We start from the raw sequence: 537744 nt of genomic DNA, 5'->3' as shown, positions 1-537744 counted from the left end.
TTAGCTCTACTAATCACTTCTTTATAAATGAAAAACTAACGTTACGTTGAGTATTTATAATTATTAAGAGGCAACATATCCAATGAACACAATAACCAGTCTTAAAGCAGAAAATTCACATATTCACTACATTTTAGTATACGGTAGCGGGCATAACAATAAATTTTATTAAATTAGAGTAGGTACATGTAAAAAAATCGGTGTGTTAAAGTAGATCTATCTTTACAACTAAAAAAAAAAACATTTCTACAGCTAAAGGAGACACTGCGTTATCAAGCTGAAGCGCCATCCAACCTTAAATGAATGTGGTAAGGTAAGATTACGTAATTCAGTCCCTGAATTACTTCTGAGCACGAAATGGCCCCCTCAGAATGTAAGTCGGTAATTCTGTTCTGTAGGTTGGTCCAGTCACTCAGGTCCATTTCCCATTTCAAGCCGGACACTACTGCCTGCACAGCATAGCTCACCATAGCTCACGCTGGCCTCAATGAACTTCCTGCTAGATATAAACTGCTCATGAGTTAATGAGATTCTTCTCTGAATAAAACACCTGATTGATGCATGCAGTTCTACTGTGTATTGCTGTGAATAAAGGACAGGTGTTCAGATTCTCTGCGAAGGTTGGTATTTAATTAGGGCACAAAAAACACTTTTACTTTTAGTAGCATATACTGTACATTATACTGACAGTGATGCGATGTAGAACTTAGGGAGCAGGGCGACACAGCCTTGGGGCCCCTGGGAGCTAAGGGCCTCAGGGGACCAACGCTGATGTCATTCTGCAGACCCTGGGACAAGCAAGTATGTTTTGTAAAGTTTTCTCATGAGCCTGTATGTCTTAGTTATCCTGTTTAGTTCAGAAAACATGTGCAGTGTGAAAGAATTTGAGATATTTGATTAAGTGCTTCTTGTGCAAACCAGTTTGACTGGAGAATCCATCCTATGCCTGTCATTTCATCAGTCTAATTTGCTGATATAATTATATAATTTACTGACTTCAAATGCTCATTGAATGTGAATATTGGGGAATTACAAGTTGTTTTTTTATGTTTAAAAATATAGTTTAAAGATAGCGTAATTGATAATCCGTATATTGTTTTAGATGAACTGCAATTTTGTGCATTTGTTTACACTGTGGGGATGTTGGGGATGGACATTGAGAAAATACAGTACAGGCTGAATAAAGCAATAAGTATACAGTTGGTAGACTATGAGGATTCATAGACTGCTGCATACATGCTGTAAAGTGGTCTGTACCTTCAGATGTCTCTATTCTTAGGGAATAACTTAGTACTTTGATGACTGTAGTCGATCACCTACATTTCCTTTTTAATGATTGTGAAGTAATGAAGTAATTAAGATATGCATATAGATAAAATGCTTGGCAACACAACTCTGCTATGGACAATTAACTTCACTAATTGTATTACCGCTAATTGAAATTGGTAAATGGACAGTACAATTTGAAAGTTATTTTATATAAATAAACTGAAGAGGGAGATACAGTGATGTATAGGTGTTCAAAACAGTTACCAAGAATAAAACCACATTTAACCCATTTATGTGCATTTTGATTTAACAATAAACCTTTATATTTAGAGTGAGATCATATACTGAAAGATGATGGAATTAACGGTTTTAATGTATATATATATAAAAAAAATCTAAATCCAAGAAATATGTGCACATATTCTCTTATGATATTTCTGTAAAATAGTTTAATATTTGATTGTGGCTAACACATTAAAGCATATTAAATCATATTAAATCGGTCATCATGATACACTGTGAAATTGTTATTAATTGCACAAGTTGTGACAGACATGTTGCTGCAGTCAGTCAGGCGGTGAAGTCTTTACTGCTACAGACCTGATTTATTGGTAATTCCTTTGCTGAGTTTGTATGGGTGCATGAAAGAGAGAGAGAGAGAGAGAGAGAGAGAGAGAGAGAGAGAGAGAGTTAGTTTAGCAATATGCTAATAAGCCACTATGAACATGCACCCCTTTTACATGCTGGTTGCTTGTCCCTGGTGGGTTCATTAAAAAAAATGGAGATTAAACTTTTTTGGTGATTTTTTGTAAGCATGTCACCCCCCCCCCCCCCCCCCCCCCCCATCCGTCCCCAGCTGCCCTGTCCATCTCCCATTAGCACACATCTCACCCTGCAGAGTATCCCCCCCCCGACCCCCCAGCTGCCCTGTCTGCCTCCCATTAGCACACATCTCGCCCCAGAGAGCATCCCTCAGCATCAGGGAAATGCTCTGTCGATGAACAGCTGGCATCGCGCCAAGGTCATGACGATAAACCACTGAGCCCAGGTCAGCTAAACCCCCACTTACGCACAACAGTTCACGCTATGGCCACAGCTGGGTTTGAACAAGAACCCTAACATTGACATTCATGTCACCTTGCACATCTAATATTTTTACATTGCATTTATACTTCTTTCAATAACATTGCTCAACAAAGTGGCATTAAATTGGTAATTTGCTGTCATTTTTAAATAAGGATCAATTAACCTAGATTATTATTTCATCATACATTGCATTTTGTGATATTAAAATAAATGCATGCGTATTTTGTATTGCCCCATCCTCTAGACCAGGGGATACCTCAGATACGCTCTACTGTCTGTTATAGTACAAATATTGGTTGAAATCAGCAATTACTCCTTGTCAGTATTGTTGTCGTTTTACTGCTTCAATGGATGCAGTTGCTTCCTGTAAGAATTTACTCGATTACTAAGTCTTCTAAGTCTACTATTACATTCTGCAATTTTAATATTGTGAGTTGTGAGCTATTGATATCTTTCCCACCTTCCAAAAATCTGTATTGTCCACGACAATTTAGCCTTTTCCAAGTTACACTGCTGTAGAGATATGGAAAAGTAGCACCACAAAACTAGACGTACCATTATCTTGATTCTAGCATATAACCCCTGAAGATAAAATGAACGAAAACAGAAAGTCACTTAATCATATTTTCTGATAACTTTTCTAAGCGCAGCAGTAGGTTAACTCGGCGCCCACAATGGACCGCGATAACTTTTTAAATCAAGGCTGGCATTAAGCTATTGTGCCAAAAGTATCGGCTTAAAAATAACCCCATATATTTCTTTGTGTTTTTCACAAGCTATTAAATAACAGGCGCAAACCGATCACTTTTAAGATCACTTTGTAGTGTAATAATAACCGAGGAGAAGAAAAGGCCTAGCGTGGTTATTTTGGGGGGTCTCGTCATTGCCGGACTCCTTTGCGTCACGAACCATTCTGCGCTCCGCCGATTTCCCTCGAGGTTCCCCCGCTACAATCGCCGCTGCTCCGCAGTTAACGACCCCCACCCTCTGTCTAGCCTTGTCTACTATGAAAACACAAGCGCCTGGGAAAACGATGGCAGTCACGTAAATGGGGTGAGGACACACCCACCTGTCTAAGAAAGCTAAATAGGGAAACGTGCGACTTATTTTGTAGAAGGATGACGTACCATGAATTGTGCTCGGGCAACTGGAACACTTCAACGGATGGTTTATTAGTGATCCTACCCAAATGAAAAGTCTATGCTGTTCTGTTCCAATTTATGTGATTGATTGATTGCTTGATTGATAGACAGACAGACAGACAGACTATTGAAAATCGCATCACTCAAAGTTGGGAGATGACTAAGTATAATCTTCACATCACCCCCTGTAAGAAACTAAACGTGTAATAAAATGGATATAGCCCGGGTTTACACATGCACCATTTCCAAAGCATCGGTTTAATATTTTTTTTCTTCACTGATCTATTGTTCGTGCAAGTACGCATTTGTAGCTGTAGGTAGGGCTTTTACTTGACCGTATAACGTTCTCTTCCAGTGCAAAACGAACTGCTCCCGGCCATGAGTCCGCTATAAAAGGGATTGGTGCCTGTAAGTGACGACGCAGATGACGTTCGCATTTACACACATGGGCTGGGGTAGCCGGAGCTCACATAAACAAAGGCACATTGGCAGGAGAGCTTAGTGCCTGCTCACGTCGCGGACAAAGCTGCGCGAAAGCCGTTCTTACTTTGTGACTTATTACATTCGCTGTTGGTTTGGGGCTTTATCTGCGCATGAGCTGGAGATCCAAGAACACAAGTTAACCTTTATGGATAAGCAGCAACGATTCTCCTAATGAAAATATAAGGTAGTAGTGGAATTAATTTTATTTATGTTTTTCTGCTTGAATCCGCAGTTTTTCCAGTATCACTTACTCATTAAACGTACGTTTCGCGTTGGCTTTGGCGCATGTTTTTATCTTTTAATTAGCTGTCAAGTATTGTTGGAAAAGATTGGTCTGGTTCGCAACTTTGAAAGTACATGTAAGCATATTATACTACAGTTATTTATGTTAGAATTCGCTAACACCGTTGAAATACATCTATTGCGATTCATGTTAAGGATACTTGCCAAAAATGGTCTATAATGTCTATATATTGTAGAAGGTGTAGAAGGCAATTAATGTTAATCTACCTGTTGATGCTTCGGCAGACAAACTTTTTGTAATTGTTTTAAGGTTATTTCTGGATACTTTTGAGAGGTAGAGGAGTTTTATGCGAACTCTTTTAGTATATTAACAGCAGCTGTTTGAATAACGGGTATGGGCTGTAAGCAACAAACACGAGAAGTCGCGCCGCCTTTGGAAAATCTTTTCTACTGTTGGGAACGAATCTCGACCGAATTTTTCGTATTTAATTGCGCTTCATAGTGCGTGCAGCAGTTGCATACAAGCTGGTGTAATTCAAGGAGACGTGAATTGAATGTGTTCTCTTTTATTCTAGCACCGAAGGAAAGCTATCTTGAAATTTGACTCAAACAACACAGACGACATCTGACATTGTCCACTTCTAGTGTCATCGAACAGCAGTCATTCGCCTGAAGGTACAGATGCTTCTGGAACATTGCGTTTGTGTATCCGATAGTCAGCCCATTTGTTTGTTGGTTAAATATTACAATGTAAAGTATAACGATTGTAAGTTTTAACAGTCATTTTTGTTTGTCCTTCTCCTGATCGCGAGGGTTTATCAGGTCGTCCCATGCAGTTTCCCCCTCAGTCCAAACGTCTGCCATTTGGGCCCGTTGCTGTTTTTTAATTGTCTAAGCATGTGATTGCGATCGTTTATGTATTTGAACCCTGTAATGAAGTGACATCCCGTCCACGTTATACGTCGCATGGTGCCCGGCGCCTCCTCGTCAAGGCTTTGAGTGAATCTGTTTTGGTTAATCGATAGCTATAAATGTATATATTTCGTAACAGTTTCTCGTTTATATTTTTCCACAGCCATGCCCTGCGTTCAGGCTCAATATGGATCATCACCTCAAGGAGCAAGTCCCGCTTCCCAAAACTACAGCTACCACACCGCTGGAGAATATAACTGCGACTTCCTGACGCCTGAATTCGTCAAGTTTAGTATGGACCTGACTAACACTGAAATCGCGGCCACGACGTCTCTTCCCAGTTTCAGCACCTTCATGGATAATTACAACGCTGGGTACGACGTAAAGCCCCCGTGTCTGTACCAAATGTCGCATTCCGGGGAGCAGTCATCCATTAAAGTGGAAGATGTTCAGATGCACGGTTATCATCCGCAGAATCACCTGCCGTCGCACTCGGAGGAGGTGATGCCTCATTCGGCATCGCTGTTCTACAAGCCTGCCTCGCCCCACACTCCAACGACGCCAAACTTTCAGGTTCAGTCGAACCACTTGTGGGACGATTCTCCCTCCCTTCACGGTTTCCACCAGAATTATGTGGCGACTACCCACATGATAGATCAGCGCAAGACTCCGGTGTCGCGACTCTCCCTGTTCTCCTTTAAACAGTCTCCGCCCGGCACCCCGGTACCGAGCTGCCAGATGAGATTCGACGGTCCCCTTCACTTGTCTGTGAACCCTGACGCCTCGATGGCTCACCGTACCATAGAGGGCCAAAACTTTGCAGTTCCCGGCACTATCAGGAAACAGGCTGGTCTGGGTTTCCCTCATTCTATTCAACTTGGCCATGGGCACCATTTGATGGACAGGCAGATGCCTTCGCCGCCGCCCAGGGGATCACCGTCCAACGAGGGTCTCTGCGCTGTTTGTGGGGACAACGCCGCTTGTCAGCATTATGGAGTGCGCACTTGTGAAGGCTGCAAAGGGTTTTTTAAGGTGGGCTTGTACTCGCAAATTGACGGTCTCCGAATCTGTCAGTTAAGCATAAATCCAACGCCTCTTTATTCCATCCAAAGTCGGATACAGGTGTTACTGAAGTGTTACTGAACTCCGTATCCTTCATAAATATCATGGAGATTAAAGTGATATGTTTCTGCGATTCGACTTTAATTTTTATTCGGTTGCGAGTTCCCTTTGGTACCCTTTCTGCAGCATTTCGGCAGGAATTAATCGGTTTGGGCGCAGAATCGTGTTCGTCTAACCAAGCGGAACAGAACTCCCAGTAGTAAAATTAAGTGGCGCCTTTATTTCCCTGTTCTGATTGAATAATCCTTTCCCTTAAAGTGGAGTGGGTCTCCAAGGGACGTAAAATATGAATGCCCACGGATTTGTATTTACTGAACGTCTCCGCCTCCGTCTCCTTGCATATAAAACACGGCTATAAACTGGAGGGCTCGCTGTGGCGTTAACACCATCAATTTTCTTTTATTATTGTCCTGTGAAGCCGCAGATGTGGGCCTTTCTCCCTGTATGCCTCTTATATAATGCGATTTTCCGTGTGCACGTCTTTACGCATTTAATAACGGCAGTGTCTCGTCTTGGTTGCAGCGCACTGTTCAGAAAAATGCTAAATACGTGTGTCTGGCAAATAAAAACTGCCCTGTTGACAAACGCCGAAGAAACAGATGCCAATATTGTCGCTTCCAGAAGTGCCTTGTTGTAGGAATGGTGAAAGAAGGTAGGTATACAAACGTTCAGCTCACTGTCACAGATTTCAAATGCAATTGGGTGTTGAATGATGTGTCTCTGTGTATTTTATAAGGGTTATTTATACAATATATACACATATTTTTCAGTCGTTCGGACGGCGAGTCTTAAGGGGCGAAGAGGCCGCCTGCCCTCCAAACCGAAACCTCCACCAGAGCCATCGCCACCTTTACCACAAGTCAGTCTTATTAGTGCTCTGGTAAGAGCTCACGTGGACTCGAACCCTTCCATGTCCGGACTGGATTACTCCAAAGTAAGTAAGATTACTGAAAAAAGGCAAAACCGACCATGCTGACCTAATTATGCAGCGCAAAACCTAACGTTGTCACGCACATTTACGTTAAAAGGATGAAATACAAAAAATGTCAAGTAAACAGGCTTGCGTGCGTCTGCAGTTTGATTTAAGCATTACGAAGACAACAACAAAAAAATAAATAAATCATACCACCCCCTTCATAACAAGTCATGCAAATTATACATGTTCAAAATGTTGGCGTCTTAATTCTAAGCATGCCTTAGGTAATAAATTGCTTTGTGACACTGGAAATAGCAGGGGGAGCTCTTAATTGTTATTTTAAAAACTTGTCTGCCCTCCTAGAAACGAGTTTTGTTCACGGGTTATATATTTTAGTGGACTTCGTTAAGCACTTTTAAAATTAAATTCTAGTTTCAGGCAAATCTCGACTACCAAATAACCGGAGATGACACGCGGCACATTCAGCAGTTCTACGATCTCCTGACGGGATCCATGGAGATTATCCGAGGGTGGGCGGAGAAGATCCCCGGATTCCCTGATCTCCCCAGGCAGGACCAAGATCTCCTTTTTGAGTCAGCATTCCTGGAACTCTTTGTCTTGCGACTAGCCTACAGGTACGCGGCTATCAACTGGCTTTCCAGCATAATAAAGATCAACCTCCTTCAAGCTCCATTAACATAGATTTCATTAGCTCTCCCATAATTAGGCGGCTATTTAAACCAGCATTTATTACTCGATAGGTAATTAACAGTTCCCTATTAATTACAGGTCCAATCCAATGGAAGGGAAGCTCATTTTTTGCAACGGGGTGGTTTTGCACAGACTCCAGTGTGTACGAGGATTTGGCGAATGGATAGACTCGATAGTGGAGTTTTCCTCCAACCTTCAGAGCATGAACATCGACCTTTCTGCATTCTCTTGTGTAGCAGCACTGGCCATGGTGACAGGTGAGAGAATCCTTGCATATAATTATAGTAGTAGTTTGATCATTGTCTTAGCGTCTTTTCTCCCGGCATGCCTATTCGCTTGTTGAACAAATATGTCAATTTTCATACTTTTTAAACTAATATTGTAATTACAGAGAGACATGGGCTGAAAGAACCCAAGAGAGTTGAAGAACTTCAAAACAAGATTGTAAATTGTATGAAGGAACAAGTGACATTTAATGGCGGCAGTGTGAATCGCCCCAGCTACCTGTCGAAACTTCTGGGCAAACTCCCTGAACTTCGAACGCTGTGCACGCAAGGCCTCCAACGCATCTTCTACTTGAAACTTGAAGACTTGGTTCCACCACCGGCAATAATCGATAAGCTGTTTCTAGACACATTACCTTTCTGAACACTGGGCAAGTGGCATTTTTCGCGCTGCCTCCGTCTGTGTTAGGCGTGTTTGAGCTCAGCACTACTGAATGGAATTGTAAACAGAAAAACATTTACAACATTACATTCTGGTAATGGATCATTTAAAATAACCATGATATCACCAAAATGGAAAACTGAAGGAAAATGTGCAATTTGCCGATTTATTTACTGCGTTACGTACGTCTTTGGGAAAAAGTATTTACGAAGACTATATTTGACTGGGACTGGTGTCAACTAAAGTGAACATTTTCATGCAATCACATACTTTATTATACGTAAAATATTTACTGTATAGACATGCTATAGTGTAATATATTCGGTTTATACAAAAGTAGGCTATATAATGAATGAACGCCCTGCGTCAAACGCGTCAGTTTATAAGAAGTGTTTTATCGTAAATGGCAAGATTAAGCTTAGCTTTTATACTTTGTGCCTAAGTGTTTTGGTCAGGATTACAGAAGATTGAGATTATTTTAAAACAGAATGCATGTTGTAGGATTTATACAGACCCTTTGCTATCGAGGTCAAGTCTTTATTCGTTATATCCTGGACACTATGTAGTCTGATTCATAGTGCAGGGCCGACGTAACTCGTTTATATATACCTATATATATATATATATATGGGTAAAAGGGTCATGGTGTTTGTATATTTGTCCAAATTCTTTGTTTGTATGTGTCGTATGTAATGTTGCTGTTGAATATAAAAGTTTTTATATTTATTATTCTCTTGTCAAGTGCTACATTTTGCATGCTTACAGTGAAAAATCTAGATAATCACGGTTGGCTCGAAACTTTTAAACTTTGTTTTGTCGTCCGGAAAAGACAAATCAGCTGTAACGCCGTACTATTCTGGAAATACGCACATTTTAAATGTACATTTCAGATATCTAAAAATGTTTACAAATAAAATTATTACGTTATATAATTATGGTTGTTTTTAACAATGTTTCCATTCCAAATAAGTCGAAAGGCTGTAGGTTGAATAACACAATTTGAATAAATACATTTGAAATGCATGTTCTTTTCATCCTTACAAATTCGCCACTAAATAGTCAATGTGATTGTGACGTGGTTTGGCCTTATGGTTCTTTAGTATACTTGGGAATATCACAATATATACTGCCTTAGTATGTAATGCAACAAATATTAATAAACCGATTATTGCGAAAAACTGAAAATATATGCAAAAGTGCATATATGCAATACTTTTGATTAATAGCCAAAATATTTCCCGTTTGGTAAATGAAGCAGGAAATCAAAACTGTCAAACTAAAGTTGAACAACTTCAGCCTTAAATGTCATATACAATGTTTTGATTTTACTTTAACGGAATAACGTTTACACATAACGCATACTCGTTTATGCATCATGATGAACACAACACGAACAATTTAGATACGTGATTTTAAGGCGTTTATGTGCTAAAATGTAAATTACAAGTCGGTAGCCTATATTTAATTTTTATTAAATCATTTTACATTATACGATTTCCAACAATAATTTCCAAAACAATTTGGTTTGTCAAGCCTCACAAGAACTAGATGAAATAAAACTAGATGTTATTCTAAAACTGCATTTTTATTATAGAATTAAAAATACGTACGAGTGTCATTTAAAGTTTTGTATTCTTGCGATGTTAAAAACATTATAAATGAACACACAGAATAATATTTCAGTCCAAGTGGACTAATTCTTTATTTTAGACAAAACTATGCTTTACTTGACTGCGTACAAGTGATGATTTGGTTTATTTATTTAAATTTCATAATTGCATTTTGCGAAAATCGTGTTTAGGGAACGTTTATAGACGTATAAATTAGGCTTAAACACTGCAGTGTGACGTAGCTTACGTTATATTTTGCGGCACGTTTTGAGCCTCTGTATTTGTTCTGGATTGTTTTCAAGCTTTCAACTGTTCGTTCGTATGGTTTTGATCGAAAATGAAATAATGAAATATCTCCCTCTAAAGACCGAGAGTAGTATTTCAAAGGACAAACTCGACGTAGGTATGTAAGCCATTTCAGAAACACACCAACGATTCCAAACAACCCAGCTAGTTAGGTAAGTAAATTTGATTAGTCTCCAGTAAGTAGGAGATTTCCTTAGCAGTTTTAAAATACATACAGTAGACTTGATGATTGCAAAACGAAATACGGCGTCAGAAATTCATTATTTTATCCACATTAATCCAATTTCTATAAATGCTGTCTCAGCGTTTAATCACACGTTTAAAAGCTACTACGTGCGATAAAATACACTTTAATTGAAATTCCGCTCATACTTATGAACAACTAAATGTTTGGGCAAATTAGCGTAATTATTTATGGAATTATTTTTTTCCCATGGATACGAATGACTGCGAGAAGCAAAGAAACGAGTGAGATTTTATATGATTAATTATTATTACCGACTGATTCGTCAGTTCATCATCTGAGGAAAAAATCATCCGCGGAATTGTTGCACAGGGGGATAACGCAGTCTAAGATGGTCTGTCGCAGTGCAAAGACTGACTTCGGCGGTTTTATTCCTTACATGTCAATCACGGGAGGAAAATGTCAAATAATTCACGAGACGCAGGGTTTCTTTCTCGTTTTTACTCGAAGGGAAAACACCGGGGCATTTCAACACCACGTTATTATGAGGTCTGTGTGAACTTTGGCATCGGTTTTAATGAGGAACAGGAAATAAAAATACAATGGTATGACCAACTTCCATCATTTCTTATTTCGATTAAACCATATGTTACAGGGATAGCAATGGAAAAGAAACCAATAAATTCAAATGGGCCTAAGTTAATATAGCGTAATATGAAAGTGAAATGCGAAGAGTCGAAATCAAAAATCATTAAGGTCTGTCATTTTTACTGCTTGATCTCCCGAAAGTATTAATTAGTTTCATACACATATGCGTTGGCATGCAAATATATATTAATAGAAATATATGGCGTGTTCAATTTTGCGACATTATATTAAATATTTAATATAAAGATATGAAATTGTAATAATTAATACGATAAGCATGCATGCATGTAATAATTAATCCAACTCATAATCTTACAAATATACATCTTAAAATTTTATAATATCAGGTCGATATAGATGGCAATAGGTACTCCACAACACCATAAAATGCTAATATAAAGAACGTAATAGTTTCGGCGATTGGTGAAAAAAAAATTTAGCCTCAGAGTTATACAAATTCACCTGTCAAAATTACGAAAGCCCCAATGATTAAACATCATTTAGTGTTGCAAACAATCGTCTTCCATTTGTTATTCCGATACCGCGCCTGGAATATGTTAACATTTTCAGAATGTCTCATAAGATTGTTACGATCCGGTGTACTTTAATGTATTAAACTGCTGTTGCAATGGATGGTTTGACAGTTTTGCTTGCGTGAGCTACGTTTCAGATCAGGCCGCAAACAACTGCCGTAACGCTAATTAAAACTGAAAATTAATCCCAACCGTAATAAGAGCCTGTAAATTTAATCACACCATAATAAGAGATCGTAATTCCTTAACCATCGAACAGTAACCTACAAACCTAGATATATAGGGTACCGGAAAGAAAATTGGTCCCCCTGAAAAAAACATTTGCCATGGAAAGAAGTTTATTTATGCTATTTAAATTATGAAGTAGGCTAAAGATACTAAAGAAAAAGAGCTAAATATTTTCCACCCAAATCATGCGGTTTATATACCATATTAAAGTTATCCCTTTCTGTCGGCGAATTGATGACGACGACCAGCTAAATAGGGCTGAATTCGAGAGGTAACCTTTAATGAATGAATGACTGGTTACCGTCGTTTTCTTCAGTAAATCTATTGGCCACTATGCTTCTTTACTGAGCTGAATTTCACCGGCTATGCAGGATAGACACGCTTGACAGCACGGGCAATGGCTGAGGCTAGCTGTCGGTGTGTCGCTCGGGAGCGGACTCCCCCACTCACCTGCCAGCACCATAGATGCTGACCACAGCAGCGCCATGCGGGGCTGCCGTGAAGCGGCTTGTTTTCTTTCGGGAGCCGCTAAATTACTCTCCATGGTGCTGAACCACCCCCGTTTCTACGTGCGCCCCTGAATTGATCTGAAACTATGAGCTGTCCCGAGTTCTGAAGTAGTCTATGTTGATAAAGCAATTCAAACATGTTGGTGGTGAAATACTTCTGACCAATGAACCCCGTGTGGTCAAATTAGGCGTCTGGTTTACCAGTAATAATTCTCATCTTAATATACTACCCGGCCAGGCAACATACAGTAGTCAAATTACCGCATTACCAGGAAAATAAATCATTGTTGTATTACTAATATAAGGGACATATTAAGCAGTGTCTTTTTTGCATTTGTTTTTTGTTTTACATTAGACAAAAAATCATTTGAACATGGATAATCTTGCACATTAAGAATTAAATGATATTCTCATACTATTATAAAAATTAAAAATATCCACATTCAATGATTAATTCATAAAATAAACTGGATTATTTTTCATTTCCTCATCTCGTTCCCAATATTGCAGGAATTGCTAGAGAAAATGTATGCAGTTCAGTTTATCAGTTGTTTCTGCAGAGGCTATATTCGAAAAAGGGACATATTGGTTATGAATACATCATACATACATTATATCATACATGATATGATTCTGACAAATGATGTTTTCACTGAATGTCCTTAAAGTGATCTAGCGACGTGTGTCTGCGGGGTGCTCTTGCGCATCACCGTCACCAGCAGCGAGCGCATCACGCCTGCGGCACTCACGCGGGAATCACGCCGTTAACGCGCCCACGTCAGCGCGCACCCGCGGGGACGCCGAGTCCGCAGAGGGATCACTAAACGGCCGTGTGTCACAGGTAATAAGCCCAGAGCTGTCAGAAAACTTACCGCGCATGCACTCCGCTGCGCCACCACGCAGGGGTCGGGAGGTTCTTCACAGTAATGAAGTATTTTAGAAAGGCAGCAGGTGTCATATAAATTTGGAGACATTTAAGGTATAAACTTAAGATTTATTTTAAATTCATCAGGGATTAGAAATGAAACACAAAAGCAGGCACTGAGGTACCACTGTGTTGTTTGTTGTCTGATAATTACAAGGTTGCAGGTGTTTAAATATTTAATATTTGTTGGCATCCACAAAGCCCTTTTTAAAAGCTCGGCATCTGGGACCATGAAAGCAGAGGGCATGCTGACCAGCAAGATCCTGCAGAGCAGAGTCGCCCAGCTGCCGCCCTTGAGAGACCTTCAGACCCCTCCTAGTGTGTGATCCCAGGCCACTCATGGGGGGCTCTCCAGATGACAGCAGGGAAGCAAAGTGGCAAAAAGGGCACACTGGCTGCTTCCGTGATGGCGGCGGTGGTGAAGGGGGTGGGGGGGGTGGCGAGCTCACTCAGAGTGCGCTATCCAGTAAGAGCTTCGGTGGATGGGATTTGGGGGGGGCGGGATGGGGGGCTGTCATTACAGCAGAGAGCGGCCAATCCAGTGAGGAGGCACACAGCCACCGCTGAGCTTTTAGCAGTAAAAAGTCAGTGTACTTACAATAAATGTTGCACAAAATGTTATACTAAAGTCATTGGGGGTGGGGGGGGGGTGTACAAAAAAGTCGAATGTGTTTTCCTAACCGTAGTTTTCTCCAAGATGGAATTTTGGGAATGTCCCTTAAAAACACTCTGGGAGCTGGGCTACATTTTACTCGGGATGTGGAATCGCAGGCCTGAGAGGGTCCAGTGGGAGAACCAAAGGCATTTCTCGCGATGGTGTTCTATATTCTGTGATGCCATTTGGGCAAATGTACTGTCATGTGACTTACAGAAGGGGAAAAAAACTAGACTCCCCGGGCTGTGAAAGATGGCTTCTAAACAACAAAAAATAATAGCAGAAAGCTATTGTTCTTAAATAATCAGAAAATAAGAACATCAATATGTCATGGTGTAATGTGTTGTGTGTGTCTGGCCTGCAGGGTACAACAACCTTTCAGTAAGTATGACTCTTGACTTTAGTTGACAGCGAGTCCAAAGGTATCCAGATAGGCAGGATGATGTTCTTAGGAAAGAAAAAATAGACAAATATTACACGCAACCGTATTGTCGTGCAATGAGTGTGTGTTTATTTGTGCTCTGTAATGGACTGGCATTCCATTCAGAGTGTTCATCTGCCTTGTGTCCTATGCTGCCTGAGATGGATGTGTCTTGTTCTCATTTGGCCAGCAGGTGTCGCTGGCCATCCTGTTTTCTCCCCCATTTTCTTGTAGTCCCTCAGTTCCTAGTGTGTTTCCCTACTCCCCAAGTCGCTGTGTGGCTTAACAGGCTGAGCAGTCAGCTATCCTTTTTGTTGTGGGTTCCATTAGTTTTTTTTTTAAAAAAAACATTTGTTATTTTATATGTTCTTGGTTTATTATGTGTATGTATTCCAGTTTGTTACTTGTGTTTGCTCCTTGCTCTCTGGCTGTATTATTTCCCATTTTCCCTTGTTTTAGTTTCCCTTAGTGTTTGAACCTGCTGTATCTGTTTATCGCCCTAACCTGCTCCTTGTTGCCCCTGGTTTGTTACAGCCCCCTTGTTACTCATTGTTATCTGTGTCTGCCTGCCTTTCTTCTTCTACTTAGTCAGTCATTGTAGTTGTTACTGCGTGTCTGTAGCTGTGTTTTGTTTGGTCTTGGTCCCAGTTTTTGCTCTGTGCCCTAATGTATTACTTTGTGGTTCCTTTGGTTAGTTCTTATTTTTCCCCCTTTTGTTCTTGACCCCTCATGGTCCCTTTGTTTTGTGGTTTTTCCCTTTTGTATTATGTTTTGGTTAATAAACCCTCTTTTGTTTCCTTTCCCTCCTTTGCCATGCCCTACCATAACAATGTATGGATGGATTGCAGAAATGCTGAGTTAACAAATGCTACCAGGTTTTAATGTAACAGATGTTTGTGTGAATGAAGCTTTTTTCACAGTTTCCTATGACTATGTCCTTGGATTTCACCACGGATTCCAATATGCTGGGCCCTTTCAGTTCCTGGGCTGCAGCTGGAACCTGTTCAACCTACCCTCTACATGTGCTGAATAACTGGACCCGAGACATAAACACTAAGCCCTCCCACCCCCTCCATATACCTGCCCCCCCCCACTAAGAGTGTTCCCTCCCGACTGAGGGCGGCCTGCAGCGCTGAGGTTAATGAGTTGAAAAAGGTCCCTTTAAATGAGATCGACTGGTATCGAGACCCAGTCAGATCAGTCATAAATATTTACTCTGTATAGGGCGCTCTGGGTAGCCTGTTATTTCCCATTGATTCTTGAACAATCCCGTTGGAGTGTTTGGGACAGTGTTCTCCATCCACACATTATTTGTCTGCACTTCAACCCATACAGGGTCTCAGTCATTCTGTTAACAAGAAATTATCACCATCACAATCGACAATGAATGACATCTGACAAACGTGTCATATTTACAAGAATGGATACCGACTTATGAAGACAGAAATGCTAAATCCATGAACAATGGCATAATTTTAGTGTATAATCGATAATCATCTGCTCTTGAGTAACATGTTACCATATTTGATATATTGTTAATTTCTCTTCCACATTTGACTATTAAAAACTAAACTTTTACCAAGACAAATAAACAAATTTCCTGTTTGCGTCTGCTTTATTGTTAATGATGATAAACGCTGCTTTCACATGTTTTCTTAAGTTGCATGACAGCAATGCCACTTTTCAGTATATTTTTAATTTAAGATTTGTTCCAATGTGTTTATGTTGCAGTGTGTTTATCCTTGATCATTGAGGAATTCGCATGAATTAAATTCATATTCAATTTTCCTTCCACAGTGCAAAAACATGTACGGGGTGAACTGGTGTCTCTGAATTGTCCACAGACTGTGATTTTGTGTGTGTCCTGTGATGGACTGGCATCTCCGCCTCACGCTCTGTGATTCCCTGTGACTCTGCACTGGAGGAGCAGTTAGGAGTTTAGGATTCCTCCCTATTGTAAAAAAAAATGGCAAAACGATTTTCTTGTGTTCTCAGTAAAATTTTTATCCGATTAATTTATTCGGTAATAGCTTTTTTTTTCTTTTTCTTAATATTAGCTGGCAGTCATAACTGTGAAGATTTGTGGGTTATTTCTGCACAGATGACAAAACCATTGATTCTCAGACGAAAACTGGATGCCAGCATTAAGACAAGTGGAGCAGAGTTTAAGAGAAGAGAGATATCCTGTCATTTCATCCAAAAGGAAAACAAAACAAAGGGGTGGGGGGGGGCTGTGGAGTGAGAGAGGAAAGACATTCTGACGGAGCACTTTTCAGAAGTTCAAGCAGAAAACTGATTATGAGGACTGGAGAGCGTCCAGTCAGTCGGCAGGAAACACGCTAATAAAGCAGCCAGGCCACCTCCATAACAGCACGGCGCGAAATTACATCAATGCTCTCTGTTTGCCGTCAGGTTCCCGAGCAGCTGTACTCAAGTACAGATCAAATCAAGTCAGGATTAAAAAGTAAAAGAGCATGGTTCGAGGTAATCTGTCCCTTAGGAGCTCTGCTTAGATTCATCAAACAGAGCTTACAAGCAGCGTAAGGCAGCGTGCCCGTCAGCTTTTGGGCCTGCGGTGGGCCGGACAGTGGTTAGATGATTTTGCGAGGCAGAGGATACATTTGGTTGTGTGTTTTGCTTTTTATCATGGATGGAGGTGAATTTTGGGTGGGTGCTACAGGGCTTGTGGCTGAGGAATGGAGGAATGTAATGAGGACCCAGGATTGAGGATAACATGTGACAGAAAACTAGTGCATCTGAGCCCCCCCCCCACACACACACACACACACACTTTATTCATTTGATTATTAATAACAAAGATCCACCGACAAAGGCAGTTATAAGCCATTGTTTTTTTCATACCTAATAACGAAATGACCTGCATGGGGTTTTCAGGTGCTTATAAACTACACATAAAGCTAAATTAATATACTCTGAAGCTACTGTTATACACCAAAAATAAAGCGTTACACAGCAAAGTGAATGCACACTGAAGCTGCTAATTTGGTCCACAGCAAAATTAGTGTATGATGAAGCTGCTGTTACACACCAAAGATATCGTGGAAGGGGAGAAGGAGTAAAATTAAGGTAAAATATTTATGTTCATTCACGGCTCAGAAAAGCCATGAAATTGCCCTTCCCGTGCTCGCAGTTGCTGTTATTTGCCAGCTTTCCTTTGATTGGTTGAGCTGGCCTCTGTGTGCCCGGCAAGGCTACCACAGGTCACAGGCTGGTGCAGCGGACCATGAAGAAAACAAATAGAAAAAGGCACCTTCTGCCCCCCCCCCCCCCCCCCCCCCCAACTTTTACTGTTGTGTCGCTGAAGGCTAGACAGGCAATGGTGACAAAAACTAGCCTGTCTGAAGGAGAAAGAGGGAGAGAGAGAAAGCGATTGGGGTTTTCACAGAGCAGGACAGCCTCAAAAAGATGGCCAAATCATCTCAGATCTCAAAGAGGAGAACAAGAGGTCAGGCTACTGTGTCGCTGCCTACAGCCAGCACCCAGAGAACTGATGGACTGCTTTACTTGGAGCATGTAGCTAAGGGGACCTTCTAATTAGGGGAGGGATAGATTCTGACTCTTGGGAGGCGGGGATCAATATTTGGTGCAACATCCAGTGATGCCTGATGGCTTGACAATGGAGATGCTTGTAAGTACATCCCTCAGAGATGTCGCGTAGGCCTGAGACAGACAGCATAGCAGGCCATCACACAGAGATGCCGCGGTAGGCCTGAGACAGACAGCATAGCAGGCCATCACTCAGAGATGCCGCGGTAGGCCTGAGACAGACAGCATAGCAGGCCATCACTCAGAGATGCCGCGGTAGGCCTGAGACAGGCTGCATAGCAGGCCATCATTCAGAGATGCCGCGGTAGGCCTGAGACAGGCTGCATAGCAGGCCATCACTCAGAGATGCCGGGGTAGGCCTGAGACAGACAGCATAGCAGGCAATCACACAGAGATGCCGCAGCAGGCCTGAGACAGACAGCATAGCAGGCCATCACTCAGAGATGCCGCGGCAGGCCTGAGACAGACAGCATAGCAGGCCATCACTCAGAGATGCCGCGGTAGGCCTGAGACAGAACGCATAGCAGGCTATCACTCAGAGATGCCGCGGTAGGCCTGAGACAGGCTGCATAGCAGGCCATCACTCAGAGATGCCGGGGTAGGCCTGAGACAGACAACATAGCAGGACATCACTCAGAGATGCCGCGGCAGGCCTGAGACAGACAGCATAGCAGGCCATCACTCAGAGATGCCGCGGTAGGCCTGAGACAAATAGCATAGCAGGCCATCACTCAGAGATGCCGCGGTAGGCCTGAGACAGACAGCATAGCAGGCCATCACTCAGAGATGCCGCGGTAGGCCTGAGACAGACAGCATAGCAGGCCATCACTCAGAGATGCCGCGGCTGGCCTGAGACAGACAGTATAGCAGGCCATCACTCAGAGATGCCGCGGCAGGCCTGAGACAGACAGCATAGCAGGTCATCATTCAAAAATGCCGCGGTAGGCCTGAGAAAAAGCACCTGAGTGAATTTCATGGACATTAGAGGAATTTGAAAATGATCTTTAATCTAAGCGATTAAAGTGCAACTCCACCTCCCACATTCCCACAGTACAAGGGGATAACAAAGGGGGACGGAGAATTAAATATTTTATGGAAGTGAAACTGTAAGGAGACGCCATTTCACCCTCTTAGTGTTCAGTTTCACTGGAGGTTTATTTTTGACGTATCCCCAGGTCAAAGGTCATGGGTAAATTGCTCTTAAATTCAATTGCGGTCATTCTTCAGAGAAGGGAAAATAATGCAGAACACACGTTCTGACCAAATTACATCCAAAAATACACAGTTTACATTTCACTTATTCTATACTATGGATGAAAATCTATAGTTTTGCTACTACCTCTTATCTTTTAAACGCATCATTACAGCAAAACATTTTAATCCAATCCAATTGGATTATAATTTGTCAATGATAAATATATATTTTAGCATCTGATATGTCTGTACTGTATGTGTTGTTGTACAGAGTAGGGCATTTCATATTTCTAGGAATTAAATTTGAAAAGGTCAAAGCTTTCTTCAAAAATTAAGATCAATCAAATCCGAGATGGGCTTACATGGCTCCCTGTTCTCCGTAATTTAAAAAGCAAAAAAAAAAAAAACAATAAGTAAGCAGTCTGGCATCTCGACTGCAGAAAACGCAACGGTCTTGCCAGTGTGTTGCATATTAAAAGTTAGCCTCATTTATTATTTATTTTACATCCCGACATTTACCATAAGAAATGACTGACAAGTTTACCATTTACAGTCATTACAATGGCAAATGAGCATTGTTTAAATACATCCATAACTATGAATATGAATTGAAAAAATTCACACCCGCAGTTATTAGCTCGGAATTCCTAAAAATCCCAATGTTCGACAATAAGGCACAAATAACACAAAATACTGTGTAAATATACACTACTAATCTGAATGTCACTGACTTGTGTGGCCTTGAGCGTGACCTTGTCATCTAGACCACTGATCCTGAGTGATGTAATTCATTGTTTTACAATCATTTTTCATCTGTACATCAGACAGATCTTTGTCAGTATTAACAAAGACATGTTAAGTCCATTTTATCAGAAATCATATTCCAATCAAACAGCTCTACTTCCTACAAACCGCACTGATTTAAGACCTTTGCTATACGTTCTGTTTTTTACATTGTGGGATAAATCTGAAAAGCTGCAAGAATGTAAATGTGTTTAATTGCATTTTAACTGGGAATACGCCGGTACTCCGGTGGGATATTTCCACAATACTTGGAGGCTGGGCCGCCTTCTCAGGCTCACCTGTGCTTCCCTTTTGACATCATGCCGTTGTTGCATAACTGTACCTTCTGACAGAAAATCCGCCCGTTTATACACTGGGAGCAATAAAATTTAACACCATGAAAATCCCTGAACTCTGGCATTAGCTTTAAAGCTCTACACAGTATTAAGTGGCTAACGGGAGATTAAGCGAGAAACGGAGCTATACTGGGCATCTGAACCAAACCCACTGGGTGCTGAGAACTGAACTGTCTGCAGATTCCTCTGCGGGTCCTGAGCCACCTCCAACTACTCTGCACGGTCTTGTGTGAGGTTGTGAACAGTCCGGGACGCTCCCGTCTGTCTCAGAGGACACAACTCAGCTCTTCCAGTATAAACACACCAGGCCGCTCGCATGTATCAGGACCACTTATGTGACGTATCGATCATCTTCAGACAGCCGTAGCCTAACAGCCTTTTCATGACAATAAACGTCCAGACGGGAGGCACAGTCTCTAAACAATAACAGCACTTTCAGCCCTTGAAAATACAGCCCTTGTAAAAATAATGCGACCAACATTATCACAGCCGAAAATTACAGTGGAAGAAAAATATTAAAATTTCCTTTACACAGACAGATCCAAGATTTGATGGCTTACATCAGTATTTTGTGACACAGAGGTCACATTTTTAATTTTTAATATGACGACATTGAGTCCACTTTGTGAAAACAGTCTGACAAATAGCACAGCTTGCTTGGGGGAAAAACAAAGTCATAAATGAATCTGCAAGTGAAAAAAGAGACTGACAATTGATACTATGAAACAAAAGATAGAAGTTGGTAAGTAAAAGTGGCTTAATTATCACCAGAAATTTGTGTTTTTATGTGATGGTTAAACATAAAAGCGTTTGAAAGAGAATATCACAGTAATTATATAACACCATGGTTAGAATCTATAATTAATAACTGTGATATATTTATAATTTTTTTTTGGTACGAAGATTTTTATTAGCTTTACACAGTTACCAGCGAAATACATTTTACCTTTTAATAAAAATAGCAACTTATAGGACACATGCTTTTATTTACTGAACTGGATATACAGCTCTGGAAAAAATGAAGAGATTCTACTTTTTTTAAAAATCAGCATTTTGAAGTCCTGGATAAATCCGGGTTCTGTTGGCAGAAGGCAGCACTGCAAGGCAGGCTGCTTCCAGGCTCAAAGTGTCCAGGGCAGCAGTACAAAAGAACAAGGTGGAATAGGAGCCATTGGCAATGACCAAAAACCAGCCAGGTAGGGGGAAGAAGCAACTTCATAATGGCAGAGATGACCGACAACTTATTCAGCAATGCCTCATAAATCAGAGGATGACCTCAAACGTTCAAAAAGAACGGAAAACATTAAATAGTTTGAAGAGCACTGCTAGGACAATTCATAACAGACTCTTAGAAGCAGGACTGAAGACTCATTAAGCCAGGAAGAAGCCCTTCATTAATGAGGAGGGAAGAGCCAGGCTGAAGTTTGAAAGGAAAAAAACATTATATTTTATATATGCACATACCCATAAATTGAGAAATGGGTGAAACAAAAAAATTTGCTGTGGTCTCAATTTTTTCCATAGCTGTATAAGCTTAGAGACAAGAATCAGGAACACACACAGCAACTATAGCTTATAGATAAGAGAAATGCAGATTATTTGGAGATCACAAAAAATGTTACCAGTTCTTAATTTTTTTTTAATTACAGGCTTCTGTACAGAGAGCAACTGTCCCTGATTTTTTTTGTCCCTGAAAGTGTTTGACAAAAGACAAACTAAATCGGTGTTGTCACTCATGTATTCGGAATTCGTGCTTAACGTCACAACAGCTGGCTGAGAGACCCAGCCTCGCGTGTCACCCCCCCCCCCCCCCCCGCCCTTCCTCGCTCCCAAATTGACTGGTGTTCTGTGCGTGTGCAGGAAAAAAAGGAAAAGAATCGCAGGTGTCAAGCTGCTGCGTCCGAATATGACATCTCCTCCGGCCTATCTGGAAATATGAAGTATTGATTTACGCGCAGTAAAAGGTCTTATAAAAATGATCACATACACATGAGGGATTAATGCGCCGGAGATCAATAGAAATTTCATTCTTGACGCTGGACTGTCACCAATGGTGAAATGCTAAAATAAAGAAATCAATATTATCTATGAAATGTCAAATTTATTATAATTATGAGGATGAAAACCGGCCAAGCGGCTCCCAGCGGGCTGCGAGGGATAGGTTAACCCTGGCAGAGGCCTCCCCCCGGGGCCCCTGCATGCCTGCTGTCAATTTGAGAACAGTATTGGCGTATGGAGTATGCAGCTTGCGGTGCGCCATCGCACAGTTAGCATTTCCCATACAGAGTGTGTAACCCGGGCGGCTGAGGAGCAAGTCTCTGCTGTTAGCGGCCGTTAGCCTTAGCGCTTCACGCTGCGGTGCCAAGTTACATGTCTCTGCTGTTAGCGGCCGTTAGCCTTAGCGCTTCACGCTGCGGTACCAAGTTACATGTCTCTGGTATTAGCGGCCGTTAGCCTTAGCGCTTCACGCTGCGGTGCCAAGTTACATGTCTCTGCTGTTAGCGGCCGTTAGCCTTAGCGCTTCACGCTGCAGTTCCAAGTTACATGTCTCTGGTGTTAGTGACCGTTAGCCTTAGCGCTTCACGCTGCGGTACCAAGTTACATGTCTCTGGTGTTAGCGGCCGTTAGCCTTAGCGCTTCACGCTGCGGTACCAAGTTACATGTCTCTGCTGTTAGCGGCCGTTAGCCTTAGCGCTTCACGCTGCGGTACCAAGTTACATGTCTCTGGTGTTAGCGGCCGTTAGCCTTAGCGCTTCACGCTGCGGTACCAAGTTACATGTCTCTGGTGTTAGCGGCCGTTAGCCTTAGCGCTTCACGCTGCGGTACCAAGTTACATGTCTCTGCTGTTAGCGGCCGTTAGCCTTAGCGCTTCACGCTGCAGTTCCAAGTTACATGTCTCTGCTGTTAGCGGCCATTAGCCTTAGCGCTTCACGCTGCGGTGCCAAGTTACATGTCTCTGCTGTTAGCGGCCGTTAGCCTTAGCGCTTCACGCTGCGGTGCCAAGTTACATGTCTCTGCTGTTAGCGGCCGTTAGCCTTAGCGCTTCACGCTGCGGTTCCAAGTTACATGTCTCTGGTGTTAGCGGCCGTTAGCCTTAGCGCTTCACGCTGCAGTTCCAAGTTACATGTCTCTGCTGTTAGCGGCCGTTAGCCTTAGCGCTTCACGCTGCAGTTCCAAGTTACATGTCTCTGCTGTTAGCGGCCGTTAGCCTTAGCGCTTCACGCTGCGGTACCAAGTTACATGTCTCTGCTGTTAGCGGCCGTTAGCCTTAGCGCTTCACGCTGCGGTACCAAGTTACATGTCTCTGGTGTTAGCGGCCGTTAGCCTTAGCGCTTCACGCTGCGGTACCAAGTTACATGTCTCTGGTGTTAGCGGCCGTTAGCCTTAGCGCTTCACGCTGCGGTTCCAAGTTACATGTCTCTGGTGTTAGCGGCCGTTAGCCTTAGCGCTTCACGCTGCGGTTCCAAGTTACATGTCTCTGGTGTTAGCGGCCGTTAGCCTTAGCGCTTCACGCTGCGGTACCAAGTTACATGTCTCTGGTGTTAGCGGCCGTTAGCCTTAGCGCTTCACGCTGCGGTACCAAGTTACATGTCTCTGCTGTTAGCGGCCGTTAGCCTTAGCGCTTCACGCTGCGGTTCCAAGTTACATGTCTCTGGTGTTAGCGGCCATTAGCCTTAGCGCTTCACGCTGCGGTACCAAGTTACATGTCTCTGGTGTTAGCGGCCGTTAGTCTTAGCGCTTCACGCTGCAGTTCCAAGTTACATGTCTCTGGTGTTAGCGGCCGTTAGCCTTAGCGCTTCACGCTGCGGTACCAAGTTACATGTCTCTGGTGTTAGCGGCCGTTAGCCTTAGCGCTTCACGCTGCGGTTCCAAGTTACATGTCTCTGGTGTTAGCGGCCGTTAGCCTTAGCGCTTCACGCTGCGGTACCAAGTTACATGTCTCTGGTGTTAGCGGCCGTTAGCCTTAGCGCTTCACGCTGCGGTACCAAGTTACATGTCTCTGGTGTTAGCGGCTGTTAGCCTTAGCGCTTCACGCTGAGGTGCCAAGTTACATGTCTCTGCTATTAGCTTTTCCCCCTAAAAACTTCTGAATAAATCTGCCACAGGCTTATGCTTTGCCCCATAAAGAGCTAAACGAAATTATTCTTATTGATACAGCACAGGGAAGACACGTAAAGCAGAACTTTGTATTTTTATAATATGACACTGATGATACAAAACAATTACAATGTCCTCTGTCCCCTGGCCCCTCTTATAAACCGATTCCAGAAGCAGCTGCCAGTTTACAGTGTTGACTCTTAGAAAGGGTCTGCAAAAGTGGAATCAGTGTTTAATTTCAGGCCACTACAAGATAATCTATATCCTGGTGTGTGTATCGAAACGTTAGCAGTGAAGCCTCAGGCAAAAAGGTCATGGAAAGAGTAAGTGAATCAATGAGATCTGAAATGAGCAAAAAAAACACAGCTTTCCTGCCGCAGACATTGCAGGGAGAATATGCTGATTCCCTGAGAAACGCGGCATAATTTCATTATAATTCCAGCAGACTTTCCAATATGCAGACAGCAGCTGTGCAATAGGCGTAATGACAAGCAAGGCACAGATTTGGCCAATCATACACCTGCAAATATCCAATTAGCCCATCACAATATCTGCCTATTAGTCAGAAGCTCTGGGCCTCTGAAATGGTCCTGAAAAAGTCAGAAAGCAAGGAAAAGCTACAGGAAAAAGGGTAGAACATCACGCAGTGTGGGGGGAAAAAAGGGGTTTAGACCAGGAATTGAGAAATGCAGCTTAAGGAAGAGAGTTGCTAAATTTGGGGCTGATATCTTTTTTGTCCTTCTTTGGTCATGTGGAGCTTGGGATGGAAGTCTGGGGCCTGCATCGGCCTTCGAGGGCCCCCTCGAAGGGAGGGATCAGCAGCGATAAGCTGGGCTTTAAGATTAGCCAGACAAAATGCTAGCATTTATCGTAGCACACTTGTGGGACATTACCTGATGTTAATTGGCTTAATAAAAAGGGCTAACTACTGCTGATTGGCATGATGGCAGCTTTATTACCCCATTCTGTAAAACGAAGCTTCCAAATAAACCAGTGCCCAGGCCACAGTGTATCTGACCATAAACCATGCTGCAGTTCAGTTTGGTTTTCTGACTGCACGTTAAAAACATTAATCTTAATGAAACCATTGATAACTATATTATATTACGATGGCAGCTAATGTCATACTTTAAAATAAATTCCATGTTTAATTCTTTTTATACCTCTAGATTCAGTGTCTATGCTGAAAAAATTCCTTCTTATACCGAACAAGAAATGTGATTATCCTGTGCACCTGCTACACCATTAACTGGAAATGTCAGTAAAATCAGAGCAGGAAGTGCAGCTGAAAGTGCAGTACTCAAAAGCACATTCAGTATGCATACAACAACATGAAATATATATGATGGTACGATAAACCGGAATCACTCAGCTGACCCGCCCTCGCACCTCGGCCTTGGCCATGGCAACTGGTCTGGGGAGGCCGTGTCATGCCATTTTCTCTCACTCCTCCTTTTTCTGTGTTTTTAATAATGACGTAACTTTCTGCGGTCTCTCAGGCAAAAGCAGTGACAGATCCCTGAGGTCAGGAAGACGCCCCAGCACTGCATGCATCCCAGCCGAGATCTCTACAGACGGGAGCGTGGGGCCTCCCCAGGTGGGCGGGGCCTCCCCAGGTGGGAGGGGCCTCCCCAGTCAACCATTGCTTCTGCTGGAAAACGAGCACAGCTAAGTCCTCAAGCTCACTCTGTATTATTGGGCTTGGATCACTGAGAAGATTTTCATTTATGCATGTTTGGCAACATTGGTCAGCTGGCTGGCGTGAGATTTTCAATGTGAGCGCATTTACATGTACGTAACAGCTTTATTACCTTGTAAATAGGCTGTAGGCTTTGCAAACTACTACAATACCTGTGACGTAGCCAATTTTAGGTTTATAATGGAATAATATAGATTTGCAGTAAGATTTCTTTTGTGATGTGTGAGAGTTGGCGCCCAGTTCATGAGTCAGACACCATTGCAATGGGAAAATAGTATCATGAGAAAGAGGCTTCAGCAAGACTGTTTTGAACCTCATTTCTTATTTCCTCCTTTCTGCATCATTCCTACATCAAAGATTTGAAGGAATGAATGTTACATTTATATAGCGCTTTTCAAGACACCCGGAATGCTTTAGAACCAATGGGGAGCCACTTCATCCACCACCACTGTACAGCACCCAACTGGATGATGAGAAGGCCATTCTGCACCGGTATGCTTACCACACAGTAGGTAAGGTGCTGAAGGGGCCAGGAGAGAATTTACCAGTTAGATATAGGGGATGATTAGGAGGCCAGATCTGAAAGGACCACAGTGGGCAGCCTTAGCCAGGACATCAGGGTACCATCCCTACTCTTTCAAAAGATGCCCAGGGACCTTTAATGACCCCAGAGAGTCAGGACCTCGGTTTTACATCTCATATGAAGGACAGCACCATTATTACAGCACAGTGTCCCAGTCACTGCACTGGGGTCCACAGTGACCACTGGATGGGCTGACCTGTTGGCCACAGCACCACTTCTTCCAGCAGCAACCCAGCTTTCCTAGTTGGTCCCCATCCAAGTACTGGCCAGGCCAAAACCTGCTTAGCTTCAGGTGGATGACCCCGTCTGACCTACAGGTGGTATAGCTGATTCGAAACACATCTCATAATATTAGACTAAGTCACATTTTATAACCATGGTTTATCTAAATTTGTAATCTGTTTCATTTGTATGAAATCCCAAAAGGATGTTAAAATAAGATAACTGATACCTCAGCTTATAAACAAGATCGGTCTTGTAGGTGTCTATGTCTAAAGTTGAAGTGATCACTGGATCAAATACACCCTGAGTGCTATTTGTTAGTAAATAATTTGTTTCAGGAGAAAAGGTCATGTGAAGACTCCAACAGAGTGCTCACTTTCAGTGAGTAATTACTGCAGGCAGGGCTGGAATCTGTCCGGGCCGACATCATCAAGTTTAATTATTGTCAAAAGTGCACCAAGTCCTCGGAGACTGATGGGAACAGACTTGGGCCTCCACCTCACGCGCTTCCCTCCATGCACACGGCCACCTCGCGGAGTCAGCCCCATCCAGCTTGGTGGGCAGCACCAAGCATGCATCTGTGCACCACCTCCAGCCAGTTGGTGGAAATCACAGCGCTCACACAGTCAGACAGGCTGAGTTCATGTGTACATCATAAACGTATACAGTCCAACTACTTCATTAATGAGGATATGAATAGGATTATTTCAAAGAAACACCTTTTCACAAGGCATACACATTTGTTATTGACGACTATGTTAATATAAGGGCAACACAGCTGTATAAACTATATTAGCAAAAGGGTAGTGAAGCTGGAATGTTTCTCATTCACTAGACCTTCTGTATACATATGTAGACCTAAGTACATATTATTAACCCTTCTGATAACAGTTATGGGGGTTGAATTAAATAATAGAAGTCATGGATACATAGCAACTTCTCACCAACCACTTGGGCTGTGCTTCCATAATAACATACAATTCAAGCACCCATTTTGATTAATATTAATAAAAGCAGGTGGAATTTTAAAGTAAACTGGCACTTAAATGCTTTGCTGGCTGTATAATATATAAAGGCACAATATTAGTGGGACAAAACGTTTAGGTTGTGGGGGGGGGTGTGACCATGTTTATTTGTTGTCCTTTATAATGGAATCTCCAAATTCTAGAAAAGCTGCATATTGCTAAATTAGTTTGAGCAATGATGAGAAATTCTAGGCTATGACCCTGACCCACACCCCTATACCGCTGGAGTGGTACGTTCCAGTTACTACACCTAAATATTACAGTCAGAGAGCGGTCACTGGGCGACAGGGGCACCATTGATACGCATTCAGCTCCTGAAGCTCCAGAGGTTCGAGATCTTGAAAGGGAAAAGGTATAAATACATGTAAAATTACTGTGTCTGCCATAACATACAGTTCAAACATACATTTCCTGGAAAAACATGCAAAAAAAGTAGATGTTAGTATCAACAAAGACATAAAACAGTCACTTAAAGGCTTTTAAAAGGTACCCAGGGAGGCCATATTTACTTCACAACAAAGGAGGGGGAGTTCAGAGAGCCTGTGAATAGTTGTTTTGTCTGACACAGTCAGCTGGGAGTCCAGGATTTGGAGCCTTATAGACAGTGGAAGCCCAGCACCTGAGGTTTGGGGGAATTAATCAGTTTAGGTTTTGGATCTTAACTTAAATGTCAAACATTTATCCCCAATTTTTGTAGGGGATTTCTTTAAGCAGCGCAAATCACTAATCCTGCTCTTACTCGCGCAAAAGGTCAAAGTTTGCCAGCAAGCCAGGAAACACCTTATAAGGTTATTCTATCCCCCCCCCCCCCCCCCCCCCAGCTGTGGGGAGTGTAAATCATGGAATTAGTGTATTGATTGGGCACCAACCTGAAGCAATCGCTTCTGAAGGTCTGACAAGATTATTTCATCCTACCTTTCCTGTGTTATTATGTGTCGTGTTGGAGTCGTTCCTCAAGCTCAGGAGGTGACAGCTTGACTTTGATCGCTAAACGGGGCTGTTAGAGGACCTACCAAGGCAAACGGGGCTGTTAGAGGACCTACCAAGGCAAACGGGGCTGTTAGAGGACCTACCAAGGCAAACGGGGCTGTTAGAGGACCTACCAAGGCAAACGGGGCTGCTTGTATGGCGACGGGACAGGAGTGTGGATTCGGGAGTTATTGACTAAAATTAAAGGCCGATCAATGTCCTACATGGAAATGAGGATAATGCTGTGTGTTAAAGAGCCTGTATCAAAGGTACAACAGAAATTCCTCATCTGGATTTAAACATGGAACCATCTGATCCGTAACGCACATTCTTAAACACTGCAGTCAATAAGCATATTTTTGCTTCTCTGCTCGATACCATTTGGAAAGTGCCCCATTGCTACCTTCTTTTGTTAGTTTTTTTTGAACAAGCCATATCAAGTTATTTTATCATGGCTTCCCGGCTCATCCTTGCCCCCCCCCCCCCCCCCCCAAAGGATTTATCTATGCTAACCACTCCTATTCTCTCTTTCTTTAAATGCATTCTCGTTTCAATAACAATAAAAATAAAAGGTCATACTACGCAGCCCGGAGAAACTGACAGAAAGTCTCACATACCCGCTGGACGAATCTGCTGCCTGATCATTCATACCCGACCTGCCAGATGTGGTTCATATCAAAATGTGCCCGGGTTGTGTTATCTGTAAACTCTCCACTTTTGCATTGGATATACAAGATAATTTACTTCAAGCATGATCCAGGAGTAAAAGAGCATTTTCACTGTATTTATTACATCTGAAAATTATTTTTAAAAAATAACACGCATCAGAATAAACTCCTTAGGCCCGAAGTAATTCACCTCCCCCATCCATCCACAAGGTGCTGGTGATCTGGGAGCCCAAACCAGGAAGCACAGGGCTGCAGAGACCCAGAGGAAACACTCACTCACAAGTTCTCAAAAGCCCTTTCTGAGGTTCGGTTAGAAATCAGAGCAGCCAGAACAGACCTGCAAAAGATCAGGGGTGGCAATGAAAGCCCGAGCCATGCCCCCTCCCCTTACCCATTTTAATAAATTCCCTAAACATATTTTACTGAGCTGAACGGAGGACAGGACACACAGGAGGTTGAAGAGGCTGCGTTTGGAGGGGGTGGGGTGGGTTGCACGGAGGGCGTGGGGCTAATTAAGCTGCATGCGCAGTGTAATTAAATTCATGTTTCTATTTATTTACCTCTCCACCTTGTCCAGATGTGACCACCGTATTAGCCAATCAATGGCTGCCATGCAGTGAAGGATTATGGGTCATTATTTATGGGGGTGTGGAGAATGTCAGCAGTCACTGTGACGCAAATACACCTTGTTCCTTTCTGCATTAATTACAGAACATTTAAGGCTGTACATTTGTGATGAAGCACAATTTGCTGTAGTTGTTCTGCACTACAATATTAAACACCAGACATGTGTCAGATGACCAGATCCATGGGACCTTCCGCACTGGATTCCCTATTTTAGGCCAAATATATCAGATTCCAGTCAGAAATATATCAATGGCTTTAGCTGACAGGGAAAGCAGCAGAAATGAAATTGCAGATGAGGGGAGAGATGAAGATGACTGAAGCATGGAAAGTTAGTGTTCCATGGAAGTAAAAGGAGGGATAAGGTAAAGGTAACATAAAGGTAAACATCAGCTCATGAGCTCATTCCTGTTAATGTCTCAGTTTCAAATTACATTTAAATTTACATTTTGACGGAGATGACAAAACGGCAGTTCATTTCTGCTCTGAAGCTTTAGGTTTAGGTAAGAAGTTTCTGCGTTACATTCATTTACGTATCTAATAATACTCCGATAATCCAAGTGAGCACCAGAGTCTATGAGATGAAAACGCGCAGGAGATAATGTGGGCCTCACTGTACCAGGGGAATGGAGGAGACAGTTTACCGTTTGGCTGATTCTGTGACCTACACGGCGGAAGAGAAACAGAAAGTGCACCCTTTTCAGAGCGAGGCCTCTATCAATCTCTTGGCCGTCCCAATGCGGACATACCAGGATCGCGTCTCGGAAGTGAGAACGGTAGCTACTGATGCGGACAGCGCAGTATGAAGCACAGAACACATTCCCAGGTTGCGGCCCATGACTGCTGCACTCAGTGGGTACCAGCAGAGCAGGAAGAAAGACTTCATTTACTGCAAAGTGTGTCTTCTAGCAAAGATAAAGGATGAAATCGAATACGAAAAACTAGTAAGGTCACTCAACACAAGATGAATAACAATCCCAGTATCCAGTGAAGCCTTAAGAACATTTTATATATATCACATATATCATACATAAAATATATATCATCTTAGGGGTTGTGTTGCAAAAGGCAGAAGGAAAAACAGCTAGGGGCTGTGTGCTTGGCTAGCCGGAAAGACCTTGCAGATACTTCAGATCAGTCACAAATGGTGGGGAGATAGGCTTCTCACAAAGAGATGCGAATGTCAGAAAATTACTTCCGAGGGTGATTCTCAAAAATCACTCTTCGCCTCTTACCGTGGATCTCGACACACGCAAAAAAATCGGATGCTGTCAAGCTTCCGTCAGGCGACAGAAAATGTCTGATTAGGAGGAAGGGACAGCCGTGGTTTTTTAAATCAGCCAAAGAAGAATCCACAGATGGATAATTTTGCAATTCGAATAAAAGCATTATAGCCATCAACAGAGTAATCAATAAGCTATTTAAGTGGCCAGAACGGCTGTTTGTTTTGAAGGAAATAAATCGATATGACTGTCATTTCATAATTATGACATGCTGTTGATTCGGGTTCTTTTTTTTTTAAGCTGTGTGTGGTTTCATGGTGGATTTTTTTAATGCTGTTCAGGTTTTCAACTCCCGCCTTTAACATCTTTTTAATATTAAATAAATACATTAATAAATACATACAAATTAATGAATACAAATAACTTAATCTAAAATACGAGAAAAGCCATTTGTACTACAATGTAGAAATGCAATAAAGGTCAATAAAACTGAATGAGTCAAGTTCACATACAGTCAGTATGACAGGATTTCAGAGTATAAGTTTAACAATGAATTACTGATGATATCATCCATTATTTAATATAATTTCAAATATTGTAAATGCTAATTAGTAGCTTATTAAAAGTTTCTGCTACATGTTTAAATTGTTCCAGTAAATCACCTGTATTATAGGTTTTAAATGCGGCTGATGTCTGTTCTGGCTTCTTTTGAACCCAACTTTTAGATTCCTGTGTAAATTAACAACTTCCTCCACCCACAACCATTGTCCATGTATCTAAGAAATCTTATTAAAATGACATAATAAGTGAAATACCTAAAGTATAGCCATTTCAGCCCTCAGATGGCATAATAAAATTAGAATATACTTTCCACAGATATCGACTCAATATAGTTTCATATTTTCAGGTCCAGTACTTGACATGAGTTTCACTGCAAATTCATCCATCTGTCATTAATCACAATTAACCACATCCAATTATACCATGTGTTAGTATGATCAAATTTGCTGGCAAAAATAATGACCTGTGGCCAAAGTGACATAAGGGGAGTGAGAGTGCAAGCAGTGATTAGAAACTGGGCTTTGAGCCCCATTCTGTGGCTCCGTGGATGAGCAGGACATTATTGGGATCTGATGATGTAATTACAGGGAAGCGTGAGCACAGAGCCGTCAGGGAGACTCCTAATGAGTGTTTGGTGAGAGGCTTTATTAGGAAATTCCTCCAGAAAGAGGCCGGCAGTGGACGTCAGGCCGGTTAGAAAGGCAACAGGTCTGAAATAGCTCTTTAGCTCTGCTCAGTGCCTGTCCAGCTGACCTTCCCATCACTAATAAACAATCGAACACATGTGACTGACAGTCTCGCAAATTATAACAATGCTACTGTCAGACCTAACGAGACAAAATGACTATTAAAGTAATCAACCAGTTACGTGACTGGTTGAATGATTAAGTAACTGTTAATTTGTAACAACTGACACTCTGAAATAGGACAAATGTATTTAATACCTCATTTGTGGGATTGGTAGTATAGATATTGGAGGCTAGAAACAACTTTGAAAGCTGTGATAGTTTTATTTGTAGTCTACTAGTTTTGGTTCTATGTCTGTACACATTGGCTGTTGTGTCACTTCTGGTAGCCATATTGAATCACCTTGGTGATTAGACTCTCGTGTACTTTTTAGGCACCTTGTATACTTCCTGTTAGCAGTAATTACGACATAAAGAGTCGAAACAAAGACTTGGGCAACCACTGGGGGCATCAGATGTTTGGTGACTAACGCACAACTGAACACACGAAGAATCAAGCAACTACTATTCTTTTGTATTTGCTGATATTTATGAGCTTATTTATATCAGGCATTTTTTTTTAATTTTGTCATGTCAAATGTCTCAAAATGACTGTGAAATAATAAAAATTTTGCTGTGGTATATTAGGTCTATTAAATCACAGCTTTTACTACATCTCATGGTATATCAGGTCTCATCCCATCTAAGGTGACCCCTCTGCTTTAGGCTCACAGCGACTGGATAAACATTTGGAAGGTAGATGGATGGATAAAGTCTATCAAACTAAACATATACGAGTGGCGTTTCTGGAAAGGAAATATATCTACAAACACAAAGAGAGAAACACATCTCAGGTGCCCTAGTGTACTATTCCCAGAGTCAGGCTGTGCTCTTCCCCAGCTTTCATCTGTGCACCTTGGCTGCCCCAAAGCGGGAGGGGCCCATTATTGTAACCCTCCCAGGACCCCGTGAACACCTGTGAAAATGCAGTAATTTGATCTGCTGCAGATAGGACACAGTGCTAACCAGGTAAATCCCTCCAAGTCCATATCTAAATGAACACTTCGACACATCAAATAAGATGAACTCACTGGCTAAGCCTATCTCACACTACCCATGTGGAAAATCTCAAATCTCGCTCATGTTTTCGTCTATACTCTTCCTTCAGCGTCTCAGACAGGGGATGACACCTGGGGGCTGAAACAAAGCACTAAAATAGACCAAATCCTTCATCCTCTACACCACACTAAAGCTTCCAAAGAGCACTGAAGTAGACACTGAAAAACAACAACTCCTTCTGATAAGAAAATGTTTTCACACTTTTTTCATTTTGAGGACTATAAGCCATATTCACAGCCTCATTCTAATAAGATAAGCAAGCCCATTGGGGGGGGGCATAGCATACATTATCTAAAGACAATGAAATGTTATGCTTTGATATGAATCAACAATTCTGTGTATTCCATGACCCTGACCAGGGTATGTTGCTTGAAGTTGGATGAATGGATTTTTTTTTCCAGCAAAGAGGATCCCACAGCTTTCAGCAGCTGTCAAACCCGAGTCCATCGGCAGTACAGACGACACATTGCAGACCCAACAGTGTCTCATGAGTCATCATCACACACTCATGGGTGGACTACAAATGATTCAGTTACTGACAGGAAGAGGTGCAATGGATTGTGGGACAATGAAATTGTACATCTTCCTACTCCACAGATCCTCTCAGCATTTACTGCAAATCAAACTCTCGCCGCTGTCCCTAGGCTGGCCGGCTGGCCACTGGGCCCTGGAGCGAGAAAGGCCCTTAGACCCGGCTGCTCCAGTCCGGACTGACCCTGATTCTCAATCCTGTTTCGCTTTAGATAAAAGCGTCTGCTGAACAAATATAATGTGTCTGTAGGGGTGACTCGGCTCCACTGAGTGTTTGCCCTGCACTGTATGGATAATCTAGTTAAATTCACTGAAACGACAGTGGTTCGAAGGTAAAATGATGCGCATAACAACAAAGAGGTATAATTTAATAGATGATACATAGCCAGGTGATCATATGTGGATATTTACAGAACTTCTAATGTTTATTTGTCCCAACATAAATTGCTTTTAATTACACCCATGATATTTACAGGAGTAATTCAGGTTAAAACAATATATCAATACGTATTGGGACTTGAATCTGCCCACACCTGGGATTTGGCTATGTGGCTCTGCACCATGTGATCTGTACCATGTACTCTGTACCATGTGGTCTGTACCATGTACTCTGCACCATGTGGTCTATACCATGTACTCTGCACCATGTGCTCTGTACCATGTACTCTGCACCATGTGCTCTGTACCATGTGTTCTGTACCATGTACTCTGCACCATGTGCTCTGTACCATGTGCTCTGTACCATGTGTTCTGTACCATGTACTCTGCACCATGTGCTCTGTACCATGTACTCTGCATCATGTGCTCTGTACCATGTGCTCTGTTAGCACTCACCTCTCTTAGCACTTAGCGCACTGCCGCGTGAATGAATACCTATCGATTTCAGCCGGGGGAGCGAGTGAGTCAGTGCTGTACAGCCTGCAGCCTTATCTGCTGCCTGCTGTAGATCGTGTTAGCCCCGCGGGGGTGCAGCCATGCAGCCCAGGTGAGTCTGTCCAGCTGGGTGGGTCTCTAATCTCCACGAGTCTTTGGGACCCCCGGGGCAGAGTTGGCATTAAACATCCAGAAAGGAACCAGAAAGATACACGCGAGCAGATATTCAACATAATCACAGAATCAACTTTGATGAGTCACATCATCCAGTTTGTCAGCTCAATATAAGATTATTCTGGTAAAGCTTTGAAACTCCCACTTCTGCCGTATGTCTCCTAGTATTGTGTAATTACCATATATATATATATGTTGTGTAAGAATTTGGGAAAAATATCAGCTTATGTTCCCATGAATAGGGCACTTAAAATGATTTCTAATGCTGCTCATCTTGCTTGTTATGTGTCCTTGATGCACTATTTTTTCTGAGCGATCAGATTTCCAAAGCTGCATGATGTGGTGGTGGGCGGGGGTGTTGCTTTAATGCGAGCATGATGCCTCCTGCTGGTATGCAAGGAATCTTCCATGAAACAAGAGGCGGTTTCGCTCAACCTTAAAGAGAGGAATGTAAAAAGAAGAGAAGGAGAGCAGGATGAAGATCTGCAGACGGGGTCTCCCAGGGGGCCTGGTAAATACAACACGGATCGGCAGGTCCTGGCTTCCCCACGCTACACCCGCGGTTCTGTTCCCCCAGGCACTGTAACGGAGGACTGGGAGGATGAGGGAGCATCAGGCTGCGACATGGAGGGGAGCGCGGCGGGTAAATGTCATGGGGAAACCAGGCAGGGCCGGGCTGCCTCTTTCCTCCCTGGGGTCACCGCTATGGTGGCAGCACTGAGAGTACCGACCCGAGAGCGCGTCACGCGGCCTCGGCTCTGAGAGTACCGGCCCGAGAGCGCGTCACGCGGCCTCGGCTCTGAGAGTACCGGCCCGAGAGCGCGTCACGCGGCCTCGGCTCTGAGAGTACCGGCCCGAGAGCGCGTCACGCGGCCTCGGCTCTGAGAGTACCGACCCGAGAGCGCGTCACGCGGCCTCGGCTCTGAGAGTACCGGCACGAGAGCGCGTCACGCGGCCTCGGCTCTGAGAGTACCGACCCGAGAGCGCGTCACGCAACCTCGGCTCTGAGAGTACCGGCACGAGAGCGCGTCACGCGGCCTCGGCTCTGAGAGTACCGGCCCGAGAGCGCGTCACGCGGCCTCGGCTCTGAGAGTACCGGCCCGAGAGCGCGTCACGCGGCCTCGGCTCTGAGAGTACCGGCCCAAGAGCGCGTCACTCGACCTCGGCTCTGAGAGTACCGGCACAAGAGCGTGTCACGCGACCTCGGCTTGGCGCGACGGCGGTGGCACTGAGATTACCGGCCCGAGAGCGCGTCACATGGTGCTCAGGGGGTGCATTATGTTGGATGCAGTAGTGTACAGTGCAGCACTCCTCCCATGAACCACCAGTGAGACTGCAGAACTGCAACATCTACCTTAACACTCGGCACCTAACTCGAGTCATTTAGATAACGTACATTTACAGTGTGACAATTCTGACCTACAGCGCCCCTATTTATCAAGATTTACTACATGGTGAAATATCCATTCATCTTGTGACTGCTTATTCTGGTGAAGGTTGTAGGGGGGTGTGAAGCCTATCACACATCCTAGATGAGATGCCAGTCCACTGTGGGGTACATACCGGTGCACACTCACACACAATCATACACTACGTGTTTAGTGATGCCAGTCAGTCTGTCTATGGACTGCACACAGAGCAGAGGTGGGATTCGAACCCCCAACCCTGGAGTTAACCGTGCTGCTCATGGTTCAGCCAATGGAAAAATATGCAGCCATTATTAATTAGATCATAAATAGATTTTAACCACCAGGGAAGGAGATGTCATACACCAGAAATTTTCCATTGTTGAATAAGTTTAATCAGCATCGTAGTTATTGTATTTACATATAATCAATTCAGGTCAGGTATCTTTCAAAAGCTACAGCGGCAAAACCCATCACGAAATAAACCTTCAACCCCATCCCACCCCCTATAAAAAAAATATCTGTCTGCTTAAGCCATACATCACTGCTGGAGGAATTCATCACCCAATGGCCCCCACAAAAATTGCTCCCCCCTTGTACCGCATATTACTCCTGAATCCATTTTTCCCAATTAATGTGCAATCTCAGCCCTAAACTGGCCTGTGTACACCCTCCCTATCCGTGCACCGAGCTATTTATCAAGCACACAGACAGTGATGAAGCAGTAATCTGCATCTTCTGTCTGTTGCGTGTCGACACATTTCTTATTGGGGATGCAACGTTAATATGCCTGAGTATTATTCATTAATTTCCTATTTCAGACACAGACCCATGTAACTAAGGGAGTACAGTGAAATTCTTTTTGTTTTTGTCCAGAAAATCACAGAATGTATCCATCTGGATCTTGTTCACGTTTTAGCATTTCAGTTCTATACTCATCTTATGCAATCTTTTATCAGTACAAATATATCAGATATATTACAAATACACAGATAAAGAAAATAAACAAACAAAACCCATACATTACAATATCACAATTCAAAAGAGGCCTTATTGACACACACATGCACAGAGGGACAGATATTGACAATGAATAAATACCACTGAGACAATGTAAAAATGTTAGTTTCAAACACCTGAAAAACTTAAAAACATTTAGGCTAATGAAATGTTAGCATAATTTAACTTAAGGAAATGATTTCAAAGTTTAATTGCCTACTGGGATTTAAATTAACTCTTTTGTGCCCACCCCCAGTGGAAATATTAATACGCATCCCCGTAAAGGTCTTAATCTCAATCTTGTAGGACATTTAAAACAGACCCGGAGCTCACGCGACCTCCCCATGATTAAAACGTGATTGGCCCACATATTCATTACACGGCAGCTCCGTCACACAACAGGCCAGCTCTTTTGGAGTTCAGCCTTTTTAACGCCTGTGGAGCACATCCATCTTTTAGAGATTGGTTAGCAGAATTATCAGTTTGCAAATAATATTACCATGAACACCAGTTTGGTTGTGATTGGTTTGTGAAATAATTTTTAATGCAATCGACATCTCACTTATACTGAATGACTTAGACATCTTGTTGTAAGATTACGTTGGCAAAATACTTCTGCATTGGTCTTTGAGGAGTTATTAAGTAAGTTTAATTATAAAGCACCATTTTACAGCATCTGAGGTACCAAAGTACCGTACATGAGTAGGCAATTCATGATGAATAAAAGGGACACAGTAAAAAGAAATTATTTGTAGGTTAGTGGATCTAAATGGGTTTTCAGTCTGGTGTTAAAAAGCATGATTGATACAGCTGACCTAATGTTGAGAAGTAACGAGTCCCATAACTTGGGCGCAGGAAAATGCACGATGACCTCTTTTTAAACATGAGTGTGGAAACTCCAGCAGGTGCTGATTGGATGAGCGCAGGAATCTGTGTTTAGAGTAAGGTGTGATTGTATCAGCAATATAGGGAGGGGATACGGTGACCATCTAATCCATTTCAGGATGGATTACTATCAGCTACTTCAAGTTTTACAAACTACTTTAAAACTGAAAGGCTCCTGTGCTCGGCTAAATTGTTCAGTTTTTCTTGTGCTTTTACTGGTGTGTTTCTTTGGTTGACAGACTGATCCAGCTGTTTCACATTAACATTAGTGACACGTGCATTATTATAGGAGACTGACCAATCAACATACAGCAAGAACTCAGGGCTTAAGCGAAACCCGGGTTCTTTTAGTTGAACTGATTAAAATGGTTCACAAGCCCTTTCATAGCTCGTAGTGTCCCTCCTGAAATGGATTAGGAGGGGCCTGGCCGTATAGTGCATTAAATACAAACTAAATCTTAAAATGAATGCAATAACGCACTGGGGGCCAGCAGAGAGAAGATAAAACGGGGGATGTGTGTTCTCTTTCAAATGTGTCAGTGAGTAGTGCAGCTGCTCCATTCGGAACTAATTACAAGCAAGCTATAGAAAGCTCAACCCAGAATATAATGGATTAAGATGACGCTACATGGCGCAGCTTGTGGAGCAATGCTGTCGGGCAGTTGCTAACCAGGTGGAACAAAGGGCAACTTAACCTGGATCTGGATGATCGACAAAAGTTGCCCACTGCAGATCAAAGTTTTTCAAATAGAAATTTATTGCCCAATATCTAAGGGGAAGTGCCCAGGCAGCACCGGTCGGCAACATTGCCCGGCAACATTGCCTGAAAAGTCGCCCTGTGTATCATCACCCTTATGGTTGCCTAGCAGTGAGGAGACAAAGGCATGGATGACCATTTCTAGTGTAGTTAGCATTGGCAGAGAGTAGGAAAGGGCTCATATAAACAGTTAGACCGATATACGCAGATGCAGAGGGGTCTGCCCAGAAGATACGCCCCCGTCATTCAGCCAGGATCCACGGCGCGACACTGTCAGGAGATAGGGATGCCTTTCACACTAACTCTTAATGCCAACTAAAACCCATTAGAGCAAACACGATTAACCCCAATTCTTTGTGAGTGTGATTAAAAAAAAGAAAAATCAATGGTCTGTTATAGACTCCTTCCGGAAATTTCACTGGCAGGTGCTCAATAGCCTAGGAAGCGAGGGTACTGGAGGAGCAGCGGCTGAAACGTGAGAGCAGTGGGACTTTCACCTTTGAGTAAAAGCAGAGCAAACCCAAACTGCTATTTGTAACACACAACACACCGTAGACTAACTACAAATCATGTTCAAAAGACACTTTACATCGCTGTATGAACTAAACAAAAATCCAGTCAAGAGACCACTGACAGTGTACCCAAAGATTTACCATGTTGATGTAGTTTAACGTGATAAATTGCCGTCATGCTGAAATGAGTACATCGGAATGAACTCCAAAGTGAGATACAGTAAACGATCAAAGGCATGGAAATCATTTACGGCTGCTGCGATTGGTGACATGGGTGACATCAACGCTTATAATGGGTCGACATCAAAATCTTTTAAAATTATCTTTATGTTATTACCTTTATGATTTCCAAAATTTACATTTATTATAACAAATTTCCTTTAATACCACTTTATAATTATGGTAGTAATTCAAATTACCACTAAACAAGGTGGTAAAGGTGGTTTTCCACTGTGCAAAGGTCCAATGGTACCTGACAGTGGTAATGCTACAACTAAAGAAAAGGTTTGGTTATATGTGCCGGGAAAATAAAACATCTGGAGGACAATAACATACACTGGCTGGTTGGAGAGTCAAGTAGATTTTCATACCTTTTTTTTGTTAACACCAGTAAATTTCTTAAGGTTAACTGATTTTTTGTTATCCAGGCAAACCATAGAGGGAGTCTGTGGGTGGGACTGAAATTTATACAGATGACATTAAACCACCAAGAGGGGGGTAAATTCAGGGTTGTACTTCTTATATCTATCGTGGGGGATGGAGAGGCTGGTATCACAGAGCACTAATCTATTCTGAAAAATATGGAGCGGGGGGGGGGGGGGGGGGGGGGCGCACATGACCTTTTTCCTGAAAGTGGGTGGAATATTCCTTTGCTATTCGATGTTCTAGTAAATATTATCCACCACAGAATTTCAAGTCGTGTGGAAATCCACTGAGGGAAACATCAAAACACCCCTGCCCACTCGTTTCCATATAGGGAACCTCTGAAAGTTAAAAAAGGAGTCCATCTTTCCTGCTCTCTATCAAACACTAGTTGCGCATTCCTGCCCAGGATGCTCCCATGGTCCGAGGTCAGCTTTGAAGTGCATGTCGGAGGTGAGCCGTGCCGGAGTCCTGCTTCTTAAAGTAGCACTTCTCATTTCCTCTTGCTAATGTTACAAAGACAAAAGCAAAAGCCGATTACCGGAAATCACAACCCCCCCCCCACACACCTCCAGCATCAACGCCCCACAAATGTCAGAGATGCATGCCGATGAACTCCATCTTCCCTCTGTCCTCTGATCCCCTGGGACTCCCGCGTCTCCTTTCATCGACGATCTTTTAGCAGTCCCCGAGGTGTGTGTTTACGGTCTGGCGGAGACGCGCAGAAACTCTGTGATGTCGGCCGGCCATGATTTACAGTTTGGCACAATGTGTTTTGAGACGGTGAAAGACGGCGCTTTGTTTCCTGCAATTCATTGCCCCCGGCCGCTTTCTCTCTGGCACCCCTCCCTCCGTCTTCCTGGCAGCAAAAATGCCAGACGATGGCGCTAAGTGACACATAAGCAGTTTCCATGCCATCCCAGCAATTAATGCCCGATCATTTTCAATTAGGCTAATTCCACTCGAAGTCAGAGAGAACCCTTTGAAATGAAGAGCTGTCGGGGAGCGCCTGCTGGCCACCAAGCCGTCACACTGCGCTCTCACACTCACTTCCTTGCCATGGGGATTTTAACGGCTGTACCGTGAAACAATGTGCTGCCTCACACTTCTTGCAGATGCTTAGACACTTTAAAATAGGACAGATACCAGAATCGTCCACTTATTCAATGCAGGGTCTCTGTGAGCCTGAAGACCTGGGGATAGATACCCTGGACAGAATGCCAGTCAATCACTGGGCATGGGATACTCTGGATGGGGTGCCAGTCAAACCCAGGGCACAGGGCAGGGGATTCCCTGGATGGGATGCCAGTCAATCCTATGCCAGGGAATGCCAGTCAATTCCAGGGCAGGGGATTCCCTGGATGGGATGCCAGTCAATCCCAGGGCACATACACCCTCATATTATGGATAAATTAGATATATCAGTTCATCTATTTGGATGCCTTTGGACTGCAGGAGCACCGGGAGAATCTGCAAATTCCACAAACAGAGACTCGAACCCACAACCCTGGGGGTATGTGTTTGCAGCCCTGCTGACTGAACCACAAGGTTTTCACTTTCTCTGTCGGCAGTGCTGGCAGTGATATGCCACCTGATACAATGTGAGAGACAATCTGTTTGGCCATTAAATCTATGTAAATGAGGGGAAACACAAGGCAGACAGGGCATTACAGACCCGATGGCAGAGAAATGGATTCTGGGTAGTGATTAATTCATTTGATGATCCCTCTGGTGAGAAATTTTAGTCCACAAATTAAGTGACAGGATAACAAATAGCCATTTAAAGGAATTTACTGGAAATACTTAAACAATTGCACCAAAGTTTACGGCAAGCAGAGTAGATATACATGCAACGTATAATTTATGCATATTTTTACCTGCAATGAATTATTCATCTTTATGAAAATCCTTCGAGGTCCGAGAAAAGTGTTATGTCTGCTACATACCCCACAACAGATAACCAACTTGGAGAGAGTAGAGGACAAGAATTCCAGAGGAACTTTATCATTATAGAGTCACATTAAGCTGTCTATCCTTATCAGCCATGCGTTTTATTAAAATGTATACAGTTTTCCTAAAAAAAAAAACATCAAAATTATTCTTAAATTAATCTTTGGTTTCTGGCTAAATTATCTGAAATCGCTATATATCTGATCATTTCTTTTGGTGAATAATTAGTGAATTGTCTTCGGACAGTCAGTTTAGCAGGAAAATAGCTATCGTTATCGACAGGCGGTCATATTCCACACTGACTGAAGCACGTCAGCGGTCCATAGTCTGCAAAAATCCATTATATATTACGATGCGCTATTCCATTTTCTATAAACACTAGTTTTATCCTATAAATATGGCAGTTGTTGAATCATCACCATTTATGAATTGCACAAATGATCGATTCCTTCCATAGAGTTCTTTGCAGCAGATTAGAGACTCCCTGCATGAGTGAAAAACTTCCTCCTCAAAGTGTACCCTAAGTTAGAAGCGTGAGTGGTGGATCTGAATACTGTCAGAGATGAATGATTACACAGCCATGACACCCGCGATTGGGTCTGTATGCTGAATCGTGAACCGTGCAACCAGCTTTTATTGTGACCGATGAACGGCGGAGGATATAGAAGCCACATTGTGGATGACATCCACGGACATTTTTATTACCCCCAATTCTGCATGTATGATTCCCTTTTCTCTGTTTAACCAATATATTTAATTTAGCAAAATCAAGGTATCTTGAAGCTGCATAGGCGAAAAACACATTCAAGAAACAACCCCCTTCCAGAATCTGCAATGGTATGATCCAGATGCTGAAAGCCACATGCACAGGACTATTGAATGTACCACTGGCAGTGATTGACGGGTCGGGAGTCAGAGAGCTAGCCAAAGCAAGCTTAGAACTGCTGGTTTTAATTGACCGTGCCCCGTAAGCTGAAGGTATTGGCAACTAGGATCTGCAGCCGACACTCTAGCATAACCCGCAGACGCAGGCAGGGCACACTAATTGCCTTGGCCTTTTCATCGTCTCGAATCCATCTTGAAGGGGAGGAAAGCAGTCGGAGGTGACCGATCATCGCATTTCGGACGTAGCTGTCTATCCCACATGACTCCTTCCCTTCCTGATTGGAGGTGAGCACAAACCTGCTGGTGTAAGTTGGGCTCCTCCTACTGTTGGGTCATGACCTCATGGCACAGACCATTTAAGAGACTCCCAGGAGGAGGGCAGGTTGGGTAGCTAAATGGCACAGTGTTGTAAAGCAAACGAGAGGTCCTCCCTGACAAGAGATCAATACTATCCTGGGAGTGACTTGAGTCAAACTACTGGGTCAAGAAGGGCTGGGATGGTGGGAAGGGGGTGGAACTCAACATAATTGGATCAACAACCCACAGAGTGCCTTCTCAAAGCTCTCACTTGGGGTTGTCATGGCAGTCATATGAATTGTCACCTTTCACTTCAATGAATGCCTCCAATACCGATCTTTACACATATATGCAAAAAGAAACATAGATATGCCACAACTTAGGCCAGCAAATAAATCTTAAAAGGGGGTAGGTTGCAAAATAAGCAGAAGTGGAGAATGGGATCAGAAAGAACGAAACAAAACATGAGAATAAAGCAGAACAATGAGAGCCTGTCAGTGAGCATTTATTCTTCTGCCTGGTGCATGATAGTAATCGGTTTATCAGTCAATAGTACACAGCCTGTAATCAGGGCTTCCATTTATGGACTGACATTTGTAAATAGATAAAGCAATTACTGCTACATTGTCACGTTACTTAGTGGTTAATTGTCTAAAAAGTGCACGACTCACTTATCTGCTTTTCGTCTGATGTTCAGAATGATTGCCGGAACCTGATTCTCCCCAGTGAAGCGTTTTGAAGAGGTCCCCAGCCTCGGAGTCGATTAGGATGGTATTAACGCTGACAAGATTTCATCTATGCTTAATTAAAAAAGGCAGGGGGGGGAGGGTGCCTCTTAAATACCAAAACAGGGGCTTCAGACTCAAGTACGTAAATATGAAGCTGTGATCAGCGTGAGACAAACATCACCCCATCTGAGCCTCTTCACAGGACCGTGTTTTTATCGGGAGTCTCAGACTACAGAGCTGGGGGGGGGTAAAGGTTGGTTAAGCATTAAGCCAGAAATGCACATATAACTCAACTGCAGCGATTAGCGGACAGCGATGGCCTCCCACGATGCTCCTGTTTACGACTGCATTAATAAAATTAAAAGAAAAGGCAAAAGATTACTGCACTGTTAAGTAACACAGAACGAAACGCTTCTGTTAACATGAGCAAATACTACACATGCCTTGACAGTGCAGAGAATCCAGAGAAAATAGTTTTGTGTCAGGAAAGAGAAGAAATGCAAATAAAAAAATCTATTATAAAGTATTTTAGTTGCTTAATGGTTAATATATAATAAGACAATGTTTCCTCTCTAGTTATGGATCTCATCTGTTTAGTATAAAGCATAAGGAATAATCTGTGCGGATAAGGTACAGTTGACAACCAGTGAGTGTACAGGCGCAGTTTCTCTTCTTGTGCAGAGTTTTGGCCCAGGAATGTACAGGTTTCAACGATGAGGTGGGGAAAAGAAGAAAAATTAATTAGTTGGAATTGGTGCCTTATGTGTGAACAGGGGAATAAGGTTACAGGCGACAGAACTGGGGTCTACAACAATTCGTATATTATAAGAAAATAAGGGACTAGTTTATGAATAAACCCTGGATCACTGAAGCACCCCATAGCATTGCAGAGAAACTCTATGGCTGAACACAGTTTTCAAGCCCTTACAGAGAAGGATGCATTTCCCTGGGTCTCCGGAGATGAGGCATCCATGTAGAGGGGGACGATCTGACGATTTTATATCGTGACCGATCTTGAATACGTCCACAATCTACTTTTCATGTGCATCATAGAGACCGTGACCTTGTATGTCTTCCTACTAATGTTCCCTAACTTCACATGCCAGAGTGACTACAGCGACAGCTGGGGGTGTGACTGCAGCACACAGCAGCGCTGAAAGCTAAATACAAAAACAAGTAAAAAATAACTACAACTACCTAAGCCAAGCCAAATACAAAGATGTATATGTCCAGTTCTCGTGAGGGGCATTGCCAGTGTCAATACAGACAATTAAAGTTAATAAGCCATTTTAAGAAAATATATGCAAATACATAAAATGGATCCTAACTTTTTATAACTGGTAAGGGTACAGGTTTGATAGATGGTCCTTCGTTAATTGAATACTTCAATAGTGTAACGCACTTGACTACAAAGTGCTTGCATGACTGAAATTCACAGTTGACTCAGATTCGTTACACTTGCATGACTCAAATTCACAGTAGAGTCAGATTTGTAGCGCTTGCATGACTCAAACTCACAGTTGACTCAGATTCGTAGCGCTTGCATGATTCAAACTCACAATTGACTCAGTTGTTGCACTTGCATGACTCAAATTCACAGTTGACTCAGATTCGTAGCGCTTGCATGACTCAAATTCACAATTGACTCAGATTCGTAGCGGTTGCATGACTCAAATTCACAGTTCACTCAAATTCGTTGCACTTGCATGACTCAAATTCACAGTTGACTCAGATTCGTAGCGGTTGCATGACTCAAATTCACAGTTGACTCAGATTCGTAGTGCTTGCATGACCCAAATTCACAGTTGACTCAGAGTCGTTGCACTTGCATGACTGAAATGCACAGTTGACAGATTCGTTGCACTTGCATGACTCAAATTCACAGTTGACTCTAACTACATTCATATCCCAACAGAATGACTTCCTACTAGCTGGTTGCGCTGGATAAGCCATATTGTATCACATGTCTCACAGACTTTAATGGTTATTTATTAACTGCTTATTAAACTTTTGTTTATTATTTAAATGTGGATCACAATGGTGTATTAAGAAGATCATGATTGGGATCCAGGCCAATTTTCCAATTTTTTAACCACTTGCACAATTATAGTTTCTCAGGTGACAAAGATCCAAATAATTCAGAAAAAACGTATATTGAGAGTAAAATAACTCAGAAATTCATTGATCTGGAACTGATGCATTGTAGACTTCGTGGAGACTTTCTTAGGTGGTTTGTGTGATTCCATCGATGCAGCACCCCCCTAGGCTCTTAAGCTGCTGTACAGTGTCTGACATGATAACCTAAGCTGACTCGGTTAATGTGATCTGTAACACAGACACCAGACACGCAAGTAGCAGAAGCCTGGGTGTGGGAGGAGGTTGTCACTTAGTGTTACGTAATAGTACTGGTGTCCCACTGAGAAACAGTTAGACCCACCAGCAAAGCCCCCAATCATGGACTCTGATGGGGGTAACATGTGAGTCATCGCTCCAGCCCCCAACCCACAACATATCAGCATCTCACCCTGCGAGAATCTTCTCCTGCAATTAATTTCACTTGACTGTTTAGTACTCAAAACACTTCTTCTGCCGGCTTTTGGATTGCTGGTGTCAATTTGCCACAGCTAGTTAAAAACTCATCTTTTTAAACATTTAATATGATAATATCTCAGTGAAGACTGTTAGACTTGCCAACATACTTATCGCCAGAGTTGTAAATTTAACAGGATTTAAAACTTTTTCTTAGCCAAGACCACAGTGTGTCACAAATGTGTTTTCATCCTATATCAGCTTGTTAGATGTGACATTAATCTTTAACTGAACTACAGATGAATTACCACCTCAGAAAGAAATAGAAAGAAGTTAGACATTGCATAATGAAAATATTTTCAGTGCGGCCTCATTATCACACAAGGCCAGCATGGCGTATTGGATGAAGATCAAACATCTGCCAGCTGTCAGCAGGAGCCAGATTGAGCATAAATCGCTAATAGGGTGAATGAAATTATACTGCTGCAATTAGGACACAGGTGCAGCCCTTTGGATGTGTGCTATGTCATGCTGAAGTAAGCAATCATGTGACTCTTTCCATCCAATCCCTGGCCCCAAGTCAGAATCTGCTGAGGGTAGACCGTGGGGCTACCCACAAAGCAGGGTTTCTTCATCAGTCGGGTACCTTAAGTCAAATATAAGGATTGTGCAATAGGAATGTCACTTACCTCTCTTCCTATTGGACAGTTTTTCATGTTCGGTTTAAGTTATCCAGCTAACTTGGAAATCCAGGTTTGTGGAATACCCCCCTTGTGTGAGGCAGGTTCCTTTTAAACCTGTTCTACTGGACAATTTATTATTATCATTATTGTTATTTTGGATCCTTATTATTATATTAGTATTGCCCAAGCATACTACAGCAAATGCCTGGACATCCTAAACTCAGGTTGAAGGCAAATGAAGCTGTTTTTTAATTTAACTGATGTTTAAGGTGACACTGCATTAACATTTCAATATGACAAAAGTTCATTAACTGAATAAGCTTAAATTAGCAGCCAGCACGCAAATGCCACATCCCACAAGGTTCCATCCCTATGCACTAAGGCTGGGACTCTTTCTTCCAAACCGGAGGTTGGGGAGTGGAATCTACAAAACAACAAAGTACTGTCTAACAATCTGGTCACCTACAGGGGGCGCAACCTTCCTGTCTTTGGTGCATAGCAGATCTGATTACTGCAATCAATTATTGATCAATGCTCTTCCAGCACTGGACTCTTGAAGCTCAAACTCAAAGGTACTTCTAACACACTTATGCTTTAATAGAATACTTTTTTTTTCTTGTTCCTTCAAAGTACAGGCTCACAGTAAAAGGTTACTCGTGTGAATTAACTGTGTCATTAGTGGCAGAGCGGATGGTGGCTCAGTGGGTGCTGTTGTTTCACACCCGGGTTCAAACATGACTCTCTGAGAATTCCGACTTCTGGAGTAACTCACGGTGGACCGGCACCCTCTGCAGGGTGAACAGTGCGATAACCTAGACAGGACCAGACTGACAGCACAGGCATGGTTACCGTCTCCTTCGAGTTAGGCATAAACATAGAGAGGGTCCACAGACGCACAAAACATGGGAACAGAGACCGGCCTGATGGAAAGACAGGTCACCGACATTGCATGATTCTAGAGCAAAGTAGCACACCCACCCCCCCCCCAAAAAAAATAAAATAAATTATCTTATCAGTGGTGTTATGATATTAATAGATAATCATCATAATTACTGTTTTCATATTATTATGGGCCTATTTACACACTATTATGCACTGTTGGGGGTAACTAGGTAACCTGATTTGGAGGAGAGTTCACAGAAGGTTGGCCACTATGCAGTTCCGTGGACAGGTACCTGAAATGCAGCTTGTCATAAAGACGGTGCCTCCCCCCACTCCCTTATCAGTGGTACAAAAAAGGACAAGCATTGGACACCCTCCCCCCACTCCCCTTTGTCGTCATATAGTTTGAGGGGGGGGGCCCAGAAGGAGGTCCCAGGCACATTAACTCCTCTGTCCTACGAGCAGGATCATTCTGAAAGTCCTCAGAGATAACGCAAGGTGACGTGGGGCCAAGCTGTGGACCTGCTGCCCTGCAGCCAGGGAAGCCAGTCAATGCTTTCATTTTTTTTCTGTGACTCGCATTGGTTTTATCTGACTGTTTCATAGTCACAATGACTATGTGCTTTTTAAATAATTGATGTGACAGTTAGTACAGAGAAGTAGTTTGTACAACAACAGGACTGACAGGCGCCCATTGACTGGGATAATCAATGCACCACATGCCGCTGAAGTGGCAGCAATGAGACGTTACACTCAGTGCAACGCGACACCATTTTATTAAAACCTGTGACCGGAACGCAGGATTGGAGAGGAGATTATGGGCCTGCGTTAAGGAATTCAGAGATAAGGGGAGTCAGGAATTTGCTCTTTCAGATGGCAGGCTGCCATACTGCATGCGTCAGGAGCTCCGTCTGCGTGTTATTAAGTTACACAATCACTGGCCACTCAGCACTGGACTCAGTCAACCACCAAAGAGATGACTCAACGCTTACCGAGTGCTGTACATCGAAGAGACCTGCACAAACATGACAGCGAGGCTGTGAGCCACTTAATAATCCCTGACTGTGTAACACCTGTCAGATCGCTGGGATATAGGAGAAGAAGTGGGTGGAAAATGAAAGTGTAAAGGAAAAAATGTCAGCTGACAGGGAGAAAAATGTAGCCGCATGTGACTCTGTTAAGGTTCAAGGGAGTCCCCTGAGTGATCTTCAAGGAGATTCTTTTCCTGTTACATATATGGATCACAAGCACGCTTCTTCAACAGAAGCGTTTTAACACGTCCTACATAGATCATTGAATATGGGACTCATCCATTTCCCCTGTGTGTTGCTCGGAAATTGAGCTGAAACATTTGGACATTGCTCTTCAGTTTTATGGTATTCTGTTTATATATCGCAGGGTTTTCTATAGGTACTCAGGAATGTGAGAGGTGAGAGAGGTAGTGAGAGATCACGAAGGCAGATTGAGTCTTGTGTTGCTTATTCTTTGTTAGAATCGCAACAATGGTTCTAGACGCTTCGATCACCATATTCAGAAGAACTGTAACGACCTTGCCCAACTACCCCCCCCTGCACACACCACATTCCACTGTTAAAATCCCCTTGTCCTAAGGAGGCGTTCACTGTTCTGAAGGAAGAGATTTTTCACTATGATTCCTTTATTATAGCAGGTCATTACCATTAAGTAAATTCTGTGGGGCTCTGTTCCCAATTACGCTACACTTATTCCAGTCACAAACGATCCATCATGACATACTACTGCCCCCTGCAGACTGGGCTCTGCCAAGTCACCTAATGTGCTGTTCTTTTTCATTAGTGGCTAGCTGAATTATCATGGTTTCCCAGTCAAGGATAAGGGACAACCAAGAATTCTGTATCACACTGATCTGAGACAGATCTATACGAGGTCACTGCTGATTAGAATAGGATTCAGTGCTTCTGAAAAGGACTGTGGTGTATTTTATATAAGCATAAGAGGGAAATCTGAATCCAGCAACTGGTGAGGTGGGGATTAAGGTCCCCAGTGTGGCAGGGGCCAGCGACGTAGGGGCCAGAGACCCCTGTGAAGCAGAGGCTAGAGGCCCCATTGAGGTAGGGATTAAGGTCCCCAGTGTGGCAGGGCCTAGAGGCTCCAGCAACGTAGGGGCCAGAGACCCCTGTGAAGCAGAGGCTAGAGACCCCATTGAGGTAGGGATTAAGGTCCCCATTGTGGCAGGGCCTAGAGGCTCCGGCAAGGTACGGGCCAGAGACCCCTTGTGAGGCAGAGGCTAGAGACCCAATTGAGGTAGGGGCTAAGGTCCCCAGTATGGCAGGGGCTAGACACTCAAGTGAGGTAGGGGCTAGAGACCCCTCTGAGACACAGGCTAGTGACCCCAGTGTGACAGGGGCTAGAGGCTTAATTTCTTTCCTTTTCTTGTAAAATGTTTGTAAAGTATTTTGTAAACGTTATGATTAAAATAGTCATAACTAAAGATTCATTGATCCTAGGGTCTACTCTGTATGTCAAAGGTGGGAGAAGTGGTGGATTTCATCGATATGAAAATGATATCATATTGTGCTTGTTCACCTAATGTTACTTTCACTTATTTACACAATCGTCAGCGACTAGTTCACTTTAAGAGAAGAGCATCGGTTGTAATGAGAAGCATAAACTTTTTAATTAAGTTCCAATTATGAAATCTGGGGAAACAGCAAACGTGAATAGTATACTAGAGAGAATTTTCTTGCTAATTAATGTAACAGGTCGAGTGTTACGAGGTCATCATCAGCCTGGGCCAGGTGTTAGAGGAGGGCAGGAAGAGACACAAGCAGGATGTGGGGATTTTGTCTGCCACAGGCAGTCAGACAGCTCATTGGAAATGTAATTCAATGCTGCTGCACATGGGTCAGCTGGCAATCTGAATTTTGAAAGGAATATGAATAATATTCTGTTTTATTTTCAAAGTGAACTCAGTGCCCTCCATCATGAATCCAATATATGTCTTAAGTCTTCTGGGCCGTCGAGCCCACTGGCTCTTCAAAGTCAACTCCTGTGTTCTCCTCCGCTCCCGTGCGTCTTGCTTATTGGCACCGGCATTAAATTCCCTACTGAAAAGTGACTCACAAGGCAAGGAGACGTGCTGGCTGATTTTAGAAGAAAGGTCTGAATGCCTGAATATCTGATTTATGTCTAACTCACCCGAGGCACATTAGGAAAATTAAAGCATGACAATTAAACAAAAATATAGAGATACATCAACAAGATAACCATAACCTGCGGAGATTAATTAAACTATTCATTCTTTAATGCATTAAATATAGGTATTGTTTCAGTTTAATATTTTCATTTAGGCATGAAGCACATGTGATCCTTTGTTTTTAAAGGATTGTGCTTCTGCTGTGATGTAATGAAGTAGCCCTCAGACAAGGGAGGTATTTTGGGCATATGTTGGAGTTTGCCCGATATCTTCAGAAATGTTTCTTTAACCTTTTCCCAAAACCTTTTTAGAAAGAGAGCGTGCTTCATGGTCAACACACTGGCTGGACTGACCCCTGCAAGGTCTACAAATCCTGGCAAAGCAGAGCAGCACTGCAGCCGTGAATTGCTGACATGTGTGGCTTTGTTGGATCATCAGAAAACTGAAACACTTGTAGGTACACAGACACAAACAGCCCTCTTCGACATTTCCAGCTCACTGCCAACACCTGTAGTGTCCAGTCGACCCAGACTGACTCAGACCGCCCCATCTATTTATCATAGCATAGCCACTTAGCAGCAGTACACATCTCTCTACAGACCGCCCCCTTCTATTTGTCATAGCATAGCCACTTAGCAGTGGTACACATCACTCCACAGACCACCCCCTTCTATTTGTCATAGCATAGCCACTGAGGAGTGGTACACATCACTCCACAGACCGCCCCATCTATTTATCATAGCATAGCCACTTAGCAGCAGTACACATCTCTCCACAGACCGCCCCCTTCTATTAGTCATAGCATAGCTACTTAGCAGTGGTACACATCACTCCACAGGCCGTCCCTGGTTCTCACCTCATATGTTACCAAACACTGAGTTAACAGCAGCTGCCATCCACAAAGACTCATGGTCACGTGACCTGGTATGATGAACCATATGCCAGACATCCCGCTGATTTCAGGGAGGTGGATGAGGGACATCTGCGGGGGTGGGGTGGGGGGGTTGCTGGCTTGGTTTGGCCGATATTGTTGTATACGGTGGAATTTTCGTTCCAAAAAAAAAACACACCCAGCGTGACACATTTTATCAGGAAATATAGGATTAGTGGTGTTTAAAATATTGTCAGAGTACCATGTATCCTGATGGTATTATGTCATTATAAATAAGATACCACTCTAGCCTAGTGCTGGCTGAGGGGAGGTTGTGGGGCAAGTAGTGAAATTTCTTCCTGGCTAATTGTACCTGGACAACAGACTTCCCCATCATTTGTGGGTTCAGCTGTGAATTTGCGGGAGATTTCCGGGACTTTCCGGGGGAGGTGGGTGTCTGATGTGCTCGCTGCCTGGGACTAAACAGACTGACACAAAGAAACAGTGAAATAGTGGAGACTTCATCAGACCAGGTGAATCTGGGATCAGGGCAGACCGGCAGGTCGGTTATGGGATAGAACATCTGTCACCTCCTTGGACTCTACAGAGCTGTGGCCCTCAGTCATTGTCAAACTTACTCTTACGTTTTTTTTTGGGTGGTGGTGGGGGGGGGGGGGTCTTTGGCTTCTGGGAGGGTAAGCTCCTTGACCTAATTGTTTACTGTATTACCGGAGGTTAATCACAGGTATTCGGATGAAGGAAGCTATTTTTTAGTCAATATCCGCATCTGAATAGATGGTTTTAAGGCACATTGCAAATTTCATTTAACAACATTTATCTGAAAATAACAGAACAAGACGCGTTTGTAAAGGTCCTCTACTAGTCCAGAGGTCTAAATTAGGAAAGCCGCCATCTTGCCAGGATATTATAAACGAAATGAGGAGAAGAATCCAACTCTGACAAAACTGAAAAAAGTAGAAGTTTTTCTATAGAAAAAGACTTTTGAACCCATGTTAGATTCACGTGACAAACACACGTAATGGTATATATTGATGTACAGTGTACAGAACTGTATCACAGTGCAGTGGTCAAACTGTGGGACACTACAGAGTGGCCCTGAATACCATATCAGTGCTGCACCTTCACTCACGGAACCAAGGCTTTGTGTTCAAGCTGAATTTGCTAAGTAAAGCTGCAGAATCCATCACTCACAGAAAAACAGCATTGTGTTAGTGTTCACTTTTACTGCTACTGCTCTGTGATTTTGTTCCATCCATAAATAAGGGAGTCTAACAGCTGGAGTCCAGCTGTGAGTGCATCCCGAGTGACTGCCGCCACGCGTCTCTACCTGCGCGGGCTGTCGGGATCTGCTGATGTCGGCACTGCGGCTTTATAGTGAAACAAGCGATCAATACCGAACATGCACAGGTTGGTGTATCTGTCAGCTCTACAGACACATCTTCTGCAGATAAGTTAACCATCCCCCCGAATGAAACGCGTCTCAGGAAGCACTCGGCCAGGCCCGGGGTAAGAAGAAAATATATACAACTTTTGAGGAAAGACAGCTGTTAGTTGATTTCGCCCCCTGCTGAGATGTCAGTCAGGCCCGGCGGTACGCTGCAGTGCTGGGCACCACTGCACGGCAACTGCAATCAACCCATAGGGTTATGCCCATAGAAATAAATGAAGAGTCTCCACAATGGTATTGATACTGAATCTGTGTGAGAGAGAGAGCGAGGTAAAGACATGGCATTCTTAGAGTGAGTGAGTGTGTATGAAAGAGAGAGAGAGCGAGGTAAAGACATGGCATTCTTAGAGTGAGTGAGTGTGTATGAAAGAGAGAGAGGTAAAAACATGGCATTCTTAGAGTGAGTGAGTGTGTATGAAAGAGAGAGAGAGCGAAGTAAAGACATGGCATTCTTAGAGTGTTTCATTTCTTCATTAATCCTCCAGAGGAGACACATTTTGACATGACCATCAGACAGTCTCTAAGGTCAGGGCTGATCAACTTAAGTGGACAGACTGAAGCAGCTTGTGGGCCCTTGCTGGCCTGGGGTGTACAGGTGCAACTGGTCATGGTCAAACTGGCTGCCCAGCTAATGGCGACAGTCAAGGGCAATTCACAGGGAAGCAGACTGCCGACCTGCCGACCTTGAAGAAACGCTTGGGAGTATCACCATGTGCTGAAAAATGTTCAGCTCATGCACATATGTGTGGCCAGAGACAGACATAATGCATAGCATATTTTAGATATCTGACTCATTGGTTAATGTCAGAAACCTAAATTCAAACTGGGTGTTTACCTGGAAACGAAAAACAACCAGGCAGGAAAATATTTAATGAATTAAATTCTGACTAAGCATAACCTTGTGGACTGAGCACGCACCTGAAAATAAAATTACCCATTTACGCAGTAGCTTAATATAAAGTCTGGCAGGAAAATGTTTAATGAATAAATCAAATAAATAAATAAATACACAAACTAGTAGCAGCACAATCAATGAAACAGGTTTGGAAAAATAACATGTTGCACTACTTTGACACCCTCCACCTGACACATGGCTTTCAGTTTGTCAGTTTTGCTTAGCTGACAGAGCTCTGATGCTAGTTGTACTTGCATTCCACAGCTTGGCCTTATAAATATCATGAATACGATAAAAAAAAATCACATTTAACCATCTGCAACACATGGACAATATAACTTACTTTGCCAAATTAAATGACTGGTAAGGCAAGATAAGGCAAGTTTATTTATGTAGCACAATTCAGACACAACGTAATTCAAAGCGCTTTAAAAAGGCAGAAGAGCACATTTTAAAAAAGACATTAAAACAGTTGCGAACTCGATTAAAGCAACGATTAAAATGAATAAATAAATACAATAAAAATGGGTGCGAGGATAAAGGAAGTGAGCCAAGCTTTAACTGCGATCTGGTTGGAAGAATCAGAGATTAGGATCGCATTAAAAGAAATAAAGTCTTTAGTATAGTATACTAGGGTAGCTCACTACTAGAACATTTCTAAGTATTGCAACTTGATTTTATTGCAATAAATATTGGGGTATTCATTTATTTTAATTTTCACTAACCCATAGGAGAGATTTAAACAGCAAGGGTGGAAATGATTATGATCGTCTTGAAGAACACATACAGCGTTCATGCAGAAGCAATGGAGGTAAACTTTAAACTGATTTTTAAACATACTAGATAATCTTGAAAATGAATAAAAATTAAAATAGCTAAATCTGATAAGTTTTCTTCCTATGAAAGAGTAAAAATGTTTTAGCAAATCCTAAACTCCCTGCGCTATAATGTCCGTACAGGATTGAAGGTAAGAAAAAGTCTGATCTTTGTCTAGCTGACTAGCCATGTAAGAATTGGATGTGCATAAAATGCAATGCTGGTATTAATATGACACATCGTCCAGCCCTATAATATACTACAGTCATTTTTCGAATTCAGTACAAAATACCCCGTGTCTCGCTGTGATGTCATTCAGTGCCAGTACTGGTTTTACGTCAGTGTAAAACCAATACCTTCAAGTACCATACTTTTGGTACCTTGGTGCAGTGCCCTTTAAAGAGAATGCAGAATTATGAGATGCTTGAGACTCTGAGGAAAAGTAGGAGCGCTTGTTTTGATCCAGCTGATGTGATACAATGCAGAAAAGTCGTTGTAATTTATAATATCGCATGGAGATGCGAATCGAGATCCAGGTTTTTTTACGATTAATTGTGCATCCCTAATCCACACCACCAACAAAATCGGCTCAGTCAAAAAAGCACCCAGATCACAGTAAGTGGAACACACACCCATTAGATGTTCAGAGGGACTTCCTTTTCTAAAAAATAAATACCTTCAAACCGCAAAAAAGCACCCCCCCCCCAGTGTGCACATTTACCAATCCTCCTGAGCACTGTGAGCACTGACACCACCGGCGTGGTGGGGCTGTGTGGATGGAGGAGGGCAGGGGGGCACCAGGTAGTCCTCCAGACAGGCACAGCGGGGGAGGGGCCAACTAGGACCACATCAATGCCTGGCAGGCACAGCAAGGCCACCCTCCCCTGCTTTGAACAGGAAATAAATTAAACAACAAAAGAGAAGCTGACATTCAGGGCTTTTTCAGCTGATTGCCCCTGCGGGCGGGCAGCGTGTAGCTTGGTCACGCTTAGCACCGAGCGAGGTGGGTAGATCCTTTATTGCTATGTGCATATTGATATAATAGCTGAAACGAAAACGTTCATGAAGCCTTTTCTCTGATACATTCCACATCTGAATATGGACCTTTGCTTTTTAGAAATGCATTATATGGGATACAGAGTCTACGTGTGAGACCGTCTTCAGCCCGGATGTGCTGGGGACAGGAAGCTTGCAGAACGTACCTAGAGAGAGCTGAGCTTTGGGAGACCAGGATGGGCAACTGAAAAAATGGCCCTTCTGAAGACCACCAAACAACTACCTTTAAGATCCTAAAGGAAACAGTGTTTCCAGCAGGATTTCTCAGCAGTTTAAACTGGCAACTTTTGTCATAAAAATGCAAGGATACCAGAGGGTTGATTGGAGGAAGGAAGAATATTATCCAGAGCTGCGGTTCTCACCCTGGTCCCAGGAGATCACAGATTTATGAAAAATTCATGATGTCCAATCAGATTCTTCATTAATGGGCAGTTGTTACAAAAAGGTAAATTATGAAGTAATGTATATATTGCAATTATACAACAGTCAGGAACTGGATCGAATCGACCCTTGTTACATACCGCCCCAAACAGGATGAATGTTGATACAAAACTAGTCACTTTTTAGTCCTTTTACGTATAGCTTAAAACAGACACAGCATGTATACATTGGCTTACGTCAGTGTCTAACCTTCAAGATAATTGAATGTCCATTCTGAAAACATCATCTTAACATTGGCAAAAACATGCATTATAAATGATTCCGAGTAGCCTGTTCAGAGCGACACAGGAAAACATCCGATGTTCATGCAGCAGAAATAGAAAAATAAGGTAGAAGGAAGGAGACAGTACAGAAGAACATCAGGGGAACTAGACAAGCTGCAAAAGGTCAGGAATGAATCATCCTGAGCAGGACTAAAGAACCTTCGAAAAGGCAGAATTCCGAGCAACGATTCTTACAGGATCTTGATACAAGATGAAATTAACTTTGCAATTCGGAGCCTCTAAAAACCTTTAAGTCAGAATATCATTTCATGTAACATTTATTGAGCCACGCTGTCTGTATAAGTACAGGTCTTGGTTTGGCTGTTCATACCTTATATCAACTCACTCTTTGGGTTCTTGTTGCAGGGACATGCTGTCAGTTGGGGGCTGACTTTGTTCTTTCAAATTTGAGACAATTCCATAAAGAACAGCGAGGTGCTATGGTTAATTGCCAAAAAAAAAGAATGACAATTAGCCATTATATTCACGACACCCCCCTCTTACCATAAGGTTGTGGAACCTCAGGATTTTCTGTGTGGTCAAAATGCCTTGCGATACTGTGAATAATATTCTTTGAAGTGATTAAATTATAATTGTACTATTAAAAAAAAGCTGAGTGTGCCACGTACCCACTGTAAAACAATCTACAGATTTTAATCTACGCAAACCGCTACTGAGCGGGTGTGCAGGAGAGGGTGGGGCAACTTTGTGGCCATCAGGGCTGATGTACAGAAGCATCGGATTGCTGAGCCACGCTGCTAAACCGGGAACTAAATACAGATCGTTTAGATCAGAGCAGTATGAAAGCCAGACACAGCAAATCAACATGGGAACAATCAGGGAAGGTTTCTGAACAGAAAGAAAACAGGTGCAACCGAGTAACCGAATTGCTACACCTCTAGCTGGGCGGTAGGCTAATTAATTTAAGTCGGTTCTGATGACTTCGTTTTAGATGAACATTAAATACTGTATAGATTAAAATCTCCTTGAACCTGTACTGGACAAGTGGATGGAGGATTAATGGACTGAGATCAAATACAAATAACCGATTAAAATGATACTTCAGTGTCACGTTTCACCCATTTTCCAGGGTGTTTTTCTGAATGTTCACATTTATTATTCTACAAGAATTTCTATATAACCTTTTCTGATGACACAATTTCAGGATTTAGACTTACTACACACATAAAACTGAACAAAATGTTATAATTCATGTATCCTTTAATGTTAAAATAAAAAAAACCCCAAAAAACTAGTTCCTCTAATATATAACATATACTGTTTCAGAATATTAGTTCTTAGTTCATATTACCATCTTATTTAGCAACAGTACTGTGCATTTGACCCCCCAAACAAAAGCTAATCCTGAACTTCTTGGGGCAGGTGGGAGACATGGTATGGAATTTGAGAGGCAGAAATAGGGGAAGCTGCGACAGACGCCTGCATGGAGGAGGGGGTCTGCAGGGGTGAGCTCCGCCGCTCCCCAGGAGCACAGCCTGCGTGATGGGGGCCCAGCTGAGCTCCTGCACCCGCAGGGAAGCCGCCCAGCCCTGGTGCATCACCTTCACGTTTCTCACTCCCTGAAAACTACAGGGCTGCTGTTTTACGTGCCAGAGGACACACAAAACACCACATAAGGTGCGTGGGAAAACTCTGAAATCAGGAAATTATGTATGTATATATTCTGGGTTAGTGGCATGGGGGGGGGGCGACCTATAGCATAAAACAGCCAGCCCAGGTTAGCTCATGCATAAGTCTCTATATGACTATGCCTGTTCACATTAGATCTTTTTTATTTAAAGTGAAATGTGTGATTAAGATACGTAAAAAGGTAATGGCAGCATTAAAACGGACCTTTTGAGGCCTTTTTGGGACCTTTTGAGACTAAGCAGAGGTTTAACCTATTTTATTGAAGGATGGCGCCCTCTAGTGTCGCTTTGGAAGTTGTGAACGTTTAAACCACAGGTGGGCAATCCGCAAGGGCCGGTGTGTTTGCAGGTTTTTGGGGTAACCTTTAGGTCAGCTTTTCAAACCCAAGTGTGAGGACTCTTCAGCCAATCAGTCCTCTAATTAGTAATCTAAACATACTCTCATAGCCAACGGCCCTTTCTGGATAAGATTGCTCACTGGCTTAAACCATCTACAAAATACCAAAAGCAATCATTAGGTTAAAGATTAAAATACAAATATTGCATTATTTCATCAACTTTTATCAAGTATATAAAGATTAAAAATGTGTTACCCTTAGAACAAGTCCTTAATCTTTTTTATATTTAATCATTAATGCAATATTTACAATATACAAAATATGGTTTAGGAGAAGGTAACATTGAAATCCTGTTTTACGTGATTTATTTTAAATGCTTGTAAATGTATGGAAACCAACTCATTGACGCTACTGGAAAGATCGATATGGAATACAGCGTTCACTCTGAGTAAGCCAAGTGATTACTGCCATCTTGAGGAAAATATTTAAAACTACAAATTCACAAAAATCTCACACTAATCGGCAGCAAGAGCACAACTGATAATAATTCTTAAATAATATATATTCCACGTTTCATTTAAAAATGGCATTCATATTAAATTCCATATACAGAGACTCTAAGTTGGGGGGGGGGGGGGTGCTGGCATGTGTGGGTGTGTGTATATGCTCCTAATGACTCATCATTAACCGGGGGCCCGATTCCCGGAGGTTTTAGGGATATCCATCTATTATTGAGTAATTTGCTGTAAGTCTGTATAAATTTCACAGTAATGATCATTATATAAGCAACTGCATATGAGGGGAGTCAGGACCACATCCAAGTCACTGCGTTTGCAGAGTGATGCATTCATTCTCCCATCAGCAATGAATATTAATATAATATAGCAGTAATGTGAATTCTAACTAAATTTCTTGATTTTAAAAGTGGAGGGTTTGCAATTAATAAAGCTAGTAAAAATAAATGTAGATATCTTCACAAACGTCTCACTTACCCTGGAATTACAGTATGGCTAGATATTTTCTCTTGTCAGATTTGCATCTTTTGAATGAAATGCCAGACTAAACACAGCTGAAATTTCCTTAGGCTAGAGGAATAGGGTGTGGAAGATACATCAAAGCAGGATGTTTTTCTTAAGAAGTATCATATTCCGATTTATGTTTCTCAGAGATATTTAATTTGACGATGGCCTGCTGTTCACACCTTACCCCAAACGCAAATTTATGGAATTTGTCTCACTGTCAGTACAGTACGGTGCAGTTATATACTGTTAGTACCATGGTGCATGTCCAGCGTCGTAAATTCTGATATTTGTTTGCAAAATTAATTGGGCTTCAATAATAAAATTGAAATGCTGATACAGACAAATATACAAGCATCATGGGAGTGTCATGCTGACAAATGAAATAAGGTTGGGAAAGTCTGCTTGCCCGAACGGGAAGCCTACAGCAGCCGTTGCCGTGACAGCTGACTGAAAACCAAGCCTTTGGGAATAAACACGACGCATGGTGCAAACATGAGAAAACACATTTGCATTCATTTAAATGGCACGGCAGGAAATAAAGTTCAGTGGTTTAAACAGGGGGAAAAGCACAATGCCACTGAGAGAACAAATAATAAATAATCAGTGCTGCATCTCAGAAGGATGTCCCAAGAATCTGGTTTAAACCACGGCCTCCCTGCAACTGGTGTCGTTTTTAATGAGATGGTGACCTCCCGTTGCCTGCCCCGCACCTACAGTATCTATCGCAAGTTATTAAACTACAAATAAACAGGATTAACAGTTTAAATTAACTTTACTGGACAAAAATACAGCACAGACGATAAAACCACGGCTTAAGCCTGAAAGTCCATTTCCATTAAAGGACCCTAATATTACGGAGGATTGCGAGCAGTTGCACTTGTTCTTGGCAGGAAAGCAGGGCTCGCCGACTAGATCGTCTGGTTCCTGGGGCGTCTCCACACACTTCCTGACTCCAACAATGACACAGGCGTTCTTTCGAGTGCTGCAACGTAAGGATATGGGCATGGGTTTAGACTGCATGTGTATTGAGGACAGAGCCGGAGTTTTGCTGAAACAGTCGCGCCCTCATACTGCGTAACCCACATGATCGATTTATGTTCATTCTGACCCGCTGTCTCCTCGGGTTCAGGCCGTCGCATTTGTATATCTGAATCACTGAACTGCTGCAACGCACTGTCACTGTAAGCTGCATCCAGACCAATACTGCAGCTCCTGTTTAGACTTCACTGGGAGTGACAGCTGGGTATGTTACAGCAGATGTAGAAAAGACACCCTGCATGTGAATGGATGCAAAACACTTGAAATCAGACCCCGCTTAGCGCATTACCTTTGTGCATTTTTATGCTATTTAATTACCTATGCCAGTCACTGCTTACAAGTGTTAAAGGCTTGACTGCTTTCTGTTAGATCCTGATTATTTGAGCAAAGAATGTACATCCACCCAGCACCCATCCATAGCAGCACCCTGGGGGGCTGAGGGTCAAGGGCCTTGCTCACGGCACACAGGCGACTAGTCACAGGCACACAGGCTTAGCCCACTGAGCCACACAGTCCTCACTGTTGTTTTTGGACTGTGGTATGGAACTGCAGTACTCATAGGAAACCCAGACAAAAGCAGGAGGAGCATGAAAGTTGCACACCAACCCACAGCCCGAGACCCAGGGAGCCGCTGAACTGCCCAAAGAGTCTCCCGGTCAATTCAGTTTGTTTGTAATAGAGCAGCTTGAAGCAGCGTAGCAGCCCACTGCAGACTGGCATAACGCAGACCATGCACGGTACATGGGGGGCCAAGAGTCACTGTTGGCCGAGTTCCCCCCCAGGAAGCCACTGAAACCAGAAGTCAGTGTAAAAATGCAATAAGAGGAGCAGCCGGAGAGCCCCGCACACACCAGCAATGTTATGGGACAAACCGGATCAGACACACAGTTTACCAACTGAACGGGTGAGAAAAAGCACAGTTCAGAAAGAGGAGATCTCCCATGTACTAAAACGGACTGCTAATCCAAGCGCTTCTTTGAAATGAGTGAAACTGGGAGAGATACAGAGACTGGGAAATGTCTCAGGCATTCCTAGGGTCACCCTGCTGGTTTTCCAGCTGATAAGAGCAAACAGCCCATCTCTGCAAATCTTTCTGCTTGCACTTCAGATTCAGGCTTTTTCCTGTCCTTGAAACAGCATTGTGGTTTATCAGGAAATATCACAAAATGTATCACAGAGCAATTAGTACTAGATAAATTTATGTCATACTAACCACCACTACTACTAACTACCACTACTACTACTAACTACCACTACTACTACTAACTACCACTACTACTGCTAATTATTACGATTAACACATTAAATCATGTGTCCAAACTTGTCATGGAAAAAAAAACTGAACTTAAAATTGCAAATTAATAAAATAAAATAAAATATATGTGTGATCCAGATTGGTATAGGCAGTTAGGTGTCATTACAATGTTTTAGACTTGTTTGGAAAATCAGATATGACTTGTGCGTGCAACCATTATGGTTTAATCTATTTAGCGGTATTCCTCTTAAATATAAAATGCTATACATTTTGTGGCATGCCATGTCATTATATAAATACATCTGGTTCTAAGGTCAACAGAAAAAAATGTAAGTCCCTTTCTTGAACAGCAGAGGGTGCAAGAAGCATTTTTAAAACGTGTGTATTTTTGTCCCAATTAACGATACCGTTGGTATTCGAAGCTGGCATTAGTGTTGCATCAACTGTCTACAAAACCCCAAATTCTGTATTTTCTCCACTCCCACATTAAGGGGGATGTAAATATGTTACTGAATAATGTACAGTAGCATTGTTATCATTTTGCACAGTCGTTTTTGCTGAAATAGGGTCCCTCCAAGAACAGCTCACTTGATGCTAAATCAGCTGGATGGCCATGCCCCAAACATGCCCAGGGGCAGAGTGAAAGGGACACTCCAGTCAAGAAAATGCACAAAAGGAGGCGTTGGCTTCTACTGACTCTTTAATTCCTTGGTTTTGCATGGGACTAAATTATGCGAGTAGCCACTGCAGAGTTACTGCTGTGGTAAATGAAATCCAACCAAATGCAACAGAATGTGCTCTGGATATTCGGCCACAGAAATGCGTGACCGCTACCATTCAAACACTGACCAGAGAGGGGGCACTTAATAATGAAGTAGTAGAACGATAAGAAGAGATGAAGCGATATATTTAGATCATTCGGAGATGAAAGTTTTACATGGCTAATGAGTAGCATATGCCTCATTACTGCTGAGAACAGAAGGGAACAGAGCTGTCCCCAAGCTCGTCCAGGGACATCATGGTGACAGGGACAGGTGACAGTCCTTTGCAGGTCACACTGTGGACACCAGCTCACCAAACCGCAGCAGCAGGAAACAAACCCACAACCCGGAAGGTGGGTTGTCAAAACATTACCCTGGTGTGCCAGCCTCTTTAAAACGCTTCTTTAAGCAACTAAACCAACAGTGTTCTGTGGCGTAACGACTGAAGCACTGGGCTGCCACTGGATAAAGTCTGATCATCCATCCATCCATCCATCCATCCACATTCTGTAACCGCCTGTCATGGGGGATCTGGAGCCAAACCCAAGTAGGGGTGTCACACACCATTCATTCACATACATGCAATTTGGTAACTTCAATCAACGTCGGTATGTTTTCCGACTGTAGGGGGAAACTGGAATATTAGGAGGAAACCCCATGAAGACGCAGCGAGAACATACACAGGGAGCCATGGCGGGGACTTGAACCCTGGTCCTAGAGGGGTGAGGCAATAGCGCCACCGTACCCCCTCACTGGAAAACGTCACTCTAATTTAAAGCTTCATCAGCTCAGAAAGTGTGAAAACCTATTAGCTTTAGCTGGTAACCAGGCCGAACCCGCAGCTTGGAAAGTGCGGAACCTTCGCTAAGCCCAGGCAGGAGCATCGCTTCCCTTAACAGCCTCGGTGGCAGTCAGGCTCAAATCAGATTCATTTGCTTTAAATAGAAGCAGTTACTAACCTGTCCAGTGTTAATGTATAGTAATAGCCAATGTATTCATCTGAAAGAAAGTACAATGTAACAGTGGATAATGCACAGCCTGCTTCATTAGAAGTTTGTGAGCATAGGGGTTGGGGGGGGGGGGGGGGGGGGGGCTAGTAACTGTGCGGTGCAGAAGTGTGTACGGATAATTACCCCGGAAGAATCTGGTCTCATGCTGACACACGCCAGGGGCTTCCTGACTATGACAGGCTCGGCGTCTCCTCTCCTATGCTGGAGGAGTGTCTCCCATTATCTCTGAGATGTGGGGAGAGGAATGGGGGGAGGGGGGCTTGGGTAAAAATAATCATTATCGGCGAAGCAGCTCATCTCGGATTATCATGAGCCGCCCCTTATGCTCCATCAATGCCCAACAACCCCCCCATCACTGCCTAACCCACCTAAACACAGACACACACACACACACACACGGACACAGACACGCACGCGCACACACACACACATGCATACACACACGCACATGCATGCACGCACGCACACACACACGCGCGTACGCACACGCACGCACACACGCACACGCACGCACACGCACGCACACACGCACACGCACGCACACGCACGCACACACACACACACACATGCACAAATGCACACTATGATTAGTAGAAACAGCCTGGTTACTGGTGATCTTCTGGGAGGGCCACCAAGTTTACATCGTCCAACTCCAAACTCAAAAATGCAGACGAATAAACGCGAGTTTGTTTTAATCATCTCCTTGATTTCTCAGGCCACATCTCTGGTAAAGTACACTCTTCTGTGTTGAGCTATTTCTTTCCCAGAATTGATTTCCTGTGGCTTGACTTTCCTATTTTCAAAGGTCTTATTTTCTGGAGAACATCCAAGCATTTAAAAAGCATTTTTCTACTGAAGATGTGTAATCGGAGGGGAACTTGTAGATATTTGCAGGATGCCCTTCTTTAAACAATCACTCACCCTTGGCAGGAGGCCTTCGAGCAGCCTGCCTGGTGTGGGCAGTGTTAAACAGGGGGAAAACCACACACACATACACACACACTACTATAATACATAAACAAAAATACATTTTGCCTTCATTGGCTTTACCACCAAAGGTATATTGTCGTGTTATACAAACAATTGGATGCTTTATAAAGGAAGACTGAGCCTCCTGGGTGACTGACAGGTGAAGGACTCCTTCCGAATGCTGACCTCAGATCAGATCATGATCTGAAAGTGAGCTTATTTTGGGAGTCCCTGCGAAGAGAGTGTGGGCGAGGACTCAGCCACACAAAAGCCAGGGGCAGAAATATGGGGGTGGGGGGGGGGGGGCAGGAACGGGGGTCACAAACATGCGATGTTACAAACTTGGCAGCCCGTCAAACTTCTTAGGATCGAAAGCATTGCTGAAGAGAGCGAGAGCAGCATCTCCATGCACAGTTCACAGGGGTGACCCTAGACCCCGAAGCCTAAGGTGGGTCCATCTCAGCACCTGTCAGAACTCTCTAGGACCTACAAGTGCACCTCATTAAACCACATTAACCCGCCCACCCCCGAATCTTATTCCCCAGTCGAATGTGCCTCTTCAGGTTCCTGCTGGGACAAATTCAGATTCAGCACATACTAAAATCTGATTTACAGAGCCACCATCACGGTCTGTTTTAAAATTTAATTCTCAAGATGAATAATAATCCATTATATGGAATAAATCAAATTCAATATAAGCAATTCATCAGAAGTGAGTTTTGCAGAATCTAATTTTCAGAGCAGCGCCAGCCAGCTTATTATTCTGATGTAATATCTTTATGAGAATAATTAATTCATTATATGTTGTGCAAGTCCTTTAATATTAAAGGCCCATGAACACAATGTGCTAGCTTTGCTCTGTAGATGCAGTAACGACCCAGAGTGGGGTGTGTTTGAGGCCAGCGAGACGTATGCTGCCTCTTCTGAACACACGGATACGTCCGCGTTTGATCTTCCGCAGCCAGGAAAAAGCTCTAATCTGAAGCTGTCGTCTGCCCAAGATCCAAGGCTCATTGCATACCCGGATTAAGATGGAAAGCCAGGCCACAGGCCCCCGAAGGTGCATTCTGCTGCTGAACGGAGGCGGGGGTTATCAATTAGCATAATTTTGATGCCGCTTAAGATTACTGTGTGGACCCGATGCTTGCAGTTTGTGTGGCAGCACAGAGGCAGAGGATTGCTCATTGACTCTGCTGGCAGCAGCGTCTCCTAGCAACGTGTCCTCGATGTATTGTGCTATCCCATCCTGTGGGCTTCTTGCATAATCTGGACCACTTTTTTCCATCTAGGGCTCGTTAAAAGATTTATGATGCTGCTAAAACTGCCTGTTTTCACAGTTTTCATCTCTCTTTGACTGTTTTAGGCAACCCATAATTGAAAGCCCCCCCTCCCCTCCAGTACAGCCCGGTCATTACCAGACCATTTTGGCCACTAAAGTCTACGTTTCCTCAAAACCGAAGAAAATTTCTAGAATTTTAAGTGCATGTATTTCAGACATTTGGAGCGCAGAGAACGACACGCTAATCCCATGTACAGGAAGACACGTTTCACGCTGACATTACGTGTACTGATATCAGACACATGTAGCACAGAAAGTGACACGCTAATCCTGTGGACAGGAGGACCCCTTTCACATCATTATATGTAGCGTCATCAAATACAGCATATTTAAACTGGGAAGTTAATGCCCTGCAGTTTAGTCAGCGTTTTGGAAATCGGGTAAAAATGAATGTGGAAACTGAACCAGCAGTACCAAGCCTTGGGAGGACTGGTGAGGGAGACGTCAAAGTAGCTACACCAGTTCCAACATAACATTAATCTTAATGGGGCACTGGGTGGCCACAAAGTAACAGAACAGCTCCAGTTTACCTTGGCATGGCGGAAGAGTCAGAATATCACACTGAAAAAAATTCAACCCCTGTCCAGAGATTCCCCCAGGTGATCAACTGATGCTGAAACCCAGTTACAGGGTGGCAACAGTTTATAAATGTACATAATTTGCATGCTTACCAAACCATTAAATTGCCCAGTGGATGGGGTATTGTCATTCTGGACGATCTCGCTTCCATCAGAAACATTTCATCATAAGATGAGCTGAGAATGTCTTTGTATTCAATGGCATTTACAGTGCCCTCTGTGGGGACAAGCCAAATACATGCCATGAAAATGTACCCCACACCCATCACTGTGAAAAACAAGCAGTAATGCTTGAAAGCTTCTGTTGGTTTGCATCAAACATGTACTGTCAGCTTAGCGACAACATTGAAGAGTGACTCATCTGACCATATGACTTTTTTTTCCCCCACTGTTCAGTGGACCTTCACTAGTGTTCGTTGCAGCACTTCACTGGCAAAATAACATTTGTATGAATAATTATGGCTTTTTGTACAGCAACCAATCCAGAAAATCTCTTTCTGTGACGTATTTCAGTGGGAATTCATTGAAATTGCCTAGACTACCAATCGCAATGAACAAACGTCAGATCACAGATATCGCAATTGGGGTATGCTAAGCTAAGAATCCAGCAAAAGGTCTCAATTCAAACCTGCATATGTGACGTTCACACTGCACACAGTTGGAACTACAGGCAGTGCATCTGGCGCAGCTGAACTGGGGCCCAGGGAAACAGGGGGCCCCACAGAGGGTCAAGAGGCCCCTTCGTGCAGAAGATCAGGATGCTATCGATCGATTAGTTTAAATTACTTTGAACCGGGAAAACCTAAAAGTTATATATACCCTGTACCTGGCTGGCAAATCTCTCTCTCGCCCACAGTGTCCAATTTATTATAATTTTTTCCTTTATTCTTTTAGGCTACAAAAGTTCTTATTTTGTACCATTAGTATAAGACACATGGTACATCTGAAACATTGTACCATTAAGAGTCAGAGGCTTTGTTGGTTCGTCTGATTTTGGCATCATATAAAATATGTAAAAACTTACCCTGCAAGGAGCCTCCCGCCTCCAAAAGAAATCTTACACTGGAGCCCATTACAGGACTTACTCCTTCAGGCTCAGCTCACTGGAGTGTGTCAGAACAAAGATAGAGAACAGTAGGTACCTTTTTACAACTCCATACCAGTCTGTGCCAACTAGCCTACCCGTGTATCAAATTAGAGAGGAAGACGTCGAACCCGAACTCTTTATAAACGCGTCATATCCATACTCTGTTTTGCCATATTCCTTGTACGTACATTTCATTCTGAGTGGCTTGGATTCACTGAAGGAATCTATTCATTTGGCTCTCCTCTTACTGTACGTTTTTTCAAATAAAGAATTTTTGCTTCCTGCATATAACAGGCAGCCTGCTCCAGGCTTAAGATTTTTATCACAAGTCAATGTCCTTAAGCTCTTTTCAACCAGTGTTTATTTCTATACAGCTCTGCAAGTTTTCAGGTGCTCAAGTCACAAGATCTCACTGTCCGACTCTGGACATTGTGATTCCAGCTGGGCTCCATCCCGTGTCTCAGCCCAGCTGACACAGATCCGAAGCTCTGTCCGACGAGTGAGGCGGTGAAAGGATCAAGGGGAAGGTAAACTTTCATCTCGCCTTCACCTTCATCCCACGGGGTCACTCACTCCATCAAAGCAAAGTCCGCCCAAAAACCCAGAAAACACCTGACAGCTGTAGCACCTGGCAAACAACAATTACACCGGAAGTGGGGGGGGGGGTTCTTGGAGAGATGAAAGCCAGGGGAAATGAACACCCTGCAGCTAATTGATGTGTCTACCTTCCTGGGAACCTGCACACAGACATGCATTTCCATTATGCAAATGCTCATTTAGCTCAGTGAACAATGATAACATTCTTTCCTGCACTATGCTCTAAATCTAAATCTGAATCTTTGAAAAAAAATGTACTTTTATGGGAGTAGAAAACTGAATATTTATTTATAGCATTTTAAAACCAAGAGACAGGACATAAAGACAGGGAAAAGTCCCAGTTAGCCTTTGCGTGCTACCAGCTGCAAATGAAAGATGCCCAAAATGAATTTACTTGAAAGCTGTCAAGACGAAGCGAGTGCTCTCTAAGCCTCTGCTGTGCAAGACTGTCTGGGCTAATCTTCCCTCAGTACGAGAAGGTGATGCTAGCAAGCCTGTGTGGCAGGCAAGTGTCAGAAAATACCCTCAGGTCTCTTCTGGCCAGGGTCCACAGTGAAACGCCGCTTTACCGCAGAAGAGCCATGCGTCTGTTTCAGAAAGCGCCCCCCAGATGCGAGACCAGTCACCACAATTTATCCGCCCTGCATGACCATCAGGACATCCCTCCTATAAGAGTTCTTTGTGACAAGCAGTGATACGTATTTGTAACAATTTGCTTTCCCAATTCTCCCCCCTGACCACTTTGGGGATTCAAAAAGACAAATTCACAAGTTATCCCTCCGCATAAATGGTATTTTACAGATGAATAACCTGCAAATGTCAAACCCAAATGACGGCGGGGACAAGTAACTCGCACTCTTCCTGACACGGCTTGACATTCAACATTTACGAGGTGCTCCTCCACAAAGGGAATGATGGCAAATCAATTTTGGACTTATTACGGTGCATGTCAGTGTATCCAAGTATGCAAATGTGCTTCATAACCACATAAAGGATCCATATAAATGGTTTTTAATTCACTGCACAGGCAGATAGGTGACAATACACTTTCTGGAAGATAAAAAATGAAGTCTCTGCAGGTATTGAAATCTATGCCTTGGTCTCTAGCAACAGATGTCATTACATCACCTTTAATGTGGTTTCTCTGCTACTGTACTACTCAGAAAGCAAACTGAGGTCTTCCAGCTGGTGCTGATTTTAATGACCTGATGCTCATCACCGTTCTAACCTTTCTTTTATTAATTTTTTTGTGCACTGGAAAGCAAGGAAATAACTTGAAATAGGAAACTTCAATGATAGATTTCTGGATAATCCACCCCAAAAGTTGTGAGGCTGCAATGACATCTGCTGAGACAACGAGACCCCATCCCACCTGAGGGGAAGCGAATATGAAATTAGTACACTTTATGTTGTTGCAGTCCATTCAATATCTGACAGAGAATCATAAAACTGCAAAATGTTATACTTAAGCTGCCCTCTACAGACCTATCAGAAGGATATGGGTTTCCACTCGGGAAAAGGGGCGCAGAAACAACAGCACAGAAAGGAGCTTGAGCCTTCAAAAGCCACACTGCAACAGAGATTTCTCTCAGACGAAGATGCTTGGAGGCCAGCAGGCCCCTTGCTGGGATACGGCCTTGTTTTACAGCAAAGCTGTCTGCCACTGTTCAGCCCCTTTGCTTATTTATGGCTGAAATCAAATTTCCATCCTTGTTTTGGGGAGCCTTCTGCTGATTTTGGATTTGTCACAAGGTTCTCCTGTGATTCTCTGTCCTTTACTCCTCTAACCGCCTCTGTTCTCCAGGTCTGATGCCCCTCACATCACCGATGGATGCCTCGGACATATTCCCTGCTTATTCTTTGGGACATTCCAAATTGAAGTACACTGCATTAAAAGGACCGTCAACCTACAGTCATCCCATCCCAGAAACTTCATATTTCGAAATCCAAACTCACAAGAGATAGGATGGATATAAGCACAAGAGCAGCATGTACATAGGTCAATGTTTTATTCAGCAGGATTTTTACCCTGCTCTCTTTGGGAAAACCCAGGATTTTAATTTAGAGTTCTTAATAATGTGAGCAAGTGTAAATAAATGGAGGAAAATATAGCCCAAATGTCTAAGTCCCCACAGGACATGGGAACCAACACCAGATCTCCCACATGGAGCCCACATTTCTAAAGCCACTCTTACTTGAAATACATTGGAGGTCCATGCAGGTCTGAGCATGGTCAAACATCTCACCTTGATCCCTCTCTGGGACACAGTTTAATGTGGGAATAAGTCTGTTCTGCCAGAACCTGAATGATTTGCACCATGCCACCAGCCATTCAGCTAATAACCCAAGAAACTCAGCATAAAGTTTTTAAAGTTGAATATACCGGCAACACGTAGTTGAATTTATGCATGCTTATACATGTTCACTCCCTGTGTGATGGACCCTTCAGTACAGTCTGGAAAAAAACAAGACTAGAAATCTTGCACATTTTTTACCCTACTAGGGTCTCACATGTATCTCATTAAGATGACACAGATTTGGGTCATTGTGCCTCTTTTCCCATTTAATAAATTATTAAGAAAATCACAGTCTGGAGTTGGTTCAGCCTTAGCTTACTTGGTATAAATTGCACATTTGGACACGGGGTAAGTTAGGGAGGAGAGACATCAGACAAATACATAATTCAAATGTAGCTGCGGCCAACCTCAAAGCATTCAGTGTTCAAAGCGTTGCTATCAGAGAAATCTTTGGCTTTAGGAAACAGATACATTCGTTAAAAATACCTCTTTGTGTTTGTTTTCTCTGCGTATGAGTAGGAGGAGATATGCAGCCAGATCTTTGGTGATCACTAACTCACCCTTCCACATCATTAGATAGCTGAATCAGGAGTTTTTTTTTAAGGTTCTTGCTTTTTAGAAATATCTGCATTTGTATTTGTTTCTATATTTAATAGTCTAAAATACATCAGCAAGTCTGTAGCTGAGCATCCACAAAAGGCTACTTGCCTACTTGTTTGTTTTGCAATGAAACATGATGCTCTCAATCATTTACTGTAAGTACTGATGCCTGAATCATATACAAAGCTATTTTTTTTCCCCTTATGTCATGACATCATCTCTGGAAACCGCAGTCCATTGCTGCTTCAGCTGATTGACAGGCCGATTGACAGGTGGCCGCACCTCTGCTTCGGCACCCTGACTAGTGGCTGCCTGTCAAACCTTCCCCATCCATTTTGTGGGCCAACGATCAGGCACCTTGTGACCAAGCCATGCCCTTAATGAACACTAAATGCCTCCAGGTGGCTCTACGTTCTTGATGGCTTAGGGAATAAGGGTATCTCAGGAACAATGGATAGACGCCTATTGGCCTAATAGCTGGTCATAGCTACAGCAAGCATGGCACCTGATTGTTGACTGCTTGTGTTAATCCCAGGTGCTACCCTCCTACTCCCCCCTTCATATTTGAGTTGTGAGTCTGGTTTTTAATAAACCCGTCTCTACTGGGCACTCACCCTTGGTCCATCTGTTGCCTGCATGTTTCTATGTTTATTCTCCACCACAGTTTGGTGGCTCTAATCATTTCATAGACACCTTGTTTTGCTGTCCCACCAATGCTACCTTTTCCTCATCAGGCACACTTTCATTCACATCATATTGTGCTTCTCTCTCGACTTCATCACCTTGCCATTCACATAAATTCTCTCTCCAATTTTCCCTTCATGTATGTCAATATTATGCAAATATTCCGCAGTGGCTGCACACTGTTGCAACCTCACACAAATCTGCTGTCAGATTTGCTGCCGAACAATTAAAACCATGTGTGCATAATTTAGCCAGCTTGGTGCATTAGTTAATGCATTTACGTGAGGGGGTCGCAGCATGGGAAGTAGTGGAGTAGATGTCAGGGCCTGCTCTGTACTTCCCGGAATGGTCCTGGATTACGGTGACCCTGGCTGGATGAGATGTTGCTTTCGTTAGATGGGCAAAATAGTGAGGGTTTGCCTGTGAGCCGTGGAAAAGCCGCCAGGACTTAAACATGACGACACACCAAACTAATGAGCAGGAGGAACGATAACTTAGCACACACATGCTCCGTGATGCACCGTTTAACAGGATGGAATCCGGGTATAAATACAGCCAATGGCTTGCCGATGATGCGACTGAGAAGCATAAATTAAGCATGAAAGTGTGAGCTTGGAGTGCAGGGAGAAAGGAGAACAGATGGCCGGAGTATTTTAGGAAAAGTTACACAGAATAATTTCCCTGGCAGTTCATGAGGCCGAAATGTCTGATACCCATTTTAATTGCCTGGCCAGAGAGCTTGTCAAGCGGAGACACTGCTTATGGTTTTAAAATCATTCCGATGTCACCTCCCCTCTTTCAGCATGTGCCAATGTGATCATTCCCAGTACATGGGAAGCACAATTACACAATGAAAGCTGTCTGCATGTCAGCTCCATGAATATGCACATATGTGGAAAAATGCTGCTGAAGATATTGTTTAGATGTATTTTGCCATTTCTGTATACTGCTATAAGAAAATAATAAATGGCAAACTAAAGCCACAAAACCTCTGAATGCACTCTGCAGTTTTTCTGTTCCATACAATACAGTAGTATTTCTATAACTCTACAAAAACTCAATATATGCTTTTGTTAATAAATACTTGCACATGCAAAAAAAATAAAATTACCAGCTGAAACTGGTATTTATGAAATAGTCTTATTTTTAAAGTAAATGAAGGATAACCCATTACCATCAGCTCACTGGAGTGTAACTGGGCTGGGCACAACTTTTTGAAAATGATTAAGTTACTCAGACTGAACTCAAGTTTGCAGGATCAGGCAAGTTTGAGGAGAGCACAGCATAGCATTGCCCACCATGGCAGGGTGTCCAGTCTGTCCTTAAGTGAGGTGCTCGGCCTTCAGCCCTGTATAGCCACATTTTGCAGATGTTACACTGTGAGAGCTCAGTCATCAAACATGATTCTTTGGGGAAAAAAATCGCTAGAGGTAGAAGCTTAATGATGCAGGACATGTAGAAAAGCAGCAGCCATACAAGTCAAACACCTCTACAAGAAAATAACAAAATAAACAGATAAATACGCGGTGCTGACCTGCACAATGTTCTGGGGAACTAGTACAGCTACAGCTTTGCTGTAAAACCAAGATCCTCAATGACCGTGCTGTGACTGCCCAGCTCGTACAGGGTGTCCTAATAGTCAGAGAAATATGGGCTGTCCGCAATACCCAAACTGACCTGGGAGTTACTGGCCTGCGAACACTGGCTGGGAGTAACCAATAGCTGCACTGACAGCTCGAGTACTCGAAATGAGCTGTAGCCCCATTCGGAAACCATGAAGTACTCAAAGGGGTCTGCGGCATGAGACGCTTGAAAATCTTCTCAGAAAGCACTGCAGTTCTGGTTATTTCACACACATTTATAGCAAGAAGTTTATGCAAAACAAATGGAATTGCCTATCTGAATGCTTGGATATCCATTTGAATATAAAGTTGCCCTCTGTGCCCTCGTTGCCCATACTGCTCGGTCCAACGACATGGGGGTCTCCTGAGTACAGCCCCCCCCCCCACTCCATCTCTCGTTTCTGCCCTAATTAAGGCAGCACTACCATAAGACTGCCACCCTGCCATACATATAAAAATAACTCACAACATATGAAAAATAGGGCAGAGAAAGCTCACGGATTGAGGGCCAATGCCAAAACCGTGCAATTCAAATGGAATGGATTTCATTTCATTTTTTAGCTTATGTAGCAGTCTACAGAATACAGCATATAGGCTAATACTGCACATAATTATCAACATCATAAAGATGGCAGTGAATAACAGTGAACGGATGTGAATACTGTAAAATTACAACTCACAGAAGGACAGAATAAAAGGAAAATCAGAAAACATTTGTAATCCCTTATCTACGTTCATTAATTTGTACGATATTTAGTAAAAATATGACATTTCAGCTCGTCTTTGAGAGACCTTGACATCATGATAACATTTTCCACATTATAGGCTCCTTCTTTAGTGAGTAGAGTGGCTTCTGGTGCTTGTCTTAGATAATGAAGTTGTAGGCAAATAGCTAGTGAACGTGTGTGGCGGGACGGAGGGAGCAAAAAGGAAAAAACCGTCAGTGACTAGCGGTGCTTGGCCAATAGTGGCTTGCTGCTGCTAATTAGCATTTTTCTGACATTTAAAAACAGGGCAGTTCAGTGGGTAGCACCGATACCTCACAACGCCAGGCTCAGACGGTTTAAAATCCTGCCCCCACTCTATGTGTTCGGAACTTGCATTTTCTCCCGCTACTCTCTGTAGTCTTAAGCATATCCCAATAAACCCAGGACAGGAGACACTCGTGACTGGATGATGGGATACATATTCTGAAGAGCCAAATGTGAAAACAGGTCATCAGTGATGTCCTGAGCCAATGTCAAAGATCGAAATCAGGGCCGATCCAGACAATAAATTTAAATCAGCTACCACAGCCCGAACCATAGTCTGATCTACTTAATCTCCTGCATTCGCAAAATTTTACGTCAGTCGCGCAGATTGTAAGATTCTGTCACATGCTGCAGTAAACCTGAGGCACGTGGTTTGAAACTACAAAAATCAAGATGTCAGTCATGTGGAAATTCTTTAAACTGGAACCTCAGATTAGCCCAACAGCTACCTGTTTGCAATGCCATCCATTCAAGGGAAGGTAACAACAGGGCCTCATTTAAAACATCAGATCTAATTAGGGACCTGCAGAAACATGAAGAATTCTGCACAATTGCAAGGCTTACTCAGACGAAGAATGCACCAACGCCTACTGTACATGTATGTGTATGTATATTAAAATATTTATTGAAATATCCATCCATTTTCCAAACCGCTTATCCTACTGGGTCGCGGGGGGTCTGGAGCCTATCCCGGAAGCAATGGTCACGAGACAGGGAACAACCCTATTGAAATATCAGCAGATATAAATATTGTATGGACTGGATTGGATCGGGGGGCCAAAGTGTGGATCAGGACATCCGTACAGGTTACTGTAATGTTGACGCAAGGTTTACAGACACCAGTTTTTTGGAGGAACACGGCGGAAACATGTGGGAAAACACGCAAACTCTAGACATACGGAGCCTGAGAGGGACGGAATTCCCAGCCGTGGAGGTGCCCACTGAGCCGCAATGGCGCCTCAAAAATCCATCCATCCATCCATTTTCCAAACCGCTTATCCTATTGGGTCGCAGGGGGTCCGGAGCCTATCCCGGAAGCAATGGGCACGAGGCGCGCCTCAAAAATGAATCCAACAATCAAGACAACGGCACAAAAAATTTTTTTCTTAATATTATGCTCAAGCAACTTGTATTTACACAAACTTCTTCTTCTCCTAACAGAATACATTAAGTACTAAGAAACAGAATATATACTGCAGAATATTACAGCAGCAAATACGACAGACAAGGACACAGGCTTATACATAGGAATCACAATAAATTTCAAACTATAGAGTATTAATGCATGAAAATTTTAAATTTTATTAAACATGTTCTGCTTGAATTATCATAGTACCTCTCTGACATTTTGGCCTTTCATTGTTTAGGCAGCAGCATGACAATTACTTAGATTTGACAGGGCTGCAATTTCGGTTATATCAGAAGTGGCTGACATTTTAAACTCAGAGTGTCTTTAATCTTTTGTTTCTGAAATGACTCACAAGTCTCCGTGTTAAAATGTATGTGGGAAGCAATCAGACCGGCCTCTGGAATCAGACAGAGCTCTGGGTCTTGGACCAGACGAGACCCCTGAAGCATGACAGGGTGTTGGTGGTCTCTCCAGTCCAGCAGTTAACAAGCTGCAGCATTGTCCATAATTAGGACAGGGTGTCCAAGCATTAAAAGCTTGTTTCGCGTCAGACAGCATCTGCTCTTGTCAGAAGAGGAAGCTATTCATAGACCCAGGTTTTTGTTAAAAAAATATAGACAAAGCTTGTCTCCTTTTGCAGGTTCTCACCTGGCAATAATCACTGGTGCCCGGCTAATGTCAGCCATTATCGGGAATCTTGCATGGTCTTTCCTGCTACTGAATTCATATCTTACGATTCGGATATTTATAGACACTGCATACCAGGAATCTTTAAAGGGGTCAGGAACTCATTTTCAGATTTCACTAACCCTGGCAATCTACTCTATTGTGGTTTGCAACATCTCAGTTGTTAAATTGGGTTGCGTTAATTAAAATTTGACCGACTGATTTACTGATCCACGAGGAAAGTGCCGATTCCCCTTTTTCAAAAAGTCCTATCGGGAATGTTCGGATGGAACCACAGCAGCAACAAGTGGGAATTTTGCAGTTTTCAGAGTTATCTGGAGCCCGTGATGCTCTGTTCCATATAGCAGTGGTTTGTACGCTTTCGTCAGCAACATAAGAATAAAATGCTTGGACTTTTTCTCTGGGTGCAAATCTGCCGCTCCCATGCACCTCAACGCTGAGAACCAGCTGGTCCGTTTAAGATCCATTCGACTCCCCTTAGAAGCAGAGACCGTTGTATCCTGGATAGACTCCAGCAGTCAGCAGATTTGCGCGATTCCCTGCTCAGCTCTTGCCAGTGAAGCAACACGGTGCATTAATGCAAGAATTGGAGTCTGTGGAGACTTGGCTATGTCAAAATGCGCTGCACCAGTGACCATACTGGAGCGTCTGCTTAGTGCAAGGAACCAAAATTAAACAGGGCGAAAAGAGAGATATCCAATTAAAAATGCTGTCTCTGACCAAGCTGACTGCCAGAAAAAAGGAAGAACTGTTTACTGTGTATTTTTTTAAGTCACTAAACTACTGTATGTTTAATACATAATATGCGATCATGAAAAGAGGTTTCTCTGGCTTGGTGCTGTGTTTGTTACTTTAAGAGAAGCTGTGACCTTTGACCTGCCTCCTTCACTCTACCTTCAGGCTCTCCTAACATATCTCACGTTTTCACCAGACAACACGATGGATCCAACTCCAGTTTTGGTTTTAATTCCTCCTTCTATTCATTATGAGCCACCATGGTTTAAGCAACATTTGGATGGTGATCTGGTGACTGAAAACCGGAGTTTATTCTGCCTCCCTGGATGGCAGTCTTCGAAATGCAGGAGGAAAGCCTCATGGTAGAAATAAAACATCAAGCTGCGGAGAAGTGAGCCTCCAAGTCTATACGATCATACCAGTTATTCTCATCCTCTTATTCACATCAATATCAAATCGCAGAAGACCTCTTATGACCTGTTTACACATGACCAACTCAAGCCGGCTGTAGCACATTCCCGTGAGACACTATTGTTTGTCGTTTAGTGCTAAAGAAGCTTCTAGGGGTTTTCCTGCACCTCGTTCATGCCAATTATTTTTACTGTAGGCATTAGAAATGTATGGCAGGAATGTAAATCCAAAGGTTAAATGGACTTCAACTGGGACATTGGTGCACATTGAGAGGATTAAAGCAAGTTTGTGACACATTGCTTGTCCCACTTTTACAGAAGTAATGCTCAGGTTCAGCAACACAAAAGGATTTCCCCATATTTCATAAAACCCATGCAAGAAGCACAGTGCTCTTTTACACCGAATATAAGATTATGCTCTCTGTGTTTATGTTTTAACAGTGTATTAGAGACTGGTGTGTGATCTAACTATTCTGTGCTAGAGTCAATCATTACAGGGTTTTTGACTGCACACACATTTGTTGTATTTTAACACTTAACATCACTGGTGAGCAAAACTGCAGCATTTAGTCTCATTAAGCCATGATCCCAGAGCATAGCGTTGGTCAAAGCACAGATAACTGACATATGACATTTTGAGGGAATGCAACTAGCAGGTTCTGTAGACCATCTCATTTTAGATTTGAGAAAGACCATCTTGGGGGGATGGGAACCTTATGGTGGTTGAAAATAGCTGCCTTTTATGGTTTGGGTTATGTGTTGAAGTACAAACAATACCTCATGTCACTTAAAGACAGCATTCCCCAAATGTTCATTATGCTATGGCTAATCTTATCCACAAAGGGCCAGCGTGTATGCAGGTTTTTGAATTAACCTTTAGGTCAGCTGTTCAAACCCAGGAGTGAGGACTCTTCAGCCAATCAGTCCTCTCATTAGTTATCTAATTAGGGAGTTGCAGTGAAAACCCGCATACGCACCGGCCCTTTGCGGATACGACCTCTATGCTAAAGGATCATATCAAAAGGGCAGTTCCAGTTCAGAAATATACAGGTGGGAGTTCTGTGGCGGAAATGATGCCCATGTATAACAAAGACAAAAAGTGCAAGTTTTGCTGAAATTTTGACACCATGGATTGGACCTTTACATGACACGCAATTCTAACATGCAAAAGAATGTGTTACCTTAGTCAAAGTTGCATTCGGGCCAATTTCATTTGAAATGCATCACTTAGTGTGTTATTACATGAATATAATTCTGCACCGTGATTGTTAGCAAGGATGTTGTACTGAACCACTCTGATATTTGCATGTGAAAAGCCTTTTATTGTTCTGTGCGGAATGAGGCACACAATCGAGAGAACTCCCATCATATTGAGAACATAATTTGATTCTGTGGCAGCTTGCCGTTGCTAGGTAACAAGAGGAAAAACCTTCGTCATGAAGTACTTAAAATGCATTATTAATTACTAATTACCACAAAAAGAAAAGAAGCACTATAAGAACTATTCCCAGTTAAATTTCAACCCTAAACTTACATGCTCACATTCAGAAAAGTACTTTTCTTTTGCTCTGTTTGCTACAGATTCTCATTTAGGGCTTTTTCTTCAGGTGAATTTGTGCAAATACATTTATATAGTCATTAAGAGCAATATTACATTTTTGTTCATTAAAAAATTCCATCCAATAGAATCTGACGATAATATATGACCTAATAATCCCTATTGACATTGATCAATATCTTTAATTGGTTGTATTTTAAATGTCCATAAAAACTGAGGTGAAATCACAACACCATCTGTTTAATTCCCAAGGAGCAGAAATCATGCACATTAAGTTTTCATCTTGGAGTTTTTTCCTGAACAAAATATTACCTAAATCACCCTCAAGGGACAAAGAGTGCAGGTGATGTAATTTCTGTAATTCATCTCCAAAAACGAAAAACACACGATTTATGGCAAAATTGCGACTGAGGGATCAATTGCAACTCTTAGATGTGATGCACTAGGTGAGGCCATAGACCTGTCAATGGAAGTTGGAACTTCGAGCCCCAGGAAGAGGTTTTCCTATAGTACCCTTGACGAAGGTACCTAACCTGAATTACTCTGTTTAAAAAAATAACTGCTCTACAAATGGCTAAAATTGTAAACCCCCTTGAGCAAGAGTATCAGTTAGGTTACCATATGTATGTCACTGACATGGTCAACATATATCAAAAGTTCAGGTAACTATAGCCTCTAGGACAGAGAAAGTTCTACTTTGGTTTTTCCTTCCTTTACATCGGAGCCCTCAACTGCTGTTGAAAGTAGCAGTAAAAGACAGAAATAAAAATAGTGGAGAAAAAAGAAGCAGGCAGCATCAGCATCACCAACTAACAGATTACCTTAGAAAAATTCACTTTGCAAATCGAAATCGCGAGATCTGTTGAAAATGGTCTGAAGTGGTTTCCACCCCCTCGGTTTCATCATTTTTAGTGTTTTTTTTCCTGCACTGTAAATGTCTGATGACAATAAAGGAACAAAATATACCGCTTGCAGCTCCTTCGGAAATTTCTGCAATAAGTAAACAAAATGCATTTATCATCTTCATATTTTGCCTTTAAAAGGCAGGCTTTGCGTTGGACTCCAGGTCTAAAAGATCTCTGTACTTTACTGCAACAGGTGCAGGCAAGTGATAGGTGAATGTCTAGCAGCGCATGTAATGCGTCTTTTTGATCTGTACCAGGCCCTACTGCGCTCTGCTCATCTGCTGACAAGCATCTAGTAATACTAACTTCTCTCACTACTTGTGCCCCGGAGCTGCTTTTAAGACCAGCGAACCATTTTGGTGGAATCTGTGGTTGTGTCCCCCCTTCTCTTTTCATAAGCAATTCAAATAAAGCACAGTGCAGAACAAAGGGGGGGGGTTAATCAATTGACAGCCTATCACGTACAGAATAAAACTGACTCCCACACTAACGAGCGTACGAACCACTAATTTAAATCAGAGGTGTGATATCTGGGAATTATTTGACACCTTCTGCATCTCAGAGGGCTCCATGTCCCTTTTGTCCACGTACGCTTGCGCAAGTACATGTTTATGCATTACATGTACCTATCTCACAAGCCAAGCGATTGCATTTTAACATTTTTCATTCTATTTGTTAGAGACCGTGACAGAGGCTGGGAGATCACACAGTGATTGCAGCTGGTACTTGTTTTCTTGACAATCCTCATTCATCAAGGCCCTACTTTTGAGATAGTGGACGAACGGAGCTACAAACCTGAACACAGTCTGGAGCAGAGTGCACCGCCAGCATCCCTTGTTCTGTCTCACAGTTTTCTGCAGGTACAATCTCATTTACCCGAACATCACTATGGTATGACACACTTAAAGACTATCTGTTGAAATGGACAATGGGTGCATGTTGCTCTAAATTTGCAGCAAGTTCAACGAGTTTAGTGTCTGAGGTAAGTAGACTAACTCAAAGACTGGTGACGTTTCAAAAGATGTCTTCAAATATTCAGTGTGTTAGTGAGACTTAAATGTATGCAACTATAACATTCAGGAAATTCATGTGTAGTAATCGTGGCTTATATGATTTGAAATTAGTTTTTGGGGGACTACATTGTATTTAGCAGACATTTTGATCCAAAATCTAGCTTACTAGTAATGTAAGAATTGTATGTGCATAACATGCGATGTCGGTATTAATAATATTACCTGCACCTATTATTATTTGGAAGAGTACAGTACACTTCAGTTTTATTTGGTTTCTAACTTATGGACTTTTTTAAGTAAAAAAAAAAAGAGAAAAATATCAGTGTTGTGTTATCTGGTGAATATAAACATATTGGAAACTGATGTTTGTTTTGTTATTGTAAACTGATGCATCTGCTCTTGTTTGCTAAAGTAATATGTCAGATAAAGTATGGTGTGCAGCACCTTATTTTCAGTTAATCGTTATTTGTACCTCTTACGGAGCACTTTATTTTGAGACTTGTTTAAGTAAGAGAAGACCCTGTAACTTAGTGCAGTTTGGGGGAAATTGTAAAGTTTAACAATTTTGTTTTATTATGAAAATAAATTTTTGAATCGAACAAAAGCTGTTTTGTTTGCATGTGCTCTCACATACAGTTCTTATAAAGAAAATCAGAATCAACAAAAATCAGTATCCGCCAGTCATACTTGCAAAAAACCAGTAATCGGAATCGGCTAAGAAAATTGGGACTGGTGCACCTCTAAGGTTACGTTCACACTGCAGGCCTTAATGCTCAATTCTGATTTTATGCTCAGATCGGATTTTTTGCTTGCCTGTTCACATTACTCTGTCTAATGTGGGTAATATCAGATTTCAATGTGAACGGTTCACAATACTGAACTGGCCCACATGCGCACAAAACAACAAAGAGGCAATGAAGCACATGCGGCAAAACAAAGACAACACTTTATTGATTCGAAAACTGCCCGGTTACGATATGAACCTTCCAGTTTTGCCTGAACAGATTCATCTCCCCAAATACTTATTAAATCCAGCACCTCACTGTCCCTCCACTGGCCAGCTTCTGCACTCTCCTCCATGTTTGGCACTCTGACGGAGACATATGGCGACTTCCGACCTGCGCAGAATTGCGACAGACGTCGATCGAGAGCGACGTAAAAGTCACATGGATTTCCCTGTTCAGACTGAGGTCGCATTGCAAAAAAATCAGACCTGTATCTGATTTATGACCACATACTGAAGTGGCCCAAATCGGAATCCATGCGACTTGTGCTGTTCACATTGTTATGAAAAAATGCGATCTGAGTCATATAAAAAAAAATCGGATTTGGGCCACATATGTCCTGCAGTGTGAACACAAGGTCAGCCAATCCTTGGAGCAAGTGAGGGCTAAGGGCCCTGTTCAGGAACGTACTGGTAAAACCACTCTGCCCATACTGGGATTTGAACCAACAACCTTCTGATCAGGCCACCATCCTAACGTGCTGAGCCACATAGCATCCCCAGCAGCTGATTAATATTTAATACTTTTCATATTTAATTCACAATGTCCAGAATCCATGTCAATGGCTTCCTTCCATTTATCTATCCATCCATCTTAACCACTTATCTTGTTCAGGTTTGAGAGGGGTCTGGAGCCTATCATGGAGGCTACAGGCCCAAGGCAGGGAACTACCCAGGACGGGGTGCCAACCCATCACAGGGCACACTCTGTCAATCTAACTAATAAGCTCATTTACGTGGCTGAAGTTACTGCATGTTATCTAAAAGTTTATAAATTTCATAACCTCTCTTCTGGGGCAAAGAAATGACCAGTCTTAAACCTATTTAACCACAGACTATATCGTAATCACTTTTAATAGCAATAGTTATGTTTTGATAAATAGAACGTAAGCCTGTAACTAAATTTATACAGATGAGGTGAAAATTTAGCATCACACATGTCAACCCCCAGCATGAAGTCCGGTTAGTATTAGCCTCCAGCAGCGAGTTGGACCATGAAATGCAGATGTCCCCAAAGAGAGGTCAGTTACTACAGCCTGGCTGACAGATAGGAGGCCCATCAGAACCATGGCAGGCTTTGTGTACACTGAGCCTGTCAATGTTGTCAGGAATCTGAGGACCTTTCCTCAGTGCGAGGCAAATGGACATGCATTTGAGACTGTTCCTGACAGAATCAGGCTTGAGACCCAAGGGCTTATTTTTTGTCTTTATACTGGGGAAGAGGCAATCCACACTTACTGAAAGAGTCACTTTCATTCATGCATTTGGAGAACAGTGAATAAATCAGAATACAGCTTCATTTTAAAGGGATATTTTCTTACCCATCTACATATGCGCCCTTATCTCTAATTTAGAGAAATTTACATTTGCACATAGCCAAAGGGGCCATGTCATTAAGCATAGATGGATGCTTCCCAAAGAAATATAAATTATGTTTACATACATTCCTAATAGGGTAACAGCAGCTACACCTCTGGGACTGTAAACTGCAGCATTTCATTACAAATGCAGTTCCTGTGTAAATGTCTAAGTAAGTGTTTTACATGCCGACCAAAGCCCATACGGACTTCTGCCTCATATCCAGGGGCAGATTCTTTTCTCCGTTACAGAAGGTACCTTTTGGCATACATGGGAATTCTGGGATAAATCAGAAGTCAAGATGCGTGAGGTAAACAGACATGTACTTGCCTCCCCCCCCCCCCTAGGAGAGATCGGGATACTGCCTACGGAGCAGGGGGTGGAGTATAAAATGAGATGTCACATCTCAGTGGTTCCCTGTTTGGTTTTCATGGCCCGTACTCCCTCCTATCTGGGTTAGGCTCGATTAATAGGTTATAGCACCACCCCAAACCCCCCCCCATGGGAAATGAGGGTTATCTACCTAACCACATGACTCGGGTCCCTGTAACTCCTGAGGACAGCCTTCTATCATGTATTCGAACCTGACGCCCCATCAGATGCTATCCCCTGTCTCCTGTTGCAGATCAGTTACTCCTGGCGCATCAGTGTTATTTTACAGCTGAGAAAGCCACCCCTTCCCTGGTCAAAAGACGAGGTCATTCTTTCGCAGTCTTACACACAAAGCTTTGTGATAATAGTGTAACGGGCTGCATGGTGCTAAAGATAATGTTCAGGGGACACAGAGGTTGCTTAAAACGAGGACCCTGAATTGCTCAGATAAAATATCTGCCTTAATGGATTAAAAAAGTTAAAGTATTCAGAATTGTATTTAAAAATAGTTTTCCTGAATTGCCCCCCCCCCCCCCCAATAAAACTGTAGTTTACAAATGTAGCTCACAAAGTGTTTTACCTTCCCTTGTTTCTCAAAAAGAACGAAAAAGGCGTCCGTGAGTTAAATTTCACTGGCAATCAATGCAGTACAAAGGCTCTTCAAATATAAAATGTAATATATAAAATAAGCACTAAACAATCTACATCATTCTTAGTCCTTGGGCCCTCCAAAATAAATCAATCAATAAAAAAATCTCAAGATTGCACCAACTTTGCACAAATAGCATCTGCCAGGGACATATACGGATAAATAAGTACTTGAACCGGGCGCGGCATGGTGGTGCAGTGCTCAGCACTGTATGGGCGGCATGGTGGTGCAGTGGTTAACACTGTTGCCTCACACCTCTGTGCTCGAGTTCAAGTCTCCGCCTGGGTCACATGTGTGTGGAGTTTGATTGTTCTCTCCATGTCGTTGTGGGGTTTCCTCCGGGTACTCCGCTTTCCCCCCACAGTCCAAAAACATGCTGAGGCTAATTGGACTTGCTAAATTCCCCGTAGGTGTGCATGTGTGAGTGAATGGTGTGTGAGTGTGCCCTGCAATGGGCTGGCTCCCCATCCTGGGTTGCTCCCTGCCTCGTGCCCATTGCTTCCGGGATAGGCTCCGGACCCCCCGCGACCCAGTAGGATAAGCGGTTAATACAGTAGGATAATACTCCCACTTCTGCCGGCCCAGAGCATCCCCCATGACAAATTTTGCCCGCCCAGGTACCCTTCAGCCCACCAGGAATAGGCCTATGCCAGACCAGCCCTGTCCAGTATATTACCACACAATCAAGTTTAATTCTCTATCTTCTCTATTTTGTTTCTGAATAAAGGAATTATTTTAAAAGTAGCTGCAAACTTTTGAAAGAGTTTAGAATGAGTGAACTATGCATCAATACGAACAGTTGTATCAGATATAAAAAGCAATGGTTTTAAAATAGTTGTTGGAAATTCCCTACTTTAATTGATCCAGTATAAAGTTACTTTGCAGCAATTTTTGTATTATTAAACTCCAAGGACCAAAAAGAAGTTCTGATATGTTCTCCGTTCTATCGCCATCTGCAAGGCGCGTGCATTGTTCTGTGAACGTGTTAGCGCGTAATAAAGCGCTTCCGCCACATAATTCACCTTGGGAGTACAGAAGACTGACAGGCGAGTATACGACCCGAGCAGAGCCGAAAATAGCCGATCCTCGCCGAACGGTCCGGCTTTACCGTACCTACAGCTGCTCTCGCGTGTGGCGAAACGTTGACGTCAGGACACGTTCTTATGCCCGCTTGCAGTACCAACCAGCCCACTGGGAAACGAAGAGGGGGAAAAAAATCATACCTGGGCTCTTCATCTTACAGCTGAGTCACATAAAGGTCACGTTATTCGTGGATGTTAAACTCAGAACGGACCAGTGCATACTGTTATTTTATATTCACATATATTGGCGAGTGTATCTTCAAATCGGAATAAGCTGAAAAGTGATTGTAAATAATTTAATTATTTAGCTTTATTTATGTATCCCCTCTCCAACTTTCCCTTCCCACAAACAAAATAAATTCTGCGTTTATGAATCGATTGCTTTTTTTTTGTTGTTGTTAATATGCTTGTCATTAATAAGCAATGTTAAAGATCTCTTCATCTCTATTTCCAGCCTGTTGTCGGTAAGTGCTGAGAGTGGACATCGAGTTCACAGTCGCCCTTTTGTTAGCGCATGTCAGTTTGAATAGACCTTGCTGGTGACAGCCGGCACCATAACGATGAATGATTATAACATGCGGTTAATACATAATGCTATCATTCTGCGTGTGGGTGGCTGTGAGTGAATTGTGCGCTGGTCTGATGTGCTGTATTCCGTCTTCGGCAATCGCGGTAACAGCCGGTTGTTTTTGATTCACCTACTTAGGTAACGTGTGCATGGGCACCAGTAGCCTCCGCTACCCCTCCTCCGCTACCCCTCCCCCAACATAGGCACTAGTAGCCTATTCCTCAGGCTGGAGCAGAAATGCCAGAAAAGGTTGAATTTAACAGCTGCAGACAGGTTAGAGACATTCGGCTGACACAAGACGGCAGCTTGTGTGCAGACTGCTGGAAGCTGTCAGGTGGGTTCGGGGCCTTACTGGCCTGCCTGTCATGTGATCACTACCTGTTCCCCCCACAGAAAGTGCTGTGCGTGTGTGAGAGAGAGAGACTCCTCTGCGATGGTGGCAGATTTGCATTTGTTTGGCCTTGCCGCTAGAAAAACATATTGAAAAGCACTCTTGTCTCTAATGAATAACCCTAGTAGGCGACTCCCTGAAGCACAAAGCTAGAATGTGTAATTCAGGTGTCTGAGTCACTGGTCGGCTCCTGAATGCCTTACCTCGCTCAGATTTAGGACTGCTGGATTATTGTCCTTCCATCCATCCATACTGCTTAGCCAGGATAGGATCCTGGAGTCTATGGCAGAGAGTAGCAGCAGATGCTGGCAAGGGCAAGACGGGCGAATGCTCAGGACGGCCTCTTCTATGTAAAAAAAACTAATAATCCATTCGGGTGCAATGTCAGCCATTAGATGGGAGCTGAATTTGGGTCACGTTGTTGCTGGGAGGAAAAAAATCAGCGTTTTTTTTATTTTTTATTTAGACTTTTTCCAGATCAATTTCATGCCTCTGCCACCTGGATCTGTGTTTCGTGTTGTTCTTTCTCCCTCCTCACTGATTCTAAGAAGTGGATGTAAATAACATTCCTGTGAAGGTGGGCGCCAAACCCTGGAAGCGTCCTTCACAAGGAAGTCAGAACCTGCAGTCATCCAAAAAGCTAAAATAAGGTGGAGTGCTGCAGCTGCAGGTGCCTTTCCCTGACAATCAAATCAGATTAAGTTTGTGAGCTGTTTAATCACACAAACACACACACACACACACTTTCACCAATTAAATGAGAATAGAGGATGGTGATCGATAACCCTAACCCTACTCCCACATCAATGTATGGGACCTGAAGAAAACTGTACTCACAAGCCCAATCGCAATGTAAGCAAAGGATTGAGGATGCTGAGGACTGACTAAGAATGGGAAACTGCTACATTTTAAGAATTAACAATTTTGTTCCCCAAGACATAAACAACTTTAGTTTACCCCCAGTGGTACAAAAATGTTCCCTATACTCTATTTCTGTACCTTAAATTAAGCTAAAATACATTTACCTACAGCTAGGGTACAATTGGCAATGACAATTAATTGTACCCTCAGAGGTATAAATTTGCAGTTTTTTCTGACAGCGTATGTACACTGTATCACTTAAATAGTTTCTGCGTTTTTCGAAGAGCTTTCAAGAATGCTAAAGCAGATGTACTGATGTTTAAGTGATGTAGCCATATGTATTTGTGTCAATTCATAATTGATTTACCCGAGGATAGACAGGTTAACAATTGTCGACCTCTGTTGGTTCATCAAACAGGTTAATTTCAAGTCACTTTTCCGTTGGGTTAAATCAAGTTCATATGTGACCTAAAATACAACTGTGAATGCAGTGGAATAAATGCATTCATTTCATCTCAGATCACCAAAATGTCATTGATCAAGACGCAATTTTGTACACAGATGGACATATTTCATCATTCATATTATTTATAATTAATTCAATTTCATTTGGGTCAGTTGCATATCTATCATGCATTTCAAGGGCCTTCAAAATAAACTCTTTCAAATGCTAAAAAAGTTTTTTTAGGACGGCGAAGGAATTGGCTCTGTGGAATATAAAATTTAGCATTTGCCATGTGTCTGATAAACTGTCATGTACACAAAGAAACATCTAAATTCAGTAATGAATCACATGTATTTAGCCCAGCCCTGTAGACACAGCTCTGTGTATTGTGGAAACAAAGTATCACATCATAATCATGAGCGGCTTACTGCAAAACAATATCTGTTATTTGTCTGAAGGCCTCTGATATACAGTGTCATGGGTAATAGAAGGAAAAACAATGTATTGTTATCATTGCATGTTGTTTTCTGCACTATTTTGTTCATCTGAATTAAATTAATTTGGCTAATTACCCTATAATGGCTGCTGTTGCAGAGAGACCGACCAGCAGCCTCTATATGGGATTGGTGCTGAGACAACAATGCGACAATAAAGATTTGCAGCCCTCAAAGTGAAGTATTAACTCTTGGAACTTCACCCACCTCTGTTTTTGCTGCGCTAATTACAGGTGTGACCTTATCCTGCATGGTGTGCGGTCTTTAATCAGATTGTGGTACACGTCACCCATGGCTGCTCAAACAGAGATAATTTAATGAATTAAACTCCGGTTATGAGACAATTATATGTCACGGCCCTGTATTTCCTCAGACAAATTGCCCTAATTAAGACTGTATATTCATACCCTGTTTGTTTCTTCCTGCAAGCACGTCCAACGCTTCTCGTGCCTGCCGCAATCTGAGATTAGTTTTTATTAAAACCAAGAGCAAATTATTTTTAATGCCGCACGCAGGCATGCCTGTGATCCTTCGCCGTTTTTTGTTCACTCAGGCTAGACAGGAGTAACAATAATTAAAATGTAATGAAATCTATTTTCCTGTTCATTGTGTCATTGATTATTCTACTAATAATATGGATCAGAGTCAACCATGCTCCAGGTTTTTCAATCCAACTATCTCTGACAAGCACAGTATAGTAATGGATTTGCTGTGGGGCACCCAAAGACTTTTTGAGGGGCATGTGCCCAGGCCTCCCCACCCCCCATCCAACTTCACCATGGAACATCGCAACAGAACCGAAAATAAACGGACAGCATGGTTTGTGTGTGTGCTGCCTGTGCTGATCCAGCAAAGATGTGAAACTGCAGCTTGTCATACCACTGCAGTGCTAGAAGCTTAAGTATGCAAAAACTTTTCCCATTTGCTGAATTCATGCAAGACAATAATGGCACGAAAAACAAACAGGAAACACAAACAGCAACAAGAACAATAATTCAGGATGGGTTTTGGTTAGTCTGGTGTTTTGAGAGGGTAAATAGTCACAGTGAGACTGTTACCTCAGTCTCCCAGTCCACCATCAACAAATATACCTCTTTATCCTATTGGCCAAGGCTCCCAGGGGGGGCATTCAGGTTCAGCATTAATAAACCCAGTTTTGTGAATGTATGATCATTTTTTTTTAACTTTAACAATCTTTTGGGTTTTCAACAGCACCATGCACAAATGCATAAAATTTATAATATCTTTCATTATCCATACCGTGCCTCTATGTGATACAATAGTACTGAGGACCAGTATGATATGCTGGTACTGAATTGAATCAACGCATTTCTGGTAAGAATATTGCCAGGACAAACATAAATATAAATGTGCATAAATATTGCCCTGTGGCTGGTTTCCTGCCTTCCTACCGTAAAGAACAGCAAATGTTCTCAGAGTATAGAGATTTTGAGATGATTATGATTTTTAGGGAAGTTAATGAGAAAATGGGGGTTTCAACTGACACCATTAAGGTGATGAAGGAGGGACTGAACTAGCATTTGGAGGGGATGATAGTGAATTGGGTTCACACTCTCCACTGTGGGAATCCATCATCAAGCCCTGTCATCACCACCTAGATAATCGCCCTTTATATGCAAATTCACTCAGAAGACATATGCACTGTACCTTATTGGAGAGGATACTATGGAGTATAAAAGGGGATATAGACCTTTATTTTGTACTTGAGCTGCCTTTCAGTATCGATTTTATGTCTACACTATGTCACATAATTTTTTTGCTGTAAATTGATTCAGTTTTCTAAGACCCACATCGGGAAGAGATTCTGCAGGTGAATTCCTTAACCTGTCTTTCCAGCCATGTACTGCAGTCGGCTCCCACCCCAGGGAGAGGACCTGCCAGCCGCGAACCAAGCTGCCAGTGAGCTATGGCGTCAATATAAGAAAGAAGACATGCAGCTCTTGGTTGTTGGGGGAAAAACAGTACATTGTCTACTTAATCCAGCTGCAGAAGACGGCAGGCCATTGCAAAGGTCCTGGAGAAGCAGATCCTGACACATTCGCCAGTAAAGATGATCCCCCATCTAATTTAGTGTATGAGCCTGATGAGAGACAGCGCTGACCTTCTTCCGTTCATGAGGTGCATAATCAGCGTGGAAGAGCACAACCAAAGATAAACTAGCATTGACATCCAGTGGTCTGCAGGTCTCTCTGAGGTTGCAAAATTGTTGATGCAGAAAGAAACTCTGAAATTTGTCTCCCAGGGGCCTCTGTTATCTCGTATCATTTGAGCCTAGCGGACTCCCTCTGTACAAACCCTATACAAGCAAATGTCCACCTCATGCCCTGCAAGCATTTTCATAAATTTTTGGTATTGGACTCAGTGAAGGAAAAATGACACTAATACTGTGTACTCTTGAGGCTCGATCAAACGGCAAATATGCAAGTCCGCTGAAACCCTTTGTATATATATATATATATAATGAAAACATTTATATGTCTAGACACTTTTTCCTATCTGGAATTACGATTAGTGCTTGGTTAGGGTTGTCTTTAGGTTACAAAGCCCAAAATTAATAATTTCTTTAATTTTTATCTTTATGTCATGAGCAGGGCTCCTCACTAAACCTAATTCCAAATGTAATCCTAATGCAAAGCCTAAACTTAGACCTGACCTAAACTTAGACCCTCAACCCATTCCAGAGCCCTTACCCTAAGAGCGTCCCTAATCCAAGACATAAAGCTGGACCTTACACTAACCATGTCTTGAACTAAAACCTACTGAGGAAATTAATAAAAACAAATACTATCAAACAGATTAACAGGACCTTTGGACCTCATGAAGATAGGAGATGGTAACATGCTAAAAAAAACCCCAGAGAGCATGTTCCCTCAAACCACGTTGTTCTGTAGCGTGTGGGCGGCTAACCTGTTAACACACTTCTCAATCCACTTACAGTATCATAGCAGGAAGTCTGCTATAATTATTTCAGGCGAGTGTTCATATTGAGCCCCAGTGTCCCTCCATCCACCACGCTGACGTGTGCGGAGAAAAAAATGGAAAGTGGCATCCCAGAGAAAGATCTCTTTTTTTCAATGAAATGCGATAACTCTGTTTCTTAGAGCAGTGATGGTGAGAGGGTCATAATGATCCTGCCTGGTTTTGCTGGGATTTACTTTGTAACTTGAGATAGCGATAGAGATGTCTTTGAGATCTTAAACTTAATCTTATTGACTTGTTAAAGTGGTTTCCAAACACCATTTTATCTTAGAGAGAGAACATAATTATCTCACAAAACATATATCATTGTCAGTCTGTATATTATGCGTGTGATTATCTACAAGCTTAATATCTTCTTCACGCTCTTGCAAAGCTGGACGTGTGTGTAAAAATAGCATTACCACCTACCCACAGGGAGCTGCAGCACGGGAACCATTGTTTTCTCAAACATCTTCCTGTAGAAGGTCTGTTCACCAAGGAGTTAAACGTAACCCTGCCCAAATCACAGGGCTCTGGACAGGAACGATGTTATAAATAAATCTGAGCTGATATGCGCATGGGGCAGCATGGTGGTGCAGTGGTTAGCACTGTTGCCTCACACCTCTGGGTTTGAGTCTCCGCCTGGGTTACATGTGTGCGGAGTTTGGATGTTCTCCCCATGTCGTCGTGGGGTTTCCTCCAAGTACTCCGGTTTCCCCCCACAGTCCAAAAACATGCTGAGGCTAATTGGAGTTACGGAATTGCCCATGTGAGTGAATGGTGTGTGAGTGTGCCCTGCGATGGGTTGGCCCCCCATCCTGGGTTGCTCCCTGCCTTGTGCCCATTGCTTCCAGCATAGGCTCTGGACCCCCCACGGTCCAGTAGGATAAGCGGTTTGGAAAATGGATAGATGGATGGATGATATGTGCACCATGCACTATGAGCAAAATCATTCTCTAAAGCTTTTGTACTCCAGTTAGTTTTTCATATGTGGAAAGCCATCTATCGAATCAGAAATAAGTGAACTGATTTTATGTTATAAATCGTGATTACCCCTTGTGTTTATTTATTTTTTTCAAGAGGGTGGGGGGTATCATCCAGCGGTTGATTTTTTCCCAGGCATTAAAAAATGCAATGTATCTCACTCAAGACAAATTTCAACCCCTGTATATTTAATAGCTAAACACAAGTGCAAATCAATAGTGAAAATAATTTGTTTAGTTAAGGCTAATCATCCGGCTCCATTGCCTTGGTCTAACTAATTCAATAAGTGTAGCATGCATTCAAAATAACATTTTGGATAACACAAGTTGACATTAAATAAACTAATCAGCGCAAATTGGATGTAATGCACCTTCCTGCACGCCGCTCGCTCAGCAACCTGTTAAGTATGAATGTTTCCTCTTGATGAGTTTCAGCAGTTAAGCCTATTTATTTTAATATTTTCTTTAAAACCATTTTGTGCGTGTATATATATATATATATATATATATATATATATATATATATATATATATATATATATATATATAAAATCTATAGTTAAATGCCATGCCAGAAAAAAACAGACAAAGAAATGCGGCATTACATGCACTTAGTGAAATACATGCTGCTTCTCCGTAGCTATCATACAACAACCTGAAAGTTGAGGTCTGAGGTCTCTTATCAAAGCTGTGTGTACTTACACCCAGAAGTGCATGTAGTACTAAAATCCATTACCCTACTTTATATAGAGTATATGTGTACATATTTCATATATTTATATATTCAGTGTTCTTAAATATAAGAATGTAGTTGTTAGCAAATTGCAAAGTCATTGGAAGGGGCACTGTGGGATTTGGGTTCTCTACGTAAACCGGTCCGAATTCATTTTCCTGAGTTTTGGGGGCAGGTGTCCGTCCATGCGTCCCCCGACTGCCACGGCCCCCACCCCTCCCCCGCTGCCGGCCAGCTTCTGCAGCTTGGGGGGCAGGTCCGCCACGGACTGGCTGATGGGCTCGACGCTGACGCGACCCGCCTTGCCGCCCTGCCTCTCCTCCAAGACGCCGGGCACGGAGCTGATACGCTGGAGCTTGACAGGCAGCTCGCCCAGGCTGTAGGTCATCTCTGAGGCCGTGGAGCTCATGCGCAGGAGTTTGCGCGGCAGCCCGTCACGACCTGTCATCTTCTGCAGCTTGGAGGGCAGCTTGGTGGTGCTCTCCACCGCCACGTCCCCCAGCGACTCCAAGCCGTCCAGCGAGGCGTCCCGGTCCCCGCTATTGCTCAGGGAGGGTGCCGTGAGCGGGGAGGAGAGGAGCAGGGCCTCTTCCTGCTCCTTCACGCTGTATGGAGGCGTCGGGACCTCAAACGTGGCGTGAAACTGGGAGTAGTCCACCTTGAAGAAGCCTTCCTCTAGAGAAATGACCGGGAAGAAGCGGTGACCCCATAGAACCTCATCTTCGGTGTAGGACGTCCGTGCCTGGCAAGTCATGCCTGGAGAACAACAATGACAGAAGGCCGTCATAACAGGCCGGGCCCAGCCAAGCGTGCTTAGCATGAAGGGGCATTTTGGACATTGAGACAATATTAATCAATCTTTTCCCAAGCAAAGGAGGAAATGTAATTCTGTTAAACACTAAAGAGACACCGGTGAGCCTCTTGTCCTCTGACTATAAGCAATAAAATCAAAACATACAGAGGACAGTACAGAGGAGCCCAAAGACAATTGCTGAATGGGGTCAAAGGGACACAGTGACCTTCCTGCATAACATAGATTCCACCAAACACCACTGATGTTTAGCAAACTAGTGCATCTTTTATGTATGGAAAAAATGCTTTTTTCATTGTGTCATTTTTCCAAGTTTTATAAAAATTCAACAATTCTCAGAGCACCTACACAGGTCCTCCCCTATCAGTGCTTTATGAGATCTTTCAGAAAATAGCACATGGTCATATCGATATTAGCAAACTTTCCTCCACATGCGAGAGATGTGGGAAGGTACACCTCTTACAATAGTCATATAGCTTCACCTCCATCTCTCATGGCTCAGGCTACACCCTGATCCGACGTGCACCTTGGCCTCACTAGGGAAGGCCTCATTTACATATTTCCGGGTCTGTTCTGAACCCGCCTTTGTGAAATGTCAATGGCAAAACAACAGAACACCCCCTCAAAAAAGGATGAAGGATGAAGTGCACTCAGCTTCTTGCCACTTGAGCGACAGGAACACCTTTGTGCATGTGTGTTAGTGTGTGTGTGTGTTTATTTTTGGTTCTAAAGATCGAGGTGCTGTGATTTGTCCTCCTGGCCTGTATATACCATTAATCACCTGAGGCTTCTGGAAGGTTCCAGCAATATTACATTTTTTTGTCAGGCGTCAATGTGCAGGTGGAAGGCACAGAGATAATACGGAAGTTATAAACGTTTATGACAGACTCCTGTGCAGGAAATACATGGTTTCGTAACAGACAACAACATATGTCTGGAAGGCCATTTAATTACCATTAGCATTTACGGAGGAACAAACTGTAATGTAATAGCTACTGCACATGCATGGTCTGTGTCATAAGCAGGATCTAACGTACGTATTTTGTTAGCTTGCTACTGCGAAATGCGCTTCAGCTCTTCAAAATTGTATTTTGGGCGCCCGAGCAGACTGAAGCAGCCAGTCGACTAGGGAGAGGGAAAAGTCAGCGAATACAGGGGTTCAGTGCGGTAGACGGATGGCGACGTGGAACGGCAGACTCTCTATCTCCATATCCACAGGTGCCAGTGCTGAACCGAGAAATACCCACACGGGGTCAGCAAGTAGGTACCCTGAGACAAGAGCACGACGATGGATGGGAAGGTGTTTGCGTATGTGGTAGCTAACATCTGCATTAGCATTACAACCATTATATATATATATATATATATATATATATATATATATATTGTAACTGCGTTTTAATTCAAACAACTGCATCCACGCAACCATCCGTCTTCCATATCTGCAAATTAAGTGCTGGGCTGCAGTGAGCCTCTAGGTTAACTTAGGAACACAGGGTACGAGACCGGAAACACCCTGCACAAGATGCCAGTCTTAAATCTGACATGTAGGCACATTAGTTAGACATGTATTACATATAAGAATAATTCAAAAACAGTGATATCTGTAGATAATAGCTATACACAATAACACTAAATATTTCCTATTTTTGAACAAAGTGCAACGGTACAGTGGGGTACTGCTATATTAAATGTATCAGATTAATTGTACTGAATTTCTGCTCTTTCCAAATGTACATCACCGACTCGCTCCAGTATCACACGCACACTGAGACACAGGATGATGAAAGATTAAACAATCAGGATACATTTTGTTACATAAGACCTTTACATGGTATCTGTGCATTTCATTTGGACATGAGCTATCAGTCATTCTCAGAACTTTCCCTGTTACATTTCCATTTAGAAAAGCTACTGGTGTACGGATGTGGAATTGTACACGTTTTGGCGATTTTTCTTTGACAGAAACGGAATAATGCAAGGGAGAGGTGTGACTCCACTGTGCCTTGCGCCCAGAAATGTCTCATCTGCGGGTTTGGAAAAGCCCAAGCAGAGTGACCAGGCCCTGTCAGGCCGCTTTGGAGCTGCAGGACGTGGACGGCCTTACGGCCCCCCCCACCAGTGCAAAGCCCATTTCGCCTGGATCCGCCTCTGAGTAGAATCGTCTTGATGGCCCAGTCCAACTCAGCCACGTCGGCATGCTGCTGTGTGGCCTCCTTTCCTGGGGGGCGGAGCTGGGCGCGATGCCCTGCTTTCAGCAATTCGACGGAGGGCAGCGCAGTAGTGTAGCCCTTTGACGTCGGGACACGGTCGCTGCTGCTGTCGTTCACAAAGCAGGGGAAACGGGATTCTGGGTCAAGTCCCAGTTGGTCCTGAGTCCAAGAAGGGTGATTCCAACACGGCTTGGGTACCGTGCGTAAGAAAGGTACAGAAGACCTTCTTCTACATAAACATGTTTAAATGCATAACCATTAAAAGGCTAAGAGCTCACCCTGAATGTCATAGTGGATAGTTTTAAAAAAATGATAAAACATCTAAAACGTTAATAAAATAATGCATATTTTTTCTTTTCTGGCATATTTTTATTTTGTCCTGCCTGATGTCTTGCGATATTTTAGGACTTCTGTACTACTAAACTGCCCGAGTTCTGCCTAAAATGTATAAAAATATCCCTTCAAAAATGGCTAACATTTCTTGGAAGTGAAAGGTACTGTTCAGGATGGGTCAGTAATCTCAAAAGTAAAACATTTTGCTGCATAAGGGATTAAATTGATTTGATGTCTGATCTATTTTTATGGTATCCTATAAATGGAAACTGGGATAAAACACACTGGCATCTTGCAATGGCAAACCGCCTTAAAGTCCTTGGATTAGGTTTATTTAATGAGCTCAAGGCAAGTAAGGCCCAACTTCTGTAAGCTTCATTATGGAAATGGTTCTAATTAGAAGAATTACTTAGCAGACAAAAAAATCTAAAGAACAATGAGGAACTTCTTCCTGAGACCCGGGTGAGGCTGTGAACAGAACCATGTGAAATGAGGGTGGGAGGAGAGAACAAGGACTTCATTTGGGGAGGGGGATGGAGACGGATTTAATGAGGAGGTGGGGAGGAGTGGAAAAAAAGGTGATGGAAAGGGATAGAGTAGGGTAAGGGAGGGGGGGCACTTTTTGGGTGAGAAAAACAGTGTCTTACATGACTGTAAGAAGGCGCAAGCAACATTCATGGATGCACTCATCTCCTGATGTCAGCCCAGGACATCTACTGTACACACACACCAAACCTAACCCCCTCCACTACCTCACATTCTACAGTCAGGAGAAATCCTGCTGCGTTTTTGTCTGTGCCCTCCTCATCCTCCCTACCCTCCTCATCCTCCCTCGCTTCCTCATCCTCCCTACCCTCCTCATCTTCTCTACCCTCCTCATCCTCCCTCCCTTCCTCATCCTCCCTACCCTCCTCATCCTCCCTCCCTTCCTCATCCTCCCTACCCTCCTCATCCTCCCTCCCTTCCTCATCCTCCCTACCCTCCTCATCTTCTCTACCCTCCTCATCCTCCCTCCCTTCCTCATCCTCCCTCCCTTCCTCATCCTCCCTACCCTCCTCATCTTCTCTACCCTCCTCATCCTCCCTCCCTTCCTCATCCTCCCTACCCTCCTCATCCTCCCTCCCTTCCTCATCCTCCCTACCCTCCTCATCCTCCCTCCCTTCCTCATCCTCCCTACCCTCCTCATATTCTCTACCCTCCTCATTCTCCCTACCCTCCTCATCTTCCCTGTCCTCCTCATCCTCCCTCCCTTCCTCATCCTCCCTACCCTCCTCATCTTCTCTACCCTCCTCATCCTCTCTACCCTCCTCATTCTCCCTACCCTCCTCATCTTCCCTGTCCTCCTCATCCTCTCTACCCTCCTCATCTTCCCTGTCCTCCTCATCTTCCCTGTCTTACTCATCCTCTCTACCCTCCTTATCTTCCCTGTCCTCCTCATCCTCTCTATCCTCCTCATTCTCCCTACCCTCCTCATCTTCCCTGTCCTCCTCATCCTCTCTACCCTCCTCGTTCTCCCTACCCTCCTCATCTTCCCTACCCTCCTAGTGCTCCCTACCTTCCTAAACTGTCATGGAGTCTCATAGTGGGATGCAGGACCTCAAACACAACCATTCTGCGGTGCTGAAGTAAGCAAACGCTCTTAGAAAGAAGCCCCCCCTAATCCCCAGTGTAATAACAGAGGGGCAGATTCTCAGGCTAACTCACTTGACAGCTCTAAGGATCACTGTTTGTGTACCAGCCCTCTTTCTGAGGGGATCCAGGTGACACGATCCCCAGTTCTTACTTAACACACACAGTGGCGCCTTCCTGCCAAATTCCCTCGAAAAAAAAAAGCTAGTAATTGAGTTTTCAGGACATAAATATCGATTCCCTCCTCTTCGCTAACTCAAAATACAACGCTAATGTCGTTTTCCTTGGAGGTACAGCCATTGGAAGGTGGATGGATGATGCCGCAGTAAACTGTCCCTTTGGTTTGCCATTTCGGCGCATTCTTCTGGGCGTTGCTCTTCCACAGCTCACATTACATGCGACCTTTCCCAACAAACTTATATGAGGGATGGTGAACAGGCTGCAATTTTGCTGCCCTGTTCGACGTTATACCACTTTCGAGAAAGTCAACGCCTACGACAAGGTCTAATTCTGGTGAGGAAAGTTGAAGGTTTAAAGCAGTTTCATCGCATTTATGCCCAAACGGTAGCAGGTGTAAAATGCCAACCTGGGTAAGCAGGGCTGTAGTCCAATCAGGTGTGACATCACTCCAATCGCCAAGGCAACGTATAAACTGGAAGACCTGCTATCTTCTGACATGATTTTCTGCCAGAATAGTGAGGTTGCCGTGGGTGGGTAATACTGTACCCTGACACCTCCAGAGTTGCACGTTCAATTCATACTCCCAGTTTAGTGTGTGCTCTAGCTTCCTCCCAAAGACACGCAGTGTCAGAGTCACATGTATGTGACTCTAAATTGCCCAAAGTGTGAGTAAATATGACCTGGAATGGGCAGGCAGCCAGGGTGCCCCTTACCTCAAACTCATGATGACATCATACCAGATAAGCAGTTATGGAAAAGGAATAGATGGCATGGTTACAGAAATGGACACAATATGTCAAAATTCTTAACAGGTCAAGTCTCAATCAGTTCATGAATTTGAATTATAGTTAAAATCAAGATTGAGAGTTTGAATTTAAGGAAGCAGAATTAAAATGGAGTTGAATTCACATAAATTCATAGACACAGTGTGGCTGCAGCTGTAATAACACAACTTAATACTTCAATATGAATTACAAATAAACATGCTTACATACACATAAACACATACTGTAACATTGTTTGAAAAATGTCGTGTTATTCGGAATGAAAGAATGCAACATTTTAAGTGTCACTTATACAACAGATAATTTAGCTGTCATTTTGTGTACCATATTGCAGGAGCTCTTCATACAGTCATACAAATGAGCCTCACAAGCGTGTCCATCTGACAACCCACAGACACTCAGAAAAGCTACTGCTAGCACACATACAAAATGTATATTTGTTAGAATTGGCTAAAAGTTCTATACAATCTTTCCTTTAAAATCATGCAAATCTAAAGTATACTTCACTGTACAAGTATATGTACAAGGTCAGTATATTCAGTACATCTACCATCTAGGAAGTAAATGTATTATATAATTATCAATGCTTTACTCTCGAATGACATTCATGTGTGACTGCATTGAATTTACTTGAATTGAAATGAATTAATTTATCTTCCTGCAAATCCATTTCCTTTAAAAATCCTGCAGGTCGTGCGGCCAATTCACTTCCAATTCCAATTCATCTATGAAATGGGACACAATTCATAAATTACGAACTTCGCACAACGCTGATTATTATGAAATTTATTACAGTAATTCAATGAATTTAAAGAATAAAAGTCCACAATGAACAGATGGACATTTCCTCTGTCTCTTGTAAGATTTGTCCTGTGCAGTGGGAGGATAAGATTATTCATTATAAGCTATTGCCAAATAACCACATCCTCCTTTTTCTGCTTAATTCTCATAAGCAGAAGGATGGAAATAATGTTTCAGTTTGATAAATAACATCTGTCTTCTACTCTGACCTGCTGTGGCCACAGCGTCTTCTGCTGGGTATGAATCCCCCCCCCCCCCCCCCCCACACACACACACACACACACACACAGTCACAGACATTATTCTTTGTTCTGGAGTCTGCTGTACGTGAAGTCTCTACAGCACGTCTATGGTCCAAACAGTGCCCGGCCCTTGGCGTTCCCCCTCTCTCGGGCACCCCTATACTCCACGAGAAGCTCGTCAACGGTTTGTCTCAACCGAGGGGAAACGTTCTATTAGCCTAATGGGCTAATCAGAGTTTAAGGGGAACATCTGCCGGAACAGAAGCCTGGTGCGCTGTAGCCCACGGCGACGGCAAATTTCTGCTTTTACCAGCTCGCTGGGCATTCAAGGGCGGCGGGCAGCGACAGCGCTTAATGAACTAATTAACTAATCAACTTAAAAGACCACATTGGGCACTGGTTCTAAATGTGTTTCTGTTGTTTCACCACTGGCAAAGGGTTATGGACCAGATCCCGCCCTTCCCCCCCCACACCTCTCCCCCAAAAAAAATGCTTTGGGTATGACCTATGAACATTAAAGTCATCCAGGTTTACTAATACTATTGAGGTTACTACGGCATCGCATCACTTCCGTGTGGATGTCCTGAATCCTATTTTAAAACACAGCAGGATTAGCAGCAACAGTAAACTCTATCCATTAAAACGAACCCAGAAACAATGGCATGGCGTGAGTGTTCTGAAACTGCCTTATGTAATCCTGGAAAGTCATACCTGACAAGAACTGTGGGTTTCTATGGGAACCACTGTCTGCCCGAACATACAAACCTATATGGAGGCTGAGTGGAGCCCACTTTCAGAGCTGAGACAGAACCGCAGCCTGTAAATGCGGCGCAGACCGCAGTCCCAACGGCGTAATTATGGACAGAGGATCAAAGAGTCACGGTCGACATGAAGTCAGGCCACTAATGTTCCCAATATCTGCATTTAGCTTTTTTATCCATCAGCTAATGTTTCAATTGACCCTTCGATCTCATCAAGAACCTTAAAAATAGGCCAGATTTATCATTAGTTACATCAGTTTCATCCCTTTAATAATGGATACTAGTACTATGCCAAATGACAGACACACAAACAAGACATAAGAAAGGGATTTTGAAGTCTTAATTTACTCAGTACTCCAGTCTGCTTACAAATAATTATATAATTATATTATACTCATAACTCATGTCCTAGAACATTTTCACCCACCTTTACAGGAGATGTTTAAGGTCATTACTCTCAAAAAGCCAGCTTTCTCCTTCATAGCTCCTCAGCCCGATCCTCCGACAGCTGCAGGCAGTGAAAACGTGGAACGTCTGGGGCCCCCTGAGGGCCGGGCTGGGAAACACTTGCTTTACAGAATCTCAGTGCTCCCCTCTTCGGTCACACCCAGCCCAGAATCCAGTTATCTGCCGTGCATGTGGTCGTTCCCCATAGCGCCACCCACCTCCAGACGCTCCCAATACCTAATCAACCACACACTGAATCCAATCATTCAATTTATACTTATTCTGTGCACTGTCTCCATTTTTAGATCTGAGATTAAGTTTGACCTATGCATTTGCTTCTCCTAGGCTGGCTGTTTGGATCACTTTAATTGGTTTTGGTTCTGATTCGGTTTCTGGCAGTGTTCTGTCTTAGCTGAGTTCTTGACTCTGTCTTTACTCTTTGGCGTTTGAGTCCCCTTCTGCACTTGGGCCCTGTAGCTTACAGTGAGCAGTTCAAGTCCTGTCAGCACTAGGTACTCTGAGGCTCGTCTGCTGAAAAGAAAAGGACTGACAGGCAGAAGCCAGACCGCCCGGCGTGTGCCTCTCTGGGTGTGCCGTCCGCCTGCCTGACAGTGTGCTCTGTGCTCAGGAACCTCATTAAAGCCCCATTTCCCTGTCCTGCACCTTACTACCTCACAAACATTGCTCACTATTCACGTTTCTCGTCACACGTGCCCCTGTAATTGTCTCAGCTTTTCTTTTTTTCTTTTTCCAGAAAGCCCCAAAGCATGCCAAAATGCGAATGCGTGCTGGCCTCCTCAGGTGCATGCAGGAAGGTTCTGGAAAGGGGATCCGGCATCATCAGCGGGCACTCAGGCGCTTCTCCATCTCAGTGCCCCCCGCGGGTACAACTGCAGAGGAGGTGAAGCTACTATATTTCTCTCATCGACGAAAGGCTGAGCGACGCACACACAGCCGGCCCGATGTACAGAACACGTTTCCATGCCTACAGGTGCACCAGAAATGGGTTCATCGCTCACATACGTTTGTCAATGCTAGGTACCGACAGCAAAAACCAACTGAAGGTCTTTTTCCATCAGGGAGCCATTAACAATTTGGAAGCACAAGCCATCTTTCAGAACTAACGTACAACTATATCTGCTTGACAGAAAATACTAGAACTTTACTACATCACTAGCCCTACTAATAATTTTGCTAATAATGAAACATTAATCTCTGAATTATTATCTCGTCATTGCACATACATCACTGAAATGCATGAGTGTCAAACACGTGGGTGACAGATTAAGGGATTGTGTCTCTCAGAAGTCTGGGTCAGGCAACCTTCTCGCTGAAGGAAAGGTGTCTCTAACTCTCTCCTGTGTAGAATTAGTGTCATAAGTGTGGCAGAAAAAGGGTTAAAAATCTACGAAACTGATGGCAAAGCCCCATTTCCCAAGTCTGTGGACTGTGAACTTAATGGCATTTCAGTGGGTTTAGTGATACCATGACCGAGAGAGAGAGCCACAATGGAGTGTAGAGCCACAATGGAGTGTAGAGCCACAATGTAGTGTAGAGCCACAATGGAGTTTAGAGCCACAGTGGAGTTCAGAGCCACAATGGAATGTAGAGCCACAATGGAGTGTAGAACCACAATGGAGTTCAGAGCCACAATGCAGTGTCGAGCTACAATGGAGTGTAGAGCCACAATGTAGTGTAGAGCCACAATGGAGTTTAGAGCCACAGTGGAGTTCAGAGCCACAATGGAATGTAGAGCCACAATGGAGTGTAGAACCACAATGGAGTGTAGAACCACAATGGAGTTCAGAGCCACAATGGAGTGTAGAGCCACAATGGAGCGTAGAGCCACAATGGAGTGTAGAGCCACAATGGAGTGTAGTGCCACAATGGAGTGTAGTGCCACAATGGAGCTGGGTTCGTCAGTTTCCTGCATGTCCTCCCCATACAGATGCTTAAGCACACTGCATCGCCACAACCTGCCCCTAAGTGTCTGCACGCTTTTTACGGTCATGACAGAAGCTGCAAGGTCAGTACAATTGAGAATCATTTCTTACTACTTCAGCATGAAGATGGACAGATTGTCTAGATTAAGGTCAGACCTCACTTCATCTGCCGAACATTAAGAAATAGAAATATCTCACGAAACCTGTCTGATGGGGCTGCGATAGGACACATAATCATTGTGTACCGTTCATACATCGTTTTCGGTTTGGTACGCACAACGAAACAAATGAATACATATATTAACATGGGCAGAACCTAAATTCACCAGTAGATGTTGATGAGGGAAAGTATTATACTAATTGTGGCTGTGGGCTGGTTACAGCTTGTGCTGGTTAGTCAGTCATAATCGGCTATTTAGGAACATTTCCAAATAAATTACACTGGGAGCGCTGGAAACAGAGTAGTTGAGTAGAAGAAGACTGTCTGTTAGCTCTGTTATACCCAAACTCGGATATGTTGCTAGAAACACATACAACATACTAATTCGTTTGAGACGACATGCTCTGAATGTGTGTATGACCGAAGCAAGGTAGCAATAGCACTGACAAGTTAGTCTGCCACAGGCATTTAAGGCACATTTGCCAGGAAATTAAGTCCAGTCTAAAATAATGATTATTGCTATGGGGGGGTTTATCACCATACATTCTGACCCATACTTGGTGGTAGATGGGATTTAGTTCAGATGGGATTTAGTTCATTATGATTGTTGAGGATATTTTTGATGTTACATTATATTTTTGATGAAGTTTATTTTACATTTTTATTTTTACAATGTGCAAATAAGCATCTCTCAAGATTAGTTATTCAGACACATTGTCAGACACATCACCTGTGTTCCTACATCAAAATGCTCCTAATTGTGTCTTTTTGCAGTTTTAATTAAAAAAAATCAAACAAATTCAGTTTCCTCTGCTGTACTGAAATTGCACTATTTGCACTAAATTGTGAACCTGAAACTGAAGTTTGTACCAAACTTTGTATATTTGTACACCCCCACTGACTGGCATCATTCATGTGCACACACACACACACGCACACACACACGCACACACACACACACACACACACGCACACACACACACACACACACACACACACACACACACACTGTCAAAATAACAGGTTTTCATCACATTATGGGGGCATTTGGGTATATCTGACCCCCACACACACAGTCAAACACACAAGTGAGCTCAGATGTTTGTACTGTTATTTTTGTACAGATATCCAGCTGATTCTTGATTTATAATCAAGAAATGCATGATTATTAGCAAACAGATACTCAAACAGAACACAAACGCGAATGGAGGTGGGTGGGATTTTCCATCTCTTTAAAAAGAAAAATCTCTGGGATATAAAGTTTTCCAGATAGAGGCGTTTATTTTATCTAACCTGTTACACACACACTCAGCATGTGCCCCCCCCCCCCCCCCCCCCTGCAATGCCAGCCAGGGGTGGACGCATGCTGTGACGTGCTCCACATGTGAAATCAGCCCCGGAGTGAGCAGGTGGCCCAGGGATGTTAAAGTCATCTGTGTGCCCCTACTGCCGCTCGCTGTGGCTGGGGAGGGGTGCGCAGCAGAAGTTGATCGTGGGCCAAAACGAGAAAACACGTGTCAAGCGACAAAGCTGTCTGTGAGAGGCCCGCTGCGCGGCGCTCATGTGCATCAGCTTATCTTACACTAGCAACCAGCTACGGACATTTCACTGCTCAGTTAGTACCGATGTGCAGAGCAGGCCTGGCTGGCGGTGACGGATTTAGGCAAACGGCGGACTGTTTGTACGGCCCTCGTATGGGAAAATTTGGTGGGAATATTTGCAAAATGCGTGGGCATCAAAATCTCAGCTGGCCGGCCCGTGGGTGGGACGCCGGAATGTCACTTTGCTAATGGGTGGCCCAATGAACAGCAGCCTTCCCCGCCAGAAAGACACATACGGAACTATTTATCTGGGTCACAGACAGGAATGGGTCCCATCCCAAGCAGCACAGAACGCAAGGCAGGGGACACCCTGGACCGGACGTCCATCCACCACAAACATACACGCACTACGGGCGACTCAGCGATGCCAGTTAGCCTGGACTGCATGCGGAAACACTTCAGCACAGAAGAACCCTGTAAACACTACATAGTACTGCAGAGGAGGGATTCAAACCCCTAACTCTGCCGGCCTGGGGCAGAAACTCCACCCACCAGGCTACACTGATGTATGCGGCTGCGGCATTAAATAAAACACAGCATGTTACGGGGCACAGTTCTGAGGGCAAAACAATGGTGCAGGTTAACCTTAAGGTTATTTTGTGACTTTATTGAGAAAAATCAATACAAAATGGCTCAGTGTCCCTTAAAAACAAACAGGGAAAATGTTACTGAAAACCCTCAAGTCCTTGGTAATGTTCTCCCAGGGCCTTTCCCTCTCTTATTTCTGACAAACCCTCCCCTGGCTCCTCCCCCCGACCCTATAAAAACCCAAACCAGGCAATTAGCCTGATCAAGGTCAGCAGGGTTTAATTATCTGGGTCAGCTGTAGGCACAGGACTGAGCAATCTCACAGCAACGCAGAAGCAGTGTGAAAGCCAGCCGTCTTCCTGGTGTAAATTACCCACAATGCTCGGGGCCAGGTCAAAGGCATGCTTCAACAGGAACCACCTCTGCTTGTTAGGGCATGCACCTGTCCCCCATAAGGCTAAGGGTGACCTTGGTGCCTCCTTCTCGCACAATGTTGAGAACGAGCTCCGGTCGGCCCAGGCCGGGACCACGGGCAGCCCGGCACCGGAAAACACGATAACGTAGCAGAGTGCCTGCTGGCCCAGTTCTGAGGGAGGTCAGCCACAGAGATGAGAGTCTATAGGCCATGAAAGTTAACAGAAGGAAGACAGTGGAGAAAAGCTAAAAAATGCATCAAAGGAAACCAAAACTGTTCCAAAACAACCTGCCTATCATCTTACTACCACTGCTCCATACAAAGACACAAAAATAATTATATACTGTCTGTAAAACATTCAATGAATGTTTCATTAAAGCCAAAAATTACGCACAATTTGTATTTCTTATACAAATGACAGAGAATCTCTTTGCGAGCTGTCGTCTGGGTTTTCTTTGTCTGCAGTGGAAGCAGAGAATTGGGCACGACATGAGCTTAGGTTACGTTCAGCTGCTTCTGTTGGTGAGTCTGAATACACATGAAGCACTGGGTGCCGGAAAAAGAGCGGGGGGGGGGGGGGGGGGGGGGTTAGTGAAGCCAGGGTGAAGCAAACCACAAACATCCCGCTTTGTGGGGGAGGAGTTGGCGATGGGGAGGGAAGGTTAGTCACAGGCCCTACAGGTAGTGTGTTGATGTAGCGTTGGGCAAGGACATGGACAAGGCTTTGGTCATAGACAGGTCAGGAGAGATGGGAAAAGGGTAGAATATCGTAGAGGGAGGAGAGAAGGGTGTGGAATATCGCAGAGGGAGGGGAGAAGGGTGTGGAATATCGCAGAGGGAGGATGGAAGGGTGTGGAATATCGCAGAGGGAGGAGAGAAGGCTGTGGAATATCGCAGAGGGAGGACGGAAGGGTGTGGAATATCGCAGAGGGAGGACAGAAGGGTGTGGAATATCGCAGAGGGAGGGGAGAAGGGTGTGGAATATCGCAGAGGGAGGACGGAAGGGTGTGGAATATCGCAGAGGGAGGATGGAAGGGTGTGGAATATCGCAGAGGGAGGACGGAAGGGTGTGGAATATCGCAGAGGGAGGATGGAAGGGTGTGGAATATCGCAGAGGGAGGATGGAAGGGTGTGGAATATCGCAGAGGGAGGACAGAAGGGTGTGGAATATCGCAGAGGGAGGACGGAAGGGTGTGGAATATCGCAGAGGGAGGATGGAAGGGTGTGGAATATCGCAGAGGGAGGATGGAAGGGTGTGGAATATCGCAGAGGGAGGAGAGAAGGCTGTGGAATATCGCAGAGGGAGGAGAGAAGGGTGTGGAATATCACAGAGGGAGGAGAGAAGGGTGTGGAATATCGCAGAGGGAGGACAGAAGGGTGTGGAATATCGCAGAGGGAGGATGGAAGGGTGTGGAATATCGCAGAGGGAGGAGAGAAGGCTGTGGAATATCGCAGAGGGAGGAGAGAAGGGTGTGGAATATCGCAGAGGGAGGAGAGAAGGGTGTGGAATATCACAGAGGGACGATAGAAGGGTGTGGAATATCGCAGAGGGAGGACAGAAGGGTGTGGAATATCGCAGAGGGAGGAGAGAAGGGTGTGGAATATCGCAGAGGGAGGAGAGAAGGGCGTGGAATATCGCAGAGGGAGGGGAGAAGGGTGTGGAATATCGCAGAGGGAGGATGGAAGGGTGTGGAATATCGCAGAGGGAGGACAGAAGGGTGTGGAATATCGCAGAGGGAGGACGGAAGGGTGTGGAATATCGCAGAGGGAGGATGGAAGGGTGTGGAATATCGCAGAGGGAGGATGGAAGGGTGTGGAATATCGCAGAGGGAGGAGAGAAGGCTGTGGAATATCGCAGAGGGAGGAGAGAAGGGTGTGGAATATCACAGAGGGAGGAGAGAAGGGTGTGGAATATCGCAGAGGGAGGACAGAAGGGTGTGGAATATCACAGAGGGAGGACAGAAGGGTGTGGAATATCGCAGAGGGAGGAGAGAAGGCTGTGGAATATCGCAGAGGGAGGAGAGAAGGGTGTGGAATATCGCAGAGGGAGGAGAGAAGGGTGTGGAATATCACAGAGGGACGATAGAAGGGTGTGGAATATCGCAGAGGGAGGACAGAAGGGTGTGGAATATCACAGAGGGACGATAGAAGGGTGTGGAATATCGCAGAGGGAGGATGGAAGGGTGTGGAATATCGCAGAGGGAGGATAGAAACACAGAGGAGGTTAGAGAATGTTCCAGATGTTCTCAACTAAACAACACCCTAAACAGAGTAGATATCACTGACTCCGGGCTGCTTTGAAATCCGTTAGATTTATGGGACAGGAATGCTCCGGAAAGAATGGGGATAGAACATAAAGACATGATGTTTACTAAGCTTGATCGTATCAGAATGAAACAAATCAGTCACTCAGGACAGAGAAATTTCAGTAAAGTAATGCTTGTAGGTACACAGATGGGTGTAATTAACAGTACACAGCCTGGGAGAGCTCACTGTATATTCAGATAACTGGAGATTTCCATCATGTTATAAAGAAGGGCAGGCAACTGAAAAATAATAATTTTTGGTTTCTGAAAGCACTGACTGAGAGATATCAGCTACTTGCACTGTGCCACTTGACAGCAAAGAGAAAATCCGGCAGCAATTAATGACTGTTCTGCTGCATAAGTTTCTGTACAGCAAAATAACAAAAGCAGAACTACTACTGCTGACATAACTGGAGGGCAAGGAGATGAAATACCAGAGCACCCTGACAGGCCCAGTGTTAGCATCTCACTACCCCCAGGCTCTCCTGACTGCACTGTTTTGCTGACATCACTTCCTGTCACATATCACAACCAAACTATGAGGTCCCGTCACATTTGAGGAACTGAGCCAGAAGAGAAAGAAGATTTAAAATCCTGTAGGATGGGGTCCCTAATCTCACTTGCTTCAGATGCATATGGACACTATGCATATCACATTGGATGTGGTAATGTAGCGAAAGGACCAATGACTGAGGGATTAAACTGAACCCTCACTGCAGGAATGACACTGCAGAATCTCTGGGGGCCTGCAGTGTCACGTGATGCCTCTGAAAATCCCACGGGGGTTTTCCACTATTGGTCAAAAAATCTTCCCTATTCCAGTCTCCGGGGAACAGTGCAATGCAGCATGTATCCACAATGTGTGAATTTGATTTATTAGGTGAAAAAGGGAGAGAACTGAGCCTTCATATTTATGTTTTTTAAGTGTGCATATTCAAAATGTACTGTCGAACATAATGTGGGTTGAAAACACCTTACAGAAATAGCCCTGTTAAAATGAAAATAACACTATGCAAATTCACTTCAATTTTCTTCCCAGCACTAGTGATTCACTGATCTATCACAGTCTGTATGGATTGTGCCCTATCACTCCCACTCTACGTGAGAGTTTTGTCCGATGCGTGGCACTACAAGCCTCGCTAAAGTCTGCCTCCTCTTCCAGCAACTTTGGGGGATGCCCCTCTACTTTTATAGGCTTTCATTTTCACGGCAAAGGATTTTAATTAGGACCCTGAACGATCTGTGCCTTTTAAAAGGTCCTGTTCTCGGAACCAATAATTGTGAACAAGAAAGGATTTCACACTGTGCCGACGAAGAGCACGGACTGGAATCGTTACATCCAGCACCAGACTGGACATACTGCTTCCTGTCCTAGACAGACTGGTTTCTTTGTGTCTATGAGCCTCCGCTCTGCACTGGCAGAGACCTCAGGCCCAGAATGCCCCAGACAGTGTGAGACAGGGATGCTGTGTGCTCCAACTGGACTCTACCCTCAGGATCTACACCCCTCTCGTGAGAGAAGGTCTCTGGCACAGATGGGAGATTTTCCCCTAGGAGGAAACTCAAAATCTCCATGGCTTTACATCTTGGACGTGGTGCAATCGTAAGAATCCACAACCTTAACTCCCACGCAAGCCAGGGAGCAATTTAGAAGATGGCTGTGTCTTTCTCTTCGTTTATGGATTTGGAACCAAGCGGCTCCCTGCAGATCAATCCTCTCCAGACATCCAGGAGGATGATGTCAACTGTCAGAGGCTCTACGGCGGGGGTGAGCGTCTCTGTTGAGCTCTTCAGCACTTCAGCCCACTCCTCCTATTCCTACAGACAGTCCAGTCCCCTCTGATGCTGCTCAGGGCTGATATGAAACCTCCAGGTCACCCATCCTCCCCCACGCAAATACCTGAAGCCCTTAGGCCAAACCTCCCTTCACTATCGTTCTGAATTCTTTAAAATGTTTGTCCTTCCTGAAGTGTTTCTCTTTTTTTTTTGCTCTATTCAGTAACAATAAGTGTGATGCAACCCAGCGTTCCCTTGTTCCCAAAATAAAACTGTTGGAAGCCAAAGCGCTGGAAGCCAAAGTATTAAAAGTGCCCATTTTTAATTATATATGCTCTACAGTGAGGAAGACAGCACTGGAAGAATATCTAGAGGTGTCAGTGTTGACCGGACTTTTATAAATCACCACAGAACACGGCTGCTGCATAATGGCTACAAATATCCCCCGTTTGACCAAGGTTGTGTTGTTCTAAACTCTGACTCCTTGATTGTGCCTCTTACTGACAATGATTTATTACCAGCCGGCACAGACATACAAAAATCCTTACAGTCAGGTAATTACAGCCCTCACCCTCAGGAGTACTACCGTTCACCCAAACCACGTAGTTAATCGTTGACATCATAGCTGGAGAGCTCAGTAAATTATCTTTGTAATGCACGATTCCTAGTAACAGAAAGTTCCTGAGAAGTCACCTTGCACTCTTACCTACGACTACCAATTTGGCCAACGTCTGTACTCTTCTGACCTCATTTGGAGTCCGTCGTTCTTCCAGACACCTCCAGCAACTAATTATGAGGCTTGTTCTACCGTTTTTTAATGAAAGGTCTTCAGAACTCCCTGTTTTCTGTGGATATATAGTGACACTGCATTTCTTAATGGCCTAGTTCCCCAAATGCAAATCGACCGCAGAACAACTGGACACACAGCCGCTCTGCCAGATGCACCATTATTACCCTGTGGGTAAGTGGACCTCGGATTTCTGCGACCGGCACCCTCCAGAAGCCTAGCGGCCCTCAGACACTCTTTTGCCAAAATAAACAGCCACACCTGGCCAGAATCGGCTACTGGGGACTCTTCTGCAAACCGGCAGGGACACATCAGTCCCGACATAATCCCTCACACTCAACAGGCAACCTTACAAATCACCTAAAGATCTGAGTCTATTACACTTGGCAGGACAGCGGGCAGTGAAGGTCAGGAGGAAAACAGACAGCCGTCGCTGCTCCTCAGATGCTGGTGGTAATTGCAGGGACACAGAGAACCACGTGCTGCACCCACCATCGCAATGCACACAGCAAAAAAAAAAAGAATGAAAGAGAGAGGTCTCCCAGTGGGTTAGTCCTAGTGAAGATTATTATTATTAAACGGCCTCAGATGGAGGTGTCTTTCTTTTTAAAGATCCTTTGGTTTGCAGGGAACTAGGCTATTAACAGCATTTGTCACGTTAACGTGGAATACAGAGGGAGATCGTGAAAACAGGCGAAGGGAATGTGAACTGTGCACTCTCCTCTGCCGACATGCATACGATTCACACGTATTCTGATGCAAGTTGGGAGGCGCAGATAAACATAAACAGCGCTTACGAAATCAATCTAAAGGCACAGCTCCTGGCTCCCACGCCACCTACACGCATCTCAGCATGAAGGCACAGCGGCTGCACACCGACAGGGAAATTCTACCCTTCGCAGATCGGAGGAGGCGCTCACTGGCTGTGGATAAACTGGCCATGGAGCCTGTCCGTTCCTCCTCCTGTTTGGTGGCTGGCGTTTACCCGCCTCACTCTCATTTAGGGCTGTGTTTGCCAGTCCGATCCTCGGGGGACCCACAGTCGGTCCATGTTTTTGTCCCCCCCCCAGCTCCCTACCTGGAGAATTGAAAAGATCAGTGTCATATATATTTTTATATACTTATAGTGCCTTTTGCAACAGAGTCGCCCTGAGGCACATTACATGGGCGTGTTGTGATACATTACTTCATTAAGACAGAATAATACGAAAATGGGGAAAAGGGAAGATGATGGAAGAAAGCAAGAAAGGAAGAAAGCAAGCAAGGAAGAAAACAAGCTGAATAACAACAGAGGAGAGGAGCCAAAAAGAAAAAAAAATCTCTGGGGATCCAAGGTCAATTGGATGCCCAACCCCCCCCCCCTCAAGTGGACTTGTAAACTTGTGTAAACTTTTTAGGGAAGAAACATCACATGGTGATTCCCATCCTCTGGGGCAAAATGCAGAAGCCGGTTTGTTAAAAAGGACTGAAAAATGGGCAAGTTCAACGACTGAAATGCACATTCACAGTGACCACAGAGGCAGATGGCGAGTTCCTAGCAGCAATTACGTAAAGGGTTCCTAAAAAAACTGCACGCATTACCCCGAAATGCACCTTGTAACAGGCTGCTACACACACTCAGCACCTGGGGGAGAGACTTATGGGGGGGGGGAGGGTGGTGCGGCACTGCCAAGATTAAACCTGCACGAGCGGAAACTGCGAGTTTGGTTTGGAAATCTGCGACGCTGCACATCCCAGGAGACGGGTCCCGTTTCGCTTGTAAGATAGCGGCTGCGGTTTTTACTCCACGCTGTAGTGCATGAAGCATTTTAGGCAGCCCAAATCACATTCTACATAACAATGATATCTGTGTTCTCCCAAATCGTTAATGGATAGGCACATTATTAAAAAAGAAAAAGAATCGAAAATTTTTCAAGCACAATATGTTATCAAACAGAAATGTACGGGGAGTCAGCTACCAGTGTTACGCTACGGGAATCGCTAGCTTGAGTTTTCTGGGGAAATAATAACACAACTGCTATTTGTGCTTGTTTGTTTTCTGTTTTTCTTTCCCTGGAAGTCAAATGAGGCTGCACTGCCAATTCTACGGCAAGGTTAAATAACTTAAGTAAGAAATTACAGGTTAGCCGTCCATAATTAGCGGCGACGGGTGTGCTGAAGAGCTGTGGTGTGATTGTTAGCGACTGAACGTCTGTAACACTGCTGAGAGGACGACTTCCATTTTCCCTCTCGGTCGGTTTACTTTCCCTGCCCTATATGTGAATGTAGGTGTTAAACCAGAATCTTAGCAAAATTTAGGCCCTGAAATGATGACCAGACAACATAGTCAAACTGACCGTATGAGTGGAAAGATATTCTGCATATCTGACCATGATAGGCAGCTGCGTGCAATGCAGAGATAGGGGACATGACTTTCGATTAATGGTTTAAAAGTTGGTCAATTTAAAGCTGCCAGAATACCACTAGTACATCCCACTAGTTTTTGCTAATTTCAGTGCGCTTTAGAGAACTTACCCTATCATTCCATTGAATGGGTTTTTTTTGTGCAACCCAGGCTTGTAGTTTATTGAAGTCCCTCCATCTCTGTCTCAGCTGCTTATCCTGGACAGGCATTAAGAAGGCAGGCAGCACAGGGCACAAGGCTGGGGTACACCCCGGGCAGGATGCCAGTCTATCACAGGGCACAGGGCTGGGGTACACCCCGGGCAGGATGCCAGTCTATCACAGGGCACAGGGCTGGGGTACACCCTGGGCAGGATGCCAGTCTATCACAGGGCACAGGGCTGGGGTACACCCCGGGCAGGATGCCAGTCTATCACAGGGCACAGGGATGGGGTACACCCTGGGCAGGATGCCAGACTATCACAGGGCACAGGGCTGAGGTTCACCCCGGGCAGGATGCCAGTCTATCACAGGGCACAGGGCTGGGGTACACCCCGGGCAGGATGCCAGTCTATCACAGGGCACAGGGCTGGGGTACACCCTGGGCAGGATGCCAGACTATCACAGGGCACAGGGCTGAGCTTCACCCCGGGCAGGATGCCAGTCTATCACAGGGCACAGGGCTGGGGTACACCCCGGGCAGGATGCCAGTCTATCACAGGGCACAGGGCTGGGGTACACCCTGGGCAGGATGACAGACTATCACAGGGCACAGGGCTGAGGTTCACCCCGGGCAGGATGCCAGTCTATCACAGGGCACAGGGCTGGGGTACACCCAAGGCAGGATGCCAGTCTATCACAGGGGACAGGGCTGGGGTACACTCTGGGCAGGATGCCAGTCTATCACAGGGCACAGGGTCTGAGGTAAACCCCGGGCAGGATGCCAGTCTATCACAGGGCACAGGGCTGGGGTACACTCTAGGCAGGATGCCAGTCTATCACAGGGCACAGGGCTGGGGTACACCCAAGGCAGGATGCCAGTCTATCACAGGGCACAGGGCTGGGGTACACTCTGGGCAGGATGCCAGTCTATCACAGGGCACAGGGCTGGGGTACAGCCTGAGAGGGATGCTAGTCTATCACAGGGGACAGGGCTGGGGTACATCCTGGGCAGGATGCCGGTCCATCACAGAGTACAGGGCTGGGGTACAAGCTGGGCGGGATGCTAGTTTATCACAGGGCACATTTGATCCCCACAAAGTAATATAAACCTAGTCCACACACACACACACACACACACACACACAAGGCAGAGATAAGATGTCGACCCCCACACTGGGTGTGTGAGGCGGCAGCGTTACCCGCTGTGCCAGCATGTCCACCATCCATCGGCATCTATACTGTCAGTTATGTTGACGTTTTTGAGTTTTACGGGCTTTCTGCCATATCTGTTCCCATTCGGTATACATATTTTAAGCGTTCAGTACCGTGATCTTAAATGAGGGCTGAGGAGAAGTGAAAAAAAATGGTTTCCATGGAAACAGAGTTACAATAGTCAAGAAAGTATCTAGGGACAGAGACTGTTCGTCAGATTTACAGATATACTGTTTTCATACTAGTGGTTCATACTCTCAATCCCTCTCCTAATTCAACTGGCCAACAAATGGAGCGGCTTCGCTAAATAATGCAAAGCTCACATCTGATTGCCCCCTCGTTCATTTTAAATTCACCTTACTCGACATCTACAGTATGTATAAACCAAGAAAATCTATATTTCACCAAATAACAAGGGAAGCATTTCATTTCGAGAATTATATGCATCTTAAATGTTTCACACTACCCGCGACCCAGTAGGATAAGCGGTTTGGAAAATGGATGGATGGATGGATGTTTCACACTATGAGCACTGGTTTTTAAATTAATAGGCTGGGAACAATACCTTTAATGTACATCAGTGGAGTAAAATATTCCGAGTCCCTAAAGCTCTGGGTAGAGTTAAATATCTATGTATTATCTCTAGCCACCACTAGACTGGAGGTCACTCAGGAAGTCCGTGATCATGAAACTCAGCACAGCTTAAAGGGTGAGATCTGAAGTTGAGGTCACAGACAGAGTATTTACGAGCAGGCCAGCCCAGAAGAGGTAAGCCAACCTAGGACAGTCAGGGCAGTAGTTAAATGTCAAAGCTTTACCTTCTTGTCAGAATGAGAAAGTTAAGAAAATCACTCACAGAAACCCAGGGGGAGAATACAAGCAGAGAGAGAGTTTGGATCTTTAAATTTGGACAGTGGTCATGCTAGCGCCAAGCCTTCATTCCAACACACTGTTAAACCCGTTCAGTTCACACTCAATATCAGGCCAACGTCTGTGTGCTGCTGAGTTTGATGACGGCATGCTGTACCAGAGCCAGTCGGAAAATGTCGCCCAAATACCGGTGGAACTCAAGTCCACTCTGCTTTTCTCGTCGTGTAGCCAGAATATCGACTCCCAGCTTAAAACACTCCACATCACGGACAGCTTACATAACAGTACCCTCCACCTGACAGGTCTGGGGGCTATTAAAGAAACAGGGCCTACAGCGGGCCTGCCGCTTGCCCGTGATCTGAGGGATTTTGGTAGCATGACATCATGTAGACGGCGCCCTGAGCCCCTCTGCGTGATTCCCTCTTTTCAGTCTGAGTGACATTGTTTCTTCACAACCAGCACCCAGAGTCTCCCGGTTCGCTTCCCGTCACATTTTCACCAGTAAAAATAAACGCATCTCACTTGTTTGACAATAAGACAAGTTGACTATAACCTTAGCTTTCCCCCAAAAAAATAACTAAATAAGATGAACACTTGTCAAACAATTTCTTCAACGATCATCACCGTCCGTCAATTTTGTTACAAAACATATGCATGTAAAATGGGTGCATAATTCATTCTGCTAATTGCTACGAAACAAACACTGTAATTTTCCCTTTCTTCACAACAACCTAAGGTGGGCCCTGCTTAATTTCTGTAAGGACTACATTTCCACGCTAACTCTCCTGACCAAGTGGGAAGGCCATCAACAGAATGCATTTGATCTACTTCATCACAGCAGCACTATTTAAGCAGACAACAAGGCACATCAACTCTGATGACAGCCTTAATCCATAGTTTGGTTAAACAGCCCAGTATCACTGCACTGGGCAGATCTATAAATAGAGGATGTAAGTCAAAAATTCAGCATGCTTTCAAGTGAGAAAGATTACCTCATAACGGTCGGATTATAGCCGGGACACGGAACAACAGTCAGCGGCCACCAAAACACATAACGGTCAAAATTACATTCGGCTTAATAAAATTTCTTATTTTTTCATAATCTTTCCAATGCCTTAAAGGGACATATCTACACAAGGCCTGCTTATCGTTATGAGGCAGGTGGAGGACCACGTCTTTTTGCCGTCCTAGTGAGTAAAATGGATGATTCAATCAGAGAAAGGTGGGCCGCCAGTCCATTTGTTAAGTCTAATGTACTGTCGATAACGGTATCAGAAAACAGCACGCTGTGTAAATTATTCACTCCTCTTATGTAAGGATCTGCAGTGTTTGTACACAGAAAAATCCCCAATATTTCAGCCATTTTCCTCTCGTAGGCAAACCGAAAGTCTAAGTGTGCATCACCCCCAGCCAGATACAGGAACTTAGCGAAGAAAATACTTAAGGCGAACTACAACCTTATTTTTGCAAAAGGAAACTAGAGCCCAAATTATCTTTCCCTTATTAACCATCCAAGACAATGTATTCCTCACAAAGAAAGGCTGGTTTGTTTCTGTTGTAACGAAATCATTTAAAACTGGACCTGTACGTATTACTTTTGAGATCCTGACAGATGTGTTCTAAGGCCACGAATAAACGCCACGCAACGGCCAAGCACTAAAGGAATGTCTTACGGAGTTCACACAAAGACACGCTGCTCTAATTTCATCCTCCCAAGATACTTTTATCTTGACCAACGTACACCGAATATTATAGCGTATAAACCCCCGGAGCCATTCAAGTTGCTCAATGGTAATTTAGTTTAATTGGTAGAGGCCATTCAGCTCATTTTCTTTTATTTTTCATAGAGTGCTTTTGAGTGTTTTTACAGTTACATGTCATTTCTTGTGCTTGTGCGCTTCTGCAGGGGCACGACCGCGCAGGACGGACTGACCTGTGGTCTCCACGATCCCCTCTAAGATGACGACGATCTCGAACTGCTCGGTCTGCATGGAGCGCTGGGACAGCTCGTAGAAGGGGCTTCGGCTGTCGATCACGTGACAGATGGTCAGCGGTGACACCAGAAACAGCTGGTCGGCGCCGGTGCTGAAGCCCACGTCCAGCTCCAGCTGGTCCAGCGGCAGGAACTCGCCTTCGGGCGTCTGGCGGGACTGCGCGGGCATGCAGAGAAGCGCACATGATGAAGCCGTCTCGGCGGCTGTTTACATCTCGTCAGTCATCAATCATTGCCCGTGCAAATCCAATTAAGTTCACATCAGATGCAGTTTTTTCCCTAAGAATCATGGGCGTTAATCGAATATAAGTCTTTTCAAATTACGATTTATTAAGATGATGCCGCAGGGTAATAGCATAACGACTCCGGAAAAAAACAAAATAAATTAAATAAACCATTGCGGTGGATGATAGTTTCTTGCTTGCCATCTTGAAATCATGAACCATTACTGTATTGCTGTAAAATAATCATGAAGAAATTCATATATTAAGATTGTTTACATTTTTTACAATTCTACATATGGGGAGAAAAAAAAATGCCTAAGTTTTTATGTACATATACGTCATCCAGTTTTCGCTGAAACCAATATATGGAATCCAACAGGGACACTTTTCATTGCATAATCAAAAATGCACAAGTACACAGGAATAATTAATAATGACATAGGCATCATTTTAAATTCTGGCAACGAATTCATTCAGGAGCGTTCTTGTTAACTGTGAATTAACTGCTAGGGGTTTTATATGGCAGTAAGACTTACTTTCAGCAGTTTGCAGCGAATTTGCGCAGAGACCATATGGCTATTGCGCAGGTTGCCGACTCGAAACATCAGAGTTAGTTTCCCATCTCGCATGGAAATAGCTGCATGTTCACTAAACATCAAAGTCTCTGCCCTTTTCTTGGGCTGCGACATTTTTATGAACATGCAGCCAATTAAAAAGGCATCTACGATTGATCCGAGAATTGACTGGAAAAGGAACAAAATGATTCCCTCTGGACATTTGTCCGTAATATACCTGTAGCCGTAGCCTATAGTAGCCTCTGTCTCAATAAAGAACAAAAACGCCGATGGAAAGTTATACACATTGGCCACGCATGGCGTATACTTGTCATCGTGGGCTCTGTTGAGATCTCCTCTTATGTAGGCGATGACCCACCACATCGAAGCCATGAAGAGCCACGCCACCGTGTAAGTAAGGATGAAAATGAACAAATTCCAGCGCCATTTAAGATCTACAAGGGTGGTGAATAAGTCCGAGAGGTATCTGCTCGTTTCGCCCCCCAGGTTTCCGTGCTGGACGTTACATCGTCCGTTCTTGTCCACGAAGCGCTGCCTCTTCTTCTTCTTCTCCGCGGTCGGCTGGTTGAACCCAGAGCCGCTCGACGAGGTGGTCACTACCTGATAATCGTCCCCAAATTTCTTTCGAAGTGCAGACATAATACGCTGACAACAGTCTTAAGGGAATGATGGTAAGGATTCAACGCGCAATCCCTCTCCCCTCCGTGCCGTGATTTGACTTGCTGCGGGTGTGTTTTTTTTATTGCATGCGTTTTACTGGTGTGTAAAAAAGAGAGTAGCGCAACTGCTACTTCCAAAAATATTCAGTGATCGATAAAGGTCCACTCTTTTCCTACAGCAGTTAGTAAAAAAATCCAAGACGTTGCGCCCAGCCAAACGGACACGCATAGGTGTTTTTAATGTCATGGATTACAATAAAAATCTCATCATCGTAAGATTATTACAGGCTATCTGACATATATCATCTGCTGGCCCGATGCGCAACCCGTGGTTCGAGCTCGGTAGCGGTATCTTCCTGGATGTCCCGCTGATCGCTCATCAGATCTTCCCAGGTCGCACCGATGCGGGTTTGACACGGGAGTTTCCGCCGCTCCGCGTCAAGTCAAAGTCCAGACCTTCAGCTCAAAGTTGCGAGCGTCTCGGTTCTTCATCAAAGCTCATCGCCGGCCGAGGAAACACATTATACGCGATACTTTGGGATAAATGGCTCCGCTCATGAAGCGGCAGATCTTGCGCGTTGGTTGTGAAGAAGATTAATAAGCCTACGCTCTCGCGGAGCTGATGAATTTGGCTTTCGCTGTATTTAAGGTTTATTTCTGCTCCAGTTCTACCAGTCGATGAATATGATGCATCAGACTCCGCTTTCAGGTGAGGGAGATGTAAAATAGGCTGCTTTCTCGTCTGCCGTGCTTCCCCCCCTACACGGCTTCTGCGCACTGCCTGCCAAAGATGCTCTGCTGCGCCTGGCCCAGCGATACCTACTGGGGGGGGGGGGAAGGGGGGGCACGGATTTAAAGGCTGCATGTGAGAGACGATGCCTGTGTGCGCAAAGGCGAGGGGGGGCGGCCCTTACAGACGGGTGCTGCGTTTTACATTGCAAATAGTTTGTTTAGATCTGATCGTCATTTTACTTTAAAATAAAAGTTCTTTTGATGTATTCCGTGGGATGTCTAATTTGAGGGGAGGAAATTCAGGTTGCAAACGCCTCCGCACGTTACAGTAATAATGGCCGGATAGGACAGTACAAGGGTGTTTATTGCTCCCCTGGCAAGCTGTTATATATTATTTATTATTGTTTTATCATCATAATTGCTTAGATTATCAAAAGTTTTCTAAAGCAGCCGACCCACTAAGCAGGGATGCCGAGAACCCAGATGTTTTCTGGATGTTTTATGATACAGTATTAATTAACGAGTCACTTTTCCATTTGAGACAAGAAATGCATATATTTCCAAGAATTAATGTCATTATTTGTTTAACTCAGGCAACTGTAAATCCTTTACCTGTACTAATATTTATGCCAATTATAAAATAGGTGTAAAAATAATAATGACAGAAAGATAAACCATATAATCTTAAATATATTATCATTGTATACATATGAGGTAAAACCCAAATTATATAAGCAAAGGAACTGTCCTGAAAGACCTGATTATACCTCAGTTTACAGCGTATTTGCATCATCTAAGATGTTGAAAGGTTTGGAGCCACTTACCGACACTGAAGCATTCACACTACAGTCGGCCTTGTTAACAACCTGCGATGAGGAACAGCAAGCATATACAATTAGAGAAAATACATTGGTGATTGGAGACTACAGTGTTCTGGCTGGTCAATAAAATCATCACTAATCTGCCTTTATTAGTAAATCCATCCATGTTCTGTAAGTGTAGTATGAAGTCGCGGTGGGCATGGAGCCTGTCCCAGAATGCATAGGGGAGACCATGCACACCTAGCTAGTAAATGCCATTTTTTTAAACAAACATATGCTGTCATGCGGAAAGTCAAAGCATGGCAGTTTATGAATAAACATCTTTATTCTATGACTTTCAAAGCATATTGGTCAGCCTTTTGTCCAAATTTCCTTTGTCAATGCGCAGTAGATCAGTGTTTCCCAATCTAGTCCTTGGGGGCAAGCATACAGGCCACGTTTTTGCTCCAGTAGGGAGCTGGGAGGGAGCAGAAATGTGGACCGTCTGGCAGGGAGCTGGGAGGGAGCAGAAATGTGGACCGACCGGGTTGGGAAACACAGCTATAGAGGATGCTGTATTCTTGTCTGAGGGAGAGCTGGTGATGTTGTGGTCCATTCAGTCCTTAAAGCATTGATAAGTGTAATTAATGAAGAAGCCTCCTGACCTGGGGCTAATCGCACAAACCACACCATTGTATCACATGATGTCTGTCCATTTAATATGTGCACCTGCATGCTGCTGCAGTATCTCAGGTAATGGAGCATCACTTTTACCGCTGGCCTTTTCTGTGTCTCTAGAGCGACCTCACCATACTTAGGCTGTCACGGGAATGTCCGAAAAAACACCACGTTCCCCAAAAACCATGTAATAAAAGGAACTGACATTTCGGCAGTACATAAAGTGACTGTGAGGTAACTCTGTCCCCGGTTTGACCTCAGCCTGGACGATGCGGTGTAGGATGGGAAGTAGAGCAGAAGCGAAGCCGTCGAGACCCGCCTGAAATGTTCAAAAGTAATTTTAAAATACCCGGCCTACTTAATCCACAGGGACAGATGTAGACCGAATGCGATTTGCTCACTTTTATCTATATTAACTAAATTGTCAAATATTAACCATCCACACTTATTTTCTTTCAAGACATGTTTTTGAGTGACTTAAATGCTGTCAGGCTGCAAGCTTGTAAGTTAATAAGGATGGTTGTATTCATGCGACAGGATTTTCATTCATTTTTTACTTCTTAATCTTCTACACAAACTTAATGAACCCTACAATCCAACTATATGTTATTGTGTTTGGGACCAGTAATTAACCCAACCATCCACTTTCTGTAACCGGGTCTGTAACTATTCCGGGTCATAGGGGGTCCAGCGCCTAACCTGGAAGCTATGGGTGCAGAAAACAGTACAGGGTCCTGGTCCCAGAGGTGTGACAACACTGCTAACCAATCTACCACCATGCCACCCCCCAGGCCATTAATTCCTGTACTCTAATACCCCAGGATCTGGCTGTATGCAGTCTAACGCCCAATATACATGAGCAGCCCAGCAGTCTTTGTTCCTGCTCCTGCGGGAATCTACCTGCCCATCCGACAGCTAGAGCTGAGTCCCAGTTCTGGTGACCATTAACAGAGCTTTATAGGAGACGGTTCCCAGGAAACTTCCCTACACAGGGGGTTTAGAACTTACTGGAGATTCTGTACCTGGTAATAAAAGTCATTCCTCTTCCAGGGTGGTCCATGCTATTGCAGTAAAGGTGCCCATCAGGATAAAGCAGCCAAAGGTGAAATAGCCCATAGTTGGGGGGGGGGGGGGGGGGGGCAGGGTGTAGGATTAACAAGCAGGCTGGAATGAAAGAGTGAGAGGATTAAATGACGTAAGATGCGGTGAAGCAGCGAAGCAAACCTGAGCTGAGTGCATGATGCATTAATAGCCAGTGATTGTGTGGGGTGGGGGATCCCTGGAGATGTATGCCCAGGCTGTCCCATGCTATTGGCCTGGGCGGGGCGGGGGGGGGGGGTCCCGATGGGTATGGCAGTAGGAATAGCCCATCGCACATACAGAGCGGTGCCATCTGGGCTCTGCCCTGCCCCCACCACATCACATGATTAGCATGTTTCACAGAAACATGTGATAGCATGCCTCTGCAGCCCCTACAGGCACCACGGAGTGACAGGCCACCCCAGCCTTCCTGTAACCACGGAGCATCACTAGAGAGCGTCCCTCAGAAGCAGGGGGCCGCTCGCCTGAACCCGAGGCAGGTTCCAGCAGGACCCGGGGTCCTCTGAGGGTCTGCAAGAGCCGAATCCAACAGATAGGCAGCAAGATGCAGAGAGCGAGGTGAACAGCAGGGTACAGACAGGCCCTGGTTGGTCTCGGCGCAGCAGAGAGACTGAATAAACCCCTTCCAGCCAGGAACGCTGAGCTCATGGCTGCTTCTGGAGCTGAACGAAGAGATATGGAGGCTCCTGAGGCTGCAAAGACCAGGCTTTGGCCGGAATGGTTCAAGGCCTACTCCCGACACACACAGGAAAAGATTCCTGGCACTAAAGCTATCGTTGGCCCAGTACCAGGATTGTAATCTGCCATGTAACTCGCCATTTCTCTACTTAGCTGAAACGTTGATATGACGCAAATTACCTGATGGATATTTTAACAGAACCTACTAATACGTAGGTGATAACAGTACAGCTCCTCCTGGGACCTGAACCACAGATCTTCAGTTTACGTTGTGCTGCCTAACTATCTGCAGTCTGGTTAGAGAGGCGAGGCACCTGACGACTTAAATAATCTGCTTTCTGTAGATCATTTCTGTGGTGGTGATGTGGGGGTGTGAGGGGGGGGGGGGCAGCATGTTGGGTTTGCTGTTTTATCAAGCAGAGGTGATTCTGCCCTTGCCCTAAATAGCTGTACGCTATCTTGCGCTAACAGGCTACAGGGATCTCTCAGCCTCCACATCTGCTCTCGTTATGTTTGACCAGCCCGTGATAAGACTCTACGTGCTATCCCGCCTGTTAGCTTTTGCTGCCTGACATCGGGAACAAAGCGCAGATTCATATTTTTATTATTTATTCATTCTCCAGACGCTCACACAGAAGGGCGTCATCCCGTGTCACCCAGCTGACCCCTATTATCTAAAGGCCACTAGCAATTTTTTTCATTGGATGTCTTAATGGAGCTGTTGAGTTTAAGCGCCGGGCTCTGAAGTGTCACGGTAGGGCTGTGTCAGGGACCTCCAATCCCCGTACACGTTACGAGTGCTCGTCCTCGAGAGCTCTGCTACCTGCCGACCTGAAATGAGCTCTCTCTTCGAGCCAGATATGAAACGGCACGCTCAGGAGACCACTGTTCATGTGAGCTATAAGATCATTAATGCAGAATTTCTGGTAGGAAAAAAATGACGTGATTCGACTAGGTCGTCATTTCTTCTTCCTCTAGTGCCTCTACAATGCACACAATGATCCAACATAGAGAAAATCATTAGTTAGCTAAGGAACATCAAGACAGGTTTATTGGATTAGAATAAATGAGGCTTCTTTGTACTACCTCTATGAACACAGCTGATGTATCCCTTGATTTGAGTCTTGGTTCAAAATGTCACTACTCAATAGTAATCAGGGACTCTGTAGTGGCAACAGGCCTCATCTTGCCTTTTTTGAGGGGGGTGGGTAAGTGTGGGGGTGGTGTGTGATTACACAAGGCTTCACATTATGTGGGGGGGTTGGCCACTATGACCTCTCCTATAGCCAGTATTGTTATTATCACAACAGTATTCTGCACTGGTTGTGTGAGACACATCGGCCAGTAGAAGAGAGTATATCATGTGAGTTCCCAGGTTTCCAGGGCAATGTGGAGGGCTGTGGGGGGGGGGGGGTTGGGGTAATGGTGAGTTCAGCCCCGGACTGACCAATCAGGAGACTCCAGGGAATTGCCAGTGGGCCGCTTAGCTGTTCTGTCAGCCAGAAACAAAAAAATTTGACAGGTTTAAAATTCAGCTGGTTGGAAGCAAAATAATTTTGTTTAAAATTTTACAAGAATACTGCAGAATTTTAACCAGCAAGTTTTCTCTCTCTCTCTCTCTCTCTCTCTCTCTCTCTCTCACACACACACACACACACACACAAAAGATCATGGCTGTTCTGCATAGAAAACCATGCAAATACGCGGCACGTATCACACGGATCGTTTGAGTACATTGCCACAGCTAATCACGTGCTATTGCTAATCATTGACATTTTCACAAATGATTTTTTAATTTTTTATTGTACCTAGTAGGTTCATTAACTGACGAGTTTTGTTGATGAGTCCACCAGAGCTGTGGACTCAAACCCAGCCTCGTTTCTGTACAGTTGAAGGTTTCTTGTTCTTTTTCTGTTACCACAGGCTTCCTCCAATAATCCAAAGACACTCCTGCGATATTCCAGACTCTGGGTTTGCACGACGTCCCGACTGGTACACCATCCACACACTACCCAATAATACCGGCGTGGAAAAAATGAAGAGACCACTCTGTACTTTCAAAGAAATGAAAGAAAAGAATACATACCCACAGACACACACCCATAAATTGAGAAATGAGTGAAACAAGAAATTGTACTGTGGACTCTTCATTTTTTCGCGACTGGACGTTCCAAGCCTTCCGGACTAGACACATGATTATTGAAAATCCTTGGATGATGCGCTAGACACATGGAGCCCCCTGGTAAACTAATCCTGTTTTGGTACAAATGGACATAATGCATGAAATAGTATATTTAAGGGTATCTGTAATTTTTTTCATTTAAGGAATCCGTCCCTAATTAGATCACCCACAGGCTGTTTTGTTTGGCTTTAGCGGGTAAAAAACCCCAACGGCAGAGGCCATTGTTAAAAGCCCTGGTAAGTCTCCAAGTCCCTCTTTGCAACAGAAAGAAATTTCCAGGCACATAGCAGCCCTGGTGGACAATGATGAATGTATCATCAATTTTCTATTTTGCCACTCCTAGTTCTTTCTAACCAGGTTCCTCTCCATCCACCAGCCCTTTGCACCCCCATCTGTTTTGTCGTTAGATTGCTTTTTCCTCCGTTCCGGAGAAAGATATTTCTCGGAGTGTTTGAGGGTCCAGCAGCATCATTTTCTCCACTGCCGCGCATGAATTGCCCGCTATGTTTCATGAGAGAAACACTTTATTCCTAAAACTGACCCAGTGTAGAGTACAGAAAAGCAGGGACGCACACTCACAACGAAACACCTCCCTTCAGCAGACAATTTGAGGTTTTTCTAACATTTTCGGATACTCTTTTGTAATAAAGCCAAGTATATAAACTGAAAAGAATGTAGTACATCATTCCCATGTGAAAGTCAGAGCCATTGCTCCTATAATAATGTATTTATTACAGCTTTAATCTGCATAATGTCTTGGACACCAATATGAAGCACTTATACATGCTAAGTACTTCCTTAAAAGGAGCGATGTCAGTGTTCTGTGTAAAGTTAACCTTAATTCAAACACCACCGGTTCCATGGCTCTCCATAGTTTTCACACACAGGGTACACACTCCCACACAGGGTACATACACACACACTCCCACACAGGGTACATACACACACACTCCCACACAGGGTACATACACACACACACACACACACTCCCACACAGGGTGGTACATGCACTCACACACACACAGGGTAAACACACACTCCCACACAGGGTAAACACACACTCCCACACAGGGTACACACATACTCCCACAAAGGGTACACACACACACCACACTCCCACACAGGGTACACACACACACATACACAGGGTATACACACACACACACACTCCCACAAAGAGTACACACACACTCCAACACAGGGTACATACACACACACTCCCACACAGGGTGGTACACACACTCACACACACACAGGGTAAACACACTCCCACACAGGATACACACACACAGGGTACACACACACGCACTCCCACACAGGGTGGTACACGCACTCACACACACACAGGGTAAACACACACTCTCACACAGGGTAAACACACACTCCCACACGGGGTACACACACTCCCACACAGGGTACACACATACTCCCACAAAGGGTACACACACACACTCCCACACAGGGTACACACACACAGGGTACACACACACACACACTCCCACAAAGGGTGGCTTTCTGTGAAGTCCTGGGAGTTTCTTACCGGCCTTGACAGGTGTCATTGTTTTTTGTTTTTTTTTGTTATTGTTTAATTTTTAACTCCATTTAAGTTTTGAACCTCATTTGCATACGAGTTAAAAATGGAGAATGAGGTAGGGACCAGTATGGCCCATAGTACTTGACGATTCATTGCAGTTTCCTGAAATTCAGTACCTTAAAGTACTTGGATAAAAATGTCTACTGGATTTTACAGGCATTGTATTTTTCTTTTCTTAATTAGCTATCAAACGCAAAGTGACCGGATCAATACATTGTCAATACTTACAGATAATGTGCCTGTCTCTTCTTCCCCTTCTGGGGCCTCCAAGGATGAGCTTTAAAATGCTGAAATCCATGCACCCAATCCTGTCTCCTTCCAGGCGTTATAGAAAATGCCACCATTGAGTCTTAATTGCGCTCATGCAACACAGAAAGCCAATTGAAAACGGACCAAATATGGCTTGGCAAAACAGACTTAGCTTACATAACGAGGGAAGGGTGAGAAAAGGTCACTAGCCATTTCCCCTCATCCCCGTTAATGAGCAGGGCTCCGCCGTACGTCCGCTTGCAAGCTGTGGGCTACCTGTGCCATTAAATGCTATCCCCATTTCTACACTGTGGGTTATCTAATTGCATTGCTGGGGAGCTAAAGGAACACAATCACAATCGGGGTCTCAGGTGACCCCAGGTATGCCAGAAATCCTTGGTCTACCAATACTTAGCAACTGTAGGAAGATCACCCTGCTCTGAAGGTTGACTGTGGAAGTGGTCGTTTATGATCAATCGTGGTGAAGCAAAATAACTAACTCAGTACTTCTTAATTCATATTAACACCCACGTCAGTCTCAAAGTGACTCTCCTGGACATTTAACAGTGCAGTGTGTTCCAGGGAATTCTGCTTGTTAAAGCAAGCCCAGAGCAAGATTGCTATCTTGGGAGACATCTACAGCATCCGGCAGAGAAATGGCTTCATTGCAGAGACTATACTTGTTTAACAATGAATACACAATTTAGACCATCTCTCAAAAAGAACTGCTGTAATTCCAGTAGGGCTTTCCAGTAGAATTACGCTAAACTGGTTTCAAATTGGTTTTTGGCCATCTTTACTGAGCTTATTCCTTAGTATATCTGTTTATCTGGCTTGGAAATACTAGTGATGCACCAGTAGCTATACCAGTAGACATACTGGTGAATAATGCAGAACAGTTTAGCCATCCAGAATCCAGTTTAATGCCAGCTGACATGGCCCACTGCTTTCAACTGGAATTTCCATTGGAGGAAATATATAGTTAGCTTCCTTGTGAAAAATAATGTTCGCTTGTGCTCTCAGAAGGTACGCCCAGCCATGAGGTTTGCTACCAATCTTTATCTCAACAAAACTGATGCACATTTCTCAAATGACTGCAGACTTTGTTAGATTAAACTGGGAATAACGAAGCTGTTTTTTCAATATACCAATCCAGTCTATCGCTTTCTGGTTTTAAGATGCTGAATTCAGTGCTACAGAATCACTGTCATGGTGAGCAGACATGCTGGCACAGGACTCAAGCCGGAAAACACTTTAAATCAAGTCTAATTAAGCGACAACAGAGAACTAAATATGCCTACATTAGATTTTCCCATTATACAGCAATGAAACCTTTTTTATGCATCTGTGTGTTCAGCCTTATAAATATGGTCTGGGTGAGATCTTATAGGGGGCTGAAATCAATATACTAATCTAATGAGGGAGACTTGCAGGAAATGCATTTACTGTGCAGCTCAAATCAGTACAGATGGCACTCGAAGTCTAGCTGCAGAATATTAAGCCAATCACTTGAAAATGCTTAATCTAAATAATCGCTCCCACCGGGGTCACCGCACGGGGTTGGAGGGGTCAGGCAGGGGATTCCGAGCTACTTAATGAGTTTGCTCCATTCTCACCTCGCTACCGATGGATATGGTCCATTTTCTCAGTTTGACTGCGCACCTTCATCAGCTCACAATGTCTGTGATGGAAATGTGTTTCTCATAAAGCTGGAAACCAGTATCCTTAAAACTTCCAAAATAACATCTATCTATATATATGTGTGTGTGTCTATATATACACACACAATACTAACCGACTTCTGATGTAATATGATATGTTGATGCTTTTGTAAGGCCTGTCTTTTTACATAAAGCAAAGAGAGCCGTGCATTTTTATTTCTTAGAGTAGTTTTTCCCAGTCCGGTCCTCTGGGACTCCCAGACAGTCCACGTTTTTGCTCCCTCCCAGACCGTCCACGTTTTTGCTCCCTCCCAAACAGTCCACGTTTTTGCTCCCTCCCAGACAGTCCACGTTTTTGCTCCCTCCCAGACCGTCCACGTTTTTGCTCCCTCCCAGACAGTCCACGTTTTTGCTCCCTCCCAGACAGTCCACGTTTTTGCTCCCTCCCAGACAGTCCACGTTTTTGCTCCCTCCCAGACAGTCCACGTTTTTGCTCCCTCCCAGACCGTCCATGTTTTTGCTCCCTCCCAGACCGTCCACGTTTTTGCTCCCTCCCAGACAGTCCACGTTTTTGCTCCCTCCCAGACAGTCCACGTTTTTGCTCCCTCCCAGACAGTCCACGTTTTTGTTCCCTCCCAGACAGTCCACATTTTTGCTCCCTCCCAGACCGTCCACGTTTTTGCTCCCTCTCAGACCGTCCACATTTTAGTTCCCTCCCTGACAGTCCACATTTTTGCTCCCCACCCGAATGTGGACTTTCTGGGAGGGAGCAATAACATTGAATGTCTGGGGGTCCCAGAGAACTGGATTGGGAAACACTGTCTTAGAGTTATTATAACCCACAAAGGAGTGAAGAAGCATTAAAGTCAGACTTGTGTAAGGAGAAAGAGAGCAGAAGCAATTGCACATTTATTTTTTTATCGGATGCTTTTGTCCAAAGCAACACAAAAGTGAGGAAAGCTTGGGATCTGATTGCAGGACCAGGCAGCATCCAGCACCCCAGAAACAGTCGAGTTAAGGGTCCAACAGTGAAATGATTCTGCCAGCCGTAGGACTGGAACCCATGACCTTCCGGACAGAGCTTGCTAACCCACTAAACGTCACATGGCTTCCTGTGCACAGAAATAAAGAGAATGAAGAACAGCCTGCTCCCTGCAAGTTATTTCGGTGACCGCAATAGCAATAGCGCTGGAATGCAATGTACCACATTTAATATCGAACTCAGGTAATAATCAAAGCGAGAAGCTGAATTTAATGACTCTTCTCTGGCTCTGTTTGCAAAGAGGCTGATGTTTGCCAGGTCCTTCCAAGGGGCAGATGTGAAGCGTCTAACAGGACTCTAGAATAGAATGTGGGGGGGGAGGGGGGGGAATCTTTCAGATTGACATAACAGTCATTGTTCACTACTGGTGAAAAGCAGCGGTGGTGATTCCATGCCGAAAGACCTCCTGACGAATAATGAAACAGATAAAGATGTGGCCGGATTCCTGATCACACCCGAAATGAGATCACGCTGCCTTCCAGAAAATATTTTTCTTATAATGACCAAGGCCAGTACAGTTAGTTTCATGCAAAGAAGAGAGTGTGGTGTGTGTGTGTGTGTGTGTGTGTGTGTGTGTGTGTGTGTGTGTGTGCAGCCTGAACCATGCGTCTGACAGCTGGTTGTCCTATAGCCACAGCCAGCCTACCCTACACCCAGGGCCCCCAAGTAAACTGGCCTTTGTAGGTAACACACACACACACACACACACACACACTCAGGTTTGTAATTATATCTTTGTGGGGACTCTCCACTCATTTCTATGGGGAAAACTCTAATCCCAACATGACGACCTTAACCCAGCATGATGACCGTGTGGCCCGTATCGACCCAGCCCTAACCATAACCATAAGTAACCAAACAAGGCTTTTGGTATTTTTAACTTTTTGAAAAAATGGTCCCCACAACCTCAAAATCACAGGTTCTTATCACATTGTGGGAGCATTTGGACTTCACAATGTAATATATACATAACACACACACACACACACACACACACACAGACACACATACACACTAAATGCATATCTACAGACTGCGGGAGAATGGATGCACAGGCCAATATCACTCTATCATATCACTTTAAAAGCCATAAAAGTTAGAGAACCCAAAAAAGACCTATGATGGACTTCTCACGATCGGCAGGGTGACATAATGAGGAGTAACACTGGCTGTCGTTCGGGTGGGACGACATGGAAGCCTTCTGAAAACTTAACTTGGAACCTGCATACAAGAGACTCAGATAAGAAACCCATTAGCAGTTATTTTTAATACTCACCTTTTGCATAATGGACCCGTGTTTCGACTCATCTTATCCAAGCGTGTGGCCCGTATCGACCCATGGCCCGACTGCTCACACAGCGCAGACCTGGCTGGTCCGAGCCACATCCTGCCTGCGTGGAAGATGCAGGCCTCCTGCGCAGCAGGTGATGGGGCAGGCTGCCAGGACCTTGTAATTGTGCTGTTGCGCTTGTCTTGGAGAGATACACAAATGTTTATGGAGATCACATCCCCCGCTGATCACAGGAGGACACGAGTGTGGACTGCAGGCCCCAGCACGGCAGCTCTGCCTGAAACTGACAGCTAAAGAGATGGACTTTAAATTGCCTGTCTGTTTCCATTAAAATTAATTCACGTACTTACCTTGCGCAGTGGCTCCTCAGCGGAGATCTGATGTGAGACGCAGGCAGCCGGACAGAGCGGGAAACAGCTGGGAAGGAATTCGTCATACTTCTGGGCTGATGAGCGTTATTAAGACTGGGAGAGAAATTAAAAGACTAAATTATTGTCTCCAAACCCAAGCTGTCCTGGACTTCGGCAACAGATAACAGAGCAACGGTCTCCTAGGTAGCAAAATTAAGGAACAGTTCCCTCCTCAGGCGAAGATAATGAGGCCAGAAGAGCTAGATAAATTGTTAATCAAGCTGAACAAAACAGCCCTTTTATATGGTCAAAGTTCAACTGGAGCTTCCATAAAGGCACAGAAAGGAATATCTTTAATCGTTCTGACAAGCACAATAGAGATCAAGTTTAGCATACAATTGATGAATCAATAAATCAGAATTATGAAATAAAATCAAGTTTATAATCCAAAATGGTTCATTTTACCTGGAGCGTACTGTAGCAGGTCATAGATTCACAGAGGATTCACCGTGGATATTTTATAGAAGTTAAAATATTTAATCATCATCAGGCCTTAGGTGATGTGACACGTTAAGGGCAATTTTGCAGCAATTTATGGGACTGTGTCTGAGGGGTGAGAGAACATGTTTATACCACACTTCCATTAACTGGTAGCCCTATTTATTAAAACATGCTCATGAAAAAATGATCGAGTCTAATGGAGCTGAAAAAATTATCCACAAATTAAGTCGAGTTTGCTAAACAAAAAGGTATAGAGCAGCACACACCTTTTACGGCCGTGCAAACGTGACCATTGTATCATTGTCACATTTACCCAGAAAGCACCTTCTTCAGCGACAAGAATCCAGAATGACCCGCTGAGTTGTTTGTTTGTCCATTAAGAGCAAGATATTGGTTTCGCTTAGCCATTATTGAAACGGCACCTTTTAAGTGCGAGAATGTGGGGGCAATCAGTCAAGAGTATTACGATTGCGGAGCGTTTCTCACGGAGGGATTCAGACGTGGATGCAATCAGTGATGGCGAATCTACCCCCAGATGTGGTGGGAACCATGAAGACATCGGTCACCTTTATAAAGCTAATAACGTTTTTTTAATCATCCAAAAATAATACGTGCGACTGTTTTACGCAAATTCTCATTTAATTGTATTTTAAAAAATATACAAATGAGTCACAGATATGTTACACAACACTTTCAGAACAACAGTTAGAACACATATACATCCCAAACCAGCTATTCTTAAATTGCACACATTTTCAAACCTTTTTATTACAATTTTGTACCGATACATTACGTACATGGGAGCTGAATGGACTTCATTCATTTGCACATGACGGTTCTGCTATAAATCATAAAGCCATTGTACTTTTACAGAATGGAAAATCTCCAGCGACTTCATTCGGTAACACTGGATTCTGATATCGGGTCCCTACTGATATTCTCCAGAATCTTCTACCTAAAGCTCAGACGCTATATTCAGAAGGGGTTTCCATACCGATAATCTCTAATACAAAAATAATAATCTAACACATCTAACAAAATTCCAAAACATACCGTTCACATTTTTCCTTATATAACAAGCCTCTTTTAAACATGGGGCAATAGCTCTCTACCCTTTCATTGAGTAAAATTATTATTGGTTGTAAGAAATGCTAGGATAATCAATAAAAGTACGCTAAACTGATTTTAAGCATTTCCACACTCCGTTGTACAGAATCGCCCATGCATGAACCATGCACGCATTTCCTATAATTGCCTAAAGTCGGGCAGCCCTGTACTGGAGAACAGACGGGAAGGTGGACGCTTATCCAATGAAGGGTCACCGCACGCCTGAAGACAAGCCCAGGAAGGACAGGGCATGATGTAGGGCACGCCTTGGACAGGATGCAGGTCCACCACAGGGCACATGCTCAGACATTCTCTTCAGGCAATCCTGAGACACCTGTTCAGCTCAGTCACATGTCTTTGGATGGCAGGAGAGGACCCGAGCAAACAGGGAGAGACTCCTTACCTATACAGGGAACAGAAACTGAGGCCTAGACATCTCAGGCCACAGTGTTACCCACCAATGCACTTTGACGCTTGCAGCAAACCTATTTTAGATAACACAGTTGTTTAATAACATTTTAATAATAATCTCAACCTTGCAACCATAATGCTAATGCTGAAAATGCAACATTTTGACTTGCTAGTTAGCATTGACTATTTGCTTAAGTTTTTAACGCAAGGGCAATCACAGTATATATGAAGTATGCTTTACTCAGTACCATTGCTTACATGCTTTCTTCGATTAAAAAAAAAAATGAGCAACTTGGTTAGTCCTTTGTTATCCAGCATTTCTAAGTTGGCCACAAGAAGTAAACAAAGGCTAGAAGAAGTAGTACAAGGAAAATACCCAAACATGTGAAAATGGCCCCTGAGAAACCCACAAAATGGCATTTTAGAATAAAGTGAGTATATGTAATGGCGGATTGGGAGCCAAGAATGTCAGACATGAAGAAAAACAGCACCATGCAGATGGAGGTGCCCTTCTGGGGTACCTTTGACAACCGTAAAACAAACATGAACTATATCTTGGTAAATAGTTCAAATTGTATGTCATGCAAGTTCCTTTGGATAAACATCTGTTGATAAACAAATTCAAGAAAAACAGTAAATGACTTGGTTTTACTCAAGAGAGGATTACTGGTTGGGTAAGATATGTTGTGTTATAGGCAAGTTTGACAATTTGTGCATTAACTCTCTGAGATGTTTACCAGGAACATCATGCCTTCCACAAAAATGAACTAATTCAGTTGAGCTGCTTCCACACAATACTACTGCAGGTAAACAGACAGTACAGCAGAGTTCAGTGCTTGGTGAGTCAACGCTGAAATTCCCCAGCAATGCAAAGATCCATCACGGAAGACGGTGAGAACATCGGGCGATCCGTGTCATCACCCCCTCAGCTGGCACCCTGGGCCTGGAGGTCCTCAGCATGACTCCTGGTGTTAGTGGCAGTCACATAACTCCTCAGTCAAAACGAGAGAAGCTCTCACAGAGAGCAGGACTGGCCTTGGTAATGGGCAAAATGGAAGGAGGAGAGAAAATGGTGGAACTCCCAGTCAATCGGCCATCTATCAGGAAACCCTTTAATTGCACTGCAAGCCGGGGGAAGCAGATTCTCAATGACCTGTCTATACATTATGTATAGAGAGGGTGAAGGAAGACATACAGGAAGTCAATCTAGGGAATGTACATACAGTGAAGACAGTACTGGACAAGTTATCGACAATGCAGACATATCAGAGACAGAGTTGGACGATGTGCACACACCACAGTGGAGAAGGAAAGAGCAGGAAGTGGATGTTCTGCACTCCAGACAGAAACATTGGGCCACCCATGGGCATTACAGACGCAGAGAGCCTGATTGGAGGCAGACAGAGACGCTCTGATGAAGTCAGCCAATCAGGGTCATGTTCCTCAGAAGCCACTGCTGTGAGCGGCTCCCTGTGCAGTCCCGCACTGTGGGGGCCATCTTGTCCTCTTCCGACGGCATGTCCAAGCACTGGTTGCTGTTGACGTGCAGCAGAGTCATCCTCTGCGGAGCCGGACAGAGAGACGCATGGGTTAAGGACGTCATTTACAAGAAGCCATTCTTCCTAGATCTGTTCTTCTTCTCCACTCAGAAACCAAATCCGACAGCGACGGAATCAATGGCAAAGAGCTGCAATGCCGGCACCTGAGCACACAGTGACCTTCGATACTTTGCAGATGCTTTTTATGTTGTTGTTTGTTGGACCATGCAAGGGTAAGTATATTAGAGCAGCGATTATCACGTTATGTATCAAATTGTGGACCAAATAAAGAGGATGGGACCCTTGTTCATTTACGGCTGCCTGAATTCTACCACAATCAATGACCGAGCAGAGCCACACAAGAACTCTTCCCTGGAGCCACTTGGTTCTTCTTGGTTCGTTCTCACATTAATGGACAGTTTCCCCGCCAAAGCGCTGGTGCCCTGAGCTCAGAACCATCACAGCAGAGTCAATGGGCCTCGTTTCCGGCCCAGGCATGTGGCGGCAAAGGGGCAAACGACAGGACAGTTGAAGCGCAACATCAACGGTGCCATTTCCCCTCTTCCAATGCAAACTCTGGGTCGCGCCGCAGCCCTGCCCCCCCACAGGGCTTCCGATTCGCTCAGGCTGCCGCGCCCTTGTGAAATACAGTTTTCATGACAATGCAGATAATGAGCGTAATTACCCTCAAGTAAAGGGATCTTATTTCACAGTGCAAGCTTGTTTGTATTAATTAGCAGAGCATAATAAATATCGCCCATGTGAGGAAGGGGATTAAAATACTAAATACTGTACTTGGTATCCATTTTCCTCTTAATAACAGTCCTGAAGGTGTATAATACTGTCCCAGCTCCAGGGTGAGAGACAGATGGACAACGGCAGCACTGCTGGGTGAAATGATTTCTCTCCATTTGCAGATGGGCAACATCCATTTAAAAAGGGGGGGGGGGCAGGGTATTATTCATGCCAAAGTGTAACAAGCATATTTGCTTTCTAGAAACAACACATCCATGTTTAAAAAGCAACAGGAATCGGGGTTTGTAGACAACTGACACGCAGACTATCAGAAAACAGGAATTGGGGTTTGTAGACAACTGACACGCAGACTATCAGAAAACAGGAATCGGGGTTTGTAGACAACTGACATGCAGACTATCAAAAAACAGGAATCGGGGTTTGTAGACAACTGACACGCAGACTATCAAAAAACAGGAATCGGGGTTTGTAGACAACTGACACGCAGACTATCAGAAAACAGGAATCGGGGTTTGCAGACAACTGACACGCAGACTATCAGAAAACAGGAATCGGGGTTTGTAGACAACTGACACGCAGACTATCAAAAAACAGGAATCGGGGTTTGTAGACAACTGACACGCAGACTATCAAAAAACAGGAATCGGGGTTTGTAGACAACTGACACGCAGACTATCAGAAAACAGGAATCGGGGTTTGTAGACAACTAACACACAGACTATCAGAGAACAGGATTTGGGGATTGTAAACAACTAACACACAGACTATCAGAGAACAGGAGTTGGGGATTGTAAACAACTAACACACAGACTATCAGAGAACAGGAGTTGGGGATTGTAAACAACTAACACACAGACTATCAGAGAACAGGATTTGGGGATTGTAAACAACTAACACACAGACTATCAGAGAACAGGAGTTGGGGTTTGTAGACAACTAACACATAGACTATCAGAGAACAGGAGTTGGGGTTTGTAGACAACTAACACAAACTCTATCTGAGAACAGCTATTGAAGTTAATAGACCATCCTTGACACCCTGGATCGCTAAAGGATAGAAATTCTCATTGAAAATAATGTAATTGATAATGGATGCTTTCATTTTCAAAGGCTGTTTACTACAAATCAGTTTATGTCTGTTGGCTAAATGAATTGTAGATGTATTCTGAATAAAGACAAACAGTTTCTAGTGTACGATGAAGCAATGAGAAGGTCTATGAGGCAGACAGGAGAGACTTCACATGGGGCAGGTTACCCAGACTACGAACTCTGTCAGTCAGCAATGGCGATGTCATTTCTGACCTTGCTATAACAGCCTAATTCATTTCAGCTGAGACCCCTGCTACACAAAAACATGCCAGGAGGAAACTCAATTCACATTTAATGAAAATGTTCAAAATTTTCTGGGCCCCCTGTTCTTCTCTCATTACCGCTTTGCTGCTCCTGGACACGGTCACCATCACCAGTGCTTCACCGTCCCAGTGAGAGGCTAATCGGGTGTTTGTCTCGGGGAGGGTTGGGGGGAGGAGGGGGGGCAATTGTAGCCTCTTCATTAAAAGGAGATGATCTCACTGTTCACCCTCAGTTTATCTACTCTGCCCCCATACCAAAGTACAGCATTTATATGATATATGTATATTACGTGATATTTGCAAACATCTGCCTCAAAATATTACATTAAAAACGGAGGCACGTTCATAGCTCTGACTTCTATGTTTTATAACCTGAAACCATCAAGAAGATAACAAGAGCTTAGTGAGGCTCTCAAGCACAGGTTTCAGGACTGCAGATATACAGATGGCTAAGACAGGTGTGTGTGGGGGGGGGGGTTTACGGAAAGGCTTGAAACTCAACATGGCAACTGCTAAATAGGCAAGGAGGTTTGGGGATGACAGTATGAAAGGAGGGCCAGACACAGGTCGGCGTTACGGACAGGCATGGAGAACACGGACAGACGATCCATACTGAGGCTCAAACAAAACAAGGGACCTAAAGCAAAACGAAACAAGAAACAAAAGGAACGACGATGGTTCTAAAACACAGACAGGCAGGCAGAAAACAATGAACCGAAGAAGGGATCAAACTCCACGATCAGGTAACAAATACAGCAAAACCAGGAGCAAACAAAACAGCAAGGAAATACAACTAAATATAATGACTGGCTGACAGGAGTAACGGTGCAGGTGCTTAATGAACAATCACAAGGAGGAACTATAAGGGGCAGGTGTGGGCACTAACAACACAGGAGCACAAGTGAGGATAATCAAAATAAAAGAATAACACACAAAGGATCAACAGCAGGAGAGACTAAAATAAAGGTAACAGGTATACTACAAAAAGGGAAACACAGGGAGCAAAGACAAGGAGCAGAAATACAAAAATATATAATAAACCAAGAAAATACAAAGAAACATATATGACGCGAACTAACACAAAACGGGATAGCCAGCGACACCTGCTGGCCGAATTGGGAACTGACACAATGAAAGGGGGCAGGGCAGGGGCTGATAAATTGGGGGATTGTGGACCTGGCACACAGAGAGTAGTGGAGGATGGATGGGCCGCTGATTCCTGATGGGCCAGTTTGCGGGCGAGTGCATGTCAGCAAACATATGCGGGGGGGGCATAAACATGAGTGACGGAGGCCATTCTGAAAATCACATGCAACAGAGTCACGTAGGGTGACAGGATCCCGTCCGACCCTTTCCACATTCCTCCAGGACATCCAAATCGGGCCCCTAAAAATAGCCCGTCTCTTCGGGCCTCGAGCGTGCTAAAAACTGCAGGGATGAGCTGGTGAATCTGCAAAGTCCGAATGAACCACTTCAACAGGAAAAATAAATGTCAAGTGCAATCTAATTTGCTGCAGAGGCTACATAAAGGTCTCGCGAGCGGCGTGCAGACATGGCCCCGACTGGGACGGCGGGGCCCGTTATTGTTAGACATGTCGGCGTGCCTGGTTTCTGTTGCCGAAAGGTCACCGGCAATGAGTACTAAACATCTCAGCACACCACCGCATGGGAGAGCTGTGATCTATTAGGCATTTTGTGCTTTTTAAATACTAAAGAACCACAAAGAATTCCTCAAAAAATGGAAACAAAGGCCATTCAAAGCAGAAGCTAAGTTAGTGGGGAAGTTCTAATAGCTCGGCTATAGCTTGGTAGACTATGCAGCTAGTGACCAGCGTTGGGGATGGAATGCACTCATCAATTCCAATCCAAATCAGTAAATGGAACTGGAGTTGAAATTTAAATCCACCCGAAATTCGAATTCAATTCCAAATTTGTTTATAATATATTTTTTTTTTTCAAATCCCAACTCTAGTTCCATTTACTGATTTGGACTGGAATTGATGAATGCTTTCTGGAATGGCCCAAACCCTGTTAGCGACAACAGCTAGTGACTAGGCTACCCGATTAAATGCTGTGGTACTGACCTGCAGAGCTACAGGAAATAGTCTGTGGGGCTGTAATAGAGCCTCCTAAAGACTTCCTGCGGTGTGGAGTTGCGAAGGAGCCAGCTCTGCAGGGGGCTGTCATCGCAGTACTCCACGGTGGGACCATAGCTGCCGTCCTGCAGCCTGCTAATGGTCAGGCAGGACTGGGTAATGACGTGAAGGAATGTGCCCTTCTGGGTTCGCAGACATGAGGAGACAAGCCAATGAGATGGTGTGTATTCCCCCCCCCCCCAGCACCGCATCAAAGAAGGAACACGAACTAGGGCCAGATGAGCTGGGTTTGTTGTGATCATTAATAACAGGAGATGCATGGTGCAAAATGACTTCCTCCCTGCAGTCGTGATAAATGTCGCAATGCTAAGACGTCATAATGCTAAATGATTAAGGAATCGTGACCAGGATGGTCTCACAGCAGCACTGCGCTACATCACAGCACTTCTTATTTTCTCTGTATAGCAACTTGGAAGCATAACACATAAAGTCTCAATTACACAGAGGGAACCTTGAAATATATCTACTGCCATGAAGTGTACAATATTTAACCACTTTTATACGTTTTTATACTAGTTTAGGACTAGTTTATTTTCTTTACCAATCCTTATCAATGAGATAGGAGAGTCTAATAAACAACCGACACACTGCTAATCAGAGGTGGAGATTTCAGGTCCAGAGAGTAAAAGTCCAGACCGTGATTTTGTTTCAACCAACCAGTTGAGCATAAAGAGTCACAGTGACTGAGTCTCTGAGAAACAAAATCTTGGTCTGGATTTGTACTCTCTGGACTTGAAACCTCCACCTCTGCTAAACACAAACCAAATCCCACTGGAGTGCAGGCTTCACCATTTCAAAGAGCAAACTTGCACTTACCTTGAAGTCATATTCCCACTTGCCCACATACTTTATGTAAAAAGACACAAAAAAACACAATGCATCTTTTGCTACAAGTTGATAAATGATGAATAGTTTTACTCATCTGATGCACTTTGTTATACGACTAGCGATTCAATAATAATTATTCTACACCATATATAGAACAATAATACCACTTCCTTTACATGCTGACAAACCCATATTGTCTGTGGTGCAAATAATTATTATGCCTCATCTGGATAAACTGAAGTCCTCCAACAGCACCATCTAGTGGTCGAAACCCTCCTGTTCCCACCGCGTTCTCATTGTAACGTGAGTGATGGCATTCGATGGTCAGTCTGCTGGTGACCAGGATCGCAGGTTATTATGTTGCTTTTTTTAAGTTACTGAAAATACAGCAGCAGATCATTAACTCATGAATCTGTGAGGACGCCTCTTCACCGACAAGATGCTCTGAATCCTGTGAAAAGTTAGACTGGTATGACTGGCTGGGTCTGAGGTGGCTTTTATCCCATTCAGACTCGAACTCCTTTGTTAGCAGATAATCTGGGGTGGATGTGTTAAACTCCTCTTGTGAGCTCTCAGGCGTGGAATGACCCACCCCCAGAGAGACTGTCATTCCTACTGTACCTCTGCATCATACTCAAACATCTGGTTCCCCTTCATGAGGTGGCATTTGAGCATCACGACGGGCCCGTTGAGGCGGGACACGTCCAGGCACAGGTCATCTGTGCGGATCTCCTTGTCTGCCGTGTAGGAAAACACCTGCAGAGGTTCAGAGAGTGGACACCTCTGTCAGATGCCTTGATCCCAGCATCCACATCTAGGGGAAGAACAAAGCCATGGGGAGATTCCCCCCCCCCCCCCCCCCCCGCCTCACCTGGTTGCCCCCCATGCCGTGGCAGTTGAAGAAGCCCACCTTCTCATTTTCTTTCCTCCCCATGTTGTCCACGCACTGGTTCGTCTCGACATTCCGAATCTGGGAACGTCAGATGAACGGAGTTAAGCGTGAGATGAAGTCCTGGGATTATTGCTACAGAGTTTAATATGTTCATTGTGTTCTTCATTTAACTGTTACAAATGGGAGCATGTTTCTTTTCTTTTTGAGGTTGCATAAATTATAAGATACAACTTCATATCGCAAGCGTATGGGTGTTCAGCGGCCCGCGTGCCGTATACCGCGGCCCGCGTGCCGTATACCGTGGCCTGCATGTCGTATACTGCGGCCCACATATCGTATACCACGTGTCGTATACCGTGGCCCACGTGTCGTATACCGCGGCCCGCGTGTCGTATACCGTGGCCCGCATGTCGTATACTGCGGCCCACATATCGTATACCACGTGTCGTATACCGCGGCCCGGGTGCCATATACCGCGTGTGGTATACCGCGGCCTGTGTGCCGGATACCGCGTGTCGGACACCGCGGCCCACGTATCGGACATCAGGATGAGTGTGATGGGCAGAGCGGTCGTTGGCTCGCGTCACATTATTGGAACCTTGGAAAGAAGCTCAATGTGCATTTCTGCAGTGAAGCAGCCTGTTACGCAGATGAGGGATTCCCTGCCATAGGTACCTCCGCAGTCAATCATCCAGCCATATCCCCTCTGCTGCTCTGCGGCCGCATCATTACCGCCCTGTTATTCTCCTCTCAGTCACAAAGGAGTAACCCGGCCCTGCACTCACACAGAAACCGCCAGTGCGGTGTAATGATGCCTGTCAGCATCCTAAGCCCGGTCCCAGCTATGCCTTTCATCAGACTATCGACTCATCAGCTTCACTCTCTTCTGCTGCTTAACAGATATTTGTACCCGGCGAGATGCACGCGAGTTATAGCTCAGCGTTCCTGCCCATTTGTACAGATGATAGTTCCTTGGCTGTCCAATGTACACGTGACTGCCGCACATGACAGTTATACTTCTCATTCTCATTAATATTCACATACACCACAATTACTCGTGCGTCGCACCTTTTATGTGAAAGTCCCATACAGAGGCAAGCTGACATGGCCTTGGGCCCCTGGGCTATTTCCGACGTTTGTGGCTCCCTACAATGACGGTTTTCCTCTGGGGGCCCAATGTCAGGCCACTTTTTAGCCATGCTTCCGCCTGGATAAACGCGTGCATTAAAGCAGCCCTAACCCTATACGAACATCAGAAGTATGACGCTGCATGTTGTACAATGTGTAAGACATAAAATATTAATATGTATACAGCTCTGGGAAAAATTATAGGGCTTCAGTCCTGTTTCTAAGAGCCTGATATAAACTGTCCTAGCAGTGCACTGCACACCCGCACTTAATGCTTCCCGTTCTTTTTGAAGGTCACTGGATATCATCCTACGATTCATGGGAAACCGTCGGATAAGTTGTCGGTCATCTCTGCCATTAGAAAGTTGCTTCTGCCCTCTACCTGGCTGGCTTTTGGTCATTGCCAGTGTCTCCTGCTTCACCTTGTTCTTGTGTACTGTTGTCTTAGAAACTTTGAGCCCGAAAGCAACCTGTCTCGCAGTGTAGCCTTCTGCTAGCAGTGCCGATTTTTACATTTTTTTTTCCAGAGCTGTACAGGGATATTCATTATTATGTGGGAATAATAGCACATGTTGCATTTGACTTTTAAGTATCAAATAGCTAGTATCGCAAACTGCAATGGAGCCCAGCACATGGCAGCCGATCGAATCCGTACTTCACCAAGTGAAAAGTATCTCCTGGGGATCTGGGAGTCTGGGTAGATGTTCTCCAGGTACCAGGAAAAGGGCTTGCACTGCAGCGCCTCCCGGAGGGCCTTGCGGGAGGACACGTCCCCATAGTCCACCCGGGCCACACCTGCATGGATGACACCATTATGAGAAGGTTGCTCACGAATCAGTGCCCCCGATGGCCATTTAATGTCACTACAATAAAAGTACTAAACGATTAAGCAGAAACAGTGACATCACTCTGAGGACAGGCAAGGAACCTTCTTCTGATTGCGGCCCTTTAAAATACAAATAAAGCTGCACAAATGATCTAAAGGGAGGACAGGACGACTATACAAAAGCATCGTGTAGCCGATTCAAAGCAACTCACAGTTCTTATCCAGTATGCAGGCATATTTGGTGACTTATCACCTCATAAATCAGCTAAATTCAGATTATGAGTAAATGGGAATATTCCAGTGAGAAATAATACTCAAAGCCCCCTCCTCTTTAAGAGACATCTCTGCAGCGAAAACCCTAACAGGAATTCGCCGTTGAACAGCAACCCCTCCTCACCCTCTGCGACAGATTCAAACTCCAGCATTTTCTCAACAAGATCCGTAAGACTGTCTGCCCGCAAAACAAAGGTGTCCTGATTGCAATACTAGAAATGCACAGCAGGGGGAACCCTTGCCACTTACATTCTTGATTCCAGCCAGTTTCAAGCAAAAACAACAAAAAAAATGGACCTTTTAAAAAATGTATTCCACTTATAATCAAAATCTCCAAATGAAAACTATATGACAGGAATTCCATACATCTTGTGTTTAACCAAGACCTACTTCCTGGAATTACTCAGAAATGATTAATTATCACACCATATGGTGGATATTTTAACAATGAACAAAGTAAAATATCTCTCTGAATGAAAAATATCTGTATAAGAGATTTTGTTAATTTTCTACTTAAATGTTATTTTTTATTAGTATAATGTATGTAAATGCATCTGAATAAAGGGGTGTGCCTGCTGTATAATCTGTTATTGCTAAGCATGTTCCAAAGCTCCCGTCAGTCACCTTGACTGGGACTGAGGACTGGTCTTTGTTTACCCTGAAAATATTCTGCCACTGGATGGTGCTCCAAGAAGCATGAACTTTCCTCACCCCTAGTTAATAAACAAACAGATACCGGCTGATCTCCCCTGGGGGGGTATTTACTCAAGAAGCACCGTAGCAAATAAGAAACCCAAGGTCAAGCCAGCATTATTAGGTAGGCTGAAAAGGAACAAAGAGGTTCTGTGAAACCCAGTCAAATTATCCATGAGCCACAGTAGCCAATCAGGGGTTCGGTGAAACCCAGTCAAAATATCCATGAGCCACAGTAGCCAATCAGGGGTTCGGTGAAACCCAGTCAAAATATCCATGAGCCACAGTAGCCAATCAGGGGTTCGGTGAAACCCAGTCAAAATATCCATGAGCCACAGTAGCCAATCAGGGGTTCTGTGAAACCCAGTCAAAATATCCATGAGCCACAGTGGCCAATCAGGGGTTCGGTAAAACCCAGTAAAAATATACATGAGCCACAGTAGCCAATCAGGGGTTCGGTGAAACCCAGTTAAAATATCCATGAGCCACAGTAGCCAATGAGTGGGTGTCTGGCACTCAAACTGGCCACTCACAGCTCACACAGACCTCTGTAACATCCTAATTCATTCTATTCAAAACACTCTATGGGCAGCATTAGCCCAGACAACCACCCTCCTCTGCACTGGAGAAATAGTGCAATAACAAAAAAGAATAGTTTCCTTTAAATTACTGAAAAATAATCTGGAAAAAAACATTGCTGGAGAGCAACTGTGAATGCACTGTACCTCTTTGGAGACTCATTAGTTCATTACAGACAGCCATGTACGCAAACGATGAGAAGCAAGGCGCAGCTTGGTGCAGAGCCTGCGAACCACATAGCTAAGCTCTGTTGATATCTGTTGACGTCACCTACACTGTCCCCCGACAGCAACGCTGCTAGTAAACGTTCCAAATGACAACAACATGGAGGTTGACACAGGCAAAGTGAGGTTCTTAGTACCATTACCAGATCCGGAGAAGACGCCTAACAACGGTCAACCGGCATGTTATCGGTCAGGGAAAGTTTAACTGCAACAAAATGCAGAACTTCTCAGCCATGAGACGACATTCTTTGTTAGGTCACTGGGGACGGCGTGAACTTGGATGGAAAAAAAAAATAAATCGCTTTCGGTGACACTCAAAATACTGAAAAATAGATTCAATAGGACTGAAAAGTCACGACTCATTATCAGTAAGCGGATATCAGGGAGCCAAGTCAGCGAGACGTTCCTATTAAAAATTCAACAGATGCACACAGAGTAATAAAGTGTACTTAAGACTTAAAAAGACATTTTTTCTCAGAGATCTAAGTTCAAAACTAAGTCAATCTGCAGCTATCTTTTTATAGAGTCAAGTGTACTCAAAAGAGGTTAATTAATTTAGGAACTGGCTTGTGTGGTAATAAATTAAGCAATATGACAAGTTATATACAGTAAAGTAGAACGCATGGTGGGTAAAAATATTATATAAACAAATATGCTACAAATTTTGACATGCTACAGCATATCCTACCCTTTTCCAGGAACAACCAGCAGGTGGCACTACCTGGGGAGATGACATAGAAGAAGTCCTTGAAATCATCCATCCAGACTTCAGCCAGACGCCGGTTGTTCTTGTTGATGACCTGGCCTGTGCCCCCAGGAAAGCTGTATGGGGTGGCTTTGCGAAACACGTGACCCACATGTGAACATGTGATGATCTCCAGCGAGCCCCCGCATTGCCAGATCTGCGGGACAGCTGTGGTGAGAGATGCTGTCCAAGCGACCGTGGACTTCCATGATGCCCTCATCTTTAATACTGATTAATCATTCGTATTTATGCATTAGCTCAATGTTTCCCAATCCGGTCCTTGGGGACCCATAGTCAGTCCATGTTTTTGCTCCCTCTGAGGTCACTGCCAGACAGTCCACATTTATGCTTCTTCCCAACTCCCTACTGGAGCAAAAACTCCTGGAGCAACACGACTGTCTGGGGATCACCGAGGACTGGACTGGGCAACACTGCATAATTAGCTGATAGAACTGTTACATAATATGTAACTGCAGTCCATAACAACTCCAACTAATAAACTAGCGTTATTTCAATCTTTCCTTAGTCATCCATTCCAGATATTTCTATCCACCACTGACAAATATAACATAGCTAATTAATTACTGATGTAACCCTTATTTTAATCACGAGCAATATAGGTGAAACATAATTTTGGGAATGGTTGGGGTTCACCTATGACAGGAACGCAAGTACTGCAGTCACTGACAGCTTAAGTTAGCTACATTTCATCAAAAGCAAAACAGCTGGGCGTTGTTTTACAGAAATCACAGATTTACCCTGAAAGATATTTCTAAGTTCTCTCCCCCCCAGATATCCATTCCTGGGTCATACGTCCCGATCTCTTCGAAGTACGATCTGTCAATAGAGAACAGCCCCCCTGCCATGGTTGGGGTCCTGCAGGAGGAAACGATGCATGAAAAATGTCACAGCATTTTATAAAGAAGGAAAATACAAGGAACAGATCAAAAAGTCAAAATACAGAAATTTCCCACCTTCCTGAAACAAAATTGTCACAAGCCAGGGTTTGGGTTCCTTAACTGTTGTGGGGCCTCATTTCAGCTCATGGGAGTTTTACTTACACTAAAAAGTTCTGAGGGCAGAACAGAAAAATAATTGCCTATCTTTCTGAACCAATCAAATTGTAAAGGAGGTGGGACCAACCTATCAGATATCTTGGTCCCGATTCCTTAGTTGCCTGGACCGACCTCCTCTACAATCTGATTGGTTCAGAAAGATAACCAATCATTTTTTTGTTCTGACCACTGACGAGCCTCGTTTCATGGGTGAAATTCTGTGTGATTCAAGTTTACCGGCTACAACGACAGTCACACTTTCCACTGTGGGAACCCTGCTGAAAAAACCAGCATGACCAGGTTAAACTTGACCAATTTATGACAGTTGACTAGCATAAGGTATGTTTTCACATGATAGTTTGATGGTTCAGCTGGTCATACCAGCTTGTAATGGTTATTCTAGCTGGTTTAGCTTTTTATACCAGCATGCCCAGCTTGATTGGCTGGACACACCAGGATAACCAACTGGTATTTTGCAGGGGTTTTTTTAGCAGGGAAGTTTTGGATTCAAGCTAAAGTGTTTCATTCTGAGACATTTGCTAGGTTTACGTTAAACAGCAAAGCAGTTCCTTTGTATGTTACTCGATTCACCAAAATGGTCCATCCACTAACCCACATAAGGCATGGATCTGCCATCGAGATATTTCACACTGGCTAACAGCGATTACAGACAAGGGCAAAGACTCATAGAGTGTGGACCGTAACCACCCCCTATGGCCTCTTTTTAAACCCAGTTTGATTGCTAAGCCATTCATTTAACACAATCCATCTCCTCTGTTCTCTGCATTCATGACAAAGAGCTCCCAGGACGCCTGTACTGAGTTACTGGCCGTACGTCTCACGGCTCCGAAGATGCCAGCATTAGCAATGTCAGCTGTGCAGATGTCTCACTTGTTTGTTTTCGTCTCCCGAAATTAGAACATTCAACGACAGCAAATGCATCAGACAGATGCCAGTAACAATGGGACTCAAACAAATGCAGTCTCTGGCAAATGGGGACGTCTGAGTGCGTCGCAGACACATCTAAAGCTCAGTTTCTTCAGCAGATGAGAAGATAATCTTGTTCTTATTGCAGACTACGGCAGCCACATTCAACATCACTACTTATTTAGAACCCAGCATCACCCTTCAATTTAGCTGGGCATTACATCAAGAAGCCAAGTTAAGCTCTCTACTCAGCACTAAGTATAATGACTGTGGTTTTTTCCTTAGGTTTGAACCATGCAAACTTCTGGCAACTTCTGAAGCCTTCAGTCACTCTTCCAATCAGCCTGAAGCCCTTCACGAGACCATTGACATCAAATAGCTTCGACGCCCCCCGATAGGAAAAGGGTCTGTGGTTTGTCAAATGCTTGTGCTTGAGGAAATGTGGCTTTAAAACCCACAATGGACTGGATTATTGTCCACCGTAAATCACGCTGGAATATCCCATCTCTTATTGATTACTTTATTGGTTCCCATTAAATTAAACAAGTAGTGTTTGAGTGCAATAATCCTGCCTGCTGAAGGTGCAGCTTTGCATAAGAAAGCCTCAGGTTTAATTGTTTTCTTCAATAAAGGCAATTCCTTGAACTTTATATATTATTTCATCTTATTGCCCCCCGATAAGCCTCAGTCAGGACACCCTCTTGCTTTTTTGCATCCCAGAACATGCATCCCAGCCGTCCCCTTGCCTGACAGGAAGCGTCCGATCCCCTTTCCTCCTGTCCATCTCCCTCTGAGGTACGGGGTACCATCTGAAGTTCAGCTTCCAGTTGAAGCCGCCGTAGGTCATGTCGGATCCCGCCATGTACTCAAAGGTGTCGTCACTGATGACATCGATGATGGGACACACCACTGCCTTCCTGCGAGAACAAGGGCCGCAGGACGACCGGTGTCGTGAGGGTGGCTGTAACAAACTACTATTTTCGGCAAAAAAAGAAGACATTGCAGTCAAGCTCTAAACCTAAATGTAAATGTGTCTGAACTTGAAAAAGTTATTTGTTGTACAATTTGTTATTACTTAGAATAACATTTTTGATTTGCTATGGAACATAAGTCATGTGACGCAGGTATACTGCTCTGTATGTGACAATTAGGCAGAGAGTCATACAGTTAGATGTTTTTTAATATTTGTATTTGATATATTTTGTGGGGGCGGCATGGTGGTGCAGTGGTTAGCACTGTCGCCTCACACCTCTGGGACCCGGGTTCGAGTCTCCGCCTGGGTCACATGTGTGCGGAGTTTGCATGTTCTCCCCGTGTCGTCGTGGGGTTTCCTCCGGGTACTCCGGTTTCCCCCCACAGTCCAAAAACATGCTGAGGCTAATTGGAGTTGCTGAATTGCCCGTAGGTGTGCATGTGTGAGTGAATGGTGTGTGAGTGTGCCCTGCGATGGGCTGGCCCCCCATCCTGGGTTGTTCCCTGCCTCGTGCCCATTGCTTCCGGGATAGGCTCCGGACCCCCCGCGACCCAATAGGATAAGCGGTTTGGAAAATGGATGGATGGATGGATGGATGGATGGATATATTTTGTTATTAAACCTTTTTTACACAATTTAACAAAGGATTCCTTACAATTTGGGAGCCTTCATCGCGTCATACAACGTCTGCTCCGTTAGTGCATAGAAAGCAGGAGAAGGACATTTACACTAAACTGCTAGTAATGCAGAAGATTAAAAGTCATTAAATCAGACCATACCTGTAGGGTAAATTTCCTCATTTTATTTAGGGCTCGTTCCATTTGCGAAGTAGATATTTAAATGATCTTTTTAGTGTCCGGTAAGCCAACAAACGCAAGATCAATGCAGGATGAAACCTGCCTTATTGCCGCTACGTTACACACAGCAGGAGAAAATGTTTATTACAGAGCCAATGATCACCGTCAGTGAGCGGCACATGAAAGCAGAATTTCATTTACATCGTGTCCAAAAGACGAGAGAGCTTCAGGCTACGTTAAACATGTCTCCCCCAAGGGAGGGAGCCGTCAGATTAGCATCCATGGCAGAAGATCGTTTTTGTCTTTCTTTTCCCCCCTCCTCGTTCCATCACTTTCCGTCTCAATCAGCGTGAGACGCCGTAAAAGGGCCACAATGTCCTCAGCCTCCCAGAGACAGGCGCATTATCGGCCGCGACCTGCCCAAGTGCACAAAATCAATGTCACGAGAGTGCAGGTGTTAGCAGGACCGGACGTCCCTCTGCCTTCACACTGTCTAAGGCCACTGATGGACTCGTCATGCTGCTGAAAGCTGATCGAAGCGCTGAAGGGGACTGGAGGAATACAGATGACGAATGATGGAGGTGCAGAGGCGGAGTTAAGCTAGCATGTGCGGCACCTTTAACCCCCTGGCATAGCTGGTTTTTGCGTTCTGGATAAGCGTTGGCTAATAATCGCACCTTTCGGTTTACGATCTCGCCATAAACTGCCACGTAATCTTTTGCCTCTCTCGGCACTCCATGTGGACCAGCTCCCATCCGTCCAGGCAGGGCGGAGTAGCACCACCTCACCTGTCCTCTTTGATCCTGGCCAGCAGTGGCTCCAGCCAGCCGATGGTGCACTCGCAGTGGGCATCCAGGAAGGTGATCACCTGACCCCGTGCGGCCGCCGCCCCCCGCAGCCTGGCTCGAATCAGCCCGGACCGTTTCTCCATCCGTAGCACTCGCACCGGCACCTCCAGGGTCTGTACGTGCTGGTCCAGCTTCTCCTTCAGGAAGTCTGCCGGTAGCGAAATGGATCTCTCTGCCCGGGCCTTGCTGTGCCACGCCGAATGGCTGCATTTATAATACATTCCACCTTCTCCCCTGAACGACCCCCCCTTCCTCCCCCACCACTGTTTTCATCTCCTGGCATCAGATGAAGGCCACCAAGAAGCCTTAAGCTGCGTTTTTATGTAAACACGCTTTGCAGCGCAGGTGACAGTCATACCTATCGGCTGGCTATATTTCAATTTCCCTCACGGCCCGTTCACATTTCTGTGACTGCTTAATGTTAATTTAGTCCATCTAAATCTGCTTTGCTCATCCGTAGCTGAAGGTTGTTGAGAAATTGACACCCCCACAATCTGCCCCCAAACCCCCCCCCACCCACCCAAGGCCCCCACACGCTTCTCTGGATTGATTTTTTTTTGTCATACTCAGTATTTTACATGTTCTTGCATTTACAAAGCCGACATCTTTGGCTGATGTAAGGTTAGGTGCCTTATTCACGATGTGCAGAGCAGAAAGTGCTCGGGGTTTTGTTGTGACGCTCCCACTTTGGACAAGACTAGGCGTGACCTTGCTGAAAAATCAAGTATCGGGTGCTTACAGCACTGCAATAACAGCAACCCTCCTTAAAAGAGCCCCGGATGGGTTCCAGCTACAACACGACTTGTGAAATAGGATCAGGTTGCAGTGAGATAACCGCCACCTTCTTAGGCAGAACCGGATAAGACCGCACTGGAAGGATTCCTCAGCTATAAAGGGGGACTGAATGGAGAGGTATCTCTATAAGACGGAGCTGGGAAGTACCTCTCTCACTGGCGTCGTCCACCAGCAAGATCTCCAGGAGCAGGTGGCGTGGCGAGCGGTTGATGGCGCTGTGGACGGTCCGCAGCAGCGTGCTCCAGGCCTCGTTGTGGAACACTATGACAATGCTGGTGTTGGGCAGATCATCTGGGTGCACCTTCGTCTTGCAGCTGACAGGGGCCCAAATACTTGTAATGAGAACGTAACGTCACCTCGGCCGGTACAGAACCGAAACGCAGGGCCGCTGCTGGCAGCCGGGTCATATGAGGCCATCAGTTGCCATGGAAACAGAAGTGGAACTTCGGAGGACAGATCAGGGGCGACTCTCTGAACGGCGACAGCGTGGTCCTTACCCATCCAGTCTAACGTCCGGCAGACTCCTGTTGAGGGCGATCATGTCACTGGCCATAAGGTTAAACTGGTTGACTTTAAACATCTCCTTCATCTTCTCCTGATTCTCCTTGGGAACCACCACTGCCTTTCCCATCTCTCCTGGGCCTTCCTGTGTGCGCGACATGGCCGCTGCAATGCAAACATTAAGGGTTTATTCAGGATTATCCAGCTACACTCCCACAGACCAGGTGAAAAGTGCCAATGAATGGATTATTCCATGAGCTGTTCCTATGTTGTTCATAACACCGGAAATCTTCTGACGTTTCCTTGATCTTTACTTGGTCTTGCATCTGTTATCAATAACCACATATTCACACCCAGTCTTGTGAAGTACAGGACAAATATGAAATTATATCTTGCGGGAGTTTCACGTAACAGCTGCCAAAACTGCTAAAAGAGAATTCTTACATGAAGCAGAAGAGGTGAAATATCATTATTACAATCAAACACTCAAATTTGTAGGGTGTGCATTGAGTACTAGAATCATTTTTAGATGTGATGGGTCCAAAAGAATTTGTATTCCGAGTTAATTTCGGGCTGAGGGATCCTGGCGGAGGCATTTCTCACTCTGGCACGTCTGATCAATTTGTTACACAGAATGCTCTTCATACTTCATTTGCGAAGCCTTTTTCATGCTGGGGGGCTTGTTTTCGAGATGCAGGGACGGGGCAAGTCTGTCGGCTCGATTAATGTTGCCCCCGCTGATGAATGAGGCGGGAGTGTGGGAGGTCGACAGGAGGACAGCCGACAGACTCCTCACCCCCGAGAGACCCAGACCCCCCCCCCCCCGTCCCCTTCCTCGTCTGTTTGGGTCCGAGTACCACAAACACGTGCAGCTCACATCCCCCACCATACCAGCGGCCCACTTACTCCAGCATTAAACGTCCGTTAAATGACTGTGTCTCATTCCCATGAACACCCCCCACCCGTCTCCACGCCCTTTGGATGGTTTCTCCACATCGCCACCTACAGGCCGACGGCTGAAAAGTCGTGTGAATGTTGAGAATGGTGAAATAGCATTCTGGGTTCTTTCTGAGTCATACATTTGCGCATCATGTCAGAAAAGAGCATCAGTTCGAAAACAGAGATACATCCTGACTGACCTCCTGCTATTTGGAACTGATAATCACCAGACAGTGGTTTGGAAGTGACCGTATGAAGAAATGCAAGCTTAGTACAAAGAATTCAAGTTTGTAGGCCACTGACAGCATTAAAAGTCAAATACACACTGTATGGTCAAAAGTACTGGGACACCAGCCTGTCCATCATCTCACTCTGAATCAAAGGGTATTAATATGAAGTTGGTTAACCCTTAGCTGCTATAATAGCTGGTACTCTTCTGGGAAGGCTTTCATTAGATGCTGGGACATTGCTGGTGGCATTTGCTGCCATTCCGGTTGGGTTATGATGTTGGGTAATCAGGTCCCTGTCTGTGAGCTTGTCTGGCTGCCACTTTGCAACTTGCTCCCAGATGTTTCTACTTCACAGTCACTTCACTTGCTGCTGACCAGGGCAGCTCCAGCAGGACAGACACATGGAGAAGCGACTCGTTGGAAAGGTGTCCAGTGGAGTGCAGTGGTGTCCAGTGGAGTGCAGTGACGGTGCTGGGCTGACTAACCTCTTCTCTGTGACTCCCCCATTCTGCCCCATGGTTTGACGCTGCAGGTCGCATGGCTGTGTGCTTAATTATACACCTGTACTGCATGTCAGCAGTGGGTGTGGCTTATGGGGCCAGTTCCTCTAATTACTATGGGTGTTCCAATACTTTTGACAATAAGTACTTTTGACAATCAACAAGGAAAATAGATCTATTATCAAGGCAGATCTTGCTAAACTAGCAATAATGACACCCATCTCAGTAGGGGGCGCACTTTTAATGAAGATAACCTGCCCCTTAAACTTTACCAGCTCAAGCAAGGGCTGGGACATGCTGCCGTACCACAGGAAAAGGTGTTTGAAGTCTTCTGTTTATTCAGCCGTAGCTACAGAAAACTCTTCGGATAAAAGCAGAAGATCAGGAATATTTATCTAGCTGTTTTAATCCTGTGTCTGAAAATCTGGCGCTTAATCCATCCCATCTTGACAGATTGTAAATTCCTCGTTTCCCCCAAGTAGTGTGCTGCAATCAGGCCACAATAATTCCCTGAGTCTTGAAAGGAGTCCAGGTAGCTCCAATGCCGCCTGAGCAGAAAGACGCTCTTCACGTACTGAGAATCCTTATGAGGACTTCTAAGTAAGTGATTGAGGATCTGTATCCAGATCCAGCAGAGTAATGGAGAATCAAGCACCCGATTCAAAGACCTGTGTGAATGAGGAGAGACATTTGCATACCAATGAGCTATTATAAGCTAGCAATGCATTTCTATATTAGCAAAGTGAATAAACTGATAAGTGAATCGGAATTAGAACTGAATTACAGAAGCTCCTGTGCTGGTAAATGTGCATCAGGATCGGGGGTGTGGTTCTGATCCAGTTTGCACAAGCCTTATTTGGGCTTGCAAATTGGCCCCGGCCTGTCTGTGTGATAAGGGACCGCTGCTCAGATGAAGAGAGGCAGGTCATTTCTGATTCAATGTAAACCCTAAGCGTGTCTGACAGGCTGCGCTCACAGCATCGGCGCAGACATCAGGACGCTGGGAGCATGAAGAGCGTTGGAGGGGAATGTGCATCAGCATCCTACAAGCGGGGCTGCTGTTTTGATAAGCATGCCGCTGTGGGGGCCAGAGAGACTGCTCTTGGATTTAAAGGAGGGGGGCGGCGTAGAGGCACAGGGCTTAGAACTGAGGTCCGTAACCTCCAGGGTTCGTGATCCACATCTGGATCTGTGTATGCAAGGTTTTCATGTTCTTCCCAATGCAGTTAGATGAACTGCCATGTGTGTGTTTGTGTTTGTGTATTTTATGTGATAAAAACCTGTTACTTTGACATTGTGGGGACAGTTTTTCAATTCCTACAAGGGGAAACTGAATTTTATGAAAGTCTGTGACTGCAATCAAGAAATTAAAAATGTCAAAACCCTTGTATTTTGTTCGGTTATTTATGGTTAAGGTTATGGCTGGGTAGAGGTTAAGCTTGACATTACTGGGATAAGGGTTCTCCCCATAGAAATGAAAGTCCCCACAAAGATATAATTACAAAGCTGTGTGTGTGCGTGAGTGTGTGTATGTGTGAGTGTGTCTGTATGAGTTTGTGTGTGTGTGTGTGTGTGTGTATGTCTGTGTGTCTGTATGTGTATGTGTGTGTGTGCGTGTATTTGTGAGTTTGTGTGTGCGCATGTGTATGTGTGAGTGTGTGCACGTGTGTGTCTGTGTGCACGTGTGTGTCTGTGTGTGCGTATGTGTGTGTGTGTGTGTGTGTGTCTATGTGTCTGTATGTGTGTGTGTGTGTCTATGTGTCTGTATGTGTGTGTGTGTGTGTGTGTGTGTGTGTGTGTGTGAGAGTGTGTGTGTATGTGTGTGTGTGCACGTGTGTGTCTGTGTGTGTGTGTGTGTGCGTATGTGTGTGTCTATGTGTCTGTATGTGTGTGTGTGTGTGTGCGTATGTGTGTGTGTATGTGTATGTGTGTGTGTGTATGTGTATGTGTGTGTGTGTGTGTGTTTGTCTGTGTGTATGTGTGTTTGTGTCTATGTGTCTGTATGTGTGTGTGTTCCCCGTATCCCCTGCCTTCTGGCCTCTGCTGCCTGTAATGACCTTGAGGCTCATCATGAACTTGTACTGGATAAATGGTTGGAAAATTGATGCTTTAAAGGGGAATTTCAGTCCTGATAGTATCCATACTCCCTTTGTACAAAGTTCTTTTGCCCCAGCTATAAAGCACCCACCCTATAAAACACTTTAAAAAGGTTTTGCTAAGTTCTTAATTCAGTAGGAGTTCAGTATAGTACATCCGGCTCTTATCCAGCAGGCCTCCATCCGATCCACCGTTACACCGATCATCCGTTACCACGGCCAAGATTTAGTCACTAGGAGATACTAGCGATCTTTCACCGTGGACACTAATGGAGTTTAGCTGGCAGCTTCCTACAAGCTGCTCACATTCAGGTCACTCTAGCAGGACCTGAGCTACATGCAATTAACAACCTGCAGTGTCAAAATAATGAAGAGAGCACAACATGGAGAACAGCTAATGCGTCGAAGTCTGTGCTAATCTAAACCATAAAATAATTCATGTGAGGAGCCTCATGGAGAACTGCACATCCTACAGATCACGTAGTTACCCACATACTGTACACTATAGGGAAGTTATTTCATCATACACATTTGATTGACTTTGCAAATATCCACCAGCCACTCTCATCTAACTGTAGCTTCTTAATGCATGGATACTTCAGCATGGTCTATTGATCAGGTAGATCTGTTCAGTAACTTATGACAAAGAAGTCAACTCCTCCAAGAACCCAGTTAAGAGTTAAGCTGGGTCATCTCAGAAGACTCGCTGGAGGCCCCAGGATGAAGTTATTAACCATTATTCCACAAGAGACTACAATCAAGGCAGACAGACATGCTTCACACAGGAACAAGGCACGCGGTCACTGGTATGCCTAAGTATTCTACAAGATGGTTAACTGGAGCAAAACTTCAAAGAACAAAAGAGAAAGGCCTCTACTAAAGATTCAACCAGCAACCCAAAAATAACAGGTCTTTCCTGAACCCTTGTATCACCTGCCCGGACAGAGATGATGGGCTCGCAAAAGGAAGGATTTACAGAGGCAACCAGCCATCCAACCTCACAGCACAAGCTCATGCGTTGCATTTCCACCCTCAATATGAAGCTGTTTAGTTCCTTATTACCACAAAGAATGAGACTTTTGGCAAAACTTCAAAAAGGTCACTGTCAAGTGACTGCAGGAGTCCTACATGGCACAGCACACAGACAGTCGACCACCTAATCCAGTCTTTGCTGGGTAGACTTGCTACTTAGGGCTCATCTGCCAATCTAATTCCAGAAAGCTTAGAGAGACATATTTACACTCCACCGTGTCTCAGCACAGAAAGCCAGTCTCACTTGTCCTACGTTCAAACTTGGATTTAGGGGGTAAAAGTAAAATTGCGCATGTCAATGACTCTGTGCGACCCGGCGAAGGACCTGGAGAGATCGCCGTTAATGGAGAGCCCCAACATCCCAGTTGGTTCATTGGCTGACAGGTTTTATCGTCCACGCTAACCTTGAAAGCTGCTTATGTTACCATATGGCATCCTATTTACCGCAGATGGATGTGGGGGGGGAAGACCAGGGAATCGCACAAATCACTGACCTTCTTAACTGCTACTCACTTCCCTGATGGCAAGAGGGGCGTTATAAACAGCAACCCTGTGACCCTCCCGGACCAGTAGTGAGGATCGTCACTCAAGAAAAAACAAGTCTTCCAACCGCGAGGGCACGTGGCTGGGGACGCCCTGGACGAGAGGCCCGTCGATGGCAGGGAGTGACCACATGCACACAAACATAATCTGCCATTCAGAAACACCAGTTCATCTCATCGCATATTTATACATGTAAACTGCACGCACAGAGGGTGCTTCTCAATAAGCATAATGGACAGTTCCTTGTATTCTTGTGTACCTGTTTCACGTCATCTTCCATCGCTGAAGACCAGTTCCAATACTAACAACAGAAGTACAGAGGGTGGTATAAATCCCAGGATGTGATTCTTGCCGTACCCCAACTGTTAAAGATACATTGGTTGTATCCTCGGCAAACTAGACCAATTCCATGATTCATTGCACACCGAGTTTGTTTTTGGGAGGCAAGATCAAAAGGCCGCTCTTGCTAAAACCACAAGTACGATCTTTGCGTTCTTGGTATTGAGAAACACCAAAAGACTGGATGAAGTCAAAAAGGCAGTCAGTCAAATAAAGAGCCATGGAGGCTGCATTGCTACCTACAGCAACAATATGTATCACCTAATCCTATCGAATTGGGGCAAAAGAACTATAACTGCAGGGGATTTGAGTGACAGTATTCAAACGCTGGGGGGGGGGACTAACTCAGAGCGAAAATCTCAGAGGAGGGAGAAAGAACCGGAAAGTGACTGGAAAGTGACAGATCTGATTCCAACTCCTGACGTCAGCAGCACCGAGGCCGCAGGGAGAGAGAGCCCGACAGAGGCCGCAGGGGGAGAGAGCCCGACAGAGGCCGCAGGGGGAGAGAGCCCGACAGAGGCCGCAGGGGGAGAGCCCGACAGAGGCCGCACGGGGAGAGCCCGACCGAGGCCGCAGGGAGAGAGAGCCCGACCGAGGCCGCAGGGAGAGAGAGCCCGACCGAGGCCGCAGGGAGAGAGAGCCCGACCGAGGCCGCAGGGAGAGAGAGCCCGACCGAGGCCGCAGGGAGAGAGAGCCCGACCGAGGCCGCAGGGAGAGAGAGCCCGACCGAGGCCGCAGGGAGAGAGAGCCCGACAGAGGCCGCAGGGAGAGAGAGCCCGACAGAGGCCGCAGGGAGAGAGAGCCCGACAGAGGCCGCAGGGAGAGAGAGCCCGACAGAGGCCGCAGGGAGAGAGAGCCCGACAGAGGCCGCAGGGAGAGAGAGCCCGACCGAGGCCGCAGGGAGAGAGCCCGACCGAGGCCGCAGGGAGAGAGCCCGACCGAGGCCGCAGGGAGAGAGCCCGACAGAGGCCGCAGGGAGAGAGCCCGACTGAGGCAGCAGAGGGAGAGCCCGACAGAGGCCGCAGAGAGAGCCCGACCGTGTTCCCAGGCAGCATGTCACGAGTCTCAGGCAGACATGTTCCCTGTCCTTCAGATCAACAGGATGATACAGCAGCAACATCAAAGCCGGCTTGGACAGACTCGGCTTGTCTCAAAATCCTAAGCAGAATGTGTATTTCGACATGCCACGGCCCACAAGAACCACAAAGTCATTTCAACAAAGCCGATGTGTCACAAAAATGGAAGACTACGACTCCCAGCATGCTCTGGGGGCAGCATGATACAGGCGAGGCAAACCAAAGGAAAGGCAAACATGAATCTACGGAGTTACCTAAGGGTTCCATGTCAGGGAGGGCACTTTGAGCTAGGACAGGATTTCAATCAAGAGGACTCAGATTTCACGCATGTGTCACTAATGTTATTGTGAACTGAACTATTCAGATGAACACAGGACGCTTTCAGATTTAATGTTGTTTGTAAAAGATAAAGTAGCTCAAAGTGTCCTTCTTGACATGGATTAGGTGGGAACCTCAGTTGTAAAAGTGTAATAGCTCTTAGCCAAGTTACAAGGAGGTGTTTTCCTACTTGGTCAGTACCATGGTCACATGCCCCACTGTGGTTTAAAACAAGGCTGTTTACATTTCGGTCCACTGTCCAGTAACACCTGGAAGACCAAATAATGGCCCTTGATATGGAAACCAGACATTCATTGCACATACATTGCGAGTTCATATAAATGACTTATATTGCGGTTTCTTAACGTTTTTTTTCATGCTGATCTTGTTGAAAGATTGCTGGTGGTCTGGGCATGGAATTTTCAAGTTTTTACCATAAACCCAAGGTAAAAGTCACGGGCGTGTAACCCCACTGACCTCGCAGGGCTGGCAGCAGGGAGCGGTCCTTGTGTTCGTCACATTTGTTGCACTCGCTGAAGTAGAGCAGCAGCAGCACATCCACCAGCACCCACGCCAGCGAGGTGGTCAGCACCACCTTGCAGTAGACCAGCCGACGCATGGCTTGGCAGCCTATTGGGGGGGGGGGGGTCAGTGCTGACCCGCCCGGAGAAGAGGGCAGGCTCCAGAGGAGGCGTGTTGCGGAGATAACGTTGGCAGCTGCGGCAGGGCTGTGCAGCTTGAGGATCTCAGGAACATCATCGCCCTAGAGTGGACGATGGGGAAAAAAGCAGGTATGGATGGAAGCAAATCATGTACAGATCAACAGAGCCCCCAAGAAGCAACCAGAGAACTCACTGAACGCAGATATTCAAGCTTTTAGACTGAATAAAAATATTTATATCTGCTTTAGCCCACATAGTAGCAGCTCTGGATGACAGCTAGTGATGGCAGAGATGAGGCTTTGAAAGGCACACGGCTGGTCAGATTACTGTGCGTGGTTAATCACTGTCTAGGGCAAGTTAAACCTGCAGGTCACTGACATCGTACGATAATCCCACCCAATGACCGCTTGCTTTTCCTGGCCTCATTTCCCTCGCTGCCGGAGACAGCGGCGACGGCCGTTTCTGTGAAGCGGCTCGTCACTCCTGCCCACGGTGTTCTGCGCGGTGCCGTTCCCTGCCTTCGGGTTCAATAAGATGCGTCAGCCCCGCCAGGGCTGGTGAACTCCTGCAGGACCCGGCCCGATTCTCCTGGGGAGAGCGCATACGCCTTCCGCCCTACGCGCCGCGCCGAATTAGCGAAAGAAAGCCGAGGGAGGCCAGTGAGTCACTGCCTGCTGCAGACACACCTTGATAAAGACGAAGCCCCAAAGGAGCGGGATATGCCTCTGAAATGTCCATTAACATAAAACACACTGTCCCTCTATGACCGATTTAAAATGATAAACCTCTCAAGGAGCTTTATGGTTTCCAGTACAATGTTTATTCCTGAGAGCTTTTATGAGACCAATTAGAAAAAGGAATGAAAGGGTTGACAGGTAATAAACAGTCCAATGAATTTATTGTCCTGCATCTCTCAATTAGTAAAACTGCTTCTCTCATGTGACAGACAGCCTCTGCTGATCAATAGCACATATTAGCAGTCGCAGGATGTTAAAAAACTGTTAGAAGATGATGGGAACAAAAGTATAAAATGAGTGACACCTCTAGGGCGTCGGGAACAGCCTGCTGTGATGTGCCGGTCCGGTTCTCGCGGAAGCTACTGTCCCTGAAGCCGGTAGGCAAACCAAAGCTGAAGCTTTAGGTTAAAGATTAAGGCAGTACAGGTTTATAGTGTCCCTGACAGGAGATAAATTATACTAACGAGCTCAGCTACCAGATGACTATAAAGTTTCTGTGGACGCCTAGTGTCTGGTCTCCAAACAACCAAGACCCAGGAGATAAAGGGGACTTAAGAGGCCCAGATGCTTTTCCCCACCCCCTCCTCCCCCACGTCTTTCCAGAACTGCTCCTCCTTAAATCTTAAATATGTCCGAAGCTCCTCATAGAGGTGTAAGGCAGCTTCCTCTCTTTATCACTCTCCCCCAGTGTGCATCCTGCTTCTCACTCTGTTTTCCGCTGCCAGTCATGCTGGCCTCTCTCTCTCTCTCTTAAAAAAATACAGCAAGATAAAAATTAGGCCCAACAGCCACCACTGAGCACTGAGCACTTGAGGATTCCCTTGTGGACCAGTACGTACTGAGAGCTGTATAAACACATCTGCTCACCAACAACAAATGCATCTCAACGAGACATTTATGAGACCAGTGGCCAGTACTACAAAGCGGGTGTACTGGCTTATCGGGGTAACTTGTCGGATTTAAGGTACCACAGTTTAAATGGACTTCATATTTGTTCACTTACATTTTGCCCAGACTACCTTAAATCTGACGTTACCCTGATAAACCAGTAACCCCACTTCTTAGTACAAGCCACTGGTAGTAATCAGTTCATACTCACAGATCCCCCCACCCCACACTACGCCTCCTCCATGGAGTGAGATACTGTCTGAAAGCCACTGAGAAAATTGGGCTCTGTTCGCTTTGATGAGCCTGTACAGAGTCCTCCCTGAGAGATATTCATGCCTCTGATATCTCCATCGAGAAGAGGCCATCACAGGAGCATGATGGAGAAGATGGAGAGCAGGCCATCACAGGAGCACGATGGAGAAGAGGCCATCACAGGAGCATGATGGAGGAGAGACCATCACAGGCGCACGATGGAGAAGATGGAGAACAGGCCATCACAGGAGCACGATGGAAAAGAGGCCATCACAGGAGCACAATGGAGAAGATGGAGAAGAGGCCATCACAGGAGCACGATGGAGAAGAGGCCATCACAGGAGCATGATGGAGAAGATGGAGAACAGGCCATCACAGGAGCACGATGGAGAAGATGGAGAAGAGGCCATCGCAGGAGCACGATGGAGAAGATGGAGAAGAGGCCATCGCAGGAGCACGATGGAGAAGATGGAGAACAGGCCATCGCAGGAGCACGATGGAGAAGAGGCCATCACAGGAGCATGATGCAGAAGATGGAGAACAGGCCATCACAGGAGCACGATGGAGAACAGGCCATCACAGGAGCACGATGGAGAAGATGGAGAACAGGCCATCACAGGAGCACGATGGAGAACAGGCCATCACAGGAGCACGATGGAGAAGATGGAGAACAGGCCATCACAGGAGCACGATGGAGAACAGGCCATCACAGGAGCACGATGGAGAAGATGGAGAACAGGCCATCACAGGAGCACGATGGAGAACAGGCCATCACAGGAGCACGATGGAGAACAGGCCATCACAGGAGCACGATGGAGAAGAGGCCATCACAGGAGCACGATGGAGAACAGGCCATCACAGGTGCACGATGGAGAACAGGCCATCACAGGTGCACGATGGAGAAGAGGCCATCACAGGTGCACGATGGAGAAGAGGCCATCACAGGTGCACGATGGAGAAGAGGCCATCACAGGAGCACGGTGGGGAAGATGGAGAAGAGGCCATCGCGGGCAGGTGGCCGGGGCCCCCAAAGCCACCCAGCTACCTGCAGTGTGATCTGCACCAGTTTGGTTACCACCAGACCTGCTGGTGGAGTCTCCTGAGAAGGACTAAACAAAACCACCTGCAAGATTGGAGACCATCCACTTACTACTACCCTGCACTAAAGCACTGGATCTTAAATCATTTCTAAAGCACATTTCACACAACGGCAGTGGAACAAAGTGCTGTACAATCGAAATAACACACACCCATTTCCTGTACAACTACTGTAACAATGCAGAGTTAATGGCCAAAGAATTGTGTGGTTTAAGATGGGCTCTAAACGTATATAAACGTAACGTTGGGGCAGCGGGATATGCAGAGGGAGCGATTACTGCAAACACACAATTTCCTGTGTGCCTGGATTTCAGGACCACAAGGAAAGACTGACCAGCAGATCTTATTAAACAGCCAAATTAAAGCCAGATTAAAAAAAATACAAATTATTATATAAAGTTATCCGTCTTGTTCATACGCAACAGCACAGGCTATTGAAAAGGCTGTAATAGTGTCAGAAACAGACATTTTCTGTAGCCAAGGTAATTAATAACAAGCTACGAAGTATTCTGTATAAGATCACTGGAACAGTAATGAAATTCTGTGCAAATCCATCTTTTGCAGAGTCAGTGCTGTAACAATATGCTTCTGCCCAGAGTGATGTGGAATTTCCCAGATCAACAGAAAAACACACAGATGATGGCAGAAAGGAACAAAACTAGGCATTTAATCTTTTGGTACCTCTGAGCTGGGTATCCCTAGCAACAGGAATACCGAGTGCTTAATTGGGAATGATGTGTCCCAGTCAGTTCATGGGGCAAGCTGGCAGGACACAACTGTTACACCCTGGACTTGGCACTAAAAAACTGCAGGTTCAGATTTGATTATTGATGGATAAGGCTGATATTAGAGTACTGTAAAAGATGCCTGAGATCGAATTAGTGTCAGTCCTTCGAGCTGCCCTGGATAACTGTGAAGCGACTGAAATACGTCATGCAATGGAGCGATGAATAAGATGGAGAACGACGGCGGGATGCTGCCCACTCGCAGGCTTTTAATTCCCCGTCAGACCGATCCAGGGCCATCACTTCTCCAGTTTCCCCACCGTTACCGCTGCGGGAAGCTTGCGAGTCTCATCGACTTGTTTTAGGAGTCTGAACCGGTCAAGGGAATTACGCCAGTGTGTCCGCTATAGTGTCACTGAATTATAGTGTTAATAAGAGCGGACACGATTTCAAAATGAACTTCAAGAAATCCTTGACTTTTTTGACTAGCGTTAATTTCCCCTCTTGTTTCACAAATGATCACCACGTTTGGTTACAGTTTTCTCATACAGTAACTGCACTTCACCCACCCCTTTAATGTTATCTCCACCATTAAGATATTACGGACTGCAGGTAAACATGCCTGCAATGTGGAATTTAATAACTTCTCCGGATGAATGAGGGAGCAATGTTTAAACCAGAAGAAACATGAGTGCGATTTTGCCCTTTTTGCTTGTATCCGCTAGTAATTAAACCATGAAAGGTGCATAATCATGAAGTCAGTCTGCCTGTCATCCAACTGAGCGCAACGCAGTCTTCGATAAGGCCTGATTCTCACTGCCGAATACCAAAATCTCAACGCCAGTAATAAGACCGACATTATAAAAAAAAAGCCGAATAAACTATGCACAGACAAATGCACGTTGGCAGAAAAGCCCCTCCGGTCCAAACTTAAAGCTGCAGGATACAATGGCGCTCCGACAGCGTTGTCATGACTTTTAATACCTATGAAATAATACGGTTACTCGTGAACCCGGAGACATTCGACATCAAATTTACTAACACTAAGCCAACGCAAACATCAAAACCTGTAAATAATAATGCAGGCAATCCCCACTAAACATGCACTGCCGCTAACTCCCGTCTATACAACCGTACAATTTATAATACCGCTTATAGAGTTACACTAGGATTCAGGACTCGCTTAACAGGATATTTGAGAAACACGGTGATGAATTACTGTACCGTCTTCCGATTGCATACGTTTAAATTCAATAAACTATAAATGACGGAATTTACAACGAATGCAACCAAAAAACCGTAAACACATCAAATTAGATGCGTCTGCTATACTAACGGGTATACAGCGGTGGATATACTGTTTCATTTCAGAAGCGAATAAAAAGCATGCTGTTAACAGAAGCTGGTGGAAACACCTTACAGTCCGTCTTCTCTTCTGTAAAGCGGTGTGTGATCGATGTTGCCTGTGCAGTCTGGAGTGGAGGCAATTTTTGCCTTGACGTCCCCCTTGATTTCTGATGGAATTGAACTAGAAGCCGGAGACATGCCCTCCTGTGCTCCGAAAGCAGCTCATCTGTACGCCTTCTCCGGCGCTTTATTGGTTTCCACCTTTGCCAATCAATGCCTCACCAGAGCAGAACTGGCGTCTGGTAAATGTATTTGTTTCTAAATTATGATGCGTCCTTAAACTCAGTGATCCATTGAAATATGTGGGTACGTCTAAGATGCGTCCAGTCTACTGGTACAGTATACTTCCATCTTTTGCAGAATTAGGGACTCGCTATCTAAATGGCGATTTCCTTCCGAAGTTTATTCCAAGTAGCTGTCAGGAAAAAAAAACACATCTGTCCTTTTTCTGTACATCTACAGACCGGTTCATTTCGAGTTGACATGAATAGTGCGATTCCTGGGGTCCTCCGGGAATTTTTTTCAGTCATCTGTGTTCAGATAGTAGAATGACATCTCTGACTGGCCAAATGGCGAGATTTGCATATTAGGGAAGGTCATTGAGCCCACCAGCACTAGCCTACTTCAAAACACAAACCAAAGAAATACTTTCGGTACATGCATGAAAGAAAGTTATAGAATACCGAAAAATATGCATAGAAATCGCCTTATGCCCCAACTTGCATGGCTTCAAATGAATCCATCAGTTAAATATTTCATTCGAGCTACCCCAGTAAATAAGACAGCTATTATCCGATTATTTCCTTTTGAATTTAATTCATTATGGGATTAAAATACAACAATCCATAGATCAGTCGACTAACCCCTTATCCCGGTCAGGGCTGTGATTAATACACAAAATTGTGTCACTGAAACAGCAATTGCTTCTACGTCAGCCGTACGTCAGCGTGTTCGTATGGATGTTTTATTAGTGGTGATTTAATACCCACTGAGGGAATAATGACCCCAATGCTTGCTCTGGTGACTGGGTTAGCAGGTTACGGCTTTAATTATTCACTGTGGGCAGAGATGGCGCTTAGCCATATCAGCCACCAGGGGGCAGAAGGCACATATTTCCTATCCTACCATGCCGATCAAAAAGGTAGTAAAACTGAGGTCAGACGCACGAATATTTACGGCAGGCAGCCACTTAATAAAATATCGGATTTGAATCCCCAAACCCGCTCCCGGAATTGTTTTATTACGAATCAGACATCTAGTAAAATTACCCCACCTCGTACTTCTGCCCCCCGGTTGGCGGAATCCATGGATGAGACCCCCCAACGTAAGCAAAATTCCAGAGGTCCCTCTGCCAGGCGGCAATAAATATAAAGAGTTACCCACCATGAAATATATTTCTGCCTACTTGCTTGATACACCCGTACAGCTATCGTGCAGATATCCACCAATAAGTCATGCCTGGGTGTTTTAATGAGACACCAACTTGTACATCCTACTGAAATATCACTTCTGATGAGTCAGGTAAAAAAAGATGACACCTTTCTGACAGTTGTGGGGAACTCGAGCCAGACTTTTCAAAAACATGGGCAGATAGTGGCCGAAACAGCAAAGAAAATCCATTCTGATTCATCAACTATGGCTAATCCCAGAACTGAGTTCTTCTTTAGATTTGCTGCTAAGTGTATCTGACATGTATCCGTTCTCTCATATGAAGGAATAAAACACCAGCAGACCGTCCCTGTTTTCTATCAATCACAATGTCTTAGCACTATGCACCTTCATAGCCTTTATCCTGTTAACCTGATATGACATTTTTATTAGGCAGCATCTAAAATTTCTCTCTTGCAATGAATGAGAATTTAAATTGCAGTCTGCGGCTTAATGTAGCTAGAGTACATGTTCAGGTGTAACATAGACATGATGTTCTTACACACCTTCAAATGGACAATGGGAAATACAATATTCCTATTAAGTACGAATATCCGTTCATTTTTACTTGAGAAGTACAGGCTGAGTCCGTTCATTTGTGTGGTTTATCTTCCAAAAAAAATCACCTTCCCGACTGCCAACGGTATTTTTTAGTGGGCACACGAGTGCCCCCTTCAGGCCGTCTGGGACGTGACCGAACCCCAAGCTCCGGATTCATTCTGATAAGAAATTCTTCTGCCCTATGCCCCAAAGCTATAGGGCTTTTATCATAAATAATACAGAAATTCAAACTAAACATTTAATTCTCAGCAACACCTATGTTAGGCCCCATCGAAATTTCAGTCTTTACTTTTTAACAATACATCCCAGTGTGTTTTTAGATTTAAGTTTAAAGATTTTTTTAAACTTCCTATTACCGTAGTCGTATACATCAATGACCCTGACATCACGAATTACTCACAAAGCTATAATGTGCTTTCTGTCCTTCACGCCAGCATCTACTGCTGTGTGAGAACAAATGGATGATTGTCAGATTTTATAAATACCGTCACATTTTTCATATATAATTTTTAAATGAATCATTAATTACATAATTCTTCCATGTTGCCAGAAGTGAATATAACATGCATTTGCATGCACATCATGAAGCAAAACTTGGAGTTAGCTGACCAGCAGCTGTTGTCAACACCCAGACACTGAATAATGTTAATTTATTTATTTAGCAGAACCTTTTGTCCAAGGGGACTTAAAAGTGAGGAAAGACTGGAATCCGAGCACAGGGTCAGTTAGTATCCAGTGATTAAAGATTAAAGACTTGCTCAAAAGTGGTGATATGATTCCACTGCCAGTCACGGGATTACAACCCATAACCTTCTGGACACATACAGAGACCCTTAACCCACTGAGGAACACATCACCCCATGTGACATATAGAAAGATTAGTATGCTAGTCGTTTAAAAACATTTGCAAAGGGCAGTGTGTGGCACAGCGGGCTAAACCTCTGTGCCTGTGATCGAAAGGTTGACGTTTACCCCCTTAAGCAAGGCCCCTAACCCCCAGCTTGATGGGCGTTGTGGTTGCCCTTCACTACAAAGCTTCCTCTTACTTATATACTGTGTGTGTCTGTGTGTCCCCACAAGAGATCAATGACGTGTCGCTTTTATAAAGTTTCCATAACCAACATAAACTGCATTTTTGCATAAACAACGGCCAAAGTGTTGTTGTTTTCTTACTGGAATAAGTTGCAGCAGAAATGGAATAATCTAGATCCACGTAGAACAAATTTGACATAAAATACCTAAATACATAAATAGTTAAAGACTTCACTTTAACCATAATGTGTTATATTAAGCAAAAACTGTCCGCGACATCCACGAGGAAGGAGCATAAATCACTAACATGCAGTTTCTGAAATAAAAAGGTGTCAATAAGAAGAAACGATATGGTCCTATACGAACAATAGCACCGCTATGAAACGTTTTGTCCACCAGATGTCAGTAGAGCATTATTAATCGGCGCTGTGAAGTCGCCGAGTTCTGGGCGTGTGTAGATGGCTTTTCTTCAGGACGTCTTGCTTTCAGGTCCCCCAATGACACGCTCATTTTCGTGATCTTTAGATCAGCTGTGTATATATTTTCTTCAATAATGTATATTCAGCAAAATTGCATCAGTGTTTAGTCGCTTATGACCACCACCTTTTTGGGTGTTTTTTGCCGGGAGTAAAATTTATAAATATAGGATACAATCACCTCTCCCAATTCGCGAATCTGACATTCGACGTTTCGGTTATTCGCGACTTGGCCGTGAACAATTTGGAGGTTGCCTAAAGATGGCAGGAACCTGCCAGGTTACATAAGCCAAAATATATAAACAGGCCTACTGAAAATGATTTGGATCGCATAAAACTGCATAATATATCAGTGGGTCAATTAGTGTAATGTAATATTTGTTAGTGTAATCGCATAGGCCTACGATATCTTTATTTAAAAGAAATTTTAATAGCGGGTTCAAAACGTAGCGCTCCCAGTGCATACAGTAGTAACTTTGCACATACAGGGGCATCAATTAGAGGATTTATAAAAAGGTCTAGATGGGAAACATATTGACAATCAAAGTGTACAGTGCAGTACTGCTTGTTTGTAAAGTGGTAATAAATAGACTTTATGTTATCGTGCAGGTTAGCTGGTTGTTATGGGCTGAGGTTGGGGGGCGGGACAAGTATTATTCGCAAATTTTCACATTAGCGGGGATATTCCGCACCTAAAGTGACGGGGGTGTTCCTTTTAACTTATTTAGTTTCCAACGTCAGAAATAACAATTTTGTTCAATAAGACAAACAGTCAACTGTATTATGTTTTATATTATTTTAAAGTTAAATTTACTACTATGCATGAAAATGAATTTTAAATGATCGTTTCAGTATTTGATTTATTTTGGCTTTCTAAAATGTACATTTTTTTAATTTTACAAAAATGAGCAGCCTGAAGACAATCGAAGGGACTGGGGTTTCGCGCACTGCTTTGCCCTGAGAGGGGCGCTGTTCACACGGACCCGGCGTGTCTGCAAACGTGATGCAGGCTCCTCCCAGCCGAAATGGTTTCACCCAGCCAGGTATATAGCCACGAGTTGCCTGGGATGATGCCAAAGTTGGCCGTACACGCTGTACCGCACGAAGTAAGAAACATCCATCGCTTATGTTTCAGTTGATGATTCGCTGCAGTTCAGCCAATATTAGAATGTGGATTTCATGAGTTTTTTTTTAAAGTACGTACCCACCTGTTTCTGTCTTCGGCTTCATGAAAGTGGGCAGAGATGAATTCTACTGCGTTCAATGAAACGGACACTGGACTGTTTTCCAACAGAAGCGACGGGATTTTCAAGTGCTGTAACTTCTCATCTGTAGTGACCGATGACGGCTTTGTTGCAGCTGCACCAGATGAGCGAAGTCTCTTCATCATGAGGGTTGTTCAAATCGCTGTCATGTGCGTCCTCTCCCTGACGGTGGTCTTCGGCATCTTCTTCCTGGGATGCAACTTACTAATAAAATCGGAGGGAATGATCAACTTTCTGGTAACGGACAGGAGACCATCCAAAGAGGTTGAGGCTGTCATAGTGGGTGCGTATTAGCTCACGCTACTTCTGGATCCCGGGACCGAGTGCCGACCCAGCTTGGCGATCCAGTGAGGAAACCGACGGCACCTGGGATCCCGTGTGAAATGCTGACTTTGACAGAAAACCCTGGAACCTGAGTATCGGCGAGATCGGACGCTTTGAGATACTAATTGGAAGTTATTTTCATGGGATTCATTTTTCTTTTTTTTTCTCATGACTAAACCTTATCTATTGAGAATGTTATACGGTTCAACGGACAAAAGCTCAGAAATGAAATTACAGCTGTTATGAGAACAATTGAAATCGTTCGAAACCTCAAATAATTTGACTTAAGTTTCTCTTTAATGTTCACTAAAACGCTGATTCATACTGATGTTTTTTCCCCATTTAGGTGTCCTAAATGTTGAAACGTGGTTAATTTTTCTCGCATTTTCATTAATATGCAAGGACAACGTTTCCTTCGATTTAAGCGTGGCACAGGTTCAGCAACTACGGCCTTTGTTACTAATAATATATTATTGCACGGATGATGAAATGTAATGAAGTTATGTACCCTGTCGCTTTTTAATAAATGCATATTAGAATTCAGTTTAAATCTTTTTTATTATTATTAATTAACTTTTGCAGCGATTGCATCAGCGGAAACCACCGTCAATGCATTTATTGTTGATGTTTTTAATCGATGTAATTAAATTAAATCACACGAGGGGATGTCATTAAAGTTTCATATTGTGTTTTAAAATAATGAACAATTTGCACAAATTGTTAATTTGGAAACTGACAATGTTATTTGTTTTAAATACTATCATGGTTAAAACTGACGATGCTTCCACGACTTAATTACCAGTGACATTTCAGCTCATATTTATGGGCGCTTACGGTTTTCGCAACTCAAACGGTATTGTATGTTCAAGACAGTGGTTAAATATATAACAAAAGCTGTCATATATTTGCAACATTCCCAAAGATGTACATGTTCTTTTGTTGGGGGTATTTCATTCCATCTCCCTGCTAATAAGTCTATAGGCTCCGTCACCCCGCCCCTACACTTCGGGCGTGTTTATCCATCTTCTATTGAACGGCCTTGTTCTTTTAACCGCACGCGTTCACCCAGCAGCAGCGGAGACACGAGAAAACTGGCGCACAGCAAGCGGGAGACCGATCTAAAATGTCACCACGGTTGTATTCAAATGCCATCTAAGTCAGATCATTGCTAATCACCTTATTTTCCAAATGGCTGAAGCATGTTTTGGAAAGTTGGGCCCGGCACTCGTTGATTTTGATAGAAATTTCATGCTTTTTGAAGCCGCGAAAAGCCCATCCAGTTGAGCAGTCTTGTGGCTAATTGACACACGGTTTTCTGAGGACCACCTATCATGCTCGAGACTTGCGGCCAGCCGACGGGATGCGAGTGACGAGACGACTTAAAATACCGACCACGTTATGCCAAATGTATTGCTTTAGGACACCACGACAATGCAGCCCTTAGATTCCATCTATGAACATTTAAATAATTACCAAAATTAGAAATTTGTTGCTATAAGGTATACGTTCATCTTTCCGTGCAATGCAAAATATGTTACTCTGAAGATTTTCTAGCGTCCACTGAATATTTCCTTTTCGTACTCGGTCCGCTCTTGCAAACTTTTTTCTTGCAGACTTTTTTCTCTGCTGGTCTGTCCCTCACTTTCTGCTGTCTACATTTAGCGGGCTCCAACATAGGCTAATCCTCCAAAATAACTAAGTATGGGCCATGTATGGTAGATATTATGCGCTGCCCACAGATCCCCGTTCCAACAAACTCGCGAAACCTGCCATTTCGCAGCAATGTGACACTTTCACACGGCAGCTGAAACTCCAAGTATGACAAGGACGCTGGCAATTACTGATCGCAACCGAGAAGACACGCGGGCAGTGTCACTGCCACAACCCTCAGTGGGAAGGATCACTGAGCACAGGTGTTACCTTGTCATAATTAACACAGCAATAATAATTTAATCAAGCCGAAATAGTTATTTGATTAATTTCAGCAGACTCATAATTAGAATTTATACGGCAAGTATTGCTTGGATCTTTGGTTATTGAACAAAATTACTGCCCAGTTTAGGATTGACTGTCGTTTGGGTATCACAGCGTTGAGTAGTTACCCAGGCACAATCCCAAATTTAAGATGAGATTTTACTGTTATTGTTACAAGACCTGCTATTTGAAATATGGATCACTAAATTTATATGTGTTAATAGGAGTAAAATGGAGAAGCACGCCAAGTCCCGTCAAACAAATTAACAATTATATATTTCCGTTTGTGGGCAAATAACTATAATGTTCATGGAAAATAAAAATGTTGGAAAAATTCAATCGTTTTTTTTTTTTAAAAAAAAATACTATTTGTTCCAAGTTCCGTTGTATCATTTTAGCAAATCTTAGTGTCGTGGCGAGTATGTGGTTGCTTTAATAAAGGAGCTCCGTCTTTATTCAGCAGCGGCGTGGAGGCAGTGACAGCAGCTGGCTGTCCTGTGGGGGTGACGAGAGGGTCTTTCTGGCCAGTGCTGGACCTCAAAGTCAGAACCTCTGTAGGACCGCCAGCCAGTGCCCTAGCTGTCTCTTGGGATCACAGAAGCTCCACAGAGACCCTCGTTATGGGCGTCCATGTAGATGATGAAGGGGAGTTATGGGTTAGTGTTCTCCAGCACTGGCGCCTGGACGAGTGCAGCTCTCATGGGGGCTTCGGACCACAGTGGAGTGGTTTGGAGGGCTGGCACTATCTGATATGAACTGTAGGGAACATGAGGGACGTCCTCACCGTTGACTACATGAATCAGGAACTCCGTCTTGAACTGCGAGACGGAGAACTTCCAGGGGTTGAATCGCAAGTCAGTATCGTGGATGACAGGGAACATGGTGCGCAAGTTGCTGATCACTGGTCAACGTGGGTGAGCACATTGCCCAGGTGGATGCTGCCTCAGCTCCGTGAGACTTTCTGCATCATCCTTTTGAATGTGGCTAGGACATTACATATGGCCAAAGCCAGACCCTGAGCAATGGGGAATGCAGTCTTGGGTTGGGTATTTGGGCCCAGTTGGACCTGTCAGTATCACTTTGGAGGTTTATGGAGCTGAACTACATTGATCAGGTTATGTGATTTAGTGCATCATCAGTGCCTTCCCTGAACCAGGACTTCCTGTGCAGCCTTTGCACTATTGCACTGCTGAATGACACCTGCTGCCACCATCTTCTGGATCTTCTGCACCATCTCAGGGTGCCGAGCAGCTGAATGTGCTGATGGTGTTTATGCCGTAATAAAGGCACGGGGGGGGCGATTCTTCCCTCATGGCTCGGCAAAATTGTGGGTGACCCCACCATGCGCAATTGAAGAGATCTCTGAACTAGAGAGTCGCTCTCCCCTCTCTGCCAAGTCACCAGTCCCTCCTTGTGGTCTCTTCCAGCAGCAGGTGGACCACGTGGGGAAGCCTTTGGTGTAGGTATGGCTCCAGGAGACTGTTTTGCTGTAGAGTTTGTAATTATATCTTTGTGGGGACTCTATTCATTTCTATGGGCAAAACCCTAATCCCAACTATGACAACCTTAACCATAACCCAGCCCTAACCTTAACCATAAGTAACCAAACAAAATATGAGATTTTTGGCATTTCTAGTTTTTCGATTGCATTCGCCAGATCTTTGTGAGGACCTGAAAAATGGTTCCCACAAAGGCAAAATTACAGGGTATTTATTACATTGTGGGGTCATTGGGTCCCCACAATGTAACATATATCTGGAAACACACACACAAACACAAACACACGCACACACATACACAGACCATGGTAAGACGTCCGACACATTAAACTACAGATCAGACGTACTAGTGGCGCGTTACAAGGCACGCCGGTAGCCTGAATAATGAAGTCCTCGCTGACCCACCCCGCGGCGTCCCGCTATTGAGTATTCCGTAATTAGTTTTTAATGCAGTGATGCCACTGCGACCATATTTTTCCGACAGAATGTGATAAATTGGTGTGTTTTTGCAACTCCCGAGGCCTGTATTAAATGAAGTTTCAGGATTGCAGGGTTTTGACAGAGTAGCACAAGTCAGACTATTTATAACAGCACTGAAAATGTGGTACATTTGCACTGATCACACTGAATAATGTTTTAATTCTCTATCAACTGGCAACGTATGTCAGACTTTCTCACTTTTCACACAAGATGACGACAATGCTAGATTTTTTGCTTGCATGTTTTCTCACATTTTGCAAGTTTTAAAATGCATTTTAACGCAAAGATATTTTTATTCACTGAACATTTAAAATTAAATAACCATCAAAACTGAAGGAACACCAAGCACTAGCTCCTCGACGGGTTTCATTTTTAGTAACCGCTCAGCTATGAACCAATATAAATTTAGTTTTGTATCGCTGTGTGCAACCCCAGAACAGCTACCTCGATAGCTAACGCTATTTTTAACGTCTGAGGAAAATTTAAAAATCACCTTTCAAGTAAAAAAAAAATGGTTGCTAGTTTGGTAGATCATATGTTCTAATGCTCTCCTTCTTATTGCTTGAAATTTATAGCGATAAACCACACCTTTAGGAAAAGCCCAAGGTAACCATGCAAATATTTCATTTTATTTATATCTTCCAGGTTCAATTTTATATGACCCTGGCAGTGACCAAATTACCACCTGAACTGGACATCAGTTCCATGCATAACAGGCATGTTGAGAAAGGGACACAGAAGCTGAAGATCGCAGTATTGGTTTTGCATAACAGAAAGGAGAAAATGAAGCAGAGATGGATGGATGGAGCTCTGTACTTTTGGAAGAGCCTCAAACACTGTGAGATAATGAGCAGGACTCCCATCGACTCGGTATCCGGTTCTTCTGCGACGAGAGGCAGACACAGGTGGTGATTACGCCGAGGTAGTCAACACCATGAGGTTCCTGCTACAAATGACTCCCAAACAAGAAAAGAATCAAAAATAAAAAAAACAGTTATTTATGCATTAAACTCTTAGCTTAAATTCACAGGCATTAAGTAACTTTTGAGTCCACTTTCATTTTTTCGCGTAGGTCTCCTGCACCTTCAGCATTACACCACTCATTGGAAAGTTCTAGAATTGCTTTCAATCAGTAAAGTGCTTTAGAGTATTTTATTTGGCTATTCTCCTATCATTGGCTATACGTTCTGGAAATGGAGGTGCGCCGCTCAAAATGGCATGTAAACGTGGGTTTTGTTTCACACTCACACACACACACAAACACACACACACACACACTCACACACACACAGACACACAGACACACACACACACACAAACACACACACTCACATACACACAGACACACACACAGACACACACACACTCACACACACACAGACACACACACACAGACACACACACACGCATTTTGCATTCCCTTCTCTCCTGTCACCTTCTCACCCTTCAATCACAGACTGATTTCATATTTCATTTCAAGCAGAAGACAATCTGCTTCACATCTCAGATCAGGATGGTCCAATATCGCGTTGCATGCTTCGCGAAATCTGGGCGGTGACCCTGCTAAATAATCCAGATGGAAAAGCAGAATGCCTTTTTACAGAAGGCAGCTTCTAGTTAGCCCAAGAAGCAATATGCATTAAAATGGAATTTGCAACAAAGTAACAGAGTACTAATGTCAACAGAGGTAGTATATGCCTACTTCAGATAGAAGTAGTATGGAAAACGGATGTGTGGTCCACAGGATGGTACTTCTGATTGCTTTAGGTCTGCTAAGCTTCTCGAACTCATGAGTCTTGACCCTGAAAGTTTTCCAGAAATCGAAAAACATGCACGGCGTTTTAATTGCATCACTGACTTCAGACATAAGGAAACATCATTATCTCCCAGACTGTCAACAGCAATTGTCCACTCAAAGCAGGATTGTTGCTTTAAATAAATACACACACAGGCCTTAATCATATCACAGCCCGGTACTGTGAACACAGGCACCAGCGAAGTGGAGCCACCGAGCACAGAGCCAACCCGCTTTTTGCAATTAACGAGCGTGACGAGGGGAGGGATGTGCTGTCACGCTGGCCAGATGTCGCAGAGCAAAAACTGCTTGCGGATGTTGATCTGCAAGTTGCATAAGTCGTGGGACACAGAAGAGGGCGGTGGGATTAGCACATGCTGCCAGTGATTGACAAGGTTTAACTCCCTTCTCATTGATTGCATAGCTCCTGTTTTCCCTGTTATAAACAGCACAAAGTAATCTGGCCCACAGTGGGCTTCAAGGCCCACTTTTCACCATCATTACAGACCATCTGAATGTATATTCAGTTCCTTGAGCTCTAGTCTGTTCGATTTCAAACCATATTTACACTACCAATTATATTTGATGTTTTATTTTAGTTTCCATCCATCCATCCATCCATCCATCCACCTTGCATATTTTTGTAGTACAAGGTCAAAAAATTTGTGTTTCACCAAAAACAAAAAAAACTTCTCCCAATTTATGGATCTTGTCACTTCTGCTGAGCATTTTCGGTCGTGGTTCCGTGGCATAACCCAAATGGTCCTTTACAAGGATTTTGTTTTTTCACTGGTCCGTTTCATGGCCATGATACCAGTGACAATGTGGGGACTCCGGTGACAAAAACCATCCATACATTTTCCAAACCGCTTATCCTCCTGGGTCCCAGGGGGTCCGGAGCCTATCCCGGAATCAATGGGCACGAGGCAGGGAGCAACCCAGGATGGGGGGCCAGCCCATCGCAGGGCACACTCACACACCGTTCACTCACACATGCACACCTAAGGGCAATTTAGCAACTCCAATTAGCCTCAGCATATTTTTGGACTGTGGGGGGAAACCGGAGTACCCGGAGGAAACCCCACGACGACATGGGGAGAACATGCAAACTCCACACACATGTGACCCAGGCGGAGACTTGACAAAAACCCATTGTCTTAATTTTTCTATATATTTTTTCAGTGGACTTGTAGGAGACAATACAGATGAAACAAAAAGACCACATATGAGATGAAAGACAGAAGTTCACAAGAGCAGTTTAATGCGAGTTACATCATGGTACCATGTGACATAACAGTGCGGAGCCCATGTGACTTAGGCTCTGAGGACAGCACTGCCCTGCGGCACTGGCTGTGAACCTGTTGACCCCAGATGGGCCGGCTCTCTCGGTGCTGATTGGTCGCACATCACTAGCCAATCATCAGTCTTGAATGTGGACAAGCAGTACGATTATCAATTTAAGACAGGGTGACCCCTGGATATCCATTTCGAGGTACAGACCACGTTTGGCTCACAACAATCCTCTGGGAATTTTTTACTGTTTTCCGAGCATTATTTCAGGTTGAGGATGAGTCACAGATTCCTTAATTATTTTTGTTCAGCTTATTTGCCTAATAGCAACACAGGATTCAAAACCCCTTCCTGTGTAACCCCAGAACTCTAAATGGCCTCATTTTATAGAAATGCACCTCGGTACTTGAGGCCACATGAAAGAAATCTTCACACTCTCCAATTTTCAGATGCAGTGACAGCCGTTACGCAATATCCAAAACTCTTTCAAATAAATTAAACGGAATTATGTTTTAATAGGCCCATATTTGGGCCGGGGAATTCCATGCGATTCTATGTAGCGTTATGTTTCTTTGGAGTGCATTCAAACGATTTGCGATTTCTGCAGTATTAATTACAAAGCCAGCTTCTTTCCAATAAATAATCTGTGAGGTATACTTTACTCAGATATTTATGGATTTTTTCATGACTCATTTTTTTCCCCGTAAATATTTCTTTTTGTAAGTTGTGCCTCATTTAAGGAACGGGAGACCTTTAAGAAGCAGGAACGACAGCCTCCTGTCTGTTTGCATATGCTGAACGAAGATACTCGAAAGTCCAGCCAAACTGCAAACACCCACTTATAAAAAGCTGCAGCAAACGAACATGCAAGATGGCTGTGGATAACGGCAGCATAATGTTTACACTCTTTTAGTGTTGTATTATTATCTGCCGGCATTATTAACGACCTGCATTATTTAACAATGTTACGCCACCTCATCTGTTTATGTGTCAGGTGAATGATACTCCTAAGTGATTTTGTAATAGTTTTCATTTCCTTGAGACACACATTGCAGTAACAGCTCGTCCAGTCCGATTAACGGCAAAATGTCCGAAGGGGTTAGCAAATATTTGCTATTTAAAAGCCACTTATCATGCCTCCCATCGCTAACATGAAATACAGCGTGACCCATCTGGGTCTGCTCGGTTAGGAGACCACCAAGTTTACTCCAGATTTAGCAGGTCCCTTTGGAGAACATCTCAGCTTGAGATTATGATTTAAATACACAGGAATCTACATGGGTTTAGCTCGTGACGTGTGCCTGAGATTAATGTCTAAAAAGAGCGTAAAACCCAACGTTGGTTATTTTTACCATAGTATCCAAGCAACTCGCATCAAGACACTCCCCAGCCCTCATGGTCCGTCGTTCTATTTTAATCACATGCGCGACATATACAGACGAGTTCATGAGGAAATATAGGAGAAACTTGGCCTAAAGGAAATGCATCTGGTGATCTGATTTTTACAACTAACCTAATGCAGAGTGCAGAGGTAGCTTAAATCAGCTTCCTGGTTACTGGCGTCTGTTTTTTGTCTTGAACAATACAACATGTCTGAGATTCAATTTAGAAAATCCCAGGTGAAGAGGGCAATAATTCTTGAATCAACTTGTATACGTGTCAGTTATATTTGTAGCTAATTTTATAATGGAATAATGCAGATTTGCTATAGAATCTCATGAGCATAAGAGTCTGAAAGCATGATTGTCCACGCCAGATGTGTGAGAGTTGGCAAGCAAGTGCGTGAGAGCCAGAGGCAGTAGGCCGAGTTAGCTGAAGCTTCGCTACTCGGCTACGGGGAGGTGTGTCGCAGCTTGGAGGCCTGGAGAAGGGGCGGTGCTCCTTGGAGAAGCTGCGCAAGCAGCTAGCCTGCTAGGAGTGCGGTCGCCTGGGGCCGGAGACCGAGGATGATACACTGCTTAACCATGAGGGGGCGTGCTTCACTCTGGAAGCCCAGCTGGCTGAGGAATGCCATGAGTTGGAGGAGCAGTGTGGCCTGTATCATCTGGACTTGGAGCTGCTGTGCCAGGCCACTCGATCTGGGGAACAGGAGGGGCAGCAGGTTCCCTCTAAGCTGTGTAAGGGGAAGGGGCCAAAGGGGACCTGCAATGCCAGCACCCACCAGCAGCCCAGCATCTGCCAGCCTCCTGGTCTCCTCAGCCTTGCCAGTACTCACCAGAGGGCGGCTCCCCCCATCACCATATATGCACTGGTGGCTACACCCGGCCACTAGGACATGTGCGGTTCGAAGTGTGATTTACATTTGTGTTAGACCCTCGAAGAGCTATCATTGAAGAGCCATCTTCTTGAAACTTGTTGCCTCGTCTCATCCCTGCCACTGCGTCGCCTCGGTCTGCCAAGCGCTGCACTATATACTTCCAGGAACTGCAACAAAGAAGAAAATGAGCCGAAAGAGCACCTCCTAGACACCCACTCAATATACGGCACAAAGGAAGCTCACTCAAATGAGGTTTTAATTCAATACAAATACCATTGTTTTGTTCTCATCTTTCTCTCGGTGCAGCGGCTTGTGCATGCACTATGGATGCTGTGTATGAGAGGAGCTCTCATTAAACACCTAGCCATTTAATAGGCAGGTGCATTATTTATGGCTAACTAGCTTGGCACACCCGACCCTATGTGCTTCCCCTGCTTATATGTCATTGCCGGCATTATACGGCACAGTGGCAAGACTCATTTATGTTTGATGAGGCTGCTTTGCTGACGTCACGGCCCGCGGCCCCTGGAGCATCTGTTGGGGCAGCCAGACAAGGTCTCACTTTAGCGAGGACGACACAGAGAGCTCAAGGCTATACTGCTCGTCGGGCGTCACTAGCAGTGCATCAGTTCAACCTCCATGCTCTTGTATGTGGAATAAAAAAAAAATGTTATTATGTGTACTTAAGGTACCATAGTGCTTGTAACCAGAAGGTTGTAGGTTCAGTCCTAAGCTGAGACTCTGTTTTTCACCCTGAATTGCTTTTGTAAATTAAATCCACTTGCATAATGAAAAGCTGTTTTCTATAGCCTATGAATAACTTGGACTTGCGATTAATGACTGTAATGAATTCTAAATTCCATAGGCAAGGTTTGTTAGTTTTCGTAAGAGCACGTAGCTAATTTATGGAATCATTTATGAAGTTTGTGATGTAAGGAGAGAGCATTTGAAGATTCAGCTCCCATAAAAATAGAAATGGCTTGCAAGATCAACATGATCGTTCAAGAGGGTTTGTGCTTTGTGGCCTACAACATGCCCTCCGTGGAGAGGAGTGGATCGAGCTCCTTCCAGTAAAACACACCCACGCCATGACAGAGCCATCAAAACTGTTCACTAAGAAAACAAACACTCAGGTCTCTGCACCATTTTACAGGCATGTGCTGTTTTGTTGGGGTTGCTCTACTGCAGTGGTTCTCAGGCTTTTTTGATCCAAGGACCCGCCATGTCTGGGCCCCCTACACAGGTCATGATATCACTTCCCTTTTTATGTTCTGCAATGATGACAGCAATTAGTGATGTTTATTAATATACTGTAAGCATTGCAGTTCGGTCACACTGGCCGTGACTCCAGATTTCACTCCAATACCTCCAACAGCACGTTTTAATTCAAAGTTTATGGCATTCCTTTTAAAACAGAAAGTTAATGTATATTAAAGAAATTAAATTTAGAAAATATCTGGCAAATGGCTCTAACATCAGAAGCCTAAAAACCATTCAACGTGTGCTTAATAGCTTTCAACAAAATAACACAAACACCGCAAATTACAATCACATAACATTTTTAACAATGCTTTGAAATTAAATGAACCAAGTAACAATGACCCTCCATCAGCTTCCCCGTGAGATGCTGCTAACTGAGTGCTTTGACTGTAGCTGTGGATTCTGGGATTCCGTGTAATGTTGTGATATTATGACCAAAGCTTGCACGTTCTTTACAACCAGCAGGGCATGCTATTAGCTTCTAATAAAATGCAATCATATTGTAGGGCTAGCAGAGTAGATTCTCCGTCGGCCCCTAACCCTAATTGTTCCAGGGACTGTCTGTGTCTGCTCTCTCAGTTGTATACTACGCTGGGTAATAATAAATAATGCTTTTGTTATGCATATTGTTTTGAGTAATTCCTGATCTCTGACTGAATTTTGCCTATAATTCTTAGATTACTATTTGTGCCTCTTATGCCAGAGTATGATTTAGTAAACTTGCTAACTCTGCGCTCAGAGCTAAGCCCCACAAAATAGCTAAATAAAACCCCCTGTTGAGCACAAATGCAACATTATCTAATATGAAGGCCTTATTTACGTACAATAGCTGAATTATACCGACAGGCGTTTAACATTCAGCAGAAAGATGTTTCCTAGCAGCGCACCAGTGTGACCAGGCATCACCACTTGTTGAATTTTACAAAAGTAGTATAAAAACACGACTGTTTTCATGATAACTTTCAGGTACAGCGAAGGGCACCATGACCAGGTGGATGGATGGCGGCTGAACACTTCCTCAATCCTTTGCCTTCTCTCTCTTGCTGATTGCGTTCTGTAGCTGTCATCGAGACGCACGTGCATTTTTCATCCCGCTATCCGCGGCGTTCTTTTTGGACTGAGCTTTATTCATCCCTTTCCTTGCGGGGACCATCCAGCCCTTAGTCATCTTCCTTCCCTGATGTTCCCACAGTTTGCTCCAGGTGCCCCTCAGGACATTAAATTCTGTCCCAGGTTTCGGCCACATGCCAACTCGTCTACTGTCCTTAATGGGGACAAAATTCATTGTTCCATTAGGAAATAATACATATGTTCAGGTGGTACTTATAGAGAACAACTGACGTTTAATAAAGTGTCTTCAATTCTGGTCTCTTTTGTGTAACAAAAACTTCACATGTCTAAACATCTTTATTAATGTTCCAGATCAGGAAGGTGACTTAACTTTCATCAAATGTCCAAAACTCACCAAGTACAAAGAAATTTTCTCCAAAAAAATGATCTCGTGGACTGAGTGAGTTTTGGAAATTTGATCTTCAGCTCTGGTTACGATATTTAGATAATAGATTTACCATGAATGTTATTATCTGGAAATGAACTTTAAGCTGAAGCAGCATGTGAATTTGTGAGCATTGACAAATGATGTAACTTAAAATACTATGTGATACATCATTTAGTGCACAGTTTATACCATCATTCAGTGGTTGGGGACATTTTTATCCCCAGAAATTCACTCTGCAACCTGACAGTTTAACGCGGGCTGTCACCCAGACCTCTCTCGAGTATCCCATAAACAGTATTAGACAGAACACAACTGTGATGAACAGAAGAAGATTCAAAACTTTCCACAGTAAATGAAGCACACTGCAGAGAGTGTGAACAGGAGGGCTAAAGAGCCTACAGGCAGTGACAATTAATCAATCCCTGATACAATCCGTCAGGGAAAATGGATTGTGATTCATGAATGTAAACATACTGATAAAACCGTGAATATAATTGGAAATATATAAACAATAACTTATTTATCTATCACCTGACCCACTGAGAATGACCACTCTGCAAGTTTTGTGTGCTTGTCAACGCTTGTCTTTGTTCGACAGACAAAGCAGGATGGGTCTTCTGTGGCCAGCAGTGCTCTTAATTTGCCTATTCAGAACGGCACGGAAAGCGATTTCCTGGCATTAAGCGCCGCCAAGGAATAAAGGAATACAGTCTGCTGTCAACACCAGTGCGCCCTGCCAGAGTGACAGCGGAGGGGAAACAACTCAGCCCTGCGTCAAATGCGACAATTAAATTTTTATCCTGCTTTACTTCATCGAGATCATTTGGGATTAACACCAGCCCTGGTTTTACTACTCTGGGCGCCAAATGACTTTAGGCCCATAACAGGGAGGTTCTGCCTCATCACGTGTTTCAACACAGAAGAAAAGATGGGAAATGTTTTAGCATGTTTTTAGCGTGTACAGCCAGAATGTGATATTAGCCATCAGTGGAGGATTCATCTTGACTGATAAAGAATGTTCCGTCCGACTACATTGTTCATTTAAAAACCCCTAGACAAAGACATTTGCATGCTGCATGCTGCATGCTGGGTCACAGTAGGGGTGAGGATATCTTGGAATATTCGGGCGCCCCAGCATTGTATAGGGGCCCCAGATTATGTAAAGTTATGAATTTATTGGGCAGGGGTCACAAGGTGACATTTTATCGGGGAGCTGGAATTTCGACCTACCCCCCTGTCTTCCTAAGACAAGTGGCCCATCCTTGAACTGGCAGTCTTAGTGGTGTGCATTTAAGTATCCCTTTAAAAATGATGCTACCTGGTGGCCCCGGAAAGAGGGTCCCAAAATGGCTGAAATGGTGGTTCTGTAAAAACGTGTGTATTTGTGAGCAGCTTCTCTCCTGCACTCTAGTTGCCATCGCTCGGCCCAACTAACTCACCTTTTTGGTAACACTTTACTTGACGTGGGAAAAATAATATAGTATTATGCTCTTATGATCTCATGTTTATTCATCATTAATGAATCGTGACGCATCTTTTTATCTCTAGCAGTGACTATGATTTGTACTTCAGAAGTAACTGAGTTACTAAGTATTTGTGTACCTCAAGTATTGTGGTACCTTTTTATTTTGCACTGCTATTACTGCACATTGAGTTATTTACTGATGACTGAGTACAGTACACACATATTGTCACGCCCACAGCGCGGCCACAGCAAGCACCTCCCACTACCAATTAAACAGACGGTACTTAAACCTCGCACTGGCAACTGGCAACTGCACAGTGCGAGGTATTGTTGCTGTGCACTTATTGAGCGGTCTAACTTCGTTTTGTCTCCCCAGTTACTGTTACTCCCATTCTGCCTTCCTGGCCCTTCCCTAACCTCCTGCACCTCCTGCACCTCCTGCCAGTCCTTTTGCCTGTCCACCCCTTCCGTGACTTTCCCCATGTCTTTACCTGTGTGTGCCATCCACGTCTCCGGATTGATCTCCTGGTTTACGGACCCCTGGCGTCCCCTTATCTGACTACGACTTTGGAAAACTCCCTGGCTTTCAGTGATCTGATCGGACGGATATTGGCAACTCCCTGGACTTGGCTACTGACGACCCCTTGTATTTCCCGCAATAAACCTTGTCGCCTGGATTTTGGTGTTCGTATCGTGATAGGCAGGACACATATAAATGCATATGAATTTTTTATAAGAATTATTTACTGCTACGTACATAAACCTATGTGTGCATGAAAATGCTATGATTGTAAGTTATTTATGTTACAGAATCTGTTACTAAATTTCCTTGTACTTGTGTAACTCGCAGAATGAGAAATAAAAATCCTTGATCCTTGTGGAAGACAAGGGTAATTTGTAAATATGAATCTCATTTGCAGTTACACAGTCACTGATGTTCATTTGTTTGTATTAATATACTGCACAGTGCAAACGCCTTATACAGTCAGAGACAATAGTTAATGCTCAGAAACACAATTTAACATTAGAACAAAACATTACTGATATCCTGATAGCTAGATGAACACCGCTTCAGTTCCCAAAGCTCTCCTCAGGGGCACCCCAGACATTTCATATGTCTGCTAAATTTCACCCCCAGCTCACTTGAATTAATTTAGCTTAATTACTTAAATAACGTGATGGGGTACTGATTAGCCAAACATGGTATGCTAGTTGTTGACATATACATGAGTATATAGGGTAGTTGTTCCAAATACTGAGATGATTTTACGGAAACGTTTGAAATGGCTAAGCCGACACAGACACAATACCATAGTTTTGAAGTAAAATCTGGGCCGGTCAATCCTATAGGCGACATAGGCAGCCGCCTAGGGCACTGACTCCTCAGGGGGAAATTGACTTGCCAGCTAATTTCAATTTGCCCCAGACATGGGGCTCGGTAGCGATGCTAACTTAGGGTGCCTCATCAGCTAGGACTGGTTATTTGAACATAATTTATAGTTTTCCTACGGCTGTGTCAAGGTGCTGTGTCTAATGCTTATTACTGAAAGTATTAATTCTACATCACAGTAGCCTGGTGCCACTGGTGTTACTGTCGTTGTGGTCTTATTTTGTTTGTGGTCTTACTGTCTTTGTGGTCCTACTCTGTTTGTGGTCTTACTGTCTTTGTGGTCTTACTCTGTTTGTGATCTTACTGTCGTTGTGGTCTTACTCCGTGATCTTACTGTCTTTGTGGTCTTACTGTCGTTGTGGTCATACTCTGTGGTGTTACTGTCTTTGTAGTATTACTCAGTTTGTGATCTTACTGGCTTTGTGGTCTTACTGTTGTTGTGGTCTTACTCTGTTTGTGGTCTTACTGTCGTTGTGGTCTTACTGTTGTTGTGGTCATACTCTGTGGTCTTACTGTCTTTGTAGTATTACTCAGTTTGTGATCTTACTGGCTTTGTGGTCTTACTGTTGTTGTGGTCTTACTCTGTTTGTGGTCTTGCTGTCGTTGTGGTCTTACTCCGTGATCTTACTGTCTTTGTGGTCTTACTGTCGTTGTGGTCTTACTCCATGATCTTACTGTCTTTGTGGTCTTACTGTCGTTGTGGTCTTACTCCGTGATCTTACTGTCTTTGTGGTCTTGCTGTCGTTGTGGTCTTACTCCGTGATCTTACTGTCTTTGTGGTCTTACTGTCGTTGTGGTCTTACAGACGTTAATCTCTTTTGGTCTGTTTTTCATTATACAGTTAAACATCTTCTGCAACACTTTTTCCTGTTGGCACTCATTATTGTACGTTCCTTTTCATATCACAGGAAGAAGCCCCACAGATGAACACTGTACTTCCTGTTTCACGCCTGGCATTGCCATCTATTGTATCAAGGACACAGTGATCTGATTCACCTGTTTCCCGATGTGTCTCTTATTTAAAAGCTATGGGGAAATGGGCAGTGCCCTGAGAATTTCTGTTTAATGGTCTACTGCCCTCGTCTTTTGTGGCCAATGAGGGTTAATCTGAGTGTCCCTTGACAAATCATCCATAGGTGATCTTATTGCTTCAACCACAGGTCAGGGGTGATCCACAGTGTGCTGTAATCTCCATAACCTCTACTGGGCTGGAGCAGAGCACATAACCAGGAGTGCCCCCCCCCCCCCCCCCCCCATAAGATTTAGCTTTCCACTCACTGTGTACTGTATGCGTTCCAGTGAAAATAATATTTTAGTATATATAACTAGAAAACTGTAACTCTTAATCCCCTTTGTGGGGATCGCGGTTTTCTGAAGAGCCCGAACAAGTGCTTTTGGCACGAGGAAGAATTATGAACAAACATTAATATGATCATTTAATGACAGATTCAGAGACTGGTTGGCTTGGTGCCTTGTTAATCCATCCCATTATGCAGTTATGTGATTTGCCCTTAGACAATGTGTGTGTACTGGGGCCCTGCTGGAGATTTTGGGCCCCAGGAAAACACCATATTGGGCCCCTTTAGGGCCTCGTTCACTCAGAAGTCCATGGAATCATGGAATAGTTCTAACTTTCCCCTCTTTACATTAAACAGACAGACAGACAGACAGATAAATTTAGGTGTCCAGTATACATACACATAGGCACACAGACCTATGACATTCACGCACACATACATACTGCAACAATACAAAGGAAAATATCAATTGTGTGCCGTTACAGTAAAGAAAAAAAAATGTCAGGGCTGGGTAGGGGTTAGGGTTGTCATATTGGAATAAGAGTTTTCCTCATATAAATGAATGGAGAGTCCCCACAAAGATATAATTATAACCCTATGCCTCTGTGTGTGTGCGTGCGTGCATGTGCACCCCACCCGAGTCTGTATTCTGACTAGTTTCTTGGGATAGACCTCTGGCTCATCGCTTCCATGTACAGGATATGAGGTCCTGGAAAAACGATGCTGCGAGTTTGTGATCCGGCTTCCCTGCCGCCACGTGACACATCCGTCGTCTCCTTGCGATGTCACCATTTCACGTGCGAGACCTGAAGTCGTCGTCGCCGTTTACAGATAACGCTCCTTCATTCTGTCTTGGCTTTTAGGCTCACCTCCCTTTGCTCATGCTTCAGAAATTAGATTATACTGGGGGGCGGGGGGGGGGGATGCACGAGGCTCAGAGAGCTCTTGATTATCAGGTGAGCTATGTATTGCGTCAGGCCCGCCTTGGGGAGGGGGCTGCTGAGGGCATCCTGGCCTGCAGTGGTCACCCAAGTCATATGCTGCTGTCTGGCTCCAGCTGCTCCTGCCAGACTCATGGGGGGGGGGTCCCAGGGGACTGGGGGGGTGGGGGGGTGTGGGACGGGTTAACATCCACCACTTCATCCATCGCCTCTCTCTTGACACGTGTGGGCACTTGCCCAGTTTTATTTTAGCTTCAGAGCCTCAGGTGTTTCCGTGGTGACGCTGCCACGCCGGGCAGTGTGGTGCCCTCGATGCGCCCGGCTCCCGGCGAGGCCCCACGTCAGCACGCCGACACCCACCTATGCAGGCTGCGTGTGTGCGTGAGCCTGTCGCTCCCGTGCCGCTTCCGTCCCATTTGCTTGATCGGGTGCCAACGAAAAGGTGCAGCAGTGTCGTCTGTGTGAACGCTGATGCGATGTCATGTGTTTTTCACCAAGAGGTTTGGTCTCAGTACTCATGTACAAACTGATTAAAAGGCGTCAGGGTGCCTCCTGCTGCAGTCACTGTGTGTATCCAGCTGCAAACTCACTGTGAACAAAACCAATATTTAATCACACTCCAGAGCCCAAAATAACTCAAACGGGCCGGTCGATAAACAGTGCAGCGGCAACTTGAACCAGAAGCTTGTCGAGAAATGTGTTGGGATTGGTTTCAGAAAGCGCAATGACATACTTTAAAGGCAGGTGGCGCTATAGCCTCATGCTGCCCGGGTTGGGGGTTTGAATCCCATCCTCAGAGCAGTGTGTGGAATTTCCATATTCTCTTGTATTTGCAAGGTTTCCTTCCAAAATCCCGTAGTGTGAGTGTGTGCCCTGCTATGGACTGACATCATTCCCTGTGCATGCTGGGATATACTCCTGGATCACCGCGCCTTTACAGGATACAAAGAGTAGAAAATGGAATGATAGGTGGGTGAATATTTAACAGTGTTGCTCAAATCTTCTGACAGGTGTGAGATCCTGAGCCTCCTTGGTTGTTTCTTGCATGCTTTCTCCGCTCTCCTCGGTTCTGGCCCAACTCCTTTGTTTATACCCATGTGACAGAGAGCTGCACGCCCTTAGTGGGGCCCGTGAAGAGGCGACAGTGTGAGCGAGACGCACGGGGAGCGTGTGAGTGTCACACCGCCGATGGGCAGCCGCCACGCAGCAGGCCGCCGGGTCGCGGACGACAATCTTGTGAAAAAACAATCTTTCCAAGCGCTGTTGTCACAGCAGGGTAGTTGGCACAGACACTCACACACGTGTGTAAACAGGGCTGGATGAAATAGCAGAGAAACACAGAGTCAGTGATGTTAAGCCTGAAACCAGCTATCAGCACATCAGAGTCTCATAAACTGCATTTGCCAGAACACACATTCCACCAATTTTGTGATATTTCATATGTGTGATTTTAGTATGGGGGCGGCATGGTGGTGCAGGGGTTTGTACTGTTGCCTCACACCTAATTATAATCCATTCAAGCTCCTTCGATTACAATCAACACGGAGTTCACAGTTAGCATGCAGTTAACAGTTCCTGTCTTCAGTACTTCAGATTCTTCATATTCATTCATATATGAATCCAAAATCGACGAAGGTTCCGCCACCCAGACAGACTTACTGGTTTTCTTTGTTAGTCTTCTTGCCCCGACACCCTCCCCTGTGCAGATGATTGTCGAGCTGCTGAAGCGGAACAGCCACGAGGGAGGGAAAAAAAATGGCAAAGATGGCAGTGGAGAGCAGCCGGAGTCGGCAAACGGAGACCCTGACCTGAGCAGCTCAGCTACCTTCCATTAGCGCTGCCCTCTGCTCGGAGGGAACAGCAGGCACATTAAGAGCCGTGCCGTTCATTTAGGGGCTCAGTTTGGGCTGCGTGTGCTGCTGGTTATACTTGCACTACCTTTAGGGACTCTCATCATCTGAGGCCATGGGCTGAAAGGTGTGACCCCATTTCCACAAGGTGCGCCGTCGAACCTTGAGGCGCTGCTGCTTCCAGTTTGGCCCAATGGTCGTGCGATGACAGGCGAGGCTTTGCTAAAACCCCAGAGGAGCATCACGGCAGACCTTAGCCGTCTGATCATTATGAAGGCACACAGCAATTATTCCGCACCAGGAAGGCTGTACCACTGGGAGACGGGCACCTGTTGCTAAGTTACACCTCGTGCAAGCATCATGGTCACAGTGCATATGTAAGACTTAATTGGCAGCTCTGAAGTTTGTATTATACAGGATACAAATAGATGAAAAGCTCCCCATTTCCTCCATTTGAGAGCCTAATCGTGTTATTAAGTTATATGTTTTTGTTCTCTGGCACAGAATTGGGATTGGAGCAGATTGATTAGTAACTGGGTGATCAGAAGCATGGAAGGCGGAGCCTAGCCGGGGTCAGCCGACTTTGCGGCCAAAGAAACGCTCCGTCGTCCTCACGCAGTGGAACAAGGCCTCCAGTAACAGACACTATTCCCAGTCTCTGTGGTCTCAGACGAAGAAGAGAGGAGAATCAATGTCCTTTACAAATCCATGTGTTTTTGTGGCTTCGCGATTCCCGCACGGGTCTGGCCATGTGGGCACATCAGCTCACACACAGTCCGGAGGGTCCTCTGACCGCCGAGGGGGATCTCAATGGAGCCCACAGCCAAGCAAACACCATTAAAATATCATGAAAATGGCTTAAAACTAAGGAGGGGTGTGCTATGGCACTGTGTGGAGGATATTATCGATTACAGGGCAAAAGAAGAGATGATTTTTCAAATAGTCGAAATATTGAGTTAACATTTGTTGATGCACATGAGTTTTTCATGTATTTCTTATGTTGTCATTTCTATAACGTACATTTACAGTATTACTGACAGCCTCAACAAGAGAAGCAGTCTGAAGAAGGATGGATGGATATTTACAAGAATTGCTTAATAACTGTTCATCTAATGTAACCTGTGGGGGGGATGGATGCTATATCAAGGGACCTGGGAGGAATTTCAGAAAAATGCTGGTCAAAATTTCTTTACTAATTCTTTGAAAGCTGGATGCCCTAGACATTAATAAGGAGAACACGATTTTATTTACTATTCATTCATTTTTATCATTCATGGGCCACTTTTCATTGCCTTGTCAGAATTAGTTGCATATAATTAAAAGGTGGCTACATTCTCCAAATATTGCTCCAAGAATAAAACACAGCATTTTAATTCCCATGATCGCCTGCTTCTTTAAGACCTTAATTGAAATCAATAAAACAATGTACCTTCTCTTCAACCGTACAAATAATGTACACGTTCTCTCTGGCTTTCCTGTTACGAGACTTAAACTCATATTCCTTATCTTTCCATAAGCACAGACACTGAGGAGGGACTTACTGTTAGACTCACAGTCTGTGTGCAAAGCTAAGTGCTCACCTGCCCTACATACTATGGTTACATACTATCCATCTCTATCATGCAGATTCACCATGCAGCCTGTCTAATCCCCGACGACACAATCCACACAGTGCCTGTGAGCACGGTGGCTGCAACTTTGGTTCAGTTCAAGACAAGTTTGTACACATATGCACACACATTTACATTTTTGAAACAGTTTTATTACCATGTAAATAGTCTGTATACCACCCCAGTGCTTTTGATGTAGCTAATTCTATGTTTATAATGGAATAACAAGGAATTTCCCATAAGATTTCTTGCATGCGAGTGAGAGTCTGAAAGCCAGACGCGGGACTGTTGGTAATCCTGTGGTTCTGACGTAAAACCTGAATAATTCATAACTGATATACAGCCCAGAATGACTTGTTTGGCTGTTCATTGTTCTCGGTTCTGTCACCACTCCCTTCCGCGTGCATCACCAAACCAGAGTCGGCTTTGGAGCTTCAGGTGGATCCAAAGATCCAAGTTCCTACCTGTGATCCACTGGGACGAGTGTTAGCCTTCAGGACTGTGCCAAGGTAAGCCCCCGCCCCCCCCCCCTCCCCCTTCTGGCACGGCCCACAGAGACTCACACCGCCTGATGGATGGCAGGGGTGTGAAAAGGTTCTTTTTCGGGGCAGGGGGTTCTTGCAATTTCCCTGAAAATTGACTGTCTAAATAAAGCGTCACAGCTCACATATTCTCTGCGTGGGAAATCAATAGGAGAGACGCGAGCGGGTGCATGAGTAATCTGATTGGCCCGCCACGCGCCCAGCCGCACAATGGACATAAATTGCTTGTGCTCACTTTTCACTTCACCTCACAATAGGGCTGCTCGTTATATTCAAAATTTCGCCCTAATTTCTCCGCTGTGGTGTCACCCTGATTTATCCTAATTACGCTTTAGTCTGGCTGATGGTACAGAGGCTTTGACTGACAGAACGGGAAACTATACGAAAGCCCCACCGATAAAATCCAAATACCTTCCCTTATAATAGAAATATCACCTGTTACATTTACAAGGATGAGTCAAAACAGTCCTAACATACTCCATTTAAAAATAATCTTTCCTTATAATAAGATTAAAGGGTTTCTTGAGATTTATGCCACGTGCTATGTTTACTTTACACACCCATTTAATTTCTGCAGCGCAGATGTGAGGGCTGTGGATCTGGCTTTTGCATTGACGGCCTGCTTTCGGTTCCAGGCTTTTCCCTCAGCCTTCATGCCGAACCTCAGCTGCTCGTATCGACGTGGCTCTTGGTTGGTTGGCAAAGAACAGGGCCAGGGGTCGAGAGAAGGGGATGTGAGAAAGCAGGCATGTCCTGTGTCTTTCCCGGAGTCTTTGTCCCCTGGGGAAGCATCCAGGGCCGTAGCTAGGAATTCTAGGCCCTATGTCACCAGGGGCCCCCACACTGGTGGTAGATTTTGGGGTCCCCATGCAGTGCTGGTATCCAAGTCCCTCTGGTGCCCCTTGGTGTTCCTAAATCAGCTTCCATGGGGGGCATCCAGGTGGCATCCTTACCAGACACCTGAACTACCTCTGCTGGCTCCCTTTGATCCAGAGGAGCAGTGGTTTGGTTTCCAGGCGCCTTTGAATCGCTGAGCTCTCATCCAGTCACGGAGAGTGACTCCAGTAAGCCTGCGGAGAGACATCATTTGGGCAGCTTGTACCTGTGACCTTGTTCTTTCTGCCATTATCCACGGCTCATGACCACAGGTGAGGACAGGGGTGCAGATTAAATTTGTTATCAATGCTATTTCGGTTCTGTTATTAAGTTTGGAGGTTGGAGACAAATTTATTCACGACTGTGAAAAACACATTAAAGAACAGAGATATAAATTCACAGAGGTGAAAAGTTCAGGCCCAGAAATTACAAATCCAGGCCAAGGTTTTGTTTCAACCAACCAGCTGAGTCCTCTATAACTGTGACTCTTTATACAGTCGTGGTCAAAAGTTTAGAGAATGACACAAGTATTGGTTTTCTCAATGTTTGCTGCTTCAGTGTCTGTAGATCTTTTTGTCAGATGTTTCTACAGTATACGGAAGTATAATTACAAGCATTTCATAAGTGTCAAAGGCTTTCACTGACAATTACAGTAAGTTTATGCAAAGAATCAATATTTGCAGTGTTGGCCCTTCTTTTTCAAGACCTCTGCGATTCGCCCTGACATGCTGTCAATCAATTTCTGAGCCAATTCCTGACTGATGGCAGCCCATTGTCACATAAATCAATGCTTGGAGTTTGTCAGAATTTTTGGGTTTTTGTCCATCCGCCTCTTGAGGATTGACCACAAGTTCTCAATGGGATTAAGGTTTCGGGAGTTTACTGGCCATGGACCCAAAATGTCGATGTTTTGATCCCGGAGCCACAAAATTGTGAGTGAGCCGACTGCCTTGGCTGAGAAGTAACCCCACAATGAATGGTCTCAGGCTTTACTGTTGGCATGACACAGGACTGATGGTAGCGTCACCTTTTCTTCTCAGGACAATCTTATTTCCTGATGCCCCAAACAATCATAAAGGGGATTCATCAGAGAAAATGACTAAATTACCCCAGTCCTCCTTTTGCAGAATATCAGTCTGCCCCTGATGTTTTTCCTAGAGAGAAGTGGCTTTGTTGCCGCCCTTCTTGACACCAGTTCATCCTCCAAAAGCCTTCGCCTCACAGTGCATGCGGATCCTCTCGCACCTGTCTGCAGCCATTCCTGAGCAACCTCTGCACTGGCGGTGCCTCGATCCCGCAGCTGAATCAGTTTTAGGAGACGGTCCTGGCGCTTGTTGGACTTTCTTGGGTGCCCTAAAGCCTTCTTCACATCAATTGAAGCTCTCTCCTTGAAGTTCTTATTGATCTGATAAACGGTTGACTTAGGTGCAATCTAACTATCCAATAGCAATATCCTTGCATGTGAAGCCCTTTAGAGGTGACTGCATGTGTTTCCTTGCCGGTAACCATGGTTAACGGAGGAAGAACAATGATTTCAAGCACCACCCTCTTCTTAAAGCATCCAGTCTGCTATTCTAACTCAATCAGCATGACAGAGTGATCTTCAGCCTTGTCCTCATCAACACTCTCACCTGTGATAACGAGAGAATCACTGAAATGATGTCAGCAGGTCCTTTTGTGGCAGGGCTGAAATGCAGTGGAAATGGGTTTTTTGGGATTAAGTTCATTTTTATGGCAGAGAGGGACTGATCACTGATCACTCTTCATAACATTCTGGAGTTTATGCAAATTGCCGTCATAAAAACTGAGGCAGCAGACTTTGTGAAAATTAATATTTGTGTCTTTCTCAAAACTTTTGGCCATGACTGTACTCAACTGGTTGGTTGAAACAAAAGCTTGGTCTGAATTTGTACTTTGCAGACTTGAACTTTCCACTTCTATAAATTCAGAACCATTTGACAGCTAAAGCCAGCTGTCAAAGGGGAAACTAAAATTATGCCAGAAAATTCCACAAGATATACAAAATCATTTTGATAACTTAAGGTAAACATGATTTAAACCTCCCAGGTGAGTCCTGACGATGAAATACTTAAGGTCCAGGTTACAAACCAGCCCTGACCCTAACTGACTCTATACCAGTTCTGCTTGTGAGCCTGATCCTGACAGACATGTTGCCACAATCTTGAAAAAGGTGAATGACGTTTCCAGCTTTTGTAATGTTTCTGCCTTCATTCTGAAGAACTCCACCCAAATCTAGAAACTGCCAACCACAGAAAATGAAACAGCTTGATTTGCATCTTGCCGAATCCGCCTTTCCCATCAATCTCATAGTTGTGTCCTCCAACGCTGCTGAAATTGCTGTGAGGGCTTTTGCATGCCGGTATATTACATTTTACCCTCTGAATTGTGATCAGTGTGCATCACACATGAATTAAAGATGCAGCCCCAATGTGGCGTCACATTTCTCTGTACTGAGGCCCGAGGCTTCCAAAATCAACACTGTCCAATGCAGATAAGGGAGGAGATTGGACATAACCTTAATTTCTGATCATGTGACCGTGAATGTTTTGGAAAATATCAGACGACGTACTCAGATAATTACAGGCAAATGTGTGTCTCACGTGAACTATAATCTGGTTTTACAATCTACAAAATCTATATCAGCATCAACTGTTTATGATGTGCGCAGTGTACTCTCACTGTTTATGATGTGCGCAGTATACTCTCACTGTTTATGATGTGCGCAGTGTACTCTCACTGTTTATGATGTGCGCAGTGTACTCTCACTGTTTATGATGTGCGCAGTGTACTCTCACTGTTTATGATGTACTCAGTATACTCTCACTGTTTATGAGGTGCACAGTGTACTCTCACTGTTTATGATGTGCGCAGTATACCTCACTGTTTATGATGTGTACAGTGTACTCTCACTGTTTATGATGTGCGCAGTGTACTCTCACTGTTTATGATGTGCGCAGTATACCTCACTGTTTATGATGTGCACAGTATACTCTCACTGTTTATGATTTCTAAGACCGCTTGTATTGTGTAACTCGTGTTGTGATGACCAGGCAGGTAGGCTGCTGCGGGATGGACTGTGAAATGGTTAGAGATGATGTCACGACGGTGCCTCTGCACTGATAAGGAGATTTACCTGCAAGGTGTCAGGTGGCTTAAAATGGGAAGCTAAAGAAAACGCAGGAGGGAACACGATGTAACTGATAAAAAACCAGAAGTATCATCCCTCATCACTGCTGCGTGCAAAGGTCCGAGACCCAACAGGAAATCATGCAGAAAATTGGCCAATTGCATGTAAGTCCAATACTCCCAATAAATACAGGTTATTATTATATATGAAAACTCCTGATTGGACTGAGCCAATGCTAGGGCCGTCCTACATTTCAGGACAATAAAAGGCTAGGCTGACTGTCCCCTGCTTTTCCTGACGTAATTAGGTCCCGTGTCCTGTAGCAGATAATGTACATTAGCGATTCTCCAGATTCTGCATTACTGAGTCTGAGGAGAAGAAGGTCATTCTGGACTCGTTACTTGAGGAGCTCACATCAACACAGGTGAAGTACACAACTGAATCTCAATCTAGTGATTGATCCCCCCCCTCCCGCCCCCCTGCAAATTATTTTCGGATGCAGTTGACCTTGTGTTGCTAATGGAATTTGGCCCTCTGTGGAAAATAGTTGGGGCTCCCTGTTCTGCTAGCATGATGCAGGTACATTGGACTGCTGTGTACTCAACACTGATGCACACGGACAATCTACATAAATGCCGAAATTGCAATGTGTGGATATCGAATAGCTTACACTGTGGTACGAGCTCCGTAAAGAGGGCTTGGTGTTAGCATAAACAAAATGGGGAGCACAGTGTGACCTAGATCCACCATGATACCTGCCGTGGCCCGAGCTCACGTGTCCTGCCATGTGAGCTGCGTTACGGAAAGACGGCGATTCTTTGTGAAGCTCAGCTTCCCAGCTGCCGACCCCTAATGACTATGTGCCACATCGCATCATCGCCGGTCTGGCTGCACGCCGAGGGCTCGCCTTCCTCAGCCCACAGCTTATCTCACAGACTTTCATCACACAGGTCCGGTCTTCACCACAATGTCAGCAGCTCAATATCCGCACATTGCAGTTTTGGAGTTTTTGTTGAAATGCCCTGTTAGGTGTCCCTGCCCAAGCCTGCAGTGTTGGGGGTTATAGTCTGGCCTCCACTCTGCGTGGGTCACGTTTTCCAGCTTCCTGATCTTCTGTCGACTTTTTCTTCTGAGGGATTTATCCCACAGCCTGGGGGGGTCACTAGAGAATTTGGGCCCAATGACAGCATATTGTCTTAGGCCTCCAACCCTAACCAATCCAATTATGTTCCAGATTTTTCAGGGCCTCTGTCACTCAGGGGCCCCTGGAAATACTGAACTACTCCTCCCCCGTTACAGGGCTCCTGCCCACAGCCCAGGATCATGCGGCCAGGTACACCATAGTGTGTGTGTGTGTGTGTGTATGTGTTTATGTGTGTGTGTGTGCACCGGGTGATTGACCGGCATCCTGTCCAGTTCTCCAGGATCACCACATCCTTGTGCTGGATAAATTGCTGCTTGGCAGGTGGATGGATGGATATCTGCCTCCCCTTAATAGCAAAATGACGCCTTTAAGACTCTTCTGAGACAGTGACCTCTGAAAATACTTGTTTGAAAAGGTCCCGGTTAAACAATCTTGAAGTAAATGGCAACTGTTTTGTTTGTGGGGCTGGGCCTGTTGTGGGGGCTGGGCCTGTTGTGGGGGCCGGGCCTGTTGTGGGGGCTGGGCCTGTTGTGGGGGCTGGGCCTGTTGTCATTGCTGCCCATTGTCATTGTCATTATTCTGTAAGATCAAGCTAATATCATGGCAGGCCCTGAGTGTCGACTGATTAGTCAGCTATCCAAGCAAATGCAAATCCAAAGATCAAAATGTACAGCGGGGGGTGGGGGGCTTTCGACTCCCAATCTGCCGAGGTTGCAGTCATTTTGGGTTTTAATGCCAGCCCTCGCTGAGAAATGGATTTATTCTTCGCCAAGCAGATAACTGATTTGCTGCAAACGTGGAAAAATACAGCTGCATCGCTGTTGGATCATTTCTGGAAAACTCTGCAGTCAAATTGCCTTAGCAAGAATAAACCAGTTGTGGTAGCTTAATTGGATAATTAGCATCTAATGAGGACATTTGCTGGAACACAAGTTTCAGTATTCCGTGCCATGTGGGAACAGGAGCTGCAAGGACCTGGGGTGCAAAATTTCCAGATCTGTGCAAAAACTCGAAGGGCGCCTTGTTTATTTTTCCGACCAGTGCTTTTAAATATGAATTCTGTTGCAGTTTCCATTCGCCTGCCTTTGATCTGAATATTTCTTTTCATGAGATGCTGCATGCTAATTGGGCATCATTTTATAAAGCTATTATGCTAATTAAGTAGATCAGTTAAATAATTATATCAGTGGTTAATATGCCATTTTTAATACTGGAAAGCACAGCCCCCAGAACCTATTATTGTAGCGAATGGTAACGGAAAATGTAGATTCGATTTTTCCATTAGCGTCAATCTGATTAACAGGTTAGAGCAGAAGCACGGCTGGCAGTGATCTTCCGAAACTGGGACTGGGAAAACGCCACGTGCTGTCGGCTTCTCCGAGCACCCGCCCTGTGAACACACAGCATGTTGACCGCTGATTTCTGAACCTATGGGTCACACTAACTCCCTGTCGGGGGGTCAGTTTGGATCCTGATCCCTGGGTGGTGTTTCGGGGGCGATACAGAGGTGAGGAAGTTAGCTATAATGAACCCTACAACCATCACTGGTAACTGGAATGCAGTGTTTGGCTCAGCGGGGGTGGAAGCTGTGTCAAAAATCAGAAGGTGGCTGGCTCAGATCCCTGGGTTGGCTGAGTAATTGTACTGCTGGGCTCTTGATCAAGGCCCTTAATCCCAAGTTACTCCAGGGACTGTCTGGCCCTGCTTTTAGTTGCATGTTGCTTTGGTTAATAGTCTCTGCTGAATGAAGTGTAAACTGATAACATCTACAGGAAGGAGGTCACACTCCTGGCAGAGTGGTGACAACAACTTTACCCTCGATGTCCACAAAATGAAGGACCTGATCATGGACTTCAGAAGGCCGGTGACGGTCTATAGCAGGGGTGTCAAACTCCATTCCTGGGGGGCTGGAGCCCTGTGTTGCTTAGCTCCTTCCCTGTTCCACCACAAATGACTCAGCTGAAGAGCTGTGTGGTAATCCGCACAAGGAGTTGAATCAGGTGTGTTAAATGAGGAGAAACCCAAAAATGCATAGGGCTCCGGACCTCCAGGACTGGAGTTTGACACTCCCGGTCTATGGCCTCATCTACACTGGAGGGGGCGCTGTGCAGTAGGTCAGCAGCCTCAAGTTCCTCGGTGTCACCCTCACTGAGGGTCTTAGGTGGTGTCATCATGCTGCAGTGGTCAGGAAGGCCTATCAGCGCCCCTGAGGAACAGCTCTGAGCACCTGCTACAGGTGGACTGTGGAGTCCATCCTCACAGGAAGCGTCACATCCCAGTACGGCAGCTGCTCTACTCCGGATGAAGCCCTGCAGATGCTGGTCAAAACCGCATAGAGGATCAGAAGCACACAGCTCCAGGAGATACGTAACATCTTCAGCACAAGCTGCCTCATTAAGGCGAGTCGAAGCACGGGAGACTCTAGTCACCCTACACTGCCAGTTTTCTCCCTCCTCCCCTAGCATTTCTGGCTTTGCACTATTTGCACTATTGTCTGCTGCTATGCGTGTATGCTGTACACATCTAAGCATGATTCATTGTTCCAGATACACACATATCTCCATATCAATATTTATATTTACATATTCATATTTATACATGCTTTTTTTACCCAAGTGCTGTCTTATGCCCTGTTACTTAGTGTTTGTCCAGTGTCTTGTTACCCGATGGTGAATATCTCAGTCTGCAGGAAACAGGGAAATAAGCATGTCGTCATACTCGGTACTTGTATCAACACAAATGACAAAAAACCTTCTGAATCCGGAAGTGTGACACTTATTTCATATGCATTGCATTTTGCACTGTATAAGGACATTTAAAAACAGGTACCTCATATTAAAGGTATTGTGTCTGTATCTTACTATTGATTTTTTTCCTATGGTGGGAGTGATTTGCCTTATATATCCTGTTGTGTTGGAGAATCAGCATGGATTTCTAGCAGCATCCCTGACAGTGATTCCTCAGATGTCCCTGTGATAAATGGCACAATAGTTTAAATGGGAAAAGGGCAGAAGGCATGAAAGAAAATACAGAAAATCTTAGAAATTGTGAAGGTCACTAACTGTATTAAATAGCACATAATATGTTTCCTTATGAGGAAAAACAACGTATCGGAGAAGGATGAACACGACTGAGCAGGAAATCACGGACAATATGATTGGATCTGAGTTAAGGAAGCATCCCATGCAGATCAGACTTTCCTTCGGTACCCAGCCTCTTCAGCCCTGCATTTCCCCGGACCTCTGTGCTGCGGTCGTCTGCTGTCCCGCCGCATCATTGCAGCGCAGCTAGATGTGAACTTGCTTTGAGGGGTTATCTGGCTGGGTTGTAGACTGCATCCCATCCCAGGACACATATTCATATCTGTCTCCCAGCCATGTATTACTCCTCTCCAGCGGATCAATGCAATGGATAATGATGGACAAAAGAAACTGTATGAACTATTTGCTGTTTGTATTTTTTTGATCCCTCTAGATGGCGCTCTTGGTTTACTTTGGTTCATGCTTTTTTTTTTTTTAACAGAGAGCACCATCTAGTGGGGTAATAAAATGTAGCAAATGGTTCATGAAGCTTCATTTGACTATCACTAGCAATGGCGCATATCATGGTACATCAAGACTAGATGTCTAGTTATGTTACAGAGGTCGATAGCCTAAGACATGAATCTGTGAGAAGCACTGATCCAGTGGGAAGAAATGGTTTCTTCCAGAAAGGACGGGCTTATTTGGGGAAATGATTTCTATTTCACATTTGCTTGGCAGAAGTTTTGGTCCAAAGTGAATTGGGAACGGAAGTAATCAACACAATATGGACTTGAACACGAAAATATTTTGGCATTTTGGCAGACGCAAAGGAAACCAGAACCAAGCAGCAGGGCTCCAGACCTTGGGACAGGCATGTCTGGCTTACTGGAGCAGAACCAAAACAGAACACCAGCCTCTGACTGGAAGCAGGTGATCATAATTAGCACTGCAAACCCCAGTCGATCAGCTCTCCTCCAAATTCTAATCGGAGGAAGGGATAGCTAAACTTTCTACCCTCACAGAGGTGCTGTGAAGGGGAGAACTTGTGAAAAACCTCACGAGTCACCTCAAAGGGAAACTGTAAGCCGAGGCTCCATTATCTGAGGGACTGCAGTCTGGTCGCGTACTTAGGAATCACTGGGCTTTCTCAGTACGTAATTTGCCACCTGTTTTCTTCTGGGCTGTGTTCAGATCAGACCGTTGGTCTCCTCGGGGTGGGTCTCGGATTACTCCCTCCAGGTCTCTGAGGAGATGATTCAGAACCGCTCTGGCCATTCCCTGCTCTTTGTCTGGACCTGGAAGATAACGGCACTTGGACCTGACAGAATTCTGTGAGGTCACATTGGCTTCCGACAAGATTCTACCTGGAAGAGAGTAATTAGGCCACATGAGACATAACAACCGAAGCCAAATAAAGCACAAGGGGGCGGAGTCTCTCCGCTAATTCTCACCCAGGGGACTCTTGCTGCCCTTGCGTTAAACGCACGATCGTTGACTCCCAATGACATTCCCCAGGAGGCGAGTGAGTAACGCACTTGCTCTGTATAAACAGTATTACTGATAAATACTTTTTTCTATTAGATTATCATCAAGAAGTGATGGAGGGTAGTGTGGATTTGCTGTAAAGTCAAATCTGCTCTGTGAAGCTGGGATGGACTGGAACGAACAGTCCACACACAGGTCAGACAGCTGTCAGGAAGAATTCACTTTAATGGACCCCACACTGACAGCCTCTGTACTCCAGTTGTGGGGAGAGAGTTAACACAGTTCAGAGATTCCCAATAGAATGAAACCTTCTAAGGGAATCACTGCAGCATTTATTAAAAATTAACCATCAGATCCCGTGGTCCCCCTGGTAATGTAGTCCAGCCAATCAGCATTCCCTGTGGCCCCCTAGTAATTCAGGCCAGCCAATCAGCATTCCCTGTGGTCCCCCTGGTAATTCAGGCCAGCCAATCAACACTCTATATTGTTCCCCTGGTAATGTGGGCCGGCCAGTCTTCTCTTCCACTGTTCCCTTCAGTGATTTGGTCTTGTCAGTCAACATTCAGCTCTGTTCCCTGAGGCAATGTGGAATTAATCACCACAAGCACACATTAATATCTCTTGTCAGGATTGTTTGAAAGGCAAATAATTCATTTTAAAAGGGAGAAAACAATAGCAACATTGCATGTATCCTTTATTTTTAACATAATAATGGGGTGTTTGTGACTACTGTCAATTAAATGGCCCTGATTCTTCTCTTCTGATCTGGTCCTGACTCTTCTGATCTTGAATCTACATTACATTATTTGTTATTACCAACTGTTTAAAATACTGGTTTAATTTGGAAAAAATAAAACAAATTGCCAGTGGTTCGGGCAATACAAACAAGTCACTTTTTACAAGTAAGATTAATTTGGCGAACATAAATTTGTAATTCAGAACTTTCCCCAACATTCAATCGGGAATACAGTCACGGACGTCGTAAATACAGAGGTACTTGCATGCAGATGGAATATACACATTTGATTTCTTTTATTGCGAAAATAACTTTTTTATCTAATAAAAATGCATAACGTCAGCCCAATTTAAATATATTTTTTAAGCCTGCAAAGGAACATCGTGCTAGTTTTACATGTCAAAAGGCATGATATTATAAGCCCACGCAAGTATAAAACTATTACTGCAGGCGACTCGCTTCAGCAGTTGCTAGCGGATTTTAATAACTCGTTCTAATAAAAGTGTCCCCCTCTAGCCGACGGAGAAGGCAATAAAAGCCCTTTTATTCAAAGGCGCTTCGATGAAATTTGTAGTTTAACGGGGACGTTAAAGTGTGCATTGTACCATTACACGTACAGCGCTAGATGGTTTGCCGGCTCCTACAAGGGAAAATGAAATTCTGCTGCGAGAATAAAATGTATTATTCATTTCTTCGTGCTGTATTATTTCTGATATGCACCGTCTTTCTGTCGTGCGTTTCACGTAGACAATTCTGGCAATCTATCCAAACACGTAAGAAAATGCCATTCCATGTTATTCCCAGCCTAACACAGACTGAAAGAGACGAATAAGCTTTATATTGGTAATGCATGCGTCACGTGACTTTCACTTAAAGTTGCATTCTCGAGACCAAATTCAACTAACAAATTAAATTTCAAATGTTGATTATTTGGAGACTTTGAATTAAATACAAATGGCAGGAGCTCCGCATTTTAGGCAATTTTTTTTAGACGTCTGGGGAAAATGAGCAAAACAGTAGCAAAAAGACGTGCAAGTGAGCAGATCCTGGCGGATCTGGCAAAGCAGCCGGAGTTGCGAACCCTGGAGAATCTTTCCGTGTTTCAGTCCAAAGTTGGGAAGGCAGCGCCAAACTCGGCTCCTGCACCATCTGTTCCTGCTCACAACTACAGTACAAATTGACCTGTTTTATCTGCACACCACACACTTAGCGATTCTGCAGCCTAAATGAACAGATGGGTAACTGCGATGCAGCGCAAGAGCTGGAGCATAAATAACTTTTGTTATTTAAAGACTAAATTAAGAAGCGCACATATTCAGTGGCGCTTTAAAATGACAACAATTATATGACTGTAATGTGAAACGCCCAAGTCGCTAATTAATTAACAGCAAGACGATATGTCTTTGATGCGATGTTTTCTCACTGCATCCCAAAATATATCTATATATAATATAATAATATAATCCACATCATTCACCTGTCTTGTAGTTTAATTTCTCCTGAAAGAACAAGTGAACTGTCAACTAGTCAGGTGACATTTTTACTATGTCAATGTACGTATTAATTTATATATCGATGAAATTACGATTAATTGACAAAATAAGAACCATTGATTGGTATAATGCTTCAAAACATACTATTTTATAACGAGACTCTTTTCGCTTCCGTATTTTCCACTGACTGCAATGAATGGTAACACACTGTCAGATATTAAAGGACATTTCAAGAACTGACTCGACGGGAAACAAAGCCGTTGTGAGGTTTGCTTAAGTCGCTTAAAAGGCGTGACTTTTACCTATAACCATCCATTTTCCCTCCTGCTTTGTTGTTACCCAAGGTGCTTTTAAATATGTAGGCCTAATATTTTGAAGGATGCACGACTTAATAAAATAATGAATGATTTGAACGATTCATTGATGCTAACCAAGCCTTAATTAATTCATCGTGCCTTATTTCCCCAGCCCCCTACTCTCCACCCCGACCTAGCAACAGTATTGGTTGTGATGATATAATATCCGTGTAGATTGTTTCCCGAGGCGCGCCACTGACTCGCATAAGGGCCTGACGGCTCTGTAAGCAGGTGGCGGGATGCAGTAAGCGCAAAGTGCGGGGAGGGATTGGGATTTACCGCTGGATCATTGGTATTGTGAGCATAATTACACATCTATTATGCTAAACAGGAATATTCTGCAATACAATTCATCTTTCAAGGGTGAGTTCAAGGGTGTCTGAATGAGAAAAAAAACATTAATAGAGAAAGTGGAAGTTGGGCAGAAATATGAGAGTCGTTCACTTATAGATCGAAATGGATTGATCATATAAGGGAACAGTGATACGCCATGGAAAATTCAAATCCAGTGGCCAGTGGTGATGTAATTTGATAGTGTTCCGAGTTGTGCATCTTTGCCGCAAAAGTGACACGATCACCCCTGATTTAACGTACCATTAAGGCGAGTCCTTGGCAGTTTGTAGGCAAGGACCTCAAGAAATTAATGCATTGACGAACAACCACTTGGTGATTGTAATAATCAGAGCAGTGAACTAACTGACTTTTAGGCATCCGGAGGTACGGCTAAAGCACGGCTCTGCTTATTGGGATTATCGCTCACCACAGGAAGTGCGTATAAATCAGGCAATGAGAATTCATCAGAAGTTTAACAACTGCGCAGGCCAAAGCTGTATTATTATGAATTATTCAGGTTTATGAATCATGTAGGCTCGCAAATGGATAATTTAAATAGAGATAAAAACACGCTATGAATATTACATTTTACATTTTTATTATATGCGATACTTAATATTAAACTATATTAACCTCAGTTAAATGGGAGAAGCTATTTAAAAAACTATAAAATAGACAGAAAAATGTAGCATCTCTTCAGCGACAGTAAGGCAGAAGGCAGGGATAAGAGATTGTGGGTTTGTTGCTGCTGAATGTGGTAGAGCCAGTGTCTCAGAAACCGAGGTACTGAGTCTCCAGTGTAGAGAACAGTATGATAAACAAAATCACCCATTCAATGGCAGAAAACACCTTGTTAATGAGGGATCAGAGGACGATGGCCAGACTCATTAAGACTAACAGAAAGGCCACACGTGCAAAAACAACAGCTCAGTACAACAGCGGCGTGCAGTGACTCCCTAAACCAGTGTACCCATCCTGGTCCTGAGGGAGTCAGGAGGGAGCAAAAATGTGCACTGACCATACTGTAGGTACACTGTCCTAAACTCATCCACTCCTGTTATGGAGGTAAAGGCGAGTCCTACCTGGTACAAACCAGGGGTACCCCCCCCCATTGAATTGGCCACTGAGTGTAAAAAAAAAAAAAAGTATAGTATTTAACTTTTTATACAGTTCTGACAGGATATGACAGATTGTTAACAAAATGTTTATTTTGTGCTTAACAAACACACAAAAATACAAGATTGTTTTAAACACGATTTCAGAAACAGGTTTACAGAAGTGATACATTTGTTATGAAGAATCAGTGTCCTGACAAATCCGTACACCTTTTATACTCAACTACGTCTAATTAGTGATTCATTTGTACAATGATCTTAGTAGTCAGTGATAATTAGCAAGCATCTGTCAGCTGCACTGTAACAGGATTACAGCTATAAAAGTGTTTAAAAAATAAACTATAAAACAACACACAGCCATGTATTATGCAGCAAACAATTTCAGTGATTTCTTTTAATGGAAGGACATCAGCTAAGTGTTAAAAGGTTTAAAAAGAAAGATCTCAGCAATCTAACAGGAGTATTTTGATTTATAGTGTGCTATATATACCAGTAGTGATATTAAAATACAGAACAGTAACAAAGCCAGAAGAGGTATCGAACACATACAAAGAATGTAGGTAATTTTCCAAAGATCAAGTTAAACATTTTTATGACCGGTGCCCTTCAGAAGCACCAGAGAGTGATACGAGTGAATGACCCGTGAACCAAGCAGACAGAGTATTTATCTGTGGGACAACTTTCAGCAGTATAAAGAAATACACATTCATAAACCAACATATGAAATTACAAAAATAATATTTACCCTTCACTTTAAAAACTTTGTAAACGAACAAGCCCAGTAGTAATAACTGAAATGCCAATCGTATTAAGACGGCACTGTGTTACTAAACACATCCTCCCCAATTTTATTGCAAAACCATCAGTTCGAGGGCACGTTCACTTTGAGCGTTCAAGCCATTTTACAAGATAAAATCCAAAAACATAAATAAAAGACAATAAAAAATACCATTCTAGTGATTCCTTCTAATACTTAGAGCTTGTAGGAAGATCCCTTACCTGTAGTAAACACCATACATAAGAGGTTATAATCATCATATAAAATATTGACAGAATTGCAGAATAGCCCACCACCAATGGCGTCTCGTATTTCCACACGGTTGTAGTTCCTTCCTCGCCGGTGAGGGGGCGCTCTCACGCCAGGCACCAGAAGACGGTAAGGGCAGCCGCGATGCCATTCAGTATGGCCATGCTGTAGCCCATGTGGAAGGAATGTCCCGTCATCTTCCTGTAGACAAAAAGGAGAGGCTGAGCGCTGTGGAAAATAATGGTGCTCTAATTAGCTTCTGCTTCAAAGTAGCATCTAAATGGAAACCTAATGGACGCCAGAGACACCAATTTGTCACTAAAACAAATATCCAGGCTACTTATTTCCCCCAGCATGATGTTGCTTTGACCCTCAGACACACACCTTATATAAGATGGCAGGTCACTGCTTCAGCTCTGTGCCATTAGGGACAGAGAAAACGCTTCAATACTGAGAAATGTTTTCATGTGGCTCCATCATACATAATTACCTGCAGTGAATTTAATGTCTGTTGTACAAACAAAACCAGGTACCCGCCGCCCCACAAACAAGCTAAAAGCGAAGCGTAATCACTATTTCTGTTTTCAATAATTCATTTTTATAAATTTGCAATTTGTTGTTAATCTGTAATCCAGTCAGATCCTGGAAAATCTATTAATATGAATTGTGACTGTCAGCACAAGTAAAGGACTGGCAATCTGGGACTCGGTTATGAACAGGACTGTAAATGACAAAACGTCACCGTCGTACTAATAACTGGAGGCCTCGTGGACTTCAGATTATATTATATTATATTATATATTATATAGCCATGAATGTCATGTTTGCATTGGGCACATGGTTCTATACCACATATATATCAGAACAGCTGGTAACGTAATAGTGCATGTAGTAACAATCACCCCTTTTCAGGGAGAATAGTCTTTAAAGCACAACAAAAGCTCCTCATTCATGGAGGAAGCCACACTATTAATAACTAGGCCTGAAAAAAATCATATCAGAAGTACATACAGCCATCTCATGCATAATTATTGGATACTAACCAACAGAAAATATATTACAACAATTATCCTATCACCACAAAAGAATATACCAAAATACAGGGCAACGTAAAGCTTGTCTGTCACCACCATGTTTTAAAGGTGCTGGACAGGAAACAGAGACAGTATTAGCACCTCCTGGCTGCTGCTTCATGTGCAGTAAAGCACAGCGCCTGACAGGACACTGGCTCCTTCATGTAGCCAAGCGACACGGCCCTGGAGACAGCAAGCATGGCGGGGGCAGAGTAAGGATGACGGAGCTACCCATCCGGCACAATCGCCGTAGCCAGCCCTGGACACCATCATCTGAACCTGTCCGGGTCGATGCTACACGATCCGGTTCTGTAATCCCATTTCCCGATATTCATTTCAAGGCATGGGACTGGAAAACACTGGTCATTAAAAATTGGTGGCCAGCACTGCCACCTACAGATCCTGGGTTCCGGGATTGAGTCTGACACCAGATCTGTGTACATCTGTGCGGAACTTTCTCTCACATTCCTCAGAGATGCAGCTCATTTGAACTTCTGACTGTAAACTGGACTTATTCTCTGTGCAACACGCAGCACCAGTGGGTGAATGGAACCGAGTTTTAACTTTGCATAAATCCACTGTGACCCAAAACTTCATTCTGATTGGTTATTGCTCCTATTTAACATCTGGTTCTGAACCAATATGGACAGCAGGGCAGAAGGAATCATGTTCAGATGACAACAGAGGAGTCGCTTTTGTGCCTTCGAGGGAGGTGTTCTGCTAAGGCCTCAAAAAGCCCCCCAGCACAAACCTGCATCTGATGCTGTGGTTCCCACATACTTTGGGGAAACATGAAGATATCATGATGTAACACTTTTGCAAAGGAGACCAAAGATGCCCCGAGGCATGTGTCTCTCCCACAGCTACCCTGTGTGACTCATGCAGCCACGTTCTGTCCAGCTCTCCACCTTACAGTTTTCTCATAAACCTTCTGACAGCAGCTTGTCCCTTTTACAAGCCCCTCAGCTGCTGTGCTGGGTTTTAATCTGCATTTGCTTTTAAGTATCTGAAAAATACATTTAAAATTCTAATCAATTTATTGTAATATTTTTAAATTCCTTTGTTGTGGTTTGGGTTGGTGTAGAATAATAATATCTAAAAGGTTCATTATTTTTTGGTGCAACTAACCAATTTAAATGATTTAATATTGACACCATTGTGTAACCAGCCAGAAGCTGCGGTCTCCCACATTGGTGTCTCCCACATGGGGGTCTCCCACAAGGGGGTCTCCCACATGGTTCCCCTCAAAGATTGCACACCTCATTGGGAGTGTAGCCAGTGCTGGAATGCTGCTGTGAAAGGTGCTGAGAGAGCTTGTCTATAATGGTGTCAATGATTAATCCACTATGCAGATCTATCTCTTGACAAGCAAATCAGCAGCATGCACCGTGCTCCAAGAGCATGCTGTAAGATGCATTCAGTTTGTCGTATGTTTCCAGACTCACACATAAATGGCTAGCCATCCTAAAGAGAGAGCCAGGTCATCTGACTGGGTGCCACTTTACAATATGACTAACCATATAAAGAGTTTATGAATGGTTTATAATCTAGTTATTAATTAGGTTGTAACACTTTGTAAATTATTAGCAGACAATATTAAGTAATAACACAGATTTCTTTTTATTAATGAGTTACTACCATTTATAAGTGGCAAAAAAGCAGCCTCATTGTAAAGTGGGACCAAGACACCCAATGCTGTAGCATTCAAAGCTCATGCACTGCATATATCTTAGTATATAATGCATCACATGGAGTTAATGCACACATATGGAATGTATCTTCATCAGTATTACTATTACTGCTAATATTTCACGGTACATACTCAAAACACATGGGAACACATTACTGAGGCAAACCGTCTATGGGATTCATACTGTGCAAGTGATGAAAAAATATGCTATTATTACATATAAATTATTGAGGCAAATAAATGGGACATTTTCCCTTTTCAAATCTGACTAACGAAATATTAACAGAAAAAGCGACATGGAAAAAGGAAGCATAAAATGGACAAATGATTGTCGTGATGTGTGGAGACACTGCTCAGCCTGTTTGGACAACCTGGAGAACAGACAGAGATGGGTCACTGGTTCCAGCTGTTCGTAGGGGGGAAACTGCGGCCATTTATAGCCCCAAAGCACAGCCACACTGCAGGACACGCGAGATGAACACGACCCGGATTCCTGGTGCTGTAGGCATTTGTGCCCCTGACTTCATTTATTCATTCCTGTTTTTACATGAAAAGTGTCTGAGGATCCATGTTTTTGCTCCCTCTGAGCTCCCTGCCAGACAGTTCACATTTCTGCTCCCTTCCAGTTCCCGGACTGCAAAAACTTGTCCCTGAGGACCAGATTGGGAATCACTGCCTTAGAGATGATGGATTTCTGTCCATCCAGTCAAAGGGAACATTCGGCCATGAGGTTTTGCTTTGCGTTCCAGTCAACGACACTGCTGTGTCCCGACAGGCCACTTGAAAAACGCTCCCGCCCACAGCCAAAGACACAGCAGTCGGGGGTACAAGGGGGGAGCGTGTCACCGAGGAATTCTCACGCCAGTCTGATGGATAATGTAGCCAATCAGCGACACTGCAGATCACGCTGTCCTACTCACCCTGTTCAGACTAAACAACCCTGCTTCAGCCAGACAGCAGCCACCCCTGCTCCCCAAATCCCACACACAAATCAGAATGCACCGGCCCGGTACAGAGAAACACATGCTTAATGAGCCACGCTTGCCAATGAAAAAGTGGCTTGTCACAATCCAAAGGATACGCCAGGGTACCACTGGGTCAAATACAAACCAGTGAAAGGACTACAGTACACAGAAAAACCAGCACAATTATAAGACGTCCATCGTGAGGAATGCGCTCTGGCAATATCCGTAATCTAGTCTCTTTACAAAAATATTCTGCAGTCTACATATACTCATCTCAAGCACTCTCATTTGCCTGAAGACGCCGAAGCAAAACTGACCTGGGAAAGACAATTACGGATGGAACACAAGGTGTTACCCACCAACACCGGCTGCAATACTGGTTACCGATTGCATCTTACTGGGTGATTTAAAGATGGGCAAACAAATGCTTTACCTTTACCTGAAGATAATGACTAATATCTATCAGGCCATAGGCTGAACAGATCAGCCTAAGGAACAAAACAACAGTAATGTGGATTTTAACAACAGACACCAATATTAACATCTCTCAATTTAAAACTTTCCTTTTATTTGAATATTTTTTATTTTAATATTTGTGATTTTTTTGTATTATTTTTTGCGTTTTTTAATTAAATTGATGGAAGTCATCTGTACTCGTTGAGTTTGCTTAAACGATTATTTAAGGTAATGGAGTACAAGCTAAGTAGGCAATAAATTAGACTGCGGTGACGACTCCCAGCCACCGCTCTCTCAGGCCGCTTCCATGAGCGCTAAACGTAATAGATTTTCGTCGCGTGCTGTACAAGTCTTGCACAAATATAACACGTTTGATGCGCTGGTCCGTTTGATTGAACTTAACACAGGGGCGAGAGGAAGTAGTAAAAATTAGTGTTGGGTAAACAGAGAGAGGGCCCACCTCAGCCTGGCAGGGGACAGCGGCGTCGGGGGAAACATGCCCGGCTCAAAGGAGTCAAAGTAGGTCAGGGTCCAGGAGAAGCTGCAGCAGGAGACGCCGGCGATGGCGGACAGGACCAGCAAGCTCCAGAACCCTGAGGAGCACATGCCACGCATGTAAAACTCACACTGAGCATTAAGAGTATCGATAATTCTGTAATATGGTAATAAATAAGAACTGTACGGTTTTCTGTTTACCTAAAAGTTTGATTTCTGAGCCATCGTCAGCTGTCATTTTCTCAGTACGCAAATCTACAAAAATATATATTTGCATACATCAACAGTACGTTTTTTTAAGTCTGATGAAATGTTGGTTTTAAAATTCGACGCTTTTTAAAGAAAACGTTTATCCTACATATATTACAACGGTAATATACAGAGTGTAACAAACACGATTTAGATGCGCTACATTGGACTTATAAATTACCTTTTAAAATAACGTAGAACAATGACAAGAAAAAGGCGATGACAAAGAATATGAGAATGGAGCAGAGGATTGACAGTATCCTGGCCGGCCAGTGGCTCCCAGTGCCGCTGTGGACCCTGAGCGCCGCGATCCTGAGAGACTTCAGGCGGCTCTGGGGACCAGACACCGCAACGCCACTCGCATCGTCGCCCTTATCTGACCCGTTTCCCTGCTGCTGCTCGAGAGCCTCCAAGTCCTGATCAAGCCGCCGAGCTAACGTTTTATCGGAGCCACGGACGCGCGGCATATTCAGTAGGCGGACACTGCTCTCCCCAGCCACTAAATAGCTTCTCCCTTATTCCTCTATTGCTAACTACGAAACACAAGTGTTTCACCAAAACTGATATTTTAACTATTTTATAGTTATCGTATCATTGATATGTAAAAATGATTCGCAGTATTCATTTATAACGTATTTTTACTCGAAGAAACTCCACACATTCCAAACCACAAATACGGACTATTATTTTCAAAACATCGCGGCTCTCATTTCCGTATCCAACGCCCTTACTTCCACGCCCACACAGCACAGCCAATCACAAAAAAGTTCTGCGAGCACATGCGAAATTAATCGCTTGTTTATTGGTTAAATATAACGCCAATAAAACTAGAACGGTACTTATTAAAAAAATAATAAAGTTTGGTTGCATCGTACAATAGTCTAGCCTTGAGCTGCGGACATGCTGTTTCTTTTTGCCTTTGCACTCTTCACTTTGAACTGGAGTGACTAATAGCCGATTGGTTTAAAACTTAGTGGGGGTGGGACGGGGGCTGAACCCGATTCACTCAACGTGGTGTGTGAAGTTTGTATATGCTTGATAAATACATGTATACATTGTGTTTTTATTGTAATAGAAATTGCGGTAATGTTGGTAGGTAACGAAACATTACCTTTCAAATGACAGTGAATGACGACTTTCGATGAATGTGTCTGGATTAATGTATGACAATAGTTAGCTAATTTGCTAGTGTCACATTAGCTGGTCACAGGGTAAATGAGGCTATTGCAGATTTTCTTCTATGTTTTGTTATCCTGTCATGCACAGCTGCTGGGAGTGACCAGGGTTACATTTCACTGCATTTTGTTTGTGTACAACTGTGTATGTGACGAATAAACATCTTGATTCTTGTCTGTCAGACCACAGATTCTCATTCACATCACAATTGATATCTTCCCTTGCAATGCAGTGTAGGAAGAATCTTTTGGAATGTCGTACCCAGCCTCTGTAGGCACATGTTATGGTGTCCTCACACACAGTATCCATGCAGGGCCACCTGAGTTTGTGGCCGGCGATCGTGAGCCTTCCACCTCCATGTTGAGCAGAGCTCCTCAGTTGGCTTAAGGAATGGAGACTAGGGGGTCCTTGCTTTTTATTGTCTGAAATTGTTACACTGTGTTGTTTTCTGTCAATGCATGCTTGCCAACTGACGATTCATGATATACACCTCTGCACTATTTTAGAGAATTGGTTGGTCACCGGTTGATCTAACACATCACACAATTCTCTCCATTGGTGAAAGTCAAGATTTAGCTGAGTGCAATTCATCAATTCAAGACACGTTTACAAAAAAACCCAATACAAATGTATAGAAAATATGCTTGACAGATTATGAGCTGGGGAGGCATGGTGGTGCAGTGGCTAGCACTGTTACCTCTTACCTCTGGGACCCGGGTTTGAGTCTCCGCCTGGGTCACATGTGTGTGGAGTTTGCATGTTCTCCCCATGTAGTTGTGGGGTTCCCTCCGGGTACTCTGGTTTCTATCCACTGTCAAAAAACATACTAAAACTAATTGGAGTTACTAAATTGCCCATAGGTGTGAGTGTGTGAGTGGATGGTGTGTGAGTGTGCCCTGCGATGGGCTGCCCCCCCCATCCTGGGTTGTTCCCTGCCTCGTGCCCATTGCTTCCGGGATAGGCTCCGGACCCCCCGCGACCCAGTAGGATAAGCGGTTTGGAAAATGGATGGATGGATGGATGGACATAATTTATAATCTAGGAATCAGCAGATGATTGTGTATAATCATTTGCGTGAATGTGCCAAAGAATTTGCAATTTGCAAATGAGACATTCTGACGAGCTTTTATGATGTGTACTCAGTGATGTGGAAGTTGGACAAGAAGTTATGCGAATTTCAATTCTGGTCAGAGAAATGTGCCCAGGTGACTGTGAAAATCTGTAAGAAATGTATTTGGTTCTTTGTGTTCTAGTTGTACTAAAGGCTTTTGATGTTGAGTATGAGTTTAAGAGGAGCAGGTTATTCACAGGCAGCTCAATAAGACTGCGAGGCGCCAGGGCTTGTTTCTGTAATCAGTGTCCCTAAACTGTCGATAGTGTATGACTATGTGCATGTGCCCAGCGATGGACTGGCATCCTCCATAGGATGTACACCACCCCCATGCCCTGTGCTGCCTGGGATAGACTCATTCACTGGCCAGATAAGCAGGTAGATCATGTATGCAGGAATGCATATATAGTGTGGTGTGTAGGGCTGCATGGATAAAAGAGGGACGACTATCAGCATGTAATTTCTCTCTATCAATATAGCAAATGCTTGATAAGAGTTTGATATGATTTAAGACTGAACATGTTGGCCGCCACACGTTTTATGTCACAATGAATTGATGTTACTTTCTCTGCGATTGCATGTCAGGACCAGGAATGGGGCACAAGTGCAGGCAGCTGTACATACACAGATTTATTGAACAAATAAGACAATGGAACAGACAGCACAGTCAAAACAACAACAAATTTTTACCATCACAAGTTATTAATGTCTGTTGATGATAATTTCCTTGGATTTTAAAGGGCACTATTTCAGACGAAAAGGCACAATGGCCTTTAGTACAGGTTATGGTGACTGTGCAACACACCCAAGACTGTGCTGAGAACTGTGGGATTTCTATGCTGAGGTGGACATTTCAGGTCCAGAAAGTAAAAATCTAGACCAAGGTTTTGTTTCAGCCTACAAAAAGTTGAGTACTCTGTGACTGTGACTAAGCTCAATTGGTTGGTTGAAACAAAATCTCAGTCTGGGTTTTTACTTTCTGGACCTGAACTAACCACTTCTGCTTGTATGCTAGTGGTAGGTGAGGCCTCCTGGAATGCCACTTCAGTCCCCAACGATGGGGACGGCATTGATGCGGATGAAAAGCTGAGACATGGCCCTCATGTCCCCAGGAATGCTACCTTCCACGATGCCCCCAGCCTGTAGATTCATGATATGAGTGAGAAGATCAGAGTCATCGGTTACATACCCCAGAGTTGGTGGGCCTCCCAGAGTTGGTGGGCCTCGTGTGCACACACACATTCGTCCACGTGCCAGCTGTCTTTTCAGCATCCAACCTCAGCTGATTTTGCCAGTAGGCTTGGTGGAATCAAGGAAAGAAAAGCCCAGTTATTCAGACCCGTGATCTGTAACTTTGATATTAAGGCTGGTCATCATAAGCAATAATGCAAAATGTATTTAATGCTTTAAAGCATGAATTATGTGATATATCACAGATCATCAACATGTTTTTATTTTATATTAATCACCCATGTCTGCTACACACCCCTGATATAATTTTCTATATTATTTTTTGGATTTATTAATCAGTTTTGAGGGGCAGAGGGTGGGGGTGGGGGGTGGGGGGGATTAAATTGAACATTCTGTTCAGATTTGCAGTGGATCTTATGATCCAGACTTGCATAGCACAATTTCTGACTTGAAGTCGTCTGTGGGAATTTTCTCTCACCTTCCCTCCATGTACCTGGCTGTTTATTTACACCCTGGGTATTGCCTTGGGGCTGTGGGGGTGGGGGTAGGGGCTGGGGGTGGTGGTGAAGGTGTCAGTAAGGAGGTAGGATGAATATTTCCCAGCGTGCATTGCTCAGGCTCCCGAAATGACGACGCGGACAATACCCGAGGTGCTGTGATGCCATGCGGCCCAAGGGCCCCGTAACTTGTGGCGCCCGCCATCTGTGCAGAGCCACGGAGCGTGCCAGTCCGTAAAGGAGACCTGTCATTTTCCAGATTGAGACAAAGGGCATTATGGGAAGGAAAGAGATCTGCCACCCCCTGTCCTGTATTGTGTTTCCACATTCCGCACCCAGCTGACGATACAGACTTTTGTATTTGCCTTCTAATCTTGGGCAGATATTTCAATTAAATGAAGTAATTTAGACTAATTCCCCCCGGGAAGCGGCTCTCCTTTCTGTCTGAATGCATTCCGGCTCGTTTTGATGCTGTTACTTTTTTGTACTGGCACTGGCTGAACCCTGCACTGCCCCCTGTTGGTCCCTCATGGTCGAATCAGTGTTTGACCTGTGTTCAGGAAAGGGAGGGTGAACGAAACTCTCTAATTTCCTTTGGATCAATATTGCTGTGTTCACCAGCGCTAATTAAATTGGAGCAGCATAATTAATGTGCTTTTTTTTGAGCCCAGCAGTGACCCCCTGCATAAATCATTTATTGCCTCTGAGCTGATTAGATTAGGCACTGTAACTGCATGGTCTGAGTGCTCTTCCTCGCCCTGACCTCTGCCCTTACCAGCAGCGAGGCACCCTGAGTGGAGGCCGACTCCTCCCACACCACGCTTTGACTGTTTCTCCTGACATTCACTCCTATACGTGGGTCTGACAGTTTGACTCGGTGATGGAGTATGAGAAGGACACAGAAGACTCAGTCGTCACTTTCATAATGTCACTCGTCAATATGCATTGTGTTGGATTTCAGTTAGTAAAACAACCGATGCCCATGTACTTAATATGCATCTTATACTTTACTCTTTTTTTAATTCATACAGTTGCTGTGTCTCTCAATAGCAGTAGTGGTGATGTTGGATGTCTTCTGATTGGCTGAACTTTGGAGCCCCACTGCCAATGATCAGCTGATCCAGCTAAACAACCTACTGCTTTTAATCATGGGAGCTGTCCGGAGACAGACAATTCATCAGAAATATCTGTATCTCTCATTTATGCACAGGACCTGCAGGAATTAATAGTTGTACTTTAGCTGTCTTTATTTTGATGGAGAAATGAGCAGAAATAACATGTTATTCTTAAGACGGTGAGTGCTGGACTTGGTTTCAACACTGAAACCAACCACAATCTCACAATCCTTCCACATGTCCTTCCACATTAGGGACATAGGTCTGGACCCAAGAACTAGGTGCCTCACCCTGGGGTGTTTTGTATGTATTTTTAGACACGAACGCTTTAATTGTTTTAAATTGAGTGGCAATTAGTCAATCCTTCAGGCGTGGGTCTTTCAGGATCAATGCTTCAGCATCGCTGTGTGTTGGGTAGAGGGTACCTGCATTTATACGTGATCCCTTCGCAGGTCCTGGTCGTATTAGTTATCCTTATTGTATATAATTATCCTCAGATGAAAGCTCACTATTTATGAGAGAATTAATAGGCCTTTCTCTGCCATGATGAAAGCAGAGGGGCGTGGGTAAGTGGCGGTGATTATTTTATGTCTTCCTTGCTTGTTATGGTGTCTTGTTCACCTGTCGCCATCGAACATCTCTGTGTATATTGGCTTTATTAACAAAAAAAAGTAGCTGTGTTTCTGATCTGTCTTCTGTCACCCTTCGTTAGTTTGGCAGGGATGTAGACGTTGATCTGTTTAGGTGCAGGATGCTATCAAGACATCAGACACAGCCGGTACAGCTGCCACGGCAACCACTGCAGTCGCCACATCAGGGGCCCCCAGGCTGTTACCATGACAATGGAGCCTGAGGCTGCAGCCCCGCCCATGAGACACATGAGCGGGAGGACACAGTCAAGTATCCCAGACCTTCATCCTCAACCCTCCTCTTCTTTAGAGCCCGAGATGCCCCCCCCCCCCCCGAACCTACTGACACACTGTTACCTGTTACCTCCTATAATGTTCTGAATGAAATTGTTGTGAATGCGAGCTAAAAATATGTATTATCTTCACTGCTCTGTCTGTCGCTTTCTGCGATGATGCGCTCAAGCAGGGAGAGTTACTGGAGCTTGTGAAGGAGCTGCCTGCAAGTGGAATGGGGACGATGAGGTTCAGCTTTCAAGGAGCAGAGAAGGAGAAGGTAGGACCACTGAAGATAGGACAGGGGGATCTGTGCATCACTTCCAGCTGCAAGAAGAAAGTTCTTTATTTTGACGGCTTGAAGCACAGGACAGCTCTTTGTCAGTGTAACTATGGGTGAGGGAGGGCAGGTCCCACACGGTTCTGCTGCCGGATCCGCTTCTGATTCAAGCTCATGAGGAATCCTCTCCTGAAGGCGGGATGACCAGCTGTGAGGTCGACACAACCTTCTGTCTGTTATCAGAGCTGCATCTCTGCAGCTACTTAACAGCTCTGTTTTTAGATCATCTGTCTGTTTCATTTGCTTAGCAAAGGTCCCACAGAGATGCTTTCCACAGCAGTCTTAATTTCCGTGTCTTTATCATTACCCTCCGCTGATGGAAGCTGGGCTTCGATCAGGACAGTCATGTGACGAATATATGTGTTTGTTCCCTAGTCAGTGTGACTCTGCGATGGAGAATGCACCCGGACTCTTCATCATCTCTTCATCTGGACATCATCTCCAGAGATGGCTGCAGGGTGCTCCTCTGAACAGCTGCTCGTTCTCCTTCCTGGGGGTGGTCTGCACCGTAGGCTTGGGTACTATTACTGTAATATGGTATACCACTTTAGGGACATAGAAATATACGAAAAATAAAATATTTATATTGGGTATATATTTTGAAATCTTGGCAACAAATTTAGCTGAATGGGAGGTGCAAGGGGGATCACGCACAATAAAATTTTGCGGAGGACAGTCAAAATGTACCACGGTATGATGTCTGGATCGTATTACAGAGAAACAATTGATACTCCTGAAGCAGAATGTAGAGTTAGTTCATAATAGTAATTTTAATAAGTCTGGCTTGTCGGAATGCCATTCCTGCTCTCCTGGTTTGCAGCTGATCAGCGCTCACCTCATGCCCAGGCTGAGGGAAGAGAAGCACCTTCAACATGCTCTAGACTGAGAAGGTGAGGCTCATCAGGAAACCCATGCAGAAGATACATTTATTTATCTTTATTTGCCACTTGCACAAGTACATTAGCATTAATTTCTTCACCTAGTCCCTCTAGCTCGTTATAGCCTGGGGGGGGGGGGGTGGGTGTCACAGTGAAGGGTCAGCTAGTTGGGGGTTAAGGGCCTTGCAGAAGGGCCTATGGATATGTGGCTGTTCTGCCAACGCCTGCCAACCGGCGATCTTCCAATCACAGCCATGAAGACTGAGCCGTTCACCGTACTAACTCTTCTTGGAGCATCCTGAGAAGATACCCCGCTCGTCCGAGCCTCCCGTGTGGCCACGTCCCCTCATCTACCCTGTGTGGATTCCCCGTGTTTACCAGCTGTTTCTTGTTGCTGTCATTAGTTCAGTGTATTTAAGTCCATGTCAGACTATGTTTCCCCAGTCCTGTCCTTAATGTTCATCTTCTGATGTTTCCTGGTCAGCATTGTTCTCCCGACTGAAGTCCTCGTTCACCTCACTTCTTATGTGCTGTTTCCCTGCTCCGCGTTCGAGCGAAGGCGCGACACCCTCAACCACCAGATAAGCGTGAATGGCAGTGAAGGGGACCCCTGGGTTTCGCAGTTGGGCACCCCTGTGGTCCGCCCCCACCTTCAGCTTCTCCTGCCCGCTTTTTGCCCCCCATCTCAGCGGCCTGCTGGCCTTCCCTTACGGGCTCACAGCCGGTGAGTCGCTTCTGCTGTTGGTCCCTGAAATCATTTTGAGGTTAATGGAGCTTCCTACCCCCTTGGGTCACATATTGAGCCATTATAAACCATTTCATTTTTACAGTTAGCTTATTTTCAAATGTACCAGCACTATATTTTAAGTGCCCATGCCATAATATTGAGTTACAAGTATAGGAACAAATATTAAGTATGACAGAAATGTGGAAACGTAGCAGTCATCCATGGAAGCCACTGAAATATTAATACTGCAGTATGAAATTTGGGTTTTTGAGATTGTCTAAAACATATTTTTCCTAACATAAGATTTACAAAACTTTCCTCAGAAATTTAAGGTGTATAAACAGAATGAAACATTTCAGCTTTCTTTTGTTCCTGACATAAACCTCGAGTGTAGCAGATGACCTTGAACATCACTGGGCATCACGGTGTCATTGTCGTCCTGCTGACCGCGTGTTTTCCCTCCAGAGCCGCTGCTCTCACAGTGGCTTGCATCTGGTGGACATCTGTGTGGCGACAGGGGCCCCGTTGGCCCTCCGTGGAGCCCCTCCCATTCCCAGTCTCTCAGGCCGCTTGCGGGCAGGGATGTGGCAGAGTTTGTGCGTTTCTGCAGAATGGAGAAGGGCTTTTATCTCTTCTGCCTCCCTGCTTTGCTCTTGAGGTTTGTTAATTCAGTCAGGGGCGTGTTCCACAAAGCAGGCTTTCTCACTTAGCTGGGTTAACTTAAGATAGAAGTCATGATTGTCCAATAAGAGTATAGGTTAGTAGCATTCCTGTTGGACAATCATGATTTCTACCTTAAATTAACTGAGAAATCCTGCGTCTTGGAACACCCCCAGGTGACAGTTGACTAAGTTTGTGTTGTTATCAAATAAGACTGGTAATTAATAATAATAGGAACCGTACTTGGTTAGACCCATGACCCTGGCCAGGATAAGCGTTTGGATGATGGATGGATAGTCATTTATTTTCGTTCCGGCCGGCTTCGGCTACCGGAAGGCATTGAAAGCATTGGCCTCTGCTATCTCGTTCTTTCCTTTTTCCATGTCGTTAATCCAGAAGGCTCTATGTGGGAGGGGGCCGCAGTCGGCGTGACCCCCGCCACTGGCAGCCGCTAATTTACAGGCTCCCGGTGGAGCTGCATGCCGTGGGTGGCTGAGAAATGAGGCCCAGAAACTCCCAGCTTCACCTTAAAAAGCCAATTTATTCTGCTGCCGGAGAATAAGGAGGGATGGGGGTGGCTGGGAGGGGCGATGGGGGGTGGGGGGGCAGGGTATTGTAGGTTCTGAGTGTGGGCTGGGCTGGAAGGTATGATCTGGGTCTGTCAAGGATACCATAACTCTCTGACACCATAGCAACAGTCCCCAAAAACAGATATGTCTGGCATCTGTCCTTGCTGTTGTGTCCCCAGAATTTTAGTTACAGTTAAAATAAATAAAATTAAAACACACTGTCTTTGTATCGACCCCTAAGACTTTCGCCCTTTAATATGTAATCTGAAGGAACTAAACTGAAGAACTCAAGGAAATTTTAGACATGGTGAAGTATGTTGCTCCGTGTACTTTGGCAGATTATTTTAGCGCTATGCAATGGTTCCATCTTGTGGTGAAATGTGTCACTGCAGACGAGAAGATTAACGGCTCCCATTCTGGGCTCAGATGGCTGCCGTCTGCAGTTTTTCCCAGTTCCTTTGCTACGTAGGACACTTAAATGAGGAAGGTAATTAGTATATTCATCTGGGTGGAATGAGGATCTAATCGAATCTGGTGACTCTGGTCTCAGGCTTATAGACGAAACAAACGGAATAATTTCTGCGGAGTGTTTCCTCGTGACCTGCAGTGACTTCAGCGGAAATGTGCGCCTGTCTCGACCTCTCACTCAGGAAGGTGGAGCAGATGTTTGGCGAGCTGGAGGCTTGGAGCACCGTTCCGGATCGTGATCGTCTGGAAATCTACGAGGATATCTTTCATCTGGGCAAAAAGGAGAAGGTGGTGACGATGTCCAATTACACCCACATTGCCTGTCTATTTATAAAGTCTTATGTTCTTGTCTTGAGTAGTTTTTTTTTATTATTATACAGACATTCATTCATTTCTTTATTAGTTAAAGTTTTCTGGATTTGCACATCTATAGAAACAAGTTAGGCAACTGAGGACATGACAACCTGAAGAACCTTCTGCACAGCGACTAACCTCTCACACTGTTTGTTCACTGCGGACGAGGAATTGCAGAGTATGCAGTGCAGTACCAGTGGGTCTCATTTTGTAGGTCTAGGTTCTATAACCACTGATTAATAATCATTGGTACTCAGAGGGCTAAGTTTGTGATGCGAACAAAACCAGAAATTTACAAATATATCATAATCGGGCCAAACTTCTAGATGTGTTTCCATGAACCCATGCTATGTGTCTCCCCTCTGCTCCCCAGACGTAGATGAGGAGGGTGTTCTGATCTGCTTTGAGCATATCTACACTCTTGAGGAGGAAGAAGAGAAACATATGTCTCTACAGAGAAGGTGAAGACCGTTCAGGACCTTCCAGGTGAGGGATGAGGCAGCAGAGTAGCTCCACACGTCTGCAGGTGGTTCAGTACTGAGTTGGAAAGAGGTTCTGTATGGAGGGAGCTTCACTGCTAACAAACACAGTTCTGCCCTGCAGAAATTCCTGTACAAACTCCACAACTACATCCAGCTCCATGTGTGCCTGGTGGGGGCAGGGGGTGGTGGTGAAGTGCCCAGCCGTCAGCTGAGATGTCCAATCAGGTGATAAAAGACAGGCTGACCTTCCCAGGAACACAGCGGATTGGTGCAGTTTGTGGACTGAACGTATTGTACGGCGTTTATTAAATATGGTGCTGGAAGCAGGAAATAAGATTTGTGGTTATTGCTGTTGCGGTTAATCTATGGGGCAGTCTGTACCCCTGACCTACTGAAATTGTACATGGAGAACCTAGAACACTGCTAGATATTACTGCTAATAGGAAGAGCTGCATGGACATGTTGAAAGTGAAGGCAGTAGTTCTGCTGTATCCGTTTCCCAAATTTGTCTTGGCTGTGCAGGAAGTTCCTGACCCCCCAGCTCTTGGTGTCCCTCATGTGTGCACAGAAACCCACAAAGAGATTAAAACATACTGCTGTGGCTTCTCCTCAAAAGGTCTAAAATGACCTTCCAGCCCAGGTCTTTGTCCTTTATGCTTCAGTCGCTGTGTTCCTGTGGTCCTTCTCTTCCCGAAAGTGGCTGAGCTGCGCGTTTCCCTCCAGGACAAAGGGCTCACCATGGGGGTTAACACCAGCTTAAGGACTTTGGCATCGTGATCAACTACAGAGCTACTGGCCTGAACAGAGGCAATATCAAGATGGCCTTCAGCGGTGAAAGTACGCTTTTATTCTTCAATGAAACAAGAAGTTGGAAATGTATTCTTTGGACAGCTCTGTCAACCACCACCTAATCCCTACTCCTCCCATACCCTGAACCTCTGTCTCTAGCCCACCTCCCCACTAAACTTGGTCTGGTATCTAATTTTTCATATGGTCATACTATCCATCCATTATACCGCAGTATGTTATTTTGATGGCATTTTCAAAAGTAATGCTATTCTGGTAATTCGAAAAAAGTATTTTTTTGCATATTAAGAAAATCATCTTGTGACCCCCCCCCCTTCCACAACTGACCAGAATAAAGTTCCTGAGAAGTTTGAAAAAGATCTACGGAACACTTAGATTTACTGAGCTCACAAGATCGCGGGTCTCCTGTAGCCTCCTTTCCATCATTTGGTTCCATTAGTATGTCACTGGGCTTGGGCTGAAGACCCAAATGAATCCAAATGAGTCGCAAGTGATTCAACTTCGTAATTTTGAGGATTTCATACATGATGATAGTCCCAGGCCCGGGCTGCCTTTCCCAAAACCTTCGTAGTACTACAATTATTGTCTTTGATTGTGTGACACACATGTGGTATTTTGATGCAAAAATGGGACCAATCATATATCTTTCTGTTCGTAAACAACGTGAGAGTTTGCACAGAATCCCAGAATTCACAGCTAAAATATCCTGTTAATGCAGCCACATGGAGAATCTGATGCATTCATATTGTTTCTGATTATAATTAATATATTTCTACACATAGATTATAAAATCTTTTTGGATGGTATTGCAAAATGATTGCACATGCAATTAACTGGACGATTAAACTCCAAATGTTGGTGACAGACAACAAACAAAAAATTGTTTCACGGTCGAAATTCTCCCTTTTCCAGATCAAAGAATTGGTAGAGACATCAGGAAGCTGGATCAAAAAGAAATTGGAGAAAACTAGATTTAATGCTTTTTAGATTTAATCTTGGAAGCATCCTAATGTAGATTTGAAAAAACACAAGAATGTGAAACTCGTAAGATTTCTTGATAATTGGATCACAGGTAGGAATTAGTTGTGTACTATCAGCGCTTGAATGCTTTGAATGAGTAAATTAGAAATTATTATGAGATACTGAAAATGACTTTACATGGTAATTTATTATTGCAAGATGTGAGGGTGTTTGGTTTCTCTTTATTCTTGAAAATTATATTGTGGGATGATTTTAATGTTTTCTTCCTGAACTAGCCCAGTTGGCTATATAGCCCTGGTTATAGCCCAAGCATGCTGGCTGGCTTATTTTGGTACTGGTAAGTTTATATGATTTATTGTGAAATGTAAATAAAGCCTTATCAAAGACCATAAGCATATTAAGTACTTTTTGAGTTTTCACATGGTCACCCTATTCTTTGCTGCCACTAAGCCCTGTTGCTTCAGTTTTTGTGTTGTTTGACTCAAAATTTGATTAGGCCCTGATGTTCACCCATATAATGTGTCTAAGTTTGAAAAAAACTGCTGTAAAATACTTTTGGAGTTGTCATGCTGATAAGATCAAGTGTCTGAAATAATTCTTTTCTATGTTAGGCATTGGCATTGCTTCCGTTTTTGCGCAATCTGTTTCAAAATTTCCAGATCGTCAGGCATACAATGTGTCTGCAAATTTTGAAAGAGATCCATCAAATACTTTTTGAGTTACCATGCTAATGAGAAAGTGGTGGTGGTGTCAATTTCCCCTGGTGTCCTTGATTCTTGAGTTTAGTAGCTCGCCTCTCAAACCTGAGTCTACCTCCATTACCAAATTATGGTTTAATTCCATTAATTTCAGCAATCAGAATTAGGATTTTGTTGGCTAGATTTTGTCTGGCTTTGAAATGTGTCACTTAGGTTCTTGAAGGAATCTTCCTTCAATGACTTACCTTGCAATCTGAAAGAAAGGCTTTTCAAAGATTTCATTAACAGCTTGAAGGTGGGAGAAGGTCTGAGCTTGGCAGCATGAGTGGACTTGAGATGCAGGCTCACACTTTCCATCTAATTTGTGCAAGGTTTTGTAGTGATTTCTGCAAACTTGCACATAATGTGGAGAACAGAAATGGAGAATTTCCATGCATCTGCTGGCCATCTGCTATCATGAGGAATGTGGCAGGGAAGGCAGTGCATCTGGACTGAGAAGGTACATGTGCTGTTCGTGCTGGAGACAAGCGGCATTACTCAAAAAGTCCCCTGAAAAGTCTGTGAAACACCCTGAGAAACCTTTTCATTCTTGTTTTTTGTAGGTCAGCAGCAGCACAAGGTGGATTCCAAACTGTATTTGATCTGAGAATAAAGATTGTTACAGAACTACAATATAGGACAGTGTTTCCAATCCAGTCTTCGAGGACCCAGAGATGGTCCATGTTTTTGCACCCTCTCAGCTCCCAGAAGGGAGCAAAAACATGGACCAACTGTGGGTTCCGAAGATCGGTTTGGGAAACATTTACATAGGAAACAGTAACAAGACACCATCCCGTGTACGTGCGGTAGGATATTTACCCATCATCCCAGGATTTTCAATGAATTTCACCCCTAGTGTCTATCAGTTTATAACTTGTTGCCCCAAATAACACTGAGGAAGAACAACAGAACTTGGGGGAAGTCTAACAGAATCCATCCTGAAGTCCCTGAAGAGGAAGTCATCAACGGAGCAGCTACGCCAGGTCAGTGTTAGTAAGACCATGCCCATGCCTATCATTGAGGACACTGAGGGCAAATATTTCTGCAGGTCCAATAACCACGATCCATTGCGGGCCACACCTAGGAAGGGCGTACACTTTGGACCTCAGTACTTAAAAAATACTGGCTATGGCTCTGAGCAAGACACTGGGATGATAGGCTGTATGAGCAGTGTGTCCAGGTCATTCACATTAATTATAATGTTACTGGGCTGGATTTTTGAACCAGAGACCGAAAGAATCACAAGAAGCTCCAGGAATAAGTTACAGCAGTAAATCAGCACAAAACCGGGCAGTTATACAGCCATTGTTAGTGACAGGGCTGCGTGACTGTTTTTAACCTCCAGCGTGGAGCCACTGGTTGACCTGGCTGGTTGGACTCATTAGTAGCATTTAAACATGGAAGTCAGAGTCCGTTAATGTTCTGATGAAGTGAGGCAGCCGTGTTCCGCACAGTACCACGAAGCCCGCTGCAGTAGGGCATGCAGTGAGGTCACGATAAATCTGCAAAATTGACGTCTTTTCATTTTCTGGAATCCCCCTGCTTGCTTTCAGGGAGGCTGGGACACCTTGAGAACCAGGCGGAACGAGGCCGAGCCTGAGAGACAGAGCAGGGCGTCCTCGGAGCAGCCGGACATATCCCGACTCCGTTACCGGAATGCTACAGATCCCAAATGGCCTGGACTCTCCCTGAGCCCCTGTAAACATCCTGTGCCAATAAAGGAAAGGTCTTTCAGTCAAAGGTAAGAAAAAACACACACTCTATTTTCATGTTACAGTGTCCAGGACATTTTTGTCCTGAGAAGCCCTGTCGGAGATTTTATTTCTACTTCACTGACAGGCAGTGCTGGAAAGCTCCGGAACAGATCTGGCAGGCTTGCCTGTGTTGCATTATGCTGTCGGTCTGAGGTTCAGGTGTTTGCAAGATCTCAAAGTTTTCTTTAAACGCATCTGTTGCTCATACCCTGAAGCACAATAATAATGAAAACTGTCTGGCTGCTTCAGCTTCATGCCTGCTTCAATGTTTTTCTTCTCCTCCCCCACTGAAATGTTTAGTTTAGCATCAGCCACTCGACTTTCACATAGGTGCTGGAATATTCCAGTTTACTTTTCTTTTTTTTTTGCACATCCCACTGTGATTCAGTAAAGATTAAGGTAACCTGAATGGTTTAAAGTTTTACATTCTGCTTTGAGTTTGTCTTTTAGTCAGTCTAGTTAGGTTTTCAATGAATAGACTGCATTCGGAAATCTATGGGAGACATGAACTTGCAAGTGTTTAACATTGGTGCTTTTTTTTCCCGATACGAGCCACTGGTTTGCTCCAAAAGAAAGGCCTTTGTTTGAGGAAATAGGAGGTGGGGGTTATGTTAATTTGATGGATAATGAAAACCAGAGACCCCATACCCCCCACCTGCAAATGGAATGTTCTATGTTATCACAAAGCAGTCACATGCTGCACATATACCCATGAGACCTTTCTCACCATAGTGAATTTACACCTTAGCTATACAGTGAAGTCTGTATAGCTAAGGTGCCTCTTGGTACAGGCCATGTTCCTGTTTCCAAACACCTACTGAAACAACATTAATTACTAGAAACCCCTGTGGTAATCGCTTAATGTTTCTGGGCAAGTGAAACTGGCTCAGCAAGTGAATGGTATAACAGCTTTAAATTGGCCGTTACCTGCTCAACCAGTCAGTTTTTGCAGTTGAATTAAAATTTGGTCATCTTATGCTTTCCTGAGCTTGCTGTATTGGGCAGTGGGTTACGACTAGGGTTGCAAGATTAATTTTCTTGTTAATTCCCATATATTCTGGTTAATTCCCCTGGAAAGTTTCCAACTTTGAATATTTCCAGAATTCCCCAGCTTAACTTCCCATGGAATGGAAAGTTTATGGAACGTTTCCAGAAATTGTCCACCTCTTTGCAACCCTAGTTAGGACTGATTAGAAGGTTGCTTGTTCAAATCCTGTAGCCGACAACGATTCTCACACTTGGGCCCTGAAGCAAGGCCCTTAACCTGAATTCCTAGTGCTGGCTGACTCTGCGTTCTCCGCTGTACATTGCACTGGATAGGAGAATATGCTAATTAAAAACATACCCACACACTAATAAAAAGCAAATTGTTTATTTCATCAGGACCACAGAAAAATCAGAACTAGCTGGAAATTTGTATTAAAAAGGACATACAAATAAGTAGGGATTGTCTAAAATCATTTTTCCTGAAAAACATGCTAATGATTGTCCACTCGGGATGAGATGGATGCAATGTAATCTAAGAACACAGGGCATGTGTGCATGGGATCTGAAGAACATTTTCATGGTTTGTTACTCTAGAAAAATCACAGAGTGTTTAATGCCACTTTCTGATGGGTTCACTGGAAGCAGGGAGGCCGCTCAGCACCACAGAACATGACTGAGTCCTTCGCTGGTTCATTAAATTACACAAACTGAAAAAATAACATCTATAAGTTAAAATAATTCAATCGTTTGGCACAGAAATGTGACCAAATTTCTTTAAACAATATGTACAAGAACAGGCTTACACTTACGCGCAGCTATTATTTTTCTAACAAAATATCTGTAAATTTAGAAAAAATTCTTTCCTTTTCTTTAACCTGTATGATCAACCACATTAAAAACTGGACCGAAAGTGACTAGAAGTAGATGCAGAGTATAAATAAGTTTTTTGAGCATAAACAGACTTAATATGTAGGTTTGATGGTCTCCCAATAGGACCTGCATATTGCTGTCAAAGTTCAAACTTTGGTGAATGCAAGATTTAACCCCCTCTCCCCCAAACAAACACGCTAATCCTCCTACTGGATTTGAAGGGAGCAAACCGATTCCTCAGTCCAGTTAAATTTCAGTCAACTTCCACTTTATCGTCTTGGTCCAATGAATGAGATGCTAACCAGTTATCAGGGCTGAGGCAGCGAGCAATGCTAGCTTTGCCTAACCCCCTAGGCATCTCGCATCTCCATCTTCCTGTATTAAGACTAAAAAATGCCAGTTCACAACAGTACATATCATGTTTCAGTCATATCTACATTGCTCATCGCAAAGTACATATTACACAGTTGAGTTTTGTTTTAAAAAATTAAGTGCAGCCAAAGCATGTTTGGAAAAACATAAAATAAAATAGGCAGTAGGATCAGAATGTGGTTTAATACTATGTAATTTCATAGTAAACAGCTTCAGTGAAATACCTTCAACCATTTTCTCAGGTTTCCAAGCCACGAGGAATTAAAGGACCGACTCAGGTCCTTCTCCTGATCAGAATTGAGTTTAGGCACTTGGCTCAAGTATGGCTCCCAAAAAAAAAGAAAAAAAAACCTTTCCAATCACGTGCCCATGTCCGCGACTTTGGCCGGCCGCACATTCTGATCAAAGAGACTCCGGAAACTCCTCATCGCGTTGGCACGTCTGTAAGGCTGATTTCGAAGATCTGAGGGAGAATGGGAGAGCTGTCAGGCTCCTCGCCAAGGCCTGGGACAGCCAGCTCAAAGCAGCTTAAGCGAGACAGAAACACACTGGAATTGGTCTTCAGAGACGACTGCTACAGAGGAGCAATACAGGCTGCAGATTGCGGCTGGGGAAAGATCAGGCAGCCTGAAGTGGCGGCTAAATGTCACCTAAGAGTTTACCTATCAATAAACTCGCCTTTTTTATCAGACTTTCTGTCCCTGCTGATGCCTTTATCAAACGGCAGAGGAGAAAATACTTCCCACAAATCACTCACAGGCTTTTTACACAGCGCACCAGTGTGATGTTGCGTGTGATTAGTTTTAGCTAGGATGAAGCATAGGATGAAATCTGCCATTTTGCAGCTGTTGGTGGGTTTCCAGTCACATACTAGGATAGCTGTATGGCTTCCACCGTCCCCATCTCGATCAGAAAGTAACACTGTTGGAATTTCATCCTGTCAGTTTACTCACACCCATAAACCACTTGGTGTGTTGTTTTTTTTTTCCAAACTGTGCCAGAACAAGACAGAACCAGGTGACGTCACCATGACCACCCTAGGATGTGACCCAACACCCTTGTGTCTGTGGGATAAATCTGCCACTACATAAAGACAGCTGCTTTATCTGGGACTGCTGTCCTTAAATTCAGTATTTGTTACATGCAGGGAACTGAGCTGGACCTGAATGGTATCGTGCGTCATCAGTTTGATGGCCATAATCTGATCACATGGCTTTTAGCACAGCATAGAGGATAGAGATAGAATACAAAAAAAAAATTGCTTGCCAGATCTGGGTCACATCCAGGACCACTGGGGTGCTACTGGACGAGTTCCTTACCCTCGAATGGACATTGGGAAATTTAGTTATATTATTCTTCTTGAGAGCTGGATGAAGAGAAGACAAAAATGGAGGTTAAAAATAAGCAAGGTGACAGTATTCAGTCACCCTAGAGTGTTAAAACTGGCCTGTAGCATATTAGCTTTGGTAGCAGAGGGGGCGGGGCTTGGGTATTAGGAGAGGCGGGGCTAAGCACTGTTATTGGTTTTGCAGGTAGGGGTATCGGTTACTAAAGCGTTTCTGTGTCACAAAAGCCCAGGCTGCGTTATAAAAAGACTCCCAGGTGTGGAGGGAAAAGCCAACATGAATGTTGCACAAACCATTCTTACAGTTCACCAGAAGCAAGTTAAAACAGGACAAAAAAAAAATTCAGTCTAATGAAAAAAAAAATACACTTGCAAACTTGAAAATGGAATCTAAGCATGCATTCAGCCAGATACATGTCCAAGTTGTTCAAGTACAACATTTTGTTTCTGCAATTCAGAATATTAGGATATACTGCTCATTTTTAGGATGCTTTTTAGGATATTTTTGGAATCTGAATGTCCAGCGCATGTATTTGGCTTTCAGACAGTGACTGAGTGAGATCATATTCAGATCTCTCAGGCCCATGCTGAACCAGGCCCTGTGTGGCCAAGTGGCGCCACCATCTGGCCAATAAGGCAAGGACACCCGGGGGGAAATCAGGTAGGGTAAGCATGCGAGCGACACGCAAAGAGCATTAATCTACAACACATCCATGCTGCTGGACGATGCATTTCAGTGATACACTCATAAAAACAGTTAAAGACCCAGCTTGACATTTAGTTATTCATATGCCAGATCAATAAATCTAGTAAAAATCAATAATTTTAGTAAAAATACATGATCATATTAAATGCAATAATTAATACCGCTTCATACTTAGTACTTTTTTTACAACACAAAGGGGCGAAAGAAGCATAGTTTTGAATTGCTTTCCGTTGGGAAACCAGTATTAATCATTTGGTGTCTGCCAGTTTATAGTAAATGTGGTCTGAGTGATATTTTGGAAAATGAAGCACAAACGGGGGGGTCATTAAGCACAGGCAGGTATGTGTGAAGACAGACCCTTCTGTCTCGCTGGTGACTGACACCCCCAATGAAACACACCACAGAAAAAGGCATGCGGTCCTGTGCACAGGGAGGGGGGACACAGGGATGCGGAGAAAAGTGTAAGGCCACCTTTGAGAGAGAGAGTTTAGGTTGTTAGTAATGGAAGTCCTCTGGGAGGGGGGGCTCGCAGAAGAAGTGGGAGCCGCGCTTGGCGGTTCGGGCGGTAAAGGGCGCCATCTTCAGCGCTGCATTGGAATGACAGGCACACGGCAGAATCAACGCACGCTTGCTGTGTTAGCGGGCGGAGGAGCAGAAATAGGGCCGACCGTACCACTCTGACGGACCGAACCACTGCGGACAGGAGAGGGGGTTTATGCTTTACGTCACCTGACCTTGCCCGGCCACATCAAAGCTTACGGACTAGGAAAGTTTTTTTCATTGAAAATTTCCATTTTATTTTCCAAATAGTTTAGGGTTAGGCTCCGTAATGCCTTTTCCTCAGAAATATTAAAGTCTAATTTCAAGTTTTTTGTTCCAAAGCTTATACAGAACAGTGATGAAACTTAATATTAGCTATAAAATGTATGTTAAATTTAGGTCAATTAACATAATGCATTTGTTTTTTTGATAAACCACTGGTAATATGAAAAGTAAAGCTTATTTAAGCTTACAGGGCTTACTATTTCTAATTTAGAAAAATATGTTCCTAAATTCTTCCTACAGTACATGCTTTAAAAAGTCATTGTCCCTGGTGCTAGACAAACAGAGTGGAAGAGTCAAGCAGGGCTGATATACTCTGAGTTCTGCGGTTGATGTTCTTTCTCTGGGCCACCTACAGCAGGTAAAGTTAGTGAGACACCAGCAGATTGGCGATAAACGTGCACGCCCACACACGCCTGAGCAAGAGAATGCAATTACATTAGTCATCTAGATGATGCTCCGTATTAATGACCAACGCTGAAAAGAGCTTCTCAAGCTACCGGTAAACCAAGAAGCGCTTGTTACTTGTCCTTGTCAGCCAATCGCATTAGTAACTCAGGATCACCGGTGAAGTAAGTGTTGCACTGGGGGACACCAGTAGAGGGCGCAAGACATGGCCAGGAGGACAGGGCCTTACCTGTGATGATGTCCTCAATGGCGCCATCCTTGCCTTCGTAGACGTGCCGGCTGTCTCTCACCTGCTTCTTCTTCAGTTCGGCGATCAGCTCCTGCTGTTGGCGCTTGTTCTTGTGAGAGGGAGACTGGAGCAGAAGAGCAGTCAGTCAGTCGATACACCTCCCACACAGACCAGCAGTGAGGAGAGACTTGATCCATTCTCCGCCGTAGGTAATTAGCAGCAGTGACATGGGTCTCTCTTTGGAGGAACAGGCATTAGTTTGCTTTGGCAAGCAAAGGTTTCTAATAAACTTCCAGCTGAGAGCATCTCCCACATACCAACCTCCATGCCCGCAGACACTAAAGGGGGAGCACAGCGTGTTGCACTGTAACTGCACACCTCCAGCGCTGGGAGGGGGGTTCGAATCCCACCCGTAGCCTAAAAACACAAACTGGGGTCTCTAAACGTGTGTCCCTCAATGGCCTCGCATCATGCCCCCTGCCTCATCGCCTGTGCTTCCAGTGATTCTCAGTTGGATAAACAGTTATTGGACGGATGGATGGATGGATGGATGATACATGTACATCTGCTTCTGATATTAGGCATGATGAGCCAGGGCTGAAAACTGGGGCCTCTGGAGATGGCCACATGAGGACCCCTGCTCCACGGGGAGGCCCCCCCCCTCCCCCAAGCAGCTGCCCACCTTCTGGTTCTCCTGGTTCATCATGGCCTCCTGCTCAAGCAGCTTCTCCATCAGAATCTGCTCCTGTCTTTTCCTCTGATCGTTCTCCTCCTCGGCTTGCTGGAGACGACACGGCCGGTAAGCTGTCAGGTGCCCCGCAGAGGAGGGGAGGGGCGATGCCCAGACTCGGTTTTTAACGCGTTTTCTTACTCACCCTGTAGGCCTTGACGAAACGCACGAACACTGGGAAGAATACCGAAGGGGGCGTCGTTTTGGAAGTCTCCCCGAAGAACTTGACCACCTCATCAAAGGCGTCCTTTAAGAAAAGCGAGATGAGTCGCGCTGCAGACACAGTAATGAGATCAGGACACTCACTGTATATTATTTGACCTTTTGTTATTTTCCTATTGCCAGAACTATCTATATATTAGTATTTTGTTTCTTCAATAATTCTTCTCCAAAGCTATATATTTGCCTATTTATTTAATCATTTAACTGGAGTATGTTTGGCAAATTCGCTTGTCGATGCCATAAACACAAGCAGAGTGCCCCGTTGCACTTGAACTAGCAACCTTCTGGCTGTAAAACCAGCACATGCCCGGGTGTCAGTGGGCCACAGCTGGACACCTCTCACCTGTGCGACCTTGGCATCGTCCTGCAGCTTCTTCAGCTTGCCCTCGTTCGGCGCGATGAAGTCCTTGAGCAGCGTGTTGTGGCCGTGCATGCTGTACTCCCGCCTGCTCAGGTCCATACCCCTCTGCAGCTCCTTCACGTCCAACAGCACGTTCTCCAGAGACACTGCGGCATGAAGACGATGGGCGTGAGGACCCTTCGTGGCACGGCGGAAACCAACGGACAGAATCCGGCGCCCGACATACCTGCGGCCGCCTTCTCCACGTAGTGCAGCTCATTGTAGAAGATGGACACCGACTCGTACTTCTCATTCACTACATTGGCTATGTAATGCAGCAGCGTCATTTTCCGGTCAGTCGACTTGGTCTCCAAGAGCTGTGGGGAAGCAGACAGTACCAAACAACCTGTGTGTTAACAGCGAGCAGTTTATGTATTACTTGTGTTAACAGTTTGACCCACAGGGTTTTACCAGGTCTAAGCTCTGCAGTTTAAACCCATAGACAGCTCCCCTTTTGCTGCTGTTCATGTAGTTCCCAAGAGCCAGGATGATCTGCGAAGAAAAAAAAACCGGAGTGAACCTCTATACGCCTCCTGAGAGGTTACAAACCCAATGGGGAAAAGCCCAATACTTGCCTCTAGAACTTTCTTTAATTTCTGTGATGATTTTATGGACACCGAAGCCGCGATGATGGCATGTAGTTGCTGCAAAAAGAAATGAGATCATCCATAAGAGAGAGCTTGGTGAACATCAGCGGCCCATCGTTGGGTGATCTTCACTCCACTCCGCGGCATGGAGAATCCAACAGAAGGAAGGACCGCAGAGTGAGGACAGTAATACTAAAAACAGGGAGATCTGTCAGGGGGGGTGCATTCTGGGTGGGAGGCTGACTGTTTGGCGAGGGGATCTCACCGGCGTGAGCATCTGCACGCTCTCACAGAAGTTTCCCATGAAGGCCATGATGGTCATCTTCTGCATGAGGCGCTCGATCTTGCTGAAGAGCATCATGAAGCGGTCCTCGTCCGCCAGGCTCTCCAGCGGCTTGCGGTCTCGCTCGTACTGCCGTAGAACCTTCACCTCCTTCTCCGTGGGCAAGAAGCGCATCAGGCACTCCACAAAGTCCACGGGCAGGGTGTGCAAGTCAAACCTGCAGGAGGAGGTGGGGGCACCGCAAAGAGCAGAGTCAGGCTGACGCAGGACGGGATCCGTCTCTACAGCACCTGCCACTTCCATCAGATATGAGTGTGGGGGGGCATTTCCAGGGAACAAACGATCTCCAACTTACTAAATGACTGAAAAGCAAAATCGGTTTTTGTTTTTCATTTTTTGTTTTTTTGTGATTTTCAGTGGAGGTGTGGGGGACATGTTTAGGCACGGTTGCTGTCAGCGATCTGGGTTAGGTCTTTTCACAGGGGGGAGCACGGCTTACATCTGGATGGCCTTGCAGATTTCTTCTGGAACCTTCCCCACCTTCCTCAGGGTGATGGCCAGGTTTTTTGCCCTGTTGGAGTCTAGCAGTGTCACTTTGTTGGATGCTTTCTGACTTGTCCGCTGTTTACTTGTCGTCAAGTCGACGGCCGGGCCTTGGGCCTTGGTCTTGAACATCTCCTCAAACTCGTCCACATTCAGGTCCTGCAAATTCAAAGGTATAGGACTCCTTGGCAAACGACACATATGAATCAGAACGTGTTGTGCTGTTGATCCCGGGTACAGGATCCTCAAAGCAAGTAGTGAAAGGTGACCTGGAATGTTCACGGGAGTTTTATGTATGTAGGGCAGAATGAAAAATGATTGGTTCAAAGAGATAGCCAATCAGATTGTAGAGGGTCTAAGCGGAACCAACCAAAAAGATGTCTTGATCCTGCTTCCTCTAGTTGCTTTGACCCATCTCCTATACAATCTGATTGGTTCTCTGAATCAATAGTTTATCCTCAGAACATTTTTGTGCAAGTAAAACTCCCATGAGCACCCGGAACACGCAGGAGAATGCCAGAATGAAGGCGTCACCTCCAGGATCCTTTCGTCGTCAATCTCATTGAAGACAGTCCCATTGATCTGGTTGGGCTTCAGTGCCTCCCAGTTGAAGACCGGCATGCGGAACTTAGTCTTTATCGGTTTCTTTATTTTCACCGCTGCGGGAGACAAAAGGGGAGCAAATTGTTCATGTGGAATCGAGCCCATTTCTAAGCCATAAAATGTGCACGGATGGGTCACCATGGCGATGGGATGGGGCAAGATGATTGCTTGCGAATGGATGTTTTCTTGGCTGTAATAGCCAATCAGGAATTTTGGGGGGGGGGGGATTTGTAAGACTTTGACTGCCATTTATATTCAACCATCCATGCGTCTTCCAAACTCACTGATTCAGTAGTGGGCTTTGATGAACCTTGGCCCTGTCACAGTATGCACAGGACAGGAGGCAGTGGTGCACCGTTGATGGGGCACTAGTCCACCACAGCTGCACACCACCTCACATACACGATCACACAGTACTGGCAATTCAGAGACACCCCACACCGAGCTGCAAACCTAGAAGATACCCAAAACCTCCAATCCCAGAGGCCACTGAGCTACCCCACTGTGCCACCTCACTTCCGTTCATTACAGTTAAAACTTTCATCTAGTCTATCTGCCGATGATGCATAAACATCCAAAAGGATGCCACTTCAAAGGATGCCTTTTACTGTGTGAAACGACAAAACTTAATGGGTATGTGTCAAAACATTCTTTTTAGCCTCCTTATCTCTGCATGCATAAGCCAATGTGTGACCCCATACTGACATAGCATCTCGCAATCTGCCTTTGATCTGTTCATAACAACGCAGAAATGTGCTTCAGCATGCAATGACTTACGACTCACAAACACAACACACCAAATCGGTGGGGGGGGGGGGGGGTGTTAGGAATATGGTATTTCCACTTTTTTAATTTCAATTTGTTTTATTACGACTTTGTAGTGAGGTGGGGGAAAAAAGTTTACGAAGTTCTCTCAAACTATGTAATTAACAAGTGAGGTGGGGGTGGGCGGGGGGAGGTGGACCTTTGTGGGGTCGGAGAAATTTTCCCATGCAGGTGCAGAGTGTTGCGAGTTTTGGCTCAACCTGTTAGGAAGACGTATTTAATGTGGCAGGCTGAAGCAAGCCCATTTTGTGTTTTTCTGTTTTAGGTAGGTGGGGGCGGGGTATTTTGCAAAAAATGTCCAACATAAGGTGATGCTACAACTGTGTCACCATGCATTGGTGTGTTTGGATCTTAGACAGCTGAAAATACCATTTCCAACTTGGGGAGGAGGGGGGGGGACACAAATCAGATATAACCTACAAAACAGCTTTATGGGTCCATCTTTGAAGATGGGGCGGGTGGAGCCAAACAGAACCAGAAAAAAGGGAAATTTAAGTTTCAACAGTTTCAACAGTTTCTAAGTTTCTGACATCAAAAATGAAATAACTCACAGAAATTGTTACAAATAATTTGTTATTTACAGTCAGATTCCCAGTAGCCAGTAAATTAAAATATCACACATTCAGAGATTAAACAGTGACAAACGTTATGCCAGTGCTAATGGTGTCTTTGGGGACCTGGAGCCTTACCTGAGAGTCCTGAGTTGAAGATGACCGTGGGAGAGCCACAGCCAGGAAGAGGGGGGGCACCTGGGGGTGGCGGAGGGGGCAGGGGTGCCGACACGTCCACAGTGAGGCCCAGAGGAGGAGGCAGGGGTGGAGGAGGAGGAGGTGGGGGCGGTGGAGGAGGCGGAGGCAGAGGGGGGGTGGGTGGTGGAGCAGAAGTGGCCGTCGGCCCGTTTGGCACTGGAGGACAAGGAAAGACAAGGGACAAGGAGAGAGAGAGAGGAGAAGGGACAAGGAGAGACAAGGAGAGACAAGGAGAGAGGAGAAGGGACAAGGAGAGAGAGAGAGGAGAAGGGACAAGGAGAGAGAGAGAGGAGAAGGGACAAGGAGAGAGAGAGAGGAGAAGGGACAAGGAGAGAGAGAGAGGAGAAGGGACAAGGAGAGACAAGGAGAGAGGAGAAGGGACAAGGAGAGACAAGGAGAGAGGAGAAGGGACAAGGAGGACAAGGAGAGACAAGGAGAGAGGAGAAGGGACAAGGAGGACAAGGAGAGACAAGGAGAGAGGAGAAGGGACAAGGAGAGACAAGGAGAGAGGAGAAGGGACAAGGAGAGACAAGGAGAGAGGAGAAGGGACAAGGAGGACAAGGAGAGACAAGGAGAGAGGAGAAGGGACAAGGAGAGACAAGGAGAGAGGAGAAGGGACAAGGAGAGACAAGGAGAAAGGAGAAGGGACAAGGAGAGACAGAGAGGAGAAGGGACAAGGAGGACGAGGAGAGAGGAGAAGGGACAAGGAGGACAAAGAGAGAGGAGAAGGGACAAGGAGAGACAAATAGATAGGAGAAGGGACAAGGAGGACAAGGAGAGACAAAGAGAGAGGAGAAGGGACAAGAAGGACAAGGAGAGACAAGGAGAAGGGACAAGGAGAGACAAGGAGAGAGGAGAAGGGACAAGGAGGTCAAGGAGAGACAAGAGAAAACAAGAGTGAGTGTGGAGGGCTGGAGGCGCGGCCACCATCACAGACATCAAATGGTACTAAACAACTTATCGTACTTACTGAAGAACTAATGTCCAATTTATGCAACTTAGAAACAGCCTTTTGACTATGTCCATTTAAGCACTAATGACACTTCAAGTAACATAATATTGTGCATGTAGTGATGTCATGTCGTACCAGTTCCAGTTTCTGGAGGGAGGGGGGGAGCCGGTGGGGGTAGTGACATTGCCTCTGGGTTGGCGCCATCCTGTGGACCCACCGTGCCGATGGCATAAGCCCCACCCACTGCTGATGTGTCTGCCAATAGGGTGCTTCCCTGTTCAGTGAAAGGCGTGACGCTGATCTCGCTGTCCCCTTTCCTCTGGACCTTGAGGGTCCCTTGTTTCTCCAGCTCGTGGATCTTCTTCTCCAGGTTGCACTGCCTCTGGATGGCCTCGTCCTTCTCCTTCACGATGCGGCGTAGCGTATGCACCTGGCTGCTGGCATCTTTGCACACTTCCTGTGCCGGAGGGGAAACAGACGATGTACGCTCCAACAGTTCAAGGAGTACAGCTTGACGATTGGCTACGTGGTGCTGGGCTCATCAATCAAGGGTCAATTGTCAAATCGAAAGAGTGTAGCCATTAACATCAGGGAGCGAACAAGAAGAAAGCAAACAACTTGTGTTCTTTGGTAATGATCCTCACCCGCACAGCCTCCAAATCCTTGTTCCTCTGCATCAACTGTTTTTCAAGCTCCACCATCTTTGCCATGGCCTCATTTTCCATGTCTTGCAGCTTCTCTGTCATCTAAAAGCAACGGACAAGTAAGGAGGATGTTCAATTAAACCACACCGTTATTTTCAGAAGTACATTTTCGCCAAATCTGTCATGAAGTAGAACCTACAATTGAAACTGGACAGTTTCCATTTCACAAAGGGAATGCTGTTTTTCAAAAAAGCAATCTTTTCAAACACGCAAAATTACTCAATATTTTTACCACAAAAATTTCAAAACATTTTCCCAGATCTGACAGTTACAGTACTAAGCAACTTTTACCATGGCTACAGGAGATACAAATGGTAAGCTATTAAGTAGCCCTGTTAGCTGGGTGGGACATTAATATACTGTACTTGGATACATGGTTTCTTGGGTGGGGATCAGTGTGTCGTTCAGGCAAACCCAAGATGTTCTACACTTGACTGTCCTTACGTGGGACACGCTCTCCTCCAGCTCCTCCACACGCTCCAAGGCCACATTCTTGGTCTCAGCATCTTCCAGGAGGGCACCCACGTCGAACACGTTGTCCAGGTAGGCCTGGATCTGCACTTGCAGCTTATCACTCTCTGTGTGCTTAAGTTTCTGTGTAGGTAAAGGGGGGGGGGCAGATTCAGTTTGCGCATATAGGGGTGGACATTGATGCTGTGTAGTTTCTGCCGAGTCCTGCTTGAATTCACGGACCAGGTGCATGAAGTCATCTTCAGTGAACACCAACCTCAAGCTGCTACTTTTGTAAATGGTTGAGATTTTACACATAATTTCCGCACAAAATCAGATCAATGTGATTCATTTTCCACCAAAATGCACTGCACGTACATTTTTTCCATTTTACTTACGTCTAGGTACTCGTCCAAAAGGAGCTTTGTGAAGTCGTACTGTAGGTGCACTCTAAAATTCATGTCTTCTACTGAATGAACCACGATGTTGATAAACTGCATGCAGGCCACCTGGAGAGAGAGAGAGAGAAACAGGCTTTTTCCATACTCATCTTGGAGACGCTTGTTGATCTGGAGAAGCTCATTAGGTTTTAAAGAATTTAAAGATGGACTACAAATGTTGACTATGCCTGAAATGCATCCTAAATCTCTTCTACACAGTGAAGTTTACATGCTAAGGTTCCATAAATGGCAAATGGACTGCATTTATATAGCGCTTTTCTACTCCTACGAGTACTCAAAGCGCTTTACATTTCATGCCTCACATTCACCCATCCACACACTCATCCACACACCGGTGGCGGAGGCTGCCGTGCAAGGTGCCAACCTGCTCACCGGGAGCATTTTGGGGTTCAGTGTCTTGCTCAAGGACACTTTGATGTGGTCAGGAGGAACCAGGGCTCGAACCGGCAACCCTCCAGTTGCCGAACGATAGCACTACCTCATGCACCACTACCTTCCCCATAGGTAAAACAACCATGCTGTATGAACTCCAACTAGCTCTAGAACTCCCGATTCACTCCTGACACATCTTCGATGGAGCTACCAAACGCAGCAATAAATCACTTGGGCAACAGATGGCCTCCACAAAGCGCCACCAAGCATTTCTCCCACTGGCCCTCTATGCTCCTTTGGCCATCAGTCTCCCTCCAACTCCAAAACCTTTAGGAAGCCAGGTTAGCTTCACAGAATTTACTCTGCAAGCCCATTATCCCAAAACAGCGTTCCAGATCGCTCCCCCGCACATACACGCAACCTCCATTATCCAAAAGTATCAAGTTGGACGTTAAACGTACCATAAAATCGATATTGCTGTCCTCGTTCTTGAAATGCTCCATTAGCTTCTCGAACCTCTGCGTTTCTGCACAGACCTACGAGAGAGGCAGAGGTGATAACATCACTTACCTTTTATTGCGCTGCGCTTTTCCTGGGTGATGTGAATTTCTTGAGAGCAAACAACCAGGTCAGTTCGATGATCTCTTAAAAGCTACTGCATTTATAAATTTTTTCTGCATTAAGCATAAAGGTTATTTATTACTATGATTCCCTGTTAAAATTCAAACTATTTACTTGGATTCAGTAGGAAAAAGCACCTCATTCAGTTATGCAAGATAGTAAAGCTCAGTAGTGATGCCTGTTAAAGTTATTGGATCAGTATGAGTTTCTCTGGTCTTCTAGACACCATATGCTTAATATACCTCCTGTTTTGTGGACTGTTTCTAATGTACTCTGTTATAAGACATCAATCGCCCTCCCTCTTCCCATTACGTGTGGCAGGCCCTGCATGGTGTCCACTGCTGTGTATTGAAACGTTCTCGCGTAGGTGGTCTTGACGTGAACACACTTCATTTCCTGCCGAGCCCTTGCTGATCTCACGGCACATTCCTCAGATCGGCCGTTGGGCTGCTGAGCGGTAGAGACCCCTGCCTACCCTGCCCCATCTTATGATCCATGCAAGGTCCCCTCAGAGAAAAAACACAGCAGCCAGCTCTGAAGATCTGAAGGTGTCTGCAGCCTCTCACAGATGGCACGAGCAATTTATCGCCTGCTTTAATATTTCATCCAGCTGCGTGCTAAAATTGCATGACGATTTTCTGAGTCCTACTTTCCTGTGATGTTATGCAACAGATCCTGCATTTTACTGCGAAAGTCCTGTACACACACATACACACACACACACACACACCCCTGTACTCATATCTTTGTGGGGGCCATCCTCTCATTTCTATGGACAAAACCTTAATCCCAACAATGACGACCTTAACCATAAGTAACCAAACAAAATAAAAGATATTACATTGGTCCCCACAATGTAATGCACATCTGATCCACACTTGCACACGCATGCACACACGCGCGCAGGTGTGTCAAAGTATACATTATTGTGTCTATATCTGTAATCTGCCTGGATAATGGACCGTGGTGCCCTTGCAGTGAGTGTGAGCAGCTAATTTTATGAAGTGCTTTAAAACGTGGGATGGCTCACTAAAATAACCTACAGGGTGCAGACAGGCCCACTCGGAAATTCGACTCTGGTCGGCCGCTTGTGCTTTCTTTTCCCAGATTGCACCAGTACCTCCTTGAAGTTGTCGAAGGCCGCCAGGATGATCTCGTGGCCGCCTCTGACCAAGCAGACGGCGGCGAGCAGCTCCAGAACGAGAGCCTTGGTTCTGGAATGGAAAGGAGCCCGGTTGTGTGAAGAGAGCAGAGGATGCCGCTGTTGCGTCATCAAGAAACATGCTGTAGCTGCTCTGTAAAAAATCTGTTTATGCAAAGCTGCCATGGAGGAGCAAATAAATACCGTTAAGGGGATTATATTCATTTTAACCTGGGGATTAAATAAAATTTATGTAATCGGCAATTCTGGGTGAATTTTATCCCATCCCAACAGCTTAATTCTTCCTAAATAAAACTTTATTCTGCCAGGTGTAGTATACCTGCAGATTCTAACTGGCTTGGAGAAATGTAAGAGTGCATTTTGGGAATTGAACATTCTCTAAAGAGACGTGGTGAGTAAAACAAAGTAGTCACGTTTGGCGTGAACTAGATATTAACATTAACAGAATGGACTCTCAACATGGGGGAGGGGGGGGTCAATGCAGGGGGCGTCTGGATCTTTTAACAGAGATGAGCCCATCTACTCAAGTTGGGCGTGTTTGTGGAGACTCACCTGGGATTTTTATTGTTGAGGGTTAGTGCAATTTCATTGACGACGCGTGGGTGAGACATGACCATGTTGAAGCCGTACTGCATGTTTAATAGAGAGAGAGAGAGAGAGAGCGAGAAAAGCAATATTAAAGCACATTAACTGGGGTGCCTCTGACAACAGATCACCTTAAACGACCTTCAGTCGGCCAAGGCCTCTCACCTGGTAGTTCATGATAGCTCTCAAGCACATGATACACACGTGGACGTCATCCTTCTTACACACTATTCTGGAGTTCTTCAGCGTCCTCCGGCTGGGCAACGTGCTGCACCTGGGCACACGGGGACAGACGGGATACGGCGGTAAATCCCACCTCCTCGTTTGCATGATAAAGCCATTCAACCCCCCCACTGACGGCTTCTCCTTTGCTTCCAAGACTAAGACAAAGAAGGCTTCCAGATCTTCATTCACGGGACGTTCAGACTGAAAGCCAAAATGCTCCTCTGCGTCTCCGCCTGCGTATGAATCATTTCGTACCGTCCTGAGTGCCACTTACAGACGCTTTTGTGCGCTGTGCGTCTGTACTTATTGTCTTCTGACACGTCCGAGGGATGAAAGAACGTCAGGAATGACGGAGAGGGCCCCGCACAAAGCGTACAGATGCCCAAAAAACGTAAATCCACCAGAGCTCTCAAAAGCGACCCCCACCCCCCCATGGCACTGGCATAACAAGTGAACGAGGCCTGTGGCATCGGCCAACGTGGCGGTGAGGCCTGCTACGCTATTAGCAATGCAAACGAGCTCGCGGCGGCAGGCCTGGGATGGCGTGTCGATTGTTTTTGCTCAAATCGGCGAAAACAGACATGTCCGGCCCTGCGTAGGACGACGTTTGTCGCTGGCATGCGAGGCAATGAGCTGACCAGCTTTCACGGCTTCACCAAAATAAGAGAGAATAAAAATGCTGATGTAGGCCTGGGGCCTGCACTACGAAGTGGGGTTACTGGCATATCGGGGTACCTTGTCAGATTTAAGGTAGTCTGGCCAAAACGTAAGCGAATGAATATGAAGTCCATTTAAACTGTGGTACCTTAAATCCGACAAGTTACTTCGATAAGCCAGTAACCCCGCTTCGTAGTACAGGCCACTGGTCTATCCCCAATGCACTTGACAGAACTCCCCTCTACCCCCCCACACCGGGGATGTCTAGACACCCTTCAAAAGGGTCCGGAGATGCAACATATCAATCGTATCTTAAGTATCCTACTAAAACAGCTCTTTTTAGCACCTTTTGATTATATGACCCATTCATCGTCATGTAACTGCATTTCATTGTCTCAGTACTTGAACTTCATAGAATAACAAAGTTGGATCTAATCTAAAACTTTTCATATCTTTCTTTCCTTTTCAGTCACCATGCCATCCTTATATAACTGGCCCCCCATCCAGGGCGCCCCCCTACCTCATGCTCTGACACTGGCTCTGTTTTCTCTGTGACCCCCTATTGGATAAGCGGTTATGGGGATGGATGATATGTTTTTAGCATTAGCTGCAGACATAACACTTGTTTTTTGTCAGTGACGAATTCTGGAAGTGAAAAGGAATTTGCGAGTCCTCTGGACGTGGCTGGACTGTGGGATCCCTTTTACGGCTGCCATCATTAAAACACATGCCCCGCATCTCACTCTCAGTTATGACTGCGGTATGCTTCATTTCCTGTCTGCCGCATACTTTCTGAGTAAGCTCAGGAGCAGTGAGTCACATGGGCTATGGCTGCGGTCGCGCGGGAGTACGACTGGGGGGGGGTGGGGGGAGAATGCCCCCCCCCCCCGATTCAGGTGTATCGCAAGCGTGCCACTTTCAAGTGACAGAATTAGAGCAGGCCTCTGAACACAGGGATGAGGCTATATGCGTGAGACACCTCCCTGCCCCCCCAAATCCTTCATTTTTCTTACTGTGTATCAGTAAAGAAAACAGAGAATAGAAAGAGACAGGGCTGGTTTCCTCAGATCTGACACGTGGATAACGCACGCCCGTTCTTCACGCACTAATCGCAGATATGCTTTGACATGCTTTTTTGTGCCTGTCAGCCCATAAACACGAACACGAGGCCTCAATCCTCCTCAGAGTCCCTGAGGTTACTTTCTTTAATAAGTCACTAATCACTGAGGTGATTCCCTTCTAGAAATCGAGTATCACACAAGCCAAGCTCCTTGACAATAACAGTTGGCCTCCTTCTCAGGTCTGCCTGGACAGCGTGACTGTATACTTACAGGAATTCTAACAAGATTTCTACCAAAACGTACCATCGGCCCTATTATGACTTTGGCCTTAAAAAGGGCTTGGCCTACTTTGAAAGATTAGAGGACATAAAAAAAAAATATTTAAAGAATATTACATTGAAAATTGCTATTATATCGATTGTCAGTAAAAGTTTTTATAGCTCTAAAGGACACAAAAGGACAAGAAGGGAGAGGAGGTTTGTGTTTGTGCAGAGGTGTGACGGTGAAAACCAAGGAAAGGTTGACTAGTTTCTGAGTAGAAACCAAGATGGATGTAAAATACAAAGAGAAACAAAGGTTAGACGGTATATTAAAAATGATATTTTCACAAAACAGCCAGGTTAGTGTCATGCTATGGGGAGCTCATCAGAATATTGTTATTACGCTGCTCAAATTTATAGCTTCGTATAAACTGACTGGAAAAGCAAACATCTGCTACAAAAAAAATAATCAGATTTTATATATATGTGTGTGAAATATGCACACGCTTTTCAAGAAAATGTCTCAATTTCAGTGGCTACAGAAAGGAAATCAGCAGGTAAGTACCGGCACTTTGGTGAGGTCAATTAAACCATGAAATATATTTCAATATCAGCCTAAAAATACAAGAAACAGAAGCTACAAGCATCCACAAAAGCAACCAAAAACAAATGTCTTTCCAAGATGGAAAAACTGAAGGGGCATTGCCAGTGAGGGCGGGGGGGCGGGGGGGGGGGGGGGGGAGCCCTTAAAGGGGCAGACACACAAATGTTGACAACAAGGCTACTTATTTGGGATTTGGAAGCACGGTGAGCTGATGACACAAATAAAAACAGTGAAGCTGTGGAAGAAGGCGGTACTTTTACCTATTGCCCAGTACTTCCTGTCATTCACGTTATCCTCTCCAGGACTGTGGAGGTTCTGTACTTTGTTGCCTAGTAGTACTTATTCTGTCCAGTACTTTGTTGTTGACACCGTTGCACTCGACTGCAGTCCACCGCTCATGTGCAGTGCAGTCTGGCCATTTCCAGCATCCAGCGCAAAATCTCTACTCCTGCCTCCCTTGAGTACTGAACACAACTGTTGCATTTCACATAACTCTGCACCAGGTGCATTTCTTTGCACCTCTATGTTCCACGTATGCATTCACGGAAGTTGGTGGAAGCATTATATTGTATAAGCACACCCGCACCAAGACAGTAAAGATCCTCAATCCTTACATTTCAGCATCTTATCAATCCTTTGCTATCTGTCGGCTATAAGGGTCTAGATTAAATTTTACTTAGAACTCTAAGAGAATAAATAGAACATTTAACATCCAAGAACAATGGCACAGGCATCAGGAAAGACACCTAAATGGAACTCTTTGTTATTCTCTATCTAAGCCCAAACCAAGGACTCGTGGCTGAAGGAGGATTGCTTGATATGAGTATTTCTTCCACAATAGCTCAGTGAGGAACCACAGAGCAGAATCTTTCCAGACACTCAGACGGCAAGAACGCAAGAGAACGTTTCCAGGTTCTGTAACAGGACCCCCGAAGGCTCACACCCCTCATGTCTGCGAATTTGGGAGATTCTATGTGTAGCGAGCGAACAGCATTCCAGTTTGCTCAAAGCAGCCCACGGGCCTAAGATTATAGCTTTAGCAGAGCGTTGCGGTTCTGTCCGGCGCATGGCAACACCGCCTCAGCGCTGTGATGCGATTTTATCAGCACCAGAGCTAAATCCGATCTATTGTAACACAGGCAAAAGCTATGTAGGTTTTTCTTAAAGGCATTAGCATAGCAAGCAGTACCCCATGCAGGAGACTTTGACAGCGCTGAACAGCTCCTTCAGTGCCAGGCTCCTGCATCCATGATGTGGGAAGGAGAGATTCAGAAGGTCTTTCCTTCCGTCTGCTGTCAGACTCCATAACAAAGTCCTTGCAGCAGACCACACACACATACACATAGACTAACTCACACATCCAATACACCACGGTGTTTTCATATGTGCGATATTTCCTGAGTGCAATTCCACAATGTTGTACATATATTTATATATTTCCACTTGTACATATATAGTTTTTATCCTATTGTTGTAAATTTTTGCTGCTCTATTCCTGTATTGTCCACTTTCTGCTGTGATGATGCAAAGGATTATCTAATAAAGGATTATCTTATCTTTAATTTAATGCAAATACAAAGTGGAGCTAACGTTTAGTTCATAGGATGGTGACTGATAAAAAGAATCTATTTATCTGGGTGTACTGCTTCGCATATCCCAGCATCACTACACACATATATTAGCTGGCATATGACCCATTAGGGAGTGACCAAGTCAGCAGTTTGGGGGGAGGGGATGTTCACCTTAGGGTGGAGTGTCGTCCAGGCCGTAGTGGATGGATGGGCCCCGCGTTCAGGTCCTCTATGGACCGGCTCCAGCGTTTGGACTTGTCGGCCACAGGCTCTGTGCTGTTCTCCAGACACTCAGAGTCAAATCTGGAAGAAGAGAGAGGAGATTTGTGTTCTGTGCGGAGGTGTGACGGTGAAAATCAAGGAACGGTTATCTAGTTTCTGAGTAGAAACCAAGATGGATGGAAAACGCAGAGGCAACAAAAACCTTTTATACACAGATGAGACCCCAAATAAGGTAAGGAGATGAGCCTGCAGAAGGTACATCTTATAAACAAGAGGTGGCAGCATCCCAACCAGCCTCCCAGAGCTCGGTGAGGAGCTGGCACCTCCTGCCAGGCAAGGTCGTCCCTCACCTAACAGCCCCGAGTCCCGCAGAGAGCTCTCCTCTTGACCCCAGCCTTAACAGAAGAACCCTTTGCTCACCACACTTGACTAAGCCTGTGTTTTAAGATGACAGAGCCACAAGAAGGGAGGCGGGGGTACCCTCAGAAGGCAATGATGCTCATCCAACAGAAAAATGAGGCAGAGTGCAACGCTAATAAGAAGAGACTGTGGAGGAAGGACAGACTGGGTACAGCCTCGAAACCTTGTCACTTATCTCAAGTGAGCATTCCCCGCAAAATACCCCAAGTAAACATCCTGGGAGCTAGCCTAAACATGTGAAAGGACTCTGCTTCCAAAAAACACGAGAACCACACAGCCGATGCAAGAGCACGCTTTCCCAGACAGTGTAAAATTTCAGGCAGACAAAGAGGAGGGGGGGCGGGAGGTCGACTCACGTGACAGCGCACTGCGCGAAGGAGAGATAATCCACCAGGACGTCGAGGCCTCTGTTTTCTTCATTTAAAAACTCTCTTACCCACCTATGGAGGAGCATAGTGAAGTGGATGCTTTGAACACAGAGAAGAATTGCAGACCTTACAAAAAAATATTATTCCATGTCGCTAGTAGCAGACACAGGGGGCTGGAATACACCTACTATTCTACTCCGCACTAAAATAGGTAGAAGAATAAGGTTGCTCAAACCCCCCGCTCCCCCCGCCAGAAAAAAAATAAAAATACAGTATTTCGAGCTGTCAAATTTTCCATTCCCTTGCCCAGAGGTTTTCTGCTGTCACACGGGAGGAATAGTTGGTTCGAGCGTTTCTAAGCCTGCAGTGCTTCCAGAGATCCGCTACGGCAAACAGACACAGAACTTGGGTGAGGGAGGCAGGCAGTCACACAATGATCAGGTACATCTTCTCAAAATGAAAGTAGACCGCATCTGAATCCATCTCAGATTTTTCTTCGTGGCTTTGTGCGCTGGGCTTGCCATGATGTCATCGCTTTCCCTTTTAATAACCAGAAAAATGGTTCCTTCTGCAGCCTCCTTAAAGACCCACATAGGGCCACTTTTGCCTACCCGGCCATATGAGACAGCATGAAGAAGCAGTAGCAGCAGCAATGTACCCCTGACTTAAATAAATACTCCTCTTGAGAACCGCAAGGTGTCACCTGGAAGCATCGACATGATTTCTCCATCACATTGAACGATTCACCTTGGGCTCTCGCTTGGGCCCATAAGATGGCAGCAGCAGCACAGTGAGGCTTTAGGACCAAACAGGACTTTCCCTTTAAGTACTTAAGGTCTGGAGAAGACTTGGCAATCCATGCAGCAGGTAGGAAAGCCCAACCTTGGTCCTGAGTCCTCCTGGTTTTACAATATTTATTAGTTCATTGTTCACACCTGAAAAACCACGAGGGACCTTGTTTTCTACACAATTAATGCAGAATCAGCGATTATCCAGACACTAAATTCTATCAACGCTGGTTTGTTGGCCTCAACATCAAGCATCACTGAAACTTTTCTACTCAAAGCAGAAACGCATTTGCTTAATGTGTATCAGACCTCAAGCTGCCGCTGTCATGCAAATATCTTGGAACGTCACGGATTATTAATGGCAGTGGAACAGATGAGGCCAGCAGCCAATCTGAAGCTTCCCGCTTCCCCACATGATAAGACTAAGCTGTCAGGACACTGCTGGCAGCAGCCTTGCTTCACTTGAGCCAGTGCAGCTCACTTCCCCTCATCCTTCATCCTTTCAGAGCTCCCAGCATGCACTGGGGCTCATCTGCCATACTGACGTCAGATCTGGGCACCCCCTATTGCACGGCTGGAGGGAATGATTGCGTCCAGATGCTTATGGTGGGGGGGAAGAGGCTTGGCTTTGCAATTAAGGGTAGAAGTAATGGTTGTAACAGTGAAGGCTAAATCATAAACTGCAGTGTAAAACCAGTGTAACCTTTCAAATATACTCACTGACAAAAATAGCAAGTCTGCAGAAAACCGCAAATACAAGTTTCCCATGGTGACGCTGAATATCGTCTCCTCTTTCATACTCTTTCCCCAGCAGTGAAAAGGGACACTGAAGCTGGTGAAAAACTGAAGCATTTAACATGAAAACCACAGAGAACCGAATGCATGCCGATGGTCTGTACCGGCCAGCACAGACCACCCTTATTTATGTATTTAAGAGTCAGGAAAAATTTTCATTTGGTAAGAAAAGCAAAGCCATCCTAAAGCATGTGGACGTCACATGGATCTTCTGTCACTTGTTATCTGCGGGCCCCACAGGATGGAGGACCATAGATACGACAAGCTAGGATGCCAAGAAGTGTAGCAATCAGGGATGGTCACGGACACCAAACCCACCCAACGGGAGGACACTCGGGGAACAGGCTTCCCCTTCTGGGCGGGTGGGTGGTCTTCCTCTTGGCTCTGGAGCAAATCCACTCACTCCATTAGCAATGTAGGTTAGTTTACAAGATCTAGATTACCGGCCTGAGCGATCATCTGCTTCTCATTGACGTTTTTTCTAATGTACAGTGGGGAGGAGGGAGCTCTTCAAAGATAGAGTCACTGTAGTCCGCAGGCAGATTTCCAACTTGTCGATAGGTGACTTGAGAAGCAGTCGAAAGAAGCAAACATTCCGGGTCTTTCACGCTTTGAGGTGCTCCGCTCCATTCCCATACATCTCAGTCCCATACATCTCAGTCCATTTAAAAGCCCTTTCTCTTGCAGCACATGGATAGCGTAATACATCATATTGGCCTCTTACTGACACCGGAAATGCACTCCAACCGGAAAGGTGGAGCTTGCTGCCGCCAGCACTCACCCGATGTGATTGGTCCTCAGGGATATCTCCAGTTCTCTGAGCACTTGGGTTGACTCCTGCACTCGACGACGAAACTTCTGCAGACAAACAGAAAGCATATTTTACCGAACGCCAGCAGCGTGTCTTGGGTGGGGAGCTGGAGCGCTTTGGCCGTAAGAACACAATAATAACAGGCTACCAAAATCCGATGCTGTCTAATTCCTTACACAGGAATGGCAGCCTTTGCCGGCTCCAGGAAGACAGACAACACAAACAAATCAGCATTCATGAATTATCTCCTTTATCTACAAGTTACTTTATTCTTAGGAACCTCTCAATTGTCTTCATTTACACATGAAACTTCAATAGCTATTACCAGACATGTTTGTGTTTTAATGGCTGCTGTAGCTCTCTAGCTACAAAACAACAGTCAACTGATTTATATCACTCTATTATAAACCTAAAAGTAGCTACATCACAAGTATTTACGTAGCTTGCAAGCCCTACAGACAACAAAACTGTTACATACATGTAAATGAGCGTGATTGTGTGTGCAGACTCATCTCTAATGGGAATCCTCACGCCATCCAGCTGAGCAAAGTTGGGAGCGGTGATGATAGCATCCATTAGCAAAACGTTAAACATTCCGTCAGCTGTTCGGCTCTATATTCTAGTCCGGCTCCAGCTACAGGTAAGAATTTGCAGTTGCCCAGGGCCCCTGAATTACCAGTGTTGTTGCAGAAGTGAAATGTCATCAATTTTCTTGGTTGGGGGGCGTCTCAAGTCTAGCTTTGGCCCTGAAAAGGCAGAGCCGGCTCCGCCTTTAGGCCAGGCCCGGGGGGCGCACGACGAGAAAGGCATCGTAACCGCGAGCAACGCTGTTTCCGCCAGAAAGCGACTTGGCAGTAAGTCTGGCCCGCGCACTCGTCTTTCCTGAATGTTTAGTCTCCGGTGATGCGAGCGTCATAAGGGTAATAGTGGGGTGCTATAAATCTGAGTGAATGGGAGGGGGGGGGGTAGGCAGAAATACCCCCAGAGACCCGCCGCTTAGTCTCCCCCACGTCTATGAACCCAGACATCTCTCTGCCGCTTTGTGATGGCCATACATTAGCTGCAAGTTCCTGCTCTGTTACTGCCAGACCTGCTCCTTCTCCATCCAGCTGCACTTCTCGAAGGGCTCTCCCTGGAAACATAAATATCAGACATTCCTCTGGACTTTTGGGAAAGGTTGCTTTTCTCTCCTGTTCCAATATGCTGGGTGGAATTGGGGCTTGATTTAGGGCGCGGAGGGGGGTGTTCAGGAGGGGTAGTATATGTAAAACAGAGGTAATGACCTAGGGCCCCCCCCCCCAAAAATAAGCCACACAGAGCCGGAATTGTTCATTCCCCAACGGAACGGCGGGGCTGCAAAGGAATGTAAAAACCATAACAGCCCCGCTTTCCCTCCCCATGTGTGTCTGCATCCCCACGAAAGCGACGAGGAGGCCTTGGTGGGGACCATGAACCGCAGACACTGCCCTTGCCCACAGTCAGCCTACAACGAGATGTGCGTCTATCCTGGAGCTTCTTCTCATCCCGATTCGGCGTTCCTGCATCTGTGCATAGATGTTGGTACGCCACCTACATATGCTTACAGGGTTAGCGGCCTATTCGACAGTCTCACAGTTACGTTCCTCTGTGCATCTTTCCCAGACACTCTCTAGTGCTGGAAAGAATCACTGTTATTCACATTATTACTGATCTCCTTCATCTTCAACTCAGGACCTATTAAGCAAGTTCTAATTCTATAATTTCTCGGTGCCAAAAGGCGCGTGTTGAGTGCAGAGGGGCTTCGCAGATTCAGGGTTACTGAACCAAATCCGCGGCTCAGCTATACTGCATATTCCACTCTGAGAGAAACATAAATCCACTCTGAGAACATTAAAAACGGCTGGAAAGGAGACTAAATATACAACAGCAAGTCACAGACCCCCCATCCACTACAGAGGAACAGAAAAGCCCTTTTTCAGGGCTCTGTGTCTGGCTGGGTGCTGGGGCAGCTCTCTCTTTACCTCCATCCAGACATGGTTGCTCAACAATGCCGAAGTCCCCCCCGCCCCCCTTCGGGTTCTGGTTTTTTGAACCTTTCATCAAGGTCGACTCCATTTCGCTGGAGCGGGTCTCTTACTGAGAGTCAGGATTCCTGGTGTCAGGGTGGATCTGCAGACTAGCTGCTTGTGTGTACAGATACACACACACACACACACACACACACATACACGCAGGAGCACACATGTATGCATACATACAGACACATGCATACACACATGCAGGGACACACATGCATGCACACATACAAGCACACACGCACACACACACGCACAAACACACACATGCATACACGTGTGTATACACTCCACACACGCACACACTCACAGAAGCACACACACGCACACACTCACAGAAGCACACACACGCACACTCACAGAAGCACACGCACGCACACACACGCACACACTCACAGAAGCACACGCACACACACGCACACACTCACAGAAGCACACACACACATGCACACACACTCACAGAAGCACACACACACATGCATACTCACAGAAGCACACACGCACACTCACAGAAGCACACACACGCACACTTACAGAAGCACACACATGCACACTTACAGAAGCACACACACGCACACACACGCACACACTCACAGAAGCACACGCACACACACTCACAGAAGCACACACACACACGCACACACTCACAGAAGCACACACGCACACTCACAGAAGCACACACTCACAGAAGCACACACGCACACTCACAGAAGCACACACTCACAGAAGCACACACTCACAGAAGCACACATGCACACACTCACAGAAGCACACACGCACACACTCACACACTCACTGATCCCCAGTGGAATCCATGAGCACAGTGGGAATGTAAAATTCCTTCTAATCACAATCAGACACCATCTGCTCATACTTGGTACACAGAGGTTTTCCCATCTACTAGAGGACCTCTGGAATGTGATGTGACCTGCTGATTCGGCCCATGAATGTCCCCACACTGCCTGGGGGGTGAAGGGAGGATTATGAGATGTCTGTTATGGGAGGGGGGGGGGTAGGGACAGGATCTCACCTTCCTGGTGACGGCAGGGTCCAGATAACCTCTCAGCTTCTGGAGGTATGTGTAGGGGGGGTTTTTCACTTGAAACCTTTCCTGAGAGAGAAAAATATACAACACATATATTAAAGATGTATTTTTCTTAGACCATCAAGGCAAGACAAAATATGGTTTTCTAGGGACATCTGCTCCTCTTCTTTGACTTAAGTGCGTATATCAAACACTGATTGTTACAAACATATCACTCCTTGGGGAACTAAAGACAATCAGACATGTGGCCCCCAGGACGTGCACACTGCTCCCTTTTCTGAGCAAAGCTGGACCTTTGGAGCTGTAAATCTGGGCTGTACCATCCTTCAAGGTGGCAGTTCAAACCCAATAACAGAGCAGCTAACTGGGAGATCTCACTGCGAGCCCAAAAGGCTGCTTATCTGACAGCAGAAACAAGAGCCGTGGCGATAAGCAGGAATCTGGAAGGCCTGATCTTCAGCGATTGGGACTGGAGGATAGGAACTGGTTATTGACCCTTCCCCCTTGACCTCCAGAGACAATATAGGACAGCTGGCTGATTTGTAAGGGTTCTTTCAACCAGCAGAGCAAGGGACCACTGAACTACAGGATGATCTACTCATCAGTGGTTTCTGGGAGCTCAACTCATCAGGATCGGCTGGCCAACCCCCCCCCCCCCACTTTGCCACACCATTTCTGGTTTTGGGTTCAAGGCCATCTCCCACACACCCGTCCGAAACTAAATGGGATTACCAGGACCCTGGCAAATGCCAAGTGCAGACGTGAGGATGCGCTAACGAGCCCAGGGAACGTAGCTGGAAACACTTGGACGACCTTGTAATTCGAGGGCCGGATGGGGACAGGCCCCTTTGGTCAGGAGAGGGAGCTTTGGGCCTTAACCTCGGAGAGTGGGATGCATCGGGGACTTTCCAAAATTATGGCAGAAAAATGAAAGTACAGCAGGAACAACTGGAGCACTTACAGCAGAAAGAGGTGGTAAGGAAGTCAACATGAAACGTGAACCTCCACCCTAACTTTCACCAGGGTATCAGTTAATGCTAATTAGCATTGCAGCAGAGAGCTGCCAAGGGGCTGGTTTTGACTGGCCAGTATGACGCCGAGACAGATTTGGCCGACCTCAATGGTGTCTGGATGGCAGCTCATGCCGTAGCTCATTACCAGCCAAGCCAAACCCTCAGAGTTACTTTCAGTTCTTTCAGACACACAAGCTGTGGGATGTTTTTTTTCCTTTTTAAATCCGTCATCACAGGTGCAGTAATCATACCAATTGTTGATAATTACCTTCCTCATGATCAGTTATGATGTTTTATAACAGAAGCCCCATGGAAGCAACAGCGGGACTTTTGAAAACAGCCAGTCATGACTGTTCATATGCATTTTGGATTAATGCCTGAGAAGGAATTAATATGGAGAGTAGGCAAACACAGTTGTAACATTTCATGGAGGCTGCATGTATATTTGGTACCGATTCAATGGTGAAGATCACCTTAAATTCAGCCGGACCTGCCCAGAGAAAACGTATCATTAAAACATGACAGAAGCAGATAGACTGCAACCTCATCCTCTGAATCGATCCAAATGATCAGCCCGGCTTTCTATGTGAATTACATGCCGCCTTCTGTAGATTTGTGTTATCAGTATTTGAACTGTAATGAGGTAAAGTGGGGCACCTACATTGTTTTAGGTTTTGAACAAAACACGTGAAAGTGTCACTGGTCAAAACAGCGGCTGGAATAACGACACAAACGGCGCTTTTCCACTGGCATTCAGGAACTGACTCGTACATGAGCCATACCGCGAAGAGAGAATGGCTACAGCACAGTTCCAGCTGGCATCGGTTTTCCACTGGCATTCAGGAACTGACTCGTTCCCGAGCCATACTCAAGCGGTTCCAGCTCGCGTCGGTTTTCCACTGCAGAGGGGTTCAGTAAAGGCATCGTTTACTGTTCTCAAGGTGTACATCATGATTTTGATTTACTGTGTGGCATTATTATTGTGATGGTCACCTTGTTATTCAAGAATCAAATGATAGTGGAATTAGCATTCGCCTGCTTAAATTTGCATGCAAACTCCGCACACATGTGACCCAGGCAGAGACTTGAACTCGAGCACAGAGGTGTGAGGCAACAGTGTTAACCACTGCACCACCATGCCGCCCCTTACAGTGCTAACCACTGCACCACCATGCCGCCCCATACAGTGCTAACCACTGCACCACCATGCCGCCCCTTACAGTGCTAACCACTGCACCACCATGCCGCCCCATACAGTGCTAACCACTGCACCACCATGCCGCCCCCCCCATTCCGTTCATCTGTTCTATAATACTTTTAGTAGGAGGTTGGAAATTTCTCAGGTTCTGAGTTTTCCGCAATGCATCACGACGTGAGATATTACTAATGATATATAGCATATACGCCTTTCCTTTAGACAATCCATGCGTAGAACATTCTGCCTTAATTGCTCTACCTTCAGCATTCTCACTGTGAGGACTCTTATTTTTCCAGGAGTTTTTATTTCAAAGCGACACACTGCCTTGGTTACTTGGCTGTGTCTGGTGGGCTATTAATAAGACTAAAACATGAGTCATGGAAATTCCACGGTGAAAATGTCGTACGTAATGTAAAATCATGATGGCACAATAATGGATAGTGAGTCAGGTAAATAAACACGGTAAATAAAATGTTAAATAAATTAAAAAAATAATTAAATAAATATATATATACACACACACATACTAGTAGAGCATATATATATTAGCCGAGCAAAAGTTTGGACTCTTGCTTAAGCTCTAAGTTGCAGGGATTTTAGAAACTGAAGCAAAAACTGGTTAACTGACAGGAAGCAGAGAGTAGTTATTAGAGGCACAATGTCACAGTGGGCCTGTGTGATAGCGGGGTACCGCAGGGTTCAATTTTAGGACCACCACCAATACCTACAGTAAACTGGTTAAATTTGCTGATGACATCAAGGTGGGTGGTGTAGCAGATACTGATCTAGCAGCGGAGAGGCTACAATGGGATCTGGATTTAATTAGTGACTAGGTTGATTCCTGGCAGATAAAATTTAACGTAGATAAATGTAAGGTAATCCATGCAGGGAGCAGAAATATAAAGTTCAGATATTTTATGGGTTCCACTGAAATAAAGGTAGCTGATTATGAGAAAGACCTTGGTGTGTATGTTGATGCTTCCATGTCCCACTCTCGCCAGTGTGGGGAAGCAATAAAAAAGGCCAACAGAATGTTGGGTTACATTTCTAGGTGTGTGGAATTTAAGACAAGGGAGGTGATGCTACGATTATATAATTCCTTGGTAAAACCCCACATAGAATACTGTGTGCAGGTTTGGTCACCATACCTTAAGAAGGACATTGCTGCCTTGGAAAGGGTGCAACATAGGGCTACGAGAATGATTCCTGGTCTTAGAGGAATGTCTTATGAGGAGAGATTAGCTGAGGTATATAAGATTCTAACAGGTCTGGATGCTGTTCAGCCAAATGGCTACTTCAGTATTAGTTTAAATACTAGAACTGTAGAAGTGGAAATTAGTGGGAGAACATTTTAAAATGAATTTGAGGAAGCACTTCTTTACACAGCATGTAGTTAGAGTATGGAATGGTCTTCCTGTTCGTGTAGCACAAGCTAAAACCCTGGGTTCCTTTAAATCAGAGCTAGATAAGATTTTAACAACTGTGAGCTATTGGTTAAGTTCTCTCCAAAGAGCTTGATGGGCCGAATGGCCTCCTCTCGTTTGTAAATGTTCTTATGACACACCTACCCATAGGAAGGTTTATTTGTACTATTCTCTGCATTATAAAATTGCATAGACATCAAAACAATAAAGTAACATGCATGGAAATATGCACCGACCAAAAAAATAACTGCATCAGCTCTACCCAGCATATTGGAGCTTTTTGTATTAAACAAAAAAAAAAAGTTTTCTTGCTGTATGTTTGTATTTTGTATTGCTGGGGGCAGCTCTGTGGGTTGGGACTCAGAGGGTTGCTGGTTCAAATCCCTGGGTCGGCAGAGTGATCCCACCACTGGGCCCCTGAGCGAGGCCCTTAATCTCAGTTGCCCCAGGGACTGGCTGATCCTACTGCCTCCTCTGTACCAGTTCCATGAGGTGGCCTCCTGTGACGCTTTCCCAGCTGTCCTGAAGGAGGCCCCACATATGCTGAGTCCTCATTGGTCACTTGTCTTTCACTCTCTACTGGAGCAACAGTTGAGTTAAGTTCTGCAATCTCTAATATATACATGCAGCTGGGGAAAAAATTAAGCAACCACAGCACGATGTTTGTTTCAATCATTTCTCAATGTATGGGTACAGCTCTGTGGATAATAATATATTTATTTGGCAAACTGCTCCCTGCTTCTTATTAATGAAGGACCTCACTCTTTGTTGGACTTTCAATTCTGCTTCTAGGAACCGGATACTAACTGTCCTAGCAGTGCACTTCATACCTGCACTTAATATTTCCTGTTCTTTATGAAGGTCACTTGATGTCATCTTCTGATTCTTGATAATCTGTCGGATAAGTTGATAGTCATCACTGGCATTAGAAAGTTGTTTCTACTTTTTTACCTGACTGGCTTTGGGTCGTTCCCAGCTTCTCCTGCTTCACCATACTCTTACGTATTGCTGTTTTAGAAATTTTGAACCCTGAAGCAACCTGCTGTACCAGCGTAGCCTTCCGCCAGCAGAACAACCACTAAACCAGGATTTTAAAATGCAGACGTTGAAAAATATAGCGATTTCTAAATTTTTTTCCCACATTATATATACATGAACTTTTCCAAACCTCATCTGGTTCTGTGAACTGACATGGATTCATGAGTTGCAACACAAAAGCCAAGAACGCCCTCAGAGGACTACCATCAGGGGGCAGGCTAGAGTTCTCCTGTGACACTCCTTTGCATGAGCTCTGGTTCTCTTCTAGTGCTGGTCGAGGCAGAGTGAGGTTCTTGCAGAGTGTAATCCTGATACTTGCAGAAAAAGGTGGAAACAGACGCTCACCTGATCGCAGATCAGCTCCCATTTCTTTTCGTTGTCATACTGACGCAGCAGCCTGGCTTTGTCTGGCGGAAGGTTCATTGAGTTCTGGGGAAGAAGCAGAAAAACCATAAGCTACAGATGTAGTTTAGCAGATCGAGCAACAAGACACAGAGGCTGAACATCTGAGAAGAACGTTGAAGTTCACCTCATACGGCACCACTAACCAATCTCCAGTAAATGCTCATCTGTAGTTGACAGTGGTTAGAAGCTCAACCTGAACGATAAGGGCATATAAGACTGGCAAATCAGAGTCTGTAACTCTGAAATGTGTCTGTGGAATGTTTAAGGACACCAGAGAAAAACAAAGATCATGTAAACACTGCACCATACTGTCCATTCGACTTTAAAGCAACATCTGCTTGACCCCCCAAAGCCAACATTTCTTTAGTTCTGCATCCAAGCTCTTAAGTATTACACACCCAAAAGTGTCTTTAAAAAACCTGGAACGATTCGCTCCCTCCTCACATGCACAAATAAAACACCTGCACACAACAAAAATAAAAGTTCATTGTGGAAATTCCAGCATCACTGTGACACGTGTGTATATCACACGCACACGTAAACAAACCACATAAAAAAAACAAAAAAAAAAAAACAAAAGAACACAGACATCTAAGATCCTTCCCCTGCCAGTTAAATGTACTGCTGTTTCTCTAACAAGGCTGGCGAGACGATGGCAGAGACCACCGAGAAGGATCACATGCGGCCATGCCCTTTTAAACACCTCCGATCCCAGACTTCCTCTGAGAACATGGGTCATGTCCGTCTTACCAGGGAAAACACTGACGGATTGGGTGGGGGGGTGGGGCTGCTTCACAAAAGACTGGCAGTCAAGTCATCTGATCTCAAGCCTCATGACCCTTGACCCTTGACCATAACGTCTCTCTCACCCAAAATCAGTGTAGCAATGCAGATCAACTATCATCTGCTAAATGTATTGCTCAAGGCACAACACATCATAGTATTAGAGCCTAAAACTCTGTCATTAACCTCTAAACCACCTGCCTGCTGGAAATCAGTGACCTCAAAGTCTATCACTCTAAGAAACAGTGTCTATATATATATATAAAAGCAATTTCCACTGCTGCTTGTCTGTTACTTGTGTTGCTAATCTCTTTGCTGCTGCTATAAAGTTTCTGTGCAGATCTGTGTGAAAGGTGCCCTGGAGGAAGCTCTGTCGTCATAATCAGAAACATCTGCTCCTCAAGAGGCTGCATGAGTCCACAAGAAACAGGCAGAACCGATAGGTCTTCCATTAAAAGGAACCGAAACAATGTCAAGCGGGACAAGCCGACTCGGTAAAAGATCATATGTGTTCATTCATTAGCGTTCTGGTTAAGGGCTGTGATCATGCAACCTTCTGGATCATGCGACCTCAGTACAGAAGGGGCAGCCTACAGAGGAAAGGGATGGCACTGCTCTGCTGGCCAGTGACATCAGCTTCCCTGAAGTTAGCAGCACGCAGCATGTCCCTGGATAGCAGCGTCCAGCAGCCTCACACACTCTACAGTGAATTCTCACAAATGACAGCGAACATGCAGCAGTTTCCCTTCCCCAGAGCATATAAATAAATAAATCCTTTATTTGCCATTTGCACAAATGTGAGTACATTGGAACGCTTCTCTGCACTGACCCCATCTTGCTCTCCATAGCTTGGGGGGTCGCAGCACAGGGTCGGCCAATGTGTGGTGCCCCTGGAGCTCGGGGTTAGGGGTCTTGTTCAAGTGCCCACAGACATGTGACTGTTCTGCCAAGGATGGGGCATAAATTGGTGGCTCGCTAAGCCACTCACCGCCCCTGTATGTTTTTCCCCTTTGTTTACTTAGACACATAAACGCATTAAAATTACAACAACAGTTGTGGTAAGAAAAAAAAATCCATCAAAACCCTAAGTGGGAGGGGTCTAATGAGCACTGTCTATTACTCACCACTTTCCATTGGTCGAGAGCTGACAGTGATTGTTGGTGGCATTAGAGAGCAGGAAATCACTGTAATCAAATGTAATTTGAAAGCTATTTCCACCAGAGTAAAACAGAGTAAAACTACAGAAAATATGTATATTATGCGGCATGGTGGTGCAGTGGTTAGCACTGTTGCCTCACACCTCTGGGACCTGGGTTCGAGTCTCCGCCTGGGTCACATGTGTGTGGAGTTTGCATGTTCTCCCCATGTCGTAGTGGGGTTTCCTCCGGGTACTCCGGTTTACCCCGACAGTCCAAAGACATGCTGAGGCTAATTGGACTTGCTAAATTGCCCATAGGTGTGCGTGTGTGAGTGTGCCCTGCGATGGGCTGGCTCCCCATCCTGGGTTGTTCCCTGCCTTGCGCCCATTGCTTCCGGGATAGGCTCCGGACCCCCCGCGACCCAGTAGGATAAGCGCTTTGGAAAATGGATATATATATATATATATATATATATATATATATATATAATGTCATAGCCAGAAAGTAAAAATCCAGACCACAATTTTGTTTCATTCATGCAGTTGAGAGCTATTTGACCATGAATCTTTATACTCAACTGGTTGGTTGAAACAAAATCATGGTCTGGATATTTACTTTCCGGACCTAAACTATCCATCTTTGATTATAACAAATAATGATTTTATAAAATTCTATGACTAGCCACCTCAGTTAAACCCAAGAGTGAGCAGTTTAATGAATCCAAAAGGGCGTCTTTACCTGTCCATGGCATCTATTTACAGTCACAGACTGGCTCTCAACATTCGCCTCACCCAGTGAGGTAAAACCTGCGGAGCGGGCCGGTCCCCACTGGCCCAGATCTGTCGATGCTTCAGTTAAGCTTCATGTGCTGCATTGCTGCAAGGTCCTGCGGGGGTTTCGCCTAAATAACTAGTTTGTGCAGGAGACCAGACAGACAGACGCCCATACTCCTTTGCTCTCCAGGAAGTTCACGCGTTGACCCCTGACCTTATAACGAGTCACACATTGCCAGAAAATGTATTTATAGGCTCTCTGGGGCATAGCTATCGTTGCCATGGACACCGTAGCCTAGTAGACGGTTGAGAAACCTGCATGATTTTTGTCATACTTTTTGAATTAAAGAGAAAAAACAAAACATGATAACACTCAACCTTTCAGATCCCAGATAACTAAGTTTGCCACTGAACATGTTTGGTAGGTAGTTTCACAAATGTGCATTGGGGGGGGGGGGGGGGGGGGGGGGGGGCTGGGGTGGTCTACACTTCACAGAGTCTCACTCACATTGTTGTTAATTTATGAAATGAGCTGTATCGGAATGCAGAGGGATAAGGGGTGGCTTACTTTCACAGCGAGCTCCACAATGGGGCTGACATTGCAGCTTATTTCCTTGTTTCACCAAAACCATTGGAAGATTGATCTTTCTAACCTCATTTCCAAATATCAGTGGTCAGGGGGATATCACAGACTCACCGGTTCCCCAGACTAAAAAACAATGTGTACGATAAATTACGCCGAAGAAAAGCACACAATCATCGAGTCCGCAAAAAGAAATGTTTATCACTGGAACACGTTCAAACGTTACCTAACCACTTTTTTTGGATACCACACAATGCCGGCGTTGAGCGCAAGCCCTTAAGTTCAGAGCCTTCGTCAACGGGGACAGAACTGCAGATTGGGACCTTCCACCCCACAGATCACATCACCTGTTGGCTGCAAGAGGTTGCCACTCCCCCTGCCAGCCTCGACTGTGCAATGAGTGAACGTCGTTCTTCACAGTTGTGGAGGACTGGTTCCGTGCTGCTGCTTTGTTGGCTCATATTACAGCAAATTTATATTTTCCCAAACACCCAGAACACAAAACATTTAAAAACAGGTCGCGTGGATGGTTTTGCAAATGTCTGCAACTGCCTTCTCTCTGAAAACACAGCAGTTTGCAAAGACAGACGTAATGCAGATTTCGGTGCAGCCCAGTGATAAATACTAGTCTGAGAACAGTGGTTACTCTGTGGTTGACAGTTATACTTTCCAGCAGAACTTGGCAGTAACTTTACACTGATCTAAGAACAGTGGTTACTGTACATTTTACAGCCACACTTTCCAGGTCTGAGCTCCAGTGATGGGAAATAGTTGGTCAAACAGCCCAAAAGGGGGTTTCTAATTTTATGAAGATGATGTAATTAGGAGTTGAACTTATAAACCAAAGGTTTGAATGACACTGAACAGCTCCTGTTGTACCTTTAAACAAGATACTCTAGGGCATGACCTCAGGAAATCAAACGCTACAAGCCACTATAGGTTGTGTTTAACACAATTAGATTCTAAATACATTAGCAAAAGGATACTAATATGAATCACGTGTTCAAACGTTTGCATAAAAAATTATGTCCCAGGGTCTTCACCATTTAGTTATTTTACTTTGTCCTAAACGAAATCTGTGGCAACTGAGGTACATTGTCTGCATGAAATGTTGGTAAACTGAGCAGATATGCATGTCTGTCGCCCTTCTGTCTGTAATTACTCCTGAGTTCCTCATGCATCCTCCCCAGACACCAGGAGGCAGAAAACCGGAGGCTTTTGGCTCCCAATAAGTTCCAGGATCTAGTGGAAGATTTCACTGAAAGATGCTGATTGGATACAGGCCCCAGAAGAGTCACCTGACCTCTGGTCAGGGAGATTACATTTCCCGTTTCAAACCCACACAATCCCCGATTATGCACCTATTATAAGGGTGTGAACAGCAGTGGCTCAACATTTATGGTGAGTCAACAATGACAACTAATCACCAAATTACACAGAATAAAAACTGTAGACGAAAAAAAGACAATTTTCCTTTCACTCGTTCCTGCCCTTGGGCCTCTTGTCCACTGAACTCGAGTGGAGCTGCAGGTGTCTGCTGTCTACGCAGAGATTACTCGTGTAATCCAGGGGACACCGCTGGCCCCCCGCTCCACTCGCCGACTCACAGCCTCCCCCCGCTGCTGCTCTTGGTGTCATCTGCCCGTGTGTTTGACATCTGATCTGCCTTTCTAATGCGAGCTCTCGGATTCTGTGAGGAGCGATGATGAGAGTCTGTGTTCACTGTACCGATAAGACCTCTAAACATTTTACCAATTACTTTCATTTCATTAACCACGACTGGTCTCCGTCTCATTTATTACCATCTCCATGGGTTCATAAGTGTACAAGTAAGGTCAAGCTTAATTATTAACAAAGGCAACATTTCAATCCAGTTTACAGACGAATTTGCTGACCGAAGAATTATTTAACAGGCCAGGAAACTGCAATAAAGGTATAGACCAACTGAATCATTAAATATTTGTGCAGAAAACAGTCTATGTGAGGGTGTTACCAAGGCCAGGCCTACCAAGCATCTCATGCAACAGGGTGACAGGAGATCAATGCAATGAATGCTGTCTTATGTCTGTTTTATTTAAGCCAAAGTCCCGCTCATACGATACTTCTAATATTTAAGGCAGCACAACAGCCAGTGACGCATGAAGTTTACCTTTATGACTGAGATTCAGACAAAAGGAATTTCATGTTACTAGTTTATGACACTGACCACTATGGCCCCTGTTGCAGGTCCAGCCCCCACATCGCACACATGACGGGGGAGCACTATTTTTGATCATTCAAATTATAGAAATTAAAGACTTTTAAAAGTATCTGACAGGGAAGATGCGTCAAAACTGACCGAAAGTGCGCAGCAGCTCACGCCACGGCATCTGGGAGCCTTAATGTGACGGCGGGCATCTCACACTCTGGACCATGGAATTGTAAAGCGGACTTGGTCTCCTCATGTAGAGGAACATTTCTGTAACAGTGAGTGCGATGGTGGTGAAGCGAAAGTGAAAGTGATCGTCCTTGTTGGCACACTGTAGCACACCATGCGCGACCATGAAACGTGTCTTCTGCATTGAACCCCGTGACATAGCAGGGGGCAGCAGCTATTAACGAGCAACTGGCCACCTCCATCTGTCTCTGCATAAGCTCCCTCAAACCAAGACATGGGATCCATATCTTTAAGTACGGCGAAGGACCAACATAAAAACTGGTTTTAAACCACTATTCTGAAATGAGCTGGAACCATCAGGAGATGTTCTGCTGGCACGCCAGCATCGCAAGATTCCGATAAATAGATATGGTGAGTGCGCAGGCCGCTTATCTGTCATTGTCAAAGTCTGTTAAGCAGCTCAACAGAGATTGTCTGGGAAAATTCTTAACGTAAAAAAAAAAAAAAAAAACTAATGGAAGAACAAACATGCATACAGTGCTCGGTACATTTGAGACGTAACTTCACTTAGTTTGCTCCCTTTTTTAAAGCTGAGGCACCCAAATCCCTGTGGTGTGCAGTACCAGGAAAAGGTAGTATAAAAACACATTTTAGAGAAACTAGATATTTTGCAATACTGAGAATGTTTCACATCGTACTTTTCGTCAGATACCTGAAAATCAGACGTTACAGTATATAAAACGCAAAGACTGTCTTTACATCTTGGCTTCCCTGAAGCAGCCTTGATCACAGCCTGGTTCGTACATAAAATATTAATCACGGACCTTCCCCTGTTAAAAATAACTAGCGCCAAAAAAATCAACTCATCATTCTTGCTTTGCGTTAATTTTACTTAATTGCATAATTTTACTTCAGCTATTGCACAGATGATTGTTCACTAACACTGTCTAATTTGTATAAGACCATCATTTTAGACTCATGCATTGACCTATAATTATCTTCTACAAATACACATACCATGACAAAATTTTTAACTCTAAGCAGACAAGTACATGCAGTTTAAAGCATAATTATTTATGAAAAACCTTTGACGAATCCGAAATCAAATTGCTGACCTGCACTGTTAGTCTTAAGCTATACTGCATGGATCAAATCTGCGAAATAGTGGCACAATTCACGAGGATCATTTTTCAGGAACTCTGAGGCACCAGAGAGGATTTAGAAGAGCTCTGAGAGCTGCTGTGTGTCTCCTTTCCTGGCTTCCCGACAGCTTTCCTACGGCAGAATCACTCCGGGTGACTGTTAGCCTACGGCCAGGGTCAAAGCCAATAAAATCCATGGCCTCTGTGAGAAACAGAGAGGCTGCGTCATCTCTCTCAAGGAAGCGACTCCCCCTTCAAAAGGCTCCCCAGCGCACAAGACGCACTTTGCCATCACATTAGCAGTATTCTGGGAGGGGGGGGGGCGTCAGGGCCCATTGAGGAGGCACTCGGGGGGGTTTTCGTGACTTTGCAGATGTCACACTAAACCCTTCTTTCTAGTGTGGTAGCCCCGGGGGCCACCCTGTAGTGGGACTTCAATGGAAGCTGCCAGAACAGCGAGGCCTGTCCCGGATGGGGGGGTGGGGGTTGTTGGTCCCCGTACAGCCTGGCCCTCATTCTAAAGGTGCATCCTCCATAAAACTAGAAACCACCCCCTTCCCCACACATAAACACACACACACACACACACACACACACACACACACACACACACACACACACACAAACACGTCAGCTATAGCTATCCTTATGGGGCCCGTTCATTCACTTCTATGGTAAAAATGTTAACGCTAACTATGACAATCTTAACCCCCACCCAGCCCTAACCATAACCATAAGTAGACAAAAAAAAATTTTTTTTGAGTTTTTGCATTTTTAATTTAGTCAGAGCAATTGCCGATTTTATTAAATAGAGTTTTCCCTTATGGGGACCAGGAAACCGGTCCTTTAAAGGGAAAAAAAACTGATATTTATCACATTATGGGGACATTGTGCCCCCATAAGGATAGGCATACCCGCTCACACACACGCACACACACACACACACACGTTCTCTCTCACCCACATGGAACCGAATGTAAACAGATAAGGCTGTTCCTTGCAATCCATGATTTTGTGTCATGATTATATTACATATATATATAAATAAGATGCATGGACTGAGTACAGTAATCACCTCCTGTACTTCCAAGTAAGACCTAACATTTCATGGAAAAGATGCCTATTAGGGTGACGCACCTGCGCCATCAAACGAAGACACCAACCACCTGCCGTGTGACTCCAAACACTCTCTGAGGAGTGAACTGGGGCAGCTTTGAATAACCCCCCCCCCCCTTAGCATTAGCCTAAGGACCTGACACTAACTTACCCCACAGATTAAGGTCTGCAAAATGAAAAAGGGCAAAAAACAGAAAGCCTGACGTCAGGCCGGAGCAAAGAGCGTTTGGTGTCGGATTTCATCATTGTAACACTTTCGTCATCAGCATCTCAGAAACAAACGAAAGTGAAAATCAGGACAAATGGGGGCTGAGAGCAATGGCTACTGCAGAAAGAGATTATTTAAAACCTGACATATAAGGCAGGGGATATAAATGGGGACTGAAGATGTTTCACGATAATTAAAAGCACATATTTATAATTATGTGTTTGTCTTAACTGCATGATTAGTATCTGGTGCAGGAAAATACAGACAGATTGTCTCCTATATACTGTAGGTCACTAAACATATACAGAGCAGACAGTGTTAGTGAACAATGTCGAATTTTGACAAAGATGTGTCAACAAGCCCCAGAATGTAATGGGGCATTCCTAAAGGACTCTGTTAATACTTGTATATTTGTCTTGGCATCCCGAGACTCTGAATCAAGGCTACGATGAACTCTCCAGGGTGAGGAAAATGGAGGCCACACGATCATTTTCTGACACAGATATTAGAATAAAGAATCATGCGCTTGTTTGTGCAAATCAGATTAAGAAACATTTATTCATATTATTGACCAAAAAAATTAGAGGCCTTTTATAATGTTCCTCTAGCAGGATGTTAACTAGATTCAGTCTGACAGACGACTGTGCTATACATCAGGTCTGGAAGAGGCGCAGTGGTGATATGGGTAATGTTTATGTTACACACATGCAGTTACATTGCAAGGATCGAAGAGTTAAGGTAAGGCTCAAGCAGTATGTGGTTTTCATACCACAATGCCGCCTGGACTCCAGTAAATGGTATTTTGACAGTATTTTCTAAAGCAACATTATTTCAAAATGGTATTTTGAAATTTTGGTGATAAAATTCGCTGTGTGGGGGCATGTACGGACTTAAGTGTTTTTTTTTTTTTGAAAGAAGGAAGATAGACATTGGGGCTAAAATGCTCGGGGGGGTTCAATAAGATTCAATGAATGGAGGTGGGATGTCTAGACCAAAATTTTGTTCCAACCAACCAGTTGAGCACTCTGCGGCCCCGAGTCTTTTTCCTCATCTGGTCAGCTGAAAGTCTTAGGCTGGATTTGTACTTTCTGGGTCTGAATTAATCACTCCTGTCAGTATGTTTTGCTTAGGCAAACATTTTTACTTTAAGTGGATGTTTTGATTGTAGAAACGAATTCTAGTTTGCCACAGCTTCTGCAAGTCAAAGACTGTTAAAGCAGGAACTGGTTTCACATGCCAACCTGATATTCCCAACGCCAAGAGGTGACCAATGCTGGTACTGGAGGAACCCTAGTGTTTATGAGAGGGTGTGTGCGCATGTGTGTGTGTGTGTGTGTTGTGTTTATGAGAGGGTGTGTGCGCATGTGTGTGTGTGTGTGTACATGCACACTCCCCTCCCCCCATAATGGGTACAAGAACCAGTTAGTACAGCTCAAGATCTTAATTAGCAAGAGATTAACCTCACTGTACAAATGTCATCGCCATGGAGACTCCATCTGTTGTGAAACGCACCACTGACCCTCAAAGGGTCAGTACAGCCTAAGGGCTTTTGCTGCTAAAGCAGCCCAGAACTTCTTCTTCCACATGGTCTCACATTCGTCTGTGTAGAGTGAGCATGATGACCTAACGAGGCAGGCGGCATCATGCAGGCGCAAGAAGCTGTAAAGCATTTAACTCACACCACACTGCTCACTTCCCAAACTCCCCTAAAACCTACTTACAGTAAGCCTCACTATTACAGAACACTATTACAGCAACTAGGCAAACTGTAATAATGGAGCAACATTAAAGAGTGGCTAGTGTACATCTGCACCACTGGCAAGCCATGAAAGAATGAGAACTTTTGGAGATGGACATTAGACAGGAGGTCGCATTGGCTTGGAATCTGACAGCGATGCAGGACACAGGGTGAGGAGGGGGTGTTGGCTTGAGAAGCTAGGTTGCCTATATGGCCTGGAGCCCAACAGCGAGGGTCCCTACAGATCACTGCACTCACTCCAGGCCCAAGAACCCCGACCGATAACCTGAGGTCTTGGCCTAGGATCTCTCCTCTGGAACATGCTGGTAGGACGAAACCTGACCGGACCATCTGTAAGTCACTTCACTTTGCCAAGCCTGGAATCCACGAGCGAGAAACACTCCCCGCAAAAAGCACATCCTCTAGGACAAGGGTGTCCAATCTTATCCGCAAAGGGCCGGTGCGTGTGCAGGTTTTTGGGTTAACCTGAAGGTCAGCTGTTCAAACCCAGCTGTGAGCTCTTCAGCCAGTCAGTCCTCTAATTAGTCATCTAATTAGGGAGTTGCAGCGAAAAGCCGGATACGCACCGGCCCTTTGCGGATAAGGTTGGACACCCCTGCTCTAGGAGATCCCATCACGACTAGCTCATCACCAACATTAGCAGAGCACTTCCAGAAACTGCTGTCTTCAGATGTTCTGCACACTAAAGAGAGGTTAGGAGCTTAACGCCGAATAAAATCATGTTTTCTTGAAGTGGAATGAAACAAAAAAAATAAACAAACTAAACCACTGATTTCACATCCTGGTGTTTCCACCTGATGTCATTATGAGGGCTAAGCTGTCTTTCAAACAGTAATATTAAAGAACATATATAATATATAAAGAAATATATATTACTGAACATACACACACACACACACACACACACACACACACACACAACAGATCAACTTCACTTGTTTTTTTACTATAGGACTGTGGGGATTTCTTCTTTCAGATCGAAATTGCAAATTTCACTGCAGATTGCTATTGCGTCACAGTACAAGATTCCATTAATTCATACCTGTAAATCCATCACTGGACCACTTACCCTTCTCAGGGTCTAGGTCTTGGGATACACCGTGAATGGGCTTTCGGTGCCTATAAACCAGATCACTTAAAAAAGAAAATTTTGCAATAAAATACCAAGACAACTAATGGCCCTGTTTGGACATTTTTTTTTTTTAAATCTTCAAAAATTTGCATTACAGGAAAGCAATCAGTAACGACCCACTCAAAAAGAAATGTCAACAGTATTAACAATGACTGATTGATATTAATGATTATTATTAATCAATGCAGTACAAAGCATCCTTAATGCTTATAACGACCATTATAATGCATTATGAAGGTATCTATAGTGCATTATAGATGTGAGCTTCATAAAGCATTCATAATGCATAATTAGCATGGCTATAATGTGTTATGCCTTTTGATAAATATTTATATCTGAATTTATAATACTTTATGAATGCATTATATGGATGCTTTAAGTGCTACTGTCATTTCCTTATATTCAAATAATAAAAAGAAAAAAAAATGTTAAATTTTGTTCAGGAAAAAAATTAAATACCGGGGAAACCGCTCATAGCGATCACAGCTGTATGGGTGAAATTGCTCACTATAAGCACATGATCATTATAACTGATCTTTTTTTCTTCTTTATGTCTTAGGCAGATCGCCATCTAATTGACATTTGCATATTTATTACATGAATATAAGGTAATAAAACGTATAGCGTCAATATTTACTTCAAAATGTAGCACGGCTGTTTCAAATGCTTTTCAAATTACAATAATACACAAATTAAATTGCTGAACTGTGCATAATTCAAAAACGCTATAATACAGTACAATGTTGTGCATGAAGTACAGCTTATTGTAGTTTCGCTGCTGCATGCTGGTGGCTCCATTTTGACGATTTACCATCAGATGTGATTCCCCAGAAGCAGACAGGATACCGCAAGGCAAAGTAGTGCGATCAGTTCAAAAATAAGAATTACCGCAGTTAAAATTTTTTCCATATGTTATCATGTACAAAAAGACCCAATATGAACACTGTAAACAAACTATTTCATTTCTATAACCAAATAATTTAATCAACTATTTGTACAGGAATAATACTCCCCCAAGTTTTTTGCGCCTTACAAGCGGTTGATCATAACTATGTACAGTTTCCACTGTATATCGCTTTTATGCCTATTCCTGGTTTTAAAAAAAGCAATACTTTGCAGAAAAAAAAGTTTCAGTGTTCATCAGAGAAGCTCAAAGCCAACATCAAAAAGTTAATTTGCTTCTGAAGGAATAGCATTGTCACAAAAGCCTGGTGTTACGGAAATGTTAATCAAACAATCAGCAACATCTGGACAACAATCTGAAAGCATTTAAGGTGTTTATAGGAGACAGACGTGCTACGTACATGTTACAGCCATCGAAACAGGCAAATGGCATCTGAAGCAAACAGCCAGAGTCGCTATTTTTGTGAGACAGAAATTGCACTTCTCATACAAAACTGGGTATAATAATAATAATCTCAGATATTTACAGCAAATTATATCAGAAACAATCCCCTCCAGGTCAGAAATAGCAGTGAAGCATGCTACTATAATTTCCTCACAACTTTCCCATCTGCCAGTAGGTCCCAAGCAACATGCTAGCTAGAGGGAAGGAAATTATTTCCATGAGGAACCCGTGCATAGTTCACTTTTAGTGAATGCACATTTTTATGGAGCAGAGTCATCTTTCCCGGGTGAGCCCTCGTGCAATTTATCACGTCACGTGACTGAGAGACTCACCAGGGCCACTTGCCGATGACCACGTTCCTAAGGAGCCGTGCGAGCGGACGAATCAATTTTTAAAGAGCAGCAACCACTAGTGGTACTGAGAGTTCCAACGAATTGTTAAATCTTGAACACCAAGGGCTGAAATAGCCCCACCAGACAGTGTCCCAACACTCAAGTATAATATGAATACATGGGGGGGGGCATTTCTTGTTTTTTTTTTGTTCCATACAAACTCAGGAGCTGATATGACCCTGACATGCAGAGATTTACAAAATTCACAGAGAACAAATGAATAAACCAGCACTAAAAGACATACAAACGGGCGAAGATTCGTTCAGGTGTTGAACATATAAAGTCGACACCAGGCCAAGGCACTGATACATTAGTCAGGAAACAGGCTTGAGAGTTTGATCTCTTTCCAGGAACTTCTGAGAGAGGGGTACTGAAACTGGATCGGCGTACAGTGTGGTCTCACTGCGTGTAAATCATTCTCTTCAGCTTTTACGCCAAAGTGTAAATACGGAGTCATGTAAGCTTTAATACACACCTCGTCGCGTTAGATAAACACCCCGATACCCCACAAATAAACAAGCACAGAAACACCTCACCTCTCCATGCTCTGCAGCAGGATTCTCCACATCTGTTTCAAACACAGTCAGCAAAATACATTTTGTTTACTCCGATCCTCATCGTTGCTGCTGCTTTGATCCAATAATAAAATTAAATTAAATTAAAAACTAGCACTATGGTAACAGAATCAGGGCTTATTTAGAGGGACAATTAAACGCATGACCAGATCCGTAATCAGTTTAATACTCTAATCTCCTGCAAGCTCCTATTTTTAATGAAATGAGGGTTTCAAAAAAGCAAGGAAACAAATGGTTCAATGACTGGAAGAGTGTGTGTACATATTAATTGAGTAGTTACCAGTAGGAGTTAAACATGTAAAGAACAAGGGGAAACTAATATGTGCATCATAAAACTGGGATGATTATCGTGTATCAAAGGAGCTCTGAAAACCTAAATCAATGCCTGAATATGTAATGCAAGAACACGCTCCTAAGTAACCCTGAAAAGCAGAAAAACATACATCAAACCTTCTGATTAAGTAAAACAAGACATATTGCTTTCAGTGTGTGGGTCACATGTGAAATAGCTGCTCTCTTATCTTGTCCGACAGCCTTAGTCATGATGATAAAGTCTGGTTAGACTACAGAGCTTAGCCAAAGACAGCTAAGAAAGTTCCTTCCTTCGCAGAATTGACCAAGGAGAAAAATATTTCAGGAATAAGTTAGAGACCCTGCAGCCTCAGAGGTCATACAGTTCCCTTATTGTTCTATGACTAGAATTATTTATGCTGAATGTCAAAAAAAGAGAAAAACTGGACGCAAAATGGTCCAACGACTGAACACTGAGGGATCAGAAAGTTGCTGGTTCGACCGCCGACTTTGGCAGAATGATCACAAGTCTGTTGGGCCCTTAACCCCCGAAACGCTCCAGTGGTAGCGGATAGATAACCTGATCCCAACTGTATACATACTGTCCCTTATTACACATTTGACTTAATTCAACTTGGACATACGACTGAAGTTTTGTTTTTAAACATATTTAATACTTCAGGTGGTCGTACGTCTGACAGTGCTACGCTACCCAGCGTGCATTGCGTACAGTGCGATAATCGTCGTGAGAAAATACCACATCGTATGGCAGCGTGACCATCCGAGCCTCACACGCATCTCCCCGTCTGTTTCACGCACCTAAAGGTTGGTCTGATTATCTTTTGCCGACATAAATCCATTTCAACGTACGATCTGTCTGCCGGAACGGAACCCAGCCGTGGGTCGGGGACAGTCTGTATCTGTACGGTTACGTCTCAAAGCAGAGCTAAACGGGAGCCGTGAAAAGGAGCATTCCAATGTGTAATATTCAGGAGTCAATCTCCAAAAGGTACGACTCTGAACCTCCAGGTTTTTCCAAGTCATTTATAGATTTATCACACGTCATTTAGTAGTTGAAGTGGGCCTGAAGCCAGGAAGCAAAGGGCAGAGAACACCCTGGATGGGACGCCAGTCCAGGCGCACACACTATGGGCAATTCAGACACACCATTTTTTAGCGTTGTGTTTTTGGACTACAGGAGAATGTTAGAGAGCCCAATAGAAAGCTGTATGGGGTAGCCGGGGGGGCACCGAAGGCATGAGGCTATGGTGGTCACCACTAAACCCCAGCGATACCGCATCTTATAACGCATGCTGCTCATTTCTCATGATTTTACAACAGTGACTTCCCATCCAAGGCGGAGCAACTGGTGATGTCATCTGTGCCGGACACTCACACCCCGCAAGAGACAGTTACAGTACGGCACACTCCTCCAGCAAACACTGCTGAAGCACTTCACAGCAGTTTGCACAGCAATAAAACAATTAAGCGGCACGATCACAGTGCCGAACTCATAGTGGCAGCAAGGAAAGTCGCGTCAGAGCAAAGACCCATCTGGAGAGGGTGTCATCTCGGTGCGAGCTGGGAAATTCGCTGGGCATCCAATCCCAGAACAGCCCCATGCTGCAAGCTGTGAAGAGCACCTTTAATAGAATGAATTTCATTTCATGGTGACACAAGAACGAACTGCTTACCCACGTACCTACCTAGCGAGCTATCAACCCTGACCTCAGATTCCACGGCCTGTTCACATTTCAGCTCTATTCCACTTGCACACATGGGCTTAACAATTAGTTGACTAGAAAATTAAGTGTTCAGACATAAGAAATAGACAAAACCGGGACCAGAACAAATCTGTCCAGTGTGCATCTTAAATTCATGAATGGACAGGATCCCAGGCACACGGTTGCAGTCATGGACTGACTGACATCCACCTTTTAATCTAAATTCATTTTAGGCTGCTATGCACACTTACTCGTCCTCGTAAAAGGCAGATCTGAACGTGCACCGGACAAGAGCTCCGATGAACTGGATGAGACCCACTGCTGTGGCAAATCACTCGTCATCAAAGACTTACAGGTTCAATGAGAATATACAAAGGGACCTTTACACTGGTGAGGAGAGCACTCAATTCTCGAAGAAATCCAAATTTCGAACTTGTTAAAAGGATTAATATTAGAGGGATATAGAAGTCACTTTAGATTAAGGCATTGACTTATAGAAAACCAGATGACCACACTTCAGATGTTTTTGAAGGCAAATGCAAATACGATAAGGATATAAGCTTAGTATTGAAATGCCAGCTAGTGCATTAACAATCTGAAAGAACGAAACACGTTCAGTGGTAATACTTTTCATGCCTATGATGACATGTAAGTCAATGTGAGCCTTCCTTAAAGACTAAGGAGAAATGCTCAATCATCTTGCAGTTAGTAACCAGTCCCTCCCCTCAGTGAAAGTGTGCACACACACACACACACACACACACACACACACACACACACACACACACAGGTTTAATCTGTTAGCCAATTACAGCCCAAGAAGATCACTATGACAAGCTATAGTCTCCTACAGCGAATCACGATTGAACACCATGCAGAGCCCAAGATTAAGGCAGAGCCTGTCAGCTGCCGGCCTGTGAGCCTGTCACATGTCGCCACTTTCATTTTCCAAGCACTGAATGAGTCTTTTTCCAACCTAAACACGGGTTTGGATTTAAATGATGAGAACCACACAGCAACTGATGAAAAAAAGTTATCAGATAAATGAGCAACTGAGGAACAAACAGCCGTAACTAATTGTGAGGAGACACAAAAAAGTTAACTGGAATGTGTAACACAAAAGAATATAAAAGCAGTAAATGACAGGTATTGTTTTAAATCCTGCTTTTGCTGCTGCAACATCCCATCCATCCATCCATCCATCCATTTTACAAACCACTTATCCTACTGGGTCGCCTGGAACCTATCCCGGAAGCACGAGGCAGAGAACAATCCAGGATAGGGGGCCAGCCCATCGCAGGGCACACTCACACACCATTCACTCACACAGGCACACCTATGGGCAATTTAGCAACTCCAAGTAGCCACTGTGGAGGGAAACCGGAGTACTCGGTGGAAACCCCACGATGACATGGGGAGAACATGCAAACTCCACACACATGTAACCCAGGCGGAGACTCGAACCTGGGTACGAGAGGTGTGAGGCAACAGTGCTAACCACTGCACCACCATTTTCAGAGCAATGACCATCCCAGGCAGGAGTGTGGCACGTCCTAGGATGACCTTACAAAACTCAGGCACTCCATCAAAAAAAAAATAAAATAAATAAAAAATTCCATCATAATTTTTAAAAAAAAGAAAAACTAGGCTACAGGTCACCAGGAGCAATAACCGTCTATATACAGGACAATTGCTTTTTCCCTTTCCAAAGGCTATTAATGACTTTGCGAGTGACAACATTTCTAAGCACCACCACCAAGCATGAACTCTTCCACGCAAAGGCTTTTTGATGTGCCAGATGTTAAATGAAATCTTGTTGCGGCCCGACAGAAGATCAGCTTAAACAAAAGATCATTAAAGCCAATTTGCCAGTGAAACGCAGGTGCGTCTTCAAACTGCGCGGCTGCCCAGAGATCACCGTCCTATGACCGGCGCTCCTGCATGGCTGAGTAAACGCACTTAATTGATGCCAGGCAATAAAACGCTCCCCCGGAGAAGCACATTTTCAACATTTCGGACTAAGGGTAAAGCGTGTCGGAGTGCTGTAATACCATCGGGATCACCTCAAAGCGCCACGGTGCCCGTTTCAAACCGCTTTTATGCCGCAGATCATACAACGTGTTCTGGAGACAAACCCCGCTATACTAAATCACACCCTCAGGCGTGCGAGACTGAAAAGGTGTGGCGATCGTTGGAAGCGAATTTACTTATTCTGCTTTTCTCCTTACTTGTGGTTTTTAAAAATATATATATTTGGAAACAAACACAGTGAAATAAACATAATCGATCCATCGCTAGATGTATCAGATACGAAACGAATAGCAAATACTGCAAATTAGTATATATATTTATATGATGTATTGCTACACAGCCATAGCGGTATTTTAATATACATGATCAGGGACCGTTATCATGTGAATGTCCATTGGGATTTTTTAATTATTAGGCCTATTTTGCGAACCGCTGGTATTTAATAACATCCCGGTTTCAGTGTATAAACAGAGTTTCCTTATGTTTAACTGTGTTTGAACCTATTCAGACATATCGAATACGCATAAATTTCTTTCCCCCTTTTCTAATTTCAGAAAAAGGGGAGCTAGAATTCTGTTTTCCTATTTCCTATTTATTTGCTATAAGCATACGTAGGCTACTTGTTGCACTGACTGGTATTTGGCTTCCCCCTTTACCGGAGAGAGAATATATACGGAAGTTGTGTGAAGCCAGTAACCACCATAAACGCTTTAAATTGCAAATTAGTAATAGTCCATGTGGTTTTCCCATATGCGCGCACCGATTCCTGTGTTGGCTGCTGGGGACGCATATTGTCCGCCAATTAGTCTCAGATGGAAGATAATCTAATCAAGGTTATTCGGCTAGTCTGCAATTCAATCAGACCGGCAATATTCAAAACATCCCAGATAATGACAGCTAAATACTCCAAAGGGCAGTAGCAGCCTTATGGTCTAGCTGCCACTGCCTGTGATAAGACGTAACAGATTTGAAACAGAAACCAATCAATGTTCCTTCAGAAATATTGAGAAAGCATTAATTGACCTACCAAAACGACGTTAAAACGCTCTTCCAGTTCACATTGCTCCGGCATCGGCAGTTTCAGGGGCATATGTGCAGCCCTGAAATCAGTTTGTTGAGAATCCATGCTCCCCGCGTTCCCCATATCTTAGTCTTTAAATAAAACAGCGATCAACGTTCACTGACAACCACTGCGACTGCGGCTAGACGTTAAATTGGTATATCATCCGCTGATGCTCCGCAGTCTTGTTCCAGGCTGGTCACTCCGCAGCGCAGCGACGGAGGGGAACACGCGCGTCTCCCTCCTGCATCCTGCCCAGTCTTAGGGATTCCCCAGCCTTTCCATCTGCTGGAAGGACAGAGGCTACGAAAGCCAGCGAGACGCGCTCTCTAGCCGTATCTTGCACAATTTCTGCACCCCTCCCAGTCGGCTGCGATGATGATGTTCATGATTCAGACTCTGCCGATGCCGGCAGTGTAGCTGGATAATCCCACCACCCCCGACACTGACAGCACACTGAGCAGGACCCAACTGCCCGGGACGCCCCGCAGTCACTTCCCAGCACAATGCACCCTTTCAGGCTGCCCCCCTGGGTGTGCCAAAAGCTCAAGCGAAGGAGACTGGATATTTATTATATTGCATTCTGGTACTTGGAGTCTTTAAAAAATATTTGTTTTATATATCTATGAAAAGTGACATTTAAATAATGGGTAAATGAAAATTTAAGTCGTTCGAAACCTCCTATTTTTCATTATTTGGGTCAATTTTTTATATTGGACATGTGAGGAAATATCTGTGTAGGTGTTAATGTAAAGGGCGTATGGACGGTAGGGAGTTCGGTGCGTGTTTAGCGGGGGGAATTCGGGGCTGATTTTGAAACCAAACCTGCGTTCTTGGTTTGCATTCGACTCAGATCAAGATGAACTGATCATGGCATATAGGCGGTAAACACCTCGATTACGTCGTCTACGTCTTAAAATTTCAAAGCATTATTCTTTGGCAGTCAGGTCAGCGTTGGCTTCCATGACTATTTAAATAAATGCTTAAAATAAGACCGACTTTCACCAAAGCAGAAAACACGTGGTAACTTAACCATAAACTCATGTGATTAAACTGGGGATTATACAAACAAGCTCATGTGGGCTATACTCACTGTGCCAAACAGATAACTCCGCTAACTAACCGATAGCTGTTGGTTCTTCATTTATGAGTTAATAATTAGGGTAGATGTCACCTTTAATAGCTACTTCTGCATTGAGGCAGCGAACACATTAGAGAAAGAGAAATAAGTGACAAAAACGGAGCAGAGAGTGAGCAGACCTGGTACAAACACCATGTTCTGGAAGTTAAACAGCAGGTGACCTGACGGAAATAAAATGACTCGCTGTAGCTTCGAACAAAAACACGGATGGAAAAGAAAAAAATCTTAATATTAATAATTGTGACACACTATAACTCATACATTAGAATATTGCTTGTATTGCGCAGCATCATACCAAAAATGATACACTCCCCAGTTTACTGCCAATAACTGTACACCTTGTTACGGAAATGATTCATTACCATAACTTATAATGATTCAACGCAAATATTTGCTCACTTGACAAAGCTTGCCCGAATAATAATAATTCAGGACAGACAGAGGCCAATTAAAAAGTTCCACACAGCTAGAAATATGTAAACCAGTATAGTTAAAGCTCATTCTAAGGTCTGACCCACATATATGCTGTAACCTGAAGGCACAAAGCTACAAGAGAACTGTGGGCATGTGCCAAAAATAAGACTCAGAACAATATGATATCTGTGTGTGGGGTTGCCTAGGACGTCCCGCTCACAGACGCTGTTTAATTTGTCTTTCCCCTTTGACGTATCGCACAGGCCAGTCCAAGCACGAGAAAGGACAGATGCGGAATAGTAGGTGTATTGTATCAGCAACCCAGGCAAGTCGTCATCTGTCCGCGTGAGCTGATCAATCAGACAAACATCTGTGTTACGCTGAAATTCATGGCATATCGGGAAATCAAAATTTTCGTGTCTTGCTGTTTCACCAAATCTGGTATAGAGTGGGTAACATAAAATACAACTTCTGACTTTTTATATTTTAATTTTGTATTTTTAACAAAAAATAAAAAGCTGTTTCACAAAATATTCAAACCTTTTAAACGTTCACATTTATGCTTGCTAATTATAATCTCTTAAAATAATGATTTGAAGCAGCCATCCATAATAATAAGACGCTGGCGACATCTGGTGGCAATAAAATATATTGCAGAACGTGATGAAAATACGACTCCTGTCATGATTGGATTTCTTGAGCAAAAAAACACAAAACATCAGTGCATGCTAGTGAACGAACCTTTGCCTAAATTGGAGAAAATGGATGAAAAGGGAAATATTAAAATGGAAGAACACGGGTGGATTTCATGATCAGTCCATAGAGGTAATACAACAAAAAACTCAAAGCACGAAAACTATATCTCCCTCTGGCGGTCAAATGGAGAAGCATAAGCCGGAATTCTCACGTAGTTCATCTATAAATTTTGTATAATGTTTACATTAGTATTTAATATGTTTGCATGAAGGTTAGTGGTTATGAATTTGAATTCAGGCCTCACCCAAGATCATAACTTTGGGGCGTTGGGGTTGGTGAGGTCCCGGAGGTTGTACGGAGGTCCCGGAGGTTGTACGGAGGTCCCGGAGGTTGTACTGGTTGGTTTTCATTATCGGAGTCAGATTACAACCCCCAACCGCAATAATTTACCCCCATAATTTATGGCCATGGTTTCAACTATCTACCTTCAAACCACAAAAACACTGCAAGATGTTTAAGATTTTAAGTTTGAGTTTTAGAATATGTTGTTTATCTTTACCGTTCTATTATGCAAATTGTTTTCAGCGAGGAAATTTTAACAATATAATAAAAATACACCAATTAGATGGGTCTTTTGAAATCGAACAGGGTGGTGGATGAAATGTTCTTCTCTTCAGGGCATTGAGCCCTGCTGCATATGGAGGTACGAAGACGTAGGTCGGACGTGTTGGTCCAACGCATCCCACCCACCTGCAATTGCTTGACATGCACCCGGACGTCCACATGACGCAACAGAAAAGTTCCCTGACCCTCCCGCGATTACATAGCCCCAAAATCAAAGGGTTCGATGTCCTGTGTGTTACTATCAGAATTATCTGCCACTTGTGTCACAGTAGCCCTTTGGTACCAGATGTGATAAACTCCGTTCACATCCCACATCAAAGAGTCCTGGCCGCCCATCACCCTGTCAGTGGTTCATGGCTTTTCCCTCCTCGGACGGCTCTCAGCAGGTCCTCACCACGGCGGACCCTCAGCCCACAAGCCTTACCGTTTCAGAGACGCTCTTCTGGCCATAATGTCTTGGGCCTTATCAAAGTCGCTCAGACTTTTATCGCTGCCCATTTCTTCTGCATTCATCATGTCGACTACAAGTACTGAATGTTAGCTTACTGTCTAATATATGCCAGACGCTAACATGCACCACTTTCATAAGACTAATATTTTTATTAGTCAACATTGTTTACTTCATGTGGGGGTGGTCATGACATTTTAGCTCATTAGTGTAAATAAAAAGTGAAACTTTAAATAGTCCTCATAATTATCAACAGAGGAACAACTGATAACTATTCTTCTTATAGGAAATGCTTTTAAAAAACTTACATTCATTGAAGCTTTGACTCACATTCACGACCTGCAATGTATTCAGAATGCATTTTCTCACAATATATCACCTACTCAGACTGCCTGTTCTCTATTAAAATGAACATGGATGGCTTGAATTGATGCCTCAGTCAGGGAAGCTTCCATTTATCATTCATTCAGCACAAATAGGGTTTTTGTGATAACATTTATTCTGGAACAGTGAGTAACTACAGCTGTAGTGTTCTCATTACTTGAAGTCAGCAGTTGGTCAAACCGATACACTTTATAAAAATTAAAGACACAATGGCCTATGAAATAGTGTCACTTGTTTCGATTTGTCTATAACGGTGGAGAGCTGCATGCTTAAAACTTACGCAGAAACTACGACACGATATGGACTCTGTGCTTAAATAAATTTTTAAATGATGCATTAAAAAACACAATTTCAAAAGAGGGGGGCAAACATCTCAGCAACTTCAAAACATCACGCTGAAAGGAAAACACACAATCAGAAGTGGATGTCAAGTTTGGCTTCTTCGGATTTTCTAAACCTCTTTGGCGAAGTGCGGAATGGGAATACCTGCTACTAAACCGGTTGGAACATCGCTGGAATGTCGATGATGTTGCAGTATCAATTAAGGCCGGATATATGTTATTACTGTTATAGGAGAAAGTGCAGGATCATAGGGACAGTGTGATGAAAGTGTGCTCCCCCATTGGTCAGTCTGTCAGAGGAAGCAAGCGGTCATGAAAACTGGATAAGTTCACTGGCGAAGGAGTTCACATGTCTTTCTTCTATTCCTCCTCCCCCTCCTCCCCGGCATCCTCTCCTTCTTCCTCGGTCATGAACTCCACGAGGAGCTCCGCCGTGCAGGTGGCCTCACCCAGGCTGTTGACGGCCTTGCAGGTGTACTTGGCGTCATCATCGCTGGACACCTCGGAGATGACCAGGCTGCAGTTCCCTTCCTCGTCGTAGTCTATCTGGAAGTGGCGCGTCTCCTTGATGGGCTGCTCGTCCTTGTACCACACCACTTCTGGGTCAGGGTATCCTGACAACATAAATCAGGAAACTTCAGACGCTTAGAGGTTCATAAAGACTGCAGATACAATAAAAAGAGAGACCTCACAGCACAATCGTTGGGGTGTGATGTCCGCAGGGGCACTCACCAAGACTCTGCATTGCCCTGAAATGGCTATATTCAAAATTCATACACAGTAGGATATACTACATGTAAGCCATTTTTATTATATTAAATATAACAGTAGGTTGATCATGATTGTTAGTTCCTAGGTTCGCTTGTACCATTATGAAAGCAAATAAACATTTCTCCATGTAGAGATAGTTTTCACGTGTTTCTTTAAAGTTCACATGTATCCCATTAATATCTTCTCTGTGAGTCATCTGCAGGGAATGCTTTGTTGCATAACCGGTGCATTTTAAGGCTCCTGCAACCGCACATCTGGTTGTGGCCTGATGATAGAGAGGAGCTTTCCGTTCAGCAGCGCCTGGAAAGCTACACCGGAAGCGGTTCCAGACGGTGACGCGTTTACCCTCGATCTTGCAGTCGAAGCGAGCGGCGCTGCCCTCTACGACCTCCACGTCCTTTATGACGGTGATGAAGATGGGCTTCGCGTGAGGCTTTTCTTCATCCTCAACGGTCTCCAGCAGCTGGTTGGCCAGATCATCTGTGCCCACGGCGTGGGGGTCAAAAAGAGAATCATTCATGAAATAACACCGATAATCATAAAACGATCCTCCTAAAATGCTTGACTGCCTCTGGCTCCATGTGCTTCTGGGTTACCTTCAGTCGGGTTTCCGGTGGGAGAACCACCCTTCTTTGCGCTGATGCCTGACAGCATGGCCATGGAGGACAGTCGGCCGATGGCTCGGACTGCGTGACCCGTTTTCTGTTCGGAGGAGCAGTAAACAAGGTTTTTGTCTGTTAGTTGTGCCACTTGATTTCATGATTCCAAGAACATTGAAACACAAATTGGGGGGCATCTAAAGTTGGAAAAACTTGACTTCAGGACTGACATTTGAGAGGTACCCCAGTGAAGGAGCCTCCGCTTCAGCAGAACTGTGAAACTCCTTACCTGCCATTTCCGCCTCAGAAGGTACTTCTTCATTCTCTCTTTTGAAAGCTGCTTGGCCTCCATAGTCTTTGTGTCTTGCTTCAGCCAGGGATGGTCTAAGCACTGAGGACATGTCAACCGAGCTCTGCGGTGGGAGGGAAGACCACATGCACGAATGTCTTACCGGCCTCACACTACTAGACTGGCAAAACGAAGATACTGGTAGCCAGTCACTGTGCAAGTCCCAGTTCTGAAAGGTAAACATGTGACATGTCGCAAGTGTCTACTGCAAATTAGCAGCATCGACCGGAGCTCACTTTAGGTTTTTCTTCAGAAGTTTGCTGATGAAGTCTTTGGCCTCCTCGGAGATTTCGTCGAAGGCCTCGTCCTCAAAGTCCCACGTGGCCGAAGTGACATTCGACAGTGTTTCATTGTCGTCATCTCCCATGAAGGGGGAAAGTCCGCTCACCCTTAGGGACGGCAAACGTCACAGCTGTCAGAGAGGCTCAGAAAGATAAGTCCAACTGCTGTTATGAAGATAATGAAGATAATGAAGGCAGGAGAATACTTAATGAAGCTCTGCAGCAGTGTTTTACACTATTTCACTGTTAAAATTGCATGCACTTTATTTGCATGCACAATGCAAGCAATTTAGTCTAAATAACAGGTCAATGGTACAACAACAAGACCATTCCCGAAAGCTAAATTAGTAACATTGATACCGAAGCAAAAATACTACTAGTTAGCGCTAACACGGCTCTTCTCCATGCTCTAGCTAAGGCAAAAAACGTACAGTATGGCAATCTGTAAGAGATTTATGTGATTTACAGTCTAGCTGGCTAACTGAAGTACAAGAATGAAACGGTTCCTGAAGAACAACAGGGACATGAACAATGCTCCCCTTGATGACTATAAAAGTAAATGCAAGTCGGTAAGTCTATCTAACAAATGTTACCAATTGTGTTTTTGTTAACCTGTATGTAACTACACTGTTAGATAGTAACTTCAAGAAAGTTCTAAATTCTTTCCTTCGTGGTTGGATAACGATTTAGTGAAGTGACCATGGAACTGTTGCTTTGGTCCTCAAATTCCTCCTCCTTAAGTTGAATTTCTGTGCCCCACTTTTAGTCCAAAGGCACGCAAGCGGTTACACCTCCTCACACGCCAAAGGATGCAATTTTTATTCTCGGATGTCCTCAAGAAGCTTTTTCTGGGATCAATAATTTATCGTGCTGCCCTGGCTTGCCCCAGTCTGACACGGAGCGACTGAGATTCCTGGTCACGTTCCACACTTGCTGTCTTAGAAACACCAGCAATATGGTGTGTAGGACAGGCGGGACTGTTCCTCACTCACAGGATGTAGCAGATGACTCCTATACTCCACATGTCGGTCTGATAGCTGATGGGCTCATAGTTAATCACCTCCGGAGCCACAAATTCTGGTGTCCCAAAAAGAACCTTGAGGGATCCTGAGTTTTCTGTGAGCAAACGGAAAACAGAATGAAACGATGCGTCAACCATGTTCGGGGGGTAGGGGATCCATATTCAAGGAAAGTGATGTCTGAGGGCAGGTTATTCAGAAATCCTTATGCAATTTCACCTACTGCCCTCCTGACAAACACAGTACAAGATTTATTTCCCAGGCGAGACCCACCTAATCGACGGGCGAGGCCGAAGTCGATGAGCTTGATCTTGCTACCCGTCTTGTTGACACACATGATGTTCTCGGGCTTTAGGTCCAGGTGGACGATGTCCTGGTTGTGGATGAAATTAACGCCGTCGATGATCTGCAGCATGTACTTGATGACCTCCCGCTCCGAGAGCTCAAAGTCCTCGTCGATGATCCGCTCAAACAGCTCCCCCCCAGAGATCCTGTGACATACGGCGTTGGGTTTGAAGGGGTCACAACACATCGAGTCGACGTCGTACCATAGCGGTGACATCGTCCTGCCATAACAGCACGTCAAATCACATTCACTACTTTATTTTCTTAATAATGTTAGACGTTGCAAAAGTTGTCATGTCAAACCAATGTCATTCCCAGCACCCTAATATGTCAATAGTCCATCTTCAAAAACTGAGCCTACACTACACTGGTAAGAACCTTCTAAGAAAGTTCCTGTCCAGTGTTGCTGTATTCACACAGTCAGAGCATGCTAAACAGTGCCATCAAATCAGAGTTTGACAATCAGTAAATGTGTTTCATATTTTGGACAGTTACATTTTTTTTAACTTATGTGTCGTATTTTAATGACTATATTTCACGAGAAACCCTTTCCAGTTATTATGGTCTCCGTTTTGCGCTAGGCAGGTGTCTGGATCACTTCCAAGGAACGGCTAATCCCAGGAATGGGAAGAAAAGCCCCATTCCGAGGCAACGGATTTCAGTTCACTCTACAGAGCAGTGAGAAGCCAGTTCCTGTGCCGTCCGCACGTTTGGTAAATGTCCTCTCTCCTTCATCAGCATCCTTTACAGCCGGCCCATGACAGCTGGCCAGTCTCCTTATGATATACGGCACGATGGAAAAGGAGATATCTCAAGTAAGACTTAATTTGACGATAAAATTGCACAGGACATTCCTCGGTAAATGACAGCAGGCTGCTCAGACATGGAGCTACATGCCGTTTCTTCCCTTATGAGGAACTAGTTGGGGGGTGGAGGGGGGGGGAGGGCTTATGGGCTTTGTTCTATTTTTAACTTTCTACCTTTTTCTATATATGGTACAACAGGGATAACTGGACTCAGATCGGCCGGTTTCAAAGCGTTATTTCTATAACGAGACAGAAGCAGGTGATTATTCATTCGTTTTCCTTTCCTAGTGAGCCAGTGAAGGGCCGTGGCGAGCCTGCAGCCTATCCTAGGCGCACAGCACATGAGGCTCCCCTAGGTCACATCTAAGGACTGTGTATGAAGGCCCATGCAAACCCTGCACAGAGACAAGGAAGGAATTGATCCCATGAACCAATAGGCTACAGCTCTGCCCACTGAGATGCTTTCAGACAGCGATGCCAACGAGAGAAAATCTCTAACTCAACACCCTCAACAAAAATGGCTGATGGAACGGGCACACTCACATCTCCATGACCATGACTATGTCGGACTTGCCCTCAAAGGCGTCCACACACTGGACCAGCTTGGGGTGGTGCAGGCAGTTCATGATGCCGATCTCCTGTCTCACACTCTCTTTGTCTTTTGCCGAGAACGCTTTGATGAACTTCCCAGCCCACACTTTTTTACTGGACTTCTCCACCAGTTTAAACACTTGTCCAAATTTCCCCCTGAAAAAAAAGAACAGGAGCGTTTTTCACAAACGATGCCTCCTGGATGCCTTCACTCAGATATGTCACGAGCTGTGACTCACGTCCCAAGCCGTTCCTCCACGTCATAGAAATCCTTGACTGTTTGGTCGGTTTTAATGACCACATCTCTGTACTCTGGTTCCGTTTCTGCAAAACAGTCGGATAAAACTGCACTGTAATACAGAACGGTCAAGAAGGTAACTTCGCTGATTCTAAGCTGAGCTGCTGGTCACTGAGCATAAAGGAGTAGAAGACAGTCCTGTGGGAGAAGATTTCCACAGGAACACAGCTGAAGAGCCTTAAATCAGAAATGCTGAATTATATACTCAGATTGAGCATGGAGTCATCTCTGATATTTCAAAACACAATTGTTGTTGTTGTAGTGACAATCAAACCATAATTTGCTCAAAACTTATGAATACTTTTATTACAATACCTTTACTATTAAAATTTGTTTAAAAATGCGTATTATCTACATAATAAATCCATCCTCCATGAAAACCATGTGTGGGTGTATACCTTCATCAGAAGCTTCAGGTTCCTCCTCTTCCTCGACTTTTTTCTTCTCTGAGGAACGACAGAAGAACCATAAGCTGTCTTAAAGGCGTGTGCTCCCTTCGTGTGAAGTTAGACTGAGGCCGTGGGAATTTTATGGGGTCTTGACTTCCCTCTCCCTTCCCTCCCCTGAGTGATGGTCTGTGAGTGGCTAGAATTACCCTTAAAATTTCACTGTAGGGTTTGGGGTCAATAAGTCAGTTAGCACACTGAGCAGAGACTTGGGCCCAATGTTTTTCAAGGTCAGACCAGTTATGGGATTCATTATCCATAATTTCTACTCAAAAGTGCATAAGATACTGAAAATCTGCTATCTGCTGAACTGCTTTCAGTCAATCTTGTTCTGTGTTCTGTAAGTGTAGGTGCATTTAGAAGTGACCACTAGGGGGGGCTAACCTTCTTCTTCCACTCCAACAGTTACTGGATCCGACTCAGCGCTGGGCTCCCCAGTGCCATAAATGTTGACGGCTCGTACCCGGAACTTGTACTGCCTGTCTGCCATTAAGTCTTGGACATTGAAGGAGGTGCTTTTGCAGGAGGTAAGCGGCTTCCACTCTTTGTCCACCGAGTTCCACATCTCCAGGTTGTAGGACTGGACCACGCTGCCTCCATCGTAGGTGGGGCCGTACCACGAGAGAGTCAGGCTCGACTTGCGGATATCCGAGGCTGCTGGTACCCGGGCAGGGGGGTCGGGTTTGTCTGAAATGCAGCAATCACAAGTAAACCTCAGAAGCTCCCAGTGCTGAGCAGAACAAGCAGAAGTATCTTCAGAGTCACCTTCATGTGTCCTTGGCCAAGAAAACCTGGTCTGGCTACTTAAAAACTTATAATTATTGTTACGTCACCTGTGTATCTGGAAATGAAATTATCATATTTTACAGGAGCAGGAAAAATAGCCAGATCTTTGGATTTAAACTCAGAAGCTGTTGGACCTCCAGTGAAGAACAAATCATCACTGCCTTGAATAAACCATCTAAAAGATATATTAACCAGCTGGTTAGTGTTTCCAGGGCCATATAACTTCAGCCACAAGTTACACAGTTACAGTAAGATTTAAACATTCATTTATTGCTGGTTAACCTTATGATCCCAGCATCCAGTTTCATGAATAGATCTTGGGCATAAAAGGAAAAAAAAATGACATCAAGCTCAGCCTAGCCTTGTTTGAATGATGAAGCTTTTATCTTGGTGATGGGAAAGACTGCGGAGCTCCGTCCCCTGGGGTCGCCCAGGCACTGCCATCACGGCCCACGATCATAAAGATATCGCCCTAAATCTCAGCATTAAAATTCTTTGGATCTGAGTCCATGTGAGTCCTCAGCTCAAAATAGAAACTAGCATCGGACCCTATACTCCGCTTACACACTCGATTACAGCAGACGGCCTCTGTCTGACTGGCAGGACGCTCGTTACTCAACAGCTCCATGCTTCTAGATGTTTCTGTATCCATTTCATACTCTAACCTCCGCCGCCCTGTTTATATTACCGGGCAGAACAGGCTTCACCCAGAATCATCTAAGGTAATTCCGACAGCAGAATGATTACTTTCAGGTGGCTGCTTAAAGAGAGTAACGTGCCAAAGTCAGCACGGGTCACAGACCCCTCCCTGAACATCGCTCTGCTTTTCCTTCTGCAGGGAGCTGCCTCTGCAGCCTTGCATGGAGGCCTGAGGCAGGAGGCTGCTTTCGACCCCCCCCCCCCCCGACACTCCGTACTTCACAGTGGTGGCAGCGGCTCCCACGTGAAACGGAATGTCCCAGGGAGGGAAAACAAAGCCGTAGAAGGAAATTGGCAACGTCGCGGCTAAAGCGAGCATCCAGAGCGCCCATCATTTCCGCACGGGAGCCTGCACTCCCAGCAGCCTTAAAAACGCAGAGCCGCCTCCGTGGGCATGAGGGGGGTAACATGGATACCCAGGAAAGGGGGGAGAGAAAATTCTTGGGGGGGGGGGGGGGTAAAGAGCCTAAATGCACTTATGGTGTAACACAACACAAATAACAAACTGTGAACAGTGGATACATCCATAGCAAAATATTTCATTACCTTTTTATCCTAACACAACAATCTTTTACTTTGCTTTTACTAATACATGATCTACTTAGACCCCTAATTACTACAACAAAAATAACTACAGAACTTTAACAGATGCTTTCAAGGAAAACCAAGAAAATGGAAATGGAGCCTTCTGCCATTTAACCTTTTGAGATTCATGGCACAACAAGTTATCAGCCACCTGGTCTTCATCACGACAGAAACAGGCATAACTAATAAAGAACCTGAACGGCCAACTTTAAAAAAATCATCCCAGTACTAATAGTCATAACATTTGGATCACAGTGCAACACAGACTGAAAACACAGCCCCAGTCGGCACTGCAGTCGTGACGTACCCACGATGGTGAGGTTGAGTGATGCCTGCTTGGTGCCAAACTTGTTCTGCAGCTCAATGGTGTAACAGCCACTGTGATCTGGCTTGGTGGGGTATATGGTCAGTTGACTGCTGGACTCGGTGGTCTCCATTTTCATGTCATCTTTCCCTTCTGGGATCTGTGCGAGGGGGACATGGTCGCATCAACATCAGCGCTGACAAGTATGTGCTTAAAGTGAGTTCAGCCAGTGAAAGGCAAGCTGCACTGAATTATAACTGATTATACAGGTTTTACACCGAGGTTGCAATGGATCCGGTCCTCACCGGCTTCCTGAACTTTAGCCAGGTGCAGGTGATAGGTGGAGCACCTCCAAACTTGCAGAGCAGGTCCACTTTCTCTCCCGCTAAGATCTTCATGTCTTCAGGGAACTGGATGACCTGAGGTGGGGTGCCTAGAGGATGTAGAGGAGAGTAATGCTGCTGTTCCTGTGACCTCTGACCTCGCTGTTTCACTTTCATAATCCCACCCCCCTCCAGGGCATTCTAGTATTAACTCCCTTCCCCTCAACCTGGCTCACTTGCTTCTGTCAATCTGTGGCTGGGATGTTGGGAAAAGCTCAGGGCTTTCCTGTTTCCCCCGTACCGAGGCGGGGTTAACGACTTAAGGCTGAACTGCTCCAGAAATGCACAACAGCGACAGCAGCTGGGTCTGACAATCTGGGCCAGACGTGAGCCTGTAGCTCTGCTTTTGGAAAGAAACATGACCTTTGACACAGGAAGAACAGAGGGATTCTGGGGATTGAGTTACAACTTCTGCACAGTGCTAAACCTAGCAAGAGTAGGCCCTGCTCTACTCCTGTTACCCAGGGAAATGCATCTCGGGACCAAACATTTCAGATCGTCTTGCCTGATGCCATTTGACAGTGCAGAGGATCATTACCCTGTTTTGGAGGAGTCTTCGGCGCTGGCTTCTTCTTTATTCTTGCCTCATCTAGGAAGAACAGACATACATCATTCATCATACACATCATGCACGGTAACATATCTACGACAACAAAGCTGGGAAATGAAGTGTGTCCCCCTTCACTTCGACACTGTCCTTACAGGACATAACATGCAATCCTCAGATTATTCTGAAGTCAGTAAGAGAGCTGATGATTTCCGTTTGCTTATCGTACATTATTAGTGTACCATTATTAGTACCATTATTGACCTTTGGGTTATTTAGCTGTAGGAAGTTTGCTTACATTATGACACTGAGAAATTAAATGGAGCAAATGGCCAGAATTCATAATTGAATGGCAGGGAACACATTTTGTAATTCATTTAATGTTCACAATGTTCTTCGGAAATCTGACACTCAGTTACATCAATGTGCAGCCAGTATCACTGCAGGAACTTAGTGATAGATTTATAAGCGAATAGAATGACCCCTTGAAATTTGTTTTCCGGTCATCATGTCACACACGTCAGCACTGCATAAGCCGGTACAAAGAGCGACTCATCGATACGTCAGTTGGCTGTAAATATGGCTAAGCAAGATTCACTGGGTCCACCTCAATGCTTTTATTAATCAGGTTCTGCAAAACACACAAACAGCCCAGTTCTTTGAAGCAGACAGAAGTACTAACAAGAACATTGCTGTAAAATACTGAAATGGCTTTGATTTATTTATGCTGGTGTCTCTATCGTATTCCCAAGAAAAATAAGACATTTGTCTTTTCTTGTACAATAAAGGAACACTTCCTACTGGAAAGACTGCGGCTTTTAAAATAGATTTAGCTTTTTTTCGTAATACTAAAAATAGGCAGAATATACAGGAAATTGGTCCTAGTACTATTTGTTTAACGTTTGATCAACGTTAAAAAAACAAAAAAACAAGAAATTAATAAAACTGAGTTGAAAACATTGATGAATGTGAGGATGTGTTTTTCTGCTCTTTTCTATATCAGATAAAAACCTTCTTTTCAGCTGTAAATTACACCCTTCATTTATCCCAAGACCTCAAGTGGCCCTATTAAAAAAGAGATTCCTCAACAGAACAGCATGGGGGTGTGAGGTGACCCCACGGACAAACTGAGAATGCTCTGGACAGCGACCACATGGACGAGGAAATAGCACCATGGACAAAATGACTGGCCCTGACACTCAAGTCACACCAGCAGCGATACATGTAACCCGGAAATGTCCCTTTACATCCCAGACGACAGCTTAGCCGGCCTGACGCTGTTCCCAATGCTTGCCTCCTGGGACAGGCTGCCAAACACCCAATAATAAGCGTGATGGGCTCATGCAGTCAGGGTTACCCTCCTCCACTATGACTCTCTGCCTTTTTATTGCTGTTTGCGTATTAAACCCGGGGACTTCCGGAAGGACTGTGACTCCACAGTCTTGCATTGTGTTCTGCCCACTCACCATTATTGCCTGCCTGTTTGGCAAGCTGCAGTCATGTCTGCTACTGAGATTATGTGGGACGGGATGCCTTCAGAAGGAGCTTCCAACTTCCACCTTTAGTGCTTCTCAGAGGTCCGTTTGTCCGTCCATCCATCAAATCAAATATGTATCACATCAGATTCTCCAGTCACGCATAGTGTCAGTTGCCCTTAGTCGCACCGCTTGACAGTACAGCATAGCAAGGACAATAGCACTATTGCCTCTGCCTCTGTTCTACACACACATACTTTAGCATCCTCTGAAAATGTCATTCTATCTAACATCTATGAGTCTTCTGCTTCTCCAGCAGTGCAGACCTGCAGTGTATTCAATTTCTGCCAGAAAACAGAGCGGACAGCTACCACAACAACCAAACTATAACGTCACCACAGAGTCTGTGAATGTTTACCCTGTTTGAGGATATTTAACCTATTTGCAAACATATCAACAAAATAGCCAGAAGTGTCGCTTCTCTAGATCGAGATCAAAACCAGCCGCAGTGCATTCATTCTGGGCTACGACGGATCATTGCTGAGGAAATTTAGTCTGCGAAAAGGAGAGTTACACATTTGTCATCATTCATTCTCAGAAGTGATAGAGTTTATAATTTCAGTTTGAAGAGTCTAGCTCTGTTAAGCTCCTCGGTGGGTTAAAATAAGGCTTGTACTTCGAAAAGAAGTGCTGAAGTGCTAACATCCTAAAACTCAAACTAATGTTACGCAGCCTGAGAGCCTGCAGCACTGCAGGCATCCAAAAAGCTCAGTCGAAGGTAACAGATAAGAAGAAAAGCTTAAAACTCTATTGTGCTGCCAGGTCCTAACTGAACTCCATGTAACACGTGAAGATTGCCGCCATAAATGTCAGTGATAAACGGGGACGTGTCCCACCTACAGTGGTAAGAAACAGAAAGGGGAGATCGGGCTTAGATTCTGAAGGCTTGTTTGGATCAGACACATTCCACGAGGGGCTGTGCCTGTCCCAAAGCTGGCAGAATCGCTGCACTACATCCGAGCGCGTCGCGGGAAGCGAGCGGGGATCAGGGAGATGCAAGCCTTACATGGAAGTCTGGGAGAGAAGATCTGGAGCTCGGTGGGCATCTACCGGCAGCACGTGGCTGCAGTCACTCAGTGGAGAGACTATGTCTTAAAAATATCCCATAAACGACACAGCATGGTTCGGTTACCCCGGGATGATATACAGCACTATTAGATCTAGTCGATTAGCATTACATTACCTTACAAATACAACACTACCGTTTCTGTATATTAAACAGTTCATTTATTCCATTACATTATGCAGCTGAGTAAGCTCTATATGTAACACAAATCAATCAGCTTAATTATATCATTACATACAATTAGCCATAGTAAATCATAAAGCCCAATTAGCCTTTTGCAATATAGAATGCATTCGATTAAACCCCCCCCCCCCCCTTAACAATATACTGCTCAACCGGCCATTAACATCACGCAGTTCAGTGAGCTTCATACACTCCGCACTGCTCAGGCAACGTTAAACATCTCAATGAGCCCCTACATTATGCAGCACTATGCATACTTCATACCGCAGATCGGCTGGCCCACTGACCCATGCAGACGGCTCATTTAATCCTTCGCTTGAACTTTTCACCTTAACATCTAAGTATCCTGTTCATTGTTACAAGAGCAGAGGCCGTCCTTATGGTCATAAAGTTATCTCTTTAAGGACCAGGCACCCGCACAGACACACAGACACACACAGACCTGTACTCATATCTTTGTGGGGACTCTCCATTCATTTTTATTGGCGAAACCCTAATCTCAACAATAACGACCCTAACCCCACCCAGCCCTAACCTTAACCATAACAAGCCAAACAAAATGCAAGACTTTTGGTATTTTTAGTTTTTCGATTGCAGTCACGGATTTTTTTATACTGTTTTTGGGGACTGAAAAAATAGTCCCCGCAATGCTAAAATAACATGTTTTTATCATGTTGTGGGGTCATGTGGTCCTCACACCGTTATGTATACCTGGACCGTGCAGACCAGTGTACAGCATAGTGGAATTACAGCCTGTTCATGGGTCATTTTACTGTTAAAAGTAATGCACACAGGTGACATAGTATAATGGCTATAACAGCTTTTAAATGCGCCGTTTGCCTGTCGGTTTCTCCACAGCGGCACGGACACACTGTTAATGTCACGTGTCGGCGGGTCACTGTGCTCGCGTCACTGCCTAATTAATAAACATGAGCACTACGCTTTGATTGGCCACATACCCGTCTGCGGTTTTATTTTTATGGGTGGAGATTCAGAAACTTACTCTCCGTGGTGGGAGCCGTCTTTCTGGTCTTCTTGTCCGCTGCTGTCGCGCTCGTGTCCTCGGGATCTGGAAAAGTGCCGACATCACAAGCTTAGCAGAGCATTAATGCCACCGGTATTACGGAAGCTGTTCTGCTACTGCATCCCTAAGGACCTGCACTGCAAAGCTGCTTTCCATAAAAGCGCCCCATTTTGCCAATGAATGAGCTAAACTGGTTTGGAAGAGAGTAAATGCTACCAATTCTCAAAGTGCAGGAATTAGTGCGACACAATTTGCTTGGCGATGATGATTTTGCTTTTACTGTTTAGTGTGTCTTAACATCGTTTCTCGCCTTGTCAGGCAGTTCAGTGAGGAACTCAGAACATCAGGACATTTTCAGAAAGTGACCCAGTGCAAAAAATGAAGAAAAACTAATGATTTACTGAGGCCATATATGAAAGACCTCTGGAGCCCATTGAGTAAGATGACTATACATTCCCATTTTGTTTTGGTTTGTAGTTTTGTTGAGCAATAAAGATGTTTACAAGAACTGGGACAGAGGGACACACGGCAGTGATGGGGGAAGCAGTTTAATGACCGGAACGTGTGTGTGTGAGGGGGGGGGTGGTGTGACTGGGCCATGAGACCATGAGAAGCTCACCATCCACCAGGACCATGCAGGCGCATTCGACCCTCCCCGCGGCATTCTCAGCTCGACATTTGTACTGTCCCTCGTCTTCTGGAAGGGCCTTGTCAATGGTCAGGAAGCAGTGGCCTCCTGCAGAGGGAGGTGTTTAAGAGCACAGACACTCCACCACATTCCGGAACCCTGGAATTTTTGAAAGCTCACAATTCCATGTGAAACTTTAATCGAGGGAGTGGGTTACACCCCTACAGCAAATGCATTCGAAATAAATGGCTGAAATAACACTGAACCAAGACACCAGAAGTGACAGGGATAAAGCTGTCATTCCACATCTGTGATACTAAAATAATACTGACATTTTTGCAACAAAAAATTCAGTTATGATTTGGAAGGAATTACTGAATGTGCCAAGCAGTTTAGCCGATGTTTGTCCATCCATTCATCCATACATACATACATACATACATACATACATCTAATCAAATATGTATAACATCAAATTCTCCAGTCATCTATCCATCCATCCAACTTCCAACTGCTTATACAATACAAGGTTTTTAAATAAAAATTTCCACAGGGATTAATAAAGTATTTTAGTACAATTGCTAAAATTCCTATGTCACTTTCTAAGGAAGCACATCTGAAACTACATAATGATAAGGAAAGAAAACTGTGGAGCAAGGAATCTGGTAAGGAAATCGTAGCCCTACACAAACTGACCATAGACAACATGGAGAGTGAATTCTCCAAAGGCTGAGGACTAATACATACTGCTGATATCTGTATGTTAGTGCTCTCGTTAACTGTACTGAATTAGGAATGTCTCTGTAGATAGATCTTCATCATAACTGCACTGAGAAAACTGTTCAAGCCCCCCTGTAAAGGTACAGGCAGCTCCTCAGCAAATCCAGCTCTTTATAAATGGCGAAACCACAAAGCTTAACACACAGAGCAAACAGTCTGGCAGGACAACGCAGAGGTTTGAAATGACTCTGAACGTCTGTGATCATTGAGTGTAATGATATGACTTCCCCAGGTTTTGTAAAGGTTTGATGTCATAAACAGGGAGAACAGTCACACACAGTTAGAATATCCAGAAACACTATCAGCATAACCGTCATTGATTATCTGCTTATTTTTAAATTCACCGGATGAATTGAAGGCATACCTTGCTGAGAGAGCAGAATAAATTTGGAGGGCTTGATGACCTTCCCATCCAGTGTCCAGGTGATGGTGGCCGGCGGCTCGGCGCTGACTTGGCACTCCAGCTGCAGGCGCTCCCCGTCCAGCACACTGACATCGCTCAGCGCCTGAGTGAGGACGGGCGCCATCCCCACGCCACCATTCTTCTGCCCATTAATCCTGCCGTCCACGCAATTGATGTCATTCTTTGACAGCTCCTTGGGTGCCTCCTTGGGTACCTGGGGTGCCTCCTTGGGTACTTCCTTGGGTGCATCCTTGGTCACCTCCTTAGGTGCCTCCTTAGGTGCCACCTTAGGCGCCTCCTTGGGTACCTCTTTAGGTGCCACCTTGGGTACCTGAGGCACCTCCTTAGGTGCCACCTTAGGCGCCTCCTTGGGTACCTCTTTAGGTGCCACCTTGGGTACCTGAGGCACCTCCTTAGGTGCCTCCTTAGGTGCCACCTTAGGCGCCTCCTTGGGTACCTCTTTAGATGCCACCTTGGGTACCTGAGGCACCTCCTTAGGTGCCACCTTAGGCACCTCCTTGGGTACCTCCTTAGGTGCCACCTTAGGCGCCTCCTTGGGTACCTCTTTAGGTGCCACCTTGGGTACCTCCTTAGGTGCCACCTTGGGTGCTTCCTTGGGCGCCGGGATCTCTGTGTTGTTCTCCACAGCCGCTGGCTTCTTCTTGGTGCTCAGCAGAGAACGAAAATCAGTCGTGGCATTTTTGGGCGGCTCCACCTTGCCAGGATCGGCCTTGGGCCCTCCGGCCCCTTTCTTCCCCAGGATGCTACGGAAGTCCACCTGCTGAGGCGAGTTGATCTTCCGCTCATCTTCAGACAGGGTCTTGGGCTTCACCTGCCGCTGGAGGTTGGCCCGGAAGTCCATCTGCTCGGCGGTAATCTCCTTCAGGTCCTCCTCGGAAAGGCTCTTGGTATCGACCTTCCTGCCCAGCACTCCTCGGAAGTCGCGTTGCTCGGCCTCCTGCTGCCGGATGTGCTCCTCTCCGTGCTGCCGCGTTTCCACGCGCCTCTTCAGGAGGCTCTTGCTGTCCAGTGACTCTTCGGACTCCTGCTCCTGCTCCTCACGCTCGGTGCCTCCGCCTTGCTCTGGGCTGTCCACTCCCCCAGCACCCTGACATGCCCCTCTGCAGCAGCCAAAAGCAGAGGAGGGGTGAGAGAAGGAAAAAAAAAACAGGCAGGTTTAAAGGCCCCAGCAGGCTCAGCCTACAGTTTAAAATAGGTTAATTAGACGAATACAATCCATCGTTCTGTTGCATCAGTGATGACTCTGGTGGCCTTATAAGGGAACATGCCCCTTCCCAACAGCCCCCCTGCCCCCCTCCCACATGGCACAGCTCCGGGAGGTAAACAGTGCGTTTGGTGACTTCTCGGAAGTATGCTGCCTTATGGGCCTGAAAAGGGATGGGAGCTGTCCAAAAATAGCATATGGAAAAGGAGGGGTGTCACGCTCACAGTTGGGGGGGACTCGCCACAGACCCTGTGCACCCAACAGGCTCCTCGCTGAGCAGGACACGGGCCACACAGCTGCAGTCCCCGACTTTGTTTCTGCAAGAGTCATAGCAAAGTAAATCATTGGGGGGGGGGCGGTACAGAGACAGAGGGAGGAGGAAGATAAGCAGAGCTGAACAGAGCCCCGTTTTATGTCCCAAAGGAGAAGGACCAGCTCTTCTGGAAACTTCTGTTGCTTTTCCTCACACTCCTGCTCATCTGAACATGCATGGCGTGTTACCCCCCCCCCCCCCCCCCATGACAGTGGGGACCCCTCATCAAGCTGTGGCTCTGGCCAATCAGCACGGGGCTCGCATCTCCTAGCGCATATGCTACGCCGTTAAATACACCGGCCTTATATGGTGATGAGTGCTTCCAGTGGGAAGAACACAAAAGATTTTTTCACAGTTGCATCTCATTGCAATGCTGTAGGTATGTGTCTAAGCTCTGTCTGAAGCTAAATATAAACCTCAGTTGTATATAGTCGATGCTCCTCAGAATGGAGGAGACCATTTTTCTTTCCCTCTTTATAGGAAAAGGTTGAAGAGATGCATGCTTAGAGAGAAGTTATGGAGACTGATAGACCAGCATGTGGGCCTCATGAACTCAGGCTGTCTAGCAGCAATCGGAGCCCAAGCACGCGTACTTCAGGCTGATCTCGTAGTCCCCAGCATGGTGAGCCTTCACCCTCCTGATGAGCAGAGACACCACGTCCTCCTTCTGCAGGACCTCATAGTCCAAGCCTGAGGATAAAACCCGGCCAGCCTTCTTCCACTGGAACTGTGGGAAGGGGTCCCCAGCGATGGCGCAGGACAGCAGTGCATGCTGACCCAAGCAGGCCGTCAGGGACTTGGGCTTGGTGATGAACCAAGGCTGGACTCCATCCTGGGGTTCTAAAAAGGAATGGTACCATTACAACCCGGATTCGTCCTTGTTCAGTGGGATTATACCATGTCAAGGGTAAACTAAGGTGACTAAGGTGTTAGACTTAAGTAAACCGACGTCTAAATTCCCCAAAAAGTAGCTGCACTTAAGCAGATTTATTTCACTGAGCACCCAGTATAAACGGTCAGAGCAGAAAATCTGTGCAACATGCCCTAGCTGCTCATCTCCTGGGCAATAATGGCTGTACAAGCTTTTAGGAACACTGATCGCAGCAGAGATATCAAGATGTTTAGTGCTAGATACATTGCAGATAACTGGAGTGACCGTCAACAGTTTTTGCAATATTTATTAACACGTAAAGATACATGAAGACCAAAAAAGGTCATGGAAACAGCCAGGTCCAGCTATCTGCCCAAAAGGTGGTTTTTTCAGATGGTCCCGGGTTCGTACCTTGTACCGTGAGGGTGGCATCAGTGTGGGCTCCCCCCAGCTCATTCCACGCCTCACAAGTATATTTCCCAGTGTCCTCTGGGAAAACCTCCTGGATCACCAAGCTGTGCTCGCTGCCCCTCCGCTCAAAGTGGAAGTCCTCCGACTCTTGGACCTCTTGGCCATTGTGCAGCCACGCAACCTGGGGCTGGGGGTTGCCTGGGCCAGAGGGGGGAAACACATATTGGGGTGGGATTCTGAATGCCCTACTGATATTATATTTTGATCTATAACTGTGCAGTGGTGGCTTAATGGTTATGGAAGTGCATTTGTAATTGAAAGATTGCAGGGTTGAATCCCCGACCTGCAAAGTATCACTGAAGGACCCTGAGCAAGGTACCCCCCCACCCAAAGCACTGCTTCCCCTGCGCTGAATTAGCTACTCCCTGATATGTCACATATGGGTTAAAATTATTTCACGTCAGCCTGACTGTAAACCTCAAATTAAATACGTCAAAAGTCTCGTGGTAGCATGCAAAGCCTACAGACTATTTACATGGTAATAAACTGCATGTAAATGTGCATGTGCAGACTTGTCTGGAATTGAAAATCTCACGCCAGCCAGCTGACCGAAGCTGGAAGCCCCCGGAGGAGACAGGTGTGTATACTAATAATAGGAAAATCGATGCTTCAGAAACAGCAGTGGGTGTGCAGATCGTGTGCATGCTGGTAACCGCAAACTGGTTTACAGTGACTCACTCCCCATTGGTAACTATTTGCTGCTCCTGTGTTAATCCGGGCAGTGACTGATGCAATAAAGGCCAACATGCTAATAATTATGAGTGGAATGAAGAGTGAGAGTGCCAAAGGCCCCCATACGGTAACCCAAACACAAAGGTACATGTCCGACATGACCTATAGCCTTGCACAACGTCACCAATGATCTCTGTCTGACTTGGAAAGTTTGGCAAAAACAAAAGGACAGATGTTACAATTTCCAGGTACAACTGATGCATGGCGTTTCTTCCAAATCTGGACTGAGAAGATGAAGTCTTATCTGAAAATGACAATTCATGCTTTATTTTTCATAAACTGTCTGATGTATATGGTCAATGTTCCTGTTCAACCAATTTGAAGTGTTTGAAGGTTTGTGTAAATCACAAAATATTAGTTACAGAACCAAATGTCCAAATGGTTCACATCCCAGGTGGGTGAGGAAGGGTTAGGGTTAGGGTTAGGATTAGGATTAGGGTTAGGATTAGGGTTAGGATTATGAATGACTTCTTATTAGTCCAGTTAGAGGCAGGGAAGGAGAGGCACAGAGAACTGAATTCAGTCTCCAGAGCAGCACTTCTGACATCCCTGAACTCCTACTACATAGCAGACATATTTCAAACTAAGAGCATACTGATATGTAACAAATATATCACATAAATATTCAGGAGATTCATTGCCCCTAGGACGAGCAAGGAATCTGGGAAAGGCACAGAATCCACTGCCCTGATGTGAAGCTTAGTGTAGAAGGGACAGGAACAGCCAGTACACAGTGCAAATACTTTGGAGCTGCTACAGTATCTGAGACGACAGCATGGATTAAACAGGCAACCTGGAAACACCACCATGTTCCTCTAGAGATGTTATCGGAATTTATTAGGAAGACCAAATATACACCAGGGTTATCGACAATAAATGAAAGGACCCGCCAGCTGTTTCGTGTAAGCATGTTTTTAACCCCGGCCAAACGTTCAAACATTTAAAGGGAAATGAAGATTAATGGAAATGAAAGCATGCGTGGAATTCCTCACAATAAGTAGCGGTAGCTATCGCCCCTTTAAGGACGGGACATGATCAAATACTGGAGGCCAAAACCAGATCTGTTACTGAAACAAAAATGTAAACATCGAAGGCCTTTGTTTGATAAAGGAAAAAGCTTCTTATCCATATTGACATTTTTACCTTTAAGGCACATAATAATCCCCCTTTTTAAATAGGCAATGCTTACAACAAAAAAAAAAACAATTTTAAAGCTTAAACTTTATTCAAACAGTTATAGAGTACAACAGGCAGTACCCTACCAGACTTTCAGCCAATAGCTCTGAGTCCTTTATGCCAAAAGTAAAGGAAAGAGACGCACATTAAACCTTAGACAAACTAACTAAAAGTACAAAGATGCAAAAACACTTATAGTACATTCTATTTAACAAAATATGTTAAATCTTCAAGATGCATAATTTAAAAATCAAACTATGGAATACTGTCCACATAACAGTACATAGTCAGACCTTGAATACCAAATCGGAATAATTGTATCTATCCTCTGGTCATATCTCACACCCAGAGAAGATCCTGGAGTCCTGTGAGGGTATCATCACTGCGGTCCTTATGGAAAATGACTTGCCAGCAGTCACATGAAAAGAGTAACACGCAATGAAAGGAGAGCCTCTCATTCATATTTACCCTTTATCTGTAGCTTGGAGTAAATCATTTTACCTGTAGGTTAAGATAGAGATGTATATATGTAGCTAGGGGCAGTACTTGTAACTTTGAGGGAAAAAGGTTGACTGTAGTTGTGTCTATAAACACAGCCCCAGTAGCCTTACATAGGGTCCATTTCCGTAAGCGATTAGCAGAGTCCTGTAGCTCTTTTACTGATACCTGTAGTGTTTATGGGGCCTTAAACAGCTTCATCTGTGTTACCTTGTAGAGCTACTCACCCTTGGCTTCCTGTAGCTAACCGTGAGCAGTCATTCAGCCACCTGCAGCTTCGGGAAGGTGCCCTTACCTGCCACCTTCACCGTCATGCAGACGCGGCTGCCGTCCAACACCTTCATGTCCGCCAGTCCCCTCAGGAAGGCGGGGGCCAGCGGCTTCTTGGCCTCGTTCGCCTTCCCATGCTTCGTCCCTACAGAAGTCTTCCTCTCTGAAAGCCAGCACACAGCACAACTTCCTGTGATCTAAGGTTTTCTTCCCGATACACGTGCATCAAATCACATCACAGATGCCAAGGAGGCTTAATGACATCAAATTAAGTACTTCTGTATAATCATTTTCTTCATATTTCTTAGAAAGAGTAAGGGCAAAACTATGGAGAACAACATGGAACACAGCCCTCCTTGATTTTATTGCTGTGGGAGTTTAGACATGAGTGATAAATAGCTTACCGAGTGGTGTTTATGCTTGAAGCAATTACGGTATGATCTTTTATCCGTTAAAACCCAATTTTCAAGGAGCTTTTAATTTCCAGTAATGCAAGAGTCATGGTAAACATAAACTGCCGGGGCAGTTCCCCCTGGGGAGGGGAGGGGGCGGGGGGCTGGGACAGCAGCTTGTGTGGGAAAGTCTAGTGTCAGACCTAAGTTCTGCCATAATCTCTGGCGTGCAGAAATTTGGCTGGGAACGCATGTCCAAACCAGACCAAAGAACTGCCTGGAAACTTGTGTTTTTCAATGTTTTTTTTACAGTGATCTTGACTCCTTTTGTGGTGCGGCGATAACTGGCACTATTCTGTCATGGTGGGAGGGTCAAACGTCGAAATGACCTGTCACGGCTTGGCAGGCTGCTTGGTGGCAAGAGTGAGTGACATGCCATTCAGCCAATCAGCACAGGCACTGGGACGATGGCGGTGAACGGCCCATTAAAATGAATAAACCTTGAACAGTCAGCGGAATACTTGAAAAATATAACGGTAAAAGTATTATTCAACAAAAAAAAAACACCATTTTGAATCATGGTATGTTAATTAGAGCATTTTGCGAGTTTTGCAGAGATCAAACTTCAAAACTTCAAAAAATGTTGTCCCCTATAAATAATTTGAAGGTGAAGATTTAAAGTAAAATGACATTCAACCTGAATTCTATGGGAGCAGCACTTGGGTAACTTCTGAGTTTCATAGAGTGTGTCCTTAACGTTCAGGCAATGGGCTGATGGCATGGTGACTGCAGGATTTCAGGAATCCTTCCCTGGTCCAGCCATAAACGCCACCGCTTTGAGAAAGCCGTTTGCTACAGGTACGTTCAGCAGGGCCGTCACGCAATTACTGGCAGCCACGTAAGAAACACGCCGTCTGAAGAGAGTCCCCTGTCACCCGTGCCCTACAGCATATCAGGCAGAAAAACACTGGCTGGTATTGCCTTTTACATCTATTGGCCTCATCTACGGAGCTGTCCACTCATTTCCATCTATTGCCAAGAAGCGCTGAGACGTCCAGGATGAGAAATGCTCTATGGAAAATTATACAGGCTCAAGAGCCAGCATGCAAAGCCCTTGCGTGAAATGGTTCTCAAAGTATGTCTCCCGCTATATAAATACCCTCTCTGTCTCGGGCCCAGCGCCGATGGACTTGGGTCCAAAGCCTTTTTTTCTCACTTTAGGAAAGAGGTCAAGATTCCAATGAGTGTGCAGATTGGACAAGGTGGATCCGAAAGGAACCACTGGCATGGAAATACACATTAAATATTCACGAAACAGCACAATTAGGTAAACAACAGACAGAAAAAAGGAAAGATCTATAAAAAGATTTGGTTTACCATAGATTTAATGTGTGTTTGAACTGGTTCCCCCCCCCCCCCCCCCCCCCGGTTCACAGGACCCTGAGAAAGTCAGTGAGTGGCTCGTCCATGCCTCTTTACCATATAGGGATTTTGTTATATGTCGACTCTCCAGAAGTCATAAATCTAAGCACTCCAAACTGCAAGGCCCGAGCAGAGGGGCGTCCAGGGACGATGCCGCGCGGTTCTAAACACAGGACCGTCGTCTGTATACATACCCAGCATGCCGCAGGGCAGATCCAAGACTTCTCGGAGATGTTTCCACATGTGCAAATTAAACAGCACAGGCGGGCCTGGCCGGTGAAATCTGAACAGTGTTTACACGCCGGTTACGTCAAAAGGCCGGTCGCTTCATCACGGAGACGCTTAAATGTCCGTGTCGACCGAGAAGTTACACACGGCAGGGGCGACTCCGGACACCCAACAAGCACGAAGACTTGGACAAAGACAAGTTTGACCAGCCTGATAGCATAATTTGCCTTCAGTGGCATCAATGTCATCTAGAAATATTCAGATAAAAAATGTTGGTATGACACAGGCAGTGTCAGCCTGTCTGTGATGATTAACAGCCAGCCTTGGGAATTGAATGCGAAAGCCAGTGAACGCAATGAAAGGTTGGGTTCCTTCAGCTATCTTTACAACACAATTTGTATTCTGAATGCAGCCACAATGTGAAAGCATGACTGTTCTGTATACAAAGGAAGCTTTTTCTTTGGCCCAAATATGGCAGCTTTTTCTAGCGCCTGGGAGGGCTGGTATGGAAAATATCACTGCCACTGTTTGTGCTGCCCCTGCCCTTTGGGTCACCAGAGATGGGGGCCTGAGGACTGTCCCTGCGGGCCACCCCCCTCCCCCCAGACGCCAACACTCCTCACTGGACGAACGGCTGGAAGAGCTCTGTTAATCCATCCCTTTTCCTTCATTTTTAAATGATTTCACCTTCCACCATAATAACGACCCACGGCACTCATCCAAGTCAACCAATGCATAGTTTTAGAAAAAGAAGGTCAATGTTTCGGAATGGCTCAGTCAAAGGCCTCGCTCCCATAAATCTATGCAATGACCTACACAGCAGATTCCTTGGCAATTGGAAGGAGCTTGCAAGAAGGAGTGGGATAAAAGTAAAGATGTCCAAAGACTGCTTCACCATGACTTAGTACCGTAATAAATGTAAAATGTGCTTCCACAAGGTATTATTTGAGGTGATGTGTCTTCAATTTTTAATTTCCCCGAGTAATTATTTGTTTTTCTCTTGAATCTTACTAATTGGCATGTGACAATAAAGAAGTAAAAATGGCTGACATGATTGTTCTTGATTTCCGGCTTCACATCATAAAACCATGCAGTTTCCATGAGATATGACTTTGCATATTGACTGTAGATTTATCACAGGTTCAAGGCTGCTGTCGACTCAGTAGAGACGTTTAAGGGGTCCTTTGCCCACGTGACATTCGGCACGTTTCCTTTGCTCTTCTCCCTTGCCGGGCAGAGCGGACCCCTCAATGGCGCCCCAGAGTGGCCAAAGCTGAACCGAACACTAGCACTTAGATTCTGGGTAGAACTTATCCTGCCACTCTAAACTCATACTCCAAGCGGAGTATGTAACCTGGAAGCTTTTAATCAGACTGAACATGATTAATTCAAAAGTGTACTTCAAATTTCGTTCAAGCACGGATGGAGTTTCACTGGAAAGGACGGCGTCTTTTTATACTGTACGTTCTCCCATGAACTTTTATGGTTTAGCTAAAAGTCAACAGTGCAACATGACTTGGAGCCCAGTGAAAAATACGGCTGGATGGAAAGATGACGAGAAGGTGCAGGATGGCTGAGGTACGGCTGTAGGGACGGCTATAGGGTTAGTTATGGGACAGCTGAAGGACAGTTATGGGACGACTGAAGGACAGTTATGGGACGACTGAAGGACAGTTATGGGATGGCTTTAAGGACAGTTATGGGATGGCTGAAGGACAGTTATGGGATGGCTTTAAGGACAGTTATGGGATGGCTGCGGGACAGTTATGGGACAGCTGAAGGACAGTTATGGGACGACTGAAGGACAGTTATGGGACGGCTGAAGGACAGTTATGGGACGGCTGAAGGACAGTTATGGGATGGCTTTAAGGACAGTTATGGGACGGCTGAAGGACAGTTATTGGATGGCTTTAAGGACAGTTATGGGACGGCTGCGGGACAGTTATGGGACAGCTGTAAGGACAGTTATGGGACAGCTGTAGGGACAGTTATGGGATGGCTTTAAGGACAGTTATGAGATGGCTGAAGGACAGTTATTGGATGGGTTTAAGGACAGTTATGGGACGGCTGCGGGACAGTTATGGGACAGCTGTAAGGACAGTTATGGGACAGCTGTAGGGACAGTTATGGGATAGCTGTAGGGACAGTTATGGGATGGCAGCGGGACAGTTATTGGGGGGCTGTGGGACAGTTATGGGATGGGTATAGGGATAGCCATGGGACAGTTATGGGACGGCTGAGGGAGTTATGGGGCAGATATGGGATGGCTGCGGGACAGTTATAGGATGGCTGCAGGACAGTTATGGGACGGCTGAAGGACAGTTATTGGATGGCTTTAAGGACAGTTATGGGACGGCTGCGGGACAGTTATGGGACGGCTGTAGGAACAGCCATAGGACAGTTATGGGATGGCTGAGGGACAGTTATGGGATGGCTGTAGGGACAGTTATGGGACGATTGAAGGCCATGGCATAGTACTCTGCTGCTTGCACCCACTGAGGGACCCTCAGTACTGAGGAGGTGCCTACAGGCACACAGCTGTACACTTGCTAATACGCATATTTTATTTGCATCCATTCGTTCTCCATAACCGCCTCCCGGTTATGGAGAAAATCCCTGAAAAACATCACACACAACCCCAGAGGTGTGAGATACCAGAACTAACCACCTGGCCACTGTGCACACTGGGTTTATTTATTAGTTTACTTTAAACCAGTCTGTCTAGAATGCAAAGTGTAAACATCTGGCGTTGCTGCAAACTCATTAACCGTTAACATCTGCGCCGTGAGACCTGAGGCCTGAGGTCATAGTGCTTAGCAAGGAGCAGATGTTTTGCAGACTGAGCCGTGATTAATGGCAGAATGAGACTCACGTTATAGGTGCAGCGGGGGCAGGATGGGGGGGGAGGGGTAACAAAGCAGCACCCACCTCTGACAATCACAGCGGCCGAACACGCAGCCCTCCCGTGAGTGTTCTCAGCCGCACACGTGTAGGAGCCAGCATCCCCAAGCTGGGCACCACGAACCTCCAGACGCGCATCTCCGGCCTCGTATGAGCAGCAGGCCAGCGTGATGGGCTGATCTGAGAGGAAGCAGCACAGGGGCTCACACACCTAGAGAAGTCGCTGGCACACGTGTGCAAACACGGAGGAATTTCACACTCCTACAAAGACACTCGCAGAGAGAGAGGAACCCCCAAGGAACACTGATGCAAGAACAGCCCACACACAGACCAAAGACTATCCACTGACACACACACACACACACACAGACATACTTCTGTAATTACATGTTTGTGGGGACTCTTCATTCATTTCTATGGGGAAATCTGTAATCCTAACATGACGACCTTAACCCCTACCCAGCCCTAACCTTAACCATAAGTAACCAAACAAAATACACACAAACACACGCATACACGCACACATAATAAGGGTCACCCATACACATAGACACACAGTTACACACATACGAAGGAAAAACTGCATGAACAACAGCTTCATGAATCATCCAAAAATCTATATTTCTTCTTTTATCGATAGTTAATATTTATAAAAGTGCATTGTTTGGCCTTTAGGATCTCCTACCATTCTTCAGACACTGTACAGAAGTGCATATATGCGTTAAACAGAGAAGACACTTAATTTGAAGTAGAAATCCGCTTCAGTACCGCAATGAGGTTCACGCAGGCCTCTCTGCTACTGCGGGACCCTGCCCCAAGAAAGCCATCGACATGGACATGTGGGGGAGGGGGGATTCTCTCTTTGCCTGGTGGTAGATTTTTGTTGATCACATGGTGCATGTCAGGGACAGCTTTGCAGGTCTCCTCTCCGGGAGTAACCGCCAGCCAAGCTGGGGGGGGGCGGGGGGGGGAGGCATGCCTTTCCTTTATATGGTTCTAAGGCCTCATATTAGTTGGAGCAGTGAGTTTCCCTGCCTGTGAGCCAGTGCTAGCTGACCTCTGATCTCAATGGCGCGCCCACGCAGGCCTGCAATACACACAGGCACTGAGCCACTCCCCCAGACGGGAGCGACACCCCCTTCCGGTCCCTGGGGGTGTCCACCATGCCCTCACATCAGCTTCTCCTGGGTTTGTCTGTCTTTTAAGGTAAAAGTAAATGAGCCTACAAACAGATGTTCAAGCTCAGCGGCTTTCGGAACTTTCGGAAGCTTTGGAACTTTCTATTTCCTGTTTTTTTTAACGCATTCTTTTTTTCTATTCTGCTCTTTTAAAGTACGAACAAATTTTTTTTTTAATCCATCCATCCATCCATCCACCCATCAATTTCCTATTTAAGGACCTGGAGCTTTGCAAAATATTCTGAATTAAATGTAAATAGTGTATTACTTATAATACTTATACAACATATAGCTGAAATGTTGGAATTTGGGAAGCACTCACACAGCACATAACAAACATCCATTCAGTGCAAAGCTTGGCCACCGACATCACAAAAGTAATTTGTCTCCTGGTAAGAAATGAAATATGAAGCAAAAACATAACTGTAGATTTAGACTGACAAAATCCCGGCTCATCAAATTGCTACACAAAAGAGCTTATTGTTTCACGGGAAAGAGGCTTTTAACCCAATTCTCTAGCACACTACAGGGCAGATCTTTGGACACCCCAGACACGAGACAGTCATAAAGATAAACGTGAACCTTACATTAGCTGGACACACAACACAGAAGCTTAGAGGGTTTCTAGCGTCTCACACTTGGCTCCAAGGTGATTATTCTCATTTGGTTCATTTAAATCTAAATTTAATTTAAAGCACACTGTACCTCCAAGTGGGGAGGGAACATGGATGGATGGATGGATGGATGGTTGGGATTAAGTGCAGTGTCAAACCTAGAAATACTTTTTAGTCTAAACCCAATACCTTCAAACACTCCGCTAGTAACACTTAAAGTATCCTGTCCTTTTGGAAAATACTGATTCAGACCACTGCCTACTTTTGCCCAGAAGATGAAATTATATTAACCGAATAAGATCATGGACTTCACTGCCCTCTACTGGTGTGGTCACAGCACTGCGAGAGCCCCTCACCATTCAGGAGCCAGGTGATGCGTGGCGAAGGCCTGCCCTGTACGGAGCACCGGAGGACGAAATCCTGGCCCTCGTTCACCGTGCGTTCCTGCAGCACACTGCTGAAGACCGGAGCCCGGCCGTCCGCTCTGGTGCCTGCGGAGAAAAGGATGTGGCTGAATGAAATGCTATTTGTTGGTGCCCTGCAGTGAGGTAAATCAGTGCAGGAAAGCCTTTAGGGTGACGTCCTGTTGTTTTAAATGACCGTGAGAGGGGAAGGATGGCAGTGAGCAGCACCGACTGGAGGGAGCTGACTCCTTGACAGACAGTAAACCTGTGAGATACTGTCTGGTAAGATCCCACCTAGAATACTGTGTGCAGGTTTGGTCACCATACCTTAAGAAGGACATTGCTGCCTTGGAAAGGGTGCAGCGTAGGGCTACGAGAATGATTCCTGGTCTTAGAGAAATGTCTTATGAGGAGAGGTTAGCTGAGCTTAATCTGTTTAGCCTCGAGCAAAGGAGACTAAGGGGGGACATGATCCAGCCAAATGGCTATTTCAATATTACTTTAAATACTAGAACTCGTGCCTTAAGTGGAAATGTGCAGGAGAACATTTTAAAACGAATTTGAGGAAGCACTTCTTTACACAGCGTGTAGTTAGAGTATGGAATAGTCTTCCTGCTAGTGTAGCGCAAGCTAAAACCCTGGGTTCCTTTAAATCAGAGCTAGATAAGATTTTAACAAGCTATTAGTTAAGTTCTCCCCAAACGAGCTTCATGGGCCGAATGGCCTCCTCTCGTTTGTAAATTTCTTTTGTTCTTAAGTCTGGCTCACTTGTTCAGTTTTTAACAAAGGTGTCTGTCAAATGGAAATATGGTAAATGTAATGTAAATGTATCTTTTCATTGTCAAAGCATGTTTCTAGCTGCCCTCTGCCAGCTGCACTGCAATATAAACTCTTGCAGTTTATGTTGCTTTGGAAGGGAAATGGGGGGGGGGGGGAGCTCCTGGGAGTTTTTTTTATATGACAGGACAACAAGGAATCCCCCCCCCCCAGGGGATGAGTAAAGTCCTCTTATCTTTATGGAAAAAGCCCCTGAGAGTGGCTTGTCATGCAATTCTGCAAGGAACACCCGCCAGCACAAGGCACCTCTGCCACTTAATTTTACTGTATTTTCCACAGAAATTATCGAATAAAATCCATATGCACCAGGAACCCAAAAGGAACAGGCCCTGTGAAATGTAACACTTTTGAAAAAGCTGTTTAGCGGACACCTTTGTACAGAATCATGCATGATTATTGCCCATTTAACTACAGCAATACACTTATATGATTTCGCAATAATATACCTGAAAAGGCCCCTTTGTGGGAACGGGACCTGTACAGACATTATGCTAACGCTGTGAAAGCAGGCTGGCTGAGGCATTTTGCCAGTGTATGAAAATATCACTGACATATTACTGCTCATATAGCATGTTTGATTTGTAGCATTTCAGTGATGAAAACGAACGGCGATTTCTGCCGCGCTGCAGCCACACAAATGTCACGCTGCTTAGCGACTGGCGCCTTATTGCGGCGGCGGCGGCTGATCGCGCGGCGGCTCGGTGTCTGTGATCTTTTCTGATCGTCTGTCAAACAGTCGCAAGTCATCCCTGTTGGTGAGTCATGAGTAAAGAGACAGCGGCGGGTAACTGCGTCTTTATGATCTTTTACCGATGGGTGCGGCAGGAAAAGCCGCTTATCAGATGAAGCCAGACGCGGTTTGCCAAGTTTGTTATCACATGGGACAGAGAAAAAATAAAAGCTGTACATGAAAAAAAAAACTACACATCCTGCAGTTGGGCTAATATTATCTGGCCATCTTCAGCTGAACACTTTCAGATAATTTATTCAGGCTAAAATTAATTAATTCTAAATGTAAGTGCCTCGTTCATGTCAGTATTTACTCTTAATGAACTACTTTTGTTTTTATTTACTAGTTTGTTGTGCTGTGCTGCTTTTATAAGCCCCTGTAGGTATTTAAGGTGATTAGCGGAAGAGCTTAACAACAGCGCGGTAATAATCAGCATTACCAATTTCCACCAGTAGATGGAGCAGTTGGACAGCGCCTCAAATGTGCCGCTTCATTCTTGAGTCACCTCTGAGAGCGCGATCCTCCCACGTGTTTCACAGAAAACACGTTATATAAACCAAAAGGAACAATATGAACGTGGTTAATCGCCTAGAACAAAAGCCTCCTTGTACTCTCAGCCTGATAAAGGCTCAATGGGCAGCACAGACGAAAGCTGCTAACAAACGCACTCTGTCTTCCCTCCCCAAAGTAAGCGGTAGGGTGTGCCCCTCCACCTCCCCCAAAACCATTTACCTCTCCGCTGCTGTCATTTCAACACCGGCGCACAAAACAATCACTGTCCATCGCCCCGCTCTTCCCAATGCGTGACAGCGCTTCCAGGGCCTGACAAAAATAACACTGGCTCGCCACGCTAACAGCAACAGCACCTGCAGCTGAGAAGATAATGCACCTCTTTCATGAGTCCCTGCAACTTCCCACATAGAGGGAACCGATTACCGCCTCGTCTAGCCCAAGGTCAGGACAAAAGACACACCCTCCAAGTTAAAAAATGACTACTATTCACTTAGCAGATGTCCTTCTACATTCTGAAAGGGGCAAATTCTGCAGAAAATTCTGCAGGGCTTCCTCCCCTAAGGACACAATGATGCATTCCTAGTTGGGATGTCATCAAGGTCCCACCTCCTGTCTGTCTTTAGCTAAGCAAGAAGCACAGCCATCTGAATGCGGCTTGGGGGCCATAAGGACCGAGAGTCGACCTACGGCTTCCTAAACACCCCCAGACGCGGGAGGTTAGTCGGTGTTACGGATGCTGACAGCCTGATGTGGGTCTGTGAAAGCTGAAACAGACCCGTGAATCAGTATTACACTGTCAGCATCTTCACAAGTTCAGAACGTCCACCTTTATCACCGTCTCCCACAATCCTCACCGCACCATCCAAGATCTGTAAGTGAAATGCTGACGAAGTTGCCCAAGCTGACCTATTCCAGTGCAATTCCCAGCTGCACTAATGGCTAAGAACTAACACTAGGCGAAAAAAATGGGTTCTAGCCAATAACATAATAATGTTATTTGTCATTTACATGTATGTTGTGGAGGTTGTGCAAATGTGTCGCTGTAACACATCTGCATATTGATACATGCAAATTACTGCATGATCACTTAACTGATATAATCAAAAATGCAAAAAATCACAAATGGCCGTCTGAGAACTGTTATATTAACCAATGTTAGGCGTTTATTGATAACTCCACTACCCTGAGTGTCTAATTTCTCCAGTCTTTAGTTTAAAAGCTTGCAAATTCCACTGAGAACAAGTAAACCAATGGAAAGTGAATGACAGCATGATCCCGCCTCTTATTTCTCCGCTCATTGGTTGAAAATTGTGCCTGAAAGGGAGGAGCATGACAGTCCCCGCCCCCCACCCGCTTACTCTTGACAAGGAGTGTCCAGGTCGCAGAAGCCTGTCCCTTGCTGTTCGTCGCTGCGCAGCCAAAGCTCCCGCTGTCCTCCTTGCGAACTCTGTCCAGACAGAGGAGGTGCAGGTTCCCCTCCTGCTGGATTCGGAGGCCTGCGCCTCCTCTCAGAACCAGTCCGTCTTTGATCCAGCTCAGGGTCGGAGCTGGAACACCTGAGACTGCGAGCAGCAAAAAAAGAAATCATCATCTCTCATCTTACTAACCATAAGGTGGCGCAATTGCTAAGGAGCCAGACTCTTTACCCAAGATTTCTCTTTGTAAAGTTCAACAAAAGAGCACTGTCATATTCTGAGAAAGCCATTGTACTGTAAGTATGAGGAAAGTTCTTTCATTCCTTCAACTGTTTAAAGGGCAAAATCATAAGCTTGCAGCAGACTTTTGTAGAGCGGCGGCAGCAAACGCAAGTGCTTTGGGCCACAGAAAAGCTTTCCACAAAAAAACATTTCCCTGTGAGAGAAAAAATCCAGTGATGTCTTAAATCATGCAAACCTCAAATTCCCATGTACAGAAGATCAGTGAAGCTCGTTAGGACAAATGTCACCAGACAATCAGACATTAAACGACGTCACACTTAGTGATGGCATCGTTCCGAGTTTTGGGTTCACCGGAGGAACAAAGGAAGGTGGAACGCCATGTCTGCGCTCAGAGCCATTTCAAAGAGCCCAACGACAACGTAACAAAGGCGGAACAGTTACCTTGGCATCTGAATGTGACCTTTGATCCCTCCAACACTTCCTGACTCTGTGGCTGAAGGTCAAACAGGGGTGGGCTTCTGGTCTCCTCAAACCCGCTGTCCCTTCCGAACCTCCGGACCTCCCTGACAGGCTCGGGGGATGCGGTTTCCGGGACCACGCGCTCAGCGCTGCTCCCTGCCCGTCCGAACTTGCCTCCGGTACGAGAATCAGAGCCAGGCCTAGGCGACTGACTCGAACCCAGTTCCCTGGCCTTGCTGGGATGCTCCACCATGGCCTCGGATAGGAATTTCTGGGGTTGTACGCCGGTCCTCAGCCCCTCGGCAGTCTCCTTCCTCTCCGCCATCCCAGTTGGCGGGTCATCGCGTACCGGGCGGCTTGTGTGCTTGACTGGAAGCGGCTCGGTTGTTTTTGGCACCGCAGAGACAGAAGCAGCCAGACTGCTGCTGTGTTGGCGAAAAAAATTAACAAAAATAAAACATGGTAGAAATCCCATAAAGTAGGCTACCATGTCAAGGAAATTATGCTGCGTAGAGTCTGGGTGACAAAATATGACATGTGATAATGTAAAACACAGAGAAATGTTTTGACTTACGTGTCTCCTTCAGTACAGGAACCTAAAAAAAACAGCAATTTTATTTAGACCGCTAAACCAGCTGTAATAAAAAATGGCTTCACCACAAGGATCCTGTTTTAAGACAAGGCTGCTAAAATAATGTTGTTTAACAGAGAAAATGGAGAGACTCAGCCTTCATGCTGCAAGCAGATGTGAGAAGTATTTACTGCTCTTTACAGGACAGTAGGATGACTGGGTGTTTTTTTCTGGGTTCTGTGCTCCGTCTGACCTTGAACCATCAGCTCTGCTGTTGCTGTAGCCTTGCCGGCACTGTTGACCACGAAGCACGTGTACGTCCCTGCATCCTCCGCTCGTGCATCGGTGATTTCCAGGTAATGGACCCCCAGCCTCTCGAACGTGCTGAACCTCCCACCGGACGGTAGCTCCGTCTCCCCCTGAATAGGACGGCCCAAGCCAGGTTAGCAAAGGGGGCGGATTCACCATGACTGGCGCTTATGTGCAGGCCCGTAACTCCGCCCCCTACACTCAGACGCACCCTGAGCCACAGGACCTGAGGCTGGGGACGGCCTGTGATCTTGGCAGACAACTTGCCGCTCTGGCCCTCCCTGAGATAGAGGCGTGAGGGCTTTGTTACGAACTTTGGTGGGCTTTCGCCCCAAATACTGGGCCGGTTCTCCACAACAGGAGTTCGCCCCCTAGAGGAAGAGAAGGGAAGGATCAAAACAAACCTTAAGACAATATAAAAAATGTGAATCAAAGTATACAGGAAGGGTATGCTACCAGTTTATTAAAAATGTGAAATCATCAATAACCTTACGATGTTTATACAGAATATGTACAGCCATCATAATTTCAACATGGAATTAAAAATATGCTAACTGGACATGCAAGTAATCAATAAATCAGTATGTACTCAACAAAGGCATGCAAGAAAAGAATCCAAAGAATTACGTTTTTTTACGTTCGCTGATGAATCGGGGGGAAACAGATGTAAGCCATGCGATACAAATCTGGCATAATTATGATGAAAAGATCAGCAGAAGAATGTCTGGGTCAAAGTTAAAAACGCCGACTCACCCTGCTGTCCTGGTGGAGGATGGGAGGTAAAATCTTCTCTCTGCAGTTCCTGTTTGATGTGAGAAATACGAAAATGGACGGTAATTAACCAGGCAGACTGGGCAGCGAATTCTCACACCGTAAAAGCAAGAAAGGAATATAACAGGGAGAACAATGAGCCTGACCTTCATCTAGAGCCGTCTGCTGCTGCTTGTAAGTGCCTGTGGTCTCTTACAGTCCTTCCTGTGTCTGACTTAAACCGACGCCACTTAGCTTTTAGTTCTAACTCCAGTCTTCTGATTTCAGACTTTCAGTGCAGTAACCAAGAGCATCCAATTCAAGGCCTCAGAATCAGCTTTGTCGGCATTCAAACCACTTGACATGATAAGAACGAAACACAGTTTCTCCGGCCTCGGTGCGCACAGCGTGCCACTAAACGATAAATAGATAAAATAATAACGAAATACTGGAATAAAAATTCAATTGTATGGCAGCAGCGATTTAAAGGGATCAGTGCAAGTTCCAGGGGTAAGTAACAGAGTGACATAAAGGCATGTAATTACAAAGCAAAATGTATTTGGGTGATGGAGCAGTTTCACAGTCTGAGTACAGTTGGGTAGAAGCTGTTTTTCAGTCTGGATGTTTTTGCTCGGATCCAGCGCAGCCTCAGTGGAAAAGCCAGGCAGATTGTTTTGTTCTTAGTGCAAAAAAACTGTGATAGGCAAGTGTCAGACTGGCATTGCAGAGGCGCAGCCTGGTCTGTAATCAGTGTTGGGGAAGTTACTCACAAAGTATTCCATTACAGACAGAGGAGGAAAGTTAAGGTCCAGGAAGTACAAATCCAGACCAAGATTTTGTTTCAACCAACCAGTTCAGTATTATGAGTCACAGTCACAGAGGACTCAACTGGTTGGTTGAAACAAAACCTTGGTCTGGATTTGTACTTTCTGACCCTGAACTTTCTAACACTATCAGTAATGCCGTCGAGACAAAAACTCCCACTAACTTAGACGAAAAAAAAAATAAAAAATTCGATCAATCCAGCTGGACAGCAGATGACAGTTGGCCATATTGAGGAAACCACCTGTGGTTATACATTCTGAAAGTAGGCAGATGCCTGCTGGGAAATCAAAATGGGGGAGGGTCGTAACTGGACGGCCTTGAAAATATAGGGGCTGTATCACGATTCTAAGAAAAAATGGACTTTTTGACAGCGGGCTACATTCCACTGGTTAATCCATTAAGTAGGAAGAGAAACACAAACTTCCTTCCCTGCTGTTGTACTACATTATTCATTTGCGTGGCAGATACTATTAATGCTGTAACAAATTGTTGCAGCTGGAGTTTAACTAGCCGAATGGGGCAAACCTCGCTCAGGGGCAAACATTAATAGCACCACACGCAAAGGTAGTAATAAACGGAATCTTGGGGCCTGTCGGGTTGTAGATCTCGTCGCGGTGGTGGTCTGCTGTTTGCAAGACACCACTGAGAAGCAATAGATATTGAAATGCTTACGGAACTGGACGAGACAAAGAGGCTAAAGTATCTGCTGGGTAACTACAAGATGGCAAAGGGCCTTTCAGAATGTAAAATGCCATTGGCTGCATATAGTCTGACCGATCTTGGTTTTAATCCCCCTCCAAGTTTAAAATGCGAGCACACGTCTCCATGGCTGACCTGCGTTCCAGGTTTCCGGTCTTTATTGCGGAAGAGGGATTAACAAATCTGCCTGCTGCAGCCACAGCAAGGTGCTAACAAGCCGGCATGACTGGCTACACAATGCAGGACATGTTCTCTATAAAAAAGAACTCAACAGCATTTTGTTGGACAAGAATTGCGATTCTGACTTTCACGGGCAAAATATTTATTTCATCCTTTTTTTTATTATTATTTAACTGACCCAGCTTACGTCGGCACTGAAAATTAAATCAGTTTGATAACAACAATATTATTTTTGGCTGAACCCAACACGGTTCTATTATTGCTTAACGCAAAAATGCGACAATGATGTAAGAAAAAAATCTTTCTATTTTAAACTTCAGTCACTACAGCCAAGAGCAAACTATGTTTTTGACAACAAACGGCTAAACCTCAAACAGCAGGCAGATGATAACAGCTCGAAAACTCCACCATACCAAAGTGCTATTGTTTGGATCTGTATAAGAATGCATTCTTTGTCTTGCTACGATTGAATACTTAAAGGCCAAATCTCAAGTAATACTGTACCGAATGAAAAAAACCCTGTATAAGAGCAAGTGCGTGTGAAGTACTGGGTTAAACAAGCACTTACTCCTTTCCTCATAAGACTGTAAAGCAGCTTAATAGGAACAATATGAGACACTATGATGGAGAGACTCCATGAGTGTTAGAGGGGCCCCACCTTCCACAGTGAGATCCACAGTGACCTGACAGCTTCCGGCATCGTTGACAGCGTGGCAGGTGTAGCGGCCGGCGTCCTCCTCCCGGACGGTCCGGACCACCAGGCTGAACCCCCCCCGAGGACTCTGCTCCATGGCGTGATGGTCTCCCGGCGTCAGAGGCTTCCCATCTCTGTGCCACTTGACGTGTGGTTCGGGATACCCCCTCACCTGCGCCACACACATACACAACGTCATGATGTCTCTGATGCCATCATGAAGGCTGGAGAAGTTCATGAGAGCAAGAGATGTGACACTTCCTTCCAATATTTGTCTCCTTCACTCTCATATGATAAAATATCCTTCCAATGAAATATTCATTGGAAGCAAAAACGTGGACTTGCTGTGGGTCCCTGAGGACCGGATTGGGAAACATCGATTTAATGTAATTACCCAAACAATTAGTACTGATTACTTCATTCTTGTAACCATTTTTTTCTTAAGTATGTCAGGTTAAACTTTCACAGAGGAGGCTAAAAGTACCAGGAAATTCTAATGATTTCTTTGAAATGACTTCTGCTTATATTCACTAGGGTTTGCACCGGTTCAACACACACACAAAAAATAGTTGTTAACCTCATATCCATTCACATCCTACAGTTACCCCATGTTATAAGAAGCGGTTAAAAAAAAAAAGTTAAAATGTAAAACATTTTTTGTTACTGCGAAGCAATTTAAATATAAATGAAAAAATAAATGTTTTTGCCCTTGAGTGTACCCAACCATCCCAAAGTGTTCATTTCATTATAATATAATACTTTTGGATCTGAACGTTCATTCCACTTGGATTCTGACCACAGGAAGCCAACGGGCATGAGCAGAGAGTTCTCCGAACTAAATTACAACACTCCATTTTCTAAATACCATGCAGCTACCGAATAAAGAAAAATAAAAGGCTGAACCATACTGGCCGTGCGTTGTTTACTAATGTTTACTATAAAGTATGATGTCAGATATTTATTCTCTTTTCCTCTCTCACACACAGACACACACACATCCAGACACACAGACACACACCCAGACATACACACCCAGAGACACAGACAAACACACCCGTAGACACAGACACACACTCAGAGACACAGACACACACCCAGACACACACACACATCCTGAGACAGACACACACACACACCCGGAGGTATAGACACACACACAGACACTCACACACACACCCGGAGGTATAGACACACACACAGACACACACACAAACACCCGGAGGTATAGACACACACACACACCCAGAGGTATAGACACAGACACACACATACACCCGGAGATATAGACACACACACACACCCGGAGATATAGACACAGACACACACACATACACACACACACGGAGATATAGACATACACCTGGAGATATATACACACACAGAGACACACACACACACCCGAAGATATAGACGCACACACACCCGGAGATATAGACATACACAGACACACACACACCCGGAGATATAGACACACACACACACACCCGGAGATATAGACACACGCACAGACACACACACACCCGGAGATATAGACACACACACACACACCCGGAGATATAGACACACGCACAGACACACACACACACCCGGAGATATAGACACACACCCGGAGATACAGACACACACACACCCGGAGATATAGACACACACACACACACCCGGAGATACAGACACACACACACCCGGAGATATAGACACACACACACACACACCAGGAGATATAGACACAGACACACACACACCCAGAGATATAGACACACACACACACACCCGGAGATATAGACACACGCACAGACACACACACACCCGGAGATATAGACACACACACCCGGAGATATAGACACACGCACAGACACACACATACCCGGAGATATAGACACACACACCCGGAGATATAGACACACACACCCGGAGATATAGACACACGCACAGACACACACACACCCGGAGATATAGACACACACACCCGGAGATATAGACACACACATAGACACACACACACCCGGAGATATAGACACACACACAGACACACACACACCCCTACTGTTACTTATACGTTGATGTTTGCTTCTCTGTCAGTCCATTTTATATAATACTGATTTCCTGTTATGAATATGAAATCCTATTACCCGGGCAGGTGACCGAGACCCGAACCAGTAATCCCCGGACGACTCCGTCTACCTCTCTCCCAATACCCTCCACCTTTTAACAAAGCCGAAAGTATTTTTTTCAGTTTTTGTTCAGTTCACTTCAGTTCTAGTTGACTTCCTTAATCTTGCCGCACTTGTTTTCTCCGAAGCTTTTCAACCGTTTAAAATGTGCCAGCGGAGGTCACAGCTAATAAGGAGACCATATGAGACCATGTCTCCCACCATTCTTTTCTGCACTAGTGGCCCTCAAAGTCCCATATAGCAGATTATCTGAAGACACTCTGCGTGAAAGTCGTTTATTCAATCCCTGTTTCCGAATAACCAACACAAATCACACTTATGGATTAAATACAGGAAAAAAAGCAGGGAATACACTATCACAGCGGCTGCGACTAATTTCAGGTGGAAAATACAAATTAATGCAGCTCGACAGCTTGTAGGATTGATTCCATATGTATCGCAAATTCCAGCACGGGAACACATAGGAAATAAAGTAGGTCTTTATGCTCCAACTCACATTCCGGACTGTCAAGATGGTCTCTCTTAGCTTCAGTCACAAAAGGTATTACTTCCAGCGCTTGAGCCGCTTCCTTAGGTATGCCCAGAAACAGCAATATCAGGTTGAAAGTCTTTATTAAATCAATTGGACACTGACATTTCCTCCTGAACTGTGCACAGGAGCGTTTCGTCTGACAGTCTTTTCCCAGGCTTCCCTCCTCATAAAGCTAACTTGTGGTTAAGTCTCCTTGCCTCAAAACTCCCTCACTAGAAAAGATTGCATGCTGACTGAATGAAAAACACCAGGCTAGTTACACAGCGAGCATTTTTTGCTAACCAGAAAACAGAGGAGAGGTACAACTGGCCCGTTTGAGGCGTGTAGGTCTATGCAGAATGACCCGACGGTGGCCTGGTGCAGTTCCTGTAGTACACACCAAGATGTCGACCAACCGTCCAAATAAAATAAGTCAGGCATTGCTGCATTTGGCAGACCAAGTTCTCTACCATACCAAAGCTTCCAGACTGTAAGGTAAACACGAGAGAGATGCTTAAGGAGTCATGACAGTTGATGGTCTGGCCAAAATGATTAAACAGCAGACTATTGGTATGAAGTATAACTCACTCTGTGGTGCCTTAAATTTGTTCCTGTTGATGCTGGCCCCTTCCAGTTCAGCAAAGCCATATTTTAAGAAAACGTCTCTGACACCTCTGAGTAAGGATTTGAATGAAGGCTTTATTTGACAAGGATTCATCGTCCCTGATACAGCATACCTCAACCAACCATGTAAGCCTATACATTCACATAATATATTCTTGCAATCAATTTTAAATTAGTAAAGGTTACGGATCTGTCGATAAAACTGTCCATATGGGGCGCAGCCAATTCGCCATCACCTTTTACTGGTGTCGACTGACAAAGTTCCCATTGATGCTATAATTGAATAAAGATGGCTGCTCTCGCGGTCAAACCCCCAAAAAAATATGTTACAGTGGAAATGCATCACTGAGGTGGCAGAATGCTGTTTACGGAACATACAAAAGCTTAAATCGGGTAAACCCGTCATTAACGTGCACGACTGACAGCGAGGCCAAAGAGTCCTTGAGAGAAGTCGACCATTTTGCCGGCCAGATGTAAAGGTGTAGAAGGAATTCGCAGCATCTTTGGTCTTGAGTTGTCGGAGTACCGACTACATCTGGGCAAGGTTATTAAGGGATTGCGGGAGAATTCATTCCTTTTGCAGGATGTGAGACCTAATGGACCTGTTTGAACTGAACCTCATGTCTCCACAATAAACAATCTTTACTTCCTGGCACGAATTGATTTTCTTCAAGAATTCCTTGACTAGATATTTATTGGGCACTTGAGCAAACCCCTGAACCCCCCCCCCCCCCCAAATGCTCCTGGGTGCCAGATAAATGGCTTGACCCTTGCTTGGACCCCTGTAGCTTTGCTCTCAACTGTATGCGTATCTCTGAAAGGATAACACGATGGAGTATGTGAAGAGTATCATTCCAATGTACCTCTACTTGTGTAGATGGGGAATGAAACGGCACTTGATTATTCGGAGCTTATAAGGCAGCTCTGAACTTCCATGAGTACTAACTCCACCAACTATTCTGCCAACATTCCAGAAGTCACCCGTGTGACTACAACCGATACGCACAGATGCGTGTTTCCCAAAAGGCCGTCGTGCTTGACCACCTGGAAATCTCAGATATTTAATGAATCGAGATGCAGAAGAGCCCAGAATCACAAGAAGGCTGGAAGTTCAGTTGAGCCGAGCCAGCAGCCATGATATATTGTTTTTATAGTTATCTTTTCTGAACCAGGTATGAAATTTGGGAATTCCTTTGACCAAAAACTGTAAAGCGGCTTGTGAGATACATATTCGTATTGTTATTCAAAAGGCACAGCAGGAAATAGCGAGGCCGTGTGGTACTGCTGAGCCGGCGTGTGCGAGGAGGAATCATCACCGGAGCTGCCACTGAAGGGGGTCTTCATTTCAACAGCTTCAGTTAAATATTTAAATTGCTGTCGGTAAAAACAAAACGTCTGATTAAAGCTAAGTATTCATCTGAAAAATTGAATCATGTAACAGTGTATAACACAGATGAGTTGTGTTCATGACAACAAACCATGTGTTGAAAAAAACAAGCATATGTGAATGTCAGAACACGTGGGGGAAATGAAGACTTAAACATAGACACTGCTACCGAGTCAGCTGCTGCGGTCCTTGATTAGTGTTGACAAGTCAGACTACACAACCCCCCAGGCCTTCAACATGAACGGAGCTCGGGAAAGATAAAGCAGCACACATAGATGGAATCCTACCTGGCAACTGCCAATCAGGAGTGCTGAAGTCCCTGCGCATCATGTAATCATAACTGCATCCTTTATGTAAGTTTTACTTACATAAAAATGTTCTGAGCGCAGAACGAACAATGATTAATTCAGGGAGATAACCAATAAGATTGTAGAGAAGGTGGGTCCAAGCAACTAGAGGCAGAACCAAGACATTTGATTGGTTGGCCCTGCCTCCTAGAGTTGCTTGGACCCACCTCATCTCCAATCAGATTGGTTATCTCCCTGAACCAATCATTTTTCCTTCTACCCTCAGAATTTTGTAAATAGAACTCCAATGAGCCTGCTTCCCTCACTCGGCACAGCAGTGTGTTCTTAGCATTTTTCAGACATTGTATCAATCACCTAATTACGGTGTCAGAAACTCAAGCTGTAATGTTCCAACATCTGCTTTCCAAACATGCATCAATCCAGCTGGCCAGTTCTACGGCACTCCCAGGCGCCTGAGAACACCTCCCCTCATCGTAACACCAAACACATGTACTGTCAATGACAACCCAGGTCCGAACAAAAGCGACAGACACATGGATCACAGTGGAAGTAGAAACCGCTGGGTTGACAAGGACTGAGGAAAGAACACATGCACACAGCCACCTAGTGCTGCTGTCATCTGGAACTCACCCCCGCACCCATCCAAGCCCAGAAGCAGGGGGAGTCTCTTTGCGAGTGCATCTGTCATCACGACTAAATGTATACACAAACTATGGAAAGGAAGCCGGTCTGCTCCCGGTGTGTATGCATGCCATCCAGCGGGGTACAGCTGTTGGAAATGCTAAGGTGATCCTTCCTGTAGGTGTTTACAGCCTTGGCTCGAGGCCGACACCAGGCCATGCTCATGAAACCCAAACACTGACCCGTGAGGCCAGAACAATGAATCAATCTTATACTCCCCTATGGCTGGCTAACAGCACTAATATTCTGGCCACCAACACAGCGGATAGTAGGTGTCACACCTGCATCAGATCGGACCAGACCATGTTCAGACTCACCTGAACCGCCACGCCTCCAGAGATCATCCTTCTCAGAATTCCGAACAGCTGCAATTCATCTTTAGTCATTAAATACCTGATTTAAGCTCAGTGCTGTCCAAGATCTTTGCGAAGTATTGAGTGACTGCAGCTAAGGATAGGCAGTATTTCAGATGCATGGATTTAAATTATTTTAAACACATTTTTTTTTGTATTTGAAGTAATTCATTAAAAAATGTATGCAATTTATACCAAAATATTCTGATGTTCAGTATTTTTTGTATTTTGGAAACCCCATAATACTGTATATGTTTGATGACATCTTGTGTGCAAAACGTTTGTGCATAGACAAGGAGCAAGTTTAGTTTTTTTCTGACATTTAACGAATGATCGCTAGACCCAAGGGTTGATCACTTGTGTTGAACTAAAAGACACACAAGCTTTATTTAGGGCTAGTCATGTTTAAAGCTTTTAAGATGTTGCCGAGTTATTGAAAACTTAAATTGTGTTTGTCGTATTTCATTGTAAATTTTGTTGCTTCAATTTATTTGCATCATGGTGAAAAAAGGAAGCAGAACAAATATCCTTCTAGGTTTGTGTCATTATTCATCATTCGATTGAGTTCAAGCGAATAGTTCGAATATATTTCAGACGCTTCAAAATATTTGATATTTTCATCGGTTTCACATTTGTCTTGTTAAGGGGTGAAAAAATGATGCTCTTATGTGTGTCCATTTCAGTCAGTCTGCTTGCAAAGGAAGGGTTTCATGTGTCTTTGTCCATCGCTGTGGATCATAGCGGCGTTTCCATTGCCTTCTTGTTATCGACCGTCTGCCTGCACTCGCCCTTTTGCTTTTGGCTTTCAGCTTCAGCTGCTTCACTTCTCTGCCTCTCAGCTTATTTCTGGCTACAACTAGAACCTCCAGATTAAGCATCAATTTACCCCGATACTGGATCCCTTCGGTCTGTTCATCATAGTATGATGGCTGAGGAAATGGACCTGAAAGGTTCGGGTCTGCGGGGTGACCCAGCTCTTACAAGTCAAACATGGGTCTCAGATTACACGTTTGAACTGCTTCAGTGAAACATCCATCTGCTTGACGTTTACTCAGGCAGACAAGAAGTGTACAACTATACACCAAACAGAGCAACTGGGATGCAAAGGTTTCTGCTATGAATCTAAGTAACAGGGAGCAAAGTTTTGTCTGTTTTTCAATAGACACGTATATTTGGGAAAGTCAGCGTCGTAGTGGATTAGATTCAGGACTACAGATAACTGGGAAGTCTCAGCTGTGCCAGAACTAACATCAATGAATACAAGAAAGGACAACAAGATAATGTAAGATGGCACCATCTACTTCAAGAACACAGCAGTTACCTGATCATAGTTTAAGGTCCAGTGACCAATTCTCAGAGCAAACCAGTATCACTCTGGTCTCCTAGAGTAGAGAAAATGCTTAAAATACTCCTTAAAGGTGAAACTAACTGCAGGGTAATAGCGTATTTTCCCCTGCCTTCTACATCAAGCAGTCCTAATCTCAAATGGAAGTCTACCCACAATTCCTAGTGCTGCGAAATGATTCCAAGATGGAGCTGATCATCTGACTGGATCCGCAAAGCCCCTAGTTCAGGAGATCTGACAAAACGCAGACAGCTGCGTCAAAATCACCTTAATCCCGATTGAAACAAAAAAATATAAAACAAATGTTCTTTGTTCTGCCCTTTGTTCATAATCCAGCAATGGAGGAAAAAACACACCCTTTAAAAATCCTCCACCAGAACTGGAACAGAGAAACCACTTAAAATCCATACTGCTAATTCAGCTTTTACCATTTGGCTCTAATGATGCAGTAAATTCCGAATATCCTCCCGTCACTGTCCAATAAACAGCAAGTGCATAAACAAGAGAAAACCATCTGCAGAGAGCTGAACATGAGGAACACAGGCATGCTAGCACTTCAGCTTCAGCAAGAGGGATGGAGTTTCCAGAATGCAGATTAAACTGAACTTTTTGAATTAATCTCAAAATATTACAAGTTTGGATGTAAATCTAGATGGAATGGAGCAGGTCTATTGATCTGTTCTGCTAGTGGCCCACACAGGGAACCAAACCACACCTGTGATCTCCAGAGCAAGAAGGAAATCAGACTCGCCTTCTGAGAAGATCGCTGGTTCTGCCAATTAGAGAAGAGTTGGGAAGGTCTTCCAGGTTGCAGCCGGCTAACAATAAGCCCTCATCTCTCGTTTGACACGGACCGATGGTTTGCCATCATCCACAAAAACATTAACACTACGCCATATTTGGGCATCCTGTTCCCATGTAAAACAGCAATCATTTCCCCTTCATTTCAGGTAACTTGATATAATTTACCTGTTTGTACAACTGTATAATGTTCTATCTATTTTCACTACTTCGAGAAATGTGGGCTGCCCTGCATACACTGGCCTTTGAACAGTCATATTCAGTGAGTTCTGCTTTTCTCTTTCACGGCTCTGCAGCTTTCACACTTCCACATTCCTTTATATCCGTGTCCAGTGAGCCCCACATTTACATAAGTTCCGCCTGGCACTTTTGGGTTGATACAAATGGATCCTGACAATCCGTGTAACCTCATTTCCATCCCCAGGCTGAGCTCCTAGCCTGCAGCTCCTCAAAACTCACTCCACCTGCAGCTTAGAAGCAAGTTGAATTCCTTAATGACTTATCTTACCAGGGATGTGCACGTGTTAGTGGGTAGTTAGGCCTGGGAGTCACTTCTTAGCAGAAAAACACCTGGAGGATGTAGCTAACATTCTACGTACCCGCTAATGTTTTCAACGTTGGCCTACTCGCGTTACACATGTTTCACATAGCGATGCAGGACACACACCTCCTACAGGAGTGCTTTTACGTCAGAAAGCATTCATTCATTTTATGGTTTACTGTTAAACAAAGTACTGTGCTTAGTACTGTGTTTAGCCAGAGCTATTTCGGTCTGGCAGAGGTCAGAATGAAAACCAGGTGTGACGACGAGCTCTGAAGTTTGCTGGTCGTAACATCTACTGGTTTTCAGCAATGTCCGGTAAGGCAGCGGCCAGAACGTCCCTTAGAGATGTCAAACGCGCTGGGGCTTGTGACTGAAAACAATGAGATCTCACTTCTGTACAACAGCTGCTTGCGCCACAGCTAAAATCTTGTTTTGTAGATTTAACATTTTTATTAAGTATTGTGTTTGTGGGTCGGAGGAAGCACTCAGACAGGATGCTGGGCTCACGTCCCATCCCGGCTCTGTGTGTGCTCACGTCCTCCCTAGGTTAGCCCCCCCCCCCAAACAATTTTTCACAAGGCTGTGGGACACTGGGGCTTCATTTCCAAAAATAAACGATACATTTTCAAGTCACACCTTTTTTTTTTAACCGCTGAAGCATTTTCTGATCACATCTGAAAGAAAACGGAAACAGCTATAGTGCCTTAAACCTAGCTTTGCCGATTCATGTTTTTGCTCCCTCCGAGCTCCCACAAAAACGTGGACTGGCTGTGGATCCCTAAGGACCGGATTAGGAAACATTGCCCTAATGGATAGGCAGCTATAGGAGATGGATGGATGATACAGATATATACACATCAACTAAACGTGAGGGTGCCGAATGTCACACTGCATGAGCCCTTAAAAGGAGCTGACAGTGTGAAAGGTCTGTGGACATGTTTCACTGCTCAAAATGATGGATAAAGTTAATCATTGATGTAGATATTGTTGTTGTTGTCAAGGTTTTCCTGCTGGACCGCTGCCATAGTTGGTCCTCACTCTATGCTCCACTGAGCTGTATGTAAGGAAACAGACTCTATTCCCAGAGACGGCATCATCACCTCTCACTTTGTCCAGTCATGCGGGACCGGAGTCAGAAAGTGACCAGTGTCCCAGTATCCCAGTATTCATGCTGTCTGGAGGTGCTACAAAGTAAATGTGCGTGTGTGTGTTGGGGGGGGGTCCTACCTTCCCCTCAAACCGGGCCGTGCCCCCTTGGCTGACCCGGGCATTGCGGGGGGGCAGGATGAAGGCCGGCGACTCGTTCCTCGAGGATCCCATCGCCAGGGTCAGGCTGGTCTTGGAGATCTGAGAGCCAGTCACAAGCTTAACGTCCCCCATCGCTACAGAGGAAAGGATTTTACATAAAGAATTAAATCTCTCTGTAACAAGGTTTGATCCATTAGCCCATATACTCTCTTAGCCTAGATGCATGAACCCAAACACCATACCGGAATTTTAGGCAGAACCTACTGGAGCCTCAAATGCTACGAAGACGTCACACATGCATTTCTTGAACATTTCCCCGGACTGGTAGTTCCTTATCAAGAACAGACAAACTCCAGTGAAATGACACAAAACGCATTAATATTATTAGTATTATAGTACTATTAATAGTATTAGCTCATGAAGCTGCTTTTGAAATCACAGCATTCACATTAACTTAACAGCTATACAAGAATGATATCTTGCACATGGGAAGCCAGTTTCCGCAATATCTGCTGATTTACATGCCTTTCTTGTGCTTCATACAGCTGGTTTTTACAACATTCACTATATTATGGCTCTCTGTGTTGACATTTCTGCCCAAAAAAAGCACTCAAATAGCAGACGGCTAGAATGTTCCGAACAACAAGGATCTGAGAGACTTGAGGCCTGAGTTGTATTTCTGCTCCTGCTCAGCTCAAACCGTAACAGAATTAACATATTTAAAGTCTTTCTCTCAACCCTGTCTAGATATGCAGACAACATAATTGTGAACTTGTCTGAAAAAATATAAAGGTCATCAACACAATCCACTAAGAAAGCAGCTAACAGACAGTGAGATGACACAACAAGAATGATCCGCTGCAGTGATAAAATAGGATATGGTGTATTAAATGGCACCAGAGATTTTATTTATAGACAGGAAAACCAAATATTTGATAATCCTCACGATGGGTCATTTTAGTTTTACACTTTCCAGCTTTAAAGAGCTTTGACAGTCACTCTTTCTGAACGCTCCGATGAAAACATGACAGGACTGAAATGCTTAATATGATGTACGGTTTCCATCTTTCTTCACATCGACGTCAGCCCTTGATGTTCAGACCCGCACACCAGCCACAGTGTAAAGCAGCTGATCTGGGGTCACATGACCCAGAGAAATCGGCACACTTCCTGTATCCCACAGGGAAATCCCTGCCAAATAAAGTCAAAACACACAGACTCTCCAAACAGCCAACAAACCCCTTTAACCTTCACCTTAAGGCCACATTCACACAAACCCATCACACAGCTACAGGTTTTCTGCGCTCGGTAGGGAATCTGATGCTCACACACACTGAGCAGCTTCTTTGGATCATGTTTTGGATTTGATGCTGAACGTACCAGCCAGTGATACACTTATGGACTTAATATGGACTTTATATGGATTTTAGATTTCGGTCTCGATGCAGTTTCCTTTGTTTGCACTGACTTGCTGCACAATTCAGACTGTGACCAGGAAATAAACCCAGTGCTTCCACAACTGGTTCCTCTCTCGTCAAACCATTACAACCATAACCTGAATTATGGGTTCGTTAGAACATTGCGCAGTAACCTTCTCCATTATACAAGTATGCAAGAAGGTTACTGTGCGGATGATTCGGTGTGTAAATGCAGCTCTGTGAAAGGGACTGGGGCAGCCAATGACATGGGGGCTCATTTTAAGGGGCAGCCAATGACATGGGGGCTCATTTTAAGGGGCAGCCAATGACATGGGGGGTCATTTTAAGGGGCAGCCAATGACATGGGGGCTTATTTTAAGGGCCAGCCTGTAACAGGCATGATACCAAAGACTCATGAACACATCAGGACCTGTGAAAAAAAAACACAATTCCAATGCAAATTAATGCTTAAAAATTAACAGCGTGTGGCCTAGTGGGAAAGGCTTCTGGGTCCCGATCGCCACACAAGGCCCTTAACCCCTGTAAAAATGCCCCAGGAGCTCCACCAGAAACAATGAACCCTGTGCTTTGCTCTTCTCAGTGTGTGTGTGTGTGTGTGTGTGTGTGTGTGTGTGTGTGTGAGGACAGCAGGATTCCATATGAAAAGAAACATTTCAATGCACCTGTACTGATTTTTGTACATATGGGACATAAAACATGATGTCATTGCTTCCATCCATCAAATACACTTATTTGCTAATCCTGGTGAGGACTGTGGGGCAGCAGTGATTACTGTAAGCTGGCTTCTACGCACGGCAAAGCTTGTTAATTAGCCTTATTGCATCGATCTCATGATGGAGTCTGACGTGTGTTGAGAGGACAGGGCGGCCCAGGGGGCCGAGACGATGTCAGCGGTGTGAAGGAGGGAAATATTTTTTTGCACCAAGCTGTGGCCAAAAAATAGGAAAGATGACCTGAACGATAACCTGTTAAGAAAGCAGAGAGCAGAGCTTGTCCTCTGAAGATCTCAAGGAGAAGAGACGTCTGCACTCCGTGCCCACATAACAGGTCAGCGTGACCAAACCCGTCGGCCAATCAGCACCCTGGGAAAAAGGACTCTCAGCATGTCACCGGGACGCCCTGGGGTTCAGCCGCTAATTGGCTGTCTTGTCTCTTCCTGCTTGTTAGTTTATTGATCTTCCTGTAAAAGGCATTTACACAGATAACTGTCTGAGAGCCCAACACACTGACGCTTCTCAGAGTCTGAGGCACCAGCCACTACTTTTAACGACGTATGTGTCCAGTCTCACCCGGGGTCCTGATCTCCCCATTGCACCATATGCCACATATCAATGAATCATATTTTACCGGTTTTCTTACAGAGACATCACCAGATGCTGGCAGCCTTCGGAATAATAATTCAAGGAAAAACGTTCCGTGAAGCAACAGCCAAAGGGCTCAGGCATAAATCTGGACCGGGCCGCTTGCTGCGTTGTGCCGGACCTGGTCTGCCCACACGCCGGGGGATCTCAGCCCATTCCAAAGATCTGCTTCTGCTTAGGAGGCACTCAGGAAGCTCAGCACTCCCGCTGGCGCCCCGGGGCCACACGTGCGAGGCTCCAGCTGCGGTCGGAGGGCCACGGCCATGAGTGTGGGGGGTAGAGACAGCAGCAACCAAGGGCATGACACCAGTGCGGACTGTCAATGGTGGGTGTTGACGCGACGGTTGATGCCCGCAGAATCTGAGATCCTGACACTACATTACAAAGGGACTTTACATTGGAGGAAGACTGAGCCTATTTTAGCATGGATTAAACTATGGGAAAGTTTTTTTTTTTTGGGGTGGGGGGGGGACACCAGCCTTAAGGGCCACAGCCAATCAGTGTCAGTCATATTTCAGTTATGGATGGAGTGAGGTGAAACTTGTTGTCAAAAATTTCAGAAAAACATACAGATAAAAGCTGCAATTCACAAAAGAGCCAATAAGCATTCTGATCATCTCCAGGAGTAGAACTGTCCCAAAACTCACTTAACACTCTTCCAGGAACAGTCTATAAATAGAGGCACAACAACAGATTGATGAGTCTGTAAATTTTAGTCTTTTCTTGGAATCACTCCACTCATCTCACTAAACTGGAAATAATGTGAAAACAAACATCAATGTGACCCCAGAGCCTTGGTCTGACGAGCTCATCTGCGTTCCATGTGCCACGTAAACAACCGCAAACACGGTCCCTTCCTCACGTCAAAAGCCAGAATGAACCTGAAAATGAAAAATATACATCAGAAGTCATTTTCCTCCTGTCAAAATGACGGCAGTGTGCTTGTAAGATTCCCTTTCGCTAATCCCCAGCATTCATCTGACATTTCCTTGCACTGCTCGTGCAGCGCACAAGGAAAAAATTTAAGAAGAATTCTGTTTTCACTTTATGGAGCCCCGTCTGAAGTCTTGAATCAAAGAGCACCTCAAAACTTCTGTAGACAAAATGGTTACAGCTGAATATAAACAAAAGTCTAGTCCATTAAAATAAATGAAAATGTTTCTGGTAATGAACTTCACTGAAGCCGGCTGTCTTTTACCAATGAAACCACAGCAATGCAGGCCTTCTTGCAGCTAAAGCATGCAAGCAACACCCCAGGCTATGGTGGTGCGCTTTGACACGACACTGCAGGCTAAGTCTGGGCTCTCTGATGGGACAGCGCATGCTACGTCAGTGCTTTCTGATGTGACACCGCAGGCTAAGTTGGTGCTCTCTGGTGCGCCACCGCAGGGTATGTCGGTGCTCTCTCATGTAACACTGCATTGGTGCTCTCTGATGCGACACCGCAGGGTATGTCGGTGCTCTCTCATGTAACACTGCATTGGTGCTCTCTGATGCGACACCGCAGGGTATGTCGGTGCTCTCTCATGTAACACTGCATTGGTGCTCTCTGATGCGACACCGCAGGGTATGTCGGTGCTCTGTCATGTAACACTGCATTGGTGCTCTCTGATGTAACACCGCAGACTACGTAGGTGCTCTCTGATGCGACACCGCAGGGTATGTCGGTGCTCTCTCATGTAACACTGCATTGGTGCTCTCTGATGCGACACCGCAGGGTATGTCGGTGCTCTCTCATGTAACACTGCATTGGTGCTCTCCGATGCAACACCGCAGACTACGTAGGTGCTCTCGGATGCGACACCGCATTAGTGCTCTCTGATGACTTTACCATCTCAGTTTAGCAGGGCTGTGATAGCACATCTGTACGTTCAGAAGGCTGGAATCTTCACTGAGGGAGGATCTTTCTGTTGTTCGGCACGTTTGCATAGAAGCGGCTTATAAATTCACCCATTTCTTCATCTACTTGTTTTCGTCGTACTGTTTCAGATTGAGTAGCATATAAAAGTGTGCAAATGCATGCATTCAAACTTAAACCAAAGTCGTATCTGCCATAGCCGCATTGTGTAGCTGTACAACGTTAACCACTCGCTCCTCCGTGATGTAATTACCTGGGCTGTAGACCATCAGATATCTTGCCGTTTCTCTTTGCCTAAGATATGGATTGTGGTCAAAGACAAACAGCTTCTCTGGCCGACAATGGCTCTAAAAATTAAATCCTGCATCACATGGCATGAGCTCACAGATAGGCTGGGGATATATTAAGCTGTTTTGGGAACATTTGATTTCCTGACACACTGCAGATCATGCTCCAGTCCAGTGCTGGTCTGCAAGCTGAGAAAGACCTTATTAGTTCAGGCCAGCAACAGAATAGGTGGTGATGGTGTGATCGGGGCACGTTCCTCTTTTATGATGAATCAGCGCAGCCAAATTTAGCAACACCCCAGGCTTTACTAAACTATAAACACCAAACTTAAATATGTTAAAGTACATATACAGCCGTGGAAAAAAATTAAGAGGCCACTGTATATTTTTAAACAAAAATTTATTTTTTTATCCTGGTTTAATCCTGGTTCTGCTGACAAAATGCTACACTGAGTAGCAGGTTGCTTCCAGGTTCAAAATTTCTAAGACAGAAACTTAACTTATCCTACAGTTTCTCATGAATCAGACATCAAGTGGCCTTCAAAAGGAACAGGAAACATTGAATGCTGGTGTGAAGTGCACTGCTAGGAGAGTTAATATCAGGCTCCTGGAAGCAGGACTGAAGTCCAATAAAGCAGGAAGGAGCCCTTCATTAATGAGAAGCCGAGAAGATCCAGGCCCATTGTGCTACGGTCTCTTAATTTTTTCCATGACTGTATTCACTACTGCACTATAATGGGAGGAAACCAGTTTCCAAAAAGATGCCAAAGCAGTCGTGAAGCTCCTGATGGGGCTGCAGTCCCCCCCCCCCCTCCCCCGCGTGCTGCTGGATCAATACCAGCCCCCCCGATGCAAGCAGCTTCCTCACCTGCCAGCCCAGATATCAACGTCCATAATTCCACTGGAACATATTCATACCTGTGCTATACACAATTCTACTTCAGAAACAGGGACTTCGCCACTTTGGACTTCCTCTGCCGGCCCAGGGAGGATGGGCTCCTCATTTCCGGTTCCGTCCTATAAACAAGTTCCTACTTCTGGCTTGGACACTGGGGGCTTTAGGCAGGGACAATGTAAAGCTCTTTGAGACGATGTAATGTCTGTATGCGCTATGCAAATATAAATTGAACTGAAATCAATCGCTGACTAATTTGACCCCATCAGCATAAAATTTCTCCCTGTGATCAAAAATTTACATCGTAACCTAAAACACAGAATGAGAAGCTGGTTAATCCAATCAGGGCAGGATAATCGTACTAATGGTGAGTTCTGAACTACTCCAGCAGCTACTCAAACACGGGGAATAGTCATGTGATCACATATTCTCCTTGGGAAGCATTAGATGCTAAATAACATTGTCGGGAGATTACATTTGTTTGGGTGAAGTTGGGGGTGTTTCTTGATTAGTTGGATAACTTGTCGGATTTGAGATAGTCTGCGATAAATGTAAGCGAACAAAGATAAAGTCCAGACTGCCTTAAATCCTACAATGTATCCAGGTAAGCAAGAAATGCTGCTTCGTGGATCGGGCACCTGATCGATGCTGTGCACGATCAAATTCTTTTCAATATACTTGAAACAAACTCTGATCCTTCCAGGAGTAAGTCCATATGACCCACAATCTGGGTTTATGTAACACACACACACACACACACACACACGCCAGGGGAAGGAATTAAACCCACAATCCTACAGGCATGAACTTATAATAATAACTAGCAAACCACCTTAAATGAATTCATATCTGTGCAAGACCATTTTCAGAGGAAACGTTTAAATTTCACACCCACATATTCAATGACATACAAGCTAATTGACAACAAACCCTGAAACGAACAACTGTGTCCCTGCCGTTCACACTGATTAGCCAGCTAGTTTGAATTTCGACATGGAAAGTCAACGGCATGAATCAGACGTATCACCCGTTTAAAACTTTCAAAATCAGAGCATTTAAATGAGAAATACAACTGAACGTCAGCTTAAAACGGCAGAATCGGGCCTCAGCACAAACAACAGGATCCATAAACATCTCAGGCATTCCTGAAGATCAGCGAGAGTCTCTATAAATGCTGTGGAACGGCTGAGATATGAAAGTAAACGTTCCAGCAGGATGTGGGGCGAAGGCGAGCAGTAGAGAGAGAGGCCCATGAATCACGCCCTTTTCACCAGCACTCATGAATTGGTGGAACTTTGGAGATCTCCGTAAGCATCCCGGATGCTCGTTAATGGCGTAACTGTGAACATCTGCAGGTCCGCTTCAAGGATCTCACAGTAATAAAGCAGAGCTGTACGTACCAGTGAACCTCACCTTCTGCCATACGTCTCATATTGACCTCTGGTGTCGAGGGTCACATTCAGGCTGTGTCTAACCTCACACTAGTGTTTAGACTTTCATGAATTGCCTTCATCACCCCAGCTAGTGTTGCCGCAATGACCCTCTCTGGTTTGTGTGGGAGCTTCAGTTTAAGTCAAAATCTCTCCCATGTACAGCACTGTAGGAGACCATGAGGAAAACACACATATCTCTGCACAGCCCCACATGAGTAAAACAATTTTAGAGAGGAGTTGATTTTTTCAGGTCTTAATTGTGTGGTTTTGTATTCCCCCAATGTCAGAGAACTTTCAGGTCCCACAGCTAAGAAATCAGTTTATACTGTTCTCATGTCTGGTACCTAACCTGTACTACTGGACAGACTAATCACGTGACCCAAGACACCTCCTAGAGCTCAGGACAACACAGTCGTGCTCAGTATTCCTGTAATCAGGGCACCTGTCAATAAATCAAAACAAACACAATCTCAGGAATGACGACCTTGGGTTCGAACAGGATAAATTGTGGCCCCTCTGCTCCAACCGCAGGCTGATGAACACATTCATTGGTGCCTGGACTCTGCTGTTGGGTGGGGAGAGAGCAGCTAAACGTCTCGATGTCATTCCAGCACCTCCACCAGCTCTGGATGCTGATAACGAGCCGAGTGCCAGGACGCAGCTGGAGAAATGGCATTCTTTGAATACTTTGTAACTATTACAAGCTACCGGTCCAATCTTCTGATTTAATTTCTTTTGGCACATTCTCAAAAGACCCCATTCATAGATATATCAAGCGAGTTTCGCTCAATTTCATTCCTTTTAGAGACAAATAAACAGTTTCTAAAATGACAGTATTCAGCTTGATTAAGGAAAATCTGCAGAAGAGATTTTTTTCTTTGGGTTCTTGCAGAGGTTCAGTAACTCCCATTAGTCCGGTTTAGATGTCTGGTTGCCATTTAATTTGTTTTTTCTTTGTCCGCAGAAGGGTATGTTTATGCCCAATAATTGACTTTTACAAGACGGCAGCCGCTGTGACAAAGCCCGCTGAGGGACTCGGCATCGGATAACGGGGGGGATGCGATCCAGTCCAAACGGGAAATATCACACACGTGGCTGCGGAAAATGGGGGGGGGGCAGCGTACCCCTTGAACTGCCTGCGAACTGCCACGTCCGTGCAGCAGAAGACAGACTACATGTGGGAAGCCGGGGCACAGGGCGAGCTGCCCTCATAAGGGTTCAAACGGACACAGTCTGAGGCAGCCGAGTGTCACAAGTGGTTTTAATCCCGCATTTCCTGTAGAGAGTCTTTAGAAGTCTTAGGAAAATGGAAGGGCGGCGGGAGTGGTGTGTGGACGGGCGATTACTCTAGTGGCAGGATAAACATCCTAATTTACGGTAAATAGAACTAAAAAAAAATCCCCCCCCTCCAGACCGTGAAATTCCAAGTGCAAGAGCAACTGCTGAATTTGTGCTTTCAGTTTCAGAGGTATGATCAGAACTAAGGCAGAAAGTGCAATATTGTGTATAATATAAATGTTTGATACACCAGTTGATTTCAGCAGTTTTTCTGCGGTGATTTTACTGTATAACCTTCGCAACTTTCTTGAATGTGCGTCTATGTTAATTAAATATACTGCGGTATATACCTTACCAAAGACAGTCCAAACACTTTAAAACAGTATGTATACAAATGATCTACACCAAAAGGAAACGGAAACCAAAGCATTACATTCTGATCACCACGAAACACGACTGCTGCGCTGCTTAACGAATATAAATCTGAGGATTCCATTAAAATAACTAAATTTCCTATTCATGCCACGAATCGTGGGCAATCATTTCGAGTAGCCTACCTGCAAATGGATAAGTTAGCGCAAAGCTGTCGCAGACGTTAAACATGTAAAGGTAGACTGGTTAGATACGAATTATACGAGAAGATTTTCTAACTTTCTGCAAGTAGGAATATTGATTTCAAATATTGAATTTCTGTGGCTGCAGTTCTCTCAGCATTCCTCCTGTCCTAACTTGGCATGTATGTGGTGATCTGTGTATTTCACTTTTCCTCATACTATACCACATCTTTGTCCACCAACAAATGTAATTTGCTAAATATTCTGCTTATATTCAATGCGGTTGAAGTGAGTGACAAATATGGATTCCCCTTAAAAATGAAGGTATATACAGTGCGTCAATACATTTTTAAACACTTGTCCTTAGAGAAAATCTGCTGTATTTCACTCAACAGAATCAATGAATCTTATTACATTCAGTATCTATCGTGTTAGTTCTGCAAAGCTATTTAACGGAGTTAATGCGAGTAACTGTGCTACTACTGTAGCTCTTCAGTTTTAAAGTCATTATTTACAAGGGAATTCATGCATCCGAGAGTTCATGCAAGTGCATGTTTGTAAATTGTGTTTAACTTACGTAAAACTGCGCGCCGCTGGTTTCTCTCGCTCCGGGATGAGAGTAGGCGCACCGCGCCACTTGCCCGTATTTTAATCGCGCTCCGCGGGAGACGCTCTTACGAGCCTGGGAGGCGCATGTAACCCGATTCCCAAAGTGCCGGTTCACAGATGATCGCGCCTGTAACCTTCTGCCTTATTTGGATTTTCTGTTTTCTTCGAATGAAACTACTGCATTTACCGTCGATACAGACCTATATCTGTATCGCAAATCCCCCGGAGATTAAGTGGTAAAGTCTGAAATCAAGCAAACCGTCACTATTTATCGACTGATATTCATAGGCTATTCATTGACTGTAATTCATAGGCTACTGAGTTTCCTCCCAATACTTAGAATTAACTATAAACATATGACAATTAAATGTAATTTAGATAGTGTGTTTGTATTATTTTCATGACATTTAATCACTTAGACTGCCTTTACATTGTCATAGGCCTACCCAATGCATGTGTCGGGTCGTTCAGTAATAAACAGGGGCGTGTGTATTTATTGGCTTCAGTCATTAATAGTTGCCATCAACTCCCGCAACCCCCCAACACTCCCTTCATCTCTAAATACAGCCCTGGTAATAACGCTTGCTAAGGCTTGTCCCTCATTTCATATCTATATATTATAAAAATACAAAACCCCGCCCTAAATCTCAATCTGCTAGAAATCGTCCGCACTCAGTCTCGCCTACAGCAGCACCCCATCCCGGCCCTGCTTTAAGAGCACCTGGACCTGGGTTTGGCCCTCAGTTGAAAGGGGGTCATAAGGACGAATTTAACATTTTGCAGTGCATGTGCTTCCCTCATCGGCACCAGCAAACTGCTACACGCTATTGGTCTCTGCAGCTTCTAGAACAAAGGAGCCGTGAAGACAGTGTTTGGATTGCGCTGCCTCATGTTGATGCCAGTGTCTCCTCCGCACGCCTGTCATGCACGACGCTCTTTGCGATCCTTTCGGCTGTTCTGTGTTTATCCTAGATCATTACAACATCTTTGAACATTTCTTTTTCGAGGTATGTTCTTGCTTATAAACTAAATTGTGTTTCCTTCGCTTTTTATGGACGTTTTATGTGCTAACAATAACAATTTTAATGCGCATTGAAAATAATGAAGACCAACATGGTGGCATCCCTTCCAGGGGTATTCTGCCCCCCCCCCCCCCAACCAGAGGAATGCCTGAAATAAATTGAAATTGGCGTGTCATGTCTGTATTGTTTCAGAAGATGGTGCCCTAGTCGGCTACCTACACCACATCATCGGTAGACCCTGACCGGCACTGGGACCAAAGTAGAGTAACTCGTCACATCCATGATTCCTTAAGGTCTATGTAGGGTCTCAGTCATTAGGACTACAGCTCTGGTTCTGGTTCTCGATACGTTTTCATAGCTGTGCACCTACAGAGAAACACAGTCGTACTTTCAGTACCACAGTGACCACCGATCTGATTCTTCTGCATTTGTGCTGCCCCATCAGTTAGCAGGTCTGAGTTAGTCAGCGTCGTACATCATTCATTATGTAGTTCATTTAAAGCAGAATATCAGGCAACAGGCTTTTCGAATCAGTGATTCGAATGTTATTCGGACCTGAGAGTGGCAGACTCTTTTGCTGGATGGTAAACTACTGATTCGTTGTTTAATTCTTTCATGAGTGAACAATTACTTTTAAAGACCCACTGGTGTAATATATGTAAGAATTAGTGTGCTTAACATAGCATAATGTATTATGTAAGTGTGTGTGTGTGTGTGTTTATTAAGTGTGTGTGTGGAGACAAAAAAATAAGGCTACATAAATGTATCAAAGACGATTGAAATTGTGACTTCCTTCTCTGTCTGCAGTGTACAGAACAGGCTGGGACAGAAACACTCCAAACTATTCCACTGTATACCACCGGATAGTTTGCTGCAGTCTGCACAAGTTGTGGTTTAGATTGGCGGTGATCTGTAGCAGGAGAACTTCACAGGAAATGGTGGAAATATGTACAAGCAAACAAAATAGGCCCAGATTGTTAAATCTAGAGAAGCCATTCATAAATAAACACCCCGTCTGGTACCGAATTGGTTTGGTCTAATTCAAGTCAAGAACAACCACATCATCAAATACATTTGTTAGCCCTTGTGTTTTTACATCTTTGACTTTTACAAGATCATTAACTGCTCTGTCGTTGCTGATTGTCAGGGCTGTGGTTGTCATGGATGTGACTTTGGCATCTCGGCTGAGTTTATCTTTGCTGTAGTGATTAGTGTCTCTTCCTGTCAGTCTCTGAGTGTAAGAGGTCTGTCTGCTGCTAGTGCTGATGAAGATGTTGAATAAGCCAACAAGCTGCGTGTTTTTGCATTTAAACTGCACACACGCACATATATATACACACACATATATATATATATATATACATATATTTATATACACACACATAAATATGTATATACATATATACATATACAGTATATACACGCACACACAAATATATATATATATATATTTGTATATATATGTATATGTATGTATATGTATATATACAGTATATACACATATACACACACACAGGGATTTTCTGTGATATTGACCTTTGTACATTTTTATTGCAGCTACTCAAGGAAACTTAAATATATCCAAACTGATTACAAATAACAATAAGATTGATTTTTGCAATCAAAAATGTGTGTATAACTATATGAATAGCATAATAATACAAAAAAATGAAATTAGGTAAATGTAAAAAGTCCTTGCGCTTCAGTATCTTGAATTTCAAGTGAACAGGGTCGACAAAATACCGTAGTCTTCCAGATTTTAGTAACAGTGCCCTCTAGTGGTTGCCAAAAAGAATAACGCAATCAATACACGTGGAATAGCTCTGGGCGAGTCATGTTAATTTTACCATATAAATCTGCCCACTTTGTCCTCTGGTTTTGTGCTGAATATCATTAACTATGTCTGAAACGATGCGGGAAGAAATATTAATGTTAAATGAGAAATCTTGTCAGAACACAGAGCCAGACACGTGGAGTCAAACATGGTAAATACTAGCCTGCATTAAAGAGTGCTACTTATATCTGCGTTTAATTGTCAATATTTGATTTTTTATCATTTAATTCATTTAATCCAGTTTTGTTGGAAGGAGTCTTAATTAGCTAAATCAATGAAGCAGAGATGTCGCTCCAGCGGGAATCCCGAAGGGCGGAGCCTTGCGCTGATTTTTTCTTGTACTCGTGTTTTCTAAAATCTTCTTAAATTTATCTTCATGGATTGTAAAAGTCAATCAGTATTTTATTCTCCAGCCTTGGAATTTTTGCTCCCATTTAACGTAAATATCTTACAGGATATTAACATTTCGGATTGTCTTCGCATATCCAGCATTGCTATTTTGATGTTTTACTTCCAAATTATTTACTGGAAACCTGATTGGATATTCACTCCAACAGCATCTTATCCAATTAGGGAGAAAACATGCTCATGTCAGAGGTGTTAATTAGTTAATGGATTCTTCCTGGCTATAACAATATATAATACTTAAGATAATGGACTTGTCTGAACATTTCACTCAAAATGAACAGGTTTATTATTTATTATTATTATTATAATTTTTTTTAGTAGTAACCTTAATTACAACAAGATATCTTGCATTCACAGATGTTGTACTTTTCTATATTGTCATTACTGGAAGATTTTATACAAAGGAACCTGCAAGTTCTGTACTACGGCATGGCGCTGTCGTCATGTTGTGAAGGTAACATGGCTTAAAAAGGCTGCCCTGCTGTCCATAGATTGTGCCTGAATGTTGCTTTGGCATGTGTTGCCTCGCAAAAGACTTTGTCCTCCTCTCTTTGTCCTTGTCTGGCTGCATTGGCTGGTCGGTCTCCTCCCTGGGAGTCTGTCTCGGCCTAACGGTTGGCAGAGAACACATCTGAGTCAGGACCGACTGTCACCTGGGTGACAATCACATGACCTGGCCTAGCGTTTCTCTCCGGGCTGGGGGGCAGTGCGGTCCAGTTGGAAACAGGGAGGCGTGAAAGCCGAACCGCGCGTCAACAGAAGCATTATGTTTACACTGATTTATTTAACAGACGCTGTTGTCCAAAGCGACGTACAATCGAGGCAGATAATCCATCACTTACATACAGCTGTCAAAGAGCCAATTAGCCGTAACTGCGGCTGGGCGGAACTTCCAGGAAGCATCATCAGGGGCCAAGACGAGAGCTTTTGTAATTAAGGCACCATCAAAATTATGTTCCTACAAAACAAGTGCAAAAAATACAAGAGCATCCGGTATAGATACGGTAACCACAGGGTAGCAGATGATGACAGAGCTGGTCAGTGGTTGACAGAGGTATCTGAGGCAGATGAACAGGCGTAGTTTAATTGGGCGAAAACAGTATAACTGAGCAGTGAGCCTGTGTATCAGGGGCACGGTACAGCTCTGTGTTAGAAACAGCTTTATTTGTCCGAGTACATTCACACATGGAATGTGTCACCGGTTGTTAATGGCTGACATCCATACAGTGGATATATGCACAGATGACAAGATAATGGCCGCATACAATTCGACTGATATATACAAAGTGGATGTGTCACTAAAAAAAATGTATAAAAAGTGCAAGATTATATAATACATGGACATCGCCAATCATCATCAATCAGATGTCGGAGTATCCCTCATTTTACTCTGCAAACGTAAACGGCAAATACATTTGGTAAGATCAATGTTTGATTTAACTCCATCCTATGAACTGCGAAAAGCAACAGGTCTAACCTCAGTGTGGATTGAATTCTTTTATCTTGCACTTACAAGCCCTTGAACGGTCTATATTCTTTCTTTGTTAATAGTTATTATGTAGCTGTGTGTAGCTTTTGTGTAGCTCCTGCACCAACGCTGCTCACACTTGGGCTCAGTGTAGCTACACTTATGTCGTCTCCTTCACAGCATGTCTGCTCGTAATGTGCTATTTGCCTCATGTGTACGTCGCTTTGGGCAAAAGCGTCTGATAATTATGTAAATGTGAATATCGACGGCGTTCTCATTATAATACTGCGGAGGGCTTGAGGGACTGAGGCAGGCAATCGGGCTCAGCAGTGGCGTAGGGTCCGGCTGGGCGACACAGCACAGCGTGCCCAAAATAGGCCGCTTGCACGCAGCCTGCGCTTCGGTGGAGAGACACACGCACGGGAGGCGAGCTGCCACTTCCTGGCACCTGGTCTCTCGGCGGGCCCATCTGTGAGTGGACATGCTCACACGGGCCAGAACCTGTCGACTCCAAGAACTGCAGGACCGAAAACAACGTCGCAGGTCTTTGGGGCCAGAGAGTGAAATATAACAGCCTAAGAGGAGCTACGCGGAACACAGTTTGGTATAGTTTTTTTTTTTTTTTTTAATAATTGTTCCATTTTGGGCTTCCTGTTCTTGGCTGGGGAGTTGTTATGGGGCAGGTTAACCAGCATTAGAAGATGCATTTTAGCTAATCTGTACCTAGTGGTTGGGACATCCCATAATTCTGTGGTTCTCCCCAAACAAGCTTTTCATGTGAGAGTGTCAGACTTGTACTTCATGAAGAAAAAATCCAGAGTATATGTATATATGTGTGTGTATTTATGTATATTAAATCTGATAGTTGTTCCCTCTGGCACTTATTTCACTCCTTATAATTGCTGCAGGAACTGTTTATTGTTATTATTTTAGGGGGAAAAATGGCATTTGCAACGTTTTCACAAACACAACACCCTAGATAAAAATAAATATGAAGTTGTATTCTATAAGGATGTTTGTTTAATAGACGCCTTGTATTGTCATTGCACAGATGTACAATAAACTAGCTCTCCCCTGAAACAGATTCAACACACACTAGCATAGTTCTGCAAATTATGCTACACACACTCACTCCTACGGACAATTTTAGCAAGTCCAATCAGCCTCAGCATGTTTTTGGACTGTGGGAGGAAACCGGAGTACCCGGAGGAAACCCCACGACGACATGGGGAGAACATGCAAACACACATGTAACCCAGGCAGAGACTTGAACCCGGGTCCCAGAGGTGTGAGGCAACAGTGCTAACCACTGCACCACCATGCCGCCCTATGATGTAAACATTCTGGGCATATATACAGTAATATAATATAATTTCATGTACATTTCATCGGTTGGATGGCAAGAAACTTGAAAGGCAAAAATCCTGCTGATGACAGAAGCTCCTCGGTTTTCCTCGAGGGTCTCAATTTCTTTGCTGAATATGATGTAAAAAAAAAGAGTTGGGGCTCAACTTAATGGGTCCCTGAGAGAGAGAATCTTTTAAAAAGATGTGGAATAAGGTGCACAATTATTTGAATGTTTATTAACATTTTACGAAATCAATGGATGCTCAAGGAACCTTGTTACGAGTCAAATTAATGAAGTCAAATCGACGTTTCATCTGAGGTCTTTGGGGATTGTTACTAAATCAGACAGCCTGATCGTGCTTTTTGCCATTTATGCGAGAGACACTACTGTGTACAGAAGTAAAGCACAGCAATGAAACTTAATCCATCACAAAACAGAGACGGAGAGGAAGGATCCTCCGGGTGACCGAGCAGCTGCTAAGGCCGACCTGAACGCTTCACAGTGCACAGTGGTGTTAAGGGAGAAACACATAGGGTCTTAGGTCATGATTGACAACAATGACTTCCATCCATCCATCCATTTTCCAAACCGCTTATTTGCGAGGGGGAAGGAGGGGGGGGTCCGGAGCCTATCCCGGAAGCAATGGGCACGAGGCAGGACAACAATGATTTAAGTTTTTTAATCAACAAACAGAACAATAGACACACACTTTGATTGGTTGACTGTCATTTAGAAATCACACAAAATATGAAAATTATTTCAAGTTCATCATAATTTATTTGGACGTAGAGACTGACAGGGCAAGATACGGAAATATCACAGAACGCTGTGGTGTCTGGGCTGAAATACCCGCATGATTGTCTCTGACCCCTTGATTGTCCCAGGCCAAGAGCTGGGGGTCTAAATGAGTTAAAAGAGACCAGTGAGAAGATGCAAGTCAGTACAACCTTCCGGAAGAAAACTGCAAGCCGCTAAAACATGAAGTTGACCATTGACAAGGCAAAAAAGAACAAATACAAAAATACAGCCTGGGTCAGTCGCAACCAGAAATATATTGGGGGGGCTTTCTGCCGATTGGGTCCTAGGCAAATGCCTAGTTTGCAATATGACTAGATCTGCCCTGAATATGCGGGTAAATACCCATTTAAATATTTAGACAAAAACGTAATGCGAGCGTAGCCATGGCGAAGCACTGAAGAAGTTACCTTCATAACTGAAAACGCAAAATAAAAACAAACGTCTCTAGTTTTTTAGCCGTTCTAAAAAAATTAAGAAATATTTGCGCAGTGCGCAAAACAATAAAAAAAACCTGTTTTTTTCTCCCCAATAACGGACCTCTTCTGAGGACAGTCGGAACTTAGGCTACAAATCGGACAATTCTGTGAGGTCCCTCGGCTGTGTATTAATGGCATCTTTGGCAAACAGGGCGACCTTGCATATGATCCATGTCAAGAGGGATCAAGCAAACAAACCAGTAAAAGCATAAGAAAAACGGAACTATTTAACCGAGCACAGGAGCCATTCAGCTTTAAAGTAGTTTGTAAAACCTGAATTAGCTGATAGTGTCCCTCCTGACATGGATTAGGCGGGAACCCTATTGGCAAACCACTTTAAAATGTCTGGAACCTCTGGTAGGATGACGTGTTTCCCCAGGAGAGCCGCTGGTAATCATGAAGCCCACGGGAAATAGACGCACTTTAGTTTGGAAAAAAAAACGCATGAAAGGCAGTGCTTAAAATTAAATAACAATAAAAGTGGAAAAAATATATCGTCCCGTAACGAGGCCATGTTGTTCCTACGTAAGTCTCGTTGCGCTGTCGCTGTCAGTGGCTTTGTTTCTCTGCCTAAATGAAAGAAGAACAGAAGCCTCCCACATGTCATTTGTCACAATTATGACGCGTCTGTGACAGTCATTGGGTGCTAATGGGAGGAAGGGGAAAGCGTTTAAGTCACGGCATTCCCCTAGGGGGCGATATTGTTCTACATACTGATGTTTTTTTTTTTTAGTCATTGCATTTTGTAATTGCATTGGTAAAGGCATGACCAATGTCTCACAGCCTCAGTCCTATTTTAATTTCATTCTTGGAGATACGGCATATTATGCCAGCCATTTCGATCGTAACGTTAGGCTATATTTTTTCATTTCAAATGTTATCCATCTAAATGGAAGACTATTGTAAAATATCATGTTGTTCAGAGAGGTCAGATTCCAAAACAGGGAGCCTCCGTTTGATAATCATATGATTACGCGACAACCCGTTAGTGCTGCGTTATTGCTATACTGCTATTTCTGTTTGATTTGCTTTTGGTAAAAAGAGTCGTTATTGGTAGCATATTAATGTATTTCACATGTCAGCAGTTTTCATGTCCATAGTATCGCTATGTATTTTAATTTATTGTATATACCTTGTGGAGGATCTGTGGTATTTCTTACGTCTGCCCATGAAAGTGGCACCCAGATGGAAGTTCGAAGGCTGATGCAGAGCAAACGTAAAGCCCATTTCCCCGTCTGTCGAGGTCACAGAGTATTTTTCTTTTATAAATAATATGTATCTATAATGTTACTACGATAATTCTATTTACGACCCATCCAGGTTATGGTCTTTCAGCACTGTTTAACATACTGTACTTTGACTATTTCTGAAAACTACATCCACACCTTCATTACGCAGTACTGTGATGGCGAGTTCCAACATAAAACTGCGGTCAACGAACCGAGACGAAATATGTATTATCTTTAATTTTTTTAATGTCATATTCGGGATCATAATTCTGAGCTAATTATAGTGTGCCTGAAGGAAGTATGAGCTTTTAGAGACAGACAGTTTAAGGCAAAGGGATCAAATTGGGAAGGGAGGAGATGCGAGCGGTCCGCTGACTGGGGGGATGCTGCGGCGAGACCCGTGCCCATTGTTAGGGGCAAAGCCACACCAGCGCCCCCTTACCGGGATGCTGGCGTGTGCGATGGGCGAATTTGGCGATGGATGAATATCTGTGCGACGAAAGACGCCTTTTAGACGGGCAACTTTTCGAAGTCTTGCCCGGGGGGGCGCCCAAACGTCCTGCTTTGCAGCAGAGCAGTCGCTGGCGTTTTGCAGATTGTCATGACATCACTGCCATACGCTGCCAAGGTGCTCCTCTAAAGCAACCATATGTTGAAGCCGTGTCTGGGCGCAGATATTTATTTATTTATTATGGAGCTGGGGAGGTGGGATGCTCAGACGAGTTGAAACGCTCAGTTGAACCTATCCTGCACTCGTAACCCATAGCTCAACCGCGTGTTTAATATAATTCCTCCCCCCCTCCATGTAAAAGAAAAACCAGCGCCGGGCTCCTGTACTGGGCTGAGCCGTGAACAATAGAGCGAGATACGCGGCGCTGCTCTTTGTCGCTAATAAGGCGCACGGAAAACCACCGCAAGGAAAAGCAAGCAGCCGAGACCAGGGACTGGAGAACATGGAGGTGATCGAGCGCTGATTTTTATAGCGGACATCACCGGATATACTTTTCATTAGGTTTTTTACCCCTTAAAATCAACAAGGAGAAATAATGAATTCGGCGGAGGCTGCGGAGGATGGACCGACTGACTCGGATACGGACGCGTTTTTTAAAGCAGGTATTGATCTATGAATGTCTCACTGTAACCTTTGTCGAGCCACCAATACAATATGTATGGCGCGATGTCCTGTGTATGATTTCTTTTATTAATCTCTAAGTCTTAAAGAACAAGCACCATATAGTGTTTTACTGTACTAACTTGGGAGGACGCCGCCACAGTCAATCAGTGCCTCTGAACTGTCCGGAATATGTCATTTTTGATCTTATATCAGTTGGCAAAGCATGTGCTAATATCCGCAGATTATTTGCACGGGGATACGGGCATGTGTAAGAGATCGGCATCACTTTGGTTCGGTTGCTGTACGCGGACGCTCTCAGTTTCGGTCACGACTCTCCAATTTGGCTGGTTTTACAGCCTCTTCCCCCCGGACAGGTTAGAATCGCATCGGCTCAAACTGGATTTTGCTATCAATTCTTCAGCACCTCTTTCATGAAAACTCGAATTTGGGGTGTAAACTTTAAGGGAAAAGCCAGCTTTTCTGCACAAAGCAATAACATAATTTTGAATATTAAAGCATAAGTAGATATATTTTAATACCAGCAATATTATATATAGGAAATACTATAAATATTATAGGTAGGAAATACTGTGTTATTTTGAACTTGAGATGTTTCAGTTCTGTTCCATGAGGTTAAGTAGACTGACAGATTTGACTTGTGCTTTTCGGGCGAGTGCTAGTGTGTGTAATAGACAGTGCCCCCCCCCCCACACACACACACCCACATCAGAATATAATATCACCCACAGCAAAGGGCAGCCAATCCTTGGCAAACCCTTTTACATTGTTCAGGAGAACAAGACAAACATCGAGGTTGGACATTAGTGTAAAACGTTTCGCAATTATTCCAATTAGCTCTTGCAGACGATGCTGGTAACTTTCATGTCAATGCGGTTGTTTGTGTTGCCCCTGGCGGAGGACTGTAGTTTGCAGACTTGTGTTTACTCGGAGTGATGCTGGGAGTAGGCCGAACCTTTAACGGGTTTTTCGAAATCCCACAGGTTTCTCCGTGGAGTTCTGCAGTTAATAACGTTTAAATGTTTAATGTTTGCTCTCCCGTTGTGTGCGTCCGTTTTGCCTGTCTCTCGAGCCACCTTGATTCGGAGTGATACCGCAGCCTGTAGACGTGGTCACGTGACTGGGAAGATATGGGTCAGTGGCGACGAGGGTCTCAGAAAGTGTTACCCCCCCACAGCGGAATGCAGGCACCTGGACCCTAAGCCAGTGATTGGCTTCTGTTAACCAACCTGCCCTCAGTTTCAGGTCTTGTTGATCAGTGCTTCAGAATCTACTTTTATGTGTGATGAGAAGACAGGCTGCTCTGCGATGCTGTTTCATCCAACAGTATCAGGAAATAGGAGCTCGTATCTGGTCGCTTGCATTACAGTCGGAGCTGCGGTTTCCCTTCTGGAAGAGCACGCTTAGCCAGTGCTTACCTTAGCAGATGTGGACAAGGAGGTAAGGACTGCAAACTGCAGGGGAGTGCAGAAGAAGTGTGTTTCGTGTCATCATCCTCAAAGCCCAAACCCTCCCCCCCCCCACATTAAAACAGAATTGAAATGACTCACATATGGAGTTGTGTGCTCCTCTTTGCTGTGGTGTGGTGGCGTATGGGGGCACATCTGTTCCCCATTGGTGGAGATCCGTCATCGATGGATGTGTTTGCCTATTGTGCGCCTATCCCCCGCCCACGCCCCCACTTCTCTCCTTCCCCCCGGAATGAGAGTGCCGGGCCCTGCCCCACCCATGTTTCCCAGCTGGGGTCTGTGCCCCCCCCCTGCCAGGGGCAGACAGCTTGGCACATAGTCGAATCAGCATTAATACATTCTCACCACGTGGCAGAAAAAGGACAATGGTGTTTTTAACCTGCCCAGAGGACCCCCTCCCCACACACACACACACATATTAAGGGCATATTAAACATGGCACCCCAGGTAGGAACATGGGATTCCCACAGCGTTGGTGAGTGTTTGTTACATTGCTGCCTCAGTCACTCTCAGGCGATTCCATCCAAAATGGCATAAAATGTCCACTGGACCTGAAGCCTGTCACAGGAAGTACAGGAGGAGTTGCTGTGACTGTGATGCATGTCTGCTACAGACCGATTATACAGTTGAATATAACGAAAGGTTATAGTAACATTATCTCATAGATGTTAGACCTGTAAACCTCTAGGTATTAGTTCATTTTATTAGGCATTACACTGTCTGTGCGCCTTATTCCTGGATGGCTGGTCACTTCCAACAATTCTGATCCAGCCCTTAAAATATGGTGATGAGATGAATTGGGTCATTCTGAATGGCCTCTTCCGGGGCTATCTTTCAAATTGACCGTTTTTCTTTAATAAGCGGGTAAATGCGTGAGTTGGCAATCGTTAATAGGGTAGTTAGGCCCACCAAGGTGCTGTTTAACAACATCTGCCATCGCTGTGCGAGGAGCTTAATCTGCGTGGATAACTGCAAATAACTAGCTGACGGGAGCCCAGGGATCGATGTGCTGATCAACCGAGCACCACGCGTCGGCTTTGTTAGCGCCCGGAGTATGGCAGGCAGAGCGAGGCGGCCGGCTAATGAATCGCCTGAAACGTGGCCACCAGCGAAACAGCACATGTTTAAAAACGAGGCGATAGTTTGTGTCTGAGGCTGGGAGGAGCAGCAGCGGTGCGTGTCGGGATTTCAGTGGAGCTGTTGGGAAGAGGGGATGAAGATGGAGGCGGGGCATGTTTGACTGCAGCATACGCGGTCCTGGGGATTTCCACTCATGTTCCCGATATGCAAGACTATGTGACAGGTGGCGAGGACTGAATGTCACACCTGAGTTGTCTGTTGTGTTTGGGCCTCCAGCAGTGGCTCAGTTGTCCAGCTGGCTCGGGTTTCTCACTCACGCAATCTGCCCTTCGGACTGAAACGCGGCCCAGTGACCAACGGGCGGCTCAGGTGGGATCTCAGCCTGACTTGCTGTCGCTACATGTGACCTGTCGGTTTGGCCGTTGCTTCCTGCCTGCTTCTCAGAGTCAGATGCCCCACAATGCCCAGCAGGAGTGAGCAGTGTGGGGGGGGGGTGCAGCTCTCAGCAAATGTCCAAACATTTACGTTCGTTGGGATTTCCTGTCATTACCCTTGAGTTCTAGTAAAGCAAACATTGAGTCCTAGGTTGACTTTAACTTGGGATGATGCTGCTACTGTGTTGTGTCACCCCCCCCCCCCCCCCCCCCGAAAGAGAGTAATGGCGCAGACCAAGAGTGCATCCTGGCAACCGTGAGTAACATGAACTGACCCTTTCGGCTAAGAGGCCGATGTTAATCATATTTGGTCGGTTCCCTCTGCCAGTGCCCTGTAGGACTTGATCCCTGTCCCCTATTTCAGAATGGGGAGGGGGGTCTCTCAATATGGCAGGGGTCATCATGTTCTCATTGTTGGGAAGGGGTTTCTGTCCCTGTCTACCACCTGTGGGGGCACTATTGGGATGACCCAGCTCTGGGCAACGTAGCAGATGGCTAATTGGGCAAGAGAGAATTCCCACTGGTCTGATTCAGAGGGTTAAAGGAGAAGTTGTGGGGAATTACTGAGTCCTGGTTGGAAACCAAGGGTAGAATTGGGAGTGGAGACCCCTCCTCTCCCATGGGCCACAGGGTCCTCCTTCCCCGGATCTTGGCGGGTATGAAAGCTCGGCTGCCTCAGCTGAAACACATCAGACATCACTTGAAAGAGGCTTTTAGGGAAACGGCCCCCGTGGGCCCCGTGTTTGTGATCATTTCCGAAGAGTGTTTCCCGCTGTTTGTTTTGATGGCTCCGTGACTGGACCGTGTCCCCTTTCCTGTTAGCTTGTCACATCCCTTAACGCTGTACAGGATCGCCACTGTCGGCTCGTCGGTGGGGAGTTTGCTGACACCTGATACGCCTCAGTCACTCAGGCGGGGGGAGGAGAAAACAGCAGTTTCTTCATCCATCACATTTTCCAGCTTAAATTCTCAGTTGTTAATTAAGATTTAAGCTAGTAATGTAATTCATCTGATCAGTTTTTTTATTGATTTGTTTAAAAAGTGCAGGTATACATTTACACACTGTATATATGGATTATATAAATGGATGGATGGATGGATGGATGGATGGATGACAAATACTGGGTAGGTACTAGTTTTTCTACCTTCCTATAATATGCTGAGCTGCTCCATTTCCTTTAAGGATGACATGGGGTTTGGGTTTTTATGTACAGAATTCTCTGTTCCCAACATTCATTGTTCGATATAGCAAATAAGCAGTCTGTACATTTGCCTAGCCTTGCAGATGGCCTCGTGGTGCATCCTCGGGGGAATACAGTGCCAAGGTAGGTCACACTGTGAACTGCGCACCGAAAGTCCTACTAGCTGTTAGCAATAGCCGGTAGCAGTTACCAACCGTGGTTGTCTCAGTAACTCAGTTACTACTAAAGCACAAATCCATCCATCCACCCATCCATCCATTTTCTGTAACTGCTTGTCTTATTCAGGGTTGTGGTGGGGGGGGCGGAGCCCAGAGCCTATCCTGGAGGCTATGGGCACAAGGGGGGGAACAACCCAGAATGGGGCACCTTCTCATCACAGAGAACAAGTAATTTGTCATTAAATAATACATAAGTAATAGTATTATTCGTGACCTAAATGCTATACGTGTTATTAATTACCTGCTTTGAATGTTGGGCTTTCCACAAAGTTTCACACGTGGCTTTCTGATGATCTTCCGTTGTGGTGTCCATAGACCATTGTGGTGTGGAGCAGGCGTCTTGTTGTTGATCTGGGTCGGCCCAGCGATGTTGTGTTTATATGGCACTGTGGTGATTTGGACTGATTCACTTCTGATACACTGGATTTAATAAGTCAGAATGGTTGTTGATATCGGTGAATAGGGTGTTAATATGGTGTCGATTTGGCGTGACACGGTGTTCGCATCCTGATGGCGTCACAATGTTCTGAACTTAAGCGGCGGGCTAGAGAAAGTTCAGCGGCTGTGGGCCATTCAGATCCTTCTCTCCGCGACACGCCTTTCACTCCGGAGGTCAAGCGTGTTCACACAATTACTTAGAAGTCTAATTAGCCACTTGAACTGCTAATGGGTTGGGTGGCTGCAATCCCACATGGGAGTGGATTTCTGAGTGGTGGGTCAGCAAGAGTCTCTATTGGGGTGTGTGTGTGTGTGGGGGGGGGCTTCCTTTTCATGTGGGTGGGGGGTGGAGGAGCTGCGGAGCACAAACCTGGGTCACACTGCCCAAGGTTTTAGCTCTGGGAGTGTAGTACAGCAGCGGGTTAATAAGCAGATCCCTGCTCACCATCTCAGGATAGGTAAGGTGGAGCAGGCAGAAGGGTGGAGAACATACCAAAAGCCACTGGCGTTTTAAAGGTTAACAACATTAAACGTGATCGAAAGTGTCTATAGGCGCAGCCAAGGCAATTAAGAACTTATGAGAAGCTCGGAGAGTCCAGTTAATGGTCTGAATCCCATTCCTCCGCAGCTGACGGTGTTGCCCTTTTATTAGTGAACACAGAGCTTTGGATGCAATTAGTTAGGCTACCTAATTGGCCTTTGTTGTACCGAAAGCTCCAGACGGAGACGCCGATACCTGCATCACTCCTGGAGGCCACGTTTCTGTAAATAAAAGGGCAGCCTGCAAAGGAAAGAACAGGCGCAATAAAAAAGGATTCAAATAGCTAGCTGAATTTTTATAAACCACAAATATTCCTCATAGTCTTGAAGGAGAAGACTACGAAGAACATTCCAGTTCCACGAAGGTGCTCTCATTTTCAGTTTCCGAGCCCCGCAGACGAATGTCTACGGACAGCTGCGTTTCAAAAATCAGCAAGGTGACATGGGAGGGAACTGGATGGCGTTCGTGAATAATTTATTGGATGGCCGCACTATGATCTCCCACAGGCCGTCGGAGCTGGGGGGATGTCACTGAATCCGACAGCGGCGTGCGGCGGGTTTAGAGACGTGATTCTGGCTCCCGTTTCTGTCCAGCCAGCAGCGTGCCGGAGCCGGCCAAGTCCGTTAATTCAGACCAGCGATTTTCTCGCCAGGGGGCCCATCTTGGACGGATGTCTGCGTGACGGCCTTACTCAGCAACGGCTCTGTCTCGCTTTCATTTTCCTCGGGTCATGGGGCCCATAAATTTGCCACAGTGCACGCCGGCAGGCGAGGATGGGCGCCCATCGAGCAGCAGTGAGTTTGAGCCACCCCCGGACCACCACACCACCACGCGGCAGTCTGCTGCGTTCAGCACCCTTGCCGCAAGCTTGGCTCAGCGTCAGCGTGTGCGAAAAAGGGCAAAAGGAGCGGAAATGTGCCCTGGGCGAGATGGGGGAGTGTCCCAGGGGCTGGGCATCATCATCAATGCCTTTCATCAGTTTGATGCTTCACTCCACCAGAAGGTATGTTCAGAAACACCTCTGAGAGACACCCCTAAAGCAGTCTTTTCCCATTTTTTTTTCACCCAGTTACAATGGCTGTTTGCCTCACGAGCTGCGATTAACTGGGTGATGTGGTCATTTTAAATCACTAGCACTGGCCCCTTTTAACCCCCGAGGATGGCCCTCTACCCAGAATTCCTTTATGGCTTACGTGTAAACTTTAGGAATACGGGAATTCCAGAATCAGGGAAGGAGGAATGGAATAAAAATGACGACAGCGAAATGGCTCATATTTCCATTTCTGCGTGCCCATCTCGGGGGGGGGGGGGGTGGTCTCAGATGATTGACGTGACAAAGGACTTGAACCTCTCATTAAAGACAGGCCCATGGACAAAAGTCTATCATTAGGATCCAAAATCACGCCAATATAAAGCATCAGAGACACCAACAAGCCTGGTTGTTATCTGTGCCAGTCCCTGTCGTTAACAGAATTCTCTTTAATTAATCATGTACCGCTCCTTCTTCTCTCTGCATAAAGAGGTTTTTTTCATCCGTTGTCATCTTTCTCTCGGCAAACCGCCTCTGATCATGTCTTGTATCTTATATCGTAGCCTTATTGTGGTTTAACTTTACTGTCGGCAAATTTTACTAGCAGCGTCGCCTCCGAGACCTGTGGGCTGCTACGAAGCTTTGGGATATATTTGAGGTCAGCCTTAATAATGTGCCTGGCTTTATGTCCGGAAGCTAGAGTTACTTGCTCCGGGATCGGGACGCTCCTTCTGTTCCCCGTACCCTAGCATGGATCTGGAGAAACCATCTCTAGGTTTTGCAGGAACTGCTGGAAAAAGGCAGGTGCCTAAGAAGTAGAGATTGTCTGAAGGACTGCTGGTACTCCACTTCTAAGAGGTGTCCTGCTACGGTGTGTGACTGCAGCAAAGGCAAGGCAAGGTGCAGATCATCTGGGAGCGTAGACGAAGCTCCGGTCATGAACGGATGGTCATAGGTGCAAATCCCAGAAAGGACTACGCTGTTGAAACCTTGAGAAAAGACACATAATCACAACATCTGATATTTAATGTGTCAGAAGCACATTTGTTTAGTTCTTCTCCAGAACACCTTCATGTCTCTGAGCAGGGAAACGGGTCGGTGTCAGGCCGTGTGGCTCAGTCCATGGCGGGGGGGGGGGGGGGGCAGGCTTGCCCGGTGAGTTAGCGCAGCTGGTGGATTAATGGGCGCACTGGGAGTATTGGCAGAGGGGCCTCGCTGCATCGCTGCCAGCCTAAACAAACCGCGTGATAAACGTTTCAATCAAAGCAAGGAGTGGGGGGACATTTTTAAAAATTCCTGTATTATCTGGGCCCAGCGAAGGAGGGAGGGCATATTGCACGAGTGACCCGTGCTTAGGACCCCCGTCCGGTCTATGGCGCAGTGACTCAGCCGCCGGAAAAATCGAGATAGACGAACGGGGGGCAAGGCAGGGCGAGTGAGCTGCACAGGAATGACTGGAAGTGGGCGCGGAGCCCAGCGTGGTCAGGAAACCCACCCAAAGAGGTGCCCCCCCCCCCGCCCCCGGGGCATTTAAAAGGGTAGGTTTGCGCGTGATACATCAAGGCCTATAGGGGGGTCTGCATTATATGACACCCCACATTACGAGACACGCTACATTACGTGAAACCAAGCTGAACATGAGAATGAACAAACTCTGTGGCCGAATGAACTGCTCTCTGCAGTGCGTAGACATCAATCCCCGCCGTTTAATTCTTTGCCGTCCTAAATTTTCAGCATGCAGTGTCAGGGCGATCGATTGCCTACGAAGCACGAGGAGAGTCAAAGGGCGCCTGATTAATGAGTGCTAATTACAATCTCCAGGAGCAGACTGGGCTGATGGAGCAGGACTGGTAGGCAAATTACAGACTGCACACCAACCAAAGAGCAGCCTGCTCTTTAATCTGAATAAGTAACTGGAACTACAATTAAAAATTAAACCGCCGGGGGGGGACACTGTCTTGAATGTGGGTAACACACCAATTACAGTGAGATAAAACCATTCCATACCAACTGGAACAGGAAGATGCCATTTGTGCAATTAGAACACAGTAGTAACAACTTTTATTACATCTGGTTCCCACGCATGAGGTCTGAGGTTTATTAGTGGGGGACGGAGGTTGAAGGAGCTGGAGAAAGAGAGCTGGAAAAATGTTTAGGAATATGCGGGGTGTCACGTTTAGAAGTGGCAGACAGGCCTTCCCTGCTGGATTCTGTTTCCTTATTGACTGTAAGTTCCTGCTAGAGCAGAAACTGGGGAAAATGCAGAGCGCTTGGGTGTCATTCACCCACGCGACTTCTCCTCTGCTGCAAGGACATTGCCGGGGCCCCCAGACCCAGGGGGGCACAGTCGGCCCAATTGTGAAACTGGGCCGGCCGGTCGGGAGAGGATACCTCAACCTTGGCCACCTTTGCAGTGTTTCAGAAAAAAGCACAGCAGTGGATGTGTCTTCGCCATGCGCCCTGAGATGTCACAGCTGTCTGGTCATTTCCGCCAGACAGCCAAGCAAACTTCGGCCCCCCCATATTAATTTGCAATGAGCCTTGCGCTCGAATAGCTCCACCCCCAACAACTGAATTGTGTGACATGCGTCGACACCCATGCGAGTGCTGCTTCCATGCCGCCGCTCCTGCGCAGTCTCTGCGCTTTCCGGCTAGCGGCATGAGAGGAAGCAGGCCGCACGCCTGCGACCGCAATGGACTGAGCAGATCCGTCGGAGGTTTGCGCTGCAGTTCCAGCTGCTCGCAAGACGCACATGAGCGAGAGTTTCTCACCGGATCCCGGTCCCATTGCGGCCCGGAGCCAGCTGACCTAATATGGCCTGATTCGAAAAAAAATCTTAAATATTTATTTTTTATTCTAGTAGTTTTTTGGACTCATTCATTTGAAGAGATTGAAACAGCATGTTTGAACTGTTCAATTTGTATGCAAGATTAATTTATATACAGCCATGTTTTTTTTGCTAAGCTTTTACAATTATTTTGTTATGCTATTGAACATGAAAAGACATTTCCTACAGGGGGTTTTGGGATGTAAACTGATGTCCATCTGGGCCCCTTACCTATTACACTGAGGTCAGTGTAAATAAGACCCATTGTCAGAAATAGTCACACTTAGATGTAGAACCTAGTTTGGCCTAGAGAGTTTTAGAAGTGCCTGTTTACGCATAGAATGTTTCCCACAGTTCCGGAATGTCCCCCGTATTCTGCTAATAAGTCCGTTACTGGAAACAGAACCTCTGGGTGTGGAACTGGGCTCCAGCAGTAACCAGATCCTTCAGGACAGGAGAAGTGTGAGGCTTCTTTCCTGGTGGAGACAAAAGAGAGCGAGGGATCCTCCCAGTGCCGAGGTACCAACAGAACCGGGCTGTGTGAGGTCCCGCCTCCTCCGAGATCTTATTCAAACACATTCCGGCAGGATTTCTTATAGAAAGTTCCTTCTCTCTGTTTCTTTAAGCAATTGGTCAGCCATGCAATACCCCGTTCCCCCTTGTTTCCATTCTCTCGTATTATCGGCCTGCGACTGCAGCGTATTTGACTCTGACATTATTTAATTCGCAGATTATGGGTGCTTTATTCTGGTTGCTGGTGCGGTTTTTGTAAGGGCCACTTTTGGCTCTGAGATGGGCTGCATGGCTCTTTTCTTTGCCTTGAAGACCTATAGATGGCACAAATGAGGCTTTGAAACACTGCAGTGGGTGGGATTACCAGTGTGTGGTTTAAACCATCCTGTCATCCATCTTCCAACCACTTATTTAGCACTCGGTCACGGGGGGAGCCTGGAGCCAATCCCAGGCAGCATAGGGTAAAAGGCGGGGGGACACCTCAGGTGGAATGCCTCTTGGTTTTAACCAATGGGAGTCAATGAGCTAACCAATGGAACGTGGGATAGCTATTAATTGACAGAACATCCAACCAATTGCTGTTTGCTAGTTCGTGATTGACAGCATGTTTAAGCAATTGCTTTTTAAAGCTCTTTTTAGAACTTTTTAGACGTCAAGTGCCTTACTGATGGGTACCACGTCTGATAATCTGTAATAACCCTCTAAACCACAGCGAATATCAAACATTAGCAAACATCAGCTAGTGTGACCTAACCTGTGTTCCTGTGCCTGCTGGTACCGAACCCATGGTCACACTCACCGACATGCCAGGGGCAGAACACAGATTGCCCTAGACATCAGTGAGCTGCTGACATTTTGGACATAATTCATCGCTCAATTTGGAGAAGCCTATTAATTCATGTCAGATTAATGAGTTTTCCTGTATGCCTGGGCATTAACTGCCATGGCCACAGCCAGCACTGAAAAAGGCTTCTCCTTTGTAAAGGGAAAATAACTCAACTAAGCAATATATTAACATGAACAACAGATGTGCTGACTATATTTAGCTCACCTCTTACTGTAGGCTGGCCTTATTTCAGCTTATTCCATTGGTTTGCTTCTTGCTTCATCTGAAAGTGCATTTATGCCTTTTGTTACCAATGTTTTAGATGTTCGCATAGCTGGAAGCTTCAGTAACATCTAAGGAGAATGAGGAAAATGGCCGCAATAGTGTAACTTCTTGTGCAGCTGCCTTCTCGCCCACCCTCTGCCTCTTTTCTCGAAACACTCACACTGGTCACCGTTACGGGCTACTGGACATGAAATTATAATTTTTAGTCAATTGTCAGTGTAGTGCTGCATTGCTCCCCTCTGCTCCGGTTCTTGTCACCCACGGAGGCAACCCACATTCGGGTTCTTCACCACGAGCACCTCGGGGTCCTGGTGTCGATCTGTGATGCTCATCTCATCGACACATCCTGTGTCTTTGCCTGAGATGTAGACGGCTACCCGCCTTCTTCTCGCTAAGATCAGCTGGACCCCTACAACTCCCCACCCCCGCTGCCACTCATCTAGGTGATGTGAAGCTGAAGGAATGTTAAGCTTTGTCCCTGAACATGGCCTCGAAGTTCAGACCTTCGATACCGGTGAAAACATCCTCGACCAATATTTACTTCGCGGCAAATAAAAAACCCGGAGATGCATGATGAGCAGATATTTGTAGACGCACTTTCATGGGCAGCTGTAAAGATGCAGGACAGATTTTCTGCATTAAATGAGCAGACTGTCACTGTAAATCTTACTGGTGCCCCATTTCAATTTAAAAGTCCTAAATTTTCTGTCTGGTAGCAGACGCCATACTCACACTGCAAATCGATTCTTTACGGCCAAACGTGTACAGCTCAAAAGATTTAAGATCGCAGTGCGTGTGAATCATTTTACTGGGCCCTGCTTTAACGTTACTTTCCTGAACATTGCATCACTGCTGAATGGTGGGGGCAGCCTGACTTTCAGATTTCGATGTGCAGTCGGATTCAACAGCCCATTTTTGGTTTATTTAGGGTCCATGGGTTTGCAGGGTGTGTGAACTGCAGTTGTTTTCTTATTTTTTGGCCGTATTTGTTCCTTTTTCTTTAATGGCAGGAGAACCTGGCAGATACGGCAGTTGAAACACGGAATTATGGTTTTCCCTCAAAGCCAATTACCCAGAAATGTGCAGTATGCGAACTCTAAGCGAAAGAAGCTAAAAATAGGCTGATGCAGGCGGTGGCGGAGCGGGAGTAGGCCCTCGCTTCATTAGCCACCCACCGCCATGCGTGTTTTCCCCGCGCGTCGACGGGGCCCCCATTTGCGGGAATGCTAAGTGCCACGTTTCCTTTTCCCGCTTTGGTTCTCAGCCGGGAAGGGGTGAGAATGTTTGTGCGCCGTCTGTGCGTGCCGTCACTTTCCCGGGTCATTAGTCCCGGAACATGGGGCATGTTTACCCTCTGAAAGCAACGCCCGTGGACGTGTAAATAGCTGCTAATCATTTAGCATTCCAGCTACGTCGTTTTTTTTGTGTTTTCGACACAGACTGGATATTTGCGCTCAGCATGTCGACTTTCGCGTGATGGATGTCCGCTGACCAAAAAGTCTACATGCTGAGCATCCTCTGCTTTTATGCTCTGTTCTGCCTAGCAACCGGCAGCTCTGTGGGTAGGGCATTTTTAGGGTCACATGACCAGTGAGCGTTCTGTACCACTGTAATCTTGAGGTCGTTATTGTGAGTCTCCTGTACAGCAATCCCACGAAGCATCATAGATTCCTAATGATTATCCAGTACAGGTTTGGGGGGGGGGGGGGGGGGGTGAGACCTGGCCCAGGCAGAACAGGACACCAGGCAGGGGCAGAGCCTGGATCGGATCACCATGGGTGACTTCCTCTCTTTGGACTGCGGGAGGAGACCTGAATCTGTGGAGGAATCCCACCTCGTATGGGAGGGAGACGCAGAGCGGAGGTGGGATTTGAAAGCCCAAAGCTCAGAGGTGTCGGGCTGCAGCACTAACCGCACAAGGTGTCACATGCCCTTGTAAATCTAATTCTGGTTTTGGCCCGGACCCGTTTCCTGTGTATCTTTTTGGACCGGAGAGTGGGCGGGCTGGGAATCGACTGTGGAAATGCCCAGATTTGGGTACTGCTGAAAGCATCAGAGCAGGGATTCATGCCTCGCTCCCACCCCACCCTCAGAATCCCTCTGAGTGGGCAAGCAGCCCAGCCCAGCCTTTACGGACGTGGACCCGTGACCCAGCTGCTGTTGTACCCTCAAGTCTGAAATTAAGGCCATAAGAGCAACTAAATGCAAAAAATCCTGTTTCGCTGTCGCCATTGTAGGGCAGGTTTGTTACAGGGTTGTTGCAGCATAGAAACTGCCCCGGGCCTCAGTTCATGATGGGAGTGCACAGCAAGGACATGGGGAGGGAGGGGTGGTGTGTGTGTGTGGGGGGGGGGGGGGGGGACTGATTTGATGTATGTGACACGGTTCTCAATGCCGTTCGCTGGCTGCACGCATTCAAGTTGGGACCGGAGGCAGATACAGACCACCCCCCCCCCTCACCCACTGCAGCCCTCCTGCTGTGCCCACCTTCCTGTGGAGCCACCCCCCAGGCCCTGCCGGTCGCAGCGTGATGGCAGGCGAGACAAGAGGCCTTTGAAGTCGGGCAGGCCTGCACCCAGGGCTGATGGCTCATTACTCCAAAGCTGTGCCTACCATCCAGCTCCGCCCCCCAATCGCCATCAAGCTTTGCTGTGTGCCTGACACCATTACGAAGATCCTGGGTTAGTGTGTGGGTGTGTCAGGGTAGCACAGGGAAACACTCATCTCCCCAGGTTAAAGACAGGTTAATGAATTCCCAGGTGAGGTTGATGTCCTCTCATATCAACTCAGTAGGTCCCAATTACCTCCCAAAGTTTACACCACCCCCCTCTAGGGAAGCAAGCTCCCCCCCTGCCCCTCATGGGCCTGTCTCTGCCTTGACAGCCCTTGTCCCCCCACCCACACACAAACTAATCAACGCACATCGTCTGTGACATTCACAGCCACGCGTCACATCGACGATCTGTAGCGGCCCGTTTTCCCGAGTAAGTTTTCCTGCGTTAGAGATTCGGGGACACCCTGCTAATGAGCTGTGATGATGCGAGACTTGTACAGAGGGGAGAAGTGTGTCTTCTGGGCATCCCTGTGTGTGTGTGTGCGTGCACGTGCATGTATCTGTACAAATGTGTCAAACCGAGAGAGAGAGCAAGAGAGACAGAGAGTGTGTCCTGCCAGTTGATTACGGTGAATGCCCACACAACTGTTGGGGATGCAATCCCACACCCCTTACGGTTCTCCATCTCTTAGTGATGGGACACCATGCCTTTCCGCGTCAAACCTACAAAAGCATGCGCTCTAACGAGTGTGTTAGCGTTTGTAGCATTGTCACTGAGAGCCCGCTGCAGGAGTACCTGAGACTGCAAAGACGACCTCCAAGTATATATGCTGTTGCATTGTGGCCAATGTCTGCAGCCATCCAGACCATAAAGAATGTTACAAGTCCTGCATGGAGCAATATTCCTGCCAAGGTGCCCCGTTCCCATGTGGCAGGGACCTGACAAACCGTCTGTAGCCTATTTGCTGAATGGTGCACGCAGGTGTGAGCTAATAAACGTACAAGACAGATTTGCTAGTGTATTGGAGCCTTAAGTCAAGTCATCCGTTACTCTGGTAATGCTCTGCCCACCGGAGAGGGTCTTAACCACTTCTGAGGTATTGTCCCATGTAGGCTGATGCCTCATAATTTGATTTTTGAATATGATTATGCTTTCAGTCTCATCTCAAATGCAACGTGCATCAATCTCTGGAGTCTGTGCTTGGATTTGGAAATAAAGTAGTTTCAAGACTGAGAGGCTGAGTCTTCATGGTCTGTCATAGGCATCATTCTGGAAGACAGATCTCGGCACTGACACATTGGGGGAGGGGGTTGTCAAATAACTATGATGCGATGCATCGGTCATTGTGTGATGTGGTCAGCAAGTGACCCAATGACATGTGTGATGTCATGTGGTCAGCAAGTGACCCAATGACATGTGTGATGTCATGTGGTCAGCAAGTGACCCAGTGACATGTGTGATGTCATGTGGTCAGCAAGTGACCCAATGACATGTGTGATGTCATGTGGTCAGCAAGTGACCCAGTGACATGTGTGATGTCATTGGGTTAGCTCAATAAATTTGATGCTGGTGTTATCTCATCTGGTTATTTCATTAGTGTTACAGCAATGTGTCACCCGGTCATCTGATTAGTATGATTAGTGTCTAGTGGGATGATACTGCATGATGTCACCTGAGTATCTAACACTGGGTCATTATATTATCGGTGCTGCTTGGGGACATTTTGTGACATCAGACAGCCATTTGATGGCCCACCATGCCATCTCTTTGTTCTCTTTCCTATCAGTTTCTCGACATGAATCCGCACAGCATAATATTTCCCTCTTATCCACGTATGATCCTCCCGCTTAGGATCTGGATCCTGCGTGATGCACAGGTCACTGGCTCGTGGCGGATTGACGTATTAACGCAATATGTCAAGTTAGCCATCTTTAACGTAAAGCGAGACGTGCAGGGTGTGCTGTATCAATACAGCCGTAACAAATACTGAGGACAGCTAAACTAAGAATAAAAAAAGCTTCAGAACTTTCCAGCAAACTCCTTTTTTATTTATTTCCCTATGCACAGGTATATACTTTTGGGATAGATTTATGTGACACAGCCTGTGTATAAAACTGTCTATTTACAGACAGTCTCCAGGTTAAAAACATCCAACTTACAGACAACTCCCACTTACGAATGGACTGCCATGAAGCCTATTATATAAAAGCAACTGGGTTAGATACAATGGGCTGTAGTAAGGTACACATTACTTTGTGACACTCGTGAAAATATTGCACAGCTTCTGTGGTTCATCGACTCAAGGTACAGTATAGTACAGTATAGTACTGTACCATATGGAGATACTTTTACTATAATACTGTATAATTTTTGTTGTTATTATGCAGAATATTACTGACCATCTTATCTCAAATGTAAAAATTCGACTAAAAGACATAGTTAGACAGGAGATCTCGTTGGTAAGCTGGGGACTGCCTCTACCAGGCAGCCGTGTTTTGATGTCACTAGTGTGGAGGATCTTGCCCGGTGCTGAGAAAGGACCTTTACACCAAGCGCGGAAAACAGCCTCCCGCCTCTCTAGCTGTCATTCCTGTCTCCCTCAAGCGCCACAGTCTGCGGGCAGCCGCTTATCCCGAGGTCGACACCCTCCCACCACAGCTGCCAATTTAGTGAAAAGTGTGGCTCCTCCAAGAGCCCAGCTACACCTCTCGGGTTCCAAGGGGGGGGGGGGGGGGGGGTTCACACATAACCTGAGCTATGCTGGGAGTCTAATGTAGCCCAGTTCCTGCCTCTGAGATCTCAGAAACTGGCCCAGTGAAGCGATGCTCAGTTTTTTGAGACGGCCCCTCCACTGATGAGTCGCCGCTTGAGGGGAGCACATGGTCATTCTGATACACAGTCAGTGCCCCCCCTCGACTCCAAACACACATAGGATACAAAGAAAGAACTTCCTAGTGGAGCCGAATGTGAGATCCCAGCCTTTTAGCCAAGGATAGCACATCAGCTGAGGACAGATCATGGCATGGTGCTGCGTGACCGTCTGCGCTCAGCTGACTCCGCCCCTTTTTGAGGTATCGCTGTATATGGCGCCGATTTCATTTGCAGGTAAGATTTCTTTGGGTTTGGCCCTGGAAGGGCCCAAATTAGCATGTAGTGGCCCCCGCAGGTGCCGGCCCAGACAAAGAACCTCGGGAGCGTGTTTTTCATGAGGCCTGGTCGAATTTGGATCCCTTGTGTTGACTCATTATATTCACAAACATATACTCCCAGAAGCAGAAAGGAAATGCATTTCAGCGAATCTGGGGAACGCGGAGAGCGCCATGACAAACGTGACCCCTCATTAGTCACGGCGCACGGCGGCCTGCGTTTCCAATCCTCAACCACATTAATTTACTGGAGGAGAAGCTGTCAGAGGGCAGGGGGCTAGTGAGGCAGCTGTTGCCTAAGATCCTGTCTTTGAGCCCCCCCCAGGGGGACCCACCTGTCCGACACCCATTAAGAAAGGTGCAGCTGGACGTGACAGCTGGAGCTGATCCAGAGTCAGGGGCGAGAAGGTTTCCATGTACGGAAGAGGTCAGTGATACGGCCATGACGTTGTGAATCGCAAGCAGACAGCGTTCTTCGCAGAACCTCATGGTTTTCCAGCAGTTGAAAGGCAGGAATTTGTAGACCAGCCGTCCCCTCGAGGCACCGTTGTGGGGGACTGAACACACGCTGTCCCAGGCACTGGGGGGATTGAGGTCACTGTTCCTCCGCTTTATCTCTATGTGTTTGTTGAACTGCGGGGCTTACAGTATCTCGATCGCCTGTTTAACGCATCGCGGTGGGTTATCGGAAAGATCCGGCGCAGTGCATGTTTGAACAGCAGGGCTGGGAGAGGCAGAAGCAAAGGGGGCCATTAGCTCTTCTTTATTCCCACCGATCTGATCTGTTCGGCTCATTCTGAGTCTGGGTTTAATGAGAAATGGCCGTGTAGATGGATGATTCGCGCAGTCTTTCCACAAATGATGTCCCACGACGCATCACCGATGCTCTCGGAATCCATGCTGAAGAGGAACTTCAGCAGACGAGCAGAATGATGCGTCACAGGTTTGGTGCAGGTTCCTCGGTCGCCCTGCAGCATCTTGCTGTCCTATGAAATCGGGCATTTTTATGGATGCCGACCACAAAACAGCTGGGATCTGCTCACCTGCCGCCCCCAACCACCCCCCCCCCCACCCACCCGCGCCCGCCAGCTGAAGGGCTCAACTTCTCCTCCATCCCAGGGGTGGGAAACCCGATCTCTCTCTCATTTCAGCTAGTTGGGCCGCTTGATGGCGCGATCCTGACTCTCCTACGGGAAATGCACACTGATGCCTGCGACTTATGGCCATTATGAGTCATGGACCGAGAGGCGATATAAAGGAAGTTCTGCATTCCTGGAATAACACTGCACACTGCACACTGCACGCAGTGTGACGTCTCAGGTTACATATGCCCTGCTTCCTGGAGGGACCTTCTAGCGATTGCTGTGCCGGGGGGGGGGGTGGGGGGCTGTGTATAGGTCCCCCCCGCTGAGTGACACTATGCTACTGTCACGACAGCAGAATTTCAGCAAAAATTAAACTGGTGCTGCAAAAACTGGTTTTCTAGGGACTAGGAAGCAGTAACCGCTATTTCTGCTATTAGCTTATCTGAAGATATAAACATATGACCCAAATACAAATAAACTTACATCAATTCATTGTTCAGAAGTTGCAATAGTATCTGCGTTAGACTTTGGACTATGCAAATGTTTTCCATGCTTTACTCATCACTGTTCTCCCTCAGAGAAGATGTCACCTGGCCTTGAGTCTTAGGCTCACCTCTGCTGACAGCTGTAAGACCCCCCCAAAGCTGGGGGTTCACGACTTATTAGTGGGCTTCCTATGGCAATCGTAGTGGATCATGGTCTTTTCACTGGAAGCAAATTGCTGTTTTTATACAGGGGGCTGATTAGAGCGTTCATCCATTTCCGATACACCTTCGATTTAGGGTGTATGTCTGTGTCCCTGCTGGGCTGTCAGTCTGTCACACACAGAGATTTACGCATACAGTGTACACAGCCATACACATTCACACACACATTCAAGAGAAATTTACAGCTAACAGTTCATGTTGGCCTGTGTGTCTTCCCCATAATGTAATATATATATATATATGTAACAGACACACACAAACACACATTTATACACACTCCTTTACTCCTCATAAACACACACACACACACAAAGCCATTAGAGCTTAATGCAGGATTTTAAGACACCCAATTTCAGTAGGACCTGTACCACATTCTGGAATCTTCTAAATGTGTCATTTCAGTGTAGTTTCAGTACAGTGTATGCAGATAGGCAGCACAAACAGTGAGAGGAACTTTTAACTAAAAACTAAAACTTATTAAGTAAACGATACAAAAATGTCCCAAACTATGTGAGAAGGGTGAAAGAGAAAAGAAACTCCTTTGCGTTGCCACAGAGAGCCACACGCGGTGTCCGCTGCGTATCTCACTCTCACCTGTGCCCACGCGTGTCAGACCAACTGATGGGGAGGGAGTGAGACGGCACCCCCTTCGTGTCCCTCCGAGGGCACCAGCGTGTGGGCGTGCGGGCAGCTGGCGGGGGGGAGGGCGACTGTACATGTGCTCGTGTGAGAGAACAGACCTCAGGGGAGTCAAAAAGATCCGAACTCCAGTGCAGGCGGGCGGCGTCCTGTGGAATGTCCGACCCCCCCAGCAGTCAGGGGAGGGACCCCCATGGCCAGGGTGGGCGGGGACAGAGCATCCTTAGAAAATGTCATGAAGCACCACCAGACAGAGCCCCCCACCCCAGCGCTGCTGAGCCCCGTTTTGCCAATCACAGCTGTCCATAATTTTCACCTCTGCAATTTTTGACATCCTCACGGATGAACAGCCAGCTTGCACTTTCCAGAAGGAAGCTAGCCAGGTATTTAACGGCCCTTAATTATTCAGCGGCTGGATTGCGTGCTGTTCTCCCGTCCATCTGGTCCTCCTGGGCAGATTCCGCCTGCGCCGCTTCGGTCCTCAGCGAAGCTGCTTCATCACCCTCAGCAGCCAAGAGGGAGACCGAACTCAAAATACACCTGCTCTGTCAGGCGCTGCTCAGGAAGGACACCGCTAACGGGCACATAAGGCTCCCAGGACCAGCTGAGGGGCTGTCAGTTGGCTCTTAAAGTCACGTGGCCGCATTTTTACACGGCGCAGCAAACAGGAGTGCGGGAAGGATTGTGCAAAGAAAAGGAAATCTTCAGTCATTTAGGCAGACAAATGGGGCAAAATGACGAATTGAAGTGACTAATTAAATGGTAGCTAAATGACGACCGATGATCTCAAATTAAAGTAGATGCTTTGGTAGACTGATTAGTCAACGTGATCTGTTTCATGCTCGTGAACAGGAGTTCTGCTGTGTACACGTCCTGTGAAAATTTGATCTGCCGCATGTTCTTTTGCCGAGTTCCCCTGCCTCATTTTCACCGTGACTAATTACTGCAGCGCGGCACTCAGCATGCCAGCAGACGGACATTTCTGGTCGTGTCCGGCAGGGAATCTGGCGACAGCTTAGCCAATGAATGGACGGACAACGCTGACCGTCATTGACGTGTGACACACAGGACCGCGAGAGAGCTCTGGTTCCTCTGGGGTGCCTGGCTTTGGCTTATCTCTCATTCAGTGCTCTTCATCTCACATTGATTTTCACTCTCTATTGCTTCTTAACGCATCCTCAAGAGGCTTGCCGCTGTCTTTTATTTACCCACAATCCATGACTGTCCGTGGTCCAGCAGTCCACCAAAGGATGCTCCTCGGCATCATACCCACAGTCGAATCGGTGACCATCAGAGGTGGAAATTTCTGGTCCAGAAAGTAAAAATCCAGACCTCTGGTGACCATGCAGGTTTAACTTGTATGTTGCCTAGCAACAGAGCCTGGCTTCTCCCATACTTCCTGTGTCCAATCGATAGGCCGTTACCGCAAAGCCTACTGGGAAGAATTCAGAAGGGAGATGATGAAAGAGTCAGGTCTGTCCATCTCTTTCACCAGTAACAGTTTGTGAGCTCTGCTCTCCTGTGTGGCATGATCAGCTCTGCTGTGGACTCTTACGGATCTTCTCCCGACTTCCTACATTAAGTTGGAATCCTGGTTCTTTTGTAGGGCCAAGGAGCTGTACAGGTCAACAAAGGATAGCCTTTCCACATCCCTGGATATTCATAGCTGCGTATAAGCAAGGGGTTCAGGCTGATATACTCTGGGAGTGTCAAGCAGACCTACAGAGATGCTGCCAAGTGACTGAACGCTTCAGTGTGTTTCTGGCCCCTTTCATCAGTGCAGGCATCACCATGGCTGTGTGTATCTGACGCATGTCCACAAATCCCGGCTAAGACAGACCTCTGGTGGCTTCCATTAATTCATCCTCCGTTTACGTTCATCTTGCGATATTTAATTTCCTGTTATTATGCGAACGCCGTTCCCTCGCTGCAGGCGAGTTCTCTCCTCTGTGTAATTTAAAACAGCTTACTGACAGTTCAGGAGAACAGCTGAACATGAAAGGTGCTGGTCTAATGCTGGCCTTTCAGAAATCGTCGGGCCAGTTTTTTTTTTTTGTCGACTTTGGGCTGGCGGTCAGCAGTCAATCCATCTTTGCCCTGGACACTTGACTGTGAATGAGATTAACTTCTCCTGCATTCTACAGTAATGCATTTACTGGAGGTGGGGGGGGGGGGGGGGTGGGGGCAGGGGAGGGTTTGGTGTTGCTTAAAGGGGTAGCAACACTGTGTACCTTAAACATCAGTGATTTTTTTTTCTGGACATGGAATGCTTTTCTAGTGCATGAAGAATCTGAACTTGGGAAACCCTGCTTTAGGAATAATCCTTAAAAACATTCAGTGGAACATAGCCTGCCTACCTTTGGCCTCCTTTTCCACACCCATAATGCATCATTAGTCCAGATGCACAGGGTTTCCCCACCTCACTTCCCTTGCCTCACTTTCCCTGCCTCACTTCCCTTGCCTCACTTCCCTTGCCTCACTTTCCCGGCCTCAGTTCCCCCACCTCACTTCCCTGCCTCACTTTCCCCACCTCACTTTCCTGCTTTACTTCTCCCGCCTCACTTCCCCTGCCTCACCTAACTTTCCCCACTCCGATTTGCCCTATATATGCCTTTCTGTGAATCGCAGAGGGAACAAAAAAGATCGACTGTTGAGTAGGAACACTGTTTTATGCAGCCACATTGTATTGTGTCGTTGTATCTTTTTTTGCATTTTATATTATACGGTATGTAGCCGGGCGGCATGGTGGCGCAGTGGTTAGCACTGTTTCCTCACACCTCTGGGACCCAGGTTCGAGTCTCCGCCTGGGTCACATGTGTGCGGAGTTTGCATGTTCTCCCTATGTCGCCGTGGGGTTTCCTCCGGGTACTCCGGTTTCCCCCCTCAATTAGCTGAGGCTAATTGGAGTTACTAAATTGCCTATAGGTGTGCATATGTGAGTGACTGTTGTGTAAGTGTGCCCTGAGATGGGCTGATCCCCCATCCTGGGTTGTTCCCTGCCTCGTGCCCATTGCTTCCGGGATAGGCTCCGGACCCCCCGCGACCCAGTTAGATGGTATGTAGCCTATCATCTAGTCCATGTGTAAATGTAGTACATGAGGTATATTATCTAGTCCATGTGTAAATGTAGTACGTGAGGTATATTATCTAGTCCATGTGTAAATGTAGTACGTGAGGTATATTATCTAGTCCATGTGTAAATGTAGTACGTGAGGTATATTATCTAGTCCATGTGTAAATGTAGTACGTGAGGTATATTATCTAGTCCATGTGTAAATGTAGTATGTGAGGTATATTATCTAGTCCATGTGTAAATGTTAGTATTCCGTTGTATATTTTTTAGTAAATGTGTAAATGTAGCGCCATGTTGCTCTGGGAGAGGATTTTCCATCCTGGATGAATACATGTATATTGATGGGCTAACAATGAAGATCTCTTGAATCTTGAATCCTGAGAACCTCCATCAGTGACACATTGCTGTCACTTTAACGCATCTCGCCTCGATGGGATCTGAGTCGTGCTTGTCAGATACCGCCCTGTTTTAAGGCTCGTCTTCCACTCTGTCGATTTACATTTCTATGTAGGCCAGCAAGGACAGTACAATGTTATGCAAATTAAAGGGTTCCTCTGCAATTCCGGCCAATGAACGTCAACGCCATGTAACACATGCCCTGCAGTGCAGCCTGAGAGGGAGGCAGTGTGGGAGGGGTTGCTGTTTTAAGCCCCAGCTGTCGCTCCCCCCTTTTCTCTGGATCCAACACGCTGGCGGATTGTCCTTTCACCGTCAGCGTGCATTATAAAGCCTGCGATCCCTGCCAGTTTGGTCAGACCTGATTCTTGTTTATCTGTAAATGCTCGGCATTGAGACATCAGAATGACATTAGGGGTTTGATGTAATTCAACAAAAAAACGTCTTTTTAAGTATATGGCCTTATTATAAATGACCTGTCCTGTCACAGACTTTGGTACATAGCAGATAAACGGAGCTGGGCGATGGAGTAGACAGTAAGAACAAGCGATTGTAACTGTTAGGTTGCTGGCTTGAATGCTAGGTGCAGATATAGTACTATTGAGGGAAGTACTTAGGGTGAAATGCGCCGTGTGGATATATGGATGAAGTGAAACCGGCGCTTTGTGCCTTTGCTGTCAAAGCAACTTAAAAACATGAAAGCAGAAGATACCGCGTAAGAAAAGGGGAAGCGGCCACAGCACGGAGACAGCTGCCGTATGATTAATTCATTTTGCATGCCATTATCACCTGAAAACAGAAAATGAGGTGCGCCACCGTGTGGTGGGAGGTGGTATGTGCAGTTTAATGACCGAAGCGGCGCAGCGTGTCATTACTTGGGTACTTGGGTGAAAATCACCCAGTCAAAACAGTGTTGATTAGGGCTTGTGTAGCTGTCAGAGGACATTGCAACAGTTGTTATCTCCTCAGCGGCTGGTTAGCAATTAAAGTCAAATCCCTGCCTGTCATTAGGCCCCTGAGAGTGGGGGAGGGGGTGCTTTGGGCAATTTGTAGTCTGATCTTTGGCAGTGACTCAAGGTGAACTTGACATGTGACAGTTCCTCCTCTATGTCTGGTTTGGCGGTAGTTGACATTAGGAAACTACACGGCCTGAAAATGAGAAGCAATTAGGCGCCCATCCCTATACACACACTACCCCTTCCTTTACCGTGGTTTTTCATCTTATTTAGTTCTGCTGGGTATATTCTTTAGCCAGAAAATCATTTTTTGCAGTAAGTGAACGCAGTAGCTTCTGGCTGATCCTGAATCAGTGCGTCAGCTGGGCTGTACTGAGATATAGAAGGACGTCAACATCCCCTCCAACTTCTCACCAGAGGAAAAAAATGTATAAGCAACAGGGCCACTGTCATTGTAAATGGCATCAGCACTAAAATTTGCAGTAGCTAGTTGCTGTGGTTGGTACCAGATATTGACATTTGTTAAAGAGCAGGAACTAATAGATTAATATTGTCAGTGTTTTGTGTGTGTGTGTGTGTGTGATAGTATTTCATGTGGCCATATTCTTGGCAAAGGCCACTTCCTGAATCCAGTCAACAGATGTTTTAAATGTCCATTGTTTTATTTTTTTTAACCCAATAAAAATGCTCTGCTCTCTCTGCGTTTCCCCTCCCCTTCTCTCCAGCATAGTCCGGCCGGCGTAAATGGAGCCGCGCGCTCAATTGCCTGCAATCGCGTTTAATATTATGGCTGATTGTAGATAATCAACTCTGAGCAGCCGGGCTCGCCACTTCCAGAAAAGCCGCGGTGAAATAAGCATCCAAAGGGAGACGGACGCTCGGCAAATCAAAGCAGAAAGTGAGATATCAAAAAGTGATTATGCCACCTCTCTGCTTATTCCGGTCACTGAAAGCATGCAGCAATAGCGTAATCAGACACTTCATTATGGACAGAAGTCGATGTGTGACTCTCTTGGCCTTTGCAGAAAGTGGGCAGTCGTCTGTTCATTGAGCTCATCCATATGTGTCATAATAGAAAGGGCGGTGACATCTCTGAGCCCCTGCTTGACCTCTAGATGACCTTCAGAAGCCTGACCTTTCCTGACTTCCCTGCACATATTGGCTGGCTCCTCTATGAGGCTGAATTAGAGACTTTGAACTGTTATGTTTGTTTCTGTCTGTGGGGGCTTGTGGGTAATGTATCCACATTTTTTCGGTCAGACCCTGAGAGGTACCTCACCTGTCACACACAGAGTACGCAGCGTGGGAGTAGGGGCTATGTGTGAGAAAATACACAAAATGGTCTCTCGGTACGGAGAGAGGAATGTTCTGCAGTATCATCGGTGCTTGGTGAGGTAGAAAATAGGGACATTAGGAAGCTGAGCTGCGGCCAATCCTTGTCCAGCTGCTCAGGAACATTCCAGAACCAGAGGACATAAATGCCGTCTTTCGTGCAGTGTTTGGCATTTGGGCTGAGTGTCAGGCTCAAGGGGATCTGGGAAGGGGAGACAGTAAAGAACATCTCCTTTAATTAAAGTCTTCGCGTTCGGCCAGTGGGCTCCACCGCTCCTGGGTCACAGCCGACTTGAAACCCTTGGCCATTGCTTGATAATGTCATGTGACGATGCAGATGTTTGGTCAGCCTGTTGGGTGACAGAATGGTTATGGTGAGAAGTTTCCTGTTTTGTTTGTGTCCTAGATGCCATGGAATATTTTCCTCTAACTTTTTCACAGAAGAGCTGACACATGTGAAAACCACTTTTAATCCACTGCTAGCTATTCCAAGCTATTTCAAACTTAACATCTATCCAAAAACAAAAGTTGTGTTTTGGAGTGCCACGAGCCGGTGTCTTCTCAAGGCTGATGATCTTTGACCTCAACCTCATACTGGTTGGGGGAGGGGGTGTGGCGATTCGTGTATCGTTTCTTTGAGCGTTGGGGGAACGCATTGACCTTTGACATTGACTGATCATTGACTGTGTGCCGATGAGCTTGGGGGCTGTCGCCATCGCAGCCTAATGGCCCATATGCACCCGCCTGGTGTCTCAGAGACGTTAATGTGAGTGGTGAATGCCAGGGTGGACCAGGGAAGTCCAGTAACGAGCGGCTTTAGTGAAGCGCTTAGTTCCTGGCTGAAATGCTAAATCAGGGTAGGGGTCCACTTATTCTGCCTGGGCCACTTTCCTTATTGGAATCGCAAACTCGCATGGGTGTCCACCCATGCTAAAGACGGCAGAAAGCTATAAAAATACTTTTTATGTGAGTTAATAAGCATTTTAATTGGCTGCTGAGTAATTCCGAGGTTCCAGTCGAATTGGGTTCTCCACGGTGCCCAGCAATGCATTTCTTGTGATAATTGCAGGTCGGATGTGACTTTAAAAGCGTGAGTGTTTGTGTCGGGCACATTCCAGGGTCGATGCCCCCGCAGGCCTCTTGGGGCAGGGATTCTTGAATGCAGCTCGCTGTGTCCTTCTCTGCTGTTCCCCCACAATGACGCGCAAGTCGTTTATCTGAAAGTGCCGCACGGCAGATCCCGGAGCAAAAATAACAGCAGGCACACTGCCAAAGAGGAATTTTTTTTTTTGCGGTATATTTTAACTACCCCTCCCCCACTGCCCCTTCCCCCGCTGCTGAGCATGTACAATCACACACATGCCGGGACATTTCCTGTACATGGGAAATGAAAATAAAGAAGGCGCCAAGTTATGAGTAGCGGTAATATCCTTTATAACACTTTACTGGTTCACCAACTGCCCATTTTGTCCACTGGGGGAAAAGGGGGCTTTGCACTCCTATAATTCCCACCCCTTTTTAGAAATATGGGTGGAAGCAGCTTTAATGTGTCACTCCCATCGTTATTGTTCTGCTCAGACTCTTGCACTCAGCAGTGCCCAGTAGCGAGGATCAGATTTGAAATGCTGTCCTGGATACACGGTCTGCAGGGTTCCTGACGGTTGAGTCACCTCACACCCTTTATACCTGTCTGTAGAAGGGGACAGTGTCAGATGCCTGCCAATTATTCGGGAATGTGTTCCCCTTTGCCCGATCGGTCCACTCCTCATGCAGGACTCTCTCCCGACCGGCGCCACTCGTCGATAATAGCCACAGCCTGTCCTGCATCGCCTTGTCTGGATCCCACGACAGGGAGATAACCAGACGGCCACATCCGCCCTGATTGTATGCCAGGCCTGCAGTGTCTCTCGCACGTTACAGGCCATTGTCACTGGGATAGGGCTCTGCTTCGCTGCAGCACGTCATCGAAGCCTCATGCGAATTACATTTTAACACAGCAAATCTTACAGTATGTGTTGGGCTGAACTGGGAACTGGTGTGACTGAGGCTCAGTAGGTAGCAGTGCTGCTTTACATCTCCAGGGCTGAAGGCTGCAGTCCGTCCTTCACTCGTGGGTTTGTGAGCTTCTCAGCGTGTCTGTCTGTCCGCTGGGTCCTCTGTTCCCCACCCAGGGTTAGGTAAAGCGGTGGGTCTAACCTGCTCAGAGTGTATGTGTGTGTGGCCTGTGATGGACTGGCGGACTGGCACACCCTCTAAGCCAGGGGTAGGGAACCTGATCCATGGAGAGCCGGTGTGGGTTTTTGGGATGGCCTCTCAGTCAGCCAATAATAAAGCAGCGATTCTCAACACCAGTCCTTGGAATCCACTGTTCTTGGCTGATTGACAGGCCATGCCAAAAACCCGCACGCACACCGGATCTCCATGGATCAGGTTCCCTACCCCTGCTCTAAGCAGTTCCCCTGCTTTGTGGCCCATGCTGCTTGGAGTAGGCTGTACCAACCACCCCCCCTCCCCCCAATCTGGATAAGCAAGTGGAAGATGAATGATATGAAATGTTCTATGTTGCAGACATATCTAATGGTACAGCTGTGATTTCCAATCCAAACAAAACCAATTATACAAAAATATAAATAAATAAACTGGTTCAAATCTGTTTTTCTCTAGAATTTAGATGAAAATTTGACCTGCAACTTCTGCTAAGAGCACACCACTGTCACCCCATGACCTGACGTGACCCCTGCCATCTCCATCCTCCCGATATGCAACTACAAATACGCATAAGATTTATGGAATAATTAAAAGCATATTAAGCCCTGGTTTAGATTAAATAAAAAAAAACAAAAAAACGAGCCCCCACGATGGCAATGGATTTCTGTGATGAGTCGGGCCCCTTTATCTCAGCCACGCGGGACATCGAGATTAAAGGGCCGCTTTGCCTATGATCGGCCTTCGTCTTCAGCCGAGCTTCTCATCCCTGCGGCTCCGCGGCAGTGCTGCCCGCAGCATCGTCTCCAGCTGTCTCCAAAGCCCAACATGCTGCGTTTATACTGTAGGCGTTTGTGACTCTTCAGTCCCTGTTCTTCTGTTGCGCCCTCACCTGCTCCCCCCCCCCCCCACTTTATTGGTGCCGTGGACCCTGGGATTCTCAGTTCTTGATGATTCCCGGTGTTTTGGGTTCACGTAGGGGTTTGTTTAAGGTTTCCATGTTGCGTGCTGCGTACCCGAGAGAATCTATCGGAAATCAGAACCAGATGTATTTATGAGATCTTTGGGGCTCCATACTAGGGATTCACGTGTGCATTTGGTCAGTTTCATCGCTTATTGGATCAGAAGGCAATCTTATCCATCCAAGTTTAGATCCATCCATCTTCCATAACTACTTATTCAGTACAGGTCACAGTGCGCCTGCAGCCTGTTCCAGAAAGCTCAGACAACATGAGCCTCACCCCACACAGACACACACACACACACACACACACACACATAGGGCCAGGGCTGGGAATCAAACCCACTCTAGAGATGTGAGACTTCTGTAATCCCCGCAAAGTCTAAAGTTTTGCCAAATTAAATGCTCTGTAAATTTGGCTTTCCTTACTTACCAGTTACTTTATATTCACGATTCTGACACCGACGCAAAGCAGAATCTCGGAATCTACAGGTAGCTGTATATCTACAGGTAGCCGTCTGCATTGGGAACTGAAGGTGAAGTCTGAGGGGAGCATTTTTAACAAAGGAACTACAGACTTGAATCGTTAAAGTAACCCTGTTGTTGTACCCTTGCATGTCACATTAAACATAATTTTTACAGGAGATTTATGTGCAGCTGTTTGTATTAGGTGTAAATGAACGAAGGATGAAAGGCAAGTAATGTGGCCTCAGAATGTCTGCTGAGCTTTGGGGTGACGACTGCAGCAAGTCCTGATGAAACAGCCAGGCGTATAAAGACCTCCGTGCCGATCCTGAGTGTCTCGCTGGCATCTTCGCGGTCTGAGCCGTCCCGGGCTTCCGTGAGCTGGGTTACTGAGGCGGCGGAACCAGCCATTCATCCAGAATCAACAATCGGACTGTGCATTCTATGGGGTTTTGCAAGCCTGCTTAATCCGAGCCTCGGCAGGCCAGGCTGCGGCCCCTTTGTGAGGACACATCCCATCGTCCTACATGATCCAGGCACTGAGCTCTTTACTGCGTACTGAAAGGGGAGATTGGATCGTCTGTCCCCCTCCTCACTGATATCTCACTCGTCAAGGGCACCTTTGGTATCGCAGTCATATGAACTGGCTCTCCAAGTCATAACAGTGATTTATTTTTGTTATTCACAAACATAATTAACACTTTCCAATGTGGCCAGCATGTTTAACCCTCACACTGCTGGAACATTGCAAGGTTTCCTTATGGGACCAGAAGCAGCTGCCTGGGGTTTGAACCAGCAATTATAATAGACCTTCTGTTACTGATCCAGAGATAAATGTTAGATGATGGTAGCTTGGATGGAGAAATTTGTGTTGGGCATGGAGGACCTGACAACGATGGCCCTCCTGAATATCCCAGGAGTATCAAAAGAACCAGGCTGTTCTCGTCCCTGTTGCACGAGTCGAAATTAAGGAGTCCATGTTGAATATTTCCTCATTGATTAGCCTCTTGCGTTGCTGCAGTGTCAAGGATTGAAGACGAAGAATTCGTGGCCATAACTGTAAATTAGTGGGAGAATGTTTTAAAAATGAATTTGAGGAAGCACTTCTGTAGTTAGAGTATGGAATGGTCTTCCTGCTAGTGTAGCACAAGTTAAAACCCAGGGTTCCTTTAAATCAGAGCTAGATAAGATTTTAACAACTCTGAGCTATTAGTTAAGTTCTCTCCAAATGAGCTTGATGGGCCGAATGGCCTCCTCTCGTTTGTAAATTTCTTATGTTCTTAAGAAATCCCACAGAATTCAAAGACGTGACCAAGATGTTCATTCATTCGCCTTTTGTTAGACAACTGCTGATTTAGCAAAGCATAGGAATTAGATTTCATAGGCTTCCTCTGTGTATGACTGAAGCTAAATATTGGAACAATACCTAGGAGGCTAGTAGCAGGTTATTAAAGCAGATAATTTTCTGTTTATCTTAGGAGTTAAAGGTTACACTTTCATTGTGTCAGTAAAATCTTACACTGTGTTAAGATGAGGACCTTCCCTTGAGTCAAACCACTGTGTAGTCCATCACAGTATATCTCTCAAAGGAACTGTCTAAGCAGAACGACGGATGTGCAGAATGCATCCCAAGTAAGGAGGTATAGCTATAGTTCAGCGTTCCTGGCACGCATTGTTAATGATTTTTTCGAGGGAACAGTGCTTGGCATACGATAAGGCTTTTGTGACCTCGCTTATTACAAACAGCATTCCAACTGCTCAGTCGTGAGGTATCGATAAGGTTTACCGACAGGAGGCTTGTCGCTAGAAACACGTTGACAGTCTTCACAGGAGACCATGGCTTTTACGGTTCTTTCCTCAACTTTATATCGTGCGAGTCAGCAGTGTCTGCCTGTCTACGCTAAATGCTTTGCACATATCTCACATATAATGAATAGTGTGGACACATAAGAATAAAACTTTGTAACGCTGGACACAGTGGTTGATATGACCAATGCCACTCACCTGATTCTGCAAAAATGAGGAAAACTGGAAGCAGACATAAAATTGAACCATCATCGGGAGAAATGTTATCTGTATTGACCCTCGAGCCGGTAAAAATAGGATACCCACCCTGAATAGCAACAAAAACAGCTACTAGCGTGGACTGTCTTCCTCCATGACAAATATATTGAAGAAGTACCTCCCTCACAGCTATACTCTTTGCTTATCATTTAATGCTGGTAGGCCAGGGGTTTCTGGTAAAAGACAGCAGCATACAGTAAATGTGGCACTTTATTCAGATGTCATCCATTTTGCACCAGATTAGCTGTTCATAAAAAAAAAAAAAACATCCATCAGTGGAGTCCTGTTTAGTGTTTGTGTTTTATTTATATTACTTTCCACTAAAAGCAGTAAACATAAAACATTTCTACTGCTGTGAAAAAACGATTTATTCTTTGGGAAACCAATTCAGAATGCCAACCGTAGCCAGAGGCCACCAATCGCTAACAGTTTGCTTCTCTTTGACTGGACACCTGAGGTTTTAGCCGATTGAAGCCCAGCTTTGGCTCGCCTTGCTGAGGCGCAATTCCTGCAAGAGGCGTTTAAGCAGCCCTTGACCCCAGTTATGTTGACCCATTGGCAGCAAGTCAAAAAGCTCACAAGACGAATGACAGTCCTTACGGCCGTAGCTATGGTAACAGGTGCAGGTGACAGTCAAGTGTAGCATTTCAGAATTTCGGGACACTGGGTGGCCATCAGTGTTCACTGACACGCTGTTAACAACGCCTTGTTCAGAAGAAGGGAAGCCGTGTTTGCAGTGCCCAAAAATTATGTGTGAGAGTCTGGGAGTCAGGTGGGGGATTTGTTGTTGTTTTTCCTCATTTCAGTGTTAGCTGGTGATTTTCTCCAGAGCTATTTAAAAGCTGGATTGCTACCAGAGCAGCTGAGCACCTTGTGCGGGCAGTCTTAGCGAAACGAGCCAATCAGAGCTGCTGCTTTGAGGAAGCCCCGCCCCCTCCGCCTGCTCAGAAGCCTGATAGGTTGAGGTCGCGTCACAGTGCCGGTCTTGTATTCAGCTGCTTGTTGTCGGCACGAAAAATGGAGCACACCTGTTTCCCCTTTTGAGCTGTTTTCGTACTCCGAAACAGGGGAGATGAAGAATGACCGCAACCCAGACCTCTAATTGGTTTGCTGACATGGCCTGAAAAGCCTACAGAAATCCAATTAACTGGCCCATTTTACCTCTAATTCCATTCGACGTGATAATTGAACTGCTCTGGTACATGCCCCACAGTATGCCCTTTAAAAGTTTGCTTTTTGTTAGTTTTTATTTTGTTTCATTGGTGCTAAAAGGTTAGTATTTTTAACTAATTATTTTATGTTGTATATATAATCATTAATCCACCCATCCACCTATTATTGTAACCGGTTAATCGCCACTGGGGTCACGGGGGGGCCGAGAGCCTACCCCAGGAATCAATACTGGGTGGGCACCAACACACCACAGTATAATCGTTAATATTAATATTAAATATTTATATATATTAACTTTATACCTGTTCCGATCGCTGATCGCGGGCAAGGCGCACGGACAGGCAGGCTGGTAAGGATCAGGCAGGCAGGCAGAACACGGAGTAACTAGGGGTTTATTAAAAGGACTCGGGGCAGGAAACATCAGACGCTGAATAACATCAATGACAGACCAGGAACCAGGGCAAGACGCGGACTGAAATACACAAGACGGAGCAAAATAACTAGACACAGCTGGGTACAATCAGGGAAGCACACATGGATAATCAGGGTGGTGTGGCACACGAGGATCGTGACGCGCGTGACAATACCAGATTTATTATATATATTAGATAGATATATAATAACTATATATAAATATTTAGACAGGTTAGCGGGTGATTCAGTCAGGGCTGGCATGTTGGATTCCCCCCCCCCGATTCTGCACACATGGACTCTGCATGTTCTCCCGGTGTTACACCCGTTTACTCTGTGGTGCTTCCTCCTACCATCCAAGCACAGTCAGACAAATTGGTATTTCTGAATCTTCTGCAGTGTGTGAAGGTATTCTCATGTGCTCTCAGACTGACAGCCCAATTCGGCCCTGACCTGCCAGGGATTAGATGGATGGATTTAAACAGCTGGTTCAGACATTATACAAGAGAAGTTGCGCACAGTTTATACGGATTATGATGTGATGATATCCATGTATTCATTGTGGATGGTCGTGCACAGTCATGTGTGTTTCGGCCTGTAAGATGAAGACACAGCACACAGACCCAGACGATAGCCAGTACAGCAGTGGGCTGCATTCCTGCCAAACGTAGCAGCAGCAGTTTGGTAGCTGATAGCAGACGTTACCTCTCCTGATTCTCACAGACCTGGCAGAATGTCTTCCAGTGCCTCTGGATGTGGGAACTGCTCTCTCTCTCTCTCTCTCTCTCTCTCACACTCTTTCTGTGTGTGTGTGTGTGTGTGTGTGTGGGCTACGGTGTGTGCTATTACACAGAAGTATAGCTGAGATGGGTCACAATGCTGTTTCATGACCGCTCTTCTCCACAAGTCTCGCCCAGAACTGACACTCGGATTTCTCATTAGCATAAGAGAGCAAGAAAAGCAGACCTCCTACTTTGTTTTATTTGGCCTGAAGTCCAGCACACTCTCAGAAGACATGGAGTACAGTAGCACATTTCTAATGAACTGAACGTGTTGCTCACTGAGCCGTGGACCAGGACACTCTCAATCTGTCCTTTTAATCTTCTTTAATGTCGTATTTGTAGAACGTCGTTGTAAGATATATTTAACATAACTGTCGTTGCTTTAAATAATGGACTAAATAAGATGACATTAAAATGTCGGTTTCCACCGTAACCCGTTACTTAAAATATTACACTTTTAAGTTATATCTTATAGCCCCAAGTGGTTTAGCTTGCCTTAATCAAAGGTATACCCGCAGGTGTCTTCCTGTCAGTCGTTTTTAGGAACGCAGGAACGCCAGGCTTCCAGAAATGATACGTGTGAAAACTTGACTTACATATCTTATATACAGTATGTGTACTTATCATATTGCTAAAAATTACATATAAACAGTAACATTAGATGATATGCCTGCTTAGATCAGGGTAGGCAAAAAGGGCCAATGGGCACGCGAGTTGTTTCTGCAGCTCCCTAATTAGAAGACTGATTGGCTGAAGAGCCCTCACACTTGGGTTCGAACAGCTGACATAAAGGTTATCCGAAAAACCTGCTTACACACTGGCCCTTCGCAGATAAGACTGTCCACCTTTGGCGTAGACTGTATCAAAAAGCAAGAAAAGACCAAAATAAAAAGAGATTTCTTACATATCATATTATCTTCCCTCATCATTCCCACCTGTGGCCCCATATTTAGAGTGTTAAATGCCGTCTGCAAAACACCAGAGAGGAAAGTGCAGTATCAGTGCCTTGCTGTGGTCACCATGAACCGTTCTGTTCTCCCAGACCATGACAAACAAGCTCAACACGTACAGACTGTGCATTTGCTTATTTTCCAAGTGCATCCACTCTCTGCTCCTTTCTGCTTCGGTGGCATTGCAGGAGAGTATAAATATGCCGGATGTTGCAATTTGACATTGTGACTGTATTGTGTATTAATCTCCTGGGCTATGAATAATTAGACTCACTAGGAATCTGTTGGGTGGCCATCAGGTCATATGATTTCAGATGATCACATGATGGTCGCAGTAGCCAATCAGACGTCAAAAGTGCTGCGAAGAGCCGGTCTGCCCGTTCCCACTTACACTCATTTATTATCAAGCATTGGGGAACATTTTCTGCTGAATTTACCGAATTATAAATAAAATAAGATGACAAAAGCAAGTGAAGGGTAAGTGTGGCTCTGCCCCCCCGGTCGCTGTGGCCGTTTGAAGCTCGTTGCCGTTGGCGGAGGTCCATGGTGGAGCCGCTTGAGGTGCGGAGGCAGCTAGAGCCTGTGGTCCTCTCCCCACCGACAGGAGGGCAGCCTGGTGGGGTGGGAGGCGGTACCACGAGCCGCACGCCAAGCCCACCAGATGGCCGGGGTTGTGGCTGAGCGTTACGTAAAAAGCGCCCGCCACTGCCCAAGCTTCCCACCGGCTGCGGCACTGGGAATACGCACGGTCATCGCCGCGAGCCTGCGCTTCCGATGGGTGGGGGGCGGGGTCGCCTGACTGTGAGGAGGGGGAGGAGCAGCGGGGCCCCGGCAGGCGGAGGTGCACGGCGGCGTGGGGGGGCATTTCCGATGTCATGTCGCTGGGAGCCCAAGCTGCCAGCTTCATGCAAACTACGTAGGCGCATGGAATGCGAAAGTGGCCTGACATACCGAAGGGGAATTCCTGCATTATCGAAAACATCTCATTCCATTCTGCAAGGGACTTGGTTGGTTGTCAGGGAAACCCTTTGATATCTGGGAGGGGTTAAATGTGTGCTTGGTAGATTAGGTACCTGCTCCCTGGGAAACCGAACTGGAGGAATTCCACGGATGAAAACGTTCATCCAGGCTGGCGGAGTGTATCGCCAAGGCGATGGTGAAGCTGCCTGCATCAGCACCCATTTCAGCTGCCGTGATGTGCTGCACGCACAGGGTTGCACGGTTTTTGTCCTTTTTAGCTTTTCTCAGGGGTCATTTGGTCCAGGAAAGGTGCAGTGCTGTGATATTAGGAGGACCTTTACCCTGCCTGTGTTTGATTTGGTGTTTATGTCGATAACACTACCTTCTGCTGGTACAGCCGCAGAAAAAGTGTTGGATCCTCATATCCAGGTGTCAAAGGGTCCTGGTGACTGGTGATACTGGTTGCTGGACCCACCTTAGCAGAGGCGGTTAGTGGGGCGATTACAGCTGTCCCTGTGTGGTCACGATGCCCTGACCTTTCACCTTCCTCCCAGCCCACGCGAGCCAAGATTCAGGGTCACCTGGGCTTTACCACGAAAGACACCACCCTGAGAAAACCCCTCTCCCTTGATACAATTCAGTTTATTTTTTTACACCACCTTTCACAGTTACCCCAAGTAACATTCCCCAGTATTATGGCTGTGCCCCCCGCAGCCATAAACTGACCGATGAGCTATGTTTAAAGAGCCGCTGACATGATTTCTGTGTGTGTTTGAGCAGTATGAGTGCCGGTGCAGTGCCACGACCGTGCACAGGCTGCTGTGTAGCTGTTGCCATGGCTACCACGCACGCCCCTGGAACATGCCTCCGCAGCGGTGTCCTGGGTGTCCTGCCGACTGGAGCTCCATGGCCCTTTTCGTCACCCTAGTCAGGCGGGCCGTCGTGCAAATTAGTTATGGGGCAGCTCATGAATCCAGGTCCCCAGCAGCGGATAGATGTCCAGAGGACTGGTGTCTTAGGGGTGTCATTCAGCTGAAGTCACTGTGAAAGTCAGCTGAAAGTCAAGCGATGATGTAACCTAGAGGTTTGTGAGATGCGTTTGTGTGTCCATCCTACATGCAGGTAAGTCATGCCAACATCTTTATATCTACAACTCTGAGAAAAGACCTCAGTAGAGAGATGGACTGTGCATCTCACAGGTGGAATGGGAAAATAGGACTAGGATCCCCAAAGGACACTATTCCTGGGGTGTGACAGTGCTATCCCATTAGGCTCTGTCCTTATAGAGGAAAGGTACTGCTGTGGTCACCTGACTGGTATCATGTGATCAGTCATTTCACACCGCCGGTGTCCTATTATGGTGGCTATGGATGTTATCTGATCCTGTGTCTTGCTGGATACATATTCAACCGACAACCCCGCAACACGATCGCCTATTTTATGTTTTTTTTAATTGTTTTTTTCTTTCTTTTTTCCATCTGCGCATTTTAATTGTTTGAGATGTGGTCCTATACCCCCGAGCGGCAGATGGTAATTACGGCTGATGTCCCTGTTTTTTATTCCTGGCAACACCTGCTGGTACAGCAGAAGGGCATGAATGTCACAGGTACCCTCTTACCAGTGGGGCTTCCGCGTGGACTGATTTCTTGGGCCAGTATCCTAAACTGTAAAGGACCCCTGGCATCAGGAGGACCAGCCTTAGTGCCTCTTACCTCCTATCATCTCCTGAAGGAAGGCGTGAACGTAGAGATGCAAGGATGGTGGGTGACATATGGGATATATTTTTGGAAGTGTGCAGTCTGGGGGGGGGGGGGGGGGCTTGGTGGGCAGTGGCTGAGGGATCATTATTTTAACAGTAGAAGTTCCTGCAGCAGTGAGGCATACCTGTACCTGGGCCTCCAGAAGGATTCCTTAAGTGAACCCAGACGTGCTTGATGAGGCATGAAACTGTGACCCCCCCCCCCCCCCCGTCCTCCCCACCATCTGCATCCCCGGTCAAGCCATTGAGGACCAGGCTCCATCACCTGGGCTAATCTCACAATATTGCCTGTTAAGCCCCTCCCCATCCTCTTCGACTACCAAGCCAAGATGAGAACATGTTATTAGGTTGTGCAAACAGGTAATCTGTGAAACCTTAATCTGTGCCAGTCACCTCAGATAAAGGGATTTCCTAAGGAAACTGTGTACCGAACTAATTAGGAAATCATTACTATTACGGTTTGGGTGCCATATTACTTTATGGGCAACAGGTTCTCACATAATAGTAACAGCAGACAGATTTGAGGCGAATCAGCAAGATGTGACCCGGTGACCTAAAGCCACCTGCTCTTACGTCCTCGAGTGAGACGCTTTGCCTGTAAGGCTTCGGGGAATCTTCAGCTGTGTGAAACTGCAAGTCACGTAAGCTTCCACTGAGCATCTTTCGTAAGGAATAATCACACGCAATAAAGCGTCACGCTTAGCACCTGTTCACTCAGCGCTGTGCGTCTTCCATAAGAGGAGAGCTTCATTAGCAGACTCCAAGGTCCTGCTTTAATTCGAGCAAATAAACGCTTCTGAGCTCAAATCCCGTGATCCTTGTTCTTTGATCTCAGCGATCGCGGTGAGCTGTTTCATTCATTTTCAATGTGCGGTTGTGTGCGCCCTCGCTGACAGGGGTGGTGTCTGAAAGTGAATGGGCATTATGAATCAGACAGATGTACACGTAGCGTGTTTCTCGTCGCAGCAGGAAGCAATGACTTTAAATAGGGGATGTGAAGAAGGAGGGGAACGAGAGCGAGACACATCTGGAAGCGGTGATGACGACACCCAGAGTTCCCTGCACTTTCAATGAGCAGAAAACATGTGGTGTGATTTTGCAAGTCTGAGTATGGCCTCGAAAAAAAAAAACACAGTAATGTTTCGTCAAATTACAAGCAGACAGCAGAGTTCGCTTAGGCTGTTTGGTTCGGTTTTGGTTATCCGGTGTTTTTGGTTTCTGGAGTGAGTCACAGCTTAGGGTGGATCAGACTAAAGGAAGAACCAGCACATGTTGAGTTACTCCGTCTCACCTGGTATGTGGTTTGACATGGCTCATTACCGTATCTGACCAGGTACGGGTAGGAAATGAGACCAAACTTCATATAACCCAGCTCCCTGCTATCAACTGCTCATGATGACATTGGCATGAACAGGATTGTCTTATCTTTTTTTTTCCTTTTAGAACCAGACGTTAAAAAGATATATGGTGCGAGAAGGTTTATTTCACAGATAGAAGAATAGGGGATCTCATGTTTTGGCCTCTTTCCCAATAAAGTGCTACAGCAAAATGTTGCACAAATTATTCTGCCCAAAAGCGCATCGATGCCAACATTTTGGGGCCCTCATTTCTGAGTGCGGCCTCGTCACTTTGCACAAAAACGTCTGCTAAATATGTAAATGTGATAAACCTGTCACCCGATGCTCAGCATGTCCTTCTGAGTAGCGCTTACTGAGGTTTAGTTACGAGTAAGTGGATTTCCTGGAGCAACGGGTCGAGAAATCAGACAGACGTCGGCACGGTTCCCTCTATGTAGACTGCGTGGGATTCTGTGTCTTGAAGATGTGTGGAGGCAAAGAACAAAGCCTGCTGAAATTTGGAGGCAAAACACGCTGCTCCTTCTGCACCAAGCTGTGCGGAAGGCTGTTGCATTTAATCATTTGTTTTTGATTCTTTGAAAACTAGAGATTAACATATAGTATGTGCTTGGAACATCCCTAAATGTGAGCAGTTACCTTGAAGCAAGTTCTGTGTGCAGTTTTTAACATTGAAGACAGTTTAATGAATTGTAATCTGGCATGTTTAGGTTCCAGTACCTGAAAACTGAAAAAAAAGGATTACACACTTTGCGTGTAATTAAGGTGATGTTAATCAAACTAGTTAAATAGGCCTGCCTATCCAATCAATTACAGTACTACGTAGATTTTTGCTTTCCTCTGCAGTAGCTCCCTATTGTGAATTGGACGGGAGCAAAAACATGGAGTGCTGCAGGTCCTTGAGGACCGGAATGGGAAAGACTGAATTGGAGTATGGTGAAAAGCAGTAGGTGTCAACCTTTTTGTACTGCGACCCAGTTTTTACCATCCCAGCTCAGTCGGACCCTATATCAAGTATAGGTTGAAATTAACGCTGTGATTAGGCACGCGGTGCACTCTGCAATTTATGCCAATCTATGCCTATCTCACAAATCTGATTGGATGTGCCAGTGAATTTTAAATGAAGCATTTGCCTTGGATTGGTTGAGTGTTGAGTGACCAAAGATCCATTATATAGCTTAATTCTAGGGTTGGGGCTGGGGAAATCTGATAGTGTATCAGCATAGGAGTGGCTGATTTTAAAAATGCTTACATTTCCAACTCTGCCTCACGACCCTTTCACTTGCTGCGACTCAAATTTGGGTTGCGAACCATGGATTGAGAATCGCTGGTGTAAAGAGATAGGGAACAAACGTATAAATGATTCAGACCTTGGGGTGCAATCTCAGGAAAGCCTAGGCTAGTTATAATCACTTACGCTTGGTCTACACCGAAGTATGGCTTGTCTTCCCTGTCCAGGCAGTGCTGCAAGCTTCATGTTAATCCCACCCACTCACACCCCGATTCAGAGGCGGATTAACCTCCCTGGGGGCTCTGGGCTGACATCAGCATGGACACTCCAGTGTTGCCAATTTAACTAACTGTTCCGGTGTTCCCGAGTTGGCCCTGATGTTTGCCAGGGTCCTAGACTTTAGCACGGGATCGTGATGCATTAATCTGACCTGCCCCTTTGCAAGAATGTGGTCCCAGGATGTAACGACCAGGTGTTTCAGTTACAAACAAAAGAAAAGGAATACCGCTTATATTCAATAATAAAGTGCTGTGGGACGATGGAAATAATGGAGGGAGATCCTACTTTTTTACTGAAGGAGGGTCTTGCCCTTGCATACTGGATGCAGTATAGACATTTGCTGATCTGCTGGAAGCAGGCTATATTCATAATGTATTCTATTGATCTAACAGTTCAGCATTAGCTTAAAGTCCCAGAATCTGGGGAGATGAGTGGTTTTCTGGCTGCTAACAAGATTACTGCCGCTGTTGCTCTCTTGTTGTCTCTCTATCTCTCTCTGTCTCTCTCTCTCTCTCTCTCTCTCTCACACACACACACACACACACATACACAGTCACACACATGCCTGCACACACCCAGACACATATTTGAATCACCGGTTTCCACAGTTCGGTGTTGTGATGAGTGAGGAATGTACAGGTCAAGAGCGACAAGTGCTCTTCATCCCTAACCTTTCCGCTGCAGTGGATCAGCTCCTGTGGCTATTAATTTTGACCCCTCATACAGACACACCCCCCCTTGCAGTTTTTCCACCTCAGGCACCCGCGTGTCTGTCGTCCTCATCACTGACACCCCCCCCCCCACACCACCACCTTCCTCTCAATCACTCGATTCCTGACAAACTCTTGCTTTCCCACAATTTTAAAAATACCCAAAGGGTCAAATTTCATTGGCATTCCAGGAAGTATCTGACATTCATTCATTCATTCACTCACTGACAGATTATTGAGTGATTAGTGATCTTAAAATAGATTCACCAGATCATTATGAGTTCTCTGAACTAAATGGAAATTTACTTTGGCCAGATCAGATAATCCTAATGCAAAGAATTTGAAACATCAGCCTAACTCCATGAATGCAGGTTACGGTGGAAAGAGGTAATATTTGCACAGTGTCATCCATCCACATCTACGTCTGCTCTATGCAGCTTGTCTGCTACCAGAGTCTGTCCACAAAAGACAGCAGCATACCGTAGAACAGAGGTAGATATTTCAGGTCCAGAAAGTAAAAATCCAGACCAAGATTTTGTTTCAACCAACCAGTTGAGTATAAAGAGTAACAGTCACAGAGGACTCAACAGGTTGGTTGAAACAACATCTTGGTCTGGATTTTTACTTTCTGGATCTGAACTCCTCACCGATGCCTTTGAATAAATGCACAGATGTGTGTCAGTTAAAGGCAGGACTGCAGCCGCTAGGCTAGCGGTCGCTGCTGCGCCTGTCAAATTACGGGATGGTATGCTTTCTTCTGTTCTACTCTCGGTTTTCAATCACTCCCTCATGTTGAGAAATGACCTGCTAGACCTTCCCGACAAGCAGACAGCACCAGACCCTTTTTCTGCTTCCTTTGTTCCAGTCAGAGGCTCGCAGGCTGCCAGTTTTGCGAGCAGATCTTTTCCAGTTCCTTCGGACATGAGGACTTAACAGATCTCTGAATTGGCCTTCCAATGATCGGGGCACTACCAAACCAGTTTGGCAGCAGCGGGTATTTAAGAGGTTAATGGATCCTCTTCTGACACAAATGTTCAGATCTCATGAGGTGCCCTACTCTTGTAACCTTAGCTGTGAATTTGCATTTGGGCAAAAGCAGCTACCATTCAAGAAATGTATGAAAGAATAGCCAGTCATGCCCTATGCTTCTTGAAATAGGCTCTAGACCATTGTATAAGTAGTTATGGAAATGTGATGGATTGAGAGATTATGCCTGTAGGGTGTATCCTGTACACATTTTTGTTTAGTCGGCACAAATTTGGGCATTTACATGGATACTATTGGACTGGGAACAGTTAAGACAATGATGATGATGATGATGAAGATGATATTGGTAATTTCATCATTACACATTCAAAGGTCTAATCCTCTTAAGCTGCTTTCAATGCTTCACTTTGGGGGCTATCTCTTGCATGGCTGTTTACAACACATTCTTCAGATGACACGACTTGTAATCATTGAGTCATCCACTAAGTGTGTCTATGGCAGTTTCCCAGTTCAGCCCCTGGGTTCCCTCTGACAGTTCCGATAGGGAGCAAAGATGTGGCAGGGAGCCAGGAGGGAGCAAAAACATGGACCGGTCGTGGGTCCCCAAGGACCGGGTTAGGAATCACTGCTCTATGGATTTGAGGATCACTGGTTCCCTGCTGCTGCAGTGACTCTGTAAATCGCAGTGCACGATGTCCTTTTCCCTCTTTAACATCTGTCACATGCGAGAGTGACTTTTAGGACCTGGAACCGTGACGTCTTACATCCTGGCGTTTCACAGGCGCTACCCTGTGTCACGGACGCTTGTTTTCTGTAGTCCCAAGGCTTAAAGGAAAAAATGATACAAGTCACATCCTTGGGCAGAGACCTGTATGGCTTTGAGATACTCTGCACGGCACCACTGATCAGTATGCTGTTGTCAGACTCATTTGAGCAGGCAGTGTTCAGCCAAATCAGACATGTCGGTCTTTTACTTTGCTTTCTACTGACTTGCAGTATGTGCACTTTGGGATAGCTAGCTATTGACTAGACTTGTAACTGTTTAGCTTTTAGTCACAGCTCCGGTTCCTAACATTACGCAGCTTTCAGGTTGCCGCTTCGGCGGAATGATCAGGGAACCCAGGCCCCGCTGTGGACGTCTGCCCTCCCCTTTCCTGTGCCACCGAAATCCCACGCGATTCACTCGCTGCTGCGGTTTCCTGTTCATTAGTTTATTACATCATTCCTGTAACAGCCGGGCCGCTTCTGGGGGTTCCGTAAGCTTTTCCATGAGTCTTTAGAAATTCTCCATTCCCCACGTGTGGATAAAGCCAGAAAGGTGGCTGGAATAAATCCACTTTGGACTCCCTCGAACACACATGTATTGTATATTGAGGAGAATGTGAATGTTAGAACATGACATCATATTTCTGAGAGATATTGTGTTAGGATGTGACATCACGTACCTGAAAGATGTTATATTAGAACATGACATCATATACCTGGGAACATGGCATATACTTCAAAGATATGTTCGAAAATGGTGTCACATACCTGTTTGAAAAATGCATCACCTCCCTGAAAGATGTTATGTCAGTACATGATATCATATATCTGGGAGATGTTATGTTAGAACATTATCTAGCTGAATGATGTTATATTAGAATATGACATCATATACCTGGAAGATGATATGTAGAAATGTGACATCATATACCTGGGAGATTTTATGTTAGAACATGACATCATATACATGGGAGATGTAGAACATGACATCATATACATCATATACATATACGTCATATACTTGGCGGATGTTATGTTAGAACATGACATCATCTATCTGAAAGATGTTACATTACAAAATGACATCATGTACATGGCAGGGTGTCATCTGTGGTCAATGGTTTGGTGCACCTGACCAGTAATGAAATGAGAAGCAGGTCGGCTTCCAGGATTAACCCCAATCAAATAACTGCAGTTACATCTGGATCTATATATGGTCCCTTCAAACATTAAACTGAATGTCCAGAATGATTACACTTACCTGAGCTGTACCATGGACACCAATCACATCATCTACTCAGGAAGTTCACAATTAAATTATTGAGTTATGCTTTTAGAATATCAGACTGATGCACACACATGCCTGTTGGAGTTCTGCTCATCTATGGCAAAGCTTGTATGTCGTTAGGGGCCAGAGTCTGTGCTCTGTAGGGGTTCGTCCCTTTGGACTTTCGTTGCTTGAGCAGGGTGCCGCTAATGACGTTTTTTTTTTTTCTTTCTTTTTACATGGGGAGAGCCAGCATGGCGGGTTTGTAAATCAGCAGCTTTTCTGCCAAAAATGCAGCGTCTATGAGTTCGGGTACAGTTTACTGGCCAGAAACACAAGCCTGGCGTCAGTATCTGATCTGGCCATCGAGAGTCGATTGTGTAAATAAACTGACTAACTGCAAGTGTTTCATCTCAGTCAGAGGTCAGACATTTCCTGTCTAAGCGACATCCAGTATTTTCTGCTTTACTATATATATATATATATATATAGGAGATATATTAGATTTGTAGCCCTGCCATTTCTTAAATTATTATCGTAATAGTTTTTGATATTTTAAGTTTTGGTTGCATTCAGAAGTAAGCTGCTTGTTTGAGGTTTTGCCATGTTTCTTCACCTCCTCAGTGTTTATGACATTGAGAGAATGGGGTTGGTCTCCTTCATACGTGGAGGACGTCTGTTATTCCCCGTTTTTGGCGTTTGCACTGCGGCCGATGCAGACGGCGCCGTCAAGCTGCTCTATTTAGAGCTACAGCCTGGCTCCTTGGCCTGAAAAGTGTCACGTGACCGTCACATGACTGGCAGCGCCCTTTCATCCAATATCTCATCAGAAATTGCTCTGTGGTCTTTCTGCGGTGACACCGCGGACTCTGGGTGCTGTCCTTATCTCGCCCCTGGTTCTAATGGCCTCTCCATGCAGGGGAAGCTCCTGTGGGAAACGCTGGGAATAAGTCCTGGGCCAGCTGTTTACGCTCGCCCCCACTCCGCTGGAGTGTCTCCCCCCACATACGTGTCTATGCGTGTATGTCGGCTGGTTTCGTGTCTTCATCCTCATGCATGATGGCAGCAGTACGTGGATCTGGCCGTGCAGCCACTGGGTCGTTAATTTCCCGACTCTCGAGATTCTCAGCCCAGGCCTTCAGGGGAACAGTTTCCGCAGTCTTTACAGAGGGTTATGCTAAAGGAGCATATATCGACTATTATCGATTAGGGTCTGCCTCCCTGAGGGGTGAGAGATAAGCGTAGAGGTGCAGTCGCTCTGGTCTGGAGGGGCTTGAGACGGAATGTCCAAGCAGAAAGGTTGACCGTCCCTCCTAGAGGAGGTGGGTCTTATGTCTCAGATTGGGAGGAAGCTGGCTCTCCCTCCAATCACAACTAAGAGTCTCCAAGGTTCTGGTGCCACACGGGTGACCCAGGTTTCCCATAAGATGAAACATATGTGAGGACCTACAGCTGTATCAGATTGGTTATACGCCTTTCTGTTCACTCCTTTCCCCTGGGGTCTCTGTAGAGTCCTTCAACGCGTCCCATCCGCTCAATGGACAGGAGCAGCGAGCTGCGGGTTCCCTACGCTGCACTTAGGCTCCTTCGCACTTGGCGTGGGAAAGATACAAAGAGCACGGATAGGCAGTTATATACGCACCACGGGGCCAATCAGGTCGCTGGAGTCACATCCAATGCTGGAGCATTCCTAGCATCGCCTGGAGAGAGGTGGCGTGATGGAAAGATTTATCTGCATATATCCGCGTTTCCCAATCTGGTCCTCAGGCACCTGCAGACAGTCCATGTTTTTGCCTCCTCCCAGCTCCCAGTCAGACAGGGAGCAAAAATGTAGACCGTTTGTGGCTCCCAGAAGACCGTGTGTATCCAAAATATTAGCCTGAATGAAGTGTCCCCCTGTCCCAAGGGTAGAAGAAGTATCCCATCTCACGCCTTTAAGTGTAACCCTGACATAGGAGTAACATCCTGGAGACCGAGAGGTGTTGGGAATTCCTTTCACCAAGATGGACCAAGGTGTTCTGGTGGCCAGTTTGCACCTCCGCTTGGAGCCACACAGTTGCCATCTCGAGCGGCTGCCAGACATTGCTGTCTGATATCATTTGTTTATGTGGGACATGCTTTAATCCAAAGGAATTTAAGCTGCTCACAACCATACCTGTTTAGACAGCTGTTGCAGTTTCATAAAGCGAGAGTCCTCTCTCAAGGGTACAACAGAAGTCACCTTTCAGGGATTGTGCATAAAGATTCTTTTCCAGGCTGCATATTTTATGACAATGAGCCTCAGATTAGATACTGGCAGAAAGTTTTAGGTCTCTTAACCAGTCAACCCCATTTTCCATTTTCTTACACTTGGGATTGCAGGTTTGTTTAAAATGGGCTAAAATCTGGTGAACAGGACAATTACATGAAGCTGAAATTTACAGGAGCTCTAAGTCTTGGGGGGGGGGGGGGGGGGCTTAACTGAAGTTAATAAATTGCTCTATTGCTATTGTAGGTTGCTGCCAATATAAATGTGAGCTATATTACCAAATAATAATAATTATAATAATAATTATAATGATAATAACATACTTATAGGTGTTTTTGTGTACTCTGGTGTGATGTAAATAGTCTGCTCCTCTGTGTTGAGAAAAATCCTAGTGCAAGAACAGTACTTTTCTGGGGGGTAGTATTTATTTTGGCATCAGAATCTCCCCAGGATCATGTCAGCTTTACAGTCGTGTTCAATGGGGACCGTCTCTTACTGATCTGGGATCTGCCGTCGGCACGTTAATTGGTCTCTGTCCGAAGGCCTTCTCGCACACTTGTAATTGACGGTTAGTCTCACATCCAGTCGTAAGGTAGTAAACCTCATTACCCTCACCTGCCGAAAATACTCACCTTTCAGAAATATACAGTAGGCAGCTTTTCTTTTATTCTAAGATATGATTGGCGGATTGACTCTTTATAGGAAATCACACAATGAGCAGAGTAATAATATATAATATATGTAATAATATATGTGTTTTCTCACTCTGGTGCCCAATAAACTTCTGTTTGTCTCGGCTATGAGGTGATTGATGGATTTGTTATGATGTTGCTCTTTGTTTAAATTTTATATATTTTATTTCTGACTATGGGAGCAGATTTTCGGAGAGTGCACAAATGCCTTCTACAGTGCACGGTTGGGACTCAAAGTGTCCTGTACATAATGAATACATCTGGACAGCAGGGGGCGCAGTAGTTAAGGAACCAGGCTTGAAACCCCCATTAATGGATGTATGTTAGAGGGAAAGCAGTGCAGGTCCATTCAAAGCGAAGTGCGCAGTGGCTGCGGTGGGGATCAGGGATCCCGACTTAATGCCGAGTGGCAGAGAGGTGCAGAAGTGCGCTGTCAGTTCTGTGCTGTATGCTGACCTGTGAGAATGGCACGTGCCTCCCAGCATACTACAATGTTCAATGAGGCCAGTGTTTCGCAACCCAGGCCTCAGGGACCCACAGCTGGTCCATGTTTTTGCTCCCTCCGAAGCTGCCTGCCAGGGAGTCCACATGTTTGCTTCCTTCCAGCTCCCGGTAGCGAAAACGTGAACTGTCTCTGGGATCCCCGAGGACCCGATTGCGAAACACTGCTGTAAAGTGACAAGCTGTGGGGGGGGCCAACAGGACACATATCGGATTCCTCATTCTGTTAGTGTGCGGAGCAACTGAGGGAACAGACTATGAGAACTGGGATATTCGGTCATTCTAATACTTTTATAGGAGAGAAACTGCATTAGCACAATTTATAAATTGGGTTACCCCGCTTATCTAAATATATAAACCTGTATTAGCTGTATGTAATATATAGAATTACATACACAATACACGTCAGCTGAGCAAATATCTGGCTCTATTCTTCCTTTGCAAACTTATTGTCTTCCTCAAATGTGTCAAGTGGTGTTGCTGGTGTACAAAGAGATATGAAACCCCACATTGCTGGATTTATTAAAATTATACTGTAACCATAACTTGGTGTGAGTGCAGCCTGTCCATCAGGCTACTGAACATGTCTGAAGCGGAGCCTGTTGCCCCCAGTTATCGACATTACCTGCAGGTACACTTGTCTAACAGCACACTTCTTAAGAGAATGCCCATTTATCCTCTGAGATGCTATTTCATTTGCCAGGAGCGCTGATATTTCTGTCAAAAGAGCTGACAGAATCTTCTCCTGACACTTTCTGTCGTTTTCTCCAGGGTCCTTCAAGAATGATGCCATCAAGGCGTCGGATATTTTACCGGTACTGAAGGAAAAGGTGGCGTTTGTCTCAGGTACGTACGGCGTGTGCTGTCACATGTGCGTATTACCCCCGAGGTGGGGAGTTCAGTTGCTCGGGGCCCGTCTTGTATTATCGTCCCCTAATAAATTTGTGATTCTGCCTCTAAAACATGCACGCATTGGTATATAAGCCCATGTTGGCGGGGGATGGAATAAAGCAGAAGAGCCTGATGCTGAGAGACCGGAGTCTGTCAGCGCCACCGGAGATGGGATTTACGCTTAACCCAGCTTCTTAATTAATCAGCCTAACTGTGTCTGGGGCGTTATAAAACTCCCATCGACTAACAGTTAAACACTTACATTGCCTTAATCAAATTACCGCAGGTGTGTTTATAGAGAAAAACGCAAACTATGTTCACTTGATGTAATTAAGTTCATGTGTGACCCCAATTTAATCTTTTTATGGCTAATCAGTTATCTAATCTATATGTACTGAGCTCTCCAGGGACTAGTATGGCAAGTAGTCAATTAATCAACAGATTAAACAGTTTAACGGTATATTTAGTTGAGGAATGCTGATTAATCCAGATATTGATACCATTCAGGCCTGAAAAGGTGAGAGACAAGCTCATTACGTGCCCTTGTGCGGCGCCTCTGGTGTGGCCAGTTCTGTTGCAGCCTGCTTCCCCTTTAAAGGTGAACTGTGTGTCTGCTCGCACTTTTCCCATTGCCTTTAAAATCGGAAAGATACAGCGCCGCCCTTGAGGGCCCACTCTGCGCGTGCGGCTTCACGAGCTGCCGTTCCATTAGCTGTTGATTCGCAGCCAGATCTCCAGGTGAGACTGGTTCAGATCCAAAGTGCGTCTTCAGTTAAGTGATTAGGAGGTGCGCTCCCTCTGCTCCTCCCTCGCCTCGGCCCACGGGAGTCCCCTCGGAACCCAGAGCCGGCGATTCCACAGCCCGCCGGGTGCGGCCCTTCATTACCATCTCTTTAGGAGCAACAATTAAACGTGCTGATTGATATCCCCGGGAGCTCTGAGAGAGATGGTGTTATGTTTAATAAAGTGAATGCGGGGGTTTAATCAGAGGTGGGTCATCTTTTAGCCACTAATGGAAATCACAGGCAGGTAGGGGGCAGCCTACTTAAGCAAAGTTAGGGAGATGGATTGTTTTAGTCATTCTTTACTCATTTTTATGAGAAAGTTCCAGAGCTACATCCTACTGGATGGAGACCCTGGGGCAGAGGGATTACATCACAGCTGGCTTGGGAAGTCCCAGGCCCCCTTGAGGAGGTGCTGGAATCTGTTGTGGGGGGAAGGGAGGTCTATGTTTTCCCGGAGAGGCTCAGCAGGAGAGAGAATGGATGGGGGGGATTTTAATGTATGGTCAGGGACCGCTGTGATTGCACTTGTTACTGTGCATCGTGTCCCCATTTCTGTTACTCTGTGGAATCAACATACCGCTTCATCATGGAAACTGACCATCGCTAAATCTAGCGTGGTGTTTTTATGGGTAAAGTGCTGCAAATAAATGTGGAAGATTGTAGGATGTTTGCAGGATGCACTTAACATGCATGACTTCATTATTCTGTTCAATTACCCACAATAGGTTGTTGAAGAGTATTTTCTTTACACACATATTAAAATTATGAAAGAGATTTTCCAAACACATGGCATGAAATGATTAACATTTCGGCATGGAGGCTTTTTCTGCATGCGATATTATAATTGCAGTAAATTCTTCTACAGACCTGGCACAATAAACTCAAGCTCACTGATTGGTGCCGGAGCTGTCAATCACAGCCTGCCTGACCCATTGCCTTTCAGGTGGCCGGGATAAACGGGGCGGTCCGATCTTAACTTTCCCAGCCAGGAGCAACCACGACAGAATAAAGCAGGAAGACCTGCGGAAAATGGTGACCTACCTCTCCACCGTGCCCAGGTAGGAGGACAGGAAGGCAGAGTGACCCCATGGCCGGTAGCCGCTAGCTGATGTCAAGGCCATTGCTGTGCATCATGGGTAATGGTACAAGGCCTTAGCTGGCCCCCGTTTGCTTTCGGTTTGCCTGACGGCACTTAGAGGACTGCGGATCTCAGAGCAGAAGGTGCCATCTTTCCCAGTTTGGGCATCCTCGCCGCGTTGCGTGCGGTCAAGCCGCTTCATATCGTGGCACGGTCCTCGTGGCCAATGGCAAGATATTAAGAGGCTTAAGCGTCACGTGCTGCCAACGCCGTCAGGTTAGCGCGTGGGTGGCGACATGGGGCTGTCGGTGGCTGGGGCGAATGCCAGCTTGTGACGATGTCACTGCCCTGTGAGCTTCTGTCACATATGGCTCGTAGATCCTTATCATGTACAGCTATACATTCGTCTTCTAATCACCGATCCTGAATAGTGCTCTGGGAGGGGAGGGCTGGAGCCTTACCCGCACATGGCAGGGATAGACCCCAAATGGGACGCAGTAAAAATACCTAAAGACACAGACACTCATGCACTACTGAGACGATGGTTAGCTTAACAGCGTGTCATTAAACAGTGGGATGAAACTGGAGTATTTGGGGGAAATCCTCATCTATATGACGAGTTTTTAATATTTAGAAGAATTTCAATAAATACAGTCTTTTGTGTATTTAGGAATTTATATGTAATTAGGCATAAATTTTCCTGCCAGCTAAAGCATGGTTTCTGATACATGCAGAGAAATCAGTGGGATGTAAAAGTGACCAATAGCATCCTCTTTAAACTCGGATATACCCAATGAGAGACAGCTTCACTATATGGTCAAAAAGAATGTGGACACCAGCTTGTCCAACATCTCGTTACGAAAACAAGGATGTTAAGGTGAAGTCAGTCGATTTGCTGTTGCTTTAGTAGCCTCTGCGTCTCTGACAAAGCTTCCCACTAGATGCTGGGACATTGCTGGATTTGCTGCCGTTCATTTTGGATACTGATGTCGGGTCTGTGAGTTTTTGTGGCTGAACAACTGAGCTTCTTCCCAGAGGTTTTGGCCTAATCAGTAACTTCAGTAACTTTGTATTTGACCAGGACAAGTAGGGCAAGATGACGGGCGAACGGACTTGTTGGAAAGATGGCGTCCTATGATGGTGCCAAGTGGAGAGTCACTAACCTCTCCTGTACAACCACCAATTCTGCCGATAATGTTTGTTGCAGGAGATTGTGAGACTGTGTGCTTAATTGTACTCCTGTGTCAGTGGTGGGTGTGGATTAAACTGGAAATTCCTCTGATTAATTGGGGTGTTTGCATACATTTGGCCATATAGTGTACCTGCTTCTGTTGGGGGGGGGAAGGAGCTCTGCAAAAATAGACTAAGAACTCAGCAGTAGGAGTGGCTGACTGTGTGGGCGCAGGGTTTGGGGGGAGGGGCCATGTGGCTGGAAGGTTTAATCCTCTGCCCCCTTCGCACCCTTCCCCAGCGAGGACGTGTGCAAGAGGGGCTTCACGGTGATCATCGACATGCGCGGCTCCAAGTGGGACCTGATCAAGCCCCTGCTGAAGACCCTGCAGGAGGCCTTCCCCGCCGAGATCTGCGTGGCCCTCATCATCAAGCCCGACAACTTCTGGCAGAAGCAGAAGACCAACTTCGGCAGTGCCAAGTTCAGCTTTGAGGTGAGCCCGGCCCAGAATCCCACACTGTGGCGCACCAAAGGATTCTGGGAAATCAGAAGCAGGATAAACAATCAGAATTAGGACAAACAATGAGCTCTGCTTCGTTTGATTTCAATCATGATCTATTATCATTAATCAAGGCTGTACGGAAGTGATGTCTTTATGTCATGCTTTGCAACGTAGCTTTCAACTGAACCTCCAGAAATGGTTTGTGTCAATAAATTTTTATTGTTTCATTTTAAGATTTAATTAATCATAAAAGCCCCTCCTCTGCTTTCCTAATCCTGCCCAGTGATAACTTTCCAGAGTCCATTTAGTCCCACACGTACTTATTTTTGATTTTTTTTCTATCTTTCATATTTTAATATTTCATGCTGATAGAGGTGAGTGTTCTGGAGGGAAGCCACTATGAAGAATGATTTCTCTACAGTTAATCATATTTAATTGCATTTTAAATTAGCGCAACAGAAGAGGAAGAGCGGGTGAAGTGGGGATGAAATTTGTTTTCCGCATCTGTGGATTTGAGGCAGAAATCGCCGGGTTGATGGTCATTCCTCAGTGGGGCACCTGGATCATTCTGGAACACCCACATCGGCTGAAAAACATGTACCAACTATTAACATATTTAACAGTAAAACCACTTTGAAGCAACATATATTAAATAGACAAAACAAAACAATGCTGCAGTCATTATGTACGAGCAGTTGTATCACAGCATCGTGCAAACATGGGCAATCAGAACAGGCTAAACATGGTGAATGGATAGATCAAAAAATTAGTACCTTTCAAAAAGACCGTGAATCTTGGAATACCTCTCAAAATTCTTTACAGTATTGCTAATATATACGCACACACTTAACTAATACGGCTATCTTCCATCCATCCATCCATCCATCTTCGGTAACTGCTTCTCCTATTCATGGTCACAGGGGGTCTGGAACCTATGGGCACAAGGCAGGATGGGGTGCCAACCCATGACAGGGCTCACTCACACACACCTACAGGCAATTTGGTAACTCAAATCAACCTCAGCATGTTTTTGCACTGTGGGGGGAGAGAATCCCATGACGACACAAGAATAACATGCAAACTCCAGCCATGGCAGCAACTCGTACCTGGTCCCAGAGGTGTGAGGCTACAATGCTAACCACCGTACCATCCTCATATGAGTTTTAATTATACTCATCGTATTATTGGCTAATTGTATTTATAAGCAGAGGTGCACGCCGGCCGCTACCCCCCACGGCTGTACAGTGACCCCCTGTTCCCTCCTCCTGCTTTCTCAGACCAGCATGGTGTCTGTGGAGGGGCTCACGAAGCTGGTGGACCCTTCCCAGCTGACAGACGACTTCGACGGCTCACTGGAGTACGACCACGAGGAGTGGCTGGAGCTGCGCGTGTCCCTGGAGGAGTTCATCGGCAACGCCTCACACCTCCTCTCCCGTCTGGAGGAGCTGCAGGAGCAGTTGGCGAAGAAGGAGTTCCCCGTGGACGTGGATGGAGCCCGGCGCCTCATCGAGGAGCACGCACATTTGAAGAAACTGGTAGTGAAGGCGCCCGTGGAAGAGCTGGACCGCGAGGGCCAGAGGCTGCTTCAATGCATTCGCGGGGGTGGGCCCGGGGGCGGGACAGGGGGTGGGGCTGCGGCTGGGGGAGGGGCCGAGGCCAGTGGCGGGGGCTTCTCTGGACGTGGTCGGGCCTCCGGACGTGCTGACTTCCAGAGTCTGGTGCCCAAGGTCACCACCCTGCTAGACAAGCTGCACTCTACGCGGCAGCATCTGCACCAGATGTGGCACGTGCGCAAGCTGAAGCTGGACCAGTGCTTCCAGCTGCGGCTCTTCGAGCAGGACGCTGAGAAGGTGAGTACGGCGGCCCTGAGAGTGCGACACTGAGTAGGGGAGTGCGGCGGCCCTGAGAGTGCGACGCTGAGTAGGGGAGTGCAGAGGTCCTGAGAGTGCGACGCTGAGAAGGGGAGTGTGGCGGCCCTGAGAGTGCGACGCTGAGTAGGGGAGTGTGGCGGCCCTGAGAGTGCGACACTGAGTAGGGGAGTGCAGAGGTCCTGAGAGTGCAATGCTGAGTAGGGGAGTGTGGCGGCCCTGAGAGTGCGACGCTGAGTAGGGGAGTGCAGAGGCCCTGAGAGTGCGACACTGAGTAGGGGAGTGCAGAGGTCCTGAGAGTGCGACGCTGAGAAGGGGAGTGTGGCGGCCCTGAGAGTGCAATGCTGAGTAGGGGAGTGTGGCGGCCCTGAGAGTGCGACACTGAGTAGGGGAGTGCAGAGGTCCTGAGAGTGCGACGCTGAGAAGGGGAGTGTGGCGGCCCTGAGAGTGCAATGCTGAGTAGGGGAGTGCTCTGAGGTCATTTCCTGTGCTTGTCCACTGGTCACTTTGGCCACACCTCCCCGATGGAGGTCTGAATCTCTCCCCTAGGGTGTCCCCCTGATTTGTGTCCTATACAGCCTAGGATAGGCTTAAGATGGATGGATGGATGGATGGGGGACAAACCCAACTAAAGTCTGTCTCTGTCACATGTTATTTTAGTTAACGGTAAAATCTTAAGAAAAGTTTTTACTTTAGCCATCAATAATAAATAATAGTTATAATTTCGATACAAATGAAATATTAAATAATTTCAGCACATATTGTGGTATTTCAGGCCCAAGCCTATGGACTTTAAATGCTAATATCTCAGAACTGAAGAAACAGTGAGTTCAAAAACTGTTTCCAAAGTGCACTTCTGCCTTTGAGTGAGCCGTCATGGAGCTCGCCATGTCATTAAGGCTTGACTGGCTGCCCTAGCTACTGAGAACCGACTTCAATGTGACTGCAGACTCCCCACGGCCCCATCGTTCCACCAGAACAGGCCACTTGACAGAGAAAAGGGGCCGCTGCACCCGCAGGCACAATTCTCCACGCACGTTTCACATCGGAAAGGCTGCCATGGAGAGGAGGGAGCCCCGCAGTCAGAGGAGTAAGATTTCCTCTGCAGGAGAAGGGAGCCAAGCATCAAAAGGGCAATAATGATAAGCGGTGTAGGCCTGGGGGGGGGTGTCTTCTCAGCCTCAAATTCTTCGCCGCCCCGCAAAAACGAATCACATCTCCGGCTGGCAGGCAGACGAGCATCTGAGCTCCTTTCCTGAAGACTGGAATTTCTGTTCAAAAGCTGTGGGGTTTATAAGTTGTGGTCTCCTCATGACGTTAGAGGAGTTGGAGCCCAGAGGAAGGCCTTTTAAGTCGCGGGAGAGCTTTATGATGAGTGTACAACATTTGAGGGAAGCAGTGCTACGTCTGGTGCTATACAAACTCCCCGTTGGTGAGGATATGAGATTTCAGATAAATTAATTCTACTGAACGTTTCTCAGTGGCATCCAGTTCAGGGTGGTCCTTGGCTTGTGTCCCATGGGTCCTGGGTTGCGCTCAAGGCTCAGTGAGACCCTGTGTGGGATCATATGGGTGGGTGATAGATGGATGGATGTTTAGATGCACATTCCTCTCTGTTTACTCCAGTGTCACCAGTGGTCGGGGCTACACAGGCAAAGGCTTGACCTGAAAATCACAGGAGGATTTCTCTGATTATAAATGCTGCTGGTGTGAGCGTTTGCATACGTCTTTGGGTTTGGTAGCTACGTAGCTCCCCTGTGACTTTCCCAGAATTCTGAAATGGTAACGACCGTCCTATCGAATGCACGCTTTTGCCGCCCCCTGGCACCCCGTAGCGGCGGTACAGTTGTACGCTGTGAGCACTGACAACACACTTTCCCTTTTTGCTTGCTAGAGAAAGGGTTTCCAATGCGATTCACTGGCGATGATATCTGCAGAGGCGATGTGCTTTTGTCTTAGGCAACTGTTTTCCGGGGGAAACCCTTCTCCCCCATCGTAGAATACAATGAGTTATCTGCAGAATCTGACTTGCGTAAGGCCTTATCTCGTGTATCTATAGCTCGTGTAGCCTAGCTTGGGAAGCAGAGGACACAAATGCGGCCTCAATGTGGATGGAATGTCAGTCAGTCACATGTACCCACACTCTTAAGGTGATGATACACAGGGCAACATTTTGAGCCCTATTACTGGGCAATTGCCAACCAGAAGAGATAAAGGGCAACTCTTTAACAGTTGCCTGCTGCCGATTCAAGTTTTTCACATATATATTTGTTCCACAATATCAATGAGAAAGTACACCAGCCTAGTATTGGGGTCAAGACCACCTAACCTGAGACCGAGTCAAGACCAAGACCAGGGCATACCAAGACCAAGTCAAGACCAAGACCGAAGGGAGGAGAGACCAAGACCAAACCAATGCGAGACCATTTTCAAGACCATTGCTGTAATCATAATAATTATGTAGGCTGATATTTACAGTAGTCTTCTGTTAAAAAGATGATATTGTTTTTACAACAGTTCTATATTACTAACCTTTAGGAAGATAAGATATTACTTAGATATTACTTACGGTTTCCAACTTTTGGAAATTAAAATAAGGAACAAACTTTTTTTTTATTTGCAGACTTTTATCTCTATGTCTAAGTTGTAAGACGTCCTTTGTTGCAACCACTTGAACCTTTAAACATTTAGTACAAAAGTATGTACAAGCCTGTGTGCATGGACTTAGTTTACCAAAGATTACCAAATATAAGATTTGAATGTATGTTTTATATATTATTTAAAATAAAACAGCAGTATTTAGAAATATAACTGAAGTATAAAATATATATTTTATCCACAGTAAATTGTAAAACCTGTGAAAGAAAGAACAGGCATCCTCTGCTGTCTGTCACGTTTTTCTGCTATGTGTTGATTAACGTTACAAATTCCTCCGTGAGTAAATCTGAACCCTGTGTCAGACCAAGCAGAGCGCCCAGCAGACTCAGACATCCTCCCTCTCACGTCACAACCACAGGCAACAGCCTCTGTGTTTTTGCAGGTTTTCATTCTTTTTGCTTGTGAGATCTTTCTTTTAAATCTCGCGCTGCTGTTAGGCGTATCATAGCAACGCTGGCGGTTGTCTCTTTTCATTGGATGTAGGTGACTCAACTCGTGACTTATGACCAATGAGGGATGTGTTTTGTTGTTGGATGGATGTGAAACGCAACCAGAGCCACAGGGAGAGTCGGTCTGCTCCTAATTTCATCACACCTGTTTCATTCATCATCTGTATTTAGATTTACACAGACTCTTCAAAATACGGAACAAATTGTGGTCTCGGCTGCTCTTGAGAAAAAATCCCGAGTCCAGCACGTCTGTGACCGAGACAAGACCGAGACATTGAAAACATGGTCTCGAGATCAAGACCGATCTCGAGTACTACAACACGACACCAGCCACATCGGTCAGCAAGAAGTTACCCTGTATCATCACCCATACACTATGACATCATTGCACCTAACTACACATCTTTGAGTAGTGGGAGGAAATGTGCAGAAGCTCAGGGAAATTTTGCACACTGCATGTACCCAGGAGCAGGGAGAGATCTCGAAACCTCCAATCCTGAAGGTGCGAGGCTGTGATGCTACTCTTTGAGTCACCTGTGCTGCCAGTGGCTATTTTCAGATGAAAACACTGTTTTAAGAGTAACCCCAAAACGCAGGACAGGCTTATTTATGCTTTTGCAGTCGAGCAGCAGAACCTGTCCCCTGATTTCTCTCAGTAATGAGGCAGAAGAATGCTGAACAGAAGCATACAGAGCCTAATGCAGCCATGTAACCATGGCAACCGAAAACGCCGCACGGTCGGCCGCCCCAAACAAGACCTGGGCGTCCCCACGACGGCGGCATCAAAGCGGGAGTCTTGCTGGTTGCCGGGCTGCAGAGGCACAGCAGTGATATTCGGCGACACAGACCTGTAGATTAAACATCTAGCGACTCATTTAGCGGGGTCCGGTCTCCCGGAGGGGCCGGCTGATGACACATTCTTGTTTGCTGGCCCGGAGGGGTGTACCATCTGCCGAATTGCGAATGTGGAAGCGCGTGAGGGATCGCCCCGTCCGGATCTGCCACATCAGGCTCTTTCATTAAAGGGGACCTGCTCGTGACCAGAGCAGCTGTCCTTCTGGCTGGCCGCAGTGGTCACTTCCGCATCCATGATGTCCCACTGCAGCAGGCTCCTGAGCTGGAGGATGAGGGCCTGCTGTTCATTTGTCAGCTAATGACCCCCCTTGTCTGCCCAGGATGCTGAATCGTGGGCCTTCAGCTGTCCACAAACAGGGGCCCTTCACAGCACAAGGCCTGCCTTCAGAGCAGAGTACAAAAGAGCAATTTGGAGATGTTTTACTCAAACCCCCCCCAGTGTTTCTCACTGATGGGTCGGCCTAAAGCAAAAATGGACAATTGATACCTATTACTCTTTGTCTCCTGGCGGAACTCGTCCCCAGCGAGGTCGGTCGATGCCGCATAATGATAACCTTGCACTGTTCAAATGATATTCACATGATATTTGCTGCAGGCCAAGGCAGGCCGACATTTCACAGGCTGATATTTTGGGATTTCTGACGTTGTTTATACATTGTCGAAAAATAATCATCATAAAAGCTTTTAGGCTGTATTTATGGAGAGGAAAGGGACCGTTTTTACATGTTAGTAGAAGTCTAGCTTCCTTAGTATTGTACTCCAAACACCTGGAGAGGTTAATGCGATAGTGAAGATCAGCCTGAAGGCCCGTCAAGCAAGACAGCTACACGTCATTCACTTTTCACCGCCTCACTCTCCTCTCCTTGCAGATGTTCGACTGGATCAGTCACAACAAGGAGCTGTTCCTGCAGAGCCACACGGAGATAGGAGTCAGCTACCAGCACGCCATGGACCTCCAGACGCAACACAACCACTTCGCCATGAACTCTATGGTAGGTCAGCCTGGTGGGAGCTGGCAGATCTCCAGGGGGGAGGCGTGGCCTAAAAACATCCGCAAAGAGCAGGGCAATGAGCTCATGAAGAACACCCCCATGTTGACTTGCATTTATTTACTTACAGCATGTATTGTAATTGCACGGTGATGCGGTTACACTTATGTTCCCGCTCTGGCCATAAGGGGATGTTAAAGGGGAAGATCGTCACGGGCCCAGATACTTGGGTCCCTTTGAGTGTCATGGTAGCTTTGGTCTGGAGGGGGCATTTAGTAGAATTTTTTAAAGGCCCAGCCATGTCTGTGTGCAGCCTTGCCCCCAGCCATGTGACCCCCCCCCCCAGCACCAATGGCATTTCAGTGGAGCCTTTTTTTCCCAGAATGCCATTATTAGATGGCCAGTCTGACTGACAGACAGCTGACTGGCAGAAAAACACACGGTCCCACCTCGGTACCAGAACGTAGAGTCACACGGTGCAAGGTTTGGGACTCCCTGGCATGTTGGATGAAAGTGTCTCCTCCTGAGCAAGTGACTGAAGGAAGGAACCATGGAGAATTTGGTCCGGTTCATATATGGGCATGGGCCACTAGCCCCACCCCCTTATCTGCCACCTCTGGCTTGCCTCTTTCAGCAGTGCAGCAGTGTCTTCTCTAGTCCCGCCCCCTTTACTGACTGGCACCTTTGCATTCCGGGGCAGTTATTCCTCTGGTCCAGCCCAACAGTTTGATTATGTAACTCAACCGCAGATAAAAGGACACAGACTGATTAAAAATGGCTCAGCACCTAACTGGCCATTTGCCTTGTTGTTGCAGAGGCACATCAGGGCTGAAGCTGTGGCCTGGTCACAGATGAACGGCCCGTCGCCGCTGATGTGAATCTGGTCACGGGCCGCGGACAGGGGGATGATGGCGGGAGCGAGTGGAGGAGTGCCAGGGGTCCTGCTGGGGAGGGAAGGCAGATGGTCGTGCAGGGCGTGCGAGCGAGTGCGCGCCTGTGTGTGGGCGGATCAAATGCCTGAGGGGCGGCTGGGGGGCAGAGTGTCTCCTCACAGTCATGCAGAGTCCACTGGCTTCGCTAACCCCACCCAGTGAATCTCCCTTTGAGGCTGTTGATAACGAATCCCACGGGCAGCCATACTGTGACCCCCAGCTTTGATTCAAAGCTAGAGCCTAGTATGGTCAGTCTGAGGTACTGAGGCTTCTGAAGGATGGTCATAGTTTCTCTGAATATTATTAATAGCATTTGTTTTTTAATTCCAGGGAGTGTTGTTATTTAGGGTGGTGCAGTGCTTAGCACTGTTGCCTCACACCTGTAGGACCAGGATTCAAGTTCCATATATGTGAATAGAGGTGGAGATTTCAGGTCCAGAGAATACAAATCTAGACCAAGATTTTGTTTCAGCCAACCAGATGAGTCCTCTGTGACTGTGACTCTTTATGCTGAACTGGTTGGTTGAAACAAAATCTTGGTCTGGCTTTGTACTCTCTGAACCTGAAATACCCACCTGTGTGTGTGAAGTTTGCGTATTTCCCCATGTCGTCATGCGGTTTCCTCCAAGTACTCTGGTTTCCCCCCACAGTCCAAAAACATGCTTGGAGTTATAAAATTGCTCATAGGTGTGCTTGTGAGAGTGACTGATGTGTGAGCATTCCCTGCGATGGGTTGGCACCCCATTCTGAGTTGTCCACTCCCATGTGCCTGTAGGCTCTTGGATAGTGTGTGGATGTCCCATAACCTTGAATCGGATAAGCAGTAATAGAAGATAGATATTCATGATTGATATCCATCAGTACGACATCAGTCGCCTTGCAGACAGGCCTGTGATCAGAAGGGTTAGAGATGTTGACCGAAATACACCGGGTCCCATTATACCAGTGACATGTGCCTTCCATGCCCCCCCCTTCCCAGAATGCCTACGTAAACATCAGCCGCATCGTGTCGGTGGCTACCCGCCTGAGCGAGGCGGGCCACTACGCCTCTCAGCAGATCAAGCAGATCTCGGGCCAGCTGGACCAAGAGTGGAAGAGCTTCGCCGCCGCCCTGGATGAGCGCAGCACCATCCTCACCATGTCCTCCGTCTTCCACCAGAAGGCCGAGCAGGTAGCTCCCTAGGATGCCTCCTTGGGCAGGGGCCGGTTGGGGGCATGAGGCTTGAGTTCCACATCAGCAGCAGTGGTTTGTGGCAACTGCAACTCCTACCTGGGTGGGCGGGTGCTCCAGTTGCTAAAGGAGGTAGCAGCACGGGCTACGTGACATCCACTCGCTAATTATAACCTGTCCCGCCCACCCCTCCCCCCAGTTCCTGTCCGGTGTCGAGGCCTGGTGCAAAATGTGCAGCGACGGGGGGCTGCCCTCGGAGATGCAGGAGCTGGAGATGGCCATCCACCACCACCAGACGCTGTACGAGCAGGTCACCCAGGCCTATGCTGAGGTGAGGCTCCGCCCACGCCGCCTAACGCCACCCACGCCGCCCACGCCACCCACACCACCCCTCGCTTCTCACCTCTCGTCTGCCCACACGGGCACTTCTCACCCTGCCTTTGCGAATGTGCTTATCTTAGTATCTCTAAGCGGCTTTTTCCTCACGCAGGAAACCCTGATAGAGGAAGGGCTGTGGGGGCCGGTGACCGGAAACTGAAACGTTAGCAAAGCCTTCAGTAATGCATCAGCACCCTGAATGATTTGGATTTATTGCGATTATCACTCAACTAGCCCTTTGGCCCCGAGCACTAAATAAGCTGATCCTAATGTATCCGAAACAAACAATATTGATTTTTACGACAAGATCCTTATAGCCCTCAAGGGATGATAGACAACACGGAAATGACAGCGTATATGAAGGTAGATTTACTGGAATGTTTACCGGAAGGGCTCATTGCTGGACAAGCTGTCAGATTTTGCTGAACTTTCCTTTTTTTGTCCGGATGCAACAATATTCTGAGCTTAAGTTTTTTATGTTACGATCTTTGTGGTTTATGGCCAAATCAGGAAAAGGTTTTGGACCACCGATGCATATATTACTGACACGCATTTTAACCCTTATACCGTGAACGAAGTACACATTCAGTTAAAATACAATAGGTAAGCATTTGCGCTGTTACGACAAGAAATTCTTGCGCATATCGCTTTATACAGCAAATGTGTATTTGTGCCAGTTATGCTAATTCCTGTGTACATACGAACAAAAAAAGAATAGTGCATCCAAACACAATTTAATCTGAATGTCAGCGTGCCTCTTGTCTTGTTTGTATTATATATCATGTCCTCCATGCATTGTTCCCGTTCGGCCGTCAGCAGAACAGGAAGGATGGATGAAGGCTTTGTTCTTCATTGTTACCCATTTCATTGAAAATGTCCCGTTATTGTTTTGCCGCTCGTTTCCTTTGTGCGGCGGCCTACGTGGTTTAATTTAATTAAATCTGGTGTATGAATGGCGTGTCTTTTATGCGCCCCCCAGGTCAGTCAGGACGGCAAGGCGCTGCTGGATGTCCTGCAGCGTCCCCTGAGCCCCGGGAACTCGGAGTCGCTGACGGCCACGGCCAACTACTCCAAGGCGGTGCACTGCGTGCTGGACGTGGTGCATGAGGTGCTGCACCACCAGCGCCGCCTAGAGGGCATCTGGCAGCACCGCAAGGTCCGGCTGCACCAGCGGCTGCAGCTCTGCGTCTTCCAGCAGGACGTGCAGCAGGTAGGGGGGGGGGGGGGGGGGGGGCTTAGGCCAGTTCCCTTCTCCTTTCGCTTGATTTACTCCAGGACCTGCAGGTGGAGAAGGTACATGAAATACCCACCCTTAACATCCAAGAGACTGCAGAGTAATAATGAAACGAAAGCAAACAAAGGGCCCTCAAGGACCAGTATTAAATAGGTTTGATCCCAGTGTTTCACTGGGTCAGTCCCCCAATGCTAGACTCATACATCATGGCTGGAGTGTCAGGCTGATGTTATATTGCAGCTGAAAAACACTGTGCTTGAGTCACCAGGTGGGGGGGAGGGAGGCAGTATGGAGGAAAACTTCCTCCTTCCCAGTTATAGATTAAATTCATCCACTGGTTCCCAGTCCATCCATGTGCAGATCTCACTGCGTCGATGTAAACTAGTTTCCTACAAAACTGTGAAGTGGTTTCTTCAATTTGCCTATAGTGTGTGAATGTGATAAAAACCTGTTATTATGACGTTGAGGGGACCTTTTTTCAGGTCCCCACAAAGATCCATGACTGCAAGCATAAAGCAAAAAAATGCCAAAGGTCTCGTATTTTGTTTGGTTACTGATGGTTATGGTTAGGGCTGGGTAGGGGGTAAGGTCGTCATAATTAGCATTAGCATGTTTCCCATAGAAATGGATGAGTGGTCCCCAAAATGATATGAGTGCACGACTCTGTGTGTGTGTGTGTGTGTGTGTGTGTGATCACTGCAATGGACTGTCAGCATGCCCACTGCCTCGTGCTCAGTGCTTCCTGAGACAATCCCCAGACTCACCACCTCCCTGCACTGAGTAGGCGTACAAACGGGAATCACGACGGCTGTCTAATCAAAAAGGCACTTTGTCAGTAATTTCCTCAAATACACAGAAATATCTCCTGTGACACAGCAGTGCTGTATTTTGGCATGATTAATATCCCCCCCCCCCCCCCTCCCCCAAGTCCTGATTATGAACGGTGGAGCGAGGCTGGGTTTGAGTGTACAGGGATGGGGGTCCTCAGTGGGGTCGTGCTAGCCCCCAGTGCCGAAATCAAGAACTGGAGCTGAAGAAACCCTGGCCTGCACTGGGGATGGAGGACCGGGATGCGGTTGACTTTGCTCTCCTAACTTGACGAATAATTACTAGGCTTATGAATACTGAGGGTGCTTCAGGTGAGCAGGCAGTATCATGTGATCCTGTGCCTTAGTGTGTGAGTGCAGGAAGTACATTTGTGTATTATATATCACAGCGTGAGTGTGTATACTGCGTGCTGCGTGTGTATACTGCGTGTAGTTTTGCCAGGGAGTGTATGTGAGATGTCTGGCTGTCTTTGCATGGTGCATGAAATGCGTGTTAATGCCAGTGTGTAAAAACCTCTCCACTGGGTTAGGAGCATTAGTGTCACCACAGTGGTGCTTGGCTGACACCTGGACCTCGATTGATCCCCAGGTTTGTGCAAAAAATGTAATTTTCCTGAAAGTGTGTGCCACCAGCAGGCGCCAGCGAGGTGCGTTAAGCCGTCGGAGCGGTGAGATGCTTCAGAAACTGTGTGCTGTGCTGAAAGATATCAAATTAGGGCAAATCTCCCTTTGAGGTGGCGAACCTGCAGACAAAATAGGCAATTTCAGGAGCTGTGGGCTCCTGTAATAAGAAATGCAGGTTCGGGGGGGGGGGAGCTGTGGGCTCCTGTAATAAGAAATGCAGGTTCGGGGGGGGGGGGAGCTGTGGGCTCCTGTAATAAGAAATGCAGGTTCGGGGGGGGGGGCTGTGATACATGTGGCTGAGGCATTCGAGGTGACATTTTGTTGCCATGTAGTGATGTTGCTCATTACTGTCTGATTCTCGTTTGCCATCACTCTGTTTGCTGCAGAATTCCTGCGGGCAGACAACGTTGCCCTTTATATCCCAGCCTGGGGGGCGGGGTCTCGGCGGGGCTAATTCACTAACGCCCTTGTGTATTTCTGGCTGGAGTGAGGTGCTGTCAGGAGAAGTGGGGAATCTTATCCAGACAGAGGATACTCTGCTTTGGATCTTCCTGAGGGAGACCCAGCAAAAATTTCCCATGGCCCAAACGCACTGATCAGAACGGAGGGTTCTGGAGAGGGTGGGATCGGATCACCGAGGGGGTGGATTTCAACCTTTTTAATGGTGGGATCTAGATCCCTAACAGGGTGGATTTAAACCATTTTAATGCTGGGATCCGGATCCCCAATGGGGTGGATTTAAACCTTTTTAATGGTGGGATTTAGATCCCTAACAGGGTGGATTTAAACCTTTTTAATGGTGGGATCTGGATCCCTAACAGGGTGGATTTAAACCTTTTTAATGGTGGAATCCAGATCCCCAACGGGGTGGAATTAATCCCCTTCTGGAAGCATCAGGCATGCAGACCTGGCAGGATACTTTTGCTCCACTTCCTACAGCCAACGCTGAAGTGTTCATCTCATTTCACAACACGAGGAAGGTGTCCTCTCAGGTTCTGGGAACTGCTTTGCTTATACGAGCAGAGGAGAGCACCTCTCTGAGACCTAGGCGTCATGGCGTCCCCAGACTGTCTAACGATTGCCCCCCACTTTTATTCTGAAGTGAAATATGAAATAAAAGCCACATCGTGTAAAATGAACTCAATGTTGCTGCAGTTCTGCCGCACGGGTATTCGACTGCTGCTTAGGCATTAATGATGATTTATGATTTCGCCTGGATTTTTTGAGGTTTATAACGGCCGTGTGGACTGAGCAGCTTGTGTACTTTCTGCACATTGTTTGTAAATAGGATGCTGACCCAGAACAGCCCCCCCGGGTCTGAGCGCCCAGCTCATGTGTAAACATTAAACCCCGACGTTGCGTTTAAGGTTGTGCTGTTTACATTCCTGATGGTTTATTGTCGCCCCCTCGGAGTCATCCTCATTCACTAGCTGGAAATCACGTTGCTCTGTGAACACCTCACTAGCTTGGGTGGTGGGGGGGGGGGGGGGGGGGGGGGCAACACCTTCAGTTGAAGGTCAGAACAAATTGCACTTTGGGAATCTGGGGATGCGGGATAAGGAGGAAAAAAGGAAAACGTGTCATTTTGGCAAGCTGTGGCTGGGATTCCTGAAATGCTTCCCCTGCGGCGTCCTACTCGCTTGTTTTCCTTAAAAAAAAATGTTAAACACGAACAGATTTTTTTAGGGGGTGGGTTTAAGTCACATTACAGTGTTCATGGAAGTGTTTACAATCCCTCAAGGCCCCAGGGCTGAGCTAAATCAGTACTTTCCGAGCGTAATGGTCTTCTGCACTGTAGGTTTTACGTTTCTGAGAGCCTTACTTCTGCACAGAGGCTGCTTCCTGCTACTCCTTCACAAAGCTTGGTCCACCTCGTCTCTGCTGGGAATGCAGTACAGCCTTCAGGAGATAAAGGCCATCAAATTCTTGACTCTAGTCAACAGCTACCATGACCACTGACCACAAATGACCCCTCATGCTGTACAGCTAAACATCTGTTCCCGGGGAGGGACAATTATCAGAACCCCTTGAGAGAAACCATCACACAACAAGCGGGAATCCCCCTCAGTTTCATTCAGTGCTCACTGGATCCACTCCTCAGTCTTTCACCAAGTCTCTCATCTTATGCCAAGGCTGGACGTAAGGTTCTCCGACAGTTCCATATGGCAGATAACACCTGTGTCCCACCTCATCCTCGCCCCCCCCCTGCAGGTGCTGGACTGGATCGAGAATCATGGTGAGGCTTTCCTGAGCAAGCACACGGGCGTGGGAAAGTCGCTACATCGAGCGCGGGCTCTGCAGAAGCGCCATGATGACTTCGAAGAGGTGGCCCAGGTGAGATGTGGACCTCGAGCAGCCCACCTGCAATGGGGTCCCAGAACCAACGGTCTTGGTGTGGGGTATACGTATAACATCATACCTTTCATTTTCTGGGGCCTGCCTCTTTAAGTAGGCTATCCAGCAGTCCTGCTTCACCCAATACACTCACCTCCATCTTTGTGGGTGCATAGCTTTTAATTAAAAAACTAAGATAGTTTACATATTAAACATCTATAGGCAGAAACATCTGGAATCTCTTTGGCTCTAATAGGCATGATTCATTGGCTGTGGGCTGAAGCGTTTGGTGCAGGAGGTTGTCTGATCTAATAGACAACACCAATTAGCGACAAATGCACTCAAAGCCTGCTAACCTTCCCAATCAAAGTCACAGAGTAGTTCTGTTCTGTAACCCGCTGAGGGATTACACACAAAAGAATCTCATTTGAATTCTGTCTCTGGGCACTGGAGGTTTAAATCATCGATCTAGCCAAGTAATGTATCTTTATACATTACACTCTGTAGTACATGTCCCTTTGGGCATTGTAGGACTCATTTCCGTTCCACTTAATGTATTTTTTTCAAACACTTCCTCTGTGATGGAGCCTCTCAGTTCTTTGCCAGCTAGTGAGAGCGCCAGCTATGTTTCACAGAAGAACATACAATTTGCTTGCATATGACACTGTAGAAAAATCTTTGAAGGGAGATGCGGTTGACGGTCCACAACACTTCTGACATACCGGGGTCTCAGATCTCAATCGTAGCAAAGTAATCTATGATTCAGTTTTTTTTTTTTTTTTTTTTTTTAACTGCTTTGACTTGTGGTACAAATGTTCACACACACACACACATACTGCTTTTCACAGGTGACTGACGTTTGTGCAATTGGCTTGAATTCACAGGCTATTGACTGGGGAGGAAAATGTAGCTAGCAGACACCGGATTTCATTATTCCTGATGTCAGAAATCGCTGTGTGACTGAGGTGTGGGCCTCTGCAAATAACTCAATGTCCCTTTTCTTTGCAAAAGCCTGCTTGAAAGTCTCAGAATTGAACCTGTTGTTGCTGTTAATGCTGCAGGATACAATCAGGTACAAAAACATGTAAACATTGGTAATGTGGGATGACCCTTTAAATGCACAAAGACCTGTTTATGATTTTTATAGTACAGTGATCTGGGTGTAAAGCACCTGTCTAAAAAGTGGAGAAAGTCCACCATCCTATTCAGAATCTTCTACCTCGTGCTGCCTGGGATATGCGCTACATTTACTGCCTCCTTATACCGGATAATGCCTAGCGGATGGATGGATGGATGGATGGATGGAGGGATGGATGGACAGATCGAAGACTATGGCTGCAAACATGACAGAGGCAGCTTATACACTGTAACAAGTTAGCGTGTGGCCCGCCTGTTCTGTGACACAGATTTATTTAAGTCCAGGGCAATTAGCTCCAAAGACGGATGAGTTCAGGCAGTTAACCAGCTCATGATTTCAGTTAGTAAAGATACATAAATCCTAATCTGTCAGCCGTAGCCAAGAGGACCTGTTCACTCATGTGGAAAAGGCGTACATGGACTTTCCAGAAGTGAGACTTATACAGCTGATATCTCAGACTGTCAAGTAAATAAATAAAGAAAAAATTAATAACAATGGTCGCCACAATTTGTCAGGACTGGAACTTAATACAGACATGCGGTTAATTCCAAGATATAAAAACATCCAAACTGTGCTAATAATGTTACTTTTTGTGCCTTAAAGCAAGTCGTCGTAGTTTCTGTTCCAGCGGAGTTTGAGTGAGTATAAAACAGAGTCACATGACTCAGGGAGCAGGGATTTTATTCGGGGGGGTGGAAGCTTTTATAGCAAAGTCAGAGAGGTGGAATTAAAAACAACAGGGGTGGAACCGATGAAACCTGAAACCGGAACGGTTCGTGTCACGGACTAATGAAGTCTGGGTGCATTTACTAGGGGATGAGTGAAAATCAGGTAGGCATGAGTATGGGGGCAGGAAGTAGATGAGGAGAGTGAATCGACTCACCATTAATTTTACTCTAACCCAGGATGTCACCATCAGCTGTTTTTTCTGTACTGTATTTAAGCAGACATAGTAGAGACAACAAGTGCTGACATCTTGTAAATAATGGAAATGACTAACATAGCCGGGTGTGATGATTAAAGACATCAGACAACTGAAGAACAGTTTTGTTCCTCAGCACTGACGCCGGTATAAACATAAACTCCAGGAGTGTAAACTGCTTGTAGGACAGCCGGATGCCTATCCCCAATGCTGATTAATAGTTGCTACACAGCCTTCCCAGCATAGACGGATTTCTCTTTGATGACCAGCCCTGAGCAGATTCAGGTAACAGAAGGTGCAGTGATGATTCATCTTGACCGAGGCATTAATTAAAGGAGACGTGAAGCAGTTCGCTTGAATCACTGAATATCTGACTTCCTGGAACATGGAAGCATGCAGAATAATAATGATGAAGGCAAAGTTCAGCAGGTATTATGGGTTGAAGCTGAAAGCAAACATTATGGGTCCCTGAGGAACCTTGGAGGTGGGAGGTTGGGCGGAGGTTGGGCACCAGGACGCCCCCAAGGACCACGAGTCACCCTGGCGGACCTGTTCTAAAAATAGCACAACTCACCAGTGAGCAGCATCTAAAATTTAATTTTATCCTGTTGCTATTCTTCTTTAATCACATCTGCATTTATATAGATTTGAAAATGACAATATCTAAAATAAAAAGCATTTAAAACATGTTTATTATACATGAAGTTTAGATAAGTTTAGGTAAACTAGTTTAAAGCTGAATATCGATATTATCTGTTTCCCACCTTAAGTCATTGTTGAATCATAAACGTGATCAGTGTCTTGACATAGATGAGTATCATTAATCATTAATAATAATATATAACTAAAGGTAAATTGAGCAAATTTGTTATTTAAGAAGAGCGTACCAAACTGATAGCCCTTCGTATGGCTCGGTACCCGTGAAGTAGCAAAAGTCCTAGTTTCAAAAAGGTTGGTGACCCCTGGTGTAGAGGATGTCCAGGTCATTTAGCTGCGGGTGGGACTAAAGTCTAGTTGGGTAATATGTAAGAACATATTAAAAACCAGAGACAGGGTCATTACTAAGTGTGGGAGGGGCTGTACAAGTCCAAAGTCTAAAGCCTAAACATGAATATAATGAATATGGAAACTGGGTTATATCTAGGACAAGAGTCAAACTCTGAAATGAGTGAAATACTGAAAAGCAGCTTCATCTCGACATGGGATGTTAGTTGACTCATTGGCTTTAATGTGCCTTGGGGAATGGAGGCTTTCAAACACCCAAGGGGGTGACGGTGTCACCCACTGTTGGGAGGAGCCTGTGTCTAAAGTCCATACGATCGTCACAGCGAACACAAATGGGGTCAGTTCTGTCTCCGGCTTAAGGCACTCACATGACATTGGTGGGGCAGATCCGGGGGGTTCAAAGCTAATCAAGCAAGTATTGCTCAGATGTTTCTGTCTGAACCTCCTTTATCCGACATGATCCTTTCAGTAAACATTCCCAGGATCAAGGTCCCTTGCTGGCTGTGCTATATGGTTCATCTGAGAAGGAATTCCTCCAGAAATAACACTCTGCTTGTTTCAGACAGCCGAAAACCATAGGATGCCAGATTAGTTAAGAATAGGTAAATCTATTTTTAACAGCAAGTAATGTGCTTAGTGTCAGATAAACCCACCAGGGTGTAACTGTGCAGACAGATTTTGGCATGAAATGCTAAGATGAGATTCACTTAATTACCCGAGTTGCTGGGTCTCCCATTCCTCTGGCTTTTTTTGAGATGCCCCTGTGATGGAGGTTAGGGCCCTGGATTTTATGATAGGAAGCCCGTTGGGTGTGTGACCCAACCGAGAATCGGAGGAGGTGGAGGAGATGGGGTTTAATGAGTGCTACTTGGCTGTGCAGAACACATACACCAATGCGGACAAACTGCTGGAGGCTGCCGAGCAACTGGCCCAGACGGGCGAGTGCGACCCGGAGGAGATCTACAAGGCGGCCCGGCACCTGGAAGTACGCATCCAGGACTTTGTGCGCAGGGTGGAGCAGAGGAAGCTCCTCCTGGACATGTCGGTCTCCTTCCACACCCACACCAAGGAGGTGAGTCTCCACCCGCACGATGTTCTGCTGGCCTCGACGTTTCACCCTATCCCGACTGGGCGGTCCGGACCACAAGGCACCTAAGCTTTAACAAGCAGCACTCTGCCATAAGCTGAATACATGCATATCTGAATGTGTGAACAGCTTTCAAACTGGGGATTGATTATATCTTTGATTTGTCTTTGTTTTTTTGGTAACCTTTTACCCTAACGGTATTTGACGTTCCTCTATTCAAGCTCCTGCCTCCCCCCGAATGCCATCTCCCACCCCACACCTCCTTGACTCCTCCTCTTAATCCCCTAAACGGCTTGATCTCTGCACAGTCGGACGATGAGGCTGGACAGTAGGCGAGCCTGTTATCGGCTCTGCTCGACGTCGTTTTATTAATGCAGTACTTCACTGGCTGCCGCATGCCCCAGTGATGTGCCGTCAGCTCCCTCAGCTGGCCCCCTAATTGAGACAAACCGCTGGAACCTTAAGAGGATGCATCCCGACATTGTTAATCTCAGGGACACGGTCTCATCGGTCTTTGTCCCGCTGACTCTCCCTCCGCTAGAATGCTTTTATAGACGCTGGTGTTTTGTGCAAGCTCACCCAGACTACGCTAAGCCCCTGGCCTATAGACGGGATCGGGTTAATGGTGGATGTTGGGGGTTAATCCGCCGCCTGGGCTGTGAGATTATGCCGGATTCCATGGGCTCTGTCCTGCAGTTGACGTGCTTGGATTCTAGTTACCACTCTATTTTAAGCTGCTGTGGTTTTTCCACAATATTCTCTTCCGCACAGGACCAGACCGTTACAATTTGCTTTCAGTTCCCTGAGTGACAGGAGCCCTAAAAAATTCTGAACGTAATTTGATTGGTCTGGGTTTGGGGGCGGAATATGGCATGCTTTCATGGGGTGCAAAATCTCTAGTGACAGGCCTACAATGATCCCTTGTTTGGTTTGCTCTTTTGGTGATATGTTAAATTGATCATGCATGCAGCATCCTCTGTATGGAATCCATCTTGTTCTTCAGACATTTTTATTCTCAGAAGGGAAGAGACACTGGGAGCAGGAAGAGGGGTGGAGGTTGGTAAGAGGAGTAGGAGACTGAGAAGTGAAGATGGTTTCTGTGGAAGGCAAAGGGGGTCTGGCGCATGGCTGTACCTCTGCGGGTTCTCTGGATGACAGCTCCTTTTCCAGCTGCGTCTCAACCCCATGGGCTTTCTGGAAGGTTCTGGGAGAGTGTTGGCTCAGAAGCCACTGGATGCTGTTTCCACATGTTCTTTGGTCACTGGGGCTCAGTCGGAATAGCTGGAAGCGTTGGCCCCCACGGGGCAAGCGTATGGTGGGGGGATTCGCTCCCAATCTCAGCCCCTGGGCCGAGTGTCAATCCAGGAGGTGATGGCCAGGTGCCTGGTGGAACGAGTCATGTCTGTGGTCCTGAATCACTGTTGCTCAGTTTATGTGTCCTGTCTAGGTCATTTATCAGTCACTGTGCTTATTGAGGAGCATTTCAGGCTGCAGAGGGAATAATGGAAGTGCACATGATGATTGGAAACAACTGCTGACTGTTTTTTGAGCAAGTGGGCTATTTTTGTACATCAAGTGTCTTTTGTGTTCTTCCACTCGTTTGGAGTCTCTAATGGCTACAGCTTTTGTTGTAATGATTGATATTCGATATACTCCATATACCAAGTGCATAATGTTTCAATTAGCTTTGAAGGACAACAAACTGCTTAGTGTGCAGGAACCCTCAATGTGGTTGGCCCCCACACTGGTGCTGCAGGGATTCGACCAATCATAAAGAACCACACATGAAAGGTTCAGATTGAGGGGCACCCAATAAGACGCTCCGGCACTGATTGCTGTCAGGCACCACCATTGAATACAAGGGCATAACAGCAGGGTTCCTGTTGTGCAAATCATAGTAATAATGATGTTTATTGTAATGAGGTATTTAAGAGATTCATTTTATTCTACTTATTCAGTTCAGCTATAGATTTTGGGTCATATTTCACAAAATGAAAGGTGTCTAAGGAAGAAGACAAAGGCGCTTGTTAATGATCTACTGTAACATGTGCATGGTCCAAATGAGTTGTACTAAGTCTCGTAATTAGTTATGGGTGTGTTTGGAGTGTGACATGCTATAAACCAATCAGAGTGCCATCTCCCACTCCCTTTAAGAGTGACAGACTTATAAGATGCTAGGGGGAGCAGGACAAAATATTTTACTAAATATTTTATTCATTTGCAGTAAACACCTACCACAAAGCCATACAATAAATGAAGTGTAATGAAGATGAGGATCCTGACATAGCGTGACATAGATTTTAAAAAATATTTTGATTTACATATTAATGATCTTTCATACTATAATCTTTAAGGCCTTTTGCATGCTAGTGTGCTGCTGCACGTCCCTGTGTGTGACAAGCAATGCATGCACACTATTACTATCCCGATAAATTATTCCCCTTAAAATATCTGTGAAACAGTGCGTGTCACGTTCGCCAGTGAAGCGGGTAATCGCTCGGCCAGGAAACAGGCAGGAAGCAGGCAGGATCGGGGAAAACGGGGATTTATTAGGGATATGGGGCTCGGAGACATCAGACATCGACGAACATCAATGACGGACAAGGGACACAGGCAAGACTTGGACCTAAATAGACAGGATCAAATAAAAATAACAAGACACAGCTGGGTACGATCAGGGAAGCACACGTGGATAATCAGGGGGGCGTGGCACACACGAGGAGCGTACGAGCTGGGCGTGACACTCAAAGCGGCAACGCGCCAGGAATGCATCTGACTGCGCCTCATATGACCGACACGTCCACGGGCGCTCAGATGGGCGCAGGTACATTAAGTATTTAAACGACGTGGCCGCTGGATGGGGAAAGGGAACCTGCATCAGGCTCATGCTAGCAAAGATACGCCTGACATCACTTTGCATTGGAAGCTAAATAGAGCCAAAAGCCTTTTAGCTGCAAGACACATATAGCGGCGGTTAGACGTGGTGCCGGAATTCTTCAGTCACCTCAGAATTATTCCTGTAATTACTGGTGCCCCCCCGCATTGAAACATTCGCTACAGATTCCACATCGGTCTGATCTGAATGCCAGCTAAATGTAATTGGATTGTTAATGGACTTTATGTGTATCATAAGAAGATTGGAAGTTAGAATAGGATTCATTTCTTCGTGATTCAGATATTAGTGGATTAATTGTTCGGAATGGCATTAGATGAAGAACGGGGCAAAAGTACAGAATATCTGATGAATAATGATCTGAAAAACGATTATCATGTGGATCCAGCAGAATGAAAATTTGCGGGGTAATGTTTCGTATTTTTAGTGTGATTCTTTTTTACTGATTTTTCAAGATTCAATCAAATGAGAAACAGACAAAACTGGAATGCGGTTCCCATAAAATGTTTGCGTGAGATTTAGGAAAGCGAAATACAAACATCTGGATGGAAATCGGGTCTGCAGAACAGAGAGGTGTTTTCTGCAGCTGAATAAAAATGTAATCCGGCTCTCAAGCTTACATAAATTTAAACTGAGCGCCCAGTTTGATTGATGTAAATCACATTTTCAGTTTTTTTTTTTTTTTGTGTGTGTGACGCTGATATTTTTCAATGAAAAACGAGGGTGATTCCCTGTGCAGCACGGCAAGGCAGCAATCAGTGTAAGATATAAGTGGGATTCTTTGGGCGCGCAGAGGCACAGAGGCGTTCCAGATTGACATCTGTGATCACGAATATCCTCGAAACTGATGTGAAGACAGGTTACTATGGGAACCACAGAAAGTGCTTTTCAAGAGCATTAACCCTTGTGGAGGGGTATTCTACGCAGAGGAATCATGTTCCGTCTCCCTGATGAATAACTATGCTCACCTTCTGCTGTGTGGAATTATTTTAACATTAGCGAAAACAACATTACACTATGTAACGTTGCAAACATTGCTCTGCTGAAATTTCACAATAGTAATAAACATTTCAACACTAATTTGTTTGCTCTAATTCGATTCAGAGTCTCTGAAAAACAAATGTGTCCCAATAAAGACGGCTGCAGTACTGCTGAATCACGGTAGTCCGTCAGTAATGCAAGCGTTTGATAGCAAAAGAAAATTCAGTGCAGACAGTGCAAAATCAAAATATATTACTCTTAAAGTTATCACACTTGATGATCAGCCCTTCGAAAATGTTAGAAATATATAAGATGTACACAGTTATAAAATATGTTTTGGAACTGTTAGATGTCAGAGTTGTTGTTATATTACAAAAAATACATATTTTTTTCATATTTTTGACAGGTAATGAATTTATTTTTACATTTATTTTGGTGGAGTGTCTCTTTAGACGTATTTATGCTGAAGCTCCTAAATGGCATCGATATTTCTCTTCCACTCTTGTCTGCATTCCTTCTTTTAAAAAAGAAATTTAACCCTGCCATTAGGACTTTCAAATCATGGTTTGAAGCCCTGAGAAATATTCTTATTATAAATCAGCTAACTACAGTAGATAACTACTTGTATTTATAGGTTACAGGTTTGTTCGATACCTATGATTCAGAATATTTCACTAAACCTAAAGATACCAGCATACTGAAGCACCCTGTACCAGGGCACTGTTTTCATTATGAGAATTACATTTATCAGATGTGATATGATAAACGTCGTTGCTTGAAGCTGCATAATTACTATCAACAGCACCGCCAGATACTGAAAAATAGTCGGTATCTGCCACTGATTAGATTTAAATGTTTGTAATTTGTAATTTACCAGTAGAGTTCAGATTAAATGCTTAGTTGATGGACGGAGAGTTTCACCCCAGAGCCTGCATCCTGAGCCTCTGTCTGAACCTGTGGCCTAAGTCTCCATCCTGAGCCCCTTCCCCTAGCCTGGGCCCGAGCCTGTGCCACAAGCTTGTGCACGAAGCCTGCATCCCAAGTCTGTGCCCGGGGCCTGCACCCCGAGCTTGTGCCCCGAGTCTGTGCCCTGAGCCTGCGTCCTGAGCCTGCACCCTGAGTCTCTGTACTGAGTCTGTGCCCGGAGCCTGCACCCTGAGCCCCAGGCCTGCATGCTGTGACTATCTCCCAAGCCTGCGCCCTGAGCTTGTGTCTGGAGTCTGTGCCCCAAGCCCATGTACTGAGCCTGCATTCTGAGCCATACCCCATTGCTTAGCTCACAGGCAGAGGGGTCTCAGTCACGCATCCACTGTTTGTCATTCGCTCATTCAGCAGTTTGCATTCTCAAACAATTATGTAATACATTTTGTTTATTTCTTTTGTGAGAAGTACATGCTTCCAATTGCGTGTTTGCCTTCAGAAAGTCGGTTTATGTTGTCTTGCTGATTCTTGGGAGGCTTTATAGACAAAACAGCCTGTTCTTTACATACTGCTTTAGATTTCTCCCGACAGTTGCTGATATTGCATAAGGTTTTTTGCAAAGGGATTTCTTATTCAGCTGACTGAATGTTGAGGCAGCCGCCAAAGCTTTCGGACATTCGGATGTCGTCATGTTTACTTGATACGGTCCACAGACGGCCGGGTCAAGTTCGCCGGCGGGCATGTGGAGCTCCATCAGCCTTGTTAACCCTTAAGGAGTTGCTCTACATGGTGGCGTGTCGTTCGGAGCTCCCATGCCATATTTAAGGTTGAGATTAATAGGTTTTTGAAGTTTAGAGCACCATGACACTGGCTGATCTTCAGTTAGAGCTTCTGCTGATAATCGATGGATATGCCTTGCTCTCCTCAGTCAAAATGTGAAAATGATGCATCTGTTCGCTCATAGTGTTTTTCTTACTTGGTGCTAGGGCTTGTTCTCCAACCACAGCTCTAACGGTGCTGAGGACTCTTCTTAATTATCCAATACACACTAAGTCACACTGCACCCCCTTTCAAGGACGGGAAACTACTGAGCCACACCAGTAACGTAAAGTAAAGTAACATAATTTGCTGTGACATCTCCTCAGCTGTGGACATGGATGGAGGACCTGCAGAAGGAGCTCCTGGAGGAGGTGTGCTCCGATTCGGTGGAATCAGTGCAGGAGCTCATCAAGCAGTTCCAGCAGCAGCAGACGGCCACATTGGAGGCCACTCTCAATGTCATCAAGGAAGGGGAGGAGCTAATGCAGCAGCTGAGGTCAGTGTGCGACAGGGAAGCTGTCAGCATGACAATCAGTCGGAAGCCATGATTGTTGTTATTCTCAAATACCTCAACCATATATATTTACATTACTGTTAGTATGAAAGAACTTAACCATATCAACTCATTCATTGTTACTAACCCTCAACCATATCTGCACATCACTGCTACTATGGAAGCCCTCAACCATGACTTTACATTACTGTTACTAGGGAAGCATTCAACCATGATTTCACATCACTGTCACTATGGAAGCCCTCAACCATGATTTCACATCACTGTTACTAGGGAAGCCTTCAACCATGACTTCACATCACTGTTACTATGGAAGCCCTCAACCATGACTTCACATAACTGTTACTAGGGAAGCCTTCAACCATGACTTCACATCACTGTTACTATGGAAGCCCTCAACCATGACTTCACATCACTGTTACTAGGGAAGCCCTCAACCATGACTTCACATCACTGTTACTATGGAAGCCCTCAACCATGACTTCACATCACTGTTACTAGGGAAGCCTTCAACTATGACTTCACATCACTGTTACTATGGAAGCCCTCAACTGTGACTTCACATCACTGTATCCATGAAAGCACACAACCATAACTGCTCAAGTGTTGACTTCACATTGTATTGGTCTCTTTAATTGGGTTTAATTTGCTCTCAAATTGTTGACACACAATGTCGTGTGTCCTCTGGACACAGGGACTCGGCGATGTCGCACAACAAGATGCCACACAACAGCTCGATCGCGCACATCGAGAGCGTACTGCAGCAGCTGGACGAGGCGCAGGGCCAGATGGAGGAGCTCTTCCATGAGCGCAAGATCAAGCTGGACATCTTCCTGCAGCTGCGTATCTTCGAGCAGTACGCCATCGAGGTATGGGGGGGACTCGGATGCTCCTCCGTGAGACACCTGAAGGACTCAACGAGTGAAACTGCCATTCACCAGAGGGGGGGCTCTTCTTTATTCAAAGACATTATGTGATGAGTTCCAGAATTATAACGGGGTTGGGAAAAATTGTTAGCAAAGCCGGTGTAGAGCTGATGAATCGAAAGTTGTTGAAAGGTACGAAAATTATATATAACTTTGCCTCCTGATTAAATTTTTTCTCAGAACATATAGTTCCTACGTTTTTTTTTAAAAGTAAATGAATGCCGACTTGTTAAGTCTACAAGCTTGGCTTGGCAGAGCATATTTCATAGGGAACATTGTTTACATAGTTGTTTTGAGGGTGCAGTAGCGGGTCTCATCCATGGGCCGCTTAGTCAAATAGGCTGAGACTGGAAGAGATGCCAACATCGACCTCTGTAGGTAACTGCAGAGCTGGATGCCTGGAACGAGGACCTCCTGAGGCAAGCGGGTGACTTCGGAGCAGAGGAGTTGGCTCCGGCTGAGCAACGGCTGCAGCGTCACACGGAGAGGAAGCTGGCCATGAACAACATGACCTTCGAGGTCATCCAGCAGGGCCAGGACCTGCACCAGTACATCATGGAGGTCCAGGCATCAGGTGAGTCCCAGGGTGAATCTCAATATGCGTACTTGACTACACATTTGTTCTCGCATACCCATTTTATATCTTCCCTTGCTGAGGACCAGTTCCAATACTAAGAACAGAAGTACAAAAAATGGTATAAATCCCTGGATGCTGTTCATGCCATACCCCAAATATCAAGGATGCATCAGTTGCATCCCTGCCAAATATGACCAATCCCATGATTCACTCTGCCCCAAGTTCGTTCTTGGAAAGCAAGTTAGCAAGATCGGTCTTGCCAAGACCACAAGTACGATCTTTGCATTCTTGGTATTGAGAAGTGTCCCTAAGCACCATCAGAAGCTCAGCAGAGAAGCGAGCGCTCCGCATTCATTTACAATCAATATTTTAATTGATGTATCATTATTCCTTTGTTACTGACAAGACAGTTTTATTGCAGGAGACTCCCTGTGATTAATATTTGATTGCATTTTTTAACAGATTTAGTTTCCACATCGGACATCCCTTAAAGCACGTTCTTCGCAGGTGTTAGAATAGTGTTAGACCTAGTGTGAACCTGCTCAGTGTCCCTTTGTTTCGCTCTGGGACAACGGCAATCGTGGGGAGATCCCCTCTGACATACTCAGTGCTTATTTTGGCAGATGTTGGGAACGTCTCCTCGGGATAATTCAGGAATTAGTTTGGTATTTAAAGTCTGCCTCCCCAGAAAATCCTCTTACTCACTCTGTATGGTAGGATGACACACTGGGAGTTATTTTTACCATCAGAGGGAGGCCCCCCGACTCCCCACCCCCCCAGGAGACCGCGGGGGTTCCCATAGTGATGGTCAAACCGTCACATTCATTGACTCTTCGGTGTCTCTTACATTGAAATAGCCAAACCAAGATCAGTGGGTGGGGTTCAAAGACTCGTGGCGAAATTGAGAGGTAAGGCATCGAGTCAGCCCGCGTCTGCTGGTGCATATCAATTAGCCGAGCTTCTCTTTGATGCACATAGATTTCACTATGAATTAGAGTAGCCTTTCAAGTCATTATCTGCTTCTCATTTCCCACCAGCACATACCAGCACGGAGAACAGCTTGTGCGGGACAGGCTATATGTGCACAGAGGAAGTCTGTCGGCTTTAAAGAACGACTTAAAGCAGGATCAGCTGCACTGGTCAGCCCCTCCCCTTATACGCTTTGCTTCTCAGGATTGGTTCCAGGTCACTGGGACTGTAACTGGATTAGCAGTTCCGGCAAGGGTGGATGGATGGGTAAAGGAAGGAGCAATGAAAGCACTTAAAATGTTCGGACTAGTTAAAGTGTAAGGTTTACCACCCCCTAGTGGAGAAACCTTTAAAATCCTTTATCCCGTATCTGAAGAACTCTAACTTTCCATTGACAAGAGCACATGGAAGTACCTTCTCTGGTCCTATTTTCCAAATGGAAAGAGTTCATATTCTATGTATATTAAATCTGTCTCTATAAGTAATAGGACAAATAAATAAAACTACAAAGGTAATTACAGCTGACACCTTTGCTTGGCAGATATTGTGTGTTAAGCCATCAAATTTAGCCGATAATAGTATAAGAATTGATCTCTTTGTGGGACGTGAACCTTCATCCAACTCCATGAGGACTAGGTGCTCCTTTGGCAGCCATGTTTATGTCTGTGGCATGAAGCCAACTCCTCCACTGAGGATCCTGAGGTAGTGAGGACCCATGGAAATCCGGCATGCTCCTGGCTGGCACCACAAACAGTCCCCTGTGAGTCCCTGGGTGGACGGAGAGGCCCCAGAGCCGTTCCAAGAAAACGACAGAATAAATGATGCCAGCAGCAGAGCCTTTTATTGTTAGAAGCAGGTGCTCGTGGTGATGGTAAGCCCTTGGCTGCTGGCCCATAAGGTCGCGCCCGTTCATCATGGCGGAAAGAGCAGAGCACAGTCCGTACAGTACGAGCGATTCCCCTCTTACCGCCCGAGTTTGTCAGATGATCTGGGCAGCTTGCGCCTAGCTAATGTGCAAGGATATACCTCTGTATAACTGTTTTCTATTACCAATTTCACAGCGTTAAAGGTATGGCAATGTGGTGGACCCTGGGCTAGCACTGTGGCTTCAGCTTGGTGGGGAGTGGCTTTGATTCCTGCCCCTAGTTCGGTGCATTTGGGGTCAGGAGTTCATGCCGACACACCTGGATCAGTTTTTGGGCTTAAAAGTCATGCTCGTTTGTCCCAGCAATATGGCCCAAGACACTTTACATGGGTGTGTTGTGATGCAACATCATTAGGACAGAATAATACAAAAAAAGGAAAAAGGGTGGACAAAGTAAAGAAAGAAAGAAAGAAAGAAAGAAAGAAAGAAGTAAGATGACAACTGAGGAGAGGATCATTCTGCTGTCTAAGGGATTCGACCAACAAATAACATAGATCCTACATCCAACCGCTGTCCTGTGGCAACTACAGTCCAACTTTGCTAAAGTTCAGTTCCAGGGAGCAGTGCAGGTTTTCACTGTCCTTCTTTGTGTGTCCCTCAGGGATTGAGCTGACAGGGGAGAAGGAGGTAGACCTGGCCACCCAGGTGCAGGAATTGCTGGAATTCCTCCACGAGAAGCAGCACGAGCTGGACCTGAGTGCCGAGCAGATGCAGAAGCGGCTGGAGCAGTGTGTGCAGCTTCGGCACCTGCAGACCGAGGTCAAACAGGTGGGCTGCCCCCCCCCTCACGGACCTGCTGTCCTTCTGCACATCTGTACACCTTTCGTGTCGTGCACCTGCCGGCATACCTGTCCTACAGCTGGCCGCACACATGTTTTATAAGTACCCGTAGGCTTGTCTTACACAGTTACTTACCTGTCCCACACGTGGTGTTACTCCTGTCCGAAAACCTTTTCTACAGTTCCCAGTATGCCTCACCAAAACTTTGTGTGTCAGCGAAGGGGCCGATCGAAAACCTCATTCTCATTCCAGCACGTTTTTTCCCACTGATGGCCAGCTGAACAAGTTTGGGGCGTCTACTGCTCAGGTGGTGACAGGGCATTTGATTGGCTTATCAGACTCTCAGGGAAATTATCAGAAAGCAGAGGAGGGCTGCCGAGTTTCCACCTGAAAGAGACCCAACCGTCTCCCTGTCCTCTGCGCTGGACATCTGGATTGCGCTGGACATGATCAATAAAACATGCATCCTTCCCACTTTCAACTGGAAATTGGTAGAGTCACCTTCTGCACCAGAAATCACTTATTAAAGTCAGTTTAATAATTCAGACCCTCATTGCCGAATATCTTTCATTTATTGAATATTTCTGCAGTCTAAAAAAACATAATGAAAAGGTTACTGTGGAAAGCAATTTACAAACTGAGGACACTTACTGCAAAGACAACGCTTGGTATATTAATTTGGAACGATAGAGGGTTTTTTTTTTGTTTACCTGAAGGTCTTTACTTGCTGGATTAATTTGAGCCCATATGTGATTAAAGGGGATGAACTTGTAAGCCCTTTGAAAGAGGAATGAACAGTGAGGAATGAACACATCGCCACATAGGACAATAGCTTCTCAAGGCTGCTTCCTTTGTTAGCTCGGAGTCCCTCCCGGCTCCTGTCTGCCGGAGTAATTGCATTTGGGCAATAATTGAGAGGCAAAGTGAGGCCCATTGGGATCTCCGCTTAAGTGCTGCATGCAGGCTAATGAAGGCTGAGTTTTATCGTGAAGAAGATCTCTGAGCCCCAGTCAAGGCTCAGAAAGGGTGTCCAAGGACATCCAGGCACACTGCGGCGATGGAAAATGCTTTCGGGTCTAGATCTTTGTCACGGGCGTGTTTTGTGATTAAGCTTTCTAGACCCGTGCGCTTGTGAAAACAGCTGTTTCTGTTCCTGAAACAGTCTGTACTGTTGACCTGCATACATGGATATGGAATCATTTTTTATTTTTTTTTTCAAAGGTGACAAATCACTGTTTGAAAAGCTTGCAAATTCCTCCAGGACTACATGTGTTTTCTTAACCACTAGTCAAAAGATTGGCCTGCTAAGGGACTAAAAGTGCACCAGGGCCAAACGGGTGATTATAGGTTCAAACCCCAGGCAGATTTTTCATAATTACGTTTTTCTAATAATTGTTACATTTTTATAAGACAACCAATACAATCAAACAAGGAGTGGTTTTGGATAATGTCAGCACATTATGGTCAATTTCAAATAAATATTGATGGCCAACATAGAAATTGGCAATGTTTCATCTTGTCAGTTATATTTTTAAAGGGTAGAATATTAAACCTAAATTATTCATCACTTCTCTTCTTTCATTATGTACATTAGCCAAATGCACAGTGCCAGAGTTTATCTCGCAAGCAGGAGTTGGAAATTAATTCTTGGGTCACAGTTGGGTAAAACTGTGCCTATTAGTTTATTGTTATTGCGCTATTTCCAAGCCAGAGACTGGAACATTCATCTTGCAATTCTGCTTAACATACAGTTTACAGGACAGACCGGGTGGGGCACATTTATAATGAGCATTTCTGTGTCCAGTCGGCATGAGAATCAATACCACAGAGACGCTTGTAGTTATTAATGCATCTCCGAGACCCTAACTGCAGCTAGAGCAAGTCTATGATATTTCAATTATTTATTTAATTACTACATCATTCCCGCGCATCGTAAACATTATTACTCTAGCCATAAATGTTACAGCTATAAAAGTAAGAAAAAGAATTGAGCTTTATATCTTCTGGGATTTATGAATATGAAAAGAGGGCATTTGGGAGACCCCGAGCTCCTACCTTTTTAATATGCTAAACCGTTCTATGTGTTCAAATATGTTTGCTGCTGGGAATAAAAAATCAGATGTTTTGAGATAATGGTTGATTTTTCATGTTCCTATTTAGGAAGTGTTACGTAAGATTGGCAGGTTTAAAAACAAGCCAGCCATGGCCATAAATAAAATGGGATGCAAATACCTCGAGAGAGCAGTAGGGCTGGCAGTGATGCTAACCGATAGCGGCACTCCTGTGTCCCCAGGTCCTGGGGTGGATCCGGAACGGGGAGTCGATGCTGAACGCCAGCATGGTGAACGCCAGCTCGCTGTCGGAGGCGGAGCAACTGCAGAGGGAGCACGAGCAGTTCCAGCTGGCCATAGAGGTGACCACGGAGAGATGCGCGCTCACGCAGGCATGCACATGCACACGCAAACAGCAACATACACCACAGAGATACGCACCCCAGCGCGCGCGCACACGCGGAGCGGCGCGGAAAAGCACGCGGAGATGCGCAAGGCGCAACGTCCGCACGCGCTCTACAAATAGAACTGCGGCACCCGCGGCGACCGGAAACGCACGCACGCGCCGCTTTCATGGGACGACAGCGGGGAGCCTGAGGCCGATTCCTCCTAAACACCTAGTGCTGTTCGCTGCCAGAAAAACTCTTCCCGGGGCTCACACTATCCTGTAATTTAATAACATAAACAAAAATGAGTATTATGATTTTTCTTTAAATTAGTACTTCATGTATCTATCATCTCAGATGTTTCTGTATTCACTATAGATATTTCTTAAGCGAACCTGAGTTCGTAAAGCAGAAGGGAAGCTGGCAGAGAAGAATTAATTCGACAGTTTTCCTGTCTAGACTAAATTCTGGGAGTTTAAGTAGACTTGTAAAACTTTTTTGGCTGTTAAATTTTGATTTATTTCCCCCACCAGTGCTGGACACTTACCTCCTCTGAGACAGGTGGTGGTGGTGGGAGGGGGGTGCGGGGGTACTGGATATGTCCCTACATTTTAAATAAGAGATTGGCGAGTGATTCTATAGGGCACTTCTGTAACATCAAAAGCAGACGAAGGATCTCAGGTGGAAACGAAGTATCGATGGGGTGGGAGATTTGGGATTTCATAAAGTAGGTCTGATTTCAGAATGATGATCAAGAAGATGTTGCGAAAGTTAGTGATTTTCAAGATACGGCTATGGAAATTGTTTTGAATTAAGTAACTAAAGAAACAGACAGTGATAAACAAGCAGAGAGATCTGTGCCAATATAATTGTGATGAGCCGCTGACTCCATCCGTTGAACGGTCACCTGGCAATATCAGTAAATCATTTATATCTTTTTAGCGCATTTAAAAATAATCCCTAGTAAGATGATGCCATAGGTCATCTCAGGTAATACATCAAACTAGTAAACTGATTTGTAAAAAGTGAGAATAAATAATCCCACCGCACTGGAAATAGAATTAAGATCTGATGTCTCTTGTGACAAGAGGACTCTTTCTGTTGCTGACTTGAAGTGGTTTATCAAAAAGGTCTCAGTAACTCAGCGTTCTCTGCATTGTAGAGTTCTGTCAACAGAAAAGTTTGGTTATTTCTGAAATTGTATTAAATTCTGCTCCAAATATATGTGTCTTTGCTGCCAGAGTAGGACGTAATTTGCACATCGTTAGCTCTGCTGTTAACCCAGAGTAATTTTTCACACGTTTAATGAGGACGCTCTGGTTGTAAATCGCAGATGCACAAAGGCCAAATGTCAAACAGATACTTGAATGCTATTTGCTTGTTAGCTAACATGCTCCCTTCTCTTCTGTGACACGCTGCCCCCCTCCAGTCCCTGTTCCATGCCAATTCACTGCAGAAGACGCACCAGAGCGCCCTGCAGGTGCAGCAGAAGGCCGAGGCCATGCTGCAGGCGGGTCACTACGACCCGGACGCCATCCGTGGCTGCGCCGAGAAGGTGGCCCTGCACTGGCAGCAGCTCATGCTCAAGATGGAGGACCGACTCAAGCTGGTCAATGCATCCGTGGCCTTTTACAAGACATCGGAGCAGGTGAGAGACAGCACAGCGCCCCCAAGTGTTTGGGGTGGCAGCGATTTAAAAGTACGGTTAATAATTGTCTTACGGTCCTTTTACAGAAGTTTGCCTTGTTAATATAATATATATGGAAAATCCAGTATTTAGATTTCAGTTGGGGGGTGTGTTAAAATTACATTGTCAAAATTTCCCTTTTGTGTGTTAAAATTACAGCGGTGTGTTAAATGACTGGTGGTTACAAAATTATATTTCCAAAGAAGCGATATACCACTTTAGTTACTGTTTTTCAGGGGGTGGCCCTTTGTGGGGGGCGAAACTAGTCGACTCACCTTGAGTAGATAAAGGAAACGTTCCTTAGGGTTAGACCTCACCTACCTGGACTCTGCTGCTTAATCTTTGCAAGTTTGTATTTGAGTTTTTTTGGCACCAATCCTGCTTGCAAGTGTAAATATAGTGACTGAGCTGTGCTTCTCAGGTGTGCAGCGTCCTGGAGAGCCTGGAACAGGAGTACCGGAGGGATGAGGACTGGTGTGGGGGCCATGACAAGCTGGGGGCCATGGCTGAGACAGACCACGTCATCCCGCTCATCAGCAAGCACCTGGAGCAGAAGGAGGCTTTCTTAAAAGTATCCCCTACTTCCTTGGATTTCTCTTCCTTCACTTGGCAAAACCTGAATAACAGCCGTTTTTCAGCATAAACCCACGGCCTGCGGGTTCTGAGATAGAAACCGGCTCCTGTTTCATTTCATGTTTCGTTTGGTCAAGTAATGAAACAAAAATGGCAAAAGCTTTCTAGCTCTAGCACTATAACTATGAAGGTAAGAGTACAGCGATGGGAAAATGTCATGCACATGAGCGAAAAGCGAACAGCCTTTACGACAGGATATTTCTTGGCCTGAGTTCCCTGTTGTGTGTTACCCATTAACGATCACATATGATTATAACAGCAGCCAACCCCAAGCTGCCCTGAGCCCCACAACACAGCATATGCATCTCATATATGAAATGTTTCGTTAATTGCACTTATCCAAAGTGGTGACTAACAAGTATAGCTAGAGAACAGTGGTTTCAGAAATGCTGCCAGATGGGATTTCATTAAAGAAATCATTGCTATTAGTGAATAAAATTTTGTAGAGACAATCATTTGATTCTTCCTGCCTTATAACTGACCTGTGTGAGTAATATCCTAGTATAAGTCCCAGCAGAAAGTTAGCAGAGTACAAGGAAAGCCAATGAGCTTGATGGAAGTCAAACAAACGAACACGTAGCTTTCATGGCCCTGAATAACCCGAGGCCATTCCAGGGACACTGGGGGCCCTAGGAGAAATACTGCATGGGGCCCTCCAATGCACGCAGCCTAACATGGTAACATTTATGAGCATTATTTAAGCATGAAGTCTACATTAATAATATCAACAAAGACAATTTAATAAACATAATTTCTTTATTTTCACATTACTGTGAAAAACTGAAGGCACAAGTAAAGCAGATTTGTCCTTGCAATGTACTATGTAATCGATTAATCTCAGGGGCCCCCTCCCAGCTCGGGGCCCCGGGCAGTTTCCCGCCTTGCCTGTCCTGTCCCTCTGTAAACAGTGAGTGGAGCTTCGCGTTTAGTGGTGGTGGATTAGTTACTCCTCACTCCCAGCACAGGTATTTACCCTGCGTTTCTCCGATGGGCTGGCCATGGATTTTCTCTTCTCAGAGAGTGCTTACTCCTGTCGTGGCAGGCTTGCACTCTGGCCCGGAGGAACGCGGAGGTCTTCCTCAAGTACATCCATAGGAACAACGTCAGCATGCCTGGAGCAGTCAGCCATGCACGCGGACCAGAGCAACAGGTCAAAGGTCAGTCTGAGCTGAGCCTCATGGAAACCTGAACTTCCATTAAACTGATATAGGGTCGCCTATATATCGCCTAGCTAGGAGGTTGCTCAAGTTTGGTCTTATCTTCTGAGCCTGCCACACCAAAAAATATTTACTTTGGACTAGAACATAGTACTATATAGTTTATTTCATTGGCATCTATATTATAACATCGTCTTCTAATATTTGAACCCAGGCCCCATTCAATTCAAATAAAAGAAGTTATGTGCAATGCTGAACTGTAGTGAAAGTCAAGTTCTATATTACTTTCCTTTCATAATATATTAGCTGATCTTTAACATTCCCTACAGTAGGCTTATATGTAATAAAGCATAAGAGTACCCCCCACCCCTGCAGCCATCTTGAATGAGCTTCTGCAGAGGGAGAACCGTGTCTTGCACTTTTGGACCATGAAGAAACGCCGACTGGACCAGTGTCAGCAGTACGTGGTGTTCGAGCGCAGCGCTAAACAGGTGACTCTCCCAGACTCAATCCCATCAGCCTGCCTGCTGGCTGTCGGTTTACCTAGGAAGCTTCTACAAAGTCCAGCCACCTTCAAGCATACCTGCTTGATTATGGGGTAGCCGTGGTCCTCCGCCTGGTCCATAGCACTTTCAGCTCCTCGTTTTGAGGCAGGTGGAAAATTAGGCCCTGCCAGTAGGCTCTCTGTCACAGGAACCAGGAGGCAAAATGTTTCTGCTTGGCATTTTTTGTAGGCCTTAGACTGGATTCAGGAAACTGGGGAGTATTACCTCTCTACTCACACCTCCCCGGCGGAAACCAGTGAGCAAAATCAACATCTACTCCAGGAGTACAGGGAATTCAGAGTATCCGCCAAGGTGAGTTTCAGCGCAGCATGGTGCCATTCGGCCTCCATGCTGATGAACGCACCTGCTGGAATGGCACGTGGTAATATGTTCGGTCCGCAGTAGCACATTTCATGTTGCCTTATTTACCTAATTCCTGCTGATCTCATTTGTGGCACCGCACCTACTGAGGCACACAGACTGGTAATGTCCTCTAGTGCATTAAAAATCTGGTTCACTTCAAAATAGAACGATGTACTCGACTGTGATTGGCCGCCCGGTAATAAACTGGCATTTTGCCCTATAGCAAACCAAGGAGAAGGTGAAGCTCCTCATCCAGCTGGCAGACAGCTTTGTGGAGAAGGGCCACGTCCACGTGACAGAGCTGAAGAAGTGGGTGACCACGGTGGACAAGCACTACCGCGACTTCTCCCTGAGGATCGCCAAGTACCGGTGCTCTCTGGAGTCGTCATTGGGCATTAGCTCAGAAGTGAGTCTTTAGGAGCTGGACACTGGCCCGTGACAGCCCAAAGTGATTTAATACGAGAATTAAATTAAACATGAAGTATTATAGATTTTTAGAAGATATTATATATGACATTTATCAAATGCTTTAGTCCAAAGTAACATAAAATTGAATATCAGAAGGCAAATTATTTGAATTTATTCTGTTGGCCGTGGGATTTGGACCCATGACCTTCTGGTACGTGGTAGACACGAGCACCAAACCCTGACGCACTGAGCTACACACTGCCCTCCCCACAACAAAAAAATCATCACATCAGATTTTAAGATAATGGCAATAAAACTTGTCCAGTATTAACTTAGAAGTAAAATCAAAACTATGATCTAAAGACAAAACAAGATTCTTTATTTTTAAAATTTGACAGCCACACAAAAATAGCAACTTTGAACGTCAGTTCTACGTGACGCTCTCCTTCCAGGTAAACTCTTTGGTCCTCAGCTGCCCGGCAAACCAAGACTGTCAATTAAATACAAGACAGTAGACTAAAGCTGTAGACTGTCTTGTAGCTGGACTGTCATAGTCCTGGACTAGGTGCAGACATGCAGCCATTTCTATAGACATTCCAGCTGGGTTGTAGTGAAGCTAAATAAATAAATAAATGGTTTGGCCATGAGAACCATAGTGTTTTATTGGCCTTGTCTGGTAACATAATGACCTGCAATTTCTTACTGCGTGGCCAAAGGGGCTTAGCGAGAGCAGTAGGCGAAGCAAATAAATTCCTTTTAAATCTTCCCCAAATTTGATTTTTCTATATATCTGTGCTTGTTAGTGTGTAATATTCTTTCAGGAGGAAATCTGTGCATATCGATGGCCTCAGTGAAAAGTTTTTCTCTCCTTTAGAAAAAAGTCTTCTGTTAGGGAGGCTTTGTGTTGAGCCCAGCTTCTGCCAGCACACGGCTTTGAAGGGCAATAAACAGCATCAGAAAGACGCAGTGGTTGGTTGTCATTTTAGCCTCGGGACAGTTTATAAGGGAAAAAAAATGGACACAGGCCTTCCAACACACAAACCTGCTTCCATTAATAGTAACAGTTCAGAGATAAAACCAATCAAAAGTATGTTCTTCGTATGGATATCTCTAAGGTCGTCTGTTCACCGATCACTGGAATTACATACATTGGTGAAAGTTACCCTGGGGGTAGGCTTTGTTCAAGCCCAGTGTGACAGTTACCCAGAGGCTGGTGGTCGGGGTCTTCAATCAGAAGGACTCCTGGTTTGTCTTGGTAGGATACTGACGAATTGGAGCTGGACATCATCCCAGCTAGCCTGGCCGACCCGGCGGTGAAGCTGCGAGACCCCAACCAGGAGCTCAACGAGGAGAAGAAGAAATCAGCCCGAAAGAAGGAGTGGGTGCTCGGTGTCTGCCAAGGCCCAGAGATGAAAGGCCTCTGAATGTGAAATATAGAACAGCCAAGCAGGCCCCTCTCCCCAGTTTCCAAGAATGAGACCAAAAGAAAGAAAGTGTTATAATGCAAACAGCCCAAGACTCTTGGAATGTCCCGGGGTCACTTCATAACAGCTTTTCAGCAAAGGAGTAGCTGTTCGTAATTAACTGCTGTTTTCCATCATCTTACCCTCATAATATCTCACTCCCTCCCACCCCAGAATGTACTAGAATCTCTCGGATATCGGTATGGGCACTTAGAGCTTTTTAGGCTTTATCAAGGGGAAGCTGAAGATAATTTTGTTTGCCACCTGTGATCTTAGTAACCTTTATATTAATCCTCAAACACTGTCCCACACATTTTCCACTGCTTATAGTCTTTTGTCTTTTCTTTGAACACTTAGCCCACTATTCACTGTCTGGCATTTTTATCCTCTCATAGATATATAATGGCTGAGCTTCTACAAACTGAAAAAACGTACGTCAGAGACTTGCATGAATGTTTGGAGGTAAGAACTCGTTTACGATTGTCTGTGTGGCCTGAGGCCCACCTCGTGTGTGAATGGCTTCTGTACGATGCTTCCGGCACCGCGATAACCAGAGTGCCCCCCAGGGGGAGCTGTTTGCGATGTTTCGCCGTCCGTGTTTGTGTGCCCTCGTCTAGACGTACCTGTGGGAAATGACAAGCGGCGTGGAGGAGATCCCACCAGCGATTGTCAACAAGGAGCACGTCATCTTCGGGAACATACAGGAAATTTATGATTTTCATAACAAGTATGTCCTGTAGCAGAATGCTTATCTGCATGTATTTTCAATTTGAATTTAAAGGTAACAATCCATAGATATATGCAGTTTAAATGAGTTGTAATAGTTGAATGCTGTTGCACATACTCAGTAATGAAGCCTTAGGCAGGTATCATCACTGTCGCCCCCCCCCCCCCCAATGAAGGCTTCTTTCTGCAGTTATACTTTATCTCAATTGCTCTACATACTCCTTCTTTGTACTTTCTGGACCTGCACTTTCCACCTCTAGTAACTGCAGATCTATAGATTTTTATTTTATTTTTTTTAATCAAAAAATGACTATTTACGGTTTGTATAATTGTTGTGATACATGCTCATCGTAATACTAATGACTCAGATCTCATTGTATTCTGTTTTTTTTTTTTAATAATAATTCCAGCATTTTCCTGAAGGAACTGGTTAACTATGAGCAGCTCCCTGAGGACGTGGGCCATTGCTTTGTTACCTGGGTAACGTGTGACGCTTCTGTCCTTATGTCGTTATTTCTAGGAACTTAAGCGTTTGTGCGGCACCCGGTGCCAGAATCACTAGAACAGCCAGTTTGCCTCTGAGCATGTTGGAAGGATAAGTGACAAGACGTTTTTGTCTTGCTGTTTGCAGGCCGACAAGTTCAACATGTATGTCACCTACTGTAAAAATAAGCCAGATTCTAGCCAGCTGATACTGGAGCATGCTGGGACATTTTTTGATGTGAGTACTTCCAGCTATTCAAACTTTAAGATTTGATCATTTTTTAATACTGTTATTTCACCAGTATGTTTTATTTGTGAATTTAGCATCTTGCAAATTACTGGGTCAGTACATCTACATAATCTGTAGATGGAGCCAGAGAGCTAGTTATTTTTTTAAATTTCAGATCTCTGCATTTGTTGAATAGACTGACAGTTTACCCGTAGGTTTTAAGGAATCAATGTACTTCGGAAATGAACAGAAGCAGTTCTGTAACATGACCTTGAAGCTGAAGCTGGCTGCGTCCTTCCAGGAAATTCAACAGAGGCACGGCTTGGCCAACTCCATCTCCTCCTACCTGATCAAGCCAGTGCAGAGGATCACGAAGTACCAGCTGCTCCTTAAGGTGCTGTCGGGATGCCACCTTGGGAATCTCTGCCCAAGTCCATGGCGGAATATCTCAGGACTGAAGTCACTTCTTTCTGTCACACATGCTCTCAAACTGGTTTATTGGTACATTTGCGACTGGATTTTTGTGTTCGACTTTCTTTGTTTCTTTATTTTTCTTCCCCTTGCAGGATATTGGCATGTTTACACCATTATCTGCTTGTGTGTAGCCTTCTACTGGCTCAGTAATAAGTCCTCCCAGGAGCATCAAACACATTTGGCATACAGCTATAAATCCATTCCCACGTCCCACACAGTCTGCGACAAAACTTCTGCACGTCGCTTTTTTGCTGAAGTTGCTGGGAGTCTGGAAGCGTGCAGTTTCAATGTCTGCACACCATTAAGTATTATTATACCTTCTGCCCTGATTAGCATGTAGCAATAACTATAAGCAAGAAAGACACTACTGGCTCAGAGTGGTGGATTTGAGATCATATGCTGGCTGTAGTTGCTGGATCCGAACGTACCAGTTGCCAGCATGTTGGCCTGACATCCCTGGGAACTAATATTTCTCGCTTCTCCACCTGAACTTATGGAAGGGGGTGGCAACTTGCTCCTTGTGCCTCCATAGGAACTACTCAGCTGCTGTGAGGAAGGGAAAGGGGAGCTGAAGGACGGCCTGGAGGTCATGCTGAGTGTCCCTAAGAGGGCCAACGATGCCATGCATGTCAGCATGCTGGAAGGTAGGAGGAACAGGCAGCGAGATGGGAAACTGCAGGCTGCAAGGAAACGCCAGTCTCTCGCACACTGGGGTCAATAACAGCTGACTATTAATTATGTTCTGGGGTGGCACAATGGGCAGAAATGTCACTTCACACTTACAGAGCTACAGATTTGAATCTGGGCCCAGCTGCGCCTGTCTGAGGTTTGTTTACCCCCCTCAACAGAAATTAGGCATGTGGACCTAGAGCTAGCAAACGTAAGGCCACAAACTATAGTATTGAAATACCAAACCGCTCACTATTGAGCATCCACTTCTTGCTACTGCTGTGTTCATTTACATCTTCTCACCAATGGAAACTAATTACATAAATGTTGGGACCCATGTGTCCATAATAAATCAGTACAGCCTCTGATTGATTCTAGGATGAACATGTATGTGGTTTGCTTCTTCCTTGGTGTTAGAGAGTGGTCTACAGTGACTTCTCTACGGTCTCAACCCCACCCCCCTCCCTGCCCCAATCCCAAAAGGTTTTGACGAAAACCTTGAGGTCCAAGGTGAGCTCATCCTACAGGATACCTTCCAGGTTTGGGATCCCAGGTCCTTGATCCGAAAGGGCCGTGACCGACACCTGTTCCTGTTTGAGATCTCACTGGTGTTCAGTAAGGAGATCAAGGACTCGGCTGGACACACAAAATACGTGTACAAGAACAAACTGCTGGTAAGACTGGCCTGCCCCTTCTGCTATCACAATGAAAAATGTGTTTAATTCTATTGTCTTGCTGACTCTTATCTAATGGCGTTGAACCACATGCCTTAAATTTAAATGTGTACAGTTGCAGCCGGCAGTGAGGTGGAGTATTTTCAGGGAAGTAATTCAGAGTTAGGTCCATGATAACGAAGTGAAGAGTGATCTGATCTGCGTTACCTGATCTCACACCACTGGACGTGCCTTCAAGGGCTTTGTTTTCCTATTTTCACTGCACCAGTCCTGCATTCAGTGTTTCTGGAACCTAGCATTGCTTCGAAGCCATCTTGCTTTTTCAGTTCCTTCAGGAATGGGTTTTGCAGTGACATGGAATCTTTATGAACCTCCTATAGGAGGAGCGCTTTAGGCACTGCTGGTTGCCACAGCAACACTGGCTCTGTGTGAGAGGTTAGCGGCTGGCGCCTCTTCTGTCCACAGCTGGATGTTAGCTGACGTGAGCCCATTAAGTCTGTGGGGGTGAGACTTCTCCCCACCCCAGAAACTCCCTTTGTGACGCCTAAAGGGACCGCAGTACATTCCAGGCCCTGGACGTGCACACCTGTGTACAACAACCCATCTCCTCTCTGCTGTGCATTTGAGCACTGCTCCCCGCCAAAACCTCAAAAGCCCCCTCTCTCACGCTTACTTGAAATTAAGCGGGGGGGGTAAGGGGGGAGGTGCTGCAGGGTCCCGATGGGAGGGGCCACCTCGCTCAAATTGCCGGCCACCGGCTCGCGTAACACCCAGCGCAGAGTGCGCAAACAGGACAGGTGGTGAATATATGCAAAGTGCCTGCAGATGGCCGTGTTTCAAAACAGGGCCTGTCTACGTGCGCTCAGAAGGTATCGATCGTGACAGAGACCCACTTCCAGATGCTGCGTCCCTGCCGACTCTGGCCGCAGACTGATCTGGCAGAATGCGCCTTTAGATTGATAACGCGTGTGGGTAGCACAGACATCTTTCGGCTGTGGATGCGTCTCTTTGGATGCATCCAGTTAGATTTCCGTTTTTTTTTTTTTTTTTTTTACCTTGCAGCCTTCTACAAATATGCAAAAATATGGTACATATGTTAATAATCTGTCACATTCACGTCTCTGTTTGCGTCAGATTTTGGTTTGGGAAATAAGTCCACACAAACAATTTATAGAGAAAATGGAAGGTGCCTTGAGGCACTTAAAACCCACGCTCTGCCTGCATTAAAGGGTTTATTATTTTCTGAAGGAACAGAAACTGTACAGCAGGTAACTGTGAATAGAAGGCAGTGGGTGTAATTGTCATACATTTTTCACGGTGCTTCATCTGCATTCATTAAGTAAACCTGGGTCCACGTTTGCTTTTTTTAGACCTCAGAGCTGGGAGTAACGGAGCACATTGAAGGGGACCCCTGTAAATTTGCCCTCTGGGCTGGGAGGACACCGTCATCGGACAATAAGACGGTTCTGAAGGTACGTTTCTTCACTGGCTGATGCCGTGGAATTCAGCCCGAAAATAGAAGGAAGGTGATATATGGCATCGGATATGGGGGCTCTTTTGTACTTCTGACGCGCAAACCCACTCGGTCTCATCGTGAGGATACTGGTTTGGGTGAGAGACTCTGAGGCATTTGGGACCACACCGCACCTTTTATTCTCTGCCGGCGAATGAGGGTCATCAACCGAGAAACAAAAATTAGAGAGACATGCGTCAGCTGTGTGTACCTGTGTGCCCTGAAACAAGTTCAGGTCAGACTTGGTGCAGGGGGTCAGAGAGAGGAAGCAGCTTCAAAAAGCTCCGAAGTGGATTATAAAGGGGAAACGCAGGCTTAGAGCAGACAGTCAGATGCCTGCAGCAGGTTAGCAGCTGGGTCTCACTGTCTTAGCCCATTGATCAGCCCATCAGGGAGCTGTGTGTAGCTTTCAGTGCAGATCTGGATCTCCTGGTCCCTTTGATCTTGCTGGGACTTGCATTTGTATGAGTGTGTGTGTGTGTGTGCGCGCACGCATGAGACAGCCATTGGCAGGGATCCCCCCCCCATATAAAGGGCCCATGCTGATGTTGGGGCTGGATCACCCATACGAAGCCTGGGGTGTTTATACGCCTCTTCTGCGTATAAACAGACTTGTCTGGTTCAGGTGCCACCTTGTGAGCTCAGACCTATAAACTTGGCCCAACTCAGGATTGATAAACACAATATAGCACAATATACCTCAAACACAAACCCACCTCAGGGGTATGGAGAACCACCTCTCATTTCAACATTTAGTGGAGAAGATACTGGGAAAGGCAAGGAATGATTATACCATGAACATCTCTCACGTGACGCTTTAACACTCAGAGGAAATTCAGGGGAAATCATTGGACAGGACGCTTTTTGGCATGCCGCGTGCCGTTGTCGCTGGACCAGATTTTGGATGCTTGTTGCGGGAAGGCTAGGAACATCTGCACTGTGTCATATCTCGTGACTCACCCGCAGGCCTCAAGTGTCGAAGTGAAGCAGGAGTGGATCAAAAACATCCGGGAGGTAATCCAGGAGAGAATCATTCACCTGAAGGGGGCGCTGAAGGAACCCATCCCAATACCCAAAACGCCGGCCAGGCAGCGAAACAACAGCAGAAGGTGAGTATGTGTTGAGAGCAGAAGAAATGATAGTTTGGACTTTCTTGTCTATCTTCCGGATGCGTTATCCAGTGAAGTGAGCCGATCCTAGACAGTCCATCGCAGGACACACACACAATATACTGTTTAAAGACAGCAATTACTATGATTGAACATTTCTGTACAATGGCAGGGATGCCTCTAGGCAACCCACACAGACACAGGTAGAACATACATGTACCACTCGCACAGGACTCTAGGTGGGATTCGAACCCCCAACTCTGGAGGTGTTTGACTACATTGCTACTCAATGAAATAACACAATTTACTCAATTTAGACAATATTATGCTAAACAAACTACTTACTGAATGAGTTTCTGATGGCATTTAGACATTGACTAGCAGATGTTTAATCTCAGGATATAAAACCGGAAGCTAAGCATTAATCTTTCGGAAGGCGTCTGTCCTTTGTTATGTTAAGGCTACTGGGTGTTTCCTTAGGGATGTTGGCGAGGAACTGGACAGTCAGGGAGATGGCAGCAGCCAGCCAGATACCATCTCCATCGCTTCCAGGACCTCGCAGAACACGGTGGAGAGTGACAAGGTAGGGGTCCTCGTCCCTCTGGGACTCCCACGATCATCAGGGTCACTGGCCGCATGGCCACTGCAGCTCTGCTGAGCGTCTGTCCCACACGTCATTGCATCAGGGGGTGACGGCAGACGCCGATGTAGTTCTGTGGACATCTGGGTGAGATCAGAGAGGGACGAGAATCTAGGTTAACATCTTGGCCTCATTGCCAAAGGCTTCCCATGTAGTGCCATTTAAAAAACACAGTGATCTAATTTAAAAATATTATATAAAAAATATTATATCACATAACTGACATATCTTGAATGTAATTTCGAATGTAATTGATGTAAGTGTATTTATAGTTTTCTTAATTAATATATCTTTTTACTTCTCAGATACAAATAAAATCTAACACGCTTCAGATCTCAAAACTTTTTGTTCATTAAGGAATGATGCTAGCATGCCCCGCCTTTGTTTGGTCAGGTGATCTTTGATGGACAGCTGTGGTGCAACAGGGGTTTCCCAAACTTTATTGTTTGAAGCAAGGGCTGATGCACCTGCAGAACAGGTGCATCATGAGGAATCATGGAAAGTCTCCTCAAACTCTGTGAAGTCCTTTGTCCTCACCGGGCGTATGAGGCGCCCATACAAATCACAGTAAGGTTTTTATGAACTGTTGTCATCACTCGTACTGCTTCGTTTCAGCAGCTTTGTAGTGCCAGAGTATTTTTGGATACTGGTTTCTGTGGTTATTCTTCTCTACAAGGGGTTGCGTTTGTTTAGAAGTTTGTTCATTATTCTCTGGTTCTTTGTTGGAGTGGTATCCTCCCTTTTTCTGGTTTGAGACAAATGCTGCTTCTTGTACTGCTGGATTCCTCTGTACTCAGCTGTACTGTTGTCCTAGCAACCAGCCAGTCTGTTCAGGTGCAGTTTGATACAGTTCTCACCTGCTGTTGGGTTCAGTTTAGCCTAAGCCTGTCGTCAAACACGCCTTTGTTCGATTCCGGTTCTGGGCACTGTCTTGCAGGCCCTAGAGCATCACGGCCCGAAGAGTGCACTGTTCTGCATGTTGTTTCGATCTGTTCCCTACGGCAAAGTCAATTAACTGAACGTGAATAAAGTCACATGACTTTTTGGGGCTCGATCGATTGCTAATTGAAAGGTAAATCGGCAACTTGCATGAACTCTGGTCCCCAAGGACAACTCAGTTCAGGCCTTGAAGTTATGCCAGGATACACTCTTTTCTTGGATTGGCCCCATATCAAGGAGAGAAAGCGAGTGTGGGGGCAGAGGTTTGGAGAACGAAATGGAGGTCTGGTTGGACTTTAGCACCGTGTTGGTTTTGTAAGGATGGACATGTAAGCTTCATAAACATCAGGCTGCCTTTTATCTCTGCTGATTGACGCTTGCCAAAGCTTTAGTTGTATTTTTACACCCTCGCCCTTGGTGCGGCTCTGAGTAATCAGATCAGCAGTGGCGTTTCTCTGCGGACCTTCTAGGTCAGGGGGGGCCAATCTTATCCGCAAGGGGCCAGTGTGTATGCGGCTTTTTGGGTAACCTGTATGTCAGCTGGTAAAACCCAGGTGTGAGGACTCTTCAGCCAATCAGCCTTCTAATTAGTAATCTAATTAGGCAGCTGCACTGAGAACCCGCACACGCACCGGCCCTTTGCGGATAACATTGGCCACCCCTGTTCTAGGTCGTACAAGTGGGAGGGTCAGCTCTGACTTTCCCAGCTGGCTTCCCTGCCCCCGACTGCAGTACTCAGGTTTCTAGCTGTGTGCTGCTTTGGTGGGGGAGGGGGAGTGTCCAATCACGGTCTTATTGTAATGTCCGTGACAAATGTGTGGCGTACCCCAAGAAATATGCTCAAGAAATTAACGGTGATTGGGCCCCGAACGCTGAAGTTGACAGCTTTATATCAGTCATATTTTATCTGCTAATGTTTGCCCAAAACGACACTATAGTGATTTTGACGTGAGTGAGTTGCTGCCCGGATGATGAATTCAAGGTGATTTTAAAATGAAAAGGTTTTATGATTTTATAATTTCCCTCAGTTTTACGTTAACGTTCTGCGAGTTGAATAGCAGCGAGTTCTTTAAAAGAAGCCACTTCAGCTAATCTTTCCAGCTCACAGCGCCCGCCAAATGAGAAATGTGGGTTTTCTCAGTCTCACTGCAGATTCACCAGCCAGTCAGCTGTTCCATAAACATGCACTTCTCTGGTTGTATAAGTCCCTCATTGTTTTGGCTCTCCATACTTTACCAGTCTTCTCTCTCCTATGTTTGTGTCGTGACAGACCCTAGCACAGGAAATGTGGGACGGGCAGGTGGTGGTTCTGCGTGTACCTAGAATGTTTAGGCGCTGTGTGGTTTGGGCCCAGCAGCCGCGGTTGCCCCCATCTCCTGTCCTGCAGAGGCGATATTTACATGGAGAGATTGCTGAAAGGGTGTGGGTGCATAAGTTCTGATTTACTTCGTAGACGGCAAGCGTCCCACCCACTCCGTCTGCATTTCCAGGGGGGGTTTTGCAGCAGCGAGGGCTTGGCTCACACATCCTAGGCCTTCACTTTTAAACGCATTATGCAGTTAAGTGAGGGGATTTATCGCTGTGACTGTTTACTCTCTCTAATCGGCACACATTTCATTTTTTCCCTCTGCTCTCTTTTTACACCCGGGTTTATTGATATGAAGTGTTTCTGTTTCAGAGCTGTAGTGAGGACCACGCCCGTGTTTTGTACAGAAGGTTGGAGTTCAGTTTAGTGTGTGTGTGTGTGTGTGTGTGTGTGTGTCCTCCCCCTTTACATTATGTCACTTGTTACAAAATGTTTGTCTGTGATGTTTGTGGCCAATCAGAAAGCAGCTCAATGTCTTATTTCATTACAATATGAAATGGTCTGTCCCTCCTGCCTGGCTTTTTATAAGTTACTTATTTTGTTGGTTTTGTGCTGTTGCTTTCACAAGTCACAAGAATGTCCTCCTATGATATGGACACTCCCTCCCTGAGTGTGACGGCTGGGTTGCTCGCTCGCTCGCTCGCTCGCAGTCTCTCTCTCTCTCGCTCACTCACTCATGCGTGTCCGCGCTATCTCTCCCACTGTGCCTCAGGTGAGCGAGGACGCAAAAGCCTGGCCATGAGGAAGAGCAACTCAGAACTTGACCACTCTGTCTCATAGCCTGTTAGCTAGGACAGACAGACAGCTAATCATATAGCCAGGCAGATAGCCCACCAGCCAATCGGTGACCCCAGTGCAGCTCGCCATGCCCAAGTGGATGAGCTTCAAGCTGTCGAAGGACAGCCAACGCGTAAGTATCTCTTGTAGAGCAACTCAAGTAGGATTGGCTTAAGGAATTGTGAAGTTTCAAGTTGTGTAACCAAGTTGTGTGTTTGGTAATGGAGGCAGAGAGGCTGGAAAGGTTTTGGTATAAGTGCTGTGTTTTTTCTGAGCTAATTTCTACTTAAGAAAAGCTAGCTCTTGGGACCTGCTTGGCAGTGGTCTACAGCGTCTTCAGAGCTAGTTCACATTCTGTCCTGATTTATAGCATTTGTTGAGATTTTGAAATAAGTATAATTTTAAAAAGCTGTGTTTCCATACAAGGAAAAAAATCCTTCACTTTTGACTGTTAACCTTTTAACTCAGAGGGCAAAAAGTGAAGGTTTTTAATACTGGTTTTAACAATGAACTGGAATTAACAATGACAAGTATATTTTGTGGACAACATGTTTAGACTGAAATATAGGTATGCTGTTTCAAAATTCAGAGTTCTTGAGTCATTCTGCATGGTTAAAAGTTGGTATCTGTGGAAATTGGATGTTAAAAGTTGATGCGTGAATTAATGCCGTTGAGTATCAGGAAGGGCGCAGATAGGCGAGGCTGGATTTCAGTCATGTCTCCTGTGGATGGCAGGAGCGCCATACTGGCATGACTGGCAAGCGCCGTTCCGTAACAGCACTCGACGTTTGCCCCATCTTCCAGCACCGCATGCCCCTAGCTCCGGTGGACCTCCAGAAGAAGCTGCACCTTTCTGGGCACCCACACGTGTATTGGCATCTGAGCTTGCGGTTTGGAAGGACCTCACTGAGTTTGCGTTTATTTTACATGCATTAATTTAAAAGAGGCGTTTGTGCAAAGTGACACACGAGGACGAGAGATAATCTACTGCAAGCATCAGCTGTCAGGAGCCATTGTAGATGCAGGTGCTGTAGACTGAGCTGCCAGTGAGTGACAGGAAACAAGTTCCAGAAAGTTCAAGGAGCAACAGGTATACAAAACCCTCCGTAGGACCTAGCATCAGCTATATGAGTAAAGGACACTAGAAGGACAGCTAATGCGTAAGTATCTCTTGTAGTTGAGCAAGTTGGATTGGCTTAAGGAAGTGTAACCAAGTCTAGGAGTTTCTAGTAGGAATTGCGTCCAAGTACAAACGCAAGCAAGCATCCAATAATTCCAAGTGTAACTATTTCTGTGGAACAGTCCATAAGGTGTGAGAGCAGGAGAGGATCAGTGGTAGGGTTAGGGTTGGTGAACTATTCCCGTAATAGATGGCTCTCCAGACATTTCTTGAAAGTTGCAAGGGATTCTGCAGGCCTGTTATCGGTTTGGTGTTCGAGCCCACTAGTTTGTCTGGAGACTTGAGTGGACAGGCCCCCCTCAGACTAGAACAAGTTGTTGTTTGCAAACTCTCAGTTCCCGAGGTCCATGGATTTGCCATGTGTGGATTGTGGAATTGAGTTTTAAGTTTAAAGATTTAGGATAATACAAAATGTAATTAAGGACAAAAGTTTTAAAAGGTGACCCCATTACTGACGTGCACCTGAGCATTGCTGGCCGCGTCATCTATCCCCTACCTGCCCCTCCGCGTTGCCGAGCAACGGGGCCACCATGCCTTCTCAGAGTGACCTGATACGACCCAGATGTTGGGCCGAGAGGGGAGGCCACCGTCACATGTCCGCCCGTGACGCTGGTCCTGGAGAGGGGCTGACATTTCGGGGACAAAAGCAGACTTAAGGAATACATGGATCCGGTGTCGGTATGGCAACTAACACCGTGGTGATGGCGGTCTTTCAGCAGCCAGGGGAAATGGATAGCGAACAATAATAACATTTAGGTTTTGTGTCAGTGGCTAATGCATATTTTTTGCCAAAGCGGCTTTCAATGTCACACTTGCGTTTATTCAGGTTTAAATCCGAGTGTCTGGAGCTTGTATTAAATACCAGACTTTAAGGTGACACAGCATAGCCCCTCTCAGCATTTGAACCCTTACCCTACTGGTAAATGACTGCACGTGAACAAATCATCTGTAGACTGCCTCAACCTAAAACTGCATCACTGTTAGGTTTCATCACGGTTTTACGTTTTATCCTCATTAGCGGGTCAGCACTTAAAAAGGGGGTAGCTGTTTAATGGAGTGGTTCAGATTGCTCCCGTCGGAAGCCTAAAGATGAAACGATTTGTACTTGGTCAAGTTCTGTAGCTCCTGAGACGTGGTCACCTTCCTTCTGGCCCTCGACATCTGCTCAGAGCAACCGAGCGAGGCTTCTGTTCCAGCACATTCTCTTTGCCACCTTGATCATTTCCATATACGATTGGTCTGTGCAGTTTGTAGCGCTGAGGTCACGCGAGCCTGTTTTCCGTGCTGTGGTTGTCGTGGTCTTCGGTAACCACAAGAGCACATTAGTCTCGGCTCGTCTGGGATTAGTTTCCGTAGTAAAAGATATAAAAATTCCCTTTTTTCTTATAAAGTTAGCTTTTAAGTATCCAGAGGGTGTGAAACGCGTGAAGACTTCCAGCTGTATGTGTTGTGCACGTGTGCGTGTCCAGCCTGTCTGCTCTCTGTGACAGGAATAGTACGCTAGCGGCGGGTCGCCGTAGCGCCCACGTCTGAGTAGCCTTTCTGGACGTGGCTCTCTACAGTCCTGGACAGCCAGACACTTTACCGCTTCCTGCTACCCGTGTGCCACTCTGAGATGTGCCATCTCAAAAACGCACTCCGAGGTCGTCTGCCGTCAGTGTCATCTTTAACAGGGCTGGGTGGGACTGACTGAGTGCACATCACAGAGTGTGGCTGACTTGCTGGGAGGTGGCAGGTAGCTTTCTGTGTTGTGTTCCGCTCCTTGTGATGTTCGCCCTGGATGGCCAGGGAGATTCTCTACAGCTAGTTAGCTGATTCGCTGAAATCTGTGATTTTATTGCCTGGAAACTGACTGTCAGACCTTTGAATGGCTGCCATTGCAGACAAACGTGTGAGTGTGTGTGTGTGTAAGTGTCTTGGGGCAGGGTGGGGGATTTTGGGCAGGGCTGGTGTGAGATGAACTTCTATTCAGGCTACACAGTATTTCTTGCTGTTACCGTATGAGGGGAATAAAATTCTTTTTCTTAGAGTTGCTGTGAAGTTTTCAATACAGGGTAAGAACTTCTCTTTTTAAGTTTATTGTAAAGGCAGCTTATTTGTGGTAAAGCACTTTATCTAAGGACCTGTTCTTCGTTACAGTCTAGATTGTGTTGACCAAATAGACTAAATTTCATTTTAAGATTGCATTCGTATTTTCATTTTGTGGCTTTGATACTTAGAATACAATACTCTCTTTGCTAAAGTAATGTTTTTCAGCATTTGTATTCATATTAAAATATGAACCTTTGGATCTTTATAAGGAAAATAATTGTGTTTCACTGTCTGTTTTGTAAATTAAGTTAGGCTAGAGGAACCAGTTTAGCTTTTCCGGAATTCAGCAAAAAAGTAACCGTTTCTGTATCTAATGAATGAATCATATTGGTTTTGCTACAGCGGTAATGTGAAATGGTTCCTCCTATCCTTGTCGGTAATACTGGTTTAGGGGGTCTTCATGTTAAGTGTAGAATGGTAAGTGGTCATTCTTCTTGGTCTTGTAATCTTCAAGAGGGTAACTGATGTTGTTCAGTATACAAGTACCTGCTTGTATCATAAGGGATGGGAGATGTTTCACACTGTGGTTGTAAACAGTAATACTGAGAGATGGTCTGTTTTTATTTTGTTGTTTGTCGTATGACTTTTGGATGACTGGAAAGATGTAGTGTCAGACCAAGCAAGGTAACCTGCTCTTGTGACTTTTCAGTGAATTTCTCTTTTGAGTAAAATGGAAGTTTAAATTAGTCAGACGTGACGGTGCTTTATGGTATAATAGTAAGCTGTGTTGACTTTCTGAATATTCTGCAGTTTTCAGCTGCAGTGCTGATTTCCTTTCTGTCTGGAGGGGCGTCTCCCTGTCACTATTTATCCCCAGATGTATCCACACATGGAACATGTTTCTCATTTAGTTATATAGCATATTTAGCGCTCGGCACGCCAGAGAGGACTCCGGTACGTGCGCTGCGGTCAGCGCGTGGGTTGTGATCTCGCAACGACGTCTGAGTGGAATGTCAATGTCACGTTCAGCGGGCGAGACCCTGAGGCTTGCCAACACGCTGCCGCCGCTCGTGCGAGGCAGGCGGTGAGGATGGAGTCGTGTGTAAACGGAGGGTGGGGGGGGGTGACGTCATGGACGCGTAAGTGAAAGCAGGCGGCTTGGGAAGAGGGAACAGCATGTCCGCCAAAACCAGCAGGAGCGATGGATTCCGCAGCTGGGAGTGGGGGGGGCTCGGAGCCGACAGACTCCGTCATGGTAGCCAGAGCCAGCTGTCAGGGAATTCCACTACCCTGGCGACCCCCCTCTCCGCCCACTCCCTGTTTCCCTGGCGACCCCCCCCCACCCCCCCCCCCTCTCCGCCCACTCCCTGTTTCCCTGGCGACCTCTCTGCCCCACTCCGTTTCCCCCACCTCCGCAGGTCGCTGGGCATCAGCTCTCTTAGTGGGGCCTGTGATTTTTGGGCGATTTTACTTGTAGGTACTCATTCGGTCACTTGGAAAGGGAACTTGGAATGAACCACAAGGAAGAGAATTAAATCCCTCTTAGAATGTCACGGATGCCTTCTGCTCCAAGTACCATCCGCGGTTACTTCGTCTTCCCTGCGATTTGGCCGGATTTGCACATGCCCGAATTATCACCAGGAAAAAAGAAAAACGTTTTTGCTAATAGTTATGTAATCATTTTTTTTTTTTGTTCAGCTACTTGTCTATTGAAAGCACTTCTGTTCTTTCCCTCCGTTTGTCCTCCACACCGTGCATCTCCTGCTTGTTTGTGCAGAACTAATGTTACCTTATTCCTGAGTGATCAAGTAGCTCAGTCGCCTGTCTGTCCATGTTGGGGTGGGCTGTCCTGTATGGCATCCGTGCTGCTGTGTCGGTCTTCCTGTGAGCCCACGTGTCTCATAAGAACTAACAACCTAGGTGATGTTTCGGCTCCGCCTCAGGAGCCAGACAGGCCTGGTATAGTGGTGGGGGGCGGGGTGATGGGAAAGGTGACTGGGGTCTGCATCTGCCTTGCAGGTGTCAAATTATGCCTCTGGATTGGTGAGGGAAAACTCGGCCAAACAGCCCGAGAAGAGGACTTGAGAAGACAGGGGGAAAAGCTTTTCATCAGTTTTTAGCTGACAAGGCACTGTGCAATTGATTAAAAAAGCATTCTCTGTGATTATCTGGAAATGCGTTTGAAGTGAAGTTTCCTCTCTTGAGCCCGTTGATATAATTTACTGCGTCTTGCTGTGCCCACCCCTAATACAGACAGTGTGTGAAATGCAGGACTTTTACAGGAAGAGACGGCAGTATGTTCACACACACACACACACACACACACACACATGCAAGTTTCTGTTCAGCGTCTCTGCCCTTTGAACCTGGTGCAATGCAGGTAATTGAGGAGTTCAAGTACTATCTGATCCTATTAAGGGCATTAAGAAGCAAAAGTATGCTAAGGAGGGACACTCTATACCATAATGTTCAGGTTCAAATGGGTGGAGCATTCTAGAACAAAGCAGGAATTGAAAAGAAGTAAGACTTTCAATGGGAGGTGCAGCATCTCTTCAGTGGCCAACAGAAAGCACCATCCAGGAGAATAGCCGGGGAGGGATTGGTTTTCAGGTGTCAGAGGGAGCCCCCCCCCCCCTTTGAAGATCCTATTCTAATCATTGTATTGTCTGGGAGGAACTGGAAAGAGAGGTCTTGCTATAGGCTCGGTCTCGGGGGTGATGTGGACTGGACCGGAGGGCTGTGGTCATACCTAGAGAGAATTCTTACTGAACACATTGGTTCTGTAACTGAGCTCTGAAAACAGCATATTTACAAACACTATAATCCTGGGGGGCTTTAAAGAGGACAGACGTGGCTCTCTGTTCTTACGGGGGGGAGATAAGTCAACCTACTGTAACAGTCAGCCAGCGGGGATCACATATCATGTACCTATGGTGCCTTCGCAGAATTAGGAGCGTTTATATCTGAATCCCAGGGTGTACATTGTACACCCCCCCCACAGGATCTCAGGTGTGAATTACTGTTTGAACAGTAATGGTTTCTGGCCTGCTGCCGGTGGGGGTCAGGGATTGGTGTGGCTGCTGTGATTTATCAGCAGGGCCGCTGGGCTCCTGCGCAGCTGGGTGTGATGGTGACAACATGACGTTTCAGCCGGTGAGGAACCTGAAATGCAGAGTCATTCTGCCTCCTCCACCCTCACCTTGGGGGGGGCGGGGGGTCAGCATTAACCTGAATGTGGCCTAATTAGCTCCCAATAACTGTTTGGCGGCATCTGTTGGGGCCTATAATCTTAATCTGTTGATTTTAGGCTTTAAAGGCCTGTCAATCTTGGCTGTTTTGTAAGCAAATTTATCATGAAAACATGGTGCTACATCTATTCTAAGAGGAATGGATGCTTTGCTGCATTCGTTCTTAGCATTAATGTGTGTGTGTGTGTGTGTGCGTGCGTGTGTGTGTGTATTGTAGTACTCATTTGTGCCAGCACTGTTGGGTGCCGAAGGAAGCCGAATCCTGTTTCTGAAGGACAGTGGGTGGATGACTCCTTTCCATATGATCTGATCATGTGACTTGGGGGTCTTTAAAGAGCTGGCTTTCTGCTGAGGAACATCTGCGTGATGTTCTTATCAACATATAAGCTGTGCTTTATCAGCTTCTCGGGCTAGTTAAGGCATCGTAGGCGAGTGCTAGGGGGGTGTGTGTGTGTGTGTGTGTGTGTGTGCGTGCATGCGTGCGCATGTGTACTTTCACCCTCTCAATTGTGTGAGATAAGTGTCACAAATGCTTGGTCATACTAGAGTGTTGCCGTATCCCATACTTACTACGCAATGCTAAAAAAAAATTTTTATTTTGTATCTGTATTAACTGAAATGTAACAAATAATTTTCTAACACAGTAAAATGATGGTCCTTTGTAAAAAAAAAAAAAAACTCTTTAGATGACTATAAGTTAAAGCAATAAAATGCCTTTTCTTGTTTATTTACAACTGTTGAGAGGGCTGGGAGGTATGACTCATGCCGGGCTTTTGGAATTGTGCTAAATCTTATGCCAAACCTCGCAAAAACTTTCTAGCTTTCCATGCTGCAGTTAAGCCTAAAAGTAGGTAGGGAGATGAAGGGAGCCCTCGGGGTCCTCGGGGTCCTGCCGCGTTCGCAGTGTTGATGCCCGCGGGGCTTACAGAACAGGCTGTGAGGTCACGACTTGGCAGCGGCTGCACTGACTGAAGATCACCTGGAGACTTTCGCTTTCTGTATGGTGGGAGACTCGTCCCCAGGGTGTGGAGCCCATGGATCATGAAACACAGCTGTTAGAGGCCAGCGGATCACCTTCTCCTTAGCTGATGGGTGTGGCACACTTTTGGTTGTTTTTAGTCTTAACTCTCTCTCTTCTTCTCCTCCCTTCTTACCCTTCTCTCACCCCCTTTTCCCTCTTGTCTTATCTCCTATACCCCATTTTCCTGCCCCCCCCCTTCCCCCCAGCTCTCTGGTGGCTGTGAGCACACCGTCATCCTGCAGGACTTCAGCGCCGGCGGTGTCGGGGAGCTCAGCGTCCAGACGGGTCAGACGGTGGAGCTACTGGAGAGGTCCAGTGATCGACCCGGCTGGTGCCTGGTGCGGACCACAGACCGCAATCCCCCCCTGGAGGGCCTGGTGCCCACCAGCAGCCTGTGCATCTCCCACTCGCGCAGCAGTGTGGAGATGGACTGCTTCTTCCCTTCAGGGAGAGGTAGGGCTCCATGTGGTGACCAGTCGGAGAGAGGTGGGCGGGACAAGTGGGCTGAAAGGAAAGCCATTAGTCAGTCGTTTTAATCGACACCCCTGAAAAGGTTTTAGGCTTTTAGCTGCAGGTCTCAGCATTTTGTTTGCCTCTTATTGATGCTTCTGTCGTGTGTTGTTAAGCAGAAGGAGATATTGACACAGATTGAAGTATAAATGTGTAATTAGTCGAGAAATTAGTCCCTTTTGCGTCATATCTTGTATTTGTAGATCTGTAATCACTGAAGATTTTTATGGTCTGCGTAGCTGTGTTTTCGACACATTGAAAGGGAACCCAAAAATCCCCTTTTTATTTTCATGGAAGAGAAGCGCTGACGCTGAAGACCCTGTGATTTTTCCATATGTCTCCTCTAATTATCGAATCAGCGCACTGAACGTGATAAATGTTTTCCTCAAGTGAAAACAGGCACCACGTATAAAAATACCACCGTTTCACCGTGACCTTGGAGGAAGCGCAAACAGTGCATAGAGTGCACTAATTAGGCGGTATATGTGTTTAGTGCCCTTGGTGTAAAGCTTTAACAAACAAACAGTTTCTATCATTGTTATTATGTGAAATAATGAATGTCAGTCCGATACTCGTGAGAATATTTAAATCCTTTCTGCCGTGTCCCATTTAATATAATTGGGGGAAAATTGCATGAGTGTGTTTTTCAGCAAATCCTAAGAATTTCAATTTGCAGTTTCAGAGACGGTGAGACAGAGTGGGTAGTGAAATGTGTTGATTTACCTGCTTTTCTATGGCTTTGTGGAGTATCTTTGGAGTATCTTTGGAGTATTCATCAGAAGCCCTTTTGGCGATTATTACTGCAGTATTGGGCAGGGCTGGACTGGGACAAAAAAAGGGCCCTGGCATTTTCGCTTAGACCGGCCCACCACAATCGGTCGGACACAACCAAGAAGTACACCATCATTGCGGTCCCTGTAGATATGCATATCTACTGTTCCATTCCCAAAAATTGACTATACATAAGGACAGAGAGAAATGATTGAATAATTAAATAGCATCATCTAAGTTTTTCTAGAGAAGGGCTGTCGACGGCCGTTATGTGTTTTAAAGGGTTACCATTAGAATAGTCAGCAGAAGTTGCAATTGAATGTTAACTCTGCTAACCTAGCTACAAAAACAATGCAAAATAGCTTATGCTGTGTAATTTGACATTAGCTGACCGAGTCGCTAGTGCAGTAACAGACTGATAATATGACAGACTTTATAATAGTGACAACGATTAGTTTGTTTTATTATAATTAGGGGTGGGCATGGATTATTTTTTTTATCTAGATTAATTTAGAAATTAATCATTTGAATTCTGCCAAAGACATTCAGAATATCTGTGCTACCTAAATAATGATTAAAAGTAACTAGTGTTTCAGGGGGTCGTTAGAGAATGTTTTGTTTCACAGACGTACTTGGTGATTTTAATCCCCTCCGAATCTGCTATGTCTGTGTTTTTCTCTCACAACCTCTGTGATAATTTCCGAATGCGATGTCTTTGATATACTTTTTCATTCTTTCATCATAGCTTGCATAGTATAAGACCCACCTCCCAACTTTGTGAATAGATTAACGGCAATATTTTTTTTATCGCGCAATAAGAGTCTCGCATTAACACAGCACGTTAACGCCGATAACGGCCCACCATTATAATATTCATTAATTTAGGTAAATCATCATCTTCCTTGTGGCCCAGCCAGGCCCACACACGCTATCCTGCTGCATCCGCCCTGTTTAACACTCCCTCCCTGTAAAATCATGTAGCTGCCATGCTTACCGTTTCAACTACACTCTCCTCCTGCTCACTCTGTCTCTGTCCCTCCTTGACTTTACTGTCAGACACCTGCTCCTCTGCCTGGGTGCCGCCATGACTAGTCACCTCTCCTCCATGTGCTATGTTCACCTGTTTAGTGTCGTCGGGTAATGTTACTGTTGGCTTGGAAACCGAAGCTACAGCACTAAACATGTCGGTTATTTTTGCACATGTTGAGGCATCAACCTCTAGATTTTTTTTTTTGGCCCGCAACTTCTCTGCACCCCCCTTGCGCTTTTGCTTCTCCATCCTAAATCCACTGACTTCTGGTTCTGAGCCACTGACTGCATCTGACACAAGAAACAGAGGGGGAGGGTGGAGCCTGTTAAGAGATGATTAGGCCAGCCCAGTGTCAGTATAGAAAATGAACCAATGGGCCGATGTCCCTGCTTTATGGGCCGGTCGTTGGCCAATAAAAAAAAATAAAAAATTCATATTATATCGACCAGCCCCCAAGTGCGTCGGCCCACCGGGCATTTGCCCGGTATGCCAGATTACCAGTCCAGCCCTGGTATTGGGTAAAGTCACAGAAGCTTTTCAGGTCGCCTTGGTATTTTTTAAAATTTCAATAAATCCCCAGATTTACTTGGGGATCAATTTTTTGATGCCACTGGGTGTTTTCTACATTATCATTTTCATGTGGACTGTTACTAGACCTTTCAGAGACTTTTTGTTCTTTACATTAAAATTCCACACTAGATCTGACTTCATGCTTTGCACTATTTTGTATTTAACACCAGGTTTTAGACTGGAATGTGTTTTCTTGTACCATTTGCCTGCAGAATTACTCTGTATGTGTCCAGTTCAATTACAACGTGCTTTCAGGTCTCTGCTTGGGGATTATCGGACAGTTCACTGCTCCATTGCAGTGGTGGCAAGGTGTTCGGAAATGTTTGGTCTGTATTCAACCTCTCATCTAACCAAAGCACCTTTCTCTGAGTGACTCCAGTGCTCTGAAATGCCTTTTCTTCGCTTTCCCGGTCTGTCCTTTGCAGTGGCTTTATCCCTGAGAGCACCAATAAGGAGTGTGTACTAGAGAGATACACTTCTTTCACAGAAAGGACAAATAGCCGGTCAGTTTGGCTGAATAATTGAGATTTCCCCCAGAAAATAATTGTAATACACTATAATGAATTGTTGAATCTTCCTCACGAGTTTCTTTTCGCTCGGGCCGTGCTCCTTTTCCTGAGGCTCGGCAAATGGCATGCAGAATCTTTGGCATCCTCTAGAGGGCGACATTGCAGCAACATGAACGTTCATAATCCTTAGTCTTCCTGTGTTTGACTGTGGAAGTACATTTTACATTTCGTTTGTTTATCAGATGCCGTTATCCAAAGTGACATGCACATATTTGAGAATGAGGGGTTAACCCCAACCCTGCAGTAATTGGGGATTAATGGCCTTGCTCAAGGGTTCGAGGGTGAAATCACTCTTTTGAGATTTCAGCTGACGACCTTTCAGTAATAAGCACAGCAGCCTAACCTGCTGAGCTACAGGAGACCTTCCAGTACATAACCAAAAGAAAAAAAATGAATTTCTGTAAAAGAAATGAATAAGATGATTTTTATTAGAACTGCTTCTTGTGTGGTGTGTTGTTCAAATGCATTCTGTAAAAAGGAGCTTCTGAACCAGCTTTGTTTCATGGATCACTGGAGCCACAAGGCTGCAAGAACAAACAGTGGTTCCAGTCCCCACAAGGTGATGGTTACAGGCACGACGGTAGGGTTCTCATTTGCCCTAAAACCTTTCAAAAACATCCCTGCTTCCAACTAGCCAATGATTGGATGATGCACAGCAACTTGGAAGACCATGGAGAGACGTTTTCCTTTGGGACCATTTCAGAGAGACCGCGGCCAATCATGATCCATTCAGGTGGCAGGGATCCAGTCCTGTTCTCAGTGACATTACAAGCATGTTTCGGGAACAGCGGTGAGCTTTTCTCTTAAACTATTTAATTTGGAACCACGGTCAGGGAACCACCCTTGGGAGTGGCAGGTCCAAGACCTTCATGTATAAATATGCAGAATAACAACTAAAATAAGGGAATAGACCAGCTCTTCATCACTCGTGTCTTTAAATCTTGAACGTTTATATTTCGCCCCTTTATGCCCCAGGAAATTAATAAGGGAGTATGTCCCTTCATGGTCCAACAGCAGTTCCTCTCCTATGACCCGCCCTCTTGTAACATTTCACATTCCTAATCTTCTGCGTCAAATGCAGCCAGTCTGTCGCAATAGCTGATTAAATGCTGTCAGTCACACTGGCCAGCTGGGGCGCGGTTATCCGCGATGGTGACGTTTTCCCACCATCTCCCTGCGTGACGCGTTCAGATGGTGCCTGATCACACCTGCTGCGTAACGGCAGAAGTGCGTTAGCCGGCGACGGTTTCCTCCACTGGCACTATCTTCTTCCTCTTTGCAGTTTCCTATTCCAAAAATAGCAGCGTGCCAGTTGTCAATGACTCTTTGTTGGGGGGACACCGGGTCTGACCGGCTGTGCTAAGAGCGGCCGATGGCCAGAGCTTCGTTTTCCATGTTTTTTTCATGCTGGTCTTGGAATCGCCTGTATTTCCTCATGCAGAAGCAGGTTCTTGCATGGAAAAATTCTCGTTTGTGGCCACAAGGTCATTCCTGCTGATTGAAGTCCTGTATTAACTTCTGACATATAATTTGCTGTAATGTTGCAGTCTGAACAAAGGTCTGCATTGTTGGTCCCCCCCCCCCCCCCCGTCATTATAAACATCTAGCCGTTTTTGCATTGCAGTTCATATCATACTCACCAAAGTTATAGCACAAATCCTCTCTAAAAAGCAATTCATCTCATCTTTTCATAGTTGTACTTCATGCTCCTCAACATGATTAATGCTGATTTAAGGCCAATTGTTTTTCTCTACCCTCCTCCGCCCTCCCCAACTTTGTAAGGGTGAGGATTTGTGTTCACCTCAGTACCCAGGGCTTGCGTATAGGGCTCCACATTACGGTAGAACCACGTCCATTTCACTTTTTCTTTGAGAAGGTGGTTATGCAAATTCGTTGGACATTGGTCCCTGAATGTCAGATCGGGCTCGTTTGCATAGAGTCTGGACGTTCCCAAGTCGCGACGCAAAGGAAAACATGCGGATGACCTTGTAGCGGTATGGAAATGTGGAGACATTTACCTGTACAGTAGAGGCTCTGAGGGAGGCTGTGTGTCAGCGTGTTTGCGTGTGTATATGCCAGTGTATATCCCGAGCAGGAGCATTGGGGGGGGAGACGATCTGCGACATTGTGACCTCTCCTCTCCTGTAGGTTTTCTTATCAAGAAAGAAGATACAGTATCTTTTGTGTGTTGAATGAATAAAATTGTCAGTGCATTTTGCGGTTTTGGTATGTATATAAATGAAATTATCAGCCCGGGATGGGAGTTCCCACAAAGCAGCATTTCTCAGTTACCTTTGGTGAGCTTCTAACTTAACTCTTATTGGACAATCATAACTTTAGATAAGGAGCGTTCCTATTGGACAATCATGACGTCTAGCTTAAGTTAGCCCAACTGAGAGATCCAATTTTGTGGAGCCCCACCCCCCCCCCCCCCCCCCAGGAGTATTTTGACAGAGCAGTACTAGTAAGTCATCCGGTTGGGTTGGTTATGATGGAACAGACTAAAGTTTCCTAAATCAGTCTAAAAGACGGATCATGGCCTCCATGTCTTAACTTTTTGACAGCCTAGCAGGGTCTTATCCAGTGAGTGAAATAACTATATGTTCATGACCCGTGGTGAAGTAGATGGCGAAGTCATTGTACTGAGTAAGGACTCCAGTAGGGTGCGACAGTCTTGTTCCTGTCCCGCTCGAAAAGGTGCATCGCTTTGGAGCTGGAGGGCACCCAGAGATCGAGCATCCAGGTATCTCTGATGGTCTCTCTGCATCCAGGTATCTCTGATGGTCTCTCTGCATCCAGGTATCTCTGATGGTCTCTCTGCATCCAGGTATCTCTGATGGTCTCTCTGCATCCAGGTATCTCTGATGGTCTCTCTGCATCCAGGTATCTCTGATGGTCTCTCCGCATCCAGGCATTGCTGTCTTCAGATTGCAGATGGTGCACGCTTATTCCTTTAGTGGCCAGCTTATGAGGGGCGCTGTGCTTGAAGAGCACCTGCCGCCCTGTGAGTGGTTGTGTAGAACCCGAATGCAGGCCCTCAAAATTAAGCCTGATTTGCCAAATTAAGTCAATTCCATGGCGTTTCCAGCTTCAGCTCTGGAAAAATTGAGATCTCTCTCTCTCTCTCATTATTATTATTATTTATTTTTATTTTTTTTTTATCTGTATTTTTAGGTCTTGATTTAAGCCAAGCTACACTGAGCAGCAGGTTGTTTCCAGGTTCAAAATTTCTAAGACGGCAGTATATAAGAACAAAGTGAAGCAGGAGACACTGGCAATGACCAAAAACCAGCCAGGAAGTGGGCAGAAGCAACTTTCTAATGGCAGAGAGACGTAACCTTCAAAAAGAATGGGATACATTAAGTGCAGGTGTGAAGAGCACTGCTAGGATAGTATGTATCAGGCTCCTACAAGCAGGACTGAAGCCCCATACAAGCAAGGAAGAAGCTCTTCATTAATGAGAAACAGGGAAGAATATACATATTATTCACAGATGCATCACCCCAAAATTGAAATGAGTGGTTTGCCTGTGGTCTCTTCTTCCAAGGCTGTATATGTGAGCAGATAAATAAGTAAATAAAACTGGAAGGAGAATGAAGATGAATGTCTGTCAAAACCTGATTTTGGGAGATCACTGACCTGCATATTGTTTTGGCAAATGACAGAACTTCATTTGTATGTTATATAATATTCAAATGGGAGCCTGGTCACTGCATAGCGCTACACAGCCACGCCATCAGCGTTGGAGGCCCCCTTTCCATTTTGTATTTTTCATTTTTTTTGGCCGCTGCAGTTTGCCCGCAGTCCAAAGATAATTAGCGTCTCTAAATTAGCTGTAGTGTATGAGTATGAATATGTGTGAGTGGCCTGTGATGGACTGGCTTGTCATCCTGGGAATGTCCCAACCTTGTGCCCTGTACTGCCGGGGATGAGCTCCAGCCCCCATGTAACCCGGAAGCAAGGATAATATTTAAGCGGATGTTCGTTCATTAATGTTTGATCGGTCAAGGCCGGTGGTCAGCCAGTTGGTGGACTCTGGTCCACGTCTAGACTGAAATACAATTCAGACCAAACGATGGATTGAAATGTTTGTCGGGATTCCCCACAATTGACAAACTTTGTTGTGGGGGGACTCCCCGCCCTGGTTGACAATTTTTTTTTTTTCCAGGTGTTCTTGGCTGGTGGAATTTGGCTCTTGGGGGGGGAAACGACTGGGGGCTCTTGGTCAGACCTGGCATGATCACTGATCAGCCTTCACTGACGGTTTCATCCCTTTTGTTTCGTCGTGACAGATGCCTGTTCTGCTAGGGAAAAACTAGGCAAAGCTTCAGGGATTTGTTTTGAGAGGTTTCGCGTGGATATTTACCGGGAGTGGTTTATATTGTAATAGTTGCTCTGGGTGTTCTCCCACCTGATTGGCTGCTGAGCCTCACTGGAGCCTTTGTTTAAATGGGTGTAACTTGAGACGCTCTAAGTGCATGTGTGTCAGCGTGCGGCTTTTTTTTTTTTTTTTTTCCCTGTTTCTTTTCCTCTTGCACATTCACACGGGTTGGTGAGCTGCACGCTGTGTGACCTGCCCCTTCTGGTGGTACCTCCCACTACCCTCCTCCAGAATATCAGGCACAGCAGAGAGCAGGCACTGGACGCCGGCACTGTAGTGCTGCTTGTGGATGTCACTGCTCGTGTGGCGCTCCATCTCTTGTGGCTAAGCCCCCCTACACCACCCTCCTCTTACCATGAGATCGTAACTGGGCAGGATGAAAGGCGGAATGAGCTGCTGTTCTTGCCACTGGTGCTTTGGCTGGACCCTGGCGCACTGCTGCTGCTGCTGCCCTGCCATTATCGGTGCGTAACTTGTTTCCATTGCTGTTAGATTCCTCCAACTGGGACAGGGTACCCAAGTTCTGCAATTGGTGAGAGTTGCCCTTTTTTGGGCCATGGAGCTCATGTTCCGGAATGGATTCGAGATGCATTTGATTGGGGCTCGGATCTCGGGTGTTGGAATGTGTGTGAGCTGTGCTTGATTGGGGCTCGGATCTCGGGTGTTGGAATGTGTGTGAGCTGTGCTTGATTGGGGCTCGGACCTCTGGTGTTGGAATGTGTGTGAGCTGTGCTTGATTGGGGCTCGGATCTCGGGTGTTGGAATGTGTGTGAGCTGTGCTTGATTGGGGCTCGGATCTCGGGTGTTGGAATGTGTGTGAGCTGTGCTTGATTGGGGCTCGGATCTCGGGTGTTGGAATGTGTGTGAGCTGTGCTTGATTGGGGCTCGGATCTCGGGTGTTGGAATGTGTGTGAGCTGTGCTTGATTGGGGCTCGGATCTCGGGTGTTTGGAATGTGTGTGAGCTGTGCTTGATTGGGGCTCGGATCTCGGGTGTTGGAATGTGTGTGTGAGCTGTGCTTGATTGGGGCTCGGATCTCGGGTGTTGGAATGTGTGTGTGAGCTGTGCTTGATCGGGGCTCGGATCTCGGGTGTTGGAATGTGTGTGTGAGCTGTGCTTGATCGGGGCTCGGATCTCGGGTGGTGGAATGTGTGTGTGTGAGCTGTGCTTGATTGGGGCTCGGATCTCGGGTGTTGGAATGTGTGTGTGTGAGCTGTGCTTGATTGGGGCTCGGATCTCGGGTGTTGGAATGTGTGTGTGTGAGCTGTGCTTGATTGGGGCTCGGATCTCGGGTGTTGGAATGTGTGTGAGCTGTGCTTGATTGGGGCTCGGATCTCGGGTGTTGGAATGTGTGTGAGCTGTGCTTGATTGGGGCTCGGATCTCGGGTGTTGGAATGTGTGTGCACAATTCCATGACTTGACCGTTCTCATTCAGTGAATGAAGGTTATGGACATTGTATGTTTTTTGCCATGTGCTTTAAGTCCCTGCTTGCACTGCAGGGATTGTTTGTTTATTATTTATTATTGTTATTTATTATTGCATATACCTTCAGTCTCAGGGAGTGTGTATATATGCATATATATTAAATATTAGAAAGATACTTATAGCAACTTTTGTGATTTGGGATTTCATCTCTTCAGTCTCTTTGGTTTCCAACTGATGCTTGACAGTCGAGCTGCACTCTGTAGTTCATCTGCACAGACTTCCTGAGACTTAGCCGGGTGGCTCTGTCATGTCGATGAAGGCTACAGTGTTCTACTCTCTGTCCGGTTTGCTGTCTGTCGCGAGTGGCGCAGGAAGACTCTGTGGTGACGAGTAACTCGCCATGCCAGGCACAGCTACGCGATCGAGCCCGGTGCCACAATGCCAGTGAAGAGAATGAGGATGGCATCTTCATTGTCAAATGACACCTGGATGTGTGCGGTCTAGGTTCCAGACAACAGCTTCATGCAAAACAGTTTGGTGTTCAACTCAAATTTGCCTCTGTTTTGATGACTAACATGGAAAGTAGCTGCTGTTGTCATGTGTTGAGGTATTTGCGTGATAACAGTATTCCTCGATTCGTTCTTCTTTGAAATGGAGGTGGGCCACGTGTTTCTTTTGCAAGATGTTATTTTATAAAGGCTGTTATTGACGATGAGAGAGAAACCCAAGATATACATTTAACTGTGAGGACGTAAATGTCCTGCAGACCTATGGCATGTCCCGTTTGGGACTGACTTGGACTTGCTTTGTCATTTGTCACATAGGGTTCCCTTCACATTTTCTGGCTAAACTGAAAGTTAGACTTTTATACGCAGAACAGCGGTCCCCTTAATCTGTTCAGCTGCTGCTGCTGCTGTTCAGTGTTGGCAGAAACGGGAAATGGGAATCCACTGGGTTGGGTGTGAAGGATTATAAAACTTGGAGTAGCCATGCAAAAGTCAGGAAATAGTGGGTGGAACTGAGCTGTAATCTTGGGAGCAGAGCGGTGTGTCATAGGCTGGTGCCGCCCAGTGGGAAGGTGTGGGGACGATGGACAGACTGGTCAGTCAGGTTTCCATACGGTACGATGCCATCTATCACACGTCAGCTCCTGCAGCCAGGACCTGTCCCACTCCTTGGTCTCCTGCTGTGGGAGAGGTCGCTGGCTCAGGGCTCCTCGTCGCCTGGGACTTGTGTTAGTAGCTAAACAGGAGAGAGAGCTTGTGCGAGTGAACTAGGAACTAGGAAGGTCATGATGTTATGATAAACGAACCCCCCCCCCCCCCGATACTCCACACCCGTGTTTGTGCATAATTACATCTTGCATAAACAATGTGAAGAAACCAACAACCTGTAATTATGCCATTTATGTTGTAATGAGTAGCCTTTTTGGCTTTAAATATCACGCGTTTCGAAAGGAAATCGCTCCAACTGCAATTTGGCTTCTGTATAAATCTCTTGGTTTTTGCTTCCCCCTGTGTACCATACAGAACATTAATTGTGAAGAGAATCCAGTTAGTGTTTGTTTTTATTTTTATTTTTTTATTTTTTTACATTTCGTCGAACATCCCAGGCTGTGTGGAATGTTCTGGAATGTTGGTAGGAGAGCATGGGCTAAGACCAGAGTCTCTTGGGGAAGTTGTCTGGCCTTCCTGTGGAGATCGTCATGTCAACCAAATAGTCACTGTGCAATGTATATGTTGTATTTCTGTCTGAAAGGGTTAGGGTTTGGGTCAGTCATGGTGCGTTTGCCTGCAGTAGGTAGCATCCAAGGTTACTGTACAAATGCTTATTCTGTCTCTCTTGCTTTTTGTCTTGGTGTTTTGTGTTCGTGCTCTGATTTTTGGTTGCAGACGTCCAGTGCTGTGTGACCTGCAGAGTTGCTTGGACCTTACGGCGACAAATGCAAATTACTGTGGACAAACAAAAATACGCTAATAAAAAGGCAGTAATCTGAACAGAAATTGTCATTCTGCAATTTCCGATTTTTATCAAAAGCAGAAGCCAAACGCAATCATTGCGGAGGAGAATAGAAGCTTTAAATGTGCTCAAGGTCACTGATGAAACATCCCATCTGACACGCACAGTTAGCAGATAACATTATCAGTCAGCTGGGGGAAAAGTGCTCAAAGCTGTCGTCTGCTTGAAATAGCGAAGCCCGGGTGTCAGTAAACAAAATGCTCCTGATAAAGAGCTTTTAATTTCTGTGGCAGGTCCATGTAGTTTAGAATATGTTACTGTTTGCCGATAATTACGCCAGGAATAGCTACCTAGTCTACATCTAGCATGGTCGCCTGCTTCCTAAGACTTAAGGTGGCGCGATGTGTTCTTCTTCAGGGAGGGGAATTAGTATCCTTCGCGCCTTTGTGTTGACTGTTCCCTAGAATACTCATCGCTCTGGTACTGTAGGACGTATTCCAAATTCTCTTCCGTTGAGAGCATGGTCCCAGCTTGTTTTGTGACTTGTGTGGCTGATTTTGATTTGCGTTAAATAGATCCATCCTCCCAGAATCCCATTTCAACATCTTTTCCATTCTAACATGGGAATAAGGAAGTGACCTTTAGTCCTGCTTTTAATGCTGTGTTTGGCCAGTTTATCCACACTCTCCTGAATGCTTCTTTTGAAGTTGGTAGATGTTTCTCCTTTTCAATGTGGCCCTATTTCCTTTAAACAAGGACATTTTTCGGAAAGGCAGATCATTTTCTCCTTGCAAAATGAAAAGACGTGATTTTGATCATCTGTTTTTAGGTGTTTGTGTTTAGTGAAAACAACTCGCATATTGTGTGTGGATCTTTGTGCACGTCTGCTCAGCGTGGGCTTTCTGTGTCTCAGCAGGGAGATGGAGCTAGTGGGACACTTCTGTCCCTCGCCGTTTCCATGCTGAGCGAGTGTAACTGGACGGGGCCACATGGCCAGCAGGTGGTGTAGTGGTCAAGGAACAACAGACGAAATATCTGCAAGTTGATATTTTTTTGGAGAAGTGCTTTTCCTAACCCTCTGCAAAGTGTAAAACTGTAAGGTATAAATTTGTTTTGGATCAGAGCTTCACTGTAAATCCGACACAGAATCCAGATGGAAAATCCGATCTGTGATGGCGGGGAGCATGGAATGACCCGTTTCTAATGCGCTACAGACAGTACTTGTGTGCTGTCGTCAGTCGGAGGACAATGTGAGGCTTCCATGATGCAGTCCTCCAAGCCCCACCTCCCGGTCACAGGGACCCTGACGCAGGGCAGCTGTCAGCCATTACTTGCAGTGTTTCGTCCCTCTGTGGATCTGACGGGGCTTGGCGGCGAGCGGACGTGACCCGATTCTCCCTGAAGCCAGAAAGGAACATTGTGGGCTCTGAGAGGAGGGAAGCGGTGGCCCTACCCTACCTCCCCCCCCACAAGCTGCATGTAGGAGACAGCAAAAGGGTGCTATTCACAGCATCAATGCAGCATTTCACTGGTTAGTTGCACAGTGTTTGCGGCTCAGCTCGCCTGTCCCTTGGAGCGGCGGACAGTGACTCTGCTCTCTCTCCATCGCATCTCGTTGTACGGCTGCCTGGTCCACAGAGCCATTCTCGGGGGCACTGTTGTACAGCACAAGGTCATCCATTCAGCCGCATAATTCCTAGCAGAAAGAACTAGGAAGCTTAACTCATGGCTGTGCAGCTGTGGTCTGGCCTGAATTAGCCAGCCCCCCTTTCCCTACAGGACTGGTTACCTAAACAGGCAATTTTATACTTCATGTGCCTGGACATCTGCTCCAAGTTCAAGGGCTTTTTGCTTTGCTGTTTCTTACTCTACTGTTTTTAACCACCTTTTAATTCTTAATCCACCACAGCCACCCCTCCCCAGCCCAGGTCAGTGATCTCTGCCCATTTCCTCTCACCAGACACTTATGGCCAAATAGTGTATATGAGCACCTCTGTAAATTTAGAAGAATTGCCAAATTATGCCCCAGCCATTGTTGACAGACATATATAATTAAGCACACAGTCACACAATGTCTTACAACAAACATTATCAGGTAAATGAGTGCTTGTACAGAAGAGGTAAGTGACCTTCCTCTCGGCACCATCACAGGATGCCAACTTTACAACACGATGGTTCACACCGTATTTCTGCCCTGCTGGAGCAGACAATCATAGTAATTGTGAAGATCAGAGCGTCAGGGAGCAAATTCAGCTGTGAAGTGGTCGGCATCACAAATTCACAGAAGGACCTGACAAGGCAACATCAATACCCACCCTAAATGGCCACAAAGCCCCCCAGCAATGTTCTGACACCTAATGGAAAGCCTCCCCAGAAGAGTAGTGGACTGACTAACATGATATCAATACCCTTGATCTTTGTACAAGCTGGTGGCTGCAGACTCTTGGTCATGTAGCATGAGATGGACTGAAAGCAGAACTGAAGATCTGCTCAGTTTTTGTCTTTTAACCTACAGCAGCCTTGCTCACGTGTCCTGCAGCATAGGATTCCCAGTGCAAGAAGTTCATCATAATACCTAAAGAACAGACTTCGTTCGCTACCCATACTGGTTGCTGTCCACCCTGTCAGAAGCAGAGCCCGGCAGTTGCTGGGGAATGCGGTTTTGCTTCGGGTTTTATCTGCAGGCGGCACACGGAGCTGGCCAGCCTGCACCGCTTCCTGTGTGGTGACTCTCCTTTCTCATGCTTCGTTCAACGGGCATGTTATGTTATGAGTACAGTTCGGGAAGAACTCCGTTACCCAGGAGGCAACGGGGTAAGGAGAATGGGTAAGGAATGCAGCACTGATGGCGGTACTAAAAATGTACAAAAATTAAAGTGCATAAAAAAAGAGTTTACACGCCTCGTCTGCTGATTATAAAAATAAGCAAGACAACACAGGGCAGACTTACGGAAACATGGCACGCCGAGTCCTGCTCATCACAGGACGGCGTCGCCCCCTTAGCGGCCCCATCGCTCGGGTGGTTTATAGGTGATCCGATTAACACAGTCCAGTAACACAGTAACTTGGAGTGTCTGCAATCCAGATTCTTGACCGATTTTTTTCGGTTTTGTGCAGTTTTAAGGTTCCCGCCTCTTGGTTGCATTTTTGCTATCTGGGGCTCCTCTGTCTGGAATTTCAGCATGGTGTTGTATGTATTTTATTATTCATCATTAGCCCTATGACATCATTCCGGCGCACCTGTGTCTGGTTGGGGTTATGTGGAGAGAGAGGGTGGGGCTCTGATCAGTGCAGAGTGTGTAAATGATTCCAGCTGAAGCGTCTGGCTGTTTGTTTAAAAAAAACACGTATGTGCGTGTCTGTGTTTGTGTCTGTGTTTGTGTCTGTGTTTCTGTGGCCATGCAGAGTCCTGTCCAGAGCACTGTGGCTTGTTGATGTGCTTTCAGCTGCCTCTTCTGGTACCGTTAGGCTATAAGTAAAGGCTTTGGGTAATGGAGGTCTCTGTGTATCATGGGAGTAGGCCAGCCGTTTGGCTGTTAAGGAGGAGGGCCATTGGCCCGCTGTGGTCCGGCCGCCACGCCATTGGCCTGCTGTGGTCCGGCCGCCACGCCATTGGCCCGCTGTGGTCCGGCCGCCACGCCATTGGCCCGCTGTGGTCCGGCCGCCACGCTATTGGCCCGCTGTGGTCCTGCTGCCACGCCATTGGCCCGCTGTGGTCCGGCCGCCACGCCATTGGCCCGCTGTGGTCCGGCCGCCACGCCATTGGCCCGCTGTGGTCCGGCCGCCACGCCATTGGCCCGCTGTGGTCCGGCCGCCACGCCATTGGCCTGCGTCAGTAACGTGTATGCACATGATAAGCCGCATGTCGTCAGTTAGTGAACCCGAGAGTTCCCTAGTTGTAGGAGAAGGATCGTCACGCTGTGTTCCGGGCTGAAGTAATGAAGTCCATCTGCATGCCGATCCTCCCTATGCATGGGGGCTGCATGTCTGTACCTCGCGGCAGCAGCTATGCTGCCCAGCGTGTGTGCATTGAGTTTGTTCCAGTCATTAGACTACGCCGTCCTAATGATGTGTGTTTGGTAGCCGGTTTTGTTGCAGGAACGGTGTTTTGAGTTACATGAACACCACGGTTCCACTAGCATTTCTGGGCCTGACTTGCTCCGGGCCCTTAGAATAGATGGAACAAAGCCTGCCTGTTTAGCGTTGTCAGGGGCATAGCTGACAAAGGCGGGGGGGTACACAAGGAGCCGCGGGCACATCTGGGGGCTTTCAGACTCAGTCACCAGTCATGTCCTTGAGACCTGCACTGGGCAGGATGCTGAGCATAACTGTGTGATGCAGCGATGGGAGAAAGGAGGAGGACTGCCTGAAAGAGAGAAGGGGTATCGGGCTGCACCAGCGTATGGGCCTGGGCTTCTGGGTCACGTTTTCTGGCCTCGATTGTTTCGGTCTGGTGCTAAAACACAGATGAAGTGAAGGAATGCTCTCTCCCTCCTTTTCAGCACTCTTGTTTTCTAATGACTCACAAACGCACTTTCTTATGATGTCAAACAGGAAGCAATTTCCCAACAGGTAAATGGTTCATAACCATATGGGGCAGGGTTGTTGTCGAACTAGTCAGGAAGAGAGGAGATGATTTTTTTGCAGAGAATACGTCTGATGATGTTGCTGTTGGGGGGGGGGGGGTGAAGCCCCCCCTCGCTGCAGGGATGCGCTCTTCACCCAGCCCTCATGTGACTGGCTGACTGCGAGGACAAGCGTGTCATTCATGACTCATGGCGCTGCCTGCCCATGGAATCGGGGGGAGGGGAAATCGTACGCAGTCATGTGCTCCGTGACAGGAACCAGGTGGCAGGATAAGGTTCTACTGCTGAGCTCTGCAGCTTCCAGACTGAATAAAGAGAACCACAGAGCTTGTTGTCATCCCTTAATTGTTATGGCTTAAGTGGGAGTGCAAGCATGCAGTCGCAGGGACAAGATTTCGGCCTGTTTTGCTTCTGGTGCTTATCAGGCTCTCTGCTGTTCGCTGGCTCTTCGCATGCTGAGTACAGACTCAGTCTTGGTGTGGTTCTCTTTCTGCACCCTAAACTGGGATGGTGACCTTCACCTGTGCCTTAAAAGCCCAGAGGGGGGTAGGGGGGTGGTTTGCAGGGTTCACACCTGCATTTAACAGGGCTGGGATTCAGCAGGAACATGAAATAAAGGTTGCAAAACAATGGCGTTTTTAAATATACATGCATGTGACGTATTAAAATCCAGCTTTACACTGGATGCAGTGCGTCACATCCGGATGCAGTGCGTCACATCCGGATGCAGTGCGTCTCATCCGGATGCAGTGCGTCTCATCCGGATGCACGGCCTAAAGCAGCCATCCCCGTTTGTGCTCTTTCAGAGAACTCGGAGGCCAAGACAGACTCGGTGGCCACGCTACAGCCGCAGGCCTCTGTCAGCTCCATCCAGACCGGCTCGCCGGGCTCCAAGCGGCCCAGCAACACACTGAAGAAGTGGCTGACCAGCCCCGTGCGGCGCCTCAGTCACGGCAAGGCCGACAGCGCCGTCAAGAAAGTCCCCGGCAAGCCCAAGAAGCGGGAAAAGCCCAAGTTTGAGCAGGACGAGAGTGCCGACGAGGTAACCGGGGCTGCGGCCCTCCTCCCCCCGCATGTGCTCCATGGGCTGATTTCTGTCCCATGTTTGAGGCTTCTGGTTGGGGGTTTATGTGTCTTCTATGCCAATCATCTGTCCCCTTGTCCTAAAGATGGCTGATTCCAGTTCTCTGTAGGTATGTCTCATCGCTAAACAAATTCTAACTAAAAATAAGTTTGTGTGCGTTCGTGTGACCAGAAGCCGCCGATTTTGGTTTGGCCAACTTCTATAGAACCTCGTTTGCATGGAGCAGAATATAGTAAATGAGGAAGCTGGATCGCTGGAAGGTAGCAGGCATTGCTGGGTCGTACCACTTGTTCCCCAAAAGGTCATCCTTGCCCTGGTTTTGTCCACCTATCTTGTACTGCCCCCCCTTAGCTGACTCAAACCAATGGTACTCTGTGCTTCAGCTACACAGCACTTATTTATAATGTCCATTTATCTGTCCACTGAGCAGATAACACGGAGCTCTAATGAAACGTTTTCGTGATGAGCCTATGGAGTTGTCGGGCGGGTCACCTGACCTCAGGCAGGACGCGTCATGACAGAGTTGGACGTGTCCTTGTTTATGTGGGCTAGCCCCTTGCCTCTGGGTGGGGTTGCGTGTGCCTGTCAGCTGAGTTGCACACATCCTGTCCATTGTACAGGTGCCCCCTGGAGGCCTGGGTGTCTTCGCACATAAGGGATGGCTCTCTATACGCAGTGACACAGGACCTGCCTTTTGGTGAATCTTGTGATTTTTTTTTAAGGCATTTATATGGAAATTGCTTTTCTGTAGCAATTTAGGTTCTGCTTGTAAATGACCGTAAACTTAGACGTTCTTATTTGAGAATCATTATGCCTTTTTATTTGCAACTGCATTTTCTGTGGTCACTCTATGAAAAGTATTTCTAGTGTGGTATCATTGTGATACCATCTGTAACTGGGGTGAAAGCCTTGTCTTCAGAATGTTTCCATTCCTGCTTTTAATACATGTGATTTACCACACAAAGATGCCGCTTTAAGGCATTTTTGCATTTCAAATTTCAGCAGCAGTGCAATGCATCTTTTTTTTTCATAATATACTTGGCAGATGTATATATGCAAAAGCGAGAAAGTCGGACAGCCAGTCCCTATAGGAGCCGAGTGTTAAGGGGCTTGCAAATCACTCGGCTGGGCCCAGGATTTGAACCGATGACCTTCGGATCATAAGTCTGCTGTCCTTAACTTCGTGTATCGCATCACTGTTTTGCAGACGGCACACAGTTATACCTTCCACTCATGCTGGGTGGAAATGGTGACCTTCCACCATACCTGCTGTGTGAGGGATGTGCAGTGCTGGATGCCAAACAATTTCCTTAGACTAAACCAAGACGGTTTGATTTTATTACACAGCACTTTTTTGGACACTTGTCTTGCAGGTGCAGGATAATTAAAGGTGCCTTGACTTGACTTGACTTCCCCACTGAGCAGCACATCGCCCCCTAGCAGTGTGTGTCCCTCTTTGCATTTCTGTTGGCACCTGAGCAGCTCCAGGCTGAGCTCGTACAGCTGTTCCGCGGCACAGCCACCCAGCTCCCTGCTCCTTTAAGCAGGCATCCCCTTTGATGGCAAACCGATCCCCTTTTCTGGCTCTTCTCGGTCTTAGATGTCAGTGGTTTCCATCGTTGCTTTGCATGAAATGAATGGCTGCTCCACAGTGGCATCTGGTCTTTCTGGAAATGCTCTGCTGGGGATTCAATGGGACAAAAGATGGCCTGTCTTGTGGGGCAGAGTTAGAGGATGGTCGGGGGGGGGGCGTCACGGTGCCCCCTGACCCCCCCCTCCCCCCCCAACCCTGTGCCTCTGGTCTCTTGCAGAGGGCCAGGAAGGAGGGCACACTGCCCAAATCAGCGTCCGGCATGCAGAGCGGAGGGGAGGAGGAGCTGGAAGACGAGGCGCACACCCCCCTGCCGCCCCCCATGGAGATCATCAAGGATCCCTCGTCCCAGGAGGAGAAGGTACCGTCCCTTTAGGGTCCTGCGCCGCTGCCGCTTCCTCTAGCTTTTTTGTTCCAGTTTGTGCTGAGCTTATCCTAGCAGGTCAAGCCGCACAGTGACTGGATAATTCTGCCCGCTGGGGGATTTCCTGCGGGCACTAGTCCTCACAGAGCAGGGGTGGGGTGCGCTTACACACTTTCTCCTGCTGCTGTTATCTATATGCATTTATCTGCTGGTGCTGCCGTCTTGCAACCGTGCGAATGAGTGAGGTCCACGACGCAGTGACGCCCGGACCTGCTGCTGGGTTGCCTGGCTGCTTCCTTCTGCCGCATCATTCCGATGCTCTGCTCCCCCCCCCACACCCCCCCCATACTAACAGCTGACCCCCAGGCCTGTCTGACACTCCACACCTATCCCCCCCAACTCTGCCCACATCTAACAGCAGCTCGTTTCTCTCCCCCATCCCCCTGGCCGGCACGCCTGCCCACCCGCCTGCCTCTCTCTTGCCAACCTGCTGCGCGCAGTCCGCCGCTTTGCTTGCTGCGCGCCAAAGTTCCGTCGAGATCCCCAGTGCGGCCGAGCTGGTCAGCGCCATAGAAAGGCTGGTCCAGACCAAGACGGTGAGTTTGGCTTGGCGGCGAATCCTCCCGTTCATACTTATAGGGAAATGAAGCCTCGCTTTCTTAGAGTCCTGCTTCAACACGCAATGCTGTCATCCTGCTCTTGTTCTTAATTAAAAGCTGCGTCGCAATCCTAGTTTAAATCCTAAACCGGTTTGTCTGAAACTGATCGGACGGTTTCCCTCCCGCAGAGCCTGGAGCCGTACCCGCGGCTTTGCGCGCTGACTGCGCCCGCCGAGCAGCCCACCATGGCGCCCAAGAACCCAGAGGCAGAGCAGCGGGCCAAGGCTCTGCGTGGCCGCATGTAAGGGCCGCCGTGGCCCCGCCCCTGTGCCCCCCAGGGCCCGTCTCTCTTCATCATGAACATAGTCCTTAGCATTTAATAGCATTGACACAGATTTTGAAATACAGCATTAAAACACACACACACACACACACACTTCTTAGTCACACACACCTTCTCCCTGTATCATTTCCATTTCTTTATCCTCAAGGTTTTATTTTCATTGTTTAATCCCATTTTGAGGATCTTTCCTGATCTTTCTTACCAAGAGAAATCAACATGTCTCAGGATGGCATCACATCATGCCTCCAACCAGATTTTGATCATATGTGAGGATGTTTAATAATGCCTCATCCACAAAAATGAGAAGCTGGACAGACGCACACCGTGGGTGTTTGCACAGCTAGCTGACGGCTTTCGATGACGAGCTGATTTCCGTTAACCACCGCATCGCCCTCTGCTGGCCATTTTGTCATTGCTGTTCCTTCGACTGGCTCTCGTGATGCTTAAAGCTTTGCCCATCTGCAGGTTCGTGCTTAACGAGCTGATACAGACAGAGAAAGATTACGTGAGGGACCTGGGCATCGTGGTAGAGGTGAGTCACGTGAGCTGGTTGCATTTTATGTTGGTAATGAATTATTCCGACCCACCGCCCTGACTAGTGCCGTGGGTCGCCGTTATATCCCTACCAGACACTGTCCTTGTAAAAGCCTGTTTGTATCAAACATCTGTGTTGTATGAGCCATCTACAGATACCCTGAGCCTTATCTGAATGCATTTCCCTCGTGTGGGTTGGTCTATGCGTGCGTTAGCATGCACCAGTGCTTCTAAACGTAAGAAAAGTAAACATAAGACTGTAAAACATCAATTGTGCTGTCAATTTAAAGATTAAAAAAATCGTATATCCACTGAAGCCAAAATAATTAAATATATTTAAATATTCATTAAATGTATTAAGTCAGCTTTCGTGATGAGCAGAGTTGTTGATGTTTGCGTTGGGATGTCTTAGGGGTTCATGAAGAGAATAGAGGAGAAAGGCATCCCCGAAGACATGAAAGGAAAAGACAAGATAGTCTTTGGCAACATCCATCAGATCTCCGACTGGCACAGGGAGTACGTCAGCAGTGCAGAGTTCTGCATTTTGTAGCCCATACTGTTTAGGCCTCGAATAATTGTTTCATTTCTTTCCTTGCAGTTTTTTCCTGGGTGAACTGGAGAAGTGTCTTCAAGACCATGACCGCCTTGCAGAGCTTTTCATAAAACACGTATGTAGGAGCATGCGCCACACGCCCGCCATTTTTATGTCGTTTACGTTTGATTAGAGCATTTGTAGGCCTCCTGTTCCAAATACCTCTCTGATGCAATGCGTGAGCATGCTGTCTGCCTCCTAATTCTGCAAGAACCTGCCGGATCCCAGGCCAGCTTCCACTCTGTGGTCCATTCCAGCAGCAAATGTTAATGTGCCACAGCTAGGCTTCGACCCAGACACTCCGTGAAACGCCTCTTATATTGGTCCCAGTTTGACTGTGAAACTTCTGTTAGCTAATACACGTAGCAGACGCCTTATCAGAAATCTGTGTGTTTTACTTTTCCAAAGGGGGATGGGTAACCAAAGGCTTGGCTGCACCGTGTCTCTTGGTGCGGGCTTTTGTTTCCCCACTGAGAAAAGGCACTTAACCTGCAGTTCTTCCGTAAAAATATCCAAGTGCGTGCATGGGCGGGCTGCCAGGGTCATGTGCTGCCAGGGTCATGTGCCAGGTAAACAAGCCCCATCCAATTACGCCGCTGCCTGGTGACGACTGACGAGAAGCATTGATGCCATTTCCTTTGTCTTGGTGTCTGTAGCAACGGGCTACTGGGTCAGATCCGATCCATTTTCTCAACTGCAGGTCGTGGCTTCTTGAAATTTGCTCTTTTTATTTTATTTGCTCTTTAAGTTGTTTTACGGCCCTATAAATTACTCCTGCATTAGACGTGTCAGTGATTAGCTGGAGACGTTCTCCTGCAGCGTATCAGAATGCTAATAAGGCCCTGCTTATCATATATATATGATTAGCATGTATATGTACTGTATGTAGATGCATGTATTTACTGTGTATATAATCTCCCGACCTGGAACTGGAGCAATCGGACGTCTAGCACAAATTCTGTAATTGCCGTTAAAAACTTAACATAAACTGTCAGTCCTGGATGCACAGAAGTACCGTACACATACTGGCTGGGCGCCAGGTCAATGTGGTGGGCGTGACAATGTCAAGTGGACTCAACTCAAATAAACAGTGGTGTGTTATCTTCAGATCACCTTCAGATCTCACACCTCTACTCTCTTCTCATTTAATGAAAATATGCCAAGCTGAATGGGATGAAAATATTAATGACAAAAAAAGTTAACTTTTAAAACTCATCGGGAGCAGGTCGTCTATGCAAGGCGTTGTTGTTGGACCATAGAGTCTGACTCATGTCTGTACTTACAGGAGAAGATCCACCTGTATGTCCTGCATGAAAAACTCCTTTAACTGTTACATTTATTGTATTATTGTTCTTTTTTAACTCCCTTAGGTGGAGTTACCAATTTTACTGACACTTTTAAAGAGGTTTTTAGTAAAGTTTTTGGATTTGTTTTAAAAGCTATTCCCCTATTTAGCTTGTTTTAACTGTCCGTAGCATTTTATACTTATTTATGAAGTTTTTACCTTTTCGGTTATTCAGTTTGTTTTAATGCCAAAATACTCTCACCCGGAATGTAGCCTTAGTTGCCGGCATGGCGTCAACATAGCTAACTGATCTGCCATTGCAGTATAAGCATTTATTTTTATGTCCCTGTTAGCGGAACAAAGCAAGCTCTAACCATATGCCTGTCATATCTGAGTCCTCAGCCAAGGACGACGGTGATGTGCTTTGTATGTTGTCACGTTCCAGGAGCGGCGATTGCACATGTACGTGGTGTACTGCCAGAACAAACCCACCTCCGAGTTCATTGTGGCTGAATACGATGCGTACTTTGAGGTAAACAGCTTTTTTTTTGTTGTTTTTCCTTCTGCTGGTTCAGGGGTTGACCCTGACCCCATGCTGGATAAGAATCTGTGAAGAACAGCTTAGTAATCACTGAATTCAAATGGGCAGTGGGTCTCGTCCCTTTCGTTCCCACATCGTTCTAATGCCTTTAATCTGGAATTGCCAGATCAGTACGCAAAAACAGCCCATTTGTGTTTTCTGTTCACAGGAGGTACAGCAAGAAATAAACTCAAGGCTGACCATCAGTGATTATCTCATAAAGCCCATCCAGAGAATCACCAAGTATCAGCTTCTGCTCAAGGTAGAATGCGCTATATTTGGAAAACTGAGTGTTGTCGCCCCCTGGGGGCTGCATGTGGCGATACAGTGACTGGGAGTGACAGCTAAAGCAAGGCTTGTTTGATCTGTAGGATTTCCTGAAGTACACTTCGAAGGCAGGCATGGACTGCCAAGACATTGAGGTAGGAAACAGAGCTTGCTGTGTTCTGTTGGGTACAGGTGCTCCCAACTTTTACGGTGGTTTGACCAGGATATTTCCACTTTACGATGATGCGTTCAGCAGTCCACTTTGACTTTTGCTCTGCTCCCATGCTAGCAATATGGCGTACGATACTTTCTATCGATGCTGGGCTATGGCAGCATCCACGCAGCAACACAAAGTCAAAGTGGACTGCTGAACGCATCATCGTAAAGTGGAAATATCCTGGTCAAACCACCGTAAAAGTTGCGAGCGTAAACTTCTCGTACGGTATTTATCAACATATTGTACAGTGTTGCTTTTTTTCCCCCTGCGTTTAACCAAAAACAAAATTAGTAATCATTTATTTACTTTTCAATTACTAGTATTTAGTTAGTTTATTCACTTTAGTTTATTCACTTTTTTAATTCAGTGATAGTACTTATCAATTTATCGTATTCAATATGATATTTTACACTTATGGTAGGTTTATCGTACTGTAAGTCAAGAGTTACCGGTGCAGTTAAGTTGAAATGAGACGAGATGGATTTGCGGTGGTATGAAATATATAATACTAAATATAAAATACTGTGCCGAAAACTGAAATGACATTAATATCATGCACAGGATGTGGAATATACAGTATTGTTATCCCGTAGCGCGTCCGATTCCTTACGGCATTGTCACTGTTTGCGTTACAGAAAGCTGTCGATCTCATGTTCCTGGTACCCAAGCGCTGCAATGACATGATGAACCTGGGCCGGCTGCAGGGCTACGAGGTATGGTCCCGCCATGAGATGCTACTAGCGGCTGAAGCAGCGGTTCTCGGTCGACCTGAGCCGCTGTGCCCTGGGAAAGCTTTGCCCCAGGGTTATTAATAAATTAGAGCAAACACACACACGCCCTGACACTCACACCAGTGACGCACCGTGGCTGAAAGCAGAGTGGGTGTGTGCCTTAGGATGCGTCCTGAAGTTCTGTTCACTCTTGGCCAGCAGAGGGCGATATCTGCATCCATAAGAAGGGGAGATGCTGGGAAATTCGTGCAGAACTGTCAGAAAAAATGCAGCCCCGACCTTTGCTTGCTTGTTATTCATGCATTATACAGTGGCCAAGGGGGGAGACTGATTTCATGTATAAATGTTTGGGGGGGTTACAGAGAGTTGTTTTTCTTCCTCAGTTAAGTGCTGAGTGATTTTGTTGCCAGGGAGAAATCTTTAGAGAATCTATGTTTGTGCATTTTCTAGAAATAGTCAGGTAGATGTGTTGGAGATACAGCAGCCGTGTCCCTCCTTGAACTCAAACGCACAGCACTCCTCAGTCCGAAAGCGCCTCCCCCCCGCCCCCCACCCTGTACTGGAGCCAGCGTGAGCAGGTGTTCCCCCTGTACCGCCCCAGGGGAAGCTGACAAGCCAGGGTAAGCTCCTGCAGCAGGACACGTTCTTCGTGACGGAGCAGGACTCGGGCGTTCTGTCACGCAGCAAGGAGCGCCGGGTCTTTCTCTTCGAGCAGATCGTCATCTTCAGCGAGTTGCTCCGCAAGGGCTCGTCCACACCGGGCTACCAGTTCAAGAAAAGTATCAAGGTGGGGCCCCCGGCATTGGCGCGTTCTTGTTGACTCGCATGACTTGGGATAGGACCTGGGATGGACCAAATCACTGTCAAGGGGGAGAATCTTTCACGGGCGATTTAAACTCAGTTTTTCTGGTGTTTTGGCTCCATAGGTGAGCTATCTGAGCATGGACCCGAATGTGGACAACGACCCCTGCAAGTTCGTTCTGTCCTGCCGCGGCTCCTCGGAGCGTTTCACCCTGCAGGCAGCCAATGTGGACATCAAGCAGGTCTGGGTCCATGACATCCAGGAGCTGCTCGACACCCAGAGTAACTTCCTGTCAGGTGAGCGATCATGTGACTCCCCCAGCCGTCATGGCCGTCCGTTTCACCTGGGGCACTCCATAATAATTGACCTTTTGGGTAATTAACAGTTCATTTGCATTATTATAAACTTTACGACAGCTTAATTTTACAATTTTAATGGACTCCTAACCCTCCCACTGTCACCCCTGCCCACCCAGCCTTGGTATCTCCCATCGAGTTCCAGAAAAAGGAAAGCGGGTCACATTCCCTGACCAGGAACCAGGCTAGCAGTGGGCGACCAGCCCACTCCAGTGGCCGGCCAACTTCCGTAGGCTCAGAGAAATCCCCCCTCACAGGCCAGACTCCCGCCCCTCTCAAGCTACCTACCTCCAACGGCAGCCCTGGCTACGACCTACAGAGATACTCCGAGCGTTACGAGGCCGGCAAGGTGAGCCGACCTGCTGATGTCCTGGACCTGGCTGACCGAGCTGCTCTAGAGCGGCATCTTCTGTTTCTTTTTATTAACCACTTTTTGACATAATTATCACCATGTTGGTTAGATCAGTGTGTCAGAACCTTTTTCCTGCCAAGGCAGAGATTTTCAGCTAGCACGCTCGAAATGTTGGGTGAGATTACACAGTCATTGCATAACCAATTCAGCAGTTTTATGAGAGCAGTGGGCTATGACTCAGTTCCCAGCAAGTACCTACTAAACGTATAGATGACATTTGGGGACCAAAATGTCCCCAAAGTGCGGTAAAACCTGAACCTTCCTTATTTGCATCTGTGACTGCATTCATAAAAAGTGCCAAAAGAGGGTGTAGTGATTGCGATTAGGGTTTTTCCCATGGAAATGAATGGAAGGTGCCCATTTAGATAGCTATGCCAGTATGTGCGGTCTGTGTGTGTTGGCGCATGCGCGTGATTGGCTATAGCAAAATGCGTAAGCGGTGCTTGTAACCGCTTGTTTGGTTTCCAACCTGCCATCCCACAGAATGACAGGACTGGATGTAACGGGGTGTCCTCGACCATGGAGGTGATCCAGGACTATAACGCTGTGAAGGAGAATGAGATCTGTGTCGCCCAGGGCGAGACGGTGCAGATCCTGGCCACGAACCAGCAGAACATGTGCCTGGTGTACCGGCCTGCCAACAGCCAGTCCCCGGCGGCCGAGGGCTGGGTGCCCGGACACGTCTTGGGCCCCCTCAGTAAAGCCCATGTAGACATTGCTGAAGGAAGCTTCAAGTAAGTGCCGCCTCAGCCTCCAGTGGAGCTCAGTCCCCGTGATAGGGCGCAGAGATGTCAAGCTCCGCCCCCTGCCAATTTAGCTCCACCCCTTCTTGGAACTAACTCCGTAATGCTGGATCTGTACACAGGGGTAGCCTTGTTTTATCACTCTTTCTTTTGTTAATATATGTAAAAAATGAAGATATGAATAAAGTGACTTTAGAGCAGTCGTGGTTTGCTTTATGTAGAGAAATCAAACAGAGAAAAATGATCTTACGTCGGCGTGGAACGCGGTGGTCTAAATGTTTTTTTTTTTATTTTTCTTTGCCCCGCCCAACACTGTTGTCTTGATACATTTTGTGAACCAATGTCCCTTCTGCCGGAATGACTGCGCTGTCTGCCAGCGGAGGACTTCTCTTATTGTCTATTGCGATTTTTTTTTCCCCTGTACAGCTTACAAATTTTTTTATTTGGATTTTTTTTTTGTTTTGTTTTTAATTTGTCACTAGCAGGCGTGGTGAGAGTTCGCTGTGAGGATGTCTTCTGTTTTGTTTACCAGAACTCTTTCCCGTACATTCCTGTAAAAAGTCTTTTTGCACTATTTAAAAAAAAAAAGCTCTTATTAATGAAGCTAGACTGTGCAATATGAGGATAGTCACAATGTTCACCATTGTACTTGTAACTGGTCGTTTTAAATGTATTATTTTAAATATGTACATTTTTTTTTGCCATAAGCATGAATTAGCAAGGAAGTTGAACGAGTTCCCCGCTCTCCTGGGCTCCCCTATCACTGTACCAAGGGGTGGAGTTCAGCACTATCTGCTAGCGACATGCTCGCTACCTTCTGTCTGATTTACGAGACTTTCAGATCTATTCATTCTCCCGTGAATAAAGTTGGTTTGTCTTCGTAAGTATCTGGCTGTTTCAGTCGGCTTCCTTTGTCTTTTTTTGTAGTTGCAATAGTTTTTTTTTCTTTTTTTAAGTGCTTACATAATAAGGGAAACTCCCTATTAAATGCATAATTTTTGCGGAATGTCTTTTTTCAATTTAACAATTTTGAACTCTGCTATGCGTTTTGATTTTATCCTTCTGCATTTTCTCAATGTTAGTTTTTTTTTTTCCCTCTACAGAATTTTGGACCTTTTGGGTCATTTTCAGAGCACCAGTTGTCCACAGATTTTTGTTGTCCCTGGTTGAGTGGTTCCTGTGGTACTAGTGTACGCGTACTAATATCAAATAATGCTGTTCCACAAAAAAATTGCACTGGGTTTGTGTGCGTGCGTGTGCACGCACATCAATTATGGAGAAATTAATTTCAATTGACCCATGATAAATTCAGCGTCATATGTGCCTGACTGCTGTTTATTTTGAAACCGGTAATTTCTCGTTCCAACATCAGATTTATTTCCCTGTCTTTGAGAAGTTCTTTCTCTCCAGCAAATAGTTTGCGTTCCTTCTGTTTTGATTGTAAAACATGATCCTGGATGGCAGAGGCCTCTCTCACCCATGTCCAGACCGGCCGCGTCACTGTGCTACCGGAATGTGACGGCTGCATTTTTTCCCCGGTACGACAGGAAGTCTTTCTCATGGCATACCTTGCGCATGAGATCGCGGGTGGAAAAGGAGGGAGTTTTGGCGAGTGACTCAAAGGTTGATCTCAGCCGTCGCAAGTCCAGGGAAATTCAAAGCTGCAAGGTTGCTGTCGATGTGAGTAAGCAGGCAGCAGTGACTGGTGTGCCCCTGCCTGTCAACCCAAGCAATGCAGATGACAAACATTTTTTTAATGCCAGTCCCACTTTTGTGTGGTTTTGTACGCATGCAGCTAACACAATGAACTTGTATTCTGTGATCAATAACATTTTACTGGTGTATCGAGTGTCAGTGATTGGAGTGTGGACACCGCGTGCAACTTCAATGCGAGCCAGTGAATTTCAGTTTTTAATTCTGCAATGTTTATTGTTTTGTGTTGGGATTTTACTGGATGAGTTTGTTTTTCTATTGTCATGTAAAATAACTGTTTGTTGTGACTCATTTGAAGTTCATCCTGCTCATATTAACCCTGCAAACGACATGGCATGTGATCGCTTGATTTCAGCACAAACTGGAACTGCTACTTTTGCCTTTAGAATTGGTAGCTGCTCTGCATTATTTTAAATCTGAACAATTTTTAATGAAGGCCTTACAAAAGTGAAATTGCTATCTGACAGTAGCAGTTACAGTCAAGGTGTTAAATGGTTGTTTGAATATTTTCATTCTGGAAGTATTTGTTTGAACTATTATGGATTTCTTCATCATAACGTGTAAGTAAGCTACATTTTCAGTGCAGCATGTATGAGGTATGGTTTTTTTTCATGGTAAGTATATCTGAATACGACAAAGTGAACATTACAAATACTTATGAAGTTCACATTCCATATATGGTATTTTACCTTGCATTTGTGATAATTTTTAGTCAATAAAAATGTATTGTGTAAGAATAGACCTTACAAGGTCTCATTCTGGAAGAGATGCACTTGCACACCAAAAATCCTTGCAGCTTATAATAGATTTTCACTTCTGTTTTTATAAATAATCATTTGGTATTGCCTGTAAAGATGCTGCATTTTGCTCCAAATGGCTCTATGAGATTATCTAAACTGCATTCTTATATCATCCTGCATCTGTAATAAGATGCATAAACTCGGTCGTCCCTGGTATTCATTGCAATAACGACACTTTGTAGCATCATACTTGCCTTGCAAACCTTCCACCTAAAATGCAGGGCAAGTAGAGAAGTAGAGAGCCCTGCTAAAACAGTAACATTTCTCAAATCGTCTTGCGAGTGCAGTGTACAGTAATGCATGCCTGGCTGCGCCCTCTGATCACCACTCTGGGGGTCGTCGAGTTCTCGGGGCTAATGACTGCTTTCTCTCATTCCACGATGCAGGAGTCTAACAGCTCGGAGGAGTCCGAGGGTGATGAGCAGGTTCCACAGACTAGCATGGAGGTAGTGCCCTGTGCTACTCTGACACGCGTGCGGGGCGTCACCATGCTTAGGTGTTTCCTCAGTTGCACAGCAGAAAAACATCTGTGGCAGGTCCCAGCCCAGTGAGCGCTCTCGTTGCTCTGCAGTGCTGTAACCATTGCTGTGCTGGACAGACCAGTAGTTCTGGGAAGCTCGCAGCCTGTCATTGTACTGTTTTAAAAGGTAGCACATCCACCTCCTCAATGAATGTGAACTTGACCTCAGTCACTGTGCCACCTACAGGCCGGTGTGTCTTTAGACTCCGTATCTGTCGCACACATGCATTAACACCTTAAATGCAGCTCCACCATCTGGCCAAGAAAATGCTGTTTGGCCCAAGTGAATTTTGCTGGCGAATATTGATTTTAAAAATGCCGTGAAAGGCGTCACATTGAAACTGGACTCCACAGCGCCCTCTCATGGCATTCTATGGATATGAGTGTTTTTTTATGCTATCATGCAAACTTAAATCACTGGTCTTTCAATAATTGAAAAACTTTGTATCGACTTTACCACCTTCACGGAACTGAACTAAGATCTATTAAATAGTGAGATTTTGAGAGCACTCTTTTAAACATAAAATGCTCATTTGTCATTTTGCTTACATATTATTGTCACTTTGATGCTGTTACTCTACAATTACTGAATTTTATTGCTTAATCTGGACAATTCATACTAGTTCTTGTACTTGGGAAGAAAATAAAGAATTGGTGTAATTTATCCCAAAATAGGCAAGTTTGTTTGAAGTGACTTAATTTAGAATATCAGCCTTAATTGTTTGGATGTTTCGGGCTAGTTACATAACTTATGGATGAAATCACCAAAGATCTAATTTGAAAAAGCAGCATTTTGGTTGGTTGACATTAAGTATCAAAATGACTGATCAGTTTGTACAGAGAATGACTGGCATGCCTTGGTGCCAGCACTGGTTTCAGACATGTGCTAGGGGTCCCTCGGGGGTTTCCTGACATATTCATGCTTAGGAATGAACTTGTCTTGAATCATTTACATGAAGGAGATATTTGTTGTTCCACCTGCCAGGAGAAAATGCACAAGACCACATTAAAACTGACAATCTGCTCCTTGATCGGGGAAATATTTTGCTGTTTTGTTGAAATTTCTTTCGGGAACATAAATGGAAATTACGTACATGGGAGGGGGCGGAACCCACGTTCTCGACAAAACACGCGTGCTGCCAGCCTGACACTCGCGTTTTCCCTGGAGAACCACCATCTCCTGCATCGGAAATCTAACAACTCCATGTCCTATGCACATGTACATTATGTAACATGACTAACCCAATTAGCCGGACTATTCCTCTTAGCTCGCAGTAATACATTCCGGAATCATCTGCATAACAACAGATGATACAATGAAGCAACATAGGTATTGCACTTTGATTCCTACACCTCACCGCCCACAGAGCTACTACTTAATGTAGTAACCCTAACCCTACCCCAGACATCTACTGGGTGGGAGACAACTGGGAGGGATACGGGCCAAGTTTGGGCGGTTTTACAGTGATATAAATACTATTTCGATAAACGCTGAAATAGGAAATATTAGAATAGCGTTGCTTTTTTAAAAGTCTGGATGGTTTGGTGGGATTAAAATTTAGATTCCGTCCAAGCATAGTGCTGGCTGAAGATGCGACGGGAAAATGTCTTACTGGTTAATTTTTTCCGCAGCTGAATAGCGGACGACAGACATCGCGCGTCTTTCGCAGGGTGTCAGGCAGCTGCTGTCATTTTGGATGAAATTCCCGGGACTTCTGGGAGACGTCTACTGCACCCCCTTAAACATTAACTGCCGTAACCTTAATACTACCAGTTTTACATACCGAGACATTAAAAAGTTCAAAGTTGCAAAACGCTATCATTTGCACGTTGACTTTTAGTCTTCTGCATATATAATGCATACGTCTGTTTTAGATAGAGCCTTGCATATGTGCAAAGTACAGACGCGGAAAATCAATTTAATTTTCGCATCCTAGGTTTGTTCACCATTGCTTCCATACAGCGTTTCTCCTGTACGGAAAGCGGGCGGACAGGCTGTGACACGATTGCCCCCTGCCGTTCGAACCGCGAAATTATCCGCAATTACCCAAACGCACGGTGCCCGTTTAACTCTGCCTGGTCAGATGAATGCAAATGAATTGTGTTTAACTTTATATTAGCCTAACACGTAATCATTTATCTTGCAGTTAATGAATCCTAATTTCATTCAAGAAGGTAAGCTTAAAACCAAATCTGATTATAGCATGCCGTTGTTTAAGAAACCATTTTAATAGGCCTGCACAATACTACTTTAATATAGGCCTGTTTATGCATATACTTTTTACTTTCATTATGCATATACTTTTTACTTAAACTGTGGTTTATTTTAAAAAAAATTGCAAAAATTTGAATATACATTAGTATGCTGGTTTTGTACGGCTAGTTGAAATGGCTTGTTCGTTCAGCTTTTCTTCATTTGACTACTGCGAATACAATTATTACGAGTTTTTTTCTATCGGTATTATTGTCATTAATTAGCCGACAACGTGAACGCTTTTATCTTTGAAGTGGCCCCCGAGTTCCTGGTCTCCCTCGCCGACGTGACTTGTGCCCTCGGTGACACTGTCACCTTGCGCTGCAAGGTCTGCGGTCGCCCCAAACCAGCGGTGACCGTGCGCGCGCCGGACCAGACCCTCATAGTCAACAACACCCGCTTCGCTATAGACATCAGGTACAAAAGGACGTGCGACTGATCATGTTCACTACGTATGTCCTGCGATATCGTGGGTTTCTCCTTTATATAAGTAGCCTATCGGGGATAACAATTACCCGACGTTTTCATTTTAATTACAATAAGCTACCAACAATACTATAAACATCTTCATCGATCCAGAAAACGACAGTACAGTATATCATTGCTGCTTTCGTCTGTCACAGAGGGACAATTTCCTTAAACACGGCGACTATTTCTGCTTTTCCCGATTCCGTCTGGCTAAAACAATTGAAAAAGTAAAAGTTATTCTTCAGTTACGCCATTTCAGAAGGACATTATCGATTATGTTAAGTTGAAGAATGCAGACAGCTCTTGAGATGACGTCACTTTTCAGGGAAAGCGGGGAAATTATTCTGAAGATCTGCAACCTGACGCCTCAGGATACGGGAATCTACACGTGCGTGGCTGTCAACGATCATGGCTCCGCCTCTTCCTCGGCCTCCATAAAAGTACAAGGTTAGAAAACAAGGGTGGGGTGAGAAGGAGAATTGGGGGGGGGGGAAGTGGGGGTGAAGTAGATGGTAATATGGTGGAGCTGTGTGGACCCTAATGTAAGACCAAGCTCCTGTGTTCAGGTGTCCCCCCTGCGCCGTCCAAACCAGTGGCCCAGCAGGCGGGCAGCACGGCAGTGTTGGTACACTGGATCCCGCCAACCAATTTAGGGAACTGCACAGTGACCAGCTACACTGTAGAGTACCGACAGGAAGGTCAGTGTGCCTCTGAACTGCTCAGCGCTGAACAAGATGGCTACAGTTTTTATGCATTTATGCCCAATTACAGTATTATGATCTCTTCAAAAATTTTCTGAGATCCTTTCTGGTCGTTTATACACTTGATCAGTCTTGCTCTATAGTAACCCTGCATACTGGCCTGTGATTGGTTATGCTCTACAGTATCTCTCTTTATCGCCATCTGGTGGTAGGAATTGTGTGGTAACTGCTTGTCTGTTATTGGCTGTATTCTCGCAATACTATTGGTCTTGCAGACTCCCTGATGTGGCATAAGTCGGTGGTGTCCACAGCAGATGTGTGTGTGAAGATAGAGAAACTCATCCCTGGGGGGCACTATCAGTTCCGCGTTAGCGCTACTAACCGCTGGGGTGTCAGCCCCCCCAGTGAGCCCTCTAACATGGTGACATTGCCCAGTGGGAGTGAGTGACCCTTGCCTCCTCCAATCACATGACACATACGTACGGCATGTATCTATGTCTGTATGCACCTTCTTGTGTTAATATAATGACTTTTCTCTGTTGTCCTTCTGCAGGTTTTACGTGTGATGGTTCTGGAATACAGTGGAAAGACAACTTTGCAACAATATTCACAGAAATTTGCGAGATCGGAAGGTAAAATGCGGTCAGAAACTGTGCAGTATGTCACTGACAGGGGGCTCCAATCACCCCACCTGCTCCATCTGCATCGTTTCAGGGGCAGGTTTTCGGTGGTTAGGAAGTGTCTGAACAAGGTCACCAAGAAAGAAGTGGCAGTGAAGTACATGAGTAAGAAGATGAGGAGGAAGGAGCAGGTGGCCCAGGAAGCCGACATCCTCAGACACGTACAGCACCCTCAGCTGCCAGCACTCTTGGACGCTTACGAGTCGGACAGCTGCTTCATGCTGGTCCTGGACCTGTAAGAGCCAACGCGTCTGTTAGGGCTCCGCTCCACGTCACGTCATTTCACTAACCTTCCCTGTCCGTGTCTCAGCCTGGACCACGGAAGGCTACTGGATTACCTGGTGTCTCTCAACGAGCTGATGGAAGAGAAGGTGGCCTTCTGCGTGAGGGACACCCTGGAGGCTCTGCAGCATCTTCACACTTGTCGGGTGGCACACCTGGACTTGAAGGTAAGTCCTATGAAGAGACTAGGCAGGGATGTTTTAGCAGAAGGTAATTTCGTTCAGCTTTCGAACATGCTGCATGTCAGAACCATCATTAAAGGAGTCTGTTTATTTTTTTAATTCTTATATTTTTTTCATTTTTGTAACCCCTTTAACCCTGAACCCCTTATTGTTTTGCAGTATAGAGTGACATATTTCAGTCGTATTTAATCTTAGCTGTACATTGTTAGTCATGTTGACCAACCTGAAATGAGAGCACTGCACTCTCGATTACCAGCCGGAGAACCTCATGGTGGATCTCTGCGCCCCCGTCCTGTGTGTCAAGCTCATCGACTTTGGCGACGCCATCCAGATGTCCAGCCACAGCTATGTGCACTTGCTCCTGGGGAATCCCGAGTTTGCTGCCCCCGAGCTGATCCGGGGGGCGCCGGTGGCCCTCAGCACAGACGTGTGGAGCGTGGGGGTCATGACCTACGTCATGCTAAGCGGGGTCTCTCCATTCCTGGATGAGAGCACGGAAGAGACGTGTGCCAACATTTGCCGGCTGGACTTCAGCTTCCCAGACGAGTACTTCCACGGGGTCAGTCAGGCGGCCCGGGACTTTGTCGCCTCTGTGCTTCTGGAAGACCCCAGGAAGCGACCCAGCACAACCTGCTGCCTGAGGCACCCTTGGGTGAGCGCCCGGGCGGGCGAGCACTCGAGGACCCCCCTGGACATGGCCCGGCTGGCATCCTTTATCGAACGCCGAAGGCAGCTCAGCGATGTGCGGCCAGTCACCAATATCAAGGGCCTGGTCACCCCGGAGGTGGGGCAGTCCGTCTGAATCCTACGTTTGGTGACACTTTAGTTTGACCACTTCATCTGTCCAGAACATGACAGTTACAGCGCACTCGGAGTAGTCTGAAACTTCTGGCTAGCTGCAACGCTTTCTGGGGCATCCCATGCAGTGAAGACAAGTTTATTAAAATGTCTAGAGATCAGGTGACATTAGGTATTCAGTTCAGCTCTTTGATATTCTGCTACTATTGAGAGTGTTAATTGTTTAACCCTTGAATCTGCAACATTGATAATGCACTACAGTTATGATAAATCCCGTAAGCACTATATTAAAAACGCCGTCTTATGATGGATTGACAATCTTGTATTTTGTACAGTACCAGTCAAAAAAGATTGAGTGTACCTGCCTGTATCCATATATATGTATTCTTGAAAATGGACGCACTTATCTGTTATTGGGTGTGCAAGTTGATCTTAGCTTAAAATATGTGGGTCTAGTGGATGTTGATATTAGGGACTAACTTAAAATATTTGGGTATATTTTTTAGAGCGCAGATGGTGTTACAGAGATGAGTTTTGCATGGGTGGTTCCCACACTCAAGCATTGAAGTAGCAATGCCATTGTTTAGGGCAGTTTTGCTTGTGATAGTTGATCTATATCAATTCCATACTTCAGAGACCTGCCATTCCTTCGGAGTTGTGATACATGCTTCATTCTGCAGTGAGATGGTGGCACAAAACACACCTCGAAATTGTACGAGAACTATCTGGTGAAGAAAAGTGATGGAAAACACAAAGCAATCATCTGAATGTCACAGTTTCCAAACTTCAGTCCCACAGAAGGTGTATGGGAAGCTGCACAGAAGAGTCAAAGCGAAGCAATCTACTCGTACTTTACGTTCCTGAGATTGCTGCAGAAAAACTGTGAAGGCATGTTCGGTGGTCTCCTACTGAAACAGTTAAATGTCCGGCATTTGCGAAGCTGTTATCAAGGCAAATGGTAGCTATTTTGAGAAATACAAGGTTTTCCAATTTCTTGAATACTGCTTTGGTATATAAATTTTCTATATTGTGTTATTTTCAAATATTTATAGAAGAATATATGACGTAAAACAAGAAAAAGACTAGTTCTCAGCGAGTATACTCAAAGTTTTGACTGATACTGTATGTGAGTTCTATTATGTCAACTGTACATAAACTTTTATGACCTATTGAGTAAACATCGGGGGGGAAAATTCGGGAAAAAAAGGATGGTAAAGTGATACACTGTGAATTGATATTAAGCATGTTTTACAAAAACGCACTGTTAATTTTTTGTAAGATTAAAATGCAGTGTATATATGGCATACACACATTTAATGCCTGGAGCAGAGAATACTTTGAATCAAACGGTGTTATGCTGAGCAATGTTAAAAGCGAAAAAAACATTTTACGTAGTCAAAATTTAAGGAGTTTTTTTCTTGAAAAGCTTTTTCTTGATTGAATTATATACCGTCAGTAAAAAGTTTAAGCAGTTTTAAAGCCACTTTGTTGTTTTTGCACATCTTTTCCTATCGCTGATAGAGAAGTTTAAAATTTTGTATAAAAACTAAAATTATGTATTGTAAGAACAAAGTAGTGGACAAAATTAAAGGATTAACACTTTATTTCAGATGGCAGCTTTAATAACCTCTCTTGACCTGTCAGAGATTACCGGCGATCGGGGTTGTGTAGTTTCATTAAATCAGCACTTGGCTGTTCTGCATAGCTATTTAAGATTTGCTGCGTAAACGTGGCGTGCAGCTGTATCAGAAATGAAAAGTTCAGTGGGGGAACTATTATAAAACAATAACACTACCAGATATTTCAGATTTATTTTTTTAAATCATGGCAGATTTAAATCAAGTGAAACTTTAGATTTTTTTATCATCTGAACATCTGAAAGTATTCACTGTAATTTCTCTTCTAGCGAATAACGACTTAAGTTGCGACGGTCTGACAACGTTGTTTGTGTTACGTGTGACGTAATCGGCTGAATTTCAGTTTCACGGTATCCTACGCCCACTGAAGACTAGGAGGCGTGAAAGGGCAGTAAAATCCAATACTACACATTTTGAATTCAATAGCAATATGAATATTTTATGAACTACAGATACTAAATATTTTTCTGATAAGATTTTTGAATATTGTAATTATAGTAATTTTAAATGCTCATTATATTTAAAAAAATGGAACACTCGATTTGTTACAAAATAAAAACCCTCTACATAAACTTAAAATGGAAAAAAATACTTTAACTCGTTCTTAAAGATTTAATTTGCTTGATACAACTAAATATAGAAACAGACATCCTTTTAACTTCTTACAAATTCAATCACGCTGCAGTCTTTTTGCGTCACTAACGATCTGTTGTATGCGCTGTGTATTTGCGGAAATTGCGGAAGTGAATTTTTTTTATAACATTGTGACTACCTTCGAGAAAAAAAATTGTTGTAAGAATTATGGGTATTAAGGTATCGATCTACCTATCGGTATTGTACAGCATTCCTGGAGCGCACTACCCTTGCTCTTACGTTTGTGTGGCAGCGCTTTTTCTGTGGTGTGAATGAAGCCATGACCTCATTTCTCTCCTGACATGTGACGTTGCGGGCCGATGGGACGTCACTCTTCACACCTCCTGTCACAATGCCCGCAGAGCCTCTCTTTCTGGTTCCTACATCGCTGAAGTTTGCTGAGCTTAATAAGTATTGCCTGGGTCTCTGCTTCTGTGCTGTACGAATGAATCTCCTCGTTTTGAGATTATTCTGATGAGGACAACGTTAAGTGCTGAATATGCTTTGTTCAATGCAGTAGCCATTTAATGCATCATTAGATGCCGCACGATCTGTATATACACTGTGTCTGTGTTTATGACTCATGAACCAAATCAGGATCTCCTTTATTTGGACCATATGCTGTCTATTTGTTACTGAATGTTTAATAAAATTGTTTGTATTAAAAGTGAAATTCTGTAGGCATGTGTTTTTTTTTCAGTCTGAAGCAGATATCTTCTTTCAATGAGCTCATGTGATGTAATATCTTGGTTAAATTTACAACATTCTCATGTTTGATTCTGAGAAAAACCAATGTTTTTAAGTGAAACTGTGATGTAGTCACCAACTGTTGATTGAAGGTCTAATGGATATAGTACCGGCCTACTAAGAAACGTACACCAGCGTGAAAGGTTCCTTCGCAAGTCCTACAGTACACTTACAGTACCACAACTTACAGGAATTAATCACGGTATTATTGTAAATCAGCACAAGGAGGTGCTGTGGCATAGTTCACGGAATCGATTTGGATAAACTGAAGGTTGCTGCAGTGTAGGAAAACGATCATGACGTATCAGAAGGAAACGCCATCTATCTCGAAACCTTCTCACAATTTCGACTGAAAATGTTCAGCGCCGATTTCAGGTAATCCTTCCCTGCACGACCTTTACGTTTCTTTTCACCGACAGTCGATAGTCATATGATACTTCTAATTAATGTATCGGACTTACATTACTTTGTATTATGTTGATATTTCATATGTTACATTGCATGGATTAATCACTTATTGCACATAACCCCCCACCCGCCCCCCTATTTTTTGCAACACAACTATACCCCTCTTTTAAACGGGAACCATTTCTCCGATACAATAAGCGAATGTTAAGCATATGTCTGAATACATTCATATTGCCAAATTAGTATAGATTTATGTGAATTAGAAAAAGTTACAATCCCTAGGTGTTAAAATTTGATCTTTAATTAGCATAGAAAAAATCCATGTTTTGCCCTTGCAAGCGTTTTTTTCTGCGCTTATATTCCACTCAACTAAGAAAAAAAACATTATGGAGGCAGACATATAAAAATATTAAGCATTAAACATTTCTAATAGGTCTAACTAATGGCTCGTGGTACGATGTAATCCTTCTAGTGAAAATCTGAAATTAGGTCTATTTAAATAAACGACTATTTTGAAATGACTTCATAACTCTCAGATAAAATGTCCTCTGGGAGCTTAATAAATGAATTATAGCTCTTCCACATAACGTCTCCCTAAGCTATACCTATGAATGAAGGCCGTGTAAATATAGACTTAACCTGTCACGCATTTTATAATCAAATACACGTTCGGGTATCTGTTATACCCTATACATCCAGGCACCGTAACAGTGAGTAATTTGCAAGCCATATGGAAATATTTGTGTAAATCAGTTGGAGGGAGGTGGCTGGACAGGTGCTGCTCTCTTTCCGTCAACACAGGTTAATGAATAGACTCAGCGCTTCGGCCTCTTCCGTTTATCGCTCGGCCGCTGGACGCGAACTGCAGCCAATCCGAGCGCGCCGTGGTTCTTGCCTATTGTGATGCTTCGGTTGGCATGTAGATGCGAGACAGGAACCATCAGGACGAGTTAATCGTCTGCTAAGGGGCAGCCCCACCCCCTCCAAAGGTCTGTGTCAATATTAGGTCTGGGCAAACGCACGGTATGACAGGTGTAGGCAGAGGGATACACACGCGCGCTCTCTCCCCCATCATTGAAAGGAAAGGTGAACTGGGGAGTATTTAGGTAGATTTCCAGTATTTATACTCGCTAGTGGCCACAGAATTTCAATTCCCCGAGGAAGAACAGGAACGTGACTCGGCAGGTAAGTGAGTTCCTGGTAGGTAACTTTTATGTATGCTTTTAGGGTATTTCTATATGTATATTGTTTCAGCTGTATGATCCAGTTCACGACGGTCTGGAAATGCTTATAATGTTTAAGTAGTGCATTTCCACGAAAGGTGCTTTGTAAATCACGCCAGAATTTGTTACGGCGCTACATTCTTTTTCTTTTAAGTTTATAGCGAGAGAGGAAAGGCACCTGCATGGAAGTTGGAATAAGGTGTGCCGGCTGTGCAGGGGAAACGGGACCCCTGGGCGGATGCGGCGCTGACGGCTTCAGTAACTTGCCTGAGCCGTCGTACCTGCGACCATCCCTGTGTTTGCCTCACGCTGAGCCACACGCACAATACCTGCTGATAAAGTTTTGTTCGTTCGGCTCGCGTTAAGCAGGTACAGATTCCCTGCAATCGGACGCCCAGAAGGAGACTTTACTTCCAAGGACATCGCGGGATTTTTCTTCGATATAGATCAAAATCGTCATTCCACCCAGACTAAATGAGACAGTCTTAATTGATTGTGATTAATTTCTACTGACCCAAATTAAACTGTACCAACTACATCTGTAAAGGTTGTTCCGCATGTATTTGGCTCTAGGGTATAATAAGGCCATTATTTTTTTTACATAACTAGATCTCTTTCAAAATAATATTTAAATTATACGTCTCCACATTAATTCAATGATCCTACAGAAACCGTGCTATTAGTAAATTTATTTTCTAATCCATCAAAATCTTTTATCTAAATGTTTTTGTCTGGTCCATAATTTTTTGCTAAATAATGTATATCAGCTTCACCGTGAGTGTACAATAAATCCATCTTTACTGGCTCTAGCAGAATGGCGGTAACCAAGGCTTGTAATGCTGATTGCAATGACTTTCAGGTCTCTTTACTGACCGGCACCCTTGTAGCCATTTTAGCTACGTTATCGTCCATGATCATGAAGTGAAGATGATAATAGATCTGATGTTTTTAATTACGTTACGCAGGTTTAAAAGCAACATTAATATTGCAGTCCTGGCAGACTGTCTCATCTGATGGAGACAAACCTTAGGGCATAAAGATGTAATTCAAATCATAAAGTGACATTAGCGTTGCAGTATTTGCATACGTGAAAAACCGGTTTTGTCAGTATGAATCAGCAGGTGCTTCTACAGGTGTCCTTTCCGTAAACTGCTTGTTATAAAAGACTTTCATCAGTCTTTAATCAGTCTATCATTTTAGATATATTAAAGTGGTAAAGAAAGCAGGAGACCTCTATTTTGACCATTCGGGTCTCGCCCCACCTGCCTAAACCTGGCAACAGATGAACTTATGTTTATTTTCCACCCAGTGAGCAGTTAAATGCCTGGCGCCCTGTAACCTGCTCTTCGTCTAACTGGCAATATCACAGTGACTTCCTGCTGCTGATCCTTACGACCCAGCCACCTATTATTTTTCTCTTCTGCATTTATCCAGATGCTAACTTTTGTAAGGTGTCAGTAACAGAAGGGGAACACAGAATTTCCCCTTCCCTCCCATTGCGGAAATCAAAAACAATGCCAACAGCTCTCACATTCATGCTGTTTTTTGTGTTATACTATCGTTTATTACGTTACATTTATCAAACCATACAATAAAATTATTGTAACATTGGTCATCATTTTTGAATGAAATATGAAGCTGTTACATCGGGTTCTTTCTGCTTTCACTGGGGGTGGTATGTTGGCTTGTTGGATAGCCCTGTTACCTCACACCTCCGGGCTTTGTGGATTAGAATCAAAATCTGGTACAAATTCAGGGAAAAAAATACCGGTTTGTACCTTTGAGGGCACAGTTACTTTTCACTGGGAATGTACCATCAAGGGTTCTGAAGTTATACCCTAGCTGTAGGTACATGTACCTTTTAGTCCAAGGTACAGAAATGGCCACTAAGGAGCACTTCTTTTTCACCATTGGGGGCACATTAATGTTCTACGTAACTTGGGGAACAAATATGTACCAAGACCGTACCAATTTTTTTATGACAATGTCTCTGTAATTTGCATGCAGTTTTCCTCCCAGAGTCAAAACACATGCAATTAGACTATAGTTGGTCTCTAAATTGTCTGTAGTGTGAATTTACCCCACATTAGACTGGCAGGATAAGCAGTTAGAAGTTGGATATTTTTGCAGAGAAGGGGTGTTGGCTTTATTTTGTTCATGATGTGATGTGACCACGATGTTATATGACCATGATGTGATGTGACCATGCTGCATGTGTGATGTGCAACACTTACGGCAATGTGCCCTAGAGTGTAGTGCGTCCATAGGTTTTTGACTGCAACTATGGGACCAGCTGCTGGTCAAGCAGAAGACAGGACAGCCCATAATATCAGCCCCGTCCCCCATGCTGCTCAAATAGCTAAAGGAGTCGGCGATGACACATGTAAACTCATCCAGCTACTGCTCATTGCGTGGTCAGTTGTGCACAAGTCTGTGGCGTGGGGGAGCAAATCCAGACTGGCAGGGAGCACAAACCGTGCACCCTGACAGAATCAAAATCAACTTTATTCACCATGTCCAGCCCGAGTGCAAGGAATTTGTTGACAGCAAGCTGGTGGTAAGGCAGATGCCACTTAAGTTAGCTGTCACTGGGCGCTCAGCTTTGCCGTTTGGTGGATTAGTTTCCATAGCAATGACAGGCGTGCGGAACAGGTTGTTTCGCAGGCCCGGTGGCCGGCTATCCAAATAGAGGTTCACAATATCAAACAAAGGAGTCAGGCATCGCTACAGTCTAGCTTATTCTTTTCTTTTTTTTTCCTGAAGGCAAGGTTACCAGACCCGGGTTTTAAATGTTCTTAAATAGTCCTGCTTGTACAATGAACACAGGTCAAGACCAAGTGCAAACACGAATACAAAACGTTCTTTATTGGGAAATAGTGGAATAAGGAGAGGTGACATTTGGTGACTCCCCAAGCTGAAAGCACTGAATAATATTTTATTGCTTAACAATATGTTTCTGCATGTAACGAGGGTTGCTGAGTCATATATGCAAATAAGCCATTTGCAAGCTAAAGGAGGTCTTATTTAAATATTGCAGGAATACCAGGAAAAATGCTGAATGAAGCTTACGGTTTCACACAGGTGGTAGTGTGGTGGTTAAAGGGTTGAAGATCCAATCAAAAACTGACGCTACCTTTCTGAATAACAGCAAGGAAACCGCCTCAGAAGCCTGCTTTGGTAGTTTAACCCACATTGCACCGGTAAATATTTAACTATGTGTGAACAAAACAGCAAGCTGTGTACATAGGTTCCTTGGAATAAAAATATATGGCAAGTAAATTAATAATGACCTGGTATTCTTTTACTCGCTCCTGCCTAAGCCTTGGGCCACGTTGCATTGTTACGATACCACAGCGTCACATGTGCTGATGCAGTGTGACCTCAGAAGCAATACCTGTCCGGGCTGGTGAGTTATTGACCCTTTTTAGGGACGTTATCACAAAGCTGTCGAGGAGGACATGGGGGTCATTTTACCATGGGGGGCTGCACTCAGGAAATATGCCAGGAATATGTCCTAAACATGGCCTTAGATAGAGGCACGCTAGGGGTGGCATGCAGCGTTTAAAATTGAAGAGGAAATGGGGGGTCCCATGATCCCCCAAAAGAGGTCAGGGACCCTCCCCCCCCCAATAAGAGACAAAATATGTGCTTGGGGGGGGTCCTGCTCAAAAGTACCAAATTACAAGAATCAAGGCCCCCCCAGTCGATAATTTGTAACCCCCTCAGAAGTCTACATAGAAGACTATGCACCCCCCCCCCCCCCGCCCTGAACTGGGCACGTTATTGGAACACAGGTAGGACACACTGTCTAAGTAACTCGGATGAAAGTGGGTTCATTCTCAAAATCATGTAGCAATTCCAGAAACTTCATTATTGCTGATTCGGCTTCTCTGCTGTACCATACATTAGGTATGCATGCGCATCCACTTGGCAGTGTGCTGAGTGCCAGGTACGTCCAATAACATTAGGTATGCATGCGCATCCACTTGGCAGTGTGCTGAGTGCCAGGCACGTCCAATAACATTAGGTATGCATGCGCATCCACTTGGCAGTGTGCTGAGTGCCAGGCACGTCTAATATCTTCATGTTGGTGTGTTTGCCACACGCAGACCAAGTGGGTTGCAGGAATGATACATTCATGGTGATACTGACAACAGTGCAGTGTAACGGGATGATGGACACACACGCGTGGCTCTGTTTGCTCACACCCCCCCGGGGCAGTGCTGATTGTCTGCTGTTTTCGGGACTCTCTCAGCTTTGAGACCCTGGCCAGCTGTCTGTAAGTATAATGGCTACTTACCTTAACGGAACCGTGGAATCTGTGTGGGTGAGAGCTGAACACACAGAATTTTAAAATGGAGCATCAGTTAGTCAATCAATAGTGTTTTATGTAACATATAACATTAAAAAAAAAACTTATTCTGCAGTTGGAATTAAGAAACAAATCCCAGTATACAGAAAACCATTATTATCCCCTGCCTTGCATTTCCTGCATTTCGTTGCCAGGTTTTGGAGTCACCTGACCCTGTAGTGGTTTTGAACGATGGATGGATGGATTGACAGATGGACGGATGCCCTTTGAACATGCGGTGTACTAATTAAGTTGTAGCAGTAAAGAGGGCAGCTGGTTTAAGGTTCTGAATGTGATGTAGATAAATGAAGTACCCAATGTAGGAGGAAGGTGGTAGGAGATAAACAGGTTTGAGCAGCTTGACTGCCTGTAACGTCAAGCTGCAGAGACCACATGGAAACAAGCAGGGCTGGATATTGCAGCAAAATGGGAGCCAGAGCCTCACAATGTAGGAACCTGATGTAATCATTCAAATGGGTGAACAAGGGTCACCAGATGCTCCATCTGCCTAATGGGATGGAGTCGGGCACACAGGAGACTACACTGCGGGAACAGGAAGAGCTGGGTCACACAGGAGACTACACTGCGGGAACAGGAAGAGCTGGGTCACACAGGAGACTACACTGCGGGAACAGGAAGAGCTGGGTCACACAGGAGACTACACTGCGGGAACAGGAAGAGCTGGGTCACACAGGAGACTACACTGCGGGAACAGGAAGAGCTGGGTCACACAGGAGACTACACTGCGGGAACAGGAAGAGCTGGGTCACACAGGAGACTACACTGCGGGAACAGGAACAGCTGGGTCACACAGGAGATTACACTCCGGGAACAGGAAGACCTGGGTCACACAGGAGACTACACTCCGGGAACAGGAAGACCTGGGTCACACAGGAGATTACACTCCGGGAAAAGGAAGGGCTGGGTCACACAGGAGACTACACTGCAGGAACAGGAACAGCTGGGTCACACAGGAGACTACACTGCGGGAACAGGAACAGCTGGGTCACACAGGAGACTACACTCCGGGAACAGGAACAGCTGGGCCACACAGGAGACTACACTGCGGGAACAGGAAGAGCTGGGTCACACTGGAGACTACACTGCGGGAACAGGAACAGCTGGGCCACACAGGAGACTACACTGCGGGAACAGGAACAGCTGGGCCACACAAGAGACTACACTGCGGGAACAGGAACAGCTGGGTTACACAGGAGACTACACTGCGGGAACAGGAACAGCTGGGCCACACAGGAGACTACACTGCGGGAACAGGAAGAGCTGGGTCACACTGGAGACTACACTGTGGGAACAGGAACAGCTGGGCCACACAGGAGACTACACTGCGGGAACAGGAACAGCTGGGCCACACAAGAGACTACACTGCGGGAACAGGAACAGCTGGGTTACACAGGAGACTACACTGCGGGAACAGGAACAGCTGGGTCACACAGGAGACTACACTGCGGGAACAGGAACAGCTGGGCCACACAGGAGACTACACTCCGGGAACAGGAACAGCTGGGCCACACAGGAGACTACACTCCGGGAACAGGAACAGCTGGGCCACACAGGAGACTACACTCCGGGAACAGGAACAGCTGGGTCACACAGGAGACTACACTCCGGGAACAGGAACAGCTGGGCCACACAGGTATCCTGAATCAGAACTCACAGCAAGCTGGGAGACATATTCATTTCCAACAGAACCTAGATGTATCTGGTCAGACATGGGTGTTCAACAAAATAGTGGGGAATACATTGATCTTACGTTCTTAAATTAAGCCTTTAAGTGTATCATGTTGTTGGTGCTAAAAAAAGAATCTGTCCATTTTCTATACCACGTATCATGTGTAGGGTTATGGCAAGAATGTGGAGCCCGTGCCGAGCAGCAGTGGCACAGAGCTGGTGCCATGTAAGATAAGATGCCAGTCCTTTAGGCAGATGTACGTCATCACTGGAGAGTGCCCCTCACACACAAAAGGGGCGAGATTCAAAACCCTGAATTTAAATCACCTGAATTTCAATGAACAGCACGTGACAAAACTAATAAATTGTATAGATTGTAATTGTATGTCTTTCTTAGTTTTGTTTTCACTCACCATTCAAAATCTAGAATTAATACTGGGGAATGTACACTTGCTTTTGCCAATAGGGCTATAATATGCATATTGCAATAGCTGCAACAGCCACCAGGTGCCACTATAAACACATATTTTATTGAACTATCTTCAAAGACTAAACATCTGTCTTAGATAATCCTATTCATCAATCGTCTAACTGTTTGGTAGGTAGCACGGGGGACAAGGCTGGAAAAACACTCTGGACAAGATGATAGTCTATCACTTGGTGTACAGGGATATACACTACAAGAGATACTTGTGCTCAGTCTCACTTAATTTGGGGTGTGACAGGATTGAGGGAGGCAGGTGTAATGCTGTCCGAAGCAACTAGTAGGTTGAGAGACATTCATTGTTTGTCGCACTGAAAGTCCAAAATTATGGGAAACAAGCTGCTGCATACAGTACATGCTTAGAGAACAGGGAGGCATTACCTCCAAACACAGAGTAACAAACAAAACTCTGAACAGTTCAAAACACACACCATTACACAAAAAGAACTATGAAAGAAATAGTCACTGATAATGACAGCATCCGCAGAGTGCAAGGAATCGTCGAAATTTGTCATTGGCAGACTCTCTAGTAAGACTCTCAACTGTCCGAAGAGGAGCAACATTAATTCAAGGTGTGTCTGACTTCAGAGAGGAAACCCTGCAGTCACACATATAAAGAAAATGCTTCAAGCCTAATTATTGTTTACTTTTTCATGTCTTTCATTTTAACATTTTGTGATTATGTAATTCGATTGTTATCTCAGTTCTAATAGGCCTGGCTGAATGCTTTATGACAGCATTCTGAGATATTCGGGGAGATTTACAGTCACTCCTGTAAAGGTAAACATACTTTAACTGTCAGGTTGGCCGTTGTTTAATTTAAAACTGCACCTTTGTTGGCTTCTGGCAGCAGTCGCTTCCGCGCAGATCGACTGCGTCCACGGAGCCCTGTATCTGCGAAATAATCTCCCAGAATGCTGCCATTCGGTCAGCTTTCCAAAGCTGTTGCATCAGTGCACTGCCTTTGTAGGCTGCCATGGGCAAAGTGTGGGTTGGGGGAGGGGGTGCCACAGTGATGAGTAAGGGGGCGCTAAGCCCCCCACAATGGTGTGGCCTAAAGCCCTCTTTCAGCCAGGCACTGCTGAGTGTGCAGGGCTTGTGCAACTGCCTCACTGAAGTGACGAGGGAAGGGGGGGACCTCTATAAATGCACAAGAGAGACTGTGATCCCTGACGGTGGTTCTACTGGATCTGTCCCCCTTTGGTCCGTAAGTAGCAGCCCGAATGCTAAGACCCGACTCTGGGACATAGATACAGGAAACAGGCAGACGGAGGCTGCGGCCTGTTGATTCCTGAGCAGAATTTCGCTGTTTGGATTTAATCACAATGACTCATCAGTGTCACACTTACAGCTCTGCTCAGTAATCAAACTTCTCTCCCTGTGCCCTCAGTGGAGATAGCTCTGTTTTTGATTTTTAATTAAGGTGTTGCTCCCTTTCTCCTCTCGACTGTCAAACCGTGACCCGCTCTTCTGGTGGCAGGGGGAGAGGCTGCAGCCATGAACACCCAACCGATGCAGATGGAGCAGATGGGGCAGTTTAGGATCACAGTTTGGGAGGAGGAGAACTTCCAGGGCAAACACTGCGAGTTCATGCAGGAGTGTCACAACATCATGGAGAGGGACTTCCGCAAGATCCGCTCCATAAAGGTGGAGGACGGCATGTAAGTCTCTACCTGCGAGGGCTGCCTGGGCTCTCCCAACTCTCCCGACATGGGGGTCATGTTGCTGAAAGCTAAGGTTTTGGGTCCTGATATGGTTGGGCTGGTGCCATAAGAGAGCAGAGGCCTAGGAAGTGGACTTATAGCCTAAATTAATCCACCTCCATTCCTGTTGTGAAGTGCTCTCCTGTCCAGTTCTACACCCCGCAGTGAATATCCACTAAAACACACCACCTGGAAACAGATAACAGTGAGTAACACGTCGCATGGTCTTTGGGAAATCCCAGAGAAGAAAGGGTGACTTCCGGAGTGACTCTGTTACTTAAATTACCATAACATTGTCAATGGACAGGGGGTTCGGGGTCTTTATCAGACTGCAGTTGCCACTGGTGTCTCTTATAATGTAATGGTGTTTTTTTTTTTGCTCAAATATGTCAATGTGAGCATAACGAAAGCTATTCAGAAGTATTTTCATTCCGAGTCGAATGTTGCGACATCACTGACGTCACTCAGCACGCCAAACGCAGTGAGAGACGACCCCTCCCGCAGTGCGTTTGTTCACTTTGTTTTCACCCATCTGAACACTGCGAGGCAGGTCTCTGGGTATCAGTTGCTGTTCCTGCCCCGAAAGCGACTGTGTGAATCACGCGGCTCAGCTGCCAGGCTTCTGTGCCAGTGGGAGACGAACGATCTGATAATGAAACTGTTCTAGCTTTGTGGGTGTGTGCTGTTCGCTTTTAGCACTGCAAAGGGGGCACTGCCTGACCCTGTTTCTTACCAGTTAGTCCTGACACATTTCTCACCTTCTCTTACTGCAACCCTCCGCCCACCAACCTTCCCGTGTGCCCCAGCTTCGTCGGGTACGAGTATCCCGAGTTCCAGGGTCAGCAGTTCATCCTGGAGAAGGGAGACTATCCTCGCTGGGAGGCATGGAGCGGAAACTCCGGCTACAGAACGGAACACCTGCTCTCGTTCCGGCCAATCAAATGCGCTGTAAGTTATCTTTGGGGGAATGGGGGAGGGGTCACAGGTCACATGGCCATGTTCCTGACACAAGGACAATATTCCTCTGCTGACACCTGGAATGGATGTGATTCTCATTCATCACTGTCATTTGCTGAAGCAAAATTACTACTGAGGAATAAGCTAGAATCCCACTCTTGGTATCTTAGCAACAGAATGAGCCCCAGTCATCTTTGCTCATCACTCCATACTGTTCATGTGCCTTTTATAGTAGCAGGGTTCGAGTCTCCACCCCAGCTCTTTGTGGGTGGAGACTGAATATTCTCCATGTGTCATTGTGTGGATTCCTCCACTTTCTCCCATGTCCCCCCACAATCCAAAAACATACTGGGGTTAATCGGAGTTACCAAACTGTCTGTAGGTGTGAATGTGTGTGTCCTGCAATGGGTTGGCAGCCCCCTCCTGGGTTATTTCCTGCCTTCTGGCATAACAGACCCCCTGCATAGAAGAAGCGGGTATGGAAAATGCATAGGTGGGTGGGTTTTTCAAGCTAATTCTGCCTTCATCTGGGAATTAACCATATAACAATTTTCTTTGTTCAATAAGCATACAAAACTAAACTGTTCTAAATGTGGACACAGTCAAGTCAGACTTGTATGATATATGATCTATAAACAAACAGTAATAAATTAATAACAAGAATCACCAGTCAGATATTTGACAAGAGCAAGGAGAGGGGTTAAGGTGACAAATTCCTCTCAGCATGCAGATTCTGTGATACAATAAATTGGTTTCCCATCTGCAGACAATCCTGAGCGACTCTCTCTCTCAACAGAAACACACTGACAGTAAGGTGACCTTGTATGAGTGCAAGGACCTGACAGGACGCAGGTTTGAGCTCTGTAATGACTACCCCTCCCTGCAGGCCATGGGCTGGTGCAGCAAAGAGGTTGCATCTATGAAGGTCAACTCTGGAGCGTAAGCTGACGTCTTTTTAAAACCTCACAGTTTGATGTAACTCTTCCAAACAATCAACATTTTGTGTTTTGCATCCAGTGGTTTTAGAGTGTTGATCCTTGATATTTGCTCCTGGGAATTACACACGTACATAAAAATGTTTTGAGGGCAGAAAAAAAATGATTGGTTGAAAGAGACAACCAATCAGATTGTATATGAGGTGGATCCAAGCGACTAGAGGAAGTGGGACCAACCAATCCGATGTTCTAATTCAGAGCACTGATCTCTGCAGTAGCTGACCTTGTTGTGTCTCCCCTCTGCCTCTGCAGCTGGGTGGCCTACCAGTTCCCTGGTTACCGTGGATACCAATACATCCTTGAGAGGGACAGGCATGAAGGAGAATACAGAAACTACAACGCATACGGCACCCAAGCCCACAGCCACCAGGTTCAATCAATCCGCAGGATTCAGCAATAGTTCAAGGCCAATTGTGTACATCATGTGGAATACCTGGCTAAAATATGCAAATAAAGGCTTTATTCAAACGTGGTGCTTGTGACAATTCCTTCCTTGTTAACAGTTCCTCCCTGCTGACAGTGTAGTGAGGGATTCATAGATCACCATGATAACTTTTCACCTTTACGCTAATTCTGACAAAGGCGACCATTTTCTAACATAGGACGACATAGGCGTCCACTGCGTTTTTGGAATTCTTTATCTTCAAAGCGATTCTTCGTCGCATGCAAGATGGCGATGATGGTTTGTTAGTTAACTGCTTTAATTGACAAAACTTAAAACGTTTTCCTTGTTAGTGATCGAATGTGTAATGTGCCCAATCGGACTGAACTTTCTTCCAGATTACTGTAGTTAATGTTTCTAACACGTATTGCACTGATTCGTGAATCTGAATAATAAAGCCATCCAATTAGGCTACTACGCTACTCGTTATCTAAAGTTCTCCAAAAATTGTTTTTTACTTTCTCACGTATACTCACGTTTACTTTCTCATTGTATATTGCAATTGAACTTTTTCGATGTTTAGAATCATTCCCTATCAGCTGACTCCATTAAAAAAAAAAAACGATTGGTATGTATTTATTACGTAAATATTTCTCATCAGTATTTTCATTAATTTTGCTGCTTAAGGTTGAACGTGCAGCTATCTTCGTGGACAACAGAGTAATAATATCATTAACACTGTTGGGGGAGAAAATACTTTATATTTAATATACGAACTGTCCAGGGTGCTGACCACGTTATGGGTAAACAACAATAGTGACGTCAAGTGGGTATATACGACTGAAAGCAAACAAGAAACTCTGTTGGCTTCTCAAAAAATTAAATAAAATGAAAAATCTCTGGTTAGGTGATTCAGATCAGCTTGTTACTTGTTTACTTTGATAATTAAGATGCTCAAAACAATTAACTTGTGTAAACACAAACCAATAATGCGTTAAATATCATTAAATAAAACTTTTTGAGCTGTCTCCAGGAAAGCACCCCCTTAGCACCGAACTTTAGTCAACATTACTTATTTTTATGGCGTTATATAATTCGAATTCATTTGACCTACAATAATCATCAATAATCGACTTCAGAATCCGATATTGATGTCACACTTTTACATCCTGCTTATGATCCGTTTTCACTTCCCTGTAATGAAACATAAACTTTAACCTGAACGAAAGCTGTGATCCCGTAAAGCATGACGGCCCCACACCCTATCCGGGATCGCGTAAAAAGTATTCAGCCATACACACCTTCCACAAACAAACTTTTTCTGGTCCGACTGATAAAACTCAGTGAAATAAAGACAGCTTAACACAGCCTCGATATTCGGTAGCGGGGAACAGCGTGTACTGCACCCAGTTCCCATTTCAAATCAATAGGTAAGTTCAGCCAAACTGGCCATTGAAAATGACATTCAAGACATAGTTCGTGGTGTTTTCAATGCTGAATTTTAATTATTTGTTATAAGCTCTGGAGGTGTACGAAAATATGTAAGATGAGAAAGTGTGTCTCAAGTTATCATTACAGCCGTTAAGTATTTATTTACCATTTAAACATGTCGATTTGTTAATTTTAATAAAAATACACATGTACATGAAAAGAAACACTAGACGCACCCTTGTAGTATAAAATAGCCTAAAAACAAGTGAGAAACTGATTAGCACTGATACAGACGTGCTTCTGCGTTTGTTGCTCCTTTTTTGCCTACGTTCTTTTTTATAGCCAACAAGCATCAGTCCTAATTGTGCTGCCAGTGGTGAATTCACTTTGAGAACTATCTTGCTTTCAAGGCTTGTTTTCAGTTGCCTGCGATATGCTTAAAGACTCAGGCAGCTAAAGCAAGTCTTGGACGCTAGAAACGATTTCTGCGAACAGGGCTGGGGTTGTGGGTGGCCGGGGGAGGGGAGCTGAAGAGCGGCGTGACTCTCCTCAGCTGGCTTAGTGGAGACAAAAAAACTAATCATATATTGCGGTAATTATACTCTAAACCGGACATTTTGACTTAATATTACCATAACAGCTGCTACGTCCGTTGTTGGTGAATTTGTGACGATGCAAAATAATGAATCTACCAGTATTGAGTGTTGTAGATTTCTGTCTGTACTTTTATAAACACATGTTTTGTGAGGAACAGGGATGGCAGTCATAAGGTGGTTAAATCACACAACAATAATCTATCCATCCATCCATCCATCCATTCTCTGAATGAATATGCTGATCAGGGTGGAGCGTATCCATGGCGCCGAAAAGACTCGCAGGGAACACTACAGCAATAATACATGTAAGAATTGCGTATTTTTTTACTGATACAGTAAATGGTTCGTTACTCATGTGCAGACTGTTCGTTCATATCAGTGACGTGTGTACTGCATATGCTCCGCCTTTCCTTAAATACAAACACTGAATGTGCTTTTGCCTACTCTTGCCCATAGTCTGGTATTACAACATTTCACCCGATTATCAGAAATGGAAGTTTACCTTAAGAAGAACGTCAACCTCTTTACTATTTGTGGTAGACCTAACTGTTTGCTCATTAACCTGCATAGACATAAATTACCACAGGCCTATAAGTCTTGCTTCACCTACACAGAGAAAGCAGATATACTCCGATATGTATCATGTGACTTGCTGAGTGTATTGCGTGTGTCTCCTTCCTATCCCTGAAACATCCTGCCTGCCTGGCTCTGGTCCTGCCCTGATCCCACTCCCTCTGGGCTTCTCCTGTGTGCCCGTCCCCTGTCTCAAGCCTCCCCCATCGGCTTCCGAGCTTCCTGCTGCATGACTCCCATCTGATTGCAGATTCGGTTTGTCACCGTGGTCCCCGGTAAACTCCCTGTGTTCTGCACTTCGGCTCCTGAGTTTTCTGTTTGCAACAATATGGCAAATCCATGTAAAGAAATATTAACCTCATAAAACAAGGCAGAAGAGGAGTGTTTACACAAAATTTATGCATCAGCCTAATCAAAAATAAATAAATAAATAAATAAATATATATTTCAGGGGGATATTTTTAACTTCAAATTAGCTGGGTGAATCCTCAGGTCTCCTATGGTTCATGCAGGATTGTATTATTTGTTTGTACCATTGAGGAAAGACGCCAACTGTACAAAAGATCAAACCACAGGTCCTCTGGGCAACAAAGGAGCTACATCTGCAAATATTTACCGAACCTCCAGTATAAACCTTTTTATCTACATGTATGTGGGAAAAGGTAGGATGCAAAAATATAGAAACAAAACACAGAATTATGTTTTTTCATTTGAATAAATAAGTAAATGAGTGTATACTCAACAACAACAAGTGCCCTGCGTTGGGTAGGTGCCCCGAACTGGGTCATTCCCCACCTTGTGATGATATCTGCTGGGGTAGGCTCCAGACCCCCCCCCCCCCCCCCCCCCCCCCATTACCCTGAATAGGACAAGGATGGACGGATGGATTGATGGACAGATGGATGGATGGTTGGATGGATGGACAGATGGATGGATGGACTCTGTATAGCAGGACTACAGCCAATACATAAGATCAGCTATATCATTTGGCATTTTTTCAGGACCTGTAGTCCAATACAAAAAGGTTAGATCAGTTTCTCCATCATAAAATTCTGAATCCAGGGCTGGACTGAGATTAGAAATCAGACTGCCCCCCCACACACGTATGTTGACATACCTGGATACGACAACGCACCATCAGTGAACGTGGGGGCAGTGCCTGAGACTGGTCCCCTATGACAAAATTTCCTGGCTCACAAACCTATCGGCTTGCTATGCCAGTCAGTCCAAGCCTGTCTGAACTAGACATTTAAACGTATTTATGTTTTTGAAAGACACAGATGCTACCAGAATATAACTTTTCCTGTCTCATGTAAGTTACGTTTCTTTGGTTATTAGGATTTTATATGTCAGGAGCTTGTTATTATGTACTTTCCACCTGCCTGCATGACGTATTATGCTATAATTTTTGATAACCCAGAAAATGCGACCTATGCTTATAGTGTCCTTGTAATGCATTATTAAACACGGCAGAACCTCTAAGCATCTGATAAGCTCACGTGTGACTAAAGCCGACATAAGCTCAAAGTAGTTTTTATAGCAGGAGGCGGAAGGGTGGTTAATGTAAGCACTTAGCGCCCTCTGGTGTAGACTTTGGAAAACAACAAAAACCGGTTAAAATCGTTTGTTTTACATTCGTTCATGTTCTGCACCGCTTGTCCTGCGCAGGATCCCGGGGATCCAGAGCTTCCCCCGCAAACAATATGCGCAAGGCGGGGAATAACCCGGGACGGAGAGCTGTCTGGGTTCACGAACATTTCAAAGTGACCATAGCATGTTTTTGGAGTGGAGGAGGGAGAACCCACGAGGAGAAATATTTCGGTCACATAGCAGTTCCTCCTTAACTCCATGTACATTAAGCCCTGTGCCGAGGCGGGAAACGTACTTATGTTACTTGTTGTGTTAAATGTTTATGATAATTATGCATATTAATTTCTTCCACAGTGCAATTCCACTGTAAAGTGTTGTTGGCTCTTTCGCAGAAGTAATTTTGTTCTGTCTGGTAAATATGCAGGGTGAGTATTGTGAAAATGGGACACTGAACAAAACCAGATAGTTAAAATGTGTTTAGTAATACTTTAATTTATGTTCTACTGTATGCAGTGTTCAGGGGACATTAATGTATTTATAAGGGTTTCAAGTTGGAATTCAAGACACTGAGGTGATTTTTCCAAAAAGTAGATTTTCAGAAACTGTCTCATTTTATTAATACTCACCCTATCGGTCGTATTGTACGTAGGCCTATTATAAAATATACTATATAGTAATCATTTGTATTTGTAACTGGAAAACTGCATTCAGTTTGAAAATTTGAAACCTCATCAAACTTCACCTCCGCGTGTAGGGCAGAAAACAATTATTTTGAGCATAGAGTTTTGGGTTTTGAAGCTAATAACTGCTTTTAAAAGCTGTCACATGTGTAACAATATTGCATCATAAGTATAATCTTTTGACTGGTTACTTTTCTAATTCAAAATGATTTATATTACAATGGCGCCGAGATATGATAGCTTAATGATACTGGTGCCTCACAGCCGTCTGGCCTCCGCTGTTTGTGTGCTGTTTTCACAGTTTCCTTCAGCTCTCAGTACAAACATACGTCTTTCAAGTCGGTAGCTGTAAATTACCCCAGGGCTGAATCCACTAAAAGGAATTACCGTATTTTACCACATGGGGGCACTGGTACTGCACAATGGCCCTTCAGAACTCCAAACGCTTTCAGAATACGTGATTGGTCTTTTGAGTTAAACGGTCTCCATAACTACTGGTTATCCATTCAAGTTCCGTCTTAGTACATATAGAGGAATACGTAATGGCGCCGCTTGTCGTCGGAACACTGCAATGAATACTGTTTGCATCTAATCTGCAGTTTCCGGTCCTTTAGCCAATATTACGACAGTTCTACATATGATTATGTTATTTCAGTTAAATGCCTGCTATATTAAGGGTCGCTTTTAAGTTAATTGCTTTTCTATGTCCCTTTTTATATAATTTATGATTTGCCATTAAATAATTAAAGAATAAACATGCGAAACACATATTTCAGAAATGCAATGACAAGGAATAACATACAGGCATATAAAAAATAGCAAAGCAGAGTTAACCAAAAGGATGACTGACGAGTGCATTTTGTAATGCAATAGCTCTAATTCAAACAGACGCTAATTTGTTTCATTTAGTAAATAGGAAGAGGCCAGATGAATATCGCACAGGATGGTTCAACTGCAACTTGTAAAGCTGTGGAGACTTATGGGGTAGTACAGTGCGCAGCAGGCATGGAGACGAGGAAAGAGAGGCTGGCCGGGGCTAAATTGATGTCATTGGTGAGGAATGCAACCCGCCGTCGCGAGGCATTGTGGGGAGGCTGATAAGACCAGAGCACCGTGTGTGACCCGCATAACAATCAGACCCCCGTGGAAACAGGTCCCCTACAGACTGCAGTGCCTGGCTTGGCGTTGGGACGCTGAATGCATTTCAAGTGCAGCACCCTCACAAGCCCCACACCCCCCACGTCAGTCTCCTCCGCCATCACTAGCAGCAACCAGGCAAAATTCTGACTGGCTGGAGTGATGACTGCCTGTGAAAGGGCTTGCCTGGATGTGTAAAAAAAAAAAATCACTAACGTACTACAATGGCATATTTATGCTTGTGTCTCAGTTCTGTTGAATGCTGTGTATTTAGATTTAGTGAACACTGTATTGTAGAACTGCCTTGAGTTGGACTGGCATCCCATTGAAGTGGTTCACTACTCTTGTGTCCTAGGCTGTCTGGGATAGGCTCCAGGTTTCCCCGCGACCTTGCACTGGATAAACAGTTGGAAGAAGGATTTATTAATGTACTGTTAAACAGAATCATTGATTTTTTTTCTTTCATTTTAGGTAGCCATTTAACATTTGTATATACGAAAAAGCAAATACTCTGAAATTAAAGAATGTAGCTTAATTTCATACTAAGGACAAAAAATATTATTATTTTATATTATGGTGCATTTATTTTTCTAAATCTTAAAGCTTTAATTAGCATGGGTATTTTGAAAAAGCATATATGTAAGAATCAGTCCCTGTCTTGTCCATTGTTTCCCCATTTGGCCAGCAGAGGTCGCTAGCCACCCTGATTTTGCACTGTTTCCTTATGATGTAGCACCCTTCTCTGTTCCTCAGTTGTTCCCCAGCTATCTGAGCTGCTGCATGATTGAATGGGTTAAGTGGTCGGCTGAGAACTGTACTTCCATTCCATCATGAGTTTGATGCTCAATAATCTTGGTCATTTTCATTTTGTGAGCCCCTTGTTAATTATATTATTTTGTATATCTGTGTTTTTGTGCCTTGGTTCTTAACTATTCTTACTTGTACCTAATTTTGTAGTAATGTTCTGTACCCTTGTTCCTACGGTGTCCTAGTTTTGAGTCTGTAATGATTGTTAGTTACCCTCACCTGTTTCTTGTTACTCCTAGTTCCCAGTGTTTGGTTGTCAATAGTCTGCACCCGTTCCTTGCCTAGTCCTCGTTACTTGTGGATACATGTACCTACCCTAACCCTCTTCCTCTATCTGTTGCATGGGTTTGTCTCATGTATGTGCTGTTACTGGATCCTTGGTGTTTCTAGCCTGTTATTCCCTTGTGCTGCCGTTTGCGTGAGTTACAGCCCTTGCTAGTTTTACTCATCTATTTTCCTTTATTTAGACCCTTCATGGTCCCTTTTGTTTCTTGTTCTGTTGAGTTCTGTGTATAATAAAAAAATCATCATCACCACCATCATCAATCACCATCAATAATCACCATCAATCATCATCAATCACCATCAATCATCATCATAATCATTATCAATCATCATCACCATCATCGCCATCATCATTATCAATCATCATCATCAATCACCATCAATAATCACCATCATCATTCACAATGCCAAATAATAATAATAATAATCGATACTTTATTGATCCCCGTAGGGAAATTGTCTTTACGCCTCCCATAACTTGCTCTTTTTTCATAGATCAATAGATAAATCATTACAATATAGTTGCTGTTCTACCAAAACTGTTCTGATCCATCTCCTTACCCACCTGAACATCTGCTGTCCTATTTCAGCTTCACTCTAGAAACAAGCTATAAGCTATGCCTGCCTCTCCCTCACAGCTCTGTCTCTGCTCTACCCTGGACCGATAGTGCAGGATTCCTGTCAGCCTTCAAGGGCACTCTGACGGATGCATCAGCGCCAACAGCAACACGTTCCCCATTAGCGTGAGGCTCTCTTTGGGTGGTATTGACAAGACCTCCCTACATGCAAGGCATCCTGTCCACCTCCACTCACCGGCAGTGCATTTTCTGGAGCCTGAATTGGGTTAAGCTGACTTTGCAGTTATTATCATGAAGATAACTCATCCAGCCACTGCAGATCTTCATGTCTTCAGACACTATGCTTAAGGCAGACATGGCTCTGTAGCAATATTTAAGAATAAGTAAATGATGAGATTTAAATAATCAACAACATCACATTTTACTTGCTATTATGCAAATGCAGCTTTGGGCTATTGATTCATAGAGGTGGTGAGGTAATGACTGAGATCACAGCAATAGATTTATATCCAACAGAATTGCCCAACCAGAAACTCTCAATTATTTTATTCTTAGATTTATAAGAATAAGTACATATTCAAGGCCATCTTTCTCTTGTAAGAATTCAGAGTAATACACCACTTAAATCACAAACCTGCCTCCTTCCCTCAGTGATATCAGCCTTTGAGTTTGTTCACAGCACAGTCGCTCGTTGCCATGACAATGCCCTCCCACCTGAATATGACTGGGAGATGGGAAGCATGCTAACCTAGAAAATTCCTTGGCAGCAAACTTAACCAGGACAATGGACAAAACTTGTTTAAAAAGGCAGGTTATCAACAAGAGATCCTAGCTATGTGAATGAAAATATGTGATGAAAGACAGGTAGATTACCATTATTATTGTTATACTTTTATGTGTGTCTTTTCAATAACCATGTGACCCTTTCGTTAGATAAAGGATGGATAAAACTCACAAGGCTTCTTACTGTACTGAAAATAATGCCCCCCCACCCCACCCCACATAAAACACTGTGAATAATAGCCCTGTATTACTGAATCGGAAATAAAGGTTCAGTTTTGCGGAAAAGTTATAGTGATCCAGAGTGAAAATTCATGGGGAGAGTCATGGTGGGGGAGTGAGAAAGAGTGGGCTCAATCACGCAGAACCCCCCCCCCCCCAATGGTGTCTAACTGCTTCTTCGCTACTAATAATATTGGTGACTGAGAGAAGCATGGCAGAGTTATGCGAAGACGCAGTGAAATGGCGTTGGAACGCCCGCACCTGCGCCGTGACATCGCCGCGAGCCGCTCACTGTGCCATCAAGACCTGCCAAGAGAATTCCGGTCATGACGTCACTAGAGCTTGGATGTATTTAGAGACAAAAAACCACAAGAAATTATAAGAAAAAGCCCTATTAAAACGTGTCTGCAAATTAAAAATCACTTTTGTAATTGCATTCTGGTCATATAATATGAGAAACCCCCATAAAGGAACACCGAATTTATTATTGGTTTCAGCGTATAGATTTTGAAGAATGTGCCTTTAACTAAAGCCTGAATATTTAATTATCGGAGGATAGGAAATGGATATGGAGATTATGGATGGGTTGGTCCACCCCCCAGAAAGTTTTAGTTTAGCTCCCGTACTGGGCTGCTCATTTTTTCCCCCAGCCTTTCCTGTGAATGAGAGCTGGGTCAGTGGGGGAGGGGTGAGGGGGTGCTGCTGGTTATGTAATGAAAACTAAGATATGCTAATCTTCAACCAGGTGGAATGAAACTAACTGTTAATCCTTCGAGGACGTTTCTCATTACTCATTACTGCGGTAACGAAAAAACATGCAAGGGAATAAAAAGCTTCGCGGTACCAAATTATTCATAAGCTTGGGTGAGTCACAAGATCTGAGTCGCTGGCTTTCTCGGGGCCCCAATTTTGCATTCAAATCCAGTCGAAATGACATAAGCTGCCTGGGGTGGCCGCTGGGTCTTGGTTTCGCAGGGTTTCTAAGTGAGGGAAATTGTTGGTGTTTTTTGGGCGGAGGGGAGTAAACGATGAGAATCGGCGACGTGGCGGCGTCTGGCCATTCGCCAGCATGAGCGCAGTGAACCCAGGCGCCCGCTTTTACTATGGAAGAGTGAACGGATCTCACACTGTCCCGCTCCAGCCTCTTTCATTAACCGTGACATGGATACTATACGGACGTCAGCCGACGTGTCCCTGATGCACATGTTGGTGGCTGTGACGTCTAACGTAACTTCTTGGAAAACGGTTTATTTGCAGTTTTATAAAAGGTCAACTGATACTGCAACTTTTTGTCATGTAATTTAAATGATTGCCCTTTTGAAAAATGAACTTAAGTTCCAGAATACATCGTTTCCAATGCAAAAATAATAGTCATTAACAGACTGATGTATTAAAACACTGAGAAAATAAATGAAAGATCCGTGAATCCATCTTTTCTTTTATGGTGGAAATGTAAATGGGAGTAAGAATAGCATCCTAGCAAAACTGATGAGGCCATTTCAGTCCCTACAAGTACTCATTGCAATTACCATTTGATTCAGATTCAGGCATCGGAGAGCACAAGACATTTATGCTAAAAAAATATATAAATGCGCCCGAGACCCCTGAAAAATAAATCTGCCCACTCTGTTTTTGTAGTGCCGCATTAGGATTTATGACACAACATAATCCCGACCTACTGTTGTGTTATGCAAGCCCCGGGATGCCTCGGTACTTATTATCAGGGGATAATGGCGGATTACTGTTTCACAGGCAGATGCACCGTCCTTTGCAGGAATGGTTTTGCAGAGGATTTACCGCCAATCTCCCGAACAAAGTGTGTGTCCTACCAAGTCGTTCTGTAAATTGCAATGAGTAATTGTTTATTTAAGGAAATGTGATTATGCGCAAATGTTGGCATGGCTGACGGACAAGCCATTGACCTTATAGTATTAAGAGCCTCCATACCAGTTAATGTGGGTGGTGGGTTTTCACTGAACGCTTGGGAGCGCCATGGTTCATAATGGTTGGATGTACCGTTCACTTCGCAAAGCTGAACCTTTAAACATGAACTGCTCCGTTTCGTTATCTACCCAACTATGGTGCTGACCTGCGGCATCTATGGGCTTGAAGGCGCGGATCTAGGGGTGGCCACCGCAAGTAAATAAGTGAAGACCCCTGTTGCCTCCACACTTCAAAATAATAGACATTTAATATGCGTTATATTACTTTATAAGGGGAACCACAGAAGAGACACTGTAGCTGTCGCCAGGAAATTAGTTGCTTATGTATTTGTTTAATGTTTATTTGTATTTTGTCCAGCGACTGTATTTTGTTTATTTTTGTTGCAAACATGTTATTGTTTGAAATATTATTTGTAAAAGGTTTAATTTAGAGTTTTCTGGTAACAGTGCCTCCTACTGTTCAGCGGAAAGAGCTACGTTTACGTGATCATGTGACCTAAAGTGATGTGCAATAAAAAAGACAAGGCTAGCAAGTAGAACGAAAAGGAGCTAAGAAAAGAAACTCAAAAAAGAGTGAAAGGAAGAGGTTATAATGTAGTAACGTCTCCTAATTCTGATCAGAAGGAGCACACGGTATGTTACTGTTTTGCCTTTTCTTGTTTTTGTTATATGTATGTTCGTGATTTGCGCTGTCTTGTAAACGCAGTAGACCGTTTGCTTAATGGCGAAAAGAGTTTTGTAAAAATTGAGTTAGTAATAGTAATTTTCTTTATTTCAGTTTTTCACGGTGTTTCACGGTATTTGAATTACCACGTCGATGGAAGAAAAAATTAAAATTATCGTGCTGAACATCAGTTGATTCGTGATCTGATTTCTGACAGAAGAAAACATTAGGAGTAATTACAGTGAAAAACGTCTCTAATCTACGGCACGACGGGAGTAAAAACGTGCCACTCGAGGGAGCAGATTCACGGACCGAAGAGTGGGCCGACTTCGCCAGCGTTTCTTTAAGGCGCCACAACTTTAACTAGCAAGAAAGCTAGCAAGTGCTTATCCGAGGAAATATCGCGAACATCAGACTAGCGCACAGACGGACAGTGCTGTAGTCGTAACGGACTCTAATCATCGCTCTCAGGTCAGACTGTATTTACAGTTTTGTATTTAATTTCTTTACTAACTGAAAGAAAAAAAAAAAAAAAAAAAAAAAAAAAAACTTTAAGTTTTCTATTGAATATTGTACATATTAATAGTGATTCTGTAGTTTCTCAAATTTAAAGTTAATTGTTAAAATTGTTTGGTTAAATTTTCAACTGTGATGTCATAGTAGTTTAAAAATGGATCAAGGTGCCTCAGACCTCTGTGTGCTAGAGTCAGTAGTTCAGGCTCTAGAAGATGAAAGGGCAGAGTTAGAAGAAAAATTAGAGACTGAATTTGAAACTTCTGAAAGACAAAAAATTGAGGAACGCATAGGTGAGATTCATGCCGATATCGAAATACAAAGGATTGGGATTCTAAAGTCATCTTCTCAAAATGAACAAGAGGTTAGACGTTCTGAAAGAGAAAAACGCCCAACAGAAAAAATGCTTGAACTCAGAAAGGCTGATATTATAAAAAGGGAAAGAAGGTTTATGTTTATATATGTAAACTTCAAGGCAGAGGCTCAGTTAATTAGAACTAAGCTTAAGCAAAAATGCTCTAAAGTTGAATTAAGCGACATGATAGTACCTATAGAAAACTATGAGTCAAGGTTAAAACAAGAATACGAGAGGTTACGTGCGTTGACCACCCCTTCTCAAGATATAAGAAGGAGAATGGATAGCTGCACTTCTGCTACTACCGAACTAATAGCACTCTTGAAAGGTCGTCATGCAGAAGTCGGCACAAAGGAGTTTGATGCAGAGGCTGCTAAAGCAGCACTCTTTCATTTACTCCAAAGAGAAGATGCGAGGTCTATTTATGGATCAACAGTTTCAAGAGCTGGAGTCAGTAGTCAGCAAGGAAGTCAGGTGTCAGTAAAGAAAGCAGAAGCAGCTGCACGTTTGGCATCAAAACGGGCTGAAATCAACAGAGAAAAGGAAATCTCTGCTCAAAGAATGGAAATATTAGCCCAGCAAGATAGGCTAAAGAGGCTTGAGGATCAAAGGGACCTTGAAGTCATGGAGGCTGAATATAAGGTATACGCCGAAGAGGAATTAAGACTGAATTCTGACCTAGGAGATACAGGAATAATAAGCATCTTGCCTTCAAAACAGCCTTCAACACAGCACAATAGCTCACCATGTTCCCAGGATCTACAAGACATCTCAGTACCTCCTTGCAAGGAAGATAAGCAAGAGATGGGAGCAAATGACATCTCAATGGTTCAAGCCCTAAAGGAATCCTTAGCAACATCTAGACTCCCAAACCCTGAACCATTCACATTCACAGGAGACCCACTTAAGTTTATTGAATGGCGCACCTGCTTTAAGGCATTAATTGAAACGTCCTGCACAAACTCAGCTCATAGGCTTTTCTATTTGAAAAAATACATAAGTGGGGAAGCGCTCCGTGTGTTAGAAGGAACATTTTACAGAAGTGATGAAGAAGCATATACACAGGCTTGGGTTTCCCTGAACAAACGCTATGGTCATCCTTTCATAGTCCAAAGAGCATTCCGTATGAAACTGAGCACCTGGCAAAGGATTGGACCTAGAGAATCAGTGAAATTAAGAGAGTTCAGTGATTTCCTTATAGCCTGCAAGAACGCAATGCCCCATGTGCAGGGACTTCAGGTCTTAGATGACTGTGAAGAAAATCAAAAATTGTTGCAGAAACTTCCTGATTGGGTAACAACGCGTTGGAATCGGTTTGTCACTAAAGTACTGGATGAAGGGAAGCCATACCCAGGTTTTACAGAATTTTCAGATTTTGTAGCAGAAGAGGCGCGTATTGCATGCAATCCAATTTCCTCTCTCCATGCTTTAAAGGGTACGGATCAAAAACCTGCAAAAGAACAGAAGCGTTTCCAGTCCAACACTTTGATGACAGCATTGAACAAGTCTCAAAAGGCACAACCCAACCCTCATAACTTAAATGCATTAGGAAATAGTGCCCAGGACAACCCTTCTGGCATTCAGAACAAGGGGCAAATAAAGTGTGTCTGTTGTCAGAAAAATCACTTTATTTACAAATGTGACAAATTTGCAACAATGCCTCGAGATGAAAAGAAAAGGTTTGTCATTGACAACAAAATGTGCTTTGCTTGCCTCAGAGTTGGTCATGTCTCAAAAAACTGTAAGAAGAAGGCCACTTGCAATATTTGCCGGCAGTGCCATCCTACTCCACTTCACGAAGAACGTCCTCAAGGAAGAAAGCCAGAGGCATCAGAACAAGAGCAAGAAAATTCTGTTGCCTTGTGCAATGTAAAAGGCGATGCCTGTGATCGTACTTCAATGACTGTTCCTGTTTGGATCTCGTGTGTTGGAAAAAACTGTACAGAAACATTGGTGTATGCATTACTGGACACGCAAAGCAGTAATACCTTTATTGATCAAGAGGTTTGTCACAACATCCAAGCAGACACAGAGCCCATCGTATTGAAATTGTCGACAATGACTAACAGAGGTTCCAGAGTGAATTGTCAACGAGCAACTGGACTTAGAGTAAGAGGATACTATTCACAAGAATACATTGAATTGCCGCCTGCATATACCCGAGAGTACATCCCATTGGAACAAAACAGTATTCCCACCTGTGAAACAGCAAAAAGGTGGAATCACTTAGTCTGCATATCATCAGAGATACCAGATCTATTGAATTGTCCGGTAGGTCTTCTAATAGGCTATGACTGCAGCAGGGCTCTGAAACCAAGGCAGGTGATATCAGGGGAAGAGTTTGAACCATATGCAGTCAAGACTGATTTGGGCTGGAGTATAGTGGGATCCAAAACATCTCACAATAGCTCAAGGGATGTGACAGGGTTGTGCCACCGCATTTCTGTAAAGGAACTTCCATCTATTGCTCCTACCTCCATCATTAAGGCCTTAGAAATGGATTTTTTAGACACAACTTCCAGAGAAAAGACAGTATCTCAAGAAGACATGCAGTTTTTACACCTGCTGAGTGAGAAAATTCAACATAATAAAGAGGGACATCTGGAAATGCCTTTACCCTTTCGAGTGCGTCCACAGCTTCCAAATAATAGGCAGCTTGCTATGGTAAGACTAAAACATCTAAAAAGAAAGATGATGAAAAGTTCAAAGTACAAGGAGGATTACTTAAAATTTATGAATAGTATGTTTCATGATGGTGATGCTGAAGAGGTAGGTGATGCCCCAGAGGAGGCCATCACGTGGTACATTCCTCACCATGGAGTGTATCATCCTAGGAAGCCTGAAAAAATTAGAGTAGTATTTGATTGCTCTGCTAAATTTGAGGGCACCTCTTTAAATGAGCATCTACTCACAGGGCCAGATTTAAACAATGCTTTGACTGGAGTACTTTGTAGGTTTCGTGAGCACCAAATCGCAATTGTTTGCGATATTGAAAAAATGTTTCACCGCTTTCATGTCAGCCCACAAGACAGAGATTTCTTGAGGTTCCTGTGGTGGGAGAATGGGAACATTGAAGGAGAGCTTAAAGAGTACCGGATGCGAGTGCATATTTTCGGGGCAGCATCATCGCCAGGATGTGCTAATTTTGCTATGAAACATCTAGCCACTAAATATGAGAAAGAATACCCACTGGCAGCAAGTTTCATTCGGCAAAATTTCTATGTGGACGACGGTTTAATCAGCATTGATACAGCTGAGCAAGCCATCCAATTGGTCCATGATGTACAAAAGGTCTTTGTCAAAGGAAAATTACATCTACACAAATTTGTGTCCAATAGCAGAGAAGTCTTGGATTCTATTCCTGAGAGTGAACGTGCTAGCATAGTAAGGGATGTTGATTTGAATTACAATGAGCTTCCAATGCAGAGTGTATTGGGGGTAAAGTGGAACGTAGAAACGGACACATTCTCGTTCAATGTCGTTCTCAGTGGAAGGTCAGCCACTCGACGAGGAATCTTATCTGCAGTTGCAAGTATATTTGACCCATTGGGATTTTTATCTCCTTTTATATTGACTGGAAAGAGAATCCTTCAAGAAATGTGCAAACGTGGTGTGGGATGGGATGAACCTCTTCCACCTGAACTGAAGCCCAAATGGGAGAATTGGCTTCAAGACTTGGAAAATCTGCAGCAAATTCAAATACCAAGATGTGTCATTCCTAAGAACATTGGCATAATCCAAAAAATTGAACTGCATCATTTTTCAGATGCCAGTACTGAAGGCTATGGGCAATGCTCGTATATTAGAATTGTCACTGATGAGCAGGTTCATTGTGCACTGATCATGGGAAAGGCTAGGGTAGTACCCTCTAAGGTTGTCAGCATACCACGGCTTGAGCTCACTGCAGCTACAGTCTCTGCCGCAGTAAGTAGCATCCTCAGAGAAGAGCTAACTCTGAAAATAGATCAGGAATTCTTCTGGACAGATTCTAAAGTGGTGCTTGGATATATCAAGAATGAAGCCAAGCGCTTTCATGTATTTGTTGCCAATCGTGTCCAAAGAATAAGAGATTCTACAGACCCAGGTCAATGGTTCTATGTGGACACAAGTCAAAATCCTGCAGATCATGCATCTAGGGGTCTCACGGTGGCAGGTCTGCTAAACTCAATTTGGCTAACAGGACCTACATTCTTATGGGAACGAGAGCTAGCAATACGTGAGGCTTCCCCAGAGCTTCTAGTAGGAGACCCAGAGGTAAAGGTCCTGAAAACTGATGCCTTTATGAAGGACAGCTTCTTTGGAAGGCTTTCGAGAATTTCAGACTGGAACACAGCACTCAACGTCATAGCCCGCATCCAAAGATGGCCTAAGAAAGATAGGACAGGTCCTATCACTGTAGAGGAAAGAGAGAAGGCTGCTCATGCACTTATCAGAGCAACACAAAGGGAAAATTTTGAAGAAGTGTTCAAATTGTTTAGTCAAAGGTCTGCAAATTTGCCAAAGACTCACAAGCTATACCAACTAGATCCTATCATAGAAAATGGGTTGCTCAGGGTTGGAGGACGACTGAGAAAGTCTTCTGCATCGTTTGATTCTAAACACCCAATAATCCTTCCTAAGGAAGGCTTTGTCACCCAACTTATACTTGACAACTGTCATAAGAACACTCAGCATCAAGGCCGAGGTCAAACACTGAATCAACTCAGGGCCTGTGGATACTGGACAATAAGTGCGAGCAAAGTGGTTGCCAAGCACATCAAACATTGTGTCACATGCAGAAAGGCACGTGGTCAAACTGAAGAACAACGTATGGCAGACTTACCTGTGGACCGTGTTGAGCCATCACCCCCATTTACTTATACAGGAATGGACTGCTTTGGTCCATTCTATACAAAACAAGGCCGGAAAGAATTTAAGAGGTATGGGTTGCTGTTCACGTGTCTGAGTTTAAGAGCCATTCACTTAGAGATGTTAGAGGATCTCACAACTGATGCATTTCTGAATGCTCTAAGATGTTTCATTGCAATACGAGGAACAGTAAGACAGATTAGATCCGACCAAGGTACAAATTTTGTGGGGGCAAAAAATGAATTGGAAAGGGGTTTGATGGAATTGGACAAAGAAAGGATCTCTATATATCTTGCAAGAAAACAATGTGATTTCCTGATGAATGTTCCCGAGGCAAGTCATACTGGAGGTGTTTGGGAACGCCAGATAAGAACAGTCAGGAGTGTGATGATTACTGTTCTTGCGCAAGCTAAAGGAAGACTTGATGACACTTCATTGAGAACTTTCTTCTATGAGGCCATGGCTATTGTCAACAGCCGTCCGCTCACAACGAACACACTCAACGATCCAAGAAGTATGGAACCACTGACACCAAACCATTTACTCACGATGAAGTCCTCTGTGCCCCTTCCGCCTCCAGGCACCTTTGTTAGAGAAGATTTGTATGCCAGGAAAAGGTGGCGAAGGGTGCAATACTTATCAGAACAGTTTTGGAGCAGATGGCGTAAGGAGTATCTGGCTAATATAAGCCTCCGACAACAATGGCATGTGCCCAGAAGGAATGTGCAAGTTGGAGATGTCGTGATTGTTAAGGAGGACAACATTCCCAGAAATGAGTGGAAGATAGCCAGAGTTGTTGAAGCAAGTGCAGATGATGATGGTTTAGTTCGAAAGGTTAAAGTTCAAATAGGACAAAGTAATTTAGGAAAGAAAGGTGAACGCTTGATACAACCGTCATTTCTTGAACGTCCAGTTCAAAAAATAGTGGTACTTGTAGAGAATAATTCTTAAATCCGCTTGGAAATCCTCCCAGAACCTGGTTAGCTTGTTATGTAACATAGTATGTATATGGGAGTTGAAAATTGTGAAAATTACAAGATTTATTTCATTTGTGTTGCTAATATAAATCTTTGTAATTTGGTGGCAGTGTAGCTGTCGCCAGGAAATTAGTTGCTTATGTATTTGTTTAATGTTTATTTGTATTTTGTCCAGCGACTGTATTTTGTTTATTTTTGTTGCAAACATGTTATTGTTTGAAATATTATTTGTAAAAGGTTTAATTTAGAGTTTTCTGGTAACAGTGCCTCCTACTGTTCAGCGGAAAGAGCTACGTTTACGTGATCATGTGACCTAAAGTGATGTGCAATAAAAAAGACAAGGCTAGCAAGTAGAACGAAAAGGAGCTAAGAAAAGAAACTCAAAAAAGAGTGAAAGGAAGAGGTTATAATGTAGTAACGTCTCCTAATTCTGATCAGAAGGAGCACACGGTATGTTACTGTTTTGCCTTTTCTTGTTTTTGTTATATGTATGTTCGTGATTTGCGCTGTCTTGTAAACGCAGTAGACCGTTTGCTTAATGGCGAAAAGAGTTTTGTAAAAATTGAGTTAGTAATAGTAATTTTCTTTATTTCAGTTTTTCACGGTGTTTCACGGTATTTGAATTACCACGTCGATGGAAGAAAAAATTAAAATTATCGTGCTGAACATCAGTTGATTCGTGATCTGATTTCTGACAGAAGAAAACATTAGGAGTAATTACAGACACGGTTCGACGCAGTCACCCCCCCCCCCCCCAAATAAAGTGCCTCCTGATGGCCTCCCCAAACAAATTTCTCTGCACCGGGCCTTTTTACCCGAAAGACTGAAAGAAAGTGCCCCACTTTTGAGGTTCTGAGTGTCCCTTCTCTATCACGGACAATCACGGCACGTTTACCGAGGGGGATTCCCCAGTCAGCAAAATTTACCGTGGGGGAACCCCTCTCCTCAGTCAAGCGCGCGAAAAGTCTGTGCTCCTCCTTTCCCCTTCGTACTGCATGCGCTTTATTATTATTATTATTATGTTTTTTTATATATATATATTTTTGCCTAAAGATAATTGTTTAGTATCTCCTATAATTAGCATTAGTATAATTGTTTAGTTTTTAGTGCCATGAGATCTGAGGACCGGGGAACTGTGTTTGACGTATGAAAATTGTTGCGTCCCCTAGAAACTATGTGGTGTTCCGCGATAAAAGACAACGGCGTTGATTCTCCACAACGGAACGATCACTAACCGCATCGATGCGCGCCGCTGGAACGGAGAGGAAAATCTGCCCTTCACTCCCAATGTCTGCTTATTTATTCACGTGGGTTTCCTAGAAAAAAAACTTCGGCCGTGGTGACCGAAGACGCGTCATTTAAAATGTAATAAATAAAAACGTCCCAGTTTGTTCGCCTCAGTTGAATCTGTCGCGCAAATGTAAACAGCTTATTAACAAAGTGGTTCAAGTGGATGGATTTGCATGTCACAATGGGGATGGATGACTGGGAAAAACATTTTTCTTTTGGTTCGATTTAATGCTAATTGTTTAAAGATGGAGCATTATAAAAGGGCAGAGTGTGAGACATGCGTGTTCCATTTAATGTATGTCAGTGAAAAAGGTAAATGCTGAAAGAAAATAATCATGAATTTGAGATATACCGCATGCACCCATAATCCACCTGTTTATCCTAATCAAGGTAGTGGGGCTCACTCTGGATGGAATGCCAAATACATCAAAGGGCACATATAATCACACACTATTATGCATCATGCATGATTTAGAGACACCAGTTAACCTGACTGAAAATGCTTGGACTGTAAGAGGAGCCCTGTGTGACCAGAAGGTAATGTTGAAATTCCTTCCTTTGCGTCGAGGTGGAATTCACACCCCCTTCCCTGCAGGTATGAGACAACAGTGATGCGGATTCAGTGCAGGTTACTTGAATTACTGTCGTTATTACTGCTGCTATTATTAACAATATTATTTGATGTTGTAATGGGGTTTCCTCAGGGTTCTCCAGTCCCCCTGCCCCCCACAGTTAGTTGGTGTTGCCAAATTGCGTTTGTCAGCATGCGCTATGATTGGCTGGTGCCCCATTCTGAGCCGTTCACCGCAGTGGCCTCTGGGATAGGCTCCAGACCCCTTGCGACCCTGAATAGGACAAGTGGGTATAAAAAAAATGGATGGATGTACCATTCAAACACTTGTTACAGGCAGGCCCTTACGCAGTGCAGGGTGGTAGTGGTCGTGGAGCCCATCTAAGGAAGCATAGGGCGGGCATGAGCAGACACCTTGCAAAGGATGCCAGTCCGTCACAGGGCACACACTCTGTGATCACTCACTACTGTGGGTAATTCAGAAATCCACCTAAGCAAACGTTATTGACTATGGGAAGAAACCCGCACAGACGCAGGAGGAACAGGCAAACTCTGAGAACACGGAGCTCATTTTATACAAGCATGGTGACACCTAGATCTTCACATTTTTAAGTGTAAAATTTATTTTAAGGCTCTGCGTATTTTCAGCCTTTGGCTATTATCAGATGGAAGCAACATAAAGGTTCTGAATAGTCAAGTCAAGTAGGTTTTATTGTCATTTCAACCATACAGACAGTATATAGAGAAATGAGATAACGTTCCTCCAGGACCATGGTGCAGCACAGAGCAGGACAAAGACAGAGCAACATCATAAGTGCAGACAGGACAGCATAACAGTACAGATTGACAAGAGAACATACAGTGCCAATTAACGGTGGTAACAGTCTGGATACAGTATTTAAGTTACTGTATGGTAGCAGCGAAGGTTATATGTGCAAAAATGCTGTGCAAAAATGCTGTGCAAAAATGCTGTGCAAAAATGCTGTGGTATAGAAGAGTAAGGAGTTGGGAGGCAATAAATAACAATAAATATTATATACAGATGTACAGATGTGTATGTGTGTGTGTGGGGGGGGGGGGATTGTGTCCAGTTCCGGTTCAGGAGTCTGATGGCCTGAGGGAAGAAGCTGTTCTCCGTTCTGGCAGTGGAGGCCCGTATGCTACAGAACCTTTTGCCAGACGGGAGGAGGGAGAAGAGTGTGTGTGAGGGGTGTGTGGGGTCATCCACAAAGCTGATGGCTTTGCGATGCTGCGTGTGGTGTAGATGTCTGTAATAGAGGGGAGAGAGACCCCAATGATCTTCTCGGCTGTCCTCACAATCCTCTGTAGGGTTTTGCGGTCTGAGACGCTGCAATTCCCGTACCAGGCTGTGATGCAGCCACAGAGAATGCTCTCTACGGTCCCTCTGTAAAACATGGTGAGGATTGGGGGTGGAAGGTGCGCTGTCCTCAGTCTCCGCAGGAAGTACAGACGCTGCTGGGCCTTCTTGGCAATGGAGCTGGTGTTTAGGGTCCACGTGAGGTTCTCCGTGATGTGGACACCAAGGAACTTGGTTCTCTGGACGATCTCCACCGAGGAGCCGCCGATGCTCAGCGGGGAGTGATCTCTCTGTGCCCTCCTGAAGTCGACGACCACCTCTTTTGTTTTGTTCACGTTCAGGAAAAGATTGTTGGCTCTGCACCAGTCCATCAGCTGTCGCACCTTCTCTCTGTAGGCTTCCTCATCTTTCCTGCTAATCAGACCCACCACAGTTGTATCATCGGCGAACTTTATTATGTGGTTTGAGTTGTGCATTGCTGCACAGTCATGGGTCAGCAGCGTGAAAAGTAGAGGGCTGAGCACACAGCCCTGGGGGGCTCCCGTGTTCAGTGTGATGGTGCTGGAGATGTTGCTCCCAATCCTGACTGACTCAGGTCTCCCAGTCAGGAAGTCCAGGACCCAGTTACAGAGAGAGGTGTTTAAGCCCAGCAGTCTCAGCTTCCCGATCAGATGCTGAGGAACGATGGTGTTGAATGATGAACTGAAGTATATGAACAGCATTCTCATATAAGTGTCCTTTTTGTCCAGATGGGTGAGGGCCAGATGAAGGGTGGTGGTGATGGCGTCATCCATAGAGCGGTTGGGACATTATGCAAACTGCAGGGGGTCTAGTGAGGGTGGCAGTAGGGACTTGATGTGCCTCATGACGAGCCTCTCGAAGCACTTCATGATGATCGGCGTGAGTGCAACGGGACGATAGTCATCGAGGCAGGACACTGACGACTTCTTTGGCACGGGGATGATGGTGGCGGTTTTGAAGCATGTTTGGATGACTGTGGTGCTCAGAGAGATGTTGAAGATGTTTGTGAGAACATCAGCCAGCTGTTCTGCACATCCTCTGAGCACACAACCAGGGATGTTGTCTGGTCCAGCAGCTTTCCGCGGGTTGACTCTAAGCAGAGTTTTCCTCACATCAGCCATGGTCAGACAGAGCACCTGGTCATTGGGAGGTGGGATGGACTTCCTCACTGCCATGCTGTTTTGGGCTTCAAACTGTGCGTAGAAGCTATTCAGCACGTCTGGAAGGGAGGCCTCACCGTCACAGGCAGGTGGAGATGCCCTGTAGCTGGTGATGGCTTGGTTGCCCTGCCACATGCGCCGAACATCCCCAGTATCTTTGAAGTGGCTGTGTAGTTTCTGGGCGTGGGCACGCTTCGCCACTCTGATGGCCCTGGACAGGTTGGCCCTTGTTGTTCTCAGGGCAGCCTGGTCACCTGATTTGAAGGCAGTGTCACGGGCTCTCAGTAGCATACGCACCTCCGTAGTCATCCAGGGCTTCTGGTTGGAGCGTGTGGAGATGTTCTTGGAGACGGTGACATCATCGATGCACTTGCTGATGTAGCCAGTGACCGAGGTCGTGTACTCCTCCAGGTTAGTAGAGTCACCGTAGGTTGCCGCCTCCCTGAACATGTCCCAGTCAGTGCGCTCAAAACAGTCTTGAAGAGCAGAGATGGCTCCTGGGGGCCAGATCTTTGTCTGCTTCTGGATGGGTTTGGCGCGTCTGACGAGAGGTCTGTAGGCTGGGATGAGCATGATTGACACGTGATCAGAGAATCCGAGGTGGGGGTGGGGCTCAGCGCGGAACGCGGCAGGGATATTTGTATAAGCACAGTCCAGCGTGTTCAGCCCCCTCGTCGGAAAGTCCACATGCTGGTAGAATTTGGGGAGAACTGTCTTGAGGTTGGACTGTGGAATATATGGAATATATATATATTCCATATATATTTGGAATATATATTTGGGACGGTCCTTATACATATGATAGAGCATAAACAGGTACGCAGGCGTATCTACTGATCTTCTTATTCATATTGAAATTAGGTATACAGCCTCCATACTTCTCCGGTTGGTATCAAACACAGTCAAACAATGATAGAGACTGCATGCAGTTGATGAAATGAATTACTGTATCACAGTAGAGTGTCAGGATCGGTGCCCGTCTGGCCCTGTCCCATGTACCTTCTCCCCGTTTGACCAGCAGGTCTTGTTGACCGTCCCATTTGGTGTGATCCTAGTGTGTTTCCCTCTTGCCTGGGCTGTTGTGTGGCTTAATAAGATGAGTTTTTGGCCACTGTACTGATTCCCCTCTTTGTTGTGGGTTCAAAACTCAGCTAGTTGTTATTTAACATTTATTTTGTGTTTTTTTCTTTGATTATCATGTGTTTTGGTTACAGTCCCTTGTTTATTCTTCCTGTTCTCGGTTTGTAGTATGTGCAGTTTTCTGTAGTGTTTTTCTGTATCTGATTACCCCCACCTGTTCCTTATTGTCCTGAGTCGTTTGTGATTAATTGGTAATGATGCTCACCTGTCCTTCATCTACAGCCCCTCCTCAGCTTATGATGGGGTTCCATCATAAATTGAAAATGTAAGCCGAATATGAACATATGATAAATCACAAATAAAAAAAAAACACTGCCTGATACATTGTTAAACACTGTATGGGATGTTTACGCTTGCGATTGCTATAGAGGCTGGAAGCACGGCTATGTGGATGCTGTCATCACCCGGCATTAGTAGGAAGTAACGTATGACGTACGCGTACCGCTAGCCCAGAAGCAGATCAAAATTCACAGCTTGATGACTACCAAATGTTCACCATTATCGAACCAACGTAAAGTCAAACCATCGTAAGTCGACCCATTGTAAAGCGACGACCATCTGTAGTCTTGTTAATAGGGTGTATAAGTTCCTCCTTTTGTTCTCTTCCTTAGTTGGTCATTGTGGCTGCTGTGCCCTGTGTTAGTTGTGTAATAGTTGTGTGTAAGTGTAGTCAGTATAGTTATTCCACGCTAGTTATTGTATTTTCTCGTGTTGTTGTTTTTCGGTGTTGGTTCCTGCCTTAGCTTCTGTTTTCTCCGTTTTGTTTAAATCCTTCATGGTCCTTTTGTTTTCTGATTCTCCCTTTGTGTTCCTTCCGTTAACAAACACTGTTTTGTCAAAGTCGCTACGTGGAGCGTTTCCCCTCCGTCGTGCCCTGCTGTAGCAGTCGGGGTCCTACGGCATTTGCACAAAGATAAACTGTATAGGCACAAAAACAGACAAGGCAAAGCGCCTGCAAATGCATTTCTAACTGAAAGCCTGACATAAGTCATTAAAAAACATGAATTGATCTAAATAACGTTTCCTGGCGCAGAATCAGGATTACATGCCGTTTTTGTGAAACTGTTGCTGTAACAAAGTCAGTTATTTTCCTCGGTGTTATTTAGAAAAATACTCATGTTGTAAATCCTGGCATAAATCATTTTTAATTCATAAGTTGCATCCTTTTGTGTGTTTTAAGGTGACTACATACCATTGGATAGGCAGGACACTGTACACTGGATATTAGAGGTAATCTGAGGGCAATAGCTAGGACATGCTGAACCCTGGAGTGGTCATTCACCCAGACTGGAACAATCGGAGATGGACTTTTGTGCGGGAGGTGCAGTAAAGGCCAAGAAGATGTCACTAGGTCCGGTCTCCTTCCTGGGACGACCCACTTGGAGTCAATCCAGATAAGAGGGCCAGAACACTGCAGACAGCCTCTCTCACGGTGGGGCTGACTGCAGCAAGTAGGAAAGATTAGTGACGGTTACATTCGCAAGAAGCTGCTCTTAGCCCCATTTGTCTCCGGCTTTTTGCGATGAACACTGTACCTTGTTTACTCTCCTACAAAAACAGGCCAGGCTGCTCCCATGCATTTGCACGACTCATAATGCGTTTGTTTCACTTTGAGTTGATTGCTTTTAGTTGCTTTTCAGAGGATGAATTTTAAAGGTGATTCTACACTAAAGATGCTACAGGTATAAGTGGTATAAAGATAAATTTGTATATGAATGAAAATAATACAACACACACAAATTACGTTTTTACAAATTTAAGAGAATAAAACAGAAATACTGCCCTGATTTAGATTTAGGGTAATCAGACTACAGAGAGTGAGGTTAGTCCTGTTATTATTTGCCATTTCCTGATGTTGTTAGAGAAACAAAATATAACCCGTAGTTGTTCTTAACCAAATGTTAGCTGGTTGCAGTTTTAAGTCTCAGAGGGAATAAAATATTCAATCATTGCTCACATTCGGTTAGTCTGTGAACGGGGAACTTCATGATTCAGCACAATGTCCTTATCAATGAGACCAAAAAGAAAAACTGTCAACTCTGCATGTCCTCTAGAGAAGAATTAAGCATTTCATTAAAAATCTGCCCTAAAAACAGACTGGCGTCCTGCAGTTCGTTTTTTTTTCAGTCTGCTGCCTAAAAGTCATGATGTTAATTCTCTGACCAAAACCTTTGAGCGTGGTGGATCTGGGAATCGATGGGCATGTAGAAATGTCAGAGAACTTAAATTATTAACAATAATAGCAAAGAGCAAAACTGGATAAATGCATTGCACACCGAGTCATGTCATTCAGAGACTTTGAGGGGGCCAGTGAATTTGGTCTGTTTGAACTGAAATATAAGGATGTTGCATGTTCTTGAACTGACATGTTGAATGCATGTTTGTGATTTTTACACGCATAGTATGGTTGCATTATCAATTGCAGTTTGAGCCGTGCAGTGTCCCCACCTCGTTGATGTCAGTGTGAAAGTGTTTTGAGCACAATTGGAATTTAACTGTTTCTCAAAGAAAACCCAAATTATGGTAATTTTATAAGGCTCTGAATATAGATTTAATTGTATCATAATTATTTGACATCCTTAATTAGTTAATGGATACGTCCTCTCCTCTAGAGACCAGCAATTAGAGGTGATAAAAAAGCCTTTGATGATTTTGTATAACACTCTCCATCACAAGGCGGGCGTGTAAAATACGTTGTATATAAAGTTACATACTAACCAGCATCACACATACCCTTCGCACTATCAGACATTAAGTCAACCTTTTTACGGTTTGACTCTCTTCCTGTAACTCTCGCTCTCTGAAATAGTTTATATGTTTTCCTGCCGTGTCTTGGGGTTATTTGCTGTACTTTATAAAACACATGGGGAACACAGATAACTGCATGAAAGAATTCTGTTTGTAATGAGGGACGAGTGCCTTACAGGAGCTATACTCCGATTCAAGGTATCCATCTGCAGAAATGCATTATGGATTTAGAATGCTTGATGTGGATAGTACAGGTTTAGTAAAGTGTCAGTTGCTATGGAGACGAGGAGAATGCGCCTGCACTCGTGGATTATAGACTCCTGTGACCCAGCAGCCCGGATCCGCAGCCCTCCGTCAGAATGACAGTTCTAACAGACTGCACCAAATTCCAGCCAATCACCACGAAGAACACTCGGGCCACGTGCGTTATTCATAAATTCAGGATAATTTCTTCATTCGAACCATCCTCTCGGCATATAGGTAGTCTTTTACCAAGCATGAGTCATACAACTGACTTGACTCGGTTATTGTACATGACACCATCTTCAGACTTTCGGTCACATAAATATGCGATATTTCTTGCTCAATTTTAAACGTTTGGTAGTATTTCAAAACTGGAACTTCTTTGACAGTGTAATTAGTCTGGCTTATAGCCTATTAACTACCTAAAACTGATATAGAGAAAACAAAAACTAAATTAATAACCTGAAAAAATATTACTACTACAAGCAGTAATTCAATTATAACCCATAACTAAAATACAACTTAAAAAAATAAACAATAGACAAATAATATTTTACATTTACTGACACTTAGACATTTAGTAGCTTTAAAAGAATATATCCTAAATTGAAATGCTATTAAATTCCTAAAGCTTCCAGGAGGGCGACGCAATATTTCTTTCAGCACCAGGGCCAGCTACAATCGAAAAGACAATGTACACGTTTCAAAGGCGGCCCGACCAGAAAACACAAATCCAGTATTTCTACATATGTTTATTTTATTGTTCCACCAGTTTGCTGACCCTTTGTTTAGAACAATGTTCACAACTGTTGACTGTACACCAATGTATATTTTGCCAGCGTTTTCAAATATTTATTTTCCTTTCCCGGTAGAAATATTAGTTGAGTTCTACTTGGTCACAATATACAGGTAAAACCGGCAAAGTGAGAAACAGCATTGGGTGAGAAAAATAAGCACAAATTCCTTCCTTTGCACGTTTGACGTCCAGAAATAATATTAATACATCTTACGCCTGTTTATTTTATTCTTTTGCTGGCATAAAAGGCTCAGGGTATGAAGTCAGTTTCTTACTGGTAATCGGACGTTATAAACCTTATAAGTCTCTGAGAATACGTCCCGGGGTTTCATCTCCGTAATTTAATGAGAAAACTAGCCTACTCGAGTCTACATGGAGAGATAGGATTCTGAGATGAGGAGATAAAGCATTCCTTCGCACCGTGAATCTCAAAGAGAAGGGTATTCCAGCAGAGCTATAGGAAATGCAGTCTGGTTACGAAAAATAAGCCTTTACGGCTTGTAAGGAGAATTGCTATCTTTGCCCTGTTAGTAGTGCACATTCACATAGACGATGTACTGACATTCACTGAAACCAGTTGCATTGACTTCCTATCCTTCCTTTCATACTTAAAAAAAGTCCAAACAAATGTTAATAAAATCGCAAAAGGACGAGATAGCATTGGCATTTATATAATTGTTTTAAATATACAATATAAACAAAGTTTTATACTATAACAGTTGGCACATAGAACAGTAGTTTGACATTTTCCGTTGTCATAAATTTTACATTCATAGTTCAAACAAATGGTGTGATTGAACGTAGCACTTGTGCAACGTGTCCATTGCAGACCAGCACCTTGGATAGCTCCAGCTACGCCATACTGCCGTAATTCTCGCTTTTCCTGCCTCTCAAAACTGAAACAAATTTGCAATCAATTAACTAAACACTGACGCACTAGCTAACATTTCTCCACTGTCGCCCCTGCACCACACGGCCATTTTAAAAGCCACAATGAAGGTACAAATAAAATACTTTAGGCATGCATTTATTGGACTGCCCCTTACCCGAACCCCGCTGTACTGTGATTCACAGTAGCAATGAGGTAATGTTTTAAACTGTTACAACACAAAACGTTTCTTATCTGAGAAAAACGGATACAAAGTGTCTTTTTGATTCGCCGGCTGCAGAGCACATTCACCTTCCCAGGTCTGCTGCCTGGATCCAGGACTCAACCACCCATGGAGAACGCGAGAAGCGTAATAAGCCTACATATTGAGATATCTGCTTTCCTCTCTTAGCGGTCCAAGTTATTTGTACATCTGCCGTTCGTGTCCCTCGACTCCGCTTCGTTTTTGAGGTCCTGGAAAACCTCCGTGAAGAAATGAGGATCCGAGTTGATCTGCAGCATTTTGGGGCTCATCTTATCAATCATCCGCAGCGATCGCTCCCAAAAGACTTCCTTATTGGCCTCCACAAGGAAGGGCTTGAGGGGGTACGAAATTTCACTTCCCATGTAGGAATAAGCCAGGTAGAGGCAGGTCAGAAAGGCAGCTTGAAGTTCAAACTCGGTGTCGATGTCGTCGCTGATCGCTTCTCTACAGAGCAAGTAAACAAAAACTACGTTTACGGGATTAATGAATCCCTCATCTTGCCAGCCTTGGATCAACAGCGACCTGTCCACGTTCCTGAACCAGAGGATGATCTCATTGGGACTGAGCTCCTTGAGCTTAAAGCACCTCCGGCACATGAACTGGCTCAAGCAGCGCAGCAGCTCTCCGGTGGATGCCTGGACGATCACGCGTCTCGGAGACACCAGAGGCCGGTCGCTGGACTGCTTTTGGACCGACTTGAGCTGTTTGGGGTTCTGTGACACATTCTGGGCTTGGCCGGGCGGGGGGTTCTGGTTAGGGACTGTCGGTACGGGTACTGCAAGCAGCCCAGGCTTCTGTGATCCCTTCCGATCCGAACCGGATTGCTGCGACTTCTTGGTATTCTCATTATTGAGCTTTTCCACTGAGTTTCCCCCGGGCTGCGACGCCGACAGGTTCGGGTTCACTTTCTTAGCGTTCTTCTTCTTAGCCGATGCGGCGACGAGACGCTTCCATGTCAGAGCCGATATGAGCACCGAAGGCCGCTTCAGGTTCTTCTCCTTGCTGTTTGCCGGGTGGGCGCTGTCGGCTTTCTCTTCCACGGTGCCCCCTTTCCGCGATGTCGGCGATATGGAGAGCACCGTGCCCATCTCTGCCTCTTCCGGCCAACACCCAACGGCCTCGGGGAATGCGCTGTCCTGTTGCTCGCTCCGGGTCCCGGAGGCTGCCCCGAAGTTTTTCTTATCAGGCGCGTTGATTCAGGTCCATGGATAGATTATGGTCGATCACTAATGCTGCAGAGGCAAGGATTCCAGCAAGCGGTGGTGTGCACACGGCCACTCCTTCTGCAGCAACCCGGTAACCCACAGCCGCGGTCAATGAGATCAGTGGGCAGGACTGGGAAGGGGAGGGGGGACTCTCGACAAAGCAAGTATAACTCGAATGAAGCTGCAAACCCGGACGAATCGTTCCAGCTCAGCCAAACAGAGAAGGGCAGGCAATGACGGGCAGTTGGTAGGACCAATCAGAAGCGGTCTCGGTGACCAAGACGTATTTTTTATATCACGCCATATATGGACATTTAGAAGCCGATAGCTTTGATATTTTTCTAATAGTGGACTTATCCATTCCGTGACAACCGGAAACGGGCGAAATGTTCTCATGACCAGATCTGTTCCATGACAAAAACGACTTTGTTCAGTCATAAAAGCAGTCAAAATACAATGGAATCTGGAGCAGAAAAGACACAGGGCAGGTGTTTGAAAAAGCCCTTGTACGTGGAGGACGCTGTTCCATTCTTTCGTTAATTGCTTAATTTGACTAATTATTCTCCTTCCAAATTCTACTATTGTTTCCTCCGATAGGTCTATGTGAAACTTACGGTATTGTGTCCAGAAGATGAGTTGAATTGAAAACTAAGAAATGTATGGACTTCTAGGAAATAATGGATGGAGGCAGCACCCAGCTGGGATAAAGGCAGATACAGCAGAAGTGCGAGAGATGACCATCACGGACCCTGGAGACCGTTAAACACGGGGGCAAAAAGCACTCGACAAACTCAATTTTAAGTAATATTAAAAATCACGTTGGACGAATGCGCAGAATGGCAAACCTTCCTTTCCTGCATCAGCAACAAACATATTTTAAATACCCAATTTGTCTTGTGTGTGTTGTTTTCTTAGTCGTTTTCTCAGCCCAAGAGTACATCTGATGATCTATTTAGTGGAACAGACCTTTTAGCCCGTGATAAAGACAAACGCATCATTTACGGTTGCAGTCTGGTATCCAAGGATACAGTGGTACAGCTAGGTGTTCGCATAAAAGATTTCCTGCAGTGTTTGCAATTTGTATAGATTTTTCTTTATTTATTTTGTGGAGGGGGGGGGGGGGTAGTGGCTATTTCATACTTACGAAATGGAAAACCTGCAGTTTTAATATTACTTTGCTTGGCATTACGTCACAAAGGGGTTTGGCAAAAAGCAAAGAGAGCGGTTTATGTAATTAAATACTGAACCACTTCCTCCCCCCCCCCGCCCCACACTGATTTTGTCGGGCTAAGGGCGGCCACACGCGGGTCCTCCATCTGTGAAGCCCCCACTGACTCACAGCCAATAGGAAGGCAGGAGTCTCAGTGCAACAAAGACTGACAACACCTGTGGCCCAGGCACGTGGCGAAGAGGGGGCCGTTTACAGGACTGGCTTTCAATCACTTCTCATTACGTGGAGCACAGTTTCCCAAATGTCACGGTCATTAAAAGGAAATTTATTTGTACTTCTTGCTCTGTATCTGTGGAGTTCACACATAAGCTTTCCAGTCCCTTCTCTTGTTGTGCGTATTTGAGTGCCTTGTGACGGACTGCCATCCTGCCCTGGGTGTTACCCGACACGTGCAATGTGCTTCCGGGCGCAGGCTCACTGTGACGCTAAGCTCATGGAAGATCAATAGATTATTGGTCAAATCAGAGTCAGAGGTTTGCATTCCCATAAGAAAGTCTTTTAAGCTATGAAATTAGAAGACTCCATTCAGCAGGTGTTGCTTGCTTTGATATTTTATTCGTGTGAAATGTGCCAAGTCACCCATCCTGCCTCCCCACCTTCTGGGGGTCTTTCTGCATCTCCTGCATCCTGCCGGAGCTGATAATTGGGCAGAAGCCATGTCTGCTGTCTGCTCGCGGGGTGGCTGTCTGAGAGGGCTGCCGAGAGCTCGCAGATGTTCCGCTGTTAATTATTCAGTCGGCAGACGCTCAAATAAATAAATAAATAAAAACCACACACAGATGTTACAATGATACATATATAAATACGCTTTTAACAACTCGACCCAAAACTTTGTTTAAAGGCACAGCTGGGATTTACGCCTTCTCTAGCTCCTCAGTTCATCGAAATGATCAGTATTTTTATTTTGACACTGGCATCTGCCATGTTTATATATATATATATCTAATAAAAATACTAATATATATATATATATATATATATATATATATATATATATATATATATATATAGTGAGGAGTGAGGAAAATATTATTATTATTAATTAAATGTCTAAGAAAAGTATGTAATTCATTTTTACTGCTCGACTAAAGTACGTCTTAAATGGATGTATTCTTTTGACATCTCACATAAAAGCATCAGTTAGGCTTTTATGTTACTGCAAATACACATATCCTGGACTTCATATGTGCCGCAAAATGTTACAAAATTCATTATCAGGGGACTTCAATTTCAGATATTGCTTTTAACAAAAGTTTAACGGCATCACATAAACTGTGAAAGTAGAACAAAGGCAGTACAAGGGAAGCGCAACAGCAAACTAGAAAATCAATATCGAAACTAGATAGAGACACTGAAATAAGTAATTTCGCTGCAATCCTCATCGTAAATAAACAATTACATAAGAATTTTCATGGATCCACCTATCAAATTAAACTCATAATTACCACAGAACCACCTCTGAATATATGATGTGGCGTCTCCATCTTGCGGTCATAACCTGCTACTGCATTATTATCCTCCATCCATTTTTTTTACCCGCTCTGTCTATTCCGGGCCGCGAAGCTACGAGATCATCCATCCATCCTTCCATTTTCCAAACCGCTTATCCTACTGGGTCGCGGGGGGTCCAGAGCCTATCCCGGAATCAATGGGCACGAGGCAGGGAACAACCCAGGATGGGCTGCAAAAACCAGACAAATGTGGAAATAACACAATTACACCTTCTCGCTTTGTTGCACTTCCAGATGTAACAAAGTCACTTATTATTATATTGAAGATAAGCAGTACTGTGAACAAGCAGCAGGGGGCAGAACTGTACAGAAAAGCCTGTAATACTTAATGGCCCAGGTATTTCTGTCAGTAGCGTTCACCAGTGGAAGCCAATATACACAAAGTACTTCATTTGGCAGAAACCTGGGACGCTACAGCCAACAGTGTAACTGGAGAATAAACAGAACGTACAGAAAAAGCAGTTTGTATGAAGAATAATCAGTTTTCCATCTGCCTTCTAGCTACTTTTCCTGAACAGAGTCATGGAGGATAAAGGTGCTGCAGCAGAAGGCACCAAGCAGGGCTGCGATCTGGACGGGGTTCTGATCCATCTCAGATCAAAAACACAGACACAGAGGCGGACACACAGACAGACAGACACACACACGTAGGGTATACCTATCCTTATGGGGCCCACTCATTAACTTCTATGGGAAAAATGCTAACGCTAACTATGAGAACCTTAACCCCCACCCAGCCCTAACCATAACCATAAGTAACCAAGCAAAATACAAGAGCTTTTGCATTTTTAACTTTTTCATAGCAGTCACTGATTTTTATAAAATAGAGTTTTCTATAAAACAGAGAAAAAAATGTATGTTTATCACATTATGGGGACATTTTGTCCCCGTAAGGATAGGTATACCCGCTCACACACACACACACACACACACACACACACACAGTCCTATCATTGTGTGGAATCTCTATTTCATCTCTTGGCATAACCCTAGTGCTGCCTATAATACCCTTACCCCCCCCACCCAGCCCCAACCTTATCCATGTCACCCAACAAAATACAAGACTTTTGTCATTTTTAGTTGTCTGACCACATACAATGATTTTTTAATAAAAATTAAGTTTATATTGTGAAGACCTAAAAAATGTTCCCTCAAGCCTAAAAGTAACAGGTTTGTTCACATTGTGTAGATATTGTGAGTAAATGTCACACGTTCTCTCTACAATCAATAGAGAGATGTAATCTAGTCAAGGTGCATGTATTTGGACATCAGGTGGAACCCAGACACAGGGGAACATGCAGAACCCACACATCCAGAGCTAATATAGGATTCAAACTCCCACCTTCGATGATGTGAGATGCTCTCCATGGGGGTGGGGGGTGGTGGGTGGGTGGGGGGGGGTGGACCTTCACCACTCATTATAGAGTTTCTTATATTTACCAGAATTTCATTTGCTTCCCTGTCTTAGTCCACCAGGGCCCGAAGCACATAATTAATTAAATATGGCAAAATTTCCTTCCCCGCTGTTCTGAGAGTTTATGATTGAATCCTTTTCAGGGTAGAAAAAAAAATCTTTAGTTAAAGCATAAGTGGGAGGGGGAGATTAAAAGTTCGGTTTAAAAAAGTGCGAGTGCACGGGGTCATCCCAAGTGATATTCCTGAAAGCGGTAATTCATGCATGAAATGGGAGCTCCGTTTAGCTCCGGCTAGTGATCAAAGCTTCCCGGCTCAAGAAGCCACGTGCTGCCGAGGGCTGAGTCACTCCCTCCAGGGGAACACGCTGCTATATTTAGGGTGGAAGATCTCTGTGATGGGTTTCGGGGGGGGGGGGGGGGGGATTTGGCTGCAACCTGTCTCCCCCCTCCCCCATCCTACATCACCCCGCAGAGGCCATTGAGTGACACCAACTGCTTCACAACAGACGCAGATACAGGAGTACAGGAGAATCAGGGCTGGTTTTCTTAAGGTTTGTCAGTTTCCAATGGTGGGGGGGGGGGGGGGGGGGGATAGTGACCTCAGATGCTTCTCCTCATGCAAAGCAAGGAATATGATCCATATAAGGAATATGATTATAGAAAATAATGTGCACAGAAATTGCTACTTTTGAAGGTAAAGCACTGTGTATTCTATCCATCCATCAGTCTGTCTGTCCATCCATCCATCCATTTTCTGCTGCTTATCTGGCGTCGGGGTCGGGTCGCAGGGCCAGCAGTCTAAGCAGGGACTCTAAAATAATTTAATTGTTTCAGATATGATAAGACTAAAGACATTGGTTTTCATTTTAAATGTTAATATTCATGGTTAAGTTTCACTGCTCTATTATCATGGACTGCAGGCTTTTGCAAATGCATATAACCACTGTAACCATGGTTTGGCTGATTGGACCCTTCTCTTTAACTATTTCCATGTCACCGCCGTGCATTGTGGGTCAGAAAGCAGGCCATACGACCTTCAGGATCTTTGTGTACCTTATTTAAGTCACTCGACAGAAGACTTAGTTATTTCTCCCTGCAATCAGTGGAGGCTTCATTGCTTTGGACCTCAGGGAGACTACAGGGAAAGTCAGGCGTAATCAAAAGTGAGGGAAATCAACAGGGCGAGAGAAATATGGGACGTGGCTTTGAACTGAACAACACAGGTGTCCAACAGTACGGCATGTACTTCATGGTGCCGTGTGACGGGAAATACAGCAACGACATGACATGCATTATTTTGCACTCGCCGACAGCAGAACCGAATCTCATCTTCACAACACGACCAGGAAGACACCAACAGCCGTGTAAGATCTCAAGCGGTGTTTCAACAAGCCAAGTCATTTAGTCAGGTCTTATAATAGCTATTGCAAACCGATAAGCCCTCTAATGACTATTTATTGTTCATTTAGTAAATTTCAACGATAAACTGCCTAATTGGCACTTAAATGACTAAATTAATCGGTGTTTATTTCTGTGATTGTATGCATGCAAGTTCCGAGGAAAAAGACTCTTTTGAATTTGTAGGTTGATGATTCACCCCCCCCCACCCCCCCCCCCAGAAGTCCTACGCTGGCACCTGTCTCATGTCCATTTCAAGCCTGCATCCCTGACCACCGCTGAGGGTCCGTGCTCGCCTAAGATCTCTTGTTGGCAAGCACACTGTTAGGATGCGATGCGGCGAATGCTTGGATTTCTGAGGCTGCTAGGAACAAAAAAATATGCTTCTTCTTGATTTAATTCTGAGACTTTAAGCATTAAACTGTTGCAGGAATAAGGGGCCACACACCATTTTCCTTGGCATTGTCCCACTGCCTGTTTAATAGCAGACTAAATGCGTACTTCCCAAAATAGGCCTGTTTCGTCTCATAGGCATGGAAACCATCAGATTTCTGACTGTCTGGAAAAATATTCCATGCGTAAACAATTGTCTGACAATAAATATGTCTCACTGAGACAGCCAATGGGAGGAGTTGCAAATTAATTAATGGGAAATTAACGAGGAAGTGAGGTGGGCTGAGCTTTTTAAGTCTTGGTCGAGGTTTGCGATGCCCTTTGCTTTGCGGCAGTTAGAAAGCGAGATCTCACGTAGCCTCTGGCCAAAGATAACTGCTCTGTTAAATATAAAGTCTTGGTCTTTATAAAATGGTGGGTGTCATTACCAGGCCCGAGAGTGAGAGGTTATCGTCGCGGGCCACAGAAGATCCTTCGCTGACAGTGTTTCTAATCAATTAGCTACACTAAACAGATCAGGGAATTGGACACATCAAAGGCTAACTTCTACGAGGATACAGCTCTGTGGTTGGAGTAAGATCAGTCTGTTCCATACTAGTAACCGAGACGCATCAGACATAATTTCATTTAAAAATTTATGCAGCTCTGGAATAAATGAAGAGACCAGAGCGAATTTTTCAGTTTATGGGTATGTGACTAATATATGTATTTTTTGCAAACTCCAACCCGGCTCTTTCTCCCTTCTCACTGATGCAGGTCTCCTTCCTTGCTTTATGGGCCGTCAGTCCTGCTTCTAGAAGCCTATTGTCCTAACAGAGCACTTCACACCACTTACTGTTAACCTATTCTTTTCGAAGGTCACTTGAGGTCACCCTCTGATATATGAGGCACTGCTGGGTAAATTGATGGTCATTTCTGGAATTAGAAAGTCTCTTCCGTCCGCTGGCTGGTTTCTGCTCGTTCCCAGTGTCTCCTGCTTCATCTTATTCTTGTGTATTGCTGTGTTAGAAACCTTGAGCCTGGAAGCAGCCTGCCTCACAGTGAAACCTTCTGCTTGAGGAAACCAGGATTAAACCGGAATTTAAAAATGCAGATTATTAAAAAATATTGAAAGGTCTCATTTTTATCCAGAGCTGTATATATAATCTATTAGTTGAATCTGTTCTTCCGCAAGTAAAACTTCCACTTGCTAGATGCTGGAGGACATCCTGTGTGGTCTCAGTGCCGCAGACGGATCACTCCTGAAGGACATCAGCCCGGCTTCTCTCCCATCGCACATCATGAAGACCTTCCAGAGGCTGGTCCTGAAGCAGCTCCTACCCCTGCTTATGGACCAGTGGGATTTTCTGCACTCTCTGCCAAGCTGATGACGGTGTCGACAGGGCAAGAGCAAGTCATGGAAAATTTGACTCATTTTCTGACTTTTATGCAGAGACCGAACTTAAGAATTTTTGCAACTAGCCACCTTGACTAGCTCAGTAATGATGTACTACGTCAGATAAACGTTCCACCAGCCAACAATGTACAGCGTAATTCTCAAGCATCACCAAGAGCAAACCAATACCATCACATCTTACAATAATAAATAACCACGTAAAACCTGCTCTTTTCAGAATATCATTTATTCATTTCCATACATGACTTTCTCAGTCCCCCATGGTGACCCGGACAGCACACAGCCATGCCCCACCAGTCATCCAGCTATCCAAACACTTTCTGATTCACACATTATGCTCCTTTTTGGTCACACTTTACTTGAGGATACACAAATACTGTAGTAATATACTATTACGTATGTATTAATTAACCTCAAACCAAGTGTTAATTACAAACTGTTACGTTTGTTCATCATTAATGAATCATGATGCAACTTTAACCCCAAGTAGTTACTCTATTTGTTACGATATCTGTTAATTCTGTAAATCTTAGTGAACTTCTGAAGGAACCAGTCATGAATAACACAAGTGAACGTCTTGCTTGTTCATCATTAATGAATCATTACAAATATTTCATCTTAAGTAGTGACTACATTTGTTCATGATTTGTTCTTCAGTAGTAACTGGGTTACTACTAAGTATTTGTGCACGAGGCGTTACTGTTTTTTAAGTATACATTTGGAAGCTAACGTT

At 45.0% G+C, this 537744-nt stretch overlaps 12 protein-coding genes and 1 long non-coding RNA gene across 25 annotated transcripts; 7 read left to right on the top strand and 6 right to left on the bottom strand.

Moving 5' to 3' along the window:
- Positions 1-3940: 3940 nt before the first annotated feature.
- Positions 3941-9482, top strand: LOC125710225 (nuclear receptor subfamily 4 group A member 2-like). Its single transcript, XM_048979751.1, has 8 exons — positions 3941-4164; positions 4799-4898; positions 5299-6167; positions 6780-6909; positions 7028-7191; positions 7606-7808; positions 7963-8141; positions 8276-9482. The coding sequence occupies exons 3-8, from the start codon at positions 5301-5303 to the stop codon at positions 8530-8532; spliced, it is 1800 nt and encodes a 599-aa protein (XP_048835708.1). The 5' UTR covers positions 3941-4164; positions 4799-4898; positions 5299-5300; the 3' UTR covers positions 8533-9482.
- Positions 9483-93760: 84278 nt separating this feature from the next.
- Positions 93761-119711, bottom strand: LOC125710300 (G protein-activated inward rectifier potassium channel 1). Its single transcript, XM_048979885.1, has 3 exons — positions 119034-119711; positions 118214-118430; positions 93761-94692 (listed from the first exon to the last, which is right to left on the bottom strand). The coding sequence occupies exons 1-3, from the start codon at positions 119709-119711 to the stop codon at positions 94067-94069; spliced, it is 1521 nt and encodes a 506-aa protein (XP_048835842.1). The 3' UTR covers positions 93761-94066.
- A 13549-nt stretch (positions 119712-133260) lies between these two features.
- LOC125710191 (polypeptide N-acetylgalactosaminyltransferase 13-like) lies at positions 133261-165212 on the bottom strand. 3 transcript variants are annotated; one of them, XM_048979625.1, is made up of 13 exons: positions 164845-165212; positions 159545-159830; positions 151991-152159; positions 151641-151807; positions 150639-150846; positions 148827-148997; positions 146857-146974; positions 146075-146255; positions 143414-143553; positions 141610-141708; positions 141360-141494; positions 140727-140756; positions 139686-140032 (listed from the first exon to the last, which is right to left on the bottom strand). In XM_048979625.1, the coding sequence occupies exons 2-13, from the start codon at positions 159684-159686 to the stop codon at positions 139847-139849; spliced, it is 1746 nt and encodes a 581-aa protein (XP_048835582.1). In that variant the 5' UTR covers positions 159687-159830; positions 164845-165212; the 3' UTR covers positions 139686-139846. The 3 variants fall into 3 exon arrangements, with proteins under 3 accessions (XP_048835580.1, XP_048835581.1, XP_048835582.1); XM_048979623.1 differs by lacking the exons at positions 139686-140032; positions 140727-140756 and adding an exon at positions 133261-135669 and having other exon boundaries at positions 164845-165211; XM_048979624.1 differs by lacking the exons at positions 139686-140032; positions 140727-140756 and adding an exon at positions 133261-135669 and having other exon boundaries at positions 164850-165211.
- A 4174-nt stretch (positions 165213-169386) lies between these two features.
- LOC125710192 (protein reprimo A) lies at positions 169387-170465 on the top strand. Its single transcript, XM_048979626.1, has one exon. The coding sequence runs from the start codon at positions 169578-169580 to the stop codon at positions 169890-169892; it is 315 nt and encodes a 104-aa protein (XP_048835583.1). The 5' UTR covers positions 169387-169577; the 3' UTR covers positions 169893-170465.
- A 34388-nt stretch (positions 170466-204853) lies between these two features.
- Positions 204854-211482, bottom strand: arl6ip6 (ADP-ribosylation factor-like 6 interacting protein 6). 2 transcript variants are annotated; one of them, XM_048979824.1, is made up of 4 exons: positions 210917-211482; positions 210688-210741; positions 210452-210584; positions 204854-206035 (listed from the first exon to the last, which is right to left on the bottom strand). In XM_048979824.1, exons 1-4 carry the CDS (start codon positions 211200-211202, stop codon positions 205915-205917), a joined length of 594 nt encoding a protein of 197 aa, XP_048835781.1. In that variant the 5' UTR covers positions 211203-211482; the 3' UTR covers positions 204854-205914. The 2 variants fall into 2 exon arrangements, with proteins under 2 accessions (XP_048835781.1, XP_048835782.1); XM_048979825.1 differs by having other exon boundaries at positions 204854-206008; positions 210917-211476.
- Positions 211483-226840: 15358 nt separating this feature from the next.
- On the bottom strand, positions 226841-276383 carry LOC125710262 (formin-like protein 2). Of its 3 annotated transcripts, XM_048979820.1 has the most exons (27): positions 275832-276383; positions 257372-257455; positions 252339-252419; positions 249225-249301; positions 246849-246932; positions 246022-246153; positions 241638-241746; positions 241440-241516; positions 240846-240939; positions 239566-239640; positions 238670-238780; positions 238266-238415; positions 237762-237863; positions 237253-237574; positions 236106-236321; positions 234523-234647; positions 233945-234147; positions 233428-233662; positions 233151-233219; positions 232987-233067; positions 232763-232892; positions 232519-232682; positions 232099-232200; positions 231906-232004; positions 231224-231347; positions 228980-229079; positions 226841-228176 (listed from the first exon to the last, which is right to left on the bottom strand). In XM_048979820.1, coding segments are annotated over exons 1-27 (3264 nt in total). In that variant the 5' UTR covers positions 275949-276383; the 3' UTR covers positions 226841-228175. The 3 variants fall into 3 exon arrangements, with proteins under 3 accessions (XP_048835777.1, XP_048835780.1, XP_048835778.1); XM_048979823.1 differs by lacking the exon at positions 228980-229079; XM_048979821.1 differs by lacking the exons at positions 226841-228176; positions 228980-229079 and adding an exon at positions 229093-230351.
- A 3280-nt stretch (positions 276384-279663) lies between these two features.
- Positions 279664-335087, bottom strand: mylkb (myosin light chain kinase b). 3 transcript variants are annotated; one of them, XM_048979817.1, is made up of 32 exons: positions 334916-335087; positions 325213-325367; positions 315225-315432; positions 312866-312914; positions 312324-312483; positions 312057-312222; positions 311807-311828; positions 311215-311657; positions 310474-310677; positions 306988-307122; positions 304867-305019; positions 299922-300059; positions 297161-297358; positions 296472-296718; positions 295790-295882; positions 294302-295461; positions 293149-293265; positions 292509-292574; positions 288713-288763; positions 288097-288224; positions 287795-287951; positions 285802-286104; positions 285370-285417; positions 284913-284997; positions 284626-284829; positions 283205-283422; positions 282905-283028; positions 281868-282020; positions 281572-281695; positions 281280-281385; positions 281029-281163; positions 279664-280526 (listed from the first exon to the last, which is right to left on the bottom strand). In XM_048979817.1, the coding sequence occupies exons 2-32, from the start codon at positions 325363-325365 to the stop codon at positions 280273-280275; spliced, it is 5802 nt and encodes a 1933-aa protein (XP_048835774.1). In that variant the 5' UTR covers positions 325366-325367; positions 334916-335087; the 3' UTR covers positions 279664-280272. The 3 variants fall into 3 exon arrangements, with proteins under 3 accessions (XP_048835774.1, XP_048835775.1, XP_048835776.1); XM_048979818.1 differs by having other exon boundaries at positions 311215-311654; XM_048979819.1 differs by lacking the exons at positions 325213-325367; positions 334916-335087 and adding an exon at positions 317928-318312.
- Positions 335088-344142: 9055 nt separating this feature from the next.
- Positions 344143-487797, top strand: LOC125710259 (kalirin-like). Of its 6 annotated transcripts, XM_048979810.1 has the most exons (60): positions 344165-344643; positions 391952-392026; positions 393800-393914; positions 395406-395598; positions 396885-397457; positions 402307-402429; positions 404338-404529; positions 404729-404860; positions 405887-406117; positions 409804-409926; positions 413872-414063; positions 420019-420188; positions 420901-421075; positions 421511-421706; positions 424205-424371; positions 426677-426796; positions 428250-428468; positions 428929-429078; positions 430183-430297; positions 430673-430788; positions 431032-431154; positions 431429-431611; positions 432873-432991; positions 433472-433538; positions 433694-433803; positions 434213-434282; positions 434434-434523; positions 434816-434908; positions 435521-435632; positions 436141-436331; positions 437702-437803; positions 438811-438953; positions 439434-439536; positions 450362-450608; positions 466763-466998; positions 468852-468992; positions 469496-469591; positions 469783-469895; positions 470403-470469; positions 470884-470987; positions 471070-471139; positions 472794-472880; positions 473098-473190; positions 473300-473350; positions 474048-474125; positions 474745-474930; positions 475070-475241; positions 475421-475650; positions 476197-476447; positions 478004-478136; positions 479356-479415; positions 481637-481664; positions 481998-482160; positions 482537-482658; positions 482778-482909; positions 483188-483352; positions 483466-483544; positions 483627-483827; positions 483903-484041; positions 484313-487797. In XM_048979810.1, the coding sequence occupies exons 1-60, from the start codon at positions 344577-344579 to the stop codon at positions 484856-484858; spliced, it is 8940 nt and encodes a 2979-aa protein (XP_048835767.1). In that variant the 5' UTR covers positions 344165-344576; the 3' UTR covers positions 484859-487797. The 6 variants fall into 6 exon arrangements, with proteins under 6 accessions (XP_048835770.1, XP_048835769.1, XP_048835767.1 ...); XM_048979811.1 differs by lacking the exon at positions 469496-469591 and having other exon boundaries at positions 344166-344643; XM_048979812.1 differs by lacking the exons at positions 474745-474930; positions 475070-475241; positions 475421-475650; ... (10 more) ...; positions 483903-484041; positions 484313-487797 and adding an exon at positions 474594-474736 and having other exon boundaries at positions 344155-344643.
- A 1469-nt stretch (positions 487798-489266) lies between these two features.
- Positions 489267-491115, top strand: LOC125710306 (uncharacterized). Its single transcript, XR_007382957.1, has 2 exons — positions 489267-489464; positions 489657-491115. It is a non-coding gene; the product is annotated as an uncharacterized LOC125710306 (long non-coding RNA).
- A 5574-nt stretch (positions 491116-496689) lies between these two features.
- Positions 496690-500081, top strand: LOC125709873 (beta-crystallin A2-like). Its single transcript, XM_048978834.1, has 5 exons — positions 496690-497233; positions 497507-497687; positions 498536-498677; positions 499483-499625; positions 499934-500081. Exons 2-5 carry the CDS (start codon positions 497524-497526, stop codon positions 500079-500081), a joined length of 597 nt encoding a protein of 198 aa, XP_048834791.1. The 5' UTR covers positions 496690-497233; positions 497507-497523.
- Positions 500082-510983: 10902 nt separating this feature from the next.
- Positions 510984-515602, top strand: LOC125709406 (uncharacterized). Its single transcript, XM_048977777.1, has 3 exons — positions 510984-511318; positions 511464-515449; positions 515556-515602. Exons 2-3 carry the CDS (start codon positions 512020-512022, stop codon positions 515600-515602), a joined length of 3477 nt encoding a protein of 1158 aa, XP_048833734.1. The 5' UTR covers positions 510984-511318; positions 511464-512019.
- Positions 515449-518708, top strand: LOC125710215 (uncharacterized). Its single transcript, XM_048979727.1, has 2 exons — positions 515449-518492; positions 518638-518708. Exon 1 carries the CDS (start codon positions 515638-515640, stop codon positions 518014-518016), a length of 2379 nt encoding a protein of 792 aa, XP_048835684.1. The 5' UTR covers positions 515449-515637; the 3' UTR covers positions 518017-518492; positions 518638-518708.
- Positions 518709-527270: 8562 nt separating this feature from the next.
- On the bottom strand, positions 527271-529902 carry cdk5r2a (cyclin-dependent kinase 5, regulatory subunit 2a (p39)). Its single transcript, XM_048979908.1, has one exon. The coding sequence runs from the start codon at positions 529548-529550 to the stop codon at positions 528606-528608; it is 945 nt and encodes a 314-aa protein (XP_048835865.1). The 5' UTR covers positions 529551-529902; the 3' UTR covers positions 527271-528605.
- Positions 529903-537744: the final 7842 nt, after the last annotated feature.

This window comes from Brienomyrus brachyistius, chromosome 16, assembly GCF_023856365.1.
Source record: "Brienomyrus brachyistius isolate T26 chromosome 16, BBRACH_0.4, whole genome shotgun sequence".
In the NCBI taxonomy this organism is placed as follows: domain Eukaryota; kingdom Metazoa; phylum Chordata; class Actinopteri; order Osteoglossiformes; family Mormyridae; genus Brienomyrus; species Brienomyrus brachyistius.
Note: the sequence above shows the minus strand (reverse complement) of the source record. Positions and strands in the feature narration are given on the sequence as shown.

Excerpts from the sequence above, each read along its gene's own strand:
- LOC125710225 (XM_048979751.1), top strand. The coding sequence starts at position 5,301 with ATGCCCTGCGTTCAGGCTCAATATGGATCATCACCTCAAGGAGCAAGT. Across the intron at positions 6,910-7,027 it reads TGTAGGAATGGTGAAAGAAG|TCGTTCGGACGGCGAGTCTT; the intron begins GTAGGTATACAA and ends CATATTTTTCAG. Across the intron at positions 8,142-8,275 it reads AGCACTGGCCATGGTGACAG|AGAGACATGGGCTGAAAGAA; the intron begins GTGAGAGAATCC and ends TTGTAATTACAG.
- LOC125710300 (XM_048979885.1), bottom strand. The coding sequence starts at position 119,711 with ATGTCTGCACTTCGAAAGAAATTTGGGGACGATTATCAGGTAGTGACC. Across the intron at positions 118,431-119,033 it reads TTCGCTGCAAACTGCTGAAA|TCCCGCCAGACGCCCGAAGG; the intron begins GTAAGTCTTACT and ends ATGCCCGCGCAG. Across the intron at positions 94,693-118,213 it reads GGGGATCGTGGAGACCACAG|GCATGACTTGCCAGGCACGG; the intron begins GTCAGTCCGTCC and ends GTTGTTCTCCAG.
- LOC125710191 (XM_048979625.1), bottom strand. The coding sequence starts at position 159,686 with ATGCGTCGGCTGGTCTACTGCAAGGTGGTGCTGACCACCTCGCTGGCG. Across the intron at positions 150,847-151,640 it reads GGACGACGCCAGTGAGAGAG|ACTTCCTGAAGGAGAAGCTG; the intron begins GTACTTCCCAGC and ends CGCTACCGGCAG. Across the intron at positions 146,975-148,826 it reads GATCGGACGCTTCCTGTCAG|GACCCCAACCATGGCAGGGG; the intron begins GCAAGGGGACGG and ends TTCCTCCTGCAG.
- LOC125710192 (XM_048979626.1), top strand. The coding sequence starts at position 169,578 with ATGAATTCTACTGCGTTCAATGAAACGGACACTGGACTGTTTTCCAAC.
- arl6ip6 (XM_048979824.1), bottom strand. The coding sequence starts at position 211,202 with ATGCCGCGCGTCCGTGGCTCCGATAAAACGTTAGCTCGGCGGCTTGAT. Across the intron at positions 210,742-210,916 it reads GTTCTACGTTATTTTAAAAG|ATTTGCGTACTGAGAAAATG; the intron begins GTAATTTATAAG and ends ATATTTTTGTAG. Across the intron at positions 206,036-210,451 it reads CTGTCCCCTGCCAGGCTGAG|CGCTCAGCCTCTCCTTTTTG; the intron begins GTGGGCCCTCTC and ends TATTTTCCACAG.
- LOC125710262 (XM_048979823.1), bottom strand. The coding sequence starts at position 275,948 with ATGGGGAACGCGGGGAGCATGGATTCTCAACAAACTGATTTCAGGGCT. Across the intron at positions 241,517-241,637 it reads GAGCTATCATGAACTACCAG|TACGGCTTCAACATGGTCAT; the intron begins GTGAGAGGCCTT and ends TTAAACATGCAG. Across the intron at positions 234,148-234,522 it reads ACGACGAAAGGATCCTGGAG|GACCTGAATGTGGACGAGTT; the intron begins GTGACGCCTTCA and ends TTGAATTTGCAG.
- mylkb (XM_048979817.1), bottom strand. The coding sequence starts at position 325,365 with ATGGGGGACGTTAAGCTTGTGACTGGCTCTCAGATCTCCAAGACCAGC. Across the intron at positions 311,658-311,806 it reads TCCTGTACTGAAGGAGACAC|CAGCAGTCTGGCTGCTTCTG; the intron begins GTAAGTCAAAAC and ends TCGCCAACACAG. Across the intron at positions 293,266-294,301 it reads TATTCTGCTCTCTCAGCAAG|GAGGCCACTGCTTCCTGACC; the intron begins GTATGCCTTCAA and ends CTCCCTCTGCAG.
- LOC125710259 (XM_048979810.1), top strand. The coding sequence starts at position 344,577 with ATGAATTCGGCGGAGGCTGCGGAGGATGGACCGACTGACTCGGATACG. Across the intron at positions 397,458-402,306 it reads TCGAGCAGGACGCTGAGAAG|ATGTTCGACTGGATCAGTCA; the intron begins GTGAGTACGGCG and ends CTCTCCTTGCAG. Across the intron at positions 470,470-470,883 it reads ACCTGGGCATCGTGGTAGAG|GGGTTCATGAAGAGAATAGA; the intron begins GTGAGTCACGTG and ends GGGATGTCTTAG.
- LOC125709873 (XM_048978834.1), top strand. The coding sequence starts at position 497,524 with ATGAACACCCAACCGATGCAGATGGAGCAGATGGGGCAGTTTAGGATC. Across the intron at positions 497,688-498,535 it reads ATAAAGGTGGAGGACGGCAT|CTTCGTCGGGTACGAGTATC; the intron begins GTAAGTCTCTAC and ends CGTGTGCCCCAG. Across the intron at positions 498,678-499,482 it reads TCCGGCCAATCAAATGCGCT|AAACACACTGACAGTAAGGT; the intron begins GTAAGTTATCTT and ends CTCTCTCAACAG.
- LOC125709406 (XM_048977777.1), top strand. The coding sequence starts at position 512,020 with ATGGATCAAGGTGCCTCAGACCTCTGTGTGCTAGAGTCAGTAGTTCAG. Across the intron at positions 515,450-515,555 it reads AAATTTCTATGTGGACGACG|CAGAGAAGTCTTGGATTCTA; the intron begins GTTTAATCAGCA and ends TGTGTCCAATAG.
- LOC125710215 (XM_048979727.1), top strand. The coding sequence starts at position 515,638 with ATGCAGAGTGTATTGGGGGTAAAGTGGAACGTAGAAACGGACACATTC.
- cdk5r2a (XM_048979908.1), bottom strand. The coding sequence starts at position 529,550 with ATGGGCACGGTGCTCTCCATATCGCCGACATCGCGGAAAGGGGGCACC.